The sequence below is a fragment of the Ambystoma mexicanum genome, chromosome 5p (genome assembly GCF_040938575.1).
Source record: "Ambystoma mexicanum isolate Mex_15411 chromosome 5p, UKY_AmexF1_1, whole genome shotgun sequence".
In the NCBI taxonomy this organism is placed as follows: domain Eukaryota; kingdom Metazoa; phylum Chordata; class Amphibia; order Caudata; family Ambystomatidae; genus Ambystoma; species Ambystoma mexicanum.
The window spans coordinates 684,183,769-684,727,760 of NC_090930.1; the positions used below are offsets into that span (position 1 = coordinate 684,183,769).

General features: G+C 45.0%; 1 protein-coding gene across 2 annotated transcripts; it reads left to right on the top strand.

Annotated features, from left to right (window-relative positions):
• The first annotated feature begins 167,214 nt into the window (after window positions 1-167,214).
• PRRG3 (proline rich and Gla domain 3) lies at window positions 167,215-483,073 on the top strand. 2 transcript variants are annotated; one of them, XM_069613049.1, is made up of 5 exons: window positions 167,215-167,337; window positions 359,531-359,603; window positions 371,727-371,769; window positions 460,816-460,976; window positions 472,072-483,073. In XM_069613049.1, the coding sequence occupies exons 2-5, from the start codon at window positions 359,601-359,603 to the stop codon at window positions 472,594-472,596; spliced, it is 732 nt and encodes a 243-aa protein (XP_069469150.1). In that variant the 5' UTR covers window positions 167,215-167,337; window positions 359,531-359,600; the 3' UTR covers window positions 472,597-483,073. The 2 variants fall into 2 exon arrangements, with proteins under 2 accessions (XP_069469150.1, XP_069469151.1); XM_069613050.1 differs by lacking the exon at window positions 359,531-359,603.
• Window positions 483,074-543,992: the final 60,919 nt, after the last annotated feature.

Below are 543,992 nucleotides of genomic sequence, written 5' to 3' on the forward strand. Positions count from 1 at the left end.
CATTCCGGAACTGTTTCTTTTTAAAATGAAAGTATAGGAACAGTAAAACTTATTTTAAAAAAGTAGACGAGCACCGCTCCCAACCACGCCCACCCACTTTGGCCACTGATTTGTCCACTGAAAATGTTTACACATCTCCATGTTTGCCTCCGATTTATTTGAGAAAAATTATCTTTGCAGCAGGAAACAAGTCTATTAGACCTTTGAAAAGATCCTTCAGGGCGAACTGCAAATGCATTGCAGTCACATACCCCAAACTGTTGCCTCCACAATGCACAACTGTAATGTCTGGACATTTAAAGTGTGCCATACCCTGACAGAATGACAGCAAGCTTTGCAGACATCACGTCACCCCCTGATTGGCCCGGATGCCTGTCCATGGAGCGAATAGGGAAGTGAGTCTGCGGACCGAACCCAGATATCATTAATTTAGTTTTACCTACTTTTTGGCCATTTTAAAAAAAACTACTGGGCGGATTTACACCTTTGGCTGAGGTCTCCCTCTGGAACAGCCTCCCTGCCTCTCTAAAACTTGTGTATAGGTGCATTATAAATGCCATATCATATTATATCTTATCATGTCATACACCAAACTTACAAAAGCACGCTTTTGGGACCAATCCGCCGCTCTTGGTGCAAATTTTGTAAACTTCTGTCCAGCGGTTTGGCCTAATGGCGTGAACAACATTTTTTTTTCTATTGCATCTATGGGAAAAACCACCAATTCTGGGACCCCCATATAACCTTGTCCGCCCCCTCCCCCCGGATAAAACCTCACCAAATCGACAATCCCAGAATCAATATGAGGGGACCATATCATTTTTTGGCAAAGTTTGGTGAGGATTCATCCGGGGGGGGCAAAGATTTAAGCATCCAAAAAGTGCTCTTCCTGTGGGTTGATAATCTTAGCCATAACTATACACGGCTGCTACCGCAGGCAATGTAATAAAAGGGACAGTTGTGGATATGTGTGTGTGTGTGTGTGTGTGTGTGTGTCTGTTCAAAATGTTCAACATACTTCCCAACATGCTACACACCTGAAATTTGGCATGTGGATAGGTACCATGGTGTAGGAAATGTAAATATATCTTTGTCTAATTTAGGTTTTTTTGTAAGAATTATCATGCGAAACACGGGTACAACTGTCAGTATATATATATATAGCAGAAAATCAGTTTGTGTATTCCTTGTACAATTCCACACCGTTCCACCAATCTGCCCCAAATTTGGCATAGTTACCTGTTAGGACCCTCCAGACATTAGTGGCTACATGACATTTGGACACCCCACCACTTTCCCAAGATTTCAGCCACTTCGCACTTGAAACGGTTGCCTGAATTCGGCAAAACATCAATGTGGTACAAGAAGGACTGGATGTTGCTCATTTTGAGTATATCGATGTGAGGAAGAAAACTCAAAGGCTAGGGACCTTAAAAATCACATTTCAATGCCATAAGACACACTGTTTCTGAGATATTTGTACCGCAACACACTGCACCACACCAGATACATTTTAAATTTGTGTAATTTCTATGCTTTTCTCTTCCCAGATTACTCCTAAAAATCAAAAATCTATTGGACAAATGAATCCAAAATCAAAGAAAGTGAGATTATTAAGGGTCTGTCTCCAGAACCCATGCAGAGTATGGGTACTTTTTGCTAGTATGACCACGCAGAGTGTGGAGAGTGTGTTTTGTGTGGGGCTGGCTTCACTGGGGCTCCCTGGCCAAGGAGCCTTTCCTCGTTTACCATCTTTTCGAGACCCAACCCAGCCCTACTTCATCGCCCTCTGACACAGAGTGCGAGGAGTATAGAGAGTGTGTCTTGTGTGGGGCTGACTTTGCCAGAGCTCCCTGACCTGGTAGGCTTTCCTCGCTTACCATCTCTCAGAGGCCCAGCCCAGCCCTACTTCATCTCCCCCCGACACAGAGCGTGCTGAGTGTGAAGAGTGTGTTTCGTGTTTGGGCATTTGCACACAGATCAGCGGTTGCTGCTTCTGGTCCTCAGCTCCGGGTCCTTGTACGCTCTGACTGCTAAAACCTATGCTACTGATGGTCATCTGACGTGTTCTTGTTGCAGTCGCTGAGGCATCCACTCTTACCTTTTCCCAAGTAAGGCCCTCACTACAATCTCACATAACATTCATTGCACATGCCATGTTGTTTGTGGAAAACACGCCCCATTGCAGCCTCTTCCTCTTTCTCTCTTGAGTCAGCGGCACCCGTGTGTTCTCGTTTCATCTCCTTTGTTCAGCATTCGGCCTACTCGCAATGTGGTGCCAGCATTTCTCCACCGACCGCTGCACCAGCTTTGTGCTTTATGGTAAGGTGTGGTTCACCTTGGCCTTGTATTGGGCCCCCCACACCCTGCCTGCACCTTTGTGTGTTGGGCTGTGCCTTTGCCTGCATACGCCTTGCTCACAACGTGGTGACAGCATTTGACCACTGACTGCTGCTCCAGCTTTGTGTTTAAAGTAAGGTGATGTTCACCTGGCTTTTTGTTGGGCCCTCTCATGCCCATGCCTGCAACCATGTGTTTGCCCTTATCTGCATCCATCTTGTTTAGAACGTGGTGCCAGCTTTTCTTCACCAATCGCTGCATCAGGTTTGTGCATCAAAGCAATGAGTTCTTTCACCTTGGCCTTGTGTTGGGCCTTCTCACGCCCATGTCTGCGTCCACGTGTTTTGGGCTTTTCCTTGGTCTGAATGCATAGTGGTCACAATGTGGTAGCAGCATTTCTTCACCGACCACAGCACCAGTTTTGTTAATTAAAGTTAGAAATGTTGCACCATGGCCTCGTGTTGTGCCTTCTCACACCTAAACTGGCACCCGCATGTCTTGGTCTTTCCTTTGCTCAGCATTTTTCTTGTTCAGAATGTGGTGGTGGCTTTGCTCCACCGTCCACAGCACCAGCACTGAAGGATTGATTCATCTGGGACTTTTTGGGCCCTATCTCATCCAAGCCTGAACCAACATGTGCCGGGCCTTCCTTTTGCTGAAGCTTTAATCTCATGGAGTTGCTCTGTGAGCCCCTGTTTTCCTCCTCTTGTCTTCTTGCTACAGGTGTCCGATCTCACCCAATCAATGTTGTTTAACGTACTGCATGCAATGGTCATCACTGTCAAAGCCCTCTGTTCTCCTCCATCGCATCATTGACTTAAGTACCTAACACCTTCCCCTGCGACATCTGTGTATCTGCTTCCATGGAAGGAGGGCTGTCTTACTGTGCGACCCCAAAGAATCTGAAAAAGACACTGTCTGCTTCTTTCTTACGTCACCTGTCTGCTAATCGGCCACCTGGTGAGTTCATCGTACTTGTGAAGCTCTCCGCTCCCCCTCTCTCCTTCAATCTCTCTGCTCTCTACCTCCATCCATGATGCTCTCCATCTTACCCATTTACTCTAACTGATACTCTATCAACTATCCTACCTCGCTCTTGAAGCATTGAAGGAAAAAGAATCTCCTGGTCTCCAACCCAGGCCAGCCCATCGCTGACACATACGTCAATATTTCTTCCAGGCAGACTGTTACTGACATCCTCTTTGGCGCTCCCTCCCCAGACCTATGGACTCCACATATGGTCTCTGTCCTCTCTCCCTTCTCCTAGTCTCCCATCATTGGAGGCACTAGATGGGAAGTACTCTTGGTGGGTTTCTCATCCTCTAGGTGTATCATTAATATCTATCACAATGGCACTGTCATTGCCCTGGGCTCTCAGCCCCACCTTCCCCTTCTCCACCTCCGATGGGCATACAACGTCCCCGTAACCCCCCTCAGAAGACCTTCAAAGGCGGTAACCAGGTCCACCTTGCAATCCTCAGCTCTTGCTCTGCCGTCAAACACGTGTCTTCCATGCGCCCCATCAACTAATCCAGAATAGGGCTGCAATACATATCTTTGGCCTCAAGCCCAGGGACCACATTTCTCAAGCCCTTAAATCTCTCCACTGGCCCTGGTTTGCTGCGAGGATCAAATTCAAGACCCTCTAATAATCCACTAGGTTTTCTGGGGCCTGGTACCACGCTATAGCCAACTCTCTCTCACTAAATACCTCCCCACTAGAGCCCATCTAGATCTAACTCTATGCAAATCAGACGCTTCTCCAAGCAGAGAGTGGGGGGTAATTTGCTCTCTTCTGAAGGTTCCTTCTTCTGGAATGGCCTCCCTGCCCCTTTCACACTTGAGCCGGGCCTCATTAAGTTCCGGAATCTCCTTAAGACCTTCTTCTTCCTTTCTTCCTCCCCCTCCAACTCCCCCGCTAAAGTCCCCTCTGCCTGAGATTGGTGGCCTGGTTCCTTCAGAGTCTTACAGGGCGCCAGCCCCCCCCTGCCCAGTCTACCCCTGCACTTATTCCCTTGCTTCCCTAATTATCCTGAACTTGCCCTCACAGTCCTCCCTCATACACTTAGATTTTCGGCTTGCACCCTTGTAGCCCTCCAGCCCCTTTATTTTGCACTTAGTTGTGGTGAGCTAACCCCTGCACTTCCCCTCCCCCTTCCCCCTTGCACATCTCGCTACCACACTTGCATGGCCTACTAGGATCGCTACTCTCCTCCTTCCTGCCCCCCGACCCCCTGGCTTGCTGCGCCTCAAAACACTTGTGTACAGATCAGATTGAGATCAGATGGGCCAAGGGGGCAAGGTAGATTTTGAAAAATCACGGTGAGAGGCTAGAGCCTTGAGGGAGTCCACAGGTGGAGAGTGTGATAGGGGAGAGAAAAGGTTCCAGTTGAACCTGGGAGTGTCTGTTGAAGAGGATAGAGTTCAACCATATCAAAAGTGAAATATCCGTTGCTGTCATTTCCAAAACTTACTGTAAGTTTTGGAAATGACGGCAGCGGATATATCACTTTTGATATTTCAATTTTGGAAATTTTGGATTTGGCCTTATGTGTTACTATGGAAAGCAATTCTTTAAAACTATTCTATACAGCAAATTCAGAAATAAACTTTGTAATGTTGATTGTCCTGTTTTTGCGGAAAACACCAGCTTTCACTGACCTTATTTTGCCTTGTTTTGTGTTTCTGCAAACTCCTACCTTCCCTACCGGACCCCCCCCTCCCTTTTTGTCTGTCACCATTTATTCCAAAACAATCTTTATTTTTTGATTATGGACTGTTATTGTTTGATTGAACATGTGAATTAGATTCAATTCTAAATTGCCTTGATTTGAAAAAGGCACCTTTTAGTGCCGAAACACGTTTAATCCAAAGGGCATTATCGTTTGCGATTGAACTTTTGTGTGTTATGATTAAAAACCAACACTAAGGTTTTTGAAACAAAATTAAGTGTGTGGCGCATTCTTCTGTGGTGAGGAAACCTTTCATCTGTTTATTAAATAGAGGTAGGGGTCTTTGCCTCTTCTTTTACTCACGCCTGTGTGACACCTGAGTTTTAACATTTCAAATTTGGGCGCAGGACTTAAGAAAGTTGGCACAATAAAACCCCAACCACTTCATTCTTATCCAGAATAGGCCTGCAAGACTTATTCTTGACCTCAAGCCCAGGGACCGCATCTCTCCAGCACTAATTTCTCTCCACTGACCCCTGGTTGCTGCTAGGATCAAATTGAAGACCACATGTATCATTCACAAGGCTTTCTGGGGCCTGGCACCCCGCTACATCTAACTCTCTCCCTAAATACCTCCCTGCTAGAGCCCTTTGGTTTGCAGGCTGCAACTCTCTTCGAATCCGTCGCTTCTCCAAGCAAAGTGTGGGGGTAGATGTCTCTTCTCCGCAGGAGCCTCCCTCTGGAATGGTCTCCCTGCCCCTCTTAGGCTTAAACCATATCTCCTTATGTTCTGGAAGCTCCTCAAGACCCTCCCTTTCTCCTCCTCCTTCTCTTTCCCCCGCCCCTGCTAACTCCTTCCTCCTCCTCTATGACTGGCTTCCTCTGAGTACTACAGGGTCCCAGGCATCCTCCGCCCAGTCCTCCTCCAACCCTCTTCCTGCACTTACCTGCTTTCCATGGCAATTGCCCTTTGGTCTCCCCGTAACACCTGCACTCCGCCCCTTCACCCTTCATTTCCCACCTTAGCACTTCGTTTTGCTCTTGCCTGCACTTCCCCCCATCACCCTCCCTTGGACTTCTTGTTCTGCACTGGAACAATCTGTAAGTCACAAGGCCCCCTTTTTGTCTTATGGTGCCTTGAATCACCACTTGTTGTATAAGCGTCTTCCAAATATCTAATAAATAAATGAATGATAAAGTGGTCAGGTCACTTACCAGGGACTGCGTCTGATGTGCAGGTGACCTCAGAGGTGTGCCACCCATGATGCCAATGCACATCCCAATCCCTGTTCAGAGTTAGCAGACCTGGAAACAGAACGGTCAGGGAAATGAAGGACACCCATAAACACTGCACTTTCTCTGTGTAACAAGCCAGTGATGGCTCAAAGGGATACACATTTTCAGGAACAACTTCATAATCCTACATTTCCTCTAAAATTGCATAGCCTCACTCATCAACATTCCTGCATCCCTTGGCTTTGGTTTCACTGGTGACATGATCATAGTCCCATTTCCTGTGCACATTAACCACATAACGAAAGAGACACATAGCACAGCTGTAGCCTAATCAACAGACATGAATATTTACAATAGAATAACATGACAGTACAAGTCAGAAAGCACACACATCTCTAATCAAGGAAGCAAGTACTTGCTGCATCTTAGGGATGGCCCTTTCCTGTCTCAGCCATCTCCTCTTGCAGGTTCGGGCAGTGGAGTAGAGGGATGCATAGCAGTGACCAGAGGACGCTGCTCCACTGACGAGATGCAGGATGCAGTACTTCTATTGCACCCTGTGATCCACGCAGCCACGTAACGCTCTAGGGCTGCTGCAATTCTGTTGGCTGCAGACATGCTTTCGGCATGTTGCCTTGCCTGTAGACATAAATGTCTATGGGCCGTGCACCGGATATCATCACACAGTTCTGACAACTCCTCTGAGGTTGTCATGAGCTCATCCTGGGTTGCCCTGAGCTCTTCCCGGTGTGCACTTTCGTCTTGTACCATGGCTAGCCTGGTATCCTCAGCCTCCCTAGTTAATCCAAGGAACCCCTCATGCAGAGTACTCATAATGGAGGTGAGCTGTGTGCAGACTGTCAGCTGGTGCTAGCACACCTAATCCTTCCAGAAAGTGAATGGAGTTGTGTATGGCCTGTTTGTGCGGGCCACTCATCCAGCATGTCAGCGTTTGTTGGCATTCTGTGGCTGAGTGTGGAGTGAGGCTGGTTGCGTGTCAAGATTGAAGTCCTCCCTTCCCTGGGCTTTTCCATCTGCTACACCTGATGTTTTTACATCTTCCTCATCCTAGCTTCTCAGTAGCAGCACTTTCTCCTCTCATCGGTCTTAATCCGATCCAGTGGTCATGTATCAGGGTGGTCCACTTGGATAGTGGCTTCGTGTTGCGCATCAACTGTGTGGAAAATGGAATGTGGATTGTTTAGAGACCTTCGCCTGATACATATGTTGCTATCATGCACATATTACAAGAGGTCTATGGGACTATTGCATCTTGGCATATGAGCTCCATGAATCCATTTAACAGTCATCGGTCCACATGATCACTTCTACTAGAATTACCCATAGATACATGTAAAGCCCTCCTGCATATCTCTGCATGAGAGTTGATGTCAGTGTGCCATTACATGCATTTCAGCTGATGTGATGTGAATATTCTCCGGCGTCAGGCTGTGAGTCCTCAGTTACACCTTTCCTATTTTACCAAAAGGAAAAACTGGTGTGTTCTGTACCCCATTACCCTCCTTATGGGTGCGATTGGTCTGACCCAACGGGACATCAAGTATTTAACCCCTCCACTGAAGCCTCTTCAGATTCTAACTGCATTTCATTGTGGAAAGAGTCCTCTTACACAGAGAAAACCTACTTCAGACATCAATCTTCAGAACAATTTCTTCAGAACAAGCAGATAACTTCAGAACAAACCCTCCTTCATAACAACGTCTACAGAACAGTTAAGTCAACGTTCTTTGGAGGGATGGAGAGCAGATAAAAAAAGTCCCTGTTTTGGGCCTGCTCTACATGTGGGCTATAAAATGTGTTTGCAGAAGACAAACACGAGAACTTCATTTATTGTCTCTGTTCCTATCACTTCAGTGAGGAGTGTGACATCTGTCAGGGCTTCATTGCTAAAACACTGAGGGACAGACACAGATGACTAGTATGCTGGCTTAACAAAGGGAATTACCCTTCTCAGAGGTGGAGTTCTCCAGGAGCATGGCAGCAACAAAACTGTCTGTAAAAAAGACTCCACTCACAAAAGAGAGCAAGGTCTGAGGAGAGATGAACTAAAAAGCACAAACACCATGAAAAAATATGCCCGGAAGGCGTCATCTGCAAGGCAAACCTTGCAAAAGGGCTTGTCTGTGAAAGGCACAAGGGGCTCTCGCTAACACCATTGGTGAAACTATTGTCAAAGATAACGTTGTCAATGACGTCAAAACCGTTGACAAAACCAATGCCACAAAAAGGATCCATAGCAACACCGCTGGTGAAGCAACCGACAACAAACTTGTCCACGAAATATCCTCATAAACCGTCAACAAAATCATCGTCGACAGCTCACTCGTCAACAACACCATTGACGACGACTCGCTCGTCAACGTCAAAACCACCTCAGACATGGTCAAAGCACTCATCGATGACAAAATTACCACAGATATCCTTCACAATACACTGATCCGTGAAAAAAATCACATACGGCTGTGCAGGTGGAATCACAGCATCACCCCAAATTGGCATCCTCATCGAGGTCGATAACCAGGACAGAGCCATCCACAGACGAGAGAGAGGAAGCAGCAAAAAAGGCTGCAACACCATAGGGTGACAAGTCACCAGGCCTGCAGAAAAGTGCAGCACAACCGGTGCCAGAAAACCTACCCAACACCATAGAGGAGGGGCAAATACAAAAGGAGGTGCAGCCGGTCATGTCACCAGTATCACCAATCACCTACTCACAAATCATGCCAGAGGAAATATTGCAGCATCAAACTGACTCCGAATTTGAGGCACAACAGGGTGATTCATCAGTCTTCCCAGACTCGGGATACTCAGTCATTGTGGAAGAACAAATATAGGAGAAGCAGTTAATACCAGCATGGCCCCTACAACTTCCACTACACAGGCCTCCTGTGCAACCTAAGCACATTCCAGGGCCAAGCCAACCCTTGGTAAACCCATTTGCAGTGCCAGGCCAACCCTTATTAAACCTGCAGGCGTTATCGATACAAGTCTTGTCCTTGCAAAGACTTTTGTCACATTTTAATACAAAGCTACCACTTGCAACACCACTGGTGGCACTCCCAATACAGGGAGCAACACCAATGCAAAGTGGACCATTCACAAGGTCTCCAAGAAGACCAATATCTCCAGAAAGGTCCTGATCACCATGAAGGTCAAGATAACCTACTAGATCGAGATCCCTAAGAAGATCCACCTCTCCCCAGTGGCACCATCAGAAGGTGATGGCCGAGCGCACAAGACCTACACCCCATATGTCTCCATCACTAACAGCGGGGTTGCCAGAATAGCCATCAAGGGGTTCTCAACCCAGAATTGAGAAGCAGGATGAAGTGGAACTTCCAAACAAAGATCCCGATGATGACTCTTGAGACGCAGTGTCTACCAGTATGACTGGGCCCACGCTCAAAGGTGACGATTCAGATACAGACGATTCCCCAATAGACGAGCCACCGGAAGAGATGCCGAAAGAGGTGCCACGGGACGAAATAGGGGCGTTCCATTCCATGGTAACCAAGGCATGCCAGGAATTCGGCCTCACGCAGGCTGAAGAAAAAAAATAATATTTTCTTTTTGACCATACGAGTAAAAGGCGACAGGCAATAGTATCCATAGTGTCCATTCCCATCTTGCACCATGTAAGAAGGCCTGCTCACAACGAAGCACCCCTTCACTGAGCCTGCCATTAAAGGCAGGCTGGAGAAAATGTTTAAGGCCCCATAGTCAATGCCAAAATGCATCACTACTTAACCCACGCCTGAGTCGGTGGTCTCAGTGGCAACAGGCAGGAAGGCCCATTCGCAGACACAGAAATGTACAGTGCCAGCAGAAGATGAGGGGCATAAGATGCTTTTGGGAAGAAGGTCTTAACAATCGGAGCCACCACAGTCAAAGTGGCAAACTCGCTGGCCAGATAACGAGGTATAACAGGGAGATGTGGCATAGGATGGCTCGCACCCTGGAGTGCCTGCCAGAAGACAAAAGAAAGGAAATGATGACCCTACTAAAGGAAGCAGAGGAGGAGTCAAAACATAAACATAAATATTGTCATAGACTTCACCGAAAATGGCCTTAAACAGATTGGCAATGGAGTTGTACTAAGGAGAAAAGGCTGGCTCCGTTGTACAGACTTCCGGACGGAGGTTCAACACAAAGTAATTGATGTGCCCTTGAGGGAGATAATCTAATTGAAAAAAAATAGATGACACCTTAAAAGCTATGAAAGCTGACACTGATATGGTGAGATCTCTGGCTGCATTGCAGGGGAGGAACAATTTTCGTCTCTTCAGGGGAGCATCTGGAAGAGCCGCATCCTCCTCCACCACAAGAGGCGGAAGGGTATACACGAAGAGTACCTACTACTCTCAGGGGTACAGAAGAAGCTTTCAGCATTACCAATGGTCCAAGGAATAAAGGCAATCGCAGTGACGCCAAGGGGTTTCATCCTCCCAAAGAGAAAGGCAAGGTAAAACTCAAGCGTGACACCACGACATCAAAACAGAGCGCAGATGGGGGGAAATGTTACAAATTACATTAAAGAGTGGTGTCAAATAACAACAGACAAGTGGGTCCTGGATGTCATCTAAAAGCATCTCAGAGGAACAGGAGTCTGCTGCAGGTACTTTGTAGTTAAAAGGTTGGAGGTCAAGTGGCGTCCCATACTCCACCTACAAAAGTTGAACAAGTTTATCAAAAAAACAAAGGTTCAAAATGGTAACGCTGCAGGAGGTAATATGACCATTACAGCCCCATGACCTCCTGGCATCCCTCAACTTACAGGATGAGTATTTTCATTTGCTGGTACATCAGAAACACAGATAATACCTAAGGTTTGTGGAAGGAAACAAATACTACCAACTCTGGGTACTGCCCTTTGGGCTAAAATCGGCACTTTGGAAGTTTGCAAAATGCCTCGCACCCATCGCGGCATACCTAAGAAAGGAGGGACACCACGTCTATCCATACTTAGACAATTGGCTCATCCGAGCACCAATACTGACCAAGGCACGACAGTCCATCTCAAGAACAGAACAAATAGTTAATTGCCTAGGCTGTAGCATAAACTACTGTAAGTCCTCTACACATCCATCCAAGAAGCTAGTCTTTCTTCGTGCACAATTTTCCAAAACGGAGGCGCTAGTGAGGCCATCAACAGACATGATAAAAACCTTAACATCGTTGATCCCCATCTTCAAGCCAGGGTTGTGGATGTCCATTCACAAATTCATGGGTCTACTAGGCACCATGTCCTCTTGCATCCCCCTCGTGCCCAATTGCTGGCTTCACATGAGGCCCCTGAAAGAATGTATAGCCAACAGGTGGTCCCAGATCACAGGGCCTTTGGAGGACAAGGTACAAATTACCCACTCGCTCACAGGCAAGCTCAGGTGGTAGGCCCTCATGCAGAACATAACTGTGGGGAATCCCTTACAGGAACTGATTCACAAGAAGACGCTTGTCACAGATGCTTCCATGTCTGGCTGGTGGCGCACGAAGACCAGCTTCACATCCAAGAGCTCTGCACCGCCAAAGAGGTAACCCTACATGAAAATGTTCTAGAGAGCAGTCAGATGGGCTCTCCGATCTTTCCTACTGGTGTTGCAGGGAACCACGGTTAGAGTTCCCACAGACAATACAACTATGATGTATTACATCAGAAAACAGGGTGTGACAAGATCAGCAACCCTATCCCAGGAGGCGCAGCATATATGGCACTGTGCGATTGCCAACCACATATTTCTCCAGGCGCACCATCTCCCAGGGATCCAAAACTCAGTGGTAGACAGCCTGAGCAGACCATCGACACAATGCCACTAGTGGGAGCTAAGAGACAGTCAACTCATGAAAGTGTTCACAAAATGGGACACCCGCCGATAGACTTGTTTGTCACCAGACAAAACAAAATGTGCTCAAAGTTCACAAACAGAACTCTACAGGAAGGCTCACTGGGGGGCACCTTCTCCATCCAATGGATGAACCTGTTTGCCTATGCGTTTCCCCCCAATACCAGTGATCCGCAAGACGATGTAAATGATGAGAGCATATCCCTGCCGATTAATCTTAATTGCACCAAACTGGCCATGTCAAACGTGGCATTCAGACCTCCTCCAGCTATCGGAGGACCACTCAATCCGTCTACAAGACCACACTCACATATCTCAAGACTAGGGCAGACTATTGCACCACGACCCGCAGTCCCTGAAGTTAACAGCATGACTCCTGAATTCACAGCATTCGGGGACCTAACCATACCACAAGAATGTAAGGAAATTCTTAGCACGGCAAGAGGACCCTCCACCAACTGTTGTATAAGCTCAAGTGGAAGCGATTATGTACATGGTGTGCACAACAACATGTCCAACTTCTCACTGCATACCCGAAGCAGCCCCTCCCATACCTGTTGTCTGTGGCAGAAGGGGGCCTCTCCCACTCATCAATCAAAGTACACCTGGCTGCCATCTCCAGATAAACCAGAAAGAGGGGCAAATGCGCCTCTGTTCAGTGGCAGGCTTGGTAAACACTTCCTAAGAGGGCTGTTTCGGCCATTCCCACCTACAAGGAGGGCACCACCAGAATGGAGTTTAAAGGCGGTGCTAGCAGGGCTCATGAGGGTGCCCTTCGAGCTGTTGGCTACTGCAAATCTCAAGTATGTATCGTGGAAAGTCACCGTTTCGGTAGCTATCACTTCCTCCAGAAGGGTATCGGAGTTGCAGGCACTGTCAGTGAATGAGTCATATTTGCGGTTCGGAAAGGTATAAAGTGGTGCCGAGGAACAACCACCAACTTCATCCCCAAGGTCCCGACTGACTTTCACAAAACCTCAACCATTACATTGCCTGCATTTTTCCAAAATACTACATCACCAGCAGAAATTGCGTTGCACTCCATATACATGAAAATAGCAATTAAGTGTTATCTGGATAAGCCGAAATCCCTCAGAAACTCCACATTGGTTTTTGTAGTTTTTGGCCCTTCAAATAAAGGTAAAACAATCTCAAAACAAGAGATATCCAGATGGATCTCATCAACAATCTCTTTCTGTCATGCAAAGGCAAATAAACTGTTAACCAATGCAGTTCATGCCCATTCCACAAGAGCCATGCCTGCGGCACTGTGGGCTGGAATTTCATTAACAAACATATGCCAGGTAGCCACCTGGGCAGTACCGCACACATTCACGAGACATTACTGCCTGGAAAGGCAACACGCAGCAGACGCAAGAATGGGGAGAGACACCCATCAGCTTCTGTTCCAGTAAGGTAGGCCTTTACCTACATCTCAGCTGCCAGAAAGTTAAGATTGCTGTATATTCTATTCACAGCATGCAAACCTATGAAAGATCCAATGCTGGAGAAGGAGTAAGTTGCTTACCTATAACTCCAGTTCTCCAGAATTGTTATCTTTCATAGATTCACATGCATCCTCCATCCACCACTAAGGTAAAAGCCAGTGGCATAACACAAACTTTGGGGGCCCTCCTGCGAGCTATGCTGTGGGCACCCCCCTAACTCAGCAACAAATCAGGGTCAAGCAACACTCTGGGCCAGCCTAGACTACCACGCTTGTGCAATATGCAGGAATGTGCTGCTGCAGGGGTATGCGGCACACTGCACTAGGAGAAAGATATAACTGTGTTTTAATGCATTATACAGCACACATTCTGCAAAAAATGGCAAAAAGGGCTCAGCGTTTGCAAATGTTTTGTAGGGTAATACCAATCCAAACATTCAATACATGCAAGCCACCAACAGTGCACAGGAACATTAATGCTTTAATGAATGTAATGCTTTGCTATTAAAACTGTCATGCCACAATGAACACATGTCCAACTGGCTGCACAATGTAGACCAGTCTAGACATGTAATAACATATTACAGTAAAACATGTCAGGCCGCATTTAGATATACCTAGACTGGTTGCACCAAAATGCCAGTCAAAGCAATAACACTTTTCATGGTTATTTTATCACAGATGACTAGAAAACTATACAATGCTGCAGTAAGAAATGGCTAGACTGGCAGCACCCAAATGCCAGTCTAGCCAGGTAATTACACTCAACAGGATTGCTTTATCAGAGATGCCCAGTTAAAAAAAGGCAAGCCAAACTAAGAAAAGACAAATCATGCCTGCTTAGCCTGGACATGGATGACCATTAGGATTTATCGCACAGTACCCGTCCCACCCCAGCCCCCCCACACATTCCCTCTCCCTCCCATCCCCTGACCCACAGCTATACGTTGTAACATAAATCATTTCTTTTCGAATGCAGAGTGAATAAAAAAAAAATTTAAAAAACGTTTTTAAAGTCCATGGGGGTCCCCTCACAGGACATGTGGTGGCGGGGGCCCCCGCAATGTGGGGCTACAGTGCCCTCCTTACGCCATTGGTAAAAGCATAATTTTAAGCATACAACTAGCCAGCAAAGACTTATTGGAATCTGAAAAGAGGTGTCAGGGGAAGGGCTAAAAACTCGTTGTCCCATTGGATGGCACCAAAAGCACCCATAAGGAGGGTAATGGGCTACAGAACACACCTGTTTTTCCTTTCAGTAAAATAGGAAAGGTGTGACCGAGGATTTCCAGCCCAACGACGGGGAATATTCACAGCATGTGAATCTATGAAAGATACCGAAGCTGCAGAACTAGAGTTACAGGTAAGCAACTTAATCCTTCTGTCCACTGCAGTGAAGAGAGCTCTTTCCACTGTGCCTATTGCTAATGTTATTTTTCTGCAAGCACTCTTTTGTAGACATGTTTGGAATTACTGGATAAGCAGAGTGCACTGTATTCTTACCTATAAATGTAAAATTCAATAAAGAAATACAAACGGCAAACTGTTGGCTTTGCCAATGCTTGTTACTGTTGCTCAGTGTAAGATGCATTATTTCTAGATCCGGAGAATTAGAAGACACCATTTATTTCACTTCAATTCAATTCAGACTATCGTTTGACCTGTTGCAATACACATTGAGACCAGAGCCATTTTTAGGTGTTGGAAAGCGGGTGACAGTCTGGCGGATAGAAGGGGCGGGGGATGCCGCAGTGTGACAGGAGATACAGTGGCTGAGAGCACACATACACAAATTCAAAGAAGACAATTGTCTGCCAGCCTCAGTGCGTCAGCTGTAACTCCTGCATCTAAAGCTTTACTTGGTGATTATTTTGGGAGGGCAGCACTTTCCCAGAAATTATCACTGACTCATGTTAACCGTCTTTCACTTTAAGCTCCCCGAAGAACTGCCATGCCTTTATATTAGATAAGAAGGGTAAATTAACCCAGAGAAAAGCTGTCTGGCTGAGGAGTGGGTGGAGCTGAGGTAAAAGTCTGGAGACAGCTGGAAAGACCAGATAATGAATGAAAGAAAGCAAAGTAAGAGAAGACAAAATAAGGAAAGAGAGAGAGAGAGAGAGAGAGAGAGAGAGAGAGAGAGAGAGATACATTGAGGTTAGCAACAAGAAAATTGGGGAGAAAGAGAACAAATAGGAAAGAAAGGCAGTGAATGGAATAAAGTAAAAGAATAGCCGAGAGGAAGGCAGAAAGAAAGGATTAATAAAAGGAAATCCAAAGTAATTATATATGAAAAAGGAGAGAATGTGATCGACGGTGATGAAAAGAAAAGCAGGAAGGAAAGAATGAGAGCAAACATAAAAAAAGGACTGATGCAAAGTAAAGAGAGAGGAAAAAAGCAGAACACACAAAGAAAAACAGCACATTGATAAAATAGCAGTAGAAGGAGGCAATGGAAATGTAGACTGTAGACAAAGCTGTCATGAGATGGAAGTAAGAAGTTATCAACATTTAGGCGGTGAAGAAGAACGTATTACTTTTAATTATAAATCTACAAACATTTATTTAATTTCCAATGATTCGATGCTGTTGGGGAACAGTGGCAGCGGGTGAATTTTTTAACTGGAGTGGTAGAAATGTATGGGTATAATATGTGGTAGTGACTGAGCACACTGTGGGAACCCGAGCCAAACAAGGGTGGCTCGAAGGGGTTCTCTCCCACTAGAAAATGTTTAAAATAATGTATTGAAATTTGACAGCAGTTTTTGTTAAAAGCTGGGTAAAAAGCCACACAGTTTGCAATCCATGTTGTATGGCACATGAAAAAACCAATAAATGTAAGTTGCTAGCAGTGCAATCATAAAATGTTATTATGTGGTAAGACTTTTACATTCAATGTAGAAAACTAGTGGAGTAGAGTACGTAGGGCTAGATTCCTGTCTGAGCTAAATCAATATATCAACATATCTAAGTTTTGATTAATATCTACTTGTTGACGAAGTAGGTCACTCAAGTGTACTTTTACTAGCACACGACTTCCCAAGGTAATTGCTGACCATTCAGATGAGACCTTAAAAGTTGCACAAGCACATTTAATTTGAACCATCCTACCCAAAACATGTAGATTTTTGTGAAAAAATAAATAAAATTAGTGAATGCCACTGTACAACAAGCTCTCACGTAATTAATCTAACCCAAGGAAGCCACTTCTTCCTTGGGTATCCTTTTTCCAAAGATAATTGTTAATGTTCTTGGTTACACCATGCCTGAGTATTTTTGCATACAAAGACAAAGTACAAGGAGTATGAACAACAGGTTTACACCCATTTTATACCCATATCATCAAAATTTAATTTGTGCGTTAAATGCAACACTAATGGTGATGTTGGGGAGCAGTGGCAGTTGGTGAATTTTTGAACTGGAGGGGTGGAAATCTATGGGTTCAATGTGCTGGAGGAACTGAAAGAAAGCCGCTAATTGGGAAAATGCTACCCATATTGTATATTGAACTGAAAGAAAGCCACTAATTGAGCAAACCGAAGTAAATGCTACCCATATTGAATAGCGAACTGAAAGAAAGTTAGCATTTAAGTGACTACAACAAATTGCTGCCTATAATGAATGCTGAACTGAAAGAAAGCTGCACATTGAGTGAACTACGATGTGCTGAATGGTGAACGAACACTTTAATAGACTTGTCAACCAGTACTACTAGTCAAGAGCAGTATGGGCAGAATTAAAGGCATGTGAATAATTGAAGAGTTGGGGTGAGCATTATATGTGCAAAGACAAGAAAGGCTGTCAATTAGAACTGCAAGCATTAGAAAGACTCACAAGTATATTACACCCCAAGAACTGAGATCAAAAGGTATTACAAAGCATACAAACGAGGAAAGCAAAAGGCCAAGACAGAAGAGTCTACGGCACAACAGCTTTGGGGAGGCTTATGGTTGCGTGACCTGTGATGGGTGGACCGTGCGGTCCGACAGCTGCACCTAGACCAGGAAGTCTCCTTATATGTAGGGTTACTGGTTGCATGACCTGTAATGGGTGGAACGTGTGATCTAACAACTACGCCTAAACCAGGAAACCCTTAATGGTTAATAAACTGTAATGAACTATGAAACAATTGGTGAAGCAAACCTGAGGGAGGGTCAAACAGACCCAGTGTTTTCTTTTTGAACTTTGAGCAAGTGAAACCAACGTGACTGTTATGTTGAAGTCCTGGGGAAGGAGACCCTGAGAGACAAACAACTGGAGATTGCTTTCCTGGGGAAGGGAGTCTCAGGGCCTTTGTTTTGTGTGAACTGTGCTACATCTGAACTTTTGGAAGGACAAGTCCCAGACCATTGTTTTGTGTAAATGGTGGTACGTTTGAACTTGAAGAAGATAATTTCAGAACTTGACCAAACACAATTTCGAATTGAACCTTTATTGGAAATATGTTGAACTTGAAACAGGGAACCCAAGAAGAACTCAAGTTGAAAGTAGCTGAGTCTTGAATTTTGTTGAGAAGATGTCCACATCATGTTTTGTTAGTTTTGTTATAGCTGTGAGGGAAAAGCATAGGTTTTGACACAGACATACTTTTCCCACTATAGTATTTGTCAAGTTAGGTGTTACACCCTCCTGATCGTTATTAAAGTTTTTTTTAGAATTACAATTTATTTGACTGTGTCATCTCTCTTGATACCATGCCTGTCTCACGCTACACACTGTCATTCCCTTTAATACCTCATAGCTTGCATAATATAATGTAAGAGTTCTTCAATTTCCTGATCCATATAATCAATACAAAATCTGTTTGGATTTTTCAAAAAGCAAGAATGCAGCTTCTAATGTTTTGCAGAAAAATAGCTCAAGCGGTTTAATAAAATGTATCAAACAAAATTTTAATTTTGTGCTTCAAAATAAGTAATAACAAGAAAGGAGGTGCTAGTTTGTCAGAGTCAATTATTTATTAAAACTAAAAATGTTATTCATATTTTCAAACAAAATTGGCAAAAAAGGAAAACATACAAAACCACCGGATAAACGTGCAGGTTTAACAATACTACACAATGAGTAATAATCACCCAAAATGTACACCAGAAAATGTCTAACATCATACATGACACAACCTCTATTCACATTGTAAATACATATATATTTATAGTATAAAACACACAAAAAATCAATCACCTTAATTGATATTTAAAGATATTTGAAGATACATGTGTATTCTAGTAAAGGTCCCTAAATGTTTCTGATCCCATGGTTTAGTATATGGCACATTACAGTGAATCAAAGTAGCTTTCTTTGGTGTACATTTTAATGTTCAGGACCCCAATTTGATAGAGAAATGGAAATCTTCTTCTGGATCCAAGAGAATACTTGTAGATCCATAAAAAGATGTACCCCACATAGAGTAAAATATAAAAAAACAAAAATGTATAAGGGACAATATATTCTCGGACCTCTGTGAGGGGTCAGAAATGTGAGGCAGATGAACTTTCTAAAGTATTTTAATCTTTAGCCATTTTATTAAATAAAAAGTTTGGATAAACGCCTCACTATCCCTACCCTGATGAGGATTTCCCTGCCTAAAACAAACTAATGGAAACACTCTAACAAAAGGATATCTGTCCCTCACACTTGTACATTCAATAAATAAATAAGGACATACATGGCAGTTCAATTCAACAGTGATATATAACATAGGATAGAATGCACAACACAATCAATGTATTTCCTCATAAACTGGATGAGTTTCCCTTCCCCATATCTGAGCAAGGGTTTTCTCCACTGTTCAAAGGAAACAAGGAAATCTGGTTTGACACACAGTTCCAATACAGTTCTTAAAGATTTGTACTTGTCACATAAAGTGCTGGTACTTCAATAAGGTATCAAAAGAAATAGTAGGTTCCGAATCCTCCTGGAGTAAGAACATTCTCACATTTGTCTCCTCCAAGTAAATAACAACAATTGTCTTTGTCAGGATGATTTGCCACAAATTTGGTCTCAAAAGAATTGCAACTGTTCCTCAACAAGTTTTCACAATTCTTCTTTAATTGCCACAATTTAACATGAGTTGTTTCTGTTAGAATCCCAGTTCAGCACGTGTATCAACTACTACCTGGTTGATTCCTTTACAAGGCCTTTTCAGGCAACAACTTCTTGCCATTCGGGTATACTCGCCTGCCCATCTTCTACTTCACCAAACATAACAGAAAGTGCTTCAGTGGTAACTTCCAACTTAGGGTAACAACAACTTCACACGACTTCTTTGGCATCAAACTTTAAACAATTGTTGGTGAAACAAGGAACCCCATCAGTGCTCTTTAAAACTTCTAAGCAACTATGCTCCTCTCCCTCTGGATAACCTTCTCCAGAAGGGCAGCATGTTTGCCACCTTTCTTTCCCCTCTGCATCAACAACCAAAAGACTTGTCTTCTATCTTGGCTTTAGTAATGTAGGTTTCTCCTATCTGTTAGTCTGAGTTTCAAAGCACATAAGCAGTAAGTCTTACAACCATTAAGCCTCCCAATAGTCCCCCCTTGCCTTGAGCACGGTTTGTTATATTGGTATTGCTGGTTGTTAACCCACTCTTGGATTGGGTACTGCTTGTAAGCTTTTAGATCTTCTAAAGCTTACGGACAGGGTTTTTGGGCTTTCCACAATCTCATATGCTTATTTACATAGTCGCTTTGCTTCAACAGATATAACTTTTGTTGGTTTTGTTTAGTTCGGTATTCAAAATTATATTTACTTTTGCTTTCACTCATATCCGGATGGAATTGCCTGTCGTGAAAGATATTTGAAGATACATGTGTATTCTAGTAAAGGTCCCTAAATGTTTCTGTTCCCATGGTTTAGTATATGGCACATTACAGTGAATCAAAGTAGCTTTCTTTGGTGTACATTTTAATCTTCAGGACCCCAATTTGACAGAGAAATGGAAATCTTCTTCTGGATCCAAGAGAATACTTGTAGATCCATAAAAAGATGTACCCCACATAGAGTAAAATATAAAAAAACAAAAATGTATAAGGGACAATATATTCTCGGACCTCTGTGAAGGGTCAGAAATGTGAGGCAGATGAACTTTCTAAAGTATTTTAATCTTTAGCCATTTTATTAAATAAAAAGTTTGGATAAACGCCTCACTATCCCTACCCTGATGAGGATTTCCCTGCCTAAAACAAACTAATGGAAACACTCTAACAAAAGGATATCTGTCCCTCACACTTGTACATTGTAAAAGTACACTTGAGTGACCTACTTCGTCAACAAGTAGATATTAATCAAAACTTAGATATGTTGATATATTGATTTAGCTCAGACAGGAATCTAGCCCTACTTGCGAGCTGTGAATTTACAAGCTTAGTCACTCAATTATGATCTGCTTGGTGTTTGCAGGTCTTCTATGCTTGTTGCTCTTGTGGTGGGGCGGACAGTCTACTCTGGTCCTCCTCCACATGCACCACTGGAAAATGGAGCTTCTCCTGCTTCAGAGAGGGTCAGGTGCAACCCAGCCACCTGAACCCTCTAAAGAGGGCACACTTCCCTTGCTACTGCTGATTTCCACTGTGCGAAGTCTGCACAACAGATCTTCATTGGGTAAGCATCTCTTCCTTAAGCCCCCCGCTGCACGCCCTCTGCAATAGGGAGAGCTCGAGGCAAAGACTCTCTGAGGACCCACCAGAGCTCCAGGTGTCACAGTGGTCCTCTTCTGCTGCTCTACTATTTCTGCTACCGGTACCTGAGGGGGCTGTTTGAGCCTCTCAGTCTTCTTCAGGTGTAGGTCTTCTACACTAATTGGTTGACTGCTCCTGCAGTGGTGATCCTCTGCATCCCTCTTCCTCATCCCAGTAATGAGGGAATTATGGGACTCAAAGTCCCTGTCAACAAAGTTAGCTTTTATAATGCTTGCTTTCTGCTTTGCAATAGACCATTAAAAGACTAGGGTTTTGGGGAAAGTTAAACAGGGGGAGCCCCCCTTCCTCCTGCCCTGTATCCTCTGTGAGAAACCAAAGGGTGTCTCACCTACTAGTCCCTCGGGATCTCTCTCTCAGGTGGCCAGGACATGACGATCGCCTTTGGATCCAGACCCTGGTGGTGGACCAGTGTGGGAGGATCACCTGGGTGAGGGGTCTTCGGGGAGTGGGGGTGAGACGACCGGTGGTGAGACTCGGTATTCCCCCTTTCGGATACCCATGACCCCTCCTATTTCATAGGATTCTCCGATGTCCCAACCCGACCCCTTTTCTACAGAAACACTGGACAGAGGAAGAGGGTGACTGAGAGTAATATGGCTATCCCTTACACTTCTCATTGGACATGTCCCGCTAATCAACTCAGGCAAAGTGAGGCACTTGACTTTAATCACATACATCTGATACCCATTAGCTCTCCCCGCACAGATTAAAGGCAGAACATAGAGACACACTCTGATCAAGGTGGAACACGAGAAGCAGCAGAACTTCTGGGGCAAAGGCGAATGTACTGGAGCAGAGCGACGGATAAAGGGATGAGAACCAAGGGTAAAGGAACTCAGGAGTTCCTAGCAGGAGGGCGTTGCCTCCAAAGAAACGTGAAAGATAAATGAAGAAGGCCAAATCCCAGACAAGAAGACTGCATTGTGTTTCAAAGACACCGGCAACCCTCCTGAGTGAACGACAGAGTTGGGGAGGCAAGGCCAGGCCTGTGGTATTAACCTTGACTCATGAATTAAAATGACCAAGACAAGAAAGGAATGTACAAGGCCGGTGAGCTGGTGAGCGAGATGAAAGACTGGTGTGTGTTAAGGAAAGATTGAAGTGGCATCAATATATCTTACAATTTAAGGCTGCACATGTGTGGATGAGACGCGAAGAAAGGCAGACCTGTGGTGAACTTTGAAATTGCCGATAACTGTGAAGCCTGTGATACAGAGTAGCAGAGAGGTCCGTCGAAAGGAAGTAGTTCACTAGAAATGTTCTTGTTATAAAGCCACAAAGTGAATGAACTTTAAAAAGTGTGATGATCAAGATTGACAGCGGCAAAAGGGGAAGGGGAAAGTGTAAGAAGATTCAACTCAACACTACAGCTAAGTCAATGCCTAGTCTGGGATACAGAATGGAAACCCTTATTGATATATCTTTATGTCCAGTTCATGAGTTCTGGATGACTACCTCTATATAACACCCCTCTCTTAGAATCCCCCTGACCCCACTGAGCCAAGAAGTAGTTCTGTTTTGCAATTTTAAAAGGTTTATTTGAGAAATAAGACAAAATATAGATACCACGCTTTTATAATAAATTAATATTCGATATCGCCCTTAGAAATATAATGTTAATCAACAATGGGTAATCTGACACTAGCACACTTCTTTATAATCAATGAGGAGTTAGTATAGGATGGATCAAGTAGCAAAAATACTTTTATGATTTCAAGGGAAAAGCAATGAGGAATAAAATGCAGTACAGAAATACTTGAGATGATTTTAGCAAAAGATAATATAATCACTTTTTCTCTCGCAATTCACCCCCCTCCCCTATGCAATGTAAGACATGGAAGTAGATGGAAAGAAGAGCACACAGTTCTCAGGAATGAATCAAATACAATACGAAATTCAGTTCCACCCCAGCAAGCTTAGAGAAAACCGGTATGAGTTTTAAAACACAGGCCCAAGTGCTTTGAATGTGGTGGCAATGAAGTGAGAAATATGCTGAAACTGCTTTTAATTCCCTTTAGGAGGTTCAGGGTGAGTGAGAGATACTTGGGATGAGTCCAGGCTCACTTTAGCAATGATTCAGAGATGGTGATTAAGAGGCAAACACATTTTTAGCAAGGAAAGAAATGACTGCTGATGGTTACACGTGGCTGGATTTTTAACCAAATCGCAAATCGCGGTAAAATTTGCGAGTGCGTGAATCGTGATTACGGCAAAAGTATAAGGAGTAGCAAGTCGGTTCTAGGTTCGTTGGAAAGCTGAGATTCTAAGTTAAATTTCGTTCCTAGCCTAAACGGTTCCAGAGTTACGGACCATTAAATAAAGGTAGTTTTTCGGATTTAAAGTAAACTCAAAATGACAGGTGACAGCTTGCAGCTTCAGAATTGACAGATGACACGATTTCTAGGAGGCTGTTCTACTTAGGTTAAAATAGTTTGGATTAGATTATTTTAACTAAGAGATTGGTTCTGCACAGTTCTGCTAGGTACTCACAATATAAATTTGAAATAGGCCTCGCCACGGATCTGGTCAGGTTTTGGACTGGACTCCGGTTCTGGTCTCGGCACTTCACAGTGATCTGGGTCAGCACTCTGGTTCTGCTCACAGCGGTCTGGTCACTCTGGATCTCTGGTCTGGTCTGTCCGGATACAGTGGTCTCTGCAAAGCTCCTGGATCTCTGCACTGGTCCTGGCAAAAGTTCTTGGCAAGGGATTCAAGCAGCTCGCCCGGCTGTGAGTAGCTTGCAATGATTTGAGGCCTGCTGCAGAGAACTCAGCTTGTGGTTTCAGGCCTCTGATTTAGGTTCTAAAGTATAAGTTCTAGGTTCTGGAGTATGTAGCTGGAGTCAGTCTGCAACTGGTATCTTCTGGATGTTGTGTGGTCCGGCAAAACGTTCCGCAGCAACTGGATTTGAATATCTCTACCTGTCCCAGCAGTCTCTTTTTATGTGTTTTGAAAATGGGTGTGTGCCTGGGCCTAGCTAAGCCTGCCCCTCTCTACTTGTCATTGGCCCAATTCTCCCCTCTCCCATGATTGGGGGAAGGAAATGGATTGTCAGCATGATGAAGTCTGTTTATGGGTCAGAGGATCCTCTCCTGGTCAGTTTGCCCACAAATCTATATTTGATTCAAATACATCCTTCCCAGATATACAATTTGTTGAAATTACATGTGCACATTATATATTCCTTATGGTCCATGCTTGTCCGCCTCTGATCTTCCTGGGGGCTTGCATTCAAAAATGACAAGATTTTGCGCTTTTTAACTGGTTTTGCAATATCGGACATTTATCCAAAATTACACACATGTGCGCAAGGAGTATGGACATTAATTGATGAAGTGTCAGATTTTTAACATGCAGACATTTGGTGTGGCAACCTTTTTTCCGCTACTGTCCCCAGGAACATACCCCAGGGTCCTAACATCTCTTAAAATGTGCACAGAAAAATCACAAGAATAACGGTATTATTTATATAATTTTGACCAGTCCGCACTATGAGTTATCTATCTTTTTAAAATTATGCCCTGGTCAAAAAGGGGTGTGGCTTCCCACATCACAGGGTGGAATAACTGGTTTATCCACTTCCCCCAAGCTCAGCTGCTAGCAGAGGCACTGCCCCTCCCAGTTTCCCCTAAGAGGAAGCCACTTTTACGACGCCCCCAATATAACATTTGCCTGAGTCCAGGACAGGCCTTTGTTCAACTCCCTGTAGTCCCCAGCTGCCAATCCCCTTTCAATCAACAGGGCCATGTGACCTCAGGATGCAGCCAGGCCTGGCAGGGAACACAGCTGCTGATCCAGTTTCAACTCCTGTCGGGGGTAGTTGTCAGGCAGAATTCAGTTTCATTAAGCCAGGTTTCAGCTAAATGTCACTTTTTGTTCCCAGTTTAAATCACTTACAATTTTTACATATACATTAAATAATTACTTCCTTCAAGTCATTTCAGAATATAGTTTTACATTGTATCCACCTCTTAGCAAGTCTTTCCTTGGTCTGGTTTTGTTTCATTTGTTCAGTTTTACACAAAAGTCTGGTGGTTTTAAAACGCCGGCTTTCTGATAGTGGTGAGTACTGGTAATGCAACCATTTTTGGGATTAAGAAAATGAATTCCCCACAGTTCTGAGTTGCTTTTTTTTGGCAATCAGCATTGCCATTCCCAATGGTTTCAGGCTACTGTGTGTGTAGCCCAATGGTGGTTTTAGGCAGTTCCCTCCTGTGCTCACAACATAGGCAAAAATGGGTGGCAGCCTATTCTTCATGTTTTCCCTGTGCACTCTCTGGGGAGTTCTGGCCATCATGATGTTTTCAATGCCAGTAAGGCACAGTTTTTGTGGTAGGGCTCGGATGCATGGGTAAAAACATCCCACAAGCCCCCCCTCTTGCGATGGCCATTCTGTCCTTTCACTGATGGAACTCGCAAGATCTGGGATGTACGCCTCCTCTTCTTCCAATTCCATAGGTGGCACAGTTCAGCATCTTTTCCTCCCTCCAGTCGATCAATCAGTTCTCCTTGCTGGTCCTGATGGGAGGATTGGGCGGTACCCCGGGCCCCTTGGGTCTCTGCTCCCGGTCTCTGGATCGTCCTCCTTGGCAGTCTCCAGGTTTTCTTTCTCCTAGGACGACAAAGGAAAAGCGGCAATACCTATTCGTAGACATTTTTCCATCACTATTAATGGTGTGGCGAACATATACATTTTATGAATCAGAAGATATGAACATATGCATTTTCTTTTTTAAATTATCAGACAAGAACATTTATATATATACATGAATCACAGAATTTTATATGCTATATGTGGAATATTTTAGGGTTGGAACTGAATTACTCTGGAGCGGCCCCCTCTGGGATTCCAGTGGATTCCTCCAGTTGTTGCAGAGTGTGCCTGGGATGGCAACACTTTAGCTGATTTATATGTACCCACTTGTCTTCCCCTTCCGCCAGACTGCCTTTGGGGATGCAGATCTTATAGGCAACAGGGGAGATCTTGTCTATAATTTCAAACGGTCCCTTCCATGTAGGCAAGAATTTTCGCTGTTTGGCCTGGTTCCTTTGGAAATTGTATAGATAGACCCGATCACCCACCTTATATTCCTTTCGGGTAGTTTTTAAATCATAGTGGGTCTTCATGCTCTCGGCTGATCTTTCTAGATTCCGCTGAGCATAGGCAAAAGCATGCTGAAGGTGTTTCCTTAAATTCTCCACATACTCATGAGTTGTGGAGGCATTTATCAGTGTCTGCTCTTGGGTCCTGTAGAGCAAATGCTGGGGAAGCACCATCTTGCGTCCTGTCATCAACTCAAATGGTGACATTTTGGTTGCAGATGAAGGGGTAGATCTGATGGCCATTAGGACCAGAGGTAATCCGATATCCCAACTTGGCCCAGAATCTGCCACAAACTTTTTTAAGATGCTCACAATGGTTCGGTTATATCTCTCCACTGCTCCAGAAGAAGCTGGCCTGTAAGCAATGTGTAGCTTCCTTTTGACCCCCAGTATCTCCCACATCTTTGTCATTACTTCACTGGTGAAGTGGCTACCCCTGTCTGACTCAATCCTTTGAGGTAGACCAAAACGGGAAAAGATGTGGTTAATCATCAGGGCAGCTGCTGTTTCTGCCTTGCAGTTTGGGGCTGGGAGACATTCCACCCACTTGGAAAACAAGCATGTAACGGTCAACATGTACTTGCTACCTCTAGACGAGCGAATCACAGGGCCTACAAAGTTGATTTGCAAATCTGACCATGGCAGTGTCACCCCCCTCTTTTGGAGAGGCGCACGGTGTGTGAGGGATGATGGCTGAAATTGTGCACACACAAGACACCCCTTCAAGTATTGGTCGAGGTCCTGCCCCATGTGTGGCCAGTATGCAACCTCTCTTAAGATTTCCAGTGTTGTGTGAAACCCCCTATGACCGGCGGTGGCCGCATCATGGGCGTGACTTAACATCAGGCTTCGGAATGAGGTAGGAACCACCCACTGATCGTGGCCAGCTTTGGATTTCCTTACCAGCAAACCGTCTTGGATTCGGAACATTTTTGGACATTTCATCAACACTCTTAGGTCCTCTTTCGCAATGTAATCGGTATCCGTCAGGGGAAAGTTCTCAGGGTCCTCAAGGTGTTGGTAAAACTTACCAATAATTGGATCCCCCTTCTGAGCTGTAATTAAATCAGCATCAGGGGTCTCCTTACTCCATTGTGCAGTTGAAAGATCATTGTGAGCATTTGTCTGGGACCTAGTGATAGCAGTGACCTGGATTTCCCCCAATAGGGACTCTATTTCTAGTAGATCCCCTTGGATGGCCCCGGTTTTGGCCAGCTGATCAGCTAAGTCATTTCCAGTTTTGTCTGGTCCCTCTACTTTGGAATGACCCTTGATCTTTTTCCAGTAGATGGTCATCCCATTCGATGTGACCAGATCATCAATGTTTTGGATCAACTTCCCATGTTTCAAGGGTTTGTTGTTAGCTCATAACATGCCTCTGGTTCTCCAATTAACCAGGTGCTCCACGAACCCGTTCCGTACATAATCCGAATCAGTGATTATGACCAGTTCGTGAAGTTGATGTTGGACAGCAGTGAGGATGGCCTGATGTACAGCCATCAACTCTGCCACCTGACTACTTCAGGGACCAATTTTGTATCCAGCGGAGGGTCTGGAAACTCTTTCACCCATGCATTCCCTACGCCGGCCACCAGTTCTTTCTCCCCGTTGTTGTCAACATGGTACGAGCATCCATCCACATAGACAGTGGGCATTCCCTCACACTTGTCTTCTTCAAAGACTTTGTGTGGGGAATTAAGGTATGCCTCCGTGTTGTCCTTGATTTTTAGACTTTCGTCCTCGAGACAGTTTTCTCTGGCACAATCATGCAAGTCAGCCAGACCTTGCGCGAGGGGACTCTTCTTGTTTTGGCCATATCTGACCTCCACAGGAAAGCCTTGCATTGACAGAATCCAGGAAGTAATTTGGGAATTACTCACATTTCCGGCCCGGATTCTGTCACTTTGGAGATATTGCAGAGACTGGTGTGGAGTCTCCACTATGATGTGTTCCCCATGGATAAACGGGCGGTAATTCTTCAATGCCCACACCGTTGCCAGGAGTGCCTTCTCACAATCGTTGAATTTTTCCTCCACAGAGGATAAAGTTTTGCTCGCATAGGAGATTACTTTATTGACCTTGTCATGCTTTTGGTATAATACTGCCGTCAAGCACGTATTAGAGAACCCTGTCTCCAGGAAGAACTCCTTGTTTCTGACAGGGTAAGCTAGGCAGAACGCTTGTGAGAGGCTTCTTTTGAGTTGTCTTACTGCCTCGGCTTGTTCTGGACCCCATTCCCACTTGACCCCCCCCTTCAGGAGATGAATCAGGGGTCTGGTGATCTCTGCGTAGCCCTCAATGAACTTTCTGCTGTAATTAGTCAGTCCAAGGAGGCTCCTTAGTTCCCGCAGAGTTGTGGGGTCTTTCAGTTTCTGAAGTGCTTCCACTTTCTTTTCCTGGGGACAGAGACCCTGAGGAGTAATCTCATGCCCCAAGAAATTAACACGGGTTCTACACCACTGTGCTTTCTGAAAGGAAAGTTTTGCTCCGGCGGCCCTCAACTGGGTCAGAACATAACGGATCTCCGCTATGTGTTCCTCCACAGATGAACTTTTGATGAGGACATCATCTACATAAGCCAGGTTACCCCTTGCACCCAGGTCGGGCATGGCCTTGTGTAGGAAAATGTTGAATTCATTGCCGGAGTTGAGGTATCCGAAGAGAGTCCGGGTCCATGTGTACTGCTGGCCCCCAAAGGTAAAAGCCAGCTTGTATTGGTCCTCCCTACTGACAGGCACAGTCCAGTATCCATTGGTCAGGTCTATTGCAGTGAATACCTGTGACCCCTGGATCTGGGCCAGCCCTTGGTCAATGTAGGGCAGAGGCCATCGGGAAGTATGGACCCGTTTGTTGAGCTCCCTGAGGTCGGCGCAGAGTCTCCACTGGCCGTTTGGCTTCAATATTCCCAGCACCGGGTTATTGAAGGTGCTGTGAACTGGACGGATTATTCCCCGGGACTCCAGGTTCTTAATTATTTCAGTAAGGGACTCCATTGATGCGAGAGGCAAGCGATATTGCTTCACAAACACTGGAATCATGCCAGGGTCCGTGGGGATTGTTGTTATGTGGATGTCGGTGCGGCCACAGTCATATGAATCTACCGCAAAGAGATCTTGGAAATCCAAGAAAACTTGTTTCAACTTTTGCTTTTGTTCCAGAGTCACACAGGCATCAGCTAGGTTGACTCTCTCTTCCACCATCTGCCTGAAGCCTGGAAAGAGTTCTGGTTTGGCTATCTCAGCGGCCTCCTCCAGCTGGGTGGAGAAGTCCCTGGTCAGAGTGCTGATTTGGACTGGAGGCCTCAGGTGGGAAAGGCAACCCTCATGGACCTGGAAAATCACCTCATCCCTCCTGAAGTCATAAGTCACATCTTCCTTACCATAGGGGCAGGAAGTGTACACCAGGAAGTTCCCCCCATGCCGGGTAAAAATCCTGTCTGGTGTTGTATTGTCATCACTGTCACTGTCAAAACAGTCCTTGGGGATTGGTCCTAACAGTTCATTTCCTAAATCAATGGAAAAATGTCGGTCATCAACCGCCATTCCAATAATGGTGCTTGCGGCTAGAGTAATACTCTTTAAGTCACTGTTATCCACCTCTATTAGAATGGTGTCATGTTCTATGTTGACTAATGGAGTTGGGTTTACCCCCAACCCTTGCTGTTGGAGAGAAGCGTTTAGATGTATGTAAGCATCAGGGTTTTTCAAATGTTGTCCTCTTTTAACTTTCACTTCCAGGGAGAATTGTCGGGTCCTTTCTGGGATGGTGACTTCCTCTTTAATCTGAATTTCAACTGCATAAGGTAGCAATTGAGCTGACCTAAATGCTTTTTCTGGATCATCAAAGCCCATGGGATTATCCGCTAATCGGGACCAAGCTTTGAAGTTTATTAGGTCCAAACTAATGGCAAAGCGATTGAGAATGTCACTGCCTAAGTAAAAGGCGGCAGTGACGTCTCGCACGACCCAACAATTATGGACTATGCTCTTGTTGCCAATGGAGATTTTGAGCATACTCCTGCTTGGCAGGAGATGTTTGGAATTAGGTGCTTCCAGGTCCATTTCCCATTTGTCTATCAGTTTGAATGTGGGAATGGCTGGATCTTTTGGGAGTTGGCGGAACATGGCTTCGCTGATGAAGCTCTTACCGTTGTTCACACACACTCGAGCGAGAACCGAGTCCTTCCCATCATTTAACTGAACAGGGATGAACAACTGCTCTCCAATTTGCTGAATATCAGCCAGGCTCTGAGCTGATTTCACATCTTTCTGGACTATAGGAGTGGGAGTGTCTGATTGTGGATTAGTAAAGAATTTCAGGGTGTTTCCTTCCAGTGTGGAATACCACCTTAAACTGGAAGGAAGGTTGATTTTCAGAAATAGAGAGGACCCCCCATCACCAGTCTGTTGCCCTACTGCTATTACTGTCACGTCTGGAGTTTGGTTGTTCTGGAAGTGAAATTCTACTTGGTCAGATTTTTGTTCAACCATGTGGCAGGTGCCGTTTAAACTAACATGGTTGACACTCTGTTTTAATTTTATTGGTCGGCTAGTCTGGGTCCAGAGGATCTTGTTTACGCAATCTATTAGGGGTGACAACCTTCTCAGGAGGTCATTCCCTAGTAAACAAGGGGTACCCTCTGGAGTCACTACTATGACCGGGTGTTTCACCTTGTGTCGCCCAATTTTGATGTCCAAATCTACAGTCCCCTCGACAGGAATCTCCTTCCTGTCAAAGTTCTGCAGTTGTCCAGGAAGAGAGGTAAGAGGAATACGGTAATTCTCCCCCCTTGTCTGCATTTAGTTTCTCAAAGGCCCTTTTGGACAGAAGGGTAGCTTGGGATCCAGTGTCCACCAGTGCCAAAATTGTACCCTGCACCTGTACTTGTACCGGGGCATAGTATCTTCCCTCCTTCTCCTCAAGGGGGCACAGATAATGCACATTTTTGGACAACTGGTGGGCTAATTATCTGGTTTTGGACATGGCAAGAGAAGAGATTTGGGCAGAATTCTGTGGAGAGTCTTGGGAATCTGAAAGACAAAGTTGGCAACTGGAGATCAGAGCCATTGTGGCTCTGGGCCGCCCCCCCCTTTTTGGAGGCAGTCACCAGGATGGGTTTGAACCAGGGGATTTTGGTATTGTGGGTTCTGGGATGAGATGATGGGCGGCGGTAGCTCAGTCTCCATATCTCCCCAGTCTGGATTGGAATCCCTTGGGACCCATTTTTCTTTGGGAGGAGTTCCCCCATCTCTGAAGGAGAAGATCCTTTTCCCAGGATCCTCTGAGGATCCCTCTCCCTCAAATTGGAAGATCTGTACCTCCTCCACAAACAGGAGATTTTGTTTCCGGTTCCTGGTTTTCCTGGGGCTGTTTACAAGTTGGGAAGGAAGCTTCCTCCAAGGCTTTACACCCCCCTTCCCCTTGTGCCTCCTCCCTGGGAACCGGTGGGTTATCGGGGTGCTGCCCCCGTCATTGTTCTGGAGTACCAGGTCCAGAGTTTGGGGCATTCTGTGGTGGCATGCTCATCTGAGGGTTCTGTTGAGCCCTCAGTATGTGACCCAGATCTCGTGCCATATTTTGGACCTGGCGCTCAAGTTGTGAAACCCGCTCAGGCTGATACGGGGCTCTATTTTCTCCCCTGGGCTGATCCCGGGAAGGGTAGCTATCCCTTCTCTGGTAGTACCCCTGGTTGGGAAGATTTTGGTACCCCTCCACCCTTGGCCTCCCCTCTCCCGGATTAGGTTGTCTGGGCTCAGGGAATTGGGGAAAGAAGGATGGATGATTTTGGGGCTGAAAATTGGGTGGATACCTGGGAAAAAAGTTCTGCCCAGGATTTGGAGAATTTCTGCCCTCCTGTGGGAAGTTGGGAGGGAAGTTCCCTGGGTTAGGTGCTTGGCTGGATCCCCCCCGGGGCTGGAGGAGTCCACACATAACCCAGGATTGGTCGGTTTCCCTTGTAGCGGGGACTTACATAGTCAGGGGAGCGGGGGACCCCATTTGTGGGACTACCTCCTCGACTCCCTGTCTGTGACTGGCCCGAGGGCCTTCTGGGCTGTGAATTATTTGGTGCAGGCAGGTTTTTAGGCCCCCCCATCTCCAAATCTAAAACGGGGGCAACCTTTACCTCTGCCACCTTGGCAGCAGCAGGGGTGCTGTTGGTTTTGGGGTTTTTCGGCGCATTATTTTTATTTTCGATGGGCTTCTGCACCTCATAGATCCGGGTAGCCTGTTCAATGACCCAGTCTAAAGATCTTTTCTCATGAAAATCTCGCACAAGCTGGGTCATTATGTATTTGGGTAAGGCATGGAAAAACGTATTGATAAATTCTCTGCTATCCGTGCACACCCTTCTGGTGGTCTGCGCAAAAGCACGCTTTAATTCTTGCACAAACTCTTGTGGGGCCTGATCCTCCCCACATTGCAAATTGTAGGCTGCCTTGCGGGCCTCTTGAGGATTTCTGTGCACAGAAAAATGTTTCAAGATGGCCGCCCTGTATGTGGACCACCTTAAATGATTTTGATCCTCCAGCCCCGCAAAGAAACTGGAGTATTCTGGCGAGAAGGTCCACTTTACATATTGAATACAGCTTTGGCTGTCCTTCAAATGGAAAGTCTCCATCATTTGCTCATAGAGCTCCAAGTGTTCCCAAACAGAATACTTGGCGTTCTTATGATAAGGCGTGATGACACTCCTTATTGACTTTATTTGTTTCAATGGGTCCTTAAGCAAGGCCCTTTTTGCCTTATTGGCCTTTTTGGTTCGGGTAACCCTGGTCCATTCATCCTCCGACTCAGAAGCGCTGCTCCCAGAGGTGCCCGTCTGAGCTTCCAGGTTTTCCCGGATTCTGCAAGCCTGGGAATGGCTGGCAGAATGTGGGGACCTGGTCTCCTGTGTCCTGTAATGCTCAGAGGAGTCTTCAGACCCCTCATTGCTGCCAGGATTTGATGGGTACTCCCCCCCACTGACCTAACTGGGCAGAGGTTTTCTGGATGCCCTTAATGGGTCTACTCTCCTGGGGTTCCCCACTAAATTGCACTGTGCTTGGGTGCCCATACCCGGATGCCCGCCCATCCATTCCTGGGAGGTACTGGCCTATGAGCCCCATACTTCTAGCTGGATAGTAATCTGCCATCCCCGTGGCCCTGGGCTCATGTGCGCGAGGGGACATGGGGGTGGCAGAGTCCAGGGACTGGGAGAGATGAAGGCCTCTGGTACTAGGGCTCCTGAGGTTATGCTCAGGAGTTTCTCTTTCCCAGCGAACCTCATCTCTATCCGCCCCTGCTTCCTGTTGCAATGCAAGAGCCTGCGCTTTCAGTTCCTCAGTTAAGGCCTTACTAGACTCTATCAGTCTCTCCTGCATCGCTACCTGTTGCTGGAGCCTATCATTGTGCTGACAGAGAGCCTCGTTTTCTGTCTGTGCCTCCTGATTGGTCCTGGAGTACTGGGCCAGTCTCTGCTGCAGGAGGGTTACCTCCTGAGCTGTGTCCCGATTGGCCTGCTCCTTTCTTGCCAGAGCATCCTCCACCCTCCTGGTGTGCTCTAACAAGTTCTGGTGTTCTTTTTGGAGGTCACCCAGTCCCTGGAGGGCCAGGTGATTTTCTTCCATTTTCCTTTTTAAGTGGCAGACTTCCTGGCCTAAGGTATCCCTTTCCTGACTAAGAGCCTGCATCTGTGCTGCCAGGTCATCCCTTTGCCTTTAGAAGGCACCATCTTTCTGGCGCTCCTGGTCAAACTCTGCCTGGGTATCCAGGTCTTTCAAAATCAGTTTATTGCTCTCTGCCTTCTCCCTATCTAGGTGGCTTTGCAGGGTGACTACCTGCTCGGCACATGCCCTATTGAAATCTAATTGTTGCTCCAGCTTTTTCTGGCTCTGCAGTAGGGAGTCCAAACCTTCTTGGTACTCCTTCTGCAAGGCCAAAAATCTGGTATCCTGGTCCGTCTTTTCCTGTTGCAGGATATCCATATCCTTCTTTATTTGAATGATGTACTGTCTACTCTCATTTTCGGACTCCTGGCTTCTGTGCAGCCTCTGCTCAGAAGAGTCTAGATCAGATTGGGCCTTCTGTAATGCCAGCAGTTGCCTACTCGCCAGATCTTGGCCTTCAGCACATTTGTCCTGCATGGCTCCCATATGTAAATATAAATATGCCGCTACCCTGGCAATCTTGTTGTGCTCATCCTTGGCCTTAGGGGCCATATATAGTTCACTCAGGGCCACATGTAAGGGACCCTGGTCTCTCCATATATCTGACCCTGTTTCAGTGATCTGGGGTGCGATTGCCTGCAACCAGACCATCTGGTCCTGATGAGTCCACTCACCTCTCACAAATAGCTTATGTAAGAAGTGCTCTCTGGCTATCTTCATATCTACCAAGGTCGTCATTCTGGAATTTGAGTTCCTTCCTGACTTACAGAAGTTTGTATTTTATTTTTGCAAAACAGACCTTTCCCTTAGAGCGTCCTTTTGAGGAGTGCTTTACAGCATAACACAGCGTGGTGATCGGACCGGATGTATGTATCTTGGCAGTTAGCACACTGTATTAATCTGCACAAGTGATAGATCTAATCCGGAATCCCCAGCTACGTGCCCCCAATTTGTAAGAAGATTTAGTTCAACACTACAGCTAAGTCAATGCCTAGTCTGGGATACTGAATGGAAACCCTTATTGATATATCTTTATGTCCAGTTCATGAGTTCTGGACGACTACCCCTATATAACACCCCTCTCTTAGAATCCCCCTGACCCCACTGAGCCAAGAAGTAGTTCTGTTTTGCAAGTTTAAAAGGTTTATTTGAGAAATAAGACAAAATATAATACCATGCTTTTATAATAAATTAATAATCGATATCGCCCTTATAAATATAATGTTAATCAACAATGGGTAATCTGACACTAGCACACTTCTTTATAATCAATGAGGAGTTAGTATAGGATGGATCAAGTAGCAAAAATACTTTTATGATTTCAAGGGAAAAGCAATGAGGAATAAAATGCAGTACAGAAATACTTGAGATGATTTTAGCAAAAGATAATATAATCACTTTTTCTCTGGCAATTCACCCCTCTCCCCTATGCAATGTAAGACATGGAAGTAGATGGAAAGAGGAGCACACAGTTCTCAGGAATGCAATCAAATACAATACGAAATTCAGTTCCCCCCCAGCAAGCTTAGAGAAAACCGGTATGAGTTTTAAAACACAGGCTCAAGTGCTTTGAATGTGGTGGCAATGAAGTGAGAAATATGCTGAAAATGCTTTTAATTCCCTTTAGGAGGTTAAGGGTGAGTGAGAGATACTTGGGATGAGTTCAGGCTCACTTTAGCAATGATTCAGAGATGGTGATTAAGAGGCAAACACATTTTTAGCAAGGAAAGAAATGACTGCTGATGGTTACACGTGGCTGGATTTTTAACCAAATCGCGGTAAAATTCGTGAGTGCGTGAATCGTGATTACGGCAAAAGTATAAGGAGTAGCAAGTCGGTTCTAGGTTTGTTGGAAAGCTGAGATTCTAAGTTAAATTTCGTTCCTAGCCCAAACGGTTCCAGAGATACGGACGATTAAATAAAGGTAGTTTTTTGGATTTAAAGTAAACTCAAAATGGCAGGTGACAGCTTGCAGCTTCAGAATTGACAGATGACACGATTTCTAGGAGGCTGTTCTACTTAGGTTAAAATAGTTTGGATTAGATTATTTTAACTAAGAGATTGGTTCTGCACAGTTCTGCTAGGTACTCACAATATAAATTTGAAATAGGCCTCGCCACGGATCTGGTCAGGTTTTGGACTGGACTCCGGTTCTGGTCTCGGCACTTCACAGTGATCTGGCTTAGCTCTCTGGTTCTGCTCACAGCGGTCTGGGTCACTCTGGATCTCTGGTCTGGTCTGTCCGGATACAGCGGTCTCTGCACAGATCCTGAATCTCTGCACTGGTCCTGGCAAAAGTTCTTGGCAAGGGATTCAAGCAGCTCGCCCGGCTGTGAGTAGCTTGCAATGATTTGAGGCCTGCTGCAGAGAACTCAGCTTGTGGTTTTAGGCCTCTGATTTAGGTTCTAAAGTATAAGTTCTAGGTTCTGGAGTATGTAGCTGGAGTCAGTCTGGAACTGGTATCTTCTGGATGTTGTGCGGTCCGGCAAAACGCTCTGCAGCAACTGTATTTGAATGTCTCTACCTGTCCCAGCAGTCTCTTTTTATGTGTTTTGAAAATGGGTGTGTGCCTGGGCCTAGCTAAGCCTGCCCCTCTCTACTTGTCATTTGCCCAATTCTCCCCTCTCCCATGATTGGGGGAAGGAAATGGATTGTCAGCATGATGAAGTCTGTTTATGGGTCAGAGGATCCTCCCCTGGTCAGTTTGCCCACAAATCTATATTTGATTCAAATACATCATTCCCAGATATACAATTTGTTGAAATTACATGTGCACATTATATATTCCTTATGGTCCATGCTTGTCCGCCTCTGATCTTCCTGGGGGCTTGCATTCAAAAATGACAACATTTTGCGCTTTTTAACTGGTTTTACAATATCGGACATTTACCCAAAATTACACACATGTGCGCAAGGAGTATGGACATTAATTGATGAAGTGTCTGATTTTTAACATGCAGACATTTGGAGTGGCAACCTTTTTTCCGCTACTGTCCCCAGGAACATACCCCAGGGTCCTACCATCTCTTAAAATGTGCACAGAAAAATCACAAGAATAATGGTATTATTTATATAATTTTGACCAGTCCGCACTATGAGTTATCTATCTTTTTAAAATTATGCCCTGGTCAAAAAGGGGTGTGGCTTCCCACATCACAGGGTGGAATAACTGGTTTATCCACTTCCCCCAAGCTCAGCTGCTAGCAGAGGCACTGCCCCTCCCAGTTTCCCCTAAGAGGAAGCCACTTTTACGACGCCCCCAATATAACATTTGCCTGAGTCCAGGACAGGCCTTTGTTCAACTCCCTGTAGTCCCCAGCTGCCGCTCCCCTTTCAATCAACAGGGCAATGTGACCTCAGGATGCAGCCAGGCCTGGCAGGGAACACAGCTGCTGATCCAGTTTCAACTCCTGTCGGGGGTAGTTGTCAGGCAGAATTCAGTTTCATTAAGCCATGTTTCAGCTAAATGTCACTTTTTGTTCCCAGTTTAAATCACTTACAATTTTTACATATACATTAAATAATTACTTCCTTCAAGTCATTTCAGAATATAGTTTTACATTGTATCCACCTCTTAGCAAGTCTTTCCTTGGTCTGGTTTTGTTTCATTTGTTCAGTTTTACACAAAAGTCTGGTGGTTTTAAAACGCCGGCTTTCTGATAGTGGTGAGTACTGGTAATGCAACCATTTTTGGGATTAAGAAAATGAATTCCCCACAGTTCTGAGTTGCTTTTTTTTGGCAATCAGCATTGCCATTCCCAATGGTTTCAGGCTACTGTGTGTGTAGCCCAATGGTGGTTTTAGGCAGTGCCCTCCTGTGCTCACAACATAGGCAAAAATGGGTGGCAGCCTATTCTTCATGTTTTCCCTATGCACTCTCTGGGGAGTTCTGGCCGTCATGATGTTTTCAATGCCAGTAAGGCACAGTTTTTGTGGTAGGGCTCGGATGCATGGGTAAAAACATCCCACAAAAGTGAATATTGAACTCTTGTGCTTATGAAATTGAACTACATAGAGCAAGAGACACTGGGGCAAATAACACAACAGTTTGAGTGACAGGAAAGTAGAAGTGGTCCTGCGGAGATCTATAGTAAAAGCCTTGCACATTCGAAAGTCTTCGACATCAGGAAAAGGTCTGAGCCCGACTGAAGGAGACTGGAAGTGTGATACGTTAGTGGAAGGGAACCCCTAATAAATGTGAATAAAGCTTTGGAAAGGGAACCCCTACAGGTGCTGTGATTGAGAGGTCTGAGCCTGACAGAGGGAGGCCTATGTGAACTTTTTGTTTATACTTTGAGTGTTCTGAGCCCGTCAGAGGGAGACATGCATGAACTGTTTGTTGAACTGTGAAGCCTTTTTGTTGAACTGTGAAAGAACTTTTGGAATGCTGGAAAAGTAACTTTAACTTGGAAGGCTAGGCGGGCCTTGATCCATGTTTTGAACAGCTTTGTTTTGAGAACCTGAGCCACAGTGTGTCATCCTGTCTACGGGGACTGCTATACTCAATGCTGTCCAATGTGGGGAGGAGAGCTGTCTCCGCCACTTTGATTCTTTATATTCTTACACTGATTTTCCTTTGCATACATATTCCCCTTTACACACTTTTTGTATAAGACATAGGGCAGGCATTAGGTTTTGTTAGTATGGGTCATTTGATTTGACAGAGACTGACTAGGACTGTGTTTTCTACATTATTTTATGGTAGAGACTACTCCCATTTTAGCTATAAGGAAAAGTAGGAGTTTTCCAAACCACAAGAATTTAATAAAGGTATCACAAATTGTACTTTTTGTGTCAGTGTCAAACTTGTGATACTGTGCCTCCCTTACACATCCCCATCTAATCCTCTCGCAGAACACCACCCACAGGGTCGGGATCAGGAAGCATCTGACTTTTCCTGACTACATGAGGAACGTCCCAGTAGGAGGTTTTGGGAGGATCCCTACTGATTCAACACAGGGTCCCAGACCCGTCTTACAACACTCTTTAGCCCTTATGGTGTCCCACCAACAGTCCCAGAAGCCCATATACCGGCAGAGCATTTTCTGGTGCTTTATGGTTGGTTGTGAGCTTCTCTGTATTCCCTCTATGGCTGCATCTCCAGCAGCTCTGGTGGCTCTGTGGCGTCTTCTTCTTTTCGGGCTGCACTTCTCCCTCTGACTGCACGTTCCAGCTCCCTTGTTCAGCTGGATGCCCGCTCTTCCTCCTGCTTCATCATTCTATCCATAGCAGACCTGCCAGGGCCTCTTCTGCCGGCAGACAAGAGCCTTGGCTCTGGTTCTCCCTGCTTGTCCTCACTCGCCGGCTTTGAATCTCGCAGCTCCTCCAGGAAGTCCTTCCTCTATTTCTGTGTGTGCTACTCCAATGGGATTTGGAGAAACACTAGAAGGCTCATTGCAGTTTCTAGGAATAGTCTGTAGAGCTGTGCACCTCCTCTTCATCCCAGTACTTGCCCATTGTATTTGTTCTGGGTAGTCTTTGCTCTTCTTCGTCCCAGTATGAGCCAAGTATGTTTCTCTTGCGTAGTCCCTACTCTTCCTCCTTTTGGTGGAAGTTAAGTACTGGGTTTTGCAGAGACACATGAATGTCTATGGTATGGAGGGGACATGTGTGGAATGGGTGTTAAGGCTAGGGATATATAAGGATTTTGGGTGAGGGGTGTCATACTGCGTTTCCCTTAGATGGTTGTCCCTGTTCCTAGAAGGGAATTCTCTCCCCATGAGATCTTCCTGCTGAGTACCACCCGTAGGGGGACTATTGGGTAGCAGCCTCACCTCCCTGGCCTAATGGGAAGGGGTTCCCACTGAGGGAGAAGTGATGACATCTGAGGATGCGGTCATCCTCCCCAACTTTGTTGTTTTAGAACTAAGGAATGCATTCCTGTTCTGATTATCAACAAAGCTAAGAAGAATTTCCCAGAACCTTTGCGTAAAATTACAGGTACTTCTTGTGTGTATATACATATATATTTTTGGGACCCATGTGCAGGATTTATGTAGTGTGTGTGGACGCCCTTTATAGGATGTCAGAGAACATATTGTCCATTATACATTTTTGTATTTTACTCTATTCAGGGTGCATCTTTGTACGGATGTGTATGAGTATTTCTGTTGGACCTGGAGGAAGTATTCCATTTCTCTTTCAAATTGGGGTCCTGAAGACTAATAAGTACACCTAAAACAGCGTCTTCGATTCATTGTAACGTGTGTGTTGTGTAATAGACACCACCTATAAAATGCACTATCCATATTTTATTTACCCGTGATGAATGTCCGATATTAAATAATAGGGACAGAAACGTACAGGGATCTTTTCTAGAAAAAAATAATTTAGAATTGTGCATCTTGAAATATCAAAAATCAATGTATGTTTTTGATTTTTTGTTTGTTCTTATGCTATGATTAAAATATATTTACAATGTGAATAGAGATGTGTCATTTATGATTTTACATTTTGTGTGTTCTTGTAGGTAATTATTAATAATTATTTAGTATTGTTAAACCCGCACTTTAGTCCTGTGGTTTTGTATGTTATCTTTAATGTAGTAAGAATATTATGCACTGAATATGAAATCATATGTGTGGGCATTCTTTTATTTAGCCATTTTTGTACGAACATATTAATACAATGTTTAGTTTTTAGTTAATTATTGACTCTGACAAACTCGCACCTCCTTTCTTGTTATATCTAGTCATGTACCCAGGGCGATTCTTTTCCAGGTTGTTCTGCGTTTGCCATTGATGTTTAATCAAAACAAGTACTAACATGCATATTCTTGCTCACATATGTTAAACTCCAGTCAATGAATTGCTGCAAAGTGACACAGAAAGCTATTCTGCAAGCAGGGAATTTGAGAAGGTTTTCAGGCTTTAATTAAGTGCTGCAATGACAGCTGGAATTATCTCTGCTGGCTATAGCAGCAGGGATTGTGACGTCACAAATGTAGCATAATAACTGATTTTAGAGCGGCTGTGACTTCATTTATTTTAATTACAGCTCAGTTGTGATTTCACAACTAGTGTATGGGAGGATTGGTCCAAGAGACCCCCCTCCCCTGCAACCCCTCCCACCTGTGAAGTCCATGGCTCGTCAGGGGTTCCCCCTGCCACCAGGGCCCAGGTGGTGGGTGGGCCACTGGCTGAAGACATTGACCAAACATGCTGTATTTAGCTAGGCCCTGGAAACCATTTTGTGAAATAAAGATGGTTTGAGCCCTGTGCACCACAGCGCGGCCCCCACCCTTGGAGAGTCTCACTTATCCCTGTGGCGGCAGCTCTCTGGCAGATCCGCTGAGAGCCCGTTCCCACGAACAGACGGACATGAGCTAGTGTTAGATGCCAACACTGTAACATTTCACCTTCCGCAGTGTATCGCTGTTCCCAGTATGACCCGGCCAGCAGGGCCGGGGTGGAAAAGAACTGTAAAATGGTCCCCTGACAAAAGCAGAGCCCCCAAATACTAATGAGCAAACTACCGGTGATGAAACTTTTCTCTCCATGACCTTTCTGACTAAAAACCTGTAACCTCCATGAAGATGGCAGAATGTGTGCTCATATGGCATTTGGGGTGAAGTACCCACATCCCCGTAGCTATGCGCAATTGGTAAACGTGCCCCGGGGTTTTCATGTTATATGTTTCGCCGAGAAGACTGCACCCCAAGGTCCCATGCCATAACTGAACTAATGCTGCTAGAGTGCAAAGGAAGACAAATACAGCCCTATTGGGAGCTCATGTAAGTGGTGCACGACAATGCACAATATGTATGTCCAAGCTCACCATGTGTCACTGCCATCAGTCTTATTAGCGGTTGTTCCTGCATGCTCCACCAACCTTACTACTACCTCGCTCGCCGCGCATGTATAGAAATGTAACAAAATGTTGTGGTTGTTAAATACTTAACATATAGGCAACGCATTTGAAATGGTCATGTAAAAGGCACTAACAATGTTGAAAACATAAGCTTTGAAAAGACTCAATGAGTATTGTATATTATATGAATGTTTATGCCTCTCCCACCTAATCTGCAACACATGAGGAAAATACCTTTGTGGGCATATCCAAGGCCATTCCCCCTTCCTCCCCATTGAAGTCTGCCAGACGAAAAAGCAGAGGCCTGTGCTGCTCTGCTCCACCTCCCCCAATTCGTCTGGAGCCGGTTCAAACATTTCACACTCCCCCCGCAGCACCCAGGGCCACGGCCTGCCACCTGAATTATTTACAACCCAGCAGTAAACCCCGGCCTTAAACACAGATCCGAAGGCGCCCTTTCTTAGGCTCCACGACCCACCGGCTCACCTTAGGTTAATGGCCCCTGTAAAATTAGGACACCCAATATTATAGCAACACTACAGGAACACATTCATAATGACTTCTAACGGGACATGATAACTCGGACAGCCTGTCCCGTGCCCTGAGACCCAACCTCGCGACCTATGATACCCGGTCCACAGGACGATGGTAACCATGTATTGATGTATCACCAAAAGACCCCACTCTAGGTGCATTCCTCCTGTGTTACATTAACCTTTAGAATAACCTATTGGAAGATTTATCGGGGAAGATAATATTGCAATGTTGAATGACTGCGGTGTGCGTGGCCTTATGGCAGAAAGCCAGGGAAGATGTTCATCACTGACACTGGTCACGGCTAGCACAACAACACTGCCCGGATGAGCCCAGCTGACCTGCCCGGCCCAGCCCAGCCCACGAGGGTAACCAGTGACGTCCACCGACCACGGCAAACCACATCGCAGCAGCACCTATAGTTAGCCGTCGCCACCCAATCCCCACAAACTTGTGCCCCTTATAGCATGTAGGTTCTTATGACGTTTTCTGTAAATATATACGCCTGTCGTTGCTATTGTCAGACAGAGCGCTCTCGGAGTTTGCAGAGTCCTTTGCATGCCCTATTCTGATTGATAAACTCCCATTTAAGCTCACCCGCACTTTGTCCTAGCTGTATTCCCATCTTGGGAGAGTCCATTATTGTCTCTCATTGTGGGGAGGATCGTGCTATCTGGGGGACGCTCGCCTTCACTAGCCTTTAATAAGAAACTTATTTCCAGGCCTTTAAGCGGATATTGCAGGTTGACATGTGTTATATAATTATTATATCTTTTTCCCACCTTGATTGTTGTTTTTCTTTAGTTCTTACAAGATATTGGACACACAGTGTGCTGGTTAATAAGGCAAGAGCACATCTATATTTTATTGAATGAAAAATGATACATTATGATTTTGATTTTCCTATAATAGCAATCAGATACTTTCATACACAATGTTGTAAAGAACACAGAAAACAAGGATGAGTGCAAGATTTTCTTCTCAAGTGATGAATTGAATCCTTTGGTCACAATCCTAAAACATCTAAATAAACCCCAGCCCATAAGTAGGCTGAAGTGACCAGTAAATCACCACATTGCAATTTATAAAGCTGAGTCAGCTAATTACTTACATATCAATTAAGAAGAGCTAGTATAGTCAAAACATGTTTCACACTAAACAGGCTACAGTATACTCCTTTAGTGTGTGCTACTTCAGGGCCTAATAATATGTTTGAATACTTAGTAAACAATTGCTACAAAAAAGGTTCATGTGTAGTTTGTGTTTGGCCAAAGGTATAGAAGAAATGTCATCAAAATATCAACATTTCTCTCTCAGCGTCTCTAGGTTCCTAGTGTCTCTGTAAAACATTTCAGAAATCTGAGCTGGGTTCGCTCATTTGTATTCTCAACTTTGATCAATTTTTCAAGGATAAATAATGGTCTGGGCAAGATGGGGTTCAGGTGTTCCTATGACTCCTATGACGGCGACAAACAGTGGTATGCGTATCACATTTCATTATTAACAGTATGGTTTCCAGGGTCTTGGTGTCAACACACCTTCTCTCAACCTTTTAGAAGTTTTAGTTTTTGCTTTGTTTATGATACTGGTTTCATATCCTCAATCTAAAAATCTCTCCAATTGACATTCGTGTTCACATTCTGTAAAATTGGTGCAGTTTCACATTGCTCTGATGAACTGTCCTAATGGGATGTTGTGAATAGTACTAGGTTTGTGACAATTGGTCACTAGAAGAGGTGAATTAGCTTCTGTACTTTTTAAATAGGTTTTTATCTGAATTATGTGTTCACATATGTACATCTTTAGCTCAAGGTACACCATTTCTGTTTTATGACAAGTTATTGTCTATTCGATACCAATCTCATTGTGATTGAGGTCATTGGAAAAATGCTGTAATTGATGTCCTGTTCTCTGCCATAGCATGGAAATGGAAATGTCACCTCTAAACCGGGCCCACGTCCCAATCTTGTTGGGTCGATATTTGAGAGTATGAGCCTCCTAAATTTGGCAAATGAAAAGGTTGGCTTAGGACAGGGCACAGTTAGAACGCAAGACAAACTGGTTTTCATTAACACCTACAGCAACATGTCCAACAACATCAAAAAAATCATTTAAAAAAACTAGACAATTTTGGACGAAAGCGAGACACCACCACCCAGACCTACAATGGCCTTCAAACGGAGCAAAAACATGAAAGATCTGGTAACCCATAACGATATAGCCTTGAGGCAACGTAGCCAAAAGACTATCACAGAGATTTGGAAAATGCCTCCAATAACTGGACACTTCCCCTGTGGTCAGTGCACCTACTGTAAATTTACCAGTAGAAGCACGGAGGTAGACAGAACAAATATACTAATTGCAACTCTGCCATGGTGATTTATGGCATCTGGTGCCCGTGCCATAAGGTCTACATTGGCAAAACAGACAGAAGAGTAAAATTAAGGATCGGGGAACACAGAAGCTGTCTAAAAAACAGAACCAGCAATGGTCCCCTGGTGGATCACTGGGTGGAAAACAAACATTCACCTGACGATCTCAAATAGACGGTGTTGTATAAACCGATACCAAGTATGGATACAAACAGAGACAAACTTACCTTACTGCACAAGAAACAACAAAATGATCTTTTTGACTAAAAGTGCCATTAAGGGCTTCAATGAAAAGATCGATTGGATCCATATATAACGCAACACATACCCACATCTGAAGTAGAAATATGGACCACATGAGTGCCAGCTGGTAATCATTTATCCTTTTACTCAGCAGCCGTTTTGGATTGCTTAGTATCTGTGTTACAGGCACCTGAGATTGCGCATGGAGTGGTGGGCCGAGTGTGGCATGCTTTGCTCAGTCCGGGCTGCTGCCGACATTTCCATTGGTGCGCTTGAACCCCCCCCCTTGTTTGTTTGGGAGGGGACATCGTTTTGCACCCTCGTGCTACGCTGTGCCCTGGGGCACTCCTCTTAGCATCTGTTATGCGGGGTGATTGCAGGCACGCCTTTCAGCTTTTGGCAACAGCCCAATTTCCGTTATAATCATGGGACAATTACTTAAACATATTTCCCGGTCCTCGAGAGGGATTGGTCCCCGCACCCTCGGCAAGTGCGTTGAAGACACGGAGGATCGCTTCAAACAATGAAAACACACGCTACCCCACGCACACCAAAGTACTTCAGTGGAGCTGTGGATCATGTGACTCCAAATGTCCGGACCCAGATGCGTTGGGATCCCGACTGTGCAGCACTACGCACCCGTTCCGGGTAAGTGACAAGCTTAGCCAACGTATTGCCCCGGAACATGACCAGGCTAGAGATAACTGAAATGGGGAGAGAGTTCTGTGGATTCGGACATTGCATCCCTCCCCTCCCCCCCTTGCTGATTGGCTTCTCATCCCGTCCTGTGCTCTCTTCTCGCAGTTCACGCCAGCATGCCGTTATTTTGAGGGGTGCATTTCAGCCTTAACCAACAGCCGCTGCACAACGGACCTTTTATGTTGATCTGCAACTGACGACTTGAGCACACCATCTTTTCACACTCGGCAGTCTGAATATTTGCAATGATGACAGAAGCACCTGAAGGAGGCAGTAGTAATAGCCTATAAGGTATGAATTGTATATTCTTGACAGAGCACGACCCGGTCCATGGGCTAGAGTAGTGACACTGAGCTGAATGTAAGAACCAACAGCAGCATGTTGACCGCTATGAGTCACATTTTGCTCTAGAGTAGCTCGCACAGGGAACCTGCAGTCTCACTCCACCCATTGAGAACCACCAGTCTTCTGCACGGAATCAATGGACTAAAGGCTGGCGTTTTGTCCGCTCCCACAAAATACCTTCTGAAACTTTAACAACAGTGAACAAAGTGGAAAGTAGCACAGGGTAAGAAGCGTGTCCTTTGAGCCATCTGAGCACACGCATTGCTAAATGCCCCCATCTAAATAGATACAGGCTTCTTTTCAGCTTGGGGAGCACCGGAAAGTCACTAGATCTATACTAACCCTTCGGGGTTTACACAGGTGTTACAGGCGACTGGGCACCTGCTTGATTTCCTTGCTCCGTTGGGGGCTTGCTTCTGCTTTTCTTTTTCTTGTGATGTTACCCATTACCGCATGCCCATAGGGCCACACAGGTGCCCTCTTTTGAATTGGCGTGTGACATTGTCGGGCCACATAAACATTGTGTTGATTTGTGGACATGTATGTATTCGACAAATGGATATTTCGCCCATTGTCTCTCTCTGTTGTTTTCAGGTGATATGCAGTGTTACCAGGAGCCACGTTCTGGACATACCATCTACCTTATACTGAGCATTAAAGGTTTATGAAGTGTTCCCTCTGTCAGCACTTTTTTGAGTGCCTATTGCAAATTTAGTTTGCTTTTCGAATTGACAAGATTATACCCTGTCTTGCTTAGCAGGTTTTGCACATTGTTCATTACAGTGCACTTTATGTTGTTTCCCCTTGACAGTCCCTGACAAATTCCTTGCACATTTCGCACTTTACGTTCTGGAAAGAAACATGTTGGAAATATTTGTTTGTATGTGGATGCATGAGTGATGGAGAGTTTGAATGGAGTGTTGGATTTAATTTACATGTGTATTTGCACTGCACATGACACTTTCATGACACCACTGAAACTTTAGTGCAATTGATTAATAACCTTTGACCTATCTATTTACTGTCTGTAACAAATTTGCGCTGTCTTTGTTGATACAAGTTTGTGTTTTTTTAAACAATTGTGTATAATCATTTCAAGAAAAAATGTTTTTATTATCGTGACCATTTATGGCGCTATATTTTTCGTATATGAATAAAATAGTTCATTTGTAGTTATACCTGTTTGTGCTTCATAATTTAATGCACTGTAAGCTCCAACCGGTTGTGAACGTCTCTGGTTTCCAACTGGGCATCTCCTTGCAAAAACAGTATCGGTAGCTCATCTGACCTTTGTGTTTGTAATTAAAGGTGAATAACATTAATGAGGGTTGGTTAGCAGTGGGTAGTGCCACTCCCTCAACCTCCTGTTGTGTTTAAAGAACCCAGAGCTACTCATTTTAATTGTTGATACATCTGACCACTGAAAAGAAAAATCTTATTGACCAGTATGACATTTCATTTAGGAGATCTGTAATCATGAGCTTTTCTGTGTGGAATGAGGCTAACCTCTTTGCATAAAAAGAGTTCCACAGCACCCATAACTAATTTATAATCAGTTTTTATACATAGCGACTCCATATCTAAAATAACTAGCTAGAATGTTTCCTCCAATGTAATTTGATTCATTGTTGTGGAACTTGCATGGTGTCTCGGACAAAGGGAGGTAATGGATTAAGAAACCCATTTGTTAATTCCGGTACAGGTTGCAGCAATGAAGAAAAAACACTGATTATTGGTCTCACTGTTGGAAAGTCCCAAAATATGTTCTGTATTCTTATTTTATTTATTTAATTTAAACTTGTAAGCACTGCTGCCCTATACATTTCAAAGTGAGGAGGTGAATAAAAGAAGTTAAAATGTTTTGAAGAGCAGGATAGGAATATTGGGCGATGAAAAAGGAAAACAGCAGAGATGGTCTGACTGGATTAGTGTGGCAAAAGAATAATGTTTTGAGGCTTTTGTGGAAGGGCGTGGTGGAAGGTGTGTACAGTTGTGGGACGGAAAGGCATACCAAGCTCTGGGTGCCCTTTGGTGAAGACTTGTTTTTTTGTGCAGGTCAGCTTGTAGAGTGGAGTGTGTAGGTGATTTTGATTAGTTTATCTGGTGTTTGAGTGGGTGATATATTTCAGGTTTGTCGTGAACGTACAATAGGATTTTGTGACAGATGGCCTTGTATATGATAGTCCTGTGAAAGTAATTCTCTGATGCATGGGGAGCAAGTGGAGCTGAGAGAGAGTTGTGGTGATGTGTGAGTGTTTGCGTAGGTGTAGAGTTCGTTTTTCTGGTGTGTTCTATATGACTTGTAGGGGGTGCTAGAATGTTGTTGGGGAGTCCAGCGAGGAATGCATTACTGTAGTCCAGCTTGGAGAGTACTAGTTCCTGAACTGCAGTACGGTAGTTGTCAAGGAGAAAGGTTGCATATTTTGGTGAAAGCAGCTTTGATGTATTTGAAGGATGGGTGGGAGATGAGGGTAAAGCCTAGGGACTTGATTGGTGTGGAGAGGGAGATGTGTTGGTGATCCGTGGTGAATTCTATGATCCAGAGGATGAGATTGGGCTTGTACCAGGGCAGGGGAGGGGCATATGAGGAGGAGTTCTGTTTTGGATGGGTTGAGCTTTAGGAAGCGGGTGACTATCCAGGTGATGATGCTGGAGAGGCAGTTTCTGAGGCTGTGGTGCTCCATATTTGACTGGAGTAGGATTTGATCAATAGGGGGTAATTGAGACAAACTCTTTTCTATTAATGATAACGGAGGTAAACCAGTCAAGAAAAGTGCCTGAATTTTCATCCTGTGGTATGGGATGTTTAGGAGGATGGTGTTGAAAGCTGTGTAGAGGTAGAGGGGCACTAGAGGGGCGCTCTATCCTTTATTAGTGATGCGAGGCCTTATAGGATGTCAAGTGTTGGAGCCTTGATGCTGTGGCCAGGATGAAAACCTATTTGGAAGGGGATGAAGAGGTTATTTGTGTTGATGTGCTGTTATCAGGTTTTGAGCTTACCTTAGGTTTTCTGCGAGGCTGATCTGGCAGTGATTGACTGTGCCTGCTGGTTCTCCAGGTGCGGGAGTCCTGCAGATAGGGGCAAGCTTCTCTGGTAGCCACTCTGCCTGTTAGAAGCAATGACCAGGCCAAGTAAGCCCCAGAGCAACTGCAAGGAAAAAAACCTTCCTTGGAGGGGGAAAACCTGTTTCCAGAGTTCAAAAAATAGAAGTAGAACTTCAAGCCAAGGTATTGTTTTGGAATAACAAAAGGTAGAAAAACGTTGAAATCAATCGAAGAACAACAAGGCAGAAAAAACATGACTGATTAGAGGTGAAATTAATTTAAGAAAGCAATAGGGAGCAGCAAGGTGAAACAAGGATCAGGATGAATTATTAAAGAAGTGCTGAGCTAGTATTTACTTAGCGTTGAGACGCGGAGAGCGCAGGGCAATCCACTGTTTGTGTACCACGAAAACTGGAAGTGCCGGTAAGATGCTGGTTCCAACAACTAGAGCAACGACACTGCTTCCGGTTTGAGAAGTAAGGCGCCCACTTGGTAAGGAGCAGTGGCGTCGCCAGGAATCAAATTTAGGAGGGGCACAGAGGGGGCCAAAGACAAAAGTAGGGGGGGGCGCAGACAAAAGTAAAGGGAGAACATGATCACTGCTCGTCTTAGGCGGGGGGACAAGGAGGGGCACAGGGATTCACAGGGGGCCCCGGCCCCCCAGTTTCCCCCTAGCGACGCCACTGGTAAGGAGCACTGAGTGCAGCAAACGAGTTGAGAGTTCAGGCTGATTGGAGCTCTTGGAGTTAGTGGACAGCTTTGAGGGAATCCTGGGGGAAGGGCATGGTTTCGTTACCCACCACCCAGGCTCTTTTTAGGAAGTAAATATATAATCATACTTGGAATTTTAATGACCAATTGTTGTTGATCTTGTCTGCTTATCGTATCTTTTGAGGTCCAGAATTCTTTTTTTCCCAAGTCCCCATTGTAATTGGGACAATGCATTGTGTGCCCACGACTTGTACCAACCTGGCATACTTAAATACTATTGCCCCATTTTAATGTAATCTTTTCTGTTCAACAATAATATATTGCCCACTCTGCCTGTTTGATAATCAGATTATCATTCAATTGCATTCCTTTGGTTGCCAAACGTTTGTTTTTCCTTAGGTTAGATTGCACTTTTTAGATCATTTATATTCCAGATTATATATCTCCAGATTTTAAAATGATGTCAATTGTATTCTCACTTTGGAGCGGTGAACAAATTTAGCACACTCTCTTGGTATGCGGTCTTAAGATCGTGTTCCCTGGGCGGTCACTAAAAGAGACCACCTAGGAAATGCCACCTACAGAAGATCATATACCAGTTAGTTTTGCACAATACCTGTCACTTTGTAGCACGTTGTTGATTGGAAATCCTAGCACTATTTTAGATCTTGATTAGCGCCATATTTTATCGTTGTGTTTTAGGAAACTTTTTGTACACTTTATAAATTGTTGAAAATTGCATTTCAATTCTCCCATGTAATCCTTTGCGCTTTGCCTTTGATTTGGTGCATTTTTGCTGGTTCCATCTTGCTCAAGAGAACCCAAAACATCAGTGCCTTCCACCACTTCTGCACTCCCCCTCTGATTGAAAGGGGAGCCTGGAACTACAACTCCCATCAGAGTTGTAGTCCTAGTGTGCTTTCCTTGGCCTGCAGGCGCAACAGCGCCACCGCGACGACTGCAGCAAGCCGGTCTTTTCCGGATATATAAGGGCTGCTTCCCTTGACGTGCATAATGTTAGTTTTACACGAAATCTGTCACTTTGTAGCACATTGTTGATTGGAAATGTTAGCACTATTTTAGATCTTGATTAGCGCTGTATTTTATCATTGTGCTTTAATGTTTTTTTTGTAAATGTTATACATTATTGAAAATTGTCTTTTAATTCTTCCATATAATCCTTGGTGCTTTACCTTTGATTTGGTGCCTTTTTGCTGGTTCCATCTTGCTAGAGACAACCAGAAATACCAGTGCTTTCCAGCATTTCCTGATTCCCCCTCTGAGTGAAAGGGGAGCCTGGAACTACAACTCGCAGTGGAGTTGTAGTCGTAGTGTGCCTTTCTTGGCCTCCAGACATGACAGCGCTGGGGTGACTGAAGCAAGCCGTTCCGTGCTGCCCAGACCACATCAGGCTGCTTTGCTTGTTCCGGGTAAGTTGGGTCCTCCACGGCTGATCAGAGCATTATGCATCTGCTCAATGCACTGGAGATGGCTTGCACCATTATTAAGGATAGAAAATTGGATAATGTGTTTGCCATCGTGCAAGCTGTGCTAAGATGTGCCGAGATTAGTGCTCCGTATTGTAGCCTGGCAGCACTTCCTGCCACCTGGGTAGAGCAGGCCTTGTGACATTTGGATTGTGCAAGTGCCATAAGAAAAAGTGCAAGGGGGTGTGTCGGTCTGCATGAATGCAAAGTGCTAGGGTGGGAAGGGAAATGCAGGGTAAAGAGGAGATAGTGCAAGTGAAAAGGAGGTAGTGGAGGGGAGGAGGACAGGAGGGCAAGTGCAAAGGATTGCATTGGTGTAGGGGGAGAGGGTCCACATGCTAAGTGAGATGAGGGGGATGGACTGGTCATGGGGGTCTGGTGCCCTGTAAAACGTAGAGGGAACCAGGCAACCAGTTACAGTAGCATAAGGGGGTGTTAGCAGGGAAGGGGGGGAAAGAAAAGGAAGGTCTTAATGAGCTTCTGGAGATCCGACTCAAGCCGGAGAGGGGCAGGAGACCATTTGAGAGGGTGTCTCCTGTTGAGGAGAGAGATCTACCCCCGCCTCTTTGCTTAAAGAAGGGTCTGATATGCAGAGAGTTGGAACTGGAAAGCCAAAGAGCTCTAGCACGGAGGTATTTTGGGAGAGAGAGTTGGATGTAGCAGGTTCCCAGGCCCCAGAAAGCCCTGTGGATAATGCAGAGGGCCTTGAACTTTATCCTAGCAGCAACCGGGAGCCAGTGGAGAAATGTTAAGGCTGGGCAGATGCTGTCCCTGGGTTTGAGGCCAAGAATAAGCCTTGCAGTTCTATTCTGGAATAGTTGAAGGGGTCAGAGGGAGGATAGAGGAAGATTGAGGAAGAGGCTGTGGCAGTAGTCCAGCCAAGAGAAGACCAGAGCTCTGGAGACATTGGGCCTCATCACAAGTCCAGCGATAACCCTTAAAAGCAGCAGTAATGGTTATTAGCACCGCCAATACTGCTCTGCCAGATCATGAGCTGGCGCAAATACTGGCGACTTGAAAAATCAGCCGGCACTATCACAGTTGGTGCAATTACAGCGGGAGCAAACCACATCACAACTCCAAGTCCGGCGGTATAAGTGCTGAAAACCAGGGCTAATACTGCCAAAAACATGGCACAGTTACCTCAGGCATCCAGCTGTAGGTAAATGAAGACAAGTGCCGGAAATGAAGCCAGAGGTGATCCCAATCCACCGCAGAGGCCCACTTAAGGCACACCCTACCGCAAACACTGTTTCCAACACATGCTGCCACTAGCCACTTCAGCTTGGACAGTCAGCTGCTCATGCTGCATTTGGAAGAAGAGAGGCTGGACAACCAGGACAGGGCACAGGGAGAACAGGAGGAGTAGAGGCCAAGCAAATGTGATCGCTGTCCTGGACTGTACCCATGCTGTGCTGGTAGCCCCCAGGCCCACAAAGCAGTGTACCGAAACCGCGAGCAAGCACTACCACTCCATGAATGTGCAGATGACCTGCAACTCCAACCTCATCATCACCCACTGCTGTGCCCACTACCCTGGTTCCACCCATGATGCCATGGTCCTATGGAACAGCAAACTGCCAGGATACATGGAGGGGCACATAGGACAACAAACATGGCGAGTGGTTGAGCAGAAAAGCTAGCACACATGCTCTGTGGGTCACATGCCCAAATGGGGTGTGGGGAGATTTCGAGTGACCACACAAAGGCTGCAATGACAAGCATCTGCAAAATTGGCACTTGACCACCTCCGTACCAATGTCACAGTACAGAACAAGGAGCATGCACATGTCAGACTTACCTGCATGGAGAAGCAGTAGTACACATACACTATCAACCAAATACACCAACATGACTACAGGTACCACAATGCAGAATGCACCCACCAAAGCAATGCAGAGAAATGGCCAAAGTACCACACAGCACAACATCCCTGCTAGTGTCATGGCCATGCACCCATGTGTGGGAAGCCCACAATGCCCTCCTGTTGCCACCAAATGCCCATGACTAATACCTGTGCCTCCACCTATGCAGGTGACTCCCGATACCCACAGCTGCCCTGGGTAATGACTCCTGTGCGTGATCCACAAACACAGCAAGAGAATGCCTACAACCACGCTCACAGCAGGACCCGTGACTGCATTAAGCGTACCTTTGGCCTCCTGAAGGCCCGATTCTGCTGCCTCGACTGTACTGGTGGAGCCCTGATGTATGCTCTGGAGAAAGTTGGAAAAGTTGTGTTTGTGTGTGCTATGTTGCACAATATCTGCCTGAGGAGAAATGTTCTGCTACCCCCTGACGTAGACATGCCACCCCCAGAGGATGAGGAAGCAGTGCCTGTGGCAGAGGCAAATGCATGCATTGCCAGAGATGACATGGGGGATGGGAGAATGTCATGCCAGGACCTGATAGACACATTCTTTTGACACTTTCACATGGCACAAGCCATGCACCACTGTGTGACACCACCCCATTCAATAAACAAGACAATAACCCAGTCAGGAATGTCCTTGCATTGATGAATTTTTACCCAGCACACTATTCCCCCCTCCCACCATCAACTCCCCAGCACACTATCCTCCCTCCCCCTCCCACTACCATTTCCCCAGCACACTATCCTCCTCCCCCTCCCACCAACAAATCCCCAGCACACTATCCTTCCTCCCCCCCTCCCACCACCAACTCCGAGGCACACTATCCCCCAACCCCCTCCCACCACCAACTCCCTAGCCTGCCCACTCATGGCGGCCAGTGTCCCAGAGACATTCATGTCGGGGCCTCTTCCCCCTGCCAGCCCCTGGTGACTTTGTAGGAAGAAAGCTGGGACTGTTGTTGCACCGTACCCTGCTGTGACCCCTCCGTGAGCGTAGTGGCGGTGGATGGGAGGGAGCCTGTCATCAGTTACCGCTGCTGTCCAACTCATTGCCCTGCTGGATGGCTTCCGGTAGTGCAGAGACACCCTCCGTCATTTCATGGACACGTTATGCATATAGTGTTAGGGCGGACGTGTTGGCACTCATCTCGGTCCTGTTCCACATCATTTATGCCACAACCCTGCAGGAGGCCCCCCGGATACCCTCCCTGATGGCCTGCAGGTGTGCAGAGTGAGTGTGCCCAATCTCCTCCATCTCCCACTTTTTGCGCTCCATGTCACCCAGTCTTTGCAGCAGCATGCTGTGTGACGTAATACACGGACTGGGGGCGGGATCTGCACTGGGCCAGGGCTGAATCCAGCTGAGCCATCAGATGGAGTGTCCACCTCCGGCTCTAGTGTCGCTATGCACTGGCGGTGTGGAGAGCTTTTTTTTTAGGGAAATAGGGCATACGCAGTAAAACAATATAAATAATGATGGGTGGCAACCAAATCAGTAAAGGGAGCTAGCCCCTCTTCTCTATTTTAATTGACGGGATGATGGTGGACGGAATGCAGACCTGGGCTCCAGGGTGTGGCGGTCAGGTAAGTGTAGAGGTGATGGGGAAGAAAGGGGGATGTGGGATGATAAGTACAGGATGCCTTGGGACAAAGAGGAGAATGCATGCCCATGATACAGGCCTAACAGAAAATGACCTGGACAGGGGAGAGACGCAGATGTGCAGGAGAGAACTGGGCACTCACAGGCAGCTTCCGCCCTGATTCCTGGCCACCAGATTGTCAGAGCATTTGCCCTGGGAGGTAATAGAAGAATATTGAGACATAGCATTTCTAATTATTGTCAATGACCATCAAACACCGAAACGTCCATCTGAATTACTATTTCGCTGTGCATTGGTAGGGTTCAAAGAATCTAGCAAAGCTATTCATAATGGCAAAAGTCAAATTCAATATATTTCTGATTTCTTCAAAGAAATCCGTAAAACGTATCACTGGAGGCGTATAGGAAATTATTATCATCAGTAAAACATTGCTTTAAATGAACTTATACAGTCATATTTCATAGGAAGCGCGGCATCAAAATGGAATATCACGTTGAGTGGCTGAGTAATTAAAACATTAGCAGTTTCATGAAAACAGAAGAATATTATAAAACCAGTTAGCTGGATTGCACAGACACAAAATAAAAATAAACGCTAAATGGCCAGGGACATGTAAAAACCTATTCCAACAGCTACAAGTTAGGATCAGACTCAAAAACGTTGCTTAATTATGTCCAGCACAGCATGGGAGCAATTTCCGGATTCATATTTAAAACAACTACCAGATAAGAATGTAATCATGAACAAATTGGAAGCTCTGGTAACGGCAAGAGGAATATAAATGCCTGTCTGGGGTCTGAAAGGAGATGAGATCACACAAGAGCGTGTGCTCATTATAACTTTTACCTTTTCATAAGCGCTTTTATAACGGGTGCTATTTGGCAAATTTAATAATTCTCAATGTATTGCTCTCTGAAGTCCCCGCTGCAGGATTTAAACTTGTGAACTGCAGTGATGCTATCCTTCAAGTTACACAAAAAGTAAGCTCTGACAAAGGTTTTTGATTATTTAGATTCGTCTTTCGATTAACACAGATAACCATTATTTTCCATATAACTTTTCTCCTTTTCATTTAATTTATTGGAATGTATAAAGCACTTTCGCCTAAGCCTTGCAAACTCTTATGAATACAGTACATAAGATTATGGAGAACAATTTACGGTAGCAGTCTGAAGCAGCAATTACAGGTTAAGGGAGCAAAGTAAGAAACATTTAAGCAGTGAAATAATAGTGTCTTCAATAGAAGCACAGCGATCAGGGGTGTTAAAGGAGTTGACGAATGTTGGAGCGAGAAAAGAAAAAGAGCAAACTGGGATTGAGCACAGAGGGGGCAGGGAACAGGTAATAATTGAGAACCGCCAGGGGAGTTGGAAGGAGGGCCAATACTAATAAACCTATTGCCAATCCTTACCTCTAAATACAAATAGTGTGGGAAACCATGTTAGGAAAAAGAAAGAGGTGTTCACAAAATTATATGTCAGGATGTTCAGGCCGTTGGCCTCCCTTCCCCGAGTTTTCAGCACGGGACAAGGTGGTACACTCCAGTTTAGCAGAGTCTCTGGCTTCTCTAGTATGAGGATACAGTTCAATCATTAGCATCAAAGCCTTCCATGCCAAAGTCTCTTTGCCTTTCAAAGTCTTTTCATTCAGATGGCCTGATGAGAAAAAGAAATAAGTTCTTTTCCTCTTTCAGATTTTCACAAGTACTAAATTTCTTAGGCAATTCAATATTCACCCCGGATTGCCATCAGCTAGGCTCAGATCCTCTCAACACAATGTTCATGAATTATTCATGCATCCAATTTCTTGTAGGATATTCTTTCTCTGGTGACTCACGGTTCACCCCGGGTCCCCCTCAGTCGGGCTCAGATCTCGGATCCCCATCAGTCAGACTCAGATCTCGGATCCCCCTCTGTCGGGCTCAGATCACTTTTAACACAATCTTCAATTATTTTCCCTCCGCCGTGCTCGGACTTATTCCAATTTCCAATATAACTTTACACAAACTTGCTTTAACCAAAAGATTTTAGCTGATCTACCTCCACTGGGCTTGGACAAACTTCAGATACTTTTTTATCACCTGTCGAAGACTTTCAAATGTGTACAGCATTTTGCCTGACCTGTTGCAGGACCACTTGATTTCACAATTCTTTATCACTCTTCACATTTGCCACCTTTCAGCTGTATACCTTACAGAGACTTTCGAATGAGCACCCACGTGGTGCCGGACCACTCTGTCTACGGTATCGTATCTTGGCTTCAAAGTTCAATCTCTCATCTGCTGTTTAACTATGTTCGCATCACTTGTCACATACACTTCATACACTGTTCTCTTGAGTTTTCGTTATACAATGTTGCCGCTTGCAACCTTGGCTTCAACACAGACCGGTCTGGTATCAGGCGCCACAACTCACCGGCTGTGCTGATTTCACTGGTGCTGCTTTGTTGTAGGAGCCAAGGACAGTACCACAGCAGTGAACGATTCTCCCCACTGTCACAATCGACGCAGGAGAGCCCCGGATACCTCCGACACACAATGCAGGATTCCTCAGCCTTGATTCCTGGTCTTATGTTTCCTGTTCTTGAAGGTTCATGAAAGTAACAGTCTTTCATTGAAAAGGTCAAGAGCACTTCCCCCCCCTTGCAATCCACTTCGATTTTGCCATCTTTCCACTTGTATTAAACTTCCATCTTAGAACTGCTGCTTACTCGTGTGATTTGCCTTGCTCCTCGTGGGCTTTGCCTTGCTCCGGGTGTGCTTTTGTGCTCCGCCTTTTATCTGTGTGGGGAAGTGTAATGTAAGTCAGGCGTGTGTAAATGTCAGCTGTAATTGCCTGGCCCTACCTGACCATTGTATTGTGACATGTCAGGTATACGGCTCGGGTGTTAGTCCATTTTCTCTTGTAGCGAGCTGTCCGTGAGGAAATGTTTGTGTTGGAAAAGAGGGGGGGTTGAGTTCCTAAGTATCCTACTTGGTAGGATGGGGTAAAAGTGTTACAGGGAAGGGGATACCACATCTTGCCATCTGGTGTCCCACCTCCACTGCCCAAAGACCCCTCACCCAGGTGATCCTCCTGCACTGGTCCACCCCAGCAACTGGATCTAAAAGCAGTGGCTGTGTCCTGGCCATCTGGGTGACATATCCCTGGGAACTAGCGGGTGAGACACCTTCAGGTTTCTCACAGCCTACAGACATAAACTAGATATAAACCCCAGTGATCCAGGAAAAGTTTAATTATTATAGCCTAAAAGTAAAATCCCAGGAAAAACATTGTCTCCCAGGAGAAGGGCACAACCTGGTCTACGGCCAAAACCTTAAACCAGCTAAAGGACCGCCAAAATATATTCAAAGTAAAGAGAGAAAATGCAACATCCCACTTGGAGCATTACAGAAATTAAAACAAGAAGTCACAAGAGACTATTTGCGGATTGTAAATTAAAGACTGGTACTAGCAGTACCTACAGGAGAAGGGAGTCATTCTCCTGACCTAAATTCGATTTCTCTTAGTGGTAGGGTCAGTTAGGGTAGTTTTAGACAGCAGACTTGTTTTTTTGGACATTCATGACTGACAAACGAGCACCTTAGTTAGTCATATAGACAGGCACCACCCATAGTTATAGGGAAAGTTAGTCCTTGTATCTTTACTTCAATAAACACGAGTATATCATTTCCTCTCAGACTCTGTGTCCTTCTGACTCGCCATAGTTTGTAAATCTAATATATTGACTGATCAGATTTATAGTCAGATACAATACAGCTATGATGTCACAGGACATCAGGGCAAATGTGGATGTGGTTCTTGACTACCTATTAACTTGATCATTTTTGTATGGTCAATGGCCGACCCAAGATGAAGAAAAATGTCAATTGGAAATGAAACATATTGCAGAAAAATGCATGCACAGATATTTGGTTGCCACAAAGCTCTCTAGATGAAGCTTAAACAAAAATTATATCTGACCTCCACAAAAGCTGATGAGAAACTGACCTGGGTGAATATTTTGGTGCATCTCTTTTTTTTTTACCATGAAATGATGAAGAACAGGTTAGCAGAAAGCTCATATGATTTACACCATTTTACAGAAAATACACAAAAGCCCATAGCAGAATTAGTACTTGGGCAAGAAGCCAAACAGTGCCTTTAGGCTGAACACTCAGATAGAAATGACATTCATAGTTAGTGTCTATAGGCACATGATGAGTTGAAGACCATCATAACTAACAAAGCTATTGCTTTCTAGGTGACTTGATACATGTAAATACACCGACTGAAGGAGTGGAAGAGGCAAATGCAAACCTGTAATGAAGAAAATTGACTCATAGATAGCATTTCATCAGCTATAGAATTATATAAAACAACATCAAGAAGGAAAGGGTGCAATTAGCCCAAGAGAAGGATGCAGCAAGTCAGGAAATACACTAGCTTACCTCACAGCTGACACAGGATAAGCAAAGTAAGATTTATTTGCAAGAGTTAATACAGAGAATATAGGAAAAGGCATCACTCATGAAGGCCATCCATCAAGGCCAGTGATGCCTGTCTGGGCACCACTATCACCATCTGGCCCCCACAAAGACACCTCACCTGAAAATCCAACCAGACTTACTATGATGCATATAGGGTCTGTAAGGGAAGCATGGTATCAAAAGCAAGACAGACACAAACAATACGTTTGGAAAAACTTTATTGTTCTTGAAAACATGTTTGGAAGAATGCCTATCTTGCCCTACATCTAGGATGAGAGCATGCTCAGCCATTAAATAATAAATAACACAGTCCTAGTGGAGTCTGTAAAAACAAGATGGCCTATGCTAACAAAACCTAATGCTAGCCCTTACTCTAATGTAGCAAAATGTATGTGGGGAAAAAATGTGCATGCAAAAAGAATAATGTGCAAAATTATAAAGAATCAATGTGGCTAAGTCAGCTCTCCTCCCCACATTGGACAGCAAGGGGAAAGGCGGTCCCCGTAGACAGGATGGCACACTCTGGCTCAGGTTCTTCAAAATGAAAGGCAGTTCATAACGTGGATTGAGGCCTGCCTGGCCTTCCATGCTAAAGTCCCTCTTTCCAGCTACAATATATAGTTCAACAAAAGGTTCACACCGGTCTCCCTCAGTCATGCTCGGACTGGTTCAAACACAAAGTTCAGGGAGGTCTCCCTCTGTCGGGCTCGGACCTTTCAAAGTACAAAAGTTCACATTGGTCCCCCTCTGTCGGGCTCTGACATCAAAATGGAATTCAAATAGGTCCCCCTCTGTCGGGCTCATACCTCTTCAAACAATGTTCAAGAAGACTTGCAAGGGGGCTCCCTTTCCCAGGATTTATTACTCTTCGGGTCTCCCTCAGCCGGGCTCAGACCACTGTCGGGTGTCGAAGACTTTTGAATGTGTGTTCTTTTCTTTACAGACCTCCGCAGGACCACTTCGACTAACAGAACATGGTTCAGCTTTCTCTAACACACACCGTCTCAAAGGTTGCTTGCCAACTCACCGGATGTGTGTGTCTTCCTTCTTGTTTCTTCAGTCAGTTTTCCATGAGTTAAGGTTAACATCACAGGCTTGGCCTTGCCTCCCCAACTCTGCCGTTCACCTAGGAGGGGCGCTGGTGTCCTTGAAGCACAATTCAGTGTTCTTGTTTTCTCCACGGGGGTCCCTCGATCGGGCTCGGACCCCCCCTTAAAGTTCACACACAGGTCTCCATCAGCTGGGCTCGGACCCCTCTTAAAGTCCACTGATGGGTCTCCCTCAGTCTGGTTCGGACCCCCTTTAAAAGTTCACAGATGGGTCTCCCTCAGCCAGGCTCGGACCACCTTTAAAAGTTCACAGATGGGTCTCCCTCAGCCAGGCTCGGACCCCTCTTAATAAATCATAAGTCTTTGGACATCCAGTCCCAGAATCCTTCATTGTGATTTTGCTCCTACTTCGCTGGCACCCCCTTGGCACTCTGGCAGTTTTAGGACCTGCAGGAGTTTATGGGGATTCTTGCTGAGGTCAGGATCTCGCCACCTGCCCCTCAAAGGCCTGGGCTTTTGAGTCGCAGCTCCATGCTAATATGGCCGTCACCTACTCATCAGGTCTTGGGTCCTGGGCTGAGCATCCTGCGGTGCATTTGGATTGGCTGCCAAGCAGCTTTCTACCAACTGCCTCTTCGAGCCGGCAGGCGAAGTCGGCCATTCATGAAGGCCATCCAGCAAGGCCAGTGACGCCTGCCTAGACCTGTCTGGGCCAGGAAGGTGCCTGCTCGACCAGCTACTAAGGTATGTGCCACACCTGAATCCACTTACACTGCAAATCCTTTTCTACCCAAAGCTTCTGTCCAAACAGTCATACTGTACTTTCCACAAGCACTGTAAAACATTGCTCTTTACCTAGCCCCCCACCATTGAACTTATATCCATGACATACCACCCCTGTCTCTCGAATGGTTGTCTTGTAACCATTCTCGTAACTATTGCCTTGATGCCTATGTGTTTATAGGTCTATACAAATGCAAAATAAAATAAAATAAAACAAAATAAATGCACAGAATGAATTGACACATTAGGGAAAGCTCGAGATGATGCAATGTCAGAAATTAAAAACCTAAAGAATGAAGTGGTTAGCTGGCAGACTACAGAAGAAATACATATTTATCAACGAAAAAGACACTTTACAGAAGGAACTACATTCCTTACAGAAGGATCTACAAAACATCAAAGAAACACTGACTTACAAAACTAGGGCATTCAACGCTAGTCTGATGAGTTATGGGAAAAGTACAAAGTAATCAGCAGATAATAATTGAAATGGAGCATAACACTAGGTTGAGACAGAAATTTACAGATGTTCATGCTAGTTCAGACTCTCAGTCTAAACCTTGCAGACAAGTACATTTCATGGAAGAAGGGAGATTATCCCCAATCCCTGAGTCTACATCTCCATTCCACAAACCTTCCCAGAGTCATGCTGGTGGCTTTGTCACACCTAACCACAGTCAGGATAAAGGGTGTACTTGATACACCATTCCCTCTTTCCAAATGCACCCAGATATGCAGGAAGACCTGATTTCACTGTCAGATAGAAACGAATATAGAGAAATCCAAATGAGAGGAGAGCGGAGTGGCACACTTAGCGTGTCGGGAGTGGAAAGGAGAGGGTGTGTGAGCATAGCCAATCAGAGAATTAGTGAGTCAAGACATGAAAATGAGCTAAGGTACCAAGAATTACAGCATATGCGTCAACAGAGAGACCATTTAGCCTGTTTGGCTGATATTGAAAGACTGAAAATGCAACCTAAAAAGGAGCATTTTAATAGGGCATTTTAATTGCCGCTATCTATGCCTGTGATTATGTTGATTCGCCAGACCCCCTTGGTAGATGGGAAAACACTGAGTTTGAGCGTAATTATGATGGCATGCCATACTATTCAGCCTTATAACCTAGAAGACCAATAAGAAAGAGAAAAAAGAGACCGTCTCCAGTACCATCCACACAGGAAACCTCCTTAAAGTCATAATGACAAGGGGAAGATGCATAAGTAGAGAAGTGGATTTGAGTAGTGCCTTTGATTCTGATGAGGGAAGCTGGACCCAGGTCGAGAAACATAGAAAAAGAAAACCGCAATCACAATTTGTGAAAGACCCAATCAAACATATAGTGGCTATAAAAAGCTTCATGACCCCTTAGCATAAAAATTCTAAATATTCTGCTTGGAAATTTCTAAAGAACAATCATTTGGACTGAAGAATGATCAAAACAACATACACTTTGTAAAATTGATGTTCTCTCCTCCAAGGCAGCCAGTTTGAATTATGTTTCCACTTACAGAAATCCCCATGAAGCGTACAAGGCAGCCTAAAATGTAATGTGATGAAGATCAATCGCCTAGGGAGTTTGCTCAAGAACTCAAGAGCATGCATGTGCCCAGATTTCTCTGTGTGTCGATACCAAAGGTTGAGATTTCAAAACCACACTCTTCCATGCCCTTCCAAAATTCATAGTCACTCAGTTTGTGTGTGATTTTAGATGACTCAAGATGTTTGGAGTGGACAGTTACACAAGCTGCGAGGATTTATGGAACACGAACCTAACAACTCCCAAAAACAAAGAAAATGACCCCAAACAAATGCCTGCTCCAACCACCATTAGGGTAGCTGAGGTGAAGAGTATCAGTTGGAGTTAGAGACCTTAGAGACAGGGAGGCAAAGACCCTGTTGTCTGCTGTTAAAGATCCTAATAGACAGAGAAGACACTTTGTTCAGAACCAGTGAATTAGTTCACCACCTGGCATACCAGATACTGATCCCACAAAATCAGAGACTTACATCAGTCCTGGGTATTTAGACTCAAAGCCTATCCTGGGCTACAGATATGTTCCTCCAGCAGAGAGAAAGTCACAGAACCCATAATCAAAGTCCTAGGGAAATCCATGTCATATTTCTTCCAGGAAGCAAAGCCAATCAGCACCTCCTAGGACTAATTACCAAGAAATGTACCCTCCTCCTCCTCCTAGGTTGCAGGATAACAGATCCCAATACCAGGATGAGTGGAGGTACAAGAATACATATAACAATAGTTCTCAGAACGACCAGAACTACTGCCATAGAAGAGATAGTTACCCTTATACAGAAGAACAGAGATATGACCAGAGAAGACCCTGTAGTGCAGAAAGAGCAGAAATCGTTTCACAACTGGAGCGACAGGCCAAGCAATTGACAGAGAGCATTGGTCAATTCATGGGAGCCCAACAGGGAAATCCTGATTCTACTGCTCAAAGAAATCTTCTCAGCAAAAACAGTGTTAAAAAATAAAGTTCAAAGCTGCTTCAGCTCTTCATTGGTTCCCTTCACCAAATGCAATACAGTTACAATAGCTGCTTACTTCAAAGAGTTTCCAAGCAATCTTTGGATTCCCTTCCCCAAATTCAAAGCTCACTTGTTCACAATGTTCAACAGGTGCTCAGGAGTCCTTTGCCCAAGCTCAATGCCACACAGGTTCATAATTTTCAACTGGGTTTACAATATTCGACAGGAGCTCAGGATTCCGTTCTCCAAGCCAAAAAAGCATTTGTTCACAATGTTCAACTGGTACTTGCTTTCAAATTTCCTCAAACAACTGTAATGTGTTAGTTGGGGCTTTCTGGTCTGGGTGCAGTTGACAGACAACACAGTCCACCCACTACAGGTCACGCAACCAGGGCCCTTGACTTCTTAATTGCCCAAGCTTCCTTTCACCTTCACTTAGCTTCCTTTACTATGTTTACTCCAACACAAATAATGCACTTGTATGTAATCTGCTGTCTTCATCACCCCTTTTATAATCTTACATCGAGTTTACTTTTTTGGCTCCCAATGATAGCCTTTTTATACAATGTATTCAGGCCACCCTTTATTGTCTTAAAATTCATTTGTTCTCTCACTAACGCTTCAACAGGTTCGGAGGCTTTCGACAATGTGCCGACTGTACTCCACCACTCTGACACAATGTAGCTAGCAACATTCACACGCTCAGACACCAGGTTTCTTGTAATGTGAGAAATGTACAGGCCACGTTCTTGGTTCCTGCTTACTCTCCACTCACATAGTCGCTGGTGTTTGAGGTCAGGATCCCATCTCCTGCCCCCAACGCACTCTGGGTCAGTTTCTGAGTCCAGGAGAATGAGCACCTTGCAGCCACGATGAAGGGACTGATAGTCCACATGGCTCCCTTCTACCGAATCCGTCAGCTCCCTGAAGACAAAACTTCCTTGCCATGCTTCTGCAGACTGATTCACTCTGCAATCTCCAGCATCTCAGTGCTCTGCTCTCCACAAGTTCACTACTGGTTGGGCCAGACTCATTGTTGCTCTTCCCCTCTTCTAGTGTGTTCCATCCTTTATACTCCTGAGCCATATTAAGGGGCCTCAGGTGTGAGTCATTTTCTTGTCATGCCTGACTGCATTCAGCCCAATCAATGGGACATGCCTGACCTTCAGTCTTGTATTTCTCCAAACCCCTCTTCTTTGTCCCAGTACTAGAGTGGTGTTTTCTATAGGAAGTGTGTATTGCTATTTGTGGTTTCATCCTCATCTCAGTACTAGGAAGGGATTAATGTGGCAATCTGGGCTGAGATATATGATAGGAAGTGCCTACTCTTGCTGGTTGTCTCTTCCTTGTTCCGTGTTAAAGTGGGGTTTGTAGTAGGAAGTAGATATGGTTCCTGGTTGTATTGTTGGTTTTAGTATCAGAATTAGATTCATGAGAGAAATCGGGTTCTATTCCTTGTCGCCTTGTTCTGGTATATTATAAGACTGACAGAGGAAGAATAGAACAAGGCTGGCAATATCCCATGAAGGTGACGGGGAGGTGGGCTAGATCATCCCTATAAAAGGGAAAATACTGCGTCTCACCCATGGACATTCTCTCCTCAATCACCTAGGACCCTCCACTCAGGTGATCATCCCTCACTTTTCCACCCCCAGGGTTGGGACCCAAAAGCGATGGCCCTTCCCTGGCCACCTAAGCAGAAGATCCCCGGGGAGTAGGTGTGAGAACGCCCTCAGGTTTCTCACAGTTAAAAAAAGTCAGACAAAGAACCTCAATAAAAAAAAATAGAGTAAAAAAGAAACCCCTAGATGTGAAACCCAAGGTGAACAAAATACAATAATTTAGACAGAACCCACCCCGCCCCCCAAAAAGGCATTTCTCAGGGGTTTTCAGCCCCACAATTCAGCAGTAGAAGCGACCAGCAACCTGTAGAAAAGCGGGAAATACCTGCTAAAATGTTTATATCAAAATATTGTTTAATTCCTAAAGAGTCCTAAACCAACCCAAATGGGCTTGACTCTGCGGACAAGGCCCCTGGGGGGCTGCCCAAGGTCATGCTTATGAAATCCCAAATATAATTCAAATGCACTCTACCTACACTTTCTCTGTAAAATGGACATAAAAAATGAAAGGTTTTTCACGCCTTTCCATGTTCAGGGACGGTGTGACTTCCTGGCTTTCACAGATACAGGGTTCCAAGTGACCCTGATATCTAGAGAAGTGGTTAGGCTATGCACCAAGGAAGATGGAAAAGCCAATTTTAACGGAAAACAAATCTCAGCAGATGGGGATACTGAATTAGAAATCAAAATAGGGAGACACCGACTCACCCATTTGGTGATCGGAGTTGTGCCCCAGGGCACACCTGTTGTACTAGGAAACCATTTATTTGGAGGCTTTTTGCCCCTGATTGCATGAACCAGATCACCTGGACCAACACCCCCCGACCCGATCAAACTAAAAAGAAGTGCCAACTTTGTCAGTTTGAATGGCACCTTCCATTTCATTGAAAAGCATCTTGACCAAGTAGAGATTCATTTCCAGAGCACTCAAGTCCCAGAATTCACTATCACATCTGTGAAAGAAAAAGATGACAGTGGAGAACTTTCACCAGAACTTTTGAGAATAAATCTTCTTCCAAATAAAAAGTGGTTCTCCACTTTCGAGGGAAATACCCTGAAATTCTACCCACGCCAGACCTCGAGTGAATATTAAAGTCAACCGCAGGAAAACAGTTTGACTCCACTACAGAGAAAAGTATAACTCATATCATTCCCTATTCATCTCAATGAAGGTAAGAAAACAGCCCTCTCCAAAGTTTGATTAACTCAAGAAAAATGTTATATTAGCCAAAGATTGCAATGGATATTGCAAAAGGATTAGAAGATTCCCACATTTAGTCTGATACTAAATGGGAATCTGGACTTGATGCGATTTATTCAAAACACATGATTACCAGCAGGTGAATGCTGAGAAACAATTGCAAATAAAAAGATAAATGATAATTGTTGGGTGGTGAGAGGTGTCAGCTGTAATTTATATATTCGAAATGACATACTGCATAGATCTGCAATTAATTGGGATCTTAATAATAGCAAACTGTGGTCCAGAATTGGTGGAAACTCAATGGACTTTAATGATCTAGAAAAGACCTTTTAGGTCAGCACTATTGCTGCATTGTACTGCTAAAGTTCAAATTAAAGAAGAAATTACTGTTTGAGGAAATACACAGTACACATTGCCAGTAATAATTACAAAAGGACAGACCTTGTTTAATGAAGAAGCTTTCGCTAACTCAAATATTATTCTTGAGTAACAGGGCCTGCCTCTACATCCAACTCCATTATTAGATCTTAAAGATGACAGATTCCGAATATTAGTTTATAATAATGATGCCCAAAGAATCATTGTTTCCCAAGATACCACCATTAGAATGGCTGATGATTCCAAACACGTTTCCATGGATTTAGCCAATTTTATAATTGGTCCCATAGCACAAGATTGTTATGATAATACTGATGGTAACATCAGAAACTGTTTAAACTCCACCCAGGGGAATTTTATAATGTACTCACTGTGCCCCTTGTGAGGGGTCGGAGTTAGGAGATAGACACAAGGTTGTTTCTCCAATTACTGTTCTTCAAATAATAAAGGTGTTTGGAAAAATGCCTCACTTACCCTAACGCTATTAGAGGATTCCCTGCCTCAACAAAACAAACTAATAAGACAGTCTTTGTCAGGATGTCTAAAATAAAGGTATCCATCCTGTGCCCAAAACCTACACTGACCCTCACACTCTGATTTCTTCAGTATGTAAAACAAGGGGAAAAAAACAAAGTGTCTCTCAGCTGCTCTTCTGCAGCCTTTTTGATTCAAACCCAAAGTTCCAAATAATAACGTTTTACTCCATTCTTTATCCAAGGTATACAGTATCAAACAAAAGTTCCCAAAAATAACCAGCTGCATCAGCAAATGCTGTTTGCCACAATTCAAGTTCCACTAAAGCAAAGACGTGGTTTCCCTTTCCTTGTAAGTTTCTTGTGGGGCTTTACATTGACCCACAGCCTAAGTATACTCTCCTGCCAAGGATTGTGTGTTATTTTTTTGCATTAGCCCATAATGCCTGGTTTGTTCACCTGGCAAGTATTTCTTTTGTTGTGTCTCCCAAACCACTGGCACGTGGAAGGGTAGGGTTACCAGTCATTTGGTCGAAAACCAAATGATCGAATGCCATTTGATCGAGAGTCAAATGATCGAAAAAATGGTTGAATTTATTTTTTATTTTTATTTTTTATGGGGGGTACCCCCAACCCCCATTTTTCTATATTAACTTTTTTTTTTACCAAACAAAACTAAAGAAATAATATAAATAAATAAATAAAAAATTCCTTTTCCGACCATTTGACTTTCGATCAAATGGTCATTCGATCTTTTATTTTCGACCATTTGACCGGACACCGAAGAGTAGTGCTAATACTTTTATTTAGCAAGCACCAGTGTGCCTGTTGCTCCCCTTGTAGTGTTACCCCAGTGGGGTGGGTGTACCCATCTGTCCAGCACAAGCAGTTACCCTATGTTCTAATTATTCACATGATACTGTTGGTGTTGCTTTATTCCTTTCCCTTAGTGTCATATACCCCAATCACACTGCCTGCTTGCACTCTCCCCATGTGGTCTGTGCATAAGTTGTTTCATGGCACAACAGGCTTCCCAGTTCGTCAATGGATTCTATTGAGGCTTCCATGAGTGTGGCTACTCTCCTCTCCATTTGGTACCACCGACAGCAACCACCAATAACCCCCTTTTACCAGGTGATTACTTAGGGTCGCAGTAGACTCTGGGATCGCCTGTAGCCTGTGTGTTGGGAGGCGCTCTTTGCCCGCAGGTACCTAGTCTCCGGACTAGTGGCTGGTTCATGGTGTGGAATCAGCAGGGTCTGGGCAGCGGCTAGTGTCTGCCACTTCTCACTTCTGTGGCAGTAGTAGTTTGCTGTGTGATGGTACTTTGCTGATTTAGGAAACACCTCCTAATGTTGTTGTCCGCTCCCTTTTACAACACTTCTTTCCTGAATGCTTTTAACTTTCATTTCATGAATGCTTATCACGTTCGTGCACAGGTTGCATTTAGCTTCCAGTTCAGCTGCACAGTCTGTGCGGCTCTCTTGTGCCTTGGGAAGTTGGAGGCAATGCCACTGAGCAAAGCCCTGGTTTCCTCCATCTCTTGGGCTCCCGCTGCGGTCTCCCGCAGGTCACATTGTTGTGGAGCAATTTGCAACTTTTGGTATTGTGCTCCTGTTCCTCTAGTGGATGCAATCCCTTTGTATTTGTCCATTGAAGTTGTCTCTACTGTTTCTCGACTGCCGACATCAATCACTGCTGTGACTACCACACACACTTCTGTTCTGTCCCTTTTCCCTTTTTATCAATTGTACATTTCCAGGGACTGGATAATCACTAGAACGTTGGTTGTGTTTTTCTCGTATTCTTTCTGCATTCAAGCAGTGCGTACTCGTCACAGTACTGTGTGCATTGGTATACGCTGTCCCATTACAAAGATAGATATGACCAAATGGTATATGAGGGTCAAAATTTGGAGACATTCTAGGAACTTCTAGGAAGCGTCTGGGTTTGGGTATGGGTGTGAAGTTCCCTTTCTTCACTAGAGGGGATGACCCTCTGACTCGTCAAATACCTTTCCCCATAAGACAGAAGCTCCCCCATCTAAGACTGACAAAGGATTCTCTCTGGGTAGGTTTGCCGATGTTTCATCCCAGGACCAGGCAGGTATACCCTCCCCCAAATCTTGTTGTTTCCAGTTATCAAATGGGGAGTAGGTGGTTTGTGTAGGATTAAGGTCCTAACATTTTTTAATCAAGTTTAGGAAATCTTTCCCTAATATTGTCTCCGCCGGAAAGTCCTGGCATAACTGCTTTATTAATTATTTCCTCATGGTGGAGGTTTTTAATTATGACTGGCGTCTAATGGTAAATCCTTCGGTCCCCATGTAAAGAGGTAATTTGAACCGGGTCCCTTCTCAGTAAGTCTTCATGATAAATGAAATCAGGTCTAATGGCAATCTGTTTACTACCAAAATGTATCACGGCGATGACCGGTATGCCGTTTACCATGGCCTTTTCATGGGTCTTCACAGGGACAGGTAAGGAGAGACAATTGGTGATGTTATCTGTCTCTTCTTCCTCCTGTTCCTGTAACTCATCCCAAGGGTCTCACATCATCCACCCTATTTCAATAGGTTCCTCCTTATGGTTAGCACGACAATGTCTTGCTAGATGGCCATTATCACCACATGAAAAGCATAGGACGAAGGGAGGACTTTCTTTGTCCGTTTTCCCTATTACCACCTCTTTAGGCGAAGGAAACTTCCTTTCCTCTATTTCTTTAGGTCTCGACTTAACGTTTCTGAGAGTTTTACTCTGGGTTTTACTTCTATAGGTGGTGTAGGGTGGGGGGCCAGATTTTATTTCCCTCCGGACCTCCTCTGTTTTACCTGTTTATTAGCCTCTGAAAAACATTGCGCTATTTCTGTGGCATTGGTTAATGTCAGTTTAGTTAGTTGTAAAACCGCTTTTTGTAGAGAGGGTGGTAGACTATCCACAAATGGTTCCAGGACTAAGGCTTCTAAGACTTCACCATGGGTTTTCTTCCCCAACCATAGAGATAAGGTGTTCTGAACCCGAGCCCCTGACTCTACTGGGGTTTCTCCTGGTGCCAATTTGAGGTCTCTGAACTTATTCCGTTAAACCCTTTTTGTCTGGCCGACCCTCTGCAGCAAGCCCTGTTTAATTTCATTGACGGTAGTTGTTCCCAAGGGATTTAGACTTTGGTAGGCAGTCTGCAACTCTTCCTTCAAGATCACTATGGCTGATGTCTGTGAGAAGAGCAAAAGCAAAATTTAAGACAAATATTTATCTATTTTCAGAAGGTTTTCTCTGTAGATTCAAATGCTTGTGGTCATACGTCTATTCATTATAGAACCAATCCACAGCAATTTTTAACATTCTGGTGCTAGCAATATTGAAGCCAAATGGACCCTGGAGATTTAGTGTTGATTGAAGGGAATTGAATAAGAGGGTACACATGCCACGGTGGCCGCTTCCTTAAATTGATAAGGGCTTTGCACAGATCCAGGGTTCAAAAGTATATAATGCCCTATTTGACTAACAGATATTGGACTGCCTCAGTAATCCGTGAACAACAATATAAACTTGCCCTTATGTTTGGGGGAAGCAATAGCATGGACCAAAACTCCCTTTAAGTATATTAGTAGCAGAAATGTCTTCCTACATAAAGCCATGCTTGACCTTGCAGAAAGATGGTATTTGGTATATGAAGATGACCTTCTAATCAAAAGTGCTGGTGTCGAGGAACACCTGGAGGTGTTCTGCTATGTGTTGACCCAACTGAGAAATGTGGGTGCAAAGTTATCACCTTAGAAGGCACAGTGGTGGAGAAGTAAAGTAAACATTCTAGGCCATTAAATCATTGCTGAGGGTCTTAATAATCAAAAGAAGAAGGTTGAGGCTCTACTGAAATTGAAGAACCCCACAAATCGACGTAAATTACGTAGACTCCTAGGATTTACTAACTATAGTCCTAAATTCATGGAGGATTTTGCAGAGATCACTCAATATTTGGTCCACCTTTTGAAGGCAGTGGTCAAGTGGGAGTGGGGTAATCTCAGACAGATGCTGTAAAAAAGGAAAAAGAAGCTTATCCCAAGCTCCATGCTTGGTTTATACCATTACAAATAAATAAGAAGTTTTTCCTAGAAACAGGATTTTCCAACACCTGTTTAACTCTGATCTAATATCAGTAGCATGACCAGTGTAATAAAATGTTCTTTTCTTATGCAAGCAAAACATTATTACCAGCTGAGATCAAATGTAGTGAATCTGAGAAAACACTCCTGGTAAATGTATGGGCACTGAAAAACGACTGTGCGTTGATCCATGGGGATCATGGAACAATATTTGAGACTCCCCCACAACCTGTGCAATATTTGCTGAGTGACCACATATAACTGGAATTGTCCTTAGTACAATGATTACTTCCTGTATTCTTTCAATTTAGCGCTTACCCTGTAGAAATCAGATATGGCCACAATAAAAAGAGTCCAATGGCACAAGGATTAGCCGATACACATTATTGTGTCCAAGACAATTGTGTGGAGGATGAAAAGTTAAAACAACCGATAATATAGAGGGATATCCAGCTTCTCCTCATAAGGTGTATGACGAAAAACACCTATCCGGGAATATCCATAGTATATGTGACTGGATGGTCGTACCATATTAAAGAAAATAATGCTACAGAGTTAGTATCTGGCATTGGGAATGCTTGGGTGAATGGCACACTGTAACCAGCAGCCGGTTATGAAATTGGTTCCCACGGGAGTCATGTGGCAGAACTGATGGCCATACGTAAAGCGGTCCTCATTGCTGTAAATCACCAACTCCAGGAACTAGTAATCAGATGCGATTCAGACGATGTCCGAAAAGGATTTGTTGAACATTTAGTGAACTGGAAAGCCAGAGGAATGCTTTCGGCAAACAAAAAATCCATGAAACATGGGAAATTAATCCAAACAATAGATGATTTAGTGACATTAAACAACATTAACCTATTTTGGAAGACAATAAAGTGTCACTCAAAAGTTAAAGGTCCTGATGACACTGGGAAATCATTTGGCTGATCAACTTGCCAAAACTGGAGCAATCCAAGGTGAAAATATTGATATGGAACATCTCCTTGGAGAAATACAAGTAACAGCAGTGACTCACTTACAAGCTCAATGTAAGGGTTTGTGGGGCTGTCTGTGGGTATAGCCATTGTGACTTGGCTAACAAGCCATGGCATTACAGGTTCTTGGTGCCGCGAATCGCATGGGGGTCACACGCCCCATGATGCTTCGTGGCACGTGGCACGTGCAGGTTGTGCATGTCGCCAGCGATCCTAAAAAGCCGCTCCTGCCTGTGCCTGGTTGCTGGTAGTTGATGAACTTGGCAGCATGGGCAGGATGCAGTGTTTGCAGGAGGGTGTGGCGTTGAGCCCAGGAACCCGGAGCCCGAGGTGTGGCAGTGAACTTGGAAAAATAAAGCCCGTCAGAGAGGCGTGAGCTGTGTAACTAGAGCCCGCGGCACAGCAGTGAAACTGTGTGCCAGCGACAGCAAGCGGAAGAAAGTGTATTAAGGCACCCATACAGTGAAGGAGACATTTGTAGAAAAGCAGGAGGTAAATCAGAGTGTATTCAAGTATTGTGTTGCTTAGACACTAATTAAGGCATGTTTAAGTGTTACCAGAAAGGACATAAAGTATGAACATTGAATGCTTTTCCCTAACTTCCCTCTACCCATCCACTACACTACCCTAAACCTCTTTCTGGTGTTACTCTTTCCCCCTACCCACCCACAACCTCTCCCTAGCCCTCTTCCCCTCATTGGCTGACTTGTGGTGACCTACAAGTACAAAAATCTGTAACCTGTCCCAACCAAAGTTGGAGGTTCATGCTACCTTCGGCTTCCGTGGTTAGTGAGGGTTATGGATACCCCTTTTTTGGGTCTGACATACCTATCAGCCTTCCCTAACAGGGAAATGAGCCACCCACGCCAAATGGAGGCCCCTTCCACACCTTTAGCAGATCTACTGAAGGTGTTGCAGGATATACAGGCAGAGCTTGCTCAGTCATGTCAGGAGGCGTATGTTTTAAAGGCACAGGTGAATGGGTTGGTAGCCCGGAATATACCATTATAGAGAACTTCATCCTCCCCGATAGGTAGACCAACACCAGTGGTAGTTAACCAAACTTTGAATGTTCCGTTAGCGGCACCAGAACCCATCTCGGGTGATCTGAGGAAATATTTAACATTTCTTACCCAATGCCAACCTCATTCTTTGTACAAACCTGTGACCTTCGATACAAAACAAGCCAGCACAGCCTTTGTCATCTCATATTTGTCTGGGAATGCTGCATCATGGGCTATCCTGTTGGTTCAGAAAGATGATCCTTTATTATACAACTGGGATCTGTTTACCACTGAGTTTGGGCGATTATTTGATCACAAGAATGTATCGCTAGTGCAGTAAAATTAATTACTTGCACTAAGACAGGGAATGAGAGATTTGGTGACCTACATCACACAGTTTAACAGACTCATTATCGAGACAGATTGGCCGGCGGCGAAACAAATGGTACTGTTTTACCAGGGTTTAAAAGTGAAATTATAAAATGCCAGAGCACAAGTGGAACCTAAGCCCACCACTTGTACAGCTTTAATCGCCTTAGCATTACGGTTGGATCACAGAATCAGTGAACGAAAGGGAGAAAAGAAGATTCCTGAGGTTCCCTTTGAGCAATTGGATAACAGTAGAGAGATGAGTACACACATGGTGGAGAGTGAACCTATGCAAATAGGCAGCATATGGGGTCCCCTTGCAGCAGATGAGAAGGACAAGAGGCGAAAGGACAATCTCTGTCTATATTATGGTAAACAGGGTCATTTTATTTGAAATCGTCCTAATTCACCTCAACAGAGGGGGAGTCAAAACAACGTGCATAGGCGAGAAACGTGCAGGCACATCAATAGGGGGTGATGAGTCCAAAGAATGAAGGGTTCCCAAATTGCACTGCTAATGCAGTTCAAAATAAGACCCCCCATCTGTACATACTGGTTTTCGCTACGTCAAAGTTGACTGTCTCAGCCATGATTGATTCTGGGGCTACGGGTAACTTTGTAGATGTCCTGTTAGCTGACAAATTGAAGTTGCCCACACAAAGCAAGAAAGTGATAGAACCAGATTGATCTGTAGATGGTGCCATGCTGACTTCAGGTCCCATCACTACGCAACCTCAGCCATTATGAATGATATGTTTGCCAGGACATGAGGAGGTAGTAATGTTCCATTTAACTGCTGCCCCTCAGTTTGGAGTAATTTTTGGAATGCCTTGGTTAGTGACCCATAATCCCACTGTAGACTGGGTGGCCCTCAAATTGTCGTTCAATGCTCAACAATGCGCAGAACATGTACACGACTTGGCAGGGCCAGCAACTTTCTTGGTAGCGGGCGCAGCATGTCAAAAAAGCATTGGTGCAGTGGAGGCAATACTTCCTGTGGTTTATGAAGAATACGCTGAAGTATTTGACACAGGAAAGGCAGAATCTTTACCACCTAATAGACCATACGATTGTGTGATTGACTTAGAAGACAATGCTAAACTACCCTCTAGTCGCATATGTGCTCTAACAAAACAAGAGAATCAACATTTACGCAAATATATTGATGACATGTTAGCATGTGGATTCATAAGGGTGTCCAAATCTCCTGTCTCATCTCCCTTCTTTTTTGTCCCCAAAAAGGAGGATACCTTGAGGACCTGCATGGATTACAGGGTATTGAACGAAGTAACTATTAAAAACAGGTTTCTGTTGCCACTCATATCCATTTTGTTAGACCAGGTCAAAACAGAAGTGGTTTATGCCAAGTTAGATTTAAGAGGGGCCTATCATTTGATCAGAGTTAAGGGCAGAGACTAGTGGAAGACAGCATTTGGGACCAAATTCGGTCTCTGAGTATTTGGGGATGCCGTTTGTATTATGTAATGTTACAGCGGCATTTCAACACTTCACACAGGATGTACATAGGGACAATATCAACATTTTTGTAATTGTATACATCGATAACATTCTGATTTATTCAGAATCCAAGGAACAACATGTGCAACATGTTCAAGCAGTTCTGCGATGCCTCTGAGAACATCAGCTGTATGCCAAAGTGGGAAAATGTGTTTTTCACACATCCAGGGTGGAGTCTGTGGGGTTTGTTCACACACCTAAAGGTATAGAGATGGATCAGAAAAAGTGAGGGCAATGTGGAGAATCCGATGGGATTCCCCCAGGAACCTGGTCTGGGACCCTTCTCTTGTGGCTAGGGTAAGGCAGGCACTCTCTGATCCCAACCGTGGCGGTGGTGTACCACGGGACGATCACATGGGTGAGGAAATCAGACCAGGATGACTGGGAGGAACCCCTTTTAACTTTCCCCTTAAACCCTCCCTTTTGATGGCCTTTTATCACGTTAAAGAAGTTGAAAAATCTAATTTTCTTAAAATGAACTACATGTCCCAGAATCCCTCAGGGACTGTGACAAAGAAGAAGACTGAGGAGGCATGAAGCAGTAAAGGACAGGACAGGCAAGTAGGCCTAACACCCTTTGACAGGGTCAGGCAATTAACATTAAGGGCCTGCACCTGAAGTCAATTGCCCAACCTGAGAGGCATAAAAGGCTGCAGAAGGAAGGAGCAGTAGGAAGGAGCGGGAACAGGAGCTAGAAGATTGGCAGTAGTAGAAGAAGGAGAAGAGCATGAGGCTGGCAGTTCACAAGGAAGTGTGACCAATTACGGAACGTTGCAATGAGAGAAGAGCAGATTTCACCTGCAAGTTCTGAGTTGGTCCTGTGTTCAGAAGTTCTGTCAGGCTGTGGCTGCACTGATAGAGACTTGAAGAAGTTAATGGTTTCCCCAGGTGTGCCTAATAGCTGTAACTGCAGAGCTGGGGCCGTTCTGCTACCCGAGGCCCATGTGCAGAAGCAAGCCGAGGGGAGTTGGAGAGAAGGAGACTGTGGTCGACGCTGGATCAAGGACACCAGTGCTGCAGAGGGGTGCAGGTCCCAAGAGTGCCTGGAGTAGTAGTAGTAGGAAGAAAAGTCAGGAAGTGGAAGCCGCCCGCTACCGCAGTGTTTTGAAGCCAGTGAGTGAATTCACTAAAAACTCCTTGCCGGTAACTGTAAACAGCTCCATTTCAACTCTCGTAGAAGTGAGTAGAAGTTGTTGTTGCCGTGGAAAGTCTAGACAACAAAGAAAATGTATCACGTGCATGTTTAAAACAAATTAAAGTGCTTGCGTATAAGAAAAACCTTTCATTTTCCATTGTTGTAGTGAATTGCTTTACCGGAGTGGTTCGTGTCTCCCATTAAGAGGGAGAACGCTGCTTGCAATCACTCGAAAGGTAGCAGCTGACTTTCCCGAATTGTTACAAGACTATTTACATCAAAGAAAGGCCACATGAGAACGATGGTGATTCCTGATTCCCGTTAAAGCTGCATTCTGAATGAATGAATGAAAGGGAACACAAGACTTTATAGTTGAAATTCTCCATCAAAGAGTGGTTGCGTGCGTGCACCTAATTTTGTTTATAAAGTGAAACCGGAATCTTGTAACATCCAGAAGAAAGTACTTTTTATTTGTAGAACTTACTGAAGTAACAAGAAGAGCAAGCATTACCAAAGCCAGTAGAAAAACCCTTTCTAACGTGAAACAAGCCCTCATAAAAACTAAGCACCTATATTTTGAAGTTGTCAAAGTTGTCACCAATTTAGTGTCTTCTGATACAAGGGTGAAAGTGTGTTGTAAAGTGTGCCGTCTGCACTACCTTGGTCTTTCCTTGCTTGCTGCTGACAGCCTGTGGAGCTCCTCCTCCCTACTCGAGACCTTTACAAATTGAAATACCCCTGTGAAAGCAGCCGTGAAAGTGTGTTGTAAAGTGTGCAGTCTGCAGTGACTGCTCGGCTCATACCTTGGTATTTCCTTGCTTGCTGGTGACAGCCTCTGAAGCTTCTCCTCTCTACTCGAGACCTTTACAAATTGGAATAACCCAGCGAAAGCAGCCGTGAAAGTATGCAGTCTGCAGACTGAGGACTGTGGCCCCAAGGACCAGGGTGACCGTCACATCTTGACATTGTGTAATTCTGGTGAGTGGCAGCAGGCTGAATCAGTAAGACATTATCATTTTACCTGCCTATCTGTTATTTATTGCCAAGGAGTTCAGCCAGGAGCAGTGTACCGGGGGTGCACACGTGATGTCAGGGAAAGCGGAATCAAAACTGTGTACCAGAAATTCTAGAAAAAGAAAAGCAGATACTAAAACAATAACACAGGCAGCAGCCCACATGAGAAACACCTCAGCTATAGAAAATGAAGACCTCCTCACGAGTGCCGGGCAGGGTCTGCAATGCAAAGGAAACCCATTTATAGCCATGGATGAGAAATCACTAACTATTATCAGTCGGAAAAGTGGGGAAGGCATCAATCATACCCCCAGCAAATTTCTGAGACATTGACACTAATTCACTGTAAGCACTGTGTTACTCACTGCAGGCTGTTACTGGCGCCAGCATGGAGGAGACTTTTATCGCTAACCATATTGAGAGGAGAAACCCCCGGCAGAACCTATGACAGATTTGGTACTGATACACCCTCCCCCTCCTGTCTCTGCAAGATGAGAGGCATAGGCTCTGGGCATCCCCAGAGCTATTTCATACCTCGCTGCATGAGGAGGCAGATCCGAGCATCCACAGTGGCTGTGACGAGTCCGGCCACACCAACATGAACAAATCATCCACGGATGTGGTGCATTTCACAGTGCAAATACTGCTAAAACTGTGTGGGGTAATACTCGAAGGAGTCCAAAAACAGGGCAGGACAATAGACATTCTTCATACAAGAATGAAAATCTGGGGCCAGGTATGCCTCCCGCAAGACCGAAGGAAGGCCGTCCAGCCCGACCCCTGTTCATCTGCCTCACAAACATCTTTAAGGAAGCAAAACAGAGGGCGGAGTGAAGCATCAATCTTAATGGAGGAGGTCCTGCCTGAAAAGTCAATCTATAGAACACGAAATGAAGGAAGGCTGGCAAAACGTGCAAAAGCACGGAAGCCCACGACTGAAAGGGTTGCACCCCTAGTTCTAATTAAGCCTTTATCTCTGATGCCCCTTAATACCACCATTATCTCTCCTGAGGTATGGAATAAAAAGAAAACTAAGAGGAAAGCCACTCAAAAACAAAATCTGCTAAGGTGATCAGCCAGAACTCTAACAAGTTGGCTAGTGGGCGAAGACCAAAATAATGTAACACTTCCTGCAAATATTGCCCAAATGTCTATTCCAGACATCGCCGCCACCAGCAAATCGGTATTGACAAACCCCCCCTCGGACGAAGTAAACCATCGAGAGCCCTTAGCGCCTCAGGGCAACAGTGCTTTGATACCGACTCCTGAACTGAGAGATCCCGTGGGGGGCAGAAAGTCTGGAGGTCAAAATATTCACCTTGTGCCACGGTCCTCTGACGTTCACAGAAAAAAGAACAAACAGGTCAGATTTCCTATCGGTTTGCAATCAGGTATTAGCACTAGGAGTCCTATCATCAGTTTTGTTGAACCAGTGGCATCTGAGGGTGGAAACTATGTGTGAGTGCACTGTGGGCCTAATTCACATAAACTGTTTATAATAGCGCAATCCCATTGAAAAACAATCTGTGAATCAGGCCCTTTGCATCATCTCAAGTGACCGCCTTAATTAGACTGCATCAGGATTCCATCGAGAGGGTGGGCTACAAGTTGGACTGCCCCCTAGAAGTACCTCTCAGTAAACAAATTGCCAGTCTGTCCTTCACTCAGGCTCTAAAAAGCAGAGTGGTGGGTGCACTGCCCGGCTGGGCGGGGGTCAGCAGAAGGCAGCCATAACAGAAGATGCCCAGGGCTGGGAATGGTTCAAACGATTCCTGATGAAAAATCTGACGGAGAGTACATGAACTATGAAGCTGTCATCTTGGAACACCGACGGACATAACCAATTTTTGGTCCAAAATGACTTGCTAAACCTACTAAGCAAGTATGACATCATATTCTTGCAGGAGACTTGGCTAACCAAGCCCATACAGCTAGATGGATATATGGTATACCAAAGGTTGGCAGAAAAGGGCCTACAGGGCCATCCATTTGGACACCTACTAGTCGGTATAAGGCAAAACCTCTTAGTGGATAGCATACGTCTGCTCAATGACTCAGATAATGTCCTGGCCATTGAGGTGGAGGTGGGAAGAGGGAAAACATGTTCTAACATGCTCCTGGTCAAGCAGACTTGGAACCCACGTTTGAATCAATTGACTTTGTGGGCCTCGTTCAGACCTTGCCGGTGCCAAAACAACAGTGCCGGTAAGCTTACTGGCACCAGTGTTTCCTGACCGGCATATTACAGGTCTGCCTGCCAGAGCCACCCTGCTGGACAGGTCTGACCCTGCCGGGCACATCGGCGACAGTAGACAGACCGTTCATGGAAGCACTGGCACCGTTAGCAATGGTGCCAGTTGCTTCCATGGTCCCCACTTCCATAGAGTCCTATAGGACTCTATGGGAATGGAGACTTTCAATTTGCCAGCGCCTGACTTTCCGGGCCGCCGGGTTTATAATCCCCTGGTGGCACTGGGAAGTCAGGTACTGGTAAATATTTATGGGTCTGGGGGCGACCCCCGGCACCGTAACCGCCAGACCCGCAATGAGCCCCAGTATGTTTTGATTGGCTTACCACGAAAGGGAATTAACTCATAATTATTGGAGGTGACCTAAATGCAGATTGTATCAATCCAGGCAGGTGTGGACGATTGAAGTCAGTGTACCCAGCCAGTGTGATCAAATGTAGGTGGGACACCAAGGGGAAAAATGGTTATCAGTCCTCCATAAATGGGGGCTTACCATGTTAAATGGTTTAGCTGTGGGGAATTGCCGGGAAAACTGTACCTGGTCTATGAAAAAAATACATTGATTCTAGACTATTTCTTTGTACGTAATGAGGGTGCACAGAGAGTGGAGTCTTCACAGGTCAGGAGCACATTATACAGTGACCATTCAATCCTGGCTTTGGCCTTGAATGTGGGTACATGTGGCCCGAAGCAAACTGGTGGAGATTCTGTAAATGTAAACCATGGTAAATCCAGTTAGGTTGGTCCCAAAAGAATATTGACAGGGCCACGCCACAACTCTAAAGCTCTATAGACATGAGCTTTGGGTTTTCTCCAGGCACAGTGTGTCTGAAATGAGTGATCGTTTGAGTACACTAGACTTTGAGACTGGTTCCTTGGACACGGTCAGAGCGGTAGTACTCACATACAAGCATAAGAACCCATATGACAAAGGAGTGCAAGAGGAAAAACAGAAATGACATAGTTCCATCAGACAAATGCAGAAATCTGGAGATCCATTCGAAACTATGGAATATCTTGTAAAAAAACACATATAAGAAATGGTTAGCAAGAAGGTGAGCACACAAAAAGAACATTCACTGGCAGCAAATGTTAGTGGTACTGTGTAGTAAAAACAGTAGAGGCATGTGGCAACAGCTGGCGAAAGTAAGGGCTGATACTCACAGAGACCTAGTAAATCCAGTCCCAGCATCAACAAGGACCGAGTACATATCATCTAACAAAAAAAAAACACAGATACAGGGGTTTTTGAGAATGCAATACAGGATCACTGGTCTCTGGTCGCAATAGCAGAAGAAATTCAAACGAGAATTGTACAGTTAAAGAGTTTGCGGGCAGAAGGGCCTTATGGCCTATCAAATATAGTACTCAAGGCTAACCCGGTGGAATGGTTCAGAATCTTGAAGATTTTGTTTCATAACGTTTGTAGAGACAGGGTGGTTCCTGAAACCTGGCATGATCATGCTTCCAGGCTACAAGAAAGGAAATAGAGAGTTGCCTGGAAATTACAGGCTACTCTCACTCCTGGATGTAGCCTGGCAACTGTTTGCATCATTGACCCTGACTAAAATGCAGAAGTGGGTAGAAGATGCTGACATACTACATGTCACCCAGACAGGTGTGGGATGAAATAACCCTGAATGCCATAATTACAGGCCTCGGTCAGTATGATGGCTCCCCAAAATGAAAGGCCTGCGCTGGAGTAATGTGCAAAATGAGGCCTGCAATGTCAAAGCGAAAAGGAGTGAAATTAGGCATCAAAACATGGCGATGCCTAAAACATGTTCATTGCCTCATCAAAGGGAAAGACACAAGGCTGTTTGCAAAAAGTCTCATATGGCTGAAGTCCTATTGGCAGAAACAGCAGTGTCCAGCATGTAAATGAAAGTGTCCAGATTATGTGACAGAAATCATTATATGTAAAAATCATTTTTTTCCCTTTCAATTAAAGATATGCTTCTTAAAAATGTGTGCAAGAAGTGCAATACATGAACTGGAGTTCTGTTCATAAGGAGGTCAGCACAAAAGAAGCCTTTAAGTTACAAGAATCTACAAGAAATGTGAAACTGCAACAGAATGAATGGTTTCACGGCTGGTCCCCAGTAACATTCCCATTTGCCTTTAACAGTAGCACTTTAAGCATTCAAAGGTGCAGCTAAAGTCTTGATACATAGTTATGTTGCCCTTCTGCCAGCACTGTTTGCAGATATCCACTGTGCAAGGGTCTTTCATGTTGAAATTGCATGATTTCAAGAGGTGATTTAACATTTAAATGTTTGCAGTGGGGGGAAAAGCCAAAGTCGTAGTTAATTTCTGCTGTGGATTCTTCAAGTGTGAAACTAATTCCAATGGTCCCGTTATCAGTGGGTCGAGATAAGGAATTCTCCTGCTCCCCCAAGTTTTATGACAAAAACCACTTAGGCCGTCATAAAAACTGGCCATCAGCCCTTTGAAGCTCTGGGCTACTATAAACAAAAGCCTCCCTCTTGACATCAGAGCTAAAACCAGATCTCTTCTATGGGTGGGGCGGAGCTTCACTCCCAGTGCACAGAATGAGAGATATGTTGTTTAGAGAATAGCTTGGGAAGTATTGATCGTACACGGTTCATGTTCAGATTTCTGAAAAGCTGTCAGTAACCCGCTTCTGGTAAGCCACACAAAATGTTTGTGACACCAACACACAACATGTTACGAGAGAATAATTGTTGGTGATTTCTGTATAACTGTGAGAACCATGGAAATTAGAAGAAATATGTAAAATAGTATTCATATTCCGCCTAACGAGTGCCAGATTATTCATTAATATAGTTCTGGTGTAATTGAGAAAATAGTGTAGCTTCTCACCAGTAGGTCGCACAAACACCAAACAAGGTTTATGTGATTCCCATAAACATGGAGTATTAAAAAATGCTGACATATGTGTCATAATATGATGAGAAAGGGCATTTGTCATAAGTGAGATTTCCATGTGCAAAATGTCAGACCCAACCCCTTGTCTAAGTTAAATGATGTATGGGTATCCTCCCTTTACTTCCCAAAACACGCCCGCTTTCTTTGGACCTATCGGCCCCCAGATAGGAGGGAACCCTTGTCCGCTGCCCTATCAATTTCGCGAGAAAGATGACCGTGATGTCATTTGCCTTATAAATAAGTCACTCCGCCTCAAATCAGGACTCTTCCTACCAGGTGTGCAGCTGACCAAATTTGGAACCATCCTTGCAGAGTTGGGCCTAACTCTTGGAGAAAAGCCAGGAGCTGTAGTAGCTGGAGCAGGACTCTTTTGGAGGACAGTGAGAGGCCTTGACTGACCCCTTGATTGTCTCTGCAGTGAGGCCTTGGTGCTCCCTTGATGTCCATTCAGCCCTCTCTTGTGAGTATAGCCATCCCCAGCAATAGATTAAATTAGCCCTATATTCTTCAGCATTGCATAGAGTTTCCCCATGATAAAACCCCCTAACTTCTTTCTGTTTGTGTAATTCAGTCATTTTCCTATTGAAAGATATTTCACTTGTCCATGCATTGTGGTAATTGTTCCCAGTACAAATACTTTGTGTTTGTGTAATTCAGTCATTTTCCCATTGAAAAATGTTTCACTTGTCTGTGCATTGTAGTAATTGTTTCATTTGAAAATCCGTTGTTTGCCCATGCATTTCTGTCATTTCCCATTTAAAAAATCTCCCGTTGCTTGTGTCGATCCCTAATATATTTTTCAGTAAATCAATTAATTTCCACATTATTTCATGGGATTGAAATAGTTGGCATTCATAACTAACTATTCCTTCCCATTGTCTTGGGAGCCATTATAAGTATAAAGTGTTCCCCAAAGAATCAAATTCTTTGCGAGCTAAAATCGAAGTTGTCCATGCGTTTAAAAGATGTTTTACAAAACGAAGTTCTATGTGCAACTGTCATTTTGAACCCAAACCGTTTTTCCTAATGTGAGTAATCCCTTTACCCCGAGCCTAACGGTTATGTGCCTCTGTCATTTCAACTGAAAACCGATTTTCCTATGTGAGTTTCCAATTGCTTAAAGTGTGTCTGCCATTTGCAGCTGTAGTAAAAACGAGTGCCCTTTCGTTTTCCTGAAAGTTTTGCTTAGCCTGTCTAAAACCATTTTTCCTTGTCTATCCCTCTTCCCCTATATATTCTGATAATGGATTTACAATTGCATTCCCTTTTTATTTTTATTTTCATGTGTTGTATGTACTAAAATCGAGTTTCCTATTGTGTGCTAGCTAGTCTGTTCTGAATCCCTCTTTCTCTCCTAAAAGCAAGCAGCACAAAGTACATTTTGTGCTGTCCCAAAGAGTTGTCCTAATAAAGTAAAAAACCCATTTACCAGGTGCAGAAAACAAATTGTCCCATCCATTGCTGTTCCCGTATTGTTTCTGAAAACCCCATTTTAAATCCGATTTTAACCTGGTGTTCCCAGTCCTTGCCACTGCCTTCCTTTCAAAGCTGACAAGCCTAGTGGGGGTCTAAGGGCAGGTGATGGTTGCTGGGACTCAAGAGTTTTTTTTGTGCGCATGCACTTTCCTGTGGGTTGCATTCATTTACATGGTGTTTTAAACTGTTGATTGTAGTGGGGAAATCAGTGAAGCAAATCTGTGTGCCATTCATGTTTGAGTTGTCTTAGGGTGCCATTTGACAAAGAATGCTCTGAAGCATGTGTTGCCACCCCATGGCGGTCATTGTAAACTGTTTATTAAATCTTCCATTAAAATCATAAATAAATCAAATATTCATTGACAACACACTGGCCTGGTTCCTGGTCTACTGATCTCAGGTGCTTGTGGAGGTGGGTGAGAGACAGGTTTGAGGCCTCCTTAAAAGAATCTGGTTATAAAAATAAAAAGCGTTTTTATTGTGCACCACATTCATTCCAGAGGAAAGAGATCCCTGACTTGCTTGTGCTGCATAATAATATATCATGATAAAGATTTCAGGCCGGGTTCAAGTACAACCCATGATATTAGACTACTGGACTTTGGGCAAGGAAGCCACAAAAAAGGGAAGCCCAGTGGTGTATCTTATATTTGTTGATTTCTCATCAGCCTTTGATTTATTGAATAGGGCGAGGCTGTGGGAAAGATTGCAAAGGTTGGGCTTCCCAAGTTGGCTGTTAGACATAATTTTAGTCTGCACTCAAACACAAAGGTACAGGTGAGGCTTGATGACTTAGGAACATTAACCGGAGAGATCACAATTAACAGAGGGTTCAAACAGGGTTGTACACTGGCCCCCTGTTGTTTAACCTGTACCAATCGGATCGCCAAAAAGCAATCACAATGGTGCTTGGCTGCCTAATAAAGATCGCTACCAGTCCAGTTACTTGTGCACGTTACGCCGATGACCTGGTCCTCCTGGACCGGACCATAAATGGCGTTAAAGATAAGTTCAGGGCCTTGTTGGACTACGTTTCCAAGAATGTCCTTGCCATAAACATCAATAAAACAAAAATGTTGGCGGTATCAGGTGGAAAGGTCCATTGGGTTAACCTTGAGTTTGAAGTGGGAAAACTGGAGTATGTCAGTAGCCATACCTATCTTGGTCTGGAATTGGCCGTCAGTGGTAAATATAACCCCATCATCAATGCCAAGAAAAGGAAAGCCAGCCAACTGACGAAATGCAATAAACAAGTTTGCCAGAAAATCAGCAGGTTATACGCTTGAAGGTGTCATCAAACTGTACAAGCAGAGTTTTGTCCCAGCCATCCTCTATGGTTGGAAGTCCTAGCCATGGGGGACCTAGCCTGGTTGGATGTACTTGAAGGCCACTTTTGGAGAAATATTTGAGACTTGAGCTAGGCCTGGTGTCTTTAAAGGCTCAGGCGCTGACCCGTATGGGGCTTTTTTGTACCTGAAACTACACAGTAACCCAAAATGCCCATTTTTGAATATACTGGGACAAGACCAGATGATGGTCAGATGGGGACGGTAAAAGAGAAACCTTTTGTGATCTGAACGAGGAATGTTTCCACCTGATAGGATGGTTCCCAGTTTTTGGAAAAGGCACCTACTACTTAATATTAAAATACATCTACAAACAAAAGATGGAAAAATGGGATTGGGTAAGAAACTACTCACACCAGGAAAAACTACAAAACTACAGATACCTGGGTGGGGTAACACACAAATACCTAAAAACACAGGCGTATCTTGTCAAAAGTCCCAGCCCTTTGGTTCAGGACTTTAGGTTGCACCTCCACACAAACCAACTGCCACTTGTAACCATTCAGGGTGTATATAAAGACATCTGCATAGGTGAACAAACATGTTGCATATGTAAAAATGCAGAAATGCCAGAGACAGCCAGGCATGTCCTCACCCAATGTGCCAAAATGACTAATTGGTACATGTGCTCTCTGGGCAACTTTGTGAGTCAATATGACTCAATGAAAACCGATGCCTTTTGGCACGATTGTCTAAACACAGACACAGAGTCAGTCCAGATAGCATTGTACCAATTATGGTGCCAGGTGAATAAACGGTGGGAAAACCTAGTCTTGGTAAAAGTAACCGCAAAAGGATACATGAAAGATCTGGAGGATATCCACTGATACCCCATTTCTTTCAGTTTCCTCTCTTGGTGATAAAGCAGAGCTTAAATGTGTATTTATTAATGTGATTTAATAGCGTGTTTTTTATTTGGGTTTTAAGAACAACTTTGCATTGCATGACGACGAAGCTTCCGATGGAAAAACAAACACTGAAAATCCAGAACTTTTTTAAATGGTTGAAAATTGAACATCGTAATCTGTAATAGGCAACTGGTTTGATCAGATTCAAGTCTGTCTTGTTAAGCGTAATCTGTTAGTTGTTGTTTTTTTTCTTTTCTTTTTTCAAATTTGGTTTTATCAGAGTTTTTCAAACAAAGACTATAAACAACAAAGAGGCATTGCAAGAGTTACATCATAACCCACAACTTGAACCCCAGCCACTTCACCCTCCAGCAACTCTTAAACCCTTAATATATTAACAGTGTCCCAACCCGCCTCCCCTCTCCCCCTAGGAACAGTATCTTCTCCTCTATACATTTTTGTTTGTCGTACTGAACATGGTATATCAATGTGCTTTCTATGGTAATCTTAGTACACAGCTTTGGTCGGTTAAATGGGACCTAATCAGTGGCAGGTTAGGAGTCCTTCAGTGTGGGGAACTATCACAACTTTCTACACTTATCACATGGTGTGGGTGTGCAGCCACATTGAACTCAGCTGTCCGTTCACATATAGAACATTTAGTTAAATGGTAGGCATATATTCTCTCAGAAAATCACCCCACAGAAGTTCATACTGAGCAGATTTCCCATGCAGTGCTTGTGATTCTTTCCATTCTACATATACTCAATGCCACATTTATCCATTCTCTCTTCCCCGGCACCATCGGTGCTTTCCACCGAATCACGAGACAGGCCCTTGCGGCGAGCAGAAGTGGTATCACCACCCCGCTCAGTCTCCTGAGTTCTCACTCACATTCCTCCAAATCAAATAGTATAAAGAGGGGTGCAGCCTCCTGCTGAATCCCATCTACCTCCTTTATCCATGCTAGCACCTCATCCCAGAACATCTAGACATGTGGGTATCCCCACCACGTATGCCAATAGTCTGCTGTCTCACCACACTGTTGCCAGAATAGGGGGCTTGTTGCTTGGAACATCTTAGACAGCCTGTGGGGGTCATATTTCCATCTGTGTAATTGCTTAATGGCGTGTCATTTATACTGACTCGCTATTGATGTTTGTGAAGCCCCTCTGCATATCTTGTCCCAGAATTCGGGGTCTATCTCTGAGACCAGATCAGTCTCCCACCTACGCTTTAGATTAAGGGTGGACCCTTTTCCTGCATCGATTAGTGCTCTGTACATGGCCGAAATCAGGCCCTTAACCTCTAGCCTGCTATCAAGGAGTGCTACAAAGGGAGTGAGCTCTCTGTACTTTCTCCTTCCATTTGTTTCTCGTGAGAACTCTTTTGAGTTGAAGAAAGGAAATAAACGGTAAGGGCCCTATCCCTAATGCTTCCTCTAAATCTATGATCGTGAGAAAGGCTCCCTCCCTCCAGAGCTGGCCCACTCTCTCAAGACCCGCCTGAAACCACGGCTGGAATCTATCATGATTTGGGATCTCATCTCGAACCCCAGTGCCCAGATATGACTCAGTGGAGATGGCCATGTGGTTATCCCACGCATATGGATCCCCTCCCTCCAGATTTCCCAGTTTGTAACCAATATTAGATGTTTATTAATTCTCTGTAGTAGTTTGTTCCTCGGAACCCAGAGCCATTCCGCGACAGTGGGCGGGGCTAAATTATAATTATCTAAGTCAATCCATTGTAGCCCTTTCTGTGCTCTCAAGTGCGGGACAAGAGCTCTTAACTGTACTGCTTCATAATACTTATTGAGACTGGTAGACCTACACCTCTCCTGTCTTTGGGTAACGTCAGGACCTCATAACCTCATATTCAATTCTGGCCTTCTTTCCTTGCCACAGGAATTTAAAAATCGCTCTTTTCACCGCTACAAACAAGAGTTTCGGGAGGAGGTTTGAAAGCATTTGTAATGGGTATCGGAATCGGGGCAGGCACAACCTTTTGACCGCATTCAATCTCACAAGCCAAGGTATCGTTAGCTTTTGCCATCTTTCGAGGTTGGCACGGAAGGCGGACAGGAGTGGTAGAAAGTTGGCATCATATAGGGAGTCCAGATTTTGTGTGAGATTTATCCCCAAGTTGAGTAAGGTGGGCCCCCCCGTCGTTAGGCCCAAAGAGGAGAATCTGACAGTCATCCTGTGTGGGTACCCGCAGTGGAAATAGGGTGGACTTGGACCTATTGATTTTAAAGCCTGATACTACCCCATACTGTTACATTAGGTGTATTGCTCTTGGTATGGATATCATGGGATTGCTTAGGTGTAATAGAAAATCATATGCATACAAGGCAAGCTTATATTCCTTCTCACCTACTTTAAGTCCCTCTACTTGAGGATCTGCTCTGAGTATCTGGGCCAAAGGTTCGAGGGAAAGGGCGAACAGTATTGCCGATAGAGGGCATACCTACCTCGCTCCTCTACCTAGATCGAACCATCGAGAAAAATCAGAGTTGACCATTACAGACGCCCTGGGGGATGTGTACACTGCCTTCACTCCTCTTCTGAATCTCGCTCCGAGCCGAACTTTACTCAGTACTGGCTCCAGAAAGCTCCATTCCATCCTATTGAACGCTTTGTCAGCATCAAATGACAGGAGTACGGGGTCCCCCGTCATATTCTTCGATTCATGGATCAGGTGCAGTGTCTTGCACCTAATGTCTTTGCCCTGTCTCCGCAGGATAAATCTGACCTGATTCAAGTGCATCAGTCAAGGCATGCGTATTTCTAATCTAGCTGCCAACACTCTTGTGTAGATTTTGGCGTCTGTATTCAACAGTGATATTGGGCGATATGAACTACGCTCCCTAGGATCTCTACCCTCCATGGGGATTACAGTGATGAGTGCCTGTGAGAAGGAGTTCAGGGCCACACATGTCTGCAAAATATCATGAAACAATTCTACCATGAATGGAAGAAGGGCGGAGAGAACGGTCTTCTAGAAGCCTGCCAGGTAGCCATCATCTCCCGAGGCCTTCCCTACCAGCAACCTCTTCACCACTCTCTCAATTTCCTCTGCAGAGATTGGGGCATCCATTGTGTCTGTTTCCTCACAGGAAAGCACTGGCATGTCTGCGCCTCCAATATATTTTTCTATCTCTGCTCCTCTGTGTGCCGTCTCCGATTTATAGAGGTTATCGTAGAACTTCACAAACGCCTTTGGGATTCCCACTGTGTCCGCTTTCTGTGTGTCTCCACCCCGGTTCATGGCCGCGATCGATCTATAGGCCCGTTATCCCCTTAATCTGGCAGCCAGCAGTGCATCTTCCTTGTCCCCCTTTTCATAATGCTTCTGTTTGAGAAACTGTAATTAGCGAACCACTTGCCCCTCTTCTAGGAGCCGAAGCTCATCTCTCTTCTGTTTGGCTTCCATGCTCTTATCAGCCCTACCCTCCGTAGCGGTCCATGCGGCTCTATGTAGCTGGGCAATTTCCTTCCTTAGTCTGCTCTCTATTAGAGACCTTTCCCTCTTTTTTTTGGCCCCTCTCTGATCAGGACCCCTCGCCATGTTGCCTTCCCTGCTTCCCACACCGTGCGTTTCGGTACCTCTCCTATGTTATTCGTTTTAAAATATTCCTTTATCTCTCGGCCCATTTCTTCCCGAAAGACAGGATCCTTCCACAGAGTCTCGTTGCATCTCCACTTAGATCCTTTGTGATGGAGGCCTGCCAAGTTTACCTCAACAGTGAACCTGTCATGATCCGACCAGGAGATTGGTGATATCTCTGAGCCAATCACCACTTCCCCTAACCCCTCCGTGACGTACATGTAATCAATTCTAGTAAATGTGCCATGCAGTGCAGAGTAGAAAGTGTATCCTGTCTCACTTGGGTAGAAACCCAGCCACATATCTTGTAGGCCATAGAGTTCTAACATCTCGATCACCTCAGTTCGGCCACCTTCCAGTGGCTCCCGTGTGGTAGGGTTACTTGCGTGTCTGTCTAGAATAGGGTCCGCCACAGTCCTATCACCTCTCAATCAACTAACCATTGAGCCCCTTCAGTCTCTCCCTCCCCAACTTAAGTCAACTTAAAAGTCCCACAATTCCAAGACCTCCTCTCCCTCACCCCACAAACATGACCTGAGAGTTTGACACATCATCCAGATCCCTGTGGTCCGATACACAAACAAGCGTCGCATTGTATAACTTGCGTGCTCCAAATGGACTATCAGTGTGCATTACGAGGTCACCTGCATTTCCGGATCTCAAACAGCAATGCAGATGTGAATTGATCTACTCTTTGTAAATCATCTGGCCAGTACCACTCATACCAGCAACTTCTCAAGCATGTCACACAACGAACCTTGTGGTCTCAAAGTAGTTTATGAATGGGCAGCATTGGATACTGCGTCGGTCAGGTGGCTGCTCCCATTGAGACATTCGCTCTCCTGTACTTTCTAGACGCTGGTATACATCTCCTTCTAGGGCCTTGGATACGCCATTGCCTGTCACCATCTTTTCTCTCCTCCTGCTCCATTTCCTTGTCCCGATTCTCCACAAAGTCGCTGATAAAATTCTTTATATCCTTCACCGTCCTCAGTTTTACCATATTACCATCTAGTTCAAATGATAAGGAGAATGGATATCCCCATCGGTATCGGGTCCCTTTATCTTTTAGCCACCTATTGAGGGGCATACACATTCGTCCCAAGGAGGGTTACAGGTGTTAGAATTGCGGCAAAAATGGCCGTGTGTACAAAATATTGCGGCAAAAATTGCTGTGGTTTTACCGCCAAAATTATGTGAAGAATGCGGGGGACAACCCCGCAACTCCCGGACCCATTAAATGGTATAATGGGGTATGCTTTTACCAGGTCAAACGATTTCTTTTACCGGCGACATTTTTGCTGCAATTTTATTACCTGATACCTCAAAGAGAGAGTTAGAGATGACAGGTCTGGAAAGATCGTCACTCTTGCTGTGTCCAATGCGACGTGCCCACTATGTTTAGCCTTCTCGAGGATCCTGGCCTTATCGTAGTAATTGTGGAACCATGCAAGCACAGTCTTCGGACCTCCGGCAGCTCCCCGGGCTGTACGTATGGGGTAAATCTTCGGTTCGACAATGGAATCATCCTCGATAAAAGTTTCGTAATGTCATGAAGGGTCCTTTTCAGGCCTTGATCAGATTCCCCTTTTCTTTCCGGAATCCCAAAGATCCGTAGGTTGTTCTGTCATTCACGGTTCTCCAAATCATCCATTTTTAGATGGAATTCCTCTTCTTGTGCTTTGATTTCGGTAATCTTGTGGGAAATTTGTGTTTCGAGAATTCCCAGTGAGGATTGATTGTTTTCAACCCCTTAAAGTCTCTCCTCCATTTTGTCAATCCTTTGTGTGATCTTGTCTACTTTTCCTCCAATGCGTGCTCATACTTTTCATTTCATCAAGTAAAGCTGCGATATCGGCCTTAGTTGCCACTGCATCTGTCCCTGAGGTTGCCATGAAGAGGTTGTCTGTGGATCTTGGGCCAGTGCGGAAAGGGGTATATTTATATGCTGCTAGTCTCTGCCTTATTTCCATGCACTGCTCCCTCTCGGTGTTAGGGAGAATTCTCAATATGTGCTAATTTCCCTTACCTTTGAGACCCCCAGCAACTTTGCTGGATTTCTAGTATTTGATTTTTTACCTGGAAAGAGTGTGAGTCTTTTCTCACCCTCTTTCATGTATTTTGATGTGTGTTTTTTACTTTTGTGTTCTTTGGTTATGGAGTTTTAACACAACTCCATAGGCATTATCTTTTTCTGTGTGTCACACACCACCTTCATTGCAGTGGCACAAGGATGTCTTTCATACTTCCCAAGGTTTAAATACCTTCACTGGGATTGACTATTGTCTGCCAGAGCATGTAAAGTTAAATTGACTTTACTAGTCTCTTTAAATTTACTGACCCAGCACACACTATCTTCTTATAGAGTGCTGGAGGGGTTACCTAGCTTTCCCTGAGTCAAAACACTCATGTAACAGTAAAATGTTACCTTTTCCTACTTTAAATGGCTGGTGGCAGTGGTTTAGATCAAACTACCATGATTTTTCCTGACTGCTAACAACGGTAGCTAAAAATCGGGTCAGCCATGTTTTTCAATATGACGGCCAAGACTTATCTGTAAAGACAGACTCTGGTCATCTTTTTTTGCCATTTCTTTGAGGAAAGGTCCTTCTTGTGTTTGTCTCTGTGCGGCAAACCAGGTTTGATCCCTTTGTTCGTTGGCCTTTGGCGAGCTCCAGTGCTGAAGCCCTCCTCTGGCGCCTGAGTGTCTGGGGTGGACAGGATGTGTCGGAGGTGCCTGAAACTCCCTGTGCTTAGTCTCAAAGGAGACCTGAATGTACTCTGGCGTGATTGGCCGGCTGGCTGTCCAGCAAGGACAGCCCCCCTGCTGTGTGAGTGACAGGCAGGCTGGAATGAATGGGGGAAAACTGTTTAAAAGCAGGTCTCTGGGACTTGGAAAGCAGAGTCGACCACTGGAACGAAAGAAGCGAAGACAAGCTGAAGGAAGAGGACTGCTGCAACTCCTGGATTACCAGTGAAGCCCTGCTGCAGGTCCGAATTGCCTGAAACTCCATTGACAGAGAAGCCCTTCAAAGTTAACTTCTTCCCTTGAGTTTGGTGGGAACAACCAACTGGCAAGCCACCTGGACACGGTCCCCATCTGGTCGAATGTTCATCAGAGCGCTGTTGAAAACCGGATAGCCAGAGGAAAGGAAACCACCTTGTGGACTTTAAGGCACTCACACCTTAAACCGACGTCTTGCTAAAGCTTTTGGCCTCATACCTGGGCAGTGCAGGAACCTCCCGACGTCCTCCTTCTTGTCCCCACAACTGAAGCACAGGAACAGCGAGATCTGCTCGAACTGCCAGGAACAACTGCCTCAGCCACAGCTCTTCTTCATTAACAAGGTACTGTGCAAACGCGGTCCGGAAATTTTTTCGGCAAGTGTGAAAGTGTGTGAAACTTTCCTCAACTACGAAGGCTTGTCCTTCCCTTAACATTCGTCAAACTTTGTGCCTAGCCAAATTCTTCTAATCTCCGTGGCAAAGACGTAACCATTATCTACCAGAACTGTGCTATCCTATACAAAAGACTCTGAACCATTGACTTTGACCCAGGCCTATTGAGAAGAATTGCTGGTTGTATTTAACTGAAACACTTTGCCTTGCTTATGAATGTATTTGGGCAGTCTATTCTTATAGCCTTGCCTTTTTACCCCTTTATTAAGTGTCTGAAGTGCCATTTTACTCCCACTTCAAGGGAGCGAAGCTTGTTCCTTTACTTACAGGTTGTGTAATTGTTGATTATTAGTGCGTGATATTGAGCTACTTATGCTAGTGTAATGTTTTCTAACCGATTTAGTAAATAAATGTATATTCTTTTACCAAGAAACCTTGAGTAATTGTATATTTGAATCACTGTATCTGTTGGTCCTTTGTGTAACTTGTTCTACTGCTCACTTAAACTCTTGAGATAAGTCTGGCTGCTCAGCCATTGCTACCACTTTACTGTGTAGTACAGGCTTGTACCAAAGGTGAAATTGTGCTTACACTTGTAGTCCTAATTGCCTGTAGTGTTCCCAAAGGGTACTGCAGGTGATTCTACCTTAGGATCCTGTTCACCTTTGATGGACCTCTCAGTTTGTCAAACTCAGCCGCCTATGGTTTTCTTCTGGTCACGGGACCTATTACAGTTTAGGGAACTATGTCGCTCAGTCGAGAGTGCACTTCTCCTTCATCTCTTGTTCTCTTAACCAAGCATTGCAAGAGGCTGGGGGCCCAACCTTCCGAAAGTCAACTGCAGCATGCGGGCAGGTTGGATCAGCATCACCTGTTGTTTTGCTCTCTGAAGATACTGTGTGCTTGAGGGCAAGAGTCAATACTACAGGTGCGGGATCATTTGGATCTCAAATTAGGCAACCATGGTCTGTATGTTCTCCACGTGGTTCTCAGATCACAGTCGAGGTCTCCTCCGCTTGTCCCCCTCTGCACGCTCTGAAGAAGGGCACATGCCCCAATCCTGGGGACCCAACCTTTCACTGTGTCACCCCTATTTGCTGGTGTTCCTCAATGTGTTTGCCCTTTATGTTTTCCTGACTTCTGCACTTCCGCGTTTGGGAGAACTTATGCAAAATGCGCGCTGAACTTGTCTATGAGGTGCGCATCCGGTCCATAAACAATCTCCCTGAGTAGGGTCTATGGTCTTCAGGGCCCTGCTCTACTACAGGGGTTCTCCATGCACACTCTTCCAAGTGACCTCACCAGTTGCGAATGTCATCTGTGCTGCGCACCTCTTGCACAGCTAAGGCATAGGGCGGATTATGCTGTGTGGGTTTAGCACTTCTGGTCATTGCCCACCTCTTGGGATCCGGTGCCTCCTTTTGAGTCCAGGGACAGTGGATTTATTTATCTTGTCCCGCTTAAATAGTGCCGCTCTCTGGTCTTCGAGCGCTCCTCTGGGGCTGCTGGTCTTGTTGGCCTTATTGCTCTGCGCAGGAGGTGGCCTGGGCACCCTGCTTTGAAATGCAATGCATGTTGGTGGGGGCCAAGGAGAGGGCCACCACGTGGCCGCCGAGTAACCACGCTTTTCCGCGCTGCGTGGTGTGTTATGGTCCCCAGTGGTGAAGTTGTGTCTGCACAACAAGGCCTTTATTGTAGGGGAGATATATGTGGCCTGAGGCCCTACGATGGGTGCGTGCACTTCTCACTGTGGCTCTGGATGCTGGTGAGGCAGTGAATCCGCCGGCCCCTCGCCGCGGGTTGCCTCGCATAGAACTAGGAGGGGGCACAAGCTGTATCTGCGGTTGACCGGGGCAATCCCCTCTCACCTCGTTATTTGTCCGGTGTTTTCTCATGGAAGGCACTCCGTCTTCCGATTTTTTCATGGTCGTGTCTCGTGTGCTGTGCAGGAAGAGGCTTCTGGGGTAAGCTGGATCAGTTTGTGCAGCAGAGCCTCGCAGTGTTCCAATGGAAGGAAAGGGGGCAGACGGCTCGCCCCTCGGAGCCGCGTCTAGGGGTGCGTCCAAGCAGTGGTGTCAGAGGTGGCGCTGTGCCCCTTCGTGGTACCGAGGTCTCCTGTGTCAGTGCCTCACCGCAGCTACGGCGGATCCAGTGTCCTTCACTCAAAATACACTGCGCTGGCAGGCCATTGCAGCACGCCTTCCACCCAGTCCTTTGGGGCTCCCCACCCGCGAAGCCACGGGGGCAGGCAGGAATCTATTTCTGCACACAGCCACGCCTCTAGCTCATTGGGGCCGTGTGGTTCTGTCAGAAGCATAGGGTACGCATCCATTTTGCGAGGCCACAGGGTTGTGTGGGAAGAGCGAACACATTTGCATTTTTGGTGCCGGTCGCAGACCGTGTTTCTTACATTTCCACTGACGGATTCACTCAGTTCTTTCTTCCTCACTACGGGGGGGAGCTCACAAAGTCTGCAGGATGAGTTTCTCGCTGAAGGGGGGGTTCCAAAGTGGGGGCTCAATCCCTCTGGAAGGACCCTCTACCCGGAGCTCACACGGCAGTGAACTTCATCCACGCACCCCCTGGTGGCCAGTCCCGTAAATTGTTGTTTTAAACAAGAAAAAATGTTTCTTTGTAAAAGCTCATTATTTGAGCGAAAAACAAATAAATACATTATTGATATTATTATTATTAATATTATTAGATAAAACGGTGACAAGATTATCCAAGCCTGGAAGAGTGGCAATACAGGTTTGGTGTAACTGCGCAAAACAAGAAGGTGTGCATAAAGCTGGGGAAGGGAGCTGAGTGCTTGTTAAGAACTAATCAACAATCTGTAGAGCTGAGACTGTTGAAGCTGAGAGAAAGAAGCAGTTTAGGAGTCAAGGCAGATTCTAGTGGCAGCTGTAAAATGGACAGAAGAGGCAAAGAGACTGCCCCTTTCTTCTGGCATAGAAAGGAAGAGTGATTTGCCTACCCGTGGAGGGTGAAGAGTCTTGTCGTTAAGTTGCCTGATAAATCCTCAAAATAACAAGCAGCAGTAGAACTGACAAAACTGTGGTTGTCTATAATATTGTCAAAAAGCATTATATTGAAGGTGGTCGAATCAGTAGTACACTGTGAAGCAAGGGAGCCTGCTTTCACAGTGCCATTTGCAGAAGGGAGTTGCCAAGAGGAAAGCAACCCCCTTAGAAGAAGCGTCCTGACAGGTTATACCAAAGGTGCTGCAGAAGTTACAAAAAGAAGGACAGTTGTTGAAGCAGAAGTGGTACTTTTTATTTATACTTTGTCAAGCTTATCCTGGAACAAGGTTATCCAGGATTACCATTGGTGCTGTTTTCTTTGTGGAAATTGAAAAGGGAACTTTTCAACCAATGGAGAAAGAACGTTTACCAATGGATTTTGGTTTGGATTAACTTATGTTTCTTTTGTAACTTTCAAGAACTGGTTCAAGACTTTTCTTTGTCAAAGATTGACTTTGGACATTCCTGGGAAAGGGATCGACCCAGGACACGTGGAAGCTATATAAGTCACTGGTTATTTGGTAATCCTTTATTTATATTGTTTATGATTTAATTGGAATGTTTTGCTGTTTAGTGTGCGGGACAGTTGTGTATGCTAGGAGATGTTTCCTTAGAACCTAGAATAGGTAGGGAACTCCCTAGTATAGTAGGCTTCGTTAGGTTTCTTTACATTTTCTTTTATTAATAAAATGTCAAATACTGAGCAAACTACAAGCAGTTGTCTGCCTCACATTACTGACCCGTCACAACAGTTACTGATTTTTCATCCCCACAGAGTGTGATGGACGTACAATCCTTCTTCCGGTTTGCACATTTCTATCAGTGATGTATTGCTAACTTTTCACAGATCATTACCCCAGTCACTCGATTGCTCAAAAAAGCAAGTAAATTCAAGTGGGATGAGGAAGCGCAACAGGCAACCCAGGATTTTAAGGGGGCGTTTACTAGAGCACCTATTTTGCAGACTCCAAACGAGGAACAACATTTTCAGATGGAGAGTGATGCTTCAAATCTGGCAGTAGGGGTGGTTCTTTTACAGAAGGATGAGGCAGGAGTTATGCACTCAGTAGCATTTGTTTCATGCAAATTGACGTGTTATGCCACCAAAATTACTTCATCACAGTAAAGAGTTAATGGCCATCAGGGAAGCCTTTCAAGAATGGATGCATTATATTATGGGTGCATATCATCAAGTAACAGTGTTACCTGACCATAAAAACCTACAGTATTTGAGAACAGCCAAGACTCTGAGTCCCAGGCAATTGCGGTGGGCACAATACTATGGAGAATTTGATTTCATTATTACATACTGACCAGGGAGATAGATTGGAAGAGCAGATGCACTAGCTGGGCAGCAGGATTCAGAGATAGTATTACAAGAATCCCGGCCAATAATACCAGTTGACAGGGTTGTGGGTGCTGTCACCCAAGGTCTATTGGAAGACATTAGGAAGAATATGTAAAAAGAAGAGTTATTGTCATGGAAATCTTCAGGCACACTTAGGACCGTACAGAAAGGGTTGCCTTATTATGCTAAGAGATTGTTTCTACCTACTTCACAATTAAGAGAGAAAGTTTTAAGGTGGTGCCACAGATTGTCTTTAGTAGGAAATGTGGGGGAGTAAAACATCCAAGAGTTATTGGGATGATACTTCAGGTAGCCAGGAATGCAAAAACAAGTACAGGCTTACATAGAACAGCGTGATACGTGCATGAGAAACAAGGGTGACCATTCGAAAAAAAAGGGGTTGTTGCATCCATTGCCACGCATATATCCATGGATTTTGTTACTGAATTGCCAGAGGATAACAGATACAATACTATCATGGTTGTGGTTGGTTATTTCTCCAAGCAGGCTCAATTTATCCCATGTATTGGTATTGCGTGTGCAAGACAGCTTGCTGTATTATTTCTTCAACACATAGTATGGTTACACGGCTTATCTCGCACCATTGTGTCTAGCCAGGATTTGTAGTTCATGTCCCCGTTTTGGTGTGCTTTTTGTTAGGAATTATGTGAGAAACCTGAAGGTGTATCACCCGCTAGTCCCTGGGGATCTGTCACCCAGGTGGCCAGGACATGGCCATCGCTGTTGGATCCAGCTCCTGGGGGTGGACCAGTGTGGAAGGATCACCTGGATGAGGGGTCTTCGGGGAGTGCAAGTGGGGCACCAGACAGTGAGATGCAGTATCCCCTTCCCTGTAACCCCTTTTCCTATATCCTACCAGTTAGGATACCTAGGAACGTGTTTTGCATTGTGACACTAGGTGCTTAATTGATTTTACATGTGCTTGCATGCTGAAGCTAGATGTGCTTCTAATTGATTTTGCATGCCTTCCGCTCATAACTTGCTACAGGTCCTTCCTCGCACAACCGCAGACTAACAATGCTGCATGCCCGTACATTACCTACTTAGCACCCCTCTCGCCCAAGAGTCACGTCCTCTAGGAATCGCCTACTTGGCCTGCACACCCAGGTCTCAGCCACCAAACACAACTACGCCAGCTTCACCATAACTACCACACACAGATGCCATCTCACAAAAATGTGTTCTCTCATTTCTGCATTCCCCAAACACACTACAGTTCCACGCACCACCAATCCTCTTTACTACCAAGCCCTACGTCACAACCCTTGGGATCGCCACTCTCTTAGCATTAAACTAAAAACCTTTCAAATTGCTCACCAACTACGCACTGTGACTCTACCTCCCATCAAGGCACCATCAAACAGAGAAATCACACCCTTCCACCATAGTTGCTGCCGCGTCACAACCACCTCCGTCCTCCCTCACCGTAAAAGAATTGTCTCCATGCCGAAACTAAGGAAAGACTACAGGCTCACCACACATTTGAGCCCTGGTCACTCCATATTCTCATTCGCTGACATCTCCAGCCAACTAACCTGTGTTGCGCCTGCCAAAGCTACCTCCCCCAGACCACTTAAAAGAATCCTGAGCCTCATCAATTCCATCCATTAAATCACCACCACTTCCGACCACATCACTGGAGCACCAACGAATGATGTAGCACTACTGTACTTGACTGTCTCTATCATTTGCCATCCAGGCACTAATGTAACTATACATGCAAATCCTGACATACCTACTCCAGACTCCGCTGATCACAATCCCACTGTCTATGACCTGACCCCTTACCTGACGAATCCAAATGCTGCCCCTGCTCTCATGAAGGTCACGCTTGTAAATCCTTTGCCCTCAAATGGTGTTACGAAACCAACACCTGCTAGCCTAAACCCAGCCACCCCCACATCCATCCATTCTGGTTCCAAGCCAAGTATAGCCTGCTCATCCAGCCTCCCGGTTACTACCACTCTTGATACTACTAGCAGCCACCTCCCCAAAAACTCCCTCAAACCTCTGGCCTAATTTTAATGTGCTCTCATTAATGCCAGCTCCCTCCGACCACACGCCCTGGAAATCTGCGACCTGCTCACTGCTAACAATCTGGGCCTTTTAGCCATCTCGGAAACCTGGCTACACAAAGTCTCTGGCCCCGCTATTGCCTTAGCCATAGCACAAGCCTACAACATCTACCATCAGGACCACCCACACTCTAAAGGGGGTGGTGTTGCCCTTATAGCCAAGGAATCCCTTCCACTATGACAGGTCTCCAACTCTTTTGAAGGTAACAGTGACATCTTATCCCTCAAGCTTACCACTTCCCCTAACAGCACCATCACTATACACATTGTTTACCACCCACCGGGCCCCATGGCTGACTTCCATGTGAACCTCCTCCACCTCCTATCCGACAATCTAAAAAGCTCCTCTAAATCCATCCTAGTAGGAGATCTGAACCGTGGAGCTCAACGGCCCAGAGGATTCCCAAGCCAAATCCCTCACCAAAGCCTTAGAAACTCTGGGGTTCAAACAATCGATCACAAACCTCACCCGCTCCAAAGGCTGCATCCTTGATTGGATAGCTGACCACAGTTGTTCCCCATCCATCAGCTCGAATGCCCCTGCCCCAGGACTGACCACCACGTCATCCGCTTCTCCATTCCCATGCCATTGAAACTAAAACCTCTCACCACTCCCCTACCACCCGCTATAGCTCGGAGCTCTCGTAAACTAACCAAAGAGAAGCTACTGCCTTATTAAGAAACTCCTGCTTTCGGACCCCCTTCTCCAAAGACCCTACAGCTCTAGCTGAACTATACATTTCTGCACCAAAGAATGCAGTCGACACCATAGCCCCACTGTCAGCCAGGAAAGCAAAAATGGTTCGGCATGCAAACTCCTGGTTCACCCCCAAGCTACTGGAATTCGGCTCCATGTAACGCACCACCCTCTCCACTTGTAATATAATGTAATGTAAACGGCATTTATAAAGTGCATCTACACCGACAAGGGCATCATGGAACTGATCAGTTTACTAAGACCTGAAAAAGCAGTAGTTAGACTGTGAAAAGATGTGTCTTCAAAGCCCAACAGAAAGAGATGGTCCTCCGGTGCCCGTAGTCACAGAGGAGCAGAATTCCACAGAGTAGCTGCCGACACGGAAAAGGAGTGGCCCCCTACACGGGCTAGCCTGACCCGAGGCACTATCATCACTCTCAGGGATGTAGCTGAGCGGAGATTCCTGCATGGCAGATAGGGATGGAAGTTCATATGCAGAAAGCCAGGACTAAGCCCATAAAAGGCACAGTGGACCAAACATAAAGCCTTAAACTCAATACATTTAGCCATTGAAAGCCAGTGAAATTTGGCCAGAATCGGCATAGCCAAGCTGATCCATGGCACACCAATAGCTAGACGTGCTGCCGAATTTTGCAACACCTGCAGCCGCCGAATCAAATAGGCTGGCTGTGCAAGGTAAAGAGAGTTGCAATAGTCGATCAACCTGCCGTAAGAGAAGATACCACCATAGTTTGCAGATTTGCAGGAAGGTAAGGAAGCACCTGACGAAGGACGCAAAGTTTAAAGTGCACTGATTGACAGACAGCACTAATCTGGGACTGCATAGAGAGAGATAGTCAGAGAGCTTAACTCCCAGATTTTTCACCACCAAAGAAGGGGTTGGCAGGGGACCAAGTTCAGAGGGCCAATAAGTCAAAGATTTCTACCAGGCTGCAGTATCCAACGGGGAACCCACTATTAGCACCTCCGTCTTCTCACCATTGAGACAGAGCCAATTCAGGCACATCTAAAATTTAATGGCTAGGAGACAGGAGCGAAAAAAGTTCAGCAGAGGCAGATAGAGAGAGGTCTAATCCTACCAAAATCTGTGTGTCATCAGCATAGGAGAAACACCAAAACCCAAACCAACCCACTTGAATCCACAAAACTTGAATTCTACAAGATAGCTGCCCAATACAAAAAGGCAATCATCTTAGCCAAAACCAATTCCTTTACCACTAGGATCGTCAATGAAAAATCTGGATCTAAAAAGATGTTTGCCATTTTCAGGGAACTAGAATCACCAGCCCTTACCATGCAGGTCATCGTCAACTATGAATCATGGTGCTCTTATATCCAAACTGCCATGCTTAATAAACTTGATCTACTGCATAGCAGAATCTTAACGAACATGAACGCACTGATCACCCCCACAGCCACACCCACCACTAACCCCTTTGCCCATGACTTCCTGCTCTTCTTGTTCAAGGACGTCACTGAACCCGAAATCCTCACCCCCTGAAACATCTCAAACCATCTAATTGCAAAGGTGACGACTGCCCAGCCATGATCATCAAAGACTGTGCTGTCACACTGGCCCTGTTCCTCACTGCATTCATAAATGCTTCCTTTGCCTCAGGACTGATTCCTCCTAGCCTCAAGGTAGTTTGGGTTCAACCACTGCTAAAAAAACTTCACTTGACCCAGCCACAACAACTGCAGGCCCATAACCACCGTCGCCTTTCTTCTAATAATCCTCAACAAGCAGCCTACACACAAGTCCAACACTTCCTTGAAACCAACCACATCTTGAGCCTACATCAATCTGGCTTTCTCCCTGGTCATGGCACAGAATATGCTCTGCTTGACCTAAAAAACAACTAGATGAGATAATGTATGCAGGCAAGCCTGCTCTACTCCTCCTCCTGGACTTATCGGATGCATTTGACCTGGGGACCACAACATTCTATGTCATCACCTCACCTCCGCAGCTCACTTCTCACCCAAAGCCACAGCATGGATCACCTCTTTCCTGGAAGGAAGAGTCATAAGAGTCTTCTCAGACCAGGCCTGTGAAGCACCCAAACCCATCCACTGCGCAGTCCCACAGGGATCCTGTATCTCTCCCGCTCTCGACAATATTTTAACTAAGCCTCTATTTGACATCCTAGACTCACTACGCCAATGGCACCCAAGTCCTCCTCCCTCTCTCCGGCAACTACAAAACTAATGCCAAAGTCCTCAACACAGCCTACTCTACTATTCAGGCCTGGATGGCAGCCAACTGTCTCTGCCTCAATGGCAAAGAGATGTAAATCCTGATAGCATGCCCCAAAGAAACCTTAAATAAACTCACCAGCCAATACACCACTTTCACAATTGATAACATTCAGATCCCTGTCTCCTCCTTGGCCAAGACCTTAGGAGTCCACCTTGTTGCCACCCTATCCATGTCACGTCAAGTCAGCACCATCGCTTCTTCTGCGGCCTACTACACCAGGTTGATTACCGCAGCCAATCATTTTTATCCACTGAGTACTGCCTCTCGATTGCTAGAGGAATAATAGGCTCAAGATTAGACTACTGCAACGTCTTCTTTGATGGCACTTCCTCAAGAAACCTAATGAAACTCCACATAATTCTAAACAACGCGCTTCGAGCTGCTCTCAACAATCCCAAGAGAGAACACATCTCTGCAGCCAGAAGCGAAGCCCACTGGCTCCCCATCAAATAACATATTGTTAGGCAGAATCTTGTGCAGTGCCCTTAGGGACCACTACACACAATTAAGACCACAGGTGGCAATACAAGTTTTACCTTTGGTACAAGCCTGTACTACTAAGTTATAGTGGTAGCCGTAGCAGAGCAGCCAGGCTTATCTCAAGAGTATATGAGCAGTAGCTGAGATTACACAAAGGGACCACAATTACATTTATTTTTAACCAATCAGTTATAAACACAACATTTCTATTAAACTTTAAACAAAACCACACGTTAAATATACCACAACTAACCAATTCACTTTGTACAGTATGTCTCAAGGAAAGTACCCTGTGTTTGAATGAACCGGTGTCATGAACAAAACACGATACCGCGGATAAGGTTCTGATCACTTTTTGACAGTTCGGTCTACTCAATAAAAACGCGTATCCGTGACATGAAATGCTACCGAGGCAAAAACACACTTGGCACCTGAGATACGCAGAGGGAGTTGGAGGCAAAAATCACAGGCAATATTTAGGTTAGGCAGACAACATCGAGAAACACTCAGAAATAGGAGTTCAAAGGTCAAAGGGTCAGAGCCAGGGTTAAGTGACACCGGAGACCTGTTGCCGAAGATCACACCATTAGACAGTTCACGATTCAGCATAGCCCAAAAGTACTTTGATATTGACAATGTTCGAAAGCAAAAGTTATAAGAAGGAGGGAAGACAAGGGCGAGCCTTGAGGATGAAGAAAAGGGATTCACCCAATTTCCTCGGGTAGAGTACAGTACCTTATTCCAATGATGCAGCTGGTGCACTGGCAGTTGTTCCTGTTGGTTTCCTGCAGACCCACGATTCCTGTATCTTCGTTGTGAAGGAGGATGTCTGAAGGGGGTCTGCACCACACAGGGATGAAGCCGGCAGCAGCGACAATGAATAAAAGGTGCACACCTTAAAAAAACAGGAGAGGCTCGGCAGGTGGCTATCCGGACCACTACAGCAGTGTGCAGCGATTTCAACCACGGCGGAGATCTATGGCTGAAGAAGATGAGCTGGTTATCCCCACCAGGCTCAAGGGAAGAAGACTCCGGACTGGATCTCCTCTTAGTCATTGAAGGGTAGATAGCTCAGGACTGCAGCAGGGCTTCACAGGGACGGGGTAGTTGCAGCAGCCGTTGTTCTCTCCACTTCTCTTCGGTTCCTTGTAGTTCTAGAGGCGACTCTGACTTCTAGCCCAAGAGACCTGCCTTTTATGTGCAAAACCCCCATTCACACAGCCTGGCTGTCAATCACGCAACAGGGGGGTTGTCCAGCCGGGACAACTACCTCAGCCAATCATGGCAAAGTACGACTTGGGTTTCCTAGGATACCCTGTGCAGGGGGTGACTACACCCCTTCCCCACATTCAGACTACCTAAACACCCAGGCGCCAAGAAGAGGGCTTTTCTGCAGAAGCCTGCCAAAAGACGGTAAACAAAGAAGGCGAACCTAGTTTGCCGCACAAAGTAAAACACAAGAAGGACTTTAACAAAAAAGAAATGGCGAATAAACCCAAATGGAGCCAAAAGAAAGACGATTTGGTCAAGCGGGTTTATGCTTAAGGCTGCAAAAATAACCAAAAGTATTACCATGTTTATCTAGTATAATCGCGGTAGAAATGTTAGGGTAGATACCACTGCCACCAGCCAATTCTAAATGTTAAAAGAGCGAAACAATGCTCAGGGAGGTACAGACAGAAAAGGGGTACAGATTAGCCCTTTCCAGTACTCCATGTAAGATGGGGTGTACTGGGTCTGTGGTAAAAATGACTATGTAAAGTAAATGGCAACTTTACCTTTCTCTGGGGGACAGTAGTCAGCCCCAGCTAAATGGAGTCAGAGGGAAGTCTTAAAGACAACCCTGGGTTACTGCACTAAAGGTGCTGTGTAACCCATACAAGAACAGGGGCTCCGGGAGTGGTGTGCTCCAGTGCCTAAGATCACACAATGAGTAAAAACACATAGGCCAAAACACATGTAAGAGTGGAAAAAGGAAGTACACTCTTACCAGGTGGAAAAAATAAACTCCAGAAATCCAGCAAAGCTGCTGGGGGACTCACTAGGTGAGGGAAATTAGCCCTAGAAGGAGAATTCTCCCTAACACATATCTTATCTAAAACTCTCGCCATTATGCACAAGTGTATCACTCACACATCCCCCCTACCTTTCCTCGAAAGTAGTTAGAGTGGGCTTTTTTATACCCACTAGAACACCATATTCCCACTGACTCATTATCCCCAGAGTCAAACGTGCCAAAGCAGGTGTTGCTAGCTTCCCTTTCATTGCTGCCAGAAAATTGAACTCTCTGCCACTTACCCGCAGAAGTGAACTCTCCCACAGTGCATTCCGCAAAGCCCTCAAGAACTGGATGTTCCACTAACCTCTGCGCATTTCTGACATACTCTCGCGTACTCAGGCTCCCTGTAACCAAACACATTGTGTACACATGATATGTTAGGCCTTTTACCAGTGCAGCAAAGTAATCTACCTCTCTATTAGCTGTGATATTCAATGTATGTAGCACTGCAACCATGGAGCTTACTCACCCCTGAAACAGTGCCACGATGCCGACGGGCTGTTGTGTGCTATACAACTAAATAAATAAATAAACTCAACCCCCTGCCCCCACTTTCCCGACACAAACATTTTCTCACAGACAGGTCAACGTGAGCGACAACGGACTAACACCAGAGTTGTATCCCTTACATGTCCCAATAACATGAGCAGGCAAGGTCAGGAAATTACTGATCATTACACACACCTGACTTCCATCACACTTCCCCACGCGAATAAAAGGTGGAGCACGAAGGCACACTCTGAGTGAGGAAAAGCATACAAGGAAACAGCAGTTCCAAGATGGCAGTTTAATACAAGGAGAAAGATGGCGAGACCAGAGAGGGTTGCAAGGAGGGAAGTGCCCTTGACATTTAAAGACTGTTACTTTCACAAACCTTGGAAAGTAAGAAGCATAAGCCCAGGACCTAAAGCTGAACACACATACACTGTGCACCAATGGTATCCGGGGCTCTCCTGCAGCGATAACAAAGGCAGAGAAGAGCGATTTCCACCGTGGTACTGTCCTTGGCTCCTACAACAAAGCAGCACCAGTAAATACAGCACAACCAGTGAGTCGGAGAGACTGATACCAAACCAGCTTGTGTATGAACCAAGGTTGCAAGCAGCAACATTGTATGAAGAAATCCAAAGAGGACAGTGTGTGAAACGCATTTGATGAGTGACGCAAATATAATTGGAAACCAAAGGAGTGAATGAACTTTGGGAAGCCAAGTCAGATACCGTATACAGAGTGGTCCAGCCCCACGTGGGTGCTCATTTGAAGGTCTCTGTTTGGTATCCAACTGAATGGCAACTGTATTGTAAAAGGGAAGATTGTATCGAAGTGGTCCTGCAACGGGTCAAGCGAATCCTGTGCACATTCAAAAGTCTTCGATAAACCAAGGTGAACTAAAATTGGTCTGAGCCTGGTTGAGGGAGACTAATTGGAAAAGGGAAAGGATCTGAGCCCGGCTGAGGGGGCTCCGGGGTGAACCGTGAGTCACCCGAGAAAATTAATATGTACATATTTGTAATATGAGCGGTCTGAGCCCGGAAGATGGGGATCTGCAGTATCAATTGTAAAATAACTGGGATCTGAGCCCAGCTTAGGGGGACTCAGGGTGGAGCACCCGAGTTAAATACCTGTAAGAAGAAAATAACTGTGTATCTTATTTGTATTGTACATCACACCCTCTGAGTCAAGAGACTTTGATGAGAAAAGAGACTTGGGCACAGAAGGCATTGTTGCTGGAAAATGAAATGTATCCAGGTGTCCAAGATCCAGAGTGTGTGCTTTGCTCGCGTGAACCGCCTTGCCTCGTGCTGAAATTGTGGGGAAGGTAGGCCAATGGCCCGAACCTCCTGACATATCATTTTGTGAACACTTCTTTCATTTTCATGAACATTACCCTACACTATTTGTAAATTAGTGCTAAGGATTGGCAATAGTTATTTTTTTAGTATAGGACCTTTTATTTTGGCAAGACTCCACTAGGACTGAATTATTATTACTTGATAGTCAATGCTTGCTCCCATCTGTAGATTTAGGTTTACATAGGCGGCTATCACCCCATTGTGAACGTTCAATAAACACCCTTGAACTGTGGTCACTTGTGTCTGTCTTACTGTTAATACCATGCCTTCCTTACATGTGGTGTCAGAAGTGGGATGCGACTCAATTGAAACAATCTGGCGAACCCTACAATTCCAGAAGCTTAGTCATAGAGCCTCCAACCCTTCTGTTGCCAGGAAAGAATGAAAAGGCGTTGATATCTGTAGCAGTAGTGAGGCTGCTATCCCTCATGGGAAGAGGAATGATTACCACAGACTTAGTTTTGATACCCCCCTCCTAGGTTTTACATAATATTGGGCCCAAAATCTGGCCTAGCTTCGAAGTTCGGTATAGACGTTGCAGCAGGCATCATCGATCGCGACTTCCGGGAAGACATACAAGTTCTCTTAAAGAAACATGGTGAAATCCAGTTTGAAGTACATTGTGGGGACCAAATTTCCCAAGGGATTCTTGAAAAGGCTCTATTTCCTCATTTTAAAGAAAGTGAATCAGAAGAAACAGAGAGAGGTACCTTAGGCTTTGGAGAAGCTGATGAACCATCTAACACCGAAGATAAAAAAGGGAGAAGAGCCTACCATCTATACCGACCTGACCTTCGCCTAACGAAATGACCCAGCCCTCGCTGATGCCTTTTTACAAGGTATTCCCGAAGGAGAAGGTCTAGAGAAGGGAAGTCCTTTTTTCTTCTTAAAGCATGGATTGCTATATAGAAAAGAAACATTCACAGAAGGATTCATTAAAACTCAGTTAGTAATTCCCAAATCCCACCAAACGATTGTACTAGAGATTGTGCATTCCCATCTAACCAGGGAACACTTAGGCCAATCCAAAACCCAGGCACATATCAGTGGGAGGTTTTACTGGCCAGGTATCCATGCTAATATAAAAGTCTTTATTCAGACGTGTCAAATATGTCTGAAAAGTTGTACTCACATCACACTACCTGTGCTCTGAATCCTTTACCAATCATAGATGTCCCTTTTTCAAGAATTGGGATGGACATCATTGGACCTTTAGAAACATCTGAACTGGGCAACAAATATGTACATGTGATTGTCGACTACGTGACCAGATACCCTGAGGCATTGCCTATGTGGAACAACACCACCCAGCACATTCTAAAGCACCTCATGACATATTTTTCCAGGGTCAGCTTTCCTAAGGAAATTCTGACAGATCAAGTTTCACATTTTATGACCAAGCTCATGGATGAAGTCAAGGAACTACTCCATATTACCACCTTACGAACTTCAGTGTACCATCCCCAAACAGATGGTTTGATAGATAGATTCAATAAAACTCTTAAAATGATCCTAAGAAAGTTGGTAGTTAAAGACTGGAAGTACTTGGACAGTATAATCCCCTGAGCAATATTTGCAGTGAGAAAAATCCCTCAGGTATTTACTGGATTCTCTTCTTTTGAACTACTGTATGGCAGAGAACCTAGAGATGACCTGGACATGCTTTGGGAGACCTGGGAAGAACGAGAAGAGGCACCCATTCCCCTTTTGGAAACTGCTAGATTGCGAGAGCATATGAAACTTGTTCGGAATGTAGTCTATACTCATATGGAAAAGGTCCAAATCCAACAAAAATCCACTTACGACAAAAAAGTGTGCTTAAGATCATTTTCCGTAGGACAAAACGTATTAGTCCTCTTGCCAACCTTGGAAAACAAACTTATCTATAAGTGGCATGGGCCATATGAAATACTGGAACGAACAGGAACCTATACTTATAAGGTATCCCATCCTGGCAGGAAACAGAAGGTTAATCTATGTCATGTAAATCTCTTGAAAGAGAGGAAGGAAAACCTGTCTGACACCAATGCCACAATAATATCCTGTTTGTTATCAGAAGTGATAGACAACTTTGAATTAATTCCTCAAGAGCTATCTTATCAACAACAAGAGGATTTAAAAGATTTAATTACATTGTTTCTCAATGTATTCTCGGAGAAACCAGGAAAGTTAAAGGCACCTACCACTACATTAGAAGACCTAATGGAAAAGTTGTTCATCTGAAACCATATAGACGCCCGGAAGCCCGTAAACAGATAGTGGTTGAGGAAGTGAATATAATGTTAAGAACGAATATTATCGAACCCTCTTGAAGCCCATGGTCCTCCCTTATTGTATTGGTCACCAAACCTGACCGTGGCTGGATGTTTTGCATAGATTTCTGCCAAGTTAATGCCATTTCCAACTTCAATGCCTATCCCATGCCATGCATCGATGACCTTACGGATAAACTCGGAAACACCACTTTTCTATCAACCCTAGATTTAACAAAAGAGTACTGGCAGGTCCGAGTGTATGGGGTTGGTAAGGAAAAGATAGCTTTCTCGACGCCCCTCGGACTGTTTTAGTTCAAAGTCCTCCCTTTCGGCTTACACAGGGTTCCACACACTTTCCAATAACTTATGGACAAAATATTACAGCCCTACTCTGATTTCTGTGGGGCTTATATTGACAATATCATCATTTATAGTAAAACGTGGGAATACCACCTTTTCCATCTCTTTACTATTATGAGAGCCCTCTGAGAAGCTGGCCTAAATGGCAAACCATCCAAATGCAGACTGGCCCAATCAGCCATGAAATACCTCAGCTTCTTTGTAGGGAATGGTAATGTGCAATCTCAATGCAAGAAAGTGAAGGACATCCTAGATACCCCTACAACTAAAACTAAAAGAGATCTCAGAGCATACTTAGGGTTAATCGGTTATTACCTTAGGTTTATCCCAAACTTATCAGACAGGATAGCCAGGGTTAACAGACAAACTAAAGAATGCTGAACCACTGAAGCTTCATTGGACTGGCGAGGATGATATATGTTACAACAACCTAAAACAAACCCTGTGCCATAACCCGATCCTAAAGGTAGTAGATTTCTCAAAGGAATCTGTATTGCAGACGCCTCCCTTACAGGGCTAAGAGCAGTATTACCACAAATTTGTGATGAATTGGAACATCCCATCTTGTTTACGAGTCGAAAACTTTTCCCACGTGAGAAAAATTACTCTGTGCTGGAATTGGAGGCCCTTGTAATCAAGTGAGTCATTATACACCTTAGATATTACCTCTTAGGAAGAAAGTTCACACTCATCACGGACCATTCTCCACTAGGTTGGATTAGCCAACGTGAAGACTCCAACCCTTGAGTCATGTGATTTCTTAGACCTGCAAACCTACTGTTTCACTGTGGAGCACCGAAAAGGTAAAGACCAAGGGAACATGAATTTTCTTTCTCGGTTCCCCTGTGAAACAAATGCGGCTACATCACATAGGGGAAGGGTATGTGAGAAACCTGAAGGTGTCTCTCCCGCTAGTCCCTGGTGATCTGTCATCCAGGTGGCCAGGACACGGCCATCACTTTTGGATCCAGTTCCTCGGGGGGACCTGTGTGGGAGGATTACCTGGATGAGGGGTCTTCGGGGAGTAGCAGTGGGGCACCAGACAATGAGACGTGGTACCCCCTTCCCTGCAACACCTTTTCCCCCATCCAACCAGGTAGGATACCTATGTACTCAACACCCCACCCCTTTCTTGACACAAGCATTTTCTCACAGACAGTTCATCCTGAGCGACAATGGACTAACACCACAGCCATATACCTGACATGACCCAATACCATGGTCAGGCAATTACTGACCATTACACACACCTGACTTCCATCACACTTTCCCACACGGATGAAAGGCGGAGCACGAAAGCACACTCTGAGCGAGGAAAAGCACACAAGGAAACATAGTGAAGTGTCCTTTACCTTTAAAGACAGTTACTTTCACGTACCTTGAATTAAGAAGCCTAAGCCTGGAAACTGAAGCTGAACAAACCTACACTATGAACCGAAGGTATCCGGGCTCTCCCGCAGCGATAACTAAGGCAGCAAGGAGCAATTGCCACTGTGGTACTGTCCTTGGCTCCTACAGCAAAGCAGCGCCAGCACAGCCGGTGAGTCGGACAGACTGATACCTAACCAGTTTGTGTTTGAACCAAGGTTGCAAACGGCAACATTGTATGAAGAAATCCAAAGAGGACAGTGTGTGAAATGCATGTGATGAGCAACGTGAATATAATTGGAAACCAAAGGAGTGAATGAACTTTGGGAGGCCAACTGATATACCGTATACAGAGTAGACCCGCACCATGTGGGTGCTCATTCGAAGGTCTCTGTTAGTTATCCAACTGAATGGCAACTGTATTCTAAAAGGGAAGTTTGTATCAAAGTGGTCCTGCAACAGGTCAAGCTAAATCCTGTGCACATTCAAAAGTCTTCGATAAACCAAGGTGAACTACAATTGGTCTCAGCCCGGCTGACGGAGACTAATTGGAAAAGGGTAAGTATCTTAGCCCGGCTGAGTGGGATCCGGGGTGAACAGTGCGTCACCAGAGAAAATGAATATTCTCTGAGCTTTGTAATAGCAGGTATCTAAGCCCAGAAGAGGGGAATCTACAGTAACAATCATAAAATAACAGGGATCTGAGCCCGGCTGAGGGGGATCCAGGATGGAGCATCCGAGTTAAATACTTGTAAGAAGAAAAGAACATTCCTTTTCTTTGATCTGCCTCCAGCATCCAGCGTCTCTTAGCCTTGCTTCCTGCTGCATAAACTATGCATCTTCCAGGGGTCCTTGAGCAATCCGCCTGTCACAACGCCTTCCAGGAGAGGCTGCTCTCGTGCAGCAATCCATAGACCTGCCTCCACAGCTGACTCCATTTTCTCCGTTCTTCCTGCTTATAAACCTCCCGCCAGCTTCATTGGCCCAAATAGGACTAGACCACTAATTGCTGGTTTGGGAGTTCTTCACTGCTCTTGGTTGCCTCCTCTTCGTCACAGTACCTAAATGGTGTAAGTGTGTGTGAAAGACAATAAAGAGAGAATGTAGGGCTCTGATTTGCCTCTTCCCCGTCCCAGTACCTGACTGGTGTTTACTGGGGGATGATCTATTTAAAAAATAGGGAAGGTACTGGTAATGGCTTGGGTGACATTGGTCTCATGGTGAAAGGGAAATGGGGGATATCATGCCTCACCGAAAGGTGCCTCATCTCCACTCCACAAGTCTCCTGATATGTTGTGCCTTGGTGGGATAAAATAGGCTGCATTCTTTGTAATGAGACACACTTTCCTTGGTTCATAATTCAGAAGGTAAGTACATCAAGGAAACAGGTAAATATGCATATAGGTTAAGTTCATCTGTAGGGAGACATCCACCGGTTCCCTACTCTCTGAAGCTCAAGGTCCCAACTGACACCCTATGGAACTTCCAGGAACCTTGAGTCATAAAATTCCACACTACGATTCTCAGGCAAAGCACACATACACAGGTAAGGGAAGCAAATTATAAAACACAATACATCTCCCCCCCTTTATAAAAAGTGCTACAAACAGAGGAAAGAATAGAAGGGGAAGACTCCAATGAAAATAGTACAACCCAGACCATAATCTCACCTTCCAAAACTCCTACTACCAAGCAAAGATGCTCCGAGCTAAGCTGTTCTCTCCCTGCTGAACCTTAGACTAGCTAAACACGTAGCTATGTTAGTCCGTAAAACAAATCCTACCACAGTCTTGCCGCCCTGGGCAACCATGCACCGGTCTTAGACAATCTTAGACAATCTCCTAGGGGGGTGTGGATCACTATACCCATCCTGCTTTTTTATCTCAGGGTCTATGTGCACTGTGTTACTCCTATCTTACGCCTACAAACATGCACCTATCATACTCCTATGGACACAAAACACAAGACACAAAGAAACACAAGAATCGATTCAATTATAACAATAGCATACATTTATTTATGCACAGCAAAGCATAATGATGATGCAAGCATTCCATTAAACTATGCAAATCTCGAATTTGCACCTTTATACTTTTGGTGCAAATCTACCATGCAGTGGATAACTATAAGCCTTTCAGGCTTCTAATGCAAGCCTGTGATGCAAGCCTGTGATTCTAATGCAGCCTAATGCAAGCGTCAGCAATCCTCTCCAATCCACACCATGCTTCACACTCTCTATCTAAGACAATCCCTGTCTGATTTCCCCTTCCCAAACTCAAAGCTCTTTGTGTGAGTGTCTGTTCTAATCAATCAGTTTAGGTCATAAACCATACTTCCCATTTTCTTCCCTTGGTCTCCAGCTCTGTTTGCCAGGGCCAGGTCTCTCCTCTCCCGCTACTCTGCAATCAGTCAGTCAGTGGCAGTCCCCGCTCTCTCTCCTTGATCCGGTCACTCGAACTCGAACTCCATCAACATCTAGCACCATCTCCAACAGCAACTCCAACTAACTCCAGCAACTCCTCTCTCCCCTGGTTATACTATTCCATGACACACTCATTACCCATGGTTACTTATATTCTCTACTAAGAATGGGCCTCATTCCGAGTAGGGCAGTAAGGGTTGACGGTCACCGGTAACGAGACCGGTGCCGTTAAACCCTTACCGCCCTACTACGAGTTCCCTTTGCGGGCCCTTCCTTAACACCTGCTTTTAGCAGGCATTAAGGATGGGACCCGCAAAGTGACTCCGGGGTCAATAATGGTACCGTAATTTACGGTACCGTTATTGCCGCCTTCCGCCTAGCCATTGAGCCCTATGGGGGCTCAAATGGGAATGGGGAATGGCCCTGGTGAATGGGGAATTAATGGTCCCTCCGACCTCAGAATGGACCGGTAATTACTCCATTCACCGGGCCGGAGTTTGGACGAGTTCGGAGGCAGCCAAGCCGCAAATAACGGCGTGGTTACCTCCGAACTCGGAATGAGGCCCAATGTCTTTTTCTCTGTCAGCATATTCTAAATATGAACGTGCCTGAAAGTCTGTGTTCTTGTCGTGTTCTGTGTCAATGTGACATTTCAAAGCATATCTACTAGCTCATGGCTTTCTGTCTGTGGTGCCTGCAATACACCATCATACCATATATTCCTCCATTCATTGTCATTCACTCCACTGTTGGCTTCATGAAATCCTCTTTCTGTTCCTGTGTGCAAGACTCTACTTGCAAAAAGCACCTCTCCAATCTCCCCATGTGGTGCTGCCCCCCTTTCCTCTCTCTGCGAACACCAGGCCATGCCATGCTGATTAGCTCTCCTTCGCTCTCCACTCCGACAAGGCAACCACTTATCAACCAAATTGTTTACAAATTCCTTCTCACAGTGTACCATAACATTTTGCACAGAGCCCAGTGGCGCTTCTCTGTCTCATTCAGTGGAATGGCTTTATAATGCCAGCTTAATGCTTTGTAACGTTTATGCTTTCTTCTTGCATTCCCAAGCGCTAGCTACATAATGCAAACATATTCTAAGTGCACACTCCACATGCATACATGTGTACATGGCAGTCTCTACATGTGTAACTACAAATATAACAATGTGTCATTCTAAATGGCTCTACATGTCTCTATAACAAAACAGTGTGTCTCTAAAGCACTACATGGCACACTTCAAATATGACAGTGTGTCATTCTAAAAGCAAATTGCTAATGCATACAAAGTGGCAGTCTAATAATGTGGATACTGTCTACTTCAGCAATGTAAAATGGATAGCTAAACATTATGCAATAATGGAATGATTCCATAGCAAAGAGTAATGATTCTCTACCAAAGAGTCTAATGATTCTCTAATGATAACAAATCCAGGCCCCTCATTTTATCAGATTCTACAATCTCTCCTCTTATCAATACATAAATCATTCCTAACTATATGTGATAACATAACATAGCAATGTGGTATGCTAATACCAAGCAAAGTTGCAAAGGGGAAAAAAACATTCTATTCAGGATGCAAACAAAATGCAAGCATTTCACTCTATCATTGGCAAGCAGAATTCAGAATAGCATAGCAAAAAGTCAAAGGTCAAAAGTCAAGTGTCTACAAGCCAAAAGTGTGAAAGTGTCTCTACAAGCAGATAATGAAAATGCAATGCATAGAATCAATGCATGTGTACTGTGAATACAGGTGTTTCCATTTTTGAATGTGCCAAGTACAAAATAACAATCACTTTCACAGGTGTCAAAGATCATTTCAGATGTCGGTAGCCAAACAGGCCAAGTCAATTCACAGATCAATGCATACATATGAGTGTATGCATCCAGTTTATTGGTCATATAGGCCAATTCATTTATATTCCAGTCCAAGGTATTTCCAGGTTACCACTCATGAGGTGTGTGTGCCCTCACATCTGCGCACAATTCCAGGTCAGTACAAATCCAGTTCTAATGCAATAGTTTCAGCCAAGGAATGTCAACAAAGCAAGTGTCAACGGAGCAATTGTTCATAAATGTGTCCCAGAGAGCATATCAGTGTGTTCAGCAAAGGTTTCAATGTTCAGGTAGCAGAAAAGTGTTCAAACCATTTCAGGCTGGCCTGCTGAATAAATGGCAGCAAGCTAATGAGATTTTGCACAGAGCTCTAAAAAGGCAGGAGCAAGCATCAAGTCTGTCAGTACCATATGCGCCCCATTTGTCCCCATGGCGTGATCACACATGTCCTTCACTTTTCAAAGGTAGCACCTGGAAAACCACCTGTCAGAACTTTCAATTGATGAAGATTGATTGCTCATACGCTGCCTTTTCCCTAGGCCTCCATTCCCATTTCATTCAAATTTGGGGAACAAAGGCGAGTGCAAAGCACTGGTACACTCATTCAGAGTGTTTGCATGACAATGCAGATGGTAACTCTCCTCTGGCAATTCTGCTCTGGCAATTCTATGCACATTGGCCCTTCTCCATAGGCCCAACTCCAGCTTCAAATTCTCTTACTCCTTGCCAGGTCATGCTGTTGCCAGTTGTTGCCATGCCATGCCAGTTCCTGCCATGCCAGTCCCTGCTCTTCAAATGAGGGACCAGCCAGCGTTGAATGCAAGTGCAAATTTCAAAGCACCATGGATCAATGCTCTATCTCTTTCAATCAAGAGACAAAGCTTCACTGATTTTCAAACGTAGACAGGAATTCAAATGCTTTTAGAGCGTGTCTTCCTGCTCATTCCTGCATTTCTCTCTTTCTCCTCAGGCCCAAAGTTGTGTCTGGTTCTGGTTCACAAGGTAAGGCATTCCAAATGGATTCTCTTCTCGCTGCATATTACAACACAGCTCACAAACAAATTCTCTCTGTACAGTCAGTCACGATCTTCGCTTTCCATGGCAATAGGTGTCATGCCACGAAGACTGGTAGCAAGCAGGTTTTCTGGGTACATTCTCAGAGCACTGCCATTAGACAAGGCCACACCCTAAGGCCTCAAATCGGTCGGTCGGCATTCCCCAAAAGTGCTGCTGCAAAGCTTAGCAAAAGTCAGATGCCAATGTCTCATCATTGCTGCAAACAAACAGCCATGATGCAAAGTCATATCAAGGTGTCAGCCATCATGGATCTCAAACAGACGGTCATCAAGGTCTGGTCAATCTGGTCTGGTCAGTCTATCATTCTGGTCATGCTGCTTTCAAGCGTCATGCTGCTGCCAATCATGGTATGGTCAATTCATGCAATGCAATCTGGTCAGTCATCAATGCGATCTCGGTCTGGTCAAGGTGTTTCTCCAGATTTCATCCAAAGAAAACAAAAGTGCAAGTATCAGCCTTCAATCAGATTCAAATGTTTTCAAAGCCAAAAAACAAAACAGCACTTCTCATTGTGTGTTGCAGTGCGCATAGCTAGTAACTCCCCATGTCTCTCAAAAGACATAAATGCTAGTTTCCTCTGTGTCTCAGTCAGTTATATCAATGTGTCAGAGCATCTTTCTAACTCCCAGTCTCTCCATGCCTGTCTAACCATGCTGCTCAATGCATGCATGGTTAATGTGTTGCTCCTGCAATTCCATCTCTGTCCTTTTTAAAACAAAACAGCCAGTTTCACATACTCCAAAAAATACACATTCAAAAATGTCACAACTGCATATCTCTCATTCAATTGCATTCCATATACTGTATTTCCTTCTGTGTCGCTTCCATGTGTTCTAGCCACACTGTCCCATTTTTTCATCATTAAGTATTCACGAAGATGAATAACTCCATGTTGAAAAAACAAATCGGTTTCATTCAAACAAATGCTGCCTTCCACATGTGTCATACTATTCAGATTCAAACAACATTCCTTCACTGCACTACTAACTCCTGCTTCAAATTAACAGTCTGCTAGTCCCGCACAATCTCTAATGTCAACAAACGTTCTCTCCATGCACTCATTCAAACTAAAAAAATTCCAGGAATGCAAACTCTCAGAACATCCAAATATAGCACGTTTAGCGTGATTCACATTCTCCTTTAATGCTATCAAAGTTTCTATGTCATTAGACAATTAAAAAAAAATCACTCGATAACATAGGCAAAATACTGGTGCTATCACTGCTTCCAAAACTGTCATCATTTCTATTCAAATCAAAGATCTTCACATAACTACCTTCATGCACAGGTGTCTCCAATGATACAGTTTCACAATGCCTCAAATCTTCATAGGCAATCCCTCTATGCATTTTCTCCATGTCTATCAGAAATGCACTATCTCTCGTATTATTTGAGGTAACTCTTTCTCCCCACGAACAATATTCATAGCTCTATGAAATCTGTTCCCGCCCATCACTGCTGTTTTCGACAAATTTTTCAATGGGTCTGATTCTGCTGGGACATTTTCCCAATTCCTTTCTGTTTCTGCTACTTCACTATTCACTTTCAATACAGTTGGTGCCTGTGATACATCCCAGGCCTCAAGCATATTTCTAAGCCGATTTCTTATTGCCTTCAGGTCACTAAGAAATGAGCTCATTCTGCAGTTTCAATTACAAACCTCACGACACTCAAGTGAGTTTGTTGGTGCCTGTGATACATCCCAGGTCTCAAGCATATTTCTAAGCCGATTTCTTATTGCCTTCAGGTCACTAAGAAATGAGCTCATTCTGCAGTTTCAATAACAAACCTCACGACACTCAAGTGAGTTTCTAAAAACAAGTTCCAAGACTTCTCCAAACAAGCAGATATAGTCTATAGCTCACCAAAAATGTGCACACAAATTTTCAACCAATAGGAATCCTAAACAAACGTCAGATTTCCCCAAAAAGTGTCAGTCTCTGCGGATTTCCAAACAAACAAAATACTGCAAGCGTCTTCAAGAAAAAAAACTGTTTCTCTAACTTGGCTAAATAAATGTACATTTATTTCCAAAATATTGCCAGTCATGAAATACTGCTCTGGATCAATGCCAAATTCAAATTCCGTATTCAAAGTCAGTCAGACAATTGCGTTCCCCTTCCTACGGTGAACAAAATTGTGGACAAAGCATGCTCTAAATCATAACATACCCAAGACAGACAAAACATGAAACATAAAAAATCTATTCCCACGATGAACTAACAGAAAAAACAAAACACAGCTACACACAATGTTCAAACTTCGACTGCTGCAAAACCGATAAGTGTACCAACAAGCCAGCTGCAAAACTCTGCAGATTAAACCCTTTGTTCCATTTTATCAGTCAGCATTAGTGAAGTCACGCGTTATGGGTGCCATTTTGTTAGTTCATAAACAAATCCTACCACGGTCTTGCCCCCCTGGGCAACCATGCACTGGTCTTAGACAATCTTAGACAATCTCCTAGGGGGGTGTGGATCACCATACCCCCTGCTTTTGTATCTCAGGGCCTATGTGCACTGTGTTACTCCTATCTTATGCCTAATAACACATACCTATCATACTCCTATGGACACAAAACACAAGACACAAAGAAAACACAAGAATTGATTCAATTATAACAATAGAATACATTTATTTATGCACAGCAAAGCATAATGATGATGCAAGCATTCCATTAAACTATGCGAATCTGGAATTTGCACCTTTATACTTTTGGTGCAAATCTACCATGCAGTGGATAACTATAAGCCTTTCAGGCTTCTAATGCAAGCCTGTGATGCAAGCCTGTGATTCTAATGCAGCCTAATGCAAGCATCAGCATTCTTCTCCAATCCACACCATGCTTCACACTCTCTATCTAAGACAATCCCTGTCTGATTTCCCCTTTCCCAAACACAAAGCTCTTTGTGTGAGTGTCTGTTCTAATCAATCAGTTTAGGTCATAAACCATAGTTCCCCTTTGCTTCCCTTGGTCTCCAGCTCTGTTTGCCAGGGCCAGGTCTCTCCTCTCCCGCTACTCTGCAATCAGTCAGTCAGTAGCAGGCCCCGGTCACTCTCTTTGATCCGGTCACTCGAACTCCATCAACATCTAGCACCATCTCCAACAGCAACTCCAACTAACTCCAGCAACTCCCCTCTTCTCTGGGTATACTATTCCATGATGCACTCATTCCCCACGGTTACTTACATTCTCTACTAAGAATGTCTCTTTCTCTGTCAGCATATTCTAAATATGTACGTGCCTGAAAGTCTGTGTTCTTATTGTTTTCTGTGTCAATGTGACAATTCAAAGCATATCTACTAGCTCATGGCCTTCTGTCTGCGGTGCCTGCAATACACCATCGTACCATATATTCCTCCATATATTGTCATTCACTTCACTGTTGGCTTCACAAAATCCTCTTTCCATGCCTGTGTACAAGACTCTCCTTGCAAAAAGCACCTCTCCCATCTCCCCAAGTGGCGCTGCCTCCCTTTCCTCTCTCTCTGCGAACACCAGGCCATGCCATGCTGATTAGCTCTCCTTCACTCTCCACTCGGACAAGGCGACCTCTTATCAACCAAACTGTTTACGAATTCCTTCTCACAGTGTACCATAACATTTCGCACAGAGCCCAGTGGCGCTTCTCTGTCTCATTCAGTGGAATGGCTTTATAATACCAGCTAAATACTTTCTAACGTTTACACTTTCTTCTCGCAATCCCAAGCGCTAGCTACATAATGCAAGCATATTCTAAGTGCACACTCTACATGCATACATGTGTACATGACAGTCTCTACATGTGTAACTACAAATATAACAATGTGTCATTCTAAATGGCTCTACATGTCTCTATAACAAAACAGTGTGTCTCTAAAGCACTACATGGCACTTCAAAAACAACAGTGTGTCATTCTAAAAGCAAATTGCTAATGCATTCAAAGTGGCAGTATAATAATGTGGCAGTATAATAATGTGGATAGTGTCTACTTCAGCAATGTACAATGGATAGCTAAACAGGATGCAATAATGGAATGATTCCATGGCAAAGAGTAATGATTCTCTACCAAAGAGTCTAATGATTCTCTAATGATAACAAATCCAGGATCCTCATTTTATTAGATTCTACAGCTACACCGCCACCAAAAATACAACTGATCTGTAGCTGGCCTACTACAGACATCATCACCAGGGAACCAGCCCACCATCCAACAACAACCAAAAACAACCAAGCACGCACAACACCATCCTCCTCTGTCCCATCAATACAAATGTGTAAAAGCACCATACAAGGTTCCTAACCCCCACTAGCGGCCTGAAGCCACGATATCTCTTCCCCCACATTTGGTACCCAACATGCCGGGAATCTCCATCCCCCAAAATTCAGCACACAACCATGTCGGGAATCTCCATCCCCCCACAATTTGACACAGCACCATGGCAGGAATCTCCATCCCCCAGAATTCGGCACACAACCATGTTGGGAATCGCCACCCCCCCCCACCAATTTGACACAGCACCATGCCAGGAATCTCCATCCCCCAAAATGTGGCACACCACATGCCAGGAATCTCCATCCCCCATAATTTGTTAGAGCAGCAGGCCGGGAATCTCCATCCCGCCACAATTTGGCACACATAATGCCAGGAATCTTCATCCCTCACAAATTGACACAGCATATGCCGGGAATCTCCATCCCCCACAATGTGCACCAACCACTTCCACACATTGATCTCATCACCACCCGTAGGCAATTTGAGCATTAAAACTTGGCAACCAAGAGTTCAACACTTCCATTGAGTCCATTTTTTTTTTACTTACAAAGTCCTTTGTAGTGATTTTCCTGTGGAAAAATAATTTGTTAATAAAAACAGTGCAAAAACAACTTCCCATTAAAAACATCTCGTCTTCACATTTATCACATTTACCACCAGTAAAACATGTCGCCATGCCAGTACTCTCCATCCACCACCATTTGCACACGCCCACTTCCACACAGTAATCTCATCACCCCACCAAGGCAAATTGAGCATCAAAATTTTGCAAACAAGAGTAATACACTTCAATTGAGTCCAAAATATTTAAGCTGCAAAGTCCTCCAAAGTGAAATAACTTGTGAAAATAACAATTCATTAACAACAGTGCAAAAATGTCCTTTAATATTGCAAAACAACTTTTCACAGAGGCCATGACACCACACACACTAATCATGCCGAAACCAAGGCCTCAGAATGCAACACTTGTAATATTCAAAATTTCATGTGGTTCTGCAACTCTCCTAGGACCTCATCCAAATAAGCAAATCTCTCTGCAACGTCAGTCAGCTGCTTCTCCGATACCCTGGACAGCGTCACATTAACAGCCTTCTGCCCAGTATCAAGAAAATCTCTCAAAGTATCATCCAGCCAGTCATATTCTGACAAAATACATCCATGTTTCATCACCGGAGTATACGTCTGTTCCTCTGCCCCGACTGTTTCAACTGTGACTTCTCCATTTTGTTGCGGCAAAGTCATCTCCGATCGTGAAGACCTTTCACTTCTGCTTACAGTTCCTTTATTTTCTGCTAGCATGTTCTGCTCTCTGTAAGCGGATTCAATTCAACACTACAGCTAAGTCAATACCTAGTCTGGGATGCTGATGGAAACCCTTATTTATATATTTTTATGGCAAGTTATAATCTGGATGATGAACCCTTGTATAACACCCGTCTCTTAGAATCCCCCTTGGCCCTACTGAGCCAAGAAGTAGGCTTGTTTTGCAAATTTAAAAGGTTTATTTGAAAAATTAAACAATATATATATATCACACTTTTATAATACTTAGACATATGATGTGGGTCCACAATGGGTAATGTTACAGTGGTACACTTGATTACTTAGGAGTAGTATAGAGGATGAGGTAGCTGAAAATGCTTGATGGTTTCAAGGAAATGCAAGGTGGAATGAAATGCAGTACAGAAATAACTTGATATGATTTTAGCAAAAGATAATATAATCACTTTTTCTCTGGCAATTCACCCCCCCTATGCAATGTAAGAAATGGAAGGAGGAGCACATAGTTCTCAGTAATGCAATCAAATACAATACGAAATTCAGTTCCCCCCAGCAAGCTTAGAGGAAAACAGGTAGAAGTTTGAAACATAGGCGAATTACTTTAATGTGGTTTGCAAGGAAGTGAAAAGGTGCCAAAATTGCTTTTAATTCCCTCTAGAGGTTCAGGGTAGGCGATGGCTACTTTATATTAGTTCAGGCTCACTTTAGCAATGCTCTATGAGTAACTAGCAGGTTAAACGAATTTTAGCAAAGGAAAGCAAGGAGCTGCTGACTTTTACACGTGGCTGAAATTGTGCAAAATGTCAAATCGCGGCAAATTTAATTGCGCACGTTGAGCGTAATTACGGAGGCCCTATAAGGAGTAGCAAATCGGTTCTAGGTTCAAAAGCCTAGAATCATAGCTTTAAGATAAGTTAAATTTCGCTCCTAGCACAAACGGTTCCGGAGATATGGACGATTCCGTGAAAGTAGTTTTTTCGGATTTGAAATTTTAAAGCTCAGAGTGACAGATGACAGTTTTAAAGATGACAGAATGACACGATTCGATGAGGCAGTTCTAATAGGCTAAAATAGTTTGGATTAGATTATTTTAAACTAAGAAATTGGTTTTGCACAGTGAGTACTCACACTATATTTTTGAAATAAGCCGTCAAAGTCTGGTCAGGTTGGACGAGACTCCCGGCGGGTGGTTCTGAACAGCGGTCTGGTCTCTGGTTCTGCTCTCAGCACTGCACAGTTCTGGTCTCTCTGGATCTCTGGTCTCTCTGGATCTCTGGTCTCTGGAGGTTGATGGATTTGAAGTCCGGAGTCTCCCGGCAAAGCGTCCCGCAAGAAAGTGGAAAGTGAATCTCCTGTCTGGCTTCCAGTGGCTCTTTTTATGTCTTTAGAAAGTGGGTGTGTGCGTTGGTCATAACTAAACCTGCCCCTCTCACTTATCATTGGCCAATTCATCCTCTCTCCCTTGATTGGGGGAAGGAAATGTGAGCCAGAGTGATGCTGTAGGTTGTATGGTCAGAGGAACCTCCCCTTGTCAGATTGCACACAAATCTATTTCTGACCCACACACATATTTATCTATGTACCATTTTTCTCATATTATAGGTCCAGTTAACATATTTTCTGTAGCACCAAACCATCCGATCCCTGTCTTTGTACGATGTCGTGTCCACTGATGACAGAATTCTCCCCTTTTCATCCAGATAATGCCTCTAAACCTTTCCAGATTTTACACAAATGTTCACCAGGGATATGGGTTTCATATGATAAAGTGTCAGATTTTTAACATACATACATTTGGAGTAACAACCTTTTTTCCGCTACTATCCCCAAGAACATCCCACAGGGTCCTAACACCTTTTAAAATGTGCACGGAAAAATCCCAAGAATAATGATATTATTTATATCATTTTGACAGGTCCGTACTATGAATTATCTATCTTTTTAAAATTATGCCCTGGTGAAAAAGGGGTGTGGCTTCCCACATCACATGGTGGAATAACTGGTTTATCCACTTCCCCGAAGCTCAGCTTGCTAGCAGAGGCACTGCCCCTCCCACTTTCCCCCAAGAGGAAGCCATTTTATGACCGTACCTCTCCCTTAATTCAATCAACAGGGCCATGTGATCTCCTTTTGGTGGGGCCAGCATGATGCAGCCAGGCCTGGGAAGAGTTGTTGAGCCAGTTCAACTCCTTTCGGGGGTAGTTGTCAGGCAGAATTCAGCTAAATGTCACTTTAGTTCCCAGTTTTCTACATTCAAATCCAATTTACATGCAGCTATTTTTTATATATACATTAAATAATTACTTCCTTCAAGTCATTTCAGAATATAGTTTTACATTGTATCCACCTCTTAGCAAGTCTTTCCTTGGCCTGGTTTCGGTTCATTTGTTCAGTTTTAAACAAAAGTCTGGTGGTTTTAAAACGCTGGCTTTCTGATAGTGGTGAGCACCGGTACTGCATCCATTTTTGACATTAAGAAAATTAATTCCCCACAGTTCTGGGTTGCTTTTGGCAATCAGCATTGCATTCCCAATGGTTTCAGGCTACTGTGTGTGTAGCCCAATGGTGGTTTTAGGCGGTGCCCTCCTGTGTTCACAACATAGGCAAAAATGGGTGGCAGCCTATTCTTCATGTTTTCCCTGTGCACTCTCTGGGGAGTTCTGGCCATCATGATGTTTTCCATGCCAGTACTGCACAGTTTTATGGTAGGGCTTGGTTGCATGGGTAAAAACATCCCACATCTCGCATACCGCCCTCTGTTACGTGTAATACACTCGATGAGGTAACAGTCATTCACGTGACCCACATACGGCTCCTTCACGCTCCACAACGTCATCACTCTTCCGGTCACTTCTATGGCCTGCAGTTCATTATATCTTTTCTCTGGGCTCACATCCCAATCGACTTGCCTCAACACAGCTTGTGATTCGGCCTTGTAAAGTGACCGGTAGTTAGGCATTGTTGTTGGACAGGTTGACCGCACCACCCATAACTGCCTGATTACGCCCCACTTATGGGTTCTTAACTTATCCATATGGAATAATATTGTTTCACGATCCAAAGCCATATCTTACAATCCCTGCAGAACAGCTTTTGTTAATCAGCTGTTGCTCTCCTTTTCTTTTTTTTTTTTTTTTTTTTTTTTTTTATAATGTTTTGTTTGATTTTACAAACTTTTCATTTTCATTTCTTCATAAAAAAGAATAAAAATAAATAAAAAAAAAAGGGAAAAAAAAAAGAAATATAAAAATACGACAAAAGAAACTAGACAAAGTGACATTATGAAGTAGGAGCATCATAGAATCCTTGTTTCTGTTTCCTTCGTTCGTTTCAAATGTCATTTGTTAATAGCTATCCAGAATTTAATAATTGTTAAAATTAACTTTTGATCTTGACCTCTTAGCAGATTGTCCCATCTTTCTTTGGTTGTTAATTCTTTCTTTGATATATCAAAATAGTCTCTGTGTAGAGATCTTTGGTCTTTCAAGGCCGTGCAAATCATAACCAAATGAAATAAAGTTTCTTTGTTGGTTGCAATTTTACAAAAACGGCAAGATGATGTTATTTTGTTTGTTTTATCAATCATAGCTTGATACTCTTGTGTTGGTAGGATATTCAGCCTAAATCGGAAGAACAGGTCACGGATATGACAATCCGGGAAGATGTTTAGATAGGCAGGTAATTCGTGTAAGGCTCTTGTTTCTGTTTGGCATTTTAGATGTCTTTTGTATTGGGCTTGATCACCGATGGTTTGGATCCAGTCGTTCGTCTGAATTTTACGTTTGGCATATTGAGGTCTATTGATTAACATTTCTTCAAATATATCGCCAGCTTGCATTTCCGTTTTGATTTTAGAACTCCATTTTGTTAGTGCTGTGATGTGAAAAGCGTTTTTTTTTTCTCTCAATATTTCTAATGACGGGATCTTATCTTTTGTGATTATTTTTCTAAGAAGGTCCATTTGCTTCCATAGAACGATGGATTTAATGGATTGGAGAGCTAGTTCGAATCGTATTCTTGCCATAGGAAAAGACTTTGGAAGGGATAGGGTTTTTCTCCAAAACAGCGCTTCATATCTAGTCCAATTAATGGATTCATAGTTGATGAGGGATTCAGAAGCATACGATAGAACAGGAATTACTTTTTGTTTGTACAAGGCTATTATTGGTCTAAAAGAATATGTGCCATACTTCCTATGGAAGAAGCTGCCTTGTCTGGCCAGAGATCTGGCTTTGTCCTCTAGATAATTTTTCCATTCCTGTTCATTTGCAGAGGAGTTGATCATCGCACCCAAGTATTTCATCGACGTTGTCATGGCGATCTCATTTCCATCTAAGAGTATTTTTAGGCTGGGTTTATGGGTTTTCTGTGGGGCGAGTCTCATCGTCCTTGTTTTGTTACAATTAATCACTAGATCGTTCTCCTGCATGAATTCTTGGGTTTTATCTAGAGATTTTTGTAAGCCCGCTATAGTCTTGTCCAGAATGATGATGTCATCAGCATAAATTAAAGTCTGAACAGTTTCGTTGTTGATTTTAGGAGGATTCGCTACTGAGTTTTGAATTTGTTTGCTAAAGTCAAATGTATACAAATTATACAAGCACGCAGCCAAAGGGCATCCTTGTTTCAGGCCATTAGAGGTTTGAATTGGAGAAGTAACTGTACCGTCGTTCGTTAGGCGAACTCTAACAGAGGTATTTGAATAGAGTTGCTTGATGGGGTGCAAGATTGAGTCTGGGCAACCCCAGGCTGTCAGTTTGGACCATAGCTTTGACCTGTTCACTGAATCAAAGGCCATTTTTAAATCTATGAAGATTACATAAATTTGATGTTTTTTTTGTATTGCCTCATGTTTAATCAGGTTCAGGAGTAGTAAGTTCACATTTGTTCCAACTTTCTTGATAAAGCCAGTTTGTCTTTGGTCTCGTTTGGCGTTTTCTATTGCCCAATTAGTGAGTTTTATAACAAGATATCCTGCGAATAATTTGCCCAAGGGATCCAACAGGGCTATGGGTCTATAATTTGCAGGGGATTTGCGGTCTCCATTTTTGTAGATGGGAATCAAAACAGCAGAAGTCCAACTTTGCGGAATTTGTTTCGTTTTTTCTATCAGTTGGAGGAGATGAAAAAAGAAGGCTGCCCATTCTTGCGGGTTTGCTTTAAGGGTAGCGTTAGATAGACCGTCAGGTCCCGGTGCTCTGGAAGGGTTCAACTCCATGATGGTGATTCTTATATCCTCCACATCCCAGTTGAGATTCCAAGGTTCTTTATTTTGCATTTTATTAGTTAGAGACACATTTGGATAGGTGTTGTACAAGGTTGTAAAATGCTTTGTCCATTCTTGAGCTTCGACTTCTTGGATCATAGCGGTTACTTTGGAAGCAGGATTGAGCAGAGTCCAAAAGTTCCTTGAGTTTTGGTCTTTTAGAGCTGCTAAAATTGCTTCAGCGTCATTCTGTTTAGTTAGAGCTTTAATTGTTTTAATTGAATTAGAGTATTTTTGTTTTTCTTTTTTTATTTTGATCTCAAAGTCAGGTTCTTTCAATTTTTTTAATAGTCTGATTTGTTTTTGAAGCTTCTTTTTCTTCTGGGCAATTTCAAGATTGAATTGATGCTTATGACAGACAATAGGATGGTGTTTTTTATGTGATGGATGATGGTATTTCTCGAGAATCCAACTATAGTTAAGTTTTGCATGATCATGCAGTGTAGAATCTTTAAAAGTTGACAATAAGTCAGGTATTTGATGGTTTTTAATGCGAATTCTATTGAGAGCATTATTAATCTCGAGAGGTGGCAAAATTATTCGTGGATATTTTAAAGTTGCTGAGTCCCATGTGATTCTTATTTGGTGGTGATCGCTGGAAGTTTGAGGAATGTTTTCAGTAGAAGTTATTAGAGTTCTCAGGCCTTCTGAAGAAAAAATGTAGTCAATAATAGAATTTGTGTTGTTACAGGACCATGTTGGAATCGGGATTCCTTTATTGTCCACTGCAGGGTCGATTAATGTGATGTTACGAATCGATAATTCTTTTACCCATTTTTTGGCTCTCTCTGATAATGCATTTCTGTCCAGTTTTTGGCCTTGTTTGTCAAATAAATGGAAGTTGAAATCCCCTACAATTAAAAAGACTGTTCCATGGTTGAGTGAGACTAAATTATCGATTTCGTCCAGTATGGATTCCAGGAATTTATGGTCGTTCATTGCTGACGGATTCCAGTATATATTGAAAATAGTGATGTAGTTATTATCCTTACATTGATCTTGGTCTGTAAATAAAGTTGAAATAAGAATGGTCACAAGCTGAGCCCAGGGATGGATGTTCTTTCTCATTATAATTTTCCAAGATGGATTGATTTTCACTAGGATCATCATACCTGAGGCTGGTCGTCCAAGTTGAGAGGAGATTGCAGGGTTAGATAATGTAATAAACCCTTCGCAAACTACCTCCTCTTTCAGCCAGGTTTCTTGTAAACATATTATCTCAGTTTCATAAAGCACAGATGATCCTTCATTAAAAAGATGTTTATGACCTCGAGTGTTCCACGAGCATAGTGAAATCACGCTCGGTTGTGTTGGATTTCTTGTTGATTGTTATAAGTATGTTTTCTTGGTCGCGAACCGATGATCGTTGTATAGTACATTTGTGTCGAGGGACCGTTCTAGATCTCTCCATCGCCCGCGTTTCTTTGTAAATTCATTTCGATCAAAAAATGCATTTTCCTCAGTATATTTTAAGGTTTTGTTGTAGACATTTGTTTTATTATGACGATAGGAGTCCATTATCGCAAGTTTGTGGGTGTATTTGTTCAAAGCCAAAAGGCTTGATACAGTAATTTCTTTAGCTTCGAATCCCAGAATTTCCAATTGTTGTTTAGTAGACAATACACGATTCATAAGTTTTTCGGAATAGAAGTCTATCTGTACAGAGTCCATTTTGTTTTTATTAGGAAATAGAATTACTTCTATATCTCGCGATTTGATATCCGCTGTTTGTGGAATAGCATTTAGGAGGCGTAATACATTTGCTCTATTCAATATTACAGCCTCATCATTACTTGCTGCACAGGAAGCTAGAGAAATTCTGAAAGCAAGAGACCTTGTTTTCCAGTTAAGAAAGGTCGGTCTAATCAGTGGAGGGTCCGGTTGAGCTGAGAGAGACATGTTGTTACTTGGTTTTTGGTTCACTTCTGACTGCGACCCTGTGTCATCTTCAGACACTTCTGAGTATTCTAAAGAGATGATAGAGGAGTGCTGAGAGGTGTAACTCAAGTCCGCAGAATCAAAAGAAGATTCTTTACATTCGTCTAGCACAAGAAAGATCTCGTCTTGTGGATCTATAGAGCTGAGCGTCTTATGTGTCATAACTTCAGGAGTTGTAACGTCATCAGAGTTATTCTCGCCATCGATTACTGATGCAGTGATTTTATTAGAGGCATCTTGATTTATAACTGTCAGTAGTGCATCTAGTGGTTCCGATTGCATTTTATCCGTATCTTTATTGGATGAGGTTGGTCCAGTATCACTTGACGTAGAGGCAGCAACATCTGGCAGGCTGCTAGAGTTAACCTTTTTTTGTTTTTCCCTTCCGGTCTTGATTGTGTTTTCTTGCACGGATTTTTGTACAATTTGCATTTTTCTTAAAAAGGCCCGTGAGCCCGTTTGGAGTTTTTTTGTGAGTTTCTTTTTGTTTGTTTTTGGAAGAGGTGATATTCCCACTGAGCCTCGTTTAGTCAAATCAAAAATGTCAAAAGGGATACATGCCGGCGGTTCAGAGTTAGGAGTAGGCATCATATGATTTGGATTTATTGTACCGCTGTTGATTGAATGTACTTCAAGATCGGGCCGTTGTTCTGTTTTTGGACCGTCAGTTTGTACAGTGTTATCAATAGTTTGAGATTGTTTTGCTAGACCTGCAGAAAGGGGCAGCACTAGCGATTGTTTCTTTATTTTTTCATCTAACATTCTTTTTGTAATGGTGGAAACAGTCTCCATTAGATTTTGTTTATCGGCACGATCTTGTCTTGCGATTTCGGCCAGTCGACTTTGCCATATACGCGATGTTTCTGCTTCATGATTTAGACGTTCTTGGATAGTTCCAATAAAACTTTCTAAATACGTTTGCTTGGTCATAATCATTGCCAATAAGGTGGCTTGATCTTTGGTAGAATCTACCATTGCTTCTTGTAATTTTAAAAAGGGGATCATAGCTATAGAAAGTACAGCGACTAACGAGTTTTGTAGTTCCAACATCGTCGTAGGTAGTCTGTTTGGTTGGTCTTGAAAGTCGTCTGTTCCTTCAGACATCTTAGGGGGTAAGAACGGATCATGCTCTATATTATCTTGAATGGTCTTTGGAGAAGTTTTTATATGTGCATAGAGACCCTTAGGGACAATTGGGGTCGAAGTGTTTATTTTTGGAGCTATTGTTGGATTCTGATTATCTCCGAAAATGTCTTCTCTTTTTTGTTGGGAATCCATGATTGCATTGATTTCAGTTATATCAAGCGATAATCGTGCAGTACGAACTGAGAGAGGTTGTGGTTTGTCATTGACAGTCGTTTTGTTTAATAAATAAGAAGATTGCCATTGTTGTTTTGCAAGTTTCGCTCGATCCCTAAGGGTTTGTGAATGACTGGAGTCGTCAAAAATAGTATTACTTTGCACTTCCGCAGGTTGAAAACGCGGAGGTGGCGGCAAGAGAGAATCCGGCTCGATATTCTGGATTAACTGTATTGCTGGCATTATATTTCCAGGGGATTGTTGAGGTGCTGTTAAATGCTGGGCCTGCTGATCTGCTTGCTGTAATTCAGACGCCAAGTATACATGCGGAGTGGAAGATAAAATCGGGGTTCGTTGCCCTTTTGTATCAGTTTTGGTAGGACCATTATTAACCAAGGATAGCGTTTCATCCAGTTTGCCTTGGAGGCGAGTTCGAGGTTTGATGGGCTCCATTTTAGGGGGTATATCACTCAATGAGGAGAATAACAGTGGGATAAGAAATAATATATGGAGCGTGCACTTACCGCACACAGCCGCAAACAGCCAACAACAGCCGCGCCCTTTACTCCACTGCGGGCTTCACGCCGCAAGGGCCGCTGGGTGCAGCTTTTATGGGTCTTCCTGGAGGTGTGGTCAAAAAAGGGTCACGTGACTCCGGTCACGTGACAGGCCAGGAAGAGAAGGTGCTCGCTTCAACTACTAACGGCTCCAGCCGTTAGACTGACGCGAATCGGAGCAAGTCGCGGTTGCAGGTAAGGAAAGATCACAGCAGCAGCCGCACAGCCAACAACAGCCGCGCCCTTTACTCCACTGCGGGCTTCACGCCGCAAGGGCCGCTGGGTGCAGCTTTTATGGGTCTTCCTGGAGGTGTGGTCAAAAAAGGGTCACGTGACTCCGGTCACGTGACAGGCCAGGAAGAGAAGGTGCTCGCTTCAACTACTAACGGCTCCAGCCGTTAGACTGACGCGAATCGGAGCAAGTCGCGGTTGCAGGTAAGGAAAAATCACAGCAGCAGCCGCACAGCCAACAACAGCCGCGCCCTTTACTCCACTGCGGGCTCTCCTTTTCGTCCTTCACCTCTGACTTACATCTCAATCTCTCTTCCTATCTTACTGCCATTAAAAACTGGATGTCATCTCACTATCTCTCTCTTAACACTGATAAGACTGAAGTTTTGTTCTTTCCTTCTAACACACTTCCTCCTCCCTCTCCCCCGCCTTCTATTTAATTTCCCCCTTCTAATCTTCCTATTTCCAACCATGCTCGTAATCTTGGCATTTACTTTGACTCTTCCCTCTCCTTTACTCACTCCTCATATCTCCCTCACCTCTCGGGCATGTCACTACCATCTCTTTAACATCCCTAAAGTCTGTCCCTCTCTCACCTTCCATGCTACCAAAACTTTTAATCTCCTCTCTCATCTTTTCTTGCCTTTTCTATTGTTCTTCTCTTTTCTTAGGTCTCCCCGCTTCCCATCTTGCCACCCCTCAAATCCCTTTACCACTCCGCCATCCACACCCTCTGTCTTCTCTCCCCTTACGACTCCATTTCCAACTCACTTTATCACTTAGGATGGCTTCCTTTCCACTCCAACTTAAATTTCACTTCCTTTGTCTTGTCTTTAAATCTCTTCACGACCTTGCTCCTCCTTACCTCTCGTCTCTTCTCTCATTCTACACCGCCTCACTCTCTTTGTTCTGCTGATCTCTTCTTACTCTCTGTTCCCCTGCCCCCTTGTGCCTCCTCTCGTTTCCGCTGTTTTCAGCTCCTTGCCCCCTTACACTGGAACTCCCTACCTTTTTCTATCCGTTCCTCCCTCACCTATTCCTTCTTCCGCTCCTTATTGAAATCACTCCTTCTTCATTCCCCTCCCTGACACCCTTCCCACTCTCACCCTTCTCTCCCTCCCTCTAGTTCCCTTCTCTTTGTTCTCTTTATCTTCCCCTTCTCTCCTAAATCCTACTTCCTCCTACTGCTCAATGTACTCACCACTCTCTCTCCCTCTTCCCTCCTTCCCCACCCCCTTCCTCTCCTTTCCCTTCTCATATGCAAATTGTTCTACATGCTGATTTTCTGGTTTGATTCATGTATACTGTTATTACTTCTACTGTTCCATGTTTAATGTGTTCTTGTTTTTAACTGTAAAGCACCTTGGACTAAGGCGCTATATAAAACAATAAATACAAATACAAATACAAATTGCGGGCATAAGGCACGCAAAAACCTGGAAAGGGCTAAAGTGACCTACAAGAGCTATGCAGATAAACGGAGACAAGAAGCCCCCAAATACATGGTAGGAGACAAGGTGTGGTTTTCTACACAGAACACCAAGATGGTGGATGCTCGTAAACTCATGCCACGATTCATTGGACCATATGTGATTATTAAATGTATATCAGATACAGCTGTGAAGTTGAAGTTGCCTGGAACATTAAAGATACATCCTGTATTTCATGTATCTCTGATTAAACCTGCAGTGGTTGGTGCACACACTAAGAAGCCACAGGACATCGTGAATGATGGGGGAGAGGAATATGAAGTGCAGAGAACCTTGCATTCAAGAAAGCGTCAACAATGTTTGTGGTACCTGGTGGAATGGGTAGGTTATGAACCACAGGATCTCTCCTAGGACCCGGCACAGGCAGTGTATGCGTCCAGACTGGTAAAACAGTTTCATAAGAGATACTCAGATATACTTGGCCCTGGGAGAGGGGGTACTGTAAGAGTCTGTGGGGCTGTCTGCGGGTATAACCATTTTGTCTTGGCTAACAAGCCATGGCGTTGGAGGTCTTTGGGGTCGCAAATTGCATGGGGACTACAAGCCCCATGATGCTTGCCGGCACTTGCAGGTTGTGTGTGCCACCAGAGGTACTAATAAGCTGCACCTGCCCATGCCTGGTTGCTGATAGTTGATGAACATTGCAGGAGGGTGTGGCAGTGAGCCCAGGGACCTGAAGCCCAGACGTCATGTTGAACTTGGAAAACTAAAGTGCTGCGGCAAAGCGGTGAGCTGTGGAACTTAGAGCTGGCGGTGCAGCGGTGAGACAAGGTACCAGCGACGGCGGCGCTCAGTTGACTTTGTTGCGACAAACTCCCAGGTATGCCAGGGGGCTAGTATGAGTTTGTGGACTCTCGGAAGGCCCAACACCTTCCACATGATAAACAGAGGACTCAGTCAACAGCAAGTTCAAACTGCGGTTTATTACAACTAAAACCAGCAGGGATCAGCACAGGGACAGAAGAAATCTGTAGACATCTCACCTTCTCCTGGCTTGCTGGCCAGTTTTGATACAAAAAGTCTTCACTGCTCAGTCACTACTTAGGCCTCTCTCCAAAAACCTATTGACATGTATGATTGGCCAGCAGGAGCCTAATAACCTATATGGTCACCTATATGTGTTATTCTACTGGCTCTTCCATGTCAGGTGACTGGCCAGGTCCATCCGCAAGTCACTATCTATGACAATGGTGCAGTGTGAGGGTCTTGCCTTTGGTTCTTGCCCTTTGCTACCCACACCTAGGATACTGAACTGTGGTTGGCTAGAGCTTACGTCCCCAGGCCTAGGATCTGCAAAGGTTCTCATCTCTTGGTGTACCTTTTCAAGGTAAAAAGAAGGACTATGTGTCTGCATTCTAACTTGTATGTACCGCCTTAGTCTATGAGAGTGCCCTATTGCCCAGTGCAACACTTGTCTCACATTGTAGCATCTTTGTTGCAGTCTTCTTTCTGGTAGCCTGAGATCGGCTCCCTTTCCCAGCGCTGGTTGCTGTCCATTGTCTGCGGCGGCCGGGTCACGTGTTTGGAGACATGGGCCTCATTCCGAGTTTGGAGGCAGCCATGGCTATTAGCGCCATGGCTACCTCCAAACTCGGGTCCGTGTCCGGTTTGGTTGAATGGGGACTTACCGGGACATTCCGACCTGTGCGGACCCGGTAAGTCCCCATTCAACCAACCATTCACCATTCCCATTTGAGCCCCCATAGGGCTCAATGGGAATGGAGAAAGCGCTAATTACGGGCCCGTTATTAGCGCCCTGGTCCCTTAGCGGGACCCGCAAAGGATGTGGGGTCAAACCACACGTCCTTTGCGGGTCCCGCTAAGGGAACTCCGAATTGGGCAGTAAGGGTTTACCGGCACCGGGTTCCTTACCGGTGACCGTTAACCCTTACCGCCCAACTTGGAATGAGGCCCAATGATTTTGAGCTGTGCAGCTCTGAATTATGAGGAATTATTTGTATTAACTGCAGCTGGTTCTTTTGTCATTCAGGGAATGGAATGTCATCCATATCTTGTGGCCTTGGCAGCGGGTCCTGTCTCACACGTTTTGCTCTTTGTCCAGCCTGAATTCAGCTCAGTGTGGCTTTTGCTGAGAGGCCTGTGGCCCGCTGTAATTTTCCTTAACCCTTATAATGCGGCTTCTACAGTGTGCGTGCTATATACTATACTATATACTATACTATATTCTCCATCTGTTAGTCCCACTTGGTTCTGTCAGGTCCAAAAGGTGCTCCTGTAGTTCCATAAGGTCACTTGCATATAAGCATCGGCAAGCTTTGCTGAGAATCTCTTGCATCTTGCAGTTTCTGCGTTGCTGCGTCTGGCTAATGGCAAAAATAATTAAAGCAATGACAGTATGTATATGTGTTGGTCTTCTAACTATAGAACTGTACGCTCGTGTTCTTCATGTATTCAAGTGTATGTTCATGTCCCGGAGTGCCAATGGCATGTCTGCTTCATGTCTATGGCTGCTAAGTCGTGGTGTCTCTAATGACGTCAGCAACATGGATTGTTAGCGTTTTAATCAAGACTGTCAATTGTGGTGTCTTTAGTTGCAGCCTGGGGCTCCTCGTCCACTCTGGGTAAATTTGTACCGCACCTGGTCTGTAGGGCTGGCTGCGGGGATAGCTCTCGACATACTTGTCAACCATCAGTCTGTTGGGAATAAGTCCAAAATAGAATGGGTGATTGTGGTGTTTCCTGACCTTCTTCCAGGTCATGAATTTGTAGGAGGGAGAGGTGGGGAAAGACTTCCCCATCCCTCTTCAGGACCCCCTCTGGTCGACCTGTTGACCACATCTTTTATGACAGTCCTGTTGCTCTGTGTGCCATATCTTTGTTATTCCTCCAAGGTGTCCATAATAGTTTGTGTGGTTGTGAAACGGCCAATGCATGTAACAGCACACTTCTTCGGGGTTACACCAGACCCCCCTGCCTTCATAGTACTGTTCGTCGTGCGGGTTGTCCAGCTTCATGGATTCAGTTAGGAATAGTTGACACTGTGCAATTTTTGATCTGAGCTTATCTCATTCTGCAGCAATCTCGACTTTTGTTCCCCCTATGTCAACATCAATAAGTAGCCTCTTCTGATGTTTTCTTGCACCTTGCCATGCAGATATTGATCCCGCACATGGATGCTGGTCGCAGCATGAGAGCTCCTGCTATCACCTTCAGTCCGTCTGACAGCCATGATGGCATCCATGACCATATGTACGCCAGCCAGCTCTTGTCCTTCCCCGTTTCCTGTGTTTCATCTTCCATTTTGGCATGCATCTGTGCCAGTTGTGACAGTGCGTCCGATAGAGTTCCGTAATTTTCGACATTGGCTGGTATGAATGTGCAACAGGAGCTTCCTATCTTTGTGCAAACTCCTCCTTCTATAGCTGTGAGGAGATCCAGGACATATATATTCTGGAGTGCCACCAACTTTGTTGCTCTGAGCTCTTCCTTTATGGCGTTGAACCCATTCACTGTAGAGTTAATCATTACCATCAGCTCCCAGCGATGGATCTGTAACCACTTGGTGGTCATGTATTACTGCACCAATGGTTTTATTGATGTAAAGAACATCTGTGTCCTGCTGAACAGCCTGTGCTCTACTGGGATCTCATCTAGTGCCGTTTCTGATGCTTCTGAGAAATAAATCCCTCCCCTCTTCACTCTTCTCAATCCTTCCCTGTTCTCCGTCTTCTCGGCCTTGGCTGTTGGTGCCACCTTGACCAACCTCTTCCTTCTCTTATTGTTGTTTATTTTTGGGAGTTCATCCTTTTTCAGTATTACCAATGAGGGCATGTTGATGTGTACCGATGAGCAAACTCCTCCCCATTCAGGTGGCAGCTTCTCATACGCTTTCGATCCTCAAGCCCAATAGTGATCCATCAGTACTGTTGTTCCCACCCTCATAGCTGCAAGTTGCTCAATTGTTTTGCAACCAAAGTTCTCACTAACTTCAACCTCACCATTATTCTGATAACACAGGACTGGTGTCTTCAATTGGACTATCAGCATCGGCACAGCCTCATTTTCCACCCATGTCAGTAATGTTGTGCTCGCATCTCATTCCTTTAGGGACTTGTCATTCTCTTCCTGAACCGTGTTCACTGATTACTGGGTCAGTGTCAGTGCTTTTCTTTCCACTACTCCATCCTGCCATCCCTTGTTAGTGTACACTCATCCATACACTAGTATCTGTGGACTTTCCCAGCAGCCAGGATCTCCTCCTATCTCCTTCACTCTTGTCCAGGGACATGGAAGTTTCTTCAATGTGATAGTCTTTGTTTCTCCCTTCTCAGGTCCGTCAGTTATGTACTGTATGGCTTCATCTAGCTGCCAATAATAGTTAATCATGTCTAACTTCTTAATGTAATTATCTTCATACAGGAATGTTCCTTTGGACATCCATCTCAATGTTGCTGACTTCCCTTGGAATCTTCCTCGTGTTTGCACTATTGCGAGATACATCAGGAATTGTGCTCTTGCTGCTGGTATTTCAGTTGCTAGTAATGTTCTAGAGGCACTCATAGTGTATGGGATGAAATAGCAGATATAACAGCTCTTCCCAGTGGTTTCCTTGCCTACTTTTGTCATTTGTTTGTACCACATGCTGTTAGACACTCGAGCAGTGTCTGTGAGATACATGTCTACTCCTGTAACGCTCACCTGGTTCCCACGGGGGCGCTGGTCTAGTCTGGATTGCTGTGGCCTCTTCTAGCGTGATGCGCAGGACCCGGAACACCGATTGGACAGGACCTCCAAATCGTGCTTGCCTGGCCCGTAGGAATATCCTTCTGCAGATGAGAAAGGGGATTAACAGTCTGCAGAATAGTGTGCTAGCTCCCCCCTTTCCCCCTTCCCCCTTCGTTCCTCTCTAACTTCCTCCAAACCCCGGTTTAAGCTCACCTTATGGTTTGGAAGGATGAACTCTCCATCCTGCTTCTGGTGCAGGGGCGCGTGTTCGTCCAGTTACTTCACTGGTTTTCAGAATGGCGCTGGCAAAATCCACTTGACTTTCCTGAGCGATGCGCCGTAAGTATGAAAGTTCAAAGTTCAAGTGAGGCCCCCTTTATGTTGTCTTTCTAACCTGTGATCTGTCCTTTATTTCAGGTGCAGAATGAAGGCGATGCGTCGAGGGGTTAAACTGCCGAGGTGAGTAGTGATGAGGGCGATCCCTCTAAATGTCCTTATCATTCCCCAGAAATGTCTCTTGTCCTTTCCCCACAGGGGCTGGCGTACGGTACCTGCCAACGGGGCGGCGCTGACCCGAAATGTGGAAGAAAAGCCGGTAAGTATTATGGCTGTTAATCAGGCTTTCCTTCTGTGTTTCTTCTGCTCACCTTTTGTTTCTTCCTCTCTCCCCTAGGTGCAGAGATGTGGCGTCCGATGCTGACAGCCGCGATGGAGCCGGGAGATGTCTCGAGGACAGGTGAGTGAAGCGTGGCGCTGCAGCGAGCAACGCAATGCTTTTAAATGGAAGTCTTTCTTCAGGGATGCTGGCGAGAAGATTCCGGATGCAGTTAAGAAGTTTGAAATAGTCCTTGGTTTTCACCTTTCTCTTCTCTTCCTTCCTTGCAGGTCTTCCAGGTTCGAGGCGGGCGTGGCTGGAGTCCAGGAGCAGGAGCAGACACGGTGAGCGTTAAGCTGCAGGAAGCAGAACAACGCGAAGCATGAGCTGCTGTCTGGGCGTGGCTTAAATAGCCTCCAAAGAAGTCCCAGGTATGTATCCTTCCCCAACTAGGTATGTATCCTTCCCTGGCCACGCCCGAGTGAAAAAATAGTCCCTATGAAAAAATAGTCCCTTTCAGGTCTCCGGGAGGCCTGAAGCGTGCAGCATGGTCTGCATCAGGTAAGTGCACGAAACACCTCCCTTTATGAGCCTGGCGCCTATGGCGCCAGGACTGAGTCCAAAGAGCCCCTATAAGGGGCCGCTGGGCTTTTACCCGAGGGCATGATGCCTGCTTCCGGGGGTGCTGGGCCTGGCCTGGTGCTCCGGGGGTAGGCATCATGACAGATTTCCCCCCTTAAGGCCCCTCCCAAGGTCGTTCCTTCTGGAGGTTTCGGTTTGTTTGGGAAATTCCGATGGAACCTTTCTACCAGCCGAGGTGCATGTACGTAATCACTGGGTTCCCAAGACCTTTCCTGAGGCCCGTACCCTTTCCAATCAATTAGATAGAAAAGTTTTGATTTTGAGATCTTAGAATCCAAAATGTTCTTCACCTCGAATTCAGGCTCCCCATCTATCTAATCGGTTCTGGTGGCTTTGTTAATCTGGTTCCTGGGTGCACTGGTTTCAAAAGTGACACATGAAAAACGGGGTGAATCCGCATGTTAGCTGGTAGATCGAGCTTGACTGCCACTGGGTTGATTATAGCTTTGATCGAGTAAGGGCCTAAATACCTTGGATTAAAAGTTCGAGGCCCCTTGAGTGATAGGTGTTTGGTAGCCAACCATACTTGATCCCCTATTTGGTATGGAGGCGCCTCTCTTCGATGCAGATCCGCATTCATTTTGTATTTCCCTTTCGCATGTTGCAAATGTGCAGTTGCATCTTTGAAGGCTTGAGTAATCGCAGAATGCAAATGGTTCACTGCGGGCATTTCAAGGCTCAGAGGTGAGTCCAAGTCTGAAGTACGAAGGTGAGGTCCATATAGGGTATAAAAGGGGCTCTGACCAGTTCCAGAGTGTATCGAGTTATTGTATGCATATTCTGCCACCCATAAAATGTCCTTCCAATTACCCTCCGATTGGTGCAACATACATCGTAGATATTGTTCAAGGGTCTGGTTCGTTCTCTCCGTCTGACCATCGGTCTGTGGGTGGTGGCTGGTCGAGAGTCTTACGTCAATTTGTGCCAGTTGACAACACTTTTTCCAAAAATGAGAAATAAACTGGCTTCCCCGATCGGAGACTAGTATGGACGGGAATCCATGCAAACGGATGATATTTTCGAGGAATGCTTTGGCAAGAACAAAGGCTGAAGGTAATCCTTTCAACGGAATAAAGTGGGCCATTTTGAAAAATAAATCCACTACGACCAGAATAGTATTTTAACCATTACAAGAGGGCAGGTCCGTGATAAAATCTAGTGACAGGGTGTGCCAAGGTGCTGGTGGAATGTCTAAGGGCTGAAGAAGACCGGCGGGTCTTGTCTTTTGACCTTTGTTTTGGGCACAAACTCCACAGGACATCACGAAAGATTTAATATCCTTTCGCCAGGAAGGCCACCAGAATTGTCATTTAACCTTTTCCTCTGTTTTGGCAATTCCAGGATGTCCTTCCATCAGGGTATCATGATGACGGGAAATAACCAGTTCTTGCAATTCCTTTTCTGGCAAAAATAAGCGTCCTTGGAAGTAAGGTAAGCCATCCTTGACTGAAAAGTTAGACCCCCTTTTGATCCAATCCTGCAAGGCTGAAGAGTCCAGGAATTGTTTCACTCGTGCTTGAATGTCTTCAAGGGTTTGTAAAGTGGTTATCCCCAAAATTCTTTGTTCGGGAATTATCGGCACAGGTTCTGAGTTTGTGTCTATTTCTTCCATTCCAATTCGGGATAGAGCGTCCGCCTTACCATTCTTATAGCCCGGGCGGTAGGTGATTACAAAATCGAACTCAGCAAAGAACAAAGCCCATCGGAGCTGTCGAGACGATTGAGCCTTGGCAGTTTTTAAATATTGTAAATTTCGGTGATCAGTGATCACGGTGATGGTATGCGGGGCGCCGAGGAGATAATGCCGCCAAGCCTTGAAGGCGGACTTAATGGCTAATAGTTCCTTATCGGTGATCGCATAATTTATCTCCGGCGGCGAGAACTTTCTGGACCAAAATGCTACGGGGTGCAGTTGATTGGTTTCAGGGTCTCTCTGAGACAGGACAGCTCCCATGGCTAAGCTGGACGCGTCGGTTTCGACTATATATGGGAGATCGGGACGCGGGTGCTTCAAAATAGGTGCGGACGTGAACTTAGCTTTCAACTCCTGAAAGGCCTGTTCGGCTTCCTCGGTCCATTCAAAACGTTTATTTTTTCGCAAGAGTGCAGTGATGGGTTGCACCACACGTGAAAACTCCGGGATAAACCTGCAATAAAAGTTGGCAAAACCAAGCATGCTTTGGACACCTTTCACCGAACTAGGTGATGGCCATTTGAGGATGGCATCCACTTTCCGTGAATCCATTCGGACCCCTTTAGGTGTCAGGATGAATCCGAGAAACTCAACCTCGGTGGTATGGAAAACACATTTTTCCAGCTTGGCAAACAGTTTGTGCTGGCGCAGTTTCTCTAGGACGGCCCTGACATGCTTTCTGTGATCAGATTCCGAAGAGGAGTACACAAGAATGTCATCGATATACATGACAACACAGACATCGGTGAGTTCCCGAAGGACATCGTTCATGAAGAATTGGAAGGCTGCAGGTGCGTTGCACAACCCGAAAGGCATCACCTGGTATTCGAATAGTCCATATTTTGTACGGAAGGCCGTCTTCCATTCGTCGCCTTCTTTTACTCGTACCAGATGATAAGCCCCCCGGAGATCTAACTTGGTGTATACGCAAGCGTCCTTCACCTGGTCAAGGAGTTCAGGGATCAGAGGCAGAGGGTAACGATTTTTAACTGTTATCTGGTTCAATGCGCGGTAATCGATACAAGTTCTAAGGTCGCCTTCTTTTTTAGGCACGAAGAACAAAGCTGAGGATGCCGGGGACTTTGACGGGCGAATGAAACCATTGGCGAGGTATTGATCTAAATATTGTCTCAAATGCAGATTCTCTGGTTTAGTAAGGGTGTAAATCCTGCTACAAGGGGGTTGTGCACCGGGCACCAGATCGATTTGGCAATCGTACGATCTGTGGGGAGGTAACGTGTTGGCCTGTTCCTTTTGGAAGACGTCCTGAAAGTCTTGGTACTCTGGAGGTAGTTGCACGGGGACAGAGGTTACTGATGCTAGATTAATCTTTGGATTTTCTGGGTAGCAGATTTGTGCACAATCCGGGAAGGTTATTCTCTTCGCTCGCCAATCAATTCGAGGATTATGTGTCTCTAACCAAGGGATTCCGAGAATAAGCTGAAACTGTGGAGCCTTGATTAAATCAAACACAACTGCCTCCCGATGGCCATCCGGACCTACAAGTGTCACCTCAGCTGTGGAATGTGTTACCGGTCCAGAGGCAATTTCGGTTCCATCTACTGTGGTGAGGACATCTTTGTTGGTTTTAGGACGCAGAGGGAGGTTTATCCTAGAGACCAATTCTCGATCCACATAGTTTCCCATAGCCCCGCTATCGATGTATGCCTTTATAGCATGCAACAGTTTAGACTGTTCCGGATCTACGAGGACCATTGGCACAATCAAATGCGAGGTCTGAGAGTTAGTTTTCAAGCTCGGCAAGTGGACCCCTACGCTTGCCGGGCGTGGTCGTTTCCCGATACAGAGTTTCCATGGATTTTATCAGCGGCTCCTACCACCTTCTTGGGCGGCTTAACAGGGCAATCTCGTAGAAAGTGTCCAGAGAACCCACAATAAAGGCATAATTGCATCTGTCATCTTCTTTCCTGTTCTTTTTGAGTTAGGGGTCCTTTAACACCTCCGATTTGCATAGGCTCCGAGGCATCAGCCCCCTTGGGGTTAGCGTGGGTCTTGGCCAACACTCGGGTTTCAAACTTGGACCGATCTGCTTTTCTGTTTTGCAGCCTGTGATCCAATTGGACCACTAAGTCTATATATTCAGTGCATTCTTGGGGCGGATTTACAACTTGTGCCAGGACATCTTTAAGTTCTCCACGTAGACCTTGATAGAATAACGTGATTCTTTTATCCTCTGGCCAACCAGTTTCCACAATTAGTCTATTGAAGGTTGCAATGTAGGATAGAAGGTCTTGATTGCCCTGTCGCAGAGATAGAAGTTCGTCATCCAGAGCCTGTCCCTGGGAGTGTTGGGCAAATAACCTTTCCATGCTTGTTTGAAATCCTTGAAAATCACGAAGAATCGGGTCATCTTGAGTTACCAGTGGGACTGACCAATCGGCAGCACAGCCGCTGAGATATGACAACACAAAGGCTACCTTGGTCTGATCATTAGGGAAGGCCCCAGGTCTGCATAGGAAGTGCAAACGACACTGATTCATGAATACGGCGAATCGTTTGGGGTCCCCAGCAAAGGGTTCAGGTGGGGCCAGCAGCATGTTTCCAGGTAGATTAATCTGCACTGGGTTACTGGAAACCACAGGAGCGGGGTTCCCCCCGGAACCGGGTAAAGGAGTTCGTCCAGCTTGACCTTGCAAAAGCTGTCTAGCCAGGTCATCAGCTCTATCCTTTATTACAATCACTTCCCTCCTGAGGGCACTAGTCTCTTGATGAGCGGCGTGTACTTCAGCCCGTAATTCCCCCAGTAATTGGGCCAACTGGTCAGTTTCGGAAGTTTCCATAGCGCCTGGGTGGGCATTTGTAGGAAGGCTTTGCGTTCTGTAACGCTCACCTGGTTCCCACGGGGGCACTGGTCTAGTCTGGATTGCTGTGGCCTCTTCTAGCGTGATGCGCAGGACCCGGAACACCGATTGGACAGGACCTCCAAATCGTGCTTGCCTGGCCCGTAGGAATATCCTTCTGCAGATGAGAAAGGGATTAACAGTCTGCAGAATAGTGTGCTAGCTCCCCCCTTTCCCCCTTCCCCCTTCGTTCCTCTCTAACCTCCTCCAAACCCCGGTTTAAGCTCACCTTATGGTTTGGAAGGATGAACTCTCCATCCTGCTTCTGGTGCAGGGGCGCGTGTTCGTCCAGTTACTTCACTGGTTTTCAGAATGGCGCTGGCAAAATCCACTTGACTTTCCTGAGCGATGCGCCGTAAGTATGAAAGTTCAAAGTTCAAGTGAGGCCCCCTTTATGTTGTCTTTCTAACCTGTGATCTGTCCTTTATTTCAGGTGCAGAATGAAGACGAGGCGTCGAGGGGTTAAACTGCTGAGGTGAGTAGTGATGAGGGCGATCCCTCTAAATGTCCTTATCATTCCCCAGAAATGTCTCTTGTCCTTTCCCCATAGGGGCCGGGGTACAGTACCTGCCAACGGGGCGGCGCCGACCCGAAATGTGGAAGAAAAGCCGGTAAGTATTATGGCTGTTAATCAGGCTTTCCTTCTGTGTTTCTTCTGCTCACCTTTTGTTTCTTCCTCTCTCCCCTAGGTGCAGGGATGTGGCGTCCGATGCTAACAGCCGCGATGGAGCCGGGAGATGTCTCGAGGACAGGTGAGTGAAGCGTGGCGCTGCAGCGAGCAACGCAATGCTTTTAAATGGAAGTCTTTCTTCAGGGATGCTGGCGAGAAGATTCCGGATGCAGTTAAGAAGTTTGAAATAGTCCTTGGTTTTCACCTTTCTCTTCTCTTCCTTCCTTGCAGGTCTTCCAGGTTCGAGGCGGGCGTGGCTGGAGTCTAGGAGCAGGAGCAGACACGGTGAGCGTTAAGCTGCAGGAAGCAGAACAACGCGAAGCATGAGCTGCTGTCTGGGCGTGGCTTAAATAGCCTCCAAAGAAGTCCCAGGTATGTATCCTTCCCCAACTAGGTATGTATCCTTCCCTGGCCACGCCCGAGTGAAAAAATAGTCCCTATGAAAAAATAGTCCCTTTCAGGTCTCAGGGAGGCCTGAAGCCTGCAGCATGGTCTGCATCAGGTAAGTGCACGAAACACCTCCCTTTATGAGTCTGGCGCCTATGGCGCCAGGACTGATGTCCAACATGAGCCTGGCGCCAAAGGCGCCAGGACTGAGTCCAAAGAGCCCCTATAAGGGGCCGCTGGGCTTTTACCCGAGGGCATGATGCCTGCTTCCGGGGGTGCTGGGCCTGGCCTGGTGCTCCGGGGGTAGGCATCATGACAACTCCCTTCATGTCTGTGTCAACTCTGCGCTTACCTCTCCTTACCTTATCAGCAGTGTTCTCTCATCCACCTGACATGGGCATTCCACCTACTTGGGTCGGGGGAATGTTAAAAGAGGGTACAGCGTAAGCAGTATCAACAACAAATAATTGCCAAAATATGAATCCCATCAATCCACTGGGAATTAATAGACACGACATAACAATAATGTTCTTTACTGTTCCCTTCATTTCCACTTACGCTGATAGATCCTTCTAGCCTGGTGATACAGTTACCCGCCTAAAATATACAAAATAAAAGGTGCTACTGTGTTAGTATTGTCAGTGCCTTCAAGGCCCGCAGACCAAATAATCACTAATTGCAAAGACAAACACCTCCTCCCAGACCTTCCTTACTGATTGATCTCCTAATATGGCCAGCACTGGGGACTCACCATGCTGAAGTTGTGGGTATTTTTGGGCCAAGTATTCTACGAAGATAAAATAATATACTCCAGGGGATAGTGCTCTCAATCAGCTGGGTCTCCTTACAGCGTGAACAAATTGATTAGAGAAAGTGTCTGGGTGCGGGATAGAAGGTATCATGGGTGAGACACACAGTACAATCCCCACAACATTCACATAGACCCTGCATGTGCAGAAAGGGAAAATAACAAACAGACACTATATCTTTAGTCGATTTGTACAAGTATTCCAGACGCTGCTTCTGCTTCTTGGGATCGTGTGACCATTGGGTGTCAGGGTCTCCGCAGTTGGTTAAGTTCAGAACGGACTTGCAGCTCATCTAGGTGCTGAGTATTGGTCCTGTTGGCCACGGAGACTTTGTTGCCAGGTGAGGCCACTGCTTTCTAGGGCTTGATGTTCTGCAGGTGGTTCCAGACCACCTTTCTGACTAACTTGACAGCATGATCGGACACCTGCTCGACTACGTGGGGTCAAGTAAACCTAGGCGCATTCCAGCACCTTTTAAAATTTCTCAACAGTACTTCATCACCCACTTTCACAGGATGTTTCAGTTCAGAGACTTGTGGTGCGTCATCGCAGTCGATCTCTTCGCCGTCTTCTGGGCCCCCCTGGATTCGCTGTATCTGGCGAGAGATAAAAGAAGTGCTAGAAACCAGGGACGTAATGTACTCATACATTTTCTGTCCTAACACATCTGTGCTATTCTCACAATCTTCCAGTGCCCTGGTGGGAGGAGCCAGGGGAAGGTGCATGCGCCATCCAGTCACCACCTCATGGGGCGTTAAATGGTGGTCAGACCCTGGCGTATTGCACAATGCAAACAAGGCAAGGGGTAAACAGTGCAACCAACTTTTCTTGGTGTTTTGCTGAGTCTTGACTATGCACTCCTTTAGGAGTCCATTCAGGCGTTCACACATCCCATTTGCTTGTGGTGGTATACACAGGTAAACTTATGCTGAATGCCTAGCAAGGTTGTGATGTATTGGAACATTTCGTTGGCGAAGTGAGGGCTGGTGTCAGACGGCAGGACCTCACACACGCCCCATCTCATGAAAACCTCCGTGACCAGGAACTTGGTCGCTCTAGGGGCATCAGCATATGAACATGGTCTGCCTCGATCCACCGAGAGAATGGGCAAACAACCACTATCATGTAGCAGTATCCTTGTCAGACTTGGATTATATCCACGTATTCCACATGGAGATGCAGAAATGGGCGTACAGATTTTGGTATGACTCCTCTCACCACTGTCAATGTATGTCCTGCTGTAAACTGCTGATATGTCAAGCAGCTACTCACAAACTCAGTAACATGTTCATTTAAATTTGGACATAACCACATTTCTCCAATGCATGTAGCAATGACCTCCTTCCCTCTGTGTGTTGGATAGTGCAATTTTTCTAACGTTGTCTTCAATAATGCTAGTGGCATGACCACTTTCCCTGTATTGTTCTGTCACCATAAGGCATCTGTCAGAGACATTGAGCACCATCTCTTCACCCATAGCTCCTTTTCATCCTCGGGCGCAGCTCCCTGCAGTTCTATAATATGTATCTTTGGTAATACATTGTAACCCTTCTTCAGTACCATGTTTCTCGCTCCTCCCTGAGCCCTTTGTCTCTCTCTCTTTCTCTCTCAGTTCCTACAATTGCCCAAAGTACACTGCGCATTTTGCCTCAAAATCTGCTGCTTCATTCCCTCTTGAAATAGGGTCTTTCCCTTTTGTTTGGGCTTGACACTTCACTATTGCTACCCTTCTTGGATAGGCAATCACCTCGATCAATCTGTCCAATAATAGCGCATGCTGCACTGGGGTCCTGGCTGCTCTCCTGAACCCTCTCCTGAGCCATCATGCCAGTCCTGAGTGTACTGTTGATGTCACGTAAGGGGAGTTAGAATAAATCATCACCACCTTCTCTACGCTGCTAGGGCTGAATAATGGGATGGTAGCCACGCACTTGTGACCACCTCCCTTGTCCCGTCCTCCTTCAGTCTTACCACTGCAGTCCCAGTATGTCTGACCCCATCAGTTTGATCAATTGTCGAAGAACCATCAATGTAGAGCATGTCTTCCCCCTCAAGTGCATCCTCCTCTACATTGAGTGTCTCACTGAACATTTCTATGTTCTTTAATAATTTGTATTTATATAGCTTTGTGCAGTCGTGTGCATAGTCTTCTGCCTGGAGAACATCTGCCAAAAATGTTCCTGTGTTTACACTCTTGCATCTTACTATTTTCAATCCTGCATTCAATAGTATCAACTCGTACCCTGATGCTCTCTGTGTGGTCAGTGTGCTCTTTCGCTTCTGCAGTATCGCAGAGAGGGCGTGCTCCATGTAAAGAGGGGTGGTGCACCCCGTTGTTACTGCTGCTGATTTCTCCATGGCGAAGACGACAGCTAGCAAAGCTTGTTTGCACGGATAATGTCATCTTATCATGGGGTCAAGTTGTCCACTGTAGTAAGCTATTGGCTCATGGCCTATGCTTGTTCTTTGTGTCAGCACTACCGTCATCACAATACCATCAGTGTGCGGGAATAGGAAGAATTCCTTTTTGTAGTCTGGTATCCCTAGCACTGTGGCAGTGCTTATTGCTTCCTTGAGTTCCTCAGTCATCTATGTGGTCCATGTCAGTGTCTTTGTTACCCTCTGTGAATCTTTCAGGGCACACACTAGTGGCCTTGTGTATGTGCTGTAGTCAAAACCCATTCTCTGCAATAATTGCATAACCCCTAAAACTACTGCATCACCCTCACTGTGGTTGACTGAGGTGTTTTGCATATTGTCTCTGCTCTTTGTGGGGTGATCTGTTGGCCGTCCTTGAATATTGTATGTCCAATGTATAATACCTCCTTCTGACGATACTGTAACTTGGCTTTGTCTACCTTGTGCCCTTTGTCAGCTAACACCGTCAGCATGCGTACTGAATCCCTCCTGCACGGATCTTCTGTCTCACTGCAAATCAACATGTCATCTACATACTGTAAAACTGTGCTTTCCGTCTGAATGTTGCTTAGATCCATCTGGATCGATCTGTTAAAAATAGATGGTGGCTCACAGTGTCCCTGCGCTAAATGAGTGTGCTTCCACTTCTGATTTCTATACATAAAGCTGGTCAAGTCTTGTGAGTCTGGGTGTAGTGGCACTGAGAAGGATACATTCTTCAAATCGATGACCGTAAAACAGGCAGCTTCTGCCAGAATGCTGCACAAAACTGTCGCTGGGTTTGCAACTAGAGGATACTCTGCTTCTACAATATGGTTAAGAGGTCTTAGATCCTGAATGAAATGACATGACCCCCATTTGCCTTGTGCACGGGCACACTGATGGGATACTGATTCTGATGGTACCAGAATGCCTCTATCAATCAGAGCTCTGATTGTCTCATAAATGCCTTCATCTGCTTCCTTTGTTAGGGAGTACTGTTTTACTCTTGTCAAAATCGCTCCTGGCTTCAATTTAATCTTCGCTCCCCATATACTCTTTATGCAACCCACATCATAAGGACTTGTGGTCCATAAACTACTGGGTACTTTGGCCATGTCCTCCTGCCAGAATGTGGGTGGCACTCCAGCACCATTCCCATTTTCCGTGGCCTTGTAGTGTATTTGTAACCAATAGGTTAAACTCCTTTTGTACACCATCACCAGTTCCTGTCTCTCTTCCTTGAATAGTGTCATTGTCTGTCACTGTAGTTAGCCTGCATCCCTCTGCAACTACAATCATTGCTCTCCATGCGCATACTGTGTCATCCATCTCGTGCACTGAAATCCAATCCTCTCTTGCCCCCACTGCCTCTATTTCTATAGGCACTATTGTTCCTTCTGGCTCATCCAATGGTGTTTCTGGCCTGAACAGGTATTCGTTTGAAACTCACCACACTTTCCCTGCGGTGCCTGGAAGCCATGCGAAAGCAATGTCCGTCCCATACTGAAACATCTCTGGGTCCACTCGCACCCCCCTCTTTATTGTGTGTCCACAATATGCTTGGACAATCTGCCTTACATTTAACATGAGCACACTATGCCCTTGTCTGTGAATGTGATGGCCATGTTTAGTTTGCTCATGATGTCTCATCCCAGTATGTTTACAGGTGTCTGTCAAGAGTAGAGTAAAGGTAGTGATAGATTGTGATCTCCTATAGATAGTGAGATATTATCATTAAAAGGAACCACTTCCCAAGCCCCAGAGAATCCTTGAGTGTTCATGGCATCCCCTCACAATGTAAATGTTCCTTCCCTAATGCATGACCTAGTCACCCCTGTGTCAACAAGAAACGAAAATGTTTTGTCACCTATCTCCACCGCTATGAGAGGTTCCTCTGCAGGGTTGGGTGTGATCCACAGGATGGGACACAACAATTTCATCTGTGGGCTGTCCTATTGAGGGTACATGGACAACCCATTTCCTGTAAAGGGGTTGTTCCCTACCATGGTAACTCCCCACAGTAACTCCCCCCAGTCATCGGACGGGTACAGTTGCCACGTGTGCTGGCATGTCATCATTCTGTATCTGTGCTAGTTGTTGTGTGCTCCCTCTAATCTGTGGTGCTTGTAGATACTGTGGTATTGCTGCTGGCATCTGTGGTATCTGCTTCTGTGCTGGTTGTGCTTGTGCTTGCGGCATCTGTTGATATGTACCCTGTGTCTGCCCTTGTGGTTGTTAGTCCTCTGCATAATAATTGTCCTGATCCCCTTGATATGGCTGCTGACCTTGCCCTTCCCAACTCTGTTGCTTCCCTCTGAACCGACATACCCTTGATATGTTTCCTAGCTGTCCACAGGTCTAACACCGTGTTGGCTCCCTCCCTTGCCCTGAAAATGCCCCAGAAACTCCCCTGGGTTCTGCTGCACCTGTTGTCCATATCCCCAGAACCCTCCTGGAAACCCCCCTTGATTGTGATGCATCTGTGGTCTGAAGCCACGCCCCCTTTGTAGGCCCCCCTTCCTCTGAACCCCTGTTGCGGGCTGCCCAGCTCCATGTACCCTCCTCCCATGGGTGGAACAAACTGCTGCTGTTGTGATTGTTGCTGCTGCTGTGCCTGTGAGGTGGGGCTGGTTATAACTGCCCCTTCCATCGCATACTTCCTCTGTACTAGTTTCCCTTCATCTGCCTTCCTGTCCTCTGCTTTTTGCTTAACCTTCTCCTGCCATACTCTACAATGATGCCTTATCGTGACCGGTATCTCGGGCCATCCTTTCGCTTCCATCCCTACCAATTTCCTCAAACTCTTCTGAACTTGCTCTGGTAGTCCCTGCACTAATATGTGATAGAATATTGCTATTGTTTTGTCCCAAGGCACTCGAGTTTTGAGGCACCAAAGCTCTTGAATCTCCTGAATGTATTGCACAGGATCTTCATCTTCCCTCATTTTGCATGACGTAATTACGCCAATGTCTGACGTGTCTGGGTATTGTGTCCTCAATGCTTGCCATACTGCTGCCCTGCAATTTGCAAATGGTGACCCATTGTGTGCTGTTTTCTGTGTCGTCACCCCTGGGAAGCCCGCCCTCATCCATACATCACATCCATACATCCATACCTCATCGGCCGCGTCTCCTAATATTGATACTAACAGTCCCTTTACGTCACCCACTGCCAGCGTCATTTTCTCCATCTCATAAATCCACTTCCCTGCTCCAGCACTCAATGATGGTAGCTTGAATTTCACACTCTCCTTGTCTGTGTGCTTCCAGGGCACATGCTGAGGTCTCACCCCTCCTCGATCATTCAGAACAGAACTGCAAGACTTATCCTTGGCCTCAAACCCAGGGACTGCATCTCTCCGGTGCTGAAATACCTTCTCTGGCTCCCTGTGGCTGCAAGGATCAAATTCAAGAGCCTCAATGTTGCCTTCCTAAATACTGTCCCTCAGGACCCCTCCACTCATCTACCTCCAACCTTCTGCGAGTGAGCCAGTTCTCCAAGCAGAGATTTGGAGGGAGATCTCTTTCCTCAGCAGTGTCTCCCCATGGAATAGCCTCCCTGCTACCCTCCTTCTTGAGCCTGAAATTCTCAAGTTCCGGAAACTCCTCAAGACCTTCCTCGTCTCCTCTTCCTTCTCCCTCACCCTACCCTGCTAACCTAGATCTCTGCTCTTCCTTCTCTCCTTCCTTCCACACAGTTTATTGACTGGCCGCATGGTATACCTCACAGGTCCCAGGCAACCCTGCCATTCCTTCTGCACTTCCCACAAGGCCCTACACCCCACAGCACTTGTAATAAAACCTTGAGAGCTTCTCTCTCTGCATTTCACCAGTCTCTTCTGAATGGGTGCACCTTGTCCCCTATCCCTCCCTTACCCTTCTGCACTTGCACGATCTGTATAAAGCCTTGCCTGAAGATCGTTCTGTCTGTTCTCCCTTGTCTTCACCCCTTGATGTTCACTTGTAAAAACTGCGGAATCACTGCAGGCCTTTTTGCTGTATCTAAACTGTTAAATGTTTCATATTTTCTTAATCTGTCTGTGCAGACCGTTGTCGTGTCAGAAATTCAAGGGCTCTGAGTGACTGTTTGTTTTTCCCCATGTTCCTTCCCTCCTTGAGCGCTTTGAAACACTTGCCTGTGTATAGGTGCTATATAAATAAACATTACCATACCATACCTCTCTCAAATAAGGGTATCTGTGTGTATGCTGCCTCCTCCTCATGTGTCCTTCTAGTCAGTCTAATCTGTCGATCCCCCACTCGCTCTCAATGCCTGTGCATACATATACAGGTTCCAATATGGGCACTCTCCTTTTGTCGTCATAAACCGAAGACAATCATCCCCTCAAACACTCTATGGCTGTCTCCCCGCTCCTTCATTCTGGGAGATCGCTTAGTCTGTTGATGTAGGTGCTGTGTGAGGTACAAAAGTAATACGCCTGCTGTGTCTGCTCATCTGAGTCGCTTCCCCCTTTTCCCTGTGTATGCGTCCTAAACTCCCATGACACTCGTTTGTTTGTCCCCATCCCTGCTGACTGGGATCACTCCTGCTCCCTTCTCTCATCCCCACTGTATTTGTCCTCACTTTCAGACCCTGTGTTCATGTTGCTACAAAAATCTTTGGCAAAACTCAGTCTCCTCAATGTCAAGTCTGTGTTGGGCTTCATGCTGAGATCGATATCTCTCATGTCAAACTCGCAACCTCTTACCCAGGCCCCTAGACCTGCTCCTCCTCCCTCAGTTACGCCCCTACCCCGAATGTTTGTGCTGTCTGGTTTGGCCAGTCTGTCTTCCTCAAATCTGTTGCTTCCCCTATCCAGTGCTACCTGTGTCTTCACTGCCCTTATTGCTCGCTCGTCCTCCTCCCTGCACGCTCGTTCCCTTGCCAGTCTGTCCAATTGTAACTTCCTCTGTTCCCTTTCTGCTAACTTGCGTTTTTCTTGCTCTGCTATCTCTCTCTGTCTTTCTGCCTTCTCCAGCTCCCTTCCCCTTGTCTCTCTCGTCTCTTTCTCCACCCTCTTCCACCCCTTGAGATCTCTAACAATCCTTCCTTTCCATTCCCTTTCCAAGTGTTCCTTCTCTTCCTCCCTTCCCCACTCCCTATCTTCCCATTCTAGTTTCTCCTCGCTCCTTCTCTCTCTGTGCTTGTGCCCAAATCTCACCTCGCTGTCCTCCTCCCTCCTCCCTCCTATCCTCCTCGTCCATTATCTCTGCCCAATCTGTCGTGTCGCTGTTCCCCTTCGGGCTTTCTATCGCCTTGGTCGCCCCTTCTGTCTCTCCATTTGTCTTCCCTTTTAGTTTCAGGAGTACCTGTGCCACTATACATTCGTTCGTAGTTATGCCCACAAGCTTCTTTGCTCGCCTTTGGATCACTAACTGGCTGCCCTGCGTCATGTGGAGACTCCTCCTTTGGGTATGGTGGTGGCTTATATGTCAGATTTGAATACCCCTCTGCTGCCCTTTGTTCCCTCATTGGATACATTTCCTGTTCATAATCTGTATTATGGGATGCTAGGCTTGGAGGGGCAGGGAGTGGTGCAGAGGGATGGGTCCCTTTGTCCTTCACCTCCTGCTGGCTAAGCATCCACTGATGCCTTGCTGTGTCCCCCTCGCACTCCTGGAACATGCACCACAACTCAAATATGGCCATGCGTTTTGTCAATTTCTTCCCCTTGTAGGTACCCTGTATGTGTGTCAATAGTGATTGCTGCACGTCCTTGGAGAAACTTCCACAAGGTGGCCATGGTTTAGTTAATTTTCCTTCGGTACCTTTGGACCATTCTGTGCTATATTTACAAATGCTTTCCCTATGGGGTGGACGTGTTTTACACAAGTGCTGAAGGGGTCTATTCCCCCACCTTTGCCCTGATACATCTCAATACCTTTACCTGACCTCAAGTCGAGGGTTTCGATAGTTCGCTGTTTAGGGAGAAAAGCACAATGCAATAATAATACTTTCCAGTTTCTACAAACCTCTCTGGCTCTACACCTTATCAGGCGTGCTCCACGCACCGCCCCTCCTTCACAACTACTGCCTCCTCAGGCACACCCACAATCTTGCGCATGCGCCTTCTGGGCACCGCCGCTGGTTCACCTCATCTGCCAATCCCAACTTTCCAATACTAGCTTCTTACTGTCTCAAGCTCTCTGTGTCCTATGTGCAAACCTAGACATCACCATGCTACCAGAACAACATAGGAAAATCAAATATCACACGCACACAGTAATAGTCTGTTATTCCCAAACCACACAAAGACCCCACAGCTGCCTTCCTGCACTCCAGGCAAAGTATACCAATATTCTCAAGTGGTTGAACTGCACCCCGCCATGTCGCCTAGCGTGCAAAACGTCTCACTCTATGAGACTTAACCAGTCGACTCCCCTTCCGCAATCTAGGCCAGCTCCCTTGCTAACCCTCACAGGGATACCGTCATCAATGGCCCAAGCTAAAATGCCCAACCCACAGGAATACCGTTATTCACATATCTTTTGTCATCCAAGCCCTCAAGTCAATAGTCTAGGTTATTCACCAGAACCTTTTACCGCTAAGACCGAATGTGCCCTAAACATAGAAAAGGGCATTCTACCTCCGCTCCCATCCCTACTCACTCTTACAATACAAGACAATACTTTAACAATACTCAACAGTACTAAACAATACTCGCTCGCTGACCCGTCTTGGTCTGCCTGGAAAACACGCTGACTTCAGGCAGGATGATTCACAAGGGTCTCCTGATGACCTGTACACGGGCATGTGTTTTCCTGTCTTCTCAAAATATGCGAAGTTCACGTAGCCTCACAGGTTCTGCGGGGAAGGAGACGACCTGGCGCCGGGCTGGCACAGCCAACCATACCTTTGCTACCAACTTGTTGGGACAAACTCCCAGGTATGCCAGGGGGCCACTGTAACGCTCACCTGATTCTCGCAGAGGCGCCGGTCTTGACTGGGCGACTACCGTATCTTCCAAGGTGATGTGTAGCACCCGGTTGGCTCTTGGGCTGGACCTCTGTGCACTGTATGCCTGACTTCAAGAGTAAGATGTCTGCAGATAGAAAATATGGGATTAATGAACTGGGGTGATTGGGGTGTCCCTATCTCTTTCCTTTTTGCTCTCCTGTAGACCCCCAAAGGTTAACGCTCTCACCTTAGGTAAGTGAATGCCGAGCTCTCCATCTGCCTCGGGGCAGGGTGCTGTAACCAGTTTCTTCACTGGATCGGTAGCGCAGGCCTCTTGACTTCAGAGGACTGCTGTCCGTCGTTTACTGCACGAACGGTAAGTTTCGAGTAATTCTATTGTCTTTAAAGTCTTTAGTAATGATGTCTCTTGTTTTGCAGGTTCCGGCGATGGCGGATGACGGGCTGAAGTGAGTTGAAGATGGAGTCCGTGTGATGAATAGAAGCGCCTGGAAGCACGTAAGTAAGCGCTTGTTGCCTGCTTCACGATGCGCTTTAACTGTCTTTTATTTTGCAGGTACAAGTTCGGAGCGGCTGCAGGGTGCCGGAATACCCACTGGGTTAGGTGTGGAAAGGAGTAATGGCACGTGAGTATTAAAGTTCCCCAATGTCTTTAAACGCACCTTGTTTTGTCTTTCAGATGCGGGATGCAGCGCCGAAGGCCTCCGGAGCGTGCGAAGAGTTGGTAAGCTTTTGTCTTTCAGATGCCGGAATGCAGTGTGAAGACCTCCGGAGCGCACGAAGAGTAGGTAAGCCTTTGTCTTTCAGATGCCGGAATGCAGCGCGAGGCGTTGGTGGCAGCCGATGGACCAGGTAAGTGAAGAGCTGTCACTGAAGACCGTAATGCTAACCTGTTCTTTCTTGTCTTTATAGGTGTTGCTGAAGACTGGATTCAGAATGGTAAGCCTTTTTCCTTAAGCCCAGGATCAGATGCAGAAGACACGATGAGCGTTCTGCTGCTGAGAATGCAGAATAACGAAAAGCAAGATTCATCCACCGGGTGTGGTTTAAATAGCCTCCTGTAGTGCTTAGGTGTCTCCTTCCACAGCCACGCCTTGGTAAGAAAAGAGTTCCTGCCTTCCAGAAGAGTTCCAGTGTTTTGAATCTAGGGAGTGGCTCCTGCCCCACCCAACAGGAAAAGTAGTTCCACACAGAAGAGGATCAGAGACTCAACTGGCAGGCAAGTAAGCAGCATGGTCTGCTGCAGGTAAGTCCACCCAAGCATTATGAGCCCGGCGCTTCCAGCGCTGGGACTGGGCATATTTATGAGCCTGGTGCCACTGGCGCCAGGACTGGGTCCAAAAGGTCCCAATTGGGACTGGTTGGCCCTCGGAACCTGGGCTATGGATCTGCTTCCAAGGGAGTTGGGAAAACCCTGACCTTTTGGAAGCAGAGATCATGACAGCCACAAGGAGTTTGTGGAGTCTCGGAAGGTCCAAAACCTTCCACAGGATAAACGGAGGACTCAGTCAATGGCAAGTTCAAACTGCGGTTCATGACAAACAAAACCGACAGGGATCAGCACAAGGACAGAAGAAATCCGTGGACGTCTCAATTTCTCCTGGCTCGCAGGCCAGTTTTGATATAAAATGATATCACTGCTCTGTCACTACTTAGGCCTCTCTCCAAAAACCTATTGACATGCGGGATTGGCTGTCAGGAGCCTAATAACCTATATGGTCACCTATATGTGTTATTCTACTGGCTCTCCCATGTCAGGTGGCGGGTCTGGTCCATCCCCAAGTCACTATCTATAACAATGTTGTTTATTGTTACCATGAAGGACATTGGGTATGAACATTGTATTCTTTTCCTTAACCTCCCTCTACCCATATACTACGCTGCTCTAATCTTCTTTCCAGCGTTCCTCTTTGCCCCTACCCATCCACAACCTCTCCCCAACCCTCTTCCCGCCATTGGCTGACTTGTGGTTACCTGTAAGTACAAACACCAGCAACCCATGTCAACCAAGGTGGGAGGGTCGTACTCCCTTCAGCTTCCGTGGTTAGGGAGGGGTGTGGATACCCCGCACTCCCGCTTTAGGTCTGACACTCAAGCTGAAAGCTAACTTTCTATTCGCAATGGAGTAGCGATGTTGCAGACCAAGATTTAATTAGCACACAGAGCGATCCAATCATATGATGATTCTATAAATATTTAGAAGACCCAGAAATCTTTTCCTTATCCAAATCAGATTGGCAGGGAAAGGAAGATCTTCTAGTGATGAAATTGTAGAACATGTTCAAAATTCAAGATGGACTTTTGGTTAGCAAATACCAATCTAGATATCATCAATGGGTGGTTCCCACATCATTCTGAAGTTATTGTTGAAGCATGCCCATGATTCAGTAACAGCTGATCATCAGGATTTTGAAAAGACAATGGAGATCCTATAAGAGGTCCCTTATTGGCCACAGATTGGTCAGGACCCCAATCATTTATTTAAAGGGGTGTCTAGTGTTTCAGTCTCAACCAAATTCTGCCACGCACCCGGCTCCTCTTCGAAGTAGAGGAATGACCTTACTGTGGTATGATCTTCAGATGGAGTTTATTGGACCGAAGTGACTCATTCTGCATGCTGCAACAAAAATATGTTGACCGTTACGTGTCTCTTCACCAAGTGGGTTGTCTTCCCCCTCCAAAGTGTAAGGCAGAGACACCAGCTACATTGATGACACATCTTTTATCATTTTGGCCTACCTCAAAAGATTGAGTCAGAATGAGGTAGTCATTTGTCCAGTGAGGTAATGATTAAAATGTGAGAAACACTTGGAGTTAAGAGAAAAATGCATATCTCCTACCATCCAGTAGGGAGGTTGAGCGATACATGACAATTGTGGGAATTTTACAGAAGTTTGGAGTAGATTCTGGACCCAACTTGGATATACGATTACCACTAGTCCTGATGGCTTTGAGGTCTCGCATTACTTTCAGGACGAAGATATCCCGTTTTGAACTATTGACTGGTAGGAAAATGGTCTTGCCTCAACACTTTCATATCAAACGCAGTAGCAGACATTGATGAACGCCTCTACTACTCATGAATATGTGGAGAATTTTTGAAAGCACCCCCAACATGCTTTTGTCTATGCTGGAGAAATCTGCAGTAAGTACAAAGACCTACTATGACTTGTGGACATCCAAAGAGGAATAGGCGGTAGGTGATACAGTTTATCTTTATTATTTACAAAGGAACCATTCCACACAACGTACATTCCTTGCCAGCTTAAGGGGATCATATGAGTTTACTGGTAAGATCTCTCCTGCTGCCTACAAAATACACGCTCCAAAAGGGGAGCAGACTGTAACGCTTACCTTGTACCTTGCGGGAGCATCTGGACCCTCTGACACCACCTGTTGTCTTCCACCATGTAGCGCTGGACAGGAACTCTCTCTACGAGCGGTGGTAGGGTTTGGGTAGTGTTGCAGCAGGTTGTGGCCACTAGACTTTCCCCCCTAGACAAGAACACATGTGTTATGCGTGTACGAGGCAGGGCTTACACCCCACTGGGCTTCCCTCCCAAGGAAGACTGGGCTCACCTGCTGGTCTGCTCTATGGCGCTCTCCTTCCTGCTGTCTGATGCAGGGGCGCTTGGTTTTTGCTTTCTCTTTTCCTTTTGCTTTGGCTCTCTGATGCAGTTACCTCACTGGATAAGCCCAGAGCTGCTGTGGCTTAAGAGAAGCACAATTGTCCATTTTATCACTCACTTATGGGTTTTCTTGTTAGAGTTTTCAATTGTTTGCATGGTTTTATTGTATCTTGTTTTTCCTCCTTTGTGTGCTTACTGATATTGTAAGAATATTCTTGTCTCTGTCTAGTATCCTCCCTTTGTGTGCATTTGGAGTGTTCAGAAAATCTTTGCACTTGTTCCTTTCTGGTTGAATGTGCATTTTCTGGAGACAGGCTGGTGCACTGAGCGCTTGTGCTGTGAGCGCTGTGCAGAATGTGGCCAGTCTGCTGTAAGCGCTGCGTGTTATGCTGGAGTGTGTGTTTTCACTGCTTTCTCCTTTCCTTCTGCAGGTGGGTCCCGGGATCGGTATTGGTGGAGCTGGGAAGATCCGCCGGAGTTCGGAGCGGGACGGGCAGATGATAGTCCAGAGAACTGATGCGAGCGGGAACCTCGGGAGCTGCAGACAGGAACGATTCACCAGGTAAGCATCAGTAATTGCTGTGATCCATTATAACGTTTCTTTTCCTAATCGATATTCTTCTCTTTATAGGTCCAGGAAGCCTTCGGTAAGCATCACGCTGCTGAGGAAGAGTAACGCGAAGCATGGACATACGCATGGGTTTGGTTTAAATAGTTACCCACCCATGCACACTAGGCTGCTAGTTCAAAAGAGTCTCAATGGACCAGTTGTCGGCTATCTTGGTGGGATTAAGATGGATTAGTAGAGCAGCCATCTTGGTAGGGTGAAATGCAACATTTAATATGACTGATTTATGGTACACTGAACACCAAATGTGCCACAAAGAGGTCCACCTTTCCTTTCCCTTACCCTACTGGCCCCAAGTGTAATGTGAGTACGTACATGGGTGCAAGCTCCTGGTGGTCATGACACAGACAGAGGAACGTTGGGTCCACGTGAACCAGCTGAAAGCATGTCATCCTGAGAGTGATCTTCATTGGATTTAGAAATCGGTTCTTCATCCTTATCAGACTAATCCTGATTTAGGAAAGGTGTTTGTGTAAAGAGACGAGTGAGAATGATGTATATGTTTGTAGAATGTTAAAGATAAAATATAAGCAGAAAAGGAGGTGAGGGTGCCCCTCTACGAGAAAGAACACAGCATGATAGCCTATTCCATGGGAATGTACCCACTCAGAGTCTGCAGCGACATGTTTTAGTTCACTGTACCTTTCACAAAGGTGGTATATCCATGTGCGTATCAGTCTTTGTCCTGTCCACTTGAGCAGTCTAGCACCGAAATGCTTGGCAATCCTCCTTTGAGCAAGAGTACCAACAGTAAGACACATTTAGGTGCTGGACAACAGAGGAGACAACAACACGACCCCTTTTCCTCATCCTCGACGCTATGGGCATTTCCTACACTAACTATGCCGACGACACACAGATCGTCTTCACCCTCACCGGTAACTATGACACTGACTCCCTGACCCTCACTAACCTCTACAACACCATCCAAGCGTGGATGGCAGACAATGGACTATGCCTCAACTCCGACAAGACTGAACTCCTCAGCAATTTCACCATTGAATCCATCAAAATACCTGTCTTAGAATCAGTCAAAACTCTTGGAGTCTACTTGGACTCCAACCTATCCATGGATAGACAAGTCAACGCAATAGCCTCTGCAGCTGCATATCATGCTAAACTAATCAACACAGTCAGGCCCTTTCTCTCCAAAGAGAACTGCACAAACATAGCCAGAGCCCTCACTGGTTCTAGGCTTGACTACTGAAATGTACTCTTTCTAGGCACCTCCAATAAAAACCTAGAGAGGTTACAAGTCATACAGAATAGTGCTCTCCGGCCTGCCCAAGGCATTACCAAAAGAGAACACATTTCGGAGGCCAGAAAACTAGCCCACTGGCTCCCAATAAAGGAAAGGATTGTCTTCAAAGCTCTGACCCTGACCCACATGTGTATTCACCTCACTGCTCCTGCTTACCTCTCTCAAAGGATCCACCCTGTCTCCTCTACAAGGCCAACCAGATCACCATATACCAACATGCTCTCTGTGCCACTAGTAAAAGGAGCCAGAGCGGGCAGATCCAGCTTCCCATACCTCGCACCCACCCACTGGAACACCCTACCTCCCACAATCCGAGGTGACGCCTCCCTCAGCGCCTTCCTCAAAGCTATGAAAACCACCCTCTTTACATAATGTGCATCGCATCAGTTGAATACCTATCATTTGACCCACTGCATAAACTGTAATGTAATGCCCAATTGTACCGTTCGTAATATCAGTATTATGCCTTGTAGTATTCATAATGTGCCATTGAATGCTACTATTCCTTTGACCTTGTAACTAAGCTCTTGCAAGTAACAGTGCCTCAATGCCCTTGGGCTGTTTGCGAGCTATGTAAATATAAATAAATAAGGAGTGCCTAGCATTTTCCTTCCTATCTTCCAGCTTCCTGTACCAAAGATGGGAGAATGTGAAAGAGCCCAGAAAAAGGTGTCAATCCCATGCACCAACAAAGGAAAAGTGACGGGGCTACAAGTATCCCTACCCAAAGAAAGAAAGATGCAATCCAGGTTTTAATGTGACAAGCCGAGGCTGTTGAAAGATCCCATTTGTAGAACTGATGTGGACTCCATGTCAGATAATAATGGAATATACTTTCTCAAGAAGCCCTGATCCCTGAACCTTTGTTCTTCTAATGAAGATGTCAGTTCCAGGATGGGGAGAACTGTGGGGCATTGTGGAACAGAGTGTCATTTCCCTGGATTAAACTGAGAACATGGAGATTGCATTGATACAGAGCAAAAGAGGAATTGCCTAAAAGAGCTTGTTTTGTTGGATTTTGCCTCTTGCTCTGTGCCTTGATGGAAAGGAGGCCCCTAAACAAATGGAAACACGGGACATGCGCACCCAAGGAACATTTTTCAACAAAGCAAAAAAGAATTCTACAAACTGTAAATAAATCTAAGCTCTGTTACACACAGCAAATCCACACACTGGGTGTCAATGCTATGAATGCAGAAAACTGCATATGGAAGTTGGAATGGTTACTGCATGTAAAAAGAGAAGGGCCAGACATTTGGAGTTTGTTTATCTGTCAGGCTGAAACTTAAGAAGAACACTATTTCTCAACGCTCTGAGCGCTCTTCCTGCTCCTTCCTGTGAGGCTAAGAACCTTGGTGTCATCTTCGACTCCACCCCCTCCTTCTCTCCTCCCATCTCTGACGTCTCTATGAAGTCAAACTATCAGCTGCACCGCCTCAGAGGTATTCTTCCTTTTCTCATTTTACCCCAGAAGCTCACTGTCTCCAGAGCTCTGGTTCTCTCTAGGCTAATTATTGCAACAGCCTCTTTCTAAATGTTTCTGTCTCTACTCTTCGACATTTACAACTTATCCGGAACAGGACTGCAACACTTGTCCTTGGCCTCAAGCCTAGGGATCGTATCTCCCGAGCTCTAAAATCTCTTCATTGACTCTCCGTGACTGCAAAGATCAACTTCAAGACCCTCTGCATATTCCGCAAGGCTTTCTGTGGCCTGGGACCGCTCTACCTCCAACTTTCTCTTCCAAAACATCTTACTTCTCAAGCTCTCCGCTCATCCACCTCCAACTCTCTGGGTGTCAGATGCTTCTCCAAGCAGAGTTTTGGGGGCATATCTATCTCCCGGCTGGGGCCTCCCTCTGGAACAGCCTCCCTGCCTCTCTCAAACTTGGGCAGAACCACCTCCGGTTCTGGAAGCAACTCAAGACCTTCCTTTTCACTTCTGCTTTCTCTCTTCCTCTCCCCTACTGATGCTCCATGCACTGGTCACCTGGTCACCCTCTGAACTCGGTCCCAGGCTCCTGCATGTCCAATTGCCCTTGCTCTACCTCCGGGCTCCCCGGAACTTAAGGGTCTGTATCTGCAACCCTACAGTCCCTTCTCTCTGCTCTTATGAGCCACCCGCTGACTCCACTAGTGAGTTAACTGCACTTCCCCCTTCCTTTCCTGTCTGGCACTAGTCCCCTTCCCTCTTCCACACACTTGCGCGATCTGAATGATACAAGGCCTAGTAAGATTGTTATTTTGTCCTCTCTTGTTTCCCCTGCCTTGTCATGCCTAGAAACACTTGTGTACAGGCACGTTATAAAAGCCACATCATATCATATAATATCATGTGTCTATATTTTTTATGCAATGTGTAGAGAAAATACTTATGTCATTTTTAAAATGCACATCTTTTTCCTTCAAATGAGAAAGTCAGATAAATAATTTCAAGAGAAAAATAATGTGTTTGATATTAACTTAGGTGAAATTATATATTCTATTGAGCTTGAAATGGAATGTTCTCGGAACATGTAGCTGAAGACGGCTGGAGAAACTACCCCAACTTAAGGAATTTTCATCATGAGATAGCTCATGGGTTTTGAGGCCACAGTAAGAAACACCTGATTCACTGTGTTCAAACTATTTTTGCCCCATTAACATTGCCAGCTGCTAGCTAATGTATAAGGTACAAAGGGAGCTGTCACATGGAACAACTTCAGGACCCTTATAAAAGTTCATTTAGCTGGAGCCATGAGACTGTTTATCTGGTAATCTGAGCAAAGAAAAGGAAACTAGCCTGGCTATGTATAAATGTCATGAAAGAGAATTCATGACGCACTGTCAGTGACACCTGCAGGCCAAATTTCGCATTTATACTTCTTGTCAAACTGAAAATAAAGTTAATTTGTTGTTTAAATTAAAAAATAAAATTATTTGAAAAAGTGTATCTTTATCATAGAATATCATTAAATTTGAGACAAGCAGCAATGTATACGTAACAATGATGTCTTACACTCCAGATAAAATGTGCATAGTGTATAAAGGTAAAAAGGCTAAAGAAAATTTGGAAACATTATTATCTCTGTAAATACACATCACACAGGGACATGTAATGTCTTGAATTAATCCTCCTGGCATATACATTAAAATTATCTTTATTTTTTATTAAACTCGCGCTTTCACTTCCAAAGTTACCTGACACAAAAGATAGGCCTGTTCATAACAGTGGGAGTGAGTTCCCCCTCCCTTTCAAATAATGAAACTGGTGGTTGGCCACACCTGAGTCACAAGACGAGGGGAGGAGCTTGAATTTAAAAAAAGCTTACACAGAGAGAGACAAGAGATTAATGTTGAAGCTTATTTCTGGGTATAATTGGAAGGAGATGGTTCGGGATCATAACTGAGAACAACTGGATTACTGGTTTCCAGACAGACTGGAGATAGGAGCCCTTTCAGAGAGAAATGAGCAGGCCAGATGGAGACTGATTTTCAGAAGGCAGCGAAGAAGAACATTGCTGATGCAGCAACTCCAGATGGAGGGTCCAAGCTGATTCCCCAAAAATGAGAGGCCACATTTAAAATGTAAGTAGAAAACCCTGATGCAACTCCAGATAGTCCTATAATGCTGCCCACAGTAAATCCCAGGAATATGTGGGAAAGGCATCCAAGGGGGAGTGGGGGGACTGCTAATCTGACAGGGGTATGGGTGCAGCTTTTGAAAAAAATTGCACTTTGTTCTCTATTTGAAACTTAAATGCAAGTGAGATTTAATTTCCAAAAGAACCAAGGATTTTTTTATTGAGAGATGCAGTTTAAAGCTGGCAGTATTTTGTGCAACTAAATGCAGATTGTTTTTGTAGAATTGTACCAAATTAAAATAGAATCTGTGGTTTATGCCGGCATAGAATCATGTGGATCATAGTGATGCTTGCGCAACTGAAAGTAGCTAAGAGAATTCATTTTATCTACAGAAAATTACACATGGTGTAAAACCAATTCAATCCCATATCCTGAAATGCACAGGTAGGCCTAATGTGTAATGTGAAAGGGCAAGGGTGCTTTAACATTGTACCTATTTAATGGAGAATATTATATGTTGAGCACAAAATCTGTAGAAAGGAAGGTAAACAAATCGAAGTTGATTGAAAGCAGCACACACAAACACATATAGATTAAAAGCTGACTTTAGGCATGTATATTGAAAGTTGCATGTATATTGAAAGTTGTCCACACATATTTATTGAAAGCTGGACGTATACATATATTGAAAGTTGCATACACATGTTCAGAGAAGACTGCACACACATGTGTCCAGAAAAGAGTGCACTCTCCCAAAGAGTAATAATTTCGCAATTCAAACCTCTGGGAATCAGATGCAATTTGTTTCTGCCTACATTTGAACCACCTGCACGTAACCTATACATTCACAATCCAACAAACATACATGCTAGAAAGAATATGTGCATTAAATGCCATTTGTCCAAGTAAATTTTCTCTGGTACGATACATTTCTTTTTGATACTCAGTGGTCGAAGTGGGCGGGAGCGGTCGGGAGCGGTGCTCCTCTACTTGTTTTTATTATGTTTTACTGTTCCTATACTTTTATTTTAAAAAGTAACCGTTCCGGAACTGTTTCGTTTTAAAATAAAAGTGTAGGAAGAAGTTGAAACTTGCACTTTTAGTGCACTGCACAGGACGTTTCCTTAAAGAGCAGGCACATGTGTTTTGGGGTTTTTATTGTGCATGGGAGGGGGTGTGGCAATGGGGTCTTTGGGGAGCGGTGCAGGCCAGTAGAGAACATAGTTCTACTACTTCTTTTTGTCCACTTCAACCACTGTTGATACTGCAGAAAAGCAAGTGTTGTTTGAAGAATTTTGCAAACGGTTGATAAAATGTTATTTAAATATACTTGAACACATTGGTCAATACGCGACATTGAAGTAGAAAAAGAGTGTGGGAACCCCTCTACTGCACCCTTCACAGATGAGAAATATCCATTTGCATATCAGTATTTGTTGGGAGCTAAAACATGGTTGTAGAACCCTCCGGAGTGGAAGAAATTCCATAGAACAGGGTATTTGACCCAGTACAGGCGCTCCCACACTCCTTTTCAGTTTTGTAAAACTTGAGGTTTCACGCTAAGTAACCAAGGCTCACTGTGTCTTAGAGAGGCTCAGCTTCACCTCACTCACGACGTGTTTCGGCCCAACAAGGCCGAAACACGTGTCTGGGGTTTCTGATGGTACTCTTGTTCAGAGGAGATTTGTCTAGCATTTTGGTGCCGGACTGCCTTGTGGGTGGCACAAACACTGAAATGCAAATGGATATTTCTCCTCTGTGAAGGGTGCAGTGAGCTAAACATGGTTGTAGACCCTCCTGAGTGGAAGAAATGTCATAGAACAGGGTATTTGATGCATGTTCCTTCGCAGTAGAGAGACTGCCACACTCATTTTTACTATCATTGAAGTATATTGTGTTGCTTAGATAGGAGGAATTATAGACAGAGTGCATTTAGAATGCTTAGAATAATATATACGCAGATTGATTATGGGAATGAATGCCTGTGTGTTAAATAGAAAGATTCAGGCAGTCAAGCAGGGGTGTTGCTAGGTCTGGAAAAGATCTGGGTCTATGCTAATGTCGGGACTGTCGGGACTCAGGGCTAGCTAGCCTTTTGGTTTTATCCCCTGAGTTTCAATCCAGGGCTACAACCAAGAGACCCGGGGCTATAGGCCCCTGAGCCTAGCCCTAGCAACTTCTCACAGGGCAGGTAAAATATTGTTTTGCTAACCTATTATGTGTGTGCCTATACCAATGTGGTGATTTTCTTGGTATAAAGCTGGAGACTGTCTATGTGCAACTTGACTTCAGTTATTTGAATACATTTCGAGTTTGCTACAAAAACTGCCTATTTATTGCCCAGAATTGTGGGGTGGGATGTATACAGGGGACATGAGATTAGACAAGGTCTTCCTCGTTACAGATGTGGGACAGTAAATGCAATGAGAAGCGTGGCAGGGGTGAGGGCAATGCAATTGATGCCCTCAGCCCCCCGCCTCCCTGGTAGAAGACCTCTTGTAAGAGCAGATGCTGTGTGTGGAGGGCATGGAACCCCTCACTTTGTTGACCTGGGTGTTGTGGATGCTTGCTGGGTAGGGCTGTGGTCTCTGTAGGCTGCCCCCTCACACATCTTATGTGTTCCTTCCCACTGTGTAGTTTGCAGTATGGGACTTTTCTAGCTCACTGCCAAGGAAAACAGGCAAGTAGCGCAGGCGGCAGGGTGGGCCGAGCGACCGATGGCGCACCATTAGCCGCCAGGGTGGCATTAGCCCCCCCATCACACCAGCTTGGGGGAGTCTTTCAAGGGCTCTTCCGACCTGGCGTAGTGGGAAAAGGCGCAGCAGGCACCCTATTGTTATTAAATGCACCCGTGGTGGCAGGGTGCATTTAATAACACCCTATTGAGATGATTACCTCCCTGCTCCGACGCGGGAGAAAGGTAGTTTTCATTAGATTGCATGAGCGCCCTATTCCAGTGATTAACTCCCTGCTCAAGCGCCGGAGCGGGGAGTTAAAACAAAATGCTTTCTTAAACCGCCCAAAACGCTGCAAAGGAATGCAGTGCAGTAGCATACAGGTAAGTGTCCTTTATTGAATAGAGGATCACTCATATAAGCAAGTAGGAATAAGTATATGGAGGGCAGAGACACTGGGCATCCACACCCTGTTGAAGACAGCTGACTCCGAATGAAACTCACGAAACACTTGCTGCAGAACAGGCAAGGAACATTCCAAGAGAACACGCAGCAGCCAGGCACCCAAGTTTCCATTCACCCAGACACAGGCAAGGAAAACAGGACATAACACACCCCTTAAATAACGCACATTTTATCCTGCGAGTGTGTAACTGGGATGCTCTAAAAGTATCTCGTGATGTCGTGAACACATTTGAGCAGCCTCCTTTAACAGTTGACCGCGGTAGCGAAGGAGGCATGACGTGCCTAATACGTGCCCAGTTGTGCTATGTTTGTAGCATCTGCGTTTCCTCTGTGAGGTTCCACAGGCGTGTGCTTTCCAGGCTGGGAACTCCCATTCACGCAGACACCTGCAGATGCCTGTAAAAATCCGTCCAGCGGCGCCACTTGGCGGACGCATTCGGAACTACGGTTCTTGAGAATAAGATATGATGGTAGAGTACCATACAATGTAAGTTCCAGGATAATACCCCGCGCTATGTCAATACTGCATCGGGAGTTGAAACCTCAGTTTTGTCTCAGAGTCGACCACGCTTTGGTTTTCCTTTCTATTACTCCTCATGAGAAGAGTGGGCCAGCCGCAACAGTTACATAAAGCCCCAAACCCCAACACGCCTGGACGGACCGTTCCTCAAGCTGATTGGCTACTGGTGTCCGTCAGTCAGCGAGAGCTGCGTCGGGCCCGCCCCCTGGCTGGGCTCGGCTGCGCCGCCGCGCCTGGGTTTTGAGAGCCGCTGGCTCTGAGACAAGAGGAGGTTCGGCTGCCCCTCCACCCGGCGCCCGTAGCAGCTGCAGCCCAACATGAGGTACACATCCGGCGAAGCCTGGGGTACAGGGTGGGCCGTGGTTTCTGTGCAAGCCCCTGAGCATTCTTAGGAGGAGGGGGCGCAGCGCTCATGGAAAAGGGGGGCTGAGTAGAAAAGATTGGGAAGGGAAAAGTGGGCTGGAGTGGTACATGGGCATGGCCCATGGGGGGTGGATTCGAAGTGTGAACGGCCACGGTAAAGTAAGGGTGTAGAGTGGTGGGGGCACGAGGATGGGATGGGCGGAGGTGAGAGGGGGGCGGGAGGAAACAGGACAAGGTGGGAAGGGTGGTAATGGGAGGGAGCGTGGGGACTGAACAGCTGATGAAAAAGGGTGCAATGGCGAGGAGGGGTGGGAAGGGGACTACAGAAGGTGGTGGTTAGGTTGGAGGTGAAATGAGTGGTTGGGGACGGCCAGGGCAAGACGGGTAGGGGTGAGGTGGCAAGGCAGGCTGTGCAGGGAACAGGTGGCTGGATCGAGAGACGGATAGAGGAAGAAGATGGCCAGAGTGCAGTTGTTTGGTGAGGAGAGGGGCTGCTCAAGACAGGAGTGTTAAAAAAGATATGGGGAACTCGGTAGAAAGATATGTGTGGTGGGGAAAGAGAGTGCATGGAAGGTTCAGGGAAAAGTGGCGTGGACAACTGGGCAGGATGCTGGAGGAACATGTTTAGTTGAGATGGAGAGGAGGGCGGGGCCAAGCAAATGCGTATGGTAAGAGTCACAGGTGATGAAGAAGAGACTGGGAGGAACTGGGTATCGCTGGGGGGAAATAATGGCTGATGAAGCAAGGGCACAGGGTTTGGTGTGATGAGAAAGAGAATGTGTTTAGGGTGAGAAAAAGGAGAAGCATGTTTACTTTGAAGGGTGCTTATGCAGAGCTGGTAAAGCACCAATAGAGGGTGGCAGGTAGGTACCCAGTGAGGGTAGGTGCAGGGAGATGGGGTGGTAAGTAGAAGTATACTGAGCAAGGAGTGGGAGACATAAGCATCGACTGGCCCCTATGGAATGCGTTGAACGCTTATGGATGAGAGTTGAGTGTGAAGAGCAAAGTTGCAAATTAAGGGAGCTCATAGTGTAAGCAAGAATGCATACAAACTTGCACTTGCAAACGTGATACGTGTTTAAACCATAACATAATGTACTTTTAACCATGAAAGAAAACCTATGTCCCTTCCTAAGTCAGTAATACAGCAGTAAAGTTGGAGAAGAGGGTGTGGGGCGAGCGAGGTAGTGATGCACGGCCCTGGCGGATTACAAATTGTTCATTTTGCTTGAGTACTTGTATGTCAAATATGGTTGTGTTTGCTTCCCCTGGGTAAGCACTATGTTGCGTGTCGCCCACTGAGATGCATTTTGTCGGACTCACACAGAACGAACAAAGATGGTCTTGTTTCTGTGAGTTTGCTTTGGTAAGACTCGTGTCTCTTCAAAAAATATTCTCGAATTCTGCATACATGACTATCCTGGTACTGAGTTTGTGGGTCCAAAAAAAGGTATGAACACTTTCAACATACTTTATTAAGGTGTATAAATGCGCAAGTGTTATGTTTCAATAGCAATAAAGCCATGCGTTTTCAAGGTGGTGTACTGCTCTTGTGAAATGTGGTCATCTGTACATCCAGTGACTTTATTTGTGAGCCCAGTGGCTGCAATGATTTGAAAAATAAAATTGGGGTTATGCTGTCTGACCGGTTGGATGGACCAGTAAGTGGTTAAAGAACAGCTGGTGGGTTCCGTGGTGGTTACCGAGGAGGATGTGTGAAACTGTGCAGGAGGCCAGGAAGATAACGGACTGGTTGATTTGAGCGTGTGTTATATGCATAAAGAACGGTTGAGGTAACTAAGGGGTAACTAAGGAGGTGGTTAATAACGGCCTGGAACCTGTTGTGTTGAGCAGGAACTGGTTAATGGGGACCTCTAGGATTGAGCTGGAGGCAGTTACTGCCAGGCCTACTGGGAATTCTGGAGATTTCCCAGTGGGCCACTCCACCATGAGACTCCTGTGAGGGTACCCTGGTTTTCTGCACCTGTTACCCTCTCTCCTTGCCACCTCAACCCCATCTTTCCATCTCTCCTCATCTCCTGCAAATATAATTTGTCATCACTCTTAACAAATATTTAATTTCAGTAGTTGATGTATAAACTTTTGTAATCCCCATCTAGGGACAAATATGATTCAAAATACTATTTGGACCTGTTTATCCAAATGTTCTTGGTTGGGGAACCCCCATCCCTGATTTAGAGGGCAGTGTAATATTGAGCCTCTTTGAAAAACATTTCCATGGCCGCTTTTGATCCCCAGCCCACTCCTGGTGGTAGGGTGATGATTCACGACTTTGAATAAGTCATGAGCATTGAACAATGAGGCCTTCTGCATTCAGGGCTGTGCGGCTAATGGTGACCTGTAGATTCATAGAAACATGTGTGCTGGGCACCTTTCTTTTTAGATGCTTGTGGAGTTAGTGAATTGGGCCTACTTGGTTGAAGGGATGGAGGTTTGGGGAAGGGTGTTTTAGTTAGCGTGTCGCCTTGAGGAGGGCAGGTGCAAAGTGTAATTGTACTTCACAGGGTGCGGTGGTAATGTGGCAGAATCATGCGAGATTATGGACTGGGTGACAGTCCTGAATTGTGTTATGTGATGGTATAGTGGAAATGAGTAATTTCAATCTGATGGTTGGGCTTCGAAGTGGGCGATCATGACCAGTTGCCTTGCACATGATTTGTGCCAGTCTAGGAGTTGGGGGTGACGAGATGTTCGCCTGGCTGGGAGTTGGATGACGCCCACATGTTTACCTGGCTGGGAGTTGGACAGTGGGAAGCAGCGGTTGCCTGTAGGTTTGTGCAGGAGTCCGGTGGTGAGTTTTGCTACAAGAAATAGTTGATCAATAACTTTTCCACACTGGAGTGGTGAAGGGTGTCCTAGTTTTTACTCAGCATTTGATGGGGGATGGTGCAGGACCCGCATGATGGGGGGGGGGCTGCTTGGTTGTGCAGAGGAGGAGGGTCATTTGGCCCTCTATGGTTGTCCAAGAAGTGGGCCTGAGGGGAGGGGGCGGGGATCTGGAAAGAGTGTGGTCATCAGACTTCTTTGCCCAAACATGGGCCGATATGGAGTGCGTGTTAATCTATGCTGAAGTAAACTGGGTAGTCCATGTCTAGCAGTGTCCAGGGCTTTAAGTGGGCCAGAGTTCAGCCCTGGGAGTCTCCAAATATTGCCCTTAAGCCAGGACGCTCCGATATGGCCTCCCGTACCGCATTTCTTTAAATATGAGTGGCAATGCGCTCTTTGCCAGTAGGTGTCCCCTCCAGTAATGTTTAGAATCACAACATCAGTTAAAGAAATTAAGTACATTTCAAATGAGAAAGGGAAATTATAGTAGAATACAGTGATTTTTGCCACACATTATATTAAAGTATTATCGTTAGAATGCGTTCAATTAGTGTGTATGAATAATGAAATTCTTTCAGAAGAACTGTGCATGGTGTACTGACCCCTTTTTGATTTCATGTTCTGTTTCATATTTGAACATATTTATTGTGGTCAATATTTTGACACATATTAGCCATATTTAAATACATCCTTTAAACCAGAATGTCTGCCCTTACATTAGTAAACTTGATTGGGTCTGTTAGGTTACTCATTTAATTACACAGGGCACTCCTCTTAGCTACTTGGGATTTGAGGCTGCTCCCCCAAATATTACATCACAAAGCAATAGCGGTTCCGCCCCCCCCCATCCCCTTATCTCACTTAAAGCACTGTCTACCATATTGTGGTCGTGTTTTTTTGGGCGGCAACACTTTGTTTTCTTTCTGTGAGATCCGAGCATTCAGTGATGGATGGTAAGGTCCATCCACCACCGGCCTAGGAGTGGACAATCACTGTGGCCTTTTGGAATTGGGGGATTTGACGTGCGTAAGAGATGGGCGCCGGTACAATCGGGTCCTAGGTGATGCACCGGTTCGATGCCTGCTTATTAAGTAGATCGGTGGGCAGAAGCCTGCATCCCGGGGGGACTGGTGAGTCATGCAATACGAACCTGTGGCATCGGATTCACAGAGCGCAAACTTCAAGCCGAGTTGAGTCACGGAATTTATGCGAACCCGAGGAGTGCGCGTTTGAACACTAATTGGATGATTGTGTATCTTCTGCAGCATAGTTCTTCTGCAGCATAGCTGCCACAGCGCTGGCAGGGTACCTTCAAGCACTGCAGTCTTGTTTACGCGGGAGATGCACTAAGTTATTTGACTCTGTGACTGGTATGAGCTTCTGAGGAAGGGGGCTCTGGACCCCTCTTATTTTTTTACGCTGTCACGTGTTTTTTTGCTTTTTTTTTTACCTACCTGCCACGCTTTTTTATTCATTTTGCAGGCATCTTGACTTGAGAGCCTACGGAGGGTAGACGACGGCTGCTTTGTGGAAGCGCAGTGCCGCCTTTCCGCCGCCAGGGGACCGGCGGACAGCGCAGCCAACAGGCGTCCGTCTGCCTTCCCTCCTGTGATGTGTTAGTAAACGTTTGTGAGGTCTGGAAGATAGATGCGTGTGTGACTGCATCAGCAGGAGCATTCCCCGGGCTGCATCTCGCGCCCGCCTCCTCATTGTTACCGTGGCAACCTTCCATTGATGGTGTATTTATAGAGGAGGAATGCACCGCTGCGAGGGTGGCGCAGGGAGCCGGGCGGGTGGATGAGAGGACGTGCACTACAGCACTGCACGCCTCACACCTTAATTAATGCACTTCGAAGACATTTCTTGTTTTTCTAGCAGTCACTTGAACCTGTGGGCCACAGCGCGGCCCGCTGTGCCGTATGCACGTATTAAGGCTGCTTACCTCTTTCTGATGGGAAATTCCAATTTTGATAAAGTACAATTCTGATATTTTTAAACGCTCACCGATACAGGAATACACTCTAAACACTGAAAAAACGAGGATCGCTTTAATAGCGCCAAGATGCGCTGATAGTTTGGTCGCTCTTTCGGCATGCTCCTCTCCATCAGCAGGGGTGTTGGGCAGAGGGGGCGTTGTTTGTTATCTTGCGATGCATACCTGTACCCTGGCCTACGTCTTGTAAGGGTCCCAAGCATCTTCGCGTGACCTGTTATCCTCCCATTTTCCACAGCAGGTATTTACCACCCGGTATCCGCTGCTGTGGCCATATGAAGGACAGAATTCGGAAACTGTTCTTCCTAAAACCATTTAAAGACAATGTACTGAGTCCATTTTCCACCTGTGCGTTTGTGCAGGGCAGTTTCTAGTCCATTTGGCCCAGGGTGAAAATGAACCCCCCTGGCCCCCCACGCTCTTCATGCCCGCCACTCCCAAACTACACTTCACAGTTAAGTAACGTCAATAAATCACTGCTATACAAATGAAACGGGTTTTATGACATTGTGATTCAAGCACTTTGCAGCAATTCCTCAGACAAAACAGAGTACACAAACAGTAAATACTAGTCTTGGTTTTTCAATGTTTAGTCTGTTTAGGGCACTTTCCTTGACTTTGCTATTGCAAAAGCATTTTTTTTCAATAGCAATGAATCCATCTGAGATTTGCTGAGAAAAGTCAAATAAAATCTCACCATGAGAACAGAATCCACTCACAAGGGAGAGTGGAAGAATTCTCCCTGTATTGACATTCCTGAGGGATTATCAGTACCTGGGGTTTCTAATATAATGGGTAGGAGTCTGTCCTGTGAAAACCTGCAGCAATGTCTGGCATAGGACAAGAACAGGAATATCCAGTACGCTACCCAATTTGATTTAGGGAATGAATACCCTTCTCCTGGCGTTGCATCCCACCTCTAACACCACATGTCAGATCTTTAATCAGAGGTCCTCAAAGGGATCAAGAAGCAAGGCTTGATAGAGTGCTTTTCCCCTGTGTGATAATTCACACCTTGTGTCTACCAAATAAAAAAGCAATCCTGCAGCTATTACTGCCATATACACTTACAATTACTCCAAATGATTGCGAAAATCATACATCAGTTTGGTCTTCCATTTAGATTTTGTATTGGAATTATTTTAGTACCTAATTGTTAAATTTGGGAATAAAAAAAAGTAAGGCCCATTACCAATGGTGGTATTTTAAAAACAAGTAAAAACTAGAACTGTAAAATAGAAATGTGTTTTTTAAGATTTATTTGCACCTAGATATTCGTACACATTAAAAGATACAGGTTCACCTTTTCAGATCATGCAGCAATGATAGAATGTCTTCCTGTGGCTCTGTATGTACTAGTCATCCCAAAACATAAACGGGGCACTATGGGTGAAAGCAGAGGGCTAGGTTCCTTTGTGTCTCCTATTTTTTTTGGTTGGGAGTATTTTTACTGACTATTTTTTGGGGGGAGTAAAGTGACTGATACACCCATTATCTGTAGGGCTGCTGCCTCAGTCAATATAATGTGTGCCTTTGGTCCTGTGCAGGGAATGGACTCCGCGATGGTCCAAAGGCGAGATTCATGAACTGCTGAACAAAGCATTCCATTCATCCAGACCCTAAATGATCCACCTCTAGCAGGACCCACTTATATTTTCAATTGTCCAAGCACTCTGTTCCCCAGCGTGGTGTGGAGGCCCTCACTGATGCCTGGCTTCAACATTCTCCGTTTGTTGGTATTCATTGAAATAAGCCAGTGCTGACCGTTCAATTCCTCTTTTGAATTACCATTTGAGAGATATGTGATCTAGAGACAGATAAATACCAACAAGGAAATGAGGCCTTTTCCCTGTGTCACTGAGCGGGTTCCATTTTGGTACCACAGAGAAAGGACCCAATAGTTAGTTGGCAACATCAGGTCCCTGTGCCAGCTCACAAATTAGATGTGATCGATGTGGAGTCCAGTAATGCAGTCTCCTGTCCTCCTAACTAGTATGCATGATGGGACATTCTTAGGTAACAGCAGGTTTGGAAAAGCACGCTTCAATTTGCACTGCAAGCATGTAAGACCTGTGGCCTGGGTGTCCAGTCAAAGGATCTAAAACAAAAGGATCGAATACAATAGGGTCGAGTCAATAGGACCAAAAAAAAAGGTCGAATGCCTTTTTTTAAATGTATATTTTTTTGGGGTTTCCGTATAGGACAAAAAGTGTTTTTTTACACCAAAAAAAAAATCGACCTTTTTGTTTTCGGTCCTTTTGACTCGACCCTATTGCATTTCGATCCTTTTGATTCGATCTTTTGACCTATAACCGTGGCCTGAGCACACTGCACATCTTGATAATTTGCTGTGAAGTCATCATCTGATTTAATGTGTGTCCAATAAAAACATCCAAATTAATGAATGATCTGTGGATACATATGCATTTTCTTTTTGTAATAAGAAATTGATCAGCCACCTTAGGGGCAGGGAAAATGTAAAAACATCACATCTACAAGTATACTTAATTTTAGATAGTTGTCACAAGGAGGATAAATGGGATAAAAGGAGGTGCTCGGAGGGGTCAAGAATGGGTTAGGCGGCAATATGGGCAACCTAAAATGGGGGCCACCTGGAACTTACAATGCCCCTATGCACACACAGGTCCGAATGGCTACACTGCACGACTGAGGAAACCCACAATACATCCCAGCACGAATGCACGCACTATCACATGCAGGTCAATCACTCGAACATACATACCTCACAGCTGGAGGACAATCTATAGAGAGCAATTCCAGTGTTGGGTCGCAATGCAGCCTTCTTTCTGCACTGGTCCGGGTAGAGAGCAATTGGAGTTTTGGGGCGGGAACACTCAACACCGCCATCTTTCTTTCCTCTGTGGTGTGTCGATCCTGCCAGATGGCTGGATTACAAAGGCAGACACCAGCAAGTGGCGCCCTTTTATGTCCCCAAACCTAGCGGTGCGGCGTAAAACTTTAAAACATGGTGGTGCAGGCTCAGGGAGCCTCTGATTCCGGTAACGCTACATAGTACTACGTTGGTCAGAAGAGGCAGAGGCAGCACCTGCTGCCTCTACTCACCCCAAGACAATCACACCCCCTCCCCTTGGCAATCACACCCCTGAGGGAAATTTCGCTCCCAGGCAACCGCCCGCTTCACCTGGCCCTAGAGGGCAGGCACGTTTCTTGGCCCGGGCAAGGCAGGCAGCTGCCCGGGGCGCAATAGCCCCGGTCCCTGGAGCCCCTGGAGGATATGAAATTCCCCAGTTTGTGGGGCGGCGCATTGCTGTGGGGAAAGTTCTGTGGGTCTGGTGCTGACGCTGCCCCTTCCGACTGTAATGACACGTAGTACACAAGTACCATGTGACATTACAGAAGTCAGAGGCTCCCTCTGACCACTTTCGCGCCACTTGGGGTGAGGTGGGGGTATACGCACAATTAAAACACTTCAGGTCCCCCTGCAGCTAAAACCATCCCCTCCCATCACAATGCCGACAGGAAACTGCTAATGGTGGGACATGAGTCACTGAATGGTTTTGTGCTGGCATTGTGATGGGAGGGGAGGTGGTGTGGGGAGTCGGCGTGCATTGCAGGCAGCTTTGCCTCTCTCAAAATAATAGTTTAAAGCGCGCTATTTCTTTCATGCTGCTTCTTTTCCAAACTATATATCAATTCCACTTTAAACCACTTCCATGGCACTGGTGATGAGTTACTTCATAATGCTGATAATAGTTTTGACCAGTGTTGTTGAGTATTCTATAAGCCATGATCCGGTTTATTTATTTATGAAATGTTTGTCGGGGACATGGACACAGATTATTTATTTATGCAATGTTTGACGGATACCTGTTTCCGACAAACATTGCATGCATAAATAAATAATCCGGGTCCATGTATCCTTATAACAAGTCAACAGTCGGACTTTACTGTATCAAAGCATACACTTGATTCCCATTCAAAGAATTTTAAAATGATTGTTTATTGGGTTCAGGTGTCTCCTTCTCATGTCCCTTTTGGCTTAGGTCGCCTCCAAACACCCTTCAGCATCTTGTGTTCTTTGTTGGTTGTATATACTGCGGTCTCTTGGTGTGCCCAGTCCTCATTATCTGCAGCCTAAGTAGAACTGGGGCATACAATTTGTCCTGGGCACCAATAAAAAAGTGACCCACCATTGCAAATGGCTATTCATTCCTTGTGTGACGGACTGTTTGACTTTGGGTAGGAGTCCCCTACCGGTGTAGTTTGGGGTTGGCGCACGGGGTGCAGTGGGGTTGGCATGCGGGGTGGGGTTGGCACGTGGGGTGCGGTGGGGTTGGCGCGCGGGGTCGAGTGGGAGTGGCGCGCGTGATGGGGTTTGGGGGGGGTCGCATTCCTAGTGTTTCGCCCTGGCACCAAATGGACTAGAAACTGCCCTGCTAGAGGGCTTCATTTGTTCTTCATGCAGGCAGACCCCCTTGTGTAGGGAATCACACGTCCATCTGCTTACAGTGTCCGTCAGTGTTACATTGTCGAGCTCCACGGAATTCCGTTCCAGTTTCGGCATCCTGTTTGACTTGTGGAATCCGGCTGATTCTCTTAGTAGGCAGGGGGCAGTGTGTACATTTGGCAACGAGCGCTGGATTGCATTAATTACAGGGACTGGCCGCGGCCACCGATGCAGTCTGTCACACATTTCAGAATGGATATGTGTAGCCCGACTTGCTCTGTGCAGAATGCCGGCCCCGGAGACGCATGCCTTCAGCCATTCCCACTCAGCATACCCCGGCTTCCTGCCTGCTGTTGTATTCTCTTTTCTCCGCCTGCTCCTGTTTCTATAACCTTTTTAGAAGATTTCCGGCTCATAGTGGCACTAGGTTTCCTTGTGGTGTTTCTCTTAGCAGCCCCCAGGAAGTTATGTTATCACATATTCTTATTCGGTAAGAACAAAGCACCGAGGTGCATCCGGAGCCCCGCCCAACATGGATGCATATAAAATACACCATGACATAAGGACATAAAATGAACCGGAGGTGAATACAGAAAGCAACACACATGCCAAACAAACCTCTATGAATTCTTAGACCTGTAACGTTCTTAAACTCTGTCCCAAAGTCAAGCTTTTGAAATGTAATCAGATCCCGGATGTGGAGAATTTAAGGAGGGGCGATATTCCAACAGGCGACATCCGTTCCAGAGAGAGCTAATGCTGAACACTCGTAAGGTCTCTGGGCTACCTAGGTCTCCAGAGCCAGTTGAGACCACCAGCTTGGAGGCCAGCTCAGCCGGCGGATCAGGCAGGCACCCAGAGGGATCCAGTGTGGCTGTTTAGGGGTAATCTCTCATTCTTGAAACAAGCATTGACAATGTCAAAATGTTGGCCTTTTGTGGAGGCATGGGAGGGTATTATCTGGCCATTGATGATAGTAGGTGCAAAATGGTGTGAGTACCTGTCCACCTAATAGCAGTGTCTGGTACATGCCTAATGCTTATACACAAGCCAAAACTATTTGCTTTGCCAATGCTCGTTTTTTAGCAGGACTTAATTGAAGGACACACCTAGTGCATATAAATCGAGCGGCTGAAGGGAGACTTGGTTAAGACATTTGTATTACTCCAGTAGTGGGTGTGCAGCACCGATTAAGTCATTAACTCTCAGGAGACTGCTTTGAAAGAACAGTGGCAGGCACATTGAGTGCAACATTTGATGGTAAGGCTTGATTGAAGCGAGCGCAACAAGTTCCCTTAAGGAGGTGTTTTGGGGGAAATAGGACAAAATTACAGCGGTAAAAGTCTGAGTACCAAAAGTCTGACTTCCATTTGTTCGCATAGGTATATGTGGGGAGGTAAAGGTCAAAGAAAATGTATGGGCGTAAGGTGGGAGGAGTATGGGGGTCTCCCCCCACAAATACATATGCGAACAAATGAAAAAAAAATGAAAAATCTGACTATTGGTACTCAGACTTTTTTCCTCGGTCATTTCACGCAGATCCTTTTGGGCGGGGCAGGAACTGGGTGAGAATGGCCATGGATAGTCAATGGTTGGGCAAATAGCAAAACAACATCTACAAGCTGGGAGTCCCTCCGCGTGTGCCATTTCTACATGTATGTACTCTAATGCGATAGTTTCGACTTATAGCTTCTCAGACGCCACCTGATAGCCCTACAATAATATTGTATCTCATTTAAACCATGATTGGCAACATTGAATGTAGTTTTTATATGTATTTTGCATTTATTGGTGACAGTAAACATTTTTGACAAAAAAACACTACCCCCCGGATGCAGAATGGCCATAGCGTTCCTGTTGTTGGGTGGGTAAGTTAACATTGACCTATGGGGAAACTAGCACAGAGCATAAGGTCAGAAAGATGTGTGAGTAGGGAAGGGAGGTGGAAAGGAAAGTGGGGATGGGTAAACACAGCGCCCAGGGTTTACGCTGATCCTCAAGCCAGTACATGCTGTGTATATCAGGCAGTTAACCTTGCTGGGGGGGAGAGGGGATGCTTTTGCTAATGAGGTGGAGTTAGTCTTAGGATTCACTAGTTCCTGTGAAGGCCACTGTTTTCTTTGCGTCTCTCTCCGCTTCCTCTCTGGCAGGTGTAAAATGTCTTCTGCTCATTGTTGGACATCTCCGTCCCTGCTGCACCATTCTCTACTTGTTTACTTTATATAGAGCAACAGCTGTCCTATCTCACGTGCAGTTTGTCAGTTCCAAGTGGGTGAGATCTCCACCCTCTTGGGGATAATGCTAGAAATGGGAACGATGCGTGAGCAGGCACCTTGTCCACTGTTTACTCCTTCCGCTTCTGTATTTTTCCACAAATCCAGACGGAGTGACAGTGTTGTGAAGCTGGAATTGAGTTGGGTGCTCTTTACAATGAGCGTGTTTCTACCTTTTTTTTTTATTTGTGTTTAATCATGTGTTTAATCAAAATTAGATTTTTACAAAACATAAATAGGCTGCAGAAGATTTCCTGTGCAGTTATTTATTTACATTATTTGTATCTGTAGAGAAAAGGAAAAGTCTCTCTAAGAAGGCCTTCTTGATTGGCTAAGCTGTCCAAAGATTGATGGTTTCAAGAATTTTGTAAATTGCTAGTAGTCACTGCGTCTTATCGCCGCCAATCAATCGGGCCCAACACGTAGGTTCATCCAACAGGAGAAAGTCCGAAAAAATGTGTTTTAAATATCGTTCTCTAATCTGTTCAATATTGGAACAATTTAGGAGTAAATGTCGAATGGTTTCTTTTTCTGATGTTTTACAAAAACGACACAGGTTCGACTTGCCTCTAATGGCCAGGATCTCATTTGTTGGAAGCAGGTTTAGGCGAGCACACAAAAGCAGGTCTCTCCCCTTTTTGTTTGGGAACTTTTTGATATAGGACTGGAGCTCATTTAGTTTATTTGTGTTAGGTGGGAGATGCATTGTCAATTTGTTTTTACCTGCGTCTTCCAGCGTAGCTATCCAGTCTTGATCTTTCAGTTCTTTTAGGAATTTTCCCGGGTTGCCAATCAGTGTGTCTTCGTCACATTCTATTGATTTAAGCACTTCGATGTTTTCCCTTTTCCACAGAGATAGCCTTTTGCTGCTGTTAGACTCCATTTCTTGATTTATTAAGTTGCAGACTGACGGGGGGATTTGCCATCCAGCATTTTCTATACAACATCAGTGTAAACTGTTTTACTATCCCTTTCAACGAAGGCAAACTTAATTCTTGGCGAATGGAAGCAGCCGGAGTGGAGTTAGGCAGATTCAGGACTTTCCTCCAAAATGTTACTTCCAGTTTCGGCCAGATGTTCGATGGTAGGTTTGGCATAGCGTTGCTTCCGTATGTTAATGAAGGAATCACTTTTTTTTTTGTAAAACTCCCTTACTGGGACCATTGAATACCTGCCAAATTTCTTATCGATTGCTCTGCCTTGAGCCGCCAATTTATTGACTTTGGATTTTAATGACAGTTGCATTGCGTGATCTTCCTTTGTGCTGTCTAGCATGACCCCCAAGTATTTAAAGTCTTGTACTGTTTCAATGGGAGTACCTTCATGGGTGAGGCGAGTTTTCTTTTCTCTCTTTCTACTGGTTGCTTCTAGAATCAAGAATTTTGTTTTCCCTTCGTTAATTTCCAAGTTGTTTTCCTGGATGTTTCTTTTTAAGTTGTTTAATTGGCGCTGTAGCCCAATTTGTATGTGATCTAGAAGCACTAGATTATCTGCGTAGAGTAGCCTCGTAATTGCTGTTTTGCATATCTTCGGTGGAAATGCTCTTGTTTATGCATCTGAGTCATTGATGTCACCCATGAATGCCAGGAACAGGGCCGGAGGGAGCGGACACCCTTGCTTTACACCTCGAGATGTTGGAATTTGGGCTGACAGTAATCTTTGTTGGTCTAGGCGAATTCGCATACTAGTATCAGTGTGGAGTGTCTTGATAGGATCCAAAAGGGCTGTAGGACAGTCCCAGGCCTCAAGCTTGGACCATAATCTCGATCTCTCTACTCGATGAAAGGCCTGGGTAAGGTCAATGAAGGCGATGTAAATTCGAGGCCCTCCTTCCAGTACTTTGTTCTTTAAGATGTTCAGAATTAAAATGTTTGCCGCTGTACCTACGTACTTCTTAAATCCCATTTGGAAGCAGTCTTCACATGGCGCATCTTTGGTCCAAGTCTTGAATCTATGTAGTAGTAAGGAGCCAAATACTTTCCCCATTACGTCTAATAATTGAATTGGCCGGTAATTCGCAGGATCTTTTTTGTTGCCTTTCTTAAAGATGGGGACCACTGTTGTGGTCCTCCACGAGGGCGGGATAGTTTTCAAATCCGCACATCTCCCAAAGATTTTACTAAGGAGATTCGCCTACTTGGTTTGGATATGTCTTTAAGTCACCATTGGTGATCCCATCTGGTCCCGGTGCCCTGGAGTTCTTTAGCGACTTGATCCAGTCTAGTATCTCGCCCTGGTCGTCCACCCTTATGCACGGTCAAGCATCCACCCTGACACAGGAGGTTGATGTAGTTGTCGGGCTTTGGTACAAGGTCTTGAAGGGCTTTATCCAGGTGTGTTTGCCAATGTCGTTAATTATGGAGTTTTCTAGACCTTTAGATGTTGTTCTCAGTAGGCTCCAAAATTCTCTCGCTTTGTTGCCGTTTATGGTGTTTAAAATGTTTTCGGAATCCTGTTGGTAAAGGTCTAGGCGATGGTTTTTAACCCAGGATTTATATTGTTTAGAGGCTGCTTCTGCCTCTTTGAATGCTAACGGCGTTGCAATAGTTTTGCTTTACGTTGAACTCTCCTCAGTTCTCATTGTTTATTGTCTAAGACTTTTTATCAAACACGTGTCTTGGTTGTTCACCCGAGTTGTGCTTCGAGGTCAATACTTTCTTATAAATTGTTAATAAAGGCAAGCTGTCTGTTCGAATTTGAGAGTTTGTATGGGTCCAGGTGTTAAATCTGTTTTCCAACTCTTTAATTGAGGTTGCTGACAATTTTACTCTTTCCCCTGTGCGTTGCTGTCTACCTGTGCTTGCATTCGAACCATGGGTGGCGACATTGTCCGCCATGTGGTTGAGAGTGGATTGTGGTCACTGGCATTGTCTCTTGTAACTTCAAAAGATTTGATCACAGACAGTATTGATTCTGTGACAAATAGATAATCAATCGTAGCCTTTGCGTCTTTTCTCTCCCATGATGGTAGGCAATTTGGGTCTGGGAAAGCCTCGTCCAAGTTGTGGAAGTTTCTTGAGTCCATCAGCCGCATCCAGTTTCCCACGCTGCCCTGCGGCTGATTTGTTCCACGAACCGGGATCAACTCCTGCTCTTGTTCGACAAAGTGCATTAAGGTCGCCACATATCAGAAAGTGCTGTGCCCAATGGACTGCAAGGGCTTCCTCTATTGCCTCTTCTACCATTCCCAGGTAAGCTGTTGAATCCATGCAGGCTGGGTTCCAATACGTATTTGCTATTATTATTGCTGTTTTTTCATACGTTGTCTTCTTCTTGCCTTGGTTTGTCCATGTCGCTTTAACCATCAGGATAGCTTGGTTGCTAATCAGTGTCTGCTGCAGTTGGATCCCACATCCAATTTTACAAGCAGTCAACAAGCCTGATGAGGGTCGCCCTAAGGAGACTTTTTTGCTGGAGCCAGCACTAGCTTGTACCCTTGCATTGAAGGCTGCTCTGTCAGCCAGGTCTCCTGGAGGCATATTATATCATAGGACCCGATGTCAGTGTCATCGGGAGTTTGCACTGGTGTTTCTACCTTTTGTGTTAGTTATTGGTGAAATGTTCATGGTCCCCTCATCATTGCATTTAATATTTCCACTTGATATAGACTGAAACACCTAATGTACCCCAACACCTCTCCCACTAGCATACAGCGACCACCACCCAAAAGGAACCCGGTATAGCTGGCCTCACATAGACTCTCCCGACAACAGCAATCTATCTCTAAACCCTCAAGAGCACCCACCCATGTGTCTGACCTCTCCTGGGCTGCCCGGTCGAGCCTTGCAAGCCACCCAAGTCTTAGAATGGCAAACATGCACACACGCACCTGAGCTAATCCTCTAGAATCTCTAACCACATCGACTACCGTCACCAAGGGCGTTCCAACCAAGGAAAAAGCGCATTGAGGCCACACAAGTGGGGCAAGAGCGCTATATAAATATCAAATATGATACAATGGTTAATGTGAAAGGAGCCGGGGGTCGGAGAAAAAGCCCCTGAATCCTGAATAGTTTCATGTCATCTCTACACCCTCGCTGACTTGCCTGTACTATGCGGGATACCTGGTTTTCAGTCTTATTTCAGCAGCCAATGCTCTTAAAGTGAAATCCAGAGAATGGGGTATCTTTTAGGTCAACCCCTCCCACTGAAATTCCTTACTTGCTTTCTCGCAGAGAGGCAAGTAGACAGTGTCAGCAGTGATTCTGGTACGTGGCATCTAGGTTCTTTTTTTCGCTACAGGCATCAAATTCCTGGTGTGGCAATCCTCACTTTCGAACCACAGAGAGTTCCAGTTTTGGGTGACATATTCACCCCCAACTCTGTCTGACGTGCTCATCTGGAGTAGCTTCGGGATCACAACTTAGAGGTGAGGCCCTTCTGGCATTATACCTCTGTTCCAGAGTTATACGTTGGCCCCTCAGACTCGGAAGAGCTGACCCATGGTTTACTAGTACCAGCGGCTTCCTTCCAAAATGCATTGTTCCACTGATACACCGGTAGCAGCCTCCATTGTGAGATTCTCACTTACACAAGCTGAGCACCCTCTCCTCTTCCTTTTTTACAGGTTAGGAGAAATCCAAGCATAAGATACCCGTGTGCAAGCCTTTCACAGGTGCTACTGTGATGGTGCCATTCGGCCAGTTCCCTCCATAAATACTTGTAAACCATGCCTCATTCTTGGCACTGTTGTTAGGGAGAATTCTCTGTTTAGGCTGAATTTCCTAACCTAGCGAGTCCCCCAGCAGCTTTGCTGGATTTCTGGAGTTTGTTTTTGTCCATCCTGCCAAGAGTGAGACTCTTTTTCTCCCACTCTTGGACATGAATGTGGTGAATTCCTTTGAATATCTGTGTTCTATGGGCTATGGGGTCTTTTACTCCATAGGGTCTCATATGTTTTACTATGTGTGTTACACCGCACCCTCCGTGCCGTAACACTGGGGCGTCCTAGAGGATCCCCACCATAGACTCCATACCCTGGGACTGACTACTGTCTCCCAGGGCATGTAAAGTCACCATTGGCTTTACTAGACCTAAATTTACTAACAGAACTAGTACAAACCATCCTATTGTGGACGTACTAGTAGGGGTAATTCGATTGCCCCTGGGTCTGTTATTCGAGGGGGCACTGTCCCGTCCCCCCTCGTCGAGTTTTGGCTGGTGGCAGTGGAAACTACTTGTTATATTCGACCCCGAATATAATTCTATGGGATTCGTCCCATTGTTGGAGGCTAATACTTTTTCCTGTTAGTCTCTAACATACTGCCGGTTTATTTGTCTTAAATAAATCTACCGGTTGGTATTTTCTGCCAGAACTCGGTTTGTAAAATGGCGTCTGTGTTTGCCTCTGTAACTCCAAACCAAAGGTTGAGCCCTTTGTTCTACACAGAAACCCTCGAAAGTGGTGCCATTCTGTCTGGCTACCACAGGGAGTGTGGGAGGGGGTTTAGGCACCCTGGACTGAGTTGCCTTGCCAACTCAAGTCGCACTCTGGTGTGATTGGCCCAAGTGGTGAGCCACCCCGCACTGTTTTGATTGACAGCTAGGCTGAATGAATGGGGGTTTCCTGCATAAAAGCAGGGCTTTTGGGACTGGATCTTCAGAAGTCGCCACAGGACCTAAGAATCCGACGAGGGTAAAGCTGAGCCGACCTGCAACGACGACCCCTCCGGTGGAGCCCTGCTGAACCGACTCACCATTCCCAACGACAGAGGAGATCTCCCTGCCGGAGAGTCTTCTTCCCCTGACTGGTGGGCACAACCAGTCCCCTTTGCTTTTTCTTCGTTCCAGGACGTAGTGGTCGAATTGCCCGTGCTGAGCACCCCGGCAACCGGATAGCCACTAACCACTGTACTGCGAATAAAAGGTGGTGCCTTGTGACAGAGCACTCCGCGGCTGGTCTCTTCCCTGGTGGTGCAACGATCTTCAACTTTCCTTCGACGACGCAATCATCTCATCTCTTGGCAAAGCCCCGACCTGCATCTACCACCAGGAACTGCCCCCGCCGGAGCTGTCTCTCCACATACAAGGTACCGTGTCCGCCTGGCTTCCCTTGTGACGGTTATCGTGAGGTGTCTTAATCCTTGCCTCTCCATTGGGTCGCCTCCAAGTCTTCTTAACTTCCTTTCTGAACTGGTCCAATCTTTCTGTGACAATTTGCAACAAAGACTCGAATTGCATTTCCACTGTGATACTTTTGGGACATAGCGCCTTGCCTCTCTCCGAGTGGGCCTGGCCTCTGAACTTTGTGATCTACGGTAGATCCTGCCTTACTTGACTTGCATTGTTTCGTAAAAGTGTTGGTACCGAGTTGGTTTCATACCCTGCCTTTTCTCTCCCCTCCTAACGAATACTAGAGTGCCATCTAGGTTAAAGCATTCACCTCTGTCTGCAAATAAGTGGTGCCGATGAATCTAGACTTGTCGACATATTGTTAGAGGATTGAGATACTCCTAGTAATTGTAATTTGAGTTGTTTGCCGTATTAGTGCCAGTGTGTTTTTCATAGATGTGTTTTTATAAATAAATAACTATATATCTTTACACCCAAGCTCTGTTCCGTATCTGCTTGTTCTACTGTGTAAATTGCCCTATTTTGTATACTCCACATACTGCCTAACTCTTCTTGAGGGAAGTCGGACTGCTCAGCCACAGCTACCAAGTGAATCTGTGTGGTACAGACTGCTACCAAGTGGGTTTACAGCCAAACACCTGTAGGCCTAAATCTTTTGCAGTGGTCCCAGAGGGAACTGCACAGGTTTCCGCTTAACAACTGTCCCACACGTTGGGCCAATGTGTGGAGTCCCTGGAAGAAATGCAAGCTGGAGATGCGCTTCCTCTGTCAGCCCACTTACTGAGCAGAACTCTCCTTCTGACTTATTAATCATACATACATCGTCCAAGTGCTGTGGGCGTCTCCCGTTGGCATCCATACAACTTTATCATGGACAGATTTCCTATGAGAATCCAAACCGATCTGGAGGCCAAACTTCAAACTTACTGACTTCCTGCAGACTCTACAGCAGATATGTGGCCCAATGGAACTTCATTACTGTGTTCATTCAGTAGTTTAGCCGTGGAGACTTCCTTGTGAAGCACACATCAATGGGTGTGAGCAAAGAACTCTTGCTATATCCTGTCCCTTTTAATATCTGCTGGGTAGAGCTGTACATCTTCATTCTCACTCGCGCGCCCCTCCTTTGTGATGAAGAGACAGTGGCTGGTGACGAGGAGCAATGCCAAACTGTTGCATTTTCAAGTTGGCAGGCCAGGGTATGTTCACTGAAGGTTTTCAAGGGCCTCACACGTAACTGCTAAATAAAGGGTTCATTGACAATGTTCTTTCAATCTGCTATCTCATCGGGAAAAGAGTGCAGACTTGATTACTGACCAGGCTGTAGTAATTCTGTGGGCAACTAAACCATTCTCATCCCATTGCTTAAAGGGGGCCTCAAACTTTGCACTCGTCACTAGACACTGGCGAGTGATAAATTACTCTTGGCACGTAAGAAATGGTGTGCTGTGACCATATGGTGAACTGTGTGGGCAAGTGTCTTTTCGTGCCCGACTGGTAGCTTGCAACTTGAAATGTGTACCCTGGCTTAATGCCTCTGTGTTTACACAGGAGGTGCAGGGCAGTCATTGACCTCACCTTTTGGGTGGTTGAGCTGATTCATTCCACCTCTGACAAAATGCTGAGACCGTGCAGTGAGAGAAGGAACAGCTTATGATGATGTCGGCTCAGAGGAGTGTCCCATCTTCTTTAAGTCACTGTTCATTCAAGTATTCCAAAAGTATCAGGCGTGGCAGCATTGCAGGGCAGTACTATTGGTTCTCAAGCAGAATGGAATTTTGATTATACCGTGCTGTGGCATCAGCACCTTTCATCCAAAAGCCATGAAAGTCTGTGCGAGTCCTTACAGGAATAGTTGTCATTCAGGTTCTAGAACATGGTTCTAGCACCTGTCGCTCTCTCAATGTTTTGAACTATGACTCCCATAATCCCTCTGCATTGATTATGCTGGTTTGGGTAGAGGTCCAGAGTAATCTTGCCCAAGCATAGTTGAAATAGCTCCCCTTTACTTATGTGACTAAATAGCTACTGCTTTGCTTATAATCGGACCCACACTTCTACTAAACTAGCAATGATCATGATCATACATTTGGAAAAGGCACAGCCTGAATGGTATACCTCCTTCCCTCTAAAGTAGCATGAGCCGAGGGCAGGCTATACTCTACAAAAAGGGTCTGAGCCAGAAATGAAGTAGGCAACCAACAAGGATACTTGGGTACCAAAATAAGAGATGTCCAATAAAGTTTCTTTGAAATGACTAAAACTAAAAGGCCAGAAAAACGAATGAAAAAACGACCTACTACTCTAAGGAAACACACAGCCGTTTGGTAAAAAGTGGAATTCTAGGTATGAAGATGGAGGAGCGGGGTATGCAGGCAGTAATATTTGCAGCATTTTTAAGACTGTCATTAGAAGGTAGAGTGGGGTCTACTTCACTAGTGTGCTTAAAACCAGGCCAGGGGGACAGAGCAAGTGTAAATACCTTAACTTTTCTTTTCAGGCACAACAGTGATCTGGGGGTGCTTTCTGAGGTATCTATTCTGGGAAGGGTCAGTGAGCTGGTTGACTCGGTCCAACACGCAGTGCGACTCAGCAGCGGCTACAGCTCAAGGCTTGAAGAAGCTTGGACATGGTAGGTGATGGCGAGACGGCAGAGCTCAATAGTCATTGTGGCTCAGACGCAGCTGGAAAATGTAGAGAGCCAAGGGCAGCTTTTCCTTAAGCCTCGGGTGTTGTGAGGCCCTGTCCATGATCTCAGAATAAGGAATAAAGGGAAAGTTCTTCTTCTGCCCTTTCCAACTAAGAATGTTACAAGGGATACTTGAAGGTCCAGTCCTTCAGCAGGCAGAGTCCTGGGTTCCAGTATGTAGGCAGCACGCAGGTCTTGTCCAACAGCAGATCACACCAAATGTAACTGAAATGGGTGGAGGGGAAGGTCTTTGCGCCTTCCTTGGAAATCCTTACCTTCACTGAAGTGGCAAAGAACTTGAGTTAGACTGATATCCCCAACAAAGTTCCATTGAGATTTCACGCCAAAGATTATTCGGATAAGGGAAGGGGGTTTCTCTCCCCTGTATACAGTTTTTCTTTCCACCCTGGAATTGTCAATTTCAAGCTTTCTGTTAGGGGACATTTTCAGCTGTTGTAACAAGAGCTTTTGCCTCTTGATGTCAACTCCCCAAGTGCCATGTCTGCAGAAAGTTACTGTGGGAAGGACATATAGCTGAGGTATTTCCAAGATGCTGGAACCCTTCTCCTGGTTCTCTTCTCCACTGTCTGCTTACGATTAAAGAGACTCTATTAATTATCCACTGGACGTGGCTTCCTCACTATGCTAGCAGGGCTTCATTTGAAGCATTGACTTCCACCCTATCCTCTGAGGCCATGTCCTTTACCTGGGAAGGCTTGACACCTTCCCAGAGGAAGAGAAAAAAGGGAGCCCTCAGGGTTAGGTCCTCTTCCCTGTTGCTTGTGAACTCCAGTCACAGACACTGATTCACAAAAGGCCCTAGCTTCTATAGGAGTCACAGTGAGCCAATTGATAATTAAGTCATCAGATGGTTTTGGCAATGTATTTCTGTATTTCCTCAAAGGCCACTAAATCAAACCAGATAAAGCTTTACATGTATGTTTTACCAAGCTTCAACTAGACCCTGGGGATACACAATTGTATATTATTTAGATCATGGGTCCCTTGTTAAAGGCAGAGCCTGGCTGTTGTAATATTTTTTGATTCCAACAGGCTGTTGTGAGTCATGTACATGTGGTGCTGTGCCTGCCATGTTGCCAAATTACATGGCAGCTGCTGGTGTGTCAGTAGACTGGGTCCAGTCAAGATGATACATGCACATTCTTTCGGCATGGTGCTTAGAAAAGTAAAGCCAGATTAGCAGGACTCACTTTCTCAGATAGAATGACCAGCATCCTTTTACATTGTTAAAAAAAACTTGAGTTTATACACCTACTGAGATGACATTTCTTCAGTCTTCAAGATGAGTGCTTCCTTGTCTACCCCGAATCTCAGTTTTGTACTTGTTGTTTTTGTTCCCAAGTTAAACGTTCTACCGGCATCCCTTATGTAATACCTCAAACTGTATTCCAGAGCTATACATTTATAAATTTAGCAATTTTTGGTTTGTCATGCAAGTAAAGTAATCCCCCATAGATTTATTGGCAAATCGCTGACAAAAGAATTGTCTGATGTTTACTAGTTAGTGTAGTTAGATAACTCCTTCACTCATCTAACCTATAAAGCCACCTTATTGGCAGTATACATTTAATGGTCTAAAAAAAAAAACTTTAGACCGATTTTCTTTGGAAGACCCAATAAATACATTTTTTTAAAAATCAGACTAGTTGGTATTTAAGCCACTCCAGAAGCCTGACATGTATGAACCAAAGAATGCACACTATTTCTTTTACTTGTAATGCAAATGTCTAACTAAACTATGATTTAAATAACCATTATTGAACCAGTTTAGCCACCAAAAATAAGATCCATATATAGTGTTTGAAGCAGTCAACAGGCCTGTGTAAACTGCAAGCACGGCGGCCCTATCTGCAACAAAGGAGGAAGGTACCAGGGCGAAGTGATGGTGGGACTGTCAGCACGGGGGGGGGGGGGGGGGAGAAGAGTGTTTGGGAAATGGACTGTAGAGGCTTATTATGGGGGAAAGCAGGCCAAGCCGGGGGCAGCAAGGGTAACCTGGAGTGCCACATGATTTCCATATAGGTCGGGGAAGCACACTAGTTAGCGGTTGTGAAGAAGTATCCCAAATGTAAATGTCTTTGTCTATGACCATGTGACCCCACAAGCTGAGTCACAGGGCCAAGAAATAGAAGACTGGCGGAAACAAGGTATGTTTGTTTGTGGAGTAGAGTAGTATGGAGGAAGTCGCGCAGCAGAGAGCTGTTGAGAAGAGCATCACACATGTGGCGGCCAGAGTGAATTGGAGCTTAGATGATAAAGACAGCCCATACAACTCGGGCACTGATTATTCATTGAGCTGCCGATCCTCCGATGAAAGGTAGATGGGCAGAACTGTGCTAAAGTCGTAAGACTCTTCGGCGATGGCAACCAAAGCAAAATAATTGGAGAGTGTGATTGATGTGAGGGTGCGAAAGCCATGGATGGTTTGATTTTTAGTACTATAAAATGACACCAGTAATTCTGTTTCTGAAAGGAGAGCCTGCTACTCCGCCCCTCCTTTTATAAAGCTCCATGCCAAAAGCATAGAGCATATATGCACCCTTGCTGCGCCAGTCTCCTGACAACTGCAGCATCTGCTCTTCAGTGGCCGAGGGCAGGTTCAAAGGTCACATGTGCATTGCTGACACCTGGTGTGAGCTAAAGTCACAGTAGGCAGAGGCTGACATTAATTTATTGTTGTCTTATCATTCTGGTGGCAGGGTAAACCTTAAGAATAACGTAAAACTGGCTATGGTATGGTGACTGATAAACGCACATAATGTATTATACCCACACCAATTTGATATCATTCAGGTGTCAAACCTGTTAGCCCAGACCAGCTATGTGAGGGCTAGCCTCGCTGTCTCCACTGCTTCTAATGAGACAATAACCAAGATGCCGTATTCCTTAGGGAAGGGTAATGCATCCTTTCAGGACAAAGGAGCTCTCACTAAGAGGTCTACTGGAACCCTTATTTAAGGGGACACTCACTTACCAAAGGCCAGCCTTAGGCCAGCCTTGCACCAGCGTGCTGCACACCAAAAGGCCTTGCAGGCTTGGGAACGGGCTGGAGGTAGAACAGGCAGTGATAGTAACTGGGTCTTCTTTTTCTGTGGGGTTCCTTTCCCCTTCATTTCGTATGGAGCAGGGCTCTGTGGATCTGATGCGCAAAGGCACAGGTGACTTGTTACAGCAACAGGGATAGTATCCCTTGCAGGAGAGGCTTGCTGTTGTATAAACCCCTGTGACCATTTGCCTTTAAAAGCAAGGGAAAAAGCGAAACAAAAAGGAGATGGTTGGAAGGTTTTGAATTAATCATAACCGCAGGCACGCTCTGGGCAACCCTCCAGACCATCGTTTTTCAGCCTGCCAAGCCATTACAGAAGGGAAAGACAATATGCAAATTGGGCTTGGTCCCATCCCAAAGGCGGCAGTCCAGCCTGAACTGCTATGCGACATTCCTTCTGCATGAGACCACAAGCATCCCTAGACATGTTTTGCTTTTTTAATGGCTTGGCAGGTGAAGAACGATGGTCTGGATGGTTGCCCAGAGCAATGCCGGAGGTTAAGATTAAATCTAAACCTTCAACCCGTCACCTCTTTTGTTTCACTTTAAAAGCAAGAGGTCTCCAATCCTTCTTTGATTTATTTTGGCCCTCCTATTGGGATTGAGTCCTCAAACTGTGAAGTGAAGATAAATGGCATACAAAACAGAGGAGAGCTCTGTCCCTTAACCATCCCCAGAGAACATTTGAGGGTCACTGCTGTTAGACTAATGCCTGCCCCTCCGCCAGATGTACTATAACCAGGCCCCTCACTGTATGCGAAGGATACCCTGTAGGTGCCAGCCAAGCTCATTCAAGTGGCTGCACAGAACACAAGGTCTTACCTTGTCATGGAGCCCTTGGATTGGGACTGCCAGCAATCAGAAGTCCAGGAGCACCTGGAATCTTGCTCATGCAGCTTTGAACAACATTCAACACCTTTCAAGCTCACCAGATCTGTGGTGCTGCTTTTGGCACTCTTGCATCTTTTAACTGCTCACCTACATCCTCTAACTAGCCTCGGTTTGAACACCGGCTCTCCGCTACAGAATCTTTTTGGCTCTCTGCATCTTGGGCCACCACATGGAACCAACAGAGCCCCTCCTTGACTTGAACAGTGGGCAGCCATTGTGTTGCATGCCACCTTGACTCTAGAGGTAACATAGTCTAGAGCAAACTCGACCACCAATCTGAACCTAGACGAACCCTCTAACCACCCCTCACTGTACACCGACGTGAACCGCAGAGTGCCCGATCTCAAATCTGACTCAACGTAGACTTGCCACTGGATCAGGGTAACTTGCTGCACCTCGAATTGGGTTCGACCACAAGAAAGAAAAGAGAAGCCCAGCTCAATGCTGTCAAACCACCTAACTTTGAGTAATGCCATGACTTCTATTCAGAACCAACACACAAAGGGGCGTCCCCCAGATGTACCATTAACCGAAATGGTTCAAAAGCCCAGTTTTTTCTACAACTCGGCTCTATTCCAAGGGTAAATGAATTACCTCAAAGAACAATATACACAGAGAATAGTATTTGTATTATGTCAAAAATTCCATAATTTATTGCGTAGGCCATAGGTCCTACAATTACAACATATAAAATATCGATTAAATCTGTTTGTAATTATGTAAGTTAGTCATAACATAAATACATGAACCAGTATAAAAGATGCATGCATATACACCTCAACATTTTCTTTATATAATAAATTGGTTTAAAACTTAAGTGACACAATATAATAATCAAATTGGGGGAAGCACAGGCACAAGCTATCTTGCTAGCCCTATCTGTCTAATAAATCACAGACCTCCTCAATTAAACAGTGTCACTTAGTATGCATTCTAAAATCATTATTCATGACCAAAAGCACATCCCAGGACCAGAATCTTGTTCAACACTGTTGCAATGTAGTATCAATTTTCCTGGGACTACCCGCTTCGTGAAAGAGGAGGGACAAAAAAAAAGTGTTTTCAAATTTTTTTTTTTTTAAACTGGGACGAGGATGAAGATGCTGCTCCTTATCCCCCCCCAGGCTTCCAGGTTATGCTCGCATCACGTGATCGCGGGTGCTCGGCGGGTCCTTTACTCTACGTGACCACTACGTGCAGCTTTCTGGGCGTCGTTTCAAATGTAAACGCGGACTTCCTTGCTTCTAATTGCCTTGAAAATGAATCTTCCCTTCGTTTCCAGCTTCCAGCTGAGTCAATCCCCAAGCAGCACAAGCAAACGTCTGCTGGCGTTCGCTCGGAGCAATCTGCTCTCTATCCTGGGCTCACCAGCACAAGCAAACGTTTGCCGGCGTTCGCTCGGAGCAATCCGCTCTCAATTCTGGGTTCGCCGACGCCGGGCTCATCCTCGTCGCCATTTGAGGTATGCACGGACACGGTGAGTAAATAAACAGTATTTATTTACATAATACATACAGCCCGGCGCCCCACACTGCGGCTCACTCGCACGGCCAACCTTCAGCTCTCACTCCTTCGTTCAACCGCCCAGCTAGAATCCCTGTACTCCTTCTAACCCAAACATTCCATTCACGCTCCAGCAGGTGGGGAATGCAAGAAACAAATGAACAAGGGCAAGTTAATGCATTGCGGATTAAAGACAGGGGTGAGATCACTACGGGCAAGAACTACAAAGTTACAGGTTTTGAATACAGAGGTGGTTCCTCTAGAGGAAGAAATTGGGTGAGAGTTGAGCACAGAGGTCAAAATGATCAGAGAGGCGCCCCGCACTGCGGCTCACTCGCACGCCCAACCTTCAGCTCTCACTCCTTCGTTCAACCGCCCAGCTAGAATCGCTGTACTCATTCTAACCCAAACATTCCATTCACACTCCAGCAGGCGGGCAGCCAGGACGACATTATATAGTAGGCATTAACCTCACACTTGGATACTACAACATCCCCTTTTTTATATTAAATAACAAAAGAAATAACAGAGAAAACATTACACAACTCAGCCTGATAAAATTTGAAAACAGCAATATTAACGAAAATAACATATACTTATATATTTTCTTAACTCTCCATGACGTAATCTCTAGACCAAATTGGCAGCCTCTTCTCTCGTGTGCTACGGACTATCATATGCTCTGCAACATCACTTCCTTCAATGCCTTGATCCATATTCACTTCCCCGACATGTCTCAACATGTCAGTGTTCACGTTCTCATTCCTCTCCTGAATATGATCATCCCCAAATAACTCAAACGCACTTCTCTGATGTCCAAATCGTTTATCTTTCACATGCTTACCTTTCCACATCCACTTGCTGACCCTATCCAAATTCCACACAGACCCACCACTAACTTTGACCGCTCTCTTGAACACTTGTATCACCTTAACAGGATTGCTGTACTTAGAGTCACCCTTTCTCACATCACGCCCAAACTTTATTCTCACAAAATCTCCTGGCGAGATCCTCAACTTAGACTCATTGTCAAAACCCTTTTTTTCAAAACCTAAACTTCCCCTGTGATTGACCCACTCCGGATTAAGTAAAGTGTTAGGGGCTCTCCCCCGTCATCAATTCAAACGGAGAGACATCCATACCCCTTTTGACAGACATCCTAATACTCCATATCCTTTCCTTAAAAGCCTCTTCCACAGACAAATTGTTTCTCAAAGCTAATTCCACAGTCTCTACAACCACACGGTTACACCTTTCCACTAACCCATTTGTTTGTGGATGATACAACGCTGAAAATTTCCACTCAATTCCCGATCTTTTGGCAAAATCTCTCATTTCTCTACTTCTGAATTGCACCCCATTGTCACTAATGATAGTTTTAGGAAATCCTTCCCTGCTGCAAACCTGCATAATAACTTCATCAGTGTCAATCTTACTCACAGCCTTTACTTCAAGCCACCCTGAATAGTAATCAACCAAAACTATTGGGAACCTTTTCTCACCAACCAGTTTCGAATATGGCCCAACAATATCAATTCCTACCTTCTCCCATGGTGCTTTGCCCTTACAAATATTGATCGGCTCTGACTTGACACTCTTGCAGCTCTTGTCACTGTTCTGGCATGGCCAGCAATTTCTAGTGAATCTCTCAACCATAAGATCCATGCCTGGCCACCAGTATTTCGACCTCACATTACTTTTCGTGCCCGTGATGCCAGGATGACCTTGGTGTGCCTTTTCAATAAGGTCATCATGCAAATTCCGTGGAGGAATCCATTTATCTCCCCTCACTAAAAATCCATCCTCCATAGACAATTCATCCCTTACTTCCCAAAACCTTAAACAACCTTCACTAGCCACTTTATTTTCAGGCCATCCAGATTCAGTATATTCCTTTTTATTTCTTGTAACTCTTCATCTCTACTGAACTCTTCAATCCAAGTATCGTTAGACGTAACCTCAAAAACAGCCACCATCTCATCATCGACATCCACCGTTGTCTCAAGATCCCTCAATGGTAACCGTGACAAGAAATCGGCAACAACATTCCTTTTCCCTGGCACATACCTCACTGAAAAATTTATAATCCTGAAGTTTAAGACTTAATCTTGCTAACCTCGGTGAAGCTTTGCACATACCCTTCACCGTGAGAACTTCAATCAGAGGCTTGTGATCGGTCTAAATTACAACTTTACTTCCCCACAGATATTTCCTAAAGTAATTCACCGCCCACGAACAAGGTAACAACTCTTTTTCAATTACTGAATATTTGCCCTCAGTCTCTGAAATAGCCTTCGATGCATGACTAATAATCCTTTCATTTACACCTTCCTCTACTTGTGATAAGACCGCCCCTAATCCACTCCCACTGGCATCTACCGTGATCTTGGTCAACCTCCCAAATTCAAATCCTCCCAATTCCAAAGAGTTGCAAATTTCTCTCTTTATGCATTCAACAGCCTCATTGCATTCGTCATTCCATGCAAACCTTGCATCTTTTTTTAACAATCTTCTCAATGGTTCTGTTACACTTGCAACATTTTTAACAAATCTGTTGTAATATTCACACAACCCCAGAAATGATCTCAACTCATCTTTGTTATTGGGACTAAGTGACTCTTTAATTGCCCTCATGGCATCTCTTTTGGGCTTGTACCCTTTGGCATTTACTGTATGGCCTAAATATTCCACCTCTTCCACTCCAAATTTACACTTGCTTCGTTCAATTTTTAATCCAACATTCTGCAATCTCTTCAACACTTCTTTCAACCTCCCATCATCCTAGGACCTGGGATGTGCTTTTGGTCATGAATAATGTTTTATAGAATGCAAACTAAGTGACACTGTTTAATTTAGGAGGTCTGTGATTTATTAGACAGATAGGGCTAGCAAGATAGATTGTGCCTGTGTTTCCCCCAATTTGATCATTATATTGTGTCACTTAAGTTTTAAACCAATTTATTATATTAAAAAAATGTTGAGGTGTATATGCATGCATCTTTTATACTGGTTCATGTATTTATGTTATGACTAACTTACATAATTACAAACAGATTTAATCGATCGTTTATATGTTGTAATTGTAGGACCTATGGCCTATGCAATAAATTATGGAATTTTTAACATAATACAAATACTATTTTATGTGTGTATTGTTCTTGGAGGTAATTCATTAACCCTTGGAACAGAGCCGAGTTGTAGAAAAAACTGGGTCTGGTTAATGGTTCATCTGGGGGACCCCCCTTTGTGTGTTAGTTTTGCTACTCATTTGTCCCCTCGATGCCTTTTGAGTATTTATCCCTTTTGTGGCAAAATTCTATTCAGAACCAGGCATCTCAATTATAGACATGGTGACAGCGTAGGACCAGCCCTGCAGATATGATGGTCGCCCTAGTCCAGGCAGTAAATACTTGGAACACTGCAACTATCAATGACATAGGGAAAGCAGCCTGGGGTGCCCAATAAAGAGCGGTTGTCAATTAAAGGGTACTTGTTTCCAAGGTGACACTGACACATTAAATTTATGTCCCTGTAGGGTCCTCTAATATGTCCTGAGGAAGGCATCTACGACCATTGGCTGTTGTCCACCGAAACGTTGTTAGGTGTGGGACCCCAATGTATTTAAGGGGTCCCTTTATATATTTGATGATTGTTCACACACGAAGGCAGACCCCAGTGTGGAAATAACTTGAGTATTGTCTAACGGTGCACAGCAACCTGAGTAGTGTCTAGCAGTGCACAATTTTATTTCTGGCAGATTGTTTCAGCCATACGAACTGCACATTCTGTACATTTAATGGAATCATTGGAAATGGATGTAGCTGTGAAAGCAATTATGTGCAGAACAGATATTGTATAATAAAAACAACCAAATGTTGAGATCATTTGATAATCACTCTTTTTTTAAAATGTTCTCTTCTTGTCGATACATATTGGGATTATTACGGTCTTTCCTGTTAACATCTTTCTTTATACCCATGATCCTCATACTTGGCTCTTTTTATTTTTCAGTGGTTCTGCCCCCTGAATTTTGTTGTTTGATTTGTTCACTTGCTCAATTTCTCTTAACCAAGCAAGCTTATTCCAGTACTTTGATTTTTGTTTTATATGATGGCAAAATAAAGATTCCATTGGTGCAACAGATTTTTAATTATTATGTCATTCCATGGCATTTTTCTGTATACACATCCTTTAAGGAGTGCAGTGTCACCAAGCGGGATATCATTGATACCCACACATGTGTAAATCACTCTATTCTATTTTAATTGAACAGACTAAGTGGTGGAGATATATGTATATATTCAGTGAAAAAACTTTGTTAAAGGGACGTTATGGTTCCAAGTAAAACCGAAAAACCCCTGAAATTCGCCAGTTATGGTAAGCTAAGCAACCATAACTTGCGCCACCACCGTGCACTGCTAAGACTAACACCCACAACATCAAAGATGACATCACAAATGCCATTGATGACATCACTGATGACATCACATGTGTATATGCTTTTCATGAAATATGTGTACAAGGGATTCTTATTATAATGTTGCGAAAAAAGTGTCAAGGATCATTGCAATAAATATCACACCCTAATTAGTGCTTTGAACGATGCATTGATATAAATATCATTCTATTATGGGGTTCTATCTAGTATACTTAGCTGCTAATGCAGAAACATAGCATTGTGTGCAGCGTACAAGATGAAGGTATAATATTCGTAATGTTAATATGTTGAATAATGAAATGATAATTGTTTTCTTAATAGATTTTTGTGTACTGTGAAATATGTAATAGCTAATAAAACCCATGTATTACATAATTGCATTACTATAGACAAAACACAAAGAGACAAGAACACATACCAATATACATATACATAGGTTAAATAGCAGTTTTGAAACAGAGCAATCATATATTTACATGAAAATAATGCTGTCTTTAAAGCTTGTGTCTTCCCCTATGTATATGTTTCATATGATGTGACTGGACTCGGAATTACTATAAGAACCTACTTGTAGGATACGTCTTCAAATAAAATACAATTTTTAGTTTCTAACTGTTACTGAAGAAAACCATGTGGCCCAGATATGTCAGCAAAAGAAAAAAAGAGTGAGCCAGACATGTGATGCCATCAGTGATGTCATCAATGACATTTGTGATGTCATCTTTGATGTCGTGGGTGTTAGTCTTAGCAGTGCACGGTGGTGGCGCGAGTTATGGTTGCTTAGCTTACCATAACTGGCAAATTTCAGGGGTTTTTCGGTTTTACTTGGAACCATAACGTCCCTTTAACAAAGTTTTTTCACTGAATTTCATAGGTTTTTAGTAGCGCAACTTAACCATAATGTCCCGTTAACAACGTTTTTTTACTGAATTTCATAGGTTTTTAGTAGCGCAACTTCACCATAAACTCCCTTTAACAAATTTTTTTTATTAGCACACAGACCATATACAAAGATGGAGTGTAAAAAGCAATTTTTCAGAGATGGCTTTACACAGAATGTTGCAAAGTAAGAATTTATGGTCGTTCAGTGAAGGTCAGCTGCTTCAATTTTTTGCTCGCATGCCGGAGTGGCCCACGACTCGCACTATAAGGTTCTATTGTTTTTTGACCTTGACAGACAGGGATCGTGCTAAGACTTCTTTTGAAGGAGGGTTGCAAAAACGTAAGACACGATAAGGATGAAATTTCTGAAACAAAACCACTTTTATATATTATATCACTATGAGAAAGATCGTTGGCACAGACGGAGTCGTATTTTGGGACTGCATTACACATAGACAATGGAAAATGCCAATACAATGTAAGTAACCCTTTAGATTATTTTATACCGGAATATAATAACAATAGCGTGGCGTTAAAGCCCGGTTAAATTGTACTTCTTCGTTCAATGTGGCATATTGTTTTGTACCGCGCATTATCACTGCCGAAGTGGTCCCCTGTCGCTTAGAGGGCTCTGAAAAAGGCAGAGGAGAGAGGGTGGGTTAATGGGAATAAGTTAAAATACTCCGTTGCACTATCCTCGCAAGCAAATAGTTTCACGCCCTAATAAATAAAATGAATATTTTTAATGAAGATCGGCTGGTGACACTAATTTGTTTTTTAAAACGGGTACATTCTTCCCTACTGTCAATGCCACGATTTTCAGACCCGAGCCGATGGTTTTTTAACTGCCAGGTGCAGCTCCATGTAAGCAACTTCATGACCCTCACCATTTTATGGGACAATCGCCAAGGACCAATATGCCCTTACACGGTACTAGCGGCTAGAAGCAACATACCAACCATTATGGTGGTCTAATGCCTCATTGTTGGAGCAGCCTTCCGATTATCAGTGCAACCGTTTGCTTCTTTTATCATAAACCAACAGCCACTGTACCGCAAAGGAACAGCGCGTGGCTCAAGATGAACTTTTGTGGATCGACAGCAAAGACAAATGCAAATAGCTGAATATTCTCTAAACATTTGATGTCAAATATATGTACTTTACGAAATGTAGAATCTTGCTGTTTGCTTTTAAATCACAGTTTCATATTCCGAATTGTGGCGTGCTGTGTTGTGAGATGTGTGTTGTTTTCCGGGTTCTGTGTAAAGTCGCGTAGGACTGGAGACGACTGGGCGCGTTTGTAACGTCACGGAGAGAGGCGGGGAATATGAATGCTTTGATAATGTCAGGCTTAGTGGCGGCAGATATGATTTAGTGTGGCAAAAGTAGGTGTTAGGGAGAATTCTCTGTTTAGGCTGAATTTCCTAACCTAGTGAGTCCCCCAGCAGCTTTGCTGGATTTTTGGGGTTTATTTTTTTCTCCTGCCAAGAATGAGACTCTTTTACCCTCACTCTTGGGCATGATTTGAGTGTGTTTCTTTGAATCTAGATGTGTTTAATGGGCTATGGGGTCTTTTACTCCATAGGGCTTCATGTGTTTTTGTGATGTGTGTTACACAGCACCCTCAGTGCAGTGACACAGGGGTGTCATAGTGACCCCCCAGTATAGACTCCATACCCTGGGACTGACTACTGTCTCCCAGGGCATGTAAAGTCACCATTGACTTTACTAGTCGAAATTCTGAACAGAACCAGTACAAACCATCATATTGTGGACGTACTGGCTGGGGCAATTCAATTGCCCCGGGGTCTGTTAGTCGAGGGGGCACGTCTCCGTCCCCCCTGATCGAGTTTTGGCTGGTGGCAGTGGATACTACTTTTTATATTCAACCGCGAATATTTTCCTATGGGATTTCCCATTGTTTTAGGCTACTATCTTTATTTAATTATTTACGGTAGCCTCGAACATACCGCCGGTTTATTTAATTAATATTACTTCTCCGGTTGGTATTTTTTGCCAAAACTTGATTCTAAAATGGCGTTTGTGTTCTCTTCTGTGACTCCAACCCAAGTCGTGCCCTTTGTTCCACTTTTTGGCGTGCTTCTCCACAGAAGCCCTCCAAAGTGGTGCCACTCTGTCTGGGGTACTTAGGAGGGGTGGAGGGGAATTTAGGCACCCTGGACTGAGTTGCCTAGGCAACTCAAGTCACACTCCATCCTGATTGGCACAAGTGGTGAGCCGGCCGGCTCACCACTTAGCATGTTTGAGTGACAGCTAGGCTGAGTGAATGGGGGTTTGCTGCATAAAAGCAGGGCTTTGGGGACTGGAACTTGAGAAGTCGCCACAGGACCTAAGAATCCGACGAGGGAGAATCTGAGCCGACCTGCCACGACACCACCACCGGTGGAGCCCTGCTGGACTGCCTCACCACTTTTCCCAACGACAGAGGAGATCTCCCGCCGGAGAGTCTTCTTCCTTTGACTGGTGGGGATAACCAGTTTCACTGTCTTTTCGCCTTCCCGACGTACCTCGTCGCCGCCTTGCCCGTGTCAAGCACCCCGGCAATCGGGATACCACGTTTTACCACGACCGCGAAACAAAGGTACCACCTTTAACCGGAAAACTCCGCGGCTGGTTTCTTCCCTGGTAGTGCAACGACCTTCATCTTTCCTCTAAGTCGAGATCTTCTCTTCCCCTGGACGACGACGCAACTTGCACCCACTACCAGGAACAACTGCCACCGCTGGAGGATCCTTCCCACTTAAGGTTCTGTGTCCCGCCTGGCTTCCCTTTCTACCGACTGTACGGGGTAGATTTAGCCCCCGGCTTTCGAACCTGGGTTAGTCTGGGACACCCTGGCTAAACTTTCCTAAAGCCTCTCTAAACTCTTTTCGAACCCTCTGCAAGACTTTCTAAGCCTAGTGTAACTGTGTGATCTTGGGCACATTTGTGCTCTGCTCTCTCTAAGAGTAGGCCCAGCCTTTGGACTTTGGCTCACCAGTGACATTTGCTCTTCTGCCTTGCTAACAGTGTTCCTGAATCTTAGAGTGGTGTACCTTTCCATATTCTGTCTTTTTCCCTCCCTTTCTCACAAACCTATTGGAGTGCAATCTAGTTAAGCGCTCACCTCTGTATGAAAATAAGTGGTGTTTTACTGTGACTTATCTGATAAGGAAAAAGGGGTGTATATATTACAATAGTAACTGTGTTTAGAATATTTTACAATAAGAGTGCTGGAGTGTTTCAACTGTGTTTTTAAATAAATAATTATATACTTTGATACCAAAGCTCTGGTCAGTGTTTGCTTGTACTATTGTATCTGAGTGCCTATTGTGTATACTTTGCATACTGCCTAACTCTTCTTGAGGGAAGTCTGACTGCTCAGCCACAGCTACCAGGTAAATCTGGGTGGTGCAGACTGCTACCAAGTGGGTTTACTGCCAACACCTGTAGTCTTAAATCTTTTGCAGTGGTCCCTAAGGGAACTGCACAGGTTTCTGCCTAACAGCTGGTCAGCCAGGTCGATGGGGCAAGTGATAGGATTATCACATAATGTCGGTGCAGAGCAGCCTGATTTATCGTTTGTTTAGTGGACAAAAAGTCGGGTAAGGCCCATAGGAAATTGTAATATCAGCGGACACAAGGAGGGTTCTTAGAACACTTTCAACCTGACAACGAACAATACGAACAGCGTTCTCAGACCACCCCACATTTTGTTTAATTGCAAACATTTTGGGACACCGCAAGTGTTCTTAGAACACATTCAACTTGCCAGAGTACAATACGGACAGCGTCCTCAGGACACCCCCATTTTCTTTATGTACGGACATTTAAGGACACCGCAAGTGTTCTTAGCTCAATTTTAGCTTGCTTGCGAACAAAACGGACATATACTCCTCCTCAGAACACCCCACCATTTAGTTTATTTAGAAAATTTCAGAACAGCCGTGTTGTCCGCAGACAAATCGAACACAACAAAAGCGTCTAGCACATAAAATACTCCCCCACCCTCCCCAAACACTCTTACACACCAACACACTCCACTAAATACAATTGTTAATCCAAGTTTCACTGCGCTGTCTGCGGTTGTCGGCGAATGCAAGATGGCGGGTGCCACAGAAAATCTGACGCGTTCCACGCCCCACGCCATCCAATCAGCGAACACGTCGCATGTCCGCGGACATCACGCAAGCCGCTCGGGCCAATCGGGGCGCTGTCCGCGGAGCAAACCGGGAAGTCCGTCCGCGGAGCAAACGGAGATATCACTAATTTAGTTGTCTTACGTTTTGGTCATTTAAAAAAAAAAACTACTGGACAGATTTACACCAAATTTGCAAAAGCACGCTTTTGGGACCAAGCTCCCGCTCCTGCCGCAAATTTGGTGTAAATGCCGTGGCCAATGGCTAGTATTGTGTTGAAGGCCATAGCTAGTCGCTGGCTAGTGTTGTGTAATACACAGTGGGCACAGCCGAAGGCCAACACTTAATGCATTTTATTATTTCAAAATGTACAGTGAACATGTCCAAAAAGATGTACAAACTGCTCAAGGTCTAAGGCTATGGCTAATAGCCCATTTATATGTTAGAATATATAATGGGCATAGTCAAAGATTGTGGCCACTGGCCAGTATTGCGCTAAAGACCATGGCTAGTGCCTGGTCAGTGTATATAATATACAGTAGCCATGGTCAAAGGCCATAGATAGGGGCTGGTTCGTGTTGTATAATACACTGTGCGAATGTTCGAAGGCCATCACTTATTCCATGTTAGTATTTTAAAATATACAATACAAATGGCCAAAAGATGGACAAGCTGCTCATGATCAATCGCCTTGGCTAGTGGCTCATTTATATGTTAGAATATATAGTGGGCATAGTCAAACATTATGGCCACTGGCCAGTATTGTGCTAAAGTCCATGACTATTGCCTGTTCAGTGTATATAATATACAGTGGACACTGTTGAAAGCTGCATCCACTGGTAAAGGCCAAAATCTATGGTTGATAGCTTGTTAGTGTTTTAAAATATTCAGTGCACATGAGTGAAGGTTGTGACCACTGTCCATAACTGAAGGCCATCACTAGTACCCATTCATGTGTTAAAATCTATTTGGCCATGCACACTGACCATGGCTGAAGCCCATGCTTAATTGCATTTACTGTTGTAATGTAAATAGTGATGTCATCAGTGATGTGATCTTTGATGACATCATTGTGGTCCTAGTCTGCGCAACAGGGGGCGCAAAGTTAAGGTGGCTTTAGCACAATTTCCAGGGTTTTGTTGCATTAAGTTCTCTCCTTAACATCCCTGAAACTAAAGTGTTTTTCCTTGAATTTGAAGGGTTTTGTTATTCCATACATAATTAACATTAATAATACACACAATTCAGCTAATCAAAACACTGCATTATGCCTAGAAAGTAAAATAAAAAAGCAATTGGACAACCACATTCACCCCCAAATAAACCTGTTACAAAAAATGAGTTTGCATATGTACTTAACTAAGTATTTACATGTATATGTACTGTCCATGAATAGTTAGTTATTAAAGTGTTACAGTAATTGTCAATATAATTGAAAATAAATATATAATTATTTTCTTTTATATAAAAAAAAGGTTTTTATAGCTGTCTGCCAAGGATGCATGCGCGGCTACATACAGCAATGATTGGGGGAGGGGGCAGCCTACCTGTGCTAAATGAGCAAATAGAACGTCAACATCCATCAACGCGGCTACGTATCTTCGTGTCTAATACGCCAGCCAGTGGTATCACGTGCTGCAGTTTCACGTCTACATGGTATACGCATCAACAAACGATCCAGTCACACATTGCAAAGTATTGATGCAAGTACGACCATGCGAGTACACTGGGACGATGTCGATGATGAATATCGTAAAGCCCATGAACATCACAAAAGAAAAATGCATGTGGCACGTTCCTTACATAGACGAAGATCAGCACCACCTGGAGAACCTCCATCCACCAGTGCATCAGCATCGCCAACTGGAAATTAAGCCTCTACATCAGCAGTGGTATCCACTACACTGACTCCTCTGTTACCGACACCCAAGCTTTCCGGGATGCAAATAATTAGCAAAGGATGCTGCAAATGGGTAGTCAAGGGAGATGCCACAATTGAGCAATGGCTGAAGTTAATCACTGAACATTAGATTACTTGTCATGCTTAGTATTTATTTTTAAGTGGCCTTTCTTTACCCCTTTTTTCCTAAAAAACAAAAAGATAACAAATATATGTTGAATTTTATTTTAATTCCCTTTATTATACATTTCATCCTATATATTTTTCTCTCCTATTCCACCCTCCTTTTCCCATCCCCCAAAATGGTCCTTTTAAGGGCTTTCTTTTTTGTTACAAAAATACATAAAATTGAACACAGACTGAAAAAATATATTACAATATCTGTTGTAATTTATTTTATGCAGTTTCAGTACTCAAAATTCCCGATTGTTGCCTGTAGCCACGGTAAACAGAGGCGTTGAGCTGCAAATAAAAGCACTTCAGTCGTTGCTCACCTGAGCCGCGCCCAAAAATAAATCCGCTATTCATTGGCTAATACCGCAACTGTGGCTAGAAATATTATAAAAAAATAAAACATTTTTTGTATGTGCATATATACTTTACACATATATATTTATCAAAATTCTTACCAAATACCTTTTTATATGTCTTTGCCTCTTCCATTTTTGAACTACGAAAAAAATGTAGTTAATATTAATGGTAAAGGCCATTTATACCACGCACTATCACCACCAGAGTGGTACTATGGTGTTCATCATAATAAAATAAATACAAAATTATTTTTTCTTCTCTCATAATGATACTAAAAGAATACTGATTGCATTCCAAGCACAAAACCATTACCAAGTTGTGTCCATTAATCATGCTATAGAGGAAAAAACTTCTCTTTGGAGAAACCCCCCCCTCTGTTCTGTTATTTTAAAATGCATTTCACTACAATGCACAGATGTTACAATACTATACAAACATTGCTCTATGCTACATGATGACTAATTTACATTACTTTATGCAGCCTTCACCAGGAAACCAAGATATATAACATAACTGTCTTCAGTTTTACAAAGAAATAAATGAAGACATGCCAACACTGTAAGATTATTTTGAGTGTTGATCTTTTTAAACTATAGTCTATACTATAACTATAGTCAGTATATTATAAATAATAGGTAGACATTAAAAACGGTTGTGAATAAACATATTAACACTTGGCAAAAACTACACTAATAACATAATATATGTCATTTCCATACTTTTTATAAAATCTTTGTGCATCCTTTGGCCACCTACACATGAGAAGTTTATAATGACATTTCATATTATACACATTATATTTTTTAAGAAACTTAAAAATAATAATTATTATATACTGAGGGATAACTTCTCTTAGCACTGATACTGTTACACAGTGGGGATTACCATTTTTTTACTATATCAAAATGTATTCTAAATTATCTACATTACCATTTCATAATTTATTTAATAATTTGGGATGCATCCTTTTTCTGGCCACCTGCACACCTTAGAAACTAATCACAATTATCTTAAACCTACCATACACAATTAAAGAACATGCATGGTTTAATGCCTGAACTAACCTTTTCAGTAAGTTATTTTGATTTTGTATTTTAATTGCACTATACGTTTTTGTATCTACAACCTACTGTTTACTTGTTTCATATGTAAATAGTCATGAGCTTCTACACTCCTTCATGCTCAGAATAATGTACATTGAACCATTTATGTAACCTAGCACTTACAGGGAACACTTGTAAATATTAAAATATACAGTATTTTACACAATAAAACAGAAGTAGAAGGTTGCAGAATGCTATTTTCTCTTCTACATTCTATAATCTTCACAATATTACCTCTATATTTATTTAGGACTGTTTTTAAAAAAACATCCTAGTAACAATCCATGTCCTTCAGATAAAAAACTTATTAGCACTTAATATGAACCCCACCATACATTGAGAGGGGCATAATCGAATATCCCGTCGTGACCAACACACAGGGTAAAACCTGCTTCTAGTTACTCCCTTTAGGAGTACCTTGCCACATTGAGTGGTATACTGGCAACATGACTATTGCTGTTGTTCAAGGCTATTTCTCCACATTGGGTAGTATAGACCCACAACAAATTCCATTGTTTTACTTACCAGAACATTGAGAGAAATTAGCAATTCTAGCCACCCTTTAAGCCTAAATCGAAGTCAGTGCTTGTAGAAACCACAGTGAAAATACCAAGAACACGGTAAGAATGACTTTATTATCTTGAAGGGAGATCCTCCCTTCTCTTAATTGACATGCATTAATTGCACTAATATAATTATTTCAATTAATATCCGAACTAGTACACATTCTTATATATACTTCTCTGTTCATTTCCTGACAGAGAGAAACATGACCCCATCATCCTACTTTTGCTCTCCGGCCTGATGAAGGCCATCCATTCCTTAGCAATACAGATCAGCTCTTGATTGGCTGAAATACTTGTGTCGACTCCCCCCAGTGTTAAATGTCAACATTGCAAATGATGTAATGTGATTTACTTTGTATATATGTATTTTGTTCACCATGATCCCTGAATGATGTAAGGGACTATCTATGTCTTTCTATATTCATGTCCAGGCCACACAACGTGGAATAATTCATGTATCACTTTTGGATACTGTATTGTCAATATGTCCTGTTAAATTTTTGTTTTAAATACTTGTGTATGCATTAAAGCATCTGGTAAAAACTAAAATGTATTTTTTTCCAATCTCAAAAAAGTCATTTGGCCATATGAATGAAAATCATCTGGCGTGTGTACACCATTCGTTCACCCTGATTGTTTGCTTTTTCAATCACTAGTCAATCACTACATCCATGTACTTTAAACCATCCTCTGTCACTGTTTGCTTCAATATTTCTATGAGTGTGTTGTGCTACTTCATATAAACAAAGATCCTCCAACATTTTAGATTGATTTGGATAATATGTATCAATGAAGTTGGTTTGCAAAATCACTGTACTGTCAGGTGCTTCAGCTAACTGATCAATCTCAATCAAAGGCTTCATTACGCAATTTCTAGTTCTAGCTGGTTCAAGACTTAACCAAACTACAGTAACACTGCATCCTTACAGAGGCAAACTAGTTAGCAACTAGTTAGCCAATCTGCAGCTTCATAGCTACCATTCTCTATGTCAAAGCATCTTCAAACCAAAGCTTACACATTTCTGACTGATACTGTTATCTGATGATAAATCTGCCCATACTTCAGCTGCATTGCTTCTTTTTGCTTTTGTCATGTATGCTGTGACAAAACGAGCAACAGATGTACAATTTATTGCTGATGATTCAACATCAGTATTTGCATTCCATAGCTGAGCAATGGAAGGATTGTAATCCTAAATGAATTGGCATTCCTTATGTCTCAGTGACTTACCAGTAACATGGTGTCAAACAGATGACATTAAACTATTCACTCGACCAACTGGTGTCACTGGCCTTGGAAAGCCGAATCTGCACTGAGTGTAGTACTTGTCTTTACTTTTGTATTTTCTTTGACAGTAATTTCCACTCAAATGCTTTTGAAACCTTTCCACCTTGTTATGTAGGAGCATTCACGTGCTGAGTTGGAATAGAACAAGTAACATTTTTCAATGAACTCCATCACACACCCAACACTTACCAAACTAAGAAGCATCTTTAATCCACAGCAGCATATGTATATGTGGAGCCCCACGTGCCTGGTACTCTTTCCTCCAAAAGAAATGTTCTGCAGGGCCTAGTGGACCATTTTCTTTATTACATGTAAAGTGGAACATGGCTAAACATCTGTGATGAAAAAAACATTATACTCTTATAGGGTCCATAGAACACAATTCTCCTGGTGTCATGTGTTCTACGTTGTCTTTCTCTGCATTAGTTTCCCGAATCCACTCTGCAGATCATCCCAACAATACTCGGCACAACTTAAAGTCACAAACCAGGTTAGAGATCCCAAGTTTCTGATCATGCATCTAACATCGGAGTGTCTCCTATACCAATATTCTTTAGTTCCGCTCATTGTAGCAAGAATATTCGTATGTTTGCCCTCTAAAACTTAATTTTTTCTTTCACCTGTTGCAGCATCTCGCATGCAGAAAGATTTTGAAATCTAGTTCTTGTCATGATCTCTGCTTCCAAAAGATCAGGACTTGCCCGACTCCCTTGGAAGCAGACCCATAACCCCGGTTCCGAGTGCCAGCCAGTCCCAATTGGGACCTTTTGGACCCTGTCCTGGCGCCAGTGGCACCAGGCTCATAAAGATGCCCAGTCCCAGCGCTGGAAGCGCCGGGCTCATAATGCTTGGGTGGACTTACCTGCAGCAGACCATGCTGCTTACTTACCTGCCAGTTGAACCCCGGATCCTCTTCTGTTTGGGACTACTTTTCCTGTTGGGTGGGGCAGGAGCCACTCCCTAGGTTCAGAACACTGGAACTCTTCTGGAAAGCAGGAACTCTTTTCTTACCTAGGCGTGGCTGTGGAAGGAGACACCTAAGCACTACAGGAGGCTATTTAAACCACACCCGATGGATGAATCTTGCTTTGTGTTATTCTGCTTTCTCTGCAGCAGAACGCTCATCGTGTCTTCTGCTTCTGATCCTGGGCCTAAGGAAACAAAGGCTTACCATCCTGGAATCCAGTCTTCAGCAGCACCTGTAAAGACAAAGAAAGAACAGGTTAGCACTACGGTCTTCAGTGGCAGCGCATCTCTTACCTGGTCCATCGGCTGTCACCAACGCCTCGCGCTGCATTCCGGCATCTGAAAGACAAAAGCTTACCAGCTCTTCGCACGCTCCGGAGGCCTTCGGCGCTGCATCCCGCATCTGAAAGACAAAAGAAGGTGCGTTTAAAGACATTGGGCAACTTTATTACTCACGTGCCATTACTCCTTCCCACGCCGAATCCAGTGGGTATTCCAGCACCCTTCAGCATCTGTAAAGCTCCGAACTTGTACCTGCAAGATAAAAGGGACAGTTAGTGCGCATCGTGAAGCAGGCTACAAGCGCTTACCTACGTGCTTCCAGGCGCTTCTATTCCTCACGCGGGTTCGATCCTCAACTCTCATCAGCCCGCCATCCGCCATCGCCGGAACTCTGCAAAACAAGAGATATCATTACAAAAGACTTTTAAGACATTTGAAGCGCCCAGAACTTACCGTTCGTGCAGTTAACGACGGACAGCAGTCCTCTGAGGTCAAGAGGCCTGCACCCTTATCCAGTGAAGGAACTGGTTACGGCACCCTGCCCCGAGGCAGATGGAGAGCTCGGCGTTCACTTACCTAAGGTGAGGGCGTTAACCTTTGGGGTTCTACAGGAGAAGAGAAAGGGAAGAGGAGAGAGGCACCCAATAACCCCAGTTCATTAATCCCATATTTTCTATCTGCAGACATCTTACTCTTCGAGTCAGACATACAGTGCACAGAGGTCCAGCCCAAAGAGCCAACCGTGTGTTACACATCACCTTTGAAGATACGGCATTCACCCAGTCAAGACCGGCGCCTCTGCGGGAATCAGGTGAGCGTTACAGTTCTGGTCTGAAGTGTATGAGCAACAGCATAACACGATGTTGAAAATTCACTTTCATACAATAAGTGAAAAATATATTGAACATTGGTGCGGAATCGTGAATCTTCTGAATACATTAGTGTATGATATTCTGAAGCAGAGTTTTGCATCTTCTGATCATCCAATCTCCCTCCACTACCGGTTGGGAAAAGCATTGGGAAACAACAGGCTTCCAATGTCTTTTCCCAGATACTAATTGGTGCACCTTTTGTTGCTTTCATTTGTTACAATTCTAAACTGTCTCCCATGACTTCACGTGAGTGTATTGGATGAATAGTGTGATGTTCATACAAACTATTCCCTTCTGCAACAGATAGATGCTGAAACTGACCATAACTTCTTTTGTTTGTTGACATCCAGTATAGACAAGTCTGGTACAGTCAGGCTCCCTTTGTAGAAATCACTGTGCTCCAATAGAAACACCAATGCATTTTTCAATTTTCCAAAATCGATAAGCTGTTACCAAATGCTCTTGTTAGTGGCAACACAATTTACTAAAACAAACCAAGAATCTTAAATGTCATGCTTCACTCCTAGAGTATTAACATTTTCATGCAAATGCAGGGGTAAATACACAACTTTGCCGCTCTTATCTTGCACTAATGACTTCTTAGGCAGATTTGACATCTTTGCTTGCAATCTATAACAATAACTTGGAAAGGATGAACATTATGCAAAATGTTAAATTTTTGAAGCACAACCGGGATATCAGGCACTACCATATAGTTTAAGACACTTCTTGGTGAAATACGTGTTTGATTATAAAATCCAATTTACGGCCTGATTAACAGAGCTTTTTCCAATGGGATTGCGCCATTATAAAATGCTTCTGTGAATCTGGCCACAGTGTCTACAAACATAGTGCTCACTTGTGTCAAATCACTCTTATATAAACAAATACACAAAGTTATTTCTAAACATTTCTAAACATCTTCTACAGTGTGTTTAATTTTGTTCTCAACATGCACTAGTTACACTTGAGACTCATAAAGTGCGTTGACAAGATACACAATGTCAGGTCTTTCAGTAGAAGACAACTCAAACATTTCAATACTTCCTGTAAGTGTTTCATCTATGTATACATACTCTTTTACATGCTTAATATTTATCATATGCATTGTAGAAAAACTATCTACAGTTCCGTCAAAAGTATTTCATTTATATTTCATTTATAACTGCAAGTCATACTTGGTGTTTTGCACTCATACAGAATACAGTTTAACTAGAAGGTATCTCAGTTTAGTATGATGTGCAGCCAGCATCTGTGCATGATGAAATTGACTCTTACATCTACTTTTATCAAGACAAGCTAGAGGGTGACAAACTTTACAGTCATCTATTCTTTGTAGCATCTTGATCTGTCTTTGAACATTATAATTTTTGTCAAAACATGCACAAATCTCTTTAAAACTTTACAAGAAAATGTACCAATATTGTACAAACAATTGACAGTCCATTCCTCACAATCCTTCTTTCGTTTAATTTTTGATTGACCTACAGTTACCATTTCCGTATTATTACACTGCATAATTTCTACTATTTAGAAATCACACCATTTCGGACTTCATAGCTTTGTCCACTCTCATCAATAGCTAATGTTACATTCTTTCCTTGCATGTAACTCTCCTCATTAAAAAATCTTTCAGTATGAGAAGTATGTTTCCACTCTCCACCAAAGATGTCACAAAAGCTGTGACATGTAAGCACATGAACTGTTTCCATATTTGTATAGAATGGTGTAGTCACCTTCAGCAATTTCTTAAAATGAACACTTTTCTTTTCATATCAAAAGCTTTCATAATGATTACTTCTTTTTTTCTTTTGCAAAAAAAGTTTTACCACATATCTTAGATTTTGGTTTCACACTTCTCCAAATATTTGATACATTTTCCTATATATATATCTTTATTCCTCCGTTTCAAATTAATAGTGCATTCGCTACCTTTTTTTCTAAAAATCATTTTTAGTAACACATTTGAAACATTTTTCCTTTTTTTAACTTTCAAATAAAAACATCGGTTCCAGCAAAACTTTGTGTGGGCATATCTCTTATTTCAACTTCAACATTTTTAAAACTATCCTAAACACTATAAATTGTTGCATTATCTACAGGATTTGTATCTACCACACAATTTAAATCAAAAAGAGACCTGTGCCCTTTTCAGATGACAGCACACATTAAAAAAAAAGGTTCTAAATTGGCCACCATAATTCAAAAAGGAATCTTTAAACTAAAAATACTACTACTACTAAACAAAACATATCAGCATGTCCATCCTCCCTCCACTACCCTTCCCCCATTATCACTACATTTTGAATGGCTAAGTACCCTAACAGTGCCATTAAAACTACCCTACCAAACCTAATCTATAACACCGTAATCCCCATACCACTATACACTTATTAAATAATACCTCACATAACTTCAGAATACAATTCCCAAACAAATTCTAAATAGAAACGTTCACTAGAAACAACATGACATTTCATCATTCATATTCATAAAGGTGTTCCAAAATAATATGTTACACATCTTTGCTTTCATATACCAACCAACTATTAATCAGTTAAGTTCTCAATTCAGAAACAACATAAGAGACATAGCACCAATATAATGCGCTGTCACTTAGTTGGTCCACCCAGCTCCAGTTTTCACACCTCTCAAGCCTCTACTTAACAGCTAAATGACAATTCCAAGCACACAGCATTACGTATATTAGTGTTCACATAACTAGACCCTGCTACATCCTTGCATCTCCCAGCACCCATTTAATTACTCCTCTTTAGCCATCCATAACAAAAACATGCACAATTAACTACCCCACCTGATTCCACCCATTTCAGCATAACAACACAATAGCCTAATCCACTATCCTGCCTTTCACCTATGAACTAATAACTACTACTGCTAATGAAGAAAAAGATATCAGCATGTATGTCCTCCCTTCACTGTCCATCCCCACTCTACTAAAGTTTCAATAGCCATGTGCCCTAAGCAGCCCCAGAACACCTTCTTAACAAACCTCATCAATAATACTGTTTCCCCCACCCTACTATGCACCCCCATTAATTTGACATCTTATACACATTACCCATTTATTACGTACCCTATTAATTTGACATCCACACCACATCCGGAAACAATGGGTGTGATATGTCGAAACCCAATGCATGCCATAACAGAGAAAATAGGATTTGATAAAAAACAGGATGTAGATAACCTGACACAACAGATGCTGGAAAATCAGCCATTTGGTCTACCTGCAATGCCAAATATAGCATATTGAACCACAAAGGAGGTGGGCATTACTGCCACGTGCTCTGATAGGAAGAAGAGGTGCAACCACTTGACCCGCTGTGGACATGAAAAGCCTACTTGCACCTCAGACAAGACTCAGAGTACCATGCAACCTGGTGGAACCCTTCCGCTGTATCTTGTGGAGCTGTCCTTACCGACTAAGGGCATGATAACATTCATGCAACAGATGGCCCTGCAAGTAAGGAGGAAAATGCGATGGCCACACAGACCCAGGGTCAGACGGTTACATGTCTTTAAAACAAACACTTTTATATTGAATGTTTTTTATACCAAAAAATTATAATAAAAAAAAACACATAACAAATATGTTTTTTTGGGTGGGCCCCCCACTCCCAAACACCCGTTTTCCAAAAATATTTAACCTTTTACCCCACCCAAACATATATTCTTAATATGTGTTTTTGTTAAAAAGGTTTCAATATAAAAGCATAAAGGATTTGTTATAAAGACTGCATACCGGTCAGACTGTCCCCATTGAGCCGAACAGAGTAAATAATTAGGAGATTGTATTATCTGCACCAGCCCACCATCATCGATATACTCCAGCTAATTGAGAGCGACCTTGAATGCAAAGGAAACTTACACAGTGCCATGTCAGACCATGGTATCTACACGCTATTGTTTTGAAACAGGCTCCTCCCAATGCACTGTTGGCATGGTTCATAACTTGATACAGCCAGCATTTCCCCACATACTAACACAGGTAGTAATAGCTCCCCTACACCATGCAACGGCACACATGGCTACCCAAAATCCCAAGGGCAACAGATGATATAAAAAGATGATTTTTACATCATTGCCCAGTACCCAAACACCAATGGTTTCCTGAACTGCATGCATGTGCGAAATGACATGTGTGTCACCCATTGAGAGGAAGCATGTTTTCCACAACTGTAAACGATAGCAAACCCTAAATGTACAGATTACATCTGATGCAGACATGAGTTCTGCACCCTGTTTCACCAGGATTCCTAGGTCCAAACAGGACTTCATGGTACTGTGAAACAGTACCTTGGATGCATTCATGGCCACAGACAGACAACTGACATGTCTCCTTGGTAAGTGAAACATAGAGAGTGATTTAGGGGTTCAAGTGAGTGCCTGCTTGAGGTGGAGGGCTGTAGTGGGAATGCCTGTGAGATTGGTGGTGATGGGGCAAGTCTGATTAGAGGTGGAGAGTCATCATATGACCTACAATTACAAATATATCCCCAAGAACATCCCAAATGATATGTCATTTATAACGGGCCTGTACACGGGTGCGACAAGGGAGGGAAGACAGATGGAGGACAAGACAAACAATCCTACTAGGCCTTGTGTCATTCAGATCGTGCAAGAACGAGAAGTATGAAGGGAAAGGGAGGGAGGAAGTGCAAGGGAGAGAGGGGAGGGGAAAACAGGGCACACGTGCTATGAGTAAGTGCAGCGCGCCTCTGGGTATTGCAAGGGACTGTAGGGTTACAGTTACAGCCCATATGTGTGGTACGCCCAGAGGCAGTGCAAGAGTGTCTGATCAAGAAAGAGCCTAGTACTCAGTAAGACTGAGGGTAGCCAAGCAACCAGTTGGTACGGCAGAAAGGTAGGTCAGGTAGGTCAGCAGGGGAGGGAGAGAGAGAAAGCAGAGGAGAAATGGAATGTTTTGAGCTGTTTCCAGATCTTCAGGTGGTCCGGCTCAAGTTTGAGAGGGGCAGGGAGGCCATTCCAGAGGGAGGCACCTGCGGAGGAGAGAGATCTACCCCCCCACTCTCCACTCTCTGCCTGGAGAAGTGTCTAACCCTTAGAGTTGGAGGTAGCCGAGCAAAGGGCTTGAGAAGGAAAGTATTTTGGAATAGAGTGTTGGATGTAGTGCAGCCCCGGTCTCAGAAAGCCATGTGCACAATGCGACGGGTCTTGAACTTGTACCTTGCAGCCACCAGGAACCAATGGAGAGGCCAAGGATAAGTCTCACTGATTTGGAACCCATGCACTATAATTGTGAACGTACACCAAAGTAGCATGCAGCACTGACTCGCCTTCTACCCCCCATCCCAGCAGTTTATGCTGGGTATCTGCTCCAGCCATGGCTCATGACACCAGGACTGCTGAAAGCCAGGTTCCATTGTCTCCAGAGAAAACAAGTCCACATGTATGCACCTGAAAAGGCTTGCCACATCATCACTGTGTGTTGCATCCTTAACAATCTGTGCATAAGGTAAAATGTTCCCACCCCCACAATAAAACGAAACCTTCAGTAATTGTGATTATGATGGAACACCTATGCATCTTCAAATGGATGTTTGGAATCCCAAATCATAAGGAACAGTTTGGTGAATGCAGTTTGGTGAATGCATAATTCTGAATATGGATGTAATGATATTACAAATCTGCCTGGAAATTATTGTAGTATCAGTACATATGTTTCCAGTAAAACCCTCATATAGTAGAGTGGTATTTAATCTTTACTCTATAGGAAGTCACAATATTACGGGCCAATAGCACATTTGAGAAAACTCATGACATACTGGCTTGTGTCTACAGGTTTAGCACCTGTATCAGATGCCTTTGCATGCATTAATTGAGCATGGAATCCCAAGACAGACTCTTTGGTAATTGTTATGAAGACACTCATGGGGGCAGGTAAGTCTTTAATCTAGGGATTTATTTAGTTAACAGGTAAAAAGACCCCCAGCACATCAGTAGCATCTAATGTAAGCGAGGGACAACTCCAACTGACCAATATAGAACACTGGGGACTGAACAAGCAGCTACACATTCTATGACATCTTCAGAACCATGAAAGCAGTGATAGCTCCACGCTTCCATACCTCCTCGCATTGCGTGTCCTTGTCTCCATATAAATAACAACATAACAACTTCACAACAGTAATACTACAGCTTTTCTACATGATTATGAATTCTGGAAATGTGAACACAGCACACACATGGATGTATATGTGTACGCACCAATGCTTGATAGAAAATGTTATCCTGGCAGGCCATGCAGTTTATGTACAACTGAATGGCCACATACTGTATGCTCAAAATACTGTTCTTAGCTGACACCAATACATAGGTGGCCATCCACATTATAGCACAGAAGCATAGATGTGCTATGAGACTTTTATTCAAGCGTACACATTGAAGCATTCATGGCTTTGTCCTTTTGTGTCCCCACCGATATGCCCAGTAACACGCACCTCCACTCCCTACCTGTCCCCAAACACCTTTTTAATACGCTTCTGTTCTCCTTTCCTTTCCACCAATCACCCCTTAAAACAGTCCTCACTCCTCTCCTCCTTCCCAAAAGGGACAGTATTCTCTCTTGTCTTACCCTGGTGTGCTAGGAGGAGGACTAGGAAAGAGTCTGCATGAGAGAAACCAAGGGCTGCCCATGGCAGACTCATCAATTGTGTCCAATGAGGTGTGGGGTAGTTGCATTGGGAGACAGCATGTACTGCCTGAGTTCAGAGATTGCTCCATTTGCTCCAATATGGGCAAGTTTGAATCCCTGTGTAATGCTGTTCGTACCCTCCCTAATTCTGACTCTACAGTACAATTGTTCTCAACAAGCTGTCAACTCTTCCTCAAAGAAGTGACTAATGCGGACCAACATTTTTTGTATGCCCTGTGACAGCATAACCTTTGTCAATGATAGTTGGCTTGGTCCACCTTATTAGTCTTGTCTCCGGCTCATGTAGATAGATGATAATATACATGTGTTCACCCTCTCTGTGTGGTCATGCAGTACATTTTGGCTCCGCTACTGGATGAACTCTGTATGATGCCCTGGTCCAGCTGATTACTGTGTCTCACATGTGTGAATACAGATGTCCACATGGATCAGGAAATCTGGGGAACACACACCCGCAACACCTATGCCTCTATTGGTGTCACATAAGATGACTATGAAATTCTCAGTCATGTCATCACTTGGATGAACTGTAATCAGTTCTGAGGGAATAATATGCTGAACAACATCCTGGCCAACAACCACAGGCACATGCCCTGCCACCACTGGATGGTGTGACTTGACTGGATCTTCAGCTGGGCTAACCTGTGCAGGCTTGGAGGGCTTGATAGCTTGAAGGGCTTGACTTTGCATTCTGGAAAGAGGATTTGCACTGGCCAGGCAGGTGGAGTGATCTGTGCAGGCAGCCCATGGATCCATGGGCTCCCCTTCTTTCTTGGGTAGGTGCATTATTTTGTGTGGCCTTTTAACTGGTGGGTACAGAAGTTGCTGTGGTGCTTGTTACACTTAGGGCACTGATGCTTGCTGACAGAGTTGTGGGCCCACCTGATCGTAAGAATGACGGGCCCTCTTCATCTCATCTGTGGATACACATGAGCTGGTCAGTTGCTGTGTACACTTTTGAATTCATGGCATATGCAACAGGTTTATTGGGATATTTGACTGTTCTGTCATCCACACCGGCATCAATCTGTGTGCCTTTCCTGACCTTATCACCACTTCTGTAATGCCAGTGATGTCAACTACTATTACTGCTTTTTATTCTGGCAAGTGAATGAAAGGGACTGGGATGGTTCCTCTTCCAGAGGCCATGCACACATCTTTGTGGTCAGATATTATTTTGAGTGCCCGCCTCTTCAGGTCATCTCATTTTTTGTAATATATCTTGCTATGCAGGGATATGCTGACACAGCCATTACTTTGTCCCACATTCTGCCCCAAATCTGTCTATGCCTGGCTAGGATCTGTTTTAGACATCAGGTAGCCAACAACCCCTGGATGTCTCATTGGCCGCCCCTTCCTCAGCTAATATGGTTTGCTCCTACTCAGAAAACCTTTTGTTTCCGTTGACTACCATAAGGTCCTTAACCACTTTTCGGGTCCCCTGACTACTGACTGCTTATCCTCTTTCAACCACAGTGGTACTATTCTTGGGAATTCTGTCACCTATTCATGAAGAGAGGCAAACATAATTTACTCAGTGCTTTATTCAAAGATGATGATGATAAAATGTCTGGAGAAAATCAGTCCGGTAAATACTGATACCAAATGTGGTAAAGAGAGTTGTACTGTATGATTAGACCTTTGCCACCACACATGCAGTAACAGTAATTTCTGGAAGTAAAAACACAAGAAAATTGCATCCTGGAAAACCAGAAATGTATAATTGCTTCCAGTAATGCTCGTACCAGAAGCAGAAACACCACATATGCTTGTAGAATACTCAGGGGGCAGCCAGCATATGAGTTCAATCCATCAATAATAACAGCTAGGGAAAGGCATCCATTTTTCAGATGGATGCTCTGCTTAGATGCCTGTGCCTATCAAGTGTACATTAAACAAGAACTCTTTAGGATGACATTCATGGTTAAAGCCTCCATGCACATCATACGCACCCATGTTCCATGTTGACAAATACAGTATAAAGAAGTTTTTGTTTGTACAGCATATTAGTAACAACTAAATGCAGTACAACCTGCTTTAAAATACTCTATTGATCAAAAACCAAATGCTCATAGGGTACTGTTCTTGTGAAACTATGCTGCATATTACACACAGCAGACCCTATTTTTCTACACTGTTCTCCTGAGGAGAACCCTCTGACCCCATTGTGGAGGTTATAGGTGCTCACATATTCAAAGAACCCCCCATTTTCGCCCCACACCTTTACAAAGTCACCAGCCATCACTCCTACCAACAATTGTGCAGTACAAAGAAATGCCCCATGTACACCTCACCTACTTTACTAATGTGGAATACAACTGAACAGCTCATATACCATGCATAACTTACAAAAAGTAGAAAGACATTAACTGGCCATTAAGTTTGCCAAGTTCTAATATATCAGTGCTTGGGACCACACATTTTTGAATGATAAACCTAAATGAAAAGTGAGCTACTTGTACACCACACTACCCATTTCTTACTTAACATAAAAATAATTCTTAAAGCATACACATAATACAAGTAATATATACACAAACCATTCATGACAAAGGTATCAAGAGAAAAAAAGATGCAAAATAATGCACTGGCACTGAGTTACTCCACCCAGATCCAGTTTTCACACCTCACAACCCTCTCCTTAAGGACTGTAGGTCAACTCCAGATGGCAACATTCAGTCTACTGCTACTCACATAACAGTGCTCTGTCACAACCTTCATCCTCCTAACACCCATTTAATCAGCCCTTCTTAGTCATCCTCATCCAATAACATGTAAAGTCAAACGCCTCACTTGCTTCAATCTATTCCACTATGCCTGGGCCAATGGCCAGACCCACTATCATAAATTTCACATACAAACTAATCACTTCTACTCTTAATCAACAAAGCATATCAACACTTATGTCCTCCCTTCACTGCCCATCCCCACTCCACAAAAGTTGCAATGGCCATGTGACCTAAGCAGACCCGGAACACCATGTTAGCGAACCTCATTCATAGTACTGTTTACCCCAACCCACTATGCACCCACATTAATCTCTTTATGTCAGTGCATTGCATATCAACATATTGCATTACAAAGAATGAAACACAAATAGATTCCTGTCCTTCCAAAGCACAGCGTTTGCAAGCAAATTGGAAAAATGCCAGATATGTTTGTTCATTATTATTATTTCTAAATTAGTACCAACACTTACATGGCAATGGAAATCCTGCAGTATTAAAAAATGTCCCATATACTATCAAACCCTACCCAATTAGCCACTATAAATTGACATTATTCACTTCATAATTTCTCACATCCACAATTCTAACACAGCAGAAAATCACCAATATAGGGTCACAAAGAAACAGCTTTGTATCCAACTACAAAGCACACACACAGCCACAATATTTGTCAAGGGTAGAGTTATACTGGTTTGTTCACACTAGGGTTTCGTATGCACCCTCATTCATATCACAACTTCCAACGTCACTGAGAAACCACCTTTATTTGAAAATATATTTTCTGTCAAACATAGCATGGCATAATATGTCGTACTGCTTCATCATTCTCCTAAAAATATTGAAGTAAAATATAGAAAACCCTACTTTGCAAAAAATACTTATACACTTGACCAAATGAGACACTTAAACATACTTCACTTATCTTACAAATACAATAATTCAAACTGTGCATATATAAAATATTTTTTGAGATGATTGATACATTATTTTTTCACAAAGAGAAAGAAACCTGTGCTCCCTGTCAAAAATATTTCTCCACAATTGCAGCATATACCTCACATTTCAAACACTCGATCTAAAAAAAAAAATTACAAAATAAATAAACCTTGTAAGCCAATGCTTTGAGAACTCATCACTTAGCTCCTCAACATCACTATTAACCCCATTCTCAAATGAATTTCCACATTCTTCTGAACAAAGAGATTCCTCTCCTTCGTAAAATTGGCTCCATGTTTCAAATATCAAATGAAACAATACATATACCCAGAAAACAGTAGTATCTCCTAAATGTACACCTCACCCTCCAACAATAAAAATGTATTATGTAGAAACACTCATAATAAAACAATACTATCTACAATTGTATTGGCATATATAAACATCACTCAAAACAAAATACATTCTCTCAAAGGCTCCTTACAATTCAACAACATCTGAGGTACTTGAAATCTTATTGGCAGCCACCTACCACACACCATGAACAACCAATCACAAAGCAAACACAAACATTCCACCTTCTCTCCTCATTAATCATCCTCCATTCCAAATTCTAACTCTGAACTCGCAAGCAATGATTCTCTGTACGGCTACATAAATGTTACAGTACATGGAATGGCTGGAGGACAATTGCACTACAGAGAGGAAGACATTAAAAAAGAAGACACTGAAAACAATGCTCCAGAAGAAAATACAACACAATCAGGATTTTGTAAGTACATTCTATATATTTAGACAACATGTGACTGACCATTATAGTTAAAGGAAGAAATATCAGTCACCAAACACATTTATCCACCTATTATCAAACTATCAAATGTTTATACAACCAACACACGTATTTTGGAAGTGTACTATATCTTCAATTGTTTAAATATATTTAGAATGAAAAGAACTATTAATGAATATTCAAAAAGACATGCAATAAATGAAATTGGGCTAAAGAAGATATATCATCTGTTCTAACTAAAAGAAAAAGAAAACCCACATCCCCTCTCAAATAAACCTGTTTTCAACAAACTGTGTTTGAATATTTATTTACCCTTTTGAAGTATGTACACTTATATGCATTATTTCATTTAATCTATTTCATATACTTTGTAGTCTTACGGTGGTTGTATATACACCCATTAAAACAAAAGCAAGACATAACATGAACAATCACATGTTATCACATACTATCTCACTGGTGTACAAGGTTAATTAAAATTGTGCTCCAGTTAAGATATGCATATCATAAAATAATAAAATCCATCACATTGACAATGTTTATTCTAAACAGTTTATAATTTCAACAATTCAAAGATAAAATGAAATTATAAAATAGATAAAATTAATATCATCTCCTTGCATGAAGGACTCCCAGATATGCGAGGTAGCATTGGAATGAAATAAATTGTCATAGGATTTTAAATTTTGTACACGTAACTCAGAGAAACTCTCAAATATTAATAGGTGGTGTAGGGATTCAATCACCTCACAGCCGCATAAGCAGCAAAGTCGCCATTGCACGACACACCCCAGATCGTGCTCCCTTATTTTGAAGTGCTTCGAAATTTATTAAACTTCATCATTAAGTATGATCTAAATATCATAGGACTAGGAAACGCGGAGGCATACTTAGGCATTTGTAGCTGATTCTGTCTATACCAACAATGCGGGCCACTATGTGACTTAGTTGCTAATTCAATTAGGTGGTGTTCAAAAAAATATATGTCTAACTTCTTATTTAACCAGCCTTTAAAAAGGGTGTTGCTGCTATGTCCATCATTGTGGACAAAACCATCAGACCATCTTATGTAAATTGTCTTTATTGTACCTAGGGTACTCATTGTTCCGCCACCATCGGTACTAAAAAAGGCTTGGACATAGTCAACCTAAATTGTATTATTAGCCAATTTTCTCAAGTTATCATAGCATGTTATGACCCTTCTTGTGTATTTTAACATGGCACATTTCATATCAAATTCAAGATATAGATATTCCACTGATATGCACTGTTGTAGCCGCATGAGTTTACGAAGAATGATAACTTCAAACCTTTTTAGCCGTGCTAAGTAACAGTGTGCCCATATCTCAATAGCATATAGGAGCAAGCCTCGTATTTTGCCTGTGTATGTGGAATAACCAGTATTCCTACTAATAAAGGTACTGATAGCCTTGGTTGACATTTTGCATTTTGCTTTAAGTGTTGACCAATGTTGTTCCCAATTAAGCTTTTCGTCCGCCAGTATTCCAAGATATTTTCAGAAGGGGACCTGTTCTAAGGTCACATTATTTATTTTCCAGACATATTTTTTTGGATTTTTCTTCTCTGGAAAAAAACTTGATTTTACTCTTTTGGATATTGATTTTTAGGCCATTGACATCTACATATGCAGCCAACACATTCAGCATCTTTTGTAGGCCAGTCGGGGTATAATCAATCAATAGCAAATCATTGGCGTATGCTAACCAACCTACAGAGTAATTTCATACCTTAACTGGCCATGTCACTAAACTTTCAAATTCATGCTGCATATCTGCTAGGTATAAATTAAACAGGGTTGCTACCACTATGCAACCCTGCTTAACACCACGGCGTGTTTGTATCGAACATGACAATTTCCCTATGGCATCTAAACGAAGTATCTGAATAAGTATCTGAATAAAGCAGCATTAGCATTCTTAAAAGGTCCTTCAGGATCTTCCATGAATCAAGCTTTTTCCATAGACGATTCCTCAATATTGTATCAAACGATGCTGAGAAATCAATGAAAGCACAATAGATGTTTGATGTGCGACCTTTCCTCTATAGCTGATGTTAATACAATTAAATTGTGCGTAGTACTGGCCAATTCTCTGAAGCCAATCTCATTTGTTGGCAGGATGTTATTTTTCTGTATCCATTCATTTAATTCTATGAGTAGTATGCGTTCAAATAATTTTGATGGAACAGCTAACATAGCTAACATCCTGAAATTCCCAGGGTTGTCCTATGCTCCCTTTTTATATATTGTTAATATCTGACTCTCATGCCATGTCTTTGGAATTACACCAGTTTTTCCAATCTCTTCAAATAACAAGAGAAGTGCGGTGGCCCATATTTCTGGCTCCAGTTTTAATAATTTATTAAAAGTTCCATCAGGGCCGGGTGCCCGGGAATTATTGAGACGTTCTATGATAACTACTATAACTAATAGAGAGACTTTGCAGATCCATGTTTCAATTGGCATGCAATTATTTCACCTTTGCCAAGAGTGGCATTAATATGGGCACACCATGTCCTCCGATATAAAATTTATAGTCAAATCTCTCTTTTTTGAGTTGCGTAGTATATTCCAAACACTAGAGGAGTTATTTGATTGGACCAAGTCCGCAATCTGTCCCCATCTCTTATTTTCACATAGACGCTTATAGCGTCTAATCCATTGGCGATTTCTGACACTTATAAACACAGGGCCAACAGTTAGCCCTGCCTCAATGTTAATAACAGCCATAGCAATATCCCTACGCATTATCTTTTTCTCGTAGGTAATCAGCTTGGCCCTGTGATGTCTATTTTGATTAACTTTGTTTGATCTTTCAAGGGTAGATTTGTATACACGGGTCTGTTGGACCCGTTTACTGATGGTATCCATCATATTGGAAAAACATAGTGCAAACTGGTTGCTAGTGTGTTGTTCACTTTTTGACATTTCCACTATACATTTTGGTAACAGTTCTTTCACCAAGGAGCTGGCAACTCCCAGGTTTTTTAGGATGCCATTGAATTTGATTGTCTTTCATTTACACCCATTTGGGTACCTTGCCCATATGTGATCGGTTTGCTCTTTACTAGGGGTATTAGCAAAAGGGTATAGAGAGGCATGTGGTCACTTTCCTCCCTATACACTATTAACCATATCTCATACATACTTTAAGCCCTTCTCATTCACGAACATGTAATCAAGAGTAGATGCTGAGCTCCCCACTATTCTTGTTGATGCCATATTTACATCACCTGGTGTATTACCATCTACCCTTTGAAAACCATGGGATTGGAGCAAGTTATACCATGGTGATGTAAAGATGCATTATTAATGATTAAAAGTATTTCAAATGTTACAATAACTGTTTACAAACACTACACTCAATACATATAAAAAAAAGTGCCCACATCTTGTAACCGGGGCTATGTGATTGCAAGTCTTTCCTTTCATAGATTTATTTCAAAATATGAATAACAGAAGAGACAGTAAGAAAGGAGTATGTAAAGAGTGCACTTTTCACACATTACAGCTATATCCGCGGGTATGTGTCATCAAAATCACGCCTAGGACACACCCCAGTTGTTGCTGCGGTTACCCGCGTCTCCAAATGCCAATGACATATTGGGCTAATCCGTAGCTGCGGTTATACATCTATGTTTTAAAAAATAATATCCTATCTGAAAAAAAAGAAAATGGAATCTGTTCAATGGCACACACCCTTTAACCAACACAATTTAATACACGCGTTTTTATGACCCTCGTATTTTATATGTAGTGAATCACACGCACTATATGAAAGATACATTAGTGCATCGTACACTGTTGTTCTCTTTGGCCATACTAATCATTGGGGAAAAAGTGCAACTTGGATTGAAAAACAAATACAAAAATATACAAAACTATAAGAAAACACCACTTCAAAAACAAACGGGGATATATAAACTGGGTGAAAATAAACAAAGAACATTATACTAGTTGCATGCAGGACAAAGAATGGGAAGGTTAAGTAAACTTTGAGAACAAGCGAAAATAGGGTAGAATAAGTAAACTTGGAGAACAAGAGAAAATAGGGTGGGATAAGTAAACTTGGAGAACAAGTCACCAAACAGATCTAGTTTATCAAACTACTTTTTTTTTGTACAGCTTTGTCTTTTTCGTCTTGTATTTTTGAAAGTTTTACTTTTTCCTTCCTACTAAGACATTCCAGCATGTATGGACATGAAAGCTCGAGTAGTGACGACATCATCATTTGGGTCTACAATCCATCACCACCAAGGAAGAAGCACACAAAAATGAAAAAAACAGCGGACAGTTGTTGCTCCTTCAAAGGGACGGAACATTGCTCCAGAAAAGAGCCAGAAGGTGCTGCGCACCTTCTGCAATAAAACTCTACACCGTGGGCCTTCAGATGTTCCATCTGAAAGCCTGGGAACATCATCATGATTAACCATCTAGTGTGAATCCATTGGAATGAGGTTGATGATGACTATTGTAAAGCACATGAACATCACAAAAGAAAAATACATGGGGGCCCATTTCTTGCATAGAAAGCAATCAGCACCACCAACATAACCGCCATCCATCAGTGCATCAACAACTCCAACTGCAAATGAAGCCTCTACATCAGCAGTGGTATCCAGTACACAAACCCCTCTCTTACCGACACCCAATCTAATCATGTGTACAAAATTATGCAAGTAGTGGGTAGTTAAGGAAGATGACACATCGAGCAAATGGCAGAATTTAATTGCACAATACCAGATTACCTGCCATCGTTAGTTTTAGGTTTTTTAAGTGGCAATTTATTTTTCCCTCCTTTTTTTCTAAACTTCAACAGCGATATCATAACCAAGTTTGCATTCACCAGGTGCACTGCCTCATAACACTTCCAGGATTCAGTGATGAGAGTTCTGTGTGGACGATGCCTCAAATTGGTTGCCAAGGGAGATGCCACAGTTAAGGAATAGGAGAGAGTCCACTCCATGTGAAAAATCATTATTAATACTAGAAAGGTCACTATGAATGCTTTCCATACATCTCCTCCTTTAATCTCCAGCAAGACCACTATCTTTTGAATATAGGTTGACCTTTTTACGGCAGTAACTGTACAACATCTAGTGCAAATCCTCTGGGATGATAACAATGCAGCTACAAGAAAATACAATAATAAACACATTACAAAAGTGTACTTGCACAACACCAGCAATTGAACTACCTCACAAAACACTCCAAAAACCTACACGTACGGCAGACCTCAAAATACATTAAAAGTACAATCAAATAACCTTCAACCTTAATAACAAATACAAAAGCTACATATCCACAGTTTATAAACTTAGAAAATACATAAAAAAAATATTTTCCACTCAAACACATCAAATGAAGAAAATAATAATGAACACCATCTGATAGCAATGGTCACTACAACTAACACACATAACACTGTAAACCTCAAAATGTGTAAATAAAGACTTAACACTTACTTTTAAATCAGCCACACTCCTGCCATATTCACAGTCAGAGTTCAGGAATCAAAAGGACAAAACTGCACAAAATGGTGGCTTTTATAATTTCCAAAACAAACACCAAAAAAAGGACTATATACCAATAAAACTACTAAGATGGCTGATATATTTTCAGCACAACCTATTACTAAGCTTTACACAAATGCAAAAGCAACTACAACCAATAACGCACAATGAAACTGACACAAACTTGTTTTTACCCCACCTAGCATCTTTCATAGCTGCAGCTATTCAGCGCGGCTACAGATCTTGATTTGTATCCGCGGCTACATGTGCATTTATCTGCAAGCCCAAAATCAAATTTAATTGGCCTTCAAATCAAATAAGTGAACAACTAAGTACATAAAATAACACACACAAATAAAATGCTGTACTGTATCATCAACATGAATATATTATTATTGCACAGAAAATGTATATTTATAGGCGCAACTTTAAATATACCTGTGGTTCCAGCCACAAAGAATGAAATGCAAATAGTATTGACACACCTACACATGTGCTTTTTATAGATGTGGCTATACAACAGAATTGCCCCTCCTGGATGTCTGCTGATAACCGTGGCTATTCGCAAAAGGTACTAATTCAAAAATGCATTTCCACTCCACCAAACTCCAAAAACTGCTCCCAACATGCCTACCAGCCCCCATCCACTCTTCATAGTCCTCCTCCACTCCCCTAGTTTCTTACAACCCTCCCAAACACTCATTGCATTTAAGATGCCACCCAACCCATCATTTTGGATAGCCGCGGCTACCACACGTCCACAAACACACAATGTGTCACTTGCTCGAATATAGCCACAGCTGCAATGGGGGGTGGGGATCTACCCGTGAATAGCAATGTTGCACGCTGGGCGGCTGATGGATAACCGGGAATAATAGCTCCATCGACCAAGTAGAAAGTACAACACACACACACACACACATCATACATTCACACTAGGAATCATTTTCCTGGAAACAGATAAAAACTGCTGATATCATGGCTGGTTTAAAAAAAGTGTGGCTTATTGGAGAGCTTAGGCTGCTGGCTTTTTGTGAGAAACTTAATATTAACATGAACCTAGGTTTGAGAGATTACACTTAAATGGTTTGGATTGCGGGGAATCCGTTGGTTCCAGGTTTTTTCAAAATTGTTAAGTGTTAGAAGTACAGGACATCCAGACGTCATACTAATTCAATGTGGAGGCAATGTTTTGGGGAATTTACGAGGGGTGTCCCATATTTTAATGATGAAACAAGACATGGGAAAACTAATAAACTATTTCCTCACACCATCTTTATCTTTTCAGATCTCACTCAGAGGCACACATGGAGATGGACCTCCATATATAATGGTAACATTGTATAATCCCAGAGAAATGTTAATAAAGCAGTTTCAGCATTCATGAGAGACCACTACCTAATATGGATTTCAACATACAGTTCTACGTAGTCAATTTCAATAGACATGACAGAGTACACCTAACTGATGAAGGAAATGCACTGTTCCTTTAGAACATCAAAACAGTACTCCTAAAGAGCTAAAGATCTACACTCAGTGTACCCCAAAACAGTCCTTTTAAGTACTACTTGTCGTATGAAAATACACAAATACAATAAATAATAACAAAAAACGTTTTTTACTACAACCGCGGCTACAGTGCATTGGCATTTATCATAACCACAGTTACAATAAGTCAGTTGACAAGGGACTGCAAGTTTTGTACTACAATCCAACTTAAATGATCAATACTGAACAACACTACTTATTTACTTATGAAAAGTAACAGAAAAATAAGAAACCATAGAAAAATACATACCAGTAAACTAGATAGACAAACATTGCACAACCACACAACATAATACCATAAGTGAGAATACACAACATAAAATACATTGTATGGTGCATCTAAAACTAGACTACAATAGCTCGTTTTTATATTAATTTTCTTAAACTATGTTCTTCTATCTTTCTCCAAAGTCTCACATGCTCAAGAGTCTGAAAACACACATCCAAAAAAACGACTCTCTAATTCCTACCAGGTCCCTGACCATGGCCGTTGGCCATGACCAGTGATTTCTCACCCCTGAAATCACCATAACTAAACAAAGTACTTTCAAAAAAATATAAAACACGGACACCCCAAACTATAAAGCCACGATTACTGTACTACACATACCCTCGGCTATCTGTAGTCTTTTGTAGCCACGGATATAGCCGTGAATATCGGCAAAAAGGCTGGAAAAAGACAACAAATGTTTAGTTTCCCCCCGTGGACCTCACTAAGTGCTCCCCTCATCTGTGCCAGCTAAATCCAATTCCTGGATGGCCTCCTCACTTCCCCTGCCCGTTCCCTTTCCCCTCACAACACACACTGCTTCTATGACCCAGTTTGCTATGAGATGTCAGCTATTCGCGACTATAGCAGAGGCTACGGAAAGCTTTGTGTTGCAAACTTGGTCCCTGTACCTCCTCCAACTCCCACATTTCACTTAATATCTTCTAGCCATTCCCCCACCTCTACCCTGACGGCATTTGTATTTTTCTTTACCCGCAAATAGCTTTTTACTGTTACATTTTACCATAACTTTGGTTACAGCCATGAATATCTCTCGCATTGTGGGGTGCATTTAAATGCCCCAAACAGAAGTCCCTTTCACATGAATAGCAGCCATTTAAACACTAACAAAAATGGCCTGGCTTTTTCTTTTGTTGTTCATGAAAAATTAAAGAGCCATGGGGAAAGGGGCCTACCTGTCATTGTCTATGAACAAGCAGCAGTTTAATTCACAAAAGAAGGAGGAATCATGGAATCCTGTGACATGGAAAACAGGATTTTTAAACATTGGAAGCAAAATCGGCCTACACATGTTTGCAAATAAAAACAGCTTTAACAAGCCACAATGGAAAAAGATATCACTGCTCACAGAAAAATGTTCGGAAAGCAGAGCAGTATGTGTGGGTTGACCAAAGCAATGTATATATGTTTCACCCACAAAACTCCAGTGACAGTTGAAGATACACTTACTTCACGAAAAACCTGTTCTGCTGGGTGCATAAACTTCACAATGGAAAGCCCCACTACAGCTGGATGTCACAGCTCCCATCTAATAACCCTGCAATAAAATGTTATGCTGCTGAAGGCGTCAACATTCCCTACTCTGCAGACTTGCTGGCAGAAAAGCAGGGACTTCAAGAGAAGGCCACCCTCGGGTGAAGCATGACTAAAAGGTGTGAGTCCTTGTTGCCGCTACTTCAAAGAGCCCACACTAACTTGAAAGAGACTCATAAAAATCTCTGATCACAGGCTGACCCAGGGGAACAGATGGCTGTGGGGGATGAAGCAGCCATCCCATTTGCTGACAAACACTCATCATTAATATAAAAGACTACTTAATTTTTAGGAATTTTGCACAACAATCAGACTGAGGATTAATTTCCTTTTTATGCGATTATTCATGTAATTTCCAGGTGGTTTTGGGGATATAAAATGCATCTACCTGTGACTCTAGGAGAATGGGTGACTCTAAGAGAATGGGTGATAAGGTGGAAAGTGAAATTAGGAATATGCTTGATAACTTACATTTTCATAACTGTTGTACATTTTATGAAAATTACAAAAATGTGACATATGGCCATGCTACATCGTACAGATTTGGCAGTCGGTTTTTGTAATACCCCATAATAAGCTAAAACGGAATATATGTTTTGTATGGCGGTTGCTAGTACAATTGTGAAGCTGTGATACATATCTGGTTTTTGCCAAAAAGTTGAAAAGAGAACAAAGGAGGGTGGCAAATGGAAAAAGACAGATGGTGCTCCCAACCCCTAAACCAGTCCTGACTGGGGGCAGAGAGAGGGAGGGCATAACTGTCCAGTCCTAGCGGCAGGGATTATTGCAGGGTACTTCCTATAGCTTGTAAAATTAGTGATGTCATTTCTGCTATATGAGGGGGACTGTACTAAGACTCAGGACACAGAAAGACAACAACCGGGGGAAGACAGAAAAAGGAGGACAGAGAGAAGGCTGCTGAAACTTACCATCTTTGAGAGTGCAGTGACCAGACCCCTGCCCTATTTGCCCAGAGCGTCCTGAGATGCAGATGGCTTTCTTGAAACTTAATCAAAGGCTTGCTATGTAAGTAGCAACAACCCCAGTCCTAAATTGCATAAGCCCTTCATTTGGTAGCAGTGCATCCAATATTTCCCCATTGAAAAACCCAATTGCCAATGTAGTTCAGTCATCTCCCCATAGAAGAATCTCTTGTTTGCCTGTGTATCTTAGCATATTCTCATTGAAAATCCCCTCATTTGTCTGTGTAAATTCTTAGTATTTTTGTAAGTAATTTAAATAATTCCCCTATTGAATTTCACAGGATTGGGATTGGTGGAGTTCGAAACCACCAATCTTTTTCCCAGTATTTTTGTTAATTATTGTCATAAAAAGCATTGTCCAAAAGAATCAATCTCCCTGTGAGCTGAAAAATGAATGTGTCCCAGTGTTTAAATTATGCCCTGCTAAACAAACTTTCATTTGGCTGTGTCATTCCTCTTTGCATCTGTTATTCTGAAGCAAAACCGATTTTAGTTTTGTGAGTTAAACCCCTTTCCCAGAGCCTACCTGTCATTGTAGCCTCAGTATAAACATATTCCATTTGCCACTGTATTTTCCCTTTGCATTTGCTTTCTCCCTACTTTATTTCTACTTTCCCTGGTGTGCTGATTAGTATTCTCTAAATCTTTGCCTGTCTCCTAAGTGTAAACAGCATGAATTGTCTTCTATTCTGTCCCCTAGCAATTGTGAGAAATAATAAAAACCCCATTCTTCCATTTTGCTCCAAAAACGGATTTTCCCTTTCTTTGCTGGCTTCCCATATTGTGGTGGTGGGCTTCACCCCAAAACTGATTTCCCCACCTATATTCCTACTGCTTGCCACTATCTTCCATTGAAAGGAATCAAGTCCAATTGATGTTTGGGGGTAGCGTTGCAGGGGGAGTGCATAACTGTAGGTGCTATCACTTTGTGTGAAATTGTTATTTTCCTGTTTTATCATTAAAAAAAGCGAGTGCAACTGTCTATTTTAACTTGGTCGCTCTAGGTAGGATATTGCATTTGTGTTTCCACAATTTGGGTGGCTGTTATATTTTGATTATCCTCATTTACATTGAATAATAAAATAATAAAATATCTTATTAATACTCACCAGCCTAGTACCTAGTCCATTGTGACACAGGGTGCTAGTGGAGGTTGGGTGCGAGACGGGGTGGAGGCCTACTCAAAAAGAATTCATAATATACTAAAAATAAAAAGTTATATTTTGCGCTACATTCAGTGTAGGGGAAGGAGTTCCCTGGCTGGCGTGTGCCATGGAATAAACCGTGACAGAATTGAGAGAAAAACAAGATGGCAGTCATTTCATTTCTGAAAACCATGATCCTGCAATGCACCATTGGGAGCTATAACTATAATTTTTGGAGAAGAGGCCATCCGCTTCTCTGTAAAAATTGTAAAATATTCACAGCATGGAATAACCCCAAACCAGGCATGAATCACAAGCCAATGCTTTGCGTCCAAGTTGTTTCAGGCCTGGTCCAAATCTGTCCAGTGATTTGGGCTTTGCGCTTTGGCAAGAATTGAGCTTTTTTGGCTGTGGGAAAAAGAATGGAGAGCGGGCCGCACATTTGGAGATATTTCTTTTTAAGCTTAAAAACGTTTTATTTTTTTTTAACAAATGTTTATGAAACTTTGGAGTCCAGGGGTGGTGGGCAATGGGGAGCAAAGACTTTTAATCACTTTCAAAATTTCGGCCAAATACGTTACTCGAATCAAGTTATTAACAATAGAATTTTGATGGGTTCCTATGATATATAATATATATATTGTCAAACCACCTAAGACCAAGAACGAGGTTACTGTCAAGACGCCCTGTCACCCTCGGCCACTTTTGGGCCCTTAGTGTTATGTAGGCCCCCTTTCTTGCAATTTTCTTGAAAAGACATATCCTTTAAGGTAGCATTGCTGCAATTGCTTGTCTGATCTCCCCTGCTCAAGTACTCAAACTGCTATCCCTATACCAGTTGGGCATGTTCTGTGTTCTCTCACAGGGGCTGGCTGTTGCTATGATTTCTAGTTAGTTGCATATTTTTATTGCTTAATTAAAAGTACAAATATTTATTGAACCTTGATTGAAAATTCTTTTATTTAGAATCTTTGTACTATTGCTGTTTGGGTTTCTACTTTGATCAATTTGCACCCCTTCTGAGAATATAGCCTGCCCTGGACCCACATTATCAAAAACGGCAAAGGAGCTATACCCTTCAGGCTGTGTCAGTTTTACCTTTTGATAGGAATCACTGCTGGTTCAGTAGTAGTGTGGGGCTGAATAGGCAATTTAGCTGCTACTCATCCCTGTACTCCAGCAGAGCAGTAGTCCTTTCACCACAGAGAGGCAGGGTTGGAAGTTGAAAACCTACTCTGGGATTCCACAGGGCATTGGGTGTGGGAGACAGGGTGGAGCAGTGGGGGTGTCGGGAAGTGGAGTATGGCAAGCAGGTTACAGGCTAGACAAGTGTAAATCAAACTCTTTCTACTCTTAAATGTGCACAGGTAACATAATACATCAACATGAGGGTATAGAAATTATTATTGAAACATGTTAAGCGAGACAAGTATGATTTTACCTTTTTATTTTCCTGATCCTAAATGCAGTTACCAGCATGCAAGGTAATGTTAGCCAATTCATTTGACATTTGTGATGTTATGAGTGTGATTATGGGATACACAGTGGGGGCCTCATACTTAAGGTTGCACAGCTTCCAACACCTGTCGCATTTAAGGGGTGTTGTTGCATTAAATCAACACTTTGAAGTCACTTCAACAAAAGTTTTTTTTAACTGAATTTTAAGGGTTTTGTTAGACCCACCGCCCCTGATAACATAACTGATGTCATATCATTTGCTATCAATATCTGTTGTTCAGCTATGCAACATCAGGTTTATCAAGTAGGTTCATCTTTTTTTGGCCCACTAGATGAGAATGGATTACTAATGCGTACTGGGATGAGGAAGAGAAAGGTGTCAGTAAAGTTAGGATTAATAGTTGGGTACTGGGATGAAGAGGGTTATGGGGTAGTGCTAGTAATTACTATTGGTGTACTGTGATGAGGAAGAGTGAGGTGTGTGTAGTAGGAGACTGACGGAGAGTGAGGTGGGGGACTGTGACTGGGAAGAGGGAGGTGGAAGTAGTGGGTGATTGATGAGGAAGAATGAGGTGAGGATTTGGGAATTGTGTTGAGGTGGACTGTTGTGGGGGACTGACCAGGAAGAGTGAGGCGGGGGTACTGGGTGACTGATGAGGAAGAGTGAGGTTTTGTTAATGGGTGAATGGACTCAGAGGAAGATAGAGGTGGGATAGTGACGAACAGTGACAAGGAAGAGGGATGTGGAGATAGTGGGGACTGTAATGAGGAAGTGTGAGATGGGGTAGTTTGGGACTGTGGCAAGGACCGGTGTTGGAGTAAATGTAAGATTACTATTAGGAAATGGGATGGGGAAGAAGAATGTGGGGTAAAGGTTAAATTACCATTGGGTACTGGAACATGGAGGAGGGATGTGGGGGTAATGATGTAGATTACTATTGAAGCAAAGAAAAGGGAGGTGGCAGTAAAAGTATGATTAATAATTAGGTGCTAGGATGAGGAAGAGATGTGTGGATAATGCTGGCAATTACTATTGGCGACTGGGACGAGGAAGAGGTCAGTGATGGTAGGACTACTAATTGGGTACTGGGACGAGGTATAGGGATAATGCTACTGATTACAATTTGGGGGACTGTGATGCGGAAGAGTGATGTGGGTACCGTGATGGGGGAAGATGGAGTTGGGAGTAGTGGGTCTCTGTAACGAGGAAGTGAGGTGGGGTAGTGTGTGAGTATGAAGAGGAAGAGTGAGTTGGGGTAGTTGCGCATGGTGATGAGGAAGAGGGTGGTGGGTGAATGATGAGGAAGAGTGAGATGGGGATAGTGGGGAACTGTGACAAGGAAGCACAGGTTGAGGGTAGTGTTGGGGTTTGTGATGAGGAAGAGGGATGTGTGTGTTTAGTGGGGTATTGCGACCAGGAAGAGTAAGGTGGGGTAGTGACGGACTGTGAAGATTGAGCTTGAAATCGGGTAGTTGAGGACTGTGACCAGGAAGGGAGATCTGAGGGCAAAGGTGAGACTACAATTGGGTAATGGGACACAGAAGTGGGATGTGGGATAAAGGTAAGATTACCATTGGGTATTGGGGCATGGCAGAGGGATGTGGGGGTAATGCTGTACATTACTATTGGGTATTGGGCAAGAAAGAGGGAGGTGGCAGTGCAGTTAGGATTCATAATTTGGTACTGGGCTAAGAGAGGGATCTGTGGGTAATGCTAGTGATTACTATTGTGGTACTGAGACCGTGAGGTGTGTAGTGGGAAACTGATGAATAATGAGGTAGGATTAGTGGGGGACTCTGGATGGGGAAGAGTGAGTTGAGGGTAGTGGGGTACTGTAATGAGGAAGAGTGAGGTAGAGGACTGATGAGGAAGGGTGAGGTGGGGTTAATGGGGGGGACTGTGAGGAGGAAGAATGATGCAGGGTTAGTGGAGGGACTGTAATGAGGAAGACTGAGGTGAGGCAGTGGTGGGTGGCAATAAGGAAGAATGAGGCAGGGTTAGTGGGTGACCAACAGTGAAGGGACCGGGTTGGCCTGTCGCGCCAGCTTGCTATTGTAAATCATTGGTTTTCAGCCTCCTGGGCTTCCCTGTTAGTCTGCATTGAGTATAGGGGTTTTCCAAGCTGCTCTACTATGAGGAAAAAAAAGTGACGTCCCCATTGGGTATTAATAAAGGGGAGCACAAATGTAATAAAGACTGTGAAATCCACTGCCACGACAAGATGACCATCGGAGCAGAGAACAATTTTGAAATTTCCTATTGGTCCTGAAGAAAGTGGGAATAAGCCATCATAACGTACTGAAAACGGTTGACTGTTATTCTTGGGATATACGAGTAATCTTTCAGACACCCAGCTTTATTGTTTTTTTTTATTTTCTTTGTTTGAGCAGATAAGAAAGGAGCATTAAAAGCGATTTAAAAATAAAAAAATCTTCATCTATGGTTTCTCTGGATTGTTTAACCTTCTATTTGAGTAATCTCGCATTAATGAGAATATAATTGTCTAAATCTGTGGTAGGGTCAGTTCCCTTTTTCTGTCCACGCACCCCCTAGATAAGCATCTCACCAGCATACTCTAGGGCTAACTTTTATGTATAGAAGGGCAGTTAGTGTTGGTTTGAGGGATGTGTGAGTTGCATGCTATTTACTAGCCAATATAAATAGAAGAATAGCAATTTTAGACCGTAACTTTTTTTTTTTGGTGTGAGACGATTGGGGCATTGAACACAGTCTGGCAGCCCATTCTGGTCCTTTAGTGTAAAGATATATCCTTCCATTCAGACATTTGAGTAATTGCCTTGCTTGGAGAATGCAAGAAATCTTCGGGTGGGCGTATGGTGCTTCTTTGCATTGTTAATGTAACGCTCACCTGATTCCCGTAGAGGCGCCGGTCTTGACTGGGCGTATACCGTATCTTCAAAGGTGATGTGTAACACACGGCTGGCTCTTTGGGCTGGACCTCTGTGCACTGTATGTCTGACTCGAAGGGTAAGATGTCTGCAGATAGAAAATATGGGATTAAGGAACTGGGTTATTGAATGTCTCTCTCTTCTTCCCTTTCTCTTCTCCTGTAGAACCCCAAAGGTTAACGCTCTCACCTTAGGTAAGTGAATGCCGTGCTCTCCATCTGCCTCGGGGCAGGGTGCTGTAACCAGTTTCTTCACTGGATAAGGGGAGCAGGCCTCTTGACTTCAGAGGACTGCTGTCCGTCGTTTACTGCACGAACGGTAAGTTTCGAGTAATTCTAATGTCTTTAAAGTCTTTAGTAATGATGTTTCTTGTTTTGCAGGGTTCCGGCGATGGCGGATGACGGGCTGAAGTGAGTTGAAGATGGAGCCCGTGTGATGAATAGAAGCGCCTGGAAGCACGTAAGTAAGTAAGCGCTTGTTGCCTGCTTCACGATGCGCTCTAACTGTCTTTTTATTTTGCAGGTACAAGTTCGAAGCGGCTGCAGGGTGCCGGAATACCCACTGGGTTAGATGTGGAAAGGAGTAATGGCACGTGAGTATTAAAGTTCCCCAATGTCTTTAAACGCACCTTGTTTTGTCTTTCAGATGCGGGATGCAGCGCCGAAGGCCTCCGGAGCATGCGAAGAGTTGGTAAGCTTTTGTCTTTCAGATGCCGGAATGCAGTGTGAAGACCTCTGGAGCGCACGAAGAGTAGGTAAGCCTTTGTCTTTCAGATGCCGGAATGCAGCGCGAGGCGTTGGTGACAGCAGATGGACCAGGTAAGTGAAGAGCTGTCACTGAAGACCGTAATGCTAACCTGTTCTTTCTTGTCTTTATAGGTGTTGCTGAAGACTGGATTCAGGATGGTAAGCCTTTTTCCTTAGGCCCAGGATCAGATGCAGAAGACACGATGAGCGTTCTGCTGCAGAGGATGCAGAATAACGCAAAGCAAGATTCATCCATCGGGTGTGGTTTAAATAGCCTTCTGTAGTGCTTAGATGTCTCCTTCCACAGTCACGCCTAGGTAAGAAAAGAGTTCCTGCTTTCCAGAAGAGTTCCAGTGTTCTGAATCTAGGGGGTGGCTCCTGCCCCACCCAACAGGAAAAGTAGTTCCAAACAGAAGAGGATCAGAGGCTCAACTGGCAGGCAAGTAAGCAGCATGGTCTGCTGCAGGTAAGTCCACCCAAGCATTATGAGCCCAGCGCTTCCAGCGCTGGGACTGGGCATATTTATGAGCCTGGTGCCACTGGCGCCAGGACTGGGTCCAAAAGGTCCCAATTGGGACTGGTTGGCACTCGGAACCTGGGTTATGGATCTGCTTCCAAGGGAGTTGGGAAAACCCTGACCTTTTGGAAGCAGAGATCATGACAGTACCCCCCCTCAAGGCCCCTCCCAAACCGGGCTTCTCCGGGGGTTTTGGCTTGTCAGGAAATGTTCAGTGAAATCTTTTGATTAGGCGAGGAGCGTGGACATATTCAGCAGGTTCCCAGGATCTCTCTTGGGGGCCGTAGCCTTTCCAGTCAATTAGGTAAAATAGTTTAGATTTGGAGATCTTGGAGTCCAGAATGCTTTTGACTTCAAACTCGAGTTCTCCATCAACTAGGATAGGTTTTGGAGATTAAGTTAGTCGGGTTTGAGGTTGCACGGGCTTTAATAGAGAGACGTGGAAGACCGGATGTATCTTCATGTGCGGGGGCCAACTTGACCGCTACTGGGTTTACTATGGTAGTGATGGAATAGGGACCAAGGTATCTTGGGTTGAATGTGCGTGGCCCTTTTAGAGGTAGATATTTGGTGGATAACCAGACTTGATCCCCTACTTGATATTGAGGGGCTTCCTTCCGATGTTGATCTGCTCCTCTCTTGTATTGTTCTTTAGCCCTTTGAAGGTGAGAAAGAGCTTCCTTAAAGGCTTGGGTGATTGTAGAATGCAGGTAGTCTACTGCTGGTGTTTCAAGATCTTGGAGGGGATCCAACTCCGAGGTTCGAGGGTGACTGCAGTACAAAAGAAAAAACGGGGTTTTCCCAGTTCCCGAATGGACAGTTATTGTAGGCATATTCGGCTATCCAAAGGATGTCTTTCCAAGTTTTTTCAGTTTGTTGCAGCATGCAGCGTAAATACTGTTCCAGAGTTTGATTGGTCCTCTCGGTTTGTCCGTCGGTCTGAGGGTGGTGACTGGTCGATAGTCTCACATCAATTTGAGCCAACCGACAGCAACTTCGCCAAAAATGAGAAATAAATTGACTACCTCGATCCGAAATTAGAACCGAAGGAAAACCGTGCAGTCGTACGATGTTTTCGAGAAATTCTCGGGCCAGAGTTGCTGCTGTTGGCAAGCCTTTGAGCGGAATGAAATGCGCCATCTTGGAGAATAAGTCCACGATTACTAGAATCGTATTGTATCTGGAGCATGGAGGTAGATCGGTGATGAAGTCCATAGAAAGCGTATGCCAAGGGCGAGGTGGGATGTCAATAGGGCGTAAGAGGCCTGCTGGTCTTTCCTTTTGACTCTTGTTTTGGGCGCATACTCCACAGGACATTATAAAGTCTCTGATATCTTTTTTCCAAGACGGCCACCAGAAGTAGCGTTTGATCTTTTCTGAGGTCTTGGCCATACCGGGATGTCCTTCCATTAAAGAATCGTGATAACAAGAGATTACTTTTTTCTGTAAATCTGTGCTGGGTAGGTATAATCGTTCTTGGAAATACAATAAGTTGTCCTTTACTGCAAAGTCCTTTCCCTGCAGATGCCAATTCTGTATGTCTGCTGGAGTTACAAGTTGCCTGGCTTTATCCTTAACTTCCTCTATGGATTCTGTGGCGATTACACCCAGAATTCTTTGTTCGGGAATGATTGGTACAGGTTTAGGGTTGATCAAGTGTTCTTCCACTCCCATCCGAGAAAGGGCATCAGCTTTACCGTTCTTTGTACCAGGTCGATAGGTAATTATGAAGTCAAACTCGGCAGAGAATAATGCCCAACGGAGTTGTCTAGAGGATTGGGCTTTTGCGGTTTTCAAATATTGCAGGTTTTGGTGATCTGTAATCACAGTAACGGTGTGTCGTGCCCCCAGCAGATAATGCCGCCAAGCCTTAAAGGCAGACTTGATAGCCAGAAATTCCTTGTCAGTAATCGTGTAATTGATTTCAGGAGGCGAGAATTTGCGGGACCAAAATGCCACGGGATGCAACTGATTGGTTACCGGGTCCTTTTGTGATAGAACTGCCCCATGGCAAGGCTTGAAGCATCAGTTTCCACGATGTAGGGGAGTTCGGGGCGAGGGTGTTTTAAGATTGGTGCAGAGATAAATTTAGTCTTCAAATCCTGGAAAGCTTGTTCCGCCTCGGTAGACCATTCAAAACGTTTGTTTTTCTTTAACAAGGCAGTGATGGGCTGGACTATTCGAGAGAATTCGGGGATAAACCTGCGGTAAAAGTTAGCGAAGCCTAACATGCTTTGCACACCTTTTACGGAGGATGGTGATGGCCATTTGAGAACTGCATCGACCTTCTTTGAATCCATACGCACTCCGCCAGGTGATAATATGAATCCCAAGAATTCAACTTCAGTCACGTTGAAAACACATTTTTCCAACTTAGCGAAAAGTTTGTGTTGACGCAATCTTTCGAGGACCATTTTCACGTGTTTCCGATGTTCAGATTCCGATGAAGAATAAACGAGGATGTCGTCAATGTAAACAACAACACACACATCTATGAGCTCTTTGAGGACATTGTTCATAAAATATTGAAAGGCGGCCGGGGCATTGCAAAGTCCGAAGGGCATGACCTGATATTCAAATAGCCCATACTTGGTGCGGAAGGCCGTCTTCCATTCATCGCCCTCTTTTACTCGTACCAAGTGGTAAGCTCCTCTAAAATCCAGCTTTGTATATATGCATGCTTTTCTGACTTGGTCCAGGAGTTCAGGGATCAAAGGTAACGGATATCTATTCTTAACGGTGATCTGGTTTAGGGAGCGATAATCTATACAAGTTCTAAGGTCTCCTTCCTTTTTTGGAACGAAGAACAAAGCTGAAGAAGCAGGGGACTTGGAAGGACGAATAAACCCATTTGCCAGGTATTGATCCAAGTATTGTCGAAGGTGAAGGTTCTCAGGCTCGGTGAGGGCATAAATTCTACTACAAGGAGGAGTAGATCCAGGTATCAGGTCTATCTGGCAGTCATAAGACCTATGAGGAGGTAGAGAGTTAGCCTGATCCTTCCGGAAAACATCTTGGTATTCTAGGTATTCGGGAGGTAACTGGGGAGTCTCTGAAGAAATTGCTGCCAGTGCAACACCAGGTGGAGGGTGACAAGTAGAGACACATTCTGGAAACTGGACCGTTCTTGCTCGCCAATCAATCAGAGGATTGTGTTTCTCTAACCAAGGTATTCCTAGAATAATCTGAAACTGAGGGGCCTTGATCACATCGAACACGATCTTCTCATAGTGTCCATCTTGACTTACTAGCGTCACCTCTTGAGTGGTATGCGTTACTGGCCCGGAGGCTATCTCTGTACCATCCACCGTAGTAATGACGTCCTTTACAGCCTTGGGACAAAGAGTTAGATTCATCCTCAAAACCATTTCATGATCCACATAATTGCCGATGGCACCGCTGTCGACGTAAGCTTCAATTGCATGTAATCGATCCGGATTATCAGGGCTAATGAGGACCATAGGTATCACGAAATGCGAGGTCACGGAACTGGTTTTCACGCTCGGCAAGAGGACCTCTATTCTTGTCGGGCGAGGTCGTTTCCCTGCTCAGAGTTTGTAACTTTGGTAACTGCAGCTCCTACTGCCTTCTTGGCAGGTTTCACCGGACAGTCTCGAAGAAAGTGCCCTGAGTTTCCGCAATAGAGGCATAATTGCAACTGTTTTCTCCTTTCCCGCTCCTTTTGTGTTAGAGGACCTTTCAGACCCCCTATTTGCATGGGTTCCCCGGAGTCTACTCCTTTGGAAGGAGTTGGCGGTTTGGAAAATACTCGAGCATCAAACTTGGAACGATCGGCCTTCCTGTTCTGCAGTCTGTGATCTATTTGAACGACTAAGTCTATATAGTCCGAAAAATCTTGTGGGGGATTCACTACTTGGGCTAACACATCTTTGAGCTCTCCACGTAGACCTCTATAAAACAGCGTAATCCTTTTGTCCTCAGGCCATTGAGTTTCCACTATCAGTCTGTTGAAAGACGCAATATAAACCAAAAGGTCTTGATTACCTTGTCGCAACGAAAGAAGCTCATTGTCCAAGGCCTGCCCCTGTGAATGTCTTGCGAACAGTTTTTCCATACTGAGCTGAAAAGCTTGAAAATCATGGAGGACCGGATCATCTTGATTTACTAAAGGGATCGACCAGTCTGCCGCATTGCCACTAAGGTACGAAAGCACGAAAGCTACTTTAGCTTGATCAGTTGGAAAGGCTGCTGGCGGGCATAAGAAATGCAACCGGCACTGATTGATAAATACTGCAAACCTCTTTGGGTCACCAGAAAATCGTTCGGGCGGAGCCAGAGGTACATTCCCAGGTAGGTTGATCTGCACTGGATTCATAGAGGATGTAGAAGGAAGATTTCCCCCAGATGCGGGTAACGGGGTCTGTCCGGCTTGTGACTGTAGCAATTGTCTAGCGAGATCATCTGTTCGCTCCTTGGAAATAATCAGTTCCCTTCTTAGAGCGTTCGTTTCCTGACGGGCTGCATGCACTTCTGCCCTTAGTTCCCCAAGTAACTGGGCTAGCTGGTCGGTATCCGAGGTTTCCATAGCGCCTGGACGGGAGTTTTGTGGTAGGCTTTGCGTTCTGTAATGCTCACCTGATTCCCGTTGAGGGGCCGGTCTTGACTGGGCGTATACCGTATCTTCAAAGGTGATGTGTAACACACGGCTGGCTCTTTGGGCTGGACCTCTGTGCACTGTATGTCTGACTCGAAGGGTAAGATGTCTGCAGATAGAAAATATGGGATTAAGGAACTGGGTTATTGAATGTCTCTCTCTTCTTCCCTTTCTCTTCTCCTGTAAAACCCCAAAGGTTAACGCTCTCACCTTAGGTAAGTGAATGCTGTGCTCTCCATCTGCCTCGGGGCAGGGTGCTGTAACCCGTTTCTTCACTGGATAAGGGGAGCAGGCCTCTTGACTTCAGAGGACTGCTGTCCGTCGTTTACTGCACGAACGGTAAGTTTCGAGTAATTCTAATGTCTTTAAAGTCTTTAGTAATGATGTTTCTTGTTTTGCAGGGTTCCGGCGATGGCGGATGACGGGCTGAAGTGAGTTGAAGATGGAGCCCGTGTGATGAATAGAAGCGCCTGGAAGCACGTAAGTAAGCGCTTGTTGCCTGCTTCACGATGCGCTCTAACTCTCTTTTTATTTTGCAGGTACAAGTTCGGAGCGGCTGCAGGGTGCCGGAATACCCACTGGGTTAGATGTGGAAAGGAGTAATGGCACGTGAGTATTAAAGTTCCCCAATGTCTTTAAACGCACCTTGTTTTGTCTTTCAGATGCGGGATGCAGCGCCGAAGGCCTCCGGAGCGTGCAAAGAGTTGGTAAGCTTTTGTCTTTCAGATGCCGGAATGCAGTGTGAAGACCCCCTGAGCGCACGAAGAGTAGGTAAGCCTTTGTCTTTCAGATGCCGGAATGCAGCGCGAGGCGTTGGTGACAGCTGATGGCCCAGGTAAGTGAAGAGCTGTCACTGAAGACCGTAATGCTAACCTGTTCTTTCTTGTCTTTATAGGTGTTGCTGAAGACTGGATTCAGGATGGTAAGCCTTTTTCCTTAGGCCCAGGATCAGATGCAGAAGACACGATGAGCGTTCTGCTGCAGAGGATGCAGAATAACGCAAAGCAAGATTCATCCATCGGGTGTGGTTTAAATAGCCTCCTGTAGTGCTTAGGTGTCTCCTTCCACAGCCACGCCTAGGTAAGAAAAGAGTTCCTGCTTTCCAGAAGAGTTCCAGTGTTCTGAATCTAGGGAGTGGCTCCTGCCCCACCCAACAGGAAAAGTAGTTCCAAACAGAAGAGGATCAGAGGCTCAACTGGCAGGCAAGTAAGCAGCATGGTCTGCTGCAGGTAAGTCCACCCAAGCATTATGAGCCCGGCGCTTCCAGCGCTGGGACTGGGCATATTTATGAGCCTGGTGCCACTGGTGCCAGGACTGGGTCCAAAAGGTCCCAATTGGGACTGGTTGGCACTCGGAACCTGGGTTATGGATCTGCTTCCAAGGGAGTTGGGAAAACCCTGACCTTTTGGAAGCAGAGATCATGACAGTTAAATTGTTTATTGGGGAAGAACGCATTTTTGAAATACTGCAGTGATGAAGCTGTAAAATGGGTGGCACTGTTGCATTACAGTTAGCTATAATATTGATCAGAATTTAGCACCCTCGGCGGGTGCGGCAGCTGCACAGGTTGCTCCAAACTGTGGCTGAATCTACCGATGCAAGCCTGGGTTTGCAGCTACGCGAGTGGTTGCTGCACCCGGTCCTGCTGTTTACCCTCCTCCCCTGCCTCCCGCCTACGAATCCAGCCCCTATACACCCCCCCTCAAAATTCATCCCCCATCCAAACCTTGTTACCTCTTAAAGGCTCCTCCGCCTGGGCCGCACGGCTTCCATTTCCATGGCAATCCTGACTCTCCCTGGCACTGCAGCTAATTAAGCAGCACATGCAAGTGTCTTTTTTTTTTCTTCTTTTCTTTCTATTGCCATTAGCACCTTGAGGGTTTGCCTTGGTGTGCTCATAGCAATAATCACGCGTTCTGCAGGCTTCACTGGCCTGGTAATGGCCCTGTGGCCAGCAATTAAGGCCCTTGCTTTGCTCTGTCCTGTAACTTGGGCCCTTGGCCATTACTGGCCGGTGAAGCCCCCAGAACGCAGGATTAATTCTTAAGTAGAGACACCCCTAAATAATGGCACAAAGCCATGAAGTGCCTGTACCAGGGCCAGAGTTCTGGATTCCCACTGATGTTGCAGTGGAGAAATTGGATGTGGGCCTGCATGAGCAAGTGAACACGTGCTTGTGAGACAATCGCCAAATGATGCTGCACATGGTGAGGAGTGAGCCAGAGCTGATCCCCCCAATCTAGGACCCCTCAGGGAGGGTGGGGAGTGCATATGCTGAGGAGGGTTCAGGAGGGGAACAGCTATATGCTTCTCTCTGGGGTTCCAGCAACTGTGATAATCGGGAGTGTGTGTCTTTGGGCTAGCTGAAACATGGTCTATCACACCTGGGGTGACCATCTCATCACCACATTTATATAGTGACACATCGGGTGCAGGGCGTTAGTTAAGTGGTTTATTGAAGCAAGAGAACCTGAGGAAGGGGGCATTACTGTTCTGGGAATGCCCCCGGGGCCATAGTTACAAGCCAGGGGGAATCGTAGCCCCCCAGGACATTACCAGACCAGTAAATGCCCCCTTCTGAGCATTCTATTGCTATTAGTACCCCAACACTTTGTACCGGTGTATTTATAGTATTTTATTTTCTTGAGCTGAGAAAAGACATTGAAACCGTAACACAACTTGAGTGAAAAAAAGCAAAAACAATGGCCAGGAATCAGGGATAAGGCATTACAGGCAGTCCTATCTCCCTTTCCGTGGCGACCATTAACATCAATGGAAAAAAAATAAACAAAATGCCCATGGCGGCTTCTCGCACGACGTAGAGGCGCCAGAAACAGTCTTGTTCCCGGTGCCAGCCAAGGGCATAGGAGCACAGGTAAGTGGTGTTTGGGTAGGGAGGGGACGGGATATGTGTTAAAGGTGGGGGGAGGAGTGCAAAGGATGCAGAGAGAACACTTACCTTAGGTCCCGTTGAGGGAAGATGGCGGCCTCCTGCTCCGAGGAGGCTTGGAGTGGGGTCTTTCCCTGTGTGGTAAGGACCCCGTTCCAAGCCTCCTCGTTGGCTGAGAGGTTGCCACCCCCTCCTCGACAGATACTAATGTAGAAAACTACCCTGCATAGCTCCCAGTATCGTCCCTCACTTCACTGGACACTGTCTCTCTAGGATTCTGGAGTCACTTCAGATTCTAATAATGAACCCTTCTTTTAATGTATCCGTCGCTATGCAACATTCTAAAGCAAACCCAACCGAATAGTAACCAAGTGTAATGAAGGAACCGAATGGTGTGAAAGGATGATGATTTTATACAGAATACCACAATCCTTGTCTGAGCTATTTGTGTCAAAAAGTAAATATTCAGCAGCCGTGGGTTATGCCAGAATTAGTCTTACAATGTTACTTATTACTCGGATCATACCCGCTCTTGTGTTTTTGGTTTGACAGCAGTGTGCTTTTTCATGCTTGCAACTTACTCATTACTAGTGATGGTATGACAAAAGCTCAACACTTCAGAATCTTCCAAAGCAATGAAAGCGATTGTAAGACCTGGGAGCGCCTGCAGGCTACCATTCACCATTGATAACAGTAAATGCACGCATTGCAAAAGCTCGTATTAGTATGGAGCTTAAGAGCAACCCTCACCAACAATGTAGGTCTTGAAATTAAAATATCCTCTATTTGCTGCTCCTGCTACAACATTCTATTGTAGTATGACACCTCAGTGGAAATGTTTATTTGGTACATTGACCTTAACTAACACAGTGCACAGTTAGAAACCTTGTTTCTGGCTTCAAGCAATACCCTATCTGTCACCAGGCAGAACCATACAGGGTAGAAAAAAGCTTAGATTTTCAGTTTAGAGAAAAGCTATGCACAGGATGAAGCAGTAATAATTTACATGGATGGGTGTCTAAACGCTGAGGATCTACTTATTTTTTAATATATTTTTTTATTGTTTTATAACAAATAAAGCCAAATTCAAACAACATTTGATTTTGGGGCAGTCCCACCAAGTATGGGCTGTCGTCCCGTCCTGACCACACCCTCTCCAGCATTCCTTAGATGCCGTTGGGAAGATCGCGTGTAGCCGAGCAGGTGTCTAGTGCCAGCCGAAGGTGTACTGGTACCACGCCTCCTGCAATTGCGCTGCCCTAGCCCACTTCGGTAAGCCCCTCCACAGCCTCTCCCACTCCTCTCACTCCAGTCTCATTCCCAGAATCTCTTCCCATCTATCCATGTATGCCCAGACAGTTTTAGGGGAAGTGTCCCCTAAAAGGCTATAGAGGTCCGAAATTAACCCCTTAGCCTCATTGTGCGTGTGCAGAAACCTTTCGAACTGGGTAATTGCCCGCGTAGCGGCGCTTCGTATCTCCTCCGTCATCACCCAATGTCTGATCTGAAAATGTATCTGAGAGAAGCCCCTCAGCCGCAACCGCCCCTGGTCCTTTCTCAGGAGATGAGTCTCCTGGAGGGCAAGTACGTCCGAGGTGTGCAATTTGACCAACCTTTCCAACTTGGCCCGTTTAAGGGGGGTGTTAATCCCCCTTACATAATGAGTTATCCATCGGAACTCAGCGAGAAGGAACTAACGCAGCCCTACTCCTTGCCCCTCTGCCCCCCTCTCCCGAGGACTTTCCCCAGCATCAAATGCCCCCGTCCCCCTTCCCCCTCCTCTTACGGTTCTGCTGCAGTGCTCTACCGCCATTAGACTCCAGTCTATGAGACGCTCCAGTTCATCCCAACCTCCCTCCCACCCCCCTCACAACCCTGCCCCCAACTTGGAGATCGTCTGATCCCCCCCTTTATAACCCTCCAGACGTAACAGTCCTTTCTTGATCCAACATGTTTTCTGCGCCACCCTCCTTGGCTCCATAGCATGTCCATTCCCCACCACCCCCCACTAATCAAATACCAAGGCTCATGCCTAGAAGCTCAACCAGATCCTTTAACTGGTACCTCCAGTCCCCCTTGCACATGCCCTCTCACCGGAGGCCCCCTCAAAGAGGGTCTTCTTCTGTTCCTTTCCCCCGCCGTTGACCATGCCCACGGTCTGGGCCTCTCTCGAGGCCATACCACAGCCGAGAGGCCACCTCCGGAGGCCTCCCCTTACTCCTCTAACTCCAAGTGTAGTATACTTGCCGCCTCCTGAGGCGTAGTCACACGTTTCCGGGCCCTCTCCCATTCGAACAATAAGCCAAAGGGAAATGTCCATTTGTACTTGATTCCTCTCTCCAATAGCTCCCTTAGAACTGGGCCCATATTCCTCCTCTTAACCAGCATGCTATTTGCCAAGTCCTGAACCAGGGAGATCTCCTGCCCCTTGTAATGGACAGTTTCTCGCTGCCTGGCCGCCCGCAGCACCGCTTCCTTCTGCCCATATCTGGCGAAAGCGGCCAAGATGTCGCATGGCCTAGCATTGGAGCCCCGGGGGGGACGCCCCACTCTGTGCACCCTGTCCAATTATATCGATTCCTGCCCCCCTCCCCCAGGAGGTCCATAAAGACCCTCTGGACATCCCCCTTCAAGTCCCGGTCTGCCACTGATTCCGGAAGAAGTTTTATCCTTATATTGACCCTTCTTGATCTGTTTTCCAGATCCGCCACCTGAGCTTCCAGGTTTCTTGTTGCGATGTCCAATCGCTCAATCGCTTCGCTATTAGCCGATGCATCCTTTTCAGTTTCCTGGAGCCCCCTCTCCAGCAAGTCCGTTCGCTCCCCCAGCTGGGCCATTTCTTGCTTCAGCTCTCCGAGTGCCACGTTCAGATCAGCTCTCATCAGCTGAAATTGGTCCTGGAATGTTTTAGGTAGAGTCTCCCCCAAAGCAAGCATTTCCCCTCTAAGGTCCTGCTTCGTCATATAAGCCAGGTCTGCTGCTTCCTCCCGCTCGGGCCGCCCCTCCACCCGACCCTCCTCCTCTCTGTTCTGTTCCCTGGCCTCCATTGCTGGCCACAGAGTTGGGAGGGTGCCTTGGAGGTCGCTGGGGCACCGGCCGGGCTTTGCCTTTCTCCCCCTGGCCCTGGATGACATCCACCACCTTTACAAAGTCTTGCCGGAATGTGTACGCGTCCCAGACCCTTACAAAGGGCAACCCAGTTCCTGCGTGCCTGCCCGTAGGGAGATGGAAAAGCCCCCAACAGTCCCCCTTCGCCCTCTCCTGTCACTCCGAGGGGTTGACCCAGTGGATGTCTATACCGGGTTATTCCTGGGCGAACACAGATCTCTTCTCAGCAGCCCCCACGGATAGAGGTGACTGCCACTTCCCCCTCCTCCCTTAAGATGGTGGCAGTGGGGGGTGCTGCGCCTCATACACCAATAGTCTCCTCCTTCACGCGTTGCCGCCCTTCAGGCCTGTCATGTCTGGCCCCAACTCCAGGGCCCTGGGGTGCACCCCTCTCTCAATCAGGTTAGGGGGGGCCCCGCCCACAGCGCCACGTGCTTAGTCCACTCCAGAAGGCGCGTGCACTGCAGGAGCCGTTGCCCACCCCAACAGAGTTCACACTGGGGCCGGCCTGCCCTGGGTTCTGCCCAATGTCCCGGACCCGCACTTGCTCGGTGCGGAGAGGGAGAAGAGAGAAAAAATATATATTTTTTTTCTTTTTTCCTTTTTTATGGGGAGTGGGCCTGGGGTGCCCCTCTGCTCCCCTACCGGAGCCTCCGCCCGCCACACCCGCTGCCCTCTCTAGCCAGGGAGCCGGCGTCTCCTACCTCCACTCCCGGCGGCGTGGCACCATAGCTGCAGCTGTTCAGGGTGCACTGCTCCCAGCCTCCTTGCGTGCCCACAAGGTCCTTGCCGCCTCTCGCTGGGCCCGCCCGGGTGGCGGGCTCACTCGAGAGCACTGATTCCTCTCGGAACGCGTCCGCTTCGACGCACTACTCCTCCTGCCGGCCCCGCCCCTAGCGGCACCAACCTCCATGCCAGGGTCTCCCGTTCTCCTCGCTCTGGGGGGGGGGAATCACAACCAGGGCGCTCTCCCACTCGGTCCGATGCTGCCGAGCCCCCTGTGACATGGCATCAACAAACTGGGCGACTCTGCCGCGCGAGACACCCCCGTTTCACTGCTGCGTGACTGGGGGGGCACCACTGCTAGACTCCGGACCGCTGCATCTGAGGGGGGCTGGTGGGGGTCCCCAACAGTTAGGCCTCAGAGCCCTGGAGCAGCCGTCGGCACATCTACTCAGTGCCGGCGGCCATCTTGAATCCGAGGATATACTTCTTAGTTTATAACCAGCCTGTTCTATTTTAACATTCTTGCGAGGCAGAGGCGCTATGTACTATGCTGATGGCATTGTCTTTTATGTTATTAGAATCCTTTTGCTGTTAGTGATTGTTCTGTAAAGACACCTTGAAACTAGTTTTACTCGTAATTGTTTTGCATTTGACAAATAAACGACTGCTACACCACACCGCGTTCCACTCTCACCAATCTCTGGATCGAAGGGTTAATTAGCAACCCACTGTCCCAGACTGCAGCCCCAGTTTTAGTGGGAGGGGACACCAATCGGAAATAAGTAGCATAGCACACAGGCCTTCACAAGCCTGAATAGCCACACATGCTTTTCACCACTGATGGGCCTCTGTAACAGAATGCTGTCTGATGAGTGTAGGGAACCCTGAGCTGTTTTTATTAATGTTACTGTTTCTGAAAGAGTACTGCTGATCCGATCCCTCTGTCAATATGCTTCATGACATAGTTATAGTGCACACATGTGCCTTGCTGTAACCGGTTTACTGACCTCTACAGCTCTAGCTCTTCGGTGGCACAGAGCAGGTTTAAAGTTCACCTGTGCATCCCTGATAGCTGCTGGAACTCAGAGGTAAAATTGTAACTGTCTGCACTGCTGATTTAAATTCTGATATGTGTATGCTTTTGCCAGTATCTTGGCATGTACATCTCTAAATATAGAAAGTAAGTTGTGGAGGGGCGGGGGGGGGGGGGTTTGCTTAGTATCGCTGCGCTTAGTTGTCTGTATAGAGCTCTTTGTGGACTGCTGCTCTTAGATGGTGCCTGGGGTTTTCCCCAAACCTCTGAGGTAATAAGTCAGGAGTGCTGGCACTTCTGGTTGGCGCATGTCCGATTGATTCCAATTTGTCATGTATCCCATGAAATATCAAATAAGGTGCAAGCAGTGATTGATTGATTCTTAGATCAGTGGCTTATTCAAGCCAATTAGCATATGCCCATTTTGCCGACACATGTTTCAACCAATGCTTGGTCCGTTTCACTGCTGGGCAAAATATTCCTTAACTATGAGATCTGCATTTAAACATGCAACATATTACATTCAATCACACATTGTATGTATAGCATCATAAATAATAATTTGCCTTTTGGGTTGCTACTTTTATTAGCATACTCTGCCCTTGGCCTGCGCTACCAAACATGGTAAAGGAGGTATACCTTTCAGGCTGTGTCTGTTTCACCTTTATCATTGGACTCACTGCTCTCTTACTAGTAGTGTGGGGCTCAGTATGTTTAGCCACTATTCATCCCTGTACTCGTGCAGAGCAATATTCATTTATTTATTTACAGTATTTCATAGTTAACAAATGTCAACTTTTGAAATCATTCCATTTCAATAACATAACCACATCAATAATTAAAATATGGTAAAAGAATCACATTCCAACTGCCCATTCCCAAATTATACAGACTTATTTAAAATTGTCAGAGTTGCCAAAACATGTACAATCTTCTTCCATATTAAAGTTAGATGGACAATACAAGCTTCATGTCACCAGCTGATCTCATCGATACTTCTCGCAACTTTGTCAGAAAGATAAAGTTACCAAGAGATGTTTACCAGACTCCTCCAATTCCCTCTCCCTGCATAGTCTGCTGTTTCTAGCATCCCTTGGAATTTTTTGCCAAGCCACGTGTATTTCCAGCGACTTAACTACATTACATTTTATTCTTAGGTAATCCCACAGCAGAGAGTTACTCAAGAAATTATGTTTGTAGCCTTGGCAAATTACCCCTATCTTGGATCTACTCAACATAGAGGGCGGCATTGCTTTTTCTGGCGAGGTTCACAATCTGTTGCTCCCTACTCATAGTAAAGAGTACAGATTTCCTAGTGTGTTTATACTGTTTAAGAGGCAATTGCAACAAAGTTTTTTGGCGCCATCCCAAGCCACTTATCAACAGAAGACTTAATATTTGCAATTCCACTAGGGAGCATACGGCTTGCTCTAGTCAGTAAGACTCTGCGGACTAATTTATTCAAAGAAACATCCATGGCATTTACAAGCTTCCAGTATGATACCAGATCAGGATTGGAACAAAGTTCAATTCTAGGTAAATCATCTCAACGGATGTATGGCTAGACAATCTAAGCAGACTTTTTAGTATCACAGATTCCAATTTAGACAGCTCTGTCGGGATCAGAAGTGACCAAATCTCTGCTACATATATGATAATGGGCAACATTTTCACTTAATGCAGCTTAAGCAGAGCCCCTATGGAATATCCACCACCTTTATGGGTGAAGGATCCAATAGTGTCAGCAATCTAACGGGTCTTAACCTTGATACCTTCAAGGTGAATATTTCTGCGAAGTTTAGAGTCCAAATGGATACCTAGATATCTCTAGTGTGTGACTACCTCACTTACCCTCCCCTTCATATGCCACTTGATTACAGGGTTCTCTTCTTTTTTGAGGATTAAAGATCCTAATTTTTGTTTTTGCGATGTTCACTTTGAGGGAGTTAGCATCAGAATAGATTTGTAAGGGAGGCTTGCAATCCCCCCTGAGTTAAGTCAAGGAGTACAAGGTTTTCTGAATAACCCATCCCTTATATCGGAGTATGTCCTATCTTGGGTGGTAAAATGGAAGGATTAGTGAGGGACTCACCTAGGTCAGCGAGATATAAATTAAACCGCATAGGCACTAGGATACATCCTTGTTTAACACCCTTCCTAGTGGTAAGCCAGCTTGTTAAGGTGCCATGCTGATCCATGCAGACTTTGATCCTTGTTTGCTGATGTAAAGCAATGATCATTTTTAAAAGACCAAGCAGAATGTCCCAAAGCCGCAACTTCCTCCAAAGCCTTCTCTTGTCCACATTTTCAAAAGCTGAACTAAATCAATGTAAGCCACGTAGACAGGAGTATTACGTATATACCAAGACTGCTGTACAATAGCGGCAAGGGCCAAGCGATTAGTGGCAGTGTTCAGGCCATTATCTGTCTCGGGAGGATAGCTCAGGGGCAGGCAGGGGCTTCACTGGCTTCCAGTGGAGTCCAGAATTAAATTCATAATCCTGGTTATAACATTTACATGTAGAATGCAAATGATGCCTCCAAATCTTCAGTGCTACATCAATGATAAAGTAAATACCAGATCGTTAAGGTCTGGTTCTTGCAATCTTCTGGAGCAACTTAGACCAAAAACCTCAAAGGCGGAGAACGGGGCTTTTGCTTTTAAAGCTCCCATTTTCTGGAACCAACTTCCAGATTATCTGTGCAAACAAACTCCTGGCAATATTCAAGAAAGAACTTAAAACCTTCCTTTTTTCATGAGCATGCCTTAAGGGGTAGCACTGTCTCCCTTCTAGGTAGGATTTGTCAGGCTAGTATAGGTGTCCTCATCTGTTGTATGTCTTGTACTTCTGTTAGCGCCTTCATGCCTATGGGCCCATAGCGCGCTATATAAATATCATGTAATGTAACATGCTCGCCTTGGAATCAAGACGACACGGAGCAACACAGGTTTGATGCCCGGGTCCACGCTTAGAAACAGCTGGGTATTAAGCGTGTTATAAATAACTTATCACATATGAATAAATAACCTATCACATTGCAAAAGCCCATTTGATTGTATGGGATGATATGTTTGCTCTCTGCCCAAGTTCCAAGCTCTTGTATTAAAAGTCTGCCAAAGATCTTAGCTGGTGCATCCAGCATGCGATAGTTGCCAGGATCCGGAAAACCTCTCTTTATGAGACAATGATACCTTCCCCCCAGGAGGCAGGAATAGTCTGTGTCTCAGTAATCCAATGGAAAAGCAACCCAGGGCATTTTCCCGAACACCAGGTTCAGACTTAATCAACAAATTGCAAATGCTGTCTGAGCCAGGGGCTCGAGATGGCTTACTGGCCATAATTTCCTTCTAGATGTCTCTAGAACTTTTGGTGTAGAGCCAAACAGCAGAATCAGTTTCCGCCATGTTGATGATAGTTTCAACACCCCCAGGGGATAATTCAACATGAGTGTTCCAATACCCCACTGAGATCTGTACTCGGTGCCTTTTTCCCATTAATGATTTTCCAGAACATGTTTGTTTTTTGGTAATAGGCGCAAAGATTAGGGGCCTCATTATAGGTTTGCTGGTCTGGTAACAATACCAGTAAGCTTGCCGGTACTGTTCTTACTGGACTGGCAAACTACATGTTCTGCTCCCGGGTACCTTCCTGACCTGGTGGGCGTACCGGACCCGCGAGCAGTGCATGTCAGATGCGCCGGCACCATTCTGAATGGTGCTCTTGCATCCGACCTCCCCATTTTACCGTCAAGGCTACTGCCAAACTTGTAATGAGGCCCTAGGTCTCTCCAATGTGGACACTGCACCTGATACTTATGCATTCTAAGTCATTTGCGATACTCGTTTTTAATAGCCTTAGCCCCACTGGAAAACCCTGCTGGAAAAATTCCAGCTTGTGCTAATCTTCGCAAATCTTGGCGCACAGCCCTTTTCTTAGCCTTGATGAATTTATCCAAATTATGCCGATGTGCTTTTTTTCGGCCCAAGCCCAATATGAGAGCATGTAGCAAAGGTAGCCGTAGTGGCTTCATAATGTCTTCAACACTTTTTTCATAGATGTTAATAGTGGAATAGACCACCTCAGGAGAATAGTAAACATCAATGTGGCAACTTGTCAGAATAAAATCTCGGAGAAAAGAGCGTGCCAGAGGAGAAGCTACCCCTATATTGAAGTTGCTCCAAGACATTCAAGTTGTGAGTTAACCTGCAGTGACCCAGTAGGGTCTAAACCCAGAGGAGGACTCTGCAGGCCCAAACTTAAAATGAGCGAAAAATTATCACTTTCCTACCTGTGGAATATGCAAATGTCAATAAAAAGATGAGTAGCATTAACAAATAAGATGTCATCTATAATGCTCCCCGAATTCTAGTAAATTGTGGGGGTGAGTCTGACTTGTATGCCCCATTGGCCATCTTAAACCCTACCAACTATAACAACTTAGCCCAGGTTATCCCATGTTGGCAGGACTTATCTAGCCTGTCACCCTGGAATGGAGATGAAGAGTGATCTATCACCAACTCCCTCCAACTAACATCTTGCGGGATCCTGGCAGTAAGGTTCCCATAGATGATGGCGGGCGAGGAACCCACCCAGGCAGTAACACGTTCTTCGACCTCCTTAAAAATTGCCTCATGGCAGTTGGCATATGGTGGATCATAGATGTTTATGATTATGCATTCTCTTGCCGTAGCAGATTTCCAGGGAGTAATACTTTACCAATTAGTATATTCTGAGATAGACTAGGGATGGGAACCAAGCCCATTGGTTACCTAACTCACAGCGCCAGTCCCCCCTTTGGTCGACCCTTGGGTCGCTGAGTAGCTGGAGAGGACAGAATATTCCAGCCATCTATTACTAAGGGTTCAGTCAGCCAGGTATCTTGTAGGGCTATTACATTGAAGTCTATATAATCAAATATGACATCATGTGTGGACAAATGATGATTACCTTGAGTGTTCCAGCTCAACAAAAGTAAATGTAGGCTAGGAGTGCTGTATCCTTTGTTGCTTCACAGGATTCGCCAACCAGTTCCAGTGGCACTCCTCACCCCCTTAAATCCTCTGTCTACAGCCATCCCACCCAAGTGTAATCGCTCGCCATGGTTAGTAAATGTATTTGGAACATTAGAAACAGGTTGTAGAACTGTCATAGCTTTAGCCCAGGTTTCTGTACAAGTTTTGATTCTGAGATAGAAGAGAGATATGCTTGCCTAAAACACAAACTTCAGCCGTTGCAACTGGCCCCACAGCTTGGTTACTGTCATCAGGGAATTTTCCCCGAATAGTTCCAAGTCAATCATCTACTTCAATGATACTACATTCATATCCCAGTCTGTAAAATGCAGAAAAGGAGTCCATCACACAATCAATTGATTGCTCCATTTCGAAAACCCAAGAGAAGTTGCCTGGATAATTTTTTCAAAGATGTCAACAATTCTAATATCACTCCTATTGATGACACTTAGTGGTAGTATTAGGTGAAATAATTCCAGTTATCGTGAACAATTTCAAGAAGAGTAGCTTACTGTCACAAAACAGACTTTGTATCTGAAGCACCCTTGTTTTACCAATTCATGATCGATTAAGGGAAGTCTCTGCTTCTTTTAGACCAGGTTCACAAGGGTCCATTTGGACAAAGGCATTATTCATGGTACGGCCCTGGTCAACAGACTGGGCCTCAACAATTGGGATTGGAAACTTGTTAATCAATCACAAGTGGATCAGATATGTGTTTGTTAGAATTCTGCTTGGTTAAGAGCTTATTCCTAGTGATATACTTTAGCCTTATGGAGGGCTGAATTTAAGGTACCAAGCTTGGACATTAACAAAAGTCACTGTTTTGAGGACCCAAACAGGTTGAGATGATATATTAACAGGCATCCTGCTTGCCGCCTCTAACAACAGTGATGTTACTAACACACAGTTGTTTGATTTAGTGCTTGCCTCTAAGTGACCCACAGCAATGGGGGCAGGCGCAATTTTGCCCAGGTCAATAATCTCATCCTTATTAGAGCAGGCTGTTTTATCCAAAAATGTCAACCTTCTCTTTTTGGTTGACAAATTGTTGTACATGAATGCTTGTTTAGACACTTTTTTTTGCGTTTATACCATGTGTTAGAGCAAGGATCAAGATTAACGATGTTACGTGTCACAGGGGACTTAGTCACCACGTCTAGCCCAGAGGAGCCAGGCATCAAAGCTTTAATTTTAGAATGAATGCTTTCCATGCTAACAGTGTGTCTATGAAATGACTTGGTGAGAACATACAAGGATCCTTCAATATCCTTGAGAGAAATATCCTGCCTTTCAAGTTTTCTAGCAACTGTGTCGCTTCTGGTAATTAACTGAGGTAGTTATTCCTCCAAGAAAGAGAACATTAGTGCAGAGGAACCACTCGCATCTACACAAAGTACATCGCTATGTACTGTCTCATTGAGTCCATAGGCATTCTCACCCATAGATGCTGGTGTAGCTCGGTCAAACGATGATGATATAATACAAACTCAGAGGTTTGAGAGATTTTGGGTCCTGAGAGGCCGGCCAAAAAATACCCTGAAAGACTCTTAGACACAAGGAGAGCCATAGCTGGGCCCTCGATAGCCTCTTGTGTTTCTCTTGTCATCGTTGCTTGCAGGCCTCAGTTTGAGCACCTACGGATTGGAGCATATCTGAGAGGAAAAATCCTCAGACGTCGAGGGAGCCACATTAGGTGATGGCAATATTGGTACCCATGCTAGCTCAGATGGGGAATCAACAAATCTTTCCCCCCTGCTGCTCAAGAGAGCCAGTTACTAATGCCCTAACCATGTGCTCGATATGATCCAAGGCAGGGAATAGAAACCATAAGTTCTTTTGTCAAGTCTGCACAAAACTCGGCTGGAGATCCAACAGCCTCTGCACTAGGCGGGTCAGAGTTCAACGCTGAGTAAAAGTCAGTGATTTTACGGTCCTTTGAGCACCCTGGGACATGCTCACCAAAATTAATTGTCTTTTGTGGACAATTTCTGGAAGGTCACCGTGGATTAAAATTAGGCTCAACGCCAGCATTGGTACTAAAGAAAAAAGGGCTGGTTGCCACCTCCTGGGCCTCCTCATCCAATTGAGCACCAATAGGCAAATTGGCAGTGACAGCCATGCTTTTATGACTGTGGACAAGTTCAGCTGGGAGAATTTAGACATCTAATGTGCGTTCCATTCCGTTGTTTCTGGTGAGTGCAAGTCTTTAAGAAGCTCTCGCTATCACCCCGTGGTAGCACATCGCTTCAGCGTGTTGACAGAAGATTGCAATAATCAAGGGTAAAATAAGCCAGTGATGTCAATTGTTGAATAATACACCCACAATCTCTGCACAACTCCCCTGTCTTATTTTTTATATGATCCACAGAGGTTTTGTAATGAGTCTCTCCACCTCCTCAAAGAATGAGCCAAAGTTTTTCCCAGGTACTTATGAGTAGCTAGTTAGTACGGTTCCATGTAATAATGTCGCCACAAAAATCTCGCCATGCAAAAATATCACCGAAAAATGGCCGTTTTTTGTGGCGACATTAGTACACCCCCGCAACCCCCAAACTTTTTTTTTTCCTTTTCTTTTGTACCCCTGTCCCCATATATATGGTCACCCATATAATATCGCCACAACCTTTTCCTGGCGATATTATTTACGGCGAACATATATATGGGGATAATATTACCTGATACCATAAGTACAGCTAGGTCGACAATTGGATCAACAATAACATAAACAAATGGGCAAATAAAATAAATAACCTGCTTACTGCTAAAGGAATACCGTAGTCCCTGGACTCCTTGCATTACAGTTACTACTGGATATGGTGTTGCAGCGCTTATCCCAACAACTTCACCCATGACAATCCCCTGCTGAACCCACCTGGTTGTAGTTCCCGCCCTCTTCTGATCAGGTGTAACACCCATGTCTCACGCTTGGACCCATTTTTCTTTAGATGCAGTTGGGGCCCACGACATTGTGGCCGTCTTACGACAGGGGATAAGTTTGAACATTATGCTGTGACCTTTGGAACATCCAGAATGTATATCGTCACACCCCAGCCCCTGCTTCAGCACGAACCTGGCCAGAGGCTGAACAGTTTTAAAGCCACATTTCTCCCCCAAACAAGCAGGAGGCATGCATGATGGTGTTGGTAATCCCGGGGTACTCATGCCCACACAGACAAATTAAGTTTGGGTGTTTAAAGACTGAGTAATATCCGCTGGTACAGCCTGTTGTGCTGACAGTGGGGGGCAACTCCATGGCCAGAGTTTGAAACTAGGCGGCCCACTGTGGCATTCCAGGGCTTTGGGCATGTTAAATGTGCTACCCCCATTGCCTGGCCCCTTGCGCTTGTAGAACAAGGGTATCTGGTGTGGTTAGCCGGGCACCCGTTTAGGTGTCCATTTTGTCAAGACATTTCCAAGGTACCGGTTATCAAGGCCCAATGCTGAAAAAGCACAGAAAAAATAATGTCTTGTCGTGGTCCCAGACACTCCGTCGACCCTTGCTGGGTGCCACAACCTAACAATACCCCCTGCCAAATTGGAAAAAAACATGTGACCCCCGCCCCACCTGGGGCCCCAAAACAACTGTGATTTGTTGAATCGGATTGCACAAATCTCCATACGTCCAACGGTTGCAGGGTGGCACAGTCCCTTTATTCAGGGTCTGCCACTTGCGCAATCCCATTGTTGGAAAACATGACATCTCTAAAAAAAAAAAATTGTATCAGAATTCGACATCTTTAACACAGCACCAATCACTGCATTGTGATATTGAAATCCATTTTGAAAATGAGTTTTATTTTTAACGGATACTGCGCTATGTTTTCCTTAGATCATTAGTAAACACAGTAAATGCAGTTTGTGTGAAAGAGTTCTGGCTACACTGCTAAATCAAATACTTGAATCCCACCGTGCATGGCCTGCCAAAATTGTGAGTTCACAAAACCTTGAATCATTCATACAAAGCAGCCCTGGGTGTCAAAATGGAGCAGAATCAGTTAATGATTAATGAGTGTCTTTGATAGCCATTGGCATTAGGCCAAGAGAATACAATTTAAAGGTGATAAATTAACAGGTGGCCATTATAGCGAGATTTTGTCTGGAAAGACTGATGTGTTTCAGCATGCTGGAACGTTTTGTACTTACACCAAAAAGCTCTTGCCCCCTTCCACATTCCTTTTTATACATTGAAAGTGAGTGATAATAACATTAAAACCCTGTGATATCCACCACTATGGCACGTGTGAAAGAAAGTCTCAACTTATATGACTATCGCCATCACGCGGTACCCCACTTTTAGCTCACAGTTAACAGATAAAGCGCTGTGCACATTAGCACCAAGCAATCTCTTCCACATGTAAAATATGAGTGCTAACACTCTGAGCTTCGCTTACATGCAGAAAATAGGTCCAAAAGTGGCTTAAACCTTTTACCACCTTGCTTACACAGAACACATAATGTAAATTGTAATGCATACTTGAAAATACAAAATGAATCCAATAGACCCCATTAGACACTAGCTAAAACATTAATTGGCACAGTGATTGGAACCTGAAAGAAGCCAGCTTTTACACAGTGCCAACCGCTGCTTAGAAATATTCAAATACAGTTTTCCATCCGCATCAATACACAACATATTGCAAATTAAGCATCTGCATCTTAAGTCCAATATAACACCCTAGCACTTGACCCTGTGATGATGTCTTGGGCATGGTTCACAAACTGTTCTTAGTGGTGATAAGCCTACCACATTTATACTTCAGAGTTTCTTCACTAAATCTTGCCTCCTCAGAAGCTGCTTTTGCGATTACATATTTGCACACTTTAAAATATTGTACAGTAATTAGCATACAATAGTTAGAAGAAGCATGGAGGGATATAGATTTGTGGGTATGTTGTGTGTCTCAATGTGTGCTTGTGCGTTTGGGTGTGTACTTTTGTGTGTGTGTGTGTGTGTTTGTTGGTGTGTGTGCGCGATGCATGATCATTCAGAGTAGGATTAAATAACTGCCCAGGATCACACACTTTGTGTGAACAGAAGCTGGGATTTTAACCCACTTTGTAAATTTCATCTCATACTTTACCAGGCTTAATATTTAAGTTCTGGATTTCAGATTGAAGGCCTGCTTGGTTTCGATACCTCTCACTTAAAGAGAAAGCAGATGTGTAGAGGCTTGTCCAATTGTAGAACACCTTCCTCGTAAGTCAAGTATATCATTTAGAATGCACATTGAACCCATGTTGAATTTAAGAGCCGGTTTTGTTTCTTTACTGGGCCTGTCTTGTTATTTTAGAATTGCACATGTGTAATTTTAATTGTTTTAAATTCTACAGTGATTGACTATCTTTTAAGTGCAGTCTTTTAACATGTTAAGTACAATTTGATTACATGCTTGATTGTGTTACCAACCCCATACCACTTACAAGTACTTCTACACAATTCCAACCTGTTCCCAAGTGCTGTAGTAAAAATCTCAAAACAGTTGTATAACATAAGCTATGCACCCATACTACCACTTCTGTGATCTCACACACTACAATAAAAAGATGCAATCCACCTCTCTGCCAGTGATGCCTTCAGAAGAGCCATTTTTGTCTGTGCCTGTTCATCAACCTATGAGTTATCCTAGCCGACATGAAAATCCATAGGCTGAACAAAGGGCAGTGCCTGTGATCGACTTAACACTATAAACCTATTTAACCAGACTGCCTGAAAAACGTATGGAAAAAGTCTGACTATCCTTTGCAGTATCACATGCATCTTTGATCTTTACAATAAATGCATTCTAAATATTTCACAAGTCAAAACACATTTTTAATGAAGTCCCACATTTAATTCAAGCCCGAGATTTAAAAATTAAAGACTGACAGCCCCATGGTACTTCAAAAGTTGCACCCCAGAGCTAGCCCCACTAACCCCCAAAATTGTACATTTAAAAATAAATACAAAACCCAATGCAATGAAACACAGGTCTTGAAATACCCCAAAATCATATACATGTTTACTCTAAAACTAAAAAGCTACTCGCCTTAATCTCTGCTAGCAAGGGTTTGAAGTCAGCAGATAATCCTCTTAGTACCCAGCGCTGTCCTCCAATCATGGGGTGGGGGGAGTCCTCTGCCCGGTGGCCTGAGCCATGCCCAATCAAAGTAACTCTTTGGAGTTTCCTTCCTGGCCAGCAGTGCTTCTTCGCAGTCCTTGAAAATGGCTCCAATCAATCAATCAATCAGCCGCAGAGCAGGAGACTCCAAATGCCAAAGGCATCCACGTTGTAATTCCCAGAAATGCAGCCCGCAACTCCAGGTAAAAATCCACATGGGTCCAAGGATCTGTCTCCTCCCCAGACAGAAGTGCCCCTTTCAAGGGGTAGTGACAGGCACCTCAACACCCCTGCCCCTGATGCTTCCTGTGCATAGAAGCACGATGCATGTACAATTATCAACAAAACCCAGTAACTTGCAAACTGTGTATTTCCTGATGAGGCAGCAAACAATACACAAGCAGCAACACAGATCATGAAATAGCTGGTTTCCTGGGTTATTGTAGCAGAAGATAAAAATAGCGGGTGACCCCAGATCAATATTGATAAGCAGCTCTGTGTGTATTTTCCTGGTGGCTGGTGTTTACGCAACTGTCGCTGCACAATGCACAAAGTCGTGTCACTAACTTGGCAAAATATAGCCGTTCTTATCAGCCAACCCCAGGCATCCTGTTTCTGACACTGTAAGAAAGCACATTATATCACAAATTATGAAATATCTGGATTTATGAGTCACTGTATTGCGTCAGCGGTTCCAAAAAACAGCTACAATAAATAACATGTGTATTCCCTAGATAATGCATAGCAAGGCAGGTTTCGGCCCAAACTGCCCCCATCACAGCCTGCCCCCCCATTCTTCTAAAATTTTCACCGCAAAAGCAAACACTGCCTGCTCGTTCGCATCGCCTGAGATTCAGCTTTGGAGGCCTGGATTCGGCCTTCTCAGATGAGCAGATGGGCTCCGAACAGATGGGATTTTACACATTTTGGGACATGCCTGTTTCCAGGGGTGTTCACTTCATTTGTATGTGTCTGGTAAAAGGCTGGTAGCCCTTGCGCATCTCTTGTCCCAAGAAAACAAAGTGGGGGTGTATATATATATGTGTGTGTATATATATATATATATATATATATATATATATATATATATATATATATATATATTTCTGAGGCTTGTGGAATCTGCTTAGATCACATGCTGTGCATAGGCCGACATCTAGTGGAAGCTGCGGAGTATTACAGTTTGTTTTTTGAAACTCGAAAAAGGGCGTCGACACAGGGTGTGCCAGTAATACCATCCCTAGTGTGACGTCCACTGTACCCATGATCCCTCACGCGTCTAGGACCCTCAGATTGTTTCTTTCCGCCATACTGGTCGGAAGCATTTCGCGGAGTTCCCTGGCCTTAGCCATACTTTTGCTAAATATTGTTAAATTTACCCATTTCTCCACCCCAACGTCGAGTCACCGAACTTCCACACTCGACGCCAGCCCAGAGAAGAATTCGACCGTCGACAGCTGCACAACGGATTTGAGCCTCGGAAGGCCTCTGGCCTCGGCCCGGGCCTTGGAAGGCCGCTGGCCTCGGCCCTGCAAGTAGGGAGAGTGGGGGGTGGACATACTCTACACTCTTTTGGTATATAGGTACATTCTTATATATTCCTACACTTACAAGCCCTTTGCAACAAGGTGCATATGGAGGGTACCCCTTTCCAATTCTGCCCCAAGTGCAATCGCAAGTACCCTTGCGTCGACAGGCACGCCACGTGCAATCTCTGCTTGCTGAGGGACCACCCCAAGGCGAACTGCAGAGCGTGTAGTAGGTTGAAACCCAAAACACTTAAGGACCGTTCGATCAAGCTTTGGGCCCACCACGCCAGGCGGTCAAGAGCGTTGAGTTCTCGGAAAGAGGCACATAGAGAACGGTCCGAATCGGCGTCCTCTGGGCGTTCTCGATCAAGATCGCTGCATGACTCCAGGCAATCATCCACTGTTGCCAAGAGCGCCTCGCTCCCCAAGGTAACGGAAGTTCGATCGTCGGTGGACGAAACCGACTTCCATCCCCAGACCGCACTCCAGGAGTCGGCGCCCGCAGACCACGTTACGGCGGCCCCCGAGCCCCTACCTCCACGTTCGAAGGATCGGGACACTACCTCCGAACCTCGACGCCAGGTGTCGAAAGGCTCCGAAGGGGCGAAAAAACAGGGAAAACACTCTTCCACTCACGGGGAGGGGGAAAAACAGCAAAGGAAGCAGTCTCTGCCTACTTCCACACCTTTAAAACACTCCACTCCTCATAAACAGACAGACAAGTCCAAGTCTTCTGCTATCACAAAGACCCTTGCTCAGAACACCAAGTCTAGTCAGGATAAGTCAGAGAAACTTCCAGAAAGAGTCATTCCCAGTTCTAGAGAATGGTCTAGTGATGACATAGACAAGGTCATGTCAAGGACGTCATTATTGGCAGATTTTTACGCAAAAAACCCTGAACACTTTCTCTCTTATACTCCCGACGGGTCAGCACCCTCAGGCTCTAAGGATCCTATACCTCCAAGTAAGAAGTCCCGGTTTGAAACACCAACACAGTCTTCGAACCCCTTCTATGTACAGCCCTACTCTAAGTATCAAGAAGAGACATCCTTTTGTGAGGATCCAGATTTGGGCATGTTGGAAGAACAAACTGGTACGGGCTACTATGGGGATGATGAGAACCAAGAAGAGGATGAGGACGACCCAGAAATCTACAGATTCCCCGGTATAGAAGGAACCCCCGGTTACCGACTCCCCTGTTGACAACCAACCTCTCGTAAATGAAGTTCTGTCTCGAGCAGCTGGACATTTCCACATTGACACCCAGGGTGCTCAAGAGGAGAGGCACTTCGCTGAGGAGTTAGTGGGAGAAAGGAGGCCTGTTGCTCAGGCCATCCCTATCCTGAAGTCTATTCAGAGAAGAATAGATCCTTCACTCGTAAATCCTAACCTCACGAGGGCAGTGAACCCCAGGATTGAGAAACTTTTCAGGGCAGCCCAATCAGACCCACTGTATATAAGGAGGCATCTGAAGCCGGACTCCCTGGTGATTACAAACACCCGTAAGAGGGCTGGAACACCCTTGTCATCGTCAGAAGCTCCTCCCGACAAGGAGAGCAAGAAACTGTATGGTTTGGGCAGGAAAGTAGCCTCCACTTCTGCCTGCCAGGCAAGGATTGCCAACTCCACCACCCTGTTGGCCAGCTACAACTGCCATCAGTGGGAAGAAGTTGCGGCATTCATAGACTCCGCCCCAGAACCCTTAAAGAGCCAGTTGGCACGAGTTTCGGCGGAGGGAAGAGCCGTGTCTGGTTGCATTTTAAAAGCAACCTTTGATGCCGCGGATAACGCTGGCAGATTGATAGCAGAAGGAACTGTTATCAAGAGACACGCTTGGTTACGGCAGTCTGAATTCAAGGCTGAAACCCAAGCATCATTGTTAGATAAACCGGTGGAGCCGGATCTGTTGTTTGGTAAGGCGGTCGAGGACGTGCTGAAAAATGCCAGGATGAGTATGAAACACTCAAATCCCGAGGCCAACTAACCAATAAACCCCCTAATCGGAGAGGGAATGGCAATTTTCATCGCCCACACGGCCAAAATTCCCAGAGAGGATCTAACTATTCCCAGGGTTAGGGTACACCGTGGAGCAATAATAACCAACAGTCTACCCAGGGTTACGGCAGGGGTAATAAAAGAGGATGTGGAAAAGGTAGAGGCAGCCCCAGTAGAGGAGGCGGCACGCCTCCACCAAAACAGTGATGCTCTGTTCAGGGTCCCTTCTCACGCAACCCCAGTAGGGGGGCGCATTTCCAACTTCACGCAAGCTTGGGAAGGGATCACAACAGACAGATGGGTGCTGTCCACAGTAGCCGCAGGGTACTGCATAGAACTGTTAGAGCGTCCCCGAAACCATCCTCCACGACAAAAAAATACATTCTTTGGACCACCAGAAGATCCTCCTCGAGGAGATCGTCAATCTGCTAGCAAAGGATGCGATAGAACTCGTCCCGGGACACCAGGTAAACAAGGGCATTTATTCAACTTACTTCCTTGTGCCAAAAAAAAGATCTGACAATGCACCCAGTATTGGATTTACGGCCTGCAAACAAGTATGTCAAGCCCCAAAAGTTTCGCATGACTACTCTCCAGGAGGTAATCCCCCTCCTAAAAAAGGGGGATTACATGGCAACATTGGACATGAAAGATGCCTATTTTCATATTACCATGTTCCCAGCGCACAGAAAGTACTTGCGCTTCAAGGTGGACAGTCGGCACTACCAGTTCAAGGTACTGCCCTTCGGGATAGCTTTGGCTCCAAGGGTATTCACCAAGGTACTGGCGGTGGCGGCAGCACACCTACGCAGGGAGGCAATCCCGGTGTACCCTTACCTGGATGACCGGCACATCACGGGGGAGACCCCAGTTATTTGCAGAGCAAACATTCAAAGGACAATCAACCTCCTCTTTGAATTGGGCTTCTCAATAAACGAGAAAAAGTCAAGTCTGTTGCCAAGCACATCCAAACAGTTCCTAGGAGCTATCCTAGACACTCAAGAGGGGTTGACCTTTCCTTCCAAGGATAGAATTTGGAATATACTGCTGCACATTCCACAATATCAGTCCGGTTGCCAGGTAACGGTACGCAAAGCAATGCGTTTGCTGGGCATGATGGCGTCCTGTATTTACCTGGTCCCCCACGCGCGCCTGCGCATGTGTCCCATGCAGGAATGGTTGGCGAAACAGTGGTCTCAGGCAAGTGGTCAGTGTGACGATCTAGTGGTCGTTTCACCAACACTTGTACAAAGCCTTCACTGGTGGACAAGAGAGAATCTGTCCAAGGGGAAACCCTTTTACAATCCCGAGATGCAGGCGGTCACAACCGATGCATGCCTGATGGGGTGGGGAGCTCACCATCTCCACCCCACAGCTCAGGGTCTCTGGTCGCACTCAGTGGCCAAGAATCACATTAACCTGTTAGAGCTTCTGGCAGTATTCAGAGCACTTCAAGCGTTCAAGCCCTACCTGTTAAATCTGTCAGTGCAAATCCGGACGGACAGCACTACAGCCATGTTCTACCTGAACAAGCAAGGAGGGACTCGGTCGCCAAATCTGTCCAAGCTTGCCCAGAAAATCTGGATATGGGCACTCAGACGGAACATCTTCCTGTCATCGCAACATGTTCCAGGGGATCTCAATTCCCTAGCGGATGCTCTGAGCAGAGACCCCCTCCCAGAGGAACACGAATGGTGTCTACACAGAGAAGTCGTAGAAGATATCTTCTCTCAGTGGTGTTTCCCCACTATAGACCTATTCGCCACAAGCGAAAACAGACAATGCCCAGGATTTGCATCCAGGTTCCCACAACCGGACTCCCAGGGGAACGCCCTGTGGATGAACTGGTCAGGGATGTTTGTGTACGCTTTTCCACCAACTCCTCTAATCAGGAAGTTGGTCAACAAGATGATCAGAGAATCGATGACGCTTGTCCTAGATGCTCCCATGTGGGCAAGACAACCGTGGTTCCCACACTTACGCAGATTGGCGGTGTGCGAACCCATCAAACTTCCGAGCTGGTACAACCTACTGTCCCAGCACCAAGGTCAAACAGTGCATCCTCAACCCAACTCAATGAACGTGGCAGCATGGCTCCTGAGGTCATAGAGTTCGGACATCTCAATTTACCACAAAGGTGTATGGACATCCTAAAGGAAGCTAGGAAACCTAACACAAGGCACTTCTACTTTGACAAATGGAAGAGATTTGTTATCTGGTGCCAGAATAAACAAATCAACCCAGTTGATTGCACTCCTTCCACTATTGTTACATACATGCTCCACCTGCTGGATGCAGGACTGGTTTTTAACTCACTGAAGGTACACCTGGCAGCCCTGTCAGCATACACCACTTCCCATAACAAGGTGTCGTGGTGGAAAGTACCAGTAGTTAAAGCCTTCATGGAAGGAGTAAAGAGACTTCACCCTCCTATTTCAAACCCACCACCAGGATGGGACCTTAAGGTGCTGCTAACTAAGCTCATGGGCCCCCCATTCGAGCCCATGCACAAAAGCAGTCTCAAACACCTGACTTACAAAACGGCCTTCTTAGTAGCAATTACATCTATAAGAAGAGTCAGTGAAATTCAGGCTCTGTCAGTGCAAGATCCCTTCTTTACTGTCCATAAAGATAAACTGGTTTTACGCACACACCCTAGGTTCTCGCCTAAGTTTATTTCCAAATTCCACATGAACCAGTCCATCGAGCCTCCGGCTTTCTTCCAAGACCCACAAAGCTCGGCTGAGGTGAAACTACACACACTAGATGTGCGTAGGGCGGTCCTCTGCTATGTAAACAAGACCAGACTGCTAAGGAAAACAGATCAGCTGTTTGTCTCCGTAGCTACAGGCAGAGAGGGGGATCGCGTCTCTAAAGGTGCCATCTCTAAGTGGATTATTAACTGTATCCAGCTGTGTTACTCACTTTCTGAAAGAACTCTGCCTTTCACGCCTAGGGCCCACTCTACAAGAGGCATTGGGGCCACTCTGGCTTTCATTGCAAATGTACCTCTTGACACCATTTGCAAAGCAGCTACTTGGAGCTCTATTCACACTTTTACTCAGCACTATTGCATTGACACTCATTCCAAGACACAAGTGGGACAAGCGGTTCTAAGACATTTATTTGCTCATGACCCTTCTCACATCCCACCTCCTTCAGGTACTGCTCGCTAGTCTATGCACAGCATGTGATCTAAGCAGATTCCACAAGCCTCAGAAGGGATACATTACTCACCGTAATCGTATTTCTGATGCTTGTATCTGCTTAGATTCACATGCGACCCACCCTTCCTCCCCTCTGAGAGAAGGCGCATGGATGCTTGTAGTCTTACCTTTCTATCTATCTGCTTGGATTATCTGTACTCACGCTACTCCTCATGCTACCTCATGTCAGAAAAAATACAATCTGAGGGTCCTAGACGCGTGAGGGATCATGGGTACAGTGGACGTCACACTAGGGATGGTATTACTGGCACGCCCTGTGTCGATGCCCTTTTTCGAGTTTCGAAAAACAAACTGTAATACTCCGCAGCTTCCCCTAGATGTCGGCCTATGCACAGCATGTGAATCTAAGCAGATACAAGCATCAGAAATACGATTACGGTGAGTAATGTATCATATATATAATATATATATATATATATGTAATATATGTATTCAAAGAAAAAACATAGTTAAACGGACGTTATGGTTCCAAGTAAAACCAGAAAACCCCTGAAATCCCGCAGTATGGTAAACTAAGCAACCGTAACTCGTGCCATCACCGTGCACTGCTAAGATTAATAACCAGGACATCACAGATGACATCACAAATGTCATTGATGACATCACATATCTGGGCCACTTGTTTTTGTTCCTTGACATATATAGGCAAGGTGGTTTTGTTCATTGGCTGTCAGAATAATAAAATTAAAAAGGTGCTATATATCTAGATGTTAAACTTGTCAAATGTTCTTTAAGTACTTTCCTTAGGGTTTGGTCTCAGCTCATGGTGCACATACATGGGGAAATGAGCAGGCCTCAAACACACAATTCATTTGTATACAAGAAGATAAACTTTAATGTCATTAACATTTTCTGATGATGCAGTTTCTTTCTTCCTTACTTTAGTTTCCCTGTATGTGCCTCTGATTTGTATGCATTTTGGTGCTTCATATGTATTGTTTGTACCAGCACAAGTGCTGTACGTCTTGAATTGTTAGCTAGTTATTACATGTTTAACATTACTCAAAACTCTGATAAGGGAGCATTCATTATTGTACTATCCAAAATAACAATATTATAAATAGTGTACTTCTATGGTGCATGCTGCAGTCATTGCCTATTTTTATATATGATTAGGTTTCTGTATTAACAACAACACTCCAATACAATGATATTAGATGCGTACATTCTTTAATAGATTAAGTAGTTCATGTAAGGTCTCCCGATCACTCCTGACATCTTGTTATCAACAATATAAACACAACTCCTTGCAGAGACTTTTCATCAAAACGTATGTCATGGGTGTTAGTCTTAGCAGTGCACTTTGGTGGCGCGAGTTATGGTTGCTTAGCTTACCATAACTGGCGAATTTCAGGGTTTTTTCGGTTTTACTTGGAACCATAACATCCGTTTAACAAAGTTTTTTCTTTGAATTTCATAGGTTTTTACCAGTGCATGCGATTTTCCTACAATTTACTAATATCATACTTACCCGATATAGCAATATCTGTGTCCAATGTCCAAAGTTTCACCTTAAAACACTGCCATTTCCCAACATCTGGAATCATTTTTAACACTTCTTGCAACTATTTCAACTAGTTTTGCATCCATAGTTGTCTACGAACATCTGACTTCATAGCGGACCTTCTGGACAGTGCCACATGACCATACGCTGGCGCGCGGCATGATGACGTGTCTGAGAACCCGTCCACACTTCATGATAAGATCTCTACTTGGCGGACAGTTCGGAACTGCATTTTCTACTGATCTAGGAACATCCAACTTCAAAATTTCCCTTGCGCAGCTCCAACACCTATTCCTACTCATTATCCATTAACAATCTAGTACACAGTACATACCTTTAGCAAAACTGCTGTTTGTCTTAAAATGGCATCAGCTAATGCCATCCCTCCTCCCCAAGAGCCACCACCACTGCTGTAATCAAGGAGCATGAGAAACAGTGCCCCCTACCTTAGAAATAACACACGCGCAACATTTTCCCTTGTCCACCTACCCCTCCATATTAGTGTTTGGTTGCTCTTCCCTCATTTCCCTCCCCACCTTTAGTTCTCGGCTCTCCTGCCAAAAGAAATGCATCTAAAAACAACAAACAACATATTCCTTTAGGAACCACCTTTCACAGTTAAAAATAGAACTAAAAAAAAATGTATAGACTCCATCTACTTTATATTTCTCAGTAAAGTACATAGACTAAATAAGATTTTCCAACATTTCCATTTGCATTTTGTGTTATGCTAATGGAAATATTGTGGCGTCCATCCTCTGTTCCAGGGACTGGAACGGTGGATACCGGCCCAGCAGCCCAAGTTATCAGCCCAAGCGAAGCAAGAGTGTATAACGAGGTCTCTGGACCATTATTCCGCCCATTCCAGCTCCTGAAATGGGGGATGAAGGCCATTAGCACCCTAGGTTCCCAAAGCGGGAACCCGGGGTACAAAAAAATAGGATTTTTCTTCCAACACCGGGATGCCTTTGGCGTCCCGGTGTAGGAAGGAAAATCCTTTTCCAGGATGGCCACCATTGAAAGGGAAGGTGATGGACCATACAGGGCCCCTCTTCGCTTTCCATAGCAGCCTGCAGAAGGCAAAAAGAGAACCCTATGACCATATTACCACAAGCACATTTTTCTTCCCTTTCAAATCTATCCTAATTTCGAATAACTTTACCACAAAGCCAGTTCCAGGTGGACATGGCCACTTTAATCCTATGTTTTGTCCCTTGATTGTCTGGATCATGACCTTATTCTATGACCCGGACAATCTGGCCACTGCCCATGGCCACAGGCTCCACCTCAGTCACCAAAGGTATATCGCTATTTTTTGTACCTACATTATGATACTTGTCAAAAAATAAAACACGGGCACATTTGCAAAACCATGCTTTCATGTCCTTCTCAATGCTCCTTACACAAGTTTGCTGGAAATCCACCCATGTTTTATTTGTTCAAAAGTGTCAAATAATGCACATACAATCGTCATATAACCTAGCCCCCACTTAAGAAAATCCATTCAAACTTTACGAAAACATTTACATCTAGATCTATAATCTTGTTGCAAACCTTTGTGTAGATTTGTCAAATGGCATCACATTTATAAGCCAATATTTTAGGACCCCCCCTCTAATTCTGCCCCTCTTGACAAAATCCCACCAAACTTCAGAAAAACATTTGTATCTATTTGTATTATCAGTTTGCCAAATTAAGTGTATATTCGTCAAATGGCACCTCATTTATAAGCATTTACATTATTTTGGGACCCCCCTCTAATTTTGCCCCCTCTTCACAGAATCCCACCAATCTTTGGAAACTCATCCGGGATCAGGTTAGGAATATAATTGCAAAATTACATGCAGTTCCATTAAGTGGCACCGAAGTTATAAGTCATCAAACAACTGCTTTTCACCAAACCAATAATGCAGAGGTGTCTGTAAACTTATCAGGACTGTTCATGAACATCCGAACTGTTCGCCGACTTTCGCGGTGAAAAACACCCGTTTTTTTGCTTCTTGCAGCCATATTCCATCCCATCCTGATCACCCCTTACCTCCCCAGAGATTATTTGATAAGTTTGACAAGTGCAATGTTGTGTTTTTTATATGTTTTTACCGTGATGTCCACGGACACCGGCCGATGTCTGCGAATCCAAGATGGCGGGCGTTTCCAAAAATCTGATGCACCTCACGCTTCACGCCAACCAATAACCGAACACGTTGGGTGTCTGTGCACATGACGCAAGTCAATTAGCCAATCGGTGTCCTGTCCGCGGAGCGAACAGGGAAGTGTGTCTGCGGAGCGGACATAGATATCACTCATTTTTTTGCTTTACGTTTTGGTCATTTTAAAATAGACTAATGGACTGATTTACACCAAATTAACAAAAGCACGCTTTCGGACCAAGCCATCTCTCCTGCCGCAAATTTGGTGAAAATCCGTCCATAAGTTTGGGCTGTATGCGTGAGCAAAGTTTTTCCCCATTATGTCTATGGGAAAAAAAGAGATTTTAGGACCCCTCCTATAACTTTGCCCCCCCTGGACCAAACCTCACCAAACTTTGCAAAAAAATTCAGAGTGGGCCATATACTTTTGCAAAGATTTGGTGAAGATTCGTTCAGCGGGAGTGAAGTCATAAGCCGCCCAAAAAGTGCTCTTCCTATGGGATTAGCAACTTAACCATAACTACACGGCCACTAACGTGGCAGTGTAATATATATCTATATATATTCAGTAAAAAAACTTTAACGGGACGTTATGGTTCCAAGAAAAACTGAAAAACCCTTGAAATTCGCCAGTTATGGTAAGCTAAGCAATCCTAACTTGCGCCACCACTGTGCACTGCTACGACTAACACCCAGGACATCAAAGATGACATCACAAATGTCATTGATGACATCACTGATGACATCACATTTCTGGCTCCCCCTTTTTTCCTTTACTGACATATCTAGGCCACATGGATTTCTTCAGTAACAGTCAGGAATTAAAAATTGAAAAGGTACTATATTTGCAGACCTATTCTTCAAGTATGTTCTTACAGTAATTCCCTTAGGGTCCAGTCAAATCATGTGATAAATATGCATAGGGTAAGTAGCAGCTTTGAAACAGAGCAATCATTTCTGTGCATAAAGGTAATCAGTTAGGTTATGAACACTTTCTGCTACTACTGCTGCTTTTTTCCTTACTTCAATTTCCTTGTATATACTCATATTTGTATGTGTTGTTGTCTCTTTGTGTTTTGTCTATAATAATGCAATTATGTAGTAAGTGGGTTTTATGACCTACTTATCACATGTTTTACAGTACGCAAAACTCTAATAAGAAAACAGTTCTCATTTCACTATTCAACATGGCAAGATTATGAATATTGCACCTCCATCATGTATGCTGCAAACAATGCCTGTGTTTCTACATGAGTAGGTTAGTATACTGGATAGAATTTCATAATAGAATGCTATTTATATCAATGCATTGCTTAATGCAATAATTAGCACTTGATATTTATTCCAATGATCCTTGACACTTTTTGGTCAACATTATAATAAGAATCCCTTCTACAGAGTGTTCATGAAAAGTAAATGCACATGTGATGTCAACAGCGATGTCATCAATGACATTTGTGATGTTATCTTTAATGTCCTGGGTGTGCACAGTGGTGGCGCGAGTTATGGTTGCTTAGCTTACCATAACTGGCGAATTTCAAGGGTTTTTCGGTTTTACATGGAACCATAACGTCCCGTTAACAAAGTTTTTTTTTGTGAATTTCATAGGTTTTTAGTAGCACAACTTAACCAAAACATCCATTTAACAAAGTTTTTTTTACTGAAGTTCATAGGTTTCTAGTAGTGGCACGTAACTATAATGTAAACGAACATCTGACTTCATTGCACACCTTCCAGAGAATGCCACATGACCATATGCTGGTGCACAGCATGGTGACATGTCCGAGAACCCGTACGCACTTAACAATAAGATCTATGCCTCGTGGACAGTGTGGAACTACATTTTTTACTGATGTGGGAACTTCAACTTCAACATTTCCCTTGCACAGCTCCAACACCTATTCGTACTCAGCCATTAACAATCTAGTACACAGTACATACTTTTAGCAAAAGTTCTATTTATCTGAAAACGACATAGGCTAAGGCCATCCCTCCTCCCCAAGAAACAGCACCACTGCTGTAATGAAGGAGCATGAGAAACACTGCTCCTACCTTACAAATAACACACTCACAACATTTTTCCCCATCCACCTACCATGCCATATTACTGTTTGGTGCCTCTTTGCTCATTTCCGTCCGCAACTTTCGTTCTTAGCTGTCTTCCCAAAAAAAAAAGCCATCCGTAAACAAAATAAATGTTCCTTTAAGAACCACCTTTCACAGTTAAAAAATATAAGTTAAATAAAATCGCATAGATTCATCTACTTTATACTTCTCAGTAAAGTACATAGACGCAATAAGATTTTCCAACATTTCCATTTTCAGTTTGTGTTATGCTAATGGAAATATTGTAGCATTCATCCTCCGTTCCAGGGACTGGAACGGTGAATAAAGGGCCAGCATGCCAAGTTATCAGCCCAATCGAAGTGAGAGTGCATAACGAGATCTCTGGATCATTACCCTCCCGTTCCACCTCTAAAATGGGGGATGAATGCCATTAACAATCTAGATTTCCAAAGCAGGAACCCGTGCTACTAAAAAAGAGGATTTTTTGTCCTAAACCGGGACGCTGTGATGATCGTAAAGACGAATCACCCACCTTACGCTTATTCCATCATGGCCGTGCCGGGTTGTGAACTTAGCGCTAGCAACAGTCTAGTTGTTTCTTCCCATAGTAAAACGCAGTATGCTGAGGTCACGTCCTCTCCTGTATATCAGCCGGAAATCCCTGGAGACCGACGCGTTGCTACTCTCTTAGGAGTATACAAAAGCTTCGTGAGTATAGCTATCACTGCCCTTCTACCCTTCTACATTTCTACATTTTCAATTGCTGCCTCTTACCCACTTCTTACTTCTCATTCTTGGTTTTTCAATCTGCACACAGAGTTTGGCATTCGAACAGAACGAGATTCTTGAGCACGAAAGTAACAAGCCACGCCTCCCTTGTACGCGCCTTCACTCGGCATCGTTTCGAGCTTTCCATCCAGGTCGGTTTTCCTTCTAGACCTGTTTATTACGATCTTAGTCCGACAGGTCACGGCGTTATTGTATATTGAACACCTTGTGTTTACCATTACAGTGCGGCTCCTCACGTACGGTCAGGCAGCTCTTACCTTCAAGCCGTTTATTTACATCAAAAGCTGAATACTGTCACATAAGTGGCCGTTCTTGGTTCCTTCGAAAACATATCTTGCTTAAACATTGTTCCCATTCTTATAATTTCTGTATTTTCACAACAGTCTTGAGAACGCATGGATCTCCCTTCCAACAACTAGTCACCTCTGACTTATACCTTTTATGGTAATTGTAAACCTTTCTTATCATTTGTTCCTTGTCTAGTTCACTCTTCATTCCTATCCTTAATCCTGTGTTTTTCTATACATATTTCATTCAGCATCGGAGCAGCATAAATAACACCAGATCAAAGAGACGGATCTTCAGTTCCTTCCTGCCCGTCTCGTGGAGTCAACGCTCCCCAGCAGCACTTTGCAGGGTTTTCTCCCCCCCTGAGGGTTTCCCTGTGATCCCTCCGGTTGCCAAGCATTTGAGCTGGGTTCCGGAGGGGTTTTCAGGGGAATTTCTTTATTCAGCTGGGAAACCACTTTGCAGGCACACTTCATGCTTGATCTTCAAGCCGACTAGAATCCTACCGTCCATCCATATTACAGGTAGGAGATTCTGCGTTACTTTTGTTACATTATACGAAGGCTGTTGTATTTTGAAGTCAAGTTCAGATTGATTGATCATAACAGACGCCTTTGGCGTCCCGGTTTAGGAAACAAAATCCTTTTCCAAGATGGCTACCATAGAAAGGGAAGGCGGGTGTTCCATACGGGGCCCCTCTTCGCTTTCCATGGCAGCCTGCAAAAAGCAAAAAGGAAACCCTGTTAACATATTACCACAAGCACTTTTTTCTTCCCTTTCAAATGTATCGTAATGTCGAACAACTTTACCACAAAGCCAGTCCCAGGTGGACATGGCCACTTTAATCCTGTCTTTTCTCCCTTCTTGTCATGCCCAGTAGCCACATTGTGCGGATCATGACCTTATAACATGACCCTGACATTCTGCCTACTCCCCATGGCTACAGCCTACCCCTCAAGAAGTAAAGGTATACCGCTATTTTTTTTAACTACATTATGACAAACACTCCCACATCTCCAACACCATGCTTTTCGGTCGTTGCCAATCAGCCTTACGCAAATTTACTGTAAATCCACACATGTTTTTTTTTTTTTCAAAACTGTCAAAAGAATACACAAATAATTTGTCATATTAGGTGTTCACAACATTTCTACAAACTTTGTAAACCCATTCGCAATCACTAGTCTTGTCCATTGCTGCATCTGCCTAACATAAATTGCCCTGACGTCACAAAATCATATGGCCCGCCCCTGACCGTCACATATCCAACCCTAATAATATTCTACACCTTTTTTGGATGACGTTCCTCTCCAGCGTAGCCAGAAGCGCCCATAAGCACCTACGTGCCGTGACGCAGAACCTGAAAATGAACACACAGCAACTTACAACGTAGCACGTCACATTTTGAAATAATGAACTGGTTTTTAAAAGAAAACATTAACACTTTACAATTTGTAAAGTACTTTTATTTCACAATAAACTGTCCGAGACCATCAGACTATTCCCATGTTCAATCAAATTGTAACTTTGTTTCTTCGGTCGTCATCGAAAATGTTAATCGTGAGGCACACGTTCTTTTCCCATACACAAAGTATTTGTTTTCGATAAAGCAACCGCTTCAGTCGCACAGTGAATTCCAGGACGTCGGCATGAACTTGGGCCTACACCACCATAAAAGAAGTTATGTTACTCCTAATCGCCACTGCAGTGTACGGACAAATGGGCCCTGCACGATCGTCCCACAAAACAGTCATGGTTAGGCAGCCGGTCACGAGTACGTGCATGTGGCGTGCGAAAAATCCATCACTTGGCATCTGGAATCCATGGCATTCGCATTAAGGCAGGATGTAGCTATTTGGAAAACATAACAGAAAATATTTATCAATACCCAACCTTTAGCAAACAATTTAAAAAAAGACAAAAAGAATGTGGAAACTGATACACAAATCGATGTGGTCGTACATGACATTTTAAAGAAATATTAGATTTGAACATGGGTGAATGTAGTGATAGCCTACAAATGCTGAGAATCTGCACTCTCCATAACTAAAAAAAATGACAACTACACAGAAAGATAGTACTTCAGTTACAATGCTAAAATTAATGTTCAGATAATAACAAAAATTAAATATCGTTATTTCAAAAAAGACAAAAAGAAAGTGGAAACTGATACACAAATCTGTGTGGTCATACATGACATTTTAAAGAAATATTAGCGTTGAACATGGGTGGATCTAGTGATAGCCTACAAATGCCGAGAATCTGCACTCTCCATAACAAAAAAAATGACAGATACACAAAAAGATAATACTTCAGTTACACTGCCAAAATTAATGTTCAGGTAATAAAAAATGTAATCTCGTTCCGGTGTAGAGTCGTCAAAAGCAAACTTACACGATATTGACCGTCTCTATTGTCTTCGTGAACTCAGACAGCAAAGTGCTTCAACCAAAGAATCTTCATGAACTGATATTACATGTGCCTTACAAACGTTTTGAATGCATAACCTTATCAAATGTTTTTTTTGCAAACTTTCACTCCTTGCATTCTTACTGAATTTTCCCTTTCACTCAAGGTCAAAAAACAATTGACCCTTATGGGTTCAGTCGGATGCGTGGGCCTACTGAGCTCGCAACCAAAAAGGCAAAGCAAGTGACCTTCACTCAGAATCCAAATACATTCTGACTATGCAACAACATGTCTCAATGCATTCATGAGAACTGGTACTCCCATACACTTGCAGACCCGCTGTTTCCATGAAACACTGCAGGTGGCTGCCTCAGATTTCAAACTCTAGGGTGCCAGTCTGCAATATTATTTTAAATCCATTGTAACACAGACACAGTAATACTTCGCCTGTACTTTACAGACATTATATTGAGCAACAACTTCCAATTTACTGTATGACTTTGTTGACAAAAAAACACCACTTTTTGACTTCCTGCTGCCACATCCCATCCCAGCCTCATTAACCCTCACTTTCCGAGACAGTATTTCATAAGTTTAACAAGTGCAATGTTGTGTTGTTTTATATGTTTTAGCGGTGATGGCCGCGTACACCAAAACACAAATAAAAGATGGCAGGCGCATCGAAACAATCTGACGCATTTCACGCTCTTCAACATCCAATCAGTGAACGTGTCACATGTCCGTGGACATGACGCTACGGATTAGCCAATCGGTATCTTGTCCGCGGAGCGTACAGGGAATTGTGACCGCGGAGCGGACATAAATATCACTCGTTTTTTTAGACATGTTTTTTGGTCGTTTTAAAGAAAACTACTAGACGGATTCTCACCAAATTTACAAAAGCACACTTTCGGGACCAAGCTCCTTCTCCTGCCGCAAATTTGGTGAAAATCCATCCAGCGGTTTGGGGTGTAGGCGTGCGCAAACCTTTCCCCCATTCAGTCTATGGGGAAAAAAAACGTTTTGGGACCCCCCATATAACTCCCCCCCCCCCCTCTCCCCCTGATCAAACCTCACCAAACTTTGCAAAAAAATTCAGAGTGGGCCATATACTTTTTTAGCAAAGTTTGGTGAGGATTTGTCCAGGAGGAGCGAAATTATAAGCCGCCCAAAAAGTGCTCTTCCTACACGGCCACTACAGTGGCCGTGCATAAAAGTGCTGGTTACAGACATTTGATAGCTTGACATATTTCTTAATAGCATTATGGCATGGCATAGGTCATGTTAGGCAGGGAAGTGTTTCTTCGGAGAAGAGTAATGTTTTTGAGCTGTTAGTGGAAGGCCCATTAGGAATGTTCCAGTCTCAAGGCTGGTTGTGAAGCGTTCCAATTCTTGATGGCGATTGCTGGAAAACTGGCCCACCTGCTCTTTTCAGTCGACATTAGGGGGCGATGAGGCAATTCTTCTGGGATGATCGATTGAGTCTGGTGGCTGGGGCTTTGGTGAATTTGGCCACCAGGTATCTATGAGCGGAGTTTGAGATGCATTTATGGGTTATGGCTAGTGTTTTGAAATGGATGCGCTCTTGGATTGGCAGCCAGTGTGCATCTCTTCTAGCTTGTAAGATATGCTCTTTATATGTTCAGGGTGGCCCTTAGAGCATTGTTTTGTATGATTTGAAGGTTTTTGACATTCCCTATAGAGGTGCCTGCAAAGCGGATGTGGCAATAGTCCAACCTAGAACCTATCAGGGCTCTTCCAATGGTGAGACAACTCGCTGTAGAGAGAAGTGGTCTTCAAGTGTAGATAAGTTTAGTGGAGTAGGCTGCTGATGAGACAATGGCATTGACTTGTCTGGAGACTGAGAGGGTGGAGTCAAGATACACCCCAAAGGTTTTGAAGTTGCTGCAGACTTGGATGATGATACCGTCAATGTTGAAGGATTTGTATGCAGGGTCTAGTTTGTTTAGTTGGGCTTGAGAGCCAAACAGGAGCAGCTCGGTTTTCTCATTGTTTGGGCAGAGCATGTGATTCGCCATCCAGACTTGGAAAGTTGGGTACAGTGAAGGTAGTGCATGGACATTGGTAAGGTAGTCGCCTGTTATGGGAAGAAGCTGAGTATCGTCAGCATAGTTTGTGTAAGTGATCCCTGGCGCGCCGAGTAGATCAAAGTGCGGCGGTTTTATAAAAATGTTATATAATGTAGGAGACACGCATCAACCTTGTGGGACGCTGCACGTGACAGGGGTGGGGGATACAAAGGCAGAGGGGGGAAAATATTCTCATGGTGCTGTTGGAAAGGAAGGAGGATATCCAGGTAGTAGTCTTGGGGAGAAAAGGGCTGATGAGTGGAGGTGCTGGCAGAGTATTTGGTGTTTCACCAAATCAGAGGCGGCTGAGTGATCCAATAGTAGGAGTGCTAGTTTGCCAGTGTCTTTGGATTCATGGAGTTGGATTTTTAGATCAAGGAGGGCTGTTTTAGTGCCTTGACCTGAAGACAGATTGGTGCAGGCTTAAAATGTTGTGGGAATCGAAATGCTGTTGGATTTGTAGATATGTTGCTCTGTCCAGAATTTCTAGCAAGGAAGGTACCATTGTAATGGCCCGGTAATTGGAGGGGATGTCTGGGTCTAGCATGGGCTTTTTAGGAAGTGGAAGTACCCAGGTGTCTTTGAGGTTAGCTGGCACAATGCCTGATACAAAGGAGGCATTAATTAGAGAGGATATGAATGGTGCTAGGGCTTCAGGACAGTCTTTGATGATTGGGGCAGGTTAGATGTCCCCTTGACATCTTGGTGGCTTGAGACCCTTTATGATTGTGATGACACAGCTGTTGGAACCATTTTTATCTCAAAGAGGGGAGCATTGGAACCTATGATTTGTGATTTATTTACAGGATCTTTCCTTGTAGCATGGAGACTTTGCTCACTATTAAGTGTTGTATCTTAGTGCACCAGGTGATGTCTTTTGTGCACTTGGAGTTGGGCGGGGAGGGGGATTCCAGTTCTCCTAGTATGGAGAAGAGCTCCCATCTGCTGGAAATGGCTTTGGAGATTCTAGAATTATAGGTAGTGCTTTTAGCTTGGTGGATAGCCTGTTTGTATGCTTTTGTTGTGGCAAGGAATGGGATCTTGTTAATCTGATGGGGGTTGTTTTTGCCATGAATTTTCTGCTGTAGGTTTAGAGATATAGAGTTTAGTCTAATCTGGGGTATACCAGCTGTTGATATGTGCAATGGATTTGGCTTTACGCATGGTCAGAGGGGCTACTGTGTCCATGGCTAATGTCAGGGTTTCGTTATAGATGTTGACCAAGGTGGTTGGGTCACTGGAAGGATTTGTTTTCTCAAAGAGCGGTTTAAGGATATTTGCTGGGTTTATTTTTCTAGAACGTTTTGTCTGTGCCGCAGGCAACACAGGAGGCTTGATATGCTGTGCTTGTGGTCTGGGTAACTGGAAGTTGATAATATTGTGGTCTGACCAATGGCAGGGTGTGTTGGATAGGATTGTGATGCCACAATTCAGGTCTGCTACCCATTCTAGGATCCGGCCTTTTATTATGGGTGGGAGTTGTAATGCGTTGTGTAAATCTTGAAATAGCAAGTGCGTCGGCTAAGGTGGAGGCGTTGGAACCCTACATTTAAATAACCAAGGATTATGACTTTGGAGGTGGGCTTAGCGTTGGCAGAAAGGATAGTTGCAATGTCATCCTCGACGGAGTGAGAAGGGCCTGGGGGACAGTAGATCAGGTGGATAGTCACTGTGGATGTATGGGATAAGATGAGTTTGAGAGTTAATATTTCTCCTGAGAGGATGGAAAGGGTGTTAGCTTCTCTAATAGTAAGGGAGTCTTTGGCTATGATAGCCACTCCCCCCTCTCTTATGTCGGGTCTATATTTACAGAAGATGGTGTATTGTTAGGGCAATGCTAGCGAGAGAGCTGGAGGATGCATGCAGCGAAGTTTCGGATATGGTCAAATATCTAGGTTATTTGCAGCAAGCAGATCAGCAATGTTGAGAGCATGGGCAGCCAAAGATCTGGCATTGATTAATATTGCCTTTATGCTGTGTAAATGGTGTATGTTTAAGTGTAGTAACTGGGAAGCTGGGAATCGAATACCAGTGTGATGATTGCCTGGCCCTGACTCAGAAGGCTTTTGGGTGTAAGACGTCCGAGCAATATTTTGTTTTAAAGTGAAGGGGTTATTGAGGCGTGGGTGTGGTTGTGGACTGCAGCATCCCAGGAGGATCTGGTGTGGGCCACTCCTTAAGGAACAAGCATTGCCAAAGCTGATGTTTTTTTGCTTTTGTGTAGGCGCTTGCATGGCAAAGCTTCGCGGCGCAAGTTGTTTTCATTATTTAAAAGAAGCATGTGTCGCCAAAACCGATAGCTCAGACTTTTGTTTTGGGCTGGTGAAGAAACTTTGCGTAGAAATCGAACTGCAGTGCCTTGTTGGTGTTAAAATGCCAGTGCATTTCTGCAAGGACATGCATTGTCAAAGCCAATAGCTTCGGCTTTGTGTTGGAACTGGGAAACGCACTTTATATATAAAGCAAATTCAAAATTATGGGGCTATTTTTGTTTGCCATCGAATTGTCTTGGACGTCATCACTTCATCTATTTCTACTATATATTAAATGTGTATTACATTTATATAAAAGTTTGATGTTACTGCTTGATAAAGTGATCTCAACGGTGCAGGGATATTTTTAGATGCCATCAAATGTCTGGAGTGTCAAGACGTCATCTATACTACATATAGAATGTATATCCAATTTTATACAACATTTATATAAAATGTATATAAAAATGATTTAACAAATGTGGGGTTCATTGAATTGATATCAAAATTGTCAGGGTTCATTAAGTTTCTATCACATTTTGGGACTCAACCAAACATTTTGGGGCTCAAATTTGATATAAAAAATGTTGAGGGTCAATCACATTTATATAAAAGGGGCGGGACTACGACCAGAAATGGGGGGTGGGCCACCTGTCAAGTTTAACATTGAAATAAAAGGTAGCACCTTCTACTACTCTCGAAGCCTAAGCTACGTAACCTTTGAAAACAAAAAGGGTCATGCAGGCCTGTGTGTGTGGGTCTCCCAACCAGTCTATATAACTCCAAACACCTTGTGATTCCTCTCACAGACTTAAAAGCACACTGGTGTTGAAGAACTTTTGGGGGAAAGAAACAGCCATCCTGTTTGCAGAGGGGGATATTCTGCAAAGCAACAAAATTTACTAAAGAAAGCCCAATACGAAATAAACTGGACCACTAGTGTATGCTAGGCCACTAATACTTTGCCAGCAACATAGCCAACACATTGTGCTACGCAAACCTCTTGTATGCTTCCTAGTTTGTCTGCATGCTAGCACCTTGCTGAACTTAGAAATACTTCTTGCTAACAACCTACAAATGCTACAATTTATATGTACTTCCTATGTTTGTCTGCTAGCGAAAAACTGGACTTGAATGAACACCTCCTGCCAATAACTAGAAACAAACAGTCGTTTCTGTTTACATGTGATTTTTATCAAATGACAAAACAAAGAATCAAGTTTTAACAAACACAACAAATTACAAAAAATCATGATTTTTGCTTTTCGTTGTTGGTGGTGGTTCCATCCCAAGCCCCCTTTTTAAAAATACTTTTTCCCCCACCCCAAAGACTACGATTCCCATTCCCAACCACATTTAATTTGTCTTCTAAAATTCGTTATCTTTTTTTCTCTGTTTTGGGTTCTTCTAAAATTGCATTCTTTGTTATCCTTTCGATAACATCACTGCATCCCTGAGTTGCGCCTTCAGGGACCTTTCTTTTGCAGGAGGCTTGCTGTCTGAGGACATGTATTTCTTGTCTGTTAGTGAGTGTGGGTGATGGTGCAATAGTTGGGCAAATATCAGGAATGGCATCCGTTGCTACAGTGTTTTACAAGCAATTCCCTTACCTGTCCATAATATGTTCCTGTGCTCTCTCTCTGGTTTTTCTATTGCCTCCTTCGTGTCCCTCCCTAACCCTCTTGCCACCCCATTGATTGCCCTTTTAGTGGCGTGTTCTTTCATATCCGGGCCAAACATTATAGGAGGGACGTGTCATACGTCTTCTGTGGTTGCATGGAGGGTTTAGGCTAACAACTCATTCTATCCACACTTGACAGTTGTCCTAATTCATAAGGAAATGATAACACTAGTGGCCCATAAACTTCTGGAGACCACTGCTGATCCCAGTGGCCCAAGCTCTGTGATTAACCTGCTTGGAGTAGATGCCAATTATATTGGAAGAACTACAGTACAGACGTGGCATCCACTCCAGCACAATGTCAGGAACATCATATGGCCTTTGTGAATGTGAAGACCCACAGCTTTGAGGTCCGGTTATGTTACAATGATTTCATGCAGTGTAAAAGGTTTCCAACATGAAAAGATTTATGCAGATATATCCTCTGACAAGAATTCTGCACAACAGGACTGAGGGTTTAGTTCCAGGCTGTAGACTCTTGATGGCTACTGGACAAAATTAAAGCTAGAGCCTCTCTTTTGTTTGAAGTGGCACCACTGCTGTGTAACACCCCCACTTGTATACAGTCTCTTGGAATCTTCATTTGAATGCAAAAACAATTACTTGTGTGGGATCGATCTTGTTGTATGCACTAGTTGCCACTCTCGAATGATAAGTAAACAATTCAAAACTACCAAAATGAATACAATAAAGAAAAAACGGATATTCAATGTTCAGGGTGGCAGCGAGTGTCAACTTCCCTCAAACTTCCCACAGAGTTTGAGATAAATAAACATAGGGATTAAACACGGCAAGGAAGCTCGCGCTCAATACACCCCCTAAGGTTTGTAAAAATGATCTGATATCTGGCAGCACTGTAGTCATCCAAAAGTATTTATTCTTCAAAAAGCCGACAGCCGACACGTGTTTCGACCCCCTGGTCGTTCTCAAGGCATAGAGTATCAACAATTTCTGTCACTTAAATTTGGAAGTGACTTTTCATTGTGTTGGTATTTCATAGGGTCTCACAATAGACACTGGTATCAGGGAAGGCTGTCAGTTCCTAATTGGGTGTGTCAACAGAAATCCTGGTTCCGTTGCCCATGAAAATCATAAAGTGGTTATGGTGAGTTTTTTCAGACTTTCAGGTAACATATAGCAAAACTTTAAATGGGATGAATCCCCTCATTCAAGAAAATGGCAAGCGCTCCTGGCGTTGATGCTACCCAACGCGGGTGCAGCAAGAGTGAATGTAGTCTGACACCAGGAAAACAGCTTACCTCTCTACATGCAAGTCACATACTCATTCAGCCTATGTGCTGGGGGGTCATGCGTTTGAGGCGGCACTGAAGGCACCTTTCCAGCTGGAAGCAATGGCTAGGCTTGCACCCAGCTGGTAGAATAGGCATGTTTAGGGAATTGGTGGCAAGGTAGCATGTTGTGGCTGAATTGAGGACCATATTTAGAGGGGGAATGTTTTTCCCTGGGCCCTGTCATCACGTGTGTTGTGTATTGTAATTTCCGGCACTAATGAGATTTACAGATCAGCAGTGTGTTAGCCACTTTTACTCCCTAAAAATAGGCAAATACACCCAACATTAAAAAAATAGAGCACAACAACAAAACATATAGGAAACTGGCACACAGGGTTTGCTCCTGCCTTCACACACACACAACTCAACAGATATGTTTAACAGTGGTAGATCCAGAGCAGTGTCTCACGAAGGAGAGTGGATATTATTACTGCCTGATTTGAAGAGGAAGTTTAGGGTAAAAAGGGATCTTTTTAATTTCCATGAACTACTAGGTGCAGAGAAGCATGTATTATAAAAAGGATACTCGCATGGAAAAATGGGCATTGGTGATGCCAACGGTTGGGACATTTGTGCAGTCATGGAAAAGGCACTTGGTCAAGAGCTTTAGATGGTAGCAGGTCCAAAATGGTGCGTGTACATGGGCATCTAATAGCGGTGCCTGACAAATGCCTCAAGATTTATACACAAGCCAAAACTGTAGGCTTTGCCAATGCATGTATTTTTCAGTGAAGGGCACGCATCATCCTCATGAAGAGTGGCTGAAGCCATTTATGCATGTAAATAGGGGCTGAGACATTTATCTTACACCAGGAGCGTATTTACAACTCCAATTAAGTCATTGGGCCTCATTACGAGTTGGGCGCAAAGGGATACTGGGCACCGGTAAGGACACTGGTGCCGGTAATCCCTTTGCGCCCTATTCCGAGTTCCCTTAGCGGGTCCCTTCCTTAACTTTAGAGCTAAGGAAGCAAGCAAATTAAGGAAGCAAATTGCGGTACCGTTATTAGCGCCTTCCCATTGAGCTCTATGGGTGCTCAAATGGCAATGGGAAATGGCTTTTTCAATGGGGACTTACCCGTCCCGCAAAGGTCGGAATAGACCGGTAAGTCCCCATTGAACGAGGGCGGGCTCGGTACCGGTATTGGAGGTAGTCCTGGCACTAATAGCGTCATGATTACCTCCAAACTCGGAATGAGGCCCATTAACTCTCAGAAGACTGGCAGGCACTTCGAGTGCAATGTTTGATGGTAAGCAGGGGAGTTGGTAGGTCTGGAAAAGACCTGGGGCTACGCTGATGACGGAACTGTTGGGACTGGGGGCTAGCTAGTATTTTGGCTGTAGCTCCTGAGATTCTATATGGGGCTACAACCAAAAGATCAGGGGCTATAGCCCCGTTAGCCCCCCCCTAGCAACGCCCCTGATGGTAAGGCTTGATTAAGGTGAGTTTAAAGAGTTCCCATGAGGTGATGTTTTGGGCGGGGAAGGGCAGGAGATGGGTGGGAATGTGCATAGAGATTAGCATGTCAATGGGTGGGCAAATAACCAAACACCTACAGATTGTCTCTCCTCTCATGGCATTTCTGACTATCTGTACTCTCCGTTATCTATTGCAATAGTTTCAGCTTAGAGGTGTCGCAACCAACACCTAATAGCCCAAGCTAACAACTTGAGAATGAGAATTACATTTTTACTCCGTTAAAAATCACTTTACGTTCAACTTCAAAAACTGAGATGTAAAATATTCCCTTTTCAAAACTCTTATCTGCACCTGTGCTACGAACACTATCATAGCTATGTGGAGCTCACACAAAGGGAAATACACCCGCACAATGGTGGCTGGCAGCAGTAAAAGCCAGGGCCGTCACGAGGGGGGGGCAGGAGGGGCAAACTGCCCCGGGCCTCACGCTTGCAGGGGGCCTCGCGGCCCCCTATCCTAAATAGAAGGCAGCACAGTCTCCCGTGTCCATTATTCACAAGGGCGACTGTGCTGTCACCTCTCTGCCCCTGAATTGATTTTGCTGTTTGTTGCAAATCCCTTTGGCTCCGCAACAAACATCAAAATAATGGGAGACAGCAGGGCTCAGAAGTGAGCTCTACTGTGTCCCGTCATTCAGATGACAACGTGGACAAGCTGAATGACAAGAGAGGACTCCTCCCTGTCAGTCAGTGTGTTCACGTTGCTCAGCATGACCATGCTGACTGATGGGGAAGGAGTTCTCTCCTGTCAGGCAGCATGTCTATGTGTCGCAGTGAGCTGGGGCTTTTCAGGGGTCCATGGAGGTAAGGTAAGTGTTTTTTTTTATTTTCATTTAAATGTGTATATATGTGTAGTATATATGTGTATTTAAATGAAATGAGTATGTATATGTGCATGAATGTGTGCTTGTATGTTGGTGTTTATGTTTGTGTCAATGCTGTGTTTGGTATTATGTATGCGTGCATGCAAGGAGTTGTGTGACTGGTGGATGAATGCATGGGTGAAAGTGTTGTATGCGAGTGTGTGCGCCAGCCCCCACCCCTAAATTTAGCAGGCCTGCGGGCCACTTAATTAAGGGGTGGGGTCATGGCATCAGAGGTGCACCTAGGCAAAATGTTCGGGGGGCAGCGGATTGGGACTAACATTTCAAATGTTGGGTGGGACCCTAAATTCAGAGCCTGTGGGGGAGGGGCAAACTTACTTGTGTGGGCACATCTAATATCTTATCACATTCGAATGAGACTATTCTGATGAAGCTTCAATGTTACAAGCAGCTAACTCTTGCCCTCGTTTCTGAACCGTTATACTTAAGGACTGCTATGAGATTGAGATATCTCATGTAACCACTTCCCTTCCAATCACTCCCCTGACATGCAAGTGCTAACCCCACATCACAATTTAAATTACCTAAAAATGTATGTTTGTGAATGCAAGTGCTAACAGTGAAATGTTTTATATGCTAGTAATTTCAGAGCTTTTTTACAGCGAAGCCCAGGCTCCGTTTAATGTCTGTGCCTTGTTCTATCTGGCCACAGCTCTGTTGGTCAGCCTGGCAGAGACTGGATGACAGTTTTTAAAGTAGATAGTGAGTGGGGCCAATGTGGGGCCAATAAGCCCATTGCGCTGTCGGTCTCCCCACTGAGGGATGGTGTCTGGGTCTTTCCGCTTTTGCAGTTGAAATGGGCCCCCAACCAGCTTCCCCCATGTTGGCAGTCTTATGACACACACACCTACTGATAATCTGCATCTTTTAACCACCTCACTGTATTATTTTGACTTAATTATTGATTTAATCACTCCACAGGTGCCTTGGCCTATTTTTCCAATCTGTAAGGCCTGGGGTGGCCCACACACATCGCAAAGAAATGGGCCCCCACCAGCCCTGACACATCTTCAACCAGCCCTGCTCCCACTTCCCTCCCAACACCCTGAGCCAAGCTACGAAGCTGAATAGCAATTTCACCTTCCTTTTGGCCACTAGTCGTACCTTTCACCCCAGTTCAGAGGCTCTTTAGTTTCATAATGCTAACCTCTTGAGAGGTGGGCCATCTAAAAGCTGAGACCAGAAGTTAAGACTTTGGCTTCATCAAAGTTAGTCTGTTGATATCGCATGCATAGGCATTTGTACTCTGCATGTTTGATGCTACTGCCACTCCATAACAAGAGTTACATGCTGGCCACGCTTCGAGAGAGGCCTTCTGTCTCAAAGTGGGAGGGCTTCAGCCCTCCCTAGCCAGGGGCTGGCTCCACCCATGCAGCCAGGTCGAGTCAACAAAACCCAAAATATTGGGAGGGGGCTAGAGTCCGATCCGCTCAATGGTGTTGCACCCTATGTGTCTTTCACTGAAGTCCTGTTAAAAACAAACATTGGCAAAGCCAACAGTTTTGGCTTGTGCATAAGTATTATGCATTTGCCAGACACTGCTATTAGATGCTCAGGTACTCAAACCAGTTTGCACCTGCTACCATCAACGGCCAGTTAATACCAATACATCAGTGCCTTTACCATGCCTACATAAAAGTCCAAACTGTTAGGATTGCCAATGCTTGTTTTGCTTTACCCATGTTGCACAGGACTGTGCATCAAAGTTAAAGTAAACATACTACTTGGCTAAATTGGCCCATATTGAATTTAGGCCAATCAAGCCAGTAAGAACACTTATGGTGCACAGTCTGTGGCATGGAATGTTAACTGGCTGCGAGGGCGTACATGGCAATAATGGCATATATTGGTGCAGACGGCCTGGACCACATGGGACCAACCAGCATGAATATATCTTTATACTAGCATATGTTGTGTGGGAACAACCAGCATGAATATATCTTTATACTAGCATATGTTGTGTGCAACAGCGGCATGAAATGCATTGGAAAATATTCCTGTGCACAGTTGGTGACTTGCAACTATTGGGTTTTTCCATGTGCTTCCATACAAAACTGATTGCAAACTGTATGGATTTCTACCCAATGTTACAAAGAAAGTGCTGTAAAATGCATAATTGTAAACCAATGTTTCAAACATTTTCTTGGGAGTGAAACACCCCCTCAAATAACCCCTGTTTGGTTTGGGAACCCTCACTGTGCTCTGCCGATCCTGCATAATTGGCACAAACATTTAAGCCTCTTCAGTTCAGAAATTCACCAGCCTCCAAGGTACATCATCCATCTGTCACCGTGTATGATGTGTGTTTTAATGCGCACACAGGGCAAGGGTGCTCCTTAATGCTGGCGTCAGGCCCCACATGCTTTCATGCCATTCTATATATGTTTATGCCTATGATACAAATGTTAGTCTGGCATAAAACCTTTCTTCAGTAGAGAAATCTAACTTTGCTGTAGTTGATTTGCAGTTGTAATAATAAATCATATTTGGGTTCCTCCACACAACCCAAGGGGAGATTGTGATGCCGGAAATGCATCTGAGGGACAGGGCCTCTGAATCCTTGTCCTTTTTCTGTTTTTACCGTGTGTTCTGTCATGTTTTCTGCCCAGGAGTCCATGAGGGACTCCTGGCAGTGCAGCTCTCTTTTGGTTTGGTGAACAGACCCATGGGATACCCTTATAGCACCCATGGGTAGGGGTACAACCCTGTGCCCCTAGTGTATGTTTTTGGGCACCTGTGGGTGGCCCACAGAGCAGGGTATGGGCTGGTGGCAGCTCCATGCTGAATTTGACAGGTGCTCTGGGTGTCCTCCATTTTGGGATACCCAGGCCCTGCCATTGGAATCAGTTGATTCCTGATAGGAAACAAGATGGCCCCTGTGGCCTCTTGCTTTCTATTGCCTGTTATCTTGTTTTTCCCAAAGTCCTGGGAAGCCCTGACTCTGTCCCTTCCCCCTGACTGGCTGTTGGGTGGAAGTTCCATATATGGTGTTGTTGTGAAGGCCCAGCTAGACTGACTGGAGCCTTCCCAGTGACTGTATGTTGTGGGTACCTCCTGTGGGTGGGACCTGGGTGAATGGAGTGTGTGACCAATATACACTCCTTGTTGTGGTTGTCTGGTTTCTGGCATGAGAGACAAAGACTGAGACAGCCCTGCCCGAAACTGGCCTGAATGCAGTGTGTAGTGTTGAATGGCTGGGTACTTGTCCCAATCCACATTCCTTGTTGTGAGTGTCTGAAAGGGAGGAGTGTGGCCTGAATGCACTGTGTGCCTGATTGGCTGACTGACTGCATGAATGCCCTTCTGTGTGATTGGCTGCTGTGTGTGTGCCAGCAGTGTGGATGAGAGACAGAATAGTATATCTGGGGACCTCTCACCACTGGAAATGGTTCAGAAGCATTCAGAAGCTGAGTCTCCACTCAAGAGTAACTGGATTTGCTGATCCTCGACGTCCAGCTGGAAGAAGAAGACTTGCTGTGGCATTTGCTTCGACGGAACTGAAGGTTGTCGAAATCGTCGAGGACTGACCCGAGAGAGGACCTGGTAAGGCGCCCTCTTCCCGTGCTCCGAGGGACCATCGAGCACCGCTGAATCTTCGCCGAAGCTCCCTGGACGCCAGACCATCGAAAGGCTGCCGACCGGAGAAGGGGACTGCCGAGGAGACCGAAGTAAAGCACCCGGACATCGACGCTGTCGAAGTCCATTGCCGTCGACCAGGGTTCGCAGGTCTGTGTAACCGCTGGAGGCCCGTCGAAGTTGTGTTGCCCAGCCGTGGGAACCACTTGACGCCGAGCCGCCGACGACCGGAGCCGTCCGCTCCTTGCCTAAGAACATTTGACTCGAAGGACTCCCTCGTCCGCACCGTCGACCGCTTTTGTCCTGCCGGAGAAAGTCGAGGACGACCAACGCGCCGAGGAGAATCCGCTGGTGGGTTTCCCGCCACCTCACGACCCCAAAGACTCGAGCGACTCGACGCCCTTGCTGGGCTCCCGTCTCTACAATCTTTGCGGTCCAGAACTATTGTCATCGAGGTGCCCCGCACACCTCCGCCTTGCAGGACGCCGACGCCCCGACGCCGACGAGCACCGCTCGGACGAAGCTGCCGCCTCTTCGACATCGTTCTACCTCGTTTGTCGACGGACGTTCGACGCCCCGTGCCTCCCGCTTGAAAGGGAAGGCATTCAAGAAGGGCCGTCGATTCCCCGTCGCCGAACCCCGAGGTCTTCGACGTTTCTCGACGCCTCTCGACGATCCGTGACTCCTGCTTAAAAGGGGGTCATTCAAGAAGGATCTGTCGACGCCTCTTCGAAGAACTCGACTCCACCAGGTACATTGGGGGGGTAAAAACATTGTAGGAGAGAATAAGACTGTTGAACAATATATGGACTGGGCTTGTGTCATATCCCTTTATTTTACAGGTTGCCCAGGTGGGGGGATCTCCACACAGAACTGTGTCCAGTAGCTAGGGCCAGTATTCTGCCTATTGTTTCAACCATCTTTTATCTCTCCTCTCTCTATTGCTGGTTTCCTTCTTATTGATCTGTGTGCCATTTTTACAGTATTGTGAATGCACTTTAACGAGGTCTAATATTAGTGGTACCACTTTAGAATTGTAGATATTTATCATTATTGGTTTTCCTGAGCACAAAGTGCGTTGTTGTGATAAGTGTACATAACCCTTGAATATTAATTATATAAAGACTGTGTTTTCAGTAATACAGTGTGTGGACATTCCTTTGTGGGGGGCTTGGGGATACACTGTACTTAGGAACCAGCCTGCATCACCTCCTGAGAAGCTAGGCCTTGATTGCTCGTCCATCGCTACCGTATTAGAGAATCTTGGCTGGGGTCCTCTGTGCCTCTCCTCTACCATATAGAGAGCGGAAGTACAGACCCCCCCACCGGTCTTGACAAGCTGGTGGCAGCGGTGGGATGCTTATGGTTTTAAGACTCAGTGTATAACCGTGCCACTTACAAAATATCCGCACTTTATTAGATTAAGGTTTGGGTGTGTACCAAATAACTGCATTACAGGCAATGGAGGCCATTGCAAATGGTAAATTGACTCGGATGAGCTTAGAGGCTCTCCAGAGTGCTTGTGAAGCCAGGGAGTTGGACTTTGTGGATAAGTCTAGGGCTGAGCTGATAGCTGCCCTGGTGGACTACCAGACTGATGGTGAAACCCTTGATGAAGGGGGGGATGCAACCAGTGAGGACTCTGCCCCTGGGGTTGTCGCTGAATCTGTTTCTGGGAATGCCACCATTCCTGCTGCCTCTGTTCCAAACCCCAGCAATTCCATGGAACTTGAGTTATTAAGGATGAAATTGGCCTTTGAATATCGCAAGTTGGAAATAGAAGCTGAGCTTAAGAAAGAGGAGCTGGCACAGCAAGTGGAACTCAAGAATAGGGATCTTGCGCTCAAAGACAAGGACACTGAATGTCAGAGAATCCAGCTAGAGAGAGCTAGAGTGGAGACTTCAGCTAGACCAATTGAGAGTGGCAGGTCCCCAGCCACCAAGTTTATGAAAGATTTGGTTGGTGTGTTTGTGGAGGGTTCAGATATCCTCCAATGGATTGAAGCGTTTGAAATGGCTTGTGCAATTCATGATGTAGATAAAAGAGATTGGGCTAAGTGTTTGTTAAGCAGAGTGCCTCAAACTGGATATGACTGTATTCTGAAGCTGAGTGTGGAGGAAAGGGGTCAGTATGAGTGTATGAAGTCTGCTTTGATTGCCAAGTTTGGCAAGACACCTACCCAATACCTTAAAAGGTTCAGGGATTTTAAGAAAAGAGAGAATGTGTCTTGGGTTGACTGGGTGAGTACTGCGCACATGAACATGATGGGGTGGATTGACGGTTACAAGGTGAAAACTTTTGTTGAGTTGTCCCACCTCTTGTTTTTTGAGCATTTTTCTGAAGCCTGTTCACCAGAGCTGCGTCAGTATGTGGCTGACCAGAACATTTTGGACCCCTTTAAGCTGGCTAGGTTGGCTGACAAGTGGGTCTCCCACCGGGTGTCCCCTAAGGACTCCAGTGGGAAGGACAAGGACAAAGAAAAGGGGACCTCTCAGAAAGCTGAGGAGTCCCAAAAGCAATCACAGTCGGGTAAACCAAAACCTTCCTCTCCTAAGACCCAAAAATCTGGTGGGGATAAGTCCTCTGTGGGTGGGAATAAGAGTAGTGGTCCACCTGCTGCAAAGCAGGTTCCCAGTGGTTCCAGTACCGTACCCCGCACTCCTGGCACTTGTTGGGATTGTGGGGCTCTGGATCACAAAAGGGGTGACCCCAAGTGTAAAGGTAAGGCACTTGGAGTACAGGCTGTCAGCCTGACCTACCCTTACCCCGTGGCTGAGGTGGAGGCCACTGTCCTCCCCTCCTCTACAGGAATCACATTTGGTGCTCCGGTAGAGATTTCCTTAGTGTCCCTTGGGGCCTGGGACCAGTACGCAGAAGTACTGGCAACTATCCCGCAGAACACCCGTAGGTTTTTGAGAAGTGTCCTCTTGAATGGCCAGCCTTCTACTGGTTTGAGAGACACTGGGGCAAGCATGACAGTGGTGGACAGGACCCTGCTCAAGCCAGAGGACTATGTAGGTGCTCCTCTGAGAACCACCAGGTTAGCTGGTGGGCCTCCCAAATTATCGCCTGTAGCCCTAGTCACACTCATGATTGGAGACAAGACAGCAAAGCTTCCTGTCCTGGTTCAGGACAATGTCCCTGCTAACATTCTGTTAGGAAATGATCTAGTAGAGTTGGGGTTGATCTCGGATGGTCTTCCCATGACTGCTGCTGCAGTCACTAGGTCACAGGTGACACCGGGTCTGGCTGTGAGTCAGGTACCCGAGCCAAAGGCGAGGCCTAAGGCAAGAAGAAGGAAGACCAAGAAGGCCACCTCTGTGGAGGGAACACCTTCTCTTCCTGCTGTTCCGACAGCACCCATTGGGATCCATGCTCCGGACGGGCTGGGTCCAGCAGAAAACCCAAACTCAACTCCTGTGGGAGAAGAGACAGAAGACTCTCCTGTGGGAGAGGTTCTCAACCCGGAGGATCATCCCGACCTTCAATGCTTGTTAGCTGAAGGGGGACCCTCCCGGGCAGACTTCTGTAAGGGACAGAGAGAGTGCCACTCTCTCGAGGGCCTGAGGAAACAGGCCCTGTCCCAGGCACAAGGTGAAGTGCCTAGGACCTTCAAGATTTATTGGGAGGGTGAGCTCCTTGTTAGTGAGCCCACTAAGCCTGAACCTGGTGCCCTCAAGAGGTTGGTGGTACCCCAGGTTTACAGGCCCTTCCTACTGCAGTTGGCGCATGAGGTGCCCTTGGCTGGTCATCTTGGGACCAAGAAGACTAAGCAGAGGCTCTCTGCCCATTTCTACTGGCCACGGATGGGAGTAGAGGTGGAGTCCCACTGCAGGACCTGCCCAACTTGTCAGTTGTCTGGCAAGACTGGAGGCAGGGTCATTGCCCCACTGCAGCCATTACCAGTGGTTGGCACACCATTTGAGAGGGTGGGCATCGACATCGTCGGTCCCCTTGACCCTCCCACTTCAGGTGGACATCGGTTCATCCTGGTCTTGGTAGATCATGCCACCAGGTACCCTGAGGCAATACCCCTTCGGACTGTTACTGCCAAGGTGGTTGCCAGGGCTCTCCTGGGCATTTTCACCCGTGTTGGATTCCCCAAGGAGGTTGTCTCTGACCGAGGATCCAACTTCATGTCTAGTTACATGAAAACCATGTGGAAAGAGTGCGGGGTAACCTACAAGTTCTCCACCTCTTACCACCCCCAGACCAATGGTCTGGTTGAGAGATTTAACAAAACTCTCAAGGGCATGCTAGGTGCTTTGGAAGAGCCCCTAAGGAGGAAATGGGATCTCCTCCTGCCATGCCTGCTGTTTGCTTACAGAGAGGTACCTCAAGAGGGTGTTGGTTTCAGCCCCTTTGAGTTACTCTTTGGACATCCCGTGAGGGGGCCCCTCGCCTTGATCCGAGAAGGCTTGGAAGCCACCCCTCCAGGTCCCGCCAAGCAAGTGGGGGACTATGTGTTAGGCCTCAGGCGGAGGATGACACAAATGATGGGTCAGGCAACAGCAAATCTCAAGGCCAGCCAGGAATTGAATAAGTACTGGCATGACCTGAACGCTTCGCAAGTGGATTGGACTCCGGGACAGGAAATCCTTGTGATGGAGCCTACCAAGCCTAGAGCTTTGGCAGACAAGTGGACTGGACCCTTCAGGATCATCTCCAAGATGGGCGAAGTCAATTATCTGGTGGACATGGGAGCCTCTGGGGTAGCCCCCCAGGTATTCCATGTCAACAGGCTCAAGCCTTTCCACAGGCGAGCAGAGGTCTCATGTCTCTTGCTAGCTTCAGGGCAAGAAGAGGATGAGAGTGAGCCCCTTCCTGATTTGCTGCATAGCAACCCTCAGGATGGCTCAGTGGAGGGAGTACAACTCTCTCCCGATTTGACAACAGAGCAGCAGAGGGCCTGCCGGGCTTTGCTCCAGCAGTATGCCCCTCTGTTTTCACTGACACCGGGCCTTACACCGTGGTGTAAGCACGAAATTGACACTGGTGACAGTGTGCCTGTCAAAAGCAGGAGCTATTGTATGTCAGATACCGTCAAAAACCACATCAAGGCTGAGGTCGCCAAGATGTTGGATCTGGGTGTTATTGAACCCTCCACCAGTCCCTGGTCCAGTCCAGTGGTCCTTGTCCCCAAGGCAAGTTCCCCGGCGGGTACCAAGGATTGGAGGTTCTGTGTGGACTACCGAGGAGTCAATGCCGTCACCAAAACTGACGCGCACCCATTGCCCAGGGCTGATGAGCTCGTGGACACTATAGGTGCTGCCAAATTTGTGAGCACCTTTGACCTTACCTCAGGCTATTGGCAAATAGCTCTGACGGACCATGCCAAGGAAAAGACGGCATTCTCCACACCTGAGGGACTCTACCAGTTTAGGGTCATGCCCTTTGGGTTGAAGAATGCCCCTGCCACCTTCCAGAGATTGGTCAACCATGCGCTCAGTGGGCTGGAAGCCTTTTGTGTGGCTTACTTAGACGACATTGCCGTCTACAGTTCCACCTGGGAAGAGCATTTGACACATCTGGATAAGGTGTTGCAGGCCTTGAAAAGGGCTAACCTCACTATCAAGGCCACCAAGTGCCAGATAGCTCAGGGGAAAGTTACCTATCTTGGTCATGAGGTAGGAGGGGGTCAAATCCAACCTCTCTCCAGTAAAGTACAGGACGTACAGAACTGGGAGACTCCCACTACTCAATTTCATGGCAGACTATGGAACCATAGCTGCACCCCTGACAGCTCTAACTTCACCCAAACAGCCTAGGAAGGTTAATTGGACTGAAGACTGTCAGAGGGCCTTTGATGGCTTGAAAGAAAGTCTGTGTAGGGCACCTGTGTTGAGTGCGCCTGACTACAGCCGACCCTTTATCGTCCAGACGGATGCCTGCGACACCGGAATTGGAGCTGTCTTGTCCCAGTTAGATGACAAAGGGAGAGAACATCCTATCATATTCATCAGTAGACAACTCAAGGGTAGAGAACTTAGGTGGGCTACTGTTGAAAAGGAATGTTTTAGTATAGTTTGGAGCCTTAGGCGTTTTAGGCCCTACCTTACGGGGTCCACCTTCAAGGTCCAAACAGATCATAAGCCCCTGAAGTGGCTTATGCAGATGAAGGGTGAGAATCCGAAATTGCTCAGGTGGTCGATTAGCCTACAAGGGCTAGACTTCACCATAGAGCACAGACCAGGGAAGAGTCACGATAATGCAGATGGCCTTTCCAGAAGGTATGTTGACCGTCTGGATGAGGGTGTCTATCCCGTGGGAGATTAGGCACCCTCCACCTCAGTCTGGGGGGGGCGACTGTGATGCCGGAAATGCATCTGAGGGACAGGGCCTCTGAATCCTTGTCCTTTTTCTGTTTTTACCGTGTGTTCTGTCATGTTTTCTGCCCAGGAGTCCATGAGGGACTCCTGGCAGTGCAGCTCTCTTTTGGTTTGGTGAACAGACCCATGGGATACCCTTATGGCACCCATGGGTAGGGGTACAACCCTGTGCCCCTAGTGTATGTTTTTGGGCACCTGTGGGTGGCCCACAGAGCAGGGTATGGGCTGGTGGCAGCTCCATGCTGAATTTGACAGGTGCTCTGGGTGTCCTCCATTTTGGGATACCCAGGCCCTGCCATTGGAATCAGTTGATTCCTGATAGGAAACAAGATGGCCCCTGTGGCCTCTTGCTTTCTATTGCCTGTTATCTTGTTTTTCCCAAAGTCCTGGGAAGCCCTGACTCTGTCCCTTCCCCCTGACTGGCTGTTGGGTGGAAGTTCCATATATGGTGTTGTTGTGAAGGCCCAGCTAGACTGACTGGAGCCTTCCCAGTGACTGTATGTTGTGGGTACCTCCTGTGGGTGGGACCTGGGTGAATGGAGTGTGTGACCAATATACACTCCTTGTTGTGGTTGTCTGGTTTCTGGCATGAGAGACAAAGACTGAGACAGCCCTGCCCGAAACTGGCCTGAATGCAGTGTGTAGTGTTGAATGGCTGGGTACTTGTCCCAATCCACATTCCTTGTTGTGAGTGTCTGAAAGGGAGGAGTGTGGCCTGAATGCACTGTGTGCCTGATTGGCTGACTGACTGCATGAATGCCCTTCTGTGTGATTGGCTGCTGTGTGTGTGCCAGCAGTGTGGATGAGAGACAGAATAGTATATCTGGGGACCTCTCACCACTGGAAATGGTTCAGAAGCATTCAGAAGCTGAGTCTCCACTCAAGAGTAACTGGATTTGCTGATCCTCGACGTCCAGCTGGAAGAAGAAGACTTGCTGTGGCATTTGCTTCGACGGAACTGAAGGTTGTCGAAATCGTCGAGGACTGACCCGAGAGAGGACCTGGTAAGGCGCCCTCTTCCCGTGCTCCGAGGGACCATCGAGCACCGCTGAATCTTCGCCGAAGCTCCCTGGACGCCAGACCATCGAAAGGCTGCCGACCGGAGAAGGGGACTGCCGAGGAGACCGAAGTAAAGCACCCGGACATCGACGCTGTCGAAGTCCATTGCCGTCGACCAGGGTTCGCAGGTCTGTGTAACCGCTGGAGGCCCGTCGAAGTTGTGTTGCCCAGCCGTGGGAACCACTTGACGCCGAGCCGCCGACGACCGGAGCCGTCCGCTCCTTGCCTAAGAACATTTGACTCGAAGGACTCCCTCGTCCGCACCGTCGACCGCTTTTGTCCTGCCGGAGAAAGTCGAGGACGACCAACGCGCCGAGGAGAATCCGCCGGTGGGTTTCCCGCCACCTCACGACCCCAAAGACTCGAGCGACTCGACGCCCTTGCTGGGCTCCCGTCTCTACAATCTTTGCGGTCCAGAACTATTGTCATCGAGGTGCCCCGCACACCTCCGCCTTGCAGGACGCCGACGCCCCGACGCCGACGAGCACCGCTCGGACGAAGCTGCCGCCTCTTCGACATCGTTCTACCTCGTTTGTCGACGGACGTTCGACGCCCCGTGCCTCCCGCTTGAAAGGGAAGGCATTCAAGAAGGGCCGTCGATTCCCCGTCGCCGAACCCCGAGGTCTTCGACGTTTCTCGACGCCTCTCGACGATCCGTGACTCCTGCTTAAAAGGGGGTCATTCAAGAAGGATCTGTCGACGCCTCTTCGAAGAACTCGACTCCACCAGGTACATTGGGGGGGTAAAAACATTGTAGGAGAGAATAAGACTGTTGAACAATATATGGACTGGGCTTGTGTCATATCCCTTTATTTTACAGGTTGCCCAGGTGGGGGGATCTCCACACAGAACTGTGTCCAGTAGCTAGGGCCAGTATTCTGCCTATTGTTTCAACCATCTTTTATCTCTCCTCTCTCTATTGCTGGTTTCCTTCTTATTGATCTGTGTGCCATTTTTACAGTATTGTGAATGCACTTTAACGAGGTCTAATATTAGTGGTACCACTTTAGAATTGTAGATATTTATCATTATTGGTTTTCCTGAGCACAAAGTGCGTTGTTGTGATAAGTGTACATAACCCTTGAATATTAATTATATAAAGACTGTGTTTTCAGTAATACAGTGTGTGGACATTCCTTTGTGGGGGGCTTGGGGATACACTGTACTTAAGAACCAGCCTGCATCACCTCCTGAGAAGCTAGGCCTTGATTGCTCGTCCATCGCTACCGTATTAGAGAATCTTGGCTGGGGTCCTCTGTGCCTCTCCTCTACCATATAGAGAGCGGAAGTACAGACCCCCCCACCGGTCTTTACAGAGATTTCTCGAGTCCCCTGTTTGAGAAGGTGCTGCCGCTGGGCCAGTGCGTAACATCAAAAGGGGGCCTCACAAAATGTTTTGCCCCGGGCCTCACCACATCTTGTGACAGCCCTGGTAAAAGCCCAGCGCGCCACTGGACCGCTTTTTAAAATGTTTACTTCTTTTATTTTGCATTTCTTTTAAGCACGCCCAGACAAGGCAAGAGGGCTAGCCCATCATTCACACGTATTAAATGAAATGATGGAGGTCTTCTCAGCAGCAACCGAGGGAAACATTGAAAATAACTCTGTTGGCTGCTGGGGAAAGGGATTGAATCACCCGTGCTAAATGAAACCCGGTGTCCTGAAACGGCTTAGCTCAGCAGTTCTCATTCCAAGGTAGAACCTTTAATAAAATATGAACACAAGTTGTGCCAGTGGTAGATGAACCCTGACCATATACATCGACCTACCCAGCAGTTAACCAAGTGTTGGACAAATACACAAACACGTTGTCACTACTGAGCAAAGTGTGACACCCCTGCTGCAAAAGTGCGACCGACAAAAGCAGGCTGTCTGTGGCGCGAATTACAATAGACAGAAGCAACATCCTACTGGGCAATTTATTGCAGAGTGCCATTATTTATTTAGTTATTTTTTTGCTATCTGTGTTAAAAGCTTTGCACAGATGTGTACCTCCAAAGGGCCTGATTCTGAATGGGAATTTTCCCAGCGAAAGTGAAGGAGCCATTCACCACATCACCGTATCCCCTCACATACATGTTGGTTTGCAGGGCACATGACGAGAAGGAGGGAATATTTGACTCCTTGTTTTTTGAAGTTAGGAGTTGAAATGTAATGGCCCTTCCCAATTCGGTACTTTTCTGATGAATATCAATACATCTGAACTCTAAAACCAAATTCTTTTTATGATCCTTACTTGTCACAATATGCATGTTTGTCAGCATGTCCTTCTTCTGATAAGGCAGTGGTCATATCGGCGCTCCTTCCTGTGGTACAGCTCTGCAGCTATCGCTGGTGTTCCTGCAGCTGTGTGAGTGGAAGCAGGGCCTACCTGTTTCCTGTTTTTTGTTGGAAGTTGTTTTACCTGGCATATTTTTTTGCTTGGTGTGTTTTCCTGATTTTAGGAGTAAACGTGGCTGGGACACTGATTTTCTGTAAAGCCGAGCGTGTGTTAACTTACCAACCCGGTTTCCCTCAAGTCTACCTGATTCCTGGGGGTAAATGTGGCAATCAAGGCTAAACTCTGGTCAAAGGTAGAGTGGACAACAGAGGACATCCTATAACGGAATGTCCGCACAGTCTGTTATTTAAAATCTCTTTACATGATGTGCAGGTGAGTAAAATGGTAATGCAGTTTACAGGTGAGAAGCTTTATGAAATGCAGTCCTTGCTGTTTCTTTAAGTATTTGGCCCTATGGGTTAGGGTAACCATAGTAGTCCAAGGTGAACCTGGGGCACAGGGTACATTGGTTGCTTAGCTAGAATCTATGGCCTCACCCAGGACTAATTGGTCTACCTAGAAAAAAAAAGGCTCTCATAGGGACGAATGTTAAAAGTGCAAAACGGTAGCGGTCCTAGGAAGTCATCTGCAAGCTATCAATATTTTGGAATAGTCTGTCCCTCCCTCTGCCAAAGTTGGACTGCCCTGTTTGGCCTTAATGATTTCGAGTGGGGGAAACAGAGGGTTCTTCGGTAAAAGCCAGTCGAGATGATTCTGGGCTACAGGGCACCAGCCCAGCTGCTGCCCTGGCAGGGCCAGCTATTTGGAGGTGCAGGCAGTGATCCAGCAACACAGTTTAGAAAAACAATGGGTTCTTTGGAGTCCCAAGCATCTTTGCTCAGGTGTCTCCATGGTTCTGTTGGTTTTGCATTGATAGCCCTCTGGTTCTTTTCGTTAACAGCACTTGGGTCATCTGGTCGCTTCCGCTTCTTTGTCTCCAGCTGCTCAGCAAGGCGTTTTCTGGAAGGAGAGGGTTCTGGAGGCTCGGAACCCCACCTCTGCCCACCGTTTCAGGTAGAGGGAGTGCAGACTTCATGGTTCCCGCTACTCAGGAGGACGCTGGTACCTGCAGATCCGGCCTGTGCTGTGCCTTTGCAGTGTGATCTTGCGCAGATGCCATGGTAGAGGTTGCGCGCAACCTTCTTTGGGTTGGAGTTGCTTTTTCAGGTGCTGCCAGGCTCATCCTAGCCATTGAAAAGGGTCAGAATCAAATTGAAAAGCATACAGGTCAGATTCACTTATCGTGTAGGTATATATGGAGCTGTCCGCACACTCTGCTTCAAATCAGTCATACATCCTTTCAACTTTTGTTGGCTGCCACATTCAAACTTTCAAGGCATACCTACTGGATGCGGATTAATCCTTGAATCGCAGACGTCCTATTTGGTTCCTGGCCAAATCTATATCTCCCCCCCCCATCCCCACTGGCCCCCCTCTCTGCGTCAGACTTTTTGAGCAGGCAATAGCTCGGGGGCAACGCGCTCACCTTGGAAACAAGATGACGCGGAGCAACACAGGTTCAATCCCTGGGTTCGTGCTTAGAAACTTCTGGGTATTAAGCACGTTATAAATAACCAATTAAAATGACCACATTGGTATCCTTTCATGCAAAGGGAATTAAGTTCAGCTGTACAACCTGTAAATTGTTTCCAATTAAGGAGTGACATATGACTTTCTCACGTAACGGTGTTCTGTTTCCCCAACTGTAAGTTCGTTACAAACACATTGCTCAGTTAGAACCACAGGTTGGTGGCAGTGCTACTTTGCTGCAAGGCTTCTCACCCGGTGAAACGGTGTGCTTTTGGGGGACTCTTCCCTGAGAGTTTTAAGGTTTCTCTGTGGCACATAAGGCACAGCCACATCCAAAGTGAAGACCTTCCAGAGGTTCAGTGTTTGTTACGGCACCAGTGCAATGTGGGCCCTGATCCAGAAAACCAATATGGAGAGAGGAGGAGGTCACCTGTTTACTTCTAATGGCGATAGTTCCAGGGCAAGCTTTCTTTCAGTAGAACAGGCACAGTCCGGCACGATTTTCATATTCTGCAGTATATCTCCTCGGATCCTCGCTAATGGAGGTAAGAAGACCCGCCCCCCCCTCTCCTCTGCTTGCAGCACAATCCTGATGCCATTAATAAAAGGAGCTATGTCTCAATACGGGCACACAGTCCTGTGTCACTGAATTGAAGAAATATGCTGGTGCACAGGAAGTAGCATGATGCCGGTAAGGCTAGGGAAGGGAAATAACTGAGTGTGACAAGTGTCTGTACAGAAAAGAAAAATTAACCCAAATTAGCTTCATGCAATGGGGACCTCTCCCTGGGTCCTCTTAGTGGGAGGTAAAGGGTGCGTTTGACGAACCGAACGAAAATGTATACATTTACTTCTCTCTATATTCACTCTTCAAAAGAGTGAAAATGCATTATAGAGTCCGTTACGATGTTTCAGGGAATGTCCTTGATCTGGCCTTGTTGGAATGTCAGGTTGATGACCCGGTCTTTGTCTTCAGGTTTCTGGTGTCACAGGCTTCCTGATCCATTGTCGGTTGAGTGCGCTGGTTTGGGCCTCCTTGGCCAACATGGTTTAGGCTTGGTGGGGAACAACCTAAACTCCTTCATGAGGCAAAAATGGTGGTATCTCTTCAGCGCAGGCTCAGCTGGCCAGGGTCTCAGAGGCACCCTCAAACTTTTGCTGTCTGCTGCCAGCTCCCTGCTGTAGGGTCCTTATCTGTGGGGCACCTTCCTGCTGTTTCTGTCTACAAAACTCTCTCTGGCTTCCTATGTAATTGCACTATTTTATACCTCCCCCCCACCATTTATAGATTCTACCCTGGATGGACTTTGTCCAACCGCATTTTCTTAGCCTTTACTTTTTGGGGTACCCGTTTTCCGCCCATCTCCTTAGTTCTCGTTTGTGTAATCCCCCTCTAGTTCTTTCTATTGGCTACTGATGTTAAGGACCTTTACCTCTTCCCCTTCCTGCTCTTGTGTTTTTCATGTAGGGTTCACCTCCAAACTCCCCACTCTCTCTCGATGGTATCATTTCCCCTTCAACCTCCCCACAGCTCTCCACCACTTCAGGGCGACACTTCTGCTTTATGTAGACCTCTCCCTCCAACCTCCTCGATCTACTTCCTCCTGCCTCTCCCTGACTCTTTATCGCCGATGATCTGACTGCTCTACTCCCCAACAAACCTCTCCCCCTAATAATTCTTTCCTTCACCAAACTCCTCTGTCTCAACAGCTCTCCTGCTGGTGACACATCTCTTCTCCCCCAAACTCTCCCTCCAACCTTCAGCTCTCTCCTCCTGCTGTCCTCTCAGTGCACCTCTCTCTTGTCACTCTCCACCAAACATCTACTCCCATTCCCCACCCGGCCAGACTGAGAGAGATGCATTATATAGTTGGGCCTCTCCTTCCCTAGGTTGGTGCTTACCGATATTGACACCTATTACAGAGGGCTGTGCTGGGATGTGATTGGTTCCTGGGTCAGTGGTCACGTGGTTTGGATGTGGACTGGCTGAGGTTTTTTGAAAGCCTGCCCACCATCTTGGATCCCAGAAGTATCATCTGTAGGTGTGGGGCCTCCCTCCAGTTCCCTAGACGCCCTGGTGTCTTGGTCCTTCTGCTTTCTGTGAGTGTCAATCCTCGAGTCCGAAAATAGCTTGATTAGTGGGGGAGGCTGTTCGCTACATTTGATCTTCCTTCATGGCAGGGAATTTGCAAGTTTGTAACCCCGAGCTGGGGAGATGTGTTTCTATTTGCACATTCTGTGTGAATATCTTATTGTTCCAGCGTGACTTTCTAACCGTGGCAATTCCGCAGCCCGCATAAGTATCAGTCGCTATGAACTGATGCTTCTGGCACATGTGCCGAAGAGAAGAATATATTTCCTCACTTGCCGGTGGAATTTGAGGGCATGTATCATTGTTTCCTAAAAAGGGTAGGGTTCCCTTCCTATGCTGGATCTTTTTTAAAAATATGTATAGTGAGCATGACTGGCTCCCTGAAAATATTCACTTTATGTAAAAAAGCTTCTCTTAAGATTATGGGCAACCCTCTTTCTTTATTCTGGGCAGAGATAAGGGTGGGAATGTGAGGGCACCTGTGGTTACCCCCTCGGTGGTCATGCCTATTTTCATGAGCACTGGGGTTATGAATGTCCGATAGTTACCCCCTCCAACCTCCTGGTAGGGGTGGTGCCAGGGTGAATTCCTTGGTGACTATCCCTTTGGGGTCCCGTGCCATCTGCAGGGTTGATAATAATGTGAGCCTGCTCTGTACTGTGCCCTTGGGGATCCTGCATATCAGCAGGGGTGGGAAAAAGTTAGAATGCTTCTTTTGACTGTCCCCTGCAGGTACTCGGGTGGGGTGGGGATCCCCTGTACACCGCCTCTGGGTCCACTAGCTTGAAACAGTCCCCGCCCCATTCAACCACCCCCATCGTCTACCCCTAAGGGTAGGTTGGTGACTGCATCATACCTCATATGCTCCATTCCCACCCCCTCCAGGGGCAGTAACAGAAGGTGTACAAGCTGCCAATTGACAAACCTCAAAGAGAAGGTTAAGGGCTCCCGCCGGGCTTCTCTTTGCCCTCCGCCATGCAGTGTGAAAGATGGCCCATAGGTACACAGACAAGCTGAACAGAATACATACTTCAATACAATAACCAACCTTCTGTTCCAATCCATATTTATGAAACACCTTCTGGTGCAATAGACATAGCTCATAACTTGTTTATCACCGTTTGTTCAAGAAGAACTCCCCTGCCCATGGCTGTTGGCGAAAATATAAGTATAAACTTGATGAAGCCAAAATTGCTGATGAAGAGTAATCTGGGTGTTTCGCTCCGAAACCAAACATTTCTAAATCTCACAAAGAAGCAGTGTGGTTTAGTAGACCTCCAGGCCACAGTCTCGCTGAGTTATTGCTGAGAATAGACATTGGAGGTTTGCTGTCACCAGGAAAACATGCATAGGCCCACGTTATTACTTGAACACAAGGCCCCGTCCAAACCTATACTGCTGGATCACCAAGCGTTTACTTTTCATGAAGGGACGGGTTGTTTCAGCCGACGCTTAATACATAGAAGTAGGCACTGGACCCGACACGTTATATGTGATGGCTCGTGTTTCTCTACTACAAATGCATACATGCCAACATTCTGTGACCAAAAATCTGTAGGAATCTTAAAGTTTCAAAAATATTTAAAAAATCGGTATTTGTTGCCACTAAATCGGTAAGCGGTAGCACTGCTTAAAAAGCGGTATCCTGCCGCCTAAATCAGTAGGGTTGGCAAGTATGTAGCATGTGCCGGAGAGAGGGGCGCTGCGTTGTGCAGCTACGCTGAAGAAATGGCATATTGCACTTGCGGGTGGAAGTGGCGAGACTCGTGCAGGGCGCGGCTGAGACGTGCGGTGTCCCCCCCGGCTCCTGGCACAAGCTTACACCTGCCAGAACTCATTAGGAGTGGCTCGCCATTGCTTCAGCTGCACGCCCCAGCATGTAGGTGACTGGCACCGGGGAGCTGAGGTACGGTGAACCATGTGGCTGTTGATGTTCAGAAGTGCTGGAGCGGATCTCATGGGTGCCTCTGACAGTCTGGGGAGGTTGCACTGGCGCACTGGTCTGCTAACTGCTGCCAGTAAGAACACACCATTATAAAAGCAGCTGCTTGGACACATCCCCACTGAAGAACGTTCCTCGGATTCTGTATACTTACGCACCCTGCAACCATGGCTGAACAGGCTGCTAAATCCAGGCCAAATAAAAACATTATAATTATAATAATTTTAAAAAAAAAGGAATCGGTATTTGTTGCCACTAAATCGGTAGGCGGTAGGACTGCTTAAAAAGCGGTATCCTACCGCCTAAATCAGTAGGGTTGGCAAGTATGCAAATGTGGGAGATGTGTGTCTTTTTGTCTGCAAGACTGGATAGATGTGCTAGTATTCCATTGTTCTCGCACTGTGTCAGAACAATGGACGACATGCCTACAACATTGGGCACACACATTTCTTTTTCTGTGCCTAAAATGTGTCCTTCCTATAATTTGTTTCTTAAACTCGGGTACCAGTGTCCCAACCCTGATCCAACGGGTGATCATCACGAATAATGAAGGAAATATCATCAATAATTAATTCTCAATCGGGGCTCTTATGCATCTCATTCCAGGCGGCACTATCGCCATCTATTCATTCTGATACCTTTTGATACCCTCTTTTGAGCTGTGTGTGTGGTGGCTGGACTCAACCCTTGGTTGCTGCAAGACTTTTCTTTTTTTGTTTTTTTTTTGTTTTCATCACTTTTCACAAGAATCCACTCTGGTGTATGAAAAGCGTGAACAATTCTAATTAATATCCAAAAACAACACATCTTAAAATGCAAATTAACTCATTGTGTGGTGAATTCAGAGATTCAGATTTAGGTCAAAAGAATGTGCATATTTAATTTTCATTTCCCTCATCTCATTTTTTCCGGGTATCTCGTTTTGGTGTCCCATGTCGACCTTATACCATTTGAGTTAATTCTGAAACGACAAAAAAGTCATCACACCATTTAAGCCTTTTGGGGGGTGAAACAAGGTACTCTGTCCCAGATCACACTCTTCAGGGGACTTCATCAGGACTGACAATATTGGTTTGCTCCATTATATCGCATTCTTCACACTACTTTGTGCTGTTCTGAAAAACATAATAGACACGACCCGGGTTCACCGTTGGCAACCAACGCAGGTTTCTGATTTGTAACTCTTCTTTTATTTTTGTATTCTCTTAATGCTGGCATCTCTTTACCTTATTTAAGATGTGCCTATGGCTTACTCGTCCTTGCCTTTCAAGTCCGACATCCTCACTGTTAAGCAAAGACAGACCAGCCATGGATAGGATACCTTTGCCTCATAAAATGTAATTGGAGACAGGATGTTTTGATTTCTTTTGTGTCTATCCCCTCCGTCATCATTAAATCTATGTCAACCTGCTGGAAGACTATTGAGGTGCGTCTGTCTTAATCTGTAATTAAGGCTATGCACCCAGCATCTTGTCAGGGTATTTTGTACATATTTCTGCATGCGTGCAGTTCAGACACAGCATTTACCTCTCCTCTTGGTGTTCTTGCCACATCACATTTGATCATCATATAGGATTAGGGTTTATTTATTGCATCTGATTACAGGCCCAAACCCTTGGATATCACGGCGTACATACTTCTTGGTAAGCATATTGTGTTACATTCATCTTAGTCATGTTCGTCGAGCTTCTTGTGTTACGTTCATTTTAGTCATACATCTTGGATAAAACATATTTAGTTGCAGTCACAAACAGGGTGCCGTTAAAAACAGGTTGGTTGCATGTTAGTGCAGTCTTGGGCAGCATATTGTGGTGGTATAACAATATGGCATTTTATGTTGCGCTTGCGTTGCTAGTATTTGAACAGCCAGGTTTTGAGTTGTTTTTTAGACTTCGGGATGGAGGTTTCGTTGCTGAGGTGGGTGGGGAGCGAATTCCAGATGCACGGGGCTGCTATGGGGAAGCTAGTGTTGCTTGCTCTGGCGTTCTTGAAGTGTGGGATGTGGAGGAGTGTGTTGGCGCTGGATCTGAGAGTTCTGGGTGAGGATTTACGGGAGATGCAACGGTTGAGGTAGGCTGGGACTGAGTCAGAGATATATTTATGGGTGAGTGGGTGTCCCGTCTGTGTTGAGAGAAGTGTTCTCTTCTGTTACTCCCCAGGGCTGCCCTGAGTGCTTTGTTTGGAGGAGTTGAAGTTTAGATTTTTTTTTAAGTGCCTAGTAGTAGGACGTTACAGTAGTCTAGCTTGGTTAGGATGAGGGCCCTGGCAAGGGTTAGGCTGTTATCAGTGGAGAGAAGGGGTCTGCTTCAGGTGATGAGCTTGGCTGTGTATGCAGTAGAGGATGGTAGTGCGCTAACATGGTTACTCATGGTGAGATTGGAGTCGAGATTTACTCCTAAGGTTTTGACTTTGTGGTAGATGTTGATGGGGGTGCCATCTATAACTATGGCGGTGTAGTCAGGATGGAGTTTGCTGAGTCTGGTTGGGGTACCGATGATGAGAATCTCAGTTTTTTCTCCATTGAGACAAAGGCTATTGTTGGCCATCCAGTTTTGGATAAGAGAGTATGTTTTGTTGATGTGTTCTGTGTCTTGTTCGAGGTTACCTGCGATGGGAATAAGTATTTGCGTGTCGTTGGCAAAGTTTGTATAGATTACTCCCATAGCATCTAGTGATGCAAAGAGTAGTTTGGTATATGCATTGTATAGTGTTGGGGAGAGGCAGGATCCTTGTGGCACTCCCAGTTGGACGGGGATATGATCAGCTGCTTCTTCCGCTAGTGTGACTCTTGAAGTACGGTGCGACAGGAAGGATTTTATCCAGGAGGTGGCTTTCTTGGAGAAACGGAAGTTCGTGGATAGAGTGTGGCATAATTTGTCGTGATCGACTAAGTCGAACGCTGCAGAGAGGTCTAGAAGAAGTAGAATACCCAATTTACCAGAGTCCCTAATAGAGTCCATTTGTTTTTTTAGGTCTAATAGGGTGGTTCTGTACTGTGGCTAGGACTGAAGCCTGATTGTCTGTCCACAGGTGGTTCTGTTCTAGATGGGTTTGAACTTGGGTGTATGCAGTTTTGTCTATGATTTTGAGAAGAAATGGCACTGTTGTTATGGGCCTGTAGTTCGTGGGGATTGCAGGGTCTAGAGATGTTTTTTTGAGTAGGGGAGCCACCCATGCTACTTAAATAGATGCTCGTATTTCGCTGGAGCTGAATGATTCATTAACAAATTTGGTAATAATCAGTGATAAAGTGATGGCGCAGTCTTTGACTACTTTAGCGGGGGAGCTGTTGCAAAGGCTTGATGGCTTCAGCGATGCTATGGTTTTAAGGACTTGGTCGTTGGTGACTTGCGTGAAGTGGAATTCAGGTACATCGGTCCTAGTACTGGTGGCAGATGGATAGGAGGGGGTGGCGTTAAGCTCTAGGAGTTTTTTTTGTGAAACTGTTTTGCTTTAGAGGGTTTTCAGTTTTGCTGATAGTAATGGGTCATATGGGTTGGATGGGGGATTCTAATTCCCTGATGATGGTGAATAATTCTTTGGTATTGCAGGATGCGTTGGAGATGCGGCTATTTAGTGATTCAGCTTTGTGGGAAAGTGCACTTAGTTTGTAGGTTTTGGCTAATTGCTGCATTTTTATTTTGAATTCGGGGGGGGAGTTATTTTTTCGGATTAAATGTTCTAAGGCTCTTTTATTCCTTCTGAGTTGTATAAGTTCATCATTGAACCATGGTGAGCTGCGTTTGGGTTTGGGCACTTTGGTTTTTAGAGGGGCTACTTCATTGATTGCAAGTTTGAGGCATTGGTGATAATGGCTTGAGATGCTTTCGGTGGTGGCACTAATTGGAGGTTTGGTGTTGATCAGGCTATTGAGAAGGGGTTGAGGTTCTCTGGGGTGAGGTTACGTGCATTTCCATCCTGAATGGGTGCTGGGCTGGGTCTAGCAGTTATAGGGTCTGTGTCTAGGTTGATGTTAAAGTTAATCAGGTAGTGGTCTGTCCAATGCAGCTTGAGGATATCTACTGTGGTAGCTGTGGTGTTCAGGGTGAGTATCCAATCTAATGGTCTGCCTTTAGAGTGGGAGGGGGCATTGACTATTAGGGAAAATTGTGCATCTCACAGAATGCTTTATGGCATGCTGTTGCTTTGTTATCCAATGGATCAATGAAGCCTAGGTTGAGGCCTCCTAGGAGGGTATACTTGGTTTTGGGTTTGAGCATGGGAGTGATTAATAGAGGTAGGTCTAAGTCGGGGTTGCTAAGGGTGCCTGGAGCTCTATATCCTACTAGAAAATTGATAGTTATTTTAGGGCTAATGGTTAGCTTGAGGGCAAGGGCTTCATATCCAGTTTACATTTGTGCTCACAAATGGTTTGAGTCCTCTTGTGCCAAATTGTAGCGGATCTGTAGCAACATTTGAGAATGGGACTACACTATAATCTGTGTGCAATTGGGATCGGTCTCGACTCTCTCAAGGGCCTGTGTTCCATTCAAGCAGTGAAAGACCCTCTTGAATCTGACGCACAGTGCTCCTGTTGTGGATCTGGCACAATGACTGTTCGTCGTCTCACTAAGTTCACGAAGGATCGATTCAGCATCTTTGTCTCTACACCTTATGCTGCTGCTTAGCATAAGCACCTAGACCACTGTTTAAAGGAACGCTGCTATTTTTGCAGCCCCCTTTGGTTCCACATTGGGCACACCTTGTATTGGGGGTTGAGGGGGAAGAGGAGGACGACCTCGGCATATACTGCTCTCTATCTGACCTCATTTTTGTTTACGCATGTTAGAACTTTCACTAAATATATATACTGGGTATGTAGATTAACACCCTGTTAGTAATAATAAACACATGCCGTTTCATTCCAAAGGTATCCTAGAAGAACAGCCTTGCTGCATATTATTGAAACGGAAGGCTTTATTATTTCCATCCAATAAGAAGCCACCTTGAGGCCTGTCTAATGAATGCTTCCATAGATTTCTGACATAAAACAGTCAATAAAGTGACTCTTACACTGTTATTCACAGCTCATACACAAGAGTCATCTATTTGAGCCATCATGCACTAATCACATTTAATTAACAATTAGTGGGCTCCGTTCTATACACCTGTTAAGGCCATGCTTAGCTGTGTAGAGGCAGCATTATATCACTCATTGCTTTAGTTTTGACCACACTGTTTTTATGTTCTCCTCTCACTCCTCAACCTCAGGGGTTTGGGCTGATATGTCCTACTTTTGTAAATTAAACTAGAAGTTCGTCTGAAACCATATTCTTTTATAGTTCAGCAATTCTCTAGAATCCTTTACCTCACTTAGCACTGTCTAACCAATGTACATTCGTGAATATGGGAACTTAATGGCGTAGATAGCACTTTGTACTCTGGCAGCTACTGTGTCTCTGCGTCACCAGCCTAACGTATTGTACTGAACATCTCTGCTAGTTTCCGTGAGCAAGCCAACGACACATTTTCCTTATGTATAGTATCCTACCACAGGCAACAAACCCCATCATCCAGTGATGGGTGCCATCTTCTATCTCATGGCCGATCTAACCCAAGGCTTGTGTTAGATTTGCGCTTTTTTAAAGGCAAAAACACGTGTTGGCTAGAATTCCCCATTGACATTACCAAGTGCCAATTAATGAAGATGATCTTTTTATTGTGTTTTTCAGAGGGAGAAAGTACTTAAACATGACACTTTATTCCTTTGAGGGTTTCCATTTTTCTTAGGTAGTTGTCCGAGTGTGTATTAGTGTCTCTCTTCGCCACTTTTTTTCAACTCTTCGTGGATAACCCCTCAAAGCTACTCTTTGTTGTAAATTCCTGGCATGGGGTTTGTAATCCCCTTAGTGAATACACTTTCCTTCTGTCCACTGGATACAGGGGTTCAGACCTAAAGGATGGGAGTTGCTGTAATGTAACGGTGTGATCTTGTCAGCTGGCTTTTTGTGGGATATGGGTATAGAGGACCTTGACATCAAGAGCAACCAAGATGTAGGTCTCCACGTTGTCGAGAAATGGGTGCACTGCGTGCATTATATTCACAAATCCTTTTTTGAGCCTAAATGTTTTGCCCCTCTTTAATCTAGTCCTCATTCTTATACTAATCATTCAGCTAATGACAGTATTGCTGTTTGATTTTTTTTGTGTGTCTTGTAGCCAGTGGCGCTCATTGCTTATTTTCTTAACCTTTTATGTGGGTGTTTCTAAGGCACCCATGCTGTTGAAGTGGTCTGTGCTTGCTGACTGCTCTGTAATCTACTTGGCACATCGCTGATGGAGGTCTCATGCCTTCCGAGTAAGTCTCTAGGTAACCTGGTATAAGACTAGGCGTGATTTGCTAATGACATGTCACCATACTAACATGCGCTCCTGGGTGCTTGACATAACTTGCATAGATTGTACCTTGCAATTGGAGCTTGTGATGAGCCGCCATGGATGTTTCACTAGATCGGGCCAACTTGGCATCTTGGGTTGTCCAGTATTTTTTAGAGTGGTTGGATAATATTCCTGTACTTTATGTTCACAGCAATAGTCAAGTTGATCTATTAGGAAGTCAAGCTGGTTCTCAATGACCCCGTCAGATAGCTGGATTTTCAAACACACTGCTCCATAAACATTTGAGAGTCTAAATGTGTATGTTTCCTCATCTGGTATTTTATGCATACATTCCGGGCCAGCAGTTTTTGTTTTAACATTATCCCCAATCGAGCATGACGTGGCCCCCATGTGGTGGTGGTGGGAGGCCACTGGGGCACGTAGATAAATCAATGCACACATTGCTGTGCTTCAGGTGGCTAGTGTGTCGGAAAATGCTGAGCACCGAATCGGGCCTGCTTCTTTAGTAACTCGTGGTGGTGTCTTTTGCATCACCACACTCACGCAAGCGATTGACGTCAGCCCGTAACACCTATAGATTTTGGGCTCTCTTTGGAACTACCTTTGAAACACTACACAATGCACGAGTCGGACTGCATCTCTGCCACTGTCACTTGTGGAAAAGTGGCAAATGGATGGGTACAGACAGAGCTTTAAGTGGGCCAGGGCTGGCCGTGGGCAAGCCCCGGCAGGCTCTGTAAATCTTGTCTGAGACAGGTTCCTGCCGGTACCCTCTTAAGTCCCAGGCGAACCCCAGCCCACTAGACTGCTACATGACAAGGCTTTTTTTTAGGCTTTACGCAAAATACGAGAAGCACCTTTTGTTTGTCGTGCTGACTTCGCTGCCAGCCGCCCCGTTCATCAGGGATGCAGGGGTGATGATCCCTGCCTCTCTAATGAAAGAGGTGACTGGCAAGGGGTCGGCGACTCAGTGAAAAGGTTAGGCTTTTTTTTGTTTTTGTAATGCCTGAATCTCTCATGCGCACTCGATCAGTTTCTTTCTCAATTATGAAGCTGACTATCTTTATGTCCTTGGTATCGATCACCCTGAGTTTTGGGACGTGGTGGAACAAACACAGGGTGTTTGACCAGTTTAGAGTGAGTCCATCATTTGCCTTCAAAATTCTTTCCAACACAATCGCGTGTCCAAAGAAGCTCGCCCCACTGATGTTTTTTTGTGGAGCAGCATTTCTTTCATTGTTGGGACTCATGCCCCCAAGAACCTCCCCTTATTTTGACCGTGTATCTGAGGGCATGATGGACTGCTGCCTTGAATTTTCTATCAATTTGTGAAGTATGTCCGCTGGAGGCTTGACAGACGCAGACATCGAGCGAATGACTCTACTTCTCTGTTCCTCCAAGGTCGAAAAGGCACTGGGCGATCTCTGGGAGGATTATCATCTCCACTTTTCTATTGCCCTTGGCCTCGTCTGGTTACTCTGTGGATTGAACTTTTACAAGGGGTGCTGCAATGTTTACAGACGTCATACCCGTTGGTGTATCTTCGTCTTCCGTAATCTCATAGGTTGATGGTTGCAGTAAAAGGTCTTCATCTGTGCCTAAGTTGGTTATGCCAGGCCTACACAGGGCTTTGTTTTGAAATGGGGACTCCCCTTTGAGTTATTCTGCAAAGGGAGAGCAGTTGTCAGGATGACTTTTAGATTTCTCAAAAAGCCTTGCGATCCACAAGCCTTCCCCTGTTTAGATCTTTGCATATTCTTTGGTTACTTTAGCTGATCCTTCTTCAAAGGTATATCCCTGGAAGTTGAGATGATTTTGTTGCTTTGGTCGAAGATTTATTTTATTTATGTATTGGTCACTTATGAGGTTCTTGTACAATTAGAAAAACTGTTTCAAAGTGCTCACAGGGCAAACAGGGTGGGGACAGGGGGGTAGACAAGGATAAATAATTGCATTAATAGTACAAACAAATATTGAGAATTGAGGGAAGGGGACACAAACCTGTGAGTGTTCAGAAGGTGCAAGTGCAGAGGGGGAGATGAGTGAGGGAAAAAGGCGATTGGATTTTCATGGAGAAGTGCTATGGGTAAGTGCTGAGAGGAGGAGAACGTAAGTGCAACCATCAATGAGTGGGTGTGCAAGTAAGTGCAGTTGAAGGAAGACAGAGGCTGAGATGAGTGATGTGGGGGTGTCAAGACCCGGAGGATACATGGGCCCTGCATGTCAATCACACTGTTGTGGGATTAGCAGGGAAGAGAGGAGAAGGATGAGATAAAGAGAAAGGTCTTGAGGCTTTTTAGGAATTTAAGGAGGTCTTGCTGTTCCACAGGAGGGAGCCAGCCGAGGAAAGTGATCGCCCACCCGCTCTCTGTTTGGCAAAACACTTAACATGCAGGGAGTTGGTGCTGGAGGATCAGAGGAGCCTAGAAGGAGAGTATTTAGTCAGGAGGCGTTGAAGATAGAGTGGTTCCCGGCCCCAAATAGCCTTGTCTATGATACAGTGGGATATGAATGTAATCTGTGCTGAGGCCGTGAGCCAGTGAAGGCTTTGTAGGGCAGGAGAGATGGGATCTCTGGGCTTGAGGCCAAGGATAAGTCCCGTTGCCCTATTCCGGGTAAGCTGGAAGGGTTGCAGAGTGGATGGAGGAAGATAAAGGGGGCTATTGCAGTAGTATATTCTAGAGAGAACAAGAGCACTGGTAACATTGAGTCTCTGAGGGAAGGTGAGGAAAGGAAGAGTCCCTTTTAGAAGGATGAGCTGAAAGTGGGACTTCTTGACAAAGTCCTGAATATGGGGAATGAAGGAAAGGGAGGAGTCGAAGATGACTCCAAGATTCCTAGCTTCAGTGGAACGAGTTGGGGGGTGGCCCATGGAAGAAGGCCAGAGTACAGGAAAGAAGTATGGTGCAGGAGACCCAATAGGGAGAATCTCAGTTTTGCTGGCATTGAGGCAGAGGTAATTGGCAGTGCACCAGGGCTGGATGGCAGAGAGGCAGTCAGGGATGAAGGAGGGTGGAAGGGCGTCAGTCGGAAGTTTGAAGAAAGGTTGTGTTAGCGTAGCACTGGAAGTTGGGGGAGAAGGAGGAAATGAGTCGTGTCAGTACAGAAAGGTAAATGTTAAAGATCCAGGGTGAAAGAATGGAGCCCTGGGGGACGGTACAGGTAGCGGAGGAGTAAGGGGAGGAGAAAGGGCCAATAATGGTTTTAGAGGAACGGTCATTTAGGAAGGAGGTAAGCCAGTCCAGTGCCCGCTCTGAGATGCCAAGGGTGTCATCGAGCCTTTTTATGAGGATGGAATGATTCACTGTGTCAAATGCAGAAGAGAGAGATAGGAGGATAAGGACAGCAGGCAAGATATGCAAGCAGTTCTTCACGGGTGTTCAGAAGAGCAGTTTCCGTGCCTCTGTATGCTTGGAATCCAGAATGGTGGTCATGTAGACCGCCAACAAGTTCGGTATGGGAGAGGAGTTGGGGGAGGGCCAGCTTCTCAAGCAGTTTTCCCAGAAAAGGTGTGATGGAAATGGGACGGTAGTTGTCTGTGCAGGAAGGGTCTCTAAATGGGTCTTTAAGGAGGGGGCACACAAGGGAGTGCTTGAGAGAAGATGGAAAAGAACCAGTAGCAAAGGAATGGTTGCAGAGATCAGTCAGAGCAGGGGCGAGAGAGGCACTATTTTCCTTGATGCTTCAAGAGGAGCAATGAGCAACCTCTTTAGATGAGACCTTCATGGAGTTGACAACTCTGGTGACTTCTTCAGAGGAGACGGGAGTGAAGGAGGGGAAGGAGGAGGGTGAATTGTAGGAACGGGCAGAGAGGGTGGGAGGGGTTTGGGTTGGGAGAGTGCATGACACAGCTGTTAAGCATGTCCTTGGTTTTGGAAGTGAAGTGAGAGGCGAGTGTATTGCAGAAGGCCTGGGAAGGAGTAGGGGTAGAGAATGTTGCGGATTGGTTGGCAAGCTCCATGCCGATTTTGAAGGGTTGAGCTGTGTTGTTGAATGCATTGGACACTCGTGCCTGAATGTGGGCTCTTTTTTGGCATGGATGGAGAGTCTGTAGTGTCTCTGGATTAGGCGGCAGGCCAGTTTGTCTGTGGGTACGCCTGAAGTGTGCCACTTCCGTTCAGCAGCCCTGCACTTATGTTTTTGGTCTGCAAGATCAGGTGTTAAGCTTGGAGGCAGGTATCAGGCGGATCCTCATGATTGGGGTAAGAATGTCAAGGGTGTCATTGATGGACAGATAGAGGTTGCTGAGGGCAAAATCAACAGAAACATCCGTGTTGGGTGGGCAAGGGGGAATGAAGGTGGAAGAGAAGGCGGCAGCTGACACTAGTTTCATCGGACCCAGGTGGGAGATGAGGAGACAGTGGTCAGACCAGGAGAGCGGGGTGACCAGGGGAGAAGAGAGAGTGAGGTTGGAGTGGATGATGGCATCTAACGTGTGTCCAGTAGAATGGGTAGGGCCAGAGGAAAGAATGGAGAGAGAAAGGGAAAGGAGAGGGAAAGGGAGGAGCAGGGGTCAGTGAAGAGCGTGGTTGCTGTGCAAGGAGAGTCTAGGTGGATGGTGAAATCGCCTAGTAGTAGCAGGTTGGATGTGATAGAGAGTAGGGAGTAACAGAACTCCACCCACTCAGATAGGAAAAGAGAAGAATTGCTAGGGGGCCAATAGATGGAAGCAATGGTCAAGGTGGAGGAAAGAGAGATGACTAATTTGCACACTAGGTTCTCAAAGGACGAGTACTGTGGAGTGGATAGGATGGTAGAAGGAATCCACTCTGGGAATATTAAGGCAACTCCACTGCCACCACGGTGGGGTTGTGGTTTAGAGATGATTTTGTAGCCGTCCGGGAGGAGTGAGGAAAAAGGAAGTAACTGAGCTGCGTTGAACCAAGTTTCCATGAGTGCAAGAATGTCAAGGTCAGTCTCTTCAAGGAGAAGGCAGTTGTCAGCAGAATGTTTCATGGCTGAGCGTGGGTTGAGGGTTGCAAGATGGAGACGGTCGCTGTGTTTGAAAGTTTTTTGAGGAGGTGTGTCGGGACGTGGGACATCCGCCTGGAGGGGTGCAGTGGAAGGGGAAGGGGTAGAGGAAGAAAGGAAGTTGATGAGAGAAGGCAGAAGCTGGTCAAATAGGAGGAGGTTGACCTGAGCACCTTGAACCAAGACTGTGGCTGTGATGTAAACATTGATACAGCAGCGAGAACAGAAGAAACCCGCAAGGGGGACTCCCACTTGGTGCCGCCATTAATGGAAGTTGCAGAATAAGGTGGGAGAGTGGCAGTGTGGTGAGTGGTCCATAGGTCAGGAGACGGGACGAAAAAGAGGATTTCAGTGAAGATTTCTTTTGAGGCTGCACTGACATAGGTGTCTGCAATTGGGAGGCCTTGGTTAGCAGAAAGGATGTCTTTTTTTAATGCTTTTTCTGTCCAGATTTAGTGAGAGAAAGAGGATAGGTGATGGTGTAGCAGTTGGAGAAGATGGGGGAGATGGAGAGTGCCATCTCGGAAAGAGAGAGGCAGAGAGAAGTGAGAGGTGAGGTGGGGGTGAGTATGCTGCAAAGCACGGTTCTGAAACTGATCCACTTGGCCCAATAGGCCAGAGGGGTATTAGGTGTAAGATTAAACAAGTAGGGTGGAGGTAACAGGTCAAAACGATTTTCAAGCAAACGGGTGCCTTCAATGTAGGAAGGAGACACAGCTAAAAGTGATTTTCAAGCAAATGGGTACTTTCAATGCAGGAAGAGGAGGCACAGCTTAAATCGATTTTCAAGCAAACCGGTACTTTCAATGCAGGAAGGAAGCACAGCTAAAAGCAATTTTCAAGCAAACAGCTCCTTCAATGCAGGAAGGAGGCACAGTTAAAAGTGATTTTCACACAAACAGACAGTCTTAGAGGAATGGCACAGGAATTGCAGCACAGCAATGCAATAGTTGGTACCAGTGAGAATGAGGTAGAGTGAGTGAAGGCAGTATGCAGAGTCACTGCAGTGCAGGGGGCATCAGAAAAGCTGGATGACATTGAAGGCAGCTGATATCAGTTCAGTGGTGCCGAGGCAGTCATTAGGTAGCAGTACTCAAGTGCTGACATGATTATGGAAGACACAGTCAGTAGGGCCATTGAATGAGAATGCGACATTGCAGGCATTTTACTGAGGATTCCGGCAAGTGGGACCAGCGCATGGTCAGGCACTGACAGGAACGGACAAGGTCTTAGAAGTGGGCCTTTGAAGAAGGGGCCAGCTAAAATCTGCCGGTTCCCCGATAGGCTAGGTGAATGCAAAGGCAGCCTATCCGGGATGAGTGGAGGCAGAGATTAGGGACTGCTGAGTCCTTGTAATGCATGAAGAAGGTGGTGGCCATCTTCGAGTTGCTGCGTGGTGCCCTGAACAGAAGGCACTTAGGTGAAATGAATAAGCCACAGCCACACTGCCACCACCCCAATGTAGGCAGATGCACCTACAAAGCAATGCAGTGATCAATGTGCATTAAAGGGCATCTATGATAAATAAAAGCGCATTCATGTTCTTTTTTAAATAAATAGATTTTTTTAAAGTAATTCGCTTTTTATCTTAAACGCTCTTACCACATGAGAGATTGGTGGAAAGAAGGCAGGCAGGCAGGCAGGCAGAACTTGAGGCATCAGGGTGAGGTGCAGCTTCAATTAAACAGTCAGGGCTGGTAGGAGTCCACATCCTTGTGGCTCTGAGTGCAGGGAAAAAACAGCTGAAGATAGGTAAGATGTTTGGCTTTTCGGCTGGCAAGTCCACTGCAGGGGTTCCAGTTGCTTGTAACAAGGCCACCGAGTCTACCTCTTCCATGGGCACCTCCACCCATCCTCTCTGTTTCCGGTTGGTTTGTCATGGGCAAAGGACCCTCTTCGGAAGACTCTAGTGTAAATAATTCGGTCGGTGTCACAATATTCCTTGGCAGAGGCAAGGGATGCTCTTCAGAGGGATCTGGTGTAATTTCTTCTGTGAGTGTTACATGCTCTGTTGTCGGGAGGATTGGCCTCACAGGATCCCTATGAAGCACACTTGCAGAATTTTTTACCCAGCTTGTAGATATATTTCTGTCCAGGAATGGGGCCGCCAGTATCGGACCATCTAAGCTCTGAATCTGCTTTTCCCTGCACTGATCCAGACAATGTGGACACTGCAAAATTTCTCGAATTCCTTACAAAAAGATGTTCTTGTCCATCTGAGCTTCTTGGCTTAAGGCCATCAAAGTCTTTAAAAACATGCCTTCCAGCTCTTTTTCTCTTTTCTTTTATGGCCATTATAAATGATTCCAGGTGTGTCATCTTGGTGTGCATTAAGGCCATCAGAGTGGTAAGATCCTTGTAATGATCATTTTAGTTCTCATAGAGCTTCAGGTAAGGGGTCAGCATGATAGCGACAGATGAAAGAATGTTTGTTTGTAGGTGTGTCAACCAGTTGAGCTCAATGGGTCCTGACAATGTTTTAGAAGTTAAGATTTTTGGTTTCGTCTGTAATCGCTTCCTAAATGAGTCTCTTAGGGCACGCCTCCCTAAATACCCATGCCGCACACTACTGTTACAGAGGGACAGACTTGCAGCGTCTCTTGTGTGCCTTGCAACCAATTTTGAAGATGATTCAGCAGCTGTGCTCATATCAGTTGCAGTATCTGGGAAGTAAACCAGGCCCAAGCAGCCCTCTAATACAGGACTTTTTGTATTGGCCACTCCTTCTCCTCATAATGTGCGTGTTAGCTGGGAGCCCAGTTCCTGGCCTGGGTCTAGTTTGTTCATTGGAGTTGTAGATACTACTTCAATTCCCCCCGTTGACAGGGCAGTTAGGAGTTCCATGCTCTGCGCATCCTGTGAGGAGTGTGTTAAATGACACAGTGTTAGTGGATGGTCGGCGAGCTCCGCAGAGTGTCTGAGCACTTCATCAGTCATGCCCCCCCATCCCACAGATGTGCTAGCAGTGTATTTCTTCTCGCCACACTCAGCGGAGAAAGTTTATTTTGTAACAAGGGGCCCCCTCCAGGCGTTTGAAATAATACCAAAATCATTCAAATCGGTTTACATCAAGCCCCTCCTAAAAGATGAGAAGGGAAATGCAGATTCATATAAAACCTACCATTCCCAGCCAAAAACATAGAGAACCATGTGTACAAAGGATTACTCAATTATGTAGAAAGCAACGGAATACTAAACCAATCCCAGGTTGGTTTCAGATTCACGAGACAAACAGAATCAGCACTCTTCTCCATACAGGATGACCTAAAAATAAACGCGGATAACGACACCCAGTCAGTGCTCATACTACTGAGCATATCATCTGCCTTCAATGCCATCAATCACTCAAATGTTATGAAGAGACTGGTGGAATCTGGTATCCGAAACTTCGCACTACAATGGCTCAAATCTTTCCACATCAAGCGAACCTTAAGCACCCACTGTGAAAAACCAGAAGGTGTTTCACAACCTAGTCCCCGGGGAGCCCGTACTCAGTTGGCGAGGGAAAGGTCATCGCTTTTGGATCTCGACCCTGTGGGTGGACCAGCGAGGGAACATCACCTGGGTTGGGGGTGCTTGGGGGTTGGGGGAGACGCACCTGATGGTGAGACATCGTATTCCCCTTTTCCACAATCCATCTAACCGCTATCCCTGCACATTTTATGGGAAACTACAGCTCATAATTCCTCACCACTTCACACTGACCACACTACTGAGCCGAGGAAGAGGAGGAAAGAGGCCAGGAAGATTACCTCTACTGACTTGCAATGGCTCTGTCCCTTTAATGAGACCAGGCAGAGGCAGGCACGTAATGTTAACTATACACACCTGCCACTTGTTAACACTCCCTGTCAGGATGAAAGATGGCACACAAAGGCACACTATAATCGTGGCTGGGTACGAGAAGGAGCAGCTCTTTCTGGGATGATGCAAACCAGGCTATGGAAGTTAGAAGGCCAAGGAGCTGATCAGTAGTTGCGAAGAACGAGAGAGCTAGATAAGAATTCCACACTTTCGGGAGGTCGTAAGCATTCCAAGACTGAAACCAAATGATCGGAACAGAGAAACCTTCAAGGTGCTCCAAAGCGGCCCGCTTCCTTCCCGGGTGAACGACGGAGCTGGGGAGGATCAGAGAAGGCACTAGAAATGACATTGACTGCCTCCTGAAGGGCATTGAAGAAAGAAGACCAATTATCACAACCAGTGAGTTATCGAAGGCAACACAAGCCCGGTTTGTGTTAAAATCAAAAGTAACTGTAACCAAAAGTTGAAGGTTGTGTGTGTGCTGATAAAGCACGTAATGAAAAGAACAGTTGCTGAATTATGTAGAAAGTATAAAAAGTAAGAGTGGTCCTGCAAGGCGGAATCTCACGTTCGTAAGTCTTTGTGAAATGTTCTGAGTTGAAGTATGTTCTAACGGGAACCAAAGGCAAGAAAGTAACCGTGATCCTGAACGAAAGTTGAATAAGTGAAAAGCAAAGTAAAGAGAATAAGAAACTACAAGCACCAAAATGCTTTGGTTTAAAGAGAGTAAGAAACTACAAATACCAAGAACCATTTGTGTTGCGTGATAAGGAAGATTTTTATTGTTCTTTTGTTTAAGGAGAGGTCGGAGTGGTCAGGCATAGGTCCTTGTAAAATCTTTGCCATTTCTAAAGTCTTCAACAATGAAGAGATATAAAGACATGCTTGAGACTGGTGGAGGGAAGCCTGTGTTGAATTGTGGCAAAGTAAAGGTCAAGAGTAGAACTGTGTATTTATGACAAGGCAGACAAAGCCTAAGGAACTGATTGATCTTCCAAGAGCTTGAAGCCCAAGCCTGAACTGTTGAATTGTACCAGTAAGCCAAAGTGTGCAAGACTGATAGAACTGTGCCATTCACCTATCATTTTCAAGAAACTCTTGAGGTCCTGTGCTGCTGAACGTGGGGAAGGGAGTTGTTACCTAAGCCATTCTGACATTTCTTTTGAGACACTTTTTCTTTTTGTATTCCCTTAACACATTTGTCATTTGAGAAGCGGGGCAAGGTTATTTTTTTAAATTTTATTTTAGTATAGGTCTTTTTATTTTGAGTAGACTCACTGGGACTTGTTTGTTATTTGTTTAATGGTTGAGATCACCCCTATTCTAGAGTTAGGGCCAGTTAGAAATTCTCCCAACCCAACCAAATACCAAAATAAAGAGTTCCAAAACTTGCATCTATTGTGTCTGTGTCTACTATTGATACCATGCCTTCCTTACACCACCTACCGCCATTTACATCAAACAAAAAAACATCACCTGCAGGGTACCACAAGGATGAAGCCTTTCTCCACTTCTCTTCAACATTTACACAATCCCCTAATGAAACTTATTGAAACCCATGGACTGACAGCCTACAGCTATGCAGACGACACCCAGCTCCTCTTCAAGTTCACTACCAACCAAGACTCTGACAACATCCTCAGTAAATGCCACACTGATACAAACAACTGGATGCTAACCAATAACCTCAAACTAAACACAATTAAAATAGAAATAATGAGATGACAATCCAACACAAACATCCCTCACCTAGCCCCCGAGCATGGAAACTTTCAGCGATGTTAACAGTGATACAAAATCTGGGAATTCTCATATACAACAGTCCCACTTTGGAACCACAAGTGAACGTCATAGCAAAACATGGTTCTACCTCCTGTGATTTAATAAGAGAGATCCTCCCGTGCCTCAATTTCGAACACAAAACCTTCACAATAATTTCCCTGGAATAATCAAAAATACACTATGCAAAAGCGTCTATCTAGGAATGCTTGAACACGTCACCAAAAAACACACCCAAAACACTGCAGAACGACTACTCCTGAGATGAGAGCACATCCCAACTGCCCAGAACAGCCTACACTGACTACCAGTAAAGAAATGCATTCACTTCAAGGCCCTTTGCATAGCCCATAAATCACTACATGGACAAGGAGCCACATTCCTACAGGCAAAAATCAAGAAGAAGAGACTTGAGATTTAGCACTGACCTCCAAATAGAAACCAGACACTACGAGAAAAGAAAATTCAGAGGAGCCACCTTCTATCTGATACCCACACTATGGAATTCGATCTCAAAGAATAAAAAAAGAAACTAAATAACTTTCAGGAAAGTACTAAAAACCTGGCCATTCAACTCGCAGTGATAAACGTAGACCAACTATACAACTACCACCCCCACGAGCAGACCATCCAACCTCACAAAATGCCTGCCTCTACAGTCCATAAGCCTGGAACAAATAAAACATGGTATTACTACAGAATAAAGAATCAATAACATGACTATTCAACAGATAAAGATCACCCAAACCCCACTAACCACTCCCCTCTTCTCTCTTCCAAACCCCCACACCTCTCCCCGACAACACATCTCCAGAGGGCTTGTGAAACAATCCACCAAAACACTCAAACCACATATCCCTTTCTAACCAATCTACAAACCTAATACAGACCCAACTGCATACAACTCAAACACTGGTCGCCACCCTTCTGGACACAAGTCCCAGTGCAAAAAAAGAACACAGAGAAATCTCACATGCAGGCACCAGTTGCTCCTAGTTCTGCTTCCATCAACAGATGAGCACAACATCTATCCTATCCCTCTTTCCCTCACTAACCAACCCAACCTGCTTTTACTTTTACAGAGCTACTTGACCACCTCTATACCATGAAAATGGCACTGGTGCGGGGTACAAATGAACTTAATATAACAAAACCTTGCTCTACTCTACAGCAATATTTTGGCCACAGAAGGCTTTGCCAACTTTTATCCAAAGATAAAACAAGCAGGGATGGTACAAAATTGGAAACTGTTGACCCCTTCGTACATGCAATGTGTAAGCATGTTTTGGGCCAACAAGCCGCAGAAAATAACCCCTGGGCCGATGATATGTAATAATTTGATTCACAGCCAGCATAAAAGCCATATTATTCAAAAAGGTAGCCGGTGCTCCTCTCCAGAAGGAACATGGCACTATAACCTGTTCTGTAGTTTTTTTTCCCACTTTGAGAGTTTGCAGTCATTGCTTTTTGCTCACTGTACCTTTCACAGATGGGAAATATCCATTTGCATAACAGACTTTGTCCCACACACAGGTGCAGTCCAGCACCGAAATGCTATGGCAATTCCCTTCTGAACAAGAGTACCAATAGCAACCCCATACAAGTGTTTCAGCCTTGTTGGGCCTCTTCAGTGAGGTGGAGGTCTGCCACTCTGAGCACAGTGAGCAGGGAGTCCACGTCTGGGTTCCCCCAGGTAACTCAGGGTGACCAACCCCAAGTTCTGTGCAAAATAATTTCAAAAAGGTAGCAGACGCACCTCTCCAGAAAGAACATGGCATGATAACTTGTTCTGTGTTGTTTCCCACTTTGAGAGTTCGCAGCCATCACTTTTTGCTCACTGTACCTTTCACAGATGGGAAATATCCATTTGCATATCAGTCTTTGTCCCGCCCACATGGCCAGTCCAGCACCAAAATGCTATGGCAATTCCCTTCTGAACAAGAGTACCACCAGCAACCCCATAGACGTGTTTCAGCCTTGTTGGGCCTCATCAGTGAGGTGGAGCTGTGTGGAGAAAAAAATAAAAGCCACATTAGTTGCACTCACTTTCCTCGTACCCCTGTTTTGCTTTGAAAAAGATGCTGTTGCCTCCAAAATCGCAAGCTCATTGAATGCAAAAATAAGTCATTTAGATGGAGTAATGAAGTTCTTTTATAAATATCAGTAACATTCTATATCTGTACATATTTCAGAATAAAGTCAAGTTGCTAAAGTGAACTGCGTGAGAATTGACTGAATCAACACTGGCAGCACCACGCTGCTGCCTTCTGTCACCACTGTTGTTCCTAATCGCTCCTGAGCCCCTGTCAATAGCAATTAGCTACTTAATCAGCTGCTGGGGAAATCAAAATAATGCACTCTGTCAATGACATTATGTTGACCCCTTTTTTAATCCAATGGGATCATTGAGTGAATTAATTATATACTGTACGATTTTGCAATATTTTAATTTTGTGAATACATTGGAGAGGACGGGGAAGGCTTGGGGACAGGGAATGTGATAGTTGACTGATAATTAAATTCAAACCCACAAAGACCTGATAGACTATACATTTCAATGGTAACAATATGCTTTATCTTGACATTAACTCAACCGTGTCTTAAAAACGCAGTTCAAGATAATATCCACACGCTGTCAGGCAAAACATTGATAGACTTGAACAAATAGGGGAAACTTGAGTTGTCATTATGCACCATAACTGAAACAAACAAAATGACAATCCGGGTGACCAAGTCTTCAGAATGCTACCTGCTGAAACAAATGTGGCTTTAGTAATGAAGCACTCCATATTTGTGAATATATTTACCTGGAACATTGTAATTGATTCAACCACTGTGTATGCAACTGTGAAGAAATGCCAATTGTTAGGGTGAAATAGCCTGAGCTTTTTATTTTTTACTAAAATGATGCTGGTAATTCAGTTTCTGAAAGCTGGATCTGCTAATCGGACTCCACTTTCATAATGCTCCTTGGCAAAAAGCTGTCTCCTGACAACCCCAGGAGCTGCCCTGCAGCAGGACAGGTCCAAAGATACAGGTGCATTCCTAAACACAGCTACTGGAACCCAAAGTACCAACAGGCAGAGGTGGCATTTTAATTAAATGTACATCTGGTTGAAAACCTTATATTTGTTTACCCCGGAAGTCTGGTGGCAGGTGATACAAGCCATGTCTAGTTTTAACATTGTGACTTATGTATGCAGCTAAAACATTTGATGTCATCTTATCAGCTTGATGGATAGTGGCTCGTTCATGACACTGTCCCGACTGCAAATCACAAAAACCATGTTGGGTCAAGCCCAGGAATCCCTCTCTGTGATTGCCCTGAAAACGTTTGACACCTTGGAATGGGAATACCCCCTGGGAGCTCCTCTAGTAACCAGTGCTTCAAAGACAGTCCTGTCATTGCAATGGACACCACTCAGAGTGTTGATTACTGAAGACCTTTTGATGCAAGTGGTCAGAAGAAGGGAGGTGGTTCACCATCTTGGATTTAGCTTGGGCTTCTAAACTTCCTGTCCTTCTGCCCACTCCCTGCAAACAAACTTTGGGTACAACATCAGAAGGCAAAGTACACTTGTTAATTAGGACAGTATTAGAACCTTAACAGGCTTCCTGTGGACAAATCCACTTTGGAAATGTGCACATATAAGGGGAGGAGGTCCCTCCTTTAAGTTAATTCACCCATGGAGCACTCAAAAGGATTCACCTAGAACTATGTTGGGGGATACAGTTTGCTCCAAAGTTCTCTGCCGTAGAGGTGAAGATGGAGAGCTCCAAGGAAAAGGCAAACTCTTCTCCCTAATCATCCCAAGTGCATGTTTGGGATGACCAGATGACTGGACAATGCCTACTGCAACTGGGACACAAGACAATGTTCGCTGGAGGTGGCAGAACCCTATATGTGCTCCTTACAAGCCTTCCTGCGATTTAGTAGCAGAGAAAAAGACTTGCCACGCCCCTGAGACACAGGACGAGGTCTCCCAGCAACCACAGGACCATGGCAGCAACCCCTGGATCTCCCTGCATATCCAAACCATCTTGGTGTTGGTGTGGACACCTTTGATGCTTTACAAGCTGCTGAACAGGAACTCGCTAGTCCTCTTTGACGCTCAACCACCTCGGCATCTGAGACCAGTAGAATCTTTGAACATCCCCAACTTATTGCCTGGTTACCAACTTCTTTTGAGTTCCAAGTTGATGCTGTTGCATTACCACAATGCCAAATTGAGTCAGACAAACCCACTTGACACCAAATGAAATTCTCAGTTACTCCATCCCAAACTCCACTGAGTCTTCCAACTCTGCTGACCTGATGTTGCCTACAGTTTCCCAGCGTCTTTGACTCGCAAGCCATCAGTGCTCCTGAACCACACTAGCTCAGTGGATCCTGTCGACGCTGCTCACGTCCCTTGCCCCGACACCTGGTTTGATGCCAAAAAGCCTGAAAGGCCAGAACTGAAATATATGAAGTGGCTTTGTCCCTCTGGTCTACCCTAATGGACACTTGTGACTTTTAAGCTCCCATTTCTCCCTTTTGAAGGACATATTCAACAATTTTGAAATGTTGCTGCTGAAATGTTTTCCTCAACATCCCTGTCAACAAACCGTGTCCCTTTATTTTAAAGTCTACTTTCTCTGTAATTTCAATTAGAGGGGTGGTGGGGCAGTAGTGTTTTTTATTACTTTTGTGCATTTTGTGTTAGTTTAATTGAAGATCCTATTTTTGTGGAACTTTGGGTGGGCATTCTATTCTTTTGGTACCACAGTACTATTGTTGTTTGGATTTATTCTGTACCAGCTCACACCCCTCCTGAAGAGTATACATTTGTGTACAGGCACTTTATAAATGGCATATATAATATCATATAGTCTGCCCTCGGCCCACATTTCCAAAGAAGGTGAAGGAAGTATACCTGTTTGGCTGTGCTTGTTTCACTTTTATGATTGGGATCACTCTTGGTTTAGTAGTAGTGTGGGGTTGAGTAGGTTCTTTAGCAACCTGCAGACCAGAAGTAATTTCATCACAATATATGCTGTTGCCCTAGTGTACCAGGAAACTAAGCACCATTGATACCCCTCTCCTTTTTGGAGAAGTGATGGACAAAGGTCCTGCACAAGGGGACAGGAAAGGCTTGCCTCATGTTGATGCAATTTAAAATTAAACAAAGGATCCATGGACCCCACAAGCACCAAGTCTCAATAATGTGTGAGAATGCCGGGGGCACCATCCTCAGTGCATGGCTGCAGGCCAGTCCCTATGAGCACTGGCAGAACCCAGTGCTTGCTTGGAGGTTGGTTTAGTGTGCCTGAAACGCGTTCAAGTGCAATTCTCAGTGCAAAGTGACTGCATCCATGTGGTGCAGATGGAGCCATTGTGCCCAGCCATGGTCCACTTGGAGTGCCAGTGCATGGCCTGTTAGCACTTCAAGTAGGGTCACTGTGGCCCATGCATGACAGTAGTTTGTGCACTTTGGGAACCACAAGTTTGGTCACTGTAGATCACTGTGCATGGGGCAGAACCCAGATGGCATAGTAATGGACCATGCCATGTGCATATGGGGTTTGTGCTAAAAGCCTGGTTGTTAAGGATGTAATTGGCTTAATTCCAATGGGGATGGAGTGCATTGATGTAACCCATGAGTGTACTAGTGATGTCATTTGTGAGGAGAATACAGTTGAATTGGTAATCATAACTTGTGGCTCTCAGTACTATTTATGTTTGTATTTTAACCATGAGAACCATCCAACTGAAGCTTTTTCTGGAAATGTATCTCTTTGCAACATTGTTGCACTTACAAATGAACATAAAATGTTCGCTTTTTGTGGGGGATTATTCTATTTTGGTTATGTACATTTCTGTTTTTTGACAGATATGATCAATTGGAAACATTTCAGCATGACAATCTTTTTGGTTCTACCATTTCATGCAATGAAAATTGTTTGTGATTTAGCTCTACTTTTAAGTTACAGTACAAGTAATTTAAAAATAACGGATGTAGGATGCTGATTACAATGATGTATTTTCTGAGAGCAATGCTTCGACTATGCATTTGGATAGTTGGGTTGAGACCAGAGTAGAATGAATAAAACAGCCCAAAAAACAAATCTATTCAGCAATTACAGGCAATGTAGTGCTTGGACCCTTCCTATTTCTCTTACTCCATTTCTTCCTGGCTTAACCCCAATACATGAGCCTTACAAGACTGCCGCATCTTCACCAGATGTGATCCAAAAAAGGGGTCACTTATTCGCCACTGACAGCGTTCATGGGGTGTATCCCCTCTCCAGTGGCAGGGCTTCAGGAACCCCCCAAGCCCTCTGTGTCAACACCTCCTTTTTTGGTGCAACCTTCTCTGCTATTGCTAGGCTGGGGCTGGGACTAGGATACAGCACTTTCCTCCTTATGCGGAAAATGTGTGTGCAGTATGCCCAATATTCTGGAGCACCGGATTGCTTGGCAATCAACATTGAATGGATATCCGTTGAAAAACGAATCACAAAAGCTTGAGTTACAAAATTGCAAAGCCCGCTTGTTTGCATTTTGTAACTCAAGCTTTTGGGATTTTGGTTGTTTGCCCCCTGCTGTGCATTCAATGTATGTGGGGGACACCCCTGCAGCCCATAATAGCGAACTAGGGGAGGAGGGACACCCCACTCCCCTTGTATGGTGTTATGAGCTTCAGTCTTTTTAACCATACCAAATATGCACCAAATGCGCATTCGGCTTTTTGTATTCGACCTTTCCAGCCGAAAAGCCTGGTGCTGTATGTATTCCTACTGCTGGGAGTGAAGATTGAAGCAGATTTAAATATGCATTGGGGGGGGTGTGTGTGTGTGTGTGTGTGTGTGTGTGTGTGTGCGCGCGCGCAAGTGAGATCTGTTCATGTGTCTGTTTAGGGTGCATGGGAGAGCATCATGTGATTTACAGCGGGAATGCCAGCATTGTGTTGTGGGTGTAGCATCATGAAATTAACAGTGGGAATGCTGGCATACATTAGGGGCGTATCTTCAATGGCAATGCTGCTATATGTTGTGGATACAGGCATCATGAAAATGTTGCAAAATGGTCCCGTTTACTGTAGATGATCCAGCATCTATTGGATTTTGCTTGTAACCAATTGTAAATTTGTTGGCTTTGTACCACTATTTTCTCAAATATTATGCTGTAAAATGCAGCATTCCAACAAATACATTTTGTTTGTGGGAACCCCTTAAACCTTCCTATACGATTCAGTGCTGCCGTTCTGTGCTCTGTCTGTAACACTTTGAGCAGTGACCCTAAATAAGAAAGAATAGGAATAACTAATAATGTGTCTTTCTAGAATTCCATACAATAATTGCTAGACTCATTAAAGGTTTACTCCAGGCTCACTACAGGGGGTGAGCCACTGAATTAGTCTGTTCTTAAACACCTCAAATTCGCAATGCAAACAACTTCCAAAAAGCAGAGTAGAATAAGCATCCATTTCGGACTATGCATTTTGCTTTTCACAAGTTGCAGTTATAGCATGTTTTGTTTCTGCCTTTGTCTCTGTTACGATCATCACAAGACATTCAATGTCCGTGTCCTCGGTCACTTGACATAATCCTCATGCCTAAAAGCTTGTGTACAGTGTAGACCTGTTTGACCATAGCACATACATTGGCCCTTGAATTAATTGTGCCACAATAAATGCTTTGTTGTAATGTGTCTATTTTTCCTATTTCCCAGGCATGCTGTTCAGCATGGTAGTTTGCATGTATGAGGTAAATAGTGTCCAGAGTACGGGATGCCTTGTGAGTGCACTGCTTTATCTGTGCTACTCTAAATTCTTTAATACACAGTTACAAACCCTCCCAATAGTATGTATTCAGCCAACCTCTGAAGCCTGAAAAGTATATCCACCCAGGCTTGACATGTGGCCAACTTTGCACCAGACCTGCGTGCTGTCTCAGTTACCAGTTTAATGGTACCCACTACAGAGTTTAATTTGATTTCTGACTTTGAGAACATTCAGCTCATTTTTCTATAGCTGGACAGATAATTATAGCCGGACATATAGCTCAGTGGGCTGAGTGCTTAATGTTGCGATGTGTGTGTTATCTGCAGGTTGCAGGTTTGAATCCCGACAATGCCAACTCAGCCTTTCATCCTTCTGAGAAACGTAGTGGAGAAACTGTGTGCAAATAACCGGGTGCTCTGCAAGAAGCTCAATAGTGCCTTTAGATAAGTCTCATCGACATTCATTTTACACAGCTGCAGCGCTTTGTGGAATATTTTTTACCAGTGCCAATGCACCCCACTACATGCCTTTACCAATGGGGGACAGAAACTGCCAAACATGGAGGCGATAACCCTGTGTGCACCAAATTTGCAAAACTGCACATGGTTCACTATCACAAGAGGCTGCACACCCTGCCAAACACAGGCAAAGTTCGTGTAAAAACAGGAATCACTGCTGTCACCTAAAGCAAGGCCACAGAAGGGCTAAAATCCAAAAATGCCCTAAAATACAGCTTTCTAATCAATGGCAGCCTCCAAAGTGCTGTTTTGGCGCTAAATTCAGTACTTTTCCCAGTGAATTATTTGAAGGAAAAGTGTGCTGAAATCATAGATTCTCCAGGCAGTCAGAAGAATCCGGGACTCACTGCCTGACAGCTGCTTAAGGAAATTAGCGGTCAAGCCCAGTTTAAGGGAGTTTCTTTTTCTGGAAGAAATTGCAAAATGCGCCTATTTAAAGCATGTTTGTGAAGGGCTTAATTCTTTTAAATGTCCAAATCCCTTATAAACTGTGCTTATTTTTATATGTGTTAAAGAAAAGGCTTTATTGTGAATCTTACAGTAACCCAGTGGAAGTAATTGCTTAATTCTGATTGGGCAGTGCCTGGCATGGGAAAGTTGACATCTCAGCTTGACACTCCCTTGAAAACTGGGAGCCTAATGGTTCTCGCATATTGACAACAAAGAGAGCATCAGACATTCGTCTCTGGCTGAGCCAAGAACAAAAGACAGGCTGGGCATTGACCTCTACTGGGAGTGGCAGGATACTTCCCTCTCCAGGAAGGAGACACACCTCCCTGATCAAAGGACTGGACAGCTGTTGCCTTGAAGGCGAGGTACAAAGAAAAAAAAACTGCTGTGACATTTTAAATCCTTATTTGTGATTAAAGTTAAAACTCTTTAACTGAGCAACCTAAAGAGGGATAAATCTGAAAATTGGTAGACATTAACCTAAATTCAGACTTTTGATTTGAAGACATTGATGAAACCTGTACCATTTAAGGAACCACAGTTATGAAAAAATTCTCATTGTAGCAGAACGATTAATGTTGCAAACCTAAGATTATATGTACATGATCCACGGATAAGCGCCCAGAGATGTACCGAATAAGAAATGATTAATCCAAATGATTATGGTTAAAATGGATAGATAAAAATCCATAAAATGACAAAGACAACTTTCACAAAGATGTGGATTGAATGTGAATATAGACAATCAAATATGAAATGTATGTGTCCAATTTCATTAGGGTACATAATCTTAGAAATGTACATTTGTGCAAAAGTTATGTTTTTGTCAAAATCAATGTGTGAGTTCCTAAATCCCATTGTAAAGCTGACAGCTCTGTTCTGACTGCCAACCAAAACAAAGCATGTGCTTGCAGCCACTCACAGCCGTGGGGTGTGTTTTGAAATTCTGCCCACACCATAAAACTTGGTGATGACATTTGATAGTATTAATATAGGAACTTCACTCCAGATAGAGACGGCTTCCAGAACCCCTCCAGATTTCCGTGCTGCACCTTGTTCCAGAACTCTTCGTCTTGTTTGATTTTTTTGCAGAAACAGACTTTAGCATTGCTGAACTCTTGCTAGCCAGACGCAATTTCAAACATCCAAAACTTAAAAGAATTATTCTAATTCAGCTTGGCTTGCTAGCATTAAGTCTTGCCCGCTGAAACTTGCATCCTGTAATCTGTTGTGTCCAGTGACCTGAAGTGTCCTGCTGCCGGTATACCTGACCCAATCCAATGACCAGAACCGTGATGGTCCAATTTAATTACAAAGGACTGTAAGTATTAATAGGAAGAACAGTCCCCATAGTATATCTGTATTGTATCATCCCAATCTCAACCCATCCATTCTTTAAATTCAGAACCCTAGAATTGTTAGAATCCTTCTTGCGCTGATTTTTCTCATCTGTGTTACAAAACCATAACTCCTTAGTGATTTTTGAGTAACTAAAGTAAATCCCAGAAAGATATTGAGTAGCCACCACATGAATGGTTGCGCTGGCCACGTAACTGTGAAGATTCATGTGTGGCCTCCTCTTTTTCAAAGTCATTAATATAGTGTAATAAAACCATCTGTCACTTTCAAAACCGAACTTCTGTTCCATTTTCACATCTATTTTGCAAAAACGCCTCTCGCCAAAACTTCTATACCCTCTTCAATTTTAAAGATAGAAACGAAATTTTAACTCACTGATACCTAAGACCCTTAGCTACATCCACAACTAACAACCATGTATTTGACCCATTCTTCTCAATATCGCATAGTAAAAGTTTGCCGTGAATTTGCAGTTTTCAAAAGTTTACACATGTCTTTTTCCCATTTCAAAGTGCTTCTTCCATCCCATCCTGATCTAAAGTGTGTCCTGTTGTTTATATTATATCTCATGTGTGTTAGGACCTGTTTAGTGTTGCTTTCCTTTTCTATCCATGTAAGCATTTTTGCACCCTTTTGCATTATTTTACAAAGCAATTTTGACCTGTAAGTTTAAAAGTGGAATTTTCCAAAAACGGTTTTCTCTCTTGTTTGGGGGAGGGAAGATTTCATTTAAACTCTAGACATTGTCTTTCATTCCTGAATACCTGCTGATTACTTACATCTGTGTAGGATTTCTCAATTGAATCTAAACCAAACTTTGCAGGGGGAATATTAACCTAAACGCTGTCTGTTCACAAACCAAACCAAACCAAACCAAAACTGTTTGCTTATTTTCTGAATTGTCTTGCTGTCCATATATATATATATATATATATATATATATATATATATATATATATATAATATACATATATATTCATTGAAAAAACGTTGTTAAAGGGACGTTAGAAACCTTTCAAATTCACAGAAAAAACTTTGTTAGAGGGACGTTATGGTTAAGTTGGACTAATAAAAACCTATGAAATTCAAAGAAAAAACTTTGTTAAACGGACGTTATGGTTCCAAGTAAAACCGAAAAACCCCTATGCAACCATAAATCGCGCCGTGCACTGCTAAGACTAACACTCAGGAAATCAAAGATGTCATCACAAATGTCATTGATGACATCACTGATGCCCCTGAAATGGGGATGAAGGCCATTAGCACCCTAGGTTCCCAAAGCGGGAACCCGGGGTGCTAAAAAATAGGATTTTTCTTCCAACACTGGGATGCCTGCGGCGTCCAGGTGTAGGAAGGAAAATCCTTTTCCAGGATGGCCACCATGGAAAGGGAAGGTGAGGGTTCCATACAGGGCCCCTCTTCGCTTTCTATTAAAGCCTGCAGAAGGCAAAAAGAGAACCCTATGACCATATTACCACAAGCACATTTTTCTTCCCTTTCAAATCTATCTTAATTTCGAATAACTTTACCACAAAGCCAGACCCAGGTGGACATGGCCACTTTAATCCTATGTTTTGTCCCTTGTGGTCATGGCCAGTAGCCATATTGTCTGGATCATGACCTTATTCCATGATCCGGACAATCTGGCCACTGCCCATGGCCACAGGCTACCCCTCAGTCTCTAAAGGTATACTGCAATTTTTTGTAGCCACATTATGACACTTGTGAAATAATAAAACACTGGCACATTTGCAAAACCATGCTTGTAGGTCCTTGCCAATGCTCCTTACGCAAGTTTGCTGGAAATCCACCCATGTTTTATTTTTTCAAAAGTGTCAAATGTATGCACATACTATCGTCCTATAACCTAGCCCCCACTTGACAAAATCCATTCAGACTTTACGAAAACATGTAAATCTAGATCTATAATCTTTTTGGAAACCTTGGTGTAGATGTGTCAAATGGCACCGCATTTATAAGCCTTTACAATATTTTGGGACCCCCACTCTAATTTTGCTCCCTCTCAACAGAATCCCACCAAACTTCGCATACTCACTCAGAATCAGCCCAGGAATATACATGCAGTTCCATTAAGTGGCGCCAAAGTTATATGCCATCCAAGAACTGCATTTCACCAACCCTGTAATGCTGAGGTGTTTGCGAACTTCTCAGGACTGTTCGCGAACATCCGAACTGTTTGCGGACTTTCGCATTAAAAACCACCCATTATTTTGCTTCTTGCAGCCATATTCCATCCCATCCTCATCACCCCTCAACTCCCCAGAGATTATTTGATAAGTTTGACAAGTGTAATGTGTGTTTTTTAATATGTTTTTACCGCAATGTCCGCGGACACCCGCCGATGTCCCAAGATGGCGGGCGTTTCCAAAAATCTGACGCACTTCACGCCAACCAATCAGCGAACACGTTGGGTGTCCGCGGACATGACGCAAGTCAATTAGCCAATCGGTGTCCTGTCCGCGGAGCGAACAGGCAAGTGTGTCCGCAGAGCGGACATAGATATCACTGATTTTTGCTTTATGTTTTGGTCATTTAAAAAAAAACTACTGGAAGGAATTAAACCAAATTAACAAAAGCATGGTTTCGGGACCAAGCTGCCGCTCCTGCCGCAAATTTGGTGAAAATCCGTCCAGCGGTTTGGGCTGTAGGCGTGAGCAAATTTTTTTCCCATTATGTCTATGGGAAAAAATGACGTTTTGGGACCCCCCCTATACTCCCCTCCCCCCCCCCCCCCCCCGGACCAAACCTCACCAAACTTTTTTTTGCAAAGTTTGGTGAGGATTCGTCCAGGGGGAGCGAAGTTATAAGCCGCCCAAAACGTGCTCTTCCTATGGAAACAGCAACTTAACTATAACTACACGGCCACTACCGTGGCTGTGTAATATATATATATATATATATATATATATATATTGAAAAAACGTTGTTAAAGGGACGGTATGGTTCCAAGTAAAACTGAAAAACCCTTGAAATTCGCCAGTTATGGTAAGCTAAGCAACCATAACTCGCGCCACCACCGTGCACTGCTAAGCCTAACACCCAGGACATCAAAGATGACATCACAAATGTCATTGATGACATGTTCAGACAACAGTACCACTACCTAAAAACTCTGGGAGGGTATGTTTAATTGTTATATCATAACATAGTAACATTTGTAAAATTCACAAAGCAGCAGACATACATATTATATGTAGTAATACATAAGAAATGTAACCCATATATGTAACACACTGACCATTCATTTAGATACAATATGTTCTAAAATGGAATATACCAAAAGAAGATAACTTGACTTCCAACAAAATTACCTCAGACACTCCACAACTAAGATCAAGACCAGACCTACAGAGTACTCAGAACATATCTTACTTGAAATAGTATGCGTACTTCATTTTACTCATATATTTATAAACTTTCTGTATTAGATTAAAAAAAAAATATTATCTTTTTTTTTTCTCACAGAAATGTCTAGTACTCTGGAATGGCTAGAGGAGCATTTCCCACATGAGGAAATGTCAGAAGAAGATAGTGAAACTAATGGTACACACTTTACAATATAAACCATTTAATTATTATTTTATATACATTTAACATATATATATTTTTTGTACAGAGCATACCAAAATAGAAAATACCTCTGAAGAAACTGTTACGGATAACACTCTTGACAGCATAAAAGAAAAAAATTGATATATTGTTGACCAATTTTAATAATTTGGAAACCTTTGTTGAGGAGCATTTTAAAACAAAAACCTCATACCATTGTCCCACATGTACTTGTCCCCCTCACCATATCCCAGTCAATTATCCCCAAACCCTCTCCATAACCCAAAATGTTTTGATGAGACTTCCATCCCTTCTTCACCTGATACCAATTATGTTGAAACCCCTAATTCTCCTGTTTTTGTTTCCATTTCTGCCTCACCTTCTCTGTCATGAATTGTTAATATATGTTAAATAAAGTTACATTTTTATATTGTGTTGTAATTAGTTTGTTTAAAAAAAAATAATTTAGGTGTCCGCGGACAGCGCGGTTCTGAAATGTTCGTAAATAAATGAAAATGGAGGTGTCCTGAAGAACACTATACCTATCCATAGTGTTCGCTAGCAAGTTGAAACTGTTCTAGAACACACACGATGTCCTGAAATGTTTGTAAATAAATAAAATGGGGTGTCCTGAAGAACACTATACCTGCCGTAGTGTTCGGTAGCAAATCACGCGTTGTTCTGAAATGTTCGTAAATAAACGAAAATGGGGGTGTCCTGAAGAACACTATACCTGTCCGTATTGTTCGCTAGCAAGTTGAAACTGTTCTAAGAGCACAAGTGGTGTCCTGAAATGTTCGTAAATAAACGAAAATGGAGGTGTCCTGAGGACGCTATGTCTGTCCGTATTGTTCGCAAGGAAGTTAAACTGTTTATATTGTGTTGTAATTAGTTTGTTTAAAAAAAAATAATTTAGGTGTCCGCGGACAGCGCGGTTCTGAAATGTTCGTAAATAAATGAAAATGGAGGTGTCCTGAAGAACACTATACCTATCCATAGTGTTCGCTAGCAAGTTGAAACTGTTCTAGAACACACACGATGTCCTGAAATGTTTGTAAATAAATAAAATGGGGTGTCCTGAAGAACACTATACCTGCCGTAGTGTTCGGTAGCAAATCACACGTTGTTCTGAAATGTTCGTAAATAAACGAAAATGGGGGTGTCCTGAAGAACACTATACCTGTCCGTATTGTTCGCTAGCAAGTTGAAACTGTTCTAAGAGCACAAGTGGTGTCCTGAAATGTTCGTAAATAAACGAAAATGGAGGTGTCCTGAGGACGCTATGTCTGTCCGTATTGTTCGCAAGGAAGTTAAACTGTTCTAAGAACAAACGGTTGTCCGTAACTGTTTGTTTGACATGTGACACACTTTTAATTACATCAGGACCCGAACAGTGTCCGTAGAACATCAAAGCGCATGCACAAACCAATGTCTGTGCATTTGGTGTCCTGCGGACAGCCGCTTCCTTCGCGAACATGTTTGCGAAGCGATCATGTGACCGCGCCCATGCTGATCGCGTGTTCTGAATGCGGACACTGTTCGTGTCCCCAAACAATTTAAAAGTACATTTTCAAGTAATCCACAATATTTCTCAATAAATACTCACCATAGCACAAGTCCCACATACTAATCCTGAGTTTCTACATACTTTTTGAAAGTTTTTGAACCTTTTTTTGTGTTCAATCTGTCCGCGGACAGCGCGCATGTCCCCTATAAAAGACCACGCCCTAGAGCTTATTCTCATTGTGTTTCTGGCTATTCTTCAGAGCACAGCTATTTTTCCTGCAACTTGCAGATTACACCATCATCGAGATGGCATCCATGGCTGCACTACTGCCACCTGGTGCTGCACCTGCTTCAGCACCACCCCCACCCCCTCCACCACCTCCCCAAGGGCCTGAAGAGGGGAACAGGAGTGAGGATGCAGAGGAGGAAGAAGAGGATGATGAGAATCCCTAGTGGAAATCCCTACTACCCGCACTCTGCGTTAGTCTTGGGTGTGGCGGTTATTTACCATTCATGGGGATGGTCCTAAGGTTCGTGCGAACCGAGTCACCTGCAATGAGTGTAAAATGGTACTCAGTTGCGGGAGGCATGGTTCGTACAGCTTTGGGACCACTACCATGAAGCGACACCTAAGGTCATTTCACTCTGGGGCCATTTGCAAGGTTGTACCTTGCGAGGAGCATAGTAGGTGGATTTCCTCTACTTCATCCCCCGTTTCTGATCCTGTCACCACAAGGAACACCTCTGTGGGACAGCGTCTTCCTCAAGCTGCCTCACAGGCCATACATAATGCTGATGATCCTTACCTTTCGGGGCTCACAGTTTTGTGTATGTACTGCGACACAGTACTCTGCACGGGGGAGCGACTTCGTAGTGCTTTTGAGACTCAGAGCACGAGAAGACCTGCTCACTACCCAAATAAAACCCACTCTACCTCTTCCTCTCTCAGCTCGCCCTTTCTTAACCCTGTGGTTGGTGTCCCCCCCTTTACCCTCCTTTCCCCTCCTCTCCTAGTGTGTTGTGTATAAAAAAACAAAAAATATATAAAATAACAAAAATAAAAAAAAATAAGGCTCTTTTCAGAGCCGCCTTTCACAGTTAAAAAATAGAAGTCAAAATAAATGAAGCAAGGCCCTTTGTATTTTTTAGAAGTCCGCGGACATCTAAAATTTTGGGGTGCTACCCTATAAAAACCATTGCAATTTTCTCTGGGAGAAAGTGGTAGCTCTGAAAAGAGCCTATGGGAGGTATTTGTGTTTCAAAAATTATAAATACTCAACACCTACTTCAAAATGGATGCTGTCATTCTAAAAAAGGTTGCATTGCATTTTGTATGTTTCTTAGAAAAATCTGATTGCCAGCATAAGTTAGATGTACTCCATCTCTGCGAAAAATGTATGTACTACGAAACATAATATTTTCATTGTGAACAGAGGACATGCCAAAATCTCTTAGAAAGGCACAAACAGCCTTATTGACATTGTGCCTTGCTTTCTCCATTTGTGGACCAAATGAAGAAGAACAAAGCCACATTTGTCTCTGCGCAATCCGTGAAAAAATTACTTGAGAATTTGGAAACATGTTCATGACCTTCCCAAGTCCTTCTTTCATTGCAAATTGCAATGAAATTCCAGACACATGTCCTAAAATGTTCCCTCCACATTGAATTATAATTATATCTGGATGTTGCTCTGTCTCCAAAGTAGCACAGAGAGTTAACAAGTCCAACCACTTCATTACACGTACTCCATGTCAGTGTACTTCCACATGTGGGAATCCAAGATCTAAAGCTACTCCACAGGTTTCTGCATGCATCTTCAACCAATGTATCCACGAGTCTCCCAAAATCCAAACAATCTGTTTTCCGAAACACACAGCCATAGCTATCTGCTCTTCTCTCAGCAAACAGAGTATCTGAGAAACTCTCTCCTGGCGCAACACACCCTGACCAATCCCTTTCAGTGCTCATTCTCATTTGCATGACTTCTGAACCCAAAAATCCCCGGATGTAACACCCGATGTCCGCGAACTACCGCCATGTCCGCGGATATATCATAACATGAACAGCCCTTCTACCATTTCCAGTTCACTCTCTGTGCCATTCCCTCATTGGATGTAGCTAAGAAGTCACATGACCATCCACATTCAAGACCTCTACATCTAACTGCATCATCATAGATCAGCACTGCAAATGTACTGTGAATCTCTCTGAGTACAAGTGTCATATCATTGGCAAGCACCATCTACAAGAAATACTGTACAAGTCTCCAAGATTTCTACTTGCAGCTCCATGCATATCCATATGCATGAACACAAACTACAGGTATGCATATTTTCTGTACAGTACATGAACACATTTTCTAACTGACTTTTAGCTTGTATAATCTGTAAAATGAATCTACTGTCTTTTTTTCAATCTCCTAAAATCAACTGTCACTTACAAATCTTTATACTATTTAATTTCTTTATACACACACACACACTCAAATCATGTTAAACTAACATTTTTTAAATAAAATATATAGACTACATATAGTCAAACAAAATTGCATGCACACTCTATGTTCAAATCTCAAACAATAATACTTGTACAATTACATATTTTTGTATTTATTTATTTATTTAATTACTTACAATTATATAGGACAAGCAGCCCATGACATTGAGGCACTATTGCTTGGAAGAGCTTAGCTACAGGAATAATGGTATTCAGTGGTACATTATGAATTTCACAAGACATAGTAAAGATATTTTGTTTGCTACAGTTAGTCATTGCAATACAATTTGTTCATTAAAAACATATCATATGTATTCAACTGGTGCGACGTATCTTATGTAAATAAGATAGTTTTAATGGTTTTGAGGAAAGCGCTGAGGATTTCAATTGAAAAAATCAATGTCTAAATTGAAAACAGTGCTATATACAAACAAAATTACTAATTTATTTCTTTTACAATTGCAGTGAAGACCATTCTCCTGAAAAGAAGCAACCAAATTTGAAGTACAAAGAACAACTAAGAAGTAACCTGTTCATTTTAGAAAAAAAGTAAGTAGAATATCACCATAATATTTGTATTATTACTCAAACACACTTTAAGGTTAATTCATGCTATTTCTGTGCCTAAAAATAGAGATTCTTCACCATTCTGTCCAAAAATCCCCATGTCTTTAACAGCAATTTAGAGCCAGAATGGCCCACAAATTCCTATTTTTCGACACACAAACTACCCAACTCAACCGCTAGAATTTAGATGTTATAGAACAAACTACTGTTTTAATTGTATAGCATTAGATATACTATTTATACTTCTCCACAACACTAGCTTACTTTTTTCTGTCATCTGAACCCCAGTTTAGTAACACATTAATTCAAGAATACCCATCCCTACTAGTTTTAGTTCCCAATGCACAATCACACACCATTACATACATCTTTATCATCTTACTCAAACACTCATGCACACATACATTGCAGAACACCACAACCCATGCCTTCTTTATTTTTTTCAACAGACCCTAAGGAATGCCTACCAAAACTCAAGTCTATAGAAAGCAACGCAGAAGTAGAGCAAATGAAAATAAGTGTCCAACATAAGCATCCATCTCTAGCACAATTTGTAAAAAAAAAGTTGAAACAAAACAGCTAATAGTCATTTAGTAAAACAAAAAAAGTTTCAAGTACAAAAACTTTGCCTCCTCTATCAATATGTAAACCAAACCAAAAAACAATTAGTAGAAAATCAGCTATCACTACAGATAAAACTGCTTCTTTAAATCTTGATATAGTTCAAAGTAAGCATACCAAGAAAAGTATTTTAGCCAAAATGTTCCATCACAAAGTCCTTCAAAATCTTATAAAAACAGGAGAGAAACCAGATTCAACGCTTAAAACCTATCATAGGAAATTAATCTTCGAAGTGTTGATAGACAGTGCAATTCTTCTCAAAAGAAAGTTATTTATTTTAGTGTTAAACAAAATGAAACCACTAACAAAACTAATAACTAAATTACAAAAAAGACTTCTAAATAAACGAAATGTCAACAGAAAGAACTTCTTAAGTATCTGCAGAGGTGAATGGAGTCACACTACGAGCACAGAGCCATACTTTAATGAAGAAGCGTACAAACAAAAGCAAACAAATACAATTGCCATACATAGCAGTGGTCGAGGTTATGAAAAAGGTAATAATACCATAATGGAACAAGAAGTACTCCTTACAAAAATATGTCCTGAAAACTTAGAATTACTTCTCCATTAAACTGAATCAGAACGTCTAGTGTACAAATGCCCATGCACGTCAATGTGTAACATTCCCAAACAATTTTTCAAGTCTTTACAACAATTCCTCAATAGCAAAGACAAAATTAAAATTAAACTACTGCAAAATATGGATACCTGTCCAGTACGCCAGTACACAGGACTACAAGGACATTCATTGGCCTGCATTACAGGACCTACTTGCAAAACCACCTTCCATGATATCAAAAGGATATCAACACATCATTCAACTATAAGAAATCTACTTTATAAACTGTACTATGCTAAAAGTCCTGCTTTAGCACTAGCCAATTTAAATAACATTCTTCTACATGGTACAGCAAAAGACCTACTAGAAGAAATCGACTATATCCAGAAAAAATATTTTGGAAGTGAAACCCACTTACAGAATGAAATAGCTGTAAAACAAAGTAGTAACAATTCTACACATGGCAACCTTTTACTACACACATACAAAAAAGAAATACTAAAATTTAAAAGTACATCAGCTGAAGTACCAAACCATGTGTGTGTATGTTGCTGCAGAACTTTTTATAAAAGTAACACAAAAACTGTAGACCTATCATACAAAATAGAAGACAATGAAGATTCTAAATGGTTTGAATTAGCTCTCTACCTTATAGCAGAAAACAAATACGAAATAACTGACCCCGTAATACTTTGTAGTTACTGCACTACAAAACTTGACAACAACCAAACTCCTTCACGTGCTATGACAAATAATTTGGAATTATATCCACTACCAAAACCCCTTCAACAACTTAATTTATATGAGAGCATCATAATACAAACTGTGCACCCATTTCAAGCAATAATACGCCTTCAACCAAAAACTGCAAAATTACCTCCCTCTGAATTAGTGAAAGGTATTCGTGGAAAAGTAGTGTATTTACCATTTGATCTAAAAGAAAATGTGCACACTCTAGGAGTGCAACGTCCAATGCAACAATCTTTAATTATCTTGGTAAATGGAGTACCTACAAAAGACAAAATAATTTGGCAACAGCTAGTAGATTTACAGAAAGTTAGAGAACCCTTGCAATATCTTAAAGAGAATAATGAATATTACACAGAAATTAATATTGAAGAAAACTTGAAGGATGCAACTGAAATAATTCAAGAGACACAAGAAGCTGGTCAATTTGAGCTCCTAGATCCTGCTACAATATAAAACACTTTAGACCATTATACAATTCATCCATTTCACTCTAATGACACCATAGAAGATGCACTGGAAATGTACCAAATGCATCAAACAAAAGGATCACCAATCAGCATATGGGAAAAAAGTACAGAAGCACGTGCTTTTCCTCTACTCTTTCCTACTGGCAAAGGAGGAAGGTACGATGATAGACCTATTCAAATATCAGCATCAGAATAACGCTCATTACGGATGTATTCTGAAGATCCCAGATTTAGACAAAATGTGGAATACATATTCCACTTACTCTTTGAAAGTGAACTAGCAACTTTATGTTACGGAACTGCACACATATTAAAATCAGGATCACACTTTCAAAATATGACAGCTACACAATTATTACAAAAAGTGCAACAAAAAGATGAGGTTTTACAATCAAATATTACAAATCTATTAGCAAAAATGCGTGGTACTAAAGAGTACTGGTTTTGACGTCAGAGATGTACGTTGTATGATCAGAAACCTTGGCCCACCCACTTGGTTTGTTACATTAAGTTGTGCAGAATTTGCATGGGAAGATTTGCATGATTTCCTACGCATATCAAACAAAAACAAAACAAACACAGATATACTAACACCTGGAGAACTTTGTTCTCTGGATCCTGTTAATGTTTCAAGATATTTTCACCATCGCTTCATTGCTATGCTACATTTTATTTGTAATAAAACTGTTCCTCCCCTTGGAGAAGTGCAACACTTCTTTTGGAGAAAAGAATACCAAGCCAGAGGAGCACCACATATCCACATGCTTTTATGGATTAAAGATGCTCCTAAATTTGGTCAAGACAGTGATGCCACTGTTTTACAGTTTATTGAAAAATATGTCACTTGTGAAATTCCATCGGAATCCAAAAATAGTGATCTTCATGCACAAATTTTACAATTTCAAAGACACAAATGTGGCAAATATTGTCGTCGCAAATACAAAAACAAAGGGAAATACTACACCAAATGCCGATTTGGTTTCCCTAGACCAGTTACAAATACAGGTCAAGTAAACAACCTCATGTCTTCAGTTAGACATAGTGTTAAAGGTAAGTCACCTAAAAATACATATTACATAAAAAGAAAAGAAGAAGAAAAATATATCAATGATTACAATGCAATCATTGCCCACTTATGGAATGCAAACATAGATGTGCAGTACATTGCAGACCATTCTACAGCAGTTGCACGATATGTCACAGCATACTAAACCAAAGCAGAAAAGACAGAGCTGCAAGACCTCTGGAATGACCTGTCATCAGATAGAACAGTGTCTCAAAAATTATACAGCTTGGGCATAAAAATGCTGTCCCATAGAGAATGTGGATCCTATGAAGCAGCTGATCGTTTAACTGGTACTGCACTGTATGGTAAATCTGAAAATGTAGTATGGCCATGTCTTGGTCCAGCTAAATCTAGAAAAAGAGTTCTAAGATCATATGAAGATATAGAAACAATAGCCACACATGATCCCAACAGCCAAGAGATTTTAAAGAACAATATATTGGACACATACTACCCAAACAGGAGTACCACTTTGGAAGCCATGTGTCTATACCACATAGCCCAAAATTGCACATACAAAAATAATAGAAAACCTGATGAAAAGAACGGTAAATACAGAGTGACAAACTGTGAAGGCAGCTTAGTAAAACTCACCAAACCAAATTTAATTAATCATATCAAATTATCATTAAAGACTCCTCAACATAAAGAAGTATATTACATGTCCCTGCTACAACTCTTTAAACGATGGAGAAAAGAAGAAGAAATACTAGATAACTATGACTCATATGAAGACGCTTTCAAAGCAAATGAAAGCACTATAACTGATGTAAACTTTACACAGTACAAAACAATGTTGCACAATGAACAGCAACGCTAGAAGAACTCCAGGCCCAACTAGATAAGGGCACTCCTGACAGTAGTCAACCTTCCTTGGAAGCCAATAACCACTGGGAGAGCCACTAATAACAAATTAGGCAGAATTAGCTATGATAGAAGTAGAAAACACCATGTGTCAGTATGAAGATAAAGAAGACTTAACTATACTACAATCAAAACTAAACAATGCGCAACGTAGCATTTTTCAAGAAGTAACAAAAGAAATTGCACATGGTGTACAACATGAAAACAAAGAATGCACCTGCCAAAATTACAAACCTGTACTATTGTACGTCAGTGGTGAAGCTGGTTCTGGCAAAACATTCCTAATCAAAATCATCAGTAAGTTCCTTCAACAATTGACAAACAACAAACTGTCAGCTGTTGTCGCTGCCCCCACAGGTTTAGCTGCCTACAACATAGGTGGTGTCACTTTAAACCGATTACTACTCCTGCCAGTAGAACACCAAAACAAATTAGACTATTACAAACTTTCTACAGAGGCTGCAATGTAACTACGCAGAGTATTGAAACAAATGAAAATGCTTCTACTAGATGAAGTGAGCATGGTGTCCAACCTAATGTTGGCTTTGATTCACCTCAGATTACAAGAAGTACTCAAAACAAACTATGAAGAGTTCTTTGCAGGAAAAAACATTGTTTTCGGAGATCTTCTTCAATTGACACCAGTAAAAGGTGAGCCTATTTTTGAAACGTTAGGACACAAACTCTGCCGTAAAACTGTTGACAGCATTGGAAATGTCAACCTTTGCCAACATTTCCAATACAGAGAATTAACAGAAAACATGCGGCAATCTGCAGATCTCACTTATGCCAACATCTTAAAGTATCAGAGTTGGTATACTTTCTAAAGAAGCAGAATCAATATTGAAAACGCGGCACATTCATGTTGTTTTATGGTGATAATGCATGTGCTACAGATGTTATGGAAAAATTAGCCCACAAAAATGTCAATTGTATGGCCTTAATGCCAACTCTTGCAAGCTGTTTCAAATTCAAGTAAAGAAATGCAACCAATAATGGAAATTAGCGCCACAGACAAACTAGATGTACATGGTATGACACTACCCATGTGTGACCAAGCCACAACAAGACTAAATAGTTTAGAAAAATCAATCTCAAACACAGCAGGATTGGAAAAGATATTAAAATTATCCTTAAATTTCAGAGTAACGCTTAAACATAACCTTGACGTGGACCAAGGACTAGTTAATGGAGCACTGGGTACAGTTGTTGGCTTTCAAACATACCCACGTGACAACAAAATTCAGTTTGTCAATATTCTCTTTGACAAACTTTCAGAAGTAAAAAGGATAGGACGCTCAACAGCTCGATTCCTTCTCTTCAAAGACATGTATATACGCAGAGAACAATTTTCTCTAACTCTTGCATACGCAGTCACCATTCATAAATCACAAGGTCTTACCCTAGACAAAGCAATGATAGACATTGGTAACACAATCTTTAAAGAAGGCATGAGCTACGTAGCACTATCACGCTTACGTACACTTGACGGTCTATTTCTAATCAACTTTGATGCAAGTAAAGTAAACGCTAATATTCCTTGCATTTTAGAAAACAATAGACTTCGCTCACTATACACCCCCCATCTAAACACATATTCTGTACCACAAAAAGTAAAACGTTGTAAAAGAAAACTAAATCAAACAGAAATGCAACAGGATGTCACTGCAAATCCTCCAAAGAGAGTAAAATAAACTAAAACTTCATCAAGTACCACAAACATAAAAGAACCCATTAGGGAAAGTAAACCAAGTACTTCATCAAAGAAGGAAGACAAACTAAAAAAAATACAGATACAGAACTACCTGGTCCATTTAAACTCTCAAATATAGTTGGAGTAAGTTGCTATGCAAATGTAACAATGAATATTCTATTTCAATTGCCACCAATTGTTGACAACATTTACTTACACAGTACAGACCAATTGTGTTTGCATGGCCAAATGGCCATGCACCCAAGACTCTATGCCCTGGCCACAACCACCGCAGCATATCACACCCATAGAGTCAAACATTTCAACTATGGCCTATGGAAACTTTTAATGTCCGCGGATATTATGAGTGTTCTTAGAACACTTTCAACTTGCCAGCAAACAATATGGACAGCGTCCTCAGAGCACCCTCATTTTGTTTATTTGCGAACATTTCAGGACACGTGGGTGTTCTTAGAATACATTCAACTTGCCGCAAACAATAAGGACAGCATCTTCAGGACACCCCCTACGAACGTTTCAGGACACCGCGAGTGTTCTTAGAACACTTTTAACTTGACAACGAACAATACGGACAGCGTCCTCAGGACACCCCCTACGAACATTTCAGGACACCGCAAGTGTCCTTAGAACAGTTTCAGCTTGCTTGCAAACAAAACGGACACATATTGCGTCCTCAGAACACCCCCCCCATTTAGTTTATTTAGAACATTTCAGAACAGCCGTGTTATCCGCAGACAAATCGAACACAAGAGCGTCCGCCACATAAAAAAACACAACATTTAACCTATCTCATACTCTCCCACCCTCCCCAAACACTCTTACACACCAACACACTCTACTAAATACAACTTTTAAACCAAATTTCACTGCGCTGTCCACAGACGTCCGCGAATCCAAGATGGTGGGCGCTACCGAAAATCTGACGCGCTTTACGCTCCATGCCGTCCAATCAGCGAACACGTTGCATGTCCGCGGACATCACGCAAGCCAATTGGCCAATCAGGACACTGTCCGCGGAGCGAACAGGGAAGTGTGTCCGCGGACCGAACACAGATATCACTAATTTTTTATGACCTACTTTTTCGTCATTTTAAAAAAAACTACTGGACGGATTTTCTACAAATTTAGTGAAAATCCATCCAGCGGTTTGGGCTGTAGGCGCGAGCAAACTTTTTTCCCCATTCAGTCTATGGGGAAAAAAAGGTTTTGGGACCCCCCCCCTATAACTTTGCTCCCCCTGGACCAATCCTCACTAAACTTAGCAAAAAAGTTCAGAGTGGGCCATATACTTTTTCTGCAAGGTTTGGTGAGGATTTGTCCTGGGGGAGCAAAGTTATAAGCCACCCAAAAAGTGCTCTTCCTATGGAAACAGCAACTTAATCGTAATTTATATATAAAACGTATGTGTGATTTGAATATTAAATAAATGAATAAATATTTACCTTTACAAACTAGCCTGATTCCTGGTTCAGTGTGACCTCGGGGGTATTTTGAGAAGGGTGTGAAATGAGTGGTATATCATTCAGAATATTGAACTTATAGACACAAATAAATAAGGGTGTCATCATGCGCTACATGCTAGACGAGACCTGGGTGTGTGCCTGATTGAAATCCTTAACAGCTTCTTTAATACTTCTTATGTTCTAACAGTTACATTTGTCGGTAGTATTTCCTTTCCATCGTGCTTTAAAACTTAACAAACATAAAATACCTAAACACAGTTTAACCATTGACATTTTTGTGTGTTTTGGACCGAGAATATGCAGATATTTCTTTTAATCAAGACTACATTCTTTTTCCAAGTACTCAATGAATAACTTCTTGTTAGCGCTGACTTCTAAATGGCTTTCAAGAACCATTTTATAATACGATCACCTCAACTCATTTTTATAAAATGAGCCAAATTCAATCTGATTATCCCAAATTCGAGGCATGTCTCATTTCGTTGACATATCTCTTATGTAAAAGGAACGCTGTATTTTCAGAATCCCTTCTTTTTCAGAACATCGTGCAAGCCTTCACGAAACATATGAGTCTGAGGCCTTGAGCCAATACAGCAACAGTTTCAGTTTAACGGAGAAGAATATACTGCACTGGCACAGTTCCAGTTTCTTAGGGACATTTGGGGCACTGGTAGGTAAATGCAACAACTGTTTTAGAAGTCTATTCTGCTCCTTCACCAATGTATCAAAGTTGCCATCCCTGCATTTTGTACACCTCCCAAGCATACGAGATAGTGCGACCACCATAATTGTTGGAAACTTTGGAACCACCCGTCGTCTTATAGCCATTGTGTTCGCACATTTCTCTGTTTGCTTGTGCCAGTTTAATGTTTTATCCAGGTTAATACCCAATGCCGGTCACTTCATTCAACACTGTCTCGCCTATGGCAAAGGGAAAGATTCCCTGGTCTGGTTGTTGGCGGTGAAAAAACATAATTTTTGTTTTAAAAATGTGAATCACATTCCTGACCTAGCAGCAAAAGCTTGTAATTGCTTTTGGAGGCCTCTCTGGGATTTAGCGATCAAGACTTCCTCATCAATGAAAAAGAGAAACTACCATTTAATGCCTCACAGTACAGGCGTGTCGCAGATAAGCTACCATTTTATCCCTCACAGTACAGGCGTGTCGCAGAGAAAATACCATTTTATCCCTCACAGTACAGGCGGGCGTGTCGCAGAGAAGCTACCATTTTATCGCTCACAGTACAGGCTTATCGCCTTTCAAGATATTAGGGAGAAGTGCTACATCATTAATATGTTTGGAATAGCAAAGGGGCCAGCACACAGCCCTGCCGTACTCCTTTTCTGAGAAGTTCTGTCGAGCCCCATCCCACTACCCCAGAATATTTCAGTATATAAGAGCAATATTGCATAATTAAGCACAGAGGGACAGCTAAGTCATCTGACACAAGTCGATTCCGCCACACAGAAATGCCCATCGTCAATCTAAAAGATTGGTCGAGGGATAAAGTTAATTTCTAAAGCCGACTTGGGTTGGGGATAAAATATTGTTCTCCTCGCTCCATAGTTTGTCTTGTTGTCAAAACCCTGCCATTGATTTCAGAAAGAGAGTCCAGAAGGGGCATGGGTCTGTAGTTTACAGGATTTTATCAGTCCCCTTTTTATAAATCAGAACAGTGATTTCTCTTTGCCATGGAATTCTTTATATTGTATATATGTCGTTAAACATGTATATATGTCGTTAAACAATTTGGTCAAGATGATGAAAGTGAATTTATATGAAAATGAATTTGCAAGAGCAGTTCAAGAGACAACGAGGGCGGCCAGTGTGCCTTCACTGTGTGCCCATTGTACTTGTTCCTTCGAATATTTCTGAAGGGATCAGGCTGGGAGGTTAGAAATTCAAATGATTGGCTTTCATGTGTGTGGGAGCAGCACAGAAATGCAGAGCTGTGCTGTTTCTCTCCAATGTAATGGATTAAAAAATGCATGTCAGTTTGAAATCTCATGCCTTGTACCAAATCGGTATTTTATTTTCCAATTGGTTCAACAAAAGGTATCAAAAACTAGATTTTGTGTGATTTTTAAAACTGGACTAATACAGCGTCGAACTGTTCTTTGCAATATCCCTGTAATATACACTGCCAGAAGTGCACAAACCAGCAAAGGAACATCCGCAGTGAGATCATTAACTATTTATAGACCAAGCTGACTGACGTTCTGTTTCGTAAACGCAATTTAACATATGTCATTCGTTTGCCATCTTGGCTTCTTAGCCTCCTGGAAGACTCATCACCTCGTGAACAAATAAATGCATTCCCACTCAACTCACTATTGTCATGAAACGGATCGAGTAGTTTAAAGGAAAACACTTCGCTTCAGGGTTCTTTTTTTGACTCGTTAATGACTTTTTATGTCGGCATCCATTGTCTTAATTAATAGTGATTCGAGTGCTTTGAAGCCTGCCAGTGTAGTAACGTTTTAACAAAATGGATTCTTCGATCTCCTTGACTGGTATCAGTTTCCGAGGCCACGGTAATGTTGATGAATTGAACTTTATTCTGACAAGGATGCTCACATTCCCTCCTTCGGACGTTTCTGCCTACCCTAGACCCTCTCCCCTCAGCCCCCCCCACACCCACCTCGCCGTACCTAGGGGTAGGGAGTTGCTTCACACACATCATGAGGCATTGGTCAGCATGTCCATAAATCTGCCATCAGCTCTCTGCAAACGCCACAGATGCGCTCTCTCGTCCTCCTTAAATAAAAGCCAAGGCGCAAAGTCGATGCAAGGAATGTGTACCCTTGTATCACAAGAATGCGCGTGTATACCTTGATGGTGTGGAGGCTTGGAGAGCTCAGCAATGGCATAACTCGTAATTGCAGAGCCCAACTGTAACCACTTGCCATGGGATGGGACGCCGCATGCGGCTTGCTTCACTTTGTGGTCAAATGTCCCTTTACTGGCAGAGACCCACTTCAAATTCATTCCTCGTGCCCGCAAACACCCATTCACGCAGTGACGCAGGAAATTACATGGCACTCTGCATTCAACACATGAAACTGCCGAATGCACCGTTAGATTACTAGTTTTCTCTGCCAAAACGAATATTGTAATGTTATGTTCATTTATACCGCACATTGTTGCCCTTTGCATGATCTCCAGAAGCTCACTTGTCTCTCTGTAAGATACATGGGTGGGAAAAAGGGTTAGTGAAGGAAGAGGGATAGGAGAGAAGATGTGCTCTTCTGTTGATGCTTGCAGAACCAGGAGAAACTGGTGTCTGTACGCGTTAGCTTTCCGGGTGTGCTTTGTTGTGTGCACTGGGCTTGTTGTATTCGGAGGGATAGTGTCCAGTGTCTGGTTGTTTGCAACTGTTTGGTTTTGTGGCATGGTTAGCACTGAGTGTGTGGTTTTGTGTTTAGTTTTTCTGGCCCTTTTGGCCATGTGTAGTACGTGAGAGGTATGTGGGTGTGGAAAAGCAGAGGAGGGTGGTTAGTTGGTTTCTGTTTGGCTCGGTGTGTGTGGCTGTTTTATTGTTGGTTCTTCGATCCATATTGTCCCATGTTTGCTTTGGTCCAGAATATGGTTTGTGGGGATGCACAGTTTTATTCTTGTCTCAGTGAGTGGAATAGCCAGGTTTTCAGTCGTTTTCTGAAAGTTAGGTGATCTTACAAAAAACAATATCAGGGTGAAGTCCTTGTACTGTCGAATTCATTGTTTAGTCAATACACGACAGGGTGGGAATGTAATTCTCACCTCATAGTCTATAATAGAATTAATATTCCCTGTGCAATTAGTAGGGGTAATCTTCATTCTATGTCAAGACTGGAGGCAAGCATTATACTTGTTCAAAGCTTCCCCAAACAGTTGTATCTAAACTTTCAATCGGCTTGAAATAAAACTCTTTAAAGGTATTATCGCTAGCCCAATCGGCTGCCTGCATTATATCTCGCAGAGACACCCCTGCTGTGAATGCTCTGGACGCCATTGCTCCACTTACTGAGTGTGCTCCATATAGATTCAGGTCGATACCTGCTATCTGCATCACCTCTCTCACCCATATCACTATGGTGGCTGTCGCTACCCCCTGAACAGGCCTTCTGCTCGCAATTAGACGCTGTATAGTGCCTGCCGCTCTGCACTCTGCGGTCCTGCTCTCGTATTCCTTGATACACTTCGCTACACACCATTTGGGGTTACTCTGAAAATACGGGTAATGAACTGTAGTTGTACCTGTCTTAGTCCTTCTGACTATTGAAAACGTCACCCCTTCTGGTCCGAAAGACTTCCTGTTGATCTCAAGCACTTTGACGTCTGCTACCCTCTTACAAGATACTAGACATAATAACATTGCTAACTTGCCAGACAGTTGCTTCAGTGAAAGTTACCTGTCTGTTGGCCAGCTCTCTAGCAGCCGCAACACTACTTTCACGTCCCATACTTTATTATATCACAGCTCTAGGGGTGCTTTACATCTCACCCCTCTTATAAGCCTAGCAACTGCTGGGTGTAACCCTGCAGGGACTACTTCAATCGTTAAGTGGCCAGCTGAAATGGCTGACCTGTACACTCCTGTGGCCCGAATCAATTTCCCATCTTGTAACAAATGCGTTAGAAAATTCAATATAGCTACTATAGGGTCTGAAATGGGATGAAAATGTCTCCCTGTACACCAGTTCGACCACCAAGCCGTGTCATAGCTCCTCTTACTAGATGGTGCCCAAGATTCTGCAATGAGCTCTGCAGCTTACGTAGAAATGCCTGGCAGCGCCCAGTGTCTCCAGATACTCTGCATGCTATTAGCGGGGGAGTCCCTCTCACTCTCGGAGGATGAAATGAACCTGCTAGGTCCGTGAGAAGCCGTTCTGTGTCCGAGAGAACTCAAGGTATGTCTGCTGACAGCTCCATCACCGTTGGAAACCAAACTTGTGACTTCCACAGAGGCGCTATCAACATCCATTTTGCCTTCTCCCTCCAACACTTCGCTAAGAGCCTGATCAGCATCACGAAGAGAGGGAACGCATAATATAAGTCTCCTGACCATTGTTGAAGAAACACGTCTGCGCCTTACTCACCTGGATCCAGCCTCCAGCTAAAGTAGCTGGGTGTCTGCACGTTGAGGCGAGACGCAAACAAATCTGTGTGAACTGAACCCCACAGTCGATTCAGGCTCTGAAAGATCTCGGTGTCCAGCCTCCAGTCACTGGAGTCAGTCAGGTATCGCAAGTTCCATGTTGGCCCTCACGTTCAGCGAACCTGGCAGGTATTCTGCCATCAGCGACATCCCCGACTGCAGGCAAAAGTGCCAAAAATGCCAAAAGTCTTTCGCTAGCTCTGCCAGTAGTCGGGATCTCGTCCCTCCCAGGTGGTTATATACCTGACCGCTGATATATTGTCCATCTTGAGAAGGACACATGAACTCACTCTCCCTTTCATGAATGCTTTGATAACGAAAGAACCTGCTAGGAGTTCCAAACAGTTTATGTGCAGGTGGAGTTCCTCCTCCCTCCATTTCCCCCCGATCACTAGAGATCCGCATCTCGCCACCCAGCCTATGTGACTGACATCTTATTCTATGACTAGACCTGGTCGATCTCCGGAAATGGCACGACCATTCCAGGCATCCATATTCTTCAACCACCACTCTAGTTCTATGATGGATTCCTGATTCAAGGGTATTTGCTTATGGTATTTCAGACCCTGTTGCAAATGTTTGATCTTCAGTCTCTGAAGTGTTCGGTAGTGCAGCGGGCCTGGGAAAAGAACTTGAATAGATGCTGCTAGCATCCCTACTATCCTCTCTAGTACTCTGATATCATCTGCTTGCTCAAGCAGTCCCTCATCTCCTTCTTGATTTCCCTGATCTTCTGTGCTAGTAATTCCAGGGTCGCTTTCCTGGTGTCTAGAACAAAACATTGAAAGTCTAGCCTTTGTGTCGGACTTTTCTACGTTCGCTAGGAACCCTAAGGACGTCAGGAGGTCCTGTACCCATGCTGTCTGGTATACTAGTGTCTCCAGTTCCTCTGCCAGGTGCAGCAGGTTGTCTAGGTATATAAACATCCTGATGCCCTTCTCTTGAATCGCTGCTGCTACTGGTCTCATCGGCTTGTTGAAGGCCCAAGGTGCTGAGGCTAGCCCGAAGGGCATAGTTCTGAATTTCCATAGTTGGCTGTTCCAGCGGAAAGCCAGGAAAGTCCTGAATTCCTCTTGCACTGGTACTGTTAAATATGCATCCTTCAAGTCTAACCTTATTAGCCAGTCCACCTCTCTTAGGGAATCCCTGAGCTGGTGTATTCCTTCCATTTTGAAGTGGCGGTACACAATCCACCCATTCAGCTCCTTTAGGTTTATGACTGGTCGCACTTTCTCTTTCCTGTGGACCAGGAATAAATTCTTATGAATCTGGGGGTTGCACAGCACTTCTCTATGGCCTCCTTTCTCTCTACCTGTTGCAGCTTGTGGTCTAGGCTCTCCTGCTCTGCTTGCGCTATGTGGGGATGCGGAGGCCAGCATGCCTGTATTGGCTGCTGGATAAATTCTAGTCGCAGACCTCTGATGGTTTGCAAAACCCAAGTATTGCTGGAAAGCATGCGCCAATTGTTCCAGAATATCATTGTTCTGCCCCCTACTGGTGGGTGTTGTGTTACTCTCACCTTTTGTAAAGCTTAAGCCTCGGCCTGTTCCTCTTCCTCTGCGCCCCCTCAGGAATCTTCCTCTGGCTTGGAAGAAGGAGTCCTGCTGCTTATTCTCCCAGTACTGTGCACTGGGATTCTGGGGTCTCTTTCCTTCTTGAAAATCTTCCAAATTGATGCCTGAGCCTTTTCCAACAAAGAATACATGCTGACGAATTGGCCCATCTCCATGCCAAATGTCTCTCCAAAGAGTAGACTTTGTGCCGCTTCCCCGGCCTCATAAGACGCTAGGTCACTCAGTTTAGGATGGGTTCACTTGGAGAATGGACACCTTTCGCCGGTAACGCTAGGGGAATGGTTGTGAGTCCCTCAAAAACTACTACATAGAGGAGTACATGAGCACTCAATCCTCACATTGTTGTGGTCCCTCTGGAAAAACAAACCATAAATGATTGGTGTTACCACATGGACATCTCCCTTAAGGTGCATTTGGGTTCCCATTGTTAGGGACCTCATACGAACCCATACGTTTTCAACCACAATATGAGCAAGGGCTGATGAGGGTAGGGCAACTGTGGAAAGACGGGATCTTCCTGACTAAAGCTGAGCTGGAGTCAGCACAACAGGGCCTGTCAATTCACCCGCTATTATACCTGCAGCTAAAAAGTGCATTAACTGACCCACGATGGAAGAAACAATCCCAGCAACAACTAACCCTGTTTGAAAATGTTTTAAACACCCACCAGGGATCCAGAGGACTGATAGCAAAACTATACAGGGCTCTGCTAACAAGGAATCATTTAACATCACCACACACACAGGCTCGATGGAAGATAGACCTGGGATGGGTAGGCAATTTAGAAGGATAGGCGGCTGTCTATAGGGCAGTCTGGAGTTGAACAATCGCAGTCCAGGTGAAAGAGGGAGGGGGTTGGGGAGAAAAATAAGTAAAGATGGGTTAGGTGCGTTGGGAACAAAGAGAGGGACTTATCTGCTGAGTGTTTGGTTTGACTATCAAGTTGAAACACAGTGAGTCCTCATTGCAACCACCGACTATCTAGAATGATTATACACAAACGTATCTTGATGGTTATTTTTTTTTTTTAATGCTGTCACTCAGAGATCGCAAACCTATTTCTTTGCTTCAATAAAATACTATATAAAAAAAATAAATGGCATCAGCTATGTCCATCCCTCCTCCCCAGGATGCACTACCCCACCATCAGCATGAGGTCCTAGACAACAGAAAGAGCGCAATGACGCAGAAAAGAATCAAGAAGACCAAGACGATGACTAAAAGTAATGGCTAAGGCTACCAAGGTGAAATACACACGCACTCACCCTGGGAAGCACTCCTATGGGACCACCTCCATGCTCTGCCACACCAAATCCAACCGCCAGGATGCTCTCAGAAAGGCTGCTCCTTTTTCAGGAAGTAGTAGGCTGTCATTCTCTATCTCATATTCCTCAACAAATACTGCCACCACACAGGCTAGGCTACTTCTGTGGGGAATAACATCCCACCAGCTACCTTGCAAGCCATTTCCAAGACTCTGTATATACTGCAACACACCACGCTGCAGTGGGAATCAGTTTTGAAGTGCTTTCGAGGCTGCAATCAAGGAGCATCAGAAACACTACCTGCTACCTTAGATATAAAACATGCCCAAAATCTTCCCCTGTCCACTTGCCCCTCCATATATGTGGTCGGTGCCCCTTCAATCATTTCACTCCCCCTACTTACTTCGTGACCTCTGCTGCACACAAAAAAACACACAAAAAAGAAATAAATCAAAAAACACAAAAAAGGCTCATTTAGGAACCACCTTTCACAGTTAAAAAAAATAGAACTAAAAAAAGCTTAGACTCCATCTACTTTACATTTTTGAATAAAGTAGTTAGACTCAATTAGATTCTCCAACCTTTCCATTAGTATTTTGTACTATGCTAATGGAAATAATGGACAATTGCATACTGCAGAAAAAGAAAAAAGCACAAACAATTTTATGTTCCAAATACTTTTCTCTAACATACAATAAGCACCATAATCCATGGACATTGATGATTGTCTGCTGTCTCCCCAGCCCCCTTTTCAGGCCATGTATCATTGAAAACCCTGGATTGTATGTGCACGCCACCGCACAGGACAGGCCTTCTACCCTTTTTGCTGTTGTGTTTGTACCACTCCCTCACTTTCTGCTTTCAAACAGTCACAAATCTATCCACCAATCACTTCCAAAAACTCTAGATATCAAACCTATCAACATATTAAAATTCGACACACCCACTGCCACTTAACAATGTTCTAGAAATCTTTTGCATCTGCATTTCCCTTGCTTATCCAAAACAATTGTACACACTGCTGGTATAAATGCACATATGCATTGTGCAGTGAAAGAAGTGCATGAATAGAAAGGGGAGTATGGATTGCCAAGTGCTGATAGGAGCCCAGAAGTAAAGTGCCCAGAGGTAGAGTGCCAAGGGGGGAGGCCAGTGGCTTATTGCCCATGGGTGTGTTGCACAGCCACCAGGCGGTACACCCACAAGGGCAGTGCTAAAGGGGGAGATGTACTGGTGTCGACTACATGTAGGGCATGGAACCTGTGGGGTTCATGAGGGACCAGGCCACCGGTCTCTGTGGTAGTGATATGAATTAGCAGGGAAGAGATTAAGTCAAGCAGGAAGAGAAAAGCAGAGTTTTTAGAAGCTTCCGGAAGTTGAACTTCTGGGGGAAGGTGAGGAGTAGTAGAATGCCTATAAGGAGGTGAAGCTGAAAGTGGGCCTTCTTTACAAGCTCCAAAATGTAAGGAGTAAAGGATTAAGAGGACTTAAAGATCACCCTAAGGTTTCAGGCCTCACAGGATGGTGACAGTAGAGGCCCCAAAGAGGGCGGCCACAGGATTGGATGAAAACAGGACATAGGGGTCACAATAAGAAGGATCGCCGTCTTGCTGACATTGAGACCGAGATTGTTAGACGCACACAATGCCTGGATGGCGGTCAGACAATGGAGGAGGAGAAATTAGTAGAGGAAAGTTTATAGAAATCTGTGTGTCATTAACATAACACTGGAAATGAGAACAGAAGAAGGATATCAGGTGAGCCTGAGGGACAAAATAGACATTGAAGAGCCACAATGATCGGGTTCAACCCTGGGGTAGGCTGCAGGTAGAGCATGAGGTGGTAGAGTAGAAACGGCCTAGTTGCAGCTGCGAAGGGCGGTTAGTGAGGAAAAACTGAGATTTGGGGTAGATCTTTATTCTCTGCAGGTGCTTCCCTCTGGAACAGCCTGCCTGCCTCTCTCCATCTTGAGCTGGAACACTGGAACAGCCTGCCTGCCTCTCTCCATCTTGAGCTGGAACACCTTAAGTTCTGGAAACTCCTCAAGATCCTCCTGCACTCCACCTCTACCCTGCTAACCTCCTTCTCCTTCCTAACTCTGTTAGGTTTGTCTGACTTGTTGCCTGGTTCACCTCCAGAGCCTACAGGTCCCAGGCTCCCCGCCAGTCTTTTGCACTTGCCTCTGGGCCGCTGCACTTTGTTCAACATTACTGCACTTTCAGCTTACGCTCCTTGAGCGGGGCAACCTCTGCACTTAACCCAGGGCCCTGCTGACCCGGACTCTTTGCCTAACCCCCGTCTCTGCACCTCCATCTGTACATATGCATGACCTAAATGTACTTGGACCAGTAAGTTCTTCTGTTCCCCGCCCCCCCCACCATTTTCCGCCCTCCCAATCCCAAGCATGGTCTCAACTGTACCACTTAATGCGCTTGCACTAGGACAAATGTTGTCAGGGCTAGTATACTAGTTTTTGTGTTTAGATCATTCGGAATCTTCAAGGCCTATGAATGATTACTGTATTCCTGTGTTACCTTCCCGCATTGAAGCTCTTCACCTGTGTATAAGCGCTATATAAATAAATAAATAAAAACAGGTCAGCCAGTCCAGTGCCTGGTCCATGTTGTCCTACTATCATAAATACCATATACACTTTAATTATATCACTCCACCATATTACAAATATGGTATACTCCCCCTATAGTACCTATAATAGCTATACACATATTACAATACTGTATGTGGCCAGTGGGCAGATTCTTGGGGGCATGCCCCAACAATCTGGCCACAACCACCACAATACAGTTAACCCATATAAAGTATGTGCAACACCTTCAAATAACAACACTCACGCAGTCTCCCCACACCCCAATTCCAATAGTATCCGCAGACAAAATAATTAACAGCAGACACACCAGCACCTGCGCAGCTTTTTTCATCTATAAAAAGAGCTGTATATATTTTTTCCACTCTCCCACCCTTTCCAGGCCCTCCTTCATCCACGAAATAACCCCAAATATATTTTCCAGACTTCTTTTCCTCACTGCATTGTCTGCACACAAAGGCCATGATCTGGCCATCGAAGGTGACAACAATTTAAGAAATTCTGACACACCTCATATTTTCAAACATCCAATCAGCATGCGCTTCTCTGCAAACTTTGGTGACCATTCATAAAATGACGCTTAAGTTCTAAGCTGCTAAAAAAGTACTGTTTTTATAAGTTGAGCAACTTAACTAAAGATATTACCATTGATTATATAAACATTTCTCATAAACATCACCATTTTTTATTTTAACAGAAATGGCAAACACACTTCAGTGGCTGGAACAACTTTCCCAAAGAAGAAATGAGTGAAGATTACATCTCTAATGGTAAACACTACATCTTTCAGTAGTAACAAATGTCATAACTTTTGGAGAGCTAATTCAAATAATAATTTCTTCTTTTCTTGTAGTGCATAGTTTACATAAAAAAAACACATATTAATTATACAGAATCCCAAAACTCAGAAATACAATTCCAAACTCCAACTGTACAGAATGAAATAATGATCTTGTCTCTTCAATTGAAAACGCTTAATAACCCTAAAGATATTCAACTATGTTAAACATCATTTTATAACAAAATGTTGATTATTACTCTTTTTCTTGTATCTGTCTCACTTTCCCCCAGCACTCACCCCAATCATGTGAACAAATATGAACCAAATGAGCAATAAAATTTGTGATTGGTGAATAAAGTTAAAAGGTTTATAAATCTTTACTTTAACAGCTACAGATTACTGGGTCTAGCCAGATAGCCGTCCCATAGAAAAAACACCCAATACTATCACGCCTTCTGTTAAACTAATAGTGATTCATCTTCACATACAAATAACTCTCTTGTTGGGACAACTTTTTGTGTGAGATCAAAAGTTCAAGTTCAACCCAAAAGTTCAAATCCAATTAAAAGTTTTCCAATGAACAATGTTCAAAGTTCCTAAGAATAAGTTCCTTCCTCAGATTCCTCGTTCCAATACCACAAGTCTAAGAAGAATAATCAGGTTCCTAAGAGGATTATTCTCCCCTACTTGGTATATTTGTTTTCCTGGCGAACACTTCCCTTACCCAGGCTTTCTCTTCACCTTTTAACATGTTGCAAACCCTGAGGATATGTCTCTTCCTATGGACTTTCCTTTATATACTTTCACAACAGTTCATTAGAATTTATATCACTAATGATCTTCACCTGGTATAACCTCCTGCCAGGACTTGTCACACAAACACTTAATTTACCTTCACCTGGTACACCTTCCCACCAAGAATGTATTACACAAATACTTGCCTTCCCTGGTGTACCTGCCAGGACTTTATCACACACATTACTTTCTCTTTAAGGCTGGGGTTCAATAACCCACTTGTGACTTGTTTTACAAATATCCTTTTATTTCTTTAGTGGTTTTGCTTTTGGCCTCTCATTGCGTTTTCAAGAAGCTACAAACTTTATTAGGCCATCCAGTAACCCATTTGTGCTCTCCGGGTTCACAGGTAACTTCTGGCCTCCTCTCACTTCCCTTCAGTTTGTGTTATTCCTATGGAGCGGTACACATGCGCTGGCAATCCTGTAACCCTCTTACTCTCCCTGGGCTTAGCGGTAGCCTCCAGCGTTCCCGTCTGTTTCAGCGTAATAGCTTCTTGTACGTCCAGTTAAGTGCTATACCCTTGCTGTCTCTTTCCATGGTGTGCGTGTCTTTCTCGGTGGTGAGCCGCCTGCACCCAGGTTTCTCCTTTCCTTGTTCGGATTTGCTTTCACATTGACTGACGCAGTGTTCTCTCTCAGAGTGGTACTCTGCGTTACTGCAGGTCGCTCTGCGGTTCAGCGTTTGTAGCTATCCTCTCCTCTTCTCCTGCTCCTTCTTACTTTCCGGTGTACCTGGGCCGTGTTTAAACGCCTGGCTTGATTATTCATCTTCCAACAACTAGACCACTGCGTTGGTCTTCGGGTCTCATAATCTTCATTACTCATTGATTCTTTCTTGTGTCAGTAGCGATGGGACCATTTCCTAAATGGCTTTGAGGAAGTGGATACTGATCTTCGTTGGAAGTGATCCTTACTACTCCCTGCTTCTTCCTTGTCCCATTTGTCCATATACTAGCTCTCATGGGAGTTTGGGGATTAACAAAAGTAGATTTACATATAGGTTGAGGAGGAGTGCGATAGTATGCTATTAATGCACGGCGGACAGAGGGAACATCACTGAAAGGAAAGGGAGGTATGTGGCTTCCTCCACCAATAGCCTTTTCTTTGCCTAAGGTGTACCTCCTCCCTGATGGTCCTCCCTCATATAGCAACCCCAAGCGTCAAGATCAGTAGCGGCTGCCGACTCCTGGCCACAAAAGGGGGAGGTGTCCTCAGGGAAAGAAGTGAGGCCAGATTCATCACAATGGGGAATGTGTGGTTTCCAAATATTTCAACATGGTCGGTTTGATGGTCAGAGCGTTCAAATATTGATGTTAAAACTCATTTTATGATTTTTGAAGGGTTATATGGTTCAGGTAGATTCTATAATACTACTGGTGGCACAGAGTTGTCTGGGTGTCCTATTGTTTTTTTAACTGTTTTTTTTAACTCTGTTTTGGTTTCTAATTGGGGGAGAGGAGAATGAGAAGGAGGAAGTGAATCTATAGGTCTACTCTCAAGTCTTAAATATTATAGTAGTTTTATAAGGAGAGGAAGGTGGAAGAAGAAATGAATAGTGGGACTGAAAATGGATAGACAGATAAAGGGATTTAAGTTATTTATTTATAAATGTATAAGGCGCCGAAGCCCACGGGCAGCAGGACGCCAACATGGAGACAAGAGACAAACAAAAAGTGACATGGGACACGAAGAAAGGAGGATGCGCCAACAGTCTATCCTAGTGGTTACTTAAAGAGGGAAGTTTTCAGTGCGCAGCGGAACTTCCAGTTATTTTGTTCCAGTCTTAGAGCCGTTGGGAGTTTGTTCCAGATATTAGCGGCTGTAACAGGGAAGGATCTTCCTAGTCCGTTTGTCCGTTTGTGTGTAATGCTGTTCATTTGGATCTGATTTCCTGGATGCAGGGGTCTGCTAGGGGCGTATGGACAGATCAGTGTTTTCAGATAGAAAGGAGCTGTGCCAAAGATGCAACAGTGTATCAATGTGCTAGATTTGAAAGCAATCCAATCTTCCACTTTGAGCCAGTGTAGGTCCCTTCTACTGACTGAGATGTGTTCTCCTCTTGGAATGTTTTTAATGATGTGCACAGTGCTTTTTTGGATTGTCTTGACATTTAGTCAGGCAAGTGGTGTTTGCCCCTATAAGTATCGCGCTGCCGTAGTCCAACCTTGAAAGTATGGTGGCTCGGGCAATGGTGGCGCAGTTCTCTTCATTGATCAGAGGCCTGATGTGTCTAAGCAGGAGTAGATGATACTGAAAATGTGTTTTTATTTGATTGACATGTGTTTCCACGCTCATTGAGGATTCCAAAGTGATCCCTAGGGTTTTTACTTTGCTTAGTACTGGGATGGAATTAGTCTTGATATTAAAGGTGGTAAAGTCTGTGCTCAGTTTTGCGCAAGCCTGCCAGGAGCCGAAGAGGAGTTCATTTTACTGCCATTTAGGCACATACAGTGCATGGTCATCCATGCCTCAATGATGTTGTAAATGCCTGAGATTTTACTAGAGTCCTTACAGTAATTGGCACTCAGCTCTAGGACCAGCTGAGTGTCGTCGGCCTAGTTAGTGAAAACCATACCGGTGTCTTCCAACAGGGCACAAAGGGGTTGATGGTATAGATTGAAGAGCATGGGTGACAAACTGGCGCCCTGTGGTACTCTGCAGCCAATGGGAGCCAAAGACGAAAAGGCATCCCACCAGTTGATTCTGGACATTCGGTTGGCAAGGAATGCATTTACCCAATCGACTGCCCCCTTTGAGCGATATCCTGCCTGTTCGAGAGCTTGCTGTAGCTTGTCGTGGTCCAGCAAATCAAAAGCGGCAGATAGATCAAGCAACATCCACATTTTCCTTCATCCATTATTGTCAACGTGTGGGTCTGCAGGTCCATGAGAGCGGTCTCTGTGCTATGGGCTTGCCTGAAACCTATTGGTGTTTGTGCAGGATATTCTTATCCTCCAGAAAGCGTTGGAGTTGCCCTATAGCACACTTATCAAGAATTTTCAACAGGGTGGCAATTTTTGATTGGTCTAAGGTTACTTCGATCTTTGGAATCCAAACCGGGTTTTTTAGCAATGAGGTAACTGTCACAGTTTTAATAGCTCCGGGGATCTGGGGATGTAGCTCTCTCTAAAGGAGGCATTGGCCATGCGGGTAAAGAAAAAAACAAACAGCTGTTGATGTTCCATTATGATCCTTGAGGGGGGGGATGTTTTCAGCGCATGAGGTTGGTCACATTGTAGCCAACAAGACTCTCATATCTGAATTAGTGACTGAAGGAAATGCAAATCTGTCCTGTTTTGGTAGCTCAATATGGTTTGTTTGGGATCCTACCGTTGGGTCCAAATGCGACAGTGCCAGACTGTTTTTTTTCTCTTGCTTTCAGCATTTCCCCTTCAAATGCATTTTGCACCTCTACACAATTGGCTGCCATGGGCTGAATGGTAATGGCCAGAGACTTTGGCTTCTGAAGTGATCTAAGAATTTCAAAGAGTTTCCCTGCAGAATTGTGTGCATTATTTGTTTGATCATCATAGAAGTCTTTCCTTGCATTTAAGATGTTAAGCTTGTAGGTTCTTTCTGCCACCTTCCAGTTATTTTTATCGAATGCGGCAGATTTTAGCCAGTTGTCCGCCAGCTTCCTTTTGTCCTTCTTAAGGAGTTTAAGGGATGGTGTGAACCATTTCTCGGGGCCTGAATTCTTCCCGACCAGTTTGGACCTGATAGCAGCCAGTCTGTCCACAAATTCCTGAAAAGTAGAGGACAAAGGAGACACTAAGGAATAACATGAGTCATTGTCCGAGGTATGGGCAATAAAACTCTGTGTACTAGTGCCAATGTTAGCGGGCAGGATTTTATTATTACTCCTACTGAATACTTTTTTGGGGTTATTGGAAATCCATGGTAGTGGGCCATTTAGAGAGACGTGGAAGCCTATGCAGTAATATCGGACTAGACACAAGGCACAATATTATCGATGACAGTGTCCAAGGTTTGGAAACGAGTATGGCATTTTTGTCCGAGGTGGGATCTTTATTAAGGATGGCATAATTGAGGTTGTTGAGGGACCTCTCTAGGTCCAGAGCTTTCTTGTCCGTGGCATTACCTCTCCATTGGTTCAGGACCCCCGGAAAAAGAGTGGAATGTTTTGGTTCGCTAACACCACTCAATAGTCTAACCCACTGCTCATGGAAATACTGCAAAAAGAGGGCTCTACAAGCAATGGAGTTGAGTAGAAATGATATTTCTGTTCTGTTTATATAGGAAACCCACTTTCAGAAGTGGAAAGTATCCGAAACATAAATGGCATGGGGGGGTCAGACATATTGGGCTTCTACAACAAAAAGATGTAATGGTGGGGGTGTTTTGCTTTTGTAAATACTGACTCTGGAAAAAGTGGAAGCATATAGAGATTTGGGAGGTTGTTTGTTGATGATAAAACGTTTTTTGATGGAAACTGCTGATTAAGTTTGGAATGATTTATGTACCAAATAAGTGGCCTGTATCATACTTGGCTGTAGCTTTCAATTTGCTTGAGATTTGGCTAGAAAGGCTGACAGTTTTGGGGTGAGATTTCAATAGTATTGTTAACATATACCTTAATGACTGTCACATAAAAAGGGGGTACATTAGCAGTAAGACAGAGAGGCAAAACATTTTCCTGAAATTTTAAGGCTGTAATTCTTATCAGATGTGACGTTTTAAGCATCCGGGGAAGAAAGGATTCACTATTTACTCAAACCCTCATCAAATTCGGACTAGGATTGACTGTATGCTTTTGAGATTTGGCACAGAATACTTACCCTCTGATAGTGCTACACAGGTGCTGGGTTGGACTGATCATGATATGATGAAATTAAGATCGCAGATGGCAATGTAATGATACTTTGCTTCGACACTTGAAAGTGTGCGAGACCATGAGAGAACCCATCCAATTCTTTTGGGATGAACATTTCAAGGGTGAGGTCCCATTTGGTATGGTATGGGATGCTGTAATGCAGCTTTCTAAGGTCGTTTTATTGCATGGGGGACATAATTAAGAGGGAACAGGATTGAATGAGGGGAAGATGATGGGGGGGTACATACATGAGGAGTAAATAGCATTACAAGAGGAGCATAATCAGACTCTTATCCTGCAGAAAACTGTCAAAAGGTAGTAACTTCTGGCTTTATTGCTAGATGAAACCTATTTTTTAAAAAACGATGATTTTTAAAGCAGTAGTATTGTGAGAAAGGAGATAAACCAGGAACATTGACTAGAAAAGGAAGGCTGCAGAAGATAGATGGGAGGGTGCTGAAACTGGTTTCTGGGGGGTGGGAAGGAGATAATAAAACCACAGGAGATTGCAGACTGCTTTGCATAGTACTGTAGGAGCGTATACATACGGGAAGTGGAAGATCACTGAGCGAGCACTAGGCATTACCTTCTGGACTTGGGTTTACCCCATCTCCAAATGGTCCACGCAGAAGAACTCAACAAACCTATTACCTTGCAAGGAATACAGGATGCCATTGGTTGTCTGAAAAGTGGGAAGGCCAAGGGGAAGATGGATTTAAAAACACATATTATGAGGTTTTCTGATGTAGCTGAGCTGATGTTGACAACAGTCTACATTAGGATATTGGAAGAAGAAGCGATCCATGAATCTTTTTTGGAAGCTGTAATAGTGGTGATTACCAAGGAAGGAAAGGACCCTGTAAATTGTGAATTTTCTAGTCCAAGTTTATTGCTTAATTTGAATGCAAAGATATTAACCATGATATTTGTGAGCAGACTGGAGCTTGTACTCCCTGCCCTCATGCATACGGATCAAGCCGGGTTTGTGAGGAATAGGGAGGCATCCGATAATATTGAAAAACATTGATTAGATGGTAATAGCTAAGCGGGACCTTGCGGGCCCAGTCATGATATCTGTAGATGCTGAAAAAGCAATTGGCTGGGTCAGCTGGCAATTTCTGAGAGGGGCATTCTGGGAAGTGTGTTCTGGGCCTCACTGGTTGACATAGTTTGAGGCTGTATTCCCCTCTCCCTCGGCTATGGTGCCAGTAAACAGTGTTTATTCTGGATTTTGTATTCTGGGCAGAGGAATTGAGGCAGCTGTGCCCCCTATCAACCTGTTTGTATGTGCTGGTTATGGAGCTCTTGACATGTGTAATAAGAAGCATTCATATGATGGAGGGCATCAAATTGGGAAATAAACAATACAGCCTTGGGCTGTTAGCTAATGATTTGTTAGCCTACTTAAAGAACCTGCTTACATCCCTGCCTGAACAGCTGTGAGAATTTGAATTTTATGGGACTCTGTCCTCTGTCAACATCAAAACTAATAAGTGCATTTTGTCCCCAACTGGATTAGTAAATGAAGATCTCATTGGCTGATTGAAAAGGTTTGGCTTTCCAGAGAAGCTGGATATCTTGAAATATGTAGGTGTCCAATTGACTAGTTCCTTGGGGGGCCTGTTTATTGCTACGTTTCTTCCATTAAGAAAAACGAAATTTGACTTATAAAAATGTTCAAGACTTTCCATATCCTATTGGGTAGGCCTGTGTCAATCAAGAGGAATAGTCTCCCCGTAATTCCAGATGTTGCCAATCAAGCGTTCAGAGGAGTGTCTACAGAATAACAAAAACTACCCTGAGATTTCGTTGGGGTCGCAGAAAGTCACGTATTGCACATATAATGCTTTTTCTCCCAAAGGAGGCAGGTGTACTATCCCCATTTTATTAATTGTCAGAGTGGCTCAATTAAACTTAATAGCGATTCAGATAAACAACGCTTATTCTTAGACAACTGGTGTTGGCTTTACGTCTCAGTTGGAATAATTATCAAATGGATCTGACAGGACCCAGTTTTATGGGGGGTTGTTTTAGAGCCTTGGAGGCAGAGGCGTGACAGATTTTTGTAAAAAAAAAAATGTTTTTAATCAAACTAGGCATCACCTCTGAGAGGGCCATTGGCCTCTCCTATAATAGACCTTCTAGTGGACCCACTGTGATTTCAGGATTGTTTTGAGGTAGGACTTGAGAGAGCTAGGCAAATGTGGTAGAAGGGAGCTTTTAAAATGCTTGTTCAGTTAGCAAGAGGCCTGGGCGTAGGTCAACTGTCTGTGTTCAAGCATTCGCAATTGAAAGGAATTCTGACATATCCAAGATGGGGAGACACACTCGTTAGCACCCGGGGCAGGAGAGACAACCAATCCTGTTGCTCTGATCATATGCTGAGTCCCACAATCTCAGCCTGCGTTCCAAGCAGCCTCATGTTTGCTTCCCCCACCATGCCACCTCCCCCACCCGTGACCCTCCCTTCCAGTGTTCCGATCTCTTCCTATCGCACCTGCTGCTCCATGTCCTCACTGTCCGCCATGGAAATGGAAGAGGGGCTCTGTATGGAGCTCCATCTTCCATCTCCACAGGGGCCATCTTGGGTATTTTTTTTTTTATGAAGGTGACACTTCGAGGTGGTGTCCTGTTTATTCACACAATATACATTGCTGTTAGCACCCCCCCCACCCCCCCGATTTCCTAATTAAAAACCCAGGAAGCTAATAACAATAAGCACTCGTTCTGGGAGTGTCACCGGCTGGTAAAAATGCTGCAACCCAGTGTTAAGGACCTCACGCTTGGCACCCCAGGCCATTACCAACCATTGAAGCCCCCAGAATGGGTGCTTACTGCTTAAATAGAGACCTAACTGAGTTTTAGAAACGCCTCAACACCGCTGTCCAGGGAATTGATTTCCTCTATGTGCGAAGAGCTCATTAGAACTCCTGATTCGGACAGAATCAAGAACCAAGGCCAATGGGGGAAGGATCTGAGGAGGGATGTATTTAGTGAATTGTGGTACTTACTATGTGACAGAGTAATTAACACCCCTTTAGCATCTCAATACAAGATGTATGGTATCAAAGCGCTGCATAGGTTGCAGATCCCACAGTCCAAACTCTCTACGTTGTTTCCTGGAGTTAGTCCTTGGTATTGGAGGGGATGTGAAGTGGGGGCATATTTCCATGTGGTATTATCATGGATGTGGTACTATCATGGATTAAGGAGCTGGATGGAGTGGGGGCAGCAAATGGATGCCACTTTGGTGTGTGGATTACAGGAACATGAAGGCAGATGGATTCATTTGTTGCATACAGCTTATTGCCTTACTACCTTCTAGCAGCAAGAGCTTGCCTACTGCGCATAGTGACCTACAAATCAAATAAATAAATCAAACTGCTGCCCATACCATCAGTTGAATTGTGCTCTGCACTTTGTCGCACAAATGCTAAAGGCAACTCAAGTTGTCCAATGTTACATGTGAGTAGTCCATCCAGTCCAGATTTCCTTTATTTTCTTTGCATTCTGGTACCTCTACTTCTGGACTTCCAGCGGAAATGGCATACTGGATGGCTACAGCCATGCAAAGAAGTCATTAAAATGGGGGTATGGTGTGGTGGAAACATATTTCGGCTTCAAAACCAGCAAGGTAGTTGTGGGACAGTAACTTCAAGTCTGAGAATGCAAACTGCCGTTGACTGACCCGTAACAAGGCTTGAAGCTTTGCAGGCATGCTCTCTGTAGATGCCATGCCTCTCAACCTGTCGAGACTCCAAAGCAGTTGTGATGCATCGTTTTGGGCTGGTTGGAGCCCCTTGAAGTATGTGGAGGAGTATGGGGCCTGCTTTGAATGTGATCTGTGCCCATAGTGGGTGATGCACATACAAAAAGGGGTGATCGCAGCAGAAGGACATATGTCAAGCATTGGACACTACACCAGCCCTGGCCTGCCTCACCCTGTAGGTCTGCTACATGTAGATCAGCATTTATATTGGGAATGTCAGACCTCATTATTGTATGAGAGAGAAAAATGGTGTGGGTTCAAAAAAGGTAGAACATCTCATATCTTCCATCCGACAATGCAGTAGCTCTGGTTCTGCGTGAAATGAGTCTAACTGGAGAAATTAAGTTGAATAACAAAAGTGGCCATTAGTTTCAGAACATAATGTTCATATTCAGAAAGGACTTTTCATGTTGACTATTAGTATGAGGCTGAACAGGCCCAGTTGTACCATTTCTCTACCCTGCCAGCGGGTAATCCCATCCTAATTATACCCCCTAAAGTTTCTGGCTAAAATATGCCCTTGGTAGTAGGTTATAACCCACTAGACCGGGCCATGTCCTCCTTTGTTTCCCAATAAGTAAAGGGGATTGGGTCGAGTAGGTGGTTAATTTTGGTAATTAAGGCTTTTGCAGGGGTATAGTGGCAGAATGTGTGCGTAACATTAACAGGCTCACAGTTTTTATTCTATCTGCATGTCACTATTGGGTGTTCTGATTCATTGATATAATTGTTTTATTGACCTCACAATGTCAACAAATCATATCTTTCCTAACAAGATTCAAATCTGTGACTTGGACACCACACACACGCATCTCTGCAGCAGGACCTCCACCAACTGAGCTATGTTGCCATCACAGTCTTTCATGTTAAGGTATATGCGCTTTTATATACCTGAACACACCAAACTAAGGAATCGCTATATGATATGTAGACTTATGTTTTATTTGTTGCCAAGATTGGCAACTTCTGAAATAGTTCATAATGGTAAAATAATGTAGGTCGCTGATCCCTTCCTTGCATTGTAGTGTGGAGACTGCCAGCCACATTTTCAATCTAGCTTCTTTGCTGGCTTGCCACCACACATTTTGTAGATGTACCCTTTTGCACTGTCAAAGTGAATAGAACCTTTTTATTATCCGGTTGTTTTACTTTGTTGTTTGGTGATTTGAATGGTCGATATATTGAACGCATTCTGCTGGTGTAGCTTACAAAAGACAATCATGCAAAAAATCATGAGCATTGATGTAAAACTAAAGATTGACTACAGCTAGGTAGAGGTATGGGGTCATTACGAGTATGGTGATATTGCCAACACAAACGCTGATATACCCGTCTATCGTTACTGCCACTCATATCGGCAGTGAATTCACCACATCCCAAGTGTTCTAACGTGGTGTTAGTCCCTATTCGTTATAGTCCGACTCCATTGGAGACTTGGCCCTATTACTGGTGGTGATAATTGCACTGGGAGTAATTCCTCCAGTTTTGGAGGTAAAGTGGAAATCATGCTGGAGGTATTTCTTCCACTTGGACTCCAAAACTCATAGTATGACAGTGCAGTAAAAGTGGCAGCAATTCTGTTACCACCATTTGATCACTCCACCTTACCCGTAAGGACCCTCATAGCCTACTGTCTAAATTAGAAACCAGGAAACTTGGCCTAAAATCCAAGCTTCTCCACTTGACCAAAGTATGTGATTCTGGGCAAAACATTTAGCATTGCAGTGCCTTTGTTTCCTTAGTGGACCACATTGGCACTACCTAAAAGTGATTATTTTAGGTGTGCACTACACAAAGAGATTCACTCATGAATGGCTTAGCACACTGCAGTGGTGTAACATATAGCTAATAATATTCACCATTGATATAGAGCGTTCCGCAAGCTGCAGTGCCCCTTACGTCCCACAAAACCCGCATTCTGAGCCACGGTTCTCTCCAAATATATTAAGTGGAACAAATGACGCAACGGCGTCAGTAATCTACATGTGGGGTGGTTGGGGTGGTGGTTTGAGAGTGCAAATGAGAATTTTGTGTAGGAGAAAAGAGGCTGTGATCAAGACTGAGCGCCACCTGTAAAACAAAAGATCTGAAGACCCTGTAAGCTGTTTTCTTGTCTGTAACCTGAGCTGTGAACATCCTGTAACCGCTGCGCCCTGATACCTGTGTGTCTGGCACGCATTACAAATAATAAACAAACACCGCAGCCACAGTAATCCATAGCAAGCACATAATAAAGTGATGGTCCCCAAATCTCTGTGCGCTCGTCTTTAGTTGGTGACAATGCATAGTTTTTTGTGGGGCAAAACTCATAACCACTGTTACTCTCCTAATATTGTTGACTAAGTAGGTGCCCGGTGCTCACCTTTCCCTAGAAATTACATTTCAGGCTTTTTTTTTGCCATTCTGCATCAAAGCCGCTTTCTGTGGCATGTATCCAAAAAAAGTTTTTTTTAAAAAAACCTAGACAATGGAATAAGCTGCGAGCACAACGGTTATAAAAAATAAAAATCCTTAATGTTTAAGTGCAAACATCTGTGCAGCATTGAATGCACATTCTGGCCCTTGCCACTTTAAGAGAAATTGGCGCAGTAGTTGAACAGGGGCTTGCATTTTAGACTGTTCATTTGCCATTTGCCACGGAGGAGCTCTTGAAATGAAAGACCAGCGTGCATTTAAGCAATGAACCTGAAATACTTGTGTTTTGCCCAACAGGTAGCTGAGAAACTCAAGGAAGAGAGCTGCGGCAGTATGGCAAGTACGTTCTCTTTCATGACTGTATTGCTAACATATGAAAATAACAATTTTCCGGGTTGAGAGTTCCTGTTGTTGACCCTAATAAACAATGTTTCTTTTTTGCGAATGAAATGGCACTGGTGTGGCCAATGTCCTTTACTAAGAATATAAATGTCCGTTAGGTGGCACTGTTGAGTTCTGCTATAGCCAATCCTTTGCAAACGGCCGAGTGCAGAGCACTGCTGTGAATGCCGGTTTCTGCCCATAGCAAATCACAAACTGCACAGTGGTTAACTTTAACATGACCATAGGCACATCAGTGTACTATTATTTTCTCATCATGGATTTCACCCTCTACAGAATGCTTTTGATTACACGCTGTTTGTTGCTAGGTCTGGAAAAGATCAGGGGCTAAGTTAATGTCCGGACTGGCGGGACTCAGGGCAATCTAGCATTTTGTTTGTAGTACTTGAGTTTATATCCTGGGCTACAACCAAAAGACCCGGGGCTATAGCCCCCTCAGCCCCCCTCTAGCAACGCCACGGGGCGATCAGCTGAAATTGGAAGCAAGGTTCCCAGCGTGGGACCTTTGCTTTTCACGACTGGAACAGCCATCCTGGAAGCCTATGACTGTGGAACAGAGCCCTGGGTCTGGGAGGGATTGGGGCGGGATGGGGCTTTACAAATTATGACAGAAAGGGTAGATCCTCTGTTCCAAGAAGAAGGGATAGTCCCGTATATTATTGTAATTGGAGCGACTGCAAACTAGCGGCAAGCAGATGGTAAATGGGCATCGTTGCACGGGGATGCCATAATATGTGCTTTGATGAATGGGGTAGGATGCTTACAAATCCTTCTTGGATGTAAACCAGGCATTGGAGGCCTGCCCCTTTACATGCACATAGTGTTCACATGCCGTCAGTGCTTTAAGTGGGATAAAAAATCGAGGGGGAACTGTGAACAGTCACACAACATTTGTGAAGGTGCCTTCAACAGTGACCTCATGGTCATCGTCCCATGGACCTGGAGATGCCATGCCCACGTGACGTCCTTAAAACAAGAAGTATCCTCGGTCACCAAGCTCAACCTGGAATGCCCAAAATCCAGAAACCATAACTTCCAAAATCCATCTACTGATCGGTAAAAAAACGTGAATCAGAGAGGCACTTGAGACCTGGGAAGAAGAGGCCTGTAGAAAATTCTCATGTACGTTCCTAGGACCAAGAGGGGCATCGGAAAACCTATCCCTAGCACAAGATTCCCAACTTTGTCAGAAAAAAGGGAAATCTCTTTGTAAGCAGGGCTGCATATCTTCTGCGCGCTGCACTACGCGTTGCACTACGTATTTCAGGCCCTGTGTTGGCCCAGCGAGGGACTCTGCATCATGGACGCCCCATGCAGCAAAGCGGATCAGCGGTTTCCTTGCCCAAGGCCCCAGATTGAAACCTCCTGCTGATACCGTAGCTGGCAGGCGAGCGCCGGCCCCATTAAAGGGCCACCTAAAAGGGCTTTGCCCTCCCCTGTCTGGCCATGTTCAAGCCTGGGTAGGCTGAGAGGCCCCCCTTCTCTTCCCAGGATCACAAGGAAGGGGCACACTGCAAGTGCCTTGGAGCACCGGCTAAGCGTGACCCCCCATCCCCTAATCCGATGCTAATGCTCCCATTGCCTGCTGCCTGTCACTGAAATATGGCTCTGTAGTCTTATGGTCCTTCTGCCCGATCCAGTATCACTTCACTACACATTGTGCCTAAGTCCACATGTGTGTCTTCCTTTTTGGCCCTACCCCACGCGGCATGCTGTGAGGCTCTGACTTCCTCCATACTCCACAGTTCTACTCACCTCTTGTCACTGTCCTTCACTCCTTGCCACATACTCATTGGCTACCACCTGCCTTCCAAGTTGCACTGCACCTTTCTAACTGTTCTTCTCCGGCACTAAATTGTTTATCCCTTTCGACTCAAGTGCCCCTGCAGTTGCTCTGCTATCTGCAACCCCCTTCTGGTTCAACTACTCATCTTCATAATAGCAAAGCCACCCTATCGCACTGCAGCGTGTGTAACGAGCATCAACTCTTGTTTGTTCTCTGTTGCATTGTACTGCTCTGCTGCAAAGCTGCACCTAGATTTACCTTACCCTGCTTGCATATGACTTTGAACCATAGTGACTGTCTGCTCCTGACAATTTCGTGCATTGCTCAACTTTGTGGCCTTTTTACCCTATTTTATTAAATCGAAACTGGGCATTCTGAACTTGAGACTGTGTTTAGACATAGGCCTTTTCAGCTGCAATTTGAAAGTCTCAGATCTAGGTGTGTTTTACATGTATTTTTGACTCAGATTGTGGTGTGTATTACATGTATTTATGGCTCAGTCTAGGTGTGTTGTACATGTATTTTCTAGTGTGGTTTACATGTATTTTTGACTCTCAAATATAGGTGTATTTTAACTGCATTGTGTGCTAAATGGTTTTCGAATTGGGCTCCCTCTTGCTCTGGATGCCTGTTTTGCACCTCATATCTACTGGGCCTCCTGGTGAGTTCTATCGTGCACCCTGCCTTTTCTGTCCCTCACCCTTTATATCCTCCTAATCCCCTTCCTCCCCTTTCTTTCTTTGCCCCCATGGTGCTCTCCATCTCTCCTATGTATTCTAACTGCTTCTCCATCACTTATCCTTCCTCTCTTTGGAAGTGTGGAAGGAAGACATTTAAGAAGGCACTCCTGAGCTCAAACCCTGGTCTGCCCATTGCGGACACATACATAAGTCAATGCTTCCTCCAGACAAACTATTGTAGAGGAGGTCCCAAATAAAGCGTGCACTCCCATCACTCATTTTGAAGTACCAGGAACATTCACACCAAAATATGTGACGTATGATGAGTAAATAAACCAGCAGAGAGCCTCAGTAGGGCTCTGCCCAGTACCTATCAGGAGAGCAACACCTATTGAAGTACCAATAACCAGACAACCATGGTCAGTAAGGGATCCATTGAGAAAACCCTACCAACAAATGAGACGAAATGAAGATTGCCTCGGTACCGTCCCGGAAGAAACCAAAAAGGTCTTAATGGAAGATGAATGGTGACGTCACGAGAGCCCGGACGGACTCACAGATAGAACAAATGACGAACCAAGAATGACACAAGGAGACGAAACGCCACGAGAAAAGAGATTGTGAGGTTAAAGTGATAGGAAGCTATCAAAGTAAAAGAGAGTTAAGCTGTAAGCAGGATGAAGATATTCAACCAGCTAACGCCTGTACATATGCTTGAAACCGCAAGAAAGCTCAGAAAACAGTGTGGCTTGCTATGCTAAGTAGAATAATAGTGCAGCAAGTGCCATTGTACATAATCTACCTCAAAACGAAGCACATTATTGTAAGTGCAATTCCACTTTACACAAAAAGCAGAATCAACTCAGGTTACTAGAGGCCAAACAAGACAAGATTCATATTCTAGCAAAATGAGAAGAGACGGCTGAATCAAAACTCAGCAGATGCAACTCATGCCAAGAGAGCCAAGGTCATATCAATAGAATGAACAAACAGTAGCTACATCTAATTGAAACTTAAGAACAGGATATCCTGTCTCTGAAAGGTCAAGATAAGGAAGCGGAGGCAGGTGGCAAGCCGAATAAGAATTAAATGCACGAATCAAGAGAAACTAGGAAAATTCACAGTGTCTGCATCACGTGACCATCCGAGCGAGGAGAAGCACGAGTTCACACCTGCGTGTGGCATCTACCCAGGAGAAGATATGGGAACTTTCCCAGACAGAAGATGCAGTTTCGAGGCCAACCATAGTAACATAATTGACACATTGTTGTTGATGTGATGATTGATTGTAACCTTAATTGGAGGAAGGCTCGGTAGCTGAGGGGGGCACCCTACACCTGGCTGACCATTCTGCACCATTCTGCGTGCTGCTAAGTAAAGTGGAAATGTATGCATGGGGTTGGTGCCAACCCAATCACAATGGCTCACACAATCTAGGGTCCTATAGTAGTAGAACCAATGGGATGTCGTACTTTTAGTGATGTCTAAAGTAGTTATTTTGAAGGAAGGGCTTAGACGCCCACCTGACAGTATTTACCCAATCCCCTCACTCCGTTACCATATACAGATGTTGCACCTATATTAAAGTTACCTTTTCCGAACCGATAGAAATGCTTATTAACTTTTGAATGTTACACGTCACTTATGACGAATTTTCAGTATAAATGATGTGTTTTTATGAAGTTCATTGGAGTTGAAGCGAGACAGACTATCACATCACTGCTGATTGCCATGACTCCCTGTTTTTTGTGCTTGTCATTAAACAGACTCCCTTTGCCAAACCATTGAGTTGTCCTTATTGATTGGTGTTGGAGTAATAAATCTGCACCCCCCCCATCCATCTCAAGGTGCAGCTATCTTGTCTTAAAGTACTCTTGGAGCAAACCTCAGCCATATGGGCTGGCCGGGGGTCTCCTGACTACACTATCACTGACATTCTGACATTCTGTTTGCTGTTCCTTCTCCTGACTTATCAACTCTCTACATGGTTTCTGTCCTCTCCTCTTGTTCTTCCTCATCCATTAATGGTGGCACCAGATGGAAAGTGCTCTTGGCTCACTTTGCATCTTCCAGGTGCATCATTAATGTCTATTGCAATGCCACTATCATGGTCAGGGCTTGCAGCCCAACCTCCTCCTACTTCACAGACTTATTCTGTCTCTTTTCAACTTCTCCCAACCTCTCCTGCCTCCCCACCTTCTCCCATTCCCCCCACCTTCTCCCATTCCCCCCACCCACAGTGCTGGCATCCCATCCCTGTGCCCCACCTTGGAAAAAATGTAAAGGGGGCAGCCAACTTCACTTAGTTACCCTCCATTCTCACTCTGCTGTCAAACACTCCTGACATCTTTCTCCTTCTTGAAGACCTTGACATTCTTGCTCTCACTGAGACATGGTTGAAGGCCAGCTCTGTCACTGTTTATGACACACTTCTCCCCGCCGGCTACAAGATCCTGTCCAATCCCAGACCTTCCCGGTTTGATAGCAGACTGGCTCTGATTTTTCCAGAGTGGGTTCCTGCCACCATCATCCCCATTCAATCCTACTCATGCTTTGAATTCCTCGTCTGTAGGCTGTCTCTCTCCTACCCTCTCCCTTACTGTTGCCATCATTTACAGGCCCTTTTGTCCCACCCCACTCTTCCTCTCAGAATTGGCAGACCTCCCCTCCTCTCTCCTTACCTTCTCTCCCAATTGTCTCTTCCTTGGTGACTTTAACATCCATCTGGACTCTCCGGATGTGACCACTGTACTCTTTCGCAACCTCAGTGACTCTTTCCCTCACTATTCTTTCCTCTGTGCCCAACCCACACTGCCGGGCACATCTTGGATGCTCTTATCACTACTGACATCCCTCTCTCCAACCCTCTTACTACCCCTCACATGGTCTGATCACTCTCTCCTCTCCACACACTTTGAGCTCCACTGTCCCCCCATAATGCCTCTGCCCGCACTGCCAGTTTCCTTCACTGTCATTCGACCGATGAAACGTCTGTCAGTCACTGCATTTGCCTCTACCTTCATCCCTCCTCTCTTCCCTGAATTCGACTCTCCTTCGGACTCTGCTCTGGCTAACCTCCATTTCAAACACCTTGGACATCCTTGCCCCTGTCATGAGGATTCGTATGAAGCCTGCCTCCAAATGCAACTCTTGGTATGACTCCGACTTTGCAGCTTTGAAACGCGAGTGTAAAGACGCTGAGTGGAAGTGGCAGGCCTCAGGTACATCCTCTGACAAACTGGCCTGCCACCTGCTTCAAAGGCAATATCGTCTCGCCATCTGCTCCAATGAGAGGATTCCAAGTGATAATGTCCCCGCAAAAATGTCACCATGCAAATCAATCACATATATATAAATATATATATATGGTCACCTATATAATGTCGACACAAACCTTTCCCGGCGACATCATGTACGGTAACCATATATATATAGGGACATTATTACCTGATGCCAATAAGAGGGTCCATGCTCAAGCCTGTATTACTGGAGCCACCAATAACACGGCTGAACAATTCAAAATCTGCAAGGAACTTGCCAATCCTACTGCAGTCTCCATCTCTCCTCCTTCTTCCCGGGCTCTCTGCGCTGCATTGGCCTCCCAGTTCTCCTCTAAAACCCATGATATCCTGTCCTCACTGTCATCTACTTCCTTCTACACCCGCCTCCACACTTGCCTTCTTTGACCCTCCTCTTCCCCCAAACTCTCCTCATTCTCTCCAATTGCATTGGATGAGGTCTCTAGAGTAGTCCGCTCTGTGACAGTTTCCTCCAAACAAGTGCTCCTCTGCTCTTCCAGAACCATCAAGTACCACATCACCTCTCTTGCTCCAGCCTTAGCTGACCTCTGTAACTATTTCCTGCAACTGGCTCCTTCCCACAACCGCTCAAGCACTCTCTTGTGAACCCTCTCCTACAAAACCATCTGACACTTCTTGCCCGGCTAATTATCGCCCCCATCTCCATCACCCCTTTCTTGGGCAAACTGATGGAGAAGCTGGTCATCTTCCAACTGACCCTCCACACTGAATCGGCTGGCTGCCTCCATGTCTGGTTTCGGAGCATCCAGGGGCATGGAATCTGCTCTCCTGAACACCTGTGGAGACCTGCTCTTGAACCCTCCATCCTGGTCCTCCTCGCTCTCTCTTCTGCCTTTCACATAGTCAAACACTCCATCCTCATAAATACTCTCCATGATACCCTAGGCAACTCAGACCGGGCGTGGTTGACCTCCTTCCTTTCAAACTGGCCCTCCCAATTGCAAATGGGCCCTTTCCTCTCCTCCACCTCACTCTCTACCTGTGACGTCCCTCCGGGCTCTATCCTCTCACCATGGCTCTTCAACATCTGCCTGGTCCACTTAATCTCCACCTTCTCTTCTCATTTCCATTGTTATGCTGGTGATGCACAGCTATCCTTTTTAAGCTTCCCTTCTCTTCCTACTATCCTTCCTCTCTCATACTGACAGCTATTCAAGCGTGGTTGCTAATGATCACTGCTTTAATGCCAGTAAGACGGAGATCCTTTTCATTGGGATGCCTGCTCCATGCTTCCCCCCACTCTCCGACCGCCCTCCTTGGAGCCCCCCTACCCCTTGTGAGGCAAAAATCTTGGGGTCATCTTTGACTCCTCTCTTTCTCTCCACACATCACAGAACTTGCCAAGAAGTCCAGTTTTCAGCTCCACCTCCTCAGAGGCATTCTCCCTTTCCTCGCCTTCCCCCAGAGAAGCTCAACATCTCCAAAGGTCTGGTTCTCTCTATGGTGGAATACTCCAATAGCCTCTTCCTCAGTCTGCCTCTTTCCTCCCTTCGCCGACTTCAACTAATCCAAAATAGGGCTGCAAGACTTATCCTTGGCCTCAAGCCCAGGGACCACATCTCTCTAGCCTAAAATCTCACCACTGGCTCCCGGTGACCACAAGGAGCATAGTCAAGACCCTCTGCATCATCCATAAGGCTATCTGGGGCCCAGGACCTCTCTACATCCAGTTTCTTCTCCCTAAATACCTCCCTGCTAGAGTACTCCGGTCCTCTAGCTCCAACTCTCTGCAGCTCAGACGTTTGTCCAAGCAGAGAGTGGGAGGTAGATCCCTTTCCTCGGCAGGTTCCTCCCTCTGGGACGGCCTCCATCCCCTCAGACTTGAGCCGTATCTTCTCGGCTTCTGAAGACTTTCCTTTTCTCTTCTTCCTTCCCTCTCCCCTCCTCTGCTAATGTCCCTCTGCCACTGAGAATGGTGCCTGGTCCCTTCTGAGTAATACAGGGGCCAGACCACCCCTGACCAGTCTCTCCCAGTATACCCTACCAGCACTTGCCCTCAGACACCCCTCCCTGGACTAGCTTGAATCTCGTCCATCCTGTCCATCACACGTATCTGCCCTTTCCTTTTTTTCCCCTGGCACTTGCCCTCATTGTCCCCCCACCCCAGCACTTGCTCACCGCCTTGGTCCCCACCCTGTTGCCCTTCACCCCCTCCCTTCCTGCTCCCTTTGTCTTTGCACTTGCACAGTAGCATTGTCACAAGACCGATATAACATCTTTGTTGTGTTCTTTTTCCTCTGTCTCCCCCGGACCTCCATTTCTTGTCTTGTGGCACCTGGAAACACTTGTGCATAGGTGCCATACAAATGCCCAATAAATAAATAACCGATCCCCCTTTCCTACAGAAGGAAAACTTGGACTGGTGTAAGTCACGTTTGCTGGCTTTGGCCCCGGAAGACAAAGTACCCCACAGGATTAACCTACGCCCCTATCCCCCACACTCAAAATGTCCTGGGGAAACCACACACAGTCTAACCAATGGGGAAAACTTCCCCACCAAGCCACAGCCAAAAGAAGGGTTTCTACAACCTTCCCAACCATCGCGGGACAGTTCAGCACTCACTTGGGGCTACATCAAAGGTCTGGGCAAGACCTGGAGAGAGCAACTGCCACAGTTCCAGTGACGAGAACATTCTGGCCTTCAATCCAACCTGGTGGCTGCCCTTTTTAAAGACAACTTCAGGGGTACATACATATATTCCTCCGGCCACTGAACTTGCTCGGACCGTCACATGAACCCTCTATCCAATCAAACTACAATTGTTTCAGCAAAGTCCTTGATAAGAACCAGCTCCCAGCACAGCAGTGGATGGGAGGTTTTGTGCTTCAGGAGGTCTTGAGACTGGGAGAGACGGGGGAGACTGGTTGTGAGAGCAGACAGAGCTTGGGCAGAAGGAAAGAGGCCAATGAGAGGTTACCAGATAGTAGATGGGGTGGCTGGATATGGTAAAATAAGGAGCATGTGGGGAGTAATGAGGGATGCAGAGGATCAACAAAGTTTAAGGCAGTTGGTAGGAGAGCCAAAAGAGGAAGGACAAGAGGCGTGTTAAGTGCGAGGAGGGTGGAATATATTAAGGAGGAGACTGGGAGTGACCTCAAAGGAGACAAGGAGGGTGGAATAAGAGTTGAGTAGGAGACTGAGAGAATGTCTATTGGAATTGGAGGAGAACCAAGGGAAATGAAAAATGGAATATTGCACCCTGAGCCAAGTGGGTGGGACAGAAGATTGGGTGGAGGTATGAACACACGGTGAAGCATCAAGATGTGTAAAGGAGAAAGCGAGAAGAAGAAAGTTGAAGAATGGAAGAAGAGGTCCTCATAGGCATATCTGTTGTGACATGTTGAAGATCTAGATACGAGGGGAGAGTGTTGCACTAGAACCATGACCCTGATAGACAGACTATAGAGCAGCTCTAGTGGCCAACCTCCTGGCGCAAGGTGATGTTACACCACCCGCTCCTGCAATTGTCAAGACCAACTGTGCAGACTGATGTCAGCCCTGAGGAGAGATGAGGTGGGTCTCCCAAGTTTTGAGAATGAGAAGTTGAGGAACTGACTGAGTCGCTTATAAGGAAGAGTGAACGAAGGAGAATAGAGAATATCCTGATATAGGTCCTCTGAAATGAGAATGATACATGCTATACACTTTTGTTTAGAATTTGCGTTTGAGCGGCAAAGATGAGACTTGTTTTAAGCCCAATGGGCTTTGAATCAATGCTAAACTATTTTGTGCAGGCTTGGGGAGGACACTCAAAACCCCCTCCCACCATCCTGACACCTTAAATAAAGCATATGAAAATGACTTATGTTGTGGTTGTGTCCTATGTAATGTGTATTACAGCTCTCAGGAGTGTCTGGCACAGCCTAAGAATGTTGCGATGGGACTTTTAAAAAATAAGCGTGGCTTAACACACCAGGTCAAGTTTTCATACCTATTATTGAAAAGGTGTGCTAAATATAATAAATCTGCTGTCACAAAATCAACTCGAATAAAAATACTAAGACACAAAATTGAATCAAATCAACATCCATCAATTCAATTTCTAGTCCCTCACCTATTTTGAAGAAAATCCAAGATTCTGATTTACTAATTAATTGTAGTTATTGAGTCAAATGACAGGATTTCAACATAATCATCTGTGGTAAAAAGTAATATTCATTTCTTCACTACAATATATTTTCCCTTACGAGAATCATCATATCATATCATATTGAAGATGTGAGTCGGGTTGATTGTGATGTCTACTGTGCAAGAGCAGTAGCAGTCGCTCATCTTGTCATTGGCTTTTAACTAAGAGGTGCCCCCCCCCCACAGCGGGCCCTGGTTCGAACAATTTCTTAACCCTGCCAGGGCTGAGCCCCAGCCCAGTTAAAGCCCTCAACCGTAAACATGTTGGTCTCTCCAGCCAAGAAGTTAAATGAATATTGCTTGCTAAATAAAATGGGAGGAGCTGCAGGGGGAAAGAGTTTGCAACGAAAGATCCCACCCCAGTGTTGAGAAGCAATGTAGACAGAGCTGCGCAGTCGATTCCAAAAGGGCTACCATATTTCTGGTTGGCCAAACGATCTCCAGTCTTGACCCTTTGTCTCCACCTAGGGTGTTTGTGTGTATGTATAGGTGATAATGGGCAAATGGTTGCCCCCAAGTCCCATAGACTAGGATTTAAGGAACGCAGCAGTCTGGGCCCCAGGAGTGAGGGGGGTTGTTAGTCAAAGGGCTAATGCAGACATATAAAGTCCTGTATTATGAAGGTTGGACCATTATAAATCCCCTACTACACTGGTTCTGCAATAACCTCTTCTGTATGACTCAAGGATCAACCCCAGTTCTTGAGGAATTCAGTAACACCCCAAGATCTGTCAGGCCATTGCTTCTTTCAATACAGGCCTAACCATGGAAGGTGTTTCAATTTGCTTGGACAGTCAGTGGCTATAATTACTGAGATCATAAGACGTCTTCCACAGCTGCAACTAGCCCTTTGCTGTAGCCTTGCAGTGGTGAGAAGAGGAAGGTGAACGCAAAGAAACTGTTGCAAATATGACACGTAAAATAATGTTGTACCAGGTTGGCAGTTACCGAGCAACAAGATAAAGTTGCTGTGGCAAAGATAATTAGAATGTAACCAGTATCTTGGAAAATTGATCGTTCTAGCATCAGCGGCTTACTTACACATTAATTTGAGCATAATAACTGTTAATGATTTAGTTAATGGTATTTAATATAGTGCACTAAAAGCAGTAATCAAATTTAAAAACAGTAATGGTGAATGCTAGCATCCATTTCGGTAGTAGCAGTCAATATGAAGCAAGGAACGCTCAAGACGAGAGAGACATTTGCAAAGGAAGTAAATGATAGGAACATTCAGAAAAAACAGAGTGGCTCTAGACCATAGCTTCAGAAATTCAAATACTGCTCCATTAGAAATCTAGGCAAAGATAGTGATGCCTAGCCAGCAAATCAAATAACATATTGGCACCTTTAATATAAGCCAAGTTCAAAATTGATTGATGCACGCAGAGGGCAAAATAATTCTCAAAGAAATGGAGCACCTGTTTCAGTATGCAAAACAGGGGGGTTCTGGGAATCTCTCTACCGGCCTCAGTCGCAGGGGAGACTCCACCAGATTTCTTTAGCTCACTATCCCTTTTTACAGAAGAGAAATATCCACAAAATATCAGTCTTTGTCCTACTCAAGGGCAGTCGAGCACTGAAATGCTAGCCAATTCTCTTCTGAACAAGGGTACCAACAGCAACACCAGACATGTGTTTCGGTCTGGCTGGGCCTCATCAGTGAGGTGGAGCTGTGCCTCTCTAAGAACAGTGAGCAAGGGGTCCACGTCTGGATTGCCCTAGTAATTTAGGGTGAGACCTAAAGTTACTTTTTAATAAGCAAAATAGGGGGGCACCTGTTTTCAGGACATTTTCCAGAAGTCATGTGCAGCTGACCACACTTCCCACCATTTGCAAAATGGAGTTCCAGTGGTGTAGTTCAAATTGATGCAGGAAGTAAACAGAATGTCCGGCAAGCAATCTCTTGAGAGGAGGTGTAGAAGGCAATCTGGCACGTAAGATTTGCCTGTTTATAACTCCTTTTTAGGTGCAGTGAAAATAATGGAAATCATATTCAAATCTAAAAAGCCTTATTTTGGATTACACACTATTTTTATAGCCTATTTACACATATGGGCTACATGATGCTTTGGTCCAGCACCAGGCCTGGATGAACTTTCAGGGACAAACTGCGAATCACCAGAATTTCAGGTGATTAGGCCAGGATGAACTTCAGACACACTTTAATTGTTTTTCTTTGAAGTTAAACCACAAGACTTAAATGGGGACATGTGTCTGGAGCTCTTGTTCAGTCTCATGCAGCTTTCAGAGAGGCAGACATACGAAATGTATGGATAGGTTAATAAACTGGAGGATATTTAGCAATTTAAAAGGAACAGGCATAGGGAGAGGTAGTGAGTGACTGGGGATTCTGTTGGAGAGATTCAGGGTTTTGTGTACACAGGGCTTTGTAATGCACTCAGTGATTTGAAGAGGACAAAGAATACAAGTACTATTGACAGCGATTGAAGGAGGGTGACATACCAGTCAGTGTCTCTCTCTGGAAGCAAATAGATGAGGTACATGCCATCGAGTGACATCTGGTAGGAGATGTGGGAGGAGCAGGAAATCCCTGAGGCAGCTTTTGGGGAGACATGCTTGCCAGATTCTTTCTAGGAGGGAGCAGCAGAAATTCCAGGAGGCAGGTGACACACCAATTTGGAACAACATAACACCCAAACCAAACAGAGGCTTACTGAGACTTGCTGCTTGTGGTCCTTTCTTTCCTCCAGCAGCAGCGCTTGCTGTGTGCACTGGGAAAGCCAGAATGATCAGTGCTCAATTGAATCCATCCTCATACTCTAGTTCAACACCCAGTCACAAGTCATTCTGGGGTACGTGCAACTGTACAAGTAAATGCATGCGTATTGCATGACAACGAGGCACACCACCAAGATGAACAGAGGAAGTTGAACATTCAATTCCATCCACTCTCTCAGGGGAAGAAAGGGGAGGTGTTTGGATATTATCTCCCAAAGATCAGGTCAGAACAACCCACAAAGAAGTTGAACATTGGGAATTTCAAAATACCAGGTCTCTCTCTTCGCTGCCCCTATCCACAGAATATTTGGAAAATAATAAAGATTAGCTCGATGATGATCTAGACAAAGATTATGATCCATCAGAGTCCAGACAGGAACATACATTCCTGCTGGAAAGCAGAGCTACCGAGGAGTATGATGAGGATGATATCAGAGATGCAGAGGTTGTAGTTTTAATAGCTTTTCCCTCACAAGCCTCCAGTCTCTTTGAGAAACAGTCTTCCTGTCACAAATCAGAAGGTAGACCACATCATCATTATGTGGCATCTTGAGCACCACCAGCACACCCACCACCAGCTCCATCAAACTAACAAGACCGCCAACCTGTGTGCAAGCCAACAACAAAAGTTAAGTGTGGCAGTCCTTCACAAATAATAAACAGCAACCGGTTGTGACCAGTTGGACATATTCCAGAAATCAGTATATCAAGGGAAGGTGGGGATGCACATGTATACCACATCTACGCAGTCCTATATGCTGCATCATCATGCAAAGGTTTGAGAAGGGGTCAAAAGATCTGAGGTGCATTGCCTCACACCAGATCAGGCAAGCACCATACCTGCAACAGTCCACTCATTTGCCCATGAAAGTATTGCATCTGTATAGTCATTCCTGCTTGTGACTGGGACACTAAGCCTTTGCCCTTTACCCCAGGGGCATCTACCAGTTATCCTCCATTGCATCAGACCAGTGTTGTGGAATTGTTTGAGCTTTGAACAAATATAACAAGTCCCCAGGTAGACCGTGCCTGCTTGATGCTAACCTGGCTATAATGTTGGCAATAGACCTCTTGCTGTACTCATTTGTTGAAAACCCTGGATCCCATTGGCTTATGGGAAAAGCTGATCACTACTTTAAAATCTTCCTGGCCAACAACTCTTCTCTTGCAGAGCAATATGGAAATTGCCCAACAAGGTTATGGCTACAGTTGGCCAAGTACAGCAGTTCACGGGACACAAAATGTACTTCACCATTGACATATGATAGAGCATTGAATAAATGCCTGTCACAACTCCCGGGGTGGTCTTTGCTTCCTCTACCAGCCAAAAGGAGTCTTGGAGAAATTCAAGGGGCAGCAGGAGCATGCCGTTCCAAACCGGACAATTCTGTGCATGCAAGAGTTTCCAGGTCGAAGCCATATGGAAGTAGACATCTGGGAAAAGGTGGGGGGCAGTGGATAAGGACTCATAGTTTGCATTTGGTCTTTGTTACAACAAACAGTGGTTCACATGGCGCTACTGCCTTAAAATTGGCAAGACAATGCCCATCCCCTGCTTTGCTCATCTCATGATCACATGATTTATCAGCACTTGTAAACCTGTGAATGAAATGGTCGCTGTGACAAAGATCGGCTGCTATTTCCTGCAGGCATATGCCAAAATGCACTTTGCCAACTGCAAGTGAGCCTCCATTTGTTACTGTGAAACCTGACGATTTCAGGTGCCACCCGTTGGAACTCCACTTTGCACATGTTCTACAGTCTGCAATAGCATTGCAATATCACAAATTACCGAAACACTCACAGCAGAGCTCTAGATGGGGTATTATTAGTTTTGCCTATTAGGTGGCATTAAAGCTTCACCTATTAGCCAAACCTATTGCATTGCAGTACAGCAAAGGGGGAGATTGGATATGAGGAGACGGACACAAAGGTAAAGTTTTCTCAAAGTTTGCCATTGTCAATCGATCAATTCAAACGTAAAGGTTTTTGAAAGTACTCTTTGTGACCAGGGTTGGGCTCTCTTCCCCTGGATCAATTCAGGAATACTTTGAGCACAGTTCTGAGTCAACAAAGATCTGTTCAAGGTAACACAAAAAAAGTCACTTCATCCACTTTGTCTTCTTCCTTTTGACACAACAAATTTCTTTTCCTGGTGTGTTTGTTCACAATTCAAAACCACTGGTGTTTACCACAATGTCCTTCTTGGAAAGGTAAATGTCTTTCTTTCAGAACACAAGTTAAAAACCAATGCAATTGTTATTTTCAGAATGTTCAACAATTATTAGCATGTCACACCTTCTTCAAATGAACACATTTTGTCAGGCTACCACAACAACTACTCTTTGTGATTCCACAGCTTGTCAAACAAGTAATACAGTTAATAAGTTCTTTCATTCAACAAAAGGTTTTTCCTCCAGAACCTTTGGCCATAAATCTGCTTCTTCAAAACATCTTCTTTCCACTTGTCAAGATAGAACTCCCAGGCAGGTCAAGGGTCGCTAGCAGTTCGCGAACCCAGAACTCATGGAAGGATTAACTCCTTTCCTTCCCAAAAGGAACGCAGGCCCAGACAGACAGCAAGTTCAACCCGTGGTTTATTACAGCCAAAAACCAACAGTGATCAGTACATGGAGGTAAAATCCAGGCACATCTCAGAGAATTCTGTCTTGGAGGCCAGTTTTGTAGTGCAATGTCATCAGCGTGACATCACAGTCTGGGCCCGTCTCCAGCAAACCCATCGAGAGAGCGGATTGGCTGTTTAGTGGTAGTTCCCCGCAGTCCCTACATCTGTTAGTTAACTGGCTCTCCCATGTCAGGTGTCAGGTCTGGACCATCCCCGAAAATTGCTACTTCTACAATGTTGCAGTGAACCACCACAGACTATGAGAGTGCTCGTTCTCATCATGCAACATTCAGCCTCTTCTGTAACAATTTTGTTGCAAGCCATTGTCTGGCTCGTGAGACTGTCCTTCTTTCCCAGCTGCTAGTACAGTTTATCATCAGCTTGGCTGGTCATGTGTCCAGAGGCTGTGTTTCTCTGCTCTGCATTTCTGAATTAGTCTGGCTTTGTGGGGAATTATTTGTATTTTCTGTGCTGGTGTTACTGCAGTTCAGGAAATGGAATGTATCTTGGTGGCCTTGGCAGTGTGCCTTGTCCCACATGGTAGCTGCTCCTGTTTGCTCTGAATTCAGCTCAGCTTTTACTGAGATGGTGGTGGCCTACTGTAATTTCCTAAGCCATGGCACGGCTTCTACTGTTTGTGCTTTCCCATAGTATCCATGGATTAGTTGCTTATGGCACTGTCTGGCCCCTTGGGTGCTCCTACAGTTCCATAGGCTTAGTTGCATCTAAGTATCTGCAAGCCTGTACACTGGATCTCTTGCTTCGTGCGGTTTCTGTGCTGCTGCAGCAAGCGAATGACAAAATAAACGTGGAGACAGCATGTATATTTCTCTGTCCTCTAACTCATAGAACTGTACGCATGTGTTCTTCATGAATTTGTGTGTGAGGTTGTGTCCCGCTGTGCGGATGGCACGTGCTTCATGGCTAATGCTGCTATGTCATGGTGTCTCTAAAGACTTTGAGCATGTCTTCTTTGCGCTTTAGTCGAGGCTGTCAATTGAGGTGTCCTTGACTGCTTCTGGTGACTCCTTATCCACTCTAGGCAGTGTAGATACTGGTCCTAGGCTGTAGGGTTAGCAGAGTGGGTACTTTTCAGTATATTTATCAAGCAGGGGAGCAGTGGGGGTCAGTCCTGCGTGGTATGAGTGGTCATGATTCCTTCGGTTCTTTTTCCGCTTCGTGTGTCTGGCATGGTGGGAAGCCAGGATCGTTTTTGACCTCCATTCTTCAATTTATACTCGCCTAACCACTATGATCCCTTTGCTGGTATACTTGCCTGCCACGAAGAAAACTTCTACAATTACAATCAAACTGGATGGCAATATTGATTCCAAGATTCTCCACCAATCTCTCGGATGGTTGAACAATAGTTGCCTTTTCTGATAGTCTCTTGGCAATGTTTGTTCCTGTTTTCCCCAAACTGGAAATTCAGTATAGAAGCATTGTTCTCAGGCTGTCTCTTAACTATTTCCTGTCGGCTCCTTAACTGTTGGCATTTTGGGTTACATATTTCCCCCAGTTGATATCCCAAAAAGGGAGAGTTGTTCCCTTGTCGCATCTGTATGGTTTCAGTCTCTTGGTTGTTGGCAATGCGGGTTATAAGCTTTCCCCAATGTAGATCTCTTAAAAGGAGATCAATGCCTTTGTTGTTTTATTGTGGTTTTCTCACAGCCTCTTGGCTGTTGGCAATGCTGGTTATACATTTTCCCCAATTGTAGCCCCCTATGAGGGAACTTATACTCTTGCCACTTCTGCTCTGTTTCTTTAATTAAACAATGTTCAAAATTGTATCATTTCTGCTTGGTTTCAGTAAATTCTCGCTATTCAAAATGATCAGGTTTTAATAATTTTATCATGCAAAGTGCACCGGGGTCAGTGTTCTCTTTCTGCCAACTTTCTTCGGCAGCTCCTTGTTGTGGTCAGCTGTGGCAGTGGACCTCTGGAGTCCTGCCCATGCTCACTCCTGCTTCCGGGTACCTTCGGTGAGCCACGTGTCTGTCTTCTGGAGCCCTGACAGCTCCATTGATCTTCTGCGGCTTATCTCTCACTGACACGCCATGTGCTGAATTTTAAGCATGTCTCCTCGTCATCTGGGCTTCTTCTTGAAACACTGCTTCCCTCTGCTTGTACTCTGCACTTCTGCTCACCTTCACATTTTGTGATGGCTTCCAGTGGCATTTTTCTCTGTGTGGCTGCTCCTGCACCTCCGATAGACTGTTTCAACAGCTACGCCTTCTGAGCTGTCTTCAACATCTCCTTCACCTCCTTCCTTCATGTTAACCTCATTGTGGGGTTTAAATGTCCCGCTCAGGTGCCTTGATTTGTAACAACTAGACCAAATCTTTTTAAAAACAATATTCTGAATCTTCACTGCTTCTGAGCCCTTCTTCCTTGTCCCAGTACCATAAGCATTATAGGCATTAAAGTCCATAATGGTATGGGTCATTTTATGCTCAATTAACTTTGACTGTTTTGTGAAAAGAGTTTGTGACTTAACATTAGAGTGAGGACTCCTATTTATTGTAGAACTCGGGTAATTCAAGGTTTTTACATTCAATTCTTGAACTCCTGAGGCACAAACCTTGTTCTTTCTAGGTGACTTTCCATAACATGTTCTTTGGTAAATTATATGGGAGGGACTTGTACTTTGATAACACACCATTAGGTATCTGGGAATGGTATAGCTCTCATCCTCAGAAGCATACTGCACCTCTCCCAGCGGAGTCACCACTTCCTCGTTGATAGCTATCTCCTCCTTTGTGATCCTCGCCCCTGATACCACTCCCAGGGTTGGGATCAGGTAGCAACTGCCTTCCCCTTGCCACATGAGAGGAGACTTTGGACTGAGGTTTGGTGATGACTCTAGGACTCATCATAGGAGGGACACACAGCTTGTGTATGTATGGTCGTTGCCTCCCACCTCTTGCCCAAATCACATCTTCCTGGGATCTCCTTGAGCTCTATTAAGCAGTAACGTCAAACGGGTGCTGTAAGTACCTGCCTGCTTTATTTCAAACCAGTCTTCTGAGAGTTAATGGCTCAAATGGGTCTGTAAATGTGCTAGTGGTGTAATTAAAAAGGTCTTAAACAAGTGTGCCCTCAGCCACCTGATTTATACGCAGCATGCATGTCCTTGCACTGATGACCTGGACTTGTGGATAGTTATTAGGTAGGCATTTCTGGGCACTATTATCATATGCCATGTACTCACACCATTTGCAGCTGCAACAATTAATGGTCAGTTATTAGCATTATGGCAGTGTCTGGCAAATGTGTATCCCATACCTACTTCAAAACCAAAACTATTGGCATTGCAATAGTTGTTAGCGCTATCAGTGGCGGGATTGGACGAAAATATCGTATATAAAAGACTGAATGCACAAATAGTGTGCATTCGGTCTAGTATAAAATACATACTACCAAAATACCGAACTAGGAGAGCAGGGGTGTCCCCCACTCCCCTAGTAAGGTATTATGGTTGGTGGGGGTGTCTCCCACATACAATACATGTGTTGCGGGGGAAAACAAAAAAAAAACAAAGTTCGAATTACAAAATGCAGACTAGTGGTGTCCGTGATTTTGTAATTCGATCTTTTCGCTTACGTTTTTATAATTTACATCCATCAGTGGCAGCTGTTATTTAATGTTTACTTCATACTACAACGGCTTGGTCATCACAATGCATTCCTCAGTGAGGTTCTTTTTCTGGTGGACCTCAACCTGACCAACATGGCGAGGGCCCACACCTGGGAAGCTGATGAAACAAAGCTGATCAATACCTACTGTTGACCCCACTTGGTGATCCATGGGTAGTTTGATTTGAAGATAGCATTGAGTAAATTCTGTTTCAAAGTAAAAGTGGCAATTCTTCATCCTCATGTAACTGGAGGGGCAACTCGCAGCAAGCAGCACTTGCAGGAGACACTATACAAATGTGCAGGGATCCTTTCCTTTAGTGCTTGCAACATGAAGTGGAGAAATAAATAAAGAACACCAACCAGCCCAAATGTTGCCAATTACCAGGAATGTCAAGCACAAGATTTACAGTAGCACTTAACTGACACCTGCTGAAAAGTTTGAGCAGTGTGGTTCCAGCCTACAGGGAGGAGAATCTGTGTCGCCTACAGATTCTCCTCCCTGTAGGAACAATTGGGCATGGTTACTAAATAATGTTGCATCTAACTTTGTAATATTCGGGTACATGAAGAGATTGTGTTTTGTATAGAGTGCAGTGGGGTTGTTTAATTGTGTGTGTGATTGGAAATGGATAGCTGTAATTGTGAATGAGAGACAATGACCAGATTCTAACACATGCCTTTGCCTATTCTTCATATAATGAGATTTCATCCCTTTGTGGTCTCATGATGATTGACACTACTTGTCAAAGGTTTTCATGTTCTCATACAGAGTGCAACCAGCCACTGTGTTTTTTTAGGTTTTTCCACTAGACGCTGCCACTACTTTAGGCTCTAGGGTTCCATCACAGGGTGCATACATCTGTAATATAGTGGCTGGGGTACTATAAGCAGCCTCCCCATTTACTTGCAAGAGGAACCAGGCCCTGGAAATCCCCTGCCACAAGAATGGGAGTCTCAGCCATAGTACAAAGTTCACTGTCCTTGTTAGCAGTTAACTGACAGGGATTGCAACATGAACAATGCAAAATTCTCCATGAGCTCTCACTCTCCAGGTGCTTCTCGGCCCTTTTTGTTGACTGGTGACGTACAAAACAAAGTTACACCCCCAAAACCTAACGGGGGAAGGGATTGGTCAATTATGTGAACTATATATGTAATCTATAGGGGATTAGTAGGATCATTTGGTAAGCCTTATCTGGTGAATCCTCCTGAGACCACATCCATGTGTTACAAATACAAAGTTACAGGTTAGTATAAAAATTATTGGCTGGCGCAACATAGTGTGTGCTTAGCATGGAAGGTGTTTAGGGATTGGACAGAAAAGGTCTTCTCAGCTTTGGACATTTACAAGGCTAAGTCCAACTAGTCAAGGTAGTGGGAGCGATCGCGAAGGTGCTGCATGTTTCCAATAAGTTACCATTTATGATTTTCTAGGCCATTGACAAAGAACATTCAGCTTTGAACCTGTAGTTCTTATGTATCTTCCTGCCTGTGGTTCGATGGTAACAGTCCTCTCCATCTGCCTCAAATGAATAGGCTCTGTCTCATAGATTCAGGCTACATGTGTAGGGACCACAAAATGGAGCTTGCCTGCTTGCAATTAAGAGAATTGTTGACTGTGTCCCTTGCAGGTGTCCTATCTCCTCAGTTAACTGGAAACTTTCCTTCCCTACTTGTCCTCAGCGAGGCTGTGCACAGTGTCTGTGCTGGGAGCTTTGTCTGCATGCCTCAGCAGAATCAGACTGTCAGCCTTTCCCTGTATTCTGAAGTTCGTCTTTCTTTTCCCACTCATTCAAATGTACCTATAGCTTCCATCTTTATTTGCATGGCCATCTAAGTTATTTACAATTAAGCATAGGGGAGCTGTTCATATGTGTTCTTGGGCGTCTTGCATTTTGTGCGTAGCAAAAGGTATGCGTGTGTCAGTCCTCTGTGTGAGTCATAAGCCTTTGCTCCGTGTCTTTGAGCAATAAACTAAAGTTCATGTAGCTATGTGCAGGGATGCCTGTGTACTTCATGTCTAACGTATCTATGTCATAATGTCAGTCGTGATGTCGTCAGTGTTCTCAGAGGTTGCAGTCAGTCGACTTGTTCAATTGGCGACAGCTGTATTCCTTCAATACTGTCATCTGTGTATGGTTTGAATGGCTGTCTGAGTGAGTACCGTTTTCCACACCTGCGATACATCACCAAAGGCGAAGAAGATCCCAGAAGTGATGTTTCTCTGACAGATATTGCTCAAATTGGATGGAAGGAAGCATAGACAATCATGGGCGGAAGCTCCAAAACGTAATGGGGCGGAAGGGTAAGACAGATAATGGAGGAAGTGGAGAGATAAGAGAGGGAAGAGACAGAGGAGCAAGAGCGGCTGAAAAGGGAAAAAGGAAAAGAAAGGGAAGAAAGAGAGGAAAAGGCAGAAGGAGATAGAGGAAAATGTGATGGGGAAAGTATAGGAAGAAAGAGAAGCAAGTGAAGAGAGAGAGAAGAGAAAGTTGGAAATTGAAAGACTTGTTAAATAGCACAGACGCACAAGAAGGAGAGAGGGAAAGGAGACTGTAATGGGAAAGAGATGTAAAGAGACAGAAGTAGAAAGAGACGTCTCAGGGAGATAGCAGATATCATGACAGGAACGACATGTCTGAATGACAATGAAAAAGAAGGAATAAGAAGAATGGGGTGTTGTATAGAAGCAGAAGGGATAGTATATCTGCCCTGAAGACTAGCAGAAGTATAGCAGAGTCTCCATTGAAGGGGTAAAGCAATTCAGTGGGCAAAGTGATGGGAAATGACAGGGGAAATGAAGGTTACGGAGACTCTATTTTGAAGAAGAGGAAAACGGTGATGGCATTGAGACAATGGGGTCAGACGAGGACTCTGGAGAAAGTGGCAATGACGAAGGATGGAGGCATTGCCACCACTCCAGGGAAGAAAGCCCCCAAAAGAGAGACACTGTGGGTAGAAGAGGAAGACTCTGAGAAAAATAAGGGAGAACCCGAAGGATGCCTTGAGCATCCCGGGGACAGATCGTTTAGCAAAGGCGAATTTACCCGTTATGCAGAGAGGCTGAGAGCCTTACCAGGATGGAAGCGAGCGAGCGTGACTAACGTGTTCACAGCTACCAAAGACCTAGGTAGACCTGTCAGGAGAATGCGACCGACAAGGTTTCGTAGCTAGGAGAGTTTGGCAGACGACCACAATATATACCATGGCAACAGATGGAAAAAGATAATTTGAGGTGTAAATTACCCTCGTTGACTGCAGGAGTGGGAAAATGGATTTATGAGCTAGAGAGGTTGACGGCAGGGACGACACTGGCAGTGGCCGACATGGAGAGCTTACTCTCAGACATTCTTGTGGAGGTAGCTGACGATGTGTGGAAACTGGCAGAGTACCCCAGAGTGAGGGCACACAACACAGTACACAATGGGATGTAGAAAAGCCGTATGGCAGGCTCTGAGTACACTACCCAGATACAGCTTACATAATGCGTGAGGACGAAGACCCACTTCAATATATTCAGGAAGATCCAAGAGCGTTGGCATCTTGGGACGAGAGAGCCATGGGATAAAACAGTAGGGTTATAATATCCCATATTAGCCCAAGGGCTATCAGAGCAGGTACAGAAGCAACTGAAGAAATTAGTGGGGATGGAAGCAAAGCCAAGGCCAGAAATTCAGTGAACTATAGTACATTATTGCGGATTAAAGCAGGAGAATCCAAGGAAAAAGCATGAGGAGAGGAAGCAGGAAGAAGCAGAGTTAGTGCAGTTGAAGCTATTGAAGTATACAATGGAAGGGTTGATGTTGAAAAGCAGAGAGGGAGTAGTTACTCAGAACGCTGAACATCAAACACAGGTAGAGGGAGGACGTTTTGCACGAAGAGGTAATGCCAATTATTGGCCACAGGGATGAGGAGGAATGCCCTGGGTTAGAAGGTTTGGACACCCAATGCAGCAGGGTGAAGACCGGTTTAATGGAGAATGGCCAAAAACGATGGGGGTGGTCCACCACAATGCTGAACATGCAGTAGGATTGGACACATCATGAATGTGCAGAAGTAGGGGTGGAGTACCTCAGAATGGGGGATGGTGTACCAGCCAGCGTATCAGACAGAACAGCTAGACTATTACGCCTAAAATGACATGCAGACTCAGACACATGCACTGCAACTGGTGCAAATACCAGGGACATCAGGACAGTTATATCAACCCATGGTACACACACCGCAGGTGCATGAATACATGCAGTCACGACAACCAGCGCAGCAAGCACCAGCACAGCAGAATGTTGTAGCCACGAGACTCACAGACTCTACCATACAGACTCCCATACGAAAACTAGGGAGAGCAACCGTGGTGGGAGGTAACCCCTGTACAAGGACTGGGATGACTCTATACCCACAACAGGACAGCCCACAGACAGACTTGATGTGTTCAATCCTATCCGTTACACCAGACCTGAAAGAGGAACCACATGTAGGTGTGACCATAGGTGACAAGACCTTTTCTTTTCTCGTAGATATAGGAGCGACATGATACTGTATTAAGAAGGGAAGCTATCCAATGTTGGGCATTGCCATGAATGTGCAGGGATTCTTTGGGGCTGCAGACTTGGTTCTTTTCACTGACAAGCTTGCAATTTCCATAGGGGAACCTGACCTGACTATGCCACAGTTATATTACCGACAGATACCAGTCAACATAATGGGGAGGGACATGATAAACCGACTTAACATGACCATTTTGTTCACAGATCAGGGGATAGTATGTTCGACCCCAGGAATTTCCTACATGAATGAGCGAGAACTCATTCAGGTATATTGCAGACAGACTGTACAGAGGGGGGTGGCAGTGAACCCTGAGCTGTTCTAATATCAAGTGAAAGTACTATTAGCATGGCTTCCAGGGATACTGGGAAAACTGCTTTGTATACCTAACACATTTTTGTTCAGACCAGAGGTTCCTTTAGACGAGAAGGAAGGGCAAGCATTCCCACTAGAGTTAGAGACAGCTATAGTGAGGGATGAAAGCATAGTACTGCATGGAACTGACGACACAGGATGGGTATGAAGAACAGTAATGGTGAAAGGAGAAGGGCACAGACTGACTTGACAGACGAAGAACTGTTTCAAGACAATGATTCAGACCTTGAGACAGTGTTCTTTACAAGCATTACCTATTGGGTGAGAATTAATTACAGGGAGGTACCACAGAGAATGGCCTCACTGAAAAAGGCACTACCGCCATCTCTTGAAGACCTAGTGCAAGTTCCGAGTATTTTATGGACCAACAGCCCATATGGCATCGGCCTGTTTAAAGAGAAGGAGCTGTTAATATAAAGCTCAAAGTAGGTGCTATCTTACTACGGGCAAAACAAAATCATTTGTCCAGGGAGGCAGACAAAGGCATTTATGAGACAATTTACATGTTAGTGCAGCAAAGCATTCTGGTACCATCGGAATCAGTGCAACACGGATGTGTACCCGGTGAAGAAGGCGAGGATCATGGCGTTTTATTCAGTACTTGCATCCTCTGAACCAAATTGTTGAAGCAGAGTTCCTGTTAGTTCCCAATCCAGTGACAATACTATGTAGCATTCCACCAGAAGCTACCCATTTCACGGTGATAGATTTGAAGAACACCTTCTCTATACCACTCCACGAGGAATCACAGGATCTGACCTCTTCTCTGTATAGTATGTAAGGGAGGCATGGTATCACAAGTATGACACTGACACAAGTGTTACAAGTTTCCAAAACCTTTATTAGATTCTTGGGGTAGGGAGAAACTCTTACTTTGCCCTATAGCTATGACGAGAGTAGTCTCCTCCATCAAATAATAAAGAAAACACAGTCCTAGTCAGTCTTTGTCAAATCAAAATGGCCTGTACTAAGAAAACCTAAAGCCTGCCCTATCTCTCATACAAAAAGTGCGTAAAGGGGAATATGTGTAACGCTCACCTGATTCTCGCAGAGGCGCCGGTCTTGACTGGGCGACTACCGTATCTTCAAAGGTGATGTGTAGCACCCGGTTGGCTCTTTGGGCTGGACCTCTGTGCACTGTATGCCTGACGTGTAGAGTAAGATGTCTGCAGATAGAAAATATGGGGTTAATGAACTGGGGTTATTGGGGTGTCCCTATCTCTTTCCTCTTCTCCTCTCCTGTAGACCCCCAAAGGTTAACGCTCTCACCTTAGGTAAGTGAATGCCGAGCTCTCCATCTGCCTCGGGGCAGGGTGCTGTAACCAGTTTCTTCACTGGATAGGTAGCGCAGGCCTCTTGACTTCAGAGGACTGCTGTCCGTCGTTTACTGCACGAACGGTAAGTTTCGAGTCATTCAAATGTCTTTAAAGTCTTTAGTAATGATGTCTCTTGTTTTGCAGGGTTCCGGCGATGGCGGATGACGGGCTGAAGTGAGTTGAAGATGGAGCCCGTGTGATGAATAGAAGCGCCTGGAAGCACGTAAGTAAGCGCTTGTTGCCTGCTTCACTATGCGCTCTAACTGTCTTTTTATTTTGCAGGTACGAGTTCGGAGCGGCTGCAGGGTGCCGGAATACCCACTGGATTAGATGTGGAAAGGAGTAATGGCACGTGAGTATTAAAGTTCCACAATGTCTTTAAACGCACCTTGTTTTGTCTTTCAGATGCGGGATGCAGCGCCGAAGGCCTCCGGAGCGTGCGAAGAGTTGGTAAACTTTTGTCTTTCAGATGCCGGTATGCTAACCTGTTCTTTCTTGTCTTTATAGGTGTTGCTGAAGACTGGATTCCGGATGGTAAGCCTTTGCCTTTCAGATGCCGGAATGCTAACCTGTTCTTTCTTGTCTTTATAGGTGTTGCTGAAGACTGGATTCAGGATGGTAAGCCTTTTTCCTTAGGCCCAGGACCGGATGCAGAAGAAACGATGAGCGTTCTGCTGCAGAGGTTGCAGAATAACGCAAAGCAAGATTCATCCACCGGGTGTGGTTTAAATAGCCTCCTGTAGTGCTTAGGTGTCTCCTTCCACAGCCACGCCTAAGTAAGAAAAGAGTTCCTGGTAAGAAAAGAGTTCCTGCCTTCCAGAAGAGTTCCAGTGTTCTGAATCTAGGGAGTGGCTCCAGCCCCACCCAACAGGAAAAGTAGTTCCAAACAGAAGAGGATCAGAGGCTCAACTGGCAGGCAAGTAAGCAGCATGGTCTGCTGAAGGTAAGTCCACCCAAGCATTATGAGCCCGGCGCTTCCAGCGCTGGGACTGGGCATATTTATGAGCCTGGTGCCACTGGCGCCAGGACTGGGTCCAAAAGGTCCCAATTGGGACTGGTTGGCACTCGGAACCTGGGTTATGGATCTGCTTCCAAGGGAGTTGGGAAAACCCTGACCTTTTGGAAGCAGAGATCATGACAATATGTATGCAAAGGAAAATCAGTGTTATAACATGCAGGATCAAAGTGGCTGAGTCAGCTCTCCTCCCCATGTTGGACAGCAGAGAGTAAGGCAGCCCCCGTAGACAGGATGACACACTCTGGCTTAGGTTCTCAAAACAATGGCAATTCAAAACGTGGATCGAGGCCCGCCTGGCCTTCCGCGGTAAAGTCTCTTATTACAGCATTCCAAAAGTTTTTTTTTTATAGTTCAACAAAAAGCTCACATAGGTCTCCCTATGTCGGGCACGGACCTCTCAATCAACAAGTATCTGATTCAACGCAGATCTCACTCAGCCTGGCTCAGACCTCACAATCACAGCACTTGCAGGGGTTCCCTTCCCCAAGCTTAATGTACACTCATTAGGGGTTCCCTTGCCCTAACTTATGACACTTTCGGGCTCAGAACTTTTTCTGATGTCAAAGACTTTTGAATGTGCAAGGCTTTTACCATAGGCCTACACAGGACCACTTGGACTTTCTCTTCAGCTCACACTCTTGTGTTATATGCCCCAGTGTCTCTTGGTCATGGTAGTTCAGTGCCACAAGCACAGAAGTTAAAAGAAATCTTTCTCTTCAAGCATTCACCTTTTCACTTCCCCTTTTGCCGGGGTTAATCTTGACCATTACGCATTTCAGAGTTCCTTCACTTTGCCGATTTCTAACAAAACATTTCACATTTCACATTTTGCGAGGACTTTTGTGTGGGCTAATTCCTTTTGCCGGACCACTCCGCTACTATGTATCACTGGCTTCACAGTTATCAGGCACTTAAAAGCTCATCACTGGTTAGCGTTCATTTTTTTTAACTTCTTTTTATTATTTTCATTATAATACACGTAGAAAAACAACCGATCCAAACAAGAACAAAGAAAACCCCCGCTGCACCCTCCAACCCTTTCCACAGCACCATTGGTCCTTCCCCCCCCCGGTCGTTCCCCTTCCCGCCCCTTAACCATAAATATCCAATAGCTTGAGTCTTTGAGGGCACCATTGTGAGCACGCATGATCCCCTTGCAGCTGGATGCAGATCAGCTGCTCCTTTTTGCTTCGGAGCCGACGTGTGCCCCGTGTTACTGCCTGCCGCGTATCCCGTGGTCGAGGAAGCACCCAAAATGGCGGACCGCGTTGCCCTGGAGACCACAACAACAAAATATGCCGCCAAAATCACCGCCACAAGCCCAGGATCCGATTCGCTGCGGCCGCCTGCCTGCCCCTCCCATCCTGCGTTAAATGGAGGGGGTGAGGACCGAGAGGCGCAGCCGAGGAGCGAAGGCCAGGAGAAAAGGCCTCCCGTACTCTTTGCAGCTCAGCTGCGAGCACGCATGATCCCCTTGCAGCTGGATGCCAGATCAGCTGCTCCTTTTTGCTTCGGAGCCGACGTGTGCCCCGTGTTACTGCCTGCCGCGTATCCCGTGGTCGAGGAAGCACCCAAAATGGCGGACCGCGTTGCCATGGAGACCACAACAACAAAATATGCCGCCAAAATCACCGCCACAAGCCCAGGATCCGATTCGCTGCGGCCGCCTGCCTGCCCCTCCCATCCTGCGTTAAATGGAGGGGGTGAGGACCGAGAGGCGCAGCCGAGGAGCGAAGGCCAGGAGAAAAGGCCTCCCGTACTCTTTGCAGCTCTTCGCTGCTCGTCGCCATCAGCCAGGAACGATCTGCTCTCACCGCCTAGAGGTAAGAGGATCCATGCATCCCCTCCCATCCAGCTCCTCATAACTCAACCTAGACATGATCGGCTACGCGCCCGCACCTTCTGTGCTCCACACAGATCTATTCCACAATCTACTAGCACGCGGAATACTCGTCTACCACTGAGACCCATTGCAACTTCCACATCAGGTACGCTCCTGCGCACCAGACCCCTTTGCACCTCCCCACAGATGAACTCCCTCCATGGCCTCCATGGCCCCCACCCTTCATCCAGCACAGCCATCAGATCTGTATCGAGGGCAATAGACACAATAACTAGAGCTAAACTTCTCGCACACCCTAAGGCCAAATCTGAGGTCTACAAAACCGCGACCTTAACGCCTATGACCCCTGAAAATGGGACCCCCACTATTGCCAATTCTTCTACCTCACCAGTTGAATGTATTGATGTACCTGCCTTTGTTACCATGCCTATGACCCCTGAAAATGGGACCCCCACTATTGCCAATTCTTCTACCTCACCAGTTGAATGTATTGATGTACCTGCCTTTGTTACCATGCCTATGACCCCTGAAAATGGGACCCCCACTATTGCCAATTCTTCTACCTCACCAGTTGAATGTATTGATGTACCTGCCTTCGTTACCATGCCTATGACCCCTGAAAATGGGACCCCCACTATTGCCAATTCTTCTACCTCACCAGTTGAATGTATTGATGTACCTGCCTTTGTTACCATGCCTATGACCCCTGAAAATGGGACCCCCACTATTGTCAATTCTTCTACCTCACCAGTTGAATGTATTGATGTACCTGCCACTGTTACCCCACATATGAGCCCGGACACTACTGACACCCCACCAGTCTCCACCCCCCCTCACCTCCCCATCTCAAATGTGCCCTGATCAACGCCCGATCCGTCAATGCCCATGCCTTAGACATCCATGACCTCATCACCTCAAACAACCTAGACATCCTCCTAGTCACCGAAACGTGGCTGCATGAAGCTTCGGGCCCTACGCTCTCCCTTGCACTCCCACCTGGATACACCATCATCAGGCAAGACCGCCCCACCAAAGGCGGGGGAGTTGCAATCATAGCCAAAGACTCAATTAACATCAGAAAAAACGATAAAACCACGAACAACACCAGTGACTACCTCCAACTTAAACTCTCCACCTCCCACCACTGCACCATTACACTCCATCTGGTCTACAGGCCACCCGGCCCCACAGGAGACTTCCAATCCACTATCACCCACCTTCTGACAGACAACCTTAAGAAATCCACCAAAGCGATCCTCCTCGGTGATGTCAACCTTGGTCTTAATGACCCCAAGGACCCTGCCTCCAAAGCACTCAACTCAGCCCTCGAAACTCTAGGCTTCTCCAACACTGTCACAGACCCCACCCACTCATTGGGCAGGACACTTGACTGGATTGCTCAGCACAACTGCCCTCTAACAATCACTGGCAACTCCCCCTCCCCATGGTCTGACCACCACATCATTACCTTCAACATCCCCACCTACGCCCCCCCACCCCAACCCCCCATCCCCTACCACCCGCCCTCACCAGAAGCGCTCGCCTCCTTACGAAAGAAAGACTTCTACCATTCCTCCAGGGTCCTGCCTTCAGACCTCCCTTCTCCAATAACCCAGAAACCCTGGCGCAAAATTACAATAAGGCTATATCAGCAGCAATCAACTCCATTGCTCCTCTCAAACCCCGAAAGTCAAAACCAACAAGCCACTCCAACACCTGGTTCACCCCAGACCTACTTAAACTCCGGATGAACAAACGCGCTGCCCTTAAGCGCTGGCAATCCTCCCAAGATGACAAAGATAAACTTGACTTCAAAACCCGCTCAAAGGAATACAAAAAAGCCATCATCCTAGCAAAAGCCAAATCATTTGAAACTAGAATCTCCGAAGCCAACTCCAACACCAAAGAAATGTTCTCCATATTCAGGGAACTTGAAACCCCTATCCCTACACCCCAGAACTTCACTAAAGACAAAGCCTGGTGTGACGGCATCCAAACTGCCATGCGCAACAAACTAGACCTCCTCCAAGCCAAAATCTTGAACTCCAGACTCTCTCTTCCCACCCCCCCCACTCCCGCCCCCTCCCCCTCTCCAGAGGCCACCCCCACCTTCTCCTTCAAAAACATCCAAGAGAAAGACATCATCACCCTAATGAAAGGAATCAAACCCTCCAACTGCAAAGGAGACCCCTGCCCCGCCACCATTATCAAGGACTGTGCAGAGTCCCTCGCCCCATTTATCACAGCCTTTGTAAACGCATCCTTCACCACAGGCATTGTACCCTCCTCCCTCAAGGAAGCCTGGGTCAGGCCACTCATAAAAAAAACCACACTTGACCCCACCTCTCCCAACAACTACAGACCCATCACCACCGTCCACTTCCTTCTTAAAATTCTGGACAAAGCAGCCTACCTGCAAGTCCAACACTTCATCGAAGAGAACCAACTCCTAGGCCTGAGACAATCTGGTTTCCGCCCAAAACACGGAACCGAGACCGCCTTACTGGATTTAAAAAACCAGATGGACGATGCCAGAGACATGGGCAAACCTGTCCTGCTCCTCCTCCTCGATCTCTCTGCTGCGTTTGACCTCGTGGATCACGACGTCTTATGCCACCACCTAACCTCCACTGCTAACTTCTCAGCCCACGCTAGTGCCTGGATCACCTCCTTCTTACATGGAAGGACCATGCAGGTCTTCTCTGATCTAGCTACGGCATCCCCAACCATTATGCTGTGTGGTGTCCCTCAAGGCTCCTGCCTCTCTCCTACCCTCTACAACATATTCACTCGCCCTCTCTTCCTCATCCTTGACGCCATGGGGATCTCATACACAAATTACGCGGACGACACACAGATCCTCGTAACCCTGACAGGTGACTATGAGACCGATTCCAAGGCTCTTAACACCATCTATAACGCAATCCAAACTTGGATGGCCGCCAACAGTCTCTGTCTCAACTCTGACAAAACTGAAATCCTACTTGTAGGCTCCCCTGACACTCTTAAAAAACTTGACGCTCAGTTCTCCCACTTCACCATTGACTCTATCACCATTCCAGTATCTGAGTCAGTGAAAACCCTAGGCGTCTACCTGGACTCCAATTTGTCCATGACTAGACAGGTGAATGCCATTGCCTCCTCAGCTGCCTACCAGGCCAAACTCCTCAATGCAGTTAGACCCTACCTCTCCAGCGACACCTGCACAAACATAGCTAGGGCTATCACTGGATCTCGGTTGGACTACTGTAATATCCTCTTCCTAGGGACCTCCACTAAAAACCTTGAGAAACTACAAGTTACTCAAAACAACGCCTTACGCGCAGCACAAGGCATCTCCAAAAGAGAACATATATCTAATGCAAGAAGAGCCTCCCACTGGCTACCTATAAAAGAGAGGATCATCTTCAAAACCTTGACCCTCACCCACAAATGTATCCACTCTGCAGCCCCAGCCTACCTTGCACAAAGGATCCACCCGGCCATATCCGCAAGACCAACCAGGACCCCTTATACTAACCTACTCACGGTACCCATGATAAAAAAATCAAGAGCAGGGGGTTCTAGCTTCCCCTACCTTGCGGCTCTACACTGGAATGCCCTTCCCACTGCCCTGCGAGCTGAACCTTCCCTGACCACCTTCCGCAAAACCTTGAAAACCACCGTTTGCTTGATTCCCTACCGTCTATCACCTACACTCGCCACATGTATACCTGATCTTTTGTACGCCTCCATGCATAATATCTGTTACACCTAAATGTCAATGCCAAATGATGTAACCTATGCATAATGTAACTAAGCTGTCTGCAAGTAACAGTGCCAAAATGCCCCTGGGCTGCCTGCGCGCTATACAAATGTAAAAAAAAATTAAAAAAAAAAAAAAAATTGTTCCCTGAATTCCCCTTTCAAATAGGCCAGTGTCTCTCCCCAATCCGTAGAGAAGTTCTCCAACTTATTATTGGCTGCGTATGTAGCCCATTCCATCGAGACTATATCCCACATTTTCCTTAGCCAATCTTGCTCTGTCGGGATCGAGGGAAACTTCCACCTCTGTGCGGTGAGGGCCATCGCCGCCAAAGTAGAGATCACTTTCGCCTTCGTACATCCTTGCCTCTCCCCCTCACCCCCTGCCCACTCCTACCTGAGAGTATCTCCTGGGGATCTTGGCTGACGCCCTCCCCCAGAACCTGGGTATGGGCCCATGCGAGATCGCTCCAGAAAAGCCGAATTATGGGGCAGTCCCACCATATGTGAGTCGTAGTACCTTCTTCCCCACATCCCCTCCAGCACTTCCCCAAGGTAGCCGGATACATCGCGTGTAGACGGGCCGGCGTATAATGCCAGCTATATATATACTTATACCATGCCTCCTGCAATTGGACCGCTTTTGCCACCTTTGGGATCTGTGTCCACAACCTCTCCCAGTCCTCCTGACCCAAACTGACTCCCGATTGCTGTTCCCAGTTCCTCATGTACGCCCAGGAGGATTTCGGGCCAGTGAGCTCTAATTGCCTATAGAGGTCGGATATTAGCCCCCTGGACCCCTAATGCGTTAGTAGAAAACGTTCAAATTGAGTTAGGTCTCAGGTCGCAGCCTTTCTCACCTCTACAGACATTACCCAGTGACTAATCTGGAAGTATCTGTGCCTCTCCCGCTCGCCCACCCCGAACTCCTGCTTGCATGCCTCATTGAACATGTTCCTCAAGGTTCTACAGCCCCCGCTCTCCCACATCAGAAACGCCCCTCTCTCCAACCCCGGTGTGAAGTCTCCATTATTAAAGATTGGAGTGAACGGAAAGGGGAAGGTCGTAATTCATTGCCTCTCCACCGCCCTATCCCAACTATCCACCACTCCCTTCGTGATCACAGTTAAGTAAAGGTGGGGTCGTCTCAGCCTTTGTGGGAGCCACAATACTTCCCCCAAATGGTGCCGAGCTACAGCTCTGTCATTTTTACCCAATGCTTGAGATAGTCCACCGAAAACCATTCCCTGATTACTCTGAGCTGCGCAGCTTCGTGGTAGCGGCGAAAATCAGGGAAAGCCAGTCCCCCCTTCCCCCTAGACGCAGTTAGTAAGTGCTTGGATAGGCGTGGCTTCTTGCCCTCCCAGACAAAGTCCTTGACCGCTTGATCTAATTTCTTAAAGAAGCTTTCCGGGACCGACAGGGGAATGGCCTGAAACAAGTAAAGTAAACGGGGGAGAATCCCAATTTGTAGAACAGCCCCCCTCCCCAACCAGAATATCCTCAGGGCGCCCCATTTCCTTAAATCTTTTTTGATTGCCAATAACATGGGCTCATAATTTGCCCTGAACCAGCCCACCAGTGAGGGGGTTATCCTGACCCCCAAGTAATGCAGCCCAGTCGGACTCCATTTAAACAGAGAGATCGCCATCCTCTCTCTCGCTTCACACTCCCCTAAGGACAGATTCATTAGCTCTGACTTCTGGAGGTTGACACGCAATCTGGACAATTCCCCAAATTTGGTAAGCAGTTCTATGCTGGTCTTGATGGACACCTTTGGATTTGTTAGCTTGAGCAGCATGTCATCAGCAAAAGCCGCTACCTTATGCTGGGCCTCCCCGAATGGTAATCCCTGAATGTCAGCCACCTCCCGTATTGCCTGGAGAAGTGGTTCCAAATATATTGCGTGAAGCAACGGAGAGAGGGGACACCCCTGTTTTGTCCCCCGCCACAGTCTAAATGGCTGGGACATATCCCCATTCACCAAAATATAAGACGTAGGATTCTTATAATTAGCAGCGACCATACTTATAAACCCCGTCCCCAAGCTCATTCTCTCCATCACCTGAAATAAGAACGACCACTCCACCCAATCAAACGTCTTTTCAGTGTCGAGCACCAAGAGGATCACTGGAGTGGTCGCCTTACGGGACTTCTCTACCAGGTGGGCCACCCTCCTGATGTTGTCGGCGGTTTGCCTCCCCAGCACAAATCCCACCTGGTCTTGGTGAATAAGCATTTCCAGGCGCCTCGCCAATATTTTGTTGAAAATTTTGGCCTCTGTGTTTATAAGAGCAATTGGGCGGTAGGAGGTACAATCTTCCGGGTCTTTCCCCGCTTTATGGATAAGGGTAATTTTGGACTCCTCCATCGTAGGGGTGATCCCGCCCCGGCTGCGGAACGTGTTGAATAATTCTGTTAAATAGGGACCAAAAAGTGTGAATACGTTTTATAAAAGGAGGCCGGGAAGCCATCGGGTCCGGGAGCCTTATTATGTGGGAGTGATGCAATGATGGCCCGCACCTCGTCCTCAGTGATGGGATGGCCCAGCTCTTCACCTCTGGCCCAGCTCTTCACCTCCCTCCCTAGATAATCGCGGGAGGGGCAGGTTCCCCAGGAAGTCTTTCTGTGGCTGCTGGTGTGGGCACTGTGAAGAGTACAATGCTTCATAAAACTCCACTAGTCTCCCCTGTATCTCCTCGGCCCGGGTGAGTCTCCTACCACCATCATCCTTGATGGCTGATGTAACCTTCTGCTCCCTCTGTTCTCTCAGGAGGCTGGCTAGAAGCAAGTCTGCTTTTTTAGCCTTTGCGTAGAATTTTTGCCTCACCCTCAACATGGCCTCTTCTGCTTTTTTAGTCCTCAGGATCCCCAACTGTCCTTCCACCAGCCTATACTCCCTGTAAGACTTACATGTAGGGGTCTATCGTACCCGCGCCTTGGCAGCCTCGACCTCCCTTTCCAACGGAGTCTCCAGCCCTCTCAGCTGCCAGCGTCTAACCGCCCTTATAGCGATGAGCTCCCCCATCAAGGTCGCCTTGAAGGCCTTCCACCTCGTGCTCTAACTCGTATCCAAGCCATTGTTCCTCTCGAAGAAGTCCCGGATCTTGTTCCCAATCTCCTCCCTCAACACGTGATCCCTCAGGAGTTCCCCTGGGAACTTCCAGCTCCACACTCCTGCCCATCGCCTCCCGAGCCGCATGGTCATCTGTACTACCTTGTGGTCAGCTATCCCCAGAGGGCCCACCTCGACCGCCTCCACCTTTCCCAGCAGGCTAGCAGACACCCAGATGTAATCAATTCGTGGCTGGGTTTTGTGGACATCAGAGAGGAAGGTAAACCCCCCCTCTTCTCCCCGAAGAGCTCGCCATACATCTCTAACCCGGCCTCCTCCCATCTCTCCCTTAATCGGGGAGATGCCACCGCGCCACTCCCTACATTCTCTTGCTGAGACCTGTCCCGCCTTCTATCCCAAGCAAGGTTGAAATCTCCCATCAATATCACTTCTCCCCTCGCAAAATTTTCTAGGGTGTCCAGGGTTTCACGCAGGAACTGGTCCTGGCCCACATTAGGGCCGTACACCAAAGCGATGGTATAACACGAGCCCATTACCTCCCCGCTCACCATGATGTATCGCCCATCACTATCCCTAAGGATATCCTGGGGTCTAAAGTTATTCCCCCTCCCGAAGGCCAGGGCTAGCCCCCTTCTTCATTGGGCCAGATGCAAACAATAACTGTGGGAAGCCTTTCAAGCGCAAGCAGCCCTGGTCCTGCCGTAGCAGGTGAGTCTCTTGCAGTGCCAGCACATCCGGCTTATGAGACCAGGTATATTGCTCCAGTTTTGTTCGTTTCAGGGGGGAGTTTAGCCCCCTCACATTATGCGTTAACCACCTAAAAGCTGTGTTAAAGCCCTGAGCCCCTTCCTCCGCCTACCTACTCGCCCTGCCCCGGGATCGCCCGTTAGAGCGCCTACCCTCCCCTCCTGGGGGGGTGCAGATATCCTCCTCCTTCTTCTACCCCTCTCATCTCCGTCCTGCCATCTTCCCAAGCCCGACCTCTTCCGTTGGTAGCTGTGGTTCCCTCCAACCCCCCTCCCCACCCTGCAACCCCAACTTAGGCTGAGTCTGCCCCCTCCCCCCGCCTCCCCCATTACCCCCCCATCCCTCACAGACACTTCTGCCTTTATTCGTCCCAAGATGACTTGATCACAGATAGTCGCTCCTCCCCACCCCCTCCTATTCTATTGATCCCTTAAGAGGCCCACCACCCCTGTCACACCTCATGTTTAGGGCCCACCCTGTGCCCCCAACTCCATATCCCCATTCTTCCCAGTGAGACATAGCCTGTCCCCCTTCTGAGCCCTCCTTCTTTTTTCCCCCACCGTTGACCATTCCCAAGACCTCAACCTAGGCCTGACATTGCTTGTTTGAGGGAAGCTCTGCTCAGGATTACCCTGCAGGTCGATTTGCAGCAGTTCATCTCCTTCCTGTACTGTTGTAATGCGCTTTGAAGTTCCCTCACATTCAAACACTAGGCTGAATGGAAAGGTCCAATTGTATCTGATGCCTTTTCCACTGAGAACCTTCAGGATGGGACACATCAGTTTCCTTTTTACTAATGTGCTGCTCGCCAAATCCTGATAGAGAGCTATCTGTTGGCCCTGGTACGTTATCGGTTCTCTCTGCCGTGCCATCCGAAGGACAGCCTCCTTCTGAGCGTACCTGGCGAAGGCGGCCAACACATCCCTTGGTCTTGGTGCTGCTCCTTTAGGAGCTCTTCCTACCCTGTGGACCGGTCCAGCTCAACCTTCTCCGGGAAGTCTATTCCCAGTATTTCTGCAAAAATGGCCTGGGTCACTTCTTTCAGATCCTTGTCCTTAACCAATTCCGGCAACAGTTTCACCCTGATATTGATCCTACGGGATCTGTTTTCCAAATCTTCTACCTGTGCCTCCAGGTTCTGAGTAGCCACATCTAGTCTTTCACTAGCTTCACTATTGGCGGTTGTATCCTTATCCACATCCTGCAGGCCTTTCTCCAAGAGATCAGTTCTTTCCCCCAGTTGTCGCATCTCCTGCCGGATCTCCCCTAGGGCCTCGTTCAGGTCCGCTCGCATGAGCTGAAATTGGTCCTGGAACGTTTTGGTGAGGTTGGTCTGCAAATTATGCACCTTGGCCAAGAAGTCTTGCTTTTACATAAAGGCGGCCCCCTGTGCAGTTTCCAAGGAGGTTTGGTCCGTTGCCCCTTCTTGGTCAATCTTAGCCCCTTCTCTGGTGTCCTGCAGGGACCAGAGGGGGTGGAGGGTGCCAGACATATCGCTCAAGTTGTGGGGGGCACATCCTCCTTTTCCCTTGGCCTTTGTAGTCATGGCACCCTCCTGCCTCACAACAGTATTCCTTCCCAGCTTCCTGAGCTGTGCTTTGTGAATGTCCCACACCTTTGCGTCAGGACCACTCGCTCCCCCACACTCCTTCTGCTTACCGTTGGGGTGTGCTCCGGGGCCCCCGTTTGTCTGGGACTTGCCACCTGGGTCCTCCCACTCCTGCTCTCACCTCACGCTAGCAGGAGCCCCAGGGCCACACCCCAAGCCCCCATGAATACCTGGGTCGGGGGAATCGGGGGCTAAGAGCCAAGTCTCTGCTGCTCCTATTGCCGTAGTGCCTCGCTGCACCTCCCCGCTTCAAATCTGGGGACTTGATGAGTCAGACCAATACTTGGGCCTGCCAGGCCACCCACGGGTTCTTTCACTCCTGGGCGTGACTATGTCCGCGAGAGCCTCTCCCCTCACCCCCGGGGGAGCTCCAGGCAGCCGCACTCACCGTCCTCTGCTGTGTCCTCCGCCTTCCTTCAATGCCTGCTAGGGAAGCAGTCTCCTGGCCTGCAGGAGTCCACGGGCACTGTGACTCTCCCAATCCTGCCGGGCCTTCCAGACGGTCATCCCCCGTCCCTTGGCCCCTCTGATCTCCCACAGGAGGCGGCCCGTGCGGGACAGGCAATCACCCGCCAACTGCGCTGGCTCAGGGCACCTGCTCTGCGGCCCTCCGGCGCACCTGCCGAAGATTGCAAGGGGGCGCAGTCACAGGGGGGCCAGCGCCGCTCCTACTCTGCCACCGCCTTCTCGCTGCCCCGGTGTCCTCGCTCTGCGGCCGGAGCTCTCTCCACGAGACCCTCTGCCCCGTCAGAGGCCACCTTACTACAGGCCCCCTGTCAGCCAGGGGCCCGCCTCCACCGCTCTGCCTCTCCCGCGGGGACTAAGCCCGGGGGTCCTGTATGCTGTATGTCGCCGCCTCTCTGTCCACCCGAGGCCGCCTGCCGGTGCTCCTTGCCTCCGATTCCCTCAGAGCTGCGCAAATCACCCCCACTGCCGGTCGCAGCAACAGCAAACGTGCTATCCAATATGTTTTAGCCTGCTGGCAGGGTGGGGGGCACCTCCTTGCCTTCAGGGTATGGGGAGCTCTGTCAGCGCAGCTACACCAAGCCGGCGGCCATCTTGGAATCATTGGTTAGCTTTCTTTCGTGTCTCATCAGCATGGGCACAAACTTCACCTGTAAGATGCACTATTGCGGCTTCAATCTTTAATTGACACAAAGCCACCTTTCATGTCTTTCACTGACTCACTGGTTGTGCACATTCTTTTCTTGTCTCTGCAGTTTTCATTTCACGAGTCAAGGTTAATGCCACAGGCTTGGCCTTACCTCCCCAACTCTTTCATTCACCCGGGAAGGTTGCTGGCATCCTTGAAACACAATGCAGGTTTCTTGTTTGCAATTTGGCTTTCTGCGCGTCTCCTTCACAGTTTCCCAGAAGCAACAATCTCCTGCAGGGATCTTCAGGGTTTCCCTACACTTTGCTATAGTCCCTCGATCAGTCGTCCTGCTCCAGTAGGTTTTGCCTTAGCCCTGGATGTTCTGCTACTTCTTGTGTTCCATCTTGCTCAGAGTGTCTCTCTATGTTCCGCCTTTTATCCATGTGGGGAGAGCTAATGGGTATCAGATGTATGTGATTAAAGTCAAGTGTCTGACTTTGCTGACCCGATTAGTGGGACATGTCCAATGAGAGATGTAAGTGTTAGCCCCTTTACTCTGTCGCCCTCTTCTTCGGCCCAGTGTTTGTGTAGAAAGGGGGGGGTTGGGATGTTGGATAATCCTATAAAATAGGATGGGGCATGGGTACGGGAAAGGGGGAATATGGCGTCTCACCATCAGTTGCCTCATCCCCACCCAGGGGATCCTCTCACACTGGTCCACCCCGAGGGTCTGAATCCAAAGGGGATGGCCGTGCCCTGGCTACCTGAGAGATCGATCCCTGGGGACTAGTAAGTGAGACATCCTTTAGTTTCTCACAAGAAATAAAAAGTGGAAACACACAAGATTACCTCAGGGGTACTGTGAATCACCCTCTATGTTGAATAGGGTCCTCCAGATGTACCTAAGTAACATACATTTGGACAGCACAGTTATTCACTATGTAGACGATCTCTTGATTTGCAGCAAATCAGAAGAACAGTGCCGGAAAGTCTCCGTCAGTGCAGTTGCTGACAGTGTTGGCAGAAAAGGGTTACAAGGTGGTCAGAGCAAAGATGCAACATTGCCAAAGTGAGGTGTTGTACATTGGACAGTTAATATCATGGGTAGGTAGGAAAGTAACCCCAGAAAGAGCAGAGGCGATCTATAGAACACGGCCACCATGAACGGTCTGAGAAAAGCAGCAATTTTTAGGCCTCTGTAATTATTGCAGGACTTGGGTGGTAGACTAAAGAACATAGCACACACTTTTAACTGGGTTTCGGGAAGCACACAGGGGGGATGGTAGCCTGACATGGACACAAAAGATGACAGAAGCATTCGAAGAATTAAAAGGGGCAATATACACAGCCCCAGTTTTACAGATTCCCAGCTATAATGAGAAATTCTATTTCTTCTTACACTCCAACAGAGTAATTATGACAGCACTGCTCACACAAAAGATGACCTTAGACCACAAACCATTGGCCTACTATAGCAGACATTTAGACCCAGCAATGAAAGGACGCTACCCTTGCGAACAAGCGTTGGCTGCTGCTACATTTGTAGTAGAGAAGTTTGCAAATATCACAATGGGTGCAGTACCACACTTTACATGGAGCATGCCCTTTTTGCTATTCTTGAAAAGCCAAGGAGCACATTGACCACGCAGAGCGCATACGGATACAAGTTGATCATCTCGAATCGGTTGATAAAAATAGTCAGGTGCAGTATTGTAAACCCATCACAGCAACGTTGATAGCTGAACCAGTAGAGAAGGGAGACTATGTGCATGACTGTACTACGTACACAGAATATTAGGACATTGCCAGAGCAGGAGAAAATGATCTTGAAGGAGCAGGAAGTACTCTTCATTGACGGGTCATCAACTATAGACCAGGCGACTGGAAAGAGACATACTAGGATGGCAGTAGTAAAAATAAAACCGAGCGGGACCACTGAAATTGTAGCAAGCGCGAGATTGCCTTCACATTTTCCAGCCGAAGTTGCAGAATTAGTCGCTCTTATAATGGCACTAGAAGCACATGGGAACAAAGAGATTACTGTGTATTCTGATTCTCCCTATATGAATTCCACAGTAGATGCCGGACTGTCTCGGTGGAAGAGGAGGGGCTTTGGATGTGCTGACGGCACACCAGTGCCGCACGCACCCCTGTTAGCTCAACTCTCAGAAACACTATGAGTCCCATCAGCCATAGCAGTCATGAATTGACAGGCACACATGGGGGGGGGGGGCTGGATCTCCTACGGCAACAAAGACGCGGACATAGAAGCAAAGCGAGCAGCATATTTTACAGAAATAAATTAGTTTGAAACCCTATCTAACACACGCATACGTGTGCAAAACATGATACTGAGAGAAAGGTATAGTTCATTGCCAGTTACCCAAATAATAGAATTTCAGGGGAGAGCACCATTAGAATAAAAGGAGGAGAGTATGTTCACTAATCCCATACAGATGCATTATTGTGACAGGAGAGCACAGGAAAGCCAGTGATTCCAACAACATTGTTGCAGATTGTGCTCATGCAACTGCATTATCCCCCAACGTAAGTAAGGATGTTCTTGCTGCATATATTGGGGAAGATTGGTTTGGGTACTCTGGCAGTGTATATCGCCACATTTATGGATAATTGCATAGTATTCAAAAATATAATGCGTGTCACACGTTGCGTGTAGTGCGAGGAGCCTATTGGTCCTTCAAACATCTCCATATAGACTATGTAGACATGATCCAAGTTTGCCAAGGGTACTGCTATATGATAGTGGTTGTATGCTCTTTTTCCCGCTGGTTCGACGCTGGTCCTTATTCACATCCCGATGCCCTCAGTGCAGCGAAATTGCTCGTCACAGAGGTGTTCCCATGAAGGGGTTTGTGCGAGGTCCTGCATTCAGACAAAGGGCCTCACTTTGTAAACAAAACCTTCAAGCACATCAAAGCCTTGCTGGGGATTAAGCATACATTTTTCTGCGCTTATCACCCACAAGCGAATGGATTTTTTGAACGCCTCAATGGGCTGCTGAAGGAAAAAATAGCCAAAAGAAACACTAAAGAAGGAATGGCTGCATTGCCTATGCCTAACCTTATTCGCATTGTGCAACCAACCTGGATCCAACCATCATTTAACTCCACATGAGGTGGTGACAGGATGACAACGCATCCGACTCCCACTTGTGACTCCCACTAGAGCATTGACAAATGCCCACGGTACCGCCACTGTTTTAGGTGATGAAATGCACGGATACATTGCTTTAATGATGGCTTGTGCTTATCTTATATTTCCACAGCTCGATTCCTGACTGTGAGGTCGAAGAAGGGTGAGCAAGATAATGCACCAGTAACAGGCTTTGAACTGCTGAAACAACCACCTCTCTCTCCAGGAGATCAAGTGCACTAACCTAACTTCATCTGGTCCTGGTACAAACTCAGATTTGAGTGCCCCTACACAGTGGAACAAGCCACAAATGGGACAGTCAAACTTGTGGGGGAAAAGTCCTGGAACTACCTTGGAGACGTCAAGCCGTGCACAGGTGAGACCTCCTGTGCCCAACACGTAGACGATTTGATCCAAGAAGAAGAAGAAACACCTCAGCGAATGCAGACACAATTAGGCAATTAGAGATAGACAAGATCAAATTTAAGAGCTAGATTAGGTACACTATCTTTTCCTCACACTAGGCATCATTGTGAAAGTTTGGACTGATTTTCAGTAATGATTCTACACCTGCACAGCCCTTGAGAAGCACTTTTTCCAACCTTGCAGCCACATCTGGATATATGATACCTCCTAAATTGTTCTTTTATGCTTTTCTTCTTTATGTGGCACACACTTATTCCGCATTCATTCAAGGCGATCCATCTATTATTACACTGCTTAATAGTGCCAAAGTGCAACTTGTTTGGGAGCAATTGTTTTTTGCTGCACTTGCTCAGTATTATCGCAGAAGAGCTTGACTAACACACTAAAACAGTAATGATGCATTCTTAAGACTTTTTAAAATGATCCCATGTACTCTATGGACAATATAAAAGACATCTGGCACTATGGAAGATGGAAGATGTGACAAAGTCTATTGTGGTGATATTTTTTGTCTTCTGCTGTCTCTGCTTCTTTACCCTCATTGCAGTACAAAAGGTTATATTGTTGCATGCACATGCTTTGGCTCCTGTTTATACAACCCTTATTCCTGCTCAAACTGAAGCCAAATCTGGAGCCAATGCTGCCCGAGAAGTAAACGATACACACCAGAGGAAGTAGAGATCTGTAGACCTGACAATGGTGAAGAGAGGAAACTATGTGTCATCGAAAATGGAAGATGCCCTAGACGCGCCACCACTAGAACATTGGTTATTCAGCTGGACAGATGTTCTTTGCGTCAGTCGTTCCAGCAATCCAAACCAATTTGAACGCCAAGTGGCTCCAGATCACCAGATGGGAATTGGTGCAGACGATAAACTCAACCATAAAGGGGTTTAACGCCATCAAAGAAGAGCTGAGATCTGTCAGGTTAATGACCTTACAAAATGGATACATCCTGGATCTTCTTACAGCTATGGAAGGAAGCGTTTGCACCAAAATTGGTCCTTCCTGCTGTACGTATGGCCTTCCCACGTTGAGAGAATGGGATACTAACCAAGGCAATCATGCAATTTTAAGACCTACACGCTGGAATGGAGGCAGAGACACACCCAATAGGACAAGATGAAAATTGGCTGATGTACATCTGCTCCTGGATACCATCATGGATGGCTAGTGGACTGAAGGTGCTGATAGCAGCTTTAGTGCCAGTATTGTTTGCCATCTGCAACATCAGGGTAGCTATAGCGCAGTGCAAGAAGACTACTGAAAAGACGATGGAGATGAAAATATTAATGGACGTAGAGACGAAGAGTGATAAAGAGGTGCATACTCTTGACCTGCCGAAATCACACTTGACAGAGTGCCCTCTGTTCCCACCAGGTGCAGCATTCTCTTTCCCCTAGATCCATGCAACTATTGGGGAAAATCGGTATGTGCAACCCTGCTGGAGATCGCAGCTATATGACCTGGAGCTTACATGAGCACATGAAATACCATGGACATCTGGGAGGAGTGACAAAGGTCTGCGTCCCAAAACTACATGTCAATAGAGAGGGTTGTCTAGGGAGTGTGGTTGACTTGTTGACCAGAGGGGGGATTGAAGAGAGGGACCCAAACATGGCCCTGCTTACACCTATCCCACTCTCAACCCGGTGACAGAGAAACGAGAGATGTACATTGCTTCTGAGTCTTTCCTCACCATCGTTGATGTATTGCAGGTGCTAATCACTCATACAGCCATTCAGACCATACCCAGATGACGGTATCAAAGGGATACAGCTGTCATCAATTGAACAAGTGGACTGAGTCAAACTCGGAGAACTCTGATGATGTCACAACTGACATCATGACATAGATACGTTAGACATGAAGTACAATAGCATCCCTGCACAAAGCTACAGTAACACTTTAGTTTATTGCTGATGGACACAAAGCAAATGCTTATGACTCACAGTTAGAGGACTGACACATGTATACCTTTTGCTATACAGAAACTGCAAGATGCCTAAGAACATATACGAACGGCTTGCCTATGCTTAAGTGCATCTACATAGACAGACATGCGAATAAAGTTGGAAACTATAGGTACATTGCAGGCTGAGAGGCTGATTCTGCTGAAGCATGCAGACAAAGCGCCAAACGCAGACCCTGTGCACACCCTCGCAAAGGACAAGAAGGGAAGGAAGGTTTCCAGTTAACAGAGGTGATATGACGCCTGCGAGCGACACACAAATCCTTTAATTGCAAGCAGGAGAGCTCCATTTTATGTTCTCTACACTCGTGACCTGAATTTGAGACAGAGCCTATTCATTCGAGAAGACCGTTCCCATCGAACCACAGGCAGGAGGATACATACATACAATTACAAAGCCAAATGTTCTTTCTGCCTCAGGGCCTAGGAGATCAGAGATGGTAACTTTTTGGGAACATGCAGCACCTTCTGGGTCATTCCCGCTACCTTGAATTGTTGCACTTAGCCTGGTAACTGTCCAAACCATTTTTATACTAAACTGTAACTGTATTTGTAACACATGAAGGTGTTCTGAGGAGGAGCCACAAGATATGGCTTACCCAGTGATCGTACTAATCCGTTATAGATTACATATATAGTTCACCTAATTAACCAATCCCTTCCCCGGTTAGGTTTTGGGGGTGTAACATTGTTTTTGTGACGTCACTAGTCAGCAAAATGGGATGACATACGCCTGGAGAGTGAGAGCTCATGGAGAATTTTGCCTCGTTCATGTTTCGAACCCTGTCATTTATCTGTTAATATCTGTGAACTTTTTCTATGGCTGAATCTCAGGTTGTCCGGGCAGTGGATTTCCAGGGCCCAGTTCCTCTTGCAAATAAACTGGGAGGCTGCTCATAGTTCCCTGGCCACTATATTACAAGGTGCAAACAACCCAGTCTGGGTCAGAAGACCCAATGTCATGCTTTTGGAGTAAACCTCCCAGGAGCTTGAGGTTTGTGTTTGGGTGGGGTCTGGCTAGATGGTTGTTTCGATAACTTGTCAGAATGAAAAGAGCCTCGGAAGGTACCAGAACCAAGATGACTGGATTCCAAGGATGAAGAAACCACTTCAGGACAAGGAGGTCACTGCAGCAGTGGCAGCAGCCATGGAGAACCAAGGACACCCAGCAAGCAGGCCAGAGGTGGCTCAGATGAAGACGGGTCAGAAAAGGTAGTAGAAATGCTCCCACGATGAAAAGTAGCTCTAGGAGGCAAACCAAGACATCACATGAAGAAGCAGAGATGAGGTGGAGCAGCACCGGTGGCATAGATTCTTCCAACTGAACTACAGCTATGGATGTGAGAACAAGGTTTCCAGGAGAGCCACAGCACGGCAGGCATTGGCTATTGTAGGGTGCAATACTGAGATACACAGAAGAAGAGCTTTACAGAAAGATTCTTCCAGTAGGAGTGGCAGAGTCGCATCCGCAAATGGACAGTGCCCAGCACTTCAGCAGTTTTCCAGGTAAGTTCTCAAATGAATCTTTTCAAAACCCTGGGGTCTCCCTAGTTATAGTGTGCAAATACTGAGGCCGAGCTGTTCCTGCCCACCACCACCGCACACTATTAAATGTTTTGGCAACCACCCAATTTCTGAATGGCCAGCCAAACTTCATATACCTAGGCACTCTCACACATATGTGTATTGAGGTGTGTATTGAGGTGTCTGGGTGATCCTCATTGGCTAAAACCAGACAGCAGTCACCTAAAATGAGCCTGGCCTGGCTTTATGGAGACCCTACATAGGCGAAATAGTACTTGTCGTCATGCTGCATGGACTATTCAAAGACCACAAAACAAAATAGGATGTGCATAACTTTTAAAATGCAGCAGCATCTCAATGGCCACTATGTAGGATGATTTGACTACTAATGCACTACCAAGACTACAGCATGATGTAGTCAAAAGCAGAATGTATACCTGCGGCCAACCTACTCCCCAAAATGATTTGCGGATGAGAGCATACACTCAGGAACCAAATGGGGCTCAAGGAGTGCACCCTATTTCCTCTTAGCCATATAGACAGCATGCCAAACATTTGCAAATGCAAGGGGACTTCAGTAGAAGGCCATCTGACTGAAAAACTAAGTCTAAAAACATTGAAAGCCAACACTACGTGTAGGTAACTTAGGGTTAGCAAAAGGAACACCACAAAGGGAATTCTGACCTAACAGTTCACATTTCCAGAAATATTGTAGCCATCGTGTGTCCCCCCAAGACAAGAGGTCTTGCCTGTGTGATGGATATCAGCTGGCCAGAGGCATGTGCCAAAGGATGGAGAAAGAGGGCAGGGAACCAATGTCAACCTCTAAGAACTTAATTGTGTGGCCAGCAGCTCTGCTAGTCACAGATGTGGCTCCTTTAGGTACCCCCACCTCGCATATTCCTGTCTCCTCTGCACCGCATGCACAGAGTTAATCCTACCCCGCCTCAAAGCATTTTGTTGGGCAACAGTTGCTAGTCTGCATCTTCTATTCTCTTCTGATGCTACAGCAGCACAAGCATGAAGAACGGGCATCTCAAGTGGGTTATATGTTTTGCAAGAAAGTTCAGTTTCTTTTTTATTATTAAACGTACTATTTCTGATTTCAATTTCTTTTTCTGAAATGGTATGCTTCAGTAGGCATCTTTGTTGTGGGCACTGGGGATTGTGCTTGTATCCTTTGTGTTCTCCCCATATCTGAGATGGTATACATGTTTTAATTTGATGCAGCACTATAGTTAGTGATCGAATCAAATAGTTTCTCCCACAATGCACCTATAATATTTTACTTTCATGGGGATCACAGCTGTCTGGCAGGCGACTTAGGACACACACATTAGTTGAGTTATTTATAGGTAAATTGCCTTGGTCAGTTTTGCTCCCCAGCATTGGGTCTTTCATAAATTTAAATATTTGTCAGGCTCCAAATCCTTGATATAAAAGAAATTCACTAGCGTGTGAGTGAGAGGAAGACGCATGCAGGCCATTGACTGATTCTTTCACCACTTCATGTGCATGGTAGTCACCTTTTCATTATCTTTGTGACTACAAAGAAAGCTTTTCTTTTTGATTTCAGATGGTCTATGGTCCTGCATATTTTGAGAGTTTCTATTGCCATTTTGCGCAGTTTAATTTTCATGTTTTCTCTGACTTCGAAAGATTGAACTTCCTGCCTCCACACCAAACATATCTGAGAAGAAGGTAATATTGAGGGCCTGAGATCCCAAAGATTCATCTCCCTCTTGTGGAAAAAAGAATGCTCCTCAAGGACCCAACAGAGAGTGCATGTCCTGCCTGCATCCCTGTAACATATGAAATACTGCACTAATTGCCACCAAAACTCCAACTAGCAGGCCCCGAAGGCTCCAGCTATACCTCAGGAAGATGTTTCCCCATCCCCTAGAGATGAATCTACTGATACTGCCCCAGCCTCTCCTTCCAGGGCCAGAGGAGATCACTCCACTGGGAAAAGAGCTAAAGATCATCCTGTGACACATTTGAAACATTTCTCCAAAGACTCTGGTTCATTTTCATCTTCCTCTGAGGTATTGATGTCACCTAACTCGCTCAAACAACCTCCTCCAAGAAAGTTGATGAAAATTGCTATCCCATCAAGAACAGTCATTGGTATGTTTATCAGCATACTAGCACTGGTAAATAGCAAAACACCAACAAACCAGCCTTCACCTTTAAAAGCCTCCATGCTCACATATGCTGTCAATAGCCCTATCTGTGAAGCACATGCCATCAATGGCACCTTATCAAGGTCTGTACCATCAACTGCTACATCAACCATCCTGTTGATGGTAATGTCCATAAGGACCATCCCATTGATGAGGAATTCCACCACCTGAGTCCCAGTAAACCACTTCTCTCCAAGCATCCATACACCTGCTCCACCTTCACCTATAGTGGAACCTTCTGATTTACCGATGTTTTCCTAGAAGGCAATGTGCATTCTTCTTCTACAGTTAGATATTCATTGGGCATCCTCTTGTTCCCAATCAGTTTCTCAACTACCACCATTTGGGAAACCCTAACACTACAAGAAATTATGATCCTTTCCAGCCTGCCCTGGAGTCCCTTCAAGGGAAGCTCTCGGGGCCCTGACAACATAATTTCTTTCTACCAGATAATATCAATGGCTTCTACCCTATTTAATCTTCAGGAGGTGACAGAGAGGCAAATCACATAAAGGTTTGACCACCATACTGATCCTGTGAACCATTTGGGAGAATGCCACAGATCGACAACCCCCCCCTTTCTCAGCACCATCAAACACTGCACGGTCAGATACAAAATGTAAGTGCCCAGATGAAGTGGCACTTTGCAGAGTGATCTGTACTTTGTGTTGCTCTGCTGCTTTGTGGCTTTCATGTATTTTAATAATGTTTGCCCTCTTTAATGTATCAACTATTAATAGACATGTGTGTGTTTCCTTGTATGATCTGTGGCACAGGAGGTTGCCTGGACCCAAATGCTGTTCCCTGGTCGTCCCCACTTGCACCTGTCCACTGCTTGATGGCACCTGGCCATCAGGCTGTCTAAACTGCTCTGATTGGCCCACAGTATCACCTGACCTTCTCTCATGCCACTTTGTGCTGTTCATCCCATGCATCCTGCATAACAAAGGCATTAGAGGCAAACCCATCTGTGCGATTTCAGGGTCTAGGCACATCACACATCCCCCTTTCATCCAGTTAGTTAACTAACTATATTCTTTCCTTGAATCCATTTTGCTCTATACTTTCTTCAGATAACTTGTAAAAATCAAGTCCCTTGGTATAGGGAAATCTTTCCTCCAGCCCTCCTGATGGTGTCTGCCGGTATCCATATATACCCCCTCCAATTTGGTTTACTGCTTCAATAGCTGGTCTGCAGTCAAAGATAGGTTTGAGCTCTCTCAACTCATTTCTGTATCGCATTATGAATGAGTATTCAAAATGGATGCTCGATAATGGACACCAGTGTGCTCGATCGCCCTGCAATTCCCTTTTGATATACAATGGTATATGCCAATAGGTCAACACATATCGGGGCCGGAGTGGCAGATCTTGAAGAAATCCTACTCTTACCTCAACATATCCTTTACTGTTACTTCTATAAATGTAGAATACCTGTCAGTAAAAATCAACACTGCCGTGCGCCTCCCGGTGCCAATTTCAGCCATGATCTAGAAAATCAGGTCATCTTGCTCTCCAGCTTTAATGGGTGCGTGAATTTTCTGGTAGACCTTTATACATGGGTGGATAATACATGGGTGGATGGTGCCTCTCTGTCCTATGCCCAGTCAAGATCTTGCCCCTCTGGATCGTCACCAGCTGGTAAACAGCCTTCCCATGTGGCTGAGCGAACTCTATCTAATTTTCGCTCTTCCTAACCTCACCATTCCATCTCAGCTCTTGTCTGGATTCACCACTCATTAATAGACTTCATGATCTTCTTCCAGGGTGCTCGGCCTTATGCACATTCTGGTCATTTCTTTCAATCTCGGAATTGGAAGGTTCGGAACCCTAGAATCTCTGACTTTCGATCTTGGTCCTTACCTCCCACCAGGACTTCCAATCTAACTGCTCTCTAGCCATGGAGAGACATGCGCTGTAAGTCCTACATGCTGTTAGGCCCACCACAGACATTGCCCAGCAGCGTAGAGGGAGAGACCGTCTGGTAACCCCGGTTTGCTCTTAGCTGACAAATTCCCCCCACCAATGTAACCCTCTACTTAGTATGTGAACAAGCAGAAGGATCTATTGGATGAAAGATGGGACACATGTACCCCCGACACGCTGGCTGTGGAGGAAAAAGGAAAGGTCAATCAAGAACACTGAATGAGACTTTTAAACAATACCAACAATATACAGGGCAGACTGGACCAGCCTTAAAAGGGTGGAAAGGATTCAGATAAGTGGCAGTGCGGAAGAGCTGGCAATAGTGTCCCTGGAGTACTCTTCTAGTACGAGATCGTACCTGCAATATGTTACACACTAAGTTATGGTGAAGAATGACCATGAACAGAGAATTGAGTTTACCGGAAGTATATCCTGTGAGATATATTTGAGTCTTGCAATCCAGTGCAGAGGTTATCTGGAATCCAATACGGCATGGTTGCCTACCCCGACGGCACGGGGATGCCTAGCAAAGGTCTTTGAAATTATGTGGTCCTTATGTCCAGAAAACAGCAGTGGAATCTACCCAGACGGCACAAGGATGCCTAATCAAGCACACCAAGGATTGATGTATATAGTCCGGGAGTCACAGTTCCTTGGCGTGATGCAGAATATCCAAAGTCTGTGAAAGCACCAGAAACTGAACTGGTCCGGTTGATGTTGCAGAGCGGAGTTGGAGGGTCTCTTAGCGTGCGAGGAGAGGCACCGAAGAAGGAGTAGAGCTGCGGAGGTAAGGCCGAAAAGTCTGTGACATAAAACGGGTCGGTAATGGGCGGGCAAGAACATTCGCTGTCCAAAGGCAGTCTGTTAAGCAGGCAGGGTCAGCAGGGAGGCGGGCAACAAACTGGGTTGGAGTCGCTATCCGAAGGCAGTCCATAAAGCAGGCAGAGTCAGCATGGAGGCAGGCAACAAACAGGGTTAGAGTCGCAACCAGAGGGCAGCCCGTTAAGTAGGCAGGGTCAGCAGGAAAACAGCAGCCGTGGGTTCGTAACAGTAGGAACGGGCAAAAACAAGGACTGTGAAACAAAACCAGATTCAAAAAGGCATGTACATTAAACTTGAAAAAGCAATATGACCGCAACAACTTCAATTAGAAGCACCGGACTGCTGACTGAGGCAGTCATTTATGAGTTACGCATCCTGTGATACGCATCACGTGAGCAGGTGTCAATCACCTTCCTCCAATGCTGCTATGTATGAGGCAGGGCTTCCACCGTTGCCATGGCAACCGCCAACATGCGAAAAACTGTATTCCCCCCGAGATCGAAAGTGGGATGCATGGGTTATGCGGGATATGACATGATAGGTTATTTATAACGCGCTTAATACCCAGAGGTTTCTAAATGCGGACCCAGGGATCGATGCTCCGTGTTGTCTTGTTTCCAAGGCAAGCACGGTGCCTCTGAGTTATTCTCCCGAGACGTTTGCAAACTAGGAGCAGGCTCAGAGGGAATGCGTGCAACTGCAGGGGCTCGGGTGTGCCGATTCCTGACACATGCCCATAAGTTGAACCAGAACTTAAAATATTGAAAAACCTTAACACGATACTGGAATTAAAGTGCTATTCAAGTCACACTTTTTTTGCTACAGAGATGAAAGCCCTATTTCTCAACTTAAATTTTATCTTCCTCCATTATGCGGCAGGAAGCCCTTCCCCTAACTAAGCAACTCTCCAACCCAGCTGCCTTGGCATATGCCAAACCCTGCTTTCATTAAAACTATGCTGACACAATCCATTTTCCCACCCTCCCATCAACCTGAATGTGGTACCTCTTATTGCACCCACCCAGTTGGTTTGCTTGTCACCTATCTTGGTGGAATCAATGGTGTCCTTGATAGCCATTACCAAAAGGCGGTAATATTTTAGACCCTTTCTTAGGGTGATAAAGGGTCACCGGGCTATTTTCTTTTCTTATTCCCCTGCTCAATCTACTTGTGACTCAGTATGTGTCACCCTAGGATTTAAGATGCCAAAAACATCCTGCTTTTGAAGAAATCTAATTTGGACCCCACCAAGCTGGCCAACCTGTGCCTGATTTAAACCTCTTCTCCTAAATGGCTAAAATCACAGAAAGAATGTGTTTCTGTGAAATCTGTGGCTTCATTGAGTCTGCTAGATTCTTCTTCCCCTCGAAAGCAGAATTTTGCTTTTCAAGAGATACCAAATCATTGAGTATCCAAACTGGATGTCTTGGGTCTGATGGTGAATGTATGCTGGGTGGCTCCTGTCATACTGTCATGATCTCTGCTTCCAAAAGGTCAGGGTTTTCCCAACTCCCTTGGAAGCAGATCCATAACCCAGGTTCCGAGTGCCAACCAGTCCCAATTGGGACCTTTTGGACCCAGTCCTGGCGCCAGTGGCACCAGGCTCATAAATATGCCCAGTCCCAGCGCTGGAAGCGCCAGGCTCATAATGCTTGGGTGGACTTACCTTCAGCAGACCATGCTGCTTACTTGCCTGCCAGTTGAGCCTCTGATCCTCTTCTGTTTGGAACTACTTTTCCTGTTGGGTGGGGCTGGAGCCACTCCCTAGATTCAGAACACTGGAACTCTTCTGGAAGGCAGGAACTCTTTTCTTACCAGGAACTCTTTTCTTACTTAGGCGTGGCTGTGGAAGGAGACACCTAAGCACTACAGGAGGCTATTTAAACCACACCCGGTGGATGAATCTTGCTTTGCGTTATTCTGCAACCTCTGCAGCAGAACGCTCATCGTGTCTTCTGCATCCGGTCCTGGGCCTAAGGAAAAAGGCTTACCATCCTGAATCCAGTCTTCAGCAACACCTATAAAGACAAGAAAGAACAGGTTAGCATTCCGGCATCTGAAGGGCAAAGGCTTACCATCCTGAATCCAGTCTTCAGCAACACCTATAAAGACAAGAAAGAACAGGTTAGCATTCCGGCATCTGAAAGGCAAAGGCTTACCTACTCTTCGTACGCTCCGGAGACCTTCGGCGCTGCATCCCGCATCTGAAAGACAAAACAAGGTGCGTTTAAAGACATTGGGGAACTTTAATACTCACGTGCCATTACTCCTTTCCACATCTAATCCAGTGGGTATTCCGGCACCCTGCAGCCGCTCCGAACTCGTACCTGCAAAATAAAAAGACAGTTAGAGCGCATAGTGAAGCAGACAACAAGCGCTTACTTACGTGCTTCCAGGCGCTTCTATTCATCACACGGGCTCCATCTTCAACTCACTTCAGCCCGTCATCCGCCATCGCCGGAACCCTGCAAAACAAGAGACATCATTACTAAAGACTTTAAAGACATTTGAATGACTCGAAACTTACCGTTCGTGCAGTAAACGACGGACAGCAGTCCTCTGAAGTCAAGAGGCCTGCGCTACCTATCCAGTGAAGAAACTGGTTACAGCACCCTGCCCCGAGGCAGATGGAGAGCTCGGCATTCACTTACCTAAGGTGAGAGCATTAACCTTTGGGGGTCTACAGGAGAGGAGAAGAGGAAAGAGATAGGGACACCCCAATAACCCCAGTTCATTAACCCCATATTTTCTATCTGCAGACATCTTACTCTACACGTCAGGCATACAGTGCACAGAGGTCCAGCCCAAAGAGCCAACCGGGTGCTACACATCACCTTTGAAGATACGGTAGTCGCCCAGTCAAGACCGGCGCCTCTGCGAGAATCAGGTGAGCGTTACACATACTATTGTATTTATCAGCCACATTCAACAGTCAATCACCAACTATTGATCTGGGCTTACAAAAGTCCATCATAGACACGTTTGCATACACCTGGGCCATCCTTCTTAACAGACTGCATTCTATCCAATTTTATTGCCCCATTTGTCTCCCTCATGCAGTGATCTGGTGGGTCCCTCAGGGCTCTTCTTTTGACTCTGGTGTTTAGTATTTAGGTATAGTCATCTATCCTCCTGAGGCAATCATTTGTATTCTGCTTTTACTCCTTTGCCAATGACAACCAACTGCTCCTGTGCTTGAAGCGAGACAGCGGTTTACCAGCCCTGTCCTTTCAGAAGTATCTTAAAAAGTTGGATTACTAAGCATCGGCTCAGACTGAATTCAGACGAACAATGATAGGAGGAGCTGGCCATCTTTGGGTCAAATATTTCTGGTCCCCTTCCATGGTTCTGATCAGGTGTGAGGAATATGGTTTTAAAATTCAACTTGTCCCTCTTGTTGATCCCTAAAATGAATTCTCTCCTGGACAGACTACTTTCAGGTGAAGATCTTGCTTAAAGTCCTGCCTGACTTGCCTTTAGAACCTTGCACCACAGTAACAACATGCACTGTTTCTAATAGGTTCATCCTCTGCAACTCCTCTGTTACAATTGTAAGGAAGGCATGGTATCAACAGTAAGACAGACACAAGTGACCACAGTTCAAGGGTCTTTATTGAACTTCAATTGGTTGTGAAAAACACCTATCTAATCCTAAATCTAAAGATGGGAGCAGGCTACGACCATCAATTAATAATAATGCAGTCGGAGTGGTGTCTTGTCAAAATAAAAGGACCTATACTAATAAACATTTTGCCAATAGTGGGGGAATCAATGTTATGCAAATGAAATGTGTTCAGGAAATGATATGTCAGGATATTCAAGCCGGCGGCTTCCCTTCCCCACGTTTTCAGCACAGGATAAGGTGGCACACTCAAGCTTAGCACAGTCACTGGCTTCTCTAGCACGATGGTGTAGTTCAAGACTCCAACATCATGGCCTTCTGTGCAAATGTCACTTTTCCATTCAAAGTCTCTTCTTCCAGAGGACCCGATAAAACAAAACAAATAATAAAGCTCCTTTCCTATCAGGATTCTCCTACTTACACTTTTCTCAGGTGATTTACTGTTCACCTCGAATCCCCCACTGCCGGGCTCAGATCCACCTTAACAAAAATTTGTATTTCACATATACACAATTTTCTTAGGTGTTCCACGTATCCAATTTCTCGGGTGATTCACGCTTCACCCCAGAACCCCCTCTACCGGGCTCAGATCCGTCAGAAGACAAAATCTTCAATTAGTCTCCCTCTGCCGGGCTCGGACCAATGTATCTATTGTGACACAAACTTGCTTTAACACAAAGCAATCAATTGATCTCCCTCTGTCGGTCTCGGACCAACTTTATCTTATTTTACCATCAACTCTTGAAGACTTTAGATTGTGCACAGGATTTTGCTTGACTCGTTGCAGAACCACTTCGATTCACAATCCTTTTCCACTCTTTCACTTTTGTCAACTCTCAGCTGGATAACTTAGAGACCTTCGATTGGGCATGCAAGCCGTAATGGACCAATCTGTCAAAGGTATCGTATATCTCGGTTTCAAAGTTCAATCCCTCATCTGCAATTCAACTTTACTCACGTTGGTTATCACACGCGTTTCATACAATGTTCGTTCCAGAGCTCGCCATACAATGTTGCTGCTTGCAACTTTGGCTTCAACACAGACCGGTCTTGTATCAGTCCCCCAACTCACCAGCTGTGTTGATTTTCACTGACGCTGCTTTGTTGTTGGATCCAAGAACAGTTCCACAGCATATTATTGATGCGAGAGGGCCCTGGGTAACTCTGACACACAATGCAGGATTCCTCAGTTTGATTTCCTGATCTTATTCTGTTCTCGAGGCTTCATGAATGTACCGGTTCCTTGTCAAAAAGGTCAAGGGAACTTCCCTCCTTGGGATCCCCTTTGGTTTCGCCGTCTTTATCCTTCTGTTAAACTGCTGTCTTGGAACTGCTGTTTGCTCCTGTGCTTTGCCTCGCTTATAGTGTGCTCTCGTGCTCTGCCTTTTATCCATGTGGGGAAGTGTAATGGAAGTCAGTAATTGCCTGACCCTGCTTGACCATTGTATTTGGACACGTCAGGTATACGTCTTGGGTGTTAATCCATTTTCTCTTATTGCGGGCTGTCTATGAGAAAGTGTTTGTGTTGTGAAAATGAGGGCAGGTGGGTGCTGAGTTCCTAAGTATCCTACCTGGTAAAATGGGGTAAAGGTATTACAGGGAAGGGGATACTGCGTCACACCATCCGGTGTCCCACTCCCGAAGACCCCTCACCCAGGTTATCCTCCCGCACTGGTCCACCCTAGGAACTGGATTCAAAAGCGATGGGCGTGTCCTGGCCACCTGGATGACAGATCCTCAGGGACTAGTGGGTGAGACACCTTCTGGTTTCTCACACAATGCTGTTGCAGTTGGTGCAGAATGCTGCTTGCCATATCCATGTCATTTTCAATGCATTGCCCCACACCTGTGTCTCCTGCACTGTCTTCCTGTGGCCAGGGCCCTTTGCGTTGTTTGTCAGGCCTATGCTTGGACACGACACAGCCCCCCCATTCACCCTGTATAAACTCAACTATTGACCCACAGAGACTCTCGCATCTAGTTCTGAACTAATTCTGAATATATCCTCATTCCACGAAGTAAAGTCTTGTGCTTTTGCTTTTTGGTCTCTGCCCCATACGTGCAGAGACCAAAAAGCAAAAGCACCCAGATTTGCCTACCACTCTGTTCTCGGTCAAACCACCAATCCTTCTGTTGAGGCTTGAATATCTGGCTTCTTTCAAATATAGATTAGGTCAATTTTCTGCCGCAGCCTCCTCATCGTTATATTATGGCAAGAGGTCACAGGGTGGTGATGCACTCTACAAATACCAAATCACGTAACTTTGCTTCTGTGGCCATGTACATCCTGATTCATTTAGCACTACCACTGTTCATAGGAGCTCAACAAACACAATGTCCCAGCAACCAGACACACCAGAGTAAGGCAGAAGTAAGGCAGAACAGAGATAATGTGCAGTGAGGACACGTTAACCAGCAAGAGCAGCCATTACTGCCGGGTATGATGGGGAGATGTGGCACCACATGTTGCAGTTGGTCAAACACCTCTTTCTGAATGAACAGGAACAAGCCATTGCCATTATACACAAATGGCAGTAGCTTCAGGTCATGTATTTGCACTTGATGTTCAACTGATGCAGGATTCCATCAGCTTGCTCATGAACGTTTCCTTCATTGCCTGTTGCGAATGAAAGCCATTAACACCAGGCCCGAGGTGGTGACCGAGATCCTCGACATGCCATCTGGCAGCAAATAACGTTTTTGGCAAGGTGTTGGATGACACCCTGAAAAATATAATGACTGACAGACATACTAGGTTGTTAGGCACTCTGAGGGACAAACAACCTTGTACTTAATCACATGGATAATGTTTCCAAGGATTTGGGGCAGGAAAACCTAGAGGTGTGCGCTCCTACCAACACCATTATTCATAATTGTCTGCCCCCCACCTGAGCTACCACAACAGGTCCCCCTTTAGAACAGGCTAAGGAGGAAAAGGGGATCCTAGACAACAAACATGCATTCAAGTAATCATGATCAGAACCCCATGTGCCAACACTGAAACATATATAGTAATCCTAAACCTCAAGGACATAATATTAGTAAAGGTGCAAATGTGCACCAAACAGTAAGTCTATGACCTAGAGGTGCCAGGGGCAAGGGGGGAACACTTAAGAACATAAACATAGAGGCCACCAAAAGTCGCTTTAGGTTAGTTCCAGGTAAGTTCAAATGCTCCCCATAGGAATATAAATGGAACAAAGTCAATAGCCGCAGCTGCCGCTATGGTGAAAAGCAACGCAAGTACCAGTTCTTCGCTATAGGTCCAGAGGAGGTAGAAACCGTTCCCAGGGGATGCCAGTGGAGACCCTCTTGAAGAGCTTCCCGTGCCAAGTTTGAAACCCAGCAGCCCCAAGAAAAGAGTCAGTCAAGCAGGATTTGTGACAATAGAAGTGCATGGCAAAACACAGTTGACGGAGACCTGCACAAACCTTCTGCCTCTGCCCATGAGGACCCCTGGGTGTAAGTATCTCGAATAACCCACCAATCCATGTTCCCAAACATAGGCTCTGTAAGGGCTAAATGTAGTGAGTAAAGCTCCTTTTTTCCAGGCATGGTTTACAGGATCTGATCATGCAGGGACTTGAAACCAGTCCAACCGCAACCCAAATGGCCAAAAAGATGCCTAATTGGTCTTGCCAGGATGGAACCCCACCAGCCATCAGTGGCAGCAATGACAGAGATGCCTCCTAGAAGACTGAGGAACAAAGCCAAGCAGATACTGGTGGCTTAGCGGACAAAGGAGGGCAGCCAGCCATTTGAACACGGTCCCACAAAGAAGACTCATGGAGGTAACCCACGATGGCTCAAACAAACAGGAGAGCTGCAGTGTTTGGTCCAAATACTCTTTTGGTGACAGCAGTAAAATGGCCCAGAAATGGTCCCAGCATAGAAGGCCTTGCCTAGCTCTCGAGCAGGACCAGGGAGTGGAAGAAGACAGCCAGGAAGGATGAATAGCAACCAAAAATCTAAACTGGAGCTAAGGTACAGCTATTAAAGCCCAACCAGTGAGTCAAAACTTAGTCTCAAAATTCAGCAGCAGATTTCCGGCATCAACATCTTCCGGCAGGCAAGTAAACCTGTAGTCTTCCAAGAGAAATGCGGCCGAACTGAGGGCAGGATCAGGGTCTCCCTTAGATAAACATATACACTCATGGGCTGGCCTAAACTAGTCTTATAATCACACACCAGGGCACCTAACAAGGGTTTTGGTGGCCAGCCTTTCAGGTTATCCCCAAAAACTGTCAAAACATAAGGTCGACCTCACAGAATGTGTAATGGTAGTTTTAGGGCCAGGTACAGGTCTAAACCATTCCGAATCACTAAAGAGGGAGCTGGGCTGGGCTGCGTGATCCCATGTGTGCATAAGAGCCATTTTAAGCCCACTTTATGGTTTCCCTAAACAAAACCACTAAAACAAAGTGGCAGAGAGGATGAAATACAATGTCTAACAAACAGGCAATTGCTGTGCACCCTGGGTGAAGCCAAAACTTAATAACAGCTGCCACCAGCCTAGTCCCTAAAACCAATGTAGGGTGGCCTAATCAATCGGGGCTCTAAAAAGCAAGCATACCTGTTCTAGGTGTCATATGGGCTCCCATAGGATCTTATACTAAAAAGGGTTGCAGTGGCAGGCGGATGTCTACATGAGTTTCTTTGCCCACAAGAGGTCAAAGATCCTGTAAAACAAAGGTAAAAAGCAAAATGTTTTGGGGTCCCTAAAGGGATGTGTGAGAAACCTCAGGGTATTCTCACTCCTACTCCCCTGGATCCTCTTCTGAGGTGACCTGGGAAAGGTCATCGCTTTTGGATCCTGACCCTGGGGTTGAAGAAGCGAGGGAGGATCACCTGGGTCGAGGATCCTTGGGGATTGGGAGTGGGGTGCCCACAGGTGAGACATGGTATTCCCCTTTCCCTATTGATGACCAACCTACCCTCCCCTGGCCTTTATAGTCTGTTGTGAACCAGTTTTCCTCATTTCCCCTTATTCAAGCCGTAAAGGTACTGGGTTGAGGAATGGGTGACTAAGAGCAGTAAACACTCTATTTCCCCACTTTGGTACTGGGACGAATAAGATACCTGCAGAGATCTGTGAGGGCCAGAAATGCCCCTTTAACTATGGTCCGGCAATTCTAATTAGGAATCCACACCTGCAACCTGTCAAGTGGTTGCAGGTGGATAAATGGAGGACCAGAGAACATCAGTTAGAGTGACAGGGACCTGTGGGGAAGAAACCAGCAGGAAACCCATGACCTGAAGAGAAGGCCATGGTGGGGCCTGCGAGGAAGCCACAGGACGCCGGTCGAGGAGCTGTGGAGCACAAGGCCGGTTCAGCCGTGGGGCTACCGCAAATGTGGGAGCCTCAATATTGGGAAGACTTTTGCTAATCCTGCTGGCAAGCAGGAAAGAAGGGATGCTGTTCACGTCTGTGTTGGGGAAGCAGAGGCCCGACATGTGCAGGCAAACATACAGAGTGCTAGCGGGACTCGCAGGAAGCGGTCCGCCGGCAAGCAATACGGACCGAAGGCAGGAGGAGCTGCCAGAGAGGATGTCAAAAGCCAGTGATTGTTGGGTAGGTAACTCGAAGCCGGGGAGCCTCGGGAAGGCTGTGCACCAATGAACTGCCATACAATGTTTATTGAATACCGAATGCAACAAAAGCATGAAACAAAGCTACAATATAACTGTTGAATACTGAACTGAATGAAAACTCGAACCGAAGATAAAATATGCATCTTAAACACCTAGCTGAATGAAAACTTGTACCAATACTGAACTATATGTATATTGAATACCGAAATGAGTGAAAACATGAAACAAGAACAAATATGGGCAAAACTTATATCGGATGAAAGATAAAAGGGAAAGTGTCCAATTAAACGCAATATTCATAAAAGAGTTCAAGTGTGAAAGAGTGTCACAGAAAGGTGGGGCATGAACCAGACCACCGCAATACAGTGAACTTTATGAATGAGCATAGTGCTAAAAGGCCAAAGACTGGCAAAGATGTGTGTAACACATAATGCCAAAGTCAGGAGGCTGATAGAGAGAAGCCATCAAAGTGTGAACCTATATATAAAGCCAAAAGGCCGACAATGAGAAGCTAATAAAGGTGAATCTGTACACAGGGGTAAAACAGAAGAACCTGTCTGGGCTAAAGAGCCTAGGGTTTCTGGTTGTGTGACCTGTGATGGGTGAACCATGTAGTCTGACAACTGCGCTTAGACCAGGGAGCCCTGAAGTGTGAAAACCAAAGGCATTGTGAAATATATCAAGAAAAAGCACTACAAGTAAACTGGTAATGCAACCCAAAAGAAGGTCAAATTGGCCTGGATTTGTGTTGAACTTCCAAAGACTGAAACAAATTTCAGTTGTGGCATTGAAGTCTTGGCGAAGGAAATCCTGAGACCTGATGAACTACAAACATTGCCTTGAAGATGGAGCCTCAAGACCCTTTTCTTTTGGATTGTGTTGCTTGGAACTTGGCGAAGGAACCCCACAGGATTTTGCGGAATTGTAGTGCCTTGAACTTGAGAAAAGTAATCTTCTGACTTTTGTGGAACTTTCTCGAACTTGGGAAAGGGGAGCCGAGTAGGAGGCTAAGAGCTGGGAGACGCTCAGACTTTGGGCCTCATCACGAGTTTGGCGGTAACCCTTAATTGCAGCAGTAACACTATTACCACCGCATTTAAGGGTCTGCCAAATCATGGCCTTGACTGATTTTCCCCCCAGCTCTGCGCTGGGGGGAAATCCCCCGAAAATGTGCCAATTTTCAGCGCTATTACCGATGGCGGGAAATCCACCGACAGTAATAGCGTGAAAATTCCCCATTGGGCCCAATGGGGAATGAGGAATTCCCGAATGTGACCAATGGGGAATGGTCACTAACCGTTCCCCAAAACCTGTGATCTGGCGCTAATAGCACCAGGGGGTTTGGAGGTAGGGCTAATAGCGCTGGTGGTAATACCGCCAGCATTACCGCCCAACTCGTGATGAGGCCCTTTAAGATGAACACCATTTCTTTGATTATTGACATCCCTACATTGTTTAGCTTTAGTTGTGAGGGAAAAGATAGGTTTGGACACAGACAGGCTATTAAGTTGAACTCTTTGACTCAGACCTTCCTTCAGGTAGGGAAATTCCACCTTAGCATATGGCAAGTTAGGCCTTCAACCATCCTGACATTTGCTTTAATAAATTATCTTATTTGTTGTCTGTGTCCTGCTTTCCTGATGCCTTTACAGACGGCACAACTCCATAAAATGGTATTCTGCCCGAACAATAATGACGAGCTTGCAAATCTGTGAGCCATGATAGACAAGCTGGTAAATTGTAAGTGGTTAACCAGGCCATATGTTTTTTTTGGGGGGGCGGGGGAATTTGATGTTGCAGATATTCATGATGGAACATAATATGCTGCTGGGGCATGGACACTCTAAATAGATTTTTTTCCCTTATTTATGTTGGTAATGTGGGCCTGAGAGCAGGGGTTTACGTGGTTGTGAATTTGCATATTTTGGGGGAGAGGGAGGATGGAAACAAGAATGCAAGGCATGTAGTCATATGATTTTCTTCCCTTGGGACTGATAGGTTCTGTCTTTTCTTCGTCTGTTTTCCCCTTACCATTTGGTTCAACTTTGACCCATTTCCTCTTTCTTTGCTCCCTTCTATGCTTTCACACCAGTTAGCCTATTGTTCTACTTTCTCAATTCTCCCTACCCAGTTGTTTCCCTTTGTCCTGCCCTATATTTTAAAGCTGGCTTTACTTTCCAAGTGGACTAATTTCAGGTGAGCTGAGTTGGAGCAGTCTGCTGCAGTCCTGTGTTCTGACCACATCGTTGTTTGCAGGAAGTGACTATTAGCACCTAAAACTCGCGGAGCGGAGTTGTGAGCTGAGTTGGAGCAGTCTGCTGCAATCCTGTGTTCTGACCACATCGTTGTTTGCAGGAAGTGACTATTAGCACCTAAAACCCGCGGAGCGGAGTTGTGAGCTGAGTTGGAGCAGTCTGCTGCAGTCCGCTGCTTACGCGGAGCCGGAGCAGGATGGACCCTGATGTGAGACCGCGCCGAGCTACCCCTACGTGGCTGTCCCCTCCGGGGAAAAAACAAAGAACAAAGTCCGATTCGACCGCGAAATCGACAAGAGAAGGTGCCAGACAAAAGTGCTTTGGGCAGGTCTTACAACCGTCAGCAGCCCGAGTGCATCTGCCTTCGGAGGGAGAGGGAAAGGTGAGTGATTCTGTCTCCGTTAACCCTCACACTCCACCTGTTTCCATGACCGAAATCTCTGATCTTTGTGCTCCCAATTCTTGGCCGGAGAGGCCACAGCATGGGTCCAGCGAGCATAGTGCCATGACCACACCTGGGGGTAGTTCAAACGGGGTCTCGCCCCCCCCCCTGGGAAAACTTAAGACACCCGAGAAAACACAAGCTGACCAAGATGCCGACAAAGAGGTCGACGCGGTCGCATCTACTCCCTCCATACCTTCTGAGTCTGAGCCCCCCGCACAGTCCCCAGGGAGACTAAAACTCCCGGACCCAAAGCTCCTTATCTCAGTCGTGAGTTCGGAGTCTGCCGTGAGGCCGGTGGACGCCACCGAAGAGTGTCTGCAGTTCGCCAGAGATGTGAGGGCAAACAGGGAAAACACGACGGGAGATAAGGCCCTGCATGCAATCAAGACCCATGGTGTGGTGGGGCAAAGGGATACAACTCACCCGAAGGAGGTGACAATGGACCACGAAAGGGGAAACGACCGGGCGAGCACCAGAGAACCAACCCAAGCCAGTGAACCAAGCCAAACCCCGGGGGTCCCCCCTCATGCAAATACAAGTCGGATGATCGCCGTTACAAATCCAGAAAAAGGAGAAAGAGCTAGGGGGGAAAATCAAAATCCCCTGCTCAGCACTCCGCAAAAGGAAGGCCCACTCGGCAGACCCAAGGCTACTCAGGTAATGGCAATGATTCATACAAACCCTAGTGGATCGTCCCCGATCTTAAAACAAGCTAAAAAAGCAATCAAAAGGTCTAAAAGACGATCAAACGAACGCAAGCGCCTCTTGGAGACGAGCAGCAGCGAAACGGATTCAGACCTAAACATGGACTTAACCAGGGATCAAGAAGCTCAGCTGGGATCTGACGAGGGGTCGGATGTGGCAGTGATAGAAGTGGACTCTGACACTGAAACTGCCGAATTGTCGGTCCCGATAAAGAAACCAAAGAACTCGAACTCGAACGCAGAAAACCTGGAAAAGGGGGGAACTATAAGTCCAACTAACCATACCCTCTTAAACCTAGGAAGAAAGAGGATACTGCAAGATAGCCAAAAAACTGCCTACAAAAGAGCGAAGTCCGTCTCAGAGACGATAGACCTAAAGGGTAAAAAAGAACGATCCAAAAGAGAGGCTCTCTCAAAGGGGCTCCCCAACCCCTTAAACCAAAACTCTTTAAAAGCCTTCTTTACACGCCACCAAAAAAGAAATAGTCAAACAGAAGATGAAGTATCGGACGCTGATATGCTGGAAGCTGTAGGGGACCTCCCACAAGCCGCTAATTTGCGCAAACCTGACCTGCATCTAAACCACATCCAGAGTCAGGAGCAGCTAAACGAAAAAGCAAAAGCCCAAAACCCAAAAGATAGGGCAAAGTCACTAAGAATCGATACAACAGAAGAGAGAATGAACAAAGACGAGAGGGGAAACCTGATCGAGCCGCCACTTAGTCACCCCACTTCACCTCGAAAGAAACCTGATCAAGAGATGACAAGCCTTACAGAAGACCCTAGTACGGGTATAGAGGAGAGTAAAGAACCAGAAAGGCAAAATACCAACGACCCAATCCCTGGGAAAAATCAAGAAGTTGACAGGGAGCAGCGGGTGGCCTGGACTCGACCACACTTGACGCTGGTTTCTCCAATCAAACAAGCCCCAGAGATAAGGGACTCGTCCAAAACCCTCTGGGACTAGGTCCTAGCGAACAAAGGGCGAAGAAACCCAACCATGCTAATTAATAACGCCCACAGTCCGAGCCGAGACTCCCTGTACAGTGACCTTCCGGCAACTACACGAAGAAAAGAACAAATCTTGGCCTCTCCGAAAAAGAGACGCTTAAGTGATATAGCGGCAGCAATGTAAAAGGAGTCGCCGAGGTAAAAGCCTGACATGATTGCGATCATGTCCGCTCTGACGATCGTGCTGGCCCCATTTTGCAAATTATACGAGGCGATAAAAGAAGAGGTGAAAGACAACACCGCTATTCTATCTAACATGATGACCAAAATGTCCAACGTCGAAAGCTTTATCTCAGCCATAGAAAACCGTGCCATCTCTCCTCATTGCAACTGCGAAAGTAAAATCATTAGACTTGAGAAAAAGATAGAAATTATGGAACAAATAAACAATGAGCTGAGGGTTCAAATAAACAGCCAAAAACCACAACCCCAGGTATCACAGCCGTACCAGAAGGGCACAAGAAACTCCATATCAATGCTGTTTCCGTGGAAAGAGTTACCCATCACAAACAATAACGTAGTCAAAAGGCCTGACGAAATCCAATACCAGACAGTGGATCTAAGTAGCCCACCCAAAGAGGCAAGCCTGCCCAGAGCCCTAACAAACATCACAAAAGACAGGGCAAAGCCGCAAGAAAGGGAAATCCGTAATACTCAATATAGATCGGCAAATGAGGCGTCCTCTCCCAAATCACCGCAAACGGTAGATGAATTTATGGCAAACTCTGACCTAATAAACATGTCGGTCTACGAGGAAAACGAGCAAACTGTGAAAAGCAGAGACCCAGAGCAGATCGGGCAAACTGCAGGAGTAGACATACACCCACAGGCCCAAAATGGAGACAACAGAAGGGCGGAAAAGGAAAATGGAAGTAAAGACGCCACAGCGACACCGCAGCAAAATCGGGTTGTCCGCGACCCAAAGGAGAGACCTCAGACATCTCCAGACAAGGCAAGCATCGAGCCCAAAACACGCAGAGAAAAAAACAGCCCAGTGAAACAAAGAGCCCAAAGAGGCGTAAGGGGTGACCAAAAAACAAATAAAGACGAGCTAATAGTGTTCAAGCTAGAGCAAAGAAAGCCAGAGGGCGGCCACCTTATTTTGAATAGATCCACGGTTATGAAGATTATGAAGAAAACAACAACTCTAAACAAAATCCGACCGGAAGAAGTGGTGTTAGTGGAACCATACCACAGTGAGAAAAGGGCTAAATCCTACGTCCACATCAAAGCAATAGGTATAGAGCGGATTGACCAAGTGGCATATGAGGAACTAAAGTCGTTGGGCTTCACTTTGACAGAGATAACAAAATCAAGGGAGTCAGCTTCCCCGAGTAAGAAAAAGGCAGATACCGTCGGTACATCAACACACTATAAATCAAGGACGGAAGAGCTGTACCGCCAAACTCGAAGGCAAGAGGCAGCCAAGAACGACGGACGCCGAAGGGCCTACCACGACCACCGTTGGGATAAGGATTCAAAGAATACCACAAGAAAGAGATACCACGACTCTCCTGCCGAAACCCGGCAGTGCTACAGAAGAGAACAGCGGGACAGGGTGTATAGTCATGTAGAAGGTAGCCCGCCACGTGGAAGAAAGATGGAGCAACGGAACGAGGTAGACATTGAGCCAAGGAGGAGAGACGAAAAAAGCAGCCCACAAGAGCTCAGAGACGTCGCTACAGCTGCTAATCAAGAACTAGGCCCCTGGAAATGGTTCAGCCAAAAATGGAACAAAAACAGAAAATAGCAACGACCAGGGCCGTTCAGCGTTGGCGATTCAAAACTATGCAGCGACGAGGAGCGGCCAGAAAAGGAGGCCTTCACATTGTGCTCGTGGAACACAAGAGGGCACGCCCACCTGACGAAGGTCGGCGAGACAAACCTGGGGATTTATGACATGATCTGTCTCCAAGAGACATGGCTGATGGCCAAACCGGCTTTGGACGGCTATACAGTCGAAATCTCAGCAGCAGTAAGAGGCTTACTAGGCAGACCATCGTCTGGCCTCTTGGTGGCGATTAAATCGGGCCAAGGCCTATCGGCTCCAATCAAATGGAAGGAGGCATACGAAGTACTGGTGGTGCTGACTTCATGGCAAAAGACAAGTAACAGAAGTGAAACCAGGCAAATAAGAACTGTAGCAATTGTCAACTGCTACTGGAACCCTCAACGGATGTCCACGAAAATATTCTGTAACAACATGAGAAGCACTATCGACAAACTGTATGAGAACTTTGACCTGATTGACATTATGATATGCGGCGACTTCAAAGCAAAATGCTTTGACCCAAGGCCCCTCGGTTCGGCAAGTGAAAAAGTAACCAGGTTAAAAGAAGCAGCTTTCGAGCGAGGTAAAGCCTGGGTACAAGTCATCAAAGCAAGAAATATCCAAGACGTCGCCAATCTTTTTCCTTCACAGGTAAATCTCCCTACATAGGAACGAAATTCGGCAAACGCAACCCTCGACTACATCTTTATCTCAGACGGTCTCATAGCAGACATCACCAGCTTCACAGTCATAAAAACTGAACACAGTGACCATAACTTACTCACCTGTGTATGGCAAGGCAGTAGACAACAAAAAGAAACTTATGGTACGGCGCTCGACCTAAACCCCAAAGAACAAGGCTGAAGATAAGCGAAGTGGACGTCGCCAAAATCAAGCAAGGTTGGGTCGAAAATGTACACAAAATGCAGGAGTTAAACCGGATGGAACGGCCTAACTATCTGCCTTTGCTATTGGCCTACGAGATGAAGGCTAAAAAGTCCTCCAAGCCACCGGGGGCTGAAAGACATGCCTTTAACAAAGCCCTGGTAGACAAAAGAAAAGAGGTTCGCAATCGAAGAAGAATAGCGAAAAAAACAAACGCTGCTGCCGATTGGGAGATATTGAAGCAAGTATCTAAAGGATACAAAAACTGGTTAAAACAGCAGAGAGCTTACCAACTGCAACTAGACGCTGAGCTGATGATGTCCAAATTACAGACAAAAAAATCCAGCGATTTTTGGGGCCTCATAAAAGATATGTCAAACGTCCCTGGCTCAGCTCAGACAAACGCGGTCGCCGAATCAAGCTGGATCACATACCTGACCGCAGAATTTAAGAGTCCAGACAGTAAAGTGTTTCCGGAGACCAAACGGTCGAATTCATCTTGGGTTGATGTATCTGATTCCAGCGACATAGAAGCATCAATCAACAAACTTAAAACATCAAGAGCCCCAGGTCCCGACGGCCTCACGAATATGGACCTCAAGCGGTACCCAAACAAATGGTCAGAACTGATCAGTGAAATTTTCAAAGAGTGCGGCAGAAAAAAGATGATCCCCAAAACATGGAACAACGCGGTCATTGTCCCGGTGTACAAAAAGGGAGCCCGCAACGAGCCCGTCAGCTACAGACCCATCGCTCTCCTTGACATTATAGGTAAGATCTTTGCAACGCATCTATTGGCCCACTTCAAATCGTGGGAACAAAACAGCCCGTCGAAAGACTTCCTACAAACATGCTTCCAAAAAAACGGGAGTACTACAATCAATATCTTAATCCTCAACATTTTGAAAGCCAAGGTAAAGGAAGGGGCGCCCAGGATCTTTCTAGCCTTCGTGGACCTATCGAAGGCCTTCGATAAGATTGATCGTAACAGGTTATGGTCGAAACTCCATCACTGGCACTGCCCGGACGAGGTGCTGGAGCCAATAAAAGCCCTTCACGAGAAGACGAAAATCAGGGTCAAATTGAATCACCAAGGGACTCTATCTGAAGAGATTGAAGTTCGTAGAGGCGTAAAACAGGGTTGTCCATTGGCCCCCGCCCTATTCATTGCATTTTTGGGAGATTACGGTCAGATAGAAAGTAAAATCAGGTCATTCCCCCCTAAAATGGGGAATACAGAGATCCCGCGATTGCTGTACGCAGACGATGTCATACTAATTGACCAAACTCCAGTCGGTCTCCAGCGTAAAATTACAAACCTGGCAAAGTATATCAGCGAAAACAACCTGGAGATCAACGAGTCCAAAACCAAGATTCTGGTCTTCGAAAAAAATAATAAAAGAACTAAACAACACACATGGTTTCTTGAGCACACCGAAATCGAAACTGTTAAAACCTTTAAATACCTAGGTGTTCTGCTGGACTGTTCTGGAGGAGACTTGGCTTGGCAACTTCAACTATGGGAGAAAACCAAACGGCTGACCGCCCAAGTAAGAGCTGTGGACAGAAAATATGGCAAATTTTCACTCGCGCCAGCCATAACCTTCTATAAAACAAAGGTGGTCCCGTCAATAGTATACGGCGCCGAGTCATCTCTGTGCTTACCTCGGCAGCTATGGTCCAAACTAGAGGGTTACGTGTGGAAAACGGTCCTCGGTTTACCCAAATCCACCGCCATGCCAGCAATTAGGCGAGAACTGGGCCTAGTTTCCCTGGCGTCCATGGTGGACCAAAGCGCGATGAGGCTATTTAGAAAAATCATCATGTCTGACACCCTGCAAATATATGAAACCTTGAGGAAAGAAAAAGAGCAAGGTAAATGTACCGCCTTGACCAACTGGGCGAAGAAAAGGGAAAACGATCTAGCCCAAATAGCCTGCTCCGAACAAGACCTGAAGGAAAATCCAGACCGCATCAAGCGCAAAATGGAAGATTGGGATTGGATCACCACAGTGGAAAAGGCGACTAAAAACAAACTTTTATCCAACCTACCGCCCACGTTTAACAAATTAAAGAAGCCACTAAACTACTGCCTAAAATTCCCTGATAAAAAATTGAGAACCTTACTTCTGAAAGCCAGATTGAACCTACTCCCGACACGGGAAATTATGGCCATTCGTGACCCAAAGACCGTCAAGACTTGCCGCCTCTGCAAAGACCAGACTACGATCGAATCTGTCAAACACCTAGTGATCGACTGCCCTACGACCAGGGAAAACAGAATAGCCTACCTGCGCCCTCTGATCGAGAACGCCTGGATCTTGGAGCCCGACAAGTGGTGAAATAGACTAATCGCAGGAGAGAATACGAGTTGGGCAGTGGCAATGGCCAAGCTAATTGAACTAGCGATGAAAGAAATAAACTCCCAAGGAACTCCAGTGCATCCACAGCAAACGACAGATTCTCTTTCTTCACCCTCCACCGTAAGTCGCAACGCACGAGAGGTGTCTCCGGAGTAAGCATCCGTCGGAGAATAACCTGCCGCGGCGTTACGTGAAGCCATTCCCTCCATAATCGAAGAAAGAGGACAAACTTTCACAACTTTTGATAAAACTCAGTTCCTTAAAAACTGAGTCAATATTTCAATAAAAAAAAAAAAAAATAATAATTCAATTAAGATGCTTGCAAATTTGTTTTAATTTATGTTCTCTATGGTGGCTTAAATGGTGGCTTATTTTATTCTGATATATGCCGCAATAAAAAAGATGTAAAAAAATAAATAAAGAACCCCAACTAGGGGTTTTCACCAGATGCCCAAAGAAGGCTGTGACTTATAAGGGACTCGAGTCAGACGTTTGTGTCCCATTGTTTTGCATCAATCTTGGTGGGAGGCTAGAATATCGATGGCTTGAAAATCATATCATATCATAACCTAGCACCAGGAGAGGTGCCCCAAGTAGGCAAGGAATTTTTCACAATTGGTAAGACTGTAGGCACCTCTATAAAAAAAACTTAAACAGACTCCAAATCCCCCAAAACAATGCGCTAAGAGCAGCATTAAGCATCCCAAGAAGAGACCACATCTCTCAAGCTAGGCAGGCAGTTCACTGGCTCCCGGTCAAAGACTGTATTACCTTTTAAAATTCTCACTACCATGCTCAAATGCATAAATTCTACGACATCCTCTTACTTATCAGAAACCCTATCCAGAACCAACTCAGCCCGACCCACCAGAACATGCTACACCAATCAACTCAGTCTCCCGCACATCAACAGGGCTAAAGCAAGAGGGAAAGGCTTCCCCTACATAGCCCCTAAGCTCTGGAATGCGCTCCCTACTGCCCTCAGAGCTGAACCTTCTCTCTTGGCATTTCGGAGAAATCTGAAAACCTCCCTCTTCAACTAACTCTCCCTTGCACATCTCCACTCTAACATTATACCCGCCTCTTCCCTCTCCTCTATTATCTCATTGTATAGATGCCTACGAGCTGTTGCGCGCTCTACAAATACAAATAAATAAATAAGTTGTGGCCATTCTAAAACAGCCCAAACTCTTGTCATGCTTAATTTAACTCCACAAGAGGAAAGCAACAAAAGTAGCAACTCTACCTCCTGGCCATGGACTTTTTCGGTCTTTACTTACAGAGGGCGAGAGGATCAGGATATAATCTAAATATAAAATTGCATAAGCATCAGGAATATCATGGAACACATTGTTCATAAAATGCCGAAAAGAGCCAGGTGCATTGCAAAGCACAAAGGACATAACTAAGTACTCTCATAGTCCGTATTTAGTGCATAGCATAGTCTTCCACCCGGTCAGGCCCAAAGAGAGAAAAGGTGTGTAGGGGGAAAGCACAGTCTACTAGTGCTATTGGGATAGCAGTATGTTTCTTCATAAATCGGGAGCTGGAAGCACGGGTGGGCCAGGGGAGTTTGGGGATTTGAGGTGACTGTTTCATCACAGAGGGACACAGTGGTAGAGGGTGGGCCAGCCTCACATTGTGGATTAATATCACTATGGTGCAAGGAAATAGGGCGCACACTGTAGTTTCTAATCATATTTGAGGCAACATACATTTGAGCTTGCAATGCTCCAAGAAACTCTGCTGACGGCTGCTGAACACAATAAATTACGAAGTAAGCTGAAGGGTCAATCATATTTCTCCTCTTTTTCTTCTGCAGCTAGGGGAGTAGTGATCTGGTTGGCCCCAACTGTGCAATTTCAACTACTAAAACAGTATTCGCTCGACACCAGCAGATTTGTGGGTATCAGGGGGCTTTTTATTGAGATTGAGGTGTTTTGATTAAATATATATGCACCCAATGTGGACGACCCTAGGTTCTTTGAAACAATGTCTTGAATGCTGCTTGAACAGATGGGATGTGTGCTTGTTTAGGAAGGAGACTTCAATTGCATCTTGGACACATTTAGACAGCTCCAGTAAAACTGGGTGCCCCATCGGGCCAGTAGCCAGAGCGCTAACAATGGTGCTCGAGTGGTTCCAACTGGCAGGCCTATGGAAAAAACATCCACCCAGTGGTGGAAGGGTACTGCTACTGGTCGCAAGTGCACAATATGTTCTCATGCATCGATATGGTTTTTGTGAGCCGCTCGTACATGCATTGGGTGGGCCAGGTAGAGTTCTGGACAGATCAATATCTGACCATTCACTGCTGCGAATAGAGCAGCATATAGGGAGAAATGTCTCGCAACTGCCGCAGTGGAGGATTCAACCCTCGGCCATGCAAGATGTGGCATTCAGGCACATGATAGGGGAAGAGATCTGTGGGTTCGTCGACAACAATGTCGGCATGGTAGAATCCAGTGGGGTACTATGGGAAGCATTTAGAGCTACTATATGGGGGTGTTGATGACTAAAGCGTGGGGGTACGGCGTATGCTGACTAGGAAAATCATTGAGTTAGAAAGGCAGGTTCAGTTTCTTGATACCCTGCATCATTCAGACCACACAGAGGCTACACAGTTGGGGGCGTGCAGGAGTGGCTAAATTCCAAAAGAGACAGACTCTGCAAATTTGAGTACTAGGAGTATATCATGTACCAACATGAGTAAGGGGTGTAAAGGTGCAGAAGGAGGAATCTGACATATAGGTGGGATGGTGGTTACTATTGACTTTTATTTGAAATTAAAATAGAGATGTCAGGATGTCTTATTAATTTAGTCCACCGTCCTGTGTCAAAATGTCCCTACTTTTGTCCCTTAAACTTGTAACTAAACTAAACAATTATGTCAAAATTTGTGTTGCAGAATTACTCCCTTCTCCTGGACTAGGCGCTACAGTTCTGGTTAAAAGCTCCCCAGGTGGGGGAATGGATCCCTTCCCCTGATTCCAGCACTTAACAAACAACAAGGATGTAGAACCTCCAACGCTCTGTGTCACAAAGTTCAATACTTTATATCCCAGGGGAAATTACTCAATTCCCCTGGATTCGTGATTTGATTCTTCTTACAGATTGGTTTTTCAAGATAATCACTCCCTTATCCTGGCCCTCATTAGTTTTGCTTTCCAAGTTCACGGCACCAGAGGGAATGCCTCCCTTCCCCTGGGTCTCCTTTAGACTTTACTTAACAACACCGGGGGAATGACTCCTTTCCCCAGGTCTTTCTCAAGCTCTACTTTACAGTTCACAACGCCTGGGGGAATGACTCCCTTCCCCTCGCCTTTCTTAGCAAGTAAAGACCCAATTGTGATAAGGGTCCTTGACCCTGGTTTCTCTTCTTGTATACTCTCCTGCCTAGTACTGCAGTGCAAAAAGGGGTTTGTAGCTGAACCCATTGGCCCTTTAGGCACGGTAGCGCTATATGGGATGGATGGAGATGCAGATTTTACTCTGACACCAATAATAAGACTGACTCAGGAAGTTGGCAGAACATAACTGTTTTAATTGCAACTATCTAAAACATGAAGTACAACGGACGTTCGCTCAAAACTCTCTCGAGAGTTCTCAAAGCATTTCATAAATAATTACATGTATATAGTAAAAATGTGTCATCCCTGACGTCATACTACGTGGCAAAATAGAAAAACCTACTTGAAGTTTTGGTTGGTCTACGAGAAACGTCTAGGTATACTTTCTATGGGTGATGGGATTGTGATTGGGTCTCTAAGGTCAGGTGAACAGCTAGGCCCACCCCTAGTGCAAGTTATCTTCCATGTCATAAAATACACAATGTTTCATTGGGTCTCAAATTATAAGGCTCTTCGCTATGTGGCCCTCTGTGATTGGTTGGCATGCTTGTACCATTCTGGAATATTCCACTCGCTAGCAGTACACAAGCCGGTACCCCAGGTGCTGGAGGTTTTGGCCTGGTTATACCTCCCCACCCAATTAGCCTATCCTTCCATCATCACTCCTGCTGTCTGCCATTCGATTTGTCTTTGAAGTCGGCCTTCCAAAGTATCACTGTGTCTGAGAATAGAAAGGAGTGCGAGTCTGGTCTTATCTTCAAATCTCGGTGTATCTTGGCCAAAATCTATTTTCATCTTGACCATGTGACAGGAGACCGTGTTTGAGCACTTTCTTTTGTATTTAACACTATTAAATTAATAAAACCTGGTGCTTCTAGTGTTTTTCCATTACACCTCAACAGGAGCTTGCCTTGCTTCTCACGTTCATTGCATCTTCTCGACTAGATAACCAGTTTCTTGGCTGCCCCAACCCTTGACACCGGGCCAGACAAGCCTTCTTGAATCTTCCATCTTCGTCAGTTGTTTTCTTCTACTGCGCCACACTTTCAGCCTTTCTGTTCATGGCATGGGGTCTTAGTTTGCACATCCTGATTCTATATATATTTATATATATATATATATATTGGCCGCACCGCCTGCAGTCTATTTGTTATAAAATGATTTGCATTTTCTTCAGTGCTCTTCTCATGTGCAGTCTTTACTCCCACACATGAAATTTTACTCAACACTTACTTTGTCATCAGATTCTATAAGGTCTACATACTTTCTTCTTAGGCATCTCTTCTGGGTGCGTCATTTCTGCTTCATGTGACGTCACCAGTCTTCTCTTTCATTCATCTTCAGACTTCTTCCGGAACCCCCTTTAAGAGACTGTCATTTCTCTGTAGGTACATCATATAGGGCTTTCTCAATGGATACCTTGTTTCAAGGATTCTTCACGGTATAGGGACCATTATTGGCGTTGCGCATGTTGCAATTTCCAGCTTCCAACATATAGGCAAAATGGGGGTGGGACTTCCGGTAGAGGCATTTGGCTCCTCCTCTACATAGCCTTCTCTTGTGGGTCCCATACACGTACTTCTCTGTGGCTTTTTTTTGGCAGACCTGGTTCATTCTCCTGCCAGGTACTGCCATGAAGAAAACTACTTCCAATGTGCACCCTTTCACTCATTTTGGGAGTGGTTTGTGACCAACCACTGTGTTGGGGAAGATGACTTCCGATGCACTCTTTCGCACACTTGACTATGGCTCTCGGCCCCGGTCCCCATCAGGACTTCCCTGCTCTCCCATTACCTGTTTCCCTGGAGCTCTTCACCGGATCTCTCCGGGGCAGTTGGACCTGTTTTGCGCTTCTCCAGGTGATCCTCTGCAGCTCTGCTGCATTATACCATTGGCAGCCATGGCATTGTTTTCTGAACTCCTGGTCCACCCACTTCGGGTCACGCCGCCACCTTCCAGCCTCCAGCTCTGCCTTAGAATTGCTCCATGCCACTGGGACAAGGGTTCTCCTCTCCAGCCTCCGGGCTTGGGGAGCAGGTTGCTTGTGGCTGCCTTTGCATCCTCTCTTCAAACTTACTGGGCTGGACTGCCTCTCCTGCTGCCTGGCTGCCTCTCTTCATGGAATTCTTCATCTATTTTTATATCATATTGTTGGCAATATAATTTAAGTGCCTTGTCAGTGTCTTTCATCCTTCAATCTTTATTCCTCTGTCTCCTCCTCGTCCATGTCCTTCTACTGTTACTTTCCCTTAGGTAGTCCATGTTCTTCTTCATCTCAGTAGATGTCAAGTCTCTGATCCTGCAGCAGTACTTGGGTTGGATTGGTATATGACTGGGATTTACAAGGTGGGGAGGGTGTACACGGTGGTGGGTGAGGGTTAATATACCACATCTCCCTTGGATATTTGTCCTTGTCCCTAGAGGGGTAGTCGCTCCCCATGAGCTCCTCCCACTCAGTACAACCCCCAGGGGGACTATCGGGTAGTGTCCTCACCTCCCTGGCCTCATGGGAAGGGGCTCCCCCTCACAGAGAAGTAATGAAGTGATGACATCCAAGGATTCGTCACAGGTGATAAGGCTGGGAAAGTATTAGCCTGGATGAGCACGAAATAGCACAAAAAGAGACCAATCGCTCAAAATAGAAATGCTGAAGGGTCACTTAATGCACAACCCGATGCTTGTCATTAAAGCGTTTAAAGAGTATTATTTGAAGTTGTATTCTAAGCATGAGGTGGTGGAGCTGGGACGGGTAGCAACATACTTGCAAAATGTCAGGCTACTACCATTAGCTCAGGGTGACCAGGATCTGGAGGCATTGGAAAGACATACAGTGGGCTATTGCAAATCGTTTAGCTTTTAGTTCCACACCTGCAAGCTATGTACGAGGAAGCCATGGAAAATGAGCAGTTGCTGCCTAGGCTTAGGGAGGCGGCAATTACACTTCTTTAAGCCAGGCAAGGCAGAAATTAAATGTGGGTCCTATAGGCAACAAACCAGCAAACTGGGCTCCTGTAAGCAAGAGCAACTATGTATCACTTAATAGGGTTCACGAAATAAAATCAGTTTGTAGAAAGTGTCAGCACAAATTTGGACCCAAGTGTGACTATGCCCAAAAGCCACAAAAGAGATGGCATTTGAGCACCACTGGGGCCCAGCTCTCTGGGCAGGTGTCTGGGTTACTGATTAGTTGGGCGATGTCGGTGCTGTACCCCATATCTGGCACAGCAGGGAGTGGGCTTGCTGCACTGCCACTTGAGGTCTCAACGGGTTCCTTTAAGTACCTAGGGGTGATGATCAATATAGACTTTGAAGACAATTCAGAGAGTATGCTGCCTACGCTAGCCAATCATGTTGCGATGTGGGCCAGCCTGCCTTTAACGCTCATGGGTAGGATAGCGATATCCAAAATGGTCATACTCCCAAGCCTGCTACACTTTCTGCAGGTCATGCCCTTGGCCACACCTCCAGCTTTTCTCAGGAAACTAGATGAGATACTGCTCAAGTTGTACTGGCGAAATACGAATCCGTGTATATCCATATCCACATTGAAGCTGCTGATAGAGAAGGGTGGGCTGGGTGCCCACGATTTTGAAAGTTACTACCGGGCTGCATGGCTGCAACACGTGGTGCAATGGTGGGGGGCGAGGAGCTGGACCTCCCTGGAAGGAATGTGAGAGACAGAGAGGCAGGCATGCTGCTGTGGAAGGAGCCTGCAAGAAACAAGGCTCTGCCTCTATCGTTGCAAGTAGCGGTCAACATAAGTGAAATCCGCAAGAGTGAGTGTGGGGTGGGGGGATAAGGAAGTAAAACTTTGGGGGACTTGTCTGAAGGGTGTACGTCTATGGCATTTAGTGACTTTCTGCACGAAGTGGCGGTTACCGAGGAACCAAGCTTCCCTGACAAACTGCCAGCAGAACACAGGACAGTGGGGGGCAATGAAGTCGGCTGTCAGGGATGGGGGGGTGTGAAGATTTCCATTTTATATAAAGCGTTGGTGCCATGCTGCTGCCTGGCGATAATAAGGGCACAGGAAAAGTGGGACTTGGACGTAGGTGTGGTTATTGCTGATTGTGGCGTTGGCCCTTTAAGGGCGCGCATGCGACGGAGTGACGTTCACTCCGTCGCGTGCCTTCTATAAATAAACGGGGCGTTCCCGGCGGCGTCAGAGCCACCGGGGAGCCCACACCAGTAACATCTTGTCTCCGTGTCTCTGTGCATACGGGGGTGGGGGGCTCATGGGCGGCGGTAGTGGAACACCGCCAACAGTGGTGACGAAGACTGGATCACTCCCTGGGACAGGCGGCGAAATTCGCTCGATGCGCAGATGATCGGAGGTGAGCGCATCAGGCGAAATCAGACCGCAGAGAAGGGAAAGACGCACGCGGTCGGCGGCCATTTTGTTGAATAGGCCTCGGGTGATCACAGCTTCATAACGAAGCATCACTGAGCCACCCAAGCCTTATTTATGGACGATCCAGTGGCAGATAGCCACTAGAAGCAGCACGTGTCATTTTATAATGACTTATTGACAGTTTCATTGTTTTTCACCAAGTTTATGGGTGAGACTCCCAAGGAGGCCTGCTGGATGCAAGTTGTGGGGCCCACCCTGCTCAATTCTTGGATCGTCCATTTCTGCCTGTTTACCCAATCTACAATTTGTGGATGTGCATGTGCCTGTCTACATCGGAGGAGCATTGCCGTCTGTAGGCTGCCTGTGGACAGAGTCAGGAGACCATCTACTGAAGAAGGAGTTGGTCGTGTCTGGTGGTGAGTTGCGGCCCCATCACTCGGACATCCTTGGGGTGCCTGTGCACTTACCACCATGAGCCAAGCTCCCGCGGCTGTGGCTGCCGCACAACAACCGGCTGCTCCCACACCTCAGCCTCTGCCCATCCTGCCGCCAAGACCTCTGCTCAAGCCACCCGGTTCCCTACAACCAATGCCTGAGTTTGATATCTCGGGCACGTCATCAAGTCTGGGACCAAGGTGGAAGATGTGGATGGACAGACTTGAGATGTACTTCAGGGCCACGATGGAGACTAGCGATGACAGTAAGTTAGCCACCCTCCTATATTCTGCAGGCCCTGCGGTGCATGAAATATTTCTGTCCCTGCAACCAGTGGATGGGTCGTTTGCGGCGCGAAGGATGCGCTCCACAACCATTTTCTGCCGATGGCAAATGCAGATTATGAACGTTTCCTTATGGGGGCTGCGCGACAAAAGGATGATGAGACTCTTCATGTTTTCTATGGGCGGCTGCGCAGACTGGCGGCGCCATGTGCATGGAACGACCCAGAAGTCATGATTCGTAACAAGCTTATACAGGGGTGTGCCTCTGGCAAACTGCGGCACCAGATACTGCGAGAGCCTGGCATCACCCTTCCCCGCATCCTGGAACTTGGAAGGTGCCATGAAGTGTCCAAGCTGCGGGCAACTCGAATGGAAGCTGGAGTGCGCCCCAGCAAGGTGGAGGAGGTCTGCGCAGTCAGCAGAGGCCGCGGATCTAGACACCCAATGAGTACCCAAGGTCCAAGACCACAAGCAGGACACAACTCTTGCCTAAAATGCGGGTACGATCTCCCTCACCCAGCGGAGTGCCCAGCCACGGGAGTGAAGTGCGGCCGGTGTGGGGGTGCAGACCATTATGCCAGAATGTGCAGGACTACAGCTCTGAAGGTAGTCCCCAGGGGACCTGTCCGGGCTGGTTTCTTCCGCCCTCAGAGGGCATCTAATGTCGCCCAGGTGGACCAGGGTGATGAAGGGGCACCTCAGGAGGGTGAGGAGGAAGAGGATGATGAAGAAAATGTCTTTTTTGTGTCCAGTGTGGGCATCCTGAGAACCCACTCCGAGACAGCCCAGGTGTAACGTGTTGGTCAATGGGGACTCGATACCAATGCTAGTGGACACCGGTGCATCAGTAAATGTGATGGCCAGACAGCATTACAACGCTATGCAGGCCCCGCCAATGCTGGCTCCACCTAGGGCACGCATCTTCACCTTTGGAGGCGACCAGCCCATCCCCCTGGATGGTGTGCTTGTGGCAGGAGTTCAATACGGCGAGTCATCCGTCCGTGCCAGATTCTACGTCACACCAGTGAGCAACAACATGCTGCTGTGCTGTGCGTCTGCAGAGGCCCTTGGCATCGTGACATTTGCATACTCTGTGTACCTGGACGACATACAGGTGTTGTTGGCCAAACACATCTCCCTGTTTGAAGGTATTGGACAGATGGTGGGTGAGCCTGTACGGCTACACATTGATGAGTCAATCCAACCAGTGGCGCTAAAGCATCGGCGAGTGCCTTTTCACCTCAGAGATCTGGTGGATCGGGAGCTGGACAACCTCGTAGGTTTGGGCATCATTGAGAAGGTTGAAGGCCCCACTCCATGGGTCTCTCCCATTGTCATTGCACGCAAGCCCAAGCAGCCCGACGCAGTGAGGATCTGTGTGGACATGCGACTCCCCAACAAGGCAATAAAGAGGGAGCGGCATTTAACCCCCACCATAGATGACATTATAGCAGAACTGGAGGGGGCAAAGTTCTTCTCTAAACTGGACCTAAGAGCAGGGTATCATCAGGTGGTCCTGCACCCCGAGTCCCGCTACATAACGACTTTCACCACTCATCGGGGGTTGTACAGATACAAGAGACTGAGCTTTGGAGTATCTTCTGCGGCGGAGGTGTTCCAGAACATCATTAGAGGGGCATTGGCGGATCTGGAAGGAGTTCTCAACATCAGCGATGACATCCTGGTGTACGCCAGGTCAGAAACGGAAACCTGGCACGCCTGGCCAAGACATTCGAGCGCCTTCGTTCGCTGGGGCTCACCCTGCACAAGGACAAGTGCGAATTTCTCAAAAACACTATTGAGTTTTTCGGATTTGTTTTCAAGGCGGATGGGGTGTCACCTGATCCCCACAAGGTGAGGGACATAAAGGATGCTCGACCACCAGAGAATGTCGCTGAGGTGAGGAGCTTCTTGGGCATGGTCACATATTGTGGCCGCTTCATCCGAAATTTGGCATCCCACTCAGAGCCGTTGAGAACTTTGATAAAGAAGTTGTAACGCTCACCTGATTCCCACGGAGGCGCTGACCCAAACTGGACTGCTACAGTTGCTTCTATGACTATGATGAGGCATAGAACTCGGAAGACGCTCTGGGCAGGACCTCCGAATATTGACTGTCTGGCTTGTAAGGTGAGTTTTCTGCAGGTGGAAGAAAAAGGGGTAATTACTAGCTGGTTGGGTAAGTTCTCCCACCAATCTTCTGCTTTTCCCACTTCTTGATTCTCGACTGGTCTCCACGAACTCTCACCTTTGGTTTAGTAAAGCCGAGCTCTCCATCCTGCTTCTGGTGCAGGGGCGCGTGGAATCCAGTTACGTCACCAGATGATTTCAGTGTTTAGGCTCTGTGTCCTTTTGTGGCTTGTAATAGTCCTTCAGGTGCCGAGGAGCTGTTGGCGACACCACCACTGCTGTGCAAGAAGAGGCTCGCGAGTATAGAAGATCTGAGGCCGCTTCAGAAGGAGCACCCTTTTATAATGTCCTTTTCTGTCCTTCAGGTGCCGAGATGCTGTGGGCGATGCCGCTGCTGTTGCACGTGCGGTGGCACGTAAGTATAACTGAATTGTGGCCGTTTCCAAATGGGCGCCTCTGAATGTCTTTTCCTTCCTTTCAGGTGCCGAAATGCTGAGGGCGATGCTGCCGCTGTTGCACGTGAAGAAGCGCGTAAGTATAACTGAGTTGCGAACCCTTCGGCTCGGACACCACTAACAATGTCTTTTGTCTTCCAGGTGCTGGGATGCTGCCGAAGCGAAGGCCGCGGTGAACTCCGGTGTGATCACGGGTGGATAAGGTAAGCGAGCGCAGCTGCGAGCGTGTTGCCCGTTTTCTAACCTTATGTCTTTATTTGCAGGTTGTCGGAGACTGGACTTTTGTGGCTGAATTCTGGTGAGTAGATGTTCCTGTGCCTTTTCTTCATCCACAGGTTACTGCTCGAGAAGCTGAGGGTGTGTCTAGACCTGGAATGCAGGAGCCGACTCGATGAGCGTCTTGCTGCTGTTGCAGAATAACGCGAAGCACGTGAATTCTTTCGGGCGTGGTTTAAATAGTGGAGAAGTGCTTTGGTGCGTATTCTTCCTCCAGCCTCACCGAAGTAAGAAAAGAGTTCCTGTAAAAGAGGATTGGTCCCTCCCAGCCAGTGGCTGGGATTTCACCCAGCTTGGATTGTTCTTGGTGAGTATGCAGCATGGTCTGCCACAGGTAAGTCCACCCAATCACTACTGCACACTTTAAGAATATGAGCCCGGCGCCCATGGCGCCGGGACTGTGGTTCCTTATGAGCCTGGCGCCAGAGGCGCCAGGACATGGTCCAAAGGGCCCCTGTAGGGGTCTGCTGGAACCGGGGGTGTGGATGATGAGCCTGCTTCCGGGGACGCTGGGCCAGTCTTGGCTCCTCGGGAGTAGCACTCATGACAGAAGGACACTGTGTGACAGTGGGGGCCGCTTGAACAAGCGGCTTTCGCTGACATTAAGAGTGCCTTGGATGCGGAGGACACCATGGCGTTTTTTGATCCAAGCCTACAGACAGAGATCCTCGTGGACGCTAGCCCCTATGGCTTGGGAGCGGTGCTCACTCAGGTGGGGAGTGACCAGGAGGTCCGCCCCATAGCATACGCAAGCAAGACGCTCTCTGATACCGAGCAACGATATTCTCAAATCGAGCGGGAGGCCTTGGCAGTACTATGGGGCTGTAGACATTTTCGTCTTTACATCCTGGGGCGACCGGTGACCGTGGTCACAGACCACAAGCCTTTGTTACCAATCATGGCTGGTTCTTCTTCCAGACCACCAGTGAGAATAGAGCGCTGGATGCTCGCACTCCTCGAGTAGGGTGTATCGTTGATATATCGTCCGGGTGCCAACAACGCTGTGGACTACCTCTCCAGACATCCAAGAGGGGGCTCCCATGTATCCACCTCAGCAGAAGAGGCAGACAAACATGTTCGCCTGGTCGTAGAAACGGCAACCCCTAACTCCATGCAGGTGGAGGACCTAGAGCTGGCGTCAAAGAAGGACAAGTGCTTCACCATACTAAAAGCGGCCATGGAACAAGGTGCCTGGAAGACGATGTTGGAGGCTTTGGACCAAAGAACGAGTGAGGCCAGAGTGGCTCTGGAGCAACTGTGGTGGGTGCGCGAAGAACTGACATTCTCAGAGTCGGGGCTCCTACTGAGAGGAGACAGGATCGTGGTACCCCAGGCCAAGGTTCCACAAGTTATTGCCCTGGCGCACCAGGGTCATCAAGGAGCTCCCAAGACAAAGGCTAGTCTCCGCCAAAAGGTGTGGTTCCCGGAGCTGGAACGGAGAGTTGAGGAGTTGTGGCATCGTGCGTGTGGTGCCAGGCCACATCACCGGCCCAGCGCGAACCGTCCATCAAAACAATGCCAAGAGGGACAAGACCATGGGAAGTGGTGCATGCGGACTGTGGATCCACAACGAGGGGCACCCACTTCCTGGTGGTGGTGGACTAATGGTCTCGATATCCCGAGTTCGAGTTCGTAGAGTCGGTGGCATTTGACAAGGTGGCGATATCGCTAGAGACGATTTTTGCCACTCATGGTCTACCCTCTGTTCTGTGCTCTGACAATGGGGCACCCTTCCAAGGAGAGAGCTTCACAGACCTCATGAAGGACTATGGCATCCAGCACAGAAAGGTCACCCCGCTCTGGCCTCGGGCAAATGGAGAGGCAGAGCGCATGATGCTCACTCTCAACAAAGTATTTAGGATCGCTCAAGGAAAAGGCGAGTGCTTACAAAGGGCGCGGTATGTATTCCTCCGGGGATACCGGACGACACCCCATTCATCCAGGGGCGTGACACCTGCAGATGCCCTATTCCAGTGATGTCCAAGAGACGTCATAGCTGAGGTGGGGGATCGAGAGCCAGCTGTCATTGACAATGACCAAGTGGAGGAGGACAGAAGGGCAAGGAAGCAGATGGAAAATAGCAGAAGAGGTCTGAGACCCCCAACTATTGCCCCGGGCGATGAGGTGCTAGTGAGGAATCGTCACCCATAGGGCAAACTGTCTCTCACATATGAACCTGCTCCACTGAACGTTGTGGCGGTGAAGGGCTCTATGGTGACCGCCTCTGACGGGACATCATCAGTGACCAGGAATGCCAGCTTCTTCAAGAGACAGGGTGAGCCGAGAGTGGAAAGCACGGAAAACAGAGAATGTTAAGAGGCACTGGACGAAGGTGGGGGTCAAGCCCCCACAGTAGACTCTCCTGTTCGCGGAGGACTAGGTGACGGTACACCGGCCAGAGACGTAGGCAGAAGGTACCCCCTGAGAACAGGGCGTGGGAAACCTGCCCGTCTCACAGACTATGTGACAGACTGAGCTGGAAGGTTGGCTGATAGAGGTGTCCACGCTGTTGGTAGTACCATCGGGGGATCCAGGGTGGCTGTCAATAAACGGGGGACTATTGGGCTTATATTGTGTGCTGTGAAATGTGTGATTAGTTAGACAAGTGGAATGGCATATGTCATAACATGAAAACAGTGTATAGAAATGCACAGCTACAGCTCATCGAGTATAAATATGTACACAGGGCGTATTTGGAGCCAGAAGAGATGTACACATTCTCCTCAGATAGCCCGTGCGCATGTCAGAGGTGCAAAGGGGTGCCCGCGAATTTCCTCCATATGGGTGGAGCTGCCTGCCAATACAGCTCTTATGGCAGCGTGTTGTAACATATCTGGCAGACATGATGGGTTGGGAGTTGGCATCGTGAGGTCTGCATATTGGGCACTTTACCTAGGAAAGGGGGTGGAAAGTGATCAGAGAATGAATTACACTGGGGCTCGTTTTAGTGAAACGCCAGATTGCTATGCACTGGAAGAGTCCCAACCCGTCGGCACAAGCGCTTTGGCGTAGAGCGCTATATAACATAATAAATACAAATAAATACAAAAGGTAATTGGGTTTCTGATTTCATTAGATTTTCCACTGCAGAGAAAGAATTGCACATACATTATGCCATTAGAGAGGGTTCAGAAAGACTGCAGATGGGATGAGTTACTAAACATATTGCAATACCCTTCAGACCTGATGGCACTTAATTTCTGGGTCATCTATACACAACGCGGCGGGTTTGTCAATGGCATAAATGCAGTGTTAGGAAATGGCTGTGAGAGTGATTTGCGGGGCGGGGGTGGGAGAAAGTTGATGTACTGGTAGTCCATGGTGAGGGTGCTTAGTTGATTACATTTTGTACACTAATGCACATGAACTTGGCCCTACTGATGATTTGTCACCAAATACAGTCATGATATATGGAATGTATATTCATTGAATTTTTTTAAAATAAGAGCTAGCTGTACGTTTGTGTACGCCCAGCTCCCCTAATGAGCCCACGCATGAGTGACATTCTTTTCTCCACTTCCGCACCGGCAGCACACAAACTGCAGCCTCCCCTTTTCTTTGCACAATGTAGAGTGTGAACATAATCAGGAAATGATCATAAGTAGTAAGCAGCGCTAGCAGGAAACACAGAAAGGGGTGGAAGAGGGGGGGCTCAATTGACCACACTTGCATCTCTGTCCTCTCTGTGACATTTTGGATGTTTTTGATTTGAGAAACACAGGGGTGTGTACGTCAAGCTCAGAACTGTGGAGGTCTTTGGTTTGCATGCCTTCCCAGGACGAATTGTAAATGCAGCACACCGTGTGTATGGCATTAACCTGAATCCCCATAGATTCTAGCTGGTTTTTGCAGGCGCAACAAGCAGAAACTATTGGGATTCCAGCATCCTCACCTGCATGAAAATCCAATGTGTTTGGAGATGCATTCAGATTTGCAGCACAGAGTGGCTGGTGGCAGATGGAAGTGTTCTTTATGCTGTGTCCATGGCTTCCTGGTGCAGAAACACGAACATGGTACGGATCATAATTTTCTGGTGGATAGGTTGCTGGGAAAAAACAATCTGGCCATTTTACTGGAGCAATGACAACTACCCCATTAGTGCACAGACTAGGGGTGAGAAATGAGGCCGCACCTTCATCCCTCTGTTTGGGTAATTAAAATAGACTAGTACAGAAATCATTGGGGTGGGGAAAAGAAAGAGTAATATGGACCTGGCATAGCTATTGAGAGATTGTGGCAAGGCACGATCAGAAGCCAATCCATGAATGGGGCATTTTCAGATGTCAGTGAAAGCAGTAAGATATTTTACTTTCACAGTGACAGCGAAAAAGACTTCCAAACAATTCGCATTTATTGCAAGATTGATGGAACATGAGCCACTCGCTGTATGCAGCCTTATGGATGAGGTACTTTATGGTGTCCAGTCAAAGGATCGAATACAAAACGGTCGAATGCAAAAGGTGAGGGTCAATAGGATCGAAAACAAAAAAGGTCGAATTTTTTTTAATTATATATTTTTGTGGGGGTTTTCGTTTAGGTAAAAAAAAGTGGTTTTTACCACAAAAACGGGGGTTGGGGATAGGGACCCACCCAAAAAAGAAATGTACAAAAATATTTCAACCCTTTTGTTTTCGGTCCTTTTGACCCGACCCTTTTGTCATTCGATCCTTTTTATTCGATCCTTTGACCTATAACCGTTCTTTATCACACCAGCGTACCTGGCAGCTAAGCTCGGTATCCAGTCTTTCCATCGAAAAAGTTTCCAATGAAAATGTTTCCATCAAATACATATATGTGTTGGGTAAAGGTTTCATTTTGTTTGGGGTGGGTTTTTAAGGGTAAAAAACAGGGGTTGGGAGGACCATTTGGCATTTTACTTTCATTGGAAAGTTTTCAATGCAAAGACTAGTAAACAGTAAGCTCCACACATCTGGTGTCACACACTCCTTGCGCAGCAAACCGACTAACCGGCTCGAATCACAACTAGTCTGCAAATAGAGGAACCGCAAACAATCCTTCTCTTGCCAGGAACCCACCCTTGCACTCGATCCCAGTATTCTCCGGAATGCCCCCACAATTTTCCAATTTAACAAATCTCTCAAAACGTGGCTTTTTCAACAGCACCTGGCCATGGACTAATTCCAATGGATGCAAAGAACACAGAGCACGGAATTCAACACACAGTACTGCGCTACTTCTACAAGATGGACGGCCAAATGCTGGCAACCCAAACTGTGTACAGCGCTACGCTGCTCTGAAGCTAGGTCTGCGCTTTAAACTATAAAATAAAAAAATAGCGAGAAGGTAATGAATTTGATGGACAATGAATTTGGAAACCAACTCAGACGTTCCAATATCCAGTTGAGGTGGTCCTGGGACATTACTTTGCGAACTAATTTGAAGCATGGAAGTATATGTTTGAAAAAGAATGATTTAGAGGGATTTGGTGAAATCCAGGTTCGAAAACTGATGTCACAGAAAAGAGATGCACAGAGGTTGGTGGGTAGGAAGTGAATAATTCTGAAAGCCTAGTTTGCAGTCCCTGATCCAGTTACTTAAAATAGCTCATCATAGAATTGGATGCTTTGGTTTGGCAGGCTATTAGCAGCCATTAAACTCTGCCAAATGGGGGTTTATTGCCATTAGCATCAGGAGTTGGACTGGCATACAAAATAGGCCCATCACCACCTAAAAAGTGTCTTTCAATTGATGATCGTGTTTCTTTACTATATGCCGCAAACTATTTGAGTAGTACTTTTATGGACAATTTCAGTAACATATATTCCAAATAGTGCATGCTAAAGCCTATTAGCTCAATAACAATGTAACATACTTATTGGTACAGGTATGCATCAAAGGGAAAAGAAAAGGCACTGCATTTCTCAAGGTGGTGGAGTGTTCGGTACCACTGCCAGCTGCTGCTCACGTACAAAGGCTCTCCCGTTCCGTGGTCAGACACTGGTCACCTGGCTGGCTGAAGGCAGCCTACTTCTGTCCTGGTTTCAAGATCTGCAGTGACCTGCAAACAGTTTGGCGTCTCCTGTGAAATCTGCAAGCAATTTGTTATTCAATGGAACTACAACTCCAGGGTTCTCGTGTAGGCAGCGGTGGTCAATTGACATACAGAGACCTCCTTTTCAGAGTCACATGACACACACAGACATTCACTGCATTCCCAGAAGTCATAGTCGCTAGTGCAAAACAGAGAGATAAGAGGATCTGTATGTCCTGTGCTTCTTACTTCTCCGCTGTATATATCTGTTGGTTGTAGCAGCGTTTTCTCATGCATCCACTGTTTGGCATCTTTTGGACCTTTGGCCCTTTTGTTTGGTTGTGTTCTGGATGTAGACTCTTGTTAACATGGGCACTTGTCAGCCTAGCACAACTTGCCTGGACACCCTCCAGCCCACGCGCCCGGTGTTGCTGCTACGCCAGTTCCACTCACCAACACAGTGCGCTGCGGCCAGTGCGATTCCCGCATGGGGCAGACGCCTCACCGCCAGGGACCAGGGTCCGCCAGCCTCCAGTAGAGTCACAATGTGACATCAAACCGCACAGGGGCTATGCACCCGTGGAGGCCCTCCAGCCTCTCTGAGCATCCGGAGGACAGTGCCACACACACCACAGGACACTGCTTTTCTCAATGCAGCGGTCCCACGTTCAGGCTGCAACCAGGATATTCAGTGATGGAGCGGCAGGTCTGCACTGCTAATTGGCTGCCATCTTGGCCCCAGCTAGCTCCTTTAAAGTGTTCAGTAGTGCTTGCTTGGCAAGGTTACCTGGGGAGAGGGTCTATGAAAGCAGAAGGGTTTTGCCGATGCCATGTCCATCCTGACAATTGCTGGGATCTTGAACTGTGACACTTTACACCGCCTTTGTGCCCTGATGAGGTCAAAGAAATGAGATGACATATTTCCCACTAACATCCTAACACTTAAGACCTTATCCAATCTTGACTGAGCGCCCAGCCATTCAGGGGGTATTGAAACTGGTTCAGATCATGCCTCTACATTTAGAGATCCGGGGCAAGGGTGAGATTCCTATCGTACAGCACAACCCTATTGCATGTTTCTGAAGGCTCCAAACAGGTCATTACAAAACTAAAGCCATTGTCGCATTGATGTCTGCAGGAAAAGAGGGAGAGGTGAAAGAGAAACGTTTGCTCTGAATGGTAGAAGCTGGGATTGATGCTAAGAAAAATAACCCTAAGTGATTGGGCCCAAAATGACAAAATTGCTTAAATGCAGACACATGCCATAATTTCCAAGAAGAAAAACAGCTGCTCAAGCATTTCTTTTCAGAGATGCGGGCAGTACAGGATATTATAAGCCCGGAAACCTGATTTATGGGCCCCAACCAAGCACGAGCATATATGAAGGGATCAGATCTAATATAATATCACATACAGCTCTGGACAATAAAGCTATCAGCACCTGGCCGTTGAGCTGAGTGCTGGGCATGGTCCAAGTGTCAAAGTGGTGAAGTGAGGATGAAAAATAAAACAAAAACCACTAAAAAAAGACTACTGATCAATGGACGCACTGTAGCCTTCTGGCAGTAGTCCATCATTTATTACTGTGAAGTGCACACACAGGAAAGGGGCTGGGGGGAAAAGAGCATACAATGAGGCGTGCTGCGGTCACCAACTGACCATGGGTAAGCAGGGGGATTGCAGGATGCAGCGGGGGCTTCAGAGGGGGGAATGTGGGGACAGTGACAGAGACCTGAGAATGAATCCGCTCAGCCACGATTATTTCCCAAAAATCCTGCCTCTCAGGATTCTAACATTGTACTATTGGTGCTAATTTTCCATATCTTTTTCTTTTTTTTTTTGGTATTCATATTGCATTTTTGATGTTGGATTAGGAGTTTCTTTGAGCGATGTACACCCTTTGTATTAGCAACTTGTTTCAATGTGCTTCTACTTTTGCCTATCCGCCTTCCATTCTGCCCCTTAATGCTCTACTGAAACAGGTCTGCATAAGGAGGGCTTCTTTAGCTAGTCATTTAAAGATCAAGTTGAGGCCTTTCAACAGTGGTTCTTTGCACATGGACAACAAGCGAAGGTTTGTCATGGCGTTCGGTATGCGATCCATTTGTGGCCAACCTCATGGAAGCCTTCTAGACCCTTTGTTACTTGGTCACAAGATCTTTGGGGAGGCCACCAGGGAGCCATTTCAACCGCCATGTTCTCTGAGAACGGCCTTCTCAACATGTTTTGCAGCAAGCAGTACGTTTTTACCAACTCAACTTAAAAATCGAGTAGCAATCAAGTTTGATGCCTAGAATGTAAATAGACATGGCCTTCCTGAAAATAGGGAGGATGGTTGCAGAACTGCTTGTTCTATCACACAAAAGGATCAAGACAATATTATGTAATTCTTATTTTTCATGAATGTTCTTCTCCTCGTTGATTTGCCTAATCATGGTCTGATCAATCAGATGTAAAATCACTGCGTGCATTTCTGAAGCCCCTTGTAGAATGTGTCAGTATTTCAGTTATAAATAAGTGCTGGGGTGGGCGGAGCCTACAATGATTCCTTGTGGGAATTCACGACGACCATAGACGCCATTAGCACTTAAGGGATTTATCACCTGAAATGTTTTCGTCACGCGCAAGGTGTTGCATCAGTCCTAAAGGTAAAAATGCTTTAGTCTTACATGCGTAAATTCATTAGTTATTTATAATTGTTAAAAACCGAAAGGCAACAGCGGGACTATTGTTCATTTTGTTCTTTTTTTTTCTCTCTCTGATGAAGTGTTTCTTGGGTCTAAAGATGCCCACTCTGTTTTGAAACGGTACCCGCGTGCAAACTGGTTCCTGGAGGAGTTCCGCCAGGGGACGCTGGAGCGCGAGTGCATGGAGGAAATCTGCAGCTATGAAGAGGTCAAAGAGGTCTTTGAAAACAAGGAAAAAACGGTAAGTGGGATTTGGGGCGTCTTCCTTTCTTTCAAATTCCGGGTTTAGGAAGGAACGTATGTGAGCAAATCTAAAACCTTTGTCATAGTTACCAATTATTTAGAAAAAAAAAAGCAGGATGAGGGAGATATTTTTTTTTTATTTGTTTGTGTTAAAAATAAAAAGGCTGTTGCTGAACAAAAAGGTTGTTACCCATGAGCAGTATGTGAATACTCTGCAAGCTGGGTCAGACTGGGGCATAACATTGTCTCGGGCACCAACGAAAAAGTGGCCCACACTGGCACATGGCAATTCATTCCTTTTGTGACGGACTGTTTGATTAGTGCTCAAGTGGGATAGGTTTTTGATAAAGTGTGATGCAAATTGTGCATTTTTAAGACTATCCAGTAATACTAGTCAAAACTACAAGCCGCACGGTTAGGTAACTTATCAAAATGGGCCACAATGGGCCGAAAAAGTGGCCAACTTTGACCCAAAAAACGGGCCCACACTAACATTTTGCGGTTTTGGTTCGGGCATTGCCCTATTGCCTTTTAGGCCAGTCTGAGCCTGTCAAGAATCACAAAGCAAGTATGGATTTAAGTTTAAATAAAGAATGGTAAAAACAATCAAATGAATGGCCCCATTGTATACGTCGGCTATCTCAGTACTGCTGTCTTCCAATTTTGAAAACCATTGTTTGTTTATTATTGCCCCATCTTTCTTGCTCATTTCATCACCCTTGGAAGGATGTAAGGGAATCGGCCCGTTTCCCTGTGTAGCATTTCAGTTTTCTCTGGGCACTTCTGGAGTGTCTGGGAAGGGTTGATTTAGGAAAGGCCGGTTGGAGTGATACAGTATTGTAAGATGTGGGCGTGAGTGAAAACCAGGAGTGATGCTAGAAGAGGAGAGTTCTACGCATATGTTCCTGTGTAAAGAAGAGTAGCGGGTAGGTGCGTGTGGGGGAAGCAAGGGGTTGAGAGATTAAACTGTTCAGAAAGGAAACTACAGCATTAAAAGAGATGAGTAGGAGTTGTGGGAAGGAAGATATAGCCAGAGCTTGTGGAAGTGATTAAGAAATGACAGACCCCTTTTGAGGAACAAATACCTATGCAGAGTTAGAAGGGCATCTGGCAAACTTGGTACACAAGGGCACTCTATGTATATTTAGGTGCTGCTTGTTTACTTAAAGTGTTCAGTGGCAAAAACTATTCTGAAATTATTTCCGCACCAACATGCTCTCCCCATAATCTCATCTATGTAAATCCTGCCTGAACTATCATTAGTAGTATTCCCTCAAACGATCGAACATTCGATATGGTAATATTTACAGGAAAAGATGAGTTTCCCATTTTATGATTGAAGTACTTGTCATTTTATTCCATCTGATATTTTTTCATAAACGCAATACCCATTTCAAGCCCCGAAGAAGTGCATTGATTCTCTCACTGAGTCATTGCATGAAATACTTTAAAAATACTTTTATGAAGGGAACTGGAGACTGCATGAAGAAGTCCAAATGTGCAATTTGGTGCAGACTGGTGATGCTAGAAAACTGAGAAATTGTCATAGATGTGCATGGGACAGGGGTAAAAGTAGAGTAATGGATAGGAGAATGGATAGGAGAACTGGATGATTTCAAGTTATGATTGGAACATGGGATGCTGGGACAATGTGCATAATGTAAAGTGTGAATAAGGACAAAATGGGAATAGTATAGTCTTTATAGGAAGAAAATATGAGATTGTGCCAGATTATTGTCTCTGACTGGGAAGGAAGGGATATTGAATGGTGTAATTGAGTGAGGTGACATTAAGGGTATAACGTGGTGGGAGAAGGGGAACAGAAATCGCACAAGTTCTGTGTGATATTTATAATTGTGCACTTGCGCTTTCACCAATGGCTTGTGAAAGAATAAGCTGGCTGAATTGATTATTGGTAAATATTGTGTGATGAAGGTGACATTCTAATTATATTAACAACATGTTATTGATATACTATCTGTTGCCCGCGGCTTCGCACGCATGGATTTGGGTATTTGGTAAAATTGTTTTTATAAGATGCATGGGTTTTTTGTTCACACTGAATGAAATATAATTTACAGGTTGATGTTTTAATGTAATAAGCAATGTTTATCACAGATGTTAGTCAGGGCATATTAGCTACAAAACAAAGATAGTTGTTCCAGACAACAAAATTATTTATTTGGCATCTGCAACCTACAAACAAAACTGAATACTTCTTTGTAAACTGCATTAGTGGTTCTGCCTTCAGCTGCTAGGATTTCCAGAGAGTTAGGTGAGCTCACTCTGGAACAGGCCACATAAAACTGCCAATGCCAGAAGAAGTCTTCCCTTACATCAATCTCTGCTACCTTAAAGTCTGCCCCTGAGATTTGTTGATGGTCATGGCGAAACAAACCTTTAAGGGGAACTGAAGTCTTTTGAATTCAAACGGATATTCTGAAGCTATAAGCGGTTTCACCAGCATGGGGGTCTGGCATGGATTCACATGATCATGAATATTCCCCGTCATCAGGCTGGGAATCCTCAGTAAAAGAAAAGGCAGTTTCACTTTCACTTACAAACTGTCTTTCTCCTTTAAACCAATCACTGTCCTCTCGTTCATACTGCCCCCATTCAATGACAGTCCTTGCCCTAAGCCCCTCTTCTGGCAGCCATCTTCAGATTTTTACTGCACGCTTAAGTGTTGGGAGTCCTCGAGTTTGCTCTGTGAGCAACTTCTACATATTTTTCAGGTTTTCAATGGAAAAAGATTCTTTTTTGTTCCAAAAGAACTTGTGTGCTCTCTTCTCCATCTGCCGACATCGGGGCTCCGTTGTCTGTGAATTTCAGTGCCCCTCAAGGGTGAAGATCATCGAAGATTCCCAAAGGCTATCGGGTCAACTTTGCGCCTTCCGACCATGATGGAGAAGGAGGGAAGATCCCTCTTCAAGTCCTGCACCAAGTGCGGGCTACAGAATGTGTTGGTTGAAGACGAGCACCTGCAATGCCTCTACTGCCTGCATCCAGACAAGCTGAACACCAAGGCCTCTGCCCCGTGCTCCGAGCAGGGTCATGCCTCACCCAGGAAAAGCCGGTCTGAAGAGCGGTCATCTGAGGGCCGAAGACAAGGCCAATTACCGCAAGTCTCAGTCCACATCGTTCGCTGCAGAAGCAGGTCCCAAGGTGGACAGGGCGCGATCAACATTACACTCCGCCTCCATTGCCAGCCGGCAATTGAGCTCCTCCTCGAAAAGGAAGTCATCCAACCCCGCTAAACTGCGGAGAAGCCACAGATGGAGGAGAAGGCGGCCGAACTGCCCAAGAAGGACCAAACAGCACAGGATAAGACTTTGTTGATGATAGAGATGGTGGCAGCTGCTCTCACGACAGCTAAGGGGCTGACCCTGTGAAGGTAGCCCCCGTAGCACAGAAGGTATCCCTGCCTCCGAGGTGCAAAACCACTGCAGTGACTTTGGCAAAGACTGCTGGCACACTGGAAAAGGGAACTCCGTCTCAGGACCCGATTCTTGTCCCTCAGAGTGGAAAAAAGGAGAGGGTCAATGAGGGTCCGGATCAGCCCTCGCAGGCTGTGGCCCAAGACATGGAGGTCTCATCCATGGACGAGGACCAGGAGTCCCTACACACAGTCCACGAGTATGCGGAAGAGGACGACGAAGGCGGCAACAGCATGGGGCCTAGTGTTCAGATCATGCCAGCTCAGCCGAGGGATGTGTCTCTGGACATCCTGTCAACCCTCCACACCTTGGTGTCGGAGATCCAGAAGAGGATGCCAGAAGGGCCCGGTTCCAATGGTCAGCCAGGCCACTGATTAGCCACCAGCGAAGAAGAGGAAGCATCATCTGATGCTCCAATTGCAGCATCCACATCCGCGTCGGGTCCCCTCTCACCCAGTGGACCCAAACACAGGCACGGACACGGCCATGACAATGACGGACAATGACAAGGATATCATTGCAGCGGGTGGTGGGTCTCCGCAGCCTAGGCCGTCCCCACTGGATGAGGTGGGGTAATTCCATTCCATGATCACCGGAACCTTTGAGCTATTCCAGCTTGTGGCCAAAGAAACCAGGCGGGTTTCTTGTACCAGAGGCGTGAGGCCAAGAGGAAGACTATCATGGCGGTGCCCCCTCTGGATGATGTGTGGGAGGAGGGCCTGGCCCTCATGAAGAACCCTTGTATGGCTCCGGCCAAGCGGGATAGGCTGGAGAAGAAGTAACAGGTAGTGGACTCCACAACCAAGTGCCTGAGGTCGCAACCATCACCGTATTTGGTGGTATCGGCGGCCGCAAGAAGACAACCTCCTCAGTCCCTCCGGACAGCGAGGGGAAGAAGGTGTTTGCCATGGGAAGGAAGGTGATTTACAATGCGGCATCCATCATCAAGACAGCCAACGCACTGGTGTTCCTATTGAGGTACGACAGGGAGCTGTGGTACAAGCTGTATCCGATTTTGTAGTTCCTCCCCAACGATAAGAAGCTGGAGGCAGTCGCTCTCTTCCAGGAAGGGGAGGTAGCGTCGGATCACGCCATCACAGTGGCATTGGACGTTGCTGATATGGGGTTCCGGCAAATGGGGAACAGTGTCTGCCGTCATTTCCAAGGCTGGAGGAAGGCCACGAATTTCCACCAGCAGGTCCAAGCGAAGGTGCTGGACATGCCCTCAATTGAGACAACCTATTTGGTAAATAATAAAGTCATTGACAAGTCCCTACAAGCCATCAAGGTGGATACGGAGACAACCCGTTCCCTGGGCACCCTCCAGCAGCACCATTCTTCCTTTCGATCCTTCAGAGGAAAGTCGAGCAGGTCTTCCAAAGGTTTCTCCTCATCGTACCATCAGCCTTCCAGATCCATGACTCAGGAAGTCTACAGAAGACATTCCCAGGCCTACGGTGGCAGAGGACAGCATTCCATTGAAGCAAGCCTGAACCAACCAGGACGTTGGGCCCCCACCCATGCATCCTGGTGGGAGGCCGGCTGGCGAAGTTAGTCAGCAAGTGGGAAAAGATGGTTACCAGTCAAATGGTCGAAAATATTTGGTCGACAGACAATTTGGTCGACACCATTTGGTCGAATGCCAAATGGTCGAATTTTTTTTTTTTTTTTTTTTTACCCTTTTTTTGGGGGGGGGTCCCCCCCCAACCCCCTTTTTTTCTTTTTTATTTTTTTTCCCCACACGAAAACCCACAAAACACATATATATATAAAAAAAAAAAATAATTCGACCATTTGGCATTCGACCAAATTCAGTCGACCAATTGTCTGTCGACCAAATCACTGTCGACCATTTGACTGGACACTGGAAAAGATCACCACTGACAGATGGGTGCTGGGCGCTCTCGCCCAGGGACATATGCTGGAGTTTTAGCGCAGGTGTCTGTGGATTCCTCTCGTGGCCCATCAGGAGCAGCACATCCCTCAGCTCCTGGCGGTATGGGTCATCTTGCAAAAAGGGGCGCTAGAGCTAGTTCCATCTTGACTCTGGGGCTCCAGAGTCTATTCCAGATACTTCTTGGTGAGAAAGAAGGGGGGCTGGAGACCCATTCTTGACCTACGAGATCTGAACAAATACCTCCAGTCCAAATAATTCAGGATGGTCACGTTTCAACACATGCTCTGGCAACTGGATAAAGGAGATTTCTTGAGGTCGCCGGACCTGGAGGATGCCTACTTCCACACCCCCATTCACAAGAAACGCAGAAAATGTCTATGCTTCGTAGTGCAGGGATAGCACTACCAGTTCAAGACCCTACCTTTCAGCTTGAAGTCAGCCCCCAGAGTGTTCACAAAGTGCCAGGCACTAGTGGTGGCCCATCTATGCCTACATGTATACCTGTACCTGGAAGACTGGCTGATTCACGCTCGCGTGTAGGAGCTGTCCCAAGGACACACAGAGACAACCGTCCGGCTACTAGCGAATCTGGGATTCTCTGTCAACTATCCAAAGTCCTGCTTGATGTCATCGCAGAACGTGCTGTTGCTAGGCGCCAGGCTCAAAATGGTATCTTGCCTGGTGTCTCCCTTGGAGGAGAGGATAGCAGCCATTCTGGGGAAGGTACAAGGGCTCTCGTTGACGAAGATGGCCACGGTGCGAGCTATCAAGTCATTGCTGGGCATGATGTTGTCCTGCATCTACCTCATCCGGCTCTGCAGGTTGCAGATGCGCCCCCTCCAGGAGTTCCTGGACGCCCGCAGGATACAGGTGTCCGGACGCTTCAGACAAGCTGTCGCTCAACAACGAGTTCCGGCAGGCAATAGTATGGTGGGGCATCCGCTCCAACATCGCCTAGGGCACATGATTCCAGACCTCGCCATACCAGGAGACTGTCACCACGAACGCCTCCCTAGAGTGATGGGGAGTGCACACCGGATGTTTGCACGCCAGAGGCCTGTGGTTGCCAGAGGAGAAGGATACTCATATCAACATCCTGGAGCTACGGGCGGTGTTCTGGGCCCTCAAGTTGCTCCTCCTATCCCTGAAAGGCAAGGCGGTAAGGATCTTCATGGACAACACCAGCACCATGTTTTACATTGGGAAACAAGAGGGCACCCAATCCCTGGCGCTCTTCAAGGAGGTACAGGACTTGTGGTGTTGGGCCGTCGGACAGGGGATGTTCCTCGTCTCTCTTCACCTGGCGTGAATCAAGAACACCATCACAGGCTCCCTCTGCAGGGAACTGCACTGCTGCCACGAGTGGGAGCTTCGTCGGGATAAGGTGGACCACCTGTTAGCAGAGTGGGGCAGGCCCCAGATAGATCTGTTTGCGATAGTGACAAACTCAAAGTGCAAGAAGTTTGCCAGCAGGTTCCACCAGCTGAGGAGCCTGGGGGACGCGTTTGTCAGGAAACACACTACAAGACTCATGCGTACTGTCAGGAAACGCTCTGCGAGACTCATGAATAGGGATCTTGCAATTGCACCCGCAACACAGAGGACACCATGCATCCACTGCGCTATGTTTCATAAACAGAAAACAGTAACTCCATTTCGTAACTAATGGCAGTTGCCATGGCACCTTGTGAAACCGTTTCTGGCAGGCAATCATGGGTGACTAACGCATACGTCTACGGGCTACGTGATCCTACGACATTCAGTGGCGGGTCAATCAAAGAATAAAGCCTGCCTCTATGAACACTGCAGTGCTTCTGATTAGAGCTTTTGGTTTTGTCTCGCTGTTCCTGTTACTGTGTCTTGGTGTTTTCGACTCAGCTTTGTATTTTGGAATTGCTACTTGCCTCTCCCTCGGATTATTCTTCTGTCTGACTGCTACGACCCGGTTTGCTTCTTGGATTGCTTTTTCGCTACGTTCTGGAACTTTGCTGCCAGCTTGTTGTCGACCACGGACCGTCCCTTATTATTCTCTGCCTTACGCTTTGTACTTGTTTCACCAGCTCTTCGCCTGACCCATTTCTGCTTCCTGGACTGCCTATTTGTTTTGTTCTGTTTGTAACATTGTACCAAGTTCGGATAATCTTCCTGGTTCCTTGGGGATTTGTACTCTTAATTGCAGCTAAACTAGAGACGCTCTCCTGCTATTGCTGCTTCCGTAGGCCTCTTTGTGCCGGTGGGATAGGGGATTGTGCTGAGCCTCTACAGCTACGCTTCCTTGCACCTTTGAAGAAACTTCTGCCTTCAAGAGGAATTCTCCCGGTAAGACTAGTAATTGAACGAGTGACTACACATTGTTTAAACTATTACTGGTAGCTTATAGTGGATTGTCTTTTCCCCAGGCACTGTCGTGAGTACAATCCAGGACACCATTACATCTCTGCCCATTTTGTAGCTTTGTCTGCATCGCACGCCTACTTAGAGGTGGGTCTGACCTAATGGTTAATAGGTTAATAATCATTGTAGTACATTGAGAGTATTAACCTTGGTCTTGTTTCCCACAGCTGGCGTGTCGTGGGGTGCTGTCCTTTCTTCCAACTACTTGATCCCTCTGCTTGTCTATAGTCACAACAGTGGGGTACAGTTGTAGGAAGAATTTGTCGGCTACTATGTCGGCTACTATTCATTCTGAGAAATCTACGGTGGATTGGTCTTGATTCATGACAGCGTTCTCCTTTCCGTGGGAAGGACTGTTCCTGTACATGTTTCCCACGTTCCCTCTCCTGCTATGACCCGTTCCCTCTCCTGCTATGAGTCATCAACACACTCAGATGGTGTCCGTGCAAGATGATACTCATCGCCCCGGCGTGGCCGAGGCAGATTTGGTATCCGGACCTTCTCAGTCTGTCAGCATCGCCCCCAGTCAAGCGGCCAGTAGTTCCGGATCTGCTCACCAGGGAAGGAGGTGTAATCCTGCATCACGACCCAGGATTGCTGAACCTCAGGGCTTGGCTCCTGCAGCCCTAGAGTTTGGTGGATACGAGTTGCGTGCGGACGGCGGAGAGGTCCTTGCCAAGGCCAGGGCATCATCGACTTTGAAGTGCTGTGGTCACAAGTGGAAGCTTTTCACTACGTGGTGCCGGTCATAGATTACCCCGCTGAGAGTCACGACCCAAAAGTTCTTCAATACTTGCTCTCCCGCTACACCCGGTCTCCAGGACGGTCATCACTGTGGTCTCATTGACTCATCAAGGAGTTCCTCAAAGGACTTTTTGACCTTTCCCACCGGTGAAGGCTCCTTTTCATGGGGTGGGAACTCAACGTTGTTCTGACCAGGCTCATGGGGGGTCCCCTTCAAGCCTATGCATCAGGTCTCCCTCAAGTTCCTCTTTTGGAAAACGGCTTTCCTTGTGTCCATCACCACTGCCAGGAGGGTGGGTGAGATCCAGGCCCTATCCTGCAAGCAACCATACCTGTTTTTCCACAAATTGAGGGTGGTGCTGCGGACGCACCTCTCTTTCATGCTGAAGGCTCAGTCGGAATTCCACCTAAACAAGCCTTTGTCGGCGGATCCCTTCGGTGGCTCATCAGGAGCAGCACATCCCTCAGCTCCTGGAGGTACGGGCCATGCTGCAGAAAGGCAGTTTGTAAGTGAAAGTGAACCTTTTTTTTTTTTTAACCGAGGATTCCCAGCCTGACGACTGGATATATTCATGAGCATGTGAATCCATGCGAGACCCGTGCTGGAGAACAATATTTACAGGTAAGTTACTTGTTCAATTTGTGGTATAAAGACGGACTCACCCTGGCCAGAACCAGTTAGCATCGTAGCTTCAATCTCATTTCTGTGGAGAACTTTCACCCGCAATCTGGTGCCATTACAGAGGTTACGTGGGTTGAGGTTCCACAATAATGTCACATGTGTTACCACTTTGAGAAGTAGTTTGTTTTCGGGAGGATTTAAAGTGTTCATGAACTCAACAAGGTAGTGGACTGTGTCATCACTTTGAACTGCTGAGTTTACAGATTTGTACTTCATTTGGACTACTCTGAAATAATTAATAATTATGTTCTTGATTACTGCAGTCATGCCATTCTTTGGCGCTAAAATGGCATGCTCACATAGCCATTCTGTAGATTTCTCAATTAGATTTTTTATGTCAGGGTACATTTTGGATGTGAGGTGTGCTATGGAATTGACGACTGTGCCTAGGTTGGAAGGGATGACAATAGATCAGGTTCGCTCCAACTGGACCCACAGAGAACTCCCTGCATGATTCTCCGGGGTCCTCTGCTCTCCTATTCCTCCACTCTGCCGACAGGATTTGAAGCTCCCGCTCTAGATGTTTCCACACCTGTTTCCTCTCTCGACTGGGCTTGACAATTTCTTATGTCCATAGTCTCTTTTGGTACATTGCTGCTAGTCCCTCTCTGGTGGATTGTTGAAGTCCTTGTTTCTTTTGACACCTTCATCTTTATACCTGCTCAGGGCCAACTCGCACCAGTAGTAGCACAGTCAGTAATCGTCATGTCTTTTGTGCTCTTCTTCATCATGGTACTTTGTGCTTTGTCTGTATCCCATGTACTACAGTAATACATTGGTCTACTCTCAAGAAAGCCGTTTGAATTGAAGGAGGTGGGCTAGGGAAGTTTGGGGTATGTCGTTGTTCAAGAGGCTGTACCCCAGGTCGTTGTCCTTATCCCCAGAGGGGGAGTCCATCCCCATGAGTTCCTCCTGCATTTAACCACCCCCAAAGGCACTATTGGGTAGCGGTCTCACCACCTTAGGCTCATGAGAAGGGTCTCCCTATTGGGGAGAAGTGGCAACACCTTGTGAATCGTTACATTAGACAGAATGAGAAGACAATGGTTTGTGGTCAAGTACGTTTAAAACAATCCAAACAATTTAGAACACTGAACTTATCGGGGAGCTAATTGAAAAGTAATATTATATGAGCCCACTCAATGCACAACAATAAAATACATTGAAGGGTCATGCAACATAAAAATAGTGCTGTGATAAAGAAATGAGTATAAAACACTGTACAAACTAGTGTTCAGGCAAGAAGTTGAAAGAAATGCTATCCCGTGTCCCTGGTCTCATTGTGATTATGAAATGTATTAAGTTATGCAGTCTGTGGTGAATGTGTTACAAAGCACACCAAAGACACGTTCTGCCAAAGTGAACAAAGCTATGTCCATGTTTAATGATAAGGTGGTGCAGTTCATTTTCAGATCTTCTACACAAACATTTAACTGCTTCATGTGTCATTGCTTTAGAAGACGGGGTGCACAGGTGGGGCAAGCAGTCGTTAAGAAATAGTGGTAGATTGTTTCCATCAATAACACATTTACCTTCATCCTGCTTGGTACTATATGCACATCTTGTTTATCTATAGCTCATTCAAGAATAAAAATGAATGTTACTTGCCTGTAACAATAGTTTTGCACCATGAACTATTCTATTCCTATGGAGCCGGCCTATACTTTTCAGGAGCTTTATTTTTCTAAATCAGTTGTTAATATAAAGAACTCTGCATAAAAGATTGTCATGGTTTGGATCATAGTGGGGTTCTGGCAATGTGATAGTAGGCGGAGGAGGAAGAGGGTCTTATAGCAGAAATGGGGGAAAAACGACCCTGGTCAGTATTTTATTCTGTGAGTGTTCCCATTTGTTTTGGCTCTGGATCATTTAGCAGAATTATAGTGAATCTTGTTCTTTTCAAGGTTATTTACATTTCTCTTTTTTGTTTCCTTTTAAGATGGAGTTTTGGAAGGGCTACATCAATTCCCTCTATGCCGTGAAAGACCCAGCACAATGGTCGGAACGTTCAGATGCCATGTATTTGGTGGTCCCCCTGTTAGGTGTGGCATTGCTGATCATCATCGCTCTATTTATTATTTGGCGCTGCCAGCTTCAGAAGGCCACCCGGCATCGTCCTTCCTACTCACAGAACAGATACCTCACCAGCAGAGGTGGCCGAAGCCTGCCTAGAGTCATGGTGTACAGGGAGGCATCCCACAGCCATGGAGAAACCCAGTATCAGCATGAGGTTGGAAGTAGGGCACCAGTTGACAGGGTTGGATCCCAACTGGAAAGCACTCTCTACCCCCCAGAACACTCAGTCTCTGTTTTGTCCAGACTGTCCAGTGCCACACCTCCACCTTCCTACGAGGAGGTGACTGGAAACCCAGAGAGCAGCAGTGAGGAAACCAGCACCCCATATGGTGACCCACCACCGAAGTATGAAGAATTAGTTGTCGGCAATCCTACCTATGGCAAATAGCACCAGTGAAGAGAGTGTGGGAAGAGGGGCGATTAAACCCTTCTTCAGGTGCATATGTAGGTTTAACAAGCCTTAACTTTCCCAAAAAAAGATGATTGTCTGAGTTCTAGTAGGACACCAATAAAGAACAATTTGAGGGGAATTGGGGAATGTGAAAAGATTAACAGATCAATAACAGCATTTTTTTCCATCACAAAGAACGAAACAAAAGGGTGCACAATTCGCCCGTGAAGAAATAGCTTTGGAAATGAGTTTTTTCACAGTTGCTCTAATGTTCGGTTTTCTACATTTCACACTCCTGGTGTTTCTCTTTCCTGTGCTGTCTTTCTCCTCTAGAACGTGCTTGGAAAAGCTTTTTTGCCTGAACCCAAAGCATTTCATTACCAATCACCGAGAAATGGATGTGCTCAGCGTTGAGAAATAATAATCTGTAGCCTTCTGCTCGGGTGCTTTCGGCTATGGAAGAGCAAAACGGAGAAATCAGAGGTAAAATAAATCTGTGAAAATTGTCCAATGGCAGCCAAGGATATGATTGTTTGCGCCTTCCGCCTATTCTTGCAAACTGTAAGCATGGGGGACATGCTGGGCGACTCTGCAGCAGTACTTGCAGAGCCATTCATTAAAGGCAAGCTCTGCAGATGCTCTTCAAATGCATGATCTACTTGTCCATGGTTTGGATCGAAGGTCATTGCCACGTCTGAACCACATGTTTGTCTGCAGTTACCCCTTTGGCATGTCACCACTCTGTCACAATTCTGGCAGTCTGGGTGAAAACCTAAATCAAAACTGTTGAAATGAGTTTTGCCATTGTATGGTCGAATATTCCTATAGATAAACATTCAAATATTCTTAATGGTAAGGGGTACCAGGAGTGGTGGAAATTTTGTTTACTGGGGATCCCATCTAGCACTGGTGTAGGGATAGCGGGTCCAGCAGAGGATCTGGAGGGTGGAGTGGGGTATTTTGTCATCCCATAAACATTTGCCTGTCAGCCCATCAGAAGATGAATCATGAACTCCTGCCTGGAAAATAGCCCAATTTCTTATAATGTTGTCAACGAAGTACAACATGTGCACACCTTTTCAACCCAAACACATGCACATCAATATTTCCTGTACAGTGCAGCACTGACAATGTATTACACAGGGCTTCTGCTCATACCGTCGAGTGGTCTTGTGGGGAAGTGTCACGCCTCTGAACCTATCCCCGCCCTGACATAGTTTAGAAAATGCTCCACAAAATTCTACAATGAATGTAGAGTGCACAAATGGGGTTCCCAAGATAGGTGAGCCAGATCCAAGCTCCAGGGAGACATTTTTGCCGGATCCGGAAAGATCCTGACCAATGACCGCACTGGGTGCCAGCAGATATCAGTGCACTGCGAGGGCAGGTGAAGGCTGAGCCAGACTAGCCACTTTTAACCTTTGCTGGATCATTCAAATGGTTATGGCGTACATTTTTCCTGTGTCCTCTGGTCCCTAATGAGACTTAAACTCGACCTTCCTGGTTACATTGACCAGTTGAAAGCAAACCCTGAATATCCATTTTCACTTTTAATCCATCAGGGGTGAAATGTTTTCCTGCAAGTATTCCTTGAAAACGCTTCTCAAACCCCAGAACGCTGTAGCCTGCCTGACTTCCATTAATAGGACGTTCCATATGTCTAGTACATAACTAGTGTATTAAAAGGCCTTGGGTATTTACAGGGGCAATATATAGGTCTCAAGGCAAAGGTGTCTAATTATGTATCCAATACCTCTGCCAAATAGAGTACTGGGGCTTTGGATACCAACCTGCAAGCCTTTTAATGAATGGACCCAAGAAGTGCCATTCACTTGCCCAGCTTTGTAGATCACTACTTTATTCCAACGCCCCGAGAGCTTGGAACAGGATCACAGCATATTCCAAAAGACCCCTTAAACCTGACCTGTTGCCTTCCTGTCCTACATAGTATTCTCCAGTGTACTGTACTGTTTTGTCTTTGTCTTCCTCTCCCAGTTCTAGCACACTGAATCTGCTTACCTCGTTCAATTGCACTTTACAAACGCCACCGCTTGCTGACATGGTTTGGCGGGTTCTAGCAGGTATGCAGAACATTACAATTACTGTCATAAAATATTCTGCGGTAGCAATGGTATAAGAGTTAGTGGGATAGTCCCTTGTGGTTCTGAGTGCTTCCTGTTGTTCAGAGTGATTCTGTTTCATGGAGGTGCCATTCACCTATCTTCATCATGTAACAATAAAAAGAATGAGTAACACAAATCTGGCCATGCTACCCTCACAGTAAAGTGACCTTTGGGGCTGCGTGGGTTTTCTCTCGCACCTTAAATGGGTGCCTACAGTCCAAGTATGAAGGTCATTGCCAGGCATCTTCCCTGGCACTCTTGGGCAGGAAGGAGTCTGCTGCTGGAAGAGACAGACATTAAGCTTTAGCCTTGGGCTGTAGGTGGGCCAGAGATAAGGGAACTGCTGTATTACCGGTTATGTGTCCCGGCAGGATAGCTCAGCAGCAACGTGCTCGCCTTGGAAGCAAGACGACACGAAGCAACACAGGTTTGATCCCGGGTCCGTGCTTAGAAACCTCTGGGTATTTAAGCGCATTATAAATACGCAACTAAAAAAAGAAATTCCTGTAATAGCGCCTTGATGCCCGCGGGCTTTGAGAGCGCTTTAAAAATGCAAAATAAATAAATGTGTTACAGTTTCTGAAGATAAATGTAGAGCTTCATATTCCTGTTGTGACTGTCAATCCAGTCACCTCCAAGAGCACTTACTTTCAAACCAAAACCTGTACTTGCATGTTTGTAAAAAGGGATATGGCATCTTAAGACACAAATTGATTTCAAAGCGAGTGCTGCAGCAACAGTCTATATTGTCTGGTAGGGTGAGGGGAAAGGGGGATCGGGATTCATGAAACAATGATCTAACTTAATTACAAATGGATCAAACTCTTTCTGATGTAAGGCCGTTAGGACTATTGAGTTGTCGTGTTCTGCATTCTAGCTGCCAATTGTCAGAATATGTTGCAATGGATGCTCGGAAACGAGGACGGCCGGGATAAGCAGCCCGAGGCATACAATCTGTAGGGCACCTTGTGGAGCAAGCATGTGCACAGGAACACACGAGGGAAGGGGGTATTTGTGCTCCACTAGAACTAGTCAACTCGCAAGGGTTGATGTTTCTGCATTGATTGCCCTGTTACATTTCATTGCTACTCTTTCAAGAGTTGGTAGCTGTGTATTTTAAGCATGGATTCGTCTGTCTGGTGCACACTATGACAACATTTCCAGATGTCCGGGGAACATTTTTAGGAACTCTTTAGTGCATCCACTTCATTAAGTCCTTCTAGGGTGGGACTGTTCGCAGTGTTGAAAAATCCCAATTCGCTTAGGTGCTGAAAGCCATCTCAGTTTCACTATTAGTACAATTGCATAAGGATTTTTTTCTGTCCTATATACATGTTTTACCTCTTTCCCGCACCACCAATGATAGCATCACTCTGGTTTTAAGTTTAAAAACCCCCTACTTAATTTCTTTATGAAAGGCTTTTCTTTTCACGGGGCCTCATTACGACCCTGGCGCTAAGGGGTCTGCGCCAGCGTTAGCTGCGCGGACCCCTTACCGCCAACTACGAGTTCCTGGAGCGCCATGGTCATTTTTCCGCCCGCTTTTTGCGGGCGGAAAAATCCATGGCGCTCTGGGACCTTGGTGTTAATTACGCCACCGTATTTTACGGTGGCGTAATTAACTCCTTCCCCACTCCCATTGAGCCCTATGGGGCCGAAATGGGAATGGGGAAGGGTAAATGGGTCAATGGGGACTTACCGCCCCGCCGACCTCGGAATGGGGCGGTAAGTCCGCCATCCGCCATGGTCGTAATGAGGGCCACGGTCTTTAACATTTTCCTTTGTTATATTGCTTTCCGTGGTGGTGAGAGTAATAGAATCAGAACTTTGCTGACGTTGTTTGAGCCTGGGGGGAGAGGGGAAAATCCAGATTGTCGGTCATTTCAACGTTCCCCCTTGTTTCAATCGTCTCTTACACAAGTGTCACAATAATTCAACATCTCAATAAAACAATAACCTTAAGGGTCATTTCGTTTTCTTATGATGAAGATAAAAGATTAGCTGGCCATCTGCAATTCACTCTCACTGCAGCGAAATTGAAATGAAATTTGATTTCTTAGCAATTCATTTCAACTGCTTCTGAATGATATGACTCCCATTTGATTGATTGAGGGTTATTGCTGTTCTTTGCTGAACCCTGAAATTACTTTTCACGTTATAGCAAGAAGTCTCTGGGCCTCATTACGACCCTGGCGCTAAGGGATTACCGGTACCGGTAAGGGTTCCGGTACCGGTAATCCCTTAGCGCCTGATTACGAGGTCCCTTTGCGGGTTCCCACCTTAACGGCTGGTTTTACCAGCCGTTAAGGAATGGACCCGCAAAGGGACCTTGGTGCTAATTATGGTACCGCAATTTGCGGTACCGTAATTACCGCCTTCCCCATTCCCATTATGCCCTATGGGGCAAAAATGGGAATGGGGAAGGGCCAATGTGAAATGGGGAAGTTCCACCCGCCAACCTTGGAAGGGGGTGGTACTTCCCCATTTCACCATGGCAGACTCTTTACAATACCGGCAGCAACCATGGTTTAGCACCGGTGTTGTAATGAGGTCCTCTTTCTCCTGAAGTACGGATTTAAAAACAAAACTCCGACCAGTGTCGAGAGGAGACTGGGGTTCACAGAAAGTACCTTCAAAGGATGACCTGATGAGGTCATCATGCAATTCATGTATAATTTCTCTAGTAGTGTCAAGGGAATAACGTTTTCTTAATTAATGCTCACCGTATTTCTTAGAAGCTGTATTTTAACACTATTCCTTCTGTCTCAATATGATTTCAACTGAAACTGCTGCCCAAACCTATTTGTGTGGGGCATAAAGTTTTCACAAAATTACAATGTCATTTCCCTACTATCAAAGTTATCTTCTGCCAATTTCCTATACAAAATTGCTTCCCACTTATCCTATGTTTTTAAGTATTTTTCTTTACCGATTGTCCACATTTTGTAAACTGCCATCAATCTCCGAAACGGGAAGTTGCATCAGAGGAGGATAGGAAGTGCAGTCTCCAGAACAATATGTGCAAATTCAAGCATGTGAATTTCTTGCCCAATCGCATCTGATGCTTCTGCTACATCATTCCTTTCGGTAAATATGGTCCATCAAATGATAATCGCATTAACTGCCTCTAGGGAAGGGGAGTTTCCTACATTTTCTGAGCCTGGAGTCAAACAGAAGCCTCATCCTCCTTTCCCAACAGAAGTAAAAGGAACACATTTAAAGAATATATATCAACCATTTTGTTGCCCAAGACGGAGAGGCAACTTCCGGGGCTAGCCCTCTGTAATGTCTAGGATGCGGCTTTGATTATGGGTTCAAACTATTAATAATGAATTACATTTATCTTTTTCCATCACTCGTCTCCCTTTCAGATTGATGCTAGTACCAATTAGGCCATAGGCTTCGATTCAATCTTCAAGCCATCACATTATGTGGCAGACATCTCTGTATCGGAGCTGCAACAGTGCTGGTTTTCTTCATTCCATCATCTGGTTGTTTAGCTGGATGCTTTTCCGTGCCTCAGTATGGCTAGCCCCTTTACGATTCAGATCATTCAATGGAGACTGTGAATCTTCTGGCACAAGACACGCTGTTCACTCAAGGCATTCTATGTGCATTATCATGGTGGTTCACTGAATTCTCGAATTAAGTCTGGATAGTTACCCTGGATTACTTTTGGCTTCAGCAAAATCCCTCAAGAATGTAGAACAGGGCTTAGGCAGTTTTCTAGTGCAGGTTGCTTCCATCCTTAACCTTGTTCTAGCCAAATCTCTGCAATGGGCTTTATCCTTCTCTTCTCTGAATAGACACAGGAGGCAGCTGGGCGTAGTAGTCTGATGGTGATTTTACTTGATTTGCCAGCACTAAGATTTCCTCTACTCCCCCTCAGTCTTTTCATTGTTTATCACTGCATACATCAGTGGTTTGGTGGGCTAAGGAGGTAAGAATGCAAAATCCTTTACATCTCCCTGAGCCTTGGGTATTTCGGGTACCTTCCATTATGCTGTGCTCTCCATCGTCAATAGTCACCAATGCAATCCTCTGAACTCCCACTGCCAAAGTTGCAGGCTCTCGAATTGAGCTCTGTTCCTCCATAGATGGGTCTTTTCAATGTTTTTTGCGCTTTCTGGGACTTTTTGTATAATCAATGAGCACCAACGAGGGAACACCAGATCATTTCTTTGTTTTTCCTTCCTTCATGGTTCTAGCTGGAAATCCCAATACATTTCCTCTCAGAATGTGTTTCTTGTGACACAGATTTTGCAGATTGCTTCTCCGCTAGCTCCCCATGCACCAAAAGTGATCACTTAGAGGCGATTTTTAAATTTGGTGGTCTTTCGTTTTTTTGAAACACCGCAACCACCAGTATAAACCACAATTTCGTTTTTACTTTTCATAGAGGTACTTTGAGGAAGACCTTCCAAGCAAGGTTTTCTTTCTCCTTTTCCTCCGGTGACTGTATATATTTATTTATTTATTTATATATGTTTATAAAGTGCATGTCACTGGCCCGGAGGCATAATAGCGCTAACAGGACATACAACATACAATCATAACAGATGAAAAAACAGAGAATACGCCCAGAAAACCTGGCCGGGGCGCTGTGGTTGGGCTATGCTTCAACCAAACAGCCTAGTTTTCAAATCCCTCTTGAACGTAGAGAACGATTGGCACAACCTCAAATCTAGAGGCAGCGCTTTCAAGCTCTTAGAGGTTAGATAGCTAAATGATACCTGGTTGACCCCTACTAGTTTCGACCATGGCGTGTTGAGTAGCCCAGTATTGTTTGGTCTTAGTGTCCTCCTTGTTGGCAACCATGAGAGGCGAGTGGAGCGATAGGCTGGGCGTAGTCCATATAGGCATTTGTGTGTAATACACAAGAGGCGGAAAGCCACTCTGCTGGCTATAGGTAGCCAGTGATGATCTCTCCTAGCATCAGAAACATGTTCACGCTTCTTGCGCCCTCTTACTGTTCTGACAGTGTTTTGGATCAGCTGGAGATGCATAATTTCTCCTTTCCATATGCCCGGCAGCAAACTGGCCCCATAGTCCAGCTTGGCACCCATAATGGCCCTTGCAATTTTGGGCCAGAAATGGTCTCAGCTGCACAAGCAGTTTAAGGTAGTACGTGGTAGAAGATACGAGGAAGCTCACATGGGCCTTCCAGTTCACATCCTGATCAATCACTATCCCTAATGTCTTCACTTTCAGTAGTGGAGATATGTTATAGCCCACAATGACCATCTCCTTTTAGGCTGGGGATCGTTTCTGCAGTCAAGAGACTGTCCCTATCATCATTACTTCTGTCTTTGCATCATTTAGTGCAAGATTGTTCTCCAACATCCAGGATTGAATCAAAGACTAAACCCTATTGATGGTCTCAGTGTCCCGGCTGTAATCTCCTGATAGGGGGATGAGACGCTGAGTATCATCTGCATAGTTGGTATACAGAACCCTATTATCGTCCAGAAGTGGAAACAGAGGAAGTGTGAATAGATTGAACAAGCCAGGGGACAGGCAGGAACCCTCAGGAACCCCGCAGTCTACCTGATAGTCCTCTGCCCATCCCATTGTCAGAAAAGACCCTTGCCGTCCGTTCAGTGATAAAGGATTCTATCCATTTGGCTGCTGCTGGTGAGAAGTTGGCAGAATGCACCAGTCTGTTGGTGTGGCCTCCTTAAAATGAAGGCATAGTTGGCCAGCAGGCCCCCCGATAAATCTTTTGACATGATTGATGTTTGGGACACGGTAACCATAGACTTAAAAAAAAAACAAAAAAACGTGTCCTTGGATATCCTTAACACAAATGATGTTCTATGGATATAAATGATGAACCCTCATGCAAATAGCATAATAGATATTATACTTTATTAATCTCGTGTGCTCAGCTCTTGCACTCTACATCTCCAGGCTGCTTCTCCTATTCCAACTGCTGTCCTGTTTCCCCCCATTCCCCTTAATAAGAGTAAAACAATGGGGGCCATTCCGAGTTTGGAGGCAGCCATGGTAAATCCCCATTTCGAAAACCATTCCCCATTCCCATTTGAGCCTCCAAAGGGCTCAATGGGAATGGGGAAGGAGCTAATAACGGGCCCGCAAATTGCGGGACCGTTATTAGCTCAATTGTACCTTAACGGGGCTAAGTGGGACCCGCTAAGGGACCTCGTAATAGGGTGATAGGGTGTTAACGACACCCGCATCCTACCGGTGCCGTTAACCCCCTACCGCCAGGGTCGGAATGAACCCCAATATCTTGCTCAGTTACACAGAGCACATTATCACTTCTTTCTGCTAAATCCATATGTCACAATTCTACATCACCCCCTCAATCTGACTACTTTCAGCCATAACCCAAAGCTTTGGGCCACTGTGTCCACCTTACTCCCCTTGTACACATTAAGTGCCTTTTATGGTCATTATCTTTTAAAGCATTCATTTTAAATGTCCTGGTTATTCCTGAAAAGCAGCTTTAACATCTTCATAGCCTTGTGTTACCCTTGGGGATTTTCTTTTTTTTAACTTATAGGCTGAACAATACCTCTGATTCTTATCCTTGTTAACCCTCTCTCTATCTTTCCTTTCCTGTTCCTCTGGTGGTATTGAACAAGCCAATATTGAAGCTGCCAGGGTTTTTTCATTTGAGTACAATGAAAGCATTGGGAGTTTGTAGTAAAGGGTAACACTTTCTTAATAAGGTGATTTATTTTTTCCTTCAAAGGTATTTGTAACATATCTAGTACCATTGTAGCATAGTCTACAGCTTACTGCAACAGGTGTAGATGCTTCTACAGAATGTGTGCATCCCTTGCTATACTTCTAAGAAAGCTGCACTGTTGCTCAAACATGCAAGATGGCTTCGTGCACGTTGGTGCACACCTTGAAATATCTTTGAGACTCTAGAGAAGATTTCAAATTGAATGAGTCACCATGACCTCTTCAGAAGACTTTTTGTACTGCTCCTGATTTGCAAACCTGTAAAGAAAAAACTTTGCTAGAAAAGAAATATCACTATAACAGTGTACTGACGTGTACCCCTGTTTGCTAGAATTGCATTCTAGACACTGCACCTGGTTTTTATCCCGTTGGGCTTGCCAAAAAGTAAACTGAGATGGCTTCAAGGAGGAGATTTTCAAGAACCTATTAGAGCCATATTGGCACAAAACCAGACGGACGTAATGATTTGGATGCACATTTAACAGATTGGGCCTCATTAGGACCCAGGCGTTAAGGGGTGAACGGCACCGAGAAGGTGTTGGCGCCGTTAAACACTACGAGGTCCCTTTGCGGGACCCGACCTTAACGGCTGGTCTGGACCAGCCGTTAAAATAGGGGCCCGCAAAGGGACTCTCGAGGTAAGTACGGTACCACAATTTGCGGTACCGTACTTACCGCCTTCCCCATTCCCATTATGCCCTATGGGGCAAAAATGTGAATGAGGAAGGGCCATGGTGGCATCGGGAATTACCGCCCCGCCAACCTTGGAATGTGGTGGTAATTCCCCATTCTGCCATGGCGGACTCCGGCCTTCCGGTTTTCCGCCGGAGTCCTAATGAGGGCCATTGTGTCTGAGAGACCCTCCTCTAAAGATGGTAAATATTCTATAAATGTGAGCCCATAGACAGTAGCCATGCTGGTGAACTACTGGTACAGGTAAGTTGCTTTTTTCATTGGTTGGGAAACCTAGATCAAGGCAAGGTAAACACCCTGACTGTTTGGTGGAGCAATTTGTGCTCTAGGAGGACATGGTTTCTATCAAGAGGCCTCTGACAGCTGTGTGAATGTACGCATTGTTGCTACACCTTCACCTGGGGATAGTCGATAAACTCCAACTGCGACCAAGGTCTCTGAGGAACGGTCCAACTTTCCTGGCTCTGCTACTCTCCGGATCTAGAGTTTGGTTGTGAAATTCTCAGAGAAGGACAATGCTAATGTGAAGAGATCAGAGTCTGCTTCTTTTGTTGGACCTGTACTATGCAGAGAAGTAGACAATTGGCAGCGTGTCCAGAGGTCTGGGATACAACACGGGCTGGATCCCGAGGAACATTTACAGTCTGTGTAGCACGTTTCCCAGGAAACCAATGAGAGCAAGACCAGCCCTGCTTATGGACCTCTAGAAAGTGACAATGCATCTGAGAAAGCCTTCAGTCCTTGCCTTGTTAATTCTCTTTGTTCTTGGAAGACAAGTGTACATATATCTGTGTTGAAACAGCATCACTGCCGGCATGGAGCTCACCCAGTCTCTTGCACATGCACACCAAGCACATGTTCCTAAGCTGACGCCAATTTGGCAAGGGACCAATGATATTTTTTTTTGTAAAAGAAGCAAAGATTAAAAAAATGTATTAAGATTCCGTATGACTGAGTGCTGGGTTTTGTCAACATGGTCCCTGCATTTGTGTTTTGGTATTCGATAGCTAAAGGCAATTTGTGGGCGATCGTGTAGTGCGTGCTCTTGTCGAGAAAAAGCTGCCAGAACCTGAAGTCCCAAATCTGCAGGCTTATATAATGTATTGCTCTGAACGTTTTAAATTGATCTTTTAGACCCTACCGACAGCGAGCTTACATGCGTGCTGTGCATTAGTTGGTTTATAAGAAATTGACATGCAACCTCGAGACAAAAGCCACATTTCTTAGGTTTCCAACATGCCTTTTTGATTTGACTGATGTGTCTATTCAGTAATTGCGAACGTTAGGTGATTGGCCGTTTTGATGCACGTCCTTTCTCTTCACTTCAAGACTGAAATGGCAGCTGCCTTCACCACTCTTAAACAGGGTCACTGTCTTTGCATGTGATTGTTTTGTCAACCTTTTTTTTTCCTCCACTTTGGGATGGATGTCTCATTTTGCTCTGGTAAATCACTCAACCAATCACAAATCTACCCGGACTGAAAGCTCTCACTCGCACGAGAAAAATGGCAATTGGCTGTTCAAAGACAAATTAATAGAGGGTCGTTGACTTCTTGGGGGTAATTCACTGATTATTTGCGCTGAAAAAAACAGGATTTGTGAGCCATTCTGCCCGCAAATACCTGTTTAACAAATGGGGATTTGCGGGCAGAATGGCGCACAAATCCCATTTTTTGCGGCGCAAATAATCCATGAATTACCCCCCTTATGTCATGAGCTTATTGAAATGCCAACAAAATATCTCCAAATGTAAAGTTTGTTGGATTTTTATAAGTGCTCACTGTTTGTTCCTAAATATAAACATGTGCTCCATGGGCTCGTGCTGGAGAAATCCTTTCTCGTTGCTTGCATAGTACTCTCTATCCCCGCCCACTCTAGACAGTGACACAGGGTGTGTTTGTTTCTTTGGAAGCCGCCCAGCATTTTGAAAATGTACCTTCAACATTTTCCCTGTTGCACCAACCAAAATGTCTAAAGACTTTCTGAAGCAGAGATTCCCCACCTATTGTCTAAGGCGGTCTATCTAAATGTGCTATTGTTTCCACAAAGCGCATCTTCCTCTGAATCCATGACCGACATTTCAGAGTGCACTCTGGGTTTTAGAGCTCCAAACATGATGCATCCTGGGAGATACAGTCCCAAATACCTTGTTTCTTTGGCACTGTTCAATTACTAACTATTGATTCTCTCAGGGTGTTCAGCAATAGTTCATGGGTAGTCTGCCTAACATCAGGGGCAGGATTTAGAGAGACATTGTAGTAGGATCTTTGGGAAGAAACCTGTAGCATTCGTCTGTAAGGGCCTCTTTCCCCTGGAACTCCCCCCCACAACCCGTTATGCATTAATTATTCTGTTGACACCTGGTAACAAGTAAGATGTTTAACTGGTGGGGTTTGCTGTGTGTACCAAGGCCCTGTGAGTATTAATCTCGGGCACAAAGTTAGCCGGATGCAAGATTGGCTCTGTGATTTTGTTACAGGATCTTCACAAAACTCGGCAAACACAAAAGTAAGGCACACAAAATATAACCTAACCTGCAAAAAATCTTTCAAAGATTCTACTGGATTTCTTGACCTTTACTGTTGCTCGCTTGGGTGGTGAGACCGACCCGCTTAGACTCTGGCATAGATGTGCAGTTGCACTTTTGATCCAGGAAGGCGGTGAAAAGTGTGCCAGCCCAATAGCTTCAGCCACACACAGCCCACTTCCTCTTTGTCAATGTCTTGTCACATGCACATACCTATCTTGGTGCCTTTCACCCCTCTTTACTATTCCTGTGGTTCACCTTGTCACCCTCGATACATGCCTCATGCGGATTGTTCCACCCTTCCCCGGGTCACCCTATCCAAAATTAGGCTCCACCTCTTCCACTTCCACGGCTGTGGTCTCACCCACTTCCATATCTCCTCCGGACAATTTTCTGTCCCCTATCTTTCAATTCTCTGTCTCTTCTCCTTTCCTCGTCCAATCATCTCTATACTCCTCTCGCCTTCCTCCTCAATCCTTCTGTCTCTTGAACCACCTGTCGTTCTCTCTGCCTGTTCTCCTCTCCAACAGCCTTCAAATGCACTCTTCTGGCTCCTTCTCCAGACACCCACCCTCTCATGAACTGCCTTGTGATTTAAATAGGGCCCTTGCCCAGCCCCAGGAAATTGCTGTTTCCTAAAGGGTCTGCCGAGTGGTAATTTGTGTGTGCATGAATCGGATTGGTTACATTTCTCTTTAGCACCGTTTTTTATCCGCTCTATGGGCTCCACCTTCCATTTGTGGGATCATGGACTAAGGCTTCATCTCAGACCATCAACATCTTCATTTCTCTTCTGATGCATGCACAAGCAGGAGCCATGCCAGCGGAGCTGCACTCTCCATAAGGTCCTACTCTCAGGCCTGCCAGCGGACTGTAGCTGGCCAAGAGTATTATCTTGGCATGCAGTGATCTGCACAATTAGGTTTAACGTCTTTGCATGTTCTGAACATTCCTAAACACATCCGAAGCAAATCCTTTACTTCAATTAGTGTGGATGACCCACTTTCTCCCTGAACCTCCCGCAGAACCTAAGTCAGGCATTCACGTGCTAAGATAATTGAAGGTGGTCCTCTGCACTTCTGGACATTTTACAACTTAGGGTAGATTATATGTATACCGGGTTGTAAGATCTGCCTACCACTGCCCAGCATGCAGGTCTCTCAATAGGGTAGTATAAGAGTTAGGATTTATGTGACATGCCCCTGCCCCATGACACTGGTGTGGCAGGATTGTCCAAGGCATCACCCTAATGCTGTCCCCATTTGCAGCATCACCTAAGGAATTGTGATACCCAGCCCCCTTGGCCACCCAACCATCACTTCGGGGGATAGAAAGGTAGATTTATGAATCCCATGAAAATAAGGTCATCATTCACTCCCTGAGGAAGGATGCGCACTGGATTCTTCAGTGATCTGCGCTGAAGATAAGTAGGGGAGGGATATGGAGAAGCATCTATGCAATAGAGGGATTTTATCTCCAACTATCCTGAGTGGTCCTCTATGGAATCTATCTAATTAATCTTAAGGTCTCAGGAAAGGTCAAACTATAATGTATCAAGGTATTTTTCTCTGAGGGATACTGGTTCCAAACATGTTCTGTACTCTTAGCATTGCCCTCTATATTCCTTTCTCAAACAGTCTCAAGGATATAGCACCCAGCCGCTTCTTTGCCGTCATTCACCTCCACAGGGATATCATTCTTAGCTTGCTATTTGTAATCCATCCATGTGGCTAGTGCTTGGCCCACCTCTTGCTGTTAAAGGGATATAGCACCCATCTCAATTTGAAGGGGTATAGAGCCAGCTCATTTGTAAGCAGTCTGTCTCTTCTGTCTTTCCAGGATGTTTAGCTCCCAAGGCCTTTCATCTATTTGTGCATCCCCAGCTTGGCCAGCCTGCCAATTGTACCTAGCACTCTCAATGCACCTGGATCACCCATTGTGTCTCTGTGGTCACAGCATCCCTGCTGTGGGTCTGAGGACTGGCTTTTCTCCCTCTGCTCTTCATACACCCTGAGGAATGCTATCCCTTCCTTATCTCTCTGGCCTTTTATATGATGCTCTCTACCATGGTCTCTAATTTATTGCCTTTGGTTCTTTTCATTCCCTGTCTGCAAGAAGCTCCTCCGATCGGTCTGTTTGCCTATGTATGTGATTTGCACAACTGCTGTGGGTCCATGGCTTCACAAGCACAGATAAGGCTCAGCAGCTTTTTTAAACCAGGTGGAATTCCCAGCCTTTTCCCCTGGCTCCAGGAAGCTTTCTCTCAGCTCTTTCCCTTCTCCTACAGCTCTCCTGTTTGTACGTGCTGGATGCCTTACTACCAGTATGGATTTGTCATGAGTCCTCTGTGATCCCAGGATGGCATCTGGGGCACCATGGCTGCAATCTGTATCTTCATTCCTCTTTGTTCTGGTGGGACGTTTAGAAATTCCCCACATGCATTGCTTCTGACGTACAGGATCCTGCGACAATCTTCTCAGTCAGCATACACCTCTTACCACTGGGAGGTTTCGGTAAAATTCCTCTATAGGGCTCCACACAGATGCAAACCCTGTGTTTTGGCTTGCTTGCTATGGCCCTGTGGGCGAAGCATCTATTATGCTCATGATCTTTTAGGGCCTGGTTCACTTTCCCAGCAGTAAATTGGGGATAGGATGTTAGAGAGGGGACACACGTATGTTGCCCTATTCTGAGTCTTCTAGATCCAGAACCGTTTCAAAGAACTAGGCAGGGCCTCAAAGGGGGACTCTTCAGCACCCTCTCTGTACCACCTCCAGGAACCGCACAGCTGTAGAGATAGTGCCTGGCCAGGCTGGCTTTACTGGGCTGCGAACCTTGGGATGAAGTTGGAGATCTGACTTTATCATAGTGTGTAGGATTAAATATGTGCATTCGAGCATGGCTTCATGTCATCAAGCTGCTTCCAAAAACAAAGAATAACATTTTCGACATCCTATTTCCGTGTCCCATCACCACTACCCATAATCTTTAGAGAATTAAATAATTCTCATAGTGACAATCCCTCTATAGCCCGAGGGAGGGTTTGTCATAGGTGTCATAGAATGTTACTGTACATGTTCTGGTGTAAATGGGCACTGTGGCTTTATGTGAATGGAGGGTATGGGGTGCACACAGGGTGGATTGGGGTTCCGGGAGGAATTCCTGCATGACGGGTTAGTCTGAGCCGCCCCATCACAATAACCTTTGGAAGATCTTCAAGCTTTACTCGTTTTGACTTTAATCCTGGAACTCTATCACCTTGAACACGCCCACTCTGATGCCAACTCGCAGCATCAATTTCGTAGGATTTCGGTGGGACAGAGGCAGAGAGCGTCCAACCCAGGGGCGTCATTTCACCAAAATGCCAGGGGTAGCGGACGTGACATCACACAACCATTGACCTCTGATGACATCACAGGACATGATGTAATTTGACCTCACACCAAAGTGACATCACGGGATGCAATGGCACATGACCTTTCACCCGTTGACAAAACAGGAACTGGCATCACATAGCATTGTTCCTAAATACACTATGAAAATATAGTTACGATATCACTGTAATGGGATATACATTTTAAACAAGAATAGATCACCATATGTATCTTTAATCTCAGTGCGTATAGGGCCATATTACCAAATTACTGTAAATGCAAGCAGACATCCAAGGCCAAATGATAATGATGTGTTATTATATAGCACTTACGCTTAAGCACTTCATATAGAACAAATGTACATACAATATCACCCAACCTGCGTTGGTACTCATGTATCAACCTCAGAAGGATGAAAGACTGAATTGGCTTTGCTAGGATTCAAACCTGCAACCTGCACATCACACAAACTTTGCAGCATTGAGCGCTCAACCAACTGAGCTATCTTACTGGCTATAGTAACATTATCAATTACATGCCTGTATGTTCTCAAAGTTCGAAAGCAAATTACACTCTATAGTGGATACAATTAAACTGGTAACTTTTGGCCACATGTCAAGCGTGTGTGGATCTACTTTTCAAGCTTCATAGGTTGGCAAAATATATATAATTGGGAGGGTTCATAACTGTGTATAACAGAATTCAGAGTAGCACAGGGAAAGCAGTGCACTCACACGTCATCTCGTACTCTGGGCACTCTTTACATGCAAGCATCCCGAACAGCATGACATGGAGATAGGCCAGATAGATACATTGCAACAAAGCATTTATTGTGGCACAATGAAATCAAGGGCCACTTTATGTGCTATGGCCAAACATTTCTACACTGGACATACGCTTTTAGGCACAAGAATTTTGTCAAGTGACCGAGGAGAGTGAGATGTAATGTCTTGTGATGATCGCAACATAAACAATGGCAGAAAAAAACATGGTATAACTGCAACTGCGAAAAGCAAAATACATAGTCCGAAATGTATGCTTATTCTACTCTAAATGCTTTTTGTACGTTTTTATCTGCATTTTGAATTTGAGTTGTTTAAGAACAGACTAAATCAGCGATTCACCGCCTGAAGTGTGCCTAAAATAAACCTTTAATGAGTCTAGCAATTATGGTATAGAATTCCAGAAAGATAAATTATTTACTATTCCTTTTATTTCTTATTTAGGGTCGCTGTTAAATTTGTGGAAACCCTCGTTCTTTTAAGAGGCCTTAACAAGAAAGCCAGCCACTCCAGAAACAAAGAGCTACATGCTGATGGCCACAGCCCAGGAGCTTCTGTTTGTACAAACAAAAAAAAAAGATTTGTTTTATATTTCTTTTTAGGGGTAGCAAAGGAGACCACAGGGGTAGCATAGCAAGGGCGACCACAGGGGTCGCAGTTGCGACCCCTGGCAACCCCTAAATGACGTCCCTAGTCCTACCTCAGAATAGGTCCAAACTCTTCTTCATTACTGCCAGACCCTTGCTAGTGGATGCACAGCAACAATTACTTTATTTTCAGAAAATATTGGGGTATATGTCATGTTATTGATAAAATGATTTTGATAAGGAAGGGTCACATTATTCCATGGGGCTCACAAGAGGAGTTTCAAATTGGAGTGGCTATTTTAGAAAGATTAGCAGTGCTTTATTCACACAGTGGCAGGGTATTAGACACACAAGGTGGTAAGGAGTGATTTTGTTGGACACGGTGACAAGGTACCCCATCTGGAGCTAAGGGGTGGATGGATTTGGATACATGGATTCAGAGAGCCATGGGGTATGCCATCCCTGAAAGTGGGACACAGGCATCCCCCCGAGCCTCGTTCGTCTGGCCCTATCACGTAATCACCCACATATCTGACTTGTGTAACTTACCCATGGTCCCCTCTTGGTTTGTGAAGAGTCCTCAAGCCACCTGTTCCCTTTGATTAGACAGACACAGGAATTGGAAATTCAGTTAAAAAAACATACAATCAGAAATATAAGAGCCAGTTTGCACAAATATCCCAGAACAATGTCAGAAATCAGCCATTACAGATTTGCCTTATCCTATAATGGTGGGAACATGAGAGCCCGTCCCCTCCTCACCTAATGCTCAAGAGCGGGAAGGCTTACCCATAAGGGAAGATTTTGGTGCAAAGACACTGGGCCAATCAGGGCCAGGGAAAATCGGGAAGGAACAGGGAAGCCAATCATGGCACTTATTGCCCCAATCCCCCTATTACCCACAGTACAAAAGGCAGCTACTTTTCATTAGCTTGTTGAGGAAGCTGACATCTTGCCTGGTATTTGGAGTTGCAAACTGAGAGATGTGCATGAGAGAGGCCGTGGACGAATGATTGAGAAGGTGAAAGGGGGAGAGATTGAAGCTGGAGGATGCAAAGCAGGATGCAAAGCAAGATTTGCCAGAAGAGTAGACACTCAAGAGCAGAGAGGGAAAGGTTGGAGTTGAAGGAGGGAGAATAATAGCAAGAGAAAGATGGAAAGAGCAAGGAGGAGGCAGGGTGCATCAAAGTGGAGAACCACCTACGAACAAACCAAAAGAGCCCCTGTATTGGGAACCATCATTGGCTAAACCAACATAGCCAAAATGATGGCCATGGGATGCCAAGGGGCAAGAGTCAAGACCAGTGGAGAGAAGCCAGGTCACATAGACAGAGCAGGTGAGGGTGTTGTTGACCTGGACCAGGAAATTGATAGGGCCCAAAGCCTAACTAGAAATGCAGTTAAAGAAAACTTGATGATAAGTTCCATGCAGTGGGGCTAAATAAATCAACAAAGAACAATCCATTTATCGGAGTGAATCGCTAACTGTGTATCTGGGGAATTACTCAGGCAGGAGTCCTCCTAGGAGGGCCTTTCTCAGCTACATCTATGACCAGCCTCTCCCAGGAGGTAGACAATGATGATCCTACATCAAGACGCATGACTCACTACAGGAGGTGACCAGTGTTTGTCTAATGTGAAGGACGATGACTGCAGACTACAATCCCAAGGTACCGCCTGCCAAATCTGCACTACTCCATAAAAAAAAGTGTATTGGACTTGTTAAAAATGTCCTGGACTTTGAGTTTCTCAGTGACAAAGCCCCAAGAATGTGTGTTATATATTTGATGCCCAAACTCATTTTATTACACAGGGGTCAACCTGGGGCAGGAGGCTTTAAAAATGTCCCTTATGTTCTATAGGCATTTATCTAAGCCTCAGGCAGACTCTACACTCAACAAGTGCTGGTATTGGATCATTGGGATCAACTAGATATCACCGCCTAGACCGTATTAAGGATTACATCTTTGAAAACCTAAAGAGCTGATAGGAGACATCCTAAAGCATAGTCTGGTTGCCATTATGTGCTCTGTGGTTTACCAAACACAAACCAGACTTCTTCCTCCTTTTGTGTTACTTGAATGAAAAGTTTTGTGCACTGTCAAAAGTTATCTGTGTGTTCTGTCCCTATCCCTTCATAACATTAATTAGAGGTGCATGCATTGCTAGTGGTTTCAAAGATTGCAATTTCTTAGCCCAGTAGGTTATATGGGTAGGGTCTTGTTCTAGGGTAGCATCCAGTGCAGTGATGGGGTAATAAAGCAAGGGAATAGTAACTTCTGACGAGCATTATACAACCCCAAAATGTGCCCTTACAGCATCCTTGCTACCAGCTTGCAAGATTATTGATTCTGTATTAGGTACTTTTTTGCATTGACAGCTATTTTTGGTTAGATGATTAACTTTGAGACTAATGAGGGTTGCCTTGGTTATGTAGAATGAATGGCTGGCTGATTATTATCATAATTATTATTAGGGTATTTATTGAGTGGTCCTAGCTTCTGGAAGCAACAGAGTGCTTTACAATCATGGGGGAGAAGATGGTTATGGAAGCAGAGAAACAAGGCAGTGGGGATCTAACAGGAGAGTTTGGGAAATTTGTCAGCAGTGGAGTTACAAGCAACCAGCGGAAGAAACAGTGGGGATTGGATTACCCAGTCTCAGGTAGGATGGAAAATGAGGGTGTGTTGACCTAGTTTTTTAGGGAGGATCCATTCCTTGAAGATGAGGGTCTTGAGTTCCTTTCTGAACTGTACAAGCCTGATGTTGACGGGGAGGTTCCAGAGTCTTAGGGCATCGACAGAAAAGGCATGTCTTCTGGTTCTTTCCTTCCTGCACAGGTGCAGTTCAAGTCTGCACATGTCATTACTTATGGTTAATTGTAGGTCACCAAAGATATTGAGATTCTCAGTGAGGTAGCTTGGGGACTTCAGGGTGACAACCTTGTAGATGATGGAGCAGGATTTGAAGATGATTCGAGATTCCAGCTGGAGCCAGTGCAGTTTGATCTAGGTTGGGAGGAGGGACGGTGGTCAGATTTAGGGAGTCCTTTGAGTCCCGTGCAACATGTAGGACAGATCTCAGGGGTGCCAGCGTAGTTGCCGGAAGGTCTTTCAAAAGGGCATTGCCACCATTCAGGTGGAATAGGACCAAGGCTTGGACAGTGGATCTGAGGTTGTTTTTGGGGATGAAGGGCCTGTTTTTCCACAGAAGAGAAAGTTAGTACCAAACCGTGTGTGTCTTCCTTGCTATGCGCTGTATGAAGGAGAGATGTCTGTCGATGTCAAACCCAAGGGACTTGGTGCAGGTGGCCAGCTGGTGTGTGAAACCCACGAGGTGCATAGCAGTGAGCCTGGCCTGAATGTCCGGGTGTTCAGTGTTGTTAGTTAGAAGGAGAGATTCAGTCTTGGAGCGGTTGAGCTTCAGGAAAGCACAAGACCTGGCTGGATCAATGAGAGGCATGCCATGAGCCTGTGGATGTCTTTGATGGATGATATCTTGAGATACAGCTGCGTGTTTTCTGTGTATTGGAGTATGTGGATGTTGTGTGGAGCAAGGAGGGTTCCATGTGGAGACTGAAGATCACAGGGGAGAGGAATGAGATGGTAATCTAGAGGAATCCATTTGCAGAAACTGGTGAGGATTAGCAAGGTACAATTTGAACCAGCTGAGAATGATCTTGCTGATCCCCATACAGTGATGTAGATTATTGGTGAGTGTCTGGTGAGCTACTGTGTTGGATGCTAATGAGAGGTCAAGGAGAACCAGGAGGGAAAGATGGCCATCATAGAGAATTTTAAGGGCATCGTTGATCACCTTGATGAGTTGTCATTTCTGTGCTGCATCTGGGTTTGATATGGCACTGCTTTCTAAAGGATCTTACGTAGGTAGGGAAGATGGGTGATGGGGCGGTAGTTTCTGAGGGCCTCAGGGTTTAGTGTTGGTTTCTTGTAGTGGGAGGATTTGACCGGTCTTGAAGGTCGAGGCGAAGGTGCCTTGAGTTAGATAGCTCTTGATGATTGTCTGGTAAAGGTGGAGTGCTCCAGTCCGAAGAGTCTTGAGTACGCAGGCAGGGAGGATGTCAAGTTCTCGGTAATGAAAATCGTTTCCATGTACTCTCTGGTGATGAGGTTGGTTAAGTCTGCTGCATGGTTGTTTGAGCGGGCATTGGTGAGCATCAATTTTTGTATAGTAGTGGATGATAGTGCGCTGATGGGCTCTATAGTGACACGGGTGAGATTGATGCAATGCAGCATTCATGATGTTGCTGGTGAGCGGCGTGGTTAGCGATGAGTGGTAATGATAGGAATGGGCTGTTGAAAGAGAGAGGGGTGAAACACATATTCGAGGGAGTTTACCCGATGTTAGAGGAGCAGGTGTTCTGGTCCTAGGTCCTCCCAGTCCGAACAAGTCCAGACATGAATTGGCTTTCGCTTCGGATGCCAGAGTGAGACACACCCTTGATCTAAGTGTTTAGGAAGGCGCAGGATGAAGCAGGTGGGTGGGGCTTGGCTGATGACAGAACATGATACACGTCTGCCAGATGACATTGTAGATAGTAGAACCTTACAGCTTCTGTGTTGATCGTTACTGCAGTGATATTTTCCAACTAAGTGAACACTATGTATAAATACTAGCACTTTACAGTAGCAGTGGTTGCCATTTTAATGTAGGTGTTTCAGTTATTACACTTCATTATGAGCAAGCAGCTGTCTATTGCTTCCAGAGCTGCGTCTCTGATTCCAATGTATGATGCTGCGATGAGAGACATCCCCTAGCCTATGGACATGCTGCCGCCACTGTGATTCATCACTTTGTTTGGGTAAGGCAAGTTAGGGCAGTTTGCCCAATTCAAAATGGCCACCATTGCAGTGTATTGCAGTGTAAGATTTTTTTCTTGTTCAGCTCTTGAGAAGTTTACGTGATGGGACTCCTGTTGTCTGTATTGGCTTTCTGCTGGGTTGGAGGAGATGAATGGTTAAGCCGTATATTGTTTGCAGAAGGGGGCATCTCAGTAAATTGTAATTGAAACCCAAGTTATTTCAGACCTGGACTAAATCCGTCCAGCGGTTTGGGCTGTGCACTTGTGCAAAAATTGACCTTTTTTGTCTATGGGAAAATGAATGGGAAGTAGGCCACACTTTTAGAAATTCTTTCTTTTTTTGATGCTTAATAACTTTCTTATTTTTTAACAAATCTTTACAAAACTTTACAGTCTGGGGGTGGGGTGGGGGGCACAGACTTAATCACTTTTGAAATTTCGTTCAAATCCGTTACTCAAATCAAAAGCTATTAACAATAGAATTTTTAGAGGTTCTTATGTGTCTCCAACTCACCTTAGCTAAAGGGCGGCTATCGCTGCCCTATAATATATACCACATAAAATATCTGAACAACAATTGCAGATACCACCAAAAAATGCTCAGCCACATCAGGCCATTACTGAGTAAACAAAACAGCACCATTATTGCCAGAGCCACAATCTTATCCAGACTGGACTTTGGGAATGCATTACTTATGGGGGCCAATAAAAAATGCATCAAACAATGTCAGGTAATACAGAACAATGCAGTAAGTACAATTACCAAGAACAAAAGCGAGGAATATATTACAGAAGACAGAAAGTCCCTTCATTGGTTAGCCCTGGAAGACCAGATCACCTTTAAAGCAATGACCATTGTCCATCAATGCATATATGGATCTGCACCCGTATACCTAAAAAACCAAATAACCACATACAAACCTTGCCACACCTTACCTTAAGATCCAAGGCGCAAGGGTTTGTGAAAGCAACTCACTCCAAAAAAGCCAATGGACTTGGACACGCATTCCCTACCAAAGCGGCATCTAAGTGGAACGAGCTCCCAAACAGCCTATGGCTAGAATCTAACTACCTATCCTTTAGAAAGAAACTGAAGACACTGTTGTTCAAATAAAGGACCTGCATAAATACTATTGTCCATGTAATTTAATCTACTCAGAACCAGTAATCTTACTCTACTGTCCCTTCACTTTTCTGTTGTCCTTGTCTTCATGTAATGCGCCCTGATGCCTGCGGGCTTCGGTACTATAAAAACAAATAAATAAATCAATAGTGCTTAAACCTAGTTAGTAAGTAGCAGAGCACTGTTCAAAAAAGAGTGGGGTAAATAGAGGGTGAGAACATTGAGGAGAGCTATGGGATGAGAGAACAATTAATAGGGTTGATCACCTTTGGCTATGTACAAAAACCGGGAGATCTACAGAGATCTGTGGGGATGCTGTACGCATAGGTCCAATTCTGGCAGTAGATTTTCAGCCTTTCAATACCGGGTAGATATGAGACAATTTATAAGCACTGTTTTTGCAAACAATTGGGCAAAACACCATACAATATACATGTTATTTTCCAACACATAAAAAATGTAAATAGATGTCTGGTCACAAACAATACGTGGGATATGCCAGCACTGTCACTGTAAAACACACATTGATGTCATTGCAAACAATGTCATAATTACAATTTGTTACCATTTTTGTGATGCTGGAGCACTCAATATGTCTGAGAATGCTGCACGTGCAAGCCTGGCATTGTCTATTGGTCATGCACCAGAATGGCCTGCGTGATTACTGCAGGAAGAGGCAGCAAGGGCAGACGGGTGGCATGTTACCACCCAAATGTCACCCCTCCTTACAACTATGCTCTTTGCGCAAAATTTTAATATAACATTTCATATATTGTCTGGTTGGGTTGTTATATGCACGTTTTCAGTCATTGCTAAAATACTATGTTATTTTAGTGCTGCAACTTACACTTTTCTTTGCATATAACTTGAACATATAGTTTCCACATGTTCATTTTTTCAATCTTGCCAATTCTGTTGAAATAAACACTTTTAAGGGTGGTCAAAAAAGTAGGCTTTGGGTTAATTTTCCTTGGTTATTTTCTGTGATTGGCATATGAGCAATTTTCCAGAATTGGGGATGATGTTTAACTGGCAGTGGATTTTTTTTTGATAAAGCAGAATGTGGTATATGCTGACTTAAAAAAAAAAACACATTGGTTGAAATATTCCTCAGATTGTTTTTGCACATGCAGCCCCAAAAGAAATAAACGACCTTTGTTGAAATACTAGATGCAGCTGCACCATCTATGAAAGGCAAAATATGTACCATTTCCACCCAGAGTGAGAAACCGCTTATTTTTTCTTCCTGCATAAAATGAAAATGTGCACCTTTAATCTATAATGCCCAATTTAAAGTGGGGGAAAAAGGAGTACTGTGGAGATGAATTTTGCAATAATACCCACAAATTGTGAAAATAATTTTCCCAAACAAAGCTGTTTGCAGTCCTATAAAGTAGGTAAACTAAATGCTGCAAAGCAAATGCTGTTACAGCGGCATCCTTCAAAGTTGCTTATTATGTGATGAAAAACAATTGTACGTTTTCAGGTGGTGCAATTGTGAAGGGCACAGTGACTCCCATGGCTAATTCTGTTGTAAGAGATTTTAAAAACTATCCTGAATGTATGTCTGCTATTTCAGGTGTGCAGTTGGATGCAAACACTATGGCAAGGAGGGTATCTGCACTATCTCTATGAATCTGCCCCTTTCAGACATGAACTTCCTGAAATCAAAATGTGATCCTTTCTGACAGCATCTGAGTGCTGTTGCTGTTTCAAGCTATACACTAGATTACTGTGCACTGGTGAATATCATACAGTGTCACCCTTCACACAGAATGGGGGTCATTATGAGGTGGGCGGTAAGGGATTACCGGCACCGAGGCACCGGTGCCGGTAATCCCTTACCGCAATTCTACGAGTTCCCTTTGCGGGTCGTTCCTTAACGATTGGTTTTACCAGGCGTTAAGGACGGGACCCGCAAAGGGATACCGCGCTCAATAACGGTACCGCAATTTGCCCCCTATGGGGCTCAAATGGGAATGGGGAATGTCTCTGGTGAATGGGGAATTACCGGTCCCGCCGACCTCGGAATGGACCGGTAATTGCTCCATCCACCAGACCGGAGTCGGAATGATTTTGGAGGCAGCCATGGCCTTAATAGCGCCATGGCTACCTCCAACCTCGTAATGACCCCCCAATGTCTTGATTGGATTCCTACATTCTGATATGCTTGACATTTTTCAGGATCAGCTAATAATAATAAATAATTAAATCAAAATGTTTAGGAAGTTATTGATATCACGGCAAGTGCATGTTATTCCTTTTTTATATAAAAAGGAAGTAAACCGCTGAAAACAAATCTTGGTACCAATTCTCATACTCATGGACATCGCCACCCCAGTAGCTCTCGCCAATTGGCCATTAACTACAAGTAGCTCTTGCCAAACAATGATTGGTGACTCCTGTTCTTGAGGGATTTTAAATGACACTCCATATGTTTGGGTATTTATTCAAAACTGCTATTATGTTCACGTAACTACTGCATTGTTTGCTTGCCTATTGTTTTTGCACTTGTGAAGAGGGGGATCCTGGGGTTTTCTCTAAACTGCACTGCAGGCGGAGGCACATCTATCTTACAGGTATTTTGTGTGCATAGCATTTGAATATCCTTGCAGGTTTGTCACCGACTTCCCATAAAGAACCCAGGAAATCTCTGAGCCGTCCATCACCTCCCCCTTTCTTATAACACAGAGGTAGCTTACTTGTTATCTCCACACTTGCATGTGGAGATTATTGTCTGTCATCTTTACTACAAATTCCACTCCGCACATGGGTCACCACTGGAAACCTTTAGAGCACCATCACACTTAGTGCCCACCTAGTGTGCAGTGAAGACCAAAGACGGTTGCACTTTAGAGGCACTCCAGTGAGGCTAGTGACACCAGTTTGCCACACTGTTGCTTTCCTGTACCCCTTTGACTCTTCTGTTATATTTTTCATTTTTGTTGTGGCACTGTACCTTTTGTTTTATGATGCATGGCACAAAACTGCGGCTTCCAGTCGGTGCAAGTTGAGGGCCTTATCCCTGCGGTTTGCATTTTGGTGGGAGAGGTCCTGCGTTTTTTTCTTCGATCGGTCTCCTAAGACCCTTTAAATGGAAAGTAAAGAGCATCCCATGTAAAGACAGGGTGACCAGTGCTACTTGCTTTGTCATAGGCCCACTGCCTTTAAAGGAAAAACACTGGTGTACAAGCATCCAGAGCGTCCTAGCCAACAAGATTACAACCCTCCAGATGAAAATCAATAACAAAAAAGACTCTCTCGTCTTGGACTCTAATCTTAATAACATCACCACTACTACCATCCCTACCCCCTCGTCCCCCGCCCATCCTATCCTACCCACACCCCACTTCAACTTCGAAAAAGTTTCCACCGTAGAAGTTGAAAAAGTTATCTTAACTCTTAAACCATCCAATTGCCATGGAGACCCCTGTCCAGCACAAATCATAAAAAATGCGGCACAGGACCTCTCCCCATTCATCACTGAGCTCATAAATGCCTCCTTCTCTATTGGTATCGTCCCTGACAACTTGAAACAGTCATGGGTCCTCCCACTTCTAAAGAAACAAACACTTGACCCAGCCATAACCACAAACTATCGCCCCATTACCACAGTTCCGTTCCTGTTGAAAATTCTAGACAAAGTGGCATACTTACAAATACAACAATACCTGGAACACAACCACCTTCTAGGAGTAAGCCAATCAGGCTTTAGACCTCAACATGGAATGGAAACTGCACTGATCGACCTTAAAGCACAAATAGACACCCTGAGAGATAACGGCAAAACAGCACTCCTACTGCTACTTGACCTCTCAGCAGCGTTCGATTTGGTCGACCACAAGACCCTTTGCCATCACCTAGATTCCGCCACGAATTTCTCACAAGAAGCCATAGGATGGATTCAATCCTTCCTCAACAACAGAACGATGTGGGTCTTCTCACCCTTAGCATCCGCCGACCCTATACCCATTACTTGCGGTGTTCCCCAGGGTTCTTGCGTTCCACCCACCTTGTACAACATTTTCACAAAGCCCCTTTTTGATGATCTAGATGGCCTAGGTATCACCTACACGAACTATGCAGATGATACACAGATCCTCATCCCGCTGACGGGAGACTACAACAAGGATTTGGCCTTTGTGAACAGAGTGTACCTCATCATCCAGGCATGGATGGCTTCTCATGGTCTATGCCTGAATGATGACAAAACGGAACTCCTTATTGTCGGCACCCCAGCCAACCTCAACAAACTGGGCCACTCCTACTCAAATTTCATAATTGACAACAATAATATTACAGTAGCCAAGGAAGTTAAAACCCTTGGATTCTACCTAGATTCCACTCTCACCTTGAAAAAACAAGTTAATTCCATGGCTTCTGCCACAGCCTACACTTGTAAATTAATCAGAGCAGCCAAGCCCTTCCTTTCACCCAACAACTGTATTACCCTAGCAAGAGCCCTTATACTATCGAAATTAGACTATTGTAATGCCTTATATGCAGGGAGCAATAAGTACATTACCAACAAGATTCAAATCTTACAAAACAATGCCCTGAGAGCAGCCCTAAACATTCCCTAGAAATCCCACATATCTGATCTGAGAAGATGCGTCAATTGGCTCTCCACTAAAGACAAAATCTTCCTCAAAACAGTCTCCCTAATTCACAAATGCTTACACCAAGCCGCCCCACAATACCTTACATCCAGATTTATGAAACAATCTTCCAACCGCCCTTCTAGAACAGCTACAGCTAACCTCCTCGTAGTGCCCAGATTCAAACGCACTAAAACAGGTGGAAGTAGTTTCCAGGTCAAAGCTGCTCAGAACTGGAACTCACTCCCACCCCCCTTAAGGGAAGATTTACCCTACCTACGCTTCAGATCTAACCTCATCCAATGGATCAAGGAAAACGACACCTAATCTAACTAATCCCTATCTTCACCCTTCTGTTGCCATCTGTTTTGTGTACTTATTGTCACCCATACCTTTCTGTTGTCATCTTTTTTGTAAATAATGTTCCTGATGATCTCGCCTAATATGTATATAACTGCATGCATATGTCACCAAATAGCCTCATACTCTAACGTATTGTAATGGAATGTATTCTAACATATACCTTACAGCATTGTAACCTAAGCTGAACAACCCTCTATGTCTTCTGCGCCCTAATACCTGCGAGTCTGGTGTGCACAATAAATAAAACAAACAAACAAACAAACACCTGTCCCCTGGGGTCTGTGGAGGGGCTACCATCATTATCTGCCCTGTCTGTCCACATACGACCTGCCCAGAGTTACCACTGTCATGTCCTGACCAAGTAGCAGCTGTAGAAATAACTAAGGTCACAAGGGGGAAGCGGTGGCAGAAGCCATGAAGACCACAAGGGAGAACCACCAAACATCACCACCACCACTGCTGCCAGGATGCGGGCACTACAAATGCTTAAGACCCTTTTCCGGAGAGCAGCCCTTTCCAAAGATTGAAGAAGAGTACCCACTGTGGGCAGATCTAGCCGAGTCAATGCTGAAATACTGCAACCAGATAGAGGTTATGCCTCCTTGAATGCCTATAAAGGCCAGCGCTCCAAACCATCCAGTTGCGTATCAGGTGTCGCACAGGAAGCCTACTTCTGGTCTCCACATTTGCAGGTGGAGCATATTGGCCTTACCCTTTCTTATAGGTTCCATAGCACCCTTGGGAATGCCATCAGACTATGTGCCCACTTAGTGTGCAATAAAAGATAAAACCTTTCAACCTGGGTTGAAAGGAACACTCCCTCCAGGATTTGTACAGTGGGTGGGCCTTCTCATATGGACCCCTTTAAATGCGCCCTCTACATGGCTTCATTAACATTGTTTGACATATATGGAACACACTTCTTGGATCCCCAGGAAATGTAAGCTCAGAAGGTCCTGGAATACTTCTGCGAAATTGCATCAATAAGGCCCTCATATGCTAATGCCTTAGGTTCCCCTTTTCTTTTTTAAGCAACAATGTATACAATGATCTTATTACATTTACCAAATTGCCATTACTACCCCACCTCGTTTTCCCGGAGTTTCTATTTATGAATGCAAATTTGGGTTTGGCTGCCTTACAGGAATCGTCAAAACCAGAGTGTTTAAAGTCTAGAAGACCCTGAAATACTTCAGTGAAATTGCTTCCATAAGGTCTTCCTATGAATCATCAAACCAGGAGTTATTACTCCTCACATGACACATTTCAATCCCTTGCCCACTATAATTATCCTCTTCCATAATGCCATTGAAATACCCCATAAGTATGTGAACCCTGGTCTTGACACTTGACTCCTAATGCCAGCGCATCTACCATATCTGCTACCATCTCCATGAGGCTTTGAACAGCCATTTCTCCCAACCTAGGTATTATATACATTAGTTAATTCAAATGCCCCTTTCCTGAGCCAGATTCAATTTAGGTGCAGGGCTTTATTATAAACCATTCTTCTGAAAATAAAATGGTATCCGACGGCTTAACCGAGGTCCAAGTTGGTAGATCCTTTCCCCTTAACTCGTCCTCTAATTGAAGGAGTGGCTGTAACAGTAAAACAGTGCCTCCCTACCTGAAAGTAGGGACGGGGGGATCATACACATTTTCTGCAGGGCTGTTAGATAAGATTGTTCCAGGAGCAGCTGCCACACAACGGCCCTCGGTTTGGCACTCAACCAGACTATATTCCAGTTAATAATACAAAGAATACTGAAGGCCTTAAGGCTGGGGAAAGTCCCTCAAATCGTAATTTCTGAGAGTTGTGGAAGTCCTAATATACACCTAAGGGATAGGCACGGGTGGTTGAAGGTGTAATCAAACAGGAGGAGAATGGCAGATGTCAATCAGAATGATCTAATAGAAATCCATGCTAAAACCACCGGCAACTCATGAATCTAAAAGAGGGGTCAGAGAAGACAGGAGGGTGGGGGATTTCCACCCCCAGATGGAATTAACTAATTTCCTGCACTGGCTCACTTTCTCTGGGAACATATTTAATTTCAACTGAATGTGCAGCGCCTCAGAGGGCAGATTCCTTGTTTCAATGTTTAATAATCCTACCAGTAAGTATTGTCTGACAACCAGATAGCCTCTTTATTTGCTCCCAGACCCCTCATACTTTCCGTTTTATTATATCTTCTTTAATAATAGAAAGGCAATTCCACTTATTTTGTATTCAGTATGTCAAATTGTTTTCTAACCCCTTCTGAAAATTATATTGGATATGTTTGTGGGATGTATTTACCCATGCATCCGAGCCCTACCTCAAAACTGTGCAGTACTGACATGAAAACATCATGATGGCCAGAGCTTCCCAGAAAATGCCCAGGGAAGTGCATGAAGAATAGGCTGCCACCCATTTTTGCCGATGTTATGGGCACAGAAGGACACTGCCTAAAACCACCATTGGACTACCCACACAGTAGTCTGAAACCATTGGGAATGGCAATGCTGATTGCCAAAAGCAAACCCATAACTGTTGGGAATTCATTTTCTTAAATCCCAAAAAGGGGTGCAGTACCAGTACTCACCACTATCCAAAAGCCGGCGTTTTAAAACAACACCAGATTTTACTTTTTTGTGTAAAACTGAATAAATGAACCCAAAACATGCCAAAGAAAGACTTACTGAGAGGTGGATACAATGTAAAGTTATATTCTGAAGTGACTTGAAGGTTTATAACAAGACTGGCTGAGCTGTGGATTTCAGCGGTTTAAGTAAATTTGGACTGAAAGACACTCAAAATTTAAATGTTTAAAAGAAATGAGTGACCTACTTTGAGTGTCACATAGGTTGCAATTGTTTAAATGTCATAGTTTTGAACTTAGAATCAGCATTCTAGCTGCATATGTAAAAATTGTCTTGACTTAAACTGGGGAACAAAAAGTGACATTTTATCTGAAACCTGGCTTAAAGAGATTCCAATTTTGCCTGGCAACTACCCCCATCAGGAGTGAAACTTGAGTCACAGCTGTGTTCCCAGGCCTATCTGCCTTTTGCTGGCCACACTAAGGATATGCCATCTCTCTGATAATTGAATTAAGGGGAGCCCCCACAGAATACAGGAGCTCTGAACAAAGCCCTGTCCTGACTCAGGCAAATGTTTTATTGCAGATGTCGTAAAACAGCGGCCTCTTGGCAGAAGCTGGGAGGGGCAGGGTCTCTGAGCTTGGCAGAAACTGGAAAGACTGGTTTCTGTACCATGTGACCTGAAAAGACACACCTCTATAGCCAGAATATGGTTTTAGAAAAAGATGATTAACTCATAGTACGGACTTGTGAAAATTATTTAAATGATACCATAATTCTTGTGATTTTTCTGCCCACATTTTAAGAGGTTTTTAGAACCGGTGGCATGTTCAGGGGGGTTTTAGCGGAAAAGAGGATATTACTCAAAATGTGTGCATGAGAAAAATCTGACACTTCATCAATTAATGTCCATACTCCTTGCGCACATGTGTGTAAATTTGGGGTAATATCCGGTATTGCAAACCAGTTAAAAAGTGCAAAATATTGCCATTTCTGAATGCAAGCTCCCAGGAAGAGCAGAGTTTGAACAGGGTATACCTCCTCTGATATGTGAGGGGTGCGTGTAATTTTAAAACAATATGTACCTCTGCAAATATGTATTTGGTTCAAATCTAGATTTGTGTGCAAGTTGACAGGAGGAGTGGTCTTTCTGCAGGCTGTAAAATGACATCACTCTGACACAACTTAGCTCCCCCAATCAGGGAAGAAATGAAAGCTTGGCCAATGATAAGTGGAGAGGGGCTGGCTAGTGATGCTGCTCACACACACCCATTAAAAAACACATAAAAGCAGACAGACAGGACAGACAGGGACTTTCAAATCCATTTGCAGCTGGAAGCTCTGCCGGGAAAATCCATACTTCAAATCCATCAACCTCCAGAGAGCTAACATAGAGACTTCAATCCATCAACCTTCAGAGACCCAGACCAGACCAGCAGAGTAGAGCTGACCTGTTAGCAGAACCAGAGACAGCTGACCCAGATCACTGTGAAGTGCAGAGACCAGAGTCCAGTCCTAAACCTGACCAGATCCGTGGCAAGGCATATTTCTAAATATATTGTGAGTACATAGCAAAACTGTGCAGAACCAATCTCTTAGTTAAAATAATATAATTCAAGCTATTTTAATCTATGTAGAACTGTCTCCTAACTGTCACCTGTCATTTGTAAAGCTGTCACTTGTCATTTTCTAGTTGCAAGCTACACTTGTCTTTTGAACTTTAAAATTTCAAATCTGAAAAACGACCTTTATTTAATCGCTCATATCTCTGTGACCGTTTGTGCTATAGACTTGCAGTAACTTTCATCTGGAAGCTGAGATCTTAGGCTTTCCTAGGACCCCAAAACGATAGTGATAGTCCTTGTAGTTCCTCTGTAATCGCGCCCGGCACACCCGCGAATTTTGCCGCGATTTGCAAATTTCTTCACGTGTAAAAATCTGCTGCTGCTTACTTTTCAGTTGCCAAAAATTCGTTTAACCTGCTAGTTACACCCTAGATCCTTGCTAAAGTGAGCCTGGACTAATATTAACTTGATACCACTCACCCTGAACCTCTAGAGGGAATTAAAAGCATTTTAGCATATTTTTCCTTCATTGCCAGCACATTTAAAAGCATTTGGGCCTGTGTTTTCAACTTCTGTAGTCTAAGCTTGCTGGGGTGAACTGAATCACATTTGATTGCATTTCTGAGAACTGTGTGCCTTCCTTCCATTTCCTTGCATTGCATAAAGGGGGGGTGAATTGTACAAGAAAGTGATTACATTGTCTTTGCTGAAATCCTATCAAGTTATTTTATTTACTGCATTTCATTCCACATTGCATCCATTTGAAACCATAAAAGTATTGTTGCTATCTTATCCATTTCATGTCAACTCCTTAGTGATTATCAAGAAGTGTGCTAGTGCCAGATTCTCCGTTGTTAATCTTTATCATACCAGATTAAGTGTGATATCCAATTATTAATTTATTATAAAGCGTTATATAATATATATTGTTTAAGTTATCAAATAAACCTTTAAACTTGCAAAACAGAACTACTTCTTGGCTCAGTGGGGTCAGGGGGATTCCAAGGGAGGGGTGTTATATAGGGGTAGTCATCCAGAACGCATGAACTGGACATAAAGATATATCAATAAGGGTTTTCATTCAGTATTCTAGACTAGGCGTTGACTTGGCTGTAGTGCTGAATTGAATCCTCTTACAAATTGGGGGCTCGTGCCGGACGTTTGGGTTAGATCTACCATTTGTGCAGATTAATACAGCGTGCCAGCTGACCAGATACACATATCCGGTCGGATCACCACGCTGTGTTACGCTGTAAAGCACTCCTCATAGGAACGCTCCAAGGAAACGGTCTGTTTTGCAAGAATAAAATACTAACTCTTGTAAGTCAGGAAGGAAATCAAATTTCCAGAATGACGACACTCGTGGACATGAAAATAGCCAGAGAGCACCTCTTACATAAGCTATTTGTGAGAGGTGAATGGACCGAACAGGGCCAGGATGCGTGGTTGCAGGCAATCACACAACAGGTCACTGAAACGGGGTCAGATATATATAGAGATCAGGGTCCACTACATGTGGCCCTGAGTGAACTATACATAGCCCCGAAGGCCAAAGATGAACACGACAAGATTGTTAGGATAGCGGCATACCTGTACCTATATATGGGAGACATGCAGGATAGATGTACTGAAAGCCAAGATCTGGCGAATAAGCGACAGATGGCGTTAGAGAAGGCCCGATCTGATCTGGCCTCTTCTGAGCAGAGGCTGCAGAGGAGCCAGGAGTCAGAAAATGATAGTAGGCAATATATCGTTAAAATAAAAGAGGATATGGGCATCCTACAACAGGAAAAGACAGACCAGGATACCAGATTTCTGGCCCTGCAGAAGGAGCACCAAGACAGTTTGGACTCCTTACTGCAGAACCAGAAAAAGTTGGAGCAACAGATCAATTTCAACAGGGCATGCGCGGAGCAGGTATTCACCCTGCAAAGCCAGCTAGATAAAGAGAAAGAGGAGAGCAATAAACTGATTCTGAAAGACCTGGATACCCAGGCAGAGTTTGATGAGGAGCGCCAAAAAGCTGGTGCCTTTCAACGACAGAGGGACGACCTGGCAGCACAGATGCAGGCTCTTAGTCAGGAAAGGGATACCTTAGGCCAGGAAGTCTGCCACTTAAAAAGGAAAATGGAAGAAAATCACCTGGCCCTCCAGGGACTGGGTGACCTCCAAAAAGAACACCAGAACTTGGTAGAGCACACCAGAAGGGTGGAAGATGCTCTGGCAAGAAAGGAGCTGGCCAGTAGGGATGGGACTCAGGAGGTAAACCTCCTGCAGCAAAGACTGGCCCAGTTCTCCAGGACCAACCAGGAAGCACAGAGGGAAAATGAGGCCCTCTGTCAACACAATGATAGGCTCCAACAACAGGTAGCGATGCAGGAGAGACTGATAGAGTCTAGTAAGGCCTTGACTGAGGAACTGAAAGCACAAATGCAGGCTCTTGCATTGCAACAGGGAGCAGGGGCGGATAGAGATGAGGTTCGCTGGGAAAGGGAAACTCCTGAGCATAACCTCAGGAGCCCTAGTACCAGAGGCCTGTATCTCTCTCAGTCCCTGGACTCTGCCACCCCCATGTCCCCTGGCGCACATGAGCACAGGGCCACAGGGATGGCAGATTACTATCCAGCTAAAAGTATGGGGCTCATAGGCCAGTACCACTCAGGACTGGAGGGGTGGGCATCCGGGTATGGGCACCCAAGTACAGTACAGTTCAGTGGGGAACCCCAGGAGAGTAGGCCCCTTAAGGGCATCCTGAAAACCTCTGCCCAGTTAGGTCAGTGGGGGGGGTACCCAGCAAATCCTGGCAGCAGGGAGGGATCTGAGGACTCCTCTGAGCACCACAGGAAACAGGAGACCAGGTCCCCACATTCTGCCAGCCATTCCCAGGCTCGCAGAATCCGGGAAAACCTGGAAGATCTGACGGGAACCTCTGGGAGCAGTGCCTCTGAGTCAGAGGATGAATGGACCAGGGTTACCCGAACCAAAAGGGCCAGTAAGGCAAAAAGGGCCTTGCGTAAGGACCCCTTAAAGCAGATTAAGGCGATCAGGAGCGTCATCACGCTTTACCATAAGAACGCTAAGTATTCTGTTTGGGAGCACTTAGAGTTGTTTGAGCAAATGATGGAGACTTTCCATTTGAAGGACAGCCAAAGCTGTTTTCAATATGTAAAGTGGACCTTCTCCCCGGAATACTCCAGTTTCTTTGCGGGGCTGGAGGACCAAAATCATTTAAGATGGTCCACCTATAAGGCGGCCATCTTGAAACATTTTTCCATTCATAGAAATCCTCAAGAGGCTCGCAAGGCAGCCTACAATTTGCAGTGTGGGGAGGATCAGGCCCCACAAGAGTTTGTGCAAGAACTGAAACGTGCCTTTGCGTAGACCACCAGAAGGGTGCGCACAGACAGCAGAGAATTTGTTAATACTTTTTTCCATGCCTTGCCCAAATATATAATGACCCAGCTCGTGAGGGATTTTCACGAGAAAAGATCTTTAGACTGGGTCATTGAACAGGCGACCCGGATCTATGAGGTGCAGAAGCCCATAGAAAATAAAAGCAATACCCAGAAAAATCCCAAAACCAACAGCACCCCTGCTGCTGCCAAGGTAGCAGAGGTAAAGGTCACCCCCGTTTTAGATTTGGAGATGGGGGAGCCTAAAAACCTACCTGCACCTAATAATGCTAGGCCCAGAAGGTCCTCGGGCCAGTCACAGACAGGGAGCCAGGGAGGCAGCCCCACAAATGGGGTCCCTCGCTCTCCTGATTATGTAAGCCCCCGTTACAAGGGAAACAGACGCATCCTGGGTTATGTGTGGACTCCTCCAGCCCAAGGGGGGAGATCCAGCCAAGAACCTAACCCAGGGAACTTTCCTCCTAACTTCCCACCGGAGGGCAGAAATTCTCCGAATCCTGGGCAGAACTTTTTCCCCAGGTATCCACCCAATTTCCAACCCCAAAATCCTCCACCCTTCTTTCCCCAATTCCCTGAGCCCAGACAACCTAATCCGGGAGAGGGGAGGCCAAGGGTGGAGGGGTACCCAAATCTTCCCAACCCGGGGTACTACCAAAGAAGGGACAGCTATCCTTCCCGGGATCAGCCCAGGGGAGAAAACAGGGCCCCGTATCAGCCGGAGCGGGTTTCCCAGTTAGAGCGCCAGGTTCAAAACATGGCGCGGGATGTGGGTCACATACTGAGGGCTCAGCAGAACCCTCAGATCGGCATGCCGGCGCAGAACGCACCCAACTCTGGACCTGGTGCTCCAGAACAATGACGGGGGCAGCACCCCGATAACACACCGGTTCCCAGGGAGGAGGCACAAGGGGAAGGGGGGTGTAAAGCCTTGGAGGAAGCTTCCTTCCTCACTTGTAAACAGCCCCTGGAAACCCAGGAACCGGAAACAAAATCTCTTGCCCCTGAAAGTGTGCCTCCTAAGGAGCAGAGGGGTGGTAGGAGAAACAAAAGACCCAAACAGACACAGTTTGAGGAGGAGGTACAGATCTTCCAATTTGAGGGAGAGGGATCCTCAGAGGATCCTGGGAAAAGGATCTTCTCCTTCAGAGAGGGGGGAACTCCTCCCAAAGAAAAATGGGTCCCTAGGGATGCAAATCCAGACTGGGGAGATGGGGAGACTGAGCTACCGCCGCCCACCATCTCATCCCAGAACCAACAGCAAGAAAATCCCCTGGTTCAAACCCATCCTGGTGACTGCCTCCAAAAAGGGGGGGGCAGCCCAGAACCGGAGCCAGGGGAACCCACAATGGCTCTGATCTCCAGTTGCCAAATTTTTCTTTCAGATTCCCAAGGCTCTCCACAGAATTCTCCCCAAATCTCTTCGCTAGCAATGTCCAAAACCAGAAAATTAGCCCACCAGTTGTCCAAAAATGTGCATTATCTGTGCCCCCTTGAGGAGAAGGAGGGAAGATACTATGCCCCGGTACAAGTACAGGGGCAGGGTACAATTTTGGCGCTGGTGGACACGGGATCTCAAGCTACCCTTCTGTCCAGAAGGGCCTTTGACGAACTGAATGCAGGAAGGGGGGGGAATTACCAATTTCCTCTCACCTCACTTCCTGGACAACTCCAGAACTTTGACGGGAAGGAAATTCCCGTTGAGGGGACTGCAGATTTGGACATTAAAATTGGGCGACACAAGTTGAAACACCCAGTCATAGTTGTGACTCCAGAGGGCACCCCTTGTTTACTAGGGAATGACCTCCTGAGAAGGTTGTCACCCCTAATAGATTGCGTAAACAAGGTCCTCTGGACCCAGACTAGCCGACCAATAAAATTAAAACAGAGTGTCAACCATGTTAGTTTAAACGGCACCTGCCACATGGTTGAACAAAAATCTGACCAAGTAGAATTTCACTTCCAGAATAGCCAAATTCCAGACGTGACAGTAATAGCAGTAGGACAACAGACTGGTGATGGGGGGTCCTCTCTATTTCTGAAAATCAACCTTCCTTCCAGTTTAAGGTGGTATTCCACACTGGAAGGAAACACCCTGAAATTCTTTACTAATCCACAATCAGAAATTCCCACTCCTACAGTCCAGAAAGATGTGAAATCAGCTCAGAGCCTGGCTGATATTCAGCAAATTGGAGAGCAGTTGTTCATCCCTATTCAGTTAAATGATGGGAAGGACTCTGTTCTCGCTCGAGTGTGTGTGAACAACGGTAAGAGCTTCATCAGCGAAGCCATGCTCCGCCAAATCCCAAAAGATCCAGCCATTCCCACATTCAAACTGATAGACAAATGGGAAATGGACCTGGAAGCACCTAATTCCAAACGTCTCCTGCCAAGCAGGTGTATGCTCAAAATCTCCATTGACAACAAGAGCATAGTCCACAATTGTTGGGTCGTGCGAGACGTCCCTGCCGCCTTTTACTTAGGCAGTGACATTCTCAATCGCTTTGCCATTAGTTTGGACCTAATAAACTTCAAAGCTTGGTCCCGATTAGCGGATAATCCCATGGGCTTTGATGATCCAGAAAAAGCATTTAGGTCAGCTCAATTGCTACCTTATGCAGTTGAAATTCAGGTTAAAGAGGAAGTCACCATCCCAGAAAGGACCCGACAATTCTCCCTGGAAGTGAAAGCTAAAAGAGGACAATATTTGCAAAACCCTGATGCTTACATACATCTAAACGCTTCTGTCCAACAGCAAGGGTTGGGGGTAAACCCAACTCCATTAGTCAACATAGAACATGACACCATTCTAATAGAGGTGGATAACAGTGACTTAAAGAGTATTACTCTAGCCGCAGGCACCATTATTGGAATGGCGGTTGATGACCGACATTTTTCCATCGACTTAGTAAATGAACTGTTAGGACCAATCCCCAAGGACTGTTTTGACAGTGACAGTGAGGACAATACAACACCAGACAGGATTTTTACCCGGCATGGGGGGAACTTCCTGGTGTACACTTCCTGCCCCTATGGTAAGGAAGATGTGACTTGTGACTTCAGGAGGGATGAGGTGATTTTCCAAGTCCATGAGGGCTGCCTTTCCCACCTGAAGCCTCCAGTCCAAATCAGCACTCTGACCAGGGACTTCTCCGCCCAGCTGGAGGAGGCCGCTGAAATAGCCAAACCAGAAGTCTTTCCAGGCTTCAGGCAGATGGTGGAAGAGAGAGTCAACCTAGCTGATGCCTGTGTGACTCCGGAACAAAAGCAAAAGTTGAAACAAGTTTTCTTGGATTTCCAAGATCTCTTTGCAGTAGACTCATATGACTGTGGTCGCACTGACATCCACACAACCACAATCCCCACGGACCCTGGCATGACTCCTGTGTTTGTGAAGCAATATCGCTTGCCTCTCGCATCAATGGAGTCCCTTACTGAAATAATTAAGAACCTTGAGTCCAGGGGAATAATCCGTCCAGTCCACAGCACCTTCAATAATCCGGTGCTGGGAATATTAAAGTCAAACGGCCAGTGGAGACTCTGCGCCGACCTCAGGGAGCTCAACAAACGAGTCCATACTTCCCGATGGCCTCTGCCCTACATTGACCAAGGGCTGGCCCAGATTCAGGGGTCACAGGTATTCACTGCAATAGACCTGACCAATGGATACTGGACTGTGCCTGTCAGTAGGGAGGACCAATACAAACTGGCTTTTACCTTTGGGGGCCAGCAGTACACATGGACCCGGACTCCTTTCGGATACCTTAACTCCGGTAATGAGTTCAACATTTTCCTACATAAGGCCATGCCCGACCTGGGTGCGAGGGGTAACCTGGTTTATGTAGATGATGTCCTCATCAAAAGTTCATCTGTGGAGGAACACATAGCGGAGATCCGTTATGTTCTGACACAGTTGAGGGCCGCCGGAGCAAAACTTTCCTTTCAGAAAGCACAGTGGTGTAGAACCCGTGTTAATTTCTTGGGGCATGAGATTACTCCTCAGGGTCTCTGTCCCCAGGAAAAGAAAGTGGAAGCACTTCAGAAACTGAAAGACCCCACAACTCTGCGGGAACTAACGAGCCTCCTTGGACTGACTAATTACAGCAGAACGTTCATTGAGGGCTACGCAGAGATCACCAGACCCCTGATTCATCTCTTGAAGGGGGGGGTCAAGTGGGAATGGGGTCCAGAACAATCCGAGGCAGTAAAACAACTCAAAAGAAGCCTCTCACAAGCGCCTTGCCTAGCTTACCCTGTCAGAAACAAGGAGTTCTTCCTGGAGACGGGGTTCTCTAATACGAGTATTATACCAAAAGCATGACAAGGTCAATAAAGTAATCTCCTATGCGAGCAAACTTTATCCTCTGTGGAGGAAAAATTCAACGATTGTGAGAAGGCACTCCTGGCAACGGTGTGGGCATTGAAGAATTACCGCCCGTTTATCCAGGGGGAACACATCATAGTGGAGACTCCACACCAGCCTTTGCAATATCTCCAAAGTGACAGAATCCGGGCCGGAAATGTGAGTAATTCCCGAATTACTTCCTGGATTCTGTCAATGCAAGGCTTTCCTGTGGAGGTCAGATATGGCCAAAACAAGAAGAGTCCCCTCGCGCAAGGTCTGGCTGACTTGCATGATTGCGCCAGAGAAAACTGTCTCGAGGACGAAAGTCTGAAAATCAAGGACAACATGGAGGCATACCTTAATTCCCCCCACAAAGTCTTTGAAGAGGACAAGTGTGAGGGAATGCCCACTGTCTATGTGGATGGATGCTCTTACCATGTTGACAACGACGGGGAGAAAGAACTGGTGGCTGGCGTAGGGAATGCATGGGTGAATGAGTCCCCAGAACCCTCCGCTGGATACAAAATTGGTCCCCGAAGTAGTCAGGTGGCAGAATTGATGGCTGTGCATCAGGCCATCCTCACTGCTGTCCAGCATCAACTCCACGAACTGGTCATAATCACAGATTCGGATTATGTACGGAACGGGTTCGTGGAGCACCTGGTTAATTGGAAAACCAGAGGCATGTTATGTGCTAACAACAAACCCTTGAAACATGGGAAGTTGATCCAAAACATTGATGATCTGGTCACCTCGAATGAGATGACCATCTATTGGAAAAAGATCAAGGGTCATTCCAAAGTAGAGGGACCAGACAAAACTGGAAATGACTTAGCTGATCAGCTGGCCAAAACCGGGGCCATCCAAGGGGATCTAATTGAGATTGAGTCCCTGTTGGGGGAAATCCAGGTCACTGCTATCACTAGGTCCCAGACAAATGCTCACAACGACCTTTCAATTGCACAATGGAGCAAGGAGACCCCTGATGCTGATTTGATTACCGCTCAGAAGGGGGATCCAATTATTGGTAAATTTTACCAGCACCTTGAGGACCCTGAGAACTTTCCCCTGACGGATACCGATTACATTGGGAAAGAGGACCTAAGAGTGTTGATGAAATGTCCAAAAATGTTCCGGATCCAAGACGGTTTGTTGGTAAGGAAATCCAAGGCTGGCCACGATCAGTGGGTGGTTCCTACCTCATTCCGAAGCCTGATGTTAAGTCACGCCCATGATGCGGCCACCGCCGGTCATAGGGGGTTTCACACAACACTGGAAATCTTAAGAGAGGTTGCATACTGGCCACACATGGGGCAGGACCTCGACCAATACTTGAAGGGGTGTCTTGTGTGTGCACAATTTCAGCCATCATCCCTCACGCACCGTGCGCCTCTCCAAAAGAGGGGGATGACACTGCCATGGTCAGATTAACAAATCGACTTTGTAGGCCCCGTGATTCGCTCTGCTAGGGGGAATAAGTACATGTTGACTGTGACATGCTTGTTTACCAAGTGGGTGGAATGTCTCCCAGCCCCAAATTGCAAGGCAGAAACCGCAGCTGCCCTGATGATTAACCATATCTTTTCTCGTTTTGGTCTACCTCAAAGGATTGAGTCAGACAGGGGTAGCCACTTCACCAGTGAAGTAATGACCAAGATGTGGGAGATACTGGGGGTCAAAAGGAAGTTGCATATTGCTTACCGGCCAGCTTCTTCTGGGGCAGTAGAGAGATATAACCGGACAATTGTGAGCATCTTAAAAAAGTTTGTGGCAGATTCTGGGCCAAGTTGGGATATCCGATTACCTCTGGTCCTAATGGCCATCAGATCTACCCCTTCATCTGCAACCAAAATATCACCATTTGAGTTGATGACTGGGCGCAAGATGGTGCTTCCTCAGCATTTGCTCTACAGGACCCAAGAGCAGACACTGATAAATGCCTCCACAACTCATGGGTATGTGGAGAATTTAAGGAAACACCTTCAACATGCTTTTGCTTATGCTCAGCGGAATCTAGAAAGATCAGCTGATAGCATGAAGACCCACTATGACCTGAAAACTTCCAGGAAGGAATATCAGGTGGGGGACCGGGTCTATCTATACAACTTCCAAAGGAACCAGGCCAAGCAGCGCAAATTTTTGCCTACATGGAAGGGACCCTTTGAGATCATCGACAAGATCTCCCCTGTGGCCTACAAAATCCACATCCCCAAAGGTCCTTTGGCAGCAGGGGAAGACAAGTGGGTCCACATAAACCAGTTGAAATGTTGCCATCCCAGGCACACACTGCAACAACTGGAGGAATCCTCTGGAATCCTAGCGGGTACTGTCTCAGACTAATTCAGTTCCAACCATAAAACATACCACATCTAGTCTCTAAAATATTGTGATTTGCATGAAACTGTCTCTTAGTTATACTGTTTTTTTTTTCAAAATAAGAATGTAATGTTTCGTTATGATGAAATGCATATATTGCCCCACTATCTCAACAGTGGTGGAAAAACGTCTATGAGTAGGTATTGCCGCTCTTCCTTTATCATCCTAGGAGAGATGAAACCATGGAGAATGACCAAGGAGGATGACCCGGAGACCGGGAGCAGAGACGCAAGGGGGCCCGGGGTACCGCCCAATATTCCCATCAGGACCGGCGAGGAGAACCGATCGACCAGTACCAGATGGAGGAAAAGATGCTGAACTGTGCCATCTATTGGAAGAAGATGAGGAAACATCCCAGATCTTGCGGGTCCCACCAGTGAAGGATCAGATGGCCACCGCAAGAAGGGGGGCTTGTGGGATGTATTTACCCATGCATCCGTGCCCTACCTCAAAACTGTGCAGTACTGACATGAAAACATCATGATGGCCAGAGCTTCCCAGAAAATGCCCAGGGAAGTGCATGAAGAATAGGCTGCCACCCATTTTTTCCGATGTTATGGGCACAGAAGGACACTGCCTAAAACCACCATTGGACTACCCACACAGTAGTCTGAAACCATTGGGAATGGCAATGCTGATTGCCAAAAGCAAACCCATAACTGTTGGGAATTCATTTTCTTAAATCCCAAAAAGGGGTGCAGTACCAGTACTCACCACTATCCAAAAGCCGGCGTTTTAAAACAACACCAGATTTTACTTTTTTGTGTAAAACTGAATAAATGAACCCAAAACATGCCAAAGAAAGACTTACTGAGAGGTGGATACAATGTAAAGTTATATTCTGAAGTGACTGAAGGTTTATAACAAGACTGGCTGAGCTGTGGATTTCAGCGGTTTAAGTAAATTTGGACTGAAAGACACTAAAAATTTAAATGTTTAAAAGAAATGAGTGACCTACTTTGAGTGTCACATAGGTTGCAATTGTTTAAATGTCATAGTTTTAAACTTAGAATCAGCATTCTAGCTGCATATGTAAAAAAATGTCTTGACTTAAACTGGGGAACAAAAAGTGACATTTTATCTGAAACCTGGCTTAAAGAGATTCCAATTTTGCCTGGCAACTACCCCCCATCAGGAGTGAAACTTTAGTCACAGCTGTGTTCCCAGGCCTATCTGCCTTTTGCTGGCCACACTAAGGATATGCCATCTCTCTGATAATTGAATTAAGGGGAGCCCCCACAGAATACAGGAGCTCTGAACAAAGCCCTGTCCTGACTCAGGCAAATGTTTTATTGCAGATGTCGTAAAACAGCTGCCTCTTGGCAGAAGCTGGGAGGGGCAGGGTCTCTGAGCTTGGCAGAAACTGGAAAGACTGGTTTCTGTACCATGTGACCTGAAAAGACACACCTCTATAGCCAGAATATGGTTTTAGAAAAAGATGAATAACTCATAGTACGGACTTGTGAAAATTATTTAAATGATACCATAATTCTTGTGATTTTTCTGCCCACATTTTAAGAGGTTTTTAGAACCGGTGGCATGTTCAGGGGGGTTTTAGCAGAAAAGAGGATATTACTCAAAATGTGTGCATGTGAAAAATCTGACACTTCATCAATTAATGTCCATACTCCTTGCGCACATGTGTGTAAATTTGGGGTAATGTCGTGTATTGCAAACCAGTTAAAAAGTGCAAAATATTGCCATTTCTGAATGCAAGCTCCCAGGAAGAGCAGAGTTTGAACAGGGTATACCTCCTCTGATATGTGAGGGGTGCGTGTAATTTTAAAACAATATGTACCTCTGAAAATATGTATTTGGTTCAAATCTAGATTTGTGTGCAAGTTGACAGGAGGAGTGGACTTTCTGCAGGCTGTAAAATGACATCACTCTGACACAATTTAGCTCCCCCAATCAGGGAAGAAATGAAAGCTTGGCCAATGATAAGTGGAGAGGGGCTGGCTAGTGATGCTGCTCACACACACCCATTAAAAAAACACATAAAAGCAGACAGACAGGACAGACAGGGACTTTCAAATCCATTTGCAGCTGGAAGCTCTGCCGGGAAAATCCATACTTCAAATCCATCAACCTCCAGAGAGCTAACATAGAGACTTCAATCCATCAACCTTCAGAGACCCAGACCAGACCAGCAGAGTAGAGCTGACCTGTTAGCAGAACCAGAGAGAGCTGACCCAGATCACTGTGAAGTGCAGAGACCAGAGTCCAGTCCTAAACCTGACCAGATCCGTGGCAAGGCATATTTCTAAATATATTGTGAGTACATAGCAAAACTGTGCAGAACCAATCTCTTAGTTAAAATAATATAATTCAAGCTATTTTAATCTAAGTAGAACTGTCTCCTAACTGTCACCTGTCATTTGTAAAGCTGTCACTTGTCATTTTCTAGTTGCAAGCTGCACTTGTCTTTTGAACTTTAAAATTTCAAATCTGAAAAACGACCTTTATTTAATCGCTCATATCTCCGTGGCCGTTTGTGCTAGAGACTTGCAGTAACTTTCATCTGGAAGCTGAGATCCTAGGCTTTCCTAGGACCCCAAAACGATAGTGATAATCCTTGTAGTTCCTTTGTAATCGCGCCCGGCGCACCCACGAATTTTGCCGCGATTTGCAAATTTCTTCACGTGTAAAAATCTGATGCTGCTTACCTTTCAGTTGCCAAAAATTTGTTTAACCTGCTAGTTACACCCTAGATCCTTGCTAAAGTGAGCCTGGACTAATATTAACTTGATACCACTCACCCTGAACCTCTAGAGGGAATTAAAAGCATTTTAGCATATTTTTCCTTCATTGCCAGCACATTTAAAAGCATTTGGGCCTGTGTTTTCAACTTCTGTAGTCTAAGCTTGCTGGGGTAAACTGAATCACATTTGATTGCATTTCTGAGAACTGTGTGCCTTCCTTCCATTTCCTTGCATTGCATAAAGGGGGGGGTGAATTGTACAAGAAAGTGATTACATTGTCTTTGCTGAAATCCTATCAAGTTATTTTCTTTACTACATTTCATTTCACATTGCATCCATTTGAAACCATAAAAGTATTGTTGCTATCTTATCCATTTCATGTCAACTCCTTAGTGATTATCAAGAAGTGTGCTAGTGCCAGATTCTCCGTTGTTAATCTTTATTATACCAGATTAAGTGTGATATCCAATTATTAATTTATTATAAAGCGTGATATAATATATATTGTTTAAGTTATCAAATAAACCTTTAAACTTGCAAAACAGAACTACTTCTTGGCTCAGTGGGGTCAGGGGGATTCCAAGGGAGGGGTGTTATATAGGGGTAGTCATCCAGAACGCATGAACTGGACATAAAGATATATCAATAAGGGTTTTCATTCAGTATTCTAGACTAGGCGTTGACTTGGCTGTAGTGCTGAATTGAATCCTCTTACATGTTGAGGCTCAAACCGGTGACATTATTCAATGTCAATGTGGTGAGCTTTTCTCTTTTGGCTCCTTGGGCCTCATTCCGAGATTGGAGCCATGGCTGCCTCCAATAACGGTACCGAGTCCGCCCTCATTCAAGGGGGATTTACCGGTCTAGTCGTACCTTAGCGGGACCGGTAAGTCCCCATTGAAAATACCATTCCCCATTCCCATTTGAGCCCCCACAGGACTCAATGGGAATGGGGAAGGTGCACATAATGGTACCGCAATTTGTGGTACCGTTATTTGCTCCCTGGACCCTTTGCAGTTCCCGCTAAGGCCGCCTGGTAAAACCAGGCGGCCTTAGCGGGACCCGCAAAGGGACCTCGGAATAGGGCGCAAAGGGATTACCGGCACCGGTGTCCTTAGCGGTACCGGTAATCCCTTTGCGCCAGCCTCGGAATGAGGCCCCTTGTCTTTCAACTCGGCATGACCCCACATTATCTTTCTCCTCTTCGCCAGAATACCACTTAACCCTCCTTGTTGTGTCTTGCTCTCTTCCCTGTATGCTTGCTTCATGAGTGATGATGTCAGCGTGAAATCTTGAGGGGCTGAAAAGAATGCTTCTTTGTCCATGGTTGTCACCTAGGCAGTTGATAGGATGTATCCTGGGTAGTGGGAGCCAGTGGGGCTCTCCCTGAAGATCATAGCTTCCTTGATTACTAATGCTCAATGACTTTATAGAACCTGATTTTCTGTAACCAAATAAATTACCTACAAAGTAACCTGCAGCCTCAAGGACCCTCCTTCCTGCAGCATAACACTGGCGATGAGTCAGTCTCAAAAATAACTCAGAGGAAGTAATCTGGACCTGAAGTACTGAATACGGGAAGAAGAAACCAGTTACCTGGCTATGTGTGTTGAAAACAGAAATGCAGCTGAATGCTGCAGGGGGTGCAGTAAACGACCTTGAGTCTGTGGAAAGGGAGAACCACTGCCCTCCCAAGGAGATTCCCACCACCCAGGCCGAAGGAAGGTGGTCCTGCCCTCAGAGTAAGGAGGAGGACAACCATGGCGTGCAGATGGTTTCAGGGCATGTCCCAGTACCCTGAAACAAGAATGAGAGTGCTGACACTGCATCCCAGAGGCAAGGAGATTGAGAGAGCGAGCATGGTCCTTTCAAAGATAGCACCAGGAGAGCGAGTCTGTACCTTTTATGTGAGGCTGTCCCTCACATACCGTCAAAACCAAAAAAATTGCGAAACTCCTTCCATCCATCGCTGCCACAGATGGACATCGAGGCTGCCACCCTAGTGAACTAAGTCTGCCGGCTACTTGGGCAACCATTCCACATTCCTACACCACCTGCAGAAACCAAAACACCTCCCGTCCATCTCTGCCACCATTGGACCTCTGGACTGCCATGCCGAACCACTAACCCTTTATTCTTAAGGACTAATTCTGCAATTGTTGGCCAGTGCTGGAAATAATAGCCCACCCAACTGCTCCCTCCCAAAAGGCAATCCTCCAAATTGTGCCTACAACCTCCTAGTATCCTGCAGGCCTCCAAACCCTGCTGCAGGCACAGACCATATAGCCCCTAATATATGATGTCTGGACTGTTGTTTGTGGAATTCCTCTATTTAAGTAGCCAATTTCCTTGTGGGTGCTAACAACCACTTTGCTTAGTCCCTCCAACTTTATTTTAAGAGCCATCACTACCAAAGAAGCACTTTCCCATCAATGTAATGCTTCTTTGGGATGTAACACCCCTTTGACTGTTTTCTCCTTAAATTTGGTACAGCCCCAATTATTTGTAACCACTCTAAAATGGGCTCAGATGCACCTGTCTGAAGTTTGGCCCACTGAGGTCCTTGTGTCTTGTCCACACTATCAGAAATGGGAGGCACACGGGGATAGGTGGGGGGAAGAGAGGTGAAATTAATTCTAAAGAAGCCTTACTGCCAAAACTGATTTACCACACACCTTAATTTTAAACTTTGACTCGACCCTCTGCGCGTTTCCCACAAAAGTTAGTTTTAACCATGGGTCAAGTCCCCCCAAAAAAGTGTGGGGATTCATTAACATACCAATTGAATGTGGTGTCACCAGAAATTAGCATACCAGTGTGCGCTCTGAAAAAAGTGGGGGGGCTTCCCCTCGACTTGAGCCCTGATTTTAACCCTCTTGCCTGCACCCCAACTAAACTGACATTGCAAATAAGCACTGAGCATCGGGCAAGCAATTTTAACAGTTCAGAATCACATTAGTACCCACAAGAGATGCTGCCTTTTTATTATCCTTCTTCTGTCTTTTGAGGTAACCTTCCAGTAAACCAAATGCTGCCTTCCGTGTAAGCACGATTGTGATCATAGAGGAGGAAAAGTTGCAACTTGTTACTGAGAAAGATAGAGGTGATAATCTAAAGACAAACAGTTGGTCACCCCTGTCCAAACAAAATGCCCCCAAAATTCCTGCACCTTGAGCCCAGCACACCGTCCTGCAGCCTGATGGCTCAAATGGAGTGTGTTTTGGCATGTCGCTACCTTGGGCAAAGTTCACTTTGACGAGCTCCTGCCCTTTAAAGAAGGCATAGGTGCAGGCTTAAGGAGGCGGGCCACCAAGACCACCAAACCACCCACCCCCAACTGTTTTTCTCCCGTGCCTGTAAAGTGCCTACACAGTGATAATATGCAGGAGTCAGGGAAACATATCCTGGGTCAAAATGCTTATGGCCACCCTCCTTAACTACTCAGCAGTGTGCAAAATTCAATATAAAGGAACATTCCCTGAGACAAGGCAAAATTGTGATCCTAAAGAGGAGGATCTTAAAGGCCACCACAGTCAAGAGTAATAGGTAAAGTGCGTGTATAGTTAGAAAGAAACAGGAGCTACAGAAAGAAATCCTGGGCTGAAATGTTGTTAGCCATCCTGCCTCACATTACAAGATGTAGTTTCTTGCTCCATGGTATGCAGCATTACTGCATCAATGTAAAACACATCTCCAACAATGCACTATACTGCTGTGCTGCCAGATGTGCAACCAAGCCTGATTTGCATTGGATCTTTCCCCTTCTGTAATGGCTTGGCAGGCTGAAAAACAATCGTCTGGAGGATTGTCCAGAGCTGTGCCTGTGGTTATGATTTATTCAAAATCTTCCTCCCATCAACTTTTTGTTTTTCTTTAGACCCAACTCTAACCAAAGTGGTGGCAGCTACGAAATATTAGAAACCATGTCCCTCAAATTGGGTGTTAGATCTGTGTAACACCCTGAATAGGAAAGTAGACACTCAAATATTTCTAATGCACAGTTAATTTATCTGTGTGGTATAGATTTAATATACTTCAGTATTAACACAAATCCAAGGAAATATTCTAATCAAAGCATAACGTTCCAATCAATACCAATTTATTAAAATAACAACTTGATTTATTTCAAGGATAATTCAAATAGCTTAGTTAAATAAATAAGAGTATTCAATTTCTGAGGGCTAATGTCCTGCACCCAGTGATTTTCGAGATGTACATATTTATTTATTTCTATATATAAAAGTCAACCTTTGTTTGTGGCTGGATTTGTGGCAAAGCATTGTTCCTTACACAATTCTACACCGTTTTACCAATCTGCACCAAATTTTACATAGTTGCATGTTAGAACCCCCCGGACATTACTGGCTACATGAAATTTGTATTTTCATTTGGGCTAATGTGCATACCCACAATACCTTGCTGATGTGGCTCAGAACTGGAGGTGAAAAAACAAAGGAAGGAGAAAGTTCAGACTTTGACCAGACATTATGGCTAATCTTTCAGCTCCTGGGGGAGTGACTTATGTAAACTAGAATATACCTTTTGAGATGTTGCTTAAGGGTGCACATGATTATAGCCTCTCAGCCGCTTTATACTACATTTGCTATTGTTTCAGATTGAGCTATTAGGAACTATTGACTTGGTCAATCAACACCAAGACTGATGTGTAGCAGTCACCCGCATCTCTACGCACGCACCTACAGCCCCTCCGTTTTTGGAGTGGCTGTCATTGTATTTTCTTCATCACTCTCTTTAAACTATCAGGTAAATCATATTTTCATTTCTACTTTTTTCCTTATCTTAATGTCACCATTGTGGTTGGACGATTGGGGGAGACTTTGAGACCTCCACCCACACAGTGTTTAAGCCCGTCTTTAGGGCCATCGCTGGCTAACTATGATATCTAGGATATAAACCACTTCAAGTTGTACCGTAGTCATTGGGAATGTATGTAATACCAGTCATAGTGAACGTTAATACCAGTGCATGATTAAGTATCCATGGTCTAGAAATAATGTCAGATACGAACTATTGTTTCTTATAAAATTGTAAATTACTAATCCTTGAACATGCATGTGCAAACATAATGTGACACGTAACACTTTTGTTTCCGCGTTACTGAGCCTATAAAATCCAAGGTTCGGACCCTCTGCGGCAAAGCCCTCACAGGACAAGGTCGTGGTGTTGAGCTACGCAGGTTTGCATTATACGCTGCCCAATGATATGTAACACGTTTGTTACGTCCACGCTACCCAGCCTATAAAATCCGAGTTTTAGACCATCTGCGGCAAAGCCCTCGCAGGACAAGGCCGCAGTGTTGAGCAACGCAGGTTCGCGGGATACGCTGCCAGATGACACTTAACATGTTTGATACATCCATGCTGCCAAGCCTATAAAATCTGAGGTTTGGACCCTATGCAGCAAAGCCCTTGCAGGACAAGGATGCAGTGTTGAGCACTGCAGGTGTTTGGTGATGAAGGGAGCTGTGGTGCAGACCGTGAGTGCAGACGATTCACCAACCTGTCTGCAGCCCCCAGGTAAGGAGTTGGGGAGTTAGCTTGCATTGAACTTCTTAGCTCTTCTTCTAAGCTTTTCCCTTTCTGTGTCCCCTGCAACCTTCACGTCTGCCTCGGTCCCTGCTCTTGGTGTGTGCGCCCCTTCCCTGTTGCTCCCTACCTGCGCTGTCCCCTCTCACCCCACCTTAGTTCCCCTCTCGCCCCTTCCAGCCTTTCCCCCTCCCTTTTTCCTGGTCCTATCCCTGCGCAATCCATCGCATTCCCTACGCATGCGCGGTCTGTGCCACTTCCATCCCTGACTTTTGCTCTGCACGTCCTCTCCCTGTGTGGTCCCTCACATTCCCTCATGCGTGTGTGTCCGTGCCACTTCCATCCTTGGCTTCACACGTGTTGCGCATCTTTGACATGCGTGGCACCTTGCATTCTCGATCGCGTGTGCCTCCGCGCTCCTTCCATCCTTGTCTGCTGCTCAGCACATCCCGCGTGGTCCCTCGCATTCCTGTGAGCGTGTGTGATTCTGCCCCACTCCGTCCTTGGTGCACCCCTATTTTTGCGTGCCCCTGTCATGATCTCTGCTTCCAAGAGGTCAGGGTTTTCCCAACTCCCTTGGAAGCAGATCCATAACCCAGGTTCCGAGTGCCAACCAGTCCCAATTGGGACCTTTTGGACCCAGTCCTGGCGCCAGTGGCACCAGGCTCATAAATATGCCCAGTCCCAGCGCTGGAAGCGCCGGGCTCATAATGCTTGGGTGGACTTACCTGCAGCAGACCATGCTGCTTACTTGCCTGCCAGTTGAGCCTCTGATCCCCTTCTGTTTGGAACTACTTTTCCTGTTGGGTGGGGCTGGAGCCACTCCCTAGATTCAGAACACTGGAACTCTTCTGGAAAGCAGGAACTCTTTTCTTACCTAGGCGTGGCTGTGGAAGGAGACACCGAAGCACTACAGGAGGCTATTTAAACCACACCCGGTGGATGAATCTTGCTTTGCGTTATTCTGCAACCTCTGCAGCAGAACGCTCATCGTGTCTTCTGCATCCGGTCCTGGGCCTAAGGAAAAAGGCTTACCATCCTGAATCCAGTCTTCAGCAACACCTATAAAGACAAGAAAGAACAGGTTAGCATTCCGGCATCTGAAAGGCAAAGGCTTACCATCATAAATCCAGTCTTCAGCAACACCTATAAAGACAAGGAAGAACAGGTTAGCATTCCGGCATCTGAAAGGCAAAGGCTTACCTACTCTTTGTGCGCTCCGGAGGTCTTCACACTGCATTCCGGCATCTGAAAGACAAAAGCTTACCAACTCTTCGCATGCTCCGGAGGCCTTCGGCGCTGCATCCCGCATCTGAAAGACAAAACAAGGTGCGTTTAAGACATTGGGGAACTTTAATACTCACGTGCCATTACTCCTTTCCACATCTAATCCAGTGGGTATTCCGGCACCCTGCAGCCGCTCCGAACTCGTACCTGCAAAATAAAAAGACAGTTAGAGCGCATCGTGAAGCAGGCAACAAGCGCTTACTTACGTGCTTCCAGGCGCTCTATTCCTCACACGGGCTCCATCTTCAACTCACTTCAGCCCGTCATCCGCCATCGCCGGAACCCTGCAAAACAAGAGACATCATTACTAAAGACTTTACAGACATTTGAATGACTCGAAACTTACCGTTCGTGCAGTAAACGACGGACAGCAGTCCTCTGAAGTCAGAGGCCTGCGCTACCTATCCAGTGAAGAAACTGGTTACAGCACCCTGCCCCGAGGCAGATGGAGAGCTCGGCATTCACTTACCTAAGGTGAGAGCGTTAACCTTTGGGGGTCTACAGGAGAGGAGAAGAGGAAAGAGATAGGGACGCCCCAATAACCCCAGTTCATTAACCCCTTATTTTCTATCTGCAGACATCTTACTCTACACGTCAGGCATACAGTGCACAGAGGTCCAGCCCAAAGAGCCAACCGGGTGCAACACATCACCTTTGAAGATACGGTAGTCGCCCAGTCAAGACCGGCGCCTCTGCGAGAATCAGGTGAGCGTTACAGAACGCAAAGCCCACCGCAAAACTCTCGCCCAGGCGCTATGGAAGCCTCGGATACTGACCCCCTAGCCCGGTTACTTGGGGAACTAAGGGCAGAAGTGCATGCAGCTTGTCAGGAAACGAATGCTCTAAGAAGGGAACTAATTATTTCCAAGGAGAGAACAGACAATCTTGCTAGACAAGTGCTACAGTCACAAGCCGGACAGACCCCGTTACCCGCATCAGGGGCAAATCTTCCTTCAACCTCCTCTATGAATCCAGTGCAGATCAACCTACCTGGGAATGTACCTCTGGCTCCGCCCGAACGTTTTTCTGGTGACCCAAAGAGGTTTGCAGTATTTATCAATCAGTGCCGGTTGCACTTCTTATGCCGGCCAGCCGCCTTTCCAACTGATCAAGCAAAAGTAGCTTTTGTACTTTCGTACCTTAGTGGCAATGCGGCAGACTGGTCGATCCCTCTAGTTAATCAAGATGATCCGGTTCTCCATGATTTTCAAGCCTTTCAGCTTAGTATGGAAAAACTGTTCGCAAGACATTCACAGGGGCAGGCCTTGGACAATGAGCTTCTTTCGTTGCGACAGGGTAATCAAGACCTTTTGGCTTATATTGCATCTTTCAATAGACTAATAGTGGAAACTCAATGGCCTGAGGACAAAAGGATTACGCTGTTTTATAGAGGTCTACGTGGAGAGCTCAAAGACGTTTTAGCCCAAGTAGTGAATCCCCCACAAGACTGTTCGGATTATATAGACTTGGTCGTTCAAATAGATCACAGGCTGCAGAACAGGAAGGCCGATCGTTCCAAGTTTGATGCTCGAGTATTTTCCAAACCGCCAACTCCTTCCAAAGGAGTAGACTCCGGGGAACCCATGCAAATAGGGGGTCTGAAAGGTCCTCTAACACAAAGGGAGCGGGAAAGGAGGAAACAGTTGCAATTATGCCTATATTGCGGAAACTCAGGACACTTTCTTCGAGACTGTCCGGTGAAACCTGCCAAGAAGGCAGTAGGAGCTGCAGTTACCAAAGTTACAAACTCTGAGCAGGGAAATGACCTCGCCCGACAAGAATAGAGGTTCTCTTGCCGAGCGAGAAAACCAGTTCCGTGACCTCGCATTTCGTGATACCGATGGTCCTCATTAGCCCTGATAATCCGGATCGATTACATGCAATTGAAGCTTACGTCGACAGCGGTGCCATCGGCAATTATGTGGATCATGAAATGGTTTTGAGGATGAATCTAACTCTTTGTCCCAAGGCTGTAAAGGACGTCATTACTACGGTGGATGGTACGGAGATAGCCTCCGGGCCAGTAACGCATACCACTCAAGAGGTGACGCTAGTAAGTCAAGATGGACACCATGAGAAGATCGTGTTCGATGTGATCAAGGCCCCTCAGTTTCAGATTATTCTAGGAATACCTTGGTTAGAGAAACACAATCCTCTGATCGATTAGCGAGCAAGAACGGTCCAGTTTCCAGAATGTGTCTCTACTTGTCACCCTCCACCTGGTGTTGCACTGGCCGCAATTTCTTCAGAGACTCCCCAGTTACCTCCCGAATACCAAGAATACCAAGATGTTTTCCAGAAGGATCAGGCTAACTCTCTACCTCCTCATAGGTCTTATGACTGCCAGATAGACCTGATACCTGGATCTACTCCTCCTTGTAGTAGAATTTATGCCCTCACCGAGCCTGAGAACCTTCACCTTCGACAATACCTGGATCAATACCTGGCAAATGGGTTTATTCGTCCTTCCAAGTCCCCTGCTTCTTCAGCTTTGTTCTTCGTTCCAAAAAAGGAAGGAGACCTTAGAACTTGTATCGATTATCGCTCCCTGAACCAGATCACCGTTAAGAATAGATATCCGTTACCTTTGATCCCTGAACTCCTGGACCAAGTCAGAAAAGCATGCATATATACAAAGCTGGATCTTAGAGGAGCTTACCACTTGGTACGAGTAAAAGAGGGCGATGAATGGAAAACGGCCTTCCGCACCAAGTATGGGCTATTTGAATATCAGGTCATGCCCTTCGGACTTTGCAATGCCCCGGCCGCCTTTCAATATTTTATGAACGATGTCCTCAGAGAGCTCATAGATGTATGTGTTGTTGTTTACATTGACGACATCCTCGTTTATTCTTCATCGGAATCTGAACATCGGAAACACGTGAAAATGGTCCTCGAAAGATTGCGTCAACACAAACTTTTCGCTAAGTTGGAAAAATGTGTTTTCAACGTGACTGAAGTTGAATTCTTGGGATTCATATTATCACCTGGCGGAGTGCGTATGGATTCAAAGAAGGTCGATGCAGTTCTCAAATGGCCATCACCATCCTCCGTAAAAGGTGTGCAAAGCATGTTAGGCTTCGCTAACTTTTACCGCAGGTTTATCCCCGAATTCTCTCGAATAGTCCAGCCCATCACTGCCTTGTTAAAGAAAAACAAATGTTTTGAATGGTCTACCGAGGCGGAACAAGCTTTCCAGGATTTGAAGACTAAATTTATCTCTGCACCAATCTTAAAACACCCTCGCCCCGAACTCCCCTACATCGTGGAAACTGATGCTTCAAGCCTTGCCATGGGGGAAGTTCTGTCACAAAAGGACCCAGTAACCAATCAGTTGCATCCCGTGGCATTTTGGTCCCGCAAATTCTCGCCTCCTGAAATCAATTACACGATTACTGACAAGGAACTTCTGGCTATCAAGTCTGCCTTTAAGGCTTGGCGGCATTATCTGCTGGGGGCCCGACACACCGTTACTGTGATTAGGGATCACCGAAACCTGCAATATTTGAAAACCGCAAAAGCCCAATCCTCTAGACAACTCCGTTGGGCATTATTCTTTGCCGAGTTTGACTTCATAATTACCTATCGACCTGGTACAAAGAACGGTAAAGCTGATGCCCTTTCTCAGATGGGAGTGGAAGAACACTTGATCAACCCTAAACCTGTACCAATCATTCCCGAACAAAGAATTCTGGGTGTAATCGCCACCGAATCCATAGAGGAAGTTAAGGATAAAGCCAGGCAACTTGTAACTCCAGCAGACATACAGAATTGGCATCTGCAGGGAAAGGACTTTGCAGTAAAGGACAACTTATTGTATTTCCAAGAACGATTATACCTACCCAGCACAGATTTACAGAAAAAAGTAATCTCTTGTTATCACGACTCTTTAATGGAAGGTCATCCCGGTATGGCCAAGACCTCAGAAAAGATCAAGCGCTACTTCTGGTGGCCGTCTTGGAAGAAAGATATCAGAGACTTTATAATGTCCTGTGGAGTATGCGCCCAAAACAAGAGTCAAAAGGAAAGACCAGCAGGCCTCTTACGCCCTCTTGACATCCCACCTCGCCCTTGGCATACGCTTTCTATGGACTTCATCACCGATCTACCTCCATGCTCCGGATACAATATGATTCTAGTAATCGTGGACTTATTCTCCAAGATGGCGCATTTCATTCAGCTCAAAGGCTTGCCAACAGCAGCAACTCTGGCCCGAGAATTTCTCGAAAACATCGTCCGACTGCACGGTTTTCCTTCGGTTCTAATTTCGGATCGAGGTAGTCAATTTATTTCTCATTTTTGGCGAAGTTGCTGTCGGTCGGCTCAAATTGATGTGAGATTATCGACCAGTCACCACCCTCAGACCGACGGACAAACCGAGAGGACCAATCAAACTCTGGAACAGTATTTACGCTGCATGCTGCAACAAACTGAAAAAACTTGGAAAGATATCCTTTGGATAGCCGAATATGCCTACAATAACTCTGTCCATTCGGGAACTGGGAAAACCCCGTTTTTTCTTTTGTACGGCAGTCACCCTCGAACCTCGGAGTTGGATCCCCTCCAAGATCTTGAAACACCAGCAGTAGACTACCTGCATTCTACAATCACCCAAGCCTTTAAGGAAGCTGTTTCTCACCTTCAAAGGGCTAAAGAACAATACAAGAAAGGAGCAGATCAACATCGGAAGGAAGCCCCTCACTATCAAGTAGGGGATCAAGTCTGGTTATCCACCAAATATCTATCTCTAAAAGGGCCACGCACATTCAACCCAAGATACCTTGGTCCCTATTCCATCACTACCATAGTAAACCCAGTAGCGGTCAAGTTGGACTTGCCCCCGCACATGAAGATACATCCGGTCTTCCACGTCTCTCTATTAAAACCCGTGCAACCTCAAACCCGACTAACCAAATCTCCAAAACCTATCCTAGTTGATGGAGAACTCGAGTTTGAAGTCAAAAGCATTCTGGACTCCAAGATCTCCAAATCTAAACTATTCTACCTAATTGACTGGAAAGGCTACGGCCCCCAAGAGAGATCCTGGGAACCTGCTGAATATGTCCACGCTCCTCGCCTAATCAAAAGATTTCACCGAACATTTCCTGACAAGCCAAAACCCCTGGAGAAGCCCGGTTTGGGAGGGGCCTTGAGGGGGGGTACTGTCATGATCTCTGCTTCCAAGAGGTCAGGGTTTTCCCAACTCCCTTGGAAGCAGATCCATAACCCAGGTTCCGAGTGCCAACCAGTCCCAATTGGGACCTTTTGGACCCAGTCCTGGCGCTAGTGGCACCAGGCTCATAAATATGCCCAGTCCCAGCGCTGGAAGCGCCGGGCTCATAATGCTTGGGTGGACTTACCTGCAGCAGACCATGCTGCTTACTTGCCTGCCAGTTGAGCCTCTGATCCCCTTCTGTTTGGAACTACTTTTCCTGTTGGGTGGGGCTGGAGACACTCCCTAGATTCAGAACACTGGAACTCTTCTGGAAAGCAGGAACTCTTTTCTTACCTAGGCGTGGCTGTGAAGGAGACACCGAAGCACTACAGGAGGCTATTTAAACCACACCCGGTGGATGAATCTTGCTTTGCGTTATTCTGTAACCTCTGCAGCAGAACGCTCATCGTGTCTTCTGCATCCGGTCCTGGGCCTAAGGAAAAAGGCTTACCATCCTGAATCCAGTCTTCAGCAACACCTATAAAGACAAGAAAGAACAGGTTAGCATTCCGGCATCTGAAAGGCAAAGGCTTACCATCATAAAACCAGTCTTCAGCAACACCTATAAAGACAAGGAAGAACAGGTTAGCATTCCGGCATCTGAAAGGCAAAGGCTTACCTACTCTTTGTGCGCTCCGGAGGTCTTCACACTGCATTCCGGCATCTGAAAGACAAAAGCTTACCAACTCTTCGCATGCTCCGGAGGCCTTCGGCGCTGCATCCCGCATCTGAAAGACAAAACAAGGTGCGTTTAAGACATTGGGGAACTTTAATACTCACGTGCCATTACTCCTTTCCACATCTAATCCAGTGGGTATTCCGGCACCCTGCAGCCGCTCCGAACTCGTACCTGCAAAATAAAAAGACAGTTAGAGCACATCGTGAAGCAGGCAACAAGCGCTTACTTACGTGCTTCCAGGCGCTCTATTCATCATACGGGCTCCATCTTCAACTCACTTCAGCCCGTCATCCGCCATCGCCGGAACCCTGCAAAACAAGAGACATCATTACTAAAGACTTTACAGACATTTGAATGACTCGAAACTTACCGTTCGTGCAGTAAACGACGGACAGCAGTCCTCTGAAGTCAAGAGGCCTGCGCTACCTATCCAGTGAAGAAACTGGTTACAGCACCCTGCCCCGAGGCAGATGGAGAGCTCGGCATTCACTTACCTAAGGTGAGAGCGTTAACCTTTGGGGGTCTACAGGAGAGGAGAAGAGGAAAGAGATAGGGACGCCCCAATAACCCCAGTTCATTAACCCCTTATTTTCTATCTGCAGACATCTTACTCTACACGTCAGGCATACAGTGCACAGAGGTCCAGCCCAAAGAGCCAACCGGGTGCAACACATCACCTTTGAAGATACGGTAGTCGCCCAGTCAAGACCGGCGCCTCTGCGAGAATCAGGTGAGCGTTACAGCCCCCTCGCATTCGTCAATTGCATGTGCCTCTGCATCCTTTCCTTTCCCTTGTCTGCCCGTGCTACGCATTCTTAGCCTGCATTGTCCCTCACATTCCAGTGATTGGGTGTGTTCCAGCGTCTCCTCCATCCTTGGCCTCTTGCATCTGCACGTCTTAGCTTGCCTGGTCCCTCGCGATCCTCTATTACGTTGGTTCTCGCACCCTCCATCCTTGGTTGCTCGTACTGCGCGTCCCTTGCCCCTGATTTCCCTCGCAATTCCCTTTATCGCATGTGCCTCATGTGTCCCTCTCCAGCTCGCCAATACCCACAACCCCCCCCTGCGGAGCGTCCTTCCTTCCTCCACTTCCCTCGCCCTCCCCCTGCCTCTTCTCTGTCCTTGGTGTTTTGCTCTGTGTCTGCTGTGCTCTGCCCTTGGATGGTTTCTTCATCGACTGCTAAGTTTTGCTCGTATTGCTCTGTGTTTCTGCTGCTCTCTTCCCTCTACTAGGTTCCCTAGTCAAGTGTCCTTTACTACTGTTTTTGCTGTGTTCTGCTCTGTGTTCTACTTTGCTTTTTCCCTCTTCTAGGTCCTCTTCCACGTTTGTACTGTTTTTGCTGTGAATTTTCTTTTGTACTGCTGCGCTCTTCCTTCCCCTAGGTTCTCTTTCTTTTATTGCTCTGGTCTCTTGCTGCCCTGCTAACCTGGTTGTTGTTCATAATTCTGCCCTGTGTTCTTTTGTGTTCTCTCCCGAGCCCTCATCTAGTTCCATTCATTTTTTCTATTTACCACTTGTCCTTGTCTCGTTTTGTCTCTTCTGCTTGCACCCCCCTGTGTTCTCCCCCACTGTCTCCCCATCCCTTCCATTATCTCTCCTCTTCCCCCTCCTCTGCATCATCTATGGTGCTCTCTTTTTCTCTCATCTTCTCCAACTGCTTTTCTATTGACTATCCTACCCTTCTCACTAAGTCTACCAAGAAGAAGTTCAAAAAGGATATCCTGGTCTCCAACCCAAACCTCTCTATCACTGATACCTCAGGGTCATCTTCAATTCCACACTCTCCTTCTCTCCTCACATCTCTGACGTCTCTAAGAAGTCTTTTTTAGCTAACCCCGGTTATACCCGTTATAACCGCAGTTATAGATCGCATCGAGCAAAAAATAAAAGGCGGCTTCTTTATTTCTGAAAGGCCTCACTGATGCATTGTGGGGCACATATATAGCAAAGATTTTGGGAGAAGAGGGCACCCTTTTCTCCATCAAATATTTTAACAACTACTGGACAGAATAACCCCATACTCCTGCCGGAAATTGTATTAGCCTCTCTGTCTCCCTACTACAAAGCATCAAGGTTTTAAGGAACAGGGGTCAAACCGTTCTCTGTTGAATATTTGAAAAACAACTGGATGGGTTTAGCCCACATCAGTCAAGGAAATTAAGCCAACACTTTGTCCCAAAATTGTTTCTCATTTGGTCCAAATCTGCAAAGTTATGTTCACGCTACGGCTATTCAAAACCTGCACCTTTTCTCTGAAAACTGCATTTAAATCTTTTCCTCATAACTTTTAAATTTTTTGACAAATTCTTCCCAGAATTTCCTTTTTTGGAGAGGGGGGCCCTTGGCATTCTCTTGGTTTAGAAAATGTCATCCAAATCCCTCCAGAAAGTCAAATATTATTAGTCTCTTTCAGCCTCTCTGCCGCAAGCACCAATACCAATGTAAAGGTTTTAAGGAACAGGGAGGGCACTCCCTTCTATGCCAAATAGTTCAAACACTACTGGATGTATTTACCCCAAACCAGTCAAAGAATTTAAGTCAACGCGTTGTGCCCAAGTTGTTTCTCATTTGGTCCAAATCTTATTTTGGCACTGCGGCTGTTCAAAAACTGCACTTTGTCTCTATTGAAAAATGAATGGGCTGAAAACTGCAGTGTTTTGTTTTCTTAATAACATTTTCATTTTAAACCATATTGTTCCCAAAATTTGCAGTGTGTGGGGTGGGGCTTTATGAACTTTTTGTTTTGAGAATTTCATCCAAATCCAGGCAGCAGGTCAAAAGTTATTAGTTATAGAATTTGTGGGGGAAATGTCGGCCTCTCTGCTACAAAGCACAATGGGAGATATAGCTATAATTTTGGGTAAAGTGGGCACCTTCTTCTCTGTCAACATTTTAAAAAGTACTCTACGCAATAACCCCAGAACCCTGCCAGAATTAGTCAATGATCCGTGCCAAGTTTTTTTGTACCTGGTCCCATTCCATCCAGTGGTTTTGTCTGTGCGCTTGAGCAAAGATTTGACTTTTTTTCTATGGAAAAATGAATGGGGACTAGGCTGTTTTTAAAACTTTCTTAATAACTTTTTTATTTTTTAACAGATCTTTCCCAAAATGTCCAGTCTGTGAGTACAATTTTGTTAGAAACATTTCCGGCAAATGTATCATACGAGTCAAAAGTTAATAGCAATTCATTTTTGGGGTTTCCTATGGAACGCAATACTGAACTTAACTATAGTGCGGCGACCACGGAAACCATAATAAATATACATTTTTATTGAAAAAACTTGAGTAAAGGGACAGACAGTTAAGGCGAATAACCTCAGTGTAATAAAACCTTTGAAATTAAGTGAAAAACTTTAGTTAAGCCAATGTTATGCTGAAACCATCTGATCCAACAAAACCCTTAAAATTCGCTGAAAAAACCTTTGTTGACGTGATGTTAAGGTTCTGATTTAATGCAACTAAACTCCTGAAATTCAGCAGGTGCTGAAGTTGCACGACCTTAACTATCATGCCTCAATTGTGCGGCCTCTAAGCACATTGATGACATCACAAATGTCATCTCTGATGATATCAATAAAACTTCAATAGAAACAGAGAAGAAAATGCAGTATTTTACTTATCTTCATGATTCAAATCGCAGCGTGAACATGACTAAAATTCGACATTCGATTCTCAAATCACGATTCGTCATAATATTCATAAAAGAAAAAGCATACATATAACATTCGTAGAAATAAGTATTTGCCACACCTGATCTAATCAACAACCAAATTGTAACATATTCCAAACTCATTAATATAAAAAGAATAAAAGAGACTCTTTTTTTTTTATTGCGATTCACAAGTATAAAGAAGCTGCAAATGGATTGGCATAAGGGCACATGCACTATATGAAGATTGGGAGCTGATTGGTTCATAGAGACACAGACCGCGAATCACATATATGCACTGCAGAAATCCTTACATTTCTCATTGCTTTGGAGACAAATTCAGGTAGACACAGTGTATACCAATTTTGCTCAATTGGCACTCTTTCGTATCCAAGCCTTTTCCCTTTGTGTTTTTGTTATACCTAGTTTTTGTCTGTTTTTTGCTATTTGTTTTTTTCTCCATTTTCAAAGATATCGTTTAATCCTTTGTCTTTTAATTTTTCTTTTTTTTCTTTTAAGTTTTCTTTTTGATTATTTTTCTGGAGATGGTGATACAACATCCTGAGGCACCCTCCTGCGATGAAGAGATCGACCTTGCCACTAGCTGGGAAGACCCAGAAGATAATGACTTTGTAAAGCATCCAGTTCCAGCCAGGAAGTTCTGCGGCTGGAGCTTCAAGCCTTCCCTGTGCTGGCATTACTTTAAGGTGCCTAAAGACACTCTCCTGTCAGACTTAGAGAAGAGACATTGCACATTTTGTGGCAAGCTACGAAGGGGAGGATTCTCCACGTTCCTGCAGAAAACCTGGGCACGTCAGTGTTCGTGAACCACCTGATACGTCACCACTGGTGGCAAGTGGATGAACATTTCAGGCGCAGGTTCCAGCAACAGGCAATCAACCTTGGTTGAAATGCCCTGCAACCCACTGCCGGAGCTGCACCACCACAGGATGCAAAGGAAGCAGGACCATCATCATCAGTTGCATCACCCTCTGCATTTCTCCCATTGACTTCATCTGGTGCCAGTAGGTGGTGTTCTCACCTGCAGTAAGTGTGATATGCCAATAGCACTGAATGCAACATCATTTGAGGCAATTGAGGATGCTTGGGTGGGGCATGGGCACAATTGGCAGTAGTATTTTTGGGAGAGAGTTTTTTACTCCTATTTTCACGTTTGTTTTGACATGACTTTTAATTTAAAAAAAATGCATAAAACATGTAAAAAAATGTCTACTTTTCCACCTATCTTTACTACACCAACTCCCTACCTCTCCTATCCCCTCCATATCTCCACAATGGTTCTTATCAGAACCACCCAAAATGTTTTAGTAGTAACGGTGCACCCCCCAATTTAAAGGCCTAAAAGAAGCAAGAGACCCTTAATGCAGGCAGTGGTACCATTACCGGCAGTCTCAGGCTGCCGTTGCAGATTATATCTCCATTACACCTGTGTAGTTTGCTACATAGGTGCTAAGTGTCTTTAATTGTTTTTTTTAAAAGTACCTTGCAGTACAATGCCGCATCACTCCCTAGGGCCTATAATCTGTTTTCTTTGTTGATGACCATGACATCCTCAACAATGAAATGGACTTTGGAAAGTATGGCATAGCACAGTGCCACACCGCAATGGCATATATTTTTTTTAATTAAACACCCTGGCACCATGTAGGTGCTAGCAGTGTTTAATTAAGCAATAAACCTTGATAAGCCTGGGCTTTAATGGGCAAGGTAGTGGTCTGGGGCAAACATTAAAGCCCTCACTCCACTTGGGCTTCTAACTTGTTCCAGGCGCATTACCTGCCACAGTAAAGCTCCAGTTGTCAGGGGTTATTGCCATTAGCATTCCAACACATTTTACCGGGATGCTAATAGTTTTTTTAATAAGTTGATGAAGGGCCTGTTTGCTATTTCTCCATTTGAAAAAAACTACAATACACGGTGGCTATAATGGGTTAGGGAGAAGGGAACTACAAGTAGTCCCTTCTCCTTGTCCATTGTGGCCATTGCCGCAACAGAGATGTACCAAGGAGTACAAGGTAAGTGGGGAGGCGGTGGGAATGGGTGGGCGATGTGGAAATTGGGGTTGTGGGAGGAGAGGAAAGAGAGTGTGAGGGCCGTACCTACCTGATTCCCGGCAGGAATGGTGGCAGCCTCCTTCTTCCGAGGGGGATTGCAATGGGGTTTTTTACCATGTAATAAAGCTCCCGTTCTGAGCCTCCTGCTTGCAGAGGCCATCACCCCCATCTCTGGGTACTAATTTGAAAAGAAATTCACCTGCCTTGCGGCACACTTCGGCACCACATTGTAGTTCCTGAAATCAATTTTCTTTGTTGGTGACTGTGATATCATTAATAAAGAAACATACTTCAGAAACTAAAGCACAGAAAAATGCCACACTGCAAGGTCATTTTCTTTTTTTTTATGAACACACTTTGCACCATACAAGCATCAAGGGTATTCAATTTCATGAAAAAATATATGGACTTACCTTATGGTGCACCTCAGTGCCACATCTGAGTTCCTGAAATCCATTTTCTCTGTTGATGACTGTGACATCATCTACAGAGAAATAGACTTCTGAAGGTCTGGCACAGCACAGAGCCACACCACAAGGTCATATCTTTTATTTGCTGTAAACAATTAAAGAACTTTATCACCATATGGGTGCTATGGATGCTTATTTAACAACAACAAAAAAACACTTGCCCCAGTTTTGTTTTTAAATTAATTTTCTCTGTTGATGACCGTGACATCATCAACAGGGAAGCAGACTCCTAAAAGTATGGCACAGCACAGTTCCACACACAAGATCACATTATTTTTGTTATTATTTCTATAAATGTAGTTTTCTATCAACAAGACCAACTTCCTAGAGTTCCCCAATCATTATTATGCTTGACAAATGTTTTTCACCCTCCATAAAAGAGAAGGTACATTGCATCTGTGCTATGTGGTCATATACACCCAGAAATGTTTCCATTTGACTGGTATTTACCGTTAAAGTCTTTGAGGTAGTCGCAAGTAGTATCAGGCTTCATTTTCCATATGATGGCGCAAGTGATGGCCTCAGACATGTCATAGGAAGTTAGTGAGTATGGTTAAGTGGAAGGGCTGTAGGTGTTGGAAGTACTGTCAAATGTGGACACACCTTGGTCTACATTCAGTCCCTGCTTGTAGTGAGTGCACATAGATGTCATGGTCACTCTGCATGAAAATGTGGCCTATCAGTGAAAGTGACATATTGACAGACACAGTGTAATGTCGATGCACAAGTATGGCGCAATGGGAAATGCAGATGTGCGAGCAGCTAATCCAGTTACTTCACCATATCACAGGGATTGTTTTTCAAATGCAAACTCCAAAAGATTTGCACCTGAATCCACCCACGTGCACTGCTGTACCACTCATGTCACTCATGATTCCATAAGTGATGGCATATGTGATGTCATCAGTGTGGTTATATGCTCCGCAGTGGGAGACTCATAGTTCAAGTGATGATGCTTCTAGCCCCTGCCAAATTTCAATTTCAGTGTTAAATCGTCACCTTAACATCAATTCAATTAAGTTATTGTCACCGAATAGCAAGGGTTTTGGTCCACTGAATGTATTCACCATAACTGTCCCTTAACTAAAGATTTTTTCACTGAATTTCACATGTTTTGTTATGCTATTCCTTCCATTTATTTGTATTTCTACAAACAAGTAATACATGAAAACTCTTACCTTCAGGAGTCAACTATTCGCCCTCCTGTGCAACTGCAGGACCAAATGATGTTGATCAATCTTTCCATTATAAAGACAATAAATAAAACAGTGCATTAATAATTAAACAACAAATACAACCAAAAAAAGAAATACTAGTGCATTTCCTTTTTGCCCATCATGTCAGTACAGAAACAAAGGAATGTATGTTCCGTGTACCCAACCATCTAAGATTGTAATAAAATAATCGTTTCCACGGTGGAGGAAAAATCAACCCAACTGGAGTGTAAAGAACCTCAAAAAATATGTATCTTTTGTATTTTAATGTACCATACTCCAAAGAAGTAACATTAACTCCAATTTAATTAGAGCAATTTGTGAATATTTAAAACAATTGTGTTAGCATACCGCAACATTGAAAACAGGAAAAAGTAATATGTTAAATTGTATGGTACATCAAATAACAAGTATGAAAAGGTTATACAGTACTTTACATTTGCATTACAATTCTCTATCTTCTAAACTCCTAAGCAAATTACATATCTACATTTACATAAAAATGTCTTTGTAATATTAATTTCATTATTGATCACTTTTGTCACATTTATTACCAATAAGAACATTATAACATAAGAAGAACATGAAGACTAGATTAGTACTCAATACAAAACATGTCCTGGTAACGTTTTAGACATTACCAGAAACATGTTATGATTATTTTCCAACCCTTTAAAGGGAATCTTTGATACCTACATTAAATTGTCATACATTTTACAGAATTCTGTAAAGCCATCAGAGCAGGCTGCATTAATTTCTGGATTTTTTACATCACGCACCACATGCCACTATAATAATTCAATAACATGCAAAAGCATGAAGTACATATTAAATACAGATATAGAATAGTACTGCATTGATAATTCATACATGTCATGAACTCCTGTAATAAGGTAGTGTCATCTTTGAAAAGAAACAATCAATATACTGTTTTGCAAAGAAGGCTTAAATTACTAATTAAACCTTTGAAATCCTTCACGCATTGTGGGATGTATTTACCCATGCATCCGAGCCCTACCTCAAAACTGTGCAGTACTGACATGAAAACATCATGATGGCCAGAGCTTCCCAGAAAATGCACAGGGAAATGCAGGAAGAATAGGCTGCCACCCATTTTTGCCGATGTTATGGGCACAGAAGGACACTGCCTAAAACCACCATTGGACTACCCGCACAGTAGTCTGAAACCATTGGGAATGGCAATGCTGATTGCCAAATGCAACCTAGAATTGTGGGGAATTCATTCTTAAATCCCAAAAATGGGTGCAGTACCAGTACTCACCACTATCCAAAAGCCGGCATTTTAAAACCACACCAGATTTTACTTTTTTGTGTAAAACTGAATGAACCCAAAGCAGGCTAAAGAAAGACTTACTGAGAGGTGGATACAATGTAAAGTTATATTCTGAAGTGACTTGAAGGTTTATAACAAGACTGGCTGCGCTGTGGATTTCAGCAGTTTAAGTAAATTTGGACTGAAAGACACTAAAAAAAAAATCTAAATGTTTAAATTGACTGAGTGACCTACTTTTGAGTGTCACATAGGTTGCAATTGTTTAAATGTCATAGTTTTAAACTTAGAATCAGCCTTCTAGCTGCATATGTGAAAATGTTTAGTTTTATTTGAATGCAGAAACTGGGGAACAGAAATGACAGCTTAAAGAGATTCCAATTTGCCTGGCAACTACCCCCATCAGGAGTGAAACTTGAGTCACAGCTGTGTTCCCAGGCCTAGCTGCCCTTTTGCTGCTCACACTAAGGATATGCCATCTATCTGATAATTGAATTACCTGTGCTCTGCAGGAAAGTGAACAAAGCCCTGTCCTGGCTCAGGCAAAGGTTTTATTGGCAGGAGTCGTAAATGGTCGTAAAAAGTGGCTTCCTCCTGAGGAAAGGGGAGGAGCACTGCCTGTGAGAGCAAGCTGGCTTGGCAGAACTGGAAAAACCAGAAATTCAACCTTGTGCTGAGGGTAAACCACACCCCTTTGGAGCCAGAACATAACTTTAAAAAGATGAATAACTCATAGAGCGGACATGTGAAAATTTTATAAATGATACCATAATTCTTGTGATTTTTCTGCCCACATTTTAAGAGGTTTTTCGACCCGGTGGCGTGTTCAGGGGGGTTTTAGCGGAAAAGTGGGGATAACTCTAAATGTATGCATGTTAAAAATCTGAAACTTCATCAGTGAATGTCCGTACTCCCTGCGCACATGTATGTAAAGTTGGGTCAATGTCAGAAATTGCAAAATCAGTTAAAAAGTGAAATATGTGCCATTTCTGAATGCAAGCTCCCAGGAAGAGCAGAGTTTGAACAGGGGATACCTCCTGTAATGCATGATGGGTGCATATGATTTTAAAACAATATGTACCTCTGCAAACATGTATTTGTTTCAAATCTAGATTTGTGTGTAAGTTGACAGGAGGAGTGGACTTTCTGCAGGCTGTAAAATGACATCCCTCTGACTCACAGTTCATTCCCCAATCAAATAAGAAATGGAAGTTTGACCAATTAGAAGCTGAGAGAGAGGTAGGGTCAGTGATGCTAGAACACACCCACATTCTAAACACATAAAAACAGACAGACAGGACAGATAGGGACCTTCAATTCCATTTGCTGCAACGCGCTCTGCCGGACCATACAACATCCAGAAATCCAGACTTACCTCCATCAAACCTCCAGAGAGCCAAACTAGAGACTTCAATCTATCCAGAACTAGAGACCCAGACCAGAGAACCAGAGAGAGCTGACCCAGATCACTGTGAAGTGCAGAGACCAGAGGCGAGTTTAAAACCTGACCAGATCCATGGCGAGGCCCATTTCACTCAAGAATATAGTGTGAGTACATAGCAAAACTGTGTAGAACCAAGCTTTTAGTTTAAATTCATCTAATTCAATCTATTTAACCTAAGTAGAACTGCCTGATAGCTCCAAATCTGTCACCTGTCATTCTAGCTGCAAAAAGCTGCACTTGTCTTTTTGAACTTTAAAATTTCAAATCTGAAAAACGACCTTCACAAAATCGCTCATATCTCCGCAACCGTTTGTGCTAGAGACTTGCAGTAACTTTCATTTTGAAGCTGAGATCTAGGGTTTCCTAGGACCCCAAAACGATAGAGATAGTCCTTGTGGTTCCTCTGTAATAGCGCTCGGCGCATCCGCGAATTTTGCCGCGATTTGCAAATTTCTTCACATGTAAAAACTGCTGCTGCTTGCCTTCCATTTGCCAGAAATTCGTTTAACCTGCTAACTATCCCTGCCCCATTGCTAGTGTGAGCCTGGACTAATATTAACTAGATACCACTCACCCTGAACCTCTGAAAGGGAATTAAAAAGCATTTCCAGCATATTTCTCATCCATTGCTAGCACATATCAAAGCATTTGGGCCTGTGTTTTCAAAACTCCTATCTGTGTTTTAAACTTCTGTTGTCTAAGCTTGGGGGGGATTGAACTGATTTACATTGATTGCATTTCTGAGAACTGTGTGTTTTCCTTCCATTTCCTTGCCTTGCATCAAGGGTGGGAGGGGATTTCCAGAGAAAAGTGATTACATTGTTTGGTTGAAATCATATTGAGTATTTTCTGTACTGCATTCATTGAATATTGCATCCACCTGAGCTTACATAAAGCATCCTCTACCACATTATACTTCTGTACCTATTTACCAGTGTGCTACCTTATCCATTTCATCTCAACTCATTAGTGATTATAAAGAGGTGTGCTAGTGCCAGATTCTCCGTTGTTGATCTTTATCATATCAGATTAAGTGTGCTATTCAATTATTAATTTATTATAAAGTGTCATATATATATCTATTGTTTAAATTATCAAATAAACCCTTTTAACTTGCAAAACAGAACTACTTCTTGGCTCAGTGGGGTCAGGGGGATTCCAAGAGAGGGGTGTTATATAGGGGTAGTCATCCAGAACGCATGAACTGGACCTAAAGATATATCAATAAGGGTTTTCATTCAGTATTCTAGACTAGGCGTTAACTTAGCTGTAGTGCTGAATTGAATCCTCTTACAAATTGGGGGCTCGAGCCGAGACGTTGGGTTAGATTTACCACTTGTGCAGCTTGATACAGTGTGCTAACTGACGGGATACATACATCCGGTCGGATCACCACGCTGCATTACGCTGTGAAGCATTCCTCAAAAGGGACACTCCAAGAAAAGTTCTGTTCTGCAAAAATAAAATACTAACTTCTGTAAGTCAGGACAGAGACCAATCTCTAGAATGACGACCTTGGTAGATATGAAAATAGCCAGAGAGCACTTCTTACATAAACTATTTGTGAGAGGTGAATGGGCTGAGCAGGGCCAGGATGCCTGGTTGCAGGCCATCACGCGACAGGTCACTGAAACAGGGTCAGACTTATGGAGAGATCAGGGTCCATTACATGTGGCCCTGAGTGAACTATATATGGCTCCTAAGGCCAAAGATGAACACGACAAGATTGTTAGGATAGCGGCATACCTGTACCTATATATGGGAGACATGCAGGATAGATGTGCTGAAAGCCAAAATCTGGCAAATAGGCAACAGATGGCGTTAGAGAAGGTCCAATCTGACCTGGTCTCTTCTGAGCAGAGGCTGCAGAGGAGCCAGGAGTCAGAAGATGATAGTAGGCAGCACATCATTAAAATAAAGAAGGATATGGATGTGCTGCAACAGGAAAAGGTAGAACAGGATACCAGATTTCTGGCCTTGCAGAAGGAATACCAAGAAGGTTTGGACTCCCTACTGCAAAACCAGAAAAAGCTGGAGCAACAACTGGACTTCAACAGGGTATGTGCTGAGCAGGTAGTCACCCTGCAAGGCCACGCAGATAGAGTGAAGGCAGAGAGCAACAAACTAATTCTGAAAGACCTGGATACCCAGGCAGAGTTTGATCAGGAGCGCCAGAATGCTGGTGCCTTCCAAAGGCAAAGGGACGACCTGGCGGCACAGATGCAGGCTCTTAGTCAGGAAAGGGATACCTTAGGCCAGGAAGTCTGCCATTTAAAAAGAAAAATGGAAGAAAATCACCTGGCCCACCAGGGACTGGGTGACCTCCAAAAAGAACACCAGAACTTGCTAGAGCACACCAGGAGGGTGGAGGATGCTCTAGCAAGAATGGAGCAGGCCAATAGGGACACAGCTCAGGAGGTAACCCTCCTGCAGCAAAGACTGGCCCAGTTCTCCAGGACCAACCAGGAAGTACAGAGGGAAAATGAGGCTCTCTGCCAGCACAATGAGAGGCTCCAGCAACAGGTAGCGATGCAGGAGAAACTGATAGAGTCGAGTAAGGCCTTAACAGAGGAACTGAAGGCACAAATGCAGGCTCTTGCATTGCAACAGGGAGCAGGGGCGGATAGAGATGAGGTTCGCTGGGAAATGGAAACTCCGGAGCATAACCTCAGGAGCCCTAGTACCAGAGGCCCTCATACCTCTCAGTCCCTGGACTCTGCCACCCCCATGTCCCCTGGTGCACATGAGCACAGGGCCACAGGGATGGCAGATTACTATCCAGCTAAAAGTATGGGGCTCATAGGCCAGTACCACTCAGGAATGGAGGGGTGGGCATCCGGGTATGGGCACCCAAGTACAGTACAGTTCAGTGGGGAACCCCAGGAGAGTAGGCCCATTAAAGGCATCCTGAAAACCTCTGCCCAGTTAGGTCAGTGGAGGGGGTACCCATCAAATCCTGGCAGCAAGGAGGAATCTGAAGACTCCTCTGAACTGCGCAGGACACAGGAGACCAGGTCCCCACATTCTGCCAGCCATTCCCAGGCTCGCAGAATCCGGGAAAACCTGGAAGATCAGACGGGAACCTCTGGGAGCAGTGCCTCTGAGTCCGAGGATGAATGGACAAGGGTTACCCGAACCAAAAAGGCCAATAAGGCAAAAAGGGCCTTGCTTAAGGACCCCTTAAAGCAGATTAAGGTGATCAGGAGCGTCATCACGCCTTACCATAAGAACGCGAAGTATTCTGTTTGGGAGCACTTAGAGTTGTTTGAACAAATGATGGAGACTTTCCATTTGAAGGACAGCCAAAGCTGTATTCAATATGTAAAGTGGACCTTCTCCCCGGAATACTCCAGTTTCTTTGCGGGGCTGGAGGACCAAAATCATGTAAGATGGTCCACCTATAAGGCGGCCATCTTGAAACATTTTTCTGTTCACAGAAATCCTCAAGAGGCTCGCAAGGCAGCCTACAATTTGCAATGTGGGGAGGATCAGGCCCCACAAGAATTTGTGCAGGAGTTAAAGCGGGCTTTTGCACAGACCACAAGAAGGGTGCGCACGGATAGCAGGGAATTTATTAATACGTTTTTCCATGCCTTGCCCAAATATATCATGACCCAGCTCGTGAGGGATTTTCACGAGAAAAGATCTTTAGACTGGGTCATTGAACAGGCTACCCGGATCTATGAGGTGCAGAAACCGATAGATAGCAAAAGTAATGCCCAGAAAAACCCCAAAGCCAACAGCACCCCTGCTGCTGCCAAGGTGGCAGAGGTAAAGGTCACCCCCGTTTTGGATTTGGAGATGGGGGGGCCTAAAAACCTACCTGCACCTAATA

Bases quoted from the DNA above. Each gene is read 5' to 3' on its own strand.
- PRRG3 (XM_069613049.1), top strand. The intron at 371,770-460,815 runs GTACGTTCTCTT...TCTCTGATGAAG, and splicing joins GAGCTGCGGCAGTATGGCAA to TGTTTCTTGGGTCTAAAGAT. The intron at 460,977-472,071 runs GTAAGTGGGATT...TTTCCTTTTAAG, and splicing joins TTGAAAACAAGGAAAAAACG to ATGGAGTTTTGGAAGGGCTA.